The sequence below is a fragment of the Pectinophora gossypiella genome, chromosome Z, assembly GCF_024362695.1.
Source record: "Pectinophora gossypiella chromosome Z, ilPecGoss1.1, whole genome shotgun sequence".
NCBI classification, from domain to species: Eukaryota; Metazoa; Arthropoda; class Insecta; order Lepidoptera; family Gelechiidae; genus Pectinophora; species Pectinophora gossypiella.
In genome coordinates this window covers 157,488-734,203 of record NC_065433.1, presented here as the reverse complement: position 1 = coordinate 734,203, position 576,716 = coordinate 157,488, and the positions used below count along the sequence as shown (strand labels likewise).

The window sequence follows — 576,716 nt, the reverse complement described above, 5'->3', positions numbered from 1 at the left end:
GCTTTGGCATATCAAAAGCGAGTCAGAAGCAGCGCGGGGTAGTTACAATGGGGGTCCGCGTTCAGTTTATATATTAATTCTCGTGGAATATTTTCCCACAATGTTGTGGAAGAACATTTGTCAACGTTTGTAACTTTGTCTTCTAAATCAAACTAATTCTATGTGTTTCTTTGTGTAAATCCGTGATACAAGCTGCCACCGCGCAAGCCCGCGATCAAACTGCGCCTGCGCTCTGCTTTTAGTGTGACGCACTTATTACAGTTTCTTGTATTACAACATGCGCGGACCTACTCAGACTGCGCCGCTTCTGACCTTCTTTTGGTGTGCCGAAGCTTTTAAGGTTGAAAATCGTAGGTATGCAAATACATGGAAATCATACTTAGATCGCCGTAGTAAGTGTGCCGGTACTTCGGTTACTTTCACCGAGATGTTCTTAAATTACGTACCGCACCTGCCCCAACATTACCGGACTAGTATCCGGTGTCCGCATATTGCAGGAAATTTTGGAAGGGAAAATAGATGAGAAACGGGGAAGGGGTAGAAGGAGAATAAATTGGCTGGATAATATTAAGAAGTGGACTGAAAATAGGGACGCAGCCGCGCTCCCCAGACTGGCTCTGGTTAGGGAAGACTTTGCGGTGGTGGTCAACGACGCCCGATAGGGCATGGCAGTTTTAGAAGAAGACCTGGTGTACAAACTACCTAATTGATTTTTGGCATAGAAATTAGTTTTCTTTTTATTTCACGTGTCTTTTCACTGCTTCCATAGTCCAGTGGTTGATCGTTGTGCTCGCGGTCCAGAGGTCCCGGGTTCGAATCCCGGTGGGGACAAATCATAAAAATCACTTTGTGATCCCTAGTTTGCTTAAGACATTACGAGCTGATCACCTGATTGTCCAAAAGTAAGATGATCCGTACTTCGGAAGGCACGTTAAGCCGTTGGTTCCGGTTACTGCTTACGGTAAGTACGTAGTCGTTACATGAGTCATGTCAGGGGCCTATGGCGGCTCAATAGTAACCCTGACACCAAGGTTGATAGGGTAATCCACCTCACAACCTACATGATAGAAGACGTGTCTTTTTTCTGTAAAGGGGACGCTGCGCTCTGACTGGCTCATTCCACGCGGATAGGTCTCGGAAGTGATTGATATTGATCGAACTTAGTCGCTGGCGTCTTTTGAAGTATGGAACCCTACAAAGATAACATAAAACTCTTCGCCAGCTGTGTTCAAGTCCCTGACAAGATCCCATGACACTACCATGGTAGTCACGCGTTCTTTAAGAGTCTATAGAGGTTGTATAGTAGTTGACCTTATAGACTTTTTCTTGAAGGAGGAAAGCTAAAAGATGGAGGGACAAGTGTTGCATTTTCTATCATTGCCATAGATAGAACTAATGGAAATCCCATACACTTTACTCGACCTCAATACGACAATAGACCTGTGTTATTGAGCAAAAAATAGACGCAGTGTGGACGAGAGAGGCTTTTACAACAATATCACACTTTGTTATGATAAAGGTATCTGTACTACAATGTACGGTCACGAGCACCAATATGTATACACTTTAATACCATGTCACATTAACACTTTTGACAAATTAAACCGTAAGTCTCATTAAATGTCAAATATGTTAGTGCGACAGGGTTCTAAAGTGGGCACATGATATTACTCGTGCATGACTGTACTACAAGAACATCCTGCCTCTGTTACGGTTAAAATATTGAATGATAAAATGAGGAGTATTCTACATCAGATCCTCACTTAAAAAATAAGTGTAAAAATATTGTAAAAATAATATACTAAGTATGATAATTATCACTGACTAATAATTTAGTAGTATCTCTAGTACTCTCTACCAGTTGCAGTGCTCTTACCGGGTCCATGTTGATACTAAGTATAATACTTACTTCTGTATTTTTATAACACCATATTTTGTACGAACACAAGGTCGCAATATTTTTTTCTTTTTCTATTGATCTTAATTTGAATGGAAATATTCTGTCTGCCAAAAAATTATGTACCTAATATAAGTACTCTCACAAAGAGTATTGCAAGATGTATTGTAATATCGGCCCCAAGGACCACCACTTAACCTTCGACACACACGCACCACCGAAGCAGCACAAGAAGTTCCAACCTACGAATAAATTATTTATATTATGTTGGCACCTACGAATAAATTATTTATTCGTAGGTGCCAACATAATAATATTTATAGGTACCGAATTTTTGTTGAACAGAACTACAAATTACTACATTTTAAATTTGAATTTGGAACATTTAATATTAACAATTGAAAACCCTGTAAATTTTATTCATTTTTAGAGTTCCGAAATACGTTTTGGTGTTTGTTTGCATTAAAGGTAAAACATAATCGAATAAAACGGGAACAATCTATTTACATACTTACAAGTTTGTACAGAACCCTCGGCCAGCGAGACTGACTCGCATTTCACCGGCTTTTTATATTTAATTTTTATATTGAAAAAAGTTTCCAAGAATTTCGTACCGGATAAAAATCTATTTTTAATTTCGTACCGGATAAAAATCTATTTTTATCCGGTACGAAATTCTTGGAAACTTTTTTTAGAGACTAAAAAATTTTGACCTCGATTGAAACTATGTATTATACCTAGCTTGTCTAATGCGAGGTTTTATTAACAAACTTTGCATCCGAATGAGACTTTAAGGCGACGAGACACTATACACCTCTGCCTACCCCTACGGAGATACATGTGTGATGATAAATATGTGGGTAGGTAGTTTAATCTCAGACATCTAGAAGAGTCTATCAGCCAGCTAGATACGAGTAACTTTGTTTGCGAACGGATATCGACTATTCTCGGTCAAAGTCAGTGAAAGGAATTCAAGGACTGTCATCTATGCTGTTTATTAAAAAGTAAGTTTAATGTTAGTTGGCAACAGTTTTTTTTTTCAATGTAAAAACCTTTGTTTGGTCAAGTCTATAGAGCTGCTTACCGATTGTTACATATTATCGTCACTGGAAAGGCAAAATTTCTCTTAATATCGAGAAAAAGCCGTTTTTAAATGATTTTTCATAACTATTTACCCATTTATCCAATTTCGACGAATTCCACGTAATACTATCTTTTTTTTTTCATTTTCTACATCTAGCAATACATAACTATCACAACATGGACTGCTATTTTAGCATATATTGGCGCTTAAGTAATTTTCCCTATCCAGTGACGATATTTTCTTTTTTTGACGTGCATTCGATATTTGAAAATGCAAATGAAAATAAGTATTATGGAATAGGCTTTTTGGCGGGAAACGGGAACGGGACAGTTGCTTTCTTCATTGAATAATCTAAATAATTAATACGAAGTGGTGTTTTGTGGTTAATGATCGCATTAAGTTAGTCGGAAGACATTCGCGAGTGTTATTATATCGGAGTATTCAATAAACAAAGTGTATCTGCCTATTTTCGCTTCGTGCCAGGAAGCCGCTTCATAACTCGAAAGTTTATGCGGACTTTTGAGTTAATTCGTTTGGGGTTCGGAGTAGGAGTCTACTCCGAGGGTGGGGGCTTAGGTTTCATCATCATCATCTTTCATCATTTCATCAATCATCAAGAAAAAAAATACGTAAGACATGGCTGTATGGGCATAGTTCCCTTTGCCTTACCCTTCGGGGAAAACCAAAACAAAAAAAAAAAGTATTATGGAATACTGTAAAAACACAGGCAAATGAATCCTTTCGTCGTTAACTTTTTTTTAAACAGCTTATTCGCTAAATAGTAGTGGAGCAGCATGGCGCGGCTGTACGTACCTAAGTATTTGAAAAAAGAAAATAGGAGTAAAATAGAGCAATAATTAATAATAATCGGTAAATTTCTTCATACTATTTTATATAAAACCCATTTGTAAAATCGAAATTGTAGAATTTAATATAAGGCGTGATGACTCTACCTGTAGGTAATATTGTGAACAAATGCAACAGTTATAATAATAATTGCTCCACATTTTGAACAGCAAAAAGCGTAAAATCTGAAATGTATTGTTTGTTTCACCAACAAATAGATTCCCATTTCTAAAAAAAAACAATACTTTTTAACTTTGTGCCTACGCTAATAAGGATCAAAGAAGAACAGCTGTGCTTATCCGGATATATTTAATATACTTTTTTTTTGTAAATCTTATTAAAGAAAAAAGGTGATATTTTTTCTTTTTTTTTTCCTATAAGTGCCCACGGAGTTAGTGCCAGTCTAGTAAATAAATCTTATTGATGGTACGGTGTCGGTCCCAGACGTACGAGTATATCTCCATAGTTTTAAATAACTGATCCTAAGCGCAGGCAGGCGCGTAGGCGAAGCGCGTGTCGAATATAATATTAAGTAAATACTAAATAAATGTTCGGTAATGTAGATATCAAATTATATACTAAGTCTACGATAGGGAAGATGTAATTATACTCAGGTTATAAAGTTAAATCATAAAGTAATAGGTACTACATCAAAGTAGTAACTTTATCATGTAAAGGTGGATATTATAATTATCAAATTGCTACGTGAAGACTCCTACGTGATATGTGTTTAAAGGTTATAGTTTACTCGACTTTTACTAGAAGGAATTTCTTAATAGAAGTAAAACAAACGAAGTATCAAAGAATAACTTATATTCTCAACAAGCAGTATGCTGGACAAAACCCCAGTATTGGGATATCATCTTATAGCATCCTACAATTACACAAAATAAATATAGGTACAATAAATAAAGGTTGGTACTTAACTTATTTCGACTCGACGTATCGGTGGTTCCCAACAGACTGCCCGACTGTCCCTTACTTCGAGCCAGCCCGCCAGTCCCCACCACACACTATATCACGTTATTAACAACCAATCACAACACAGCAAAAGTGTTTTACTTACAACACAACGACTTTTAACAAACTAATCATAATAATGATAAAACTAATCATCATACAAATTCTTGATAATATTATCTACATTATTTATTCCTAATTTCATTACACAAATTATCTTTGAACATCTTAAAAGTAACCGATCAGAAATTATGTCTTGTGTATGACATTCCAGCGGAAATTAAAACTTAAATTATTATTTCCGTCTTACGTTATTTATTTTAAATCAATATTTCGGTGAAAATCACCATTGTAACATATTTTTATATTTATGACATAATATACCCACACCAATAATATAACACGGCCATACTGACTATGCTTCGTTCTCGAAGCATAAAGAGAAGAAAGAAGAAAAAGAAAATATATATAATATATATTTACATGTAATACATCCTATTAATTATCTAATATAGTGATTTGCCACATAAATAATACTTATGAATAATAAAATAAGAATAATATCGTAAAATAGATACTGGGACCACTTGCGACATGCCATCCCCACATACGCCGCCAGGATGAGATGAATTGGCAATAGCAAGATAGTCGGCGGACGTATAGATATTATAAAAATAAAATAGATACTGGGACTTCTGCGACATGTCATCCCCATTCGTTCGCTGCCAGTACGAGATGAATGACAATCAGCAAGATAGTCGGCACAAGCGAATAAATAATAATATCGTAAAATAGATACTGGGACTTCTGCGACATGTCATCCCCATTCGTTCGCTGCCAGTACGAGATGAATGACAATCAGCAAGATAGTCGGCACAAGCGAATAAATAATAATATCGTAAAATAGATATTGGGACTTCTGCGACATGTCATCCCCATTCGTTCGCTGCCAGTACGAGATGAATGACAATCAGCAAGATAGTCGGCGAGCGAATAAATACTAAGTGAAATATATAAGAGGATAGTATACATATATTGTATTATATTGAAACAAAAAAAAAAGTTAATTTTACTATTACTATTTTTTATTGCACCTACAGATACATTACATATATTATTCATATACCAATCAATTTAGTCTTAATAATCAAATATGACAGGTGGTCACGTACCACACTTAAAAGAAAAATGTCTGTGTATCATTACAGACCTTATTACTAACAACATTTTTATTACATAACAAAAAAAAAAGCATAATATTGATCAACTTACTTTGTTGTAATTAATGAACAAAATAAAAGGAGAAAGAAAAAGAGAAGAAAAATATAATAATAATAATACTACGTAATACTCGCAATTCACTGAATGGCATCTTCTACGATAGCATTTTCTTCAACCCATTCCCCGGGCCAAAATCGTAACTTATCCTTTGAAACAGTTATATCGTGTTGACCTCTGCGCCGTAATTTAAAACGATCATTTTCCAAAATATCTACTATTTCATAAGGCCCTCTAAACTTTGCCCGTAATTTCTCATGGCGCCTATGATCTTGAGATACATAAACTATATCATGTAAATTATAAGTTTTGTTATTACGTCTTACTGAATCAAATCTTGATTTAAATTTACTTGCCGTTTCTTGTAATCGTCTGTGAGCTAATTCCCTATCGGCACGAATATCAAAAGTCTGATCTAAGACATCACTGTCAAGGACATCATTCAAACGAGCTTGAACAGATGGAATGTTTGCATTGCAACCAATCAACAAGCGTATTGGAGAAAATCCGGTTGATTTCTGTATAGTAGTGTTGATTGATTGCTGCACCCTCCATAAACCGTTTGGCCAGTCTGACGGATCATTCGATGTTGTCGCTAACATATTGATAACTGTGGCTACATATCTTTCGACCTGTCCATTGCCACGAGGTGTACCAGTTGCTATCATATGATGATCTATATTTAATTCTCGAAATAATTCTCTAATTTGATTAGAGCTAAAATTTGTACCTCTATCAGTAATTACCAACGAAGGTGACCCGAAAAGTGTGACAGTTTCTCTTATGATAGGTACCAACTCCTGGGCTGTCAATGTTTTGAGTTTCTTAAGTAGACAAAATTTTGTAAACCCATCAACAATCAGCAAGACATGTTTATAACCTTCTACAGATTGGGGAAAAGGACCTGTACAGTCGAGATGAATAGTATGGAAGGGAATAGCTGATTTATCAATAGGATGGAGGAACCCTTGTTTAGGTCCACTGTGTCCTTTTCGTTCTGTGCAAACCAAACAATGAGTCAGATATTTTTTTATGAACATTGCCATGCCGGGGAACCAAAAATTTTCATTAATTTTGTCAACAACTTTATCAAATCCCACATGGCAGTTTTCGTCATGGAACAATCGCAAGATACTCAGTCTACTACCCTTCGGAATAAATAATTTCGGTTGAGAGTCTCTATCAAATTTGTAATACAAAAGATTGTTGTGAACTATATATTGATTTGCATCCAAATCCCCAGCTTGAACCTTTTCAACTAATGTCAATGTTTCTGGATCACTTTGTTGCGCAATCTCCAACCATGAACGAGGATCATCAACGATCAAGTTGACGCTGGTCGGAACAGGCTTACAGGACGTCCTATGGATAGGGGTCTCAACAGGATTACGGCTAAGAAAATCAACATGATGTATGTATTTCCCTTTCTTGTATTCTATTTCGAAATTGAAATCTTGTAAGAACGTCCACCAACGTGCAACACGCGGTGACAAATCTCGTTTATTAGCAGTACATTTTATTGCATTACAATCTGTAATAATTTTAAATTTAATACCCAAAAGATAAACTCGAAAATGTTTTAGAGCGTTGTATATTGCCAATGTTTCCAAGTCATAAGAACTATATTTTGCTTCCGCAGGGCTTGTTCTTTTACTATAATATGCTACAACTTTATTAGTACCATTACTCTTTTGTATTAAAATAGCACCATAGCCTAAAGAGCTGGCATCCGTGTGGACTTCTGTAGGTAGATCGGGATCATAAATTGATAACAATGGTTTCGAAATTAAACATTGAATAACATATTGTCGTGCCGCCTCCTGTTCAGAACCCCATCTCCAGGGTTCATTTTGTTTTGTCAGTTGAGTTATAGAAGCTGTCTTTGAGGCAAACGCGGGAATAAATTTTCTAAAATAACTGGCAAGGCCCATAAATTGGCGAACTTGTTTGACTGTTCGGGGGGCTGGAGAATTTACAAGAGCAAAGATCTTATTTTCGCTGGGCCTAACTGTTCCTCCTGAAATGTATCGTCCCAAGTATTCTATACCATCAACAAAAAAATTACATTTCTTTAAATTTATAACGAAACCTGCAGCTGAAAGTGCCTCCAAAGTACGATCCAAATATGTCAATCCTTCTTCCATAGTCGTGAACGGTATTAATAAATCGTCTATATAAACAACGACAAATTTCAAATGTTGGACTGCTTTGCTGATCGATCTTTGAAATACGGCTGGACCATTACATATCCCGAAAGGCATCTTTAAAAACTCGTAATGGCCATCCGGGGTTACAAAAGCGGTAAATTTTACAGAATCAGGGTCGACAGGAATCTGATGGAACCCGTTTTTCATATCAATGGATATGAAATACCTAGCACGACCCAGTTTATCGATTTGGTCCTCAATTAAGGGAAGAGGGTAACTATCCTTTTCAATTATCTTGTTCAAAGCCCTATAGTCAATGCAAAGCCGTGGACTACCATCTTTCTTTTTCACCAGCAACACGGGACTAGCATAGGGTGAATCGCTTTCTTGGATTATTCGTTTTTTTAGTAAGTCTTCAACTATATTATTAACCTTTTCTTTTTCAATAGGGGCAAGTCTATAAGGGCGATAATTCACAACTTCGTCTTTTTTTAATTTAATTTTGAGTTCCCCAGTTTGAACTGTACCAATATTTACAGGAGATGCTAGTACAGATTCATGTTTTTGGAAAATTTCATTAATTTTAAGCTGCAAATCATTATCTAAATGTTCAGTATGTTTAGCCAGTTCCGAGAATTTGTCGCCCTCAGAAACCTCTGCCAAGTTAACCTCCGCAATTTGTTGTTGAATTATTTTACAGCCTGAAGAGTCAATGATAATTGACACACCAGAATGATGAGTAATATTTGTGCCAATAAGTAGATCATATTGAAAATCAACATCATGTGCCACATATATATCCAGCTCAAGGCAGACATCCTCAAACCTTACCGGAACGGTAATAGTGGCAAATAAATGTATCCTTCCATTTCCTATCCCATTAACATACATTGAACAAGGCTGAAGATGACAATCAAGTTTCCTTGCAATGGACTCTTTAATGATACTACAGCCAGCTCCCGTGTCGACAAGAGAGTTCAGCCGAACATCATTTATGCTAACTGGCGTTAATTTTAAGCTTGAATTTACGATCGATATATTAACATGAGGAACTAGTCATGGGTTTTTACTAGTATCAGTGACTCGAATTTTGGCAAAACAGGTGGATTCATCGTGTCCCTGTTTTTTGCAGAAAGTGCAGGATTTTTTAGTTTGGTCAACTGGAGTTGACGTTTGATTTGGGAAACGACAATCTGCTATCAGATGTCCGCGCCTTTTACAGTTAAAACAATATATGTTGTCCCTTGCACTGCTGTTTTGATGGTTATTTAATTTAACACGTTTGTTTTCTGTTGGCCCCGAGGAGCTACTTGATGAATTATCGAATGATCGTTTTTTGGTCTTGACGTATGACGTGAAAAGAGATATCAAGTCCGATACAGATTTAGCACTACTATTGAAAGAAGCCATTCTCACATTGTTATCACGAATACTGCCACAAATCAATTCCACTAATTGTCCTTCGGTAAAACTGACTTTCGTAGCCTTTAGTAGCCTCACTTTTTCCCTGGCATATTCACAGTAAGTATCAGCATCATCAGAGGAATAAGTAATGGCCTTATAAAGTTTTTGTGAAAGATTTTTCTTTTCGGGATACAAAGCAACAATTTCTGAACGAAAATTCTGCCAAGTTCTCCCGTCCTCAGGTTCCCACGTTTCGAACCATAAAAGTGCAGAACCCTTAAGGGCCTTACCTGCCTTGGCAACCTGGGCGATACTGCTCCAATTAAACTCCTTCCCAAGTTTCTCTATGTTGTCGCACCATGATGATGCTCCGTTGTCACTGGTAGAAGGGTCGAAAACTGGTAAAGCCACATCATGTTCTTGATGGTGTTTAGCTGCTACTGCATCCCGTAACGCTTTTAACAAGGTCTCAAGAGTGTTTGGATCCATGACAATGCACCTGAAATTTGCGAAAATAAAAGAATGTTAAATAAATGTAAAACAGTGATTATCTATCCCACTTCTGATGTCGAATATAATATTAAGTAAATACTAAATAAATGTTCGGTAATGTAGATATCAAATTATATACTAAGTCTACGATAGGGAAGATGTAATTATACTCAGGTTATAAAGTTAAATCATAAAGTAATAGGTACTACATCAAAGTAGTAACTTTATCATGTAAAGGTGGATATTATAATTATCAAATTGCTACGTGAAGACTCCTACGTGATATGTGTTTAAAGGTTATAGTTTACTCGACTTTTACTAGAAGGAATTTCTTAATAGAAGTAAAACAAACGAAGTATCAAAGAATAACTTATATTCTCAACAAGCAGTATGCTGGACAAAACCCCAGTATTGGGATATCATCTTATAGCATCCTACAATTACACAAAATAAATATAGGTACAATAAATAAAGGTTGGTACTTAACTTATTTCGACTCGACGTATCGGTGGTTCCCAACAGACTGCCCGACTGTCCCTTACTTCGAGCCAGCCCGCCAGTCCCCACCACACACTATATCACGTTATTAACAACCAATCACAACACAGCAAAAGTGTTTTACTTACAACACAACGACTTTTAACAAACTAATCATAATAATGATAAAACTAATCATCATACAAATTCTTGATAATATTATCTACATTATTTATTCCTAATTTCATTACACAAATTATCTTTGAACATCTTAAAAGTAACCGATCAGAAATTATGTCTTGTGTATGACATTCCAGCGGAAATTAAAACTTAAATTATTATTTCCGTCTTACGTTATTTATTTTAAATCAATATTTCGGTGAAAATCACCATTGTAACATATTTTTATATTTATGACATAATATACCCACACCAATAATATAACACGCGCATTACCGTTAGCTCATAACATAACGCTACTAAATTGAGCAGCATAAGCGGCGGCCCGGTTGGAACGTAACGATGACCTTCGCGATCTAGCAGCCTTGCTTTTTTGGCGTATTTTGAAAATTTAAAAGTGAATTTCAATCCGCGGCCTGAGAAACAGTTTGTTTTGTTTTTTTATTGTAGCAGTAGCAGGCAGTTAGTTACTAGTTACTTGGAACTTTCACTATACTAGTATCCAAGATGGAAGTAGTGAACACAGTGACTGAACCGATTCGGATGAAAAATGGCACACAAACGGATCGTAACCAATTGTAGACCAGGTATAATTTATTCAACACAAACATGTCAATTTCTATTAAGTATGGCCACGTGCCAAAAGATTCTTGTCTCTTCATTAGAGAAAGAAGAAATGTATTTACCTTAGCTCGCTTCCAGATGAAGTGGAAGGGCGGGGTCTGGTGGTAGAAGACGGAGGTCTGCGTGGCGGGGAAGTCCGGGTCCTCCCACAGCTCACCCCGCTGCAGGCATGTCGCCTTGATGCGCTCGTAGTCTGTCATCCTGACACAAAAAAATATATATTTTAGTCCATCATAATACATGTAAAAAACGTTCTGAAAAGTATTAGACGACTAAAAAGAAATTAGGAATGAAATCGGTAAAGTCGTCTTTTCTCCAAATTCAAATTGAAGTTACTTAACACAATAATTATACGAAATAGTAAAAACGAAAACGTGTTTATTATCCGCCCTACAAAGGGCATGCCGCGAAGATGCATATTATATCTTGTTCGAAGTAGTCTAAAGTAAACCGTAACAAGTTAATTATTCGAAGGAAAAGTGAAGTTAATAGAATTGCAAAGATGTTTCTCATGGCTAAAGGAGAACAATCGCGTATTTTCTAATTCAACGGTGAAAACTGTTGCCACTTAGGCACACGTGTGCTACATACCTTCTTACAACTAGTTGTAGTAGTTTTTATTATGGCACGCAGCGGGAATACACTTCTTATCTCGTGTGGGTTGTGAGGTGCATTAACAATCTCATCAACCCTGGTGTCAGGGTTAATATTGAGCCGCCAAAGGCCCCTGACATGACTCATGTAACGACTACTTACTTACATCAATAAGTAGTAACTGAGACCAACGGCTTAACGTGCCTTCCGACGCACGGATCATCTTACTTTCGGACAAACAGGTGATCAGCCTGTAATGTCCTAACCAAACTAGGGATCACAAAGTAATTTATGTGATATTTCCCCACCGGGATTCGTACCCGGGACCTCCGGATCGTGAGCCTAACGCTCAACCACTGCACCACGGAGGCCGTGGGGAATTCCTGTTATTTACAAAACAGAGCGACTACTGAACTTTGTATTACTAAGTAACATTTCCGAATAAAAACAAATGCTAATTTCCATGTTCATCAATTATTAGATTTACCGCGTATCAGAATTTGAATTCAGAACTACTTTTTATTGTTTGGTTCACGCGGGAATCGAAACAAAACAACAATAAAGTACATAGTTCTAAATTCAAATTCTGATACGCGATAAATCTAATAATTGATGAACATCATACATTCAAATTATGATATAACTCCCGGCAAACTTCTTGAGCATCGAGTGTCGTAGTGGGGGAAAGTTCGCGCACGTACACTTCCGTGCAAAAAAAATGAACTTTTGATTATTTTCTTAACTTCATTAAAAAAAACTAATTATTATATTATTTAATTATGTAAATAAAACTAAACTTATATTATTATAGTTTATTAAAACTTATATTATATTATTAAATATTTAATAAAAAACTAATCGTCAGGTAAGTATAATATTCCTTCCATGAGGTTGAAACCAGCAATACCAGAGCTAGTACTAGGTTTTGGATCTGTAGACATAGACCTCGTGCTAGTAACTAATTCTTAAACTTAAAAAAATGAGCAATAACAAAAAAATCCAACAAAAGAGCAATCACAAAAACGTGACAGTTTCACTGCACGCAAGTGTATTCGGGAGTCAAAGGGACGAAGACACAGTGCGCGGGGGAAGTATCGACTGATCTACCAATAGCCGGTCAATGCGGGACTCACCCACCCCCGCGCCCCGTACCGCACCACCAAAGAGATCTAAAATTCGGTTGTGCGCAGTCAAGGTCGATGCTCAAGAAGTTTGCCGGGACCTATACACGATGTTTGGCGAGGGACAATAAGGAAATAGAAGCACTAAAGTCACTTTGTTTTGTGAACTTCAACTAATGTTTTGACAATATTTTTTTTTTCAGTGTAGACTCCCGGGCATGTCGTAAGAGTCTATTAATCTCGTTTTATAACGCGATTGTACCTACCTATTTCAGTAATAAGCTATGTATGACATTTATAATTTCTCATTGGTCGCAATCTTTCAAAATAACGAACCATCTTGTGGTTCATATTAATGATTTTCGGTTCTGCCTACCCCCATAGGGATATACTTGACCTTATAGCCTACCTGTACCCTTTGTCACTGTAGAGTCTATTCTTTACGTTGGATGATACTACAAGTGGGTGTATGTTATCGACTTAGTTGCGCGGACGCCGGCGTCAACTCGGCGCCGGCACAAGAAGGCTGCGCAAACGCCTCTCAAAAGACATCAACGCGTTTAATGTTGCACAATTTTTGTATTAGGTAACCTTTCTTGTTTGTGGGTTTAATTGATTAGAAACGAATCGCATTTTTTGTTGTTAATATTTCATAATGTTTGAAGCCTGTCACATTCATTTGGAATAAACTTTTCTCTAGTCTGGGTATCTGTGATGAGATGTGTTGGAGTGTACGCTCGATACCCGCTCAAATTGCTGACTGATACAAGTCCAAGTGATTCGGAAGTCCAGGTCCAGTCCATTTTTTTAGCATGGTGCATAGAAGTAGAGTCAAAAAAACAGAAGCTTCTTAACTAACTTTCGCCAGGGACAAGTCCGATAAGAAACCCTTCATTGACTCCACTAAGGTCCGCTGCCAGAATAAGTGCATTTTCTTGGTCTGTCAATTTCGCACTAATCTGTAAGTACTTTTATATTTCTATCCAGTTATCATACGTACCAGGCTAGAGCGCAAGAACTATAGAAGTATTTCATGTCATTAAGAGACGGTGAGCCGTGCTTTCCCACTCTTCTATTTTCAGTGGGCTTAAGCTTTTGTTGACTTATTGTAGATTTGCCGCAGATGCCATTAACTACTTGGCCGGACAAACGGGAAGCGCTGAAGGCTCTCACCCGGTACAACGTTTAAGACAACAGGCCTGGGGCGCCCAGTTGGGCGCGAACCTCGGCTCAGGGCGTCGTCTGAGAGGAAAAATATTTGAAAGAATTGGTCGACCCTAGTGGGTCGCTAGTGATAAGCACTGATTGAGATAAATCGTCGATTACGCCAGCGGAGTCGGTATCGGGGTTCTGAAGTGTTTGGTGTCGCGAGCTGATTGGCTTGTCGTTGGGATCATATATTACGTCCATCGAGTGGGCTTAAGTATGTACCTATTTTATATTTTAAAGACTTTTGTGTGAATGTGTGACGTTTCCCCTGAAACCTGTGTTAAACGCTTCCGTACCGCTTCAGTGCCTGACCTTCAGTGTCTCATGCAACTCACACGACAGGCACCCAGTTCATGCAACAGACGCCCAGCTGGTTCAGTTAACGAGCATATCCGAGATTCACCGTGGGGCGCGACATGGTTCGAGTTTCTTACGACACCGTTATGATACATAATTGGTGATCACAAAGCACCGCTAATACGCTCCGGCAATTTGGCAGCACGCTTGTGGTGATATTGTTTTGTTTTAGTAGTCCTCCTCTATCATGTGGGTCTGTAAGGCCTTATTACACTAACCGATTGAACGGTTACGACGCGTCGTGTAGGTATATTAAATGTAAGGCGAAATCGTGTATCATTACAACGCCCGATTCCGACACCTCGTGCGCGATCAGGCGCATAATGTATTCTACTTCTCCTTATCGTGTGGGTCGTGATGTGGAATACCAACCCCATCAACCTTGGTGACAGGGTTAATGTCTATGTAAGTAGCAACCGGGACTAACCGCTTAATGCAGCACGAATTATCTTACTTTCGGATGGCGATCAGCCTGCAATGTTCTCACCACACCAGGGACTCACAAAGTCTTGTTGATATGTCCCCTCAACCTTACAGACGTTAATAATAAAAATATCATCATCATCAATTTAAGAGCCACGCTCTACGCGCTCGTCCTAGTATGGCTTTGTAATAGATTACTCTGGGCGCCATTCCACTTGCGTCAGACAGAGTAAGTACTGCGGGGCGAAAGGCAAGAGGGAAACCACTGCCCTATTTTTCCCTAAAAAGTAGCATGGAAAATGCTGCACCGACAAGAGCGTAGTAAGAATATACATAGTATTTTTTATTATCTGTTGCGATCATGCGTTGCGAAAGTGGTGCGTCAGGGTCGTAGTATGTGGGGTAGCCCCAAGTCGGATAAGTCGACACAATGGACCAGATTAACTGTCACCATGGAAGCGTATGGTAGTTTTAAATTTTGTTTTATATTAATCAGTGGCGGCCCTAGGGCGGTGCGAGGTGTGCCACCGCACCAGGCGGGGGGAGGGGGAGGGGGGGCAAAATCAACCAAGACTGGGCCACCCTGGCCACAAACTAACTTCATCGGGTTAGATTGCGGCCAAAGCAGCACACAGCACTCATACAGGGTAGCCGTAAACAAATTTTTTAAAAGACTTAAACATGTTGTCTGTGGCCGTATACTAATCTAAAAATTTTGTATTGTAAAGGGCTGAAGGGTGTCACTTTCATGTCTGTCACCACCTAAATATTTTGCTAGAGCCGCCACTGATATTAGTATTAATTTAATTTCTAAATAATTTGTACGCATATGTATGTATGTCTATTATATACGTAATACTTATTAAAAAAACAAGTAAAATATATATTGCTTTTTTTATATTGTTGCATATCTGTCGTAAGTCAGCCGGAAGAAATCTCTTTGTTTAGAGATAAGCTTTGAGCTCTAACATAGTCCTGACGACAACTGAAGTCAACGCGGGCGAAGTCTCGGGCAACATCATCGCAGGTGTCATCTCCGCTTACGTATCCTGAAGATTTGACAATTCCGCTTGTTTACAAAAGCGACTGCCTGTCTGGCCTTCCAAACCGAAGGGAAAATCAGCGCTAGGATACCTCCGAACCGAATAAATATAAAATTACAATAACTTAATATATTAATTTATCTCAAGTGCAGTTTTCACTAACACAGTTACGTGGTGAGCCGTATTGCCGTTTATGGACCATTGTAGAGAGTCTAACAGAAAGCCCGGTGAGGTATGGGTTCTGACTACCCCAATTTATAATAAACGTTTCTTTCTTTCTTTCATTTGGGATATAATCGTGACATTATACATATTATGTTAACTATCAACATTTCGCTCGCTATTCAGGCGGAATGCAAAATGGCCGATTTAATGACAGTTCGCTTTGGTATTGTTGGTGACCGCCTGGTGACGCAAGCGGTCAAATGGTCAGTTACCATCAGCTGGTCAATTTACGACCATAACCTCTAGACGATTTGGTGTGTATTGGAATGATTGTCGAGACAAGAAAGGCTATTGACCGGGTATTAGCAATTCGGTCAGTGATGGTAAACCTGTACGCGACAAAAATAAAACCGGCTATAAATAACAATAATGTTATGTTTTATTCTATTACTTACATGTTTTCTTAAGCCGTTGGTTCCGGTTACTACCTACTGATGCAAGTTAGTAGTCGTTACGTGAGCCATGTCAGGGGCCTTTGGCGGCTCAATAGTAACCCTGACACCAGAGTTGATGGGGTTGGTAATCCACCTCACAACCCACGCGATAGAAGAAGACATGTTTTCTTTTACTATATTATATCTTGTATGTATTCTATTAGGTAAGTACGTTAATTCCACGTGGAATTTAATAAATGTAGTAAAGTAACGATTGTACCTAAAAATTTACAATTTAATTTTAATTATGATTGACATAGTTGTAACGATTTCTTGTATCTTCTAGATCTAGAATTATATAACAATTTCCTGCTCTATTTCTTAGGATAAGTTTTTTAGCAAATATTGGTGATCATCCGAGGTTGACCACCTCTGCAGAGATGACTTAGTCTATTCGTTTGAACTTTGCATAGCTACTGATTTCAAATGAATAAGGAGTCTAGTTAACACAACAACATTACAGTCAATTACACATTGCGATGGCTTGGGGGTTCAAAAGATCATATTGAAGCAATTCATCTAAACAAGCAGTATTGCTATTTGACACTTGCTGACTTTGCACACTTACTTTTGTACGCGTAAATGTCAAATTGCAATATTGCTTTTTAGATGAATTGCTTCAATGTGGCCTCTTTAAAACCGCTGGTAATCTGTCATCACACTTCAATTAATTGCAAGCGCTGCTGCAAGTATGCGGGTACCTTTTGCCACTGCCGACGCGTATAGGGACAACATGGCCTTTAGATCGCGTGCCGAACGCTCTAAGCACCGGCCCACAGAGGCTAAACAACACAAATCAATTCGCGTACGTAATCCATAATGGGTTGCGCAGACCATAAGTAAACAAACAGAACAGCCACTGTTGATACAAAGTTTTAAAATAAATTTGAAAGACCTTCCATCTAGGGAATGCAAACCCGATCTCACGAGATCTCGTCTATTTTTTCGGGATCAATCCCGAAGCATCATATGACGGATCCCATTCGAGATCCAAAGAAAACTTAATTATTTAGTTAGTAATATTGAAGAATAAAAGGTTTTATTTTAATTAACCTTACTATCTTACAAACAAGCACTTTTCATCGTTTTCAGCCATCCTAAGTTTACATTTTTATTATGAACTAGACCTCGCGGATTGTCGCGGGGTTGATATTTAAAATCCCGCGGGATCTCGAATTTGAGATCTCGAGTCGGGATGCATTCCCTACTTCCATCATGCTACAAAGGACATAATCCCTCTGTCGGAGTTTATGACATGCTCGGGAAGAGAAGCAGTTGACCGCGTTCTATGTTTTTATTCGCTCCCAAAACAGCATAGAACTAAAGTTACAGGGGTTATAGGGGCCCTTAAGTGAATTATAGTAAAATCTCGGATGTCAGTCACTACTTGGGCGGGCAAAAGCGGTCCCCCTACTTGCCGTGTTATTGTCGCATTGCATGTAAGTACTTTTATTTTCCGTATTGTCACCAGTTGAAGTCAATTTTCAACTCGAGTGCGTCGACGAGCGTATCAATGTCACTGCTCATGAAAATTCATAGTTTGCTAGGGTTGCCTATACTTTTTTTTTACTAAGTACTTACTTAAATCTAATATTATCCTTCGGTTGATTGAGGGGAGGCCTTTGCCCAACAGTGGGACGTATATGGGCTGTTTATGTATGTATGTATTTAAGAAATCTAAACTCTAACGCCTTCATAATTAAAACTTCTAATTACCGCGTTAATCCGGGACATGAGACTCCTGATATTTCATCACCGTTGCAAGAAATTGGAGTGGAGTAGGTGGATATCTCTGATTAACGCGGTAAAGTCCCGGTATTATGTGTGTTTTAATTATGATAAATACCTTCGTAAACCTCAAACAAAGTATCTAAAGTCTTTGTTGCATTTTGGGTGATTCGGAGGTAAAATTAAATCAGCGATAAATGTCAATTTCTATGCCCCTGACAATATGTAAGTGCTCCCCCTTACTCTTTAGCAGCTTATCGCCAATTAGACTAAAGTAAAACCCAGAGGGGGTGAGGCAAATCTAGCTCGACGTCTGATACGAATTAGTGCGGGGGGAGAGTTATTCATTATTCTATGGAACTAGGCTGTATACTATATCCTGTCCTGCTGTTATTTTGACCAAGCTACATTTTTGATATCTTCTCTTCTTATCGTGTGGGTTGTGAAGTGGAATACCAGCCTCATCAACCCTGGTGTCTGGTGTGTTTTTGATATGATAGCATGATATTAGTTAGGATAGTACGGGTGGCAACCCCATCATCACCGCAGGCGCTGCGCCGGCGCAGCCCGCAAGTGGGGCAGCCGACTTGCTCAGCTCTCGACTCCGCACTGAGGCGTGGAAACCAAGATTACTGTGTGGACTTAGCTGAGAGATGCAAGCGATTTAAAACTACCTCGCGAATCTTCATAACACCCAGTGGTGACATTGAATCGCCATAACACTAGCGAAACGATAAGTGGTGGTAAGTCCCAATGTCTTTTTAATATCTTTTATAGGCAAAAAGATAACACTACTTACCTACATCTCGACAGATAACAGATTTGAAGGAGATGACCCCTGCCATCACTAATTCAGTGCGCTCTTTGGTTTAGATTTAGGTAAAATGTTCACAACCAGGTGAACAGTTTTGCATTTATACTAATTTCTTATTTGTCCTATTGGTTTTGTACATTGGCGCCGAGTGCCATCCAAGTAGTCTTCGGTAGCTCGTGAGTGAATAAAAAGACATATCCGTTCAACTGAGCTTAATAGGTACATCTCATTTTTTTGACGTGGCTTGGGCGATTCTCACACTGCCCCGCATGATGCAGCGTAGCGCGTGGATGCGTGTTCTTCTGTTAACTACTTGGCCGGACAAAAAATGTATCTCTATTCCAAATCAAAATATAAAAAAATATAAAAAAAAACAAACAAAACTCAAAACCAAAACAAAAAAAAACTCTCTATTCAAAATATATTTCTATTCTCTATTTTCTTTTTTCTATTTTCTTTTGATCAAAGAGATTATATATCTCTCTTATATAATCTGTGCATCGCTACATCCAAGTGCCACAAGATACTTGCACACGTTACCCGCTTTCTCTCATGATTTGCAAGCAGCGAAATGTGCTAAACTCAAACTACCGGATGTACGCGTGTTTGTGTTTTTATATCTTTTTTTTTTTTATTTCAACTTCACTGTTCACGTCAAACCACATTGTCTGTTACCGATAGTGTCTGTGAACTTTTGTCCGTCGGAGAGCATTTTTTTTACATCATTTGTACCAGTGTAGTAAGACCACGGTAACATGATCATTTACTAACATACGGATACCTGGAAATACATAAAGCTGCCTCAGGTACATGCTCTATAAATAAAACAACCATTGAATAATAAATAATAAGTATATTGGTTACTTACTCTAAATTTCCAAAACGCACACGTGCCCAAACACAAGTGTGCACGTGTTCAAAATGGTACGTCTGCCTTCGATGCGTGCTCGAATCAAAAAGAACCCCAATGAAAGACAAACACGCCTTTTTATACCCTTTCTCCTAGTGTTGCCATATGAAGGCAACACAAATTCGCACAAAATTACAGAAAACCTAACATTCGACCATCCTGACGTCGTGCATGTCCTCATGCACGTAGACAAAACGTCCAATGTTCAAACCTAACATTCGGCGGGCCAAGTGATTCCACACTCATCGAGAACAGTTACAAAGCTTCACTTAAAATCTAAAAGTACAACGACATATAATCACATTTACGGAGTGAAATATCAGCTCTTCTTTCTAATCATAATATAAAGCTATTCAAGTTGTCAATAGTTCGCAAACCCTTCCTTCTCACGAACCATTGCAAAGCAATTGAGTGTGAACCTTCTTTCTCACACTTGTAATTATCGTATACAAACCTTCTTTCTTATATACGATAATTAAAATAATCATAATATAAAGCTACTCAAGTTGTCAATAGTTCGCAAACCCTTCCTTCTCACGAACTATTGCAAAACAATTGAGTGTGAACCTTCTTTCTCACACTTGTAACTATCGTATACAAACCTTTCCTTCTTATATACGATAATTAAAATAATCATAATATTACAAAGCTATTCAAGTTGGCAATAGTTCGCAAACCTTTCTTTCTCACGAACTATTGCAAAGCAATTGAGTGTGAACCTTCTTTCTCACACTTGTAACTATCGTATACAAACCCTTCCTTCTTATATACGATAATTAAAATAATCATAATATTATAAAGCTATTCAAGTTGGCAATAGTTCGCAAACCCTTCTTTCTCACGAACTATTGCAAAGCAATTGAGTGTGAACCTTCTTTCTCACACTTGTAACTATCGTATACAAACCCTTCCTTCTTATATACGATAATTAAAATAATCATAATATTATAAAGCTATTCAAGTTGGCAATAGTTCGCAAACCCTTCTTTCTCACGAACTATTGCAAAGCAATTGAGTGTGAACCTTCTTTCTCACACTTGTAACTATCGTATACAAACCCTTCCTTCTTATATACGATAATTAAAATAATTGTGAACCCTCCTCACAAAATTGAAAGTCACCTTAACTAAATAGCTATGAGCCCTCCTTCTCAAGCTATTACTAAATACACATCTTACAGTTTCATCCAACAAACAGTACCTCTACTTACTTTCTTTTGATTATATATAATAATGACACAATCAGTCATCTTCATCACTACTTTCTTTATCATCATTAACGTGAATCCAGGGTGACATTCGATTTGTTAAATGAAGTAGTCATCAATCCCAACAAATTCAAACTCAAAAATATGTTTATTCAGTAGGTAACATTGTTACACTTTGAATCGTCAATTTTTACATCTTTAAGGGAGTCCCGAACTGACAATAAAGTATGATTTTGCGTTTCGCATACTATTTCGTTCAACATAGGATTAATTTCCGCATCCATCTGAAGTCCAAACATTACCTCAGTCCGTCCCGTTGTCTTCCGACGGGTGTTGTTCATGCCCCATTGGACTCTACCTATCTTGTCATCTAAGACGTTCTTGTCAAAATTAAGATTTTGCGCAGTTAACGACCCTAACATCGTGCGATTACACTGCTCTACTTGTCCATTGGACCTAGGACTTGCAACTGCGTTCAACACGTGTCTAATACCTTTATCCGAGCAAAACGTTTGAACACGTACGAGGTGAAGAAAGTACCGCGGTCGCTAATAATTCGATCTGGGTTTCTGAACGTATAGAAAATATCTTCTAATTCTCGCGTTGTTGTAACTGTTTTTGGTATTTCTGACTGGCCTGATAAATTTAAATTTCGTAAAGGCATCTACGACTACCAATAGGTAAGAGTTTTCCTCTCTTTGATCGCACAAAAAGGTCCAAGGTGATTGATGTACAGGGTGTGAAAAGGCACCTCGACTTTTCGTTTACGTGGAATAGGCCCTCATTTGAATTAGTTTTCTGTTATGTACTTTAACCCATCTGCATCAATATCAGTGGTAAGAAATTCCCGAATGCGACCCAGTTCACTATCACCTAATTGAAGAGTCTACAACCTGTCCCCCTCATTGATTGACATAACCGTTGGGTAAAGACCAGCGTCAATTTCCATTGAACTAAGATCCTCAATTGGGTTCCGAAATAGAAGGTCCACGTGCGACATTTTCGTGCCAGCACGATATTCAAAAAGCAAAAACAGCCACCAGCGGGCAATACGTCTAACCAAATCGCGTTTGGAAAGCATGGAGCGCAACGCACTACAATCGGTCATGATTTTGAAATTCTGACCCAGAAGATAAACCCGAAACTTTTGAGCGAACTTACTATAGCAAGAGTCTCAAGTTTATAAACCTTTTCTCTTCTGGAGATGTCTGGCGACTATAGTACGCTACGGGATGGTAGATGTCGTTTCCATTACGTCGCTGCATCAATATTCCACTGACGCCCACTTCACTGGCGTCAGTGTGCAACTGTGTTTCGGCGGTCGGGTCGTAAATGGCTAAGATTGGCCTATCTATCAGACTACTCTTGAGATCAACAAATGCGGCTTCTTGTTCCTCAGTCCAACACCATTCCACATCCTTCTTGAGCAACTTATTCAACGGATGTGATAAAGACGCGTAATTCCTTATAAATTTTCCGAAAATATTCTACTAGTCCCAGAAATTGGCGGACGGAATGTGGACTGGTGGGACGAGGAACATCAAACACTGACTGTGTCTTTTTGTCTGCCGGCCGCACCCCAGCAGCGCTAATATCATAACCCAAATAGTTAATAATTCTGCTGTAAGAAATTACATTTTGCCAAATTCAGAGTTAGGCTTGCCTTTTCTATCAACTGTAAAGCCCTTTCTTACCTATCCAAACACTCTTCTACATCCTTTTCGTAAGTTAATACGTCATCGATGTAAGCAGTAGCTTCTGAGAACCTAGCGGAAACCAATACCTTATTCATCAGCCTTTGAAATACAGCTGGTTCGTTAGCCAACCCAAACGGCATACGATTAAATTCATATTGGTCGTCAGGGGTGATACAGGAAGTTAAGGGTTTCGATTCTTCTGCAATAGGCACCTGGTAGTATCCAGATGCCAGATCCAAAGTTATAAAGTAGGCCTGCCCCACTAATCGAGCAATCTCGTCTTCAATCACTGCCATCGGGTACCTTATCTTAACTGTCATTGAATTCAGAAACCTATAATCAACACAGAGCCTTTGTTTACCGTCCTTCTTACGAACCAACATAATTGGACTCGCATATTCCGATACAATTTCTCGTACAATCCCCGCATTCATCATCTCACCAACCATTTCTCTTACTTGTTGTCGTTCCTTGTGCGACAATATGGTAAGGCCGGTAAACCACAGGACGCTCAATATTCAATTCAATTTTCATTTCAGTCATATTTGTACATCCCAACCCCTCTAATGATTGCGCGAAGCAATGCCTATATTCGTTCAAAATGTTAAATAGACGTCGTTTATGTGGCTCTTCAAGCGTTTTGCTAAAGTTAACATCTTTAGGCTCTATACCTAAATGCTCGCCTACACATACAAATATGATTGACAATCTGAACTCTATTTACCTTAATATCACCTTCATCAATATAACAAAAGCTGACAGTGGGGTAATATGAACAAAGAGCTGACCTTCCTCTACTTTGTATAACCCGCCGGCTATCGTGAATTCTCGGTTTGGCTTCCCCACGACTCTTCCGCTAAGCCTAACATATCCATTAATCACAACATCAGTACGAGCTCTGATAATCGCCTCTCCACTCAATCTTGCGCATGAAACGGAGACGACCTTTACACTCGCAGTATCACCACTACCACCGTTAGCAAAAGGGAATTCATCATCATAATAAAACCTCAATTAGTTGGCATTCTTGAATACCAGCATCTGCTTCTGTTCGGTGAAGGACTGTTCTACTAATATCGGACAATTGAGAAGATTACTGTCAACCACGTGACACAAGACATCCGCACTAACACCGTCGATGCATAAATTAACCTGTGTCCTGCCCATGGACAAAATAAAATCACTACCAAAACTTTTAGTGGAGTCGGGGGTTGATCACAAGTCTACCCCAAAATCAGTGCCGTTGTTTGTTTTATGAGCGAAACTTCGCTACCGAAATCTATAAACGATATCCTAGAGGTGTCATTTACCCTAACTGTCTTGAAATATTTTAAGTTTGACTTGGAGGTAAGTATGCGCATGATTTTAGGAATGTTACCTAGATTATCACGGCTTTCAAAAAAAAAAAAGGGTTTCCATTTTATGACCGAACCTACGACATCCTGTACATTGGACCAGAGGTTTGGGGCGTTTAAGATACGGGTAACCTTTTTCCCTACAGTTAAAACAAAATAATTTGTAACTTGAATTTTTTTTTTTGAAGTCTTAACTGATTTATCCCTATTGTCATTATTACTTCCCGCTGTGGATTCAGTCGACTACTTTGTTTTATTAAAATGAAAGCGATCGGGCGGCGGTTGGTTCTCCTTATTACTCATCAGAAAATGGAGTTGATCAGGCTGCGTACATCGTAACGCTTATCGCTGGATCTAATTGTCTTGTCACTTAATCCGTGGATAATGCAGTCCACGGCTCGTTTCCCTTCGATGTCACACCGGTTCACGATGGCTAATTCTTCATAATAATAAACCTCTAGCGGTTCACCAAACCTACTCTTTCACCTAAGCGTATCCTCCAGGGATTGGCCATAATCATGTTCAAAAGGAAATGCGTCTAACCACTTTTGCTGCCATTATGCCCAGCTGTACAAAATAGAATTGAAGCTTTCATACCAAACTTTGGCCAACTCCTGCAGTTTCTGCATTGCGAAGTGGATAACGGTTGTTCTCATCCCATCCGTAAACAGTGGCACACTCATTAACTTTCTTTAACCAAGTATCAATCTTTTGACTTTTCGATGAGGGTCCAAATTCGGGTAACATGGTTCATAATACTACTGGAAGGATGTGATGTGGCGACTGCTGTCGGATTAGGTTAAGATCTTAAGTTAACTAATGATTCAACAATATTAAGAGCATCTTTAGATGAAAATGTAGGGCTATCTGACCTTTCTATTCCCTTAGCTGCCGACGAACGTCGCACCTCCTGCCCTTCGCCGCGACGTCGTTGGCTGTGTCGCTCGTTGTGCCGACGCGTGAAGCGACGTCTCTCTCCGGCTGCACTCCCGGCTCTCTCTCCGGCTGCTCTCCCGGCTTGTATCGGCTCGGCTCGGCTGCGCTCCCGGCTTGTATCGGCTCGGCTCGGCTGCGCTCCCGGCTTGTATCGGCTCGGCTCGGCTCGTCTCGGCTCGTCTCGGCTCGGCTCGGCTCGGCTCGGCTCGGCTCGGCTCGTCAGTCGTCTTCGTGGAACGATCTCGTCTTCAAGAGGCATAATCTGGAACTCGAAAACATTGGAACATGTAAATATTCTTCAGATAACCCTATAATATTTTGGAATGTGATGAATATATATATATGTATATATATTTATACAGATATATTTCCAAAGTAAAATATCTCAAAAACGGTGTATCCTGATTAACACATATGGATACTATCCCACTTCTGAAATGTAGTAAGACCACGGTAACATGATCATTTACTAACATACGGATACCTGGAAATACATAAAGCTGCCTCAGGTACATGCTCTATAAATAAAACAACCATTGAATAATAAATAATAAGTATATTGGTTACTTACTCTAAATTTCCAAAACGCACACGTGCCCAAACACAAGTGTGCACGTGTTCAAAATGGTACGTCTGCCTTCGATGCGTGCTCGAATCAAAAAGAACCCCAATGAAAGACAAACACGCCTTTTTATACCCTTTCTCCTAGTGTTGCCATATGAAGGCAACACAAATTCGCACAAAATTACAGAAAACCTAACACCAGTTTCTCTTATGGAAAACGTGTTTATCGTAAGCTATAGTATAAATTACGGTGCACAGGTAAAAATGCAAATCTAACCACTTAATACTTAGTATACAGCGTAAATTGTTATGTTTCTACTTTGTTCGTGCCTGCTTCGATTATCTAGTAGTTTTTTCGTTGTCATTATTTATCCCTTCTTAATTTAAGAGCTGCATAACATAACATAAGATCACGTCTATATGCGAATTGGGATAGTCAGACGTATATCTATTGCAAGATGAACTAAGTACCCACGCGTCACCGAGTTTTCATATGATCTATTATATACTATAATATAAGAGGACGTCTGAAAGTAGCGCCGGCGCCGGTCATTGAGAAATTTAGGAGCAACAGGTCAGCGTGACATGGGCACGTGATGAGGAGGGCTGAAAGGCATATTATAAGAAAAGTGATAAGTGTGAATGTGGATGGACAGGCGTAGGGAACCACCCGAGAAAGTGTGGATGGCTTGCGTAAAGAAATATGAATTACCAACCTCATCAACCCTGGTGTCAGGGTTATTATTGCCGCCAAAGGCCCTTGACATGGCTCATGTAACGATTACTCACTCACATCAGTAAGTAGTAACCGGGACGTGCCTTCCCAAGCACGGATCATCTTAATTTCGGACAATCAGGTGATCAGCCTGTAATGTCCTAACCAAACTAGGGATCACAAAGTGATTTTTGTGATATATCCTCACCGGGATTCGAACACGGGACATCCGGATCGTGAGCTTAACGCTGAATCACTGGACCAGAGAGGCCTTTGTTGCTTCATTGCTTTATTTATCGCCAAGCCAATAGCGTTGATTGGACTTAAACATAGCTGGCGATGAGTGGGTGTGGGTACATTTGTCTACCCCTTCGGGAGTACAGTCATGAGCAATATCATGTACCTACTTTAGAACCCTGTCGTACTATCATATTTGACATTGAATGAGACTTACGGTTTAATTTGTCAAAAATGTTAATGTGACATGGTTTCAAAGTGTATACATATTAGTACACGTGACAGTACACGTGTTATGCTATGTTATGTTGTTATTTTATAATCGTAATGCTCGCGATATGTGTGCAACGTGTTACTGAGGGAACGCGGTGTAATCAATGATATTACTTAATACTACAAAACATCCTTAGCCATAAAACCTTCCGGCCAAATAGTTAATGCCATTTGCGGCAAACCCACAATAAGTCACGTCAAAAATAACAGCAATGACACCGCCAGTTGTACCACCTAATTGATTATAATTGTTTATTTAAATAAGTTCAATATAGAGTTTTCATATTCCCCCTCTTCCTCATTGAGGATGATTTATCCCATGATTCTAAGTGGAATTTCCTGTCGATATTATTTTCAGTTCCATACTTTTGTGACGGAAAATTCCACTTGATGTCATCTCAGAATCATCCCTCGAAGTTTTCTTTACGATGTCATTAACACCTTGCATATTCAATTATGACAATATTTATTATGTGGAGAGCCCTTGCGAGCCTTCAGCGCACCTATTTGTCTGGGCAAGTAGTGTGGGATATCTATGATGATTTTCTAAGGTTTTGTGTCATGTCACAGATGTCACTCGATTATTGTTTCTGTTTCCCAATAAAAATGCGCAAGAGTTCACTGCCGTTGAATTTAATATATTACAAATTGGCGACGAGAAGTAGAGATCGGACCTGTACCCTCTGGTCTAAGGAGAACACCCTCGTCTGCGGGTCTTGTCGCATGTTGTGGTCGGTGTTCAGTCATGAGCAATATAATGTACCCACTTTAATACTCTGTCGCACTAACATATTTGACATTTAGTGAGACTTACTGTTCAATTTGTCAAAAAAGTTAATGTGATATGGTACCAAAGTTTATATATTAATGCTCGTGACCGTTCGTCACAGGACCCCTGAACCCCACGTGTCTCTATACGTTAGGACGTCGGTCCTAACCTCATAAAATATCTACAAACACCAAGTTAAAATGCAAGCGGTTACAGTAGCGATCACTAGCGAATTCTGGTCGTTCTCTTGAACCACTTTCTTAAGGAGAAACTCAGGCGGTTGGTTGTTTGACTCGCCCTTAATTTCTAGTCCTTACGAGTGTAAATAAAGCCACAACGATTTAAATGCCTACTACGTACTTACGTAAACACGCTTGTTGTCATTATTAGAGTGGACAGACAAAATACAGTTTGTTGGTAGAGTACAGTGATAATTTACCAACGTCTAACTTTATAGTTATACTAACATTTTAACCTCTCGCTATTTTGATTACAATGATAGTAATTAGTACACGTAGAAGGTGCATTAGTTACTTTAAGCTATTATCTAATCTATGACGATAGTCTCAGGATACGACAGCAAAATGGAACTTTCTAAAATTTCTAATCGTCCCTGACTCTGTATGAACCGTTTGATTAGAATTCTTAAAATAACTTTAAGTACTCCAAAGCTGGAATAGAACCTGCTTACTTTGGAACAACGACAGCTAGCCGTAAAACATATCCACGACATAGATAAAATACATTCAATAACAATAAAACTTATCCTTCGCAGTGGTTTCTATAAAAAAGATATTATAATCGGAACATTCTAACGCAAACTTGCGCATTGACACTTAACTTATTTTACGCACAGCTTAACTTAACTTGACCCTTATTTCGCTTATCGTTATGCTTAAAGTTACCAAAAAGGGGGAATGTAATGGTATTAGTTACAAACCTTAGTATGTCTAACGCATTGTCCAAAAGTCAGCGCACTGCACAGAACTATCTTTGTGTTAAGTCAACTCGCGCGCACACAACTCGCGGCCATACTGGTTTCCTCCCCGCGCCGGTTCTTGAAAGAGGTCCCCCCTCCCTCTTAAGACATGATCTGAGTGTTTAAGCGAGCGACGCTGAGCTGCGCCCGCGTACGTTATAGTTTAAAACTGTCGTAATTTTTAACCAACTTCAAATCAAGTTTTCAATTCGACGCGAACCTATTTAAGTAGGTACTTACCTACTTTGTTTATTTTACACTTAAGTACTTGTTTTTGCTCTTTATTACGCAACAGCCGAACAACATTTTAGTTTAAACACCAATGCTTGTCACTGTCCAATTTAAAATGTTATTCTGCAATTGAACGATTTTGAAGTGGTATTTTTCACCATTATACGATGCATCCAACTAGTCAAATCAGCATTTTAGCAAACGTCAAAACACGAAATTACTATGGAGTTTGTATGAAAAAGCACGCTGTGACGTTATAGAAAACAGTGATAAAATGTCGGACTTATTCAGTTTTTTCTTGATTATTTTCGTCAGTTTAAGATATGTCTTTATTTAGTAATCAGAATTTCATAATTTATCTTTGGCCGAGGATACCCAATTATAGGTAACTATGTCAATTACTTACTATTTCAAGAATCTCTACTTTGGTAGAGTTAAGATCTGAAACATAATAATAATAATAAAGCACTTTATTGCACACAAATTCACAAAAAAAATACTGGATAAACTTATTCTAAGGTGGGCAAAGGCGGCCTTACCGCTAAGAGCGATCTCTTCCAGACAACCTTCGGCAAAGGATATGGTACATTTGTACAGCTTACTTACATAAATACATAATGGCCCCGATTCCTGCAGACATCTCTTAATTTTACTTTAAGTTATACCTGTCATTTTCTTATCCGCCGAAAAGGAAAGGGACGGATGATTGACAGCTCTTAATTTTAGGAAGAATGAGTAAATAAATGAATAACCCGGGCGAATTTTTAGACGGTTGTTTTAGATTTGTGCTTAAAATTGACGTGTGTTCCATAAATTTTATGCTTGTCGATTACCCGTCCCTTTCCTTTTCGGCGAATAAGAAAATGACAGATATAACCTAAAATAAAATTAGATGGTATTTACAGGAATTAGCACCAATATCACGCCTATTTTCCTGCTATTTTATAAACAATGCGTTTAGGTAATTGCTCTGTCAGAGCGAATGCCCTCCGGCACCAATCAATAAGTGACGTCACAAAATAAACAAACAAATTGCCAGACAACCAGCAAAATATTCGGGTATTTTAGTAAAACGTCTGTATCGACAGTAATTTAATGAATTAGCCTGCCGAGTTGGGGTTGCTATGGGTACCATCCCCCACATTAGGGCGCCCTTTTAAAACACTAAAAGCTAATTAAAGCAGCACCACACCATAATGTATAACCTCGATGAACTCACAACCAAGTAAGTGTACAGCTTTGTAATATCATTGACTCACACGTGGTGTACTGTTATTAGCTATATAGTTTGGGGTCTTTTTTAAATGAACTTAAAAAATGTGTAAGTATAGTGATAGTGTAAAATGGTGTACTTATTGTTTAATTTATTCCAGCAACACCTCAATTCATGGGCAGATTATCCTTCAGACAAACAGGTACGCGGCACGTGGGTGCTTGATGGGCGTCAATTGACAACAGAGTTTTAAGAAAAAATAAAAAATATGAGCCTACTTAAGCTTAAGCTTCCTAGCTAACTTAATCTTCTCCTCTCGTGTGGGTTGTAAGATAAATAACCTACGGACCTCATCAACCCGAGGGTCAAGGTTAAGGTCTGATACCTATGGCTCTTGTAACGACTACTTACTAAATTAAGTACCTTTTGACGCACATTGACCAATAATACAATGGTTTTTTTCGCAATATGACACATTCGCATATTGACCTATTAGCATTTCTACTAAAACGCAAAATGACGCGTACGTGAAAAGACGTATACGCATAATGACTAACGGAAAATTCGAATTTAGACATACACGCAAAACGTCCAAAACGCATAATGACGCATTAGCAAAACTAACAATACGCATAATGACCAATACCAAATCATTTATTGTCATTAAACACGAAACAACAAATACGCTGTTAGGTTAGCCAATACATAATAAGAAACAATACAATATAATAAATAATAGTCTATGAATGGGGCAAAGAAAATAAAATCACACATAATAATGAACGGTTTATTAATGGATATTTTTGAACTACAAAAGTAAACTTAAAAGTGACTCTGGTAATATTCTTACATTAAAATAATAATCATGCAATACGTTTCAGCCGCGAAAACACTATCTTCCTAAGATATTGCATGGTGTTAATTTTTTTTGCATGCAGTTCACGCAACAAAATAGACAGTTTCATATCAAAATCGATATCACATTTTCTTCGATTTAATTTTGGCTCGCGAAATAACGATCTTGAAATTTCATGGTCATAAAATTTTGTTTCCTTTTTAAGTTTAAAAATAAAACGGTAAAGGCTTGGATGTATGGACATTCTCACGTTCAAACGGTGGTGCCACCCTTCTAAACAGTTGGTAGTGCGGTGTAGTAATGTGGCAGAGCTAAAAACATCAGGTGAAAATGTTTTAAGCCACTGTCGCTCAAAGTAGTGTATAAACAAATGCATTTCTTCGCATTCAGGCGATTCGGTTACAATCAACTCCCAAGCTTCCTTGATACGGTTAGCAGGCAAAAGTGGCATTTGGCTTATTAACCTCAGTATTTTTCGACCTTCACTTATTTTAGTCAATTTAATTTGTTTAGCTTTTTTCCAAATAGCTCTTGAAAAATGATAGTAACATCCAGATATTTGGCAGTCTGAAAAGACGCGTCTGACAGCATTTATAGCTGCTATCTCGTAATCACACTTGAACGACTTAAAATGGACTTTCAACTTCTCATTTAACAATTTAAAGAAACGTGTGTATGTATCCTCACTCTTATCAGGTAAGAGACCATAAATTACTGGAACTACATTAGTTGATTTATGTGTGGATCCCAAATCAACGTGAATTGTGTATAGCTGATAAAATGGAGACGGAACACATTTAAACGTGCCGTCGCCAAAATAATCAAATTTCGAATTTTGAATAAAATTTTTAGCAATATCGGAACAAAATATTAGGATTTTCCTTGAATCACCATCCTCACAAACCAATAGGTTTTTTCCTAGTACCTCAGGGACCGTGACATGTTCTAATTTTATGAACTTTAAGCTATTGCAATCAAGATATTTTTTTCGGGCTCTATATAAAGAATCTTGTATTTCTTTTACTGAAGGAATGTAATGTATATATTCAAGTGCATCTTCAGCCTCTTTTATAGGCTCAAATGTGTTTTCGACAATAGTCTGCACAGTTGATGATAAGTCTTCACACACTTTCCTTTTACAATCCGCACGAAGTTGAAATATTTTATTGAATTTAGGGTCAGACTGGCACAAGTGATCACTCGATCTCACTATATTATTCATATTGTCTAATGTTACTGTAGCAGAACATATCTGGCGTTTTACACATCTCCAGATAGTCGTATCATTGAAATTTTTTCTCGTGTTCTTGTTGTAGCGATAGCCATTATGCAATAGAGATGGGAATCCTTTTTGGTTATTCACGAATTTCATATTGAATTAGTATAGTAAACGTCGTTATTCTCTTCAATACAATAATAATTAATAGGGAAAATATTAATGACAAATGCTATTTTATTTCCTTTTATGCGTCATGTAATGAAATGATACTTATGTCATCATAATACTTTTTTTTTCTAGCAATACCTATGGCTATTGGCCAGTACCTAAATTGTATCAAAACCTTGTTGATTGAAAACTTTTTTTACAGACAAGCTTAAAAAATGTAAACTTGTTGCGCGTTAGTCAAAATGCTAATAGGTCAATATGCGAGTGTGTCGAATTGCGAGTTGGTCATTATGCGAGTTTAATTGGTATTGCTCATTATGCATATTGGTCGTTTTGCTTAGGCGTCATTATACGTGTTGGTCGTTATGCTTGTGTGTCAATATTCGTATTACCTGTTGGTCATTGTGCGTATTGGTCATTGTGCGTCAAAAGGATTAAGTATACTTAAATAATATCCGGGTCAAACTGCTTACGTGCTCTCCTTCGGACAATCGGGTGATAAACCTGCAAAGTCGATCCGTGAAGAGAATCCTTAAGAGATCCCGGCTATCCTAACCAAACTTGAGTGATTTTTGTCATGTGTCACCTCACCACCGGTATTCGATCCCGGGACCTCTAGATCGTGAGCCCAACGCTTAACAACGGGACTGCAGAGGCCGATATCTAATCTAAACCTTACTTAATTATAGGGTGAGTAAACTGGTAGATGACAACCTAGGTTTTTACTAATTGACAATTGTGCCTACGTCTAAAAAATTACGTCATCAAAAAAACAAATCTCGATCTTTTTGTTACTTACAGTTTAATATTGGCACTCTAAATTGCATAAATATCCACGCCATATCCGATGCCGCCGTGAGGAAGGTCTCTAGCCCGCTCCCGCTGGCGCGCCCGCTAGCGCGCGCACTGCGCCCGCGCCGCCGCTTGCGAGACAAAGCCCGGAGCGTCCATTCTTAGTAACTTCCCTCCGCTTTCTCGTGGCCTAATATACTTCGATGATTAAATACTGATTGCGCCATTACCATGATCATTAGCTATTTGACGTTCAACGAGTAACGTTGCCTGCTCACACACAATTTATGATCGGAAACAGTTATGTAGGGCAATTAAATTAAAGCGGTTTGCTAGTAGTTGTTAGAGTGTATCGAAACTAGGTATCGGTGTCTTAGTTTTATCCGTCTAACACTCGTATTCTAAGGGTGGTATTAATAAACCAATGTCAGCTTTGAGACTGCCCTCAAGATCATGTCATTGTGACAGTTCTCATATAAAAACAGAGACTTGAGCATGATCTTGAGGGCAGTCTCAGCTGAGATTCGTTTATGAATACCGCCCTAAGACGTTATATTATTCTAGCCGTGTCTTCCTCCACTCAACTCTGCCTCTGCGCATTTTGTGTCAAGGTTATTATTGAGCAGCCAAAGGACCCTGATATGGCTCATGTAACGACTACATACTTACATCAGTAAGTTAACGGACCAACGGCTTAACGTGCCTTCCGAAGCACGGATCATCTTACAGGTGATCAGCCTGTAATGACCTGATCAAACTAGGGATCACAAAGTGATTTTTGTGATATTTCCCCACCGGGATTCGAATCCGCAGCCACCGGATCGTGAACCCAACGCTCTACCACTGGACTATGGAGGCCGTGCTTTTCTCACTGGAGTCGAGCATATCATACTGCCTATAAAATAGTACAAAATTAATGACGTCATGCCTTACTGGTTGAGGCGCCGTCTAAGAATATCGATTTTGAGCTGTGTTCGAGGAAGACCTTGAGGTCTGAGGTCTGAGGACCTGAAGATGGACTGGAGAAAGGTTCCAGTGAATATATTTTTTTGACGTTACTTATTGTAGATTTGCCGCTGATGGCATTAACTACATGGCCGGACAAATGGGGAGCGCTGAAGGCTCTCACCACGGTACAACGTTTAAGACAACAGGCCTGAGGGTGCCCAGCTGGGCGCGAACCTCGGCTCAGGGCGTCGTCTGAGAGGAAAAATATTTGAAAGAATTAATTGACCCTAATGGTTCGATAGCGATAAGCGCTGATTGAGGGAAATCGTCGACCACGCCGGCGGGGTCGGTATCGGGGTCCATTGAACATCTTCGAATACAGGTGTAAGTGGTGAATGTTGGCATTGCTGTTACCTAAAGCGTTATTACACTACCCGTCCATCGGGCCCGTGGGATTGGTATTTCTTATGTAATACAAACTGGATTTAAAAAAGAAAAAATAAAGGATAATATGAAACAGTAGGACTAGGGCCCTGTGCTGGGAGGTTTTCTGGTCACGTCTTTCCCTCAGCGTTACAGATTCCGATGTGGTGTTAGATTTACAGCTAGTTACATAATATGTAAGTACTTAATTTAATTTTTGACGTTCAAAAAGCGCTGACTATGTAAGCCAATTTTGAAAAATAAATATTTTTGAATTTTTGATATTGTAAAGGCCTTTATTTTCTTCTTCTGACCATGCTTTTAGGCCAGGACTTATTATTTTGAAAGACCAAGGGTCCCCAACTGACGGTCTGGAATTGTAGCTCGCTAATAGGATGTGATTGTGGGTTTTAATGTGAAATTTCCACCTGAAATGTTGTTCATGATATCGGAAGGGTTTAAAATAATATTTGTTTCAGATAATCTCCCGAATGATGGGGACATTATTAATGAATCCATTTGAATAATGAATTAATTATCTTGAAACCTTTGCATTTTAACGCATTATGTAGTTACATACACATACCATACATACTTACATTATAAACTCACGCCTATTTAGTGCCGAGGTAAGCAGAGACTATGGAGTTATGGACCCAAAAACAAGAGTAGGTTACTAACATTCAGTAGTATGAAGAAGTGCGCCAACGTACGATAAGCTGCAAAAGTCCAATCAGTTTCTTGCAATGTAATAAATTAACTGGTTACACTTAAGACCTCCTGGTTACATGTCGTTTCTGTAATAGACCAAAAACACCTTCAATTAAACATAAATTGTATAATTATGACAACTAATGGTTCATAATTTCACCACTGTTTACAAATAATTCGCTGGGATCAGTGACTGCACTTTGCTCTTTGATTGTACTTACTATCCAGGGGCACTGACTTTTTTTTTCAAACATTTATTTGTGATTATCACTTTGCGCCCCCTGACCCCAGCGCTCAAGGCAGGTTTACTTAGTAGCGAGGAAATATGGTGTTAGATGTTTTTTGACGTGACTTATTTTAGATTAACTACTTAGTAGTCGGACAAAAAGGGAGCGCTGAAAGCATTTTTACTGTGATTCTGTATTACCGATTTGTTCTTGCGCGCCGGATTTACCCAAATTACTTAATTATTCATTTATTTTACGAGAAAATTTCACTAAGTTGGCTTTATCACAGACGGCGATACAGCTCCCCGCTTATGAACAAAAAGCTCGGTTATATGTGCGTACTTAGTTACTTAGTTCATCATGCGCGGAATGTGCCTCTGACTACCCCCTTTGGGATTAAATTCGTAAGCTTACGTTTGTAATTTTATTTTATTCCAAATTCAATTAAGTTCGATGTAAAGTCTTCTTTTGTCTTTGTGGTGCTGGATTATTTTATACTTACACATTTTTATTTATTAAAGAGACGGTTTCGTACTTATCAGGTATCGCTCGCTAATGGAAGCTTAAGTAAGTAATACATTATTTACCGTGGTAATGACTCCACCATCTTATAAAGAGCCACAATCCTTTTGTCTGTTTTCACGACATGCAAGGAACAGCTGACTGCATCCTGTTTTTTATCCCCCCCCCCCCCCCCCCCTCTTCCCATAAAATAAATTCACGTCATTTGTTACAATAAACTTTTAATATTACAAGATAAATAGTTATTTTAGTTATGCTAGTATAGCAATGGTGCTGATTCCTGTGCACACCATCTAAGTTTATTTTAAGTTATACCTGTTATTTTCGTATCCGCCGAAAATAAAAGAGACAGGTAATGGAAACGTAAACATAAGGCAGAAAAAAGTCCTCCCAAAATTTTACATAAGTAGCCCAATAATCTGACAGAATTAAGTTGACAGCACGCGTCTTAAGGGTTGCATATCAGCGAGATGCCTATTTTATTCGCCCGAGCTACCATTCACTCATTCATTTTAAAATTAACAGTTGTCAATCATCTGTCCCTTTCCTTTAAAAATGAAGTGTGTAACTTAAAATAAAATTAAGAGGTGTCTGCAGGAATTAGCGCCAATGTTAATACAAAACAAACGTATACAAAAATGTATTAGCGTAGGTAGATGATATTTTTATTAAAACTGACTGTACATGAGTTTGTTGGTGCATTTCTTGCATGTTTTTTGAAGTGTTAGCTACACTTAAGCGCTATGTTAACATATATCTTCTTATAATAATAATATGTATAAAATCTATGCATACATTTTCATAAGGGTAACAATCGACTCGAACGACAAAAAGCGTTAATAATCAGGGACTTTCCAATCGGCGTTTCCCAAAAACACGATAGATGGCGTTGTTAAGTTTTTTCTTCGTTTAAACTTCTAATTTCATGGATAACAGACATATGCATATTTTATCTTTGTTTTTGGGTATTAATGATGACCGTTTTTATTACACCAAGGTACAGTTACAACTTCCACCCATTATTATTCTGATCAAAATAAAAAGAAGCCATATACGTAGTTAGCAACATAACTCTATACATAATGTGATCCAAGTATGAAGCATTAATTAGTTAATTATAATTAATTATGCTTCTGCCATTACATTACATTTTTGAATAATTATGTACCCCATCAATGCTGCAAAAAAGCTGCCAAAAATCCCATTATTCTTTAGGCTTATTTACGAAATAAGTTTATTTCTCACACACACACACACACACACACACACACACACACACACACACACACACACACACACGCACATAGCAAGTTGCATTTTACCTTAACTATTAATTATTATTTTCTCTTTTTATTGATAACTTGATATCATTCAAATTTTAAATATTATAACAATATTCATTGTCAGCACCCTCACTTTTGGCTTTTGCATACAACTTTTGGATGGTAGCTGGTATCCTTAGCTCAGTTTTAAAAACTTTTAGGGATAACAGCCGACTCATATCAATTATGTCACAGCCTGTAACTACACATTTATAAATGTAAACAAATATTGTCATATATTTAAGGCTTTAATGGTACGAAATAAAGATATTATTATTATTATTATTATTATTATTTAAATTACTAAAGGTGTTTTTATCGTTTCACTGAGTGTCAAGTAGCCTATTACAACTCATGCACGCTCACCGTTTATATTTTGTTTACATTAAGTTAGTTTATAAGTTCTCATGAAGTGAAATGTAAATTTCTTTTGAGAATAAAGATTTCCTTAACCTGATCAATGAGAAAATAAATAATTATCACGTTAAAAGTGAACAACGCCATCTATCGTATGATTGGGGAACGTCGATTGGAAAGTCCCTCTGTCAACCAGGGGTCTGCTTCATAAAACTGACAATTGTGAATTACGACAATTCGGTGTCCATTACGTAACGAATACCTATAAAGCTGCAATACATTTCTAGTCTCACATGGCTTCAATTACAATTGTAAGCTTTATGAAATTGGCCCCTGATAATTCGAACAGCGATGGCCTGTCAGAAACATCGCGGTGTCTCGACAAAGGGGGTGAAGTATGAGATCGTGATGAACATTCAAGAAATTTTAATTTATTTAATGACTTCTGGGGGATTAAAAATCGATTCATTTAAGAAATCAATATTGATATTGCGCACTTACTGTTATATATATGCGCAAATGTCAATTGCAATATTGAAATTGCTTTGATGTGGTCTTTCTTTGTAACTAGTACTTATTCTAATAATTATTATGTACTAATATGGATATAAAAATTATGACTAGAGTCTTAAGGTAGGTAAAGTACGATAGAAGTGACTAGTTTAACTAGACTGTACTTATGGTAAGGTACCTAAGCGACATACATATTGGCCCCGATTCCTGCAGACCCCTTCTAATTTTATTTTAAGTTATACCCGTCATTTTCTTATCCGCCGAAAAGGAAAGGGACGGACTATTGACAATTGTCGGGTTATTGGCCAATATAAAATTTTGGGAGAGTTTTTAAATTTCTGCTTAAAATTTACGTGTGTTGGATAAATGTTGTGCCTGTTGATTACCCGCCCCTTTCCTTCTCGGCGGATAAGAAAATGACAGGTATAACTTAAAATAAAATTAGATGGTGTCTACAAGCATTAGCACCAATGGTGCCGATTCTAGCACACAAGACTTAATTTTACAAGAGAGGACAAGTTTTACAAATTTTAATGTCACATTAAATTAAAATTAAGTTGACGTCTGAAGGGATCGGCACAATGTTAGTCAGACCATTGTTTTACTTATAAATAATAATTACAGTTATATGTAAGTATACCTAATAAAATACATACGTAGGTATCGTGCACCGAAATATTTTTTCAATAACATTTTGACTAGATTTTCTGACCTGTCTGGCGAGGAGCAGGTTTACTTATATACCTACCCCTTCGGGTATAAAGGCGTGATGCAAATTCTTCTGAAAATATTTCTACTCATAAGTATCCCACAAAAAGAGCATGAAAATCAGACTGGTAGCAAAGCCTTTAAACTTAACTACTTAGAGATCATACACATAAATAAGGGACCTATTTACTTTCCACTGTTGGATACCGATATTCCCTTCTCTCGTGTGGGTTGTGAGGAAGACGTCCAACAACGTGATAACATTTTGTCACGGTCATTTTATCGATTTAGACGATATATGTCGCTTTGTCGATTGGTGCTGACAGTAACCCTAAAGTTACTATTGAGCTGGCAAAAGTATGACATAGCTCACGTAACCGACTACGTATTGTTAGATAGAAAAGAATTGATCGACTTAATATCGACTGATACATCACTATGCTCATAAACGTCCCAACACTAGCTTACGTACTTTGACAGAACTAATTCTTACCGCGTATTAAGAATGTTATCTTTATTGAAATATAATCACTAATTGTACTGAACTGGTCGTTCTATATTACTTACGTCAGTCTTCAGACATTCCCTTATCGATACCTAGGAATACGGTTTCATAGTCCAGCTCAAGCCACGAAACCACAGAAATATCATCATCATCAGCCCATTAACATCCCCACTGCTGGGGCACGCACGGGGTTTCCCTATGGATGGATAGGGAGATCAGGCCTTAAACAATCACGCGAGCCCAGTGCTGATTGATGGTAATTAACGAAGGACTGCTAATGCAGCCGGGACGAACGGCTTAACGTGACATCCGAAGCACAGAGGAGCTCGAGATGAAAACTTCTTTTTTGTGGTCACACGAAACCACATAAATAAATCAAAACTTAATTTGTCACATCTAAAACCATGTAGGTACTTTATATCTTATGTACTGAAATACCTACTTTACAACCATGTCGTTCTAGAGCACATAGGTATTACTAAAGACTTCGTTTCAATTTGTCCAATAAGTTAAATGGTACATGGTTATTTAATGTCGTGTAGTTTTACCGCTTTACCTAACTGTACAAGAAGGAGGGTTAGTATGTAATGTATTACTCTATTAACTCTATAACAGATATCAATTTAATTGTACTACAAATCGTTTAATCTGTATTCTGTATAATTAATTCCAGACTAGTATGTAAGTACTACGGACATCGCTTAACATGCAAAAGTGAGTATTAGCATAGTTGCAAGTAATCGCCGGTTATTACCTGTATTTTACCGGTAAATACGTGTCTCAATATCCACGACTGCTTATGATTACTGTGAGGTCACTCGTTCATAGGAGCTACTGTTAATACTCTCAATATTATACAGTTTAAACAGTAGTCGTAGTGTGAAATTCCGTGGTTTCTGCCTACCCCAATGTGAAATAGGTATGTATGAAACCGTGTTGCCTACAAGCCACGTATTCGACGGCCTATGCCCAACAGTAGGTATTTATAATGAGTGATAACCATAAAGATTTTTCAGGCGAATCTAACTTTCAATCATCGCGTTTTTTATGAATTATTATTGAACACCCTATTCATATTAACAAACTAACGTGGACACTCCATGAATTTATAACAAACAGCTGTGTTATTCTCTAAAAGCAATGAGGGGTCCCTCATTGCCGTGCTACGTTCCCTCAAAACTAATATAGATGCAGATATAGGTATGTTAACATTGATCGGGTAAGCACATCATCATCAGCCCATTAACGTCCCCACTGCTGGGGCACGGGCCTTCCCTAAGGATGGATGCGAATTGATGGTCATTAACGACTCCTAATACAGCCGGAACAACTGCTTAACGTGCCTTCCAAAGCACGGAGGAGCTCGAGATGAAATTTTTTTTTGTCGTCACCCATCCTATGACCGGCCTTTGCGAAAGTTGCTTAACTTCAACAATCGCAGAACGAGCGCGTTTACCGCTTCGCCACCGAGCTCCTCCTAGACGGGTAAGTACATAATTATTCAAAAATACAATGTAATGGCAGAAGCATATATAAAAATAATTGTTGCTTGAATTATTTGGATCACATTATGTTGCTGTCTATATTGCTTCTCTTTATTTTGATCAGAATAATAATGGGAAGATGTAATTGTGTCTGGGTGTAATATAACGGGCATCATTTATACCCAAAAACAAAGACAAAAGATGCACATTATCTGTTATCTATGAAATTTGAAGGTTATCTAAACGTAGGAAAAACCTTTACACCGCCATCTATATTGTTTTTGAGGAGTGTACACTGGAAAGTACCTCATTTACGCGCTACGTTCGTCACTTGTGGACATACGCCAGCGCGCGTGGAAGGCGCATTGACGGCCGCTCGTCGACGAAACTTATCAAACTGACGTTTATCAGCGTTAAAGCAAACTCCGGGTAACCCATACAAAAATCTTGACTTTCCAGGTGCCGCTTAACACGTAAGTGCGAGCTAGATACAGTCCGCGGACTGTACCCTTACCCCTTAGCAGTTCACAGCCATTTCAGACTAAAGTAAGACCCAAAGGGGGTGAGGTCAGCCCCCGAAACGAATTGGTGCGGGGCAGAGTTACCGTTCTATACGTAGTATCTTCCTGACATACGCCAGCGCCTTAGAGAATAAACACCGCTGGTAGCAACAGACGCCGTTACGGTAAACGTCACTTTTATGTCGTCTGTGGCCTAAACGAAGTAGGAATGCTGGCCGGTTGCGCACGGCTCCACAGGCGGCGTATGCGCACACCCCACCAGCACTCGGCACGACGGCACAGGTGACGACGAATACTGCTGCTGAAACAATTACAACTTATTATTTAGAAAGACGTTACATTATCAAAACATATACCTAACTAAATTCTTTGGGAACTTATCGACACTTTAGAATTTTTTTGTGCTTAATTTTTTTATTTTTTTTTTCAGACCAGACTTGATATTACTAAATTGGAGCCGTGTTATGATTATATTCCGACATATCCTTGGGGTTCCGATCATATCACGAGTAAGTATGATCATTTTACTGTGTATAACGTACATAACGTCGGCGTACCTACTTTGACAACCTCGCATATACAAAATACGGACATATTTTTACTGGACAAAAAAGAAAAGGATGTACTTACGATTGACAACTGTTCATTTTAAATTAATGAGTGAGTAAATTAATGAATAACCCGTGCGAATAAAACAGGCGTTTCGCTGATATGCAACTCGTTAGACGTGTGCTGTCAACTTAATTTTGTCAGGTTATTGGCCAATTTCTCGTGTATGTTGTCTTTTAATTTTTTTTTTATTATGTGTTTGATTGTAAGTTATGTGTTACTCCGTGTTTTATATTATATATTTGTTATTTATTTTATATTTGTTACTGTGGTGTCCCTTTATAATAAACGTTTCTTTCTTTCTTTTTTTCTTTCAATGTAAAATTTTAAGAGGGTTGTTTAAATTTCGGCTTAAATGGACGTGTGTTCCATAAATTTTATGCCTGTTGATTATCCCTTTCCTTTTCGGCGGATAAGAAAATTATAGGTACTCGTATAACTATAAATAAAAATATAGACGGTACCTATGTAATGGACTGGAATCAAAATCAATATTTGTTTTATTTGATAGTGGTTTCAAAACCTTGGAAAACAGAGATTCTTTTTTTTTTTTTTTTTTTTATTTATTTATTTAATAAACTTTGAGTATTCAGTTTTGACGCATAGCATCGCTAAACCAGGAATGGTTTGTCTCGATGCAATTCAATAAAGAGTCAAAAATAACACTCGTAGTGTCATCTATAGCTTTGAACGAGAAGCTCGTGAAATAATGCTTATAAAGGTTATTACGACCTTATGGCATGATAAAATAAATTATAAACTTGGTTCCCTACTACAAAATTAACCAAACAGTTATTTCTTTCTGTAAAATAATTTGGTTATACACACTTAAACGCGACAGTAGTACAATTATTAAAATACATCGATAAGCGCCATCTATGTTATTTGTAAGGAACTAACTGGTCCGTCACACAAGAAACTATGAAGTGTGTCACACCAAAGAACGCATCCGCGCTCAAACTACAGAGTAAGTTCTTGCTCAAACTGCGACGCGGCCGTTCGTTCTTATAACTTCTTGTATTACAAAAAAAAAATCTTATGACCTGCTTTTATTTATATTATGTATATTCACAAAAATATTTACACATTAAAATAATTTAATAATGTGCTGAAGCCTTTATTGTGGGTGGATCATCTCATACTTCGTTGGTTAGTTTGTAGTCGTAAAGATGTAACGAAGGCCGTCTTTACACTTGGGCTTGTTACGAGCCAAGCTGTTTCAAATAAAATGATCGTAAATCAACCGACTGGTAGTAACATACATCACAGTATATAAGAAAATAAAAAATGAGTAGACAACTATCTGTAGCACTGTTGGCGCATGGCAATGTGGCGAGTGCAGTCGGAATAGTTCGGAGATACTCGGCGAAATCGGCAGTGGAATGGGGATCGCTTTCAGGTGGGCGGCAGAAGGGATGATACATAATACGGGAATACTCGCAGATAAATTTCAGTCCTGTGAAGAGGACTCAGGCAGTACGCCAGCCTTAGTCTTCTCCACAAGATGACAAAAATAGTTATTGATCAATCCAAAAATAAAAAATCATGGTAAGTGTCCTTTTTTCCAAATTTATGAATACTCGTTGTTATTATGTTGAAATAAGTCCGATTTTTTTTTTTCAACTGAATTAGTAATATTTTTTGAAACTATGACGGAGTCAAGTGCTACGCATTCGGTGTGCATTCTCTCCCTGCGTCATTGTTCCCGGATACATACAATTTGGAGATTTTGAAAGCAAGAGTGAATAGGCACTATTTGAGTTTGCGTGCACCATCTTAGACCCCATTGTTCCTTAACATTATGCGGGATCGTGGTCAAACGCACTTAAATCTTTTAATAAAAAATAGAACATAGGTGTACTCGTTTCGAGTAATCCATATATAAACATTAAACCGGTAGATCGCAGCGGGATTGTACACTCTGTCGTATTACATTACGGCTAGCCGTTTTCAAAAATTAGGCGGCTTTGTAATGTGACGGGTCACTGAAATGGAGTCGAAATAGAAATAGGGAGCTACTCTTCATGTACTTACTTAGTCGTGGTTGCGATCTTCGGGGGTAGGCGAGGTAAACTCGGATTGGTGCGGGACGGATATTGTCTCTTCTATACGTAGATTAATTGTTTATTGCGCTAAATAAATAGCAAGAAAAAGATTCGCTTACATTTTGGCAGGCGGCAAGCTGGTTGACGGTAATGTTGGTGGTGCCGAGCAGTCGCTCCTCGCGGGCGAAGTCCGGCTCCCGGTGGAACGAACCTGGCAACACCCACACAGTTTATTTATTTTAATATTATTATCACATACAATAAAACTATAAAATTACCCGGGTTCGTTCGCCCATCACACATAAAAATCGGAGGTTCAACATTTCTCAAGTTTGTCTCGTAAGCGGAGGGTGCCGGTTCGATCTCCGGTACTGGACTTGCACCAATTAATTATTTATATGTCTAAGTAATAAGTATTTGAATAATTAAACTTATAGTAGGTACTTATTGGCGCTGCGCTAAAATGCTCCAAATTGACTAGCGACATCTAGAGTACGCGCCGCGAAAGTTCCGCGGATTTAAATGGAACTAACAGTTACATCATTGCTTAGATTTCGAGCAAGTGGAATGTTTATTAAGTATATTAGATTGCGCTTTCGATAATATCGAAATTTTACTTTGATATCAACTAATAAACTGTTATAAGACTACCTTGCACTAATTATGTTGTAACTTGTAACTCTTAAACACGGGCTGTAAAGAAATCTATCGTCTGATAGAACTCCAATCCAAAGAAAACGTAGTGTAACGTTGTCTGTTTTCGGGAGTAATTTTATCGTGCCACCTAACAGTCTGTTGCTCTCCCTTACACCTTAGCGGCATGATACGTGTAATCTATATCTTACAATTAATAAGAAAGCACATGAAGAATTTAGTAATTATTTGAAGTACCATCGGAGCGAGGCACGAGGTCGGGGTTGAGGTCGGTGTGGTGCCGGCGCGCCCGCACTGCGCGCACGCACAGCGCGGTAGCTGCGAGCGCCACCGTCGCCGCCGCCACGCCCGCACACCCCTCCACCCACCGCATCCACGACCCAGGCGCTTCTTCTGTCACCGCTACAAACAAAGAAAATAGGTTAGATGACAGCGATAATGAGCAACAAGGATCTTGTGGTATTTCGATGATGTTAACTGAGTAACTAACATTCTTCATTTATATCAAACAGAAAAGTAATTCAAATTCAAAAATATATTTATGTAGGTAACATAGTTACACTTTGAATCGTCAATTTTTACATAACGAACGTCTCATCCGCCTAAAACTACTGCAGTTTCTCACAACCTGTATAGCCGGGGAAAAGAAGCTGCAAGAAAAACCTCGGCACATGGCCCTAGACGTTCTTTAAAAAAAACTTTGCTAACGTAATGCGCGCAATCGGGGCGCTAGTGGCGAATTATAATTGTACTACATGCTAACATAAGTATGGTTATACCGTCACTAGATGGCAGTTATTTTCATACAAAGTGGAACAGAACATAATTAATCGCATTGCGAACGCCACGCCATCTACTTATAATTTAAGGTTTTAATAATAAGCCATTTAAAACAATTTTATTTTTAAATACATAAAAAAGCCGTCACATAAATATTGCCAGAGGTAATTTTTGTAGACCAAAAATTTTATTCTTAATATCTCAAATTGATACACGTAGCGACATCCGTATTACCAAATACACATTTGGTAGTACTTTAGATTTTTTTTTAAGTTAGAATGGTGCACTCATTTTGAAATTAGAATTTTATGAGGATTACGGATGTGTGGTAAGTTTCTGCATGTAGGTCTCTCTCTCTACCTCTTGATTCCCATGGACGCCTTTTGGCGTTCGAGTTTTTTGTGCACCGCTTACCGTGAACGCCGAAAGGCGTCCAGGTGACCGCAGCCGATATTTTAGCTTATTATAATTACAATAACGAACAAAGTGGCATAAATTATATATGAATGGATGCAGAATGAAATGACCTATCCATAGACAGTAAAACTTTTACTGTTGCCATATAAAAATATAAAATATTACCATTCCAAACTTGCCGTGCTGAAGGCGAATGGTTTTTCACGACTACCTTCACACGAATATCTTTAATTTCTACAAAGCAAAGGTATATTGTAATTGATATTATTGTAAAGCTTATTTTATGAACTTGATCGTGAAATAAAATGTAAGACATAAATATAAAGATTTTATTCGTAGTATCAAATTAAGTACATAAGTACATATGTACATACGTACGTATGTTTACATTACTATAAAAATGTAAACAAAACACTTATCAAGTTTCTACTCATTCAAACACGTAGGGTATACATCTCATATGTCAAAACACTCGTTAGATCAGTCTTATAATATAAACAAACGAGTTACGAACAAAAAAGCTGACTCAAGTACCGCGCCACTTGACACGAACCCGTGACCTCGGGAATTACGTCATAATAGCCGCCATCTTGATCGGGTACAGAGGGGTTAAGAGCTGCGCTCTTGTCGGTGGAGTAACCGCCATTCCTCTCTTCTTCCCGCCAAAACCTTCACCTCCCGATACGACACGACCTGCACCTTCTCTTTTATTTGTTTCATAAATGTTATCCTAGGTCTACCCCTTCCTCTCTTCCCTTCAATTTTTCCTTCTATAATGTTTGTTATAAATGAATCGTGTCGTATCAGGTGGCCAATCATATTTCCTCTCCGGTTCTCTATAGTCTGCATGTAGGTACATAATTTGTAATGTACTGTTGTACTAACCTGAAGCGCTCAACGGCGTCATAATCTGCAGGTGCATAGTCCTACTGTCACTCCTTCCCCTTACGTTGCTGGCGTACACCACTGCACTAAGGTTGCGCCCCTCCTCCACATCTGGCAGGTGGAAGTGGCCGGCGGGGTCCGACACGTTGTACAGGACTGTACCATCGGAGTCTACGAGTTCCAAGTGCACCGTCTGAGGACGACCGCCGTCCCAACCTGTAGACAAATACATTATGTCGCTTATTGCCTTACACAATGCTGCCTTTGAATCTTCTTCCATCGTGTGGGTTGTGAATTACTAACCTCATCAACCCTGGTGTCAGGGTTATTATTGAGCCGGCAAAGGCCTCTGACATGGCTCATATAATGATACTCACCTACATCAGTAAGTAGTACCCGGGACCAACAGCTTAACGAGTCTTGACAATCAGGTGATCACCTTGTAATGTCCTAACCAAACTAGGGATCATAAAGTGATTTTTGTGATATGACCCCACCGGGATTCGAACCCGAGACCTCTGTATCGTGAGCTCAGCGCTCAACCACTGGACCACGGAGACCGATAAATGCCTTTGAATGAAAATTGTATTTGTCATTGTCTTATTTATAAAACAAATACAAAACCGACAACATAATAATTGGCAGGTGTACCTTTTTTACACTGCACCCTTAAAGCGCTAGGATACGACCGGAGTACGACACACTCTGGAGGGCTGGGAGCCCCGCCGGGGGCGACAGTATAGGAGCAGGGGCGCTTCTGCTCTCCAAAGGCGTTGGTGGCACGGCAGAGCAGCGCCCCCACGTCGCCCTCCTTCGGCAGCCAGGTCAGCGTAGATGAGTATCGGTGATGATGGCCTGCCACTTTCTAGAGGACATATTTAAAGCTGATAGCTTGGCGAGATAGATATGCGTGGCAAGAACAAAGATTTTTAAAATATTTGGTATAATGACCTTCCATTCCTAATCAGCATTTGGACCCAATGTGAGCGATGTCTTTTAAACAACTTTAACTTGTACCACATCGTCATTTTAGACTGTGGTCATACGAGAACTTATGCAAATTCTAATTAATCATCATCATCATTTCGTCCAAACCGAGTCGAATGACGGGACTCCCAAACATCTTTTGGATCTTTGTTGTATAAGTAGGTATACTATGAAAGTGTCATTTTTTACGCCTTAACTTCTCAACAGATCCTCAACATTTCCGAAAAAAGAATCACGATACTTTCCAGATTTGGAGTTAGTTTTCAGTGAAAATTATCCCTGTTTTCAAAGCAATCAAATTCAGACCGCACGGCCGCTTAGGCCTGGTCGAATCTCTAAGTCAATAATAATTATCATTTACCTTGACACTGGTATACAAGGTTCGCGAGTCAGCGAAGGTCCAACTGAACTGCAGTGGCTCTGGCGATGCTTCCACCACGCAAGTGACAGTCTCCGCATCTCGCTGGACTGCGCCGATCGTCTCCTCGCGATTGGTAAGGCAGATCGGCCGGTCTGAAACAGGCAACTTACTTACAATACGAAATGATTTTGACCTGTTTTCACCTGATGGGATGGACAATAATATTATGAATCGGCATAGCCAGCCCATCTCCTGTATAGATTAGGTACATCATGTTAGAGAAGACATAATTCCTCAGTAGGTTTTATTCGGTAGGATAAGCATATATCTGGACGCATATTTTGGGAAACTATGTATGCATGGTACGATTTCTCGCAAAGGATAGTCACTCACTCCTCACTCCACGCTTAAACAGCTGAACCGATTTAGATAGTTCGATTTGGAGATGGTTTAAGACCAGGGAAAGAACTAGGGATAGTTTTATCTCAGAAATCACCCCCTAAGGGTACGAAAATGGAATGAAGAGTAGATAGTGCAGCGTGGTAGTGTGGGTTGTGCAGTATGCTCCTACCCCTTCCGGTTGAGTGAGGGGAGGCTTCTTCCCAGCAGTGGGACGTATAATGGGCTCTGTGTGGGGCGTAAATTACGTTATGTAAAATACTCACAACCAACATTCAAGACGACTTTGTCCTCGAACATGGTGTCGGGTATGTGGGAGTTGTGCGCTCGGCACACCAACTCGTGCTTGCTGTCGCGCAGAGATGGTGCTAGTGTCAGCGACGAGACCGTGTAGTTGCCGTCATGTAACTCCTGTAACCAATAACATTGCACTTGATTTATGTCTATACTTACGATATGATAGAGCGACAAGGATCCTCTGGCATGTGGACAGAATCAGAACTAACGCTGCATCCTAAGAAACTAATGAAGAATGTATGGAGATGGTGCATACCAGCGCCCTCCTGACAGTGTAATCCAACGTACCTAAAAGCGTTTTAGTCGCGCTTCTATGCTGAACCAGCGAAACCGTACGTATTACAGCGTCTGAAGCGCGGCTTAATCGCAAAGCTGGAGCTAGCGATTGTCATTACTGTCAGCGTCAGCACTATCTCAAAGTAACACCCGCGCTTCTGTTACGCGATAGTCAGGCAGTGCAGTCAAAAATAAAAAAATGGCATGGAACATTGACGTTTAAGGTTAGCAGCGTGTCTCCCAGGTGATGGAGTGAAGGGGATGCAACCGACCACTTCGCAGTCTTTAAGGTTACCTTGTGTACGCTAGGCCTGAGCAGGGTGTCCCCCAGGTGCCACGTGATGGCGGGAGGGGGGACGCACCCCACCACGACACAGTCCACCACGCGCGGCTGCCCGGCTTCGAAGTCCACGTTATTGTTGATGCGGATCTCCACCGTCAACGGAGGCACTGGAATCCACAAGGTATGGATGAAGGCACAAAACACAAACAAATATAAATTCGCACCCGTTGTCCCCAATAAAGTGGGCACGGGAAAAGGTGGAGTCGGTCGGTGTGCGGGAGCTGAAGTTTTTGTCGTAGTAAGCTAATCCTCCTCGCCTCCATGGTTAGAGCAGACCTCGGACATACAAACTTCTATTCTTGACGTGTGCCATTTAACGAGTGCGAGCGAGGCGGTCCGCGCTCTAAAACAACTTCCTTGCACAAACCATCGACAATGTCTTGTCTATGTTTTCAAATAAAACTCTCTGCTAATAATTTAATTTAATTTAATTTTTTTGTAATTATTTCTTTTATTTTGGTGCAATAAAGTGTATTTGTATTGTATTGTATTGTAATTTAGTTTCAGCTCACGCCGCCGCGAGCGCTGGTGTCAATCCTATAGGTTGTAGGCATTTATCCCACACGACAGTTGCTGTAGAGAATTACACTGCGCTTGAAAACAACATATCTGATCTTTCTTATCTGATCTGTGTCAGGCAGGATCGAAGCAAATGAAATTCCATGGTCTCTGCTTACCCCGGTGGGGAAATAGGCGTTAGTTTATATATGTATTAATATATCTACGATACTCACGGTACATCTTGACGAGCACACTAGCGCTGAGCGGGTCGGTGACGTCGGCGTTGTGCGCAAGGCACTCGTAGTGCGCGTCGAGTTCGGCGCGCGTCGCGTTGCGTACGTGCACGTCGGCGCGCAACACGCCGTTGCGTGCGCTGTGTGCGCGCTCGATCACCGCTCCGTTGCGACGCCAGTAAACTAGGGTGTCTGGTTGTTCTGTGGAAGATTTTTTGTTATCTGTGGTAAGTTTACCTAGTTAGCGGTCTGGGTGCAGCAGTGGGACGTAAGTCTGACTGTTTATGTTATGTGTGTATATAAGAAATGCTACATTAAAAAACCTTTAAAGCTTTTTCATATTATTTAGTCCACGGAATTTTGTAGCTGGCGGTCTTTTTTTTAATGTCACCGTGAATCGAACCCTCCGGATCGTAAGCCGTTCACGACCACGGAGGCCGAAGATGTCTTACCATCATCTACTTCGCAGACCAGCGTGAAGCTCGCCCCCAGACTGATAGGACCGACGTAACCTCGTCTCATCTCCTCTCCCTCTTCATTGTAGATGCGAGGAGTACCGGGCGAATCTGTAAGAATACATTTACTTACCTAACTGAAACTGAATAAAACATTGTAGCATCACGCCTGTATCCCCAAAGGGGTAGGTAGAGGTGTGTAATTATACTATATATAGTTATAAGTATATACGTATACACCCACTCTTCGCCATCATTTTTTACGTTCTGTGCAGTAAGTAACAAGTTCAGTTAAAATAATTCAAACAATTCAGGGGTTACCCCGAAGAAGTTCAGAGGTAAGTACATAGTTATCTGAATTGGCTGAACTAGCGAAGCGGGTACTGTGTTTGACTTGACTTATGTAGGTTTTCCTCAAATGGGTTGATGAGATCTCACCAACTCTGGTTTCAGAGTCGTTATTGAGCCGCTAGCGACCCCGGACTGACTAAAGACAATGCTATTGAAGATAAAGCTTTTATCTTCGATAGAAGAAGAAACGATAATGGTTACATACACATACATACATAAACTCACGCCCACCCCGAAGGGGTGGGCAGAACTACAAATAATCAAGACATAATTGCAGCCACTTTTGATACATAGTCCTACGGTGGATAATGATAAACTGTATGAGGACTCCAGGAATGGGTTACAATTACAATTATAAAAAAAAACATATTATTAATGAACTTATTATTCTTTCGAAGTTTTTTATTTATACTATACAATGAAACTGGCCTGTTTTTAGAATTAAAAAAAAAATAAAAATACCTTCATACTTGTATGTTTAAAAATAAATAAATATAGACATATATTTTGTTGTTATGCATTGTTCGTTGAATAACTATATAAGTATATAATAATACATATCTATAAAAGTATGAAATATTATAAAATAAAGTATCATAATTAGCTATATATATTTAGTTTATCCAGTTTGTACGTTTAAGTTAATTATTTACATATTCAAACCAACATATTATTATACCTATGTATCTAACTGTATCTATAGCTGCTTCCCCGGGATTTGTCGAATGATGTAGGTGCGACTGAAAATCAGCGTTTGCTTCCCTTTGGGGCAAACACATGCTGAGTCGTTTTACCTTTTCAAATAAATGCGCACTATCTCACACAACACTTTTGTTATTAATTTTATTTTATTTCTTTTCTTTTGGTAAATGTTTATAGCCTATAAGTGTTATTTTAATGTTATGCTTTTGTTTTGTGTGCTGTTTGTTTGAATAAACGTTTTCTCTCTCTCTCTCTCTCTCTCTCTGATGATAGGTGATCGACCTATCGCTCTTACAGATGATCCATGATGATGATGATGATGATAATGCTTACAACGTCAAAAAAAAGAACACTTACCAACTAATCGGACGTCAATGACGTAGTCAACAGAAGGAGAGGCCTGGTAGTGCACGCGACAGCGATATATGCCTGCGTCTCTGTCACTCACTCGCTTCAGAAGGAGAGAGGTGTCGTCGTGACAGCTGCCACCATCGCACGACGTGCCGAACACTTGGTCTCGGCTTAAGGATCTGACAGAAAATTACGGAATCTCTAGATACCTACATAACGTTACGTTAACGTTAACGAAACGAATAAGTTTTTATGAAGTAGAATTTTCCGTCGCAAAAGTATGGAACAGAAAATTAATTTATAAAACACTAACATTTTTGAGAGTTTTGCGACGGAAAATTCCACTTGATATTAATTAAGAATCATGAGCTGAATAAAATTATCCCCCTCAGTATATATAGGTATGTACGTATAGGTGTCCCTAACACTCTATGTATCTTAATGTGCATTTAAAAAGTATGCGATAATCCCGAAAATCCCGGGAATGAGGAAATTGAATTGAATTTTAGGGACTACAAAATTTTCCTAATGGCAAAACATACTACTCGTATAATTATGTAAGTACGTTTTCTTCGAAATTCAAACTAAGAGACCGCGCCAGGGGGCGCTGCCGTCGCAGCATTCATGTAATTATGTGAGCGTCGCAGTATCCACCAAATCTGCATAGAATTATTTGTATGATTTGTCAATTAGTTAGCTAAAAACATTTTTAGGTCAACTAAGTAATCATAAGTGTTTCACTGTGGGTCAGACTTCTCTAATTTAAATCTAGACCTAAAAGTAGCTATGAGCGCATCAAAATAAAATCAATACAGGCCGTTTGGCAGGAAACGGTACAGGTATAGTCTAGACTAGTCTAGATGCTGCGAGGTGGGGCGGCCCCTACCCCCTCCCTCTGCCCTCCCGCACGTTGCGAGCGCAGGAGGTCGCAGCGCGCGGCAACCGCGGCAGTGCTTCTGAGAGCATGGCTCAAGTCAGTTGCCAAGCTCTCAAAAGCATAAAGTAAAGACCTCTCAGAACAATAACGGTCTGATAATTATCCAAGTTATTATTTCTAAGTATAGTTATATCAGCTGTTTGCGAGATAAAACAATAAAATTTATAAAAAGAAAACCACCGAAATTACAGAACCCTTAATTGAATACGATAGCCATTACCCATTTTCGATAAAAAAAAACATTCCAGATAAATTGAAACCACAAATTTTACCTGAATTCATTTTTCGTCAGCGTTGGTTTTGTTTTGTATTTTGTTTTTTCCTGTTTGTGGAATAAAGTATTTATTATGTTAGCCTGTCTATTGTAAGTTTTTGGGAAAATCACATCAAAAAGTATATTATTTCATAAGATTTATGTCTGTAACCTGTTACGTGTGTTTATTAAATAAATAAAATGTGATTACGGAAAAATGCGCCGTTATACGAACCAAACCATACATTTTAATTCCTTTTAAGTTCGACGAATGCTTGGTGTAAATAGTGTGGGGAACCCACCTGGTGTCGGTGTCTTCGTTCGGGAAGCGATAGAGGAACTCCCGATCATTCTTCAGCCACAGCACGTATGAGTCGGGCCCGTCCAGAAACACCTTGCCTTGCCCGCAAGGGAGGCGGGCGTCCCTACCTCGCACCGCTCTCAGCACCACCACTTCTGTAACCAATCATCATCAGCATCATCTCCCTAGCATCAACCATTCACTTCTGAAGATCTGACAGGTTCAGTTGTATAAAAAGCGACTGCTAATCTAGCCGTCCAACCCGAAGGGAAAGCCAGCCCAATTACAGGTTAGGATAAGTACATACGACAAAAACGACAAAAAACACATTCCTCGGTTAGGACATAACAATATGGGATTCCTCACGATGTTTTCCGGTAAGCGATCTAGGCTAGTAAGCGTGCGTCAAAGCACGAAATTACTATGGAATTTGTATGAAAAAGCACACTGTGACTTCATAGAAAAACGTTAAGTATATAATATTGGCCTTATTATTACGTTTTTCTTGATTAAAATTTATAAATAAGGTAAATAGAAAATGTTTTTCGTTAGTTTTAGATCGGTCTTTTAATTCGAATTCGGAACGGTGTCACGCGTTGTCTCAACTGGGCTTTCAGGCCTTCGATATAAACGGTTACTTCGATGTCTACCCCCTGACTGCACTTTCACGTTTCATATTACCTGTATCCAGAGAGAAGACACTTCGCATGGTTGCGTAGAACGTAACAGCAACGAAGAGCAACATGTTCCTGCAATATAAACGATACGAAAGTGCTGTAGAGGTTAATGACTGAATAATTCATTAATATTGATGATAGTCAAAGGTGAATGATTTAGAAGATAAGAATGCATGGGAATAACCAATATTAGACAGCCAAATTACTGAAATTGGATTCAACATTTGTTTTTTTTTATGAACGTCTCGAGTTCCGTGCCGAGGTTTTTCATGCAGCTACATTTCCTTGGCTATACAGGTTGTAAGACGCTGCAGTAATTTTAGGCGGATGAGACGTTCAACAAAAAATATTTATGTAAAAATTGACTATTCAATGTGTAATTAAGTATATTACCAATAGAATAAAAATATTAGTGAGTTTTAATTTAGATATTCATGATCCCAGAGAAGAATAGTAGGTGGAAACATGCATGAAGCTGTCCATGCAACTGAGAGCGATCCTCAGGAATGAGGAAGTAGAAGAATCAGTATGAGGTAGGTTAGGTTAGGTTAAGTTAATAAACATTATTAATTTCAATGTTCTTCCGTTGCGTAACCCTGGATCCCAGAGGGTCGTGTGTACACCTACTACTTTAAAAACGACCCTAAGGAGAGTTTCTGAACTATGACTCATAACATCAAAAAAACAATTAAAATAAAGAACGGCCTCAACGACACCCACCAGTGTAACCTGAGCCCTCGCCTACATTACGTTGTTTGGATTTTAATTACATTTAGAAAAGGTTAAAAGGGGTGGTTGGGTCAGGTTACGGTGGCGGGGCAGAAGTGCAGTCACACACGCAACTACCATGACTCAGGGCTCTAATTGACAAAAACGCTTCGATTTGTATGAGGCGTTTTTAATTTGTCAAATGAGCTCGTATTGGTAATGTGAGCAACATTTACGACAACTGTTGCGTTGTCCAACCGTTTTATAAACTTTATACACACATATACATACATCAACTCAGAGACACAAGTAATCAAAGACAATTTGCAGCCACAGTTGTTACGAAGTTCAAATATTGATATGGTGAACGTTAAGGTGGTTCATTCTACGTCATCCATACCAACATGTTAAAAAGTCAAGAATCATTCTGTCGGATTTTACGACTTGCCTGGAAGGAAAATACAAAAAAAACACGTGTGCCATAAATTCAAAGTCAGCGGATAAGAAAATTACAGGTAACAAATACTTACACTTACTTAAACTAAAAATTAAATTATGGAATGAAATCAGCCGCAGCGTTTTACAAATTTTATAGAGCATAATACTATAAGTACTCTATTTTTATAAATACATTTGACCTTATATCATGCATTTGGCGCCATATTCGGGATCCATTTGGTAGATCGTATACCAAACGTCGAAATTCAGCAACGCACTGAAGTCGAAGATGAAGGTATACGAATCGCTAGGCTTAAATGGAGATGGGCAGGACATTTGGCAAGACGGGAAGACAACAGATGGACTTTTTTATGATTTATTTGTCCAATCACAGCGTTCGAGAGAGCGAAAAACGAAGACGCTCTGTCACTCTCTCCCTCACGGTGATTGGTCGATTTCTGCACATCTCCGCTCCTCTCCGGTCAGCTCCGCGTCAATAGAAACGCAGCCTTAGGCTGTTACTGAATGGTGGCCAAGGGATGGTATGCGATATCGAGGCAGACCACCAGCCCGGTGGTCGGATGACATTGTGAGGTATGCCGGAAAGCAAAGGATGAGACTTTCACAGGACCGGAAAGAGATGAGGCTTATACCCAGCAGTGGGTGGATACAGGCTGAGTAGATAGATAGTAGATTGACCCTATAAGCTTATATCTAGAGCCTATCATAACACCGACAGAGGGATTGTGTCCTCTAACATGATGGACTAATGTTATGGGCGATAGGCTGATCCCTTATCACCATAAGGTTCATCATATCCATCTTAGGACTTCGTATCAACAGTGGCTGCAAGTTGTCTTTGATTACTTGTGGCTCTGCCCACCCCATTAGGTATTACGGGCGTGAGTTTATGTATGTATGTATGTATCATAACATCGACCTGGCGGCTGACGGCTTGGTCATCCAAGCTAAGCCTATGATGATTCGATGATGATATCAAGTCGTAGGCTCTATGTCCTTTTAAAATCGGAACCCCATTTTAAAACTATTGTGTCTGGAAATCTGGACCTTACGAGGTTAAAATCGGTTCTAATTATATTAAAATAGATACTAGGGTACCTTTCGCCTACGTATTGATAAGGGGAGATAGTGTAATGCTACCCTCTTGTCTAGTGTTAAAGGGCAATGCACCGAACGCATGAAGTGGGTAACTGGATAGAAAATCGAACGCATCACTTTTTGTGTAGGGTCCATTTCTTTTAAGGTAAGTAAGTACTTACCTAGTTCTGTAGTTCTTTTTTACCGACTTCAAAAAAGGAGGAGGTTCTCAATTCGATCGTGTTTTTTTTGATGAGACTTAGTGTAGATTTTCCGCAAATGGCATTAACTGGCCAGGCAAATGGGCAGCGCTGACGGCTCTACCCGTTAGTTCTGTAGTATGATATACTTACCTACTTTGTTCGACTAATTATAATTTATTGAGCTCTACATTTATGTTCTTAAGTACTTTAAAGAAGTTTACTAAAGTTTCATTACAAATTCGAAGAAAGTAAACTTTTAAAATTCTTAATAAATTACTTTTATTTAAGTATAAAGTACTTATTGTAGGTTTATTTTGAAATTTAAATAGTAGGGTAAAAAAACATTTGAACAAACTTTCAAACTTTATACATTACAATAAGGTTCCTATTTATTGACAATTCATTATTAATCCTGATTATTTAGTGCTGTTATTATTTTTAATTTATTAATCATTATTTTGTTTGTCAAATAGGTAAATGTATTACATTGTAAAACATTATACTGCGCAAAAGCATGGAAAATTTAAAAGTAACAATTCGCAATACCAATTAAGTAATAGAATCGCAGGATGCAATATTTTAAACTGATTTAATTATAAAATTAATTAATTAAATATAACTTAAAACTAAAAAAACTTTTAAAATAAATTAATCTTACCTCTTAGTCATGTAGTTGGAATACCAGCTAGCAGAATAAGTAACACTTTTTTAGAATTATTCGTTATCAGGTAACGTGTTGGTAATATATGCGTCTGGTGCGTGCGCTGTCGCCGGTAACTTTGCCTTGAATAAACTTTGCACCTTCGGCAAAGCCGTGGCCAGGTATTGCAGGGCTTTATCGCGATAGTTTAGTATGGATACGCCGTTTTTTACCCAGCTGTGATGTTAAAAATCGAATTTTGAATTTGTTTTCGAATTCATATTGGATAATAAATTACTATCACATGATTGATAGATAGATAGATAGATAGAATCTCACCGTATTGGGTTGGTTTTCCATTTAGCGGGTGGGAAGTGTGTAAAAAGCCGGCCTTGCCAAATCTTGTTTTATTCAAAGTGACGACTAGGCTATAATTTACTTATCATCAGTTTTATTTATTTACTAATCGTCAGGTTTTAATGAAAACCTCGTAAGCGCCTATTTGCTAAAACACATTCTAACGGGATTTTCTTCACCACAACCTCGAAATGTAAAAGTGTAAAAGTTGAGTCCTTACTACTAACGCCAGTCCTTACATTGAATACAACCTCTTATCCACATTAGCCTATCCACGCATAAACTTAAGGGTGTCTGCTTAGAAAAAACTTCCGAATATATTCATTATGAAACAAATAATAAAATTCTGTCTTGACACTTTATTTATATAAACTATTTTCCTTTCAAAACCCTTCTAGACTTAGGCCCTTTGGCATTCAAAAGAGTGAAATGGTTCGACCAGAATGAAAGAGCTAGAGCGGTGCATAAAATGCCTTTGAGAGGGGTCTTTTTTGGCTGGTAAAATGGCGCAAGATCCCCAGTTGCATATCGCGCCTACATTAAAACCCTTTTCATTAAAAGTGCAGTGCAATTACAATTAGGAGGTTTTGTTCGACTGCTTTTCAAGTGTTCGCTTGATTTCTGTGAACCGTGGATATCGACCTCACAATTTTTTGGTAATAATTTGCCGCAGGGATAATTTTGTAAGTTACGTCAAGCAGTGAGCAGAGATTCCAGTAATCAAAAGGCACGAAACATAAGGCCGCCTATTGTGCTTATGTTTTTTTCTTATGTTTATGTCCTTTGTATATGTTGTTGTGCAATAAAGTATTATTGATGGATTGATTGATTGAAACATAAGATAGCGTATCGCCTATGTCCCTGATGGGGTAGGCAGAGGTATATAGTATATACACCCAGTCTTAGCCCACTATGATTAATTAATATGGGTCGTTAAGTAGATTTGAAATCCTAGGATAGATTTTATGATCCATCCAGCCATCGTGTTGGAGTAGCCACAGTCTGTCAGTCGGTTTGCAGTTTAACACGAAATCTTCGGAGATTATTTTAAGTTAAAAGTTACGTCGAAATGTTTCAGAAAACGAATGTACCTAATCGAACTAAGGTACGTACCTAGGTGACGAATAAAGTATCTAAAGTTCTTGAACGTGATCAAAACGAAAGCTTTTAAAGGCGAATAACTTGAAAAAGTATTCCTATAGATATAATAACCTGGAGCAAACATAGATATTTCACTTATTTTCCGTAAAAAATATATTTCAATGTAGATTTTCTATTTCATACCCTATATCTTTGCGTAATGCGGTCTGCACGTATGAGAAATACGACGTAGGGGTACATAAATTTGTGTAAAGACCCCATTCCTCATCGTCAAAAGAAAAACAAAGAAAATTATTTACGTACCTACAAGCGGAGAAGATTGTACAACTCTCTCTTGTCAACCCAACGGCCTTCGTGATCTGATGGGCTCACCTCATCCGGAAATCTTGGGTTCTATTCCTGACGAGTCTTGTTCATGGCCGTTATTATTACCGTCTATATTGCTATTATAGACGGAGGCCTTTGCCCAGCAGTGTGACTGCTTAGGTTAAACAAGACAAGATATCCGACAAGAGCTGCGGGTTTAAGTTCCATCAGAGACAGATTTTTTCGATTTAATTTTGTCTTTGTGAGTTTCTCTCTAAGCACGGGCGTGGCGAAGTGCTGTATAAACAAAAATCATTAGTGAATATATGTAACAAAGTATATACATAGAGCCACACGGACCTCTGGCGGACCTGATTGACGAATGAAGTTACTATACAGGGTGTTAGTGACATTGTAACAAAAACTTTGACGCATGAGACAGACTGTGATTCTGAGTCGATATCAAGTGGATTTTTCCGTCGCCAAGACCGATATGAAACCGAAAATTATTAAAAAAGGAACTAAATTTTTCTGACAGGAAAATCCACTTGATATTAACTCAGAATCATGGTCTGAGTTAGTATTCGTTACTAACACCCTGTATACTCAGTACGTATCGGCTTAAAATTCCGTGTTCCAATTCCATTACTCATACGAGCAAAAAGAATAAGAAATTAACTATTATAAAGTGTCGTGTAACCAGCCCGGTGGCTGCTTTGAAGTGTTTTAATCCGGAAATGTACCCGTTAAGACGGCGGGGGTGATTGTATGATAACACCCAGACTTTAAACAACCCTATAAACATGTCAATCATTATACATTACTGCGGTTGCTTTGTCACGAACTAACATGAATGCAGAGAGGTTTGCTGTTTGTTACACCACATATAGTATCGCTTTGTTTGACTCATCAATGCCTATAGGTACCTAGGATAACGGCCTCCGTGGTCCACGATTAGCAGGTCCTTGGTTCAATTCCCGGTGGGGTCACGTCCAACAAAAACTACTTTGTGAGACTGTCCCTGGTTTGCTAGGACATTGCAGACTGAAATCACCAGATTGTCTGAAAAATACAAGATGATTCCGAGCTTTAGGGCACGTGAAGAAGTCGGACTCCGGATACATACTTAAAGAAAAAAGGAACTGACGAAGGAATTTGGTCCTCTGTGACTTTGTGTGTGAGAATCTGTTGATCGCCTGTCACCACACGGTTTATCATATTCATCTTAGGACTTCGTATCAATACTAGCTTGTCTTCTGATTAGTTGTGGTTCTGCCCATCCCATTAGGGATTAGTCTTCTTATCGTGTGAGTTCTGGGTGGAATACCAAACCTCATCAACCCTGGTGTCAGGGTTCTTACTGAGCCGCCAAAGGCCCCTGACATGGCTCATATAACGACTACATACCTACTTACAACAGTAAGTAGTAACCGGGACCAACGACTTAACATATGCCTTCCGAAATCAGGTGATCAGCCTGTAATATCCTAACCAAAGTAGGGATTACAAAGTGATTTTTGTGATATGTCCCCACCGGGATTCGAACCCGGGGCCTCCGGATAGTGAGCCAAACCACTGGACCACGGAGGCCGTAGGAATTAGTGACGTAAATATAAAAAGATTTTTCCGACTCTGGCCCTGCATGGGACCTACTATACGAAGGAGGGTGGGTCGGTTGATACCGCTATTAGCTAAGCAGTAGGCCGAATGCAGTTCGTTTTGTAAATGTAGGTGACATGAATGGGGTGGTAGTGTGGGTGTATCGAGGGGTGACACGGGTGCTGGGTGACGGTGACTCACCCCGCCAATGTGAATCATACCACTGACAAAATATTTCCCGTAGAAACAAACATTCCAATTAGTAATACACTACACATAAAAGTCTTCGTTAAGCTAAAGTGACTTAGATTTGGGTGGTTTCCTAGGTCAAAGATAAATTATGAAATTCTGATCACTAAATAAAAAGGTGATAAAAAACGTTATATTTTTTTATATTAAGCTTATTAAGAAATTTTAATAAAGAAAAATGGAATAATAAGTCCGACATTTTGTCACGTTTTTCTATGACGTTACAGGTTGCTTTTTCATACAATTTCCAGTGATTTTATGTTTTGACGTTTAGTAAAAAGTAACTGATTTGACTAGTTGGAAACTACCCTTTTATAAGTATAGAACAAACGAGTTTTTCGAGTAGGACAAACGCACGGTGTCCTTATCGAGATGGGCAGAGTAATTTAACTTTAGATTGACATTTACATCAAATGTAGGGCAGGTAAGAATGCAAGACATACAGAAAGAACAGACCGCTGTCTTGTACTGTAAGATGATTTTTGGGTATAAGGTTGCCTGAAAGAAATTATGAATGAAATGAATGAAATGCGCAATAAGGCCGCGTGTTGTGCTGTGTATATGTTGTCATATTTCTGTATCTTTGTCATTGTCCGTTGTGTTTAATTATAAAGTGTAATATTTATATTATTTTACCATTTTTAAACGAAATTTTCATGTCAGTATCTTTACGATAAATAAAACTAGTGCGTACCACAAAAACACTTTTATTTCATAAAATAATAATCAATGAAGAGTTAAACAAAACTAATTATGCAACAATAAAGTAACGCTTAGGAAAATGCGACGCTACGGCTGCAGCCTGACGGTAAGATACTAATATGGCGTCGGGTACTCCACCATACTTCACTAACAGCACTACTCCAAGAGCACCGTTACTCCATTAAGAGCGTCGCTACTCCTTTGAGAGCACCTACTCTCCGTTAGTTTCTCTGAGCTACAGTTGTACAAGCCTGAACCGGCTATAATGGTATTAACACCATTATTGTTAGTGTACAGAAGTAAAACAGTGCGAATGAGTGCTTTGCGAAAATGGATTTTGATTTATGGACCAAATTATGTTTTAAGACTATGTACGAAGCGAATGATGCTAATAGTTTCACGAGAGCAATGTTTAGACCTCTAATCTTTCAGGCGTTACGTTAAAAATATTTTTTTTTTAAATAAAAAAGGCGGGCACCTTCGAAATCTTAATACAAAATACATTATTGTGTTACATATATTAAAATATCAGAATTCTCGAAGAAAAATGTAACATAAATTTCATTTTTATAAATATTATATATTTGTTTAAATAGGATTAGAGTACTAGTTTTCTCATTAGCTAATTTTGACAGCGAATTTTATGTGATTATTAATAATCGTGTTGTTTACTTTGATCGACAAACGTTCAATGTATTTTTTTTAATTTGACTCTTGTATGGTGGAGCACCCGTCTGCCCGCTCCAGAGGTCCATGCTCTATACATTACAAACTCCGTGGACCCTACAATCACACATTATTTTATACAAAATACATCCCAACGATTAAAGCAAGGGTTACATGATTTACTTTGAAAAATTCAAATTACTTGTACTGACTTCTTAAAAAATCACATCACAAACTTAGTATAATTTAATAATATAGTTTTTTTTCTTCTATATATATATTTTAATTTTACACGTTACAGGTTAACGCCTATGTTATTCTGGCGGTATTAGAGTGGGAATATTAAAACGAAATATGGAAACGAAAACAATAATTATGTTTTTAAATTATATATTTTTTGCAAATCAACATTATTATAATGTTGCGAGATTAGACTAAATAAATACATTAGTTGGCAAGCAATAATCAGAACTCGTATAAGCGTCCGAAATTGGAAGTAAAAAGTGATTCGGAATTAATCGTCGTAACAAAATTTTAGACGTCAAACTGTTTGGTTGTTCATTTACTTAATTACCAAACAGATTACTTGCATTTTGCATGAAAGGCCAAAGAAGTATGGTTTGTTGGGCGTTGTTCACGTCTGACCATGAATCGCTCAGCAACTGTTGCTCACCGATAGTAGCTTTCAGTAGAAAGGTGGGTTTCATTATGTAGTTACATTTTAAAACACGTAATTGAGAAGAGCAGGGGCGCTTACAAAAGCATTACGAGACGATACAAAACATTGGACAAACCTTAAGTACTATACCCACTGTAATACCGGACTATCAATGTCGACTTCCAAGTGGCAGTGCAGTACCATTTACACACATTTACATACGCCCACTTTCAACATTACCATAATAAAAAGCAGAAGATCTGAACAACATAATGTATTACACATAATGCATAAGTTTCTGGATTCAAAAGCGTATTGTATAGCGCAACGTACGGGAGTACTTATATTAAAATATGTTATAAAGTATACTGCACCTACAAACCAGGAGTTAACACATACATCAATTTATTCATATTTCAAAGAAAAATCTCTATGCATTCTTAAACAAATGCAAACTTCCACATTCGATTGGGGGTCGACCCTCCAATATATTCCTATAAAAATAAAACTGAAAGACGCAACCCGACGCCTTGGAAATTTAATATATTCATTTTAGAATGTTAGTGCTTGGCTAGTTAACAGAGGATATGCCGCGATCCAAGAGTGTGACATGGATGCTTATCATCGGGCGTCGCAGCAGTGGTCGCCCACACGCGGGCGTTATCACAGTTTACCGTATGACGTGGACATTATGTTACTCGTCACCATCACTCCTCGGTACGCCAGCCACACACGGCTGTCGATGGTGATGTGATACCATTCAACCAAAACAAGCCCAAATCACAATACAGATATAGCTACAGTGCTTCTATTATCGTAGTGTCGTTCAGCAGCCGTCGCATAATACATACAAATGCTATGACAGCCGAGGGACATTAAATAAATAGAAGCACTTACTACATTTAATTAAACAATCATTTTAATTTCACGGAAAACAAAAGTATTTTAATAAGAAAGTATCGCTAAAATTTTACATAATAAAAATTCTACCTGGCCGCAGTTCACACGCGACCTAACAGCCTTGCTTACAATTTAGTTACTAAACCGTTAAATGTAATAATATTAAATAAATAGTAATAAACAATTTAGAACTTTTATTTGGTATAATTGAAGTTTTCAAATCAACGACAGATTACAGAGGGCCATCACATCACTGAAACATGGATATATTCATTTTGTTATTTTGGACTCTCGACGTCCCGCTTAAGACAGGTTCTACATTATGGGTTGCCGACATTTTGCAGTTGACTCTTAATCTCATCTCTTAACAAGCTAACGTCCTACAGCACCATAAAGATATTAAAAACCGTCAATATTATACTATGAACAGATAATGATATCATTTGTGATATAAAAGGTCGAGTACATTATTTTAATGAGGACAAAATAAATAAACATTAACTTATACATTGATATAACAAGAAGAAGACGAAAATAATTTATCTAAATAAATATCGCAGGCTTAAAGAATAACAACACAACAATGTAGGTAGCCACTACCACGTGGGCAATACTCACACAACTATCGGAAGTACTGCACATTACAAATTGCACTAACTATAGCAATAGTCGGTAACTCATAACATAGCACCATTAACCTAATCTAGAAACAGAGGTGAAGCTATACAATTGAGGTTTTAAACTAAGTGGTCGGTCAAGCTACATTTACAGGAGCCCCCAAAACAGTCAAGCTTATCGTACTAAAAAAATAATATATATTCTAATCACAATAATGTTAAACAGTTAGTGATATTTTAATTCGCTACTAAGTTGTTCACTTTCATAAACAAAATATACGGCGGTTCTGCAATTAAAAGCAGCGAGATGCCACAGCGTCGAGTACAGGCGGTCTCGCCGCTCTAAGTGCAACAACCACCAAATTTCGAAACTGAGCATTACAAAACGATTAAGTCTTGAGAATTGCACGAGATGATCACAAAAATAATTCATAGTGGCGGGTCTTTAAACAGACCCCAATTATAAATATCATAATGACTTTTCCTAAGGAAAAAAAATACACCAAAATAAAATTGGTATTAACTATACAATAAGCCCAGACTATGCCTCGAGCTTACTCCACCTGCGTGTCCCTCTTGTAGTAAATGCACGAGACAGCGGCGGCGGCGCGCGGCCCCCGCCGACAGGTGGCGGCGTCCACCAGTACAACGTGCACTGACGCTTCTAACTCTACAAGTTTGTTATATCCCATACATTCATTACTTCAATCAATACTTTCTTTTGTTTAAGTAAACGTTTAAGATTTAAAGTAACATCAGAAGCGTCAATATAACATAAGTAACATATCATTATCTGCACTAAAATATGAAACTAATCTAGACGGGTAAATAGGAATCACTAGGATATCCGTCCTGCGCCCCTCGCCTACGTAGAACAAACGTTCGCTCGAAGAAGGGAACTGTTCCTGGTAAGTACTGTCCCACAGCTATAAGCAACGGATGTGGCAATTATACCAAACATCAAACAACTAAGGTGTTTAAGTAGACTATTTTAATAATAAGAGTTTCAACATGACCTTTCTTCTTCAAGTCGGTTGTTTGCTCTACTATCAAAGGTACAAACTGAGATCCCCACGTTATAATTGGACATAATAGCGACGGTATACTTTACGTAATATGACTCGAATTTAAGTGGACGTGACTACGACAGTCGACCGACAATCTAGTCGACCAACCAATCAGCGACCGCCGCTCGTCGTGCGTGATAATACAGCTAAGTGATTGGCGTGAAATCAACTCTTTACAAGTGCTAATTTCGTTGTAGCGGTTGTCTTCTACGATATACTTGAAACGTAACAAAATAATTTAACATATTTACACGGCGTTGAGTTGAATCTCTCAGCTATATCTATGTTACAGCCTTACGTTAATGTTTTTTTCTTCTCTAGATAGAGAATTTATAGACGTATCACCAGCCTTAGGTTTCGCTCCCGATATACCAAAAATATAACTATAATCTAGCATTGTTTATGATTATAACATAAGCGATCTTTGCTAGTCCGTTACCGTATCAAGGAAATCATCTCTATTGGACTAAAAGGACAGAGTATCAGCTGATAAGACAATCCAATCACTAAAGATAAACATCAAATACAGTTCGTCCCTGAACATAATGTAGTATTGATAAATACTCGCCAGTGTTAAGACAAGCTTATCAAATGCATGATCAAACATTTTACACATTAAAATATCGACCACACAAATATGTGATGCAAATCCCCACACAACTACTTAACACGACACGGAGACATTGAGTGCCCGCTATATATTTGCATTTATTGCCTAACCCTACTTATAAGATACATTTATTTTATTCTTACACCGACAAGTGAATAATAACACTCACAATATGGAAATTAGTACCATAATTGTAACGCGACCAGCAAAGACTAGGTATATTACAGGCTAAAGGGTTGTTGTTGGACTTCGCTGGCACGTCACTGTTGCGCACAGCGGATGCGGTCCTGAGTGAGCAGGAGTGAGCCAATCATTACACTGATATTTAATATAGTAAATATAATAATAAGTATTGCACTCGCTGTCCGGCTACCAGTACTCTTTATAGCTATAGTGTAAGCGACTGGCCCAGTCGTTTGGCAGTACATTCACTCTATATCATCGCCGATTCGTCCACCAACCCGCGGCGGCGCGTGGTAGATTTGAAGGCTCGGCAATGCCCAGCACTACAATATTGTACAGGCTGTTCGCGTTATGATCATCGCAAGACCCTATGAGTCAACTTTTTTGCAGTGCCATATGCATCTTCCGCCGCATAAGAGAATTATCAAGTCATTCTTTCTTTGGTAGACGTTCCATGCCAGCTCCATCACTGCACCCGACAGTAAGGACTGGACGTGCCGACTCCGAGCGAAGTCCACCAACACCGACATCTTCGACACAATAATGAAAGAACACGTACATTGCTACGTACATTGACAAACTGAACGCTCGTCACTCACGCCCTAGTCACGTTAACACTCTATATAGAAAATTCAAGATTTAACCCAAAGGTCCAACGCTCTTCTGGACGTAGTTCCCTGATAACAAACATTTAAATCAATTTAATTAAATATTATGCTGTTAATTTTCCTTTCTTTCAAATTATTTTTCATACTAAAATATATTTTCTAAAGCAAATTCTACTTTTTATCTGCACGTATCAGCTAGTCAGAAACTATCTAACTATACCGAACCTCCTAATAGATGTGAAACACAATTTTACCCCCAACATTACAAAGAACTTTGATACCAAAACAGCGTTGGGCGTAACTCGATTACCCTAATTAAATATCTGTTCTAGTCACTTCTTTAACTTACTTATTAAATCTGCACATTTATTATCTTTACCAATGTAAAAAAATGATATATTTTATATACATTCTATAAAATTAAATCTGTTGATTTTATAGAAATGTATAGAAAATTACTCTGAGACATGCGTCTAAGACGCCTATGGGACAATACATCAAGTGAGGGCTGTGGGTGGTCGTGTTGCCAACCACGCGGGGTCACGCCCGCCGGCGCGGCCACCGTGGCACTCGACCCACACAGGCGCGCGTCATACAGTCACGTCGCCGCCAGAGTACCTACCTATCGCGCGGTACTCGACAACTGCTACTAGACGACTTCTACACCACCCCAACGCAAAAAGAAGGGGTGTATCGTTTTTAATTACCAAAAACGCTATCAATTTAATTATCAAAATCGTTACACTATAATAAGTTTAGTATATCGAATAGAAAACGATTTATAAACATCTTTTTGAAAGACAATAACTGTTGGTCTGTTTTCTGTTCGACTATACTTTAGTACGCCGTTGTCGAGTAAAAACTACGTGTTCCTTGTTAGGCCAAGCCCTGAGATACGTTAATGCGGTGCCGCGTGGTTCGCAGTCGCACCCGCTGGCCCGCAGAACTTCTATGCAATGCCACAAGTCAGCCTACTCAAGACCACAGCCCGGACACTTCATACAAAAATCTCACCGTGTGCCGCCTTAGCGCGTAGGTGCGAGCGGGACAGACAAACAGACTCCTTAACGGCTTACAGCCATTTAAATTAAAGTAAGACCCAGGGGTGTCAGGTGATTCTAGCTCGGCACTGGTACGAATTGGTGCGAAGCGGGAAGTGTCCGTTCTGTACGTAATTATGTTTTATTCTATGCCAGAAGACTATTTGCTTTCTGAGTCCGTACCGTAGGTTAGGTTTTCATGAAATCAGTACGAGATTTTGTTTCAATGATAGCACCGGTGTTTTTAGCTTGCAAGTAACCAAATATTATTTTTTAATTTCTACTTACAAATAGTCCGACTTCAAGGTACTATACGAAGAGAAAATGTGAAAATGTATGTATTTGAGAACAAATTTGAAACAAACTTGTATAACATTGTTTTTTATCTAGATGCCCGCCCATTTGGAATTTGATATAAATTAATATAAATAAATAAAATCTATATAAAATGATATGTTAACAGCTTTTTCTTCGAGAATTCTGATTATTATTTTATATATTATTAAACAGTAATAACCGAAAAAATATATTAATTCTTGCGCATAATCCTTCCGTACTCATGACACGTCTCAAAGTCGTAAAACGGAATGTCCTTTTATTACCAAACCCAATTATTTAACTACTGTGTCTGGAAATCTGGACCTCACGAGGTTAATGATAAGTTAATTTATTAAGGGGAACTACATTATGTATGTTATGAGTTGCCAACATACTCTTCCGTTGCACGGTTAGTCGCGTGATGATGGCTCGCGTTGGAAAGGTATTACCAGTCTCATATACTTGCCTACCTGCCTCACAATTTAAAACCTACCCTATCAATACGGTCAAAGCGCACGATATTTTTTATTATTATTTGAATTGACTTGTGGGCATTGCATAAAATCAGACCATTTTCATCGGATCTCACGAAGGAACACACAGAAAGTTATTTAACAAGATGAGGCAACCGATAAGTGCCAGAGACATTTGCAGAAGTGCTCAACTCTACCCTCTGCTACAGAAGTTCAAAGACAATTGATCAATAAGTCTAGCTATTTATAACGTCATAGAGACTTACAATAAATACACGTCGTAAGTAGCACTAAGAAATACAAGATCAATATCAATGCCACTTAGTTACAGGATAACAACAACATATATTACAATAGAGAAAAGGGACAGAAACAACGGAAGCTACAATAAATATGAATGTTGGCTACGATAACCTACTTACTCCGTTCGAAAATACAAAGAAATTCCACTGAATGAATTGCTATAAAATATATAATGGCCGGTCACAATCGCTGCGTGTCGATATCGGCTATCATGACCTTACTAGAGACTACTGGCGTTTGTTACAACGCCTTACAGATAATACCAGTGTGCCCGCATCCTGAACTGTGGGCACCACCACGTGATCTGGTAAGCGTCATGATAGCCTCAGTGAAGTAGGACTTGCAGCGCGCTCAGTCTCAATGTTCCGACTCGGTGCGTCCCTCACGATCACAGGCCTGGCCCGCACTCCTCGCTCCGGACACTGTCCACTACGACGTGTCTAGTCCGACTACTACACGTACTTCATTGCACTCCATCTTGCCGCTACTTTATAAACACAGTGAGTTTGTAATAAGTGACGACTTACACAAACTTACATTAAAAATACTTACTGTCTCTGCTAAGTTAACCTAACACCGAATGTTTGTTGTTGATGAGTGCTGACACGTGTACGGAGGAGGCTCCGGCGAGGGTCGACTACGCCCCGCGGTGGACAGATGACCCGCTAGCGGCCAGCTTAGTCCGCGCTCTTGAACTCCGTATCGATGCGGCGTTCAAGTGCCTGGAGTTCCTCTTCCAGCTCCTGCTGTGAATGCGGAAATAATTATATTTATTAAACAGCATATTCCTTTTTTGCGATTTATTTTTAATTTGTATTTGGATACGGATACGGATACCTTTCAAAAAGTAACTACTAGGTTGATAGTCAGCTCACATAGTATGAGATGAACAGAGATATGCCAGAAAGCAATGCACAAGACTGGAAATAATGGTGATAAAAACAAAAACATCTCATTTTTCTTTTTGATATTCGATTTTTAACATTTTAATTAAGAATTATTATCAATTAACCACGTTTAGTGATGACGTCGCAACTAAGTATTACATACAAAATGTTCGTTCGCGCTTCGTATAAAGTATATCATTCAACTAGGTTGTCACCTAGCCTACAATACAGGGTATAAGTGACACCGTACCGAAAACTGAGAGGGATTATTCAGACCGTGATTCTGTGTAATTCACAAGATCAATTTTCCATCAGAAAACTCAATAATGTTAGAGTTTTTTGGATTATTTTCAGTTCCATACTTTTGCAGTGGAAAATTCCCCTCATCGTGTCACTATCACCCGGTATAGAGTAGCGTGGTAGTACGGCTTACATCATCAGCTCTGTTGGCGAGGTCAGCCGCGCCAGCTGCCAGCCGGTCGGCGCCGACCACTCGCCTGTCTCCTTGCACGTTGAACATCTGCAAACACAACGCGTTGAATGTTTGTTTAGGGAAATGATTAGACGACGCATTTGATGGGCTGGTTACCTTTGGACATGTTTCTCTCTTTGAGACATTGCTAATAATTGTTAATGCCAATATGCTTAAAAATGGTCACACAACCAAATTTTTGTTACAAGGCCTAATACTGGCAAGGTTGGTTACCTTAAAATCGCACATTTTATTCATTTTTTATTACGGGAGCTTACAGCCTTATTCACAAAATAATAAATCTTATCAATAATTAAATGCTAATAGACAAACTACCACATCTATGCGATATCCGACCGCGAAGTGTAAAAGAAACTTAAGATTTTTGAAATAGTAGTAGAAGCATTTGAAATGTACTTACATCATCGGCGGTGGCCGAACAGTGCGGTATCGTGTTTCTCATACCGTCGAAATTAAATACCTGCAAAAGTACAAGAAGGACGATTTTAAAGTTGAGCGAACTTTGTACTGTAAAGAAACCCACGTCTAGGGTGATGGGGGAAAGTCCATTTTCGGGTTTTTCACTTATATCTCAAAAACGGTGCGCCCTGGAAAAATAAAGTTCGTCTACTAAATGAAGCCCATAAATTCCTGCTCGTTTTCGAGCTACACGTTCCGGAAAAGTGTCAAACAACGAATGACCCCAAAAAGTAGGAGATCTTAGGTCTATTTCCGATACAAAGCAAACCGCTTGGAACTGGTGTTTCTAAGGTCTTTTAGTCCGGTTGTATACGGACTTTCTGCGCTCATTGGGTGCCTCTTACTGGCTAGTAGACGTTTGTGTTGAGCGTACTCACGTCGTTGGCGGGTGGCCAGGGCGGGTCGGGGCGGCGTTCGCGTTGCACCGGCACATACGTCGGCGGCTTCACCCTGTACTCCGGCAGTAACTCCGATGGCACTGCGAATTATAAGTTCACATGTATCACATCAGCATCTCCCTCGCGTGAAGATTTGACAGGTCCGATTTTTTTCAAGAAGCGACTGCATGTCTGACTTTCCAACCCACAAAGGGAAAACCAGTAAAATGCAGGTTAGGTCACATACCTCCGAAACGCATTTCTCGGGAATTCTCACGATGTTACCACACAAGATATCTTTGCCTAAATAAAATACATACATCCGGGACGGGCCACTTTTTACGAAGTTCTAAAAAAGATATGATGAACTGTATGATGGCCATCCCACCGTCCATATATTATGTACGTATAATGGTCCATTCATGTTGAGGTGGACTCATCATCATCATCATCAGCCTATTAACGTCCCCACTGCTGGGGCACGGGCCTTCCCTATAGATGGATTGGGAGATCGGGCCTTAAACCATCACGCGGGCCCAGTGCGGATTGATGGTTATTAACGACTGCTAATGCAGCCGGGACCAACGGCTTAACGTGCCTTCCGAAGCACGGAGGAGCTCGAGATGAAAACTTTTTTTTGTGGTCACCCATCCTATGACCGGCCTTTGCGAAAGTTGCTTAACTTCTACAATCGCAGGCCGAGCGCGTTTACCGCTGCGCCACCGAGCTCCTCAAGGGGGGGTGGGAGGTGGACTCAATTCAAGCTAACCTCTATTACTAGACTGGGAGTAAAGACAGGACCACTGCAGGTGGATAAACAAATACACAAAATATAATCAATTCAGGAAAGTTCGTGCATAAGGTCACTGTGGTCCTCGAACAGGGAACGTCGGTTCGAACCCCGGTACCGGACTTGCTCCAATGAATTATTAATTTACCTGAAGTGCAGTTTTCACTAACACAATTGGCTCGACCAATACGGCTCACGACCTAACACGTTGGTCTAACAGAAAGCTCGGTGAGGCGTGGGTATGCAGTTCATCTTGTGATGGATATATCTCTGACTACCCCATTTGGGATATAGTCGTGAGCTTATGTTATGTCCATAAGGTTGTCTATGGCCATCCAACGCGGCAACGCGGCCTTTGTCATGAGCATGTTTCCATCCGGCACGGCTCGGGGAGAACTTTTATGACTAGGTTTTGTCGTTTCTTTGTTTTTAAAAAGTTCGTTTAAATCAACCCTACCGGAAACCGGATTGCCCTTTAAAAGGTAATAAATAATATAGTAATATTTTTGATGTGAATCCAGTTAAAAAGGTCATCTCTTTTTGAATGATGTTTTTTTTTTGTATGACATGTTCAGTTAAACAATTGTTTCTTTTGCACAGCAATCAGTTTGCTGGTATGCATTCAGTTAAATAGATGTGCATTTAATAATATCCTATAAAGTAACACGATAATAATAATGAAACATAATAACCTTCAATAAGTTTATCTATGATAATTACGTTGAATAAACGATTCTCCACCCACCCGCAGTGGAGCAGCGTGGTGGAGTATGCTCCATACCCCTCTCCGATTGATTGAGGGGAGGCCTGTGCCCAGCAGTGGGACGTATATAGGCAGTTTATGAGTAAACGATTCTGATTTCTGAATACTTACAATCATCAAAAGAATACGGGCTAATATTTCTCTGCGTGTCGTGCGGTACCGAGACGAAGATGTTCGGTATGGGCGGCTGCAGGTTCTGTTCCTGTTGGTAGACACTCGGGCCTTGGTAGACGGGGCCAGGGTACTCCGCCCTCGGGTAGGGCATGTTGTTGGGCTCCTCGTGGATGGGCATCATGTTACCGAAGCGGCCGTAGAAGGGCCTCTCGGGCAGGGGCAGCATCATGCCGTTCTGGTTGAGCGGCATCGGCGGCGGCTGGTTGTGCAACATCGGGTTTGGGTAGCTCCTGTTGACAATATTGCAAATATTTCTCAGTATTACCTTTGAATTGTAAATAATATACAAGTTTATGAGGAGTTTGTTCCGCCACTTCTTTTCTTTGGCCATAACACGTTTCCAAGTGGTGATGGTGATCCGCGGTGTATAAGTTGAACTAAAATGGCGATCGTCTGCGCAGGTAAGGTCTGTGGTTATCATACCGCACTTAGAGACCCAATAATTTGTCACTGCGCATACAAGGCCATTGTTCAACTTTTACGCCGTGGGTTATACCTATTGTAAAATAGTCAATAAATAAGTGTTCTGTGATGTTCGTACTTAGAAAATAAACATTTCTTTATTTGGATTTTGAATAAACGATTTTTGTTTCCAACTCACGGAGGTGGCATGTTGTCGACGTTGTGCGGCGCGTCGGGGTACTCCTGCGCAGCATGCATGTCCGGCGGCATTTGCTGCGGCGGCAACTGCTGCGGTGGCAACTGCTGCGGCGGCATCTGCTGCGGCGGCATCGACGGCATTGCTGCAATTGGGCAGATGAGTGGGTGAAAGATAAATTTACGAAGCAAGTCAAGTGTTTTACCTTGCTATATTATTGTGTTATATTTCTTTTAGCGATATTTTGTGAGTTTGATGAATTATATTTCAATCTCTTCTCATTTTCTAAGATTTTTGCCCGATTAATTGACACGTGATATCAATAATACGTAGAGTTCTACTTGTTATAAAAACGCATCTCTCCGCAAAGTTTTGGTGGAGAGTGGGCCATTCTTGACACTTACAGCTATGTAACATTAGTTGAGACATAATTAAACTAAGTCGAGATGGTCTTGAAGGTGGTAACTCCGCTTACGTGGTGGCACATTGAAGTTGTCCATGTGCGGCGGGTGCAGCGGGTAGCGCGGGTACATGGGCTGTGGCAGCGGCATGTTCTGCGGCACCGGCGGCATCGGCAGCGCACCCTGCATCGGCGGCAGGTACGTGTAGTTGCCGTTGGTTGCCGCAGCGCCCCCGCCGCCCCCGCTCGGCATAGACCTGTACCTATTGGGTTGAAAATAAACATTAGTCATAACATTAGCCAGACTACATAAAGTGCACTCGCCATACAGCGCATTACGTCACCCGGTAATGTTGTACGCATGGTATAAGAAAACCAGGCATGCTCAAAAGTGACAGCCAATATTTCAAGGTTACCCCAGCTGACGTCGTATCACCTTGCGTTGCCATTTTGTAAAAAATAACTTACCCACGACCAATGTTTTTATATTTACTTTGCAAGGATTTTTTAAAAGTAAAAGATTTACTTAGTTTTAATTATACATTGTTTTAAGTTTACGCGGTTATTATCTATGTCGTAGTGAGGTTGGTGCGAGTTCAGATGGTTCCGAACATTCCGATATCAAAAACATAAACAAGCGGCAAAGAAAGAGGGTAGACAGATATGTCTGCAACAGTGTCGAAATATCGGGAGTCTCATATCCCCATTTAAACGCGGTAAGAACCCGTTATTACGTGTTTTAATTATTTTTATATATGTGACAAGTAATAGTAATTAAATACATGGGATAGAAGCTATATGACTACATGTCAATAATAAAATTGACGTCCTTGAAATGTTGAAGATACCAATTTAATAGTAACACAGTGGTAAAATTTACGTCATCAAAAGGCTAGCAATGGCGGCTTGTCATAAGATTGAGCAAACCTGAGGGGTTAAAATGGCCACATCGAAGCAATTCATCTAAGAAAACAACATTGTTTTTCTTTTACCAGCGTTGTACGTTCCTTACATGTAATAATAATTAGCAGCCATTGCAAACCAATAACATTTCGTTTTGCACGCGAGAGCTGACAGGCAAATATGGGAGTAACAAGGACCGTTTGGTACGCGTCCATAATCCGAACCGTAAAACGTAACATGATTATAATTACATCTTTCGTCTCTTTTGTACAAAGCTGTATACCGTTAGTGCGAAAAAGACATATCACTAGTCATTTTTGACTGTTGTCATAATTAGAGAATGTATGGAGGTGGTGCACACCAGCGGTCCCCTGTCAACATCATCCAAGTGACACAAGGTCCTAAATATATGACGGAATGATATTGGTTGTGGGTGACAAAGCTGTCAGCTCATCTCTTCTTTGTTGAATACAGGCCCTTAGTCTACCGTGATGGGTTAGGGCCAAATAACCACAAAGATTTAAGAGATTTTTATTTCGATAACACAGAAAAAGACAATTGTCACTCGCACATTGCTTAAACACAGTATAACACCACTACGCAACTTCTTATACATACTCGCACGACACACGTTAAAGAATGGCCCCGATTCCTGGAGACACCGCCTAATTTTATTTTAAGTTATATCCGTCATTTTCATATCCGTCGAAAAGGAAAGGGACGGATGATTCACAGCTCTTAATTTTAGGAAGAATGAGTAAATGAATGAATAACCCGGGCGAATCAAATGGTACGTCGCTGGTATGCAATCCGTTTGACGTGCTGTCTACTTAACTGTGTCGGGTTATTGACATGATAAAATTTTTAGACGGTTGGTTTAGATTTGTGCTTAAAATTGACGTGTGTTCCATAAATTTTATGCTTGTCGATTACCCGTCCCTTTCCTTTTCGGCGGATAAGAAAATGACAGATATAACTTAAAATAAAATTAGATGGTATTTACAGGAATTAGCACCAATATACATCTAACATATACTACTAACTGTTTTCAAACTGTCATAGTAAAATCATACAAGTAACTGGTGGAATTAGTTGGAAACTATGCTATTTATATTCAAACGTATACATAGATGCACAAATGTCATCATCATCTGCTTATCGTCCCGTTTCTCACCTGAAGATTTGACAGGTGCGGGTTCTTTTACAGACGCGACTAACAAATACACACAAATGTGACGGAGTTACAAATAATCAGACACATACTAGATGCGACTGACATCCTGATTGGGTAGTTTTAAAGTCAAATATACATTATGAAATTCTCATTACTAAATAAAGACAGATCTAAAGGTGGCAAAAACCATTTTATTTTTACAACAAAAAACATTTAACTTATTTATGAATTTTAATAAAGAAAAATATAATAATAAGTGAGAAATTTTGTTTCGTTTTTCTAAGACGTCACAGATTGCTTTTTCAGACAAATTCCATAGTAATTTCGTGTTCTGACGTTTAGTAAAAAGTAACTGATTTGACTAGTTGGAAACTACTCTATTATTTCTAAGATTATGACGAATTAAAAACTTTTATGATTATGTTAATCATGTCGTTAATTCGTATCGATTTCCAGTTACTATTGGGCGCTTTTGTTTATTGAGCGCTATGGTATAAATCGCTTAGCAGGAGGTAGTAGGTACTAAATAAAATATTGTAACATTATCAAATTCGCAACAATGAAGAAAACACTTAACAATCGCCTTAGCGCCATGTTTTTAAATATAATTTACATCTTCTTATAAATTAGAAGGAACTTTTACACAATATTTTCTAGCTTTTAGTGTAGGTTGTAGTTGTAACTCAATTTAAACAGAGAACTCTTGTCCACACATACATACATAAACTTACATCTGATACAAAGAAAATAAAACTGAAAGTAAAGAAACATCCTCTTAAAAATCGCAAACCTAAATGTTGTTGATCATTAAAACTATTCTTATTATTATCAAGATAGGAGATATGTAGATACCTTTATATAATTTATGTTCTAGCATGGCGCGCAGACTGCTGTGTGCCAATTCCATAGCCTCATTTGCTACGGGAACTGCAAGTCTAAACGCTACCTTGAAGCACTTCAATTAAAAAGCAATATTGCAATTTGAAATTTGCTCAATTAAAAGTAAGTGCGCTATGTTAAAATGTGTCAAATAGCGATATTTCTTTTTTAGGTGAATTACTTCAATGTGGCACTTTAACCCCCCAGCAGGCTTTTATCTAAGACCAAAAGCCGTTTATCCACGTAGATGTCATTCACTGCGTCTATTGGTCGAAACCCTCAATATAATGCGCGCTAGCCGGGTCGCGAGGGCTGACTGTAAGTCAAGGATAATAAATACCTCTCGAGTTCCTCCTCGGAGTGCGCGAATGTGCAGGCGTTGCCGCGCGGGCAGAAGGAGCGCGTGGCAGCGTCGCGGCACATCGACACCTTGTACTTGCTGTGTGTCGGCGTCGTCGAAGACGCCTGAGGTGAAGGCTGGCCTGCAGCCACAACAAAATAGATAAAAATGTAAGCCCTCGACCACACTTCCAGTTGGGGTACTCGGAGTACTCGCGTTTCATAAAGATTTTATTACATCAACGTCATAGGTGGTAAACCAAATCGCCGGCTGGAACTAAAATAATACTATTGTATTGTTTGTTTGGGAAACACTTGATTGTCTCAAAAATTAAGGCGATCCTGTGCTCTGGAACACGTTTTAATGTACGGGATACTTAGTGCAGTGTGAGTACTAACTGGTGGAGGGCTCGGTGCAGCGGTCCTGCGTGTTGGAGCTGCGGTTGTGGTTGTTGTCTCTTGTCGCCGCCTGCTGCTGCAGGTAGTGCACCAGCCCGGAGACCACCTCTTTCAGTGAGGTCATCATGTCCGCCAGCTGCGGCCAGCTCGGGCTCTTGGCGTCTAAACAAAGAAACGTTTATGAAACGATGACACAAAAAGGACACGTAAAATCACGTTCATAACTTGTAAAACAGAAAATATCGCGGGATTTGAAACACCCATGTCATGTCATGAAGACAAAGCAACTATTCGCAAAATGAAGTGAGCATCTTTATTTACTTATTTAGTTATGATAGAACAGCGGGTCAAAAGGCCACATTCAAGCAGTTCATTTAAAAAAGCAATACTGCAATTTGAAATTTGCGCATATTGCTGTTTTAGATGAATCACTTCCATATGGGCTGCTTAGACCCAAGTCGTTGTGCGAATAGGTCATATTTTTAGCAGTATGGCTTTTTACGTATATGTCCTTTATCTAATAAACCGTTATTGTTGGTATAGTTACCGGGACTAGCATCGATGCCGGCGAGCCTGTCGAGGTGTATGCTCATGACGATCAGCTGAGCGGGGTCGCCGGTGCGCTGCAGCGCTATGAACAGCTCCTGTACGGACTGCGCGAAAGACTGCGGCGTTTGCAACTTGTCTGTAATAAAACAGTGTTCATAGACATGACTCCCGTGATTCCTAAGGTGAGTTAGAGCTGCAAGCAATCGGATGACAGCAGTCTCGATTCGGGTAACCACCAAATTAATTTGACAAGAACAAACCTAGCTGCATCTCTGTCTTGCACGTAATGTAAGTGAAGGAAGGCATTAATTTAAGAGCTATCAAACTAAAATTAGGTTAAGTTTGTGTGCGCCTATTCAGGCAACCAAAGAGCGGCTACTTTTTCCTACTAAAATTGTGTTCCAGGTGGCCGCCCGCGTTTAATTTCAATCTACCTGATGGTAAGACACAGTCACTTATATGATTTATTTACGAGTCATAAAGTTTTCGAAACACAGACTGCGGCTAGCTGTTCCAGTCACATTAAAAGGGGAACCCAATGATATACAGATGGAATTACTTTGGAAATTACAGTATGGATGGGAAGTGTGTGGTCTCACCGATAATGCTCTGCATGTGGCTCTTGTGCGCGGTGTCGCCGTAGAGCAGCGCGCTCCACTGGTCGGGCGCGATGCGCAGCCCGGCCTCGGTGGCGATCTGCACGATCTGCGCGTCATGCTCGCGCCGCAGCGACTCGTACGTGCGGAACTCCTCCTTCAGCTGCATGAGAGACGAGTCGCTCTCGCGCTTCGACACCTAAACACGTCATACATACGTCACACATACTATACAATACAGACTATAGTACATGCGTTCTCGCGCTCTACCATGGTGCGTATGACGGCTGGACACAGACAGAGGACAGGCTATTGCAAAAGAACAGCGTATGTGGCCCAGTAGTTGGGCTCATGATTCAAATCCCGATGGGGACACCGCAAAAATCACTTTGCGATCCTTTGTTTGGTTAGGAGATTCCAGGCTGATCACACGATTGACCGAAAGTAAGATAATCCGTGCTTCAGACGGCAGGTGAAGCAAGTGGTCATGTCAAAAGCGGTTCAATAGTTACTCTGAGTCGATGAGGTTGATCATTGGTCTCACAACCCACACGAGAGAAGAAGGTCTAAAGAGACAGATCAAGAAAAAGTACTTGTTCTGACAGCTGTCCTACGCACCATGCTACAACACAAAATGTATAACAATAACGCCTGTCGCACTTTGAACGAGTTTTCGCAAGTATTCGATTCGTGCGTACACATACGAACTTGTCTCCAGTGCGCGCACTTCCATAACACTCGGAAGACTGAACTGAAATGGAAATAATATAGATACATCCATGGAGTAACCAATATGCTATGTAAAATAGAGGATCTCTCGCCGTACTAGAAAAGTTCCCACTAAAACGCGCGCAAATATAGCGCCGGTGGCGAGCATGATACCGAATCTTAATTTTATGAAATGGACCAGACACGGTACAAGACAATCTAGTCGTTACACATGCCATCCAGGAGCCAGGAGTGGGTGGAAGCGTAAGTGAGCAAGCGACAACTTACAGCCAACTAGATGAGAACATTTAATTCGTTACTTAAGTAAGTACGTATTCGCTACATGAGACATGGCGGCTCATTAATATCCCTGATACCAGGGTTCACGGGGTCGAATGTAGATCTCACAATCCACAAGAGAGAAGAAGATCGAGGAAACATAATCCCTTTATCAACTTTTCACATGCTAAATCCAGCAAACTCCTAAAACCAGCAAATAAGTCACTTTACATAGTCTACTACTATATAACGGTACGGTACGTGTGGTCACATACATAAACCTTAGACACTAGTCCCGTAGTCGGGCTGGGTCGCAAATTATCAGAAGACAACTTGCAGACATTTGATACTAAGTCCTAAGATGATGTAATGAACCGAAATGATGACAGGTGACCAATAGAAAGGACGGACATAATCCCAGTCTGTGTCGTATAACAATCTGTTATACGACATGCCTGAGAAGATAAGCATTCCCTCCCAGTCCAGCATAAAGGATAGCAGCGTCATTTAATGTTTATTCCGTTGCACCCTGAAAGTTACCTTTATATACGTCGCAATACTAAGCATAGGCCTCCCAAACAGAAACACATTAACAATACATTCAATACAATCGATGCAATATGGTGCTCACTGTAATATTGTGAGTTAGTGTAGGCGGGTTATATTGTTTTGTATATACAACACAAACAAGAAGAGAGAATATTAGACGTGATACTGGAACAAGATAGCCCTAGCCAAGTGAACGATGTCTAAGGAACATCTAGAAAATAACGTTAGAAGTAAATTGTATACGATTTTACCCTTAACTTACATGAGACATGAGGATAGAAGAGGTTAAAAGAAAACAAAGCAGAAGTAGAAAGTATTGAACAACAGCAGAAGAAGGTCAAAAAAACAACGGGAAATTTTCAATCACAACCCTGTAAAATAATGCCTAACCTGTTGACTGCATAATTTGTAGGTTACTCTTCCGATATGTTGTTTTGACAAAGTAGAGGTATCTACCTCTACAGCAAAGGGCGAAAAAACGGCCTCTTTGGTCCAGTGGTTAAACGTTGGGCTCACGATCCGGAAGTCCTGGGACCGATCTCGGTGGGAAATTACACAAAAATTACTTTGTGATCCCTAGTTGTTAGGACATTGCAGGCTGATCACCTGATTGTCCGAAAGTAAGATGATCCGTGCTTTGGGGGTACGTTAACCAGTCGGTCCCGGCTGCTATTTACTTAATCCTGAAGCCTGACGCCAGGGTTGATGAGATCTGTCATAGATCTCACAACTCACACGAGAGAAGAAGACGATAAAAAAGAAAAATGTTGATCTTTGACAAGTTTCTCATTAAGATAAGTCAAATGAATGATGTTTGGGGGGCGGGACAATCATACCTGGTCGCTATGTTTGAAGCTCGGGGCGGCGGCGTGTCGGCGGCAGAGCCGACGGCAGCGGTTTTCAACCGCAAACCACTCCGTAAAACACTATACGCACGCATAACAAACCTACACATTACAATCAAGAAATAATGCTTTAACCCTAATATCTCATGCAAGTGCAACAACAAACCATCCGCCCCTGTTAGTATCCACTGTAAATATCAAATAACCCCGCTGATAATGTATAGGAGCTACAAACATTTTACATGTTGCTGAAAATATTATATTATTTCTGTTTCACTAATTTGTGCATTAAGGGGTCTTTTCTAAACCTGTATTGCTCTTCATTAGGATGCCACAGTTCGGTCTCCGTGGATTATGACTTGTCATCATAAGGACAGGAAAAAAATGCTTAATTCCTGAGTAACTATTTGTTCTATTATAGTCAAGTTAGGTGCCTCAAAATATACTACAGCACACACAGTTTTCGCCCAAAAGCGCAATAGTGCCAGGTAAGTTCACACCAAGTATCGAAGCATCTCGGGCCTGACAGAGTTACAACATTGAAAAAGAAGATGCTAGCACAATATTAAGAGAAAATAAAAGTGCATACTTTACGAAAGTCAATCTTCCATCAAGCTGCAGTCCACTTACGAAAAGTGCATACGCAAGAAAGTATATGCTACCGGATTCTGGTTTTACAGCACACTTTCCTTTCTGACACAAAAAGCTGAAGAAAATACACGGATATGCTTAATAACATAATATCCTAATTTTTGGGAACATCAACGAGACGATTTTCAAACAAGATGTATTTGCTGTTACAGGTGTCCAAGCGGGAGGCGATGCTAGAAACCCACTATTTGTCAACGGATTTTCAACACGCATTGGGACACTTACAGAGCATTCGCTAAACAGAGAGAACGTAGTCACCTGGGGAGCTATTTGGCTATTTCATCAACTGAATAGGGGGTGTCGTTACCAGTGTACCATAATTAGAGTTTAGGATTACGACAGAAGATTGTAGTTAGACAATGGTGATGATTCCTGTAGACATCAACTAATTTAATTTTAAGTAAGTAATATAGACAGGTCATTGACTGGCATACAATTTATGGAACACACTTTTACATTGGCGAATAACCCGACTGAATTAAGTTGTCAGCATTCGTCAAACGCGTTGTATACCAGCGACATGCCTATTCACCGTTTTAGCTGTTAAACATCCGTCCTTTTCAGTGGAAAAAAAAACAGGTATAACTTAAAATTAAATTAAGAGGTGTCTATAGGAATCATAGCCATTAACTGGGTGCAATCACACAGAGTGGGCAGGAAATAAGTAAAGGGGGGTTATATATAACCTTCGCCTGTCCGTAACAGTTTTCAAAATCCTTATAGTGTTTCAGTTACCGCTGTTGTATGCGAGATAAAAAAAAACCTCATTGAGCTTTCTGTTAAATCAACGTGATAGGTGGTGAGCCGTACCGCTGCCTATTGTGTTAAAAAAAAACACATTGGAGCTTTCTAAACACGTACAAAAGACACTACGTATTGACGAAGGAAGCGTACAATTCAGACAGCCAATAATAAATAAACCAAATCCTGTAAAATAAGTTCCAACGAATACTCTTACTTTACCGTTATCATACCAGTACGGAATAAAATTCACAGATTGCATTTAGTGTATTAAAGATTCCGTCATTAGAGGATATTATATCCTTTACGTTATATCCTTTCGGCGTTTTTAATGTACACAATTGAAAATTACCACTTCCAGAAGTGACCACTTCTAGAAATGACCACTTTTAGAAATGACCACTTCCAGAAATGACCACTTTTTCGAGTTTCAAATTAGGACAACTTTTAAGATGCTGATGACGTCAACATCAAGTGTACCTGCATGTCATGATGCCGTGTAGTTCTGCTCACAATGACACGTACAACACGCTATTATACTAAAAACGCGAAGACAAAAGTTTCAAAAGAGCAAAAGCCGGAATCGCGGGGGATAAGTTTATTAAAAACCTATTCTAAACGCTATTAACAAACAACAAACAGCCAGTTAACAATGAATAGGGTAATTAACATAGTTTTATATCGCCTACTCATAGATTTATGATGAGTAGATTGAAAAGAAATATACATCATTAGATGTGGCGTGGAGTGGTGTGTGATTAAGTATAGACCTAAAATCCGTTTTTTTAGTATCTCATCTAAAACCAGAGACGAATATCAGGTAAGAGCCCTCTGCGCTCCTTATTTGTCCAGGCAAGTAGTCAATGCCATATGCGGGAAACCTACAATAAGTCACGAAAAAAAGATACTTAGAAAAGTCAACGGAGGAATGTTCCGTCCCAGCAGCAGATAGGCTTTTGTATGTAGCGTGTATGCCACTAGCAACACGTGACGTACCGAGTTCCTGTTGCCATTCCTTTCTAACTCCCTGATATTCTGTCTATAACTGTTTTTATCTTTCAACAAATTTCGACTCCGTTTTCTCATTGTTACTGGCAATAAATTTATTTTATTCTTATTCTTATTCATTAGACTGTCAATTTATGTCAATTTTAGAACGATAGTGAAAGACGCGAATCGATACTTGTCAACTACCCTATTATTAACAGAACGTAATACCTTAGCTAATACCTCATTAAATGTAACACGATTAGACTGATACGTTACTTTAGTATACACCGGCGAGGCGAGAGATATTCCTTCGCAGTAGGCTGTATACTAAATTCCTGTGCAACTGACACTCTAACAAGCCACATGTAATGATGTAATATTTCTTTTCACCTACTCCTACTAAATCATTCGAAGCTGCTATTTTCTACCTAATAAGCACCGTTACATATTCGCCAGCATATGTGATATCGTAACGAATACTTTGAGGGATGATTGAGACCATGATTCTGAGTTGATATCAAGTGGAATTTTCCGTCGCAAAAGTATGGAACTGAAAATATTTTAAAAAAACACAAAAAAAATATGAATATTCCGACTGAAAATTCCACTTGATATCAACTCAGAATCATGATCTGAATCATCCCCCTCAGTATTCGTTACGATGTCAGTAACACCCATACCTACTTGTATGGCTACCGTATGTACTTGTGCGGGGTGTAAGTGACATCGTAACGAATACTGAGGGGGATGATTCAGCTAATTATTCTGAGTAAATATCAATTGGAATTTTCCATCGCAAAAGTATACAATTGAAAATAATTTAAAAAAACTTAAAAAAAAAACATGAATTTTGCGACGGAAAATTCCACTTGATATTAACTTAGAATCATGATCTGAATCATCTCCTTGAGTATTCGTTACGATGTCACTAACACCCTGTATTAAGAGCATTGACCTCGTATAAAAAATAGACAACTAATCTCTGTAAAAAAGTGTCCGCGGCGCATCTTGTCACAAAGCGACGGCGTGTAACGACCGTCATCAACCGATATTGCACTTTATTTGAACAGCCGTAACATCTGAATTTGACAGCCGTTGCCTTATAATATCTACATAACTTAATGATACGTATTAACAACACGTTACGGACGCTTTTGTTACAAAAAACTCTATAGAGAATGTGAGTCTACTTGTTTATGGATGCCAGTGATTAAAAGCGTATTACAACAATAATTGTTCCCTTACCTTAAAACAAGAAGCCCGGTACAAGAGCTGGACGACGTGGCCTATACTAGTTTTGGAAGCCTGCGGAAAGTGAGGTGCCAATCTTTGGACTACAAACATCACTAAGACCTGCGGACAAAGGCATAGTTCAATTATATCGTTATAAAGTACTCAAATACGAGGGTGTTCAATAAACAGTGAGAATGACTATGATAAAAATAATTCTATTTTAATACTTCTATTACCGTAATAACTTAAAATTTCTTCATTTTTCCTGCCAGTTAAAAAAAAGCAATAAAATATCGACTAGTATAATAGTATTTTCAAATATTCAGTACATGTCCTAACTTTTATCTGCCAGTATTTAGTTTTTTACTTCCAATGAGTATATATCTCATTCTCACTTGTTATTGAACATCCCGCGTATGTTATATTGTTCCATAGTCGTTTCTGTGAACGTCTGTTTAGAAGAACTTGGGAGTTAAAAAGGCCACATTGAAACTGTTCACCCAAAAAGCAATATTGCAATTTGTCATTTGCGCATATAAGTGCGCAATGTGAACAAATGTCACATAGCAATATTGATTTCTTAGCTTAGATTAGTGCTTGGCTTTTTTACACCCCTGTACATGAAGTTGATTCTATTATCAGTATATCAATCTATTACCTTAGATGGTAAAAGTACAAATTAAAAGTAAAAAAATAAAAAAGAACAAAACAAGAAATATACAAAACAAAAGTAAAATAAAAGACATTGTAATAAAGTAATATAGGGTTAGACAAGTCGCAATAATGTTTCGTTCACGAAGAGATTGTATATTATTATAACCCTTCCGAATTAAATGAGCATCTTACGTGAAAGTCGATGTGTACGGGCCGTAGTTTACAGCTCGCACAGTCTTGAAGTTAGTTGTAGTTAAGTTGTAGTTCTATCAGTTTGATAGGGGAATGCACGGAAGTTAAGTTCAAAGGAAACACATACGTATTGTCACTTTCGATGTTTATTGCACACTAATTACACGATACAAGTAAATGCGCGGCCACGGAAACTAGGTCGCCGAGTCCGCAGAAATATGTTAAGGTATTGTACCGTACACGATGCATACCCTCGAGGAGTTACAACGTCAAGGAATCACGATCAAACTGCTTGCAAGTTGGCTAACCCCCTAGCATAAGAGTGATATTAATGATATTGCGGTATTACCTTCCTGGACAACGCGGAGCCATCTTCCAAGGCGAGGAGTACCAGCTTGAGGACTTCCTCCTGCATCGCCGGGCCCAGGAATTGGCAGCCGCGCGCCCGCACCGCTGCCCACAGGTTCGCGCTCAACTGCTGAGGGTTCTGACACACCAAAACAACAATTACTTCTTTCACCCATAAGGTCGCCTGTTGTGATTATCTTATGCATTTGTACCTGTCCTAAGTATATTATGTTTTTGTGCAATAAAGACCTGTGCGACATATATGATATACTAGCTTTTGCCCGCGACTTCGTCCGCGTGGCGTCTTATATAAGAGAGAGAGATCTTTGTGTGTGTGGGAGTGCATACTTATGCAGTTTAGATTTTTTCATACAATTTTTTTCCCAATAACTGCCATTTTTCAAAATACAGCCAAAAATAAACTTTATATTTACTAAGGTATGCATGCATGCTAGATTGAATCAATTGATTGAATTGATTTTTTTTTAATTGATTGTTCATTGAGTTTTAATTTTAATACACACTTCCTCTCTTCCCTTCAACGTTGCTGTGCCCTACAGGGTCCATGTTTTAGTTCCTATGCCTATGTAACACCCCATTGTACTACATGGAATGCAATAAATAATTGAATTGAATTGAAAACATCTATCTTACGCGGTTTCGATTTTTTCATACAAATGTTTTTTTCCCGCTAACTCCCGTTTCCGTGGGAATTTTGCAATATCATGTTGCAACTAAGCTTTAAGTTAACTAAGGTACCTGCATGCCAAATTTCAAGCGTCTAACTTAAGCGGTTTAGATTTTTCACACAAAAGGATTTTCCCGCTAATTTCCGTTCCCGTGGGAATTCCGGGAATTCCTTTCTTAGTGCACCTCTACGGTACCTAAGCTATGTCCCTTCCAAATTTCAAATGCCTACGTTTAGCCGTTCAGGCTATGCGTTGATATGTCAGTCACTGAGTCAGTCAGTTTCTCCTTTTATTTAGATTTGATTTTTTCATACAAATGTTTTTTTCCCGCTAACTACCGTTCCCGTGGGAATTTTGTAATATCCTGTTGCAACTAAGCTTTAAGTTTACTAAAGTACCTGCATGCCAAATTTCAAACGTCTAACTTGAGTGGTTTAGATTTTTCATACAAAAGGATTTTCCCGCTAATTCCCGTTCCCGTGGGAATTTCGGGAATTCCTTTCTTAGTGCACCTCTACGGTATCTAAGGTACCTGCGAGCCAAATTTCAAACATCTAACTTGAATGGTTTATATTTTTCATACAAAAGGATTTTCCCGTTAATTCCCGTTCCCGTGGGAATTTCGGGAATTCCTTTCTTAGTGCACCTCCACGGTACCTAAGGTACCTGCATGACAAATTTCAAACGTCTAACTTGAATGGTTCAGATTTTTCATACAAAAGGATTTTCCCGTTAATTCCCGTTCCCGTGGGAATTTCGGGAATTCCTTTCTTAGTACACCTCTACGGTACCTATGGTACCTGCATGCCAAATTTCATATGTCTAACTTGAGTGGTTTAGATTTTTCATACAAAAGGATTTTCCCGCTAATTCCCGTTCCCGTGGGAATTTCGGGAATTCCTTTCTTAATGCACCTCTACGGTATCTAAGGTACCTGCATGCCAAATTTCAAACGTCTAACTTGAGTGGTTTAGATTTTTCATACAAAAGGATTTCCCTTCACTACTCTGCTCCTATTGATTGTAGCGTGATGAAAAGTATACTATAACCTGTCCAGGAATGTGAAGAATAAGTGTACCAAGTTTCATTAAAATCCGTCCAGTAGTTTTTGTTTCTATAAGGAACATACAGACAGACAGACAGACAGACAGACAGACAGACAGACAAAAATTTTACTGATTGCATTTTTGGCATCAGTATCGACCACTTATCACCCCCTGATAGTTATTTTGAAAAAATATTTAATGTACAGAATTGACCTCTCTACAGATTTATTATAAGTATAGATCTATGGTTTTGTGTCATGTCACTGACGTGGAATATATAATATATTGATATTGTTTCGGTCATTCTAATAACATGCAAAGATCCGTATGCATCGTTTTATTGAATATAACAAATTAAAGTCGAACTAGAGGCATAGAATAATATTATTCTTGTAGAGCGGTTACTCTCCCCCCCCCCCCCCCCGCGCCAATTTTCGCAACGGGCGCCTACCTCACCGCCTCTGAGTCTTACTTTAGTCCTAATGGCCGTAAGTCGTTAAGGAGCTAGACCTCCGATTACAGATGTATTTCTATTTGCACTTTACCTGGTGTTGAAGTATGAGTTCAGTGACGGTACGTTCGCCGAGCGAGCGCGCCGCCCGCGCCGCCCGCCCGCGGCCCTCCTCGTCGGTCATTGCGCATTGCAGCAGCGTCACCAGCTTGCGTTGCATCGGCCGCGATAGCCGACTGCCCGACACGCTGTTGTTCGCTGCACAAATATTACATTACGCTATTTATTAATTTGCTTGTATGCTGGACTGATAAAACATAGAACGTGCTCAGCTGTTCACGGACATGTCGTAAAAACCGACACCGGGATTATGTTGTCTCTAGCATGACTATTGTAGAGGATTATTTTATATTAGGTATAAACAGACCTTACGCCGCACTGGAGCACTACTAAAAGTTTTTTTTGGCTCTTTTTATCTGCAATTTTAAGCTTAAATCAGATTTAATGAATTACTATTCATTTGTTAGAAGTAACGCAACCATGTCATCTTCCATATTTTTAGTATCCAAGAACTTCTCTATTATCATAAAATCACTACTGTAAGTAAAACATAAAATATTGCTTTTAATTTTTTAAAGTTGATCGAGCACATGTCTGACCTGTTCCACAATACTTGAGGTAGACGGCAAGGTGTTCCATGCAGCGCACGATGACGTCGTAGGCATGGCGGTCGTGCTCGGGCAGCGCCTGGATGCAGGGCGGGTGGTAGGGCTGCGCGGGCGGCGTGTACCCCGCCAGCTGCAGCAGCGCCGTGTTCACCACCAGCTCCTCCGGGTCCACCAGGATTGTTGTCTACCAACATACGAACACCACGTCAACGTCATACAGAACGACAACGGTCCTTGAGCACGTGGCTGTAATGAAAACTAACGTATTTTTGACAGTAGTGTAGTTTTATACATGGAGAATGTATGGAGATGCTGCACGGTAACAACCAATATCATCCAAGTGCCAGAGGTCCTTGGCGATCTGTATATAAAATAAATAAAAAGCCATTTGTGGCCAGTGTTAGTAAAGATTTTATTCGAAGTATTGTTAGTTCGGTTATATTTCTTTTCTGAGATATTTTAGGGTAAAAGCCTCCTCTATCTTCTTCCATAACTGCCTGTCTTTGCCTGCACTCATCCAATCTTTTCCGACAACTTGATGGTGCAAATTGTTTTCAGTTTACTTTTGGATGGTGCCTAGCCCACTGTAATAGGGATCAAGTTTGTATAATTTTGTATTTCTTTTTTAACTTTAGCAACCTAAAAGAACAGGAGAGCACAATGGAGCAGATGCAGATACGTTGTAGATCTTTACCTGATCGAATGGGCATTGTTTCCGGTGGAGATGTTTGAGGCAGTGTCTGCAGAGAGTGTGCCCACAGCCAAGACTGATAGGGCTTCTAGGGGGAGCACCAAACTCGCGGCAGCACACCGGACAGTTGAGATAGTCCGTCCATTGCGGCGCCTGGATCGGCATTCTATAAACACAATATGTTTTTACATATTATATTACTTACCAATGTATGTGTGTTGCGTACTACCTATATGACCGAGTTATAATCCATTTTTTTTGTTAGTCCGAAAATGAGCTTCTGTAATGGTTAAGCAAATATAGAACATTTTCCACTATTTAGATTTTTCACCAGCAATAGATTTTGACTAAGGTCTAATAAGATAAAATATGTCGTGCGAAAAAAAATATGATCCAGATATCACAGTTTCGCCAAGCTACGGCCTACGGGGTGTCTCCCTGATGTGGAGCAGTTTTCGAAGATATGGAATTTTCCCATACTCATCATGACATTCCGATCACATCCCCCATTCCGACATACATCATTTTTGACTCTCTTTATGTCAGTTTTATGTGAGTGAGTCATTCAGTCCGTGGGACTTCAGCTATATATACAGGCTAGCCCAAAGGTAAAGTTTTAACAACTGTAACAATTTTGGTAGAGAATTTGAAATAAAATAATTATTAAGAAAGAGATAGTGACAAAATAATGATTTCTGAAGTAATGTAAATAATCACTGAACATACTTAGGGGTGTAGCCTATAAGACTCTCTATCAAATTTTTTATTATGAATGTGAACCTTTGGGCCATCTTGTATATGGAAATAATACATACTGTTACTTCTTGTTCTGTTAATTGACAACATAACAAATTTTTTACATTATTTGTCTATTGATTTTATAAAACATGTTTTTTATTTTCCATTTTCCATAATTTTAAGTCTAATCAATAATTTTCAAAATGTGCTCATGCTAAGTAAACCTCTAGGATGTAAGACGTCTATTTCCATAGTCTACATTAAAAAACTTGTAATAAAACAGGGCACAATCTACTGTCAAATTGTATGGTGTTCGTTCATTATTATTCTATTGCTTGTTATTTCTCGATTTTGCTGGTAAGTCATGAAGTTTGATGAAGGATATTTTATGATATTATTGCAACTCAGCGAGAAAATGATATTTATAATGTTGCATAAATTGAAGAGACAAATTGAAGAAGCGAAATGTGAGTGAGGCATACACAGCGGATGAAAACATACAATATGTTTTCTGATGCAGTTGATAAAACAAACAGAAAAGCCCCCACTAACTCACCGGCATTCATTTTAACTGCTTATGCTTAGAAATAACTTAACCAATTCGCTAACACAATAAATAATTCAATGGCAAAGCAACTATGAAAAATAACATGAAATTGTACTGTTATAATAGTGACAGATAAGTAATTTTATTGTTTTTAAATACCAAGGTAGGGAATTTTGATGCTTGAAATTCTGTTTTGGACAAAATTAGGTTTTTTTAAAAATCTTTTCTTTTAATGGATACAACATCAAAAAAATAATATTGTGTGTAGAAAGACAAAACCTCCAAATGTTTTTTAAATTTCTATATCATTATAAATTTGAAATGTTGTCAATTGCTGCAAAATAAGCAAGTATTGTACCTAGAGGTAGTCACATCTACAATATAGACGAAAATGTAAAAACAGAATGACTTTTGAACTTGTAGGGCACAAAGAGGCAGACAGCTATGAACGCACAGCAGTTGTAATATTGCACTGAATTTAACCAAATAAAGACCATTTTAATGTGAGGGTAGATGAAATATAATTTCTTGCCATTATATTTAAAATGAGATGAGCTTCACTTTACCATAATACCTGAGACATTTATAATTTATTTATTTTTTATGTTTCAGTTTTGACAAAAGATAAATAAATTTTGCGTGTAATTTAGTATTTGTATAGCTAAATTACACGCAAAATTTTGATGTATCATGGTTCTGATAAGTATCTTAGACACAACAGACTTTCATCTTTCTATCTTATTATAATGACGTATTCTTCAGACGTTGTCCCACTTGCTTTGGAAGAATGAAGCAAATTAATATAAGGGTTGAGTAAATGCAAGTATATCGAAAATTTTCTAAAAAATGTCACATCGGAAAATTGCCACCTAGGCAATACATATCGTAGATGCGAGACGCGTTGACAGCAAGATTTACAGTCTGGTAAAAATTCCATCTGCTGTATAAGAAATGTGAAAATATATTTTCTCGTAATTACCTTAAAAATAACACGTACACTCATCACAAAAATAACACATTTGGCTTTTATCCACTTCAAAACATGATCCGTCAGCAGCCGATTCACTTGCATAGACTAGATGACTAGAGCATAGACATTATAGAAAAGTGTACGTACATCGATAAGAGCATAGAAAATTGTTTTTGAATAAGGGGTCTGTTAGACGGTAGATTACTAACGTCAATCAATTCAATAAAAATATATTGATTGATGAAAAACTGACATATCTTACGATGTATATTTGTACAGTGACTGTATTAGTATCAATATAATTTAGTATGAATACTACGGTGGTGCCTGAGGATGCAACGACAGAAAATCCTAAAGTAGGAAAGTATCAGTGTTTTACCAATCAATATAAAATGATACAATCGATTGATGGTTACACTTCTGATAAGCAACGTAATTCGCTGCTGCTGCTGAAACCCGAGATCAATCCGAGGTGTACGAATATCATTTAAAAAAAACACGAGTCGGCTGTATTCAACAAAGACCTTGGTATTCAACATAGGTATTCAATCTGTATTATACCTACTGCAAGCAACACTGCAAGAGTTTTGTGCCTAGCTCATACAAAACAAACAACAAATGTCTATGGCTTCTCTCTGTAGTCTGTGGTTTCGTTCAACGAAGCAATGGTCGTGGAAGAGGGAGTGTTTTTAGTTTTATTATAAATTGCAGGTCAGTATCGTTGTAAATTACTTTTGTGTCTTAATAGTTTCCCGCTAAGTTGACTTTTATTTCCTTCTTTCAAAGATAACGTTAAACCATACTGATTTCGCTACAAAAATATATTTTTTTATAAATGGAGCACAATTGGAAACTGTTTTTGGTGCAAGAATATGATACTCTCAAGTGTAGGGGATAATGATTCGCCTTATTCCGCTCATGTAAGCGCTATTGTTCCTGTACGGACGGACAGCAAGATGTGGTAGAGTGGGTGGTGACTGACCGTCGCTTAGAACACTGTCAAAATCGGTGTTGTGAATCGTAAGAAGTATACCTAAATGTTTTTCTAAATTTACACCGCGTACGTTCACCTACTAATGTGTAACACTTTTAGTTGGTATTTTGAGTGTGCTGAATACGAATTTAGTGTAATTTCGAATAGGCGCGTTTTCGTAAAGTTGTGTATATCAAAAGTGTTTGTCTTGTCCTGACTGAGAAACTTGTACGTTAGCGTTTGCTGTCTATAAGGTATGTAAGAATGCTTTCTCTTCAATTCTCAATTTTACAAAAGTACCTATATTCAGTAAATATTGTTTCATTAAAGTTGATATTCAATGTAAAACTATACATTAACTTTCAAGGTCACTGAACTTCTAGTCTAGAAAATATATCTATTTCCGGTATTTTTAACACTTCGCCACTCACATTTATAATATAATTACTAATATTGAAAGACTTGAAGAACACCCTAGGCTGTCCAGATTTGCCTTTGTTTTTCCCCATGAGAACAAACAAGTTTTAAAACACAAAGAACATATTTTTTTTATAATGCTTTATACAATTATAGTGTGATTCTCCTTTGAATAAGCATTAAAATTAGGAAATAACTGCTGAAACTTCAAAGATTGATTGCAAGTTTAAAAAGAAAATTTAACTAACCATTTCTTGTTTGATTATAGATTCTAAAGATGTACCTACTATAAAAATAATGTTACTACAGATTGATTTGATGTTTCTGTAAGTAAAAAATAGTAGTTCTATTTTTTATTTGATTCTGATTTCTAAACTGTTCAGAGATAAATAATGATTTACTGTGACTGCTTACTTTTATTGTTAACATCATATCTACTATGTCTATCAGTGATTAGGATCATTTTTAAGTTAGATGTAGTGATGATAAAATCAAATGAATCACTTTGTCTTTTTATAGGTAGATGTCAAAGTAATAAACATAAGTGAAAAACCACATAAACAAATACCCTCACACATTACACATACAATACATTGAGGGCAGTGCGTTCAGGTGGCGGTGGCATATTGCCAACTGTTTCACGGCAGAGCTTACAGCTATTACTCACTATTATATTCGTGCACTCTGACTAGATTTACATTCACCGCATATTCAACACTTGGAGTCACCACATGTGATTAATTTCATGCTTCTAATTTTGTGCTTATTGACATATTGATGCAGGAAGCCTTAGCTGTTGCTATTCTTAAAAGTATAGCCATATGTTTGAACCCATCAAGTTGCCTTTGATTAGACAGTGTTACCAGTCTGTAAGAATCTATGTTGAAAACAGTGAATTATTATGTAATATTTATTTACAATAATCTTCTCAATACTATGTATGTGACAGAAATGCTTTGTTTCTCAAAGCAGTTGTGCAGTTTTAGAATGGATGTAGAAATACAAGTGAAAGTATATTTTTCAGATGGAGAAGATGTTGGATATCTAACATGTAGTTTTAAATTTTTCAGTAAGCCATTGCGAAATTCTATTCTTATACTACAAGTCAACAACCTTTCAGATTCTAATCCAAGATTTCACTTTATTCCTGTAACTATTTCTATGATACATGAGTTATTCAAAAAATTTCAACAGAATTTCATGCATAGTATTTCTCTAATTATGTAAACATGGCCACTAACCATGTTATAAATGAGGTTTAATATTGTTCATTGCGAAGTTCTGACATGTCTTTTGTTTGTATATAAGTTTACTGAACTTGTGCATTTTGGTTTACCAGAAGTAGTGCTCCAATGTAACAGAAACACACATAACTTTAGTACCATGTTCTACTAACTTATTTGAGAAATTGAAGCCCATAACATAAAATAACATAAATAGCCTATATACGTCCCACTGCTGGGCACAGGCCTCCTCTCAATCAACCGATAGATTCTGGTTGATTGAGGAGAGGCCTGTGGGCAGTAGAATGTACACATTACTACAATTCTCACGGTTTTGGCGGCACTGCTTATGGTTGCGAAACATGAACCCTGTAAAACAATATCAGATACTAAAATTATATTATGCTTTCCTCTCGTACGGGGTATCTATGAAGTCGATGCCCTCGTCTACGTTGGTATCAGGGTTATCATTGACCTGCTAAGGGTCCCTGGAATTCTAAGCGTTTAACGCGGAAATATGCCTTCATTTACCCAACACGTGCTGCAACAGTTGATTTGATATAAACCAGACCCCCCAGGTTTCAACCCGCGAATCTTGAACGCCGAGCGATTTATTGACGCCTCAGTACCTACTCGTCTATTTTTATTCGCCAATGTTTTTTTTGTTCTAAGAGTTCTATCCTTGCTTTTCTAGAATAACAACTGGATCTTATAAGCTTCGCCGATGTAAACACGGTTTTTTAAAATCGTGACGTTTGAGAATGAATTTACAGGGCATGAAGGCTAATTTTAAAAATGTAATGATTTATCCTTTATGATGACGAGACAATGTATGATTGCTTTTCCTTACTACATCCTATGAGTTCGCGATCTATTAAAGATCTTTTTACACCTAATGCATCGTTGCAATTTTAAATAGCGGCAGCAAAAAATGACCCTTCGACTAGTAATATGTAATCGCCTTGGTATTGGTATCTTGTGATATTAAAAAAAACTCTCAAGCCCTTTATCCGCGAGGGTCACTGCAGGTTAATGACATTCTTGCAATTACCAGCTGTGGCCGCCAAGTGGCTTGTTCTAAATGCCAGCCACGAAAATTACACTAGATCTTGCGTGCGTGTATGAGACGATTGATGAATGTGGAGGAAGCAAGAGAAGTGTGTCATGATCGAAACAAATTGAACTCGAGCGGATAGTCGCTGCTTACCCCGGTGGGAAATAGGCGTGAGTATATGATGTATGTTTATTTACCTATCAATTATAATAAATAATTAATAATCAATTTTAGAAGCCAATTCCCGTACTTACTTTCTACGCATGTAGCGTGATAGCTAGTGCTCGCAATCAATTTATATAATATATTTTTTTATTTGCATCGCGAAAGTAACATCATACGTACATAAACTCACACTAGTAATCACTAAAGGAGTAAGCAGGCAGAGGAGCAAGTAATCCGAAGATAACTTGCAGTCATCGCATGGTGACCAGCTCATGGCCCATAATAATTTGTTTAAAGGATGTCCTCGGGAAGATTCGCAAACGCGTTTTGGGTTTTTTTGTAAAACGTCGTTATCTATAAAACTACACTGTTCGTAATAGTGCATATCTACATTTGGGGTTTTAAATACAATATTGAATGCCTTATAGAGCCACCGACAACCAGTTCAATGTAATTCACGCATCGTGACCGCGTCACGCATTTTTGTATTTACAAACAGTTTTTATGGCCCCTCCTATGTGGCTCAACCTTAATGATTCATCAAAATAGACCAATGAACGTGTGGGCTAGTCGACAACTACGTACTTATTTTATATGAATATATAATTAGCTGCCATACTGTATTCAACTGTATAATATGGCTATGCAGTTAGGTACCTGCAAAATTAATTCATAACTAATATGCCATCGATGTATTTAGCTAATAGCGTAGCCACAGTTCGCTTTGGTACAATTTCTAACATAGTCTTCTTGAGTAACAAATAAAACATAGAGGTGCAGGTAGTGTCGTATCAGCCGGTGAAGGATTTGCCGTAAACGAGAGAGGAATGGCCATTACAACATTTGAAGAGAGATCTCAACAGTATAAGCATTCAAATGACTGTAGTGGTTCTTGAGATTAGCCCGAAAATACACAGAACAGACTTCCTTTTTCCACGCGTTTCCGAGAAAAAGGGTCTTGACAGACAGACAGACGGACGGGCAGCGGGGTATAAGGGTTCCGTTTTTCCTTTCGAGGTTCGGAACGCTAACAATGTCAATTTCGGTGCGAATCTTCTCGGAAATAAAATGAGTCAGTCTAGTAGTGATGTGGCGACGAGCGCACGAACAACAGACACCTATATTAGTACTCGTTAAACACTAGTCCGGCAACTGCGACCAGTGATGTGTAGTGCAGAATATTCACATCAACAACAATAGGTCCGAGTAGTATGTTTTGGGAATGAGTTTCGAAAAAGGGATATTTTCTTTTTGTTCCATTTTTAAATCATAGATAAATTCAAATTATACATACTCATGCTAGCATTAGTCTTCTTAGGGCCCTATCTCACTAGAAAACCATGGTAGCATCACAACTTCTCAATTAAGGCTCTCGCCTTACTGCCTAAATCATAAAAGACAGCGGCGAATTCTGATGATGAATTAGTTGGATCTTTATTTATATAGATGAACATATTACATTCATACTCTTAAGTATGTTTTGTGGTCATCGCCTTTACGTTTTATCTCTCGCTATTTATTACTTTTGTTTTTACATTTACAACATTTTTTCAAATGTCAAAGGAACGGGCTGTGTGATGTCATTGCTTAAATGAGTTGATTGCAGATTGAAAGTGACAATGCGCCCGGTATAATGTTTGGCTCGCGAACTGTCGGCCCACGCTCTTCTATAGGCTATAATAATAAAAGAAAACACATTTGATCTATTTGCACATTATATTCAGTGTTTTTATTCGATCTTAATCGTGCTTATTAATTGATTGGTTCATTAATGAAAAATGTTTTGAATAGGTGTTATTGCATGTATCAATCGTTATGGATAATAGCAACACGGGCCTCCGCGAACCGGAGTGGATATTAAGCCTTGTTTTCACTAGGCGACATGTTTCCTCGGTATAGGACGACGCGTCGACAGACTTTCCTCGACATCTACTTGGAACGTCCGGCGAATTCTGCCGCCGACGTCCGATATCGGGGACACATGTTTGATATATATATATGCCTAGTAGAGACAAGGCTTTAATCTTACAAGTTACCCCTTTATCATGCAAAAGGATGGTACGTACATAACATATTTTATAAGTAATTATTTGTTACTCGTGGCATAATGGCTCGTAATCAATACATACATTTTTTATTTGCCTCGCTTCATGGGAAAAATAGCACTTGTTCGCAGTTTACGCTTTTTATTGTACATATATAGACTCACGCTCGTAGTTCCTACTAGGATAGCCAGTGGGGCAGTTAATATTAGGAGACGATTTGCAACCACTTTCGACAAGAAGTCTTAGGATTATGGACCATATGATGACCGCCGGCTGGTGATCCGGTGATCCTGATTATATCGCCCAATAATGGTCCGTAATATAAGATTTCTCAGTTGGTTTTTCTTTTTCATTTCGCGTTCTGATTTTGTTTCGCTCCCAGACCGACATAGAAGCGGTTATCTAACAAAGATCATTGTTTGTCACATAGTAGATTAGATACACAGTCGAACGAAAATTGTAAACTTTTTGAAGAAAGCGGGCACTAAATGTTTCCAGCCGCCATTGTTGGATAATAGTCGCGTCGCGGTTACGTCGTGGTTATAACTTCACATTACTAGTGCATGAAGTATAGATAAAGCGGATAAACTGGACGCGTGTTGGTAAGAGAGCGTGACCGGAGTAATTGTGAACGTCACAATTATTTAACCGACGTACTAAGTAAATAAAATACAAACTTTGGCCGTTATTGGGAGACTAAACAGAGCTATCCGACGTAAATAAATGTTTAAGTCTAAATAACATAAATACAGTAGACTATATAATCACGTCCCTAGCGTTATCCCGTTTCTACAAAGTCCGCTTACCCAACCTGGATCTGACAGGTCCGGTTGTTTAAAGAAGCGACTGCCTGTCCGACTTTCTAACTCACTAAGGCAAAACCAGCTCATTATTATTATTATTATTTATTTTATTTTCAGACATTTGTCCATAGTTTGTTAGTAACAATTTTCTTACTCTCTAATGTTAGTAACTAAAAATAATGCATCAGTCCTGTCAGTCAGTCTGTCAGTCGGTATGGAGCTTCATCCACCTGCGCAGCAGTGGAGAGTCCCACCTGTCTGCGAATACACTCAGGATGGTGCTGGTGGTGCCCCGTCATTATACCTCCAAAACGCATTTCTCGGGAATAACCCCCATTCCTCGTGGTATTTTCCTTCACCACTAATTACTATAATCTGAAAATGAATTGGTTTAGGCGCATGCTAGATTTATTTATTTATTTATAGGAAAACCAACAGCTACATCAAATAGTATAAACATAAATATAAATCACAAAAGAGCCAATTATAGGTTTCCACAGATAGACTTCGGTATATGTTAAATAGATAGTAAAATAAACTAGGTGCCTATACAAACATAACAAACACATTTCACGAAAAAATCTACTAGTCGCCCACAATGCCCGGGATAGAAATCTGCAAGCAGAAAAATGCCTGCGATCACGTAATTACAACGCATGATACTCCTAACCAACTAATATCTTTTTGCCAATTTCCGCTTCACTGATGGTATACTACAGTTGAAGATATCAATATCAAGATCTTTTATTATGTTATTAAGGTTTCTGCCTGCTCGCCATAGAAAACTGTCCTGTCTATAGTTTTTAGATGCTAATGGTAGTGAAAATTCGAAGATTCGAACCTGCGACCTCTCCGTGAGAGTGAAGCGTTCTGCCACAGGGCTACCACTCGTTTTAAAATAGTCTATATGGTCCTACAATTTGAGACCTTGGGTACGCACGGAATACCTACCGTCCTAATGCACCACTACAGTAACTGCATAGGGACGTATGTCATGTCATGGGCGATAGGCTGATAAGTCGTCACCATACGGTTCATCATATCCACCTTAGGACTTGAGTCATAGAGTAAAGAATAACTATATAGTAAATAATACTAGGTATAGAACGGTAACTCTCCAGTAGAATATACACTACACTGTTATGTAGTTATGCAGTCCACAATGTCCCAGGATGTGACGATTGGTAACACTTACCCCTTCCAGGATCGTCGCGTCACCTCAAATAGGTCGCGTAGGAGAATAAATGGCCGAGGACAGAGAGACTAGCTACCTTGTCGTAAACCAACTCAAAATTTTCCCTTATTGACCTTCAGTTGAAAAGCGACATAAAACAGCACGCTATTCAATCTACAATTAAAAATCTTTTTCTTAAAACATAACGTTTACAGCCTTTTTAAAATAATAAAATTATTGTGGATAACATTGTCCTTTTTAAACTTAAATAGTCTATAAAACGTCTCACTGCTGAGCATATGCCTCCCCTCAATCAACCGAAGGGGGTATTGAGTATACTCCACCACGCTGCTCCAGTGCGGGTTGGTGTAGGCGTTTTACGGCTAGTAGCAATATTGGTTTAAAATTACATGTGACTCCAAGTACTATAAACAAAGAGATGACTGTCGGTGCAAATTCCAAGCTGCAAATCATTAAGGCCTAAGAACTATTTAGGGTACCGTAGTAGCGCGGGAAATGTTTATCTTACGTGTTTTTTTTACTTATTCATTCCCAAGTGTGGTTGGAAGTTCTTCTCTGGCAGCAGTCGCTCTGCCCACACCTATAGAGTTGGCGGGTATGACTTGTGTGTGTATTTAAACTTTCGTTTTCGGTTAATTCTGACGGTTACTAATTACTTTCTATTGACAAATCTCCAATTCCAATATTACGTCGCAAATGACGTAAGAAAGGCTTCTCTCTCAAAGACGTCTCTTTTGTACTAACCGATATTCCGCTGGTGCGAAAGAGACAGACAGCTAGGTCATTATAATCAAGTTACGTCTTAAATTGTATAATATACGGATAACATACGACGTACATACATACATACTTAACTTACGTCCGTAATCCCTAATGAGGTGGGCAGAGTCACAAGTAATCAAAGACATCTTGCAGCCATAGTTGTTACGAAGTCTTAAGAAGGATACGTACAATGCTTAAAGTAAAATAAAATACATGTGTTGATATTCTTAGCAAGAAAAGTGAGTCGGGATTGAAGCAAATGGAATTCCATAGCTTCTGCTTACCCCGGCGGGAAATAGGTGTGAGTTTATGTTTGTATGTTAACATTCTGTTTTTGATCATCGTGTTGTTTTGTGTACACGCTCCCTTAGTCTTGGGAATGATAACGGTTAAACGGATTTATTCTTCACTCTCCGTCAAGAAAGAAAATTTTTTGACGCTAACACAATTGTCCGCCCAAGTAGTTAATGCCATTTGCGACAAATCTATAATAAGTCACGTAAAAAAAAGATGGTAACACAACATTCTGGACCTTCCGCATTAACCGCCGCAACTTTCTTCGTTGCTCCAATCATCTGTAACAATGTAATCAAGCGATAAACAAAATATCGCATTATTACTGCGGAACTGTCCGGCGGAGTCCAACCCGCACTTGGCAGGATTGTTCCACCCGTTATCTACTGCACTTGATTATTTATCCTGCAGTGACCTTACGTCTCGACTCATAATTACATGTTTCCTTATGTGGTGGTATAAAAATATCCAACTCAATGATCTTGCGTATAAGATCCATGATAGTTAACAAACCAACGAAATTTTGTCATAAAAAAGGTCAAAGATTTATTACCCAAACATGGTGGCATAGTCGGGCTCAATGTTTAATTTTTTCAAAATAAATTTTGGTATGTTACTGGATTGTCGATTAGGTTATGATGTTGTCGTTATGCGAGCTATCGGTTTAATGGACTCACATAAAATCTAGACTCAATATCCTTCGCACAAATAATCCTGCTATGTTACTCTTTTAAATAAATATTACCTACTAGCTTTTGCCCGCGGCTTCGCTTGCGTTAGATTCGAGGTAACACAATTTCTTAATGTACCAAAATTTAGCTTCCTACCTTGAAAACTGCGTAAACTCCCATATACCATCAACCCCCCATTTTAGAGAAGTGGAGAGTTAGAAAGAGACGAAATATAGTCTATGTCACTCTCCATTCCTTCAACGATCTCCACTTGAAAAATCATTTGTGCATTATTTTTGTGAAACCCATTTATGTGCATTGTGAAGAACAAATAAAAAAAGATCTTTATTTACTTTATTTATTCATGTGAATCCGTCGCTCCATTATGCCCTGAAACACGGACAAACAAACAGGCAGATACACACACTTTCCCATTTATAATATTAGTATGGATTCTTATTTGACTCCCGCAAACAGACACGTTCATATCTTATGACTATGATTTATTGCATGGAATACCAACAGTTTAACAAGCAGCTAAATATAGCAACAGAAATCCAAGTAGGTATAGGTTTTCATCAATTGAAACAATATAAAGTTAGCCGCGATTGTTTTATATCAGGAATTACAATCGAATACTCCTATACGATTTTGCATTGTATTGATATTGTACCATAGCGGGCTACAGTCGCCATCATATCACAGCTTTGAAAAGGTGATGAGTTATAACGACATGTTATTATTAGTTTATTCATCTAATTTATCCCACTTAACGTCCCATTAAAGAACGCTCCAAGATTTTATTACACGTCATTAGGCCAACGCAGTGCAACAGATTTATAATGGTCTTTTTACACGCACGTGGTCACCGTAACACCGGTGGCCGTACGGTCTTAAGGCTTCACGTGAAAGCTTCCATATAATGATATACACTACCATGTTACTAGTTCAAACGGGAGCCGAATACTTATAGAAAGGGCCTAAACACAATTCCTCGATGATCACAAGCCCTGTTCGTGAAAGTATTTGAACAGAACTTTATTCAAATTTGATGACACGGTCTACTTACCAACACCGGGCTAAAGAAATCTTAAACGGTTGCGGTTGGAATATTGACGCCGTTTGCAGAATTGAATCAAAATTGTACTATTACCTAGTTGGCGTGGCTTTTGTTGCAGTATGTAATTTGTTTTTGATGAAAGAAATGTAGCAGGTTCGTGTATTATATAAAACAATTTTGGTAGAGTAAAATCGCACTTTCTGGTTACGTTTCGTTTCGCCTTTTCGGTTCCGTAGCCACAGAGTTACATGTTCCGTGTCGAAGAAGGTAAAGAGAGTTTAGTCTACACTTAAATTTCAAACTGCAATGTATTTTGTCTCGGGCATTGTTGTCGAGGTTTGCTTATACACCGCTAGCGTTTGTTTTAAAACTTATGCTCGGCGCTTATTAATTTTTTCTAAACCCTATAAGTATGTATGCACTTCTGATGTACACAAATGCTGATATAGTGTACGATGCAAAAAAAATGTGTGGACCAAAAAGTGGGTATTCGTGGTCACTGCAACAGACTTTTCTAGGAAACGGGTGTGAAAATATGTTGTTGACTTTTTTGGAACTCTTAAATCACCAGATAAATGTCCGAATGATCGAAATTTTGCCATAAGCACTTGCTCCTTTCACCGCTTTCATAATTTTCGAAAGCATTAATTTCGATTCAAGAGTAATTAGATTTATTTTAATGCGGTCCGACTGCAGCGCGCTGGTATATTTATACCCGCACTGCACGCAGGTACGGTTTTTGTGCACGTCGCGCATAATAAAGATTACATTCAGATTGTTACTGTGTTGCTTAGGAGCAGCGTCTCGACCTTCCAATCTTGCAGGCGTGCAGTTTGCGCAGTTACGGTTTCTAGCGCAACAACATTGATCATATTTCTTTATGATACCTCTTATACAATCTGTTTGTGTATCAAGCTGCTACATTTCCAGTTGCAGTTACGTATGATTTATAAAGTTGATCATTAGTTAAATTCACGCCGCATAACTCTTGCGTTAGAGCAATTTGTCGGAGTGCCAATGATTTGGACGCTCTCGGTTGCTCGTTGTGTCTTCTTTAATCGCGTCTGTAATATAGGGCAATTTCTCTTTTTTTTCTCTGTGCAAGTGTTGTCTTATCCATAGCAACCGATGCGTCGCTACCGACATAAACGTAGTATCATACTTCTGTCCTGCGCGATGCCCATTGGTGTATGTTTACGTACGGTTTAGATACGCTCTGATTCGCATAGCCTCAATACTGCACCGTTTTCCTTTGCCCAAAGTCTGTAATTAAAAAAAATATGGATACATTATGGTCTTCGTATAAGATTTTAATAAGCTGTAAAAAATATTTTAACTACTTAACAATATCTAAAACTATTTATAAATTAAAAATTTCAAATTAGGACCATAAAATTAAATAGTTGAGTTTATGTAAAATACAAAGAACTGTCGTGGTTACGATCTGACTTAAATGACATGACGGAACCCAGTGCGTCATGTAACTTCACACAACATATCAGAACAATATAAATTGTTGTGATATGTGTAGTGTTACATTACACCGATGATACGCGACCGATGAACAGCAAATCAGTCGTACGCTAAGGGACTGGCTCACAAAGACAGGTAGCACGCGTCACGGTACACACCTGTATAAAAAGTAAAACGTATTTGCATGAGGTACGCCTGTGTAGTAGATCCGCGCACGAGGCTGTCTCTGCACCGCACATGTTACACGAAATAGACCCTACACTTACTGATCAATAAAAAATATAGCTGTTCAGTAAAGCGCATCCTATCGTCAGCTCTACATTATTTATCAATAGAAATATCATAACTCTCCTTTTTGCTTAGCCGAATTGTCGCTCCGAAGATCGGTCGCCGAAGTTCAGCCTGTTGTGTCGACACTTAGTGAAGTCAACATAGTTTTATGAGCCGTTAATAAGATATTGTTTAGGCCTGTGAAAGAAATATCGCAATGCGATACTTACCACATACACAAACTCACGCCCGTGCTCCGTAATGGGGTAGACTAAGCCACAAGTAATCATAAAGCAAGTTTGTTTTATATATTCATAGTTTTCGAGGAAGGATCTGACGTACCGATGGGTATTATTAATTATTTTTATTTTAATCAGTATAAAACCAGAGGGTTATTAATTTATCTTAAGTGCAGTTTACACTAACACAGTTGACTCGACCATTATAGACGGTGAGACGGTCATCACCTCACATCACGTTGGTCTAACAGAAAGCTCGGTGAGGTGTGGGTACTTAGTTCAACTTGAAATTAATGTACCTCTGACTACCCCAATTCGGATAAAGTCGTGAGCTTATGATGATAAAAGTGGAGGCGATATAGTGTTGTGCGTATAGTTGATTTGATAGTTCAATCCGATACAGTTACTTTAATAACAGATAATCTGCTATAATAGTTTCATGATCTGCCTTTCAATGAGTTCTATGTTATCAAATACTAACTTATAATCATTATAAATGAGTTAATATTTTTATGCTTATTTATTAAAACTTGGAATATTACTGGTTCTTGCAAAACGTCTCAACTAATACTTTAACTATATTTTTTAATTACGTGCCGGTCTAAATACTCGATACTATCGTATCTGTCCTTGCTAGTAAGTGTTACGTCACGACTTTAAAGTCGGCGCATCGGTTCGCGACGAGCGCACGCGACTCTCAATGACGCTCACATAACCCGCAAACTGAAACCGTACTTCATATTACCACTATTTACGAAACTACGGTTAATACGCATAAAATATAATATAACAATTATTATTATATGATCTTCGTCAAGGTGCAATAAAACTAAGTGTAGAGGTTACATAAATAATTAAGAAAGTGAATTCAAAGATGGCAAATCGTAACCTTCTCAGATAATTAACGCTTAAAAATATAGTCATAGTAGTAGTTGTGTGTAGGTATGTAGTACTTAAAAAACTGGACTTAAAAAAAGAAAGTAAAAGGCGAAAGAAACAAACAGTAGGTGTAGGGCCCTGTGCTGGAAGGGTTTCTGGCCACGTCTTTCCCTCAGCGACTAAGCTTCCGATCCAGTTACATAATATGTGATTTATTGTTTGGCTTTCAAAAAGCGGTAACTATGTAAGCCAATTTTGAAGAATAAGTATTTTTTTTTAGTAGTACTGTGTTCTTTCTAACATGATGGACAATTGTTATAGACCTGAAGACGATAGGCTGATCGGCCTTGTCACCAAGATGTTCATCACATCCATCTTAGGACTTCGTATCAACACTAGTGCAAGTTGTCTTTGATTAATTATGACTGTGCGGTTATGTATGTAGGTATGATCAATAGTACCTGTGTCTAAATGAATGTAAAATGAGAAACTTAGGTCATAGTCTGGACACTCTATATAAAGATTTCATTCTTACAGTGTGCTACCTAACGCGTAAGTGAGCGGGACACAGACCGCGCGATCCCCCTTTCTTCTTAGTGACTTACGACAATTTAAGACTTAAATAAGACACAGAGGGGGTGAAGTCGCTGTCCGACCAGAATTGGTGCAGGGCGGAGAGTTACCGTAGTATTTTTCTTTATTCTATGCTTCATCATAATCAGCCCATTAACGTCCCCACTGCTGGGGCACGGGCCTTCCCTATGGATGGATAGGGAGATCGAGCCTTAAACCATCACGCGGGCCCAGTGCGGATTGATGGTTATTAACGACTGCTAATGCAACCGGGACCAACGGCTTAACGTGCCTTCCGAAGCACGGAGGAGCTCGAGATAAAAACTTATTTTTGTTGTCACCCGTCCTATGACCGGCCTTTGCGAAAGTTGCTTAACTTCAACAATCGCAGACCGAGCGCGTTTACCGCTGCGCCACCGAGCTTTTCTATGCTTAAGTTGGCATAATTATCAGCATACAGTCCTAACTGCAGATAATAAATTTGTCTCTAAACAGCCACATTTGATATCGAAATATCCTTTGCTTAATATTATTCTTATAAAGCTTTGCTTACGAACGAAACGATCTTCTATCGTGTGGGTTGTGAGGTGGAGTACCAACCTCATCAACCCTGGTGTTAGGGTTATTGAGCCGCCAAAGGCCCCTGATATGGCCCATGTAACGACTACTTACTTACATCAGTAACTAGTAACCGGGACCAACGGCTTAACGTGCCTTCCGAAGCACGGATCATCTTGCTTTCGGACAATCAGGTGATCAGCCTGTAATGTCCTAACCAAACTAGTGACTACAAAGTAATTTTTGTGATATGTCCCCACCGGGAATCTTACCTAGGATCTCCGGATCGTGAGCCCAACGCTCAACCGCTGCATCGCGGAGGTTTTTAAAAACGAAATTATGTAAATATATGTTATGTTTATAATATTCTTAAACGAAGAAGAATCAGCAATATAACAATGGGGCAATTCAAATCACGAGCATGCCATGCCCTATATTTATTTTTATTTTCTCTCGCGTAAAATAAACATCGATTGCGAAAACTGTTTGCGATATTTTTATTTTTTGACGTGAGTTTATGGAGTTTGCCACAGATGGGTTTAACTTGGGTTGAAATAGAGGTGCTGCGAGAGTTCTTACCGACATCTCAGCGTGAAAAATGATGACCGGTGCGCCCTGACCTGCGAAAAATCAATGCCCGCACAAGACGATAGCTACATGCACACACAACATAACAAAACATATAAGTGCTTTGGCGTTAGCTGTAAGCTTATATTGTGAATTGAATAAATAAATAAAAGCTCACGGCTATATCCCAGTCGGGGTAGTCAGAGGTACATCCATCACAAGATGAACTAAGTACCCACACTTCACCGAGTTCTCTATTAAACCAACGTTACACATTACACATTGCTCATATTGAGCACGTATTTTTCTTTCATTCATATCTGTGTTTTTCTTATTCACACACACACATATTAACCTCTTCATACAATCCATCCACACTTTCTTGGGTCATTATCCCTTACGCTATATTCATGCACATTCACTCTCATCACTTTTCTGGAAATATGCCTTTCATCTCTCCCCATTACGAGCCCTTACCACGCTAACCTGTTGCTCTACAATTTCTCACTGACGCCGCTACTTTCCAACTTCCACTTAATATATAAATCGTTCTATTATAAGATCGTAAATTCAAATTCAAAAATATCTTTATTCAGTAGGTAACATAGTTACACTTTGAATCGTCAATTTTTACATGACGAACGTCTCATGCACCTAAAACTACTGCAGCTTCTCACAACCTGTATAGCCGGGGAAAAGAAACTGCAAGAAAAACCTCGGCACAGGGACCTAGACGTTCTTTAAAAAAAAATTGTTATACAATTGAGTAATTTAGCTGCCTAATATCAGTTTTCAGACATTTAATCCCATGCATTCAAATAATCACTAACTTTACCTTTTTTGTAAAGTTTCTGTTTAACTACTGTCTTAAAGCAGTTGAAAGGCAAATTCTGATATAAACAATAGATTTGATATCTCAGTGCATTAATAACGTTAATAAAACATAAACAAGCCTTATTAACGAGTGGAGGTCGATTGGGACATACCTCGCCCACCGCTTTATGATACTCAAAGTTTTAGGTTTGCATTTTGAGGTATTCTATTGCTTCAACTGGCATAAAGCCTAATACTTATTGAACGTAGCTAGAAGAGAATTAAGAAAACTATTGAGTTTCACTTCACTTGTTATAAGGGTAATAATCTTCGGTACTTATATGTCTACAGAGCGAGATATATATACATAAGTACCCGAGGTGCGGCGTTATCTCGTAGATAATGTCTAATCTAAAGTTGTCTGTCAAATTACTTTGGATGTTTGTTTTATGTGACTTTTTTATAAAAGTTAAGGTGAGTATGTATTTTATAATCAATCATTCTTAGTTCGCGTTAACGTAATAACCACTATAGCTGTAGGCAGAGAATCGGGAGTGTGAAGATTATAAACTTTCTTTTAATGTTGATTTCTATAGGTACAGACCTGATAGAAGTCTGTGTGTTGTTCGCTTCGCCCAAAATAACGTCATAGAAACCAATTAAATAAAAAGCCAAATTAGATTACTTGGAAATACTTACTGTGTTCACCGTGTAGGCGGACAAACTGTCACGCCCTTTCATTTGACACTACTCATGTGACTGGCAACGAAGTATAGTCTTTTATTGGTCGGTGGTGATATATACCCAAGTGGATCACAATTTAATTACTAAACAACGTGGACAACTTCCTCCATGGTCCACCGATTAAGCGTTAGGTTCACGATCTGAAGGTCCCGGGTTTGAATCCCGACGGGAACATCACCAAAAATACTTCGTTGATCACCCGATTGTTCGGAAATACGATGATCCGTAGTTCGGAAGGCACGTTAAGTCGTTGGTCTCGGTTACTACTTACAGAAGTACGTAGTCGGTGCATGGGCCGTTTCAAGGGGTTTTGGCCCAACCAGTATGGTAGAAAAATACTAAATAAATTATTTGACATATCTGACGTTCATAATCGCTCGGATAGGGCAGACACACTTGGTGTTCAAGTTTTAAGACCATCTGAATTCTTTTGCCACTCGGATCTTGTGCATATCTCGCTTCATATTAACATAAAATATTTCAGTGAAGTCGCCGACTGTAGCGAACATTCAATGTTTACACGTAAGCGTTTCCAAACGCAAACTCCACACTCATATACCGACTTAGACTATTTTTACTTTCCAACACTAGACTAGCTTCGGACAGCATAGAAGTTTTCGTACAAAGTAATTATGTAAACGGAAATATACGCTTGTTTAACACAAAATCCAGCGAACATTGACGCCATACGCTAGTTTTCAAACAAAGAAATAATAAACAACGTCTGAGTTTACGTTTTGTAAGAGCAAATGTGGCAAAAGTAGCGTTTCCTGCCAGTATTTGTACTATAAATGGGTGTCCGCGCAATTTGGCTAATCATCGAGGGTGGATTTAGTTGACGCAGTTATTTCAAATTCAGCCAAGGTCGGCCCAGCACGCGACGATAGACCTTGCACTTATCATGTCACTCGGAATTCACATACCAACTAAATGCTAACTATTCTACAACGCGGCATAAAGAAAATTGGAACTTTATCTCATTAAAACAAAACACAAAGACAGAGCGACTTGATACCGAAAAAAGTGCACCCGCATAAGTGCAATAGTTATTACAGTTGCAGGAATACTCAGGAAAAGGAACTTTGTCTCATTTATCTACCCTGTAACGCTGAGATTTTATCTCCCGAAGTTTTAATTTGAACATTTTACGTCGTTGCTGTCAAAAATGAATAGGATATCTACATAGTACCTTTATAGTTTATACGTAGATACGTTCGAATTAGAAAAGCTTGTTTACAGACTTTAGTTGTATTTTTAAAATATTTGTACGTAGTTTTATTTTTGAACTGCACAGATCGGAGAAAGGTCACGTTCACATAGAAGCACTTCAGAGTGCTTTAGAATACAATTTACTCTGATCATGCTTACAAAATGGAAGGATTTCAATGTTTCGTCGAAAAAAGTAATTATTTTCTTATCTATATGAATATAAACAAATTGGAAATTCTAAATAGAATATAATGCAATCTAAAATACGCTAATTACTTAATGGATGAGTTATGAAAACTAGTATTCAAATCATGGCAGAAACACGAGTACAATCAATTTATTTATAAGACATCCAACTGTGCTTGTCTCATGTCGTCAATTTAGTCTATGAGGTATACAATTATCTAGACTTGTTTTGTTCTAAAGTATCCATGATGCGACAAAAAATTGCGAAAACTTTCTTTGAGACACAAGTGACTTATTAGCTCTAGTTTGAGAACGTCAAATGTTTGTACCTTACTTAACCTGCTTTAACCTACTTACTTAATTCTTGATTTTTATAATTGTAAAAGGGTAAATAACTTAGCCACTATTAGGTGGAGACTTGTAATTAGCCTTTAGTTATTGTCTAGTTATTATGTTAGAAAATGTATATGGCCGTAAGTCTTCCTCAAAATAAATAAATAAATAAATAAATAAATAAATAAATAAATAAATAAATAAATAAATAAATAAATAAATAAACAAATAAATAAATAAATAAATAAATAAATAAATAAATAAAAAAATAAATAAATAACATACATACATACATACATAAACTCACGCCCGTAATCCCTAATGGGGTGGGCAGAGCCACAAGTAATCAAAGACAAACTTGCAGCCACTGTTGATACGAATTCCAAAGATGGATATGATGAACCTTATGGTGATAAGGGATCAGCCTATCGCCCATAACATTAGTCCATCATGTCATCATAAATAAATAAATAAATAAGTAAATAAATCTTTAATTATAAATACTCATAAATAGGTACGTATTCAGTTTTTGTGCACTTTCGTTCGACTGCCGGTTGGCGCACCCGTGATCATTAAATAATCGGCGCCGTGCAAGTTTCTGATTGACATGGAAGACAAACGTATAAAATGCACACTGCATGCTGTATGACGCCACCACAACGTTGTTGGTTTCCTACAGATAGTTTATTGTGACGTAATTTTATTATTGTCAATTGTTTTGCGTTTATAAAAAGCGCTGATATCTCAGTTCGTGTCTTCGTATACGCACAGAGCACGGTCTTCATTCAAAATTTAAGAGCCAAGCTCTTTTCGCTAGTTGTTTCCAGATTTGTCGATCCTTTGCAAGTTTCTTGGCCTCCTTGTTTGATCAGTCGAGTTTTTCTTTTATCAGGTATATAGCTTTACGTAATCACAGTCGTAAGTAAAATATTTTCTTTTAAAGTATTGTCATTTAGAAACGTTGGTGTAATGACGCTTGTGGCCGTGACACTGTGATCTGGTAATGATAAGGTGTATTGAGATCAGTGGGCCAGGTTAACGATACCAGCTATTTGCGTTTACTCCACGAGCCGCTGTTTCCGGGATTTAATGTTTATAACCACATTAATCTATTTATACACAGTTATTGCGAGTCGAACACGCTTTATCTCTTGTTCCCATAGGTCCGTTCATTCGTAACTTTAATGTTTGTCATTGAAATTGTGTTGTTGAAGTGTTTTTAACAAGCGACGACTGTTTTGGATGTCATTGCAGCTAGCTTGGTGTGTATTGTGTTCTACCTTGTTTATTCTACTAACTAATAAAGTTATTGTTTCACAAGTATTTCTTTTAGATATACAAGTGTTCTTTTTTATAAATTTTCTTTAGCTTCTGAAGGGGGCTTACAAGAGTTAATTCCTTATTACTGCCTCCTATTGAAAAAAACAATGTGTAGTTGAAATACTATTGAATATTGAAGCAGTGTGGTGGATTAGCTTCCCCCAAGATTGATTGAGAGGACGGCTATGCCCGGCTGGGACGAACATAGGCTGTTTATGTTATGTTTTCTACACATACACGTCGGAAAGCTCGGTAACACGCGAGTACTTACTTTATCAAGCGATGCTGTACCTTTAACTACCCCAATTGGGAATATAACCGTGCCTTTAGGTTTTGTTTTTGTTTGTTCATCAGCGGCTGAAGATGAACCGGGCCGTGCGCGCGGAGCCGACGCCGCCGGAGTGCGCGCTGGCGGCGGAGATGTTCGACCACTTCTGTTCAGCCGGCACCATGAAGCAGATCCTGGCGCTGCACCGGGAGATCTGCAACACTCTCACCCTCAAGCCCAACCGCCTGCCCGACTTCTACCCCAAGCTTAAGGTACTTGAAACGAGTGCAATGTTGTGTGTAAGGATTGAACGTGCACCTATGAGTTTACTATAATTGGGACGTGCTCAGATAAAATATGAGGCCGCTACGTATTACGTTGCGATCATTTTTCATGAAAAAGAGAAGAATTTAATTATAGGAACAAGCGAACAAACTTCATGTGAAGGTCTGACGGACCTTAGATCAATAATAGACAAAATGTGTGTGGACCAACACGTCCGCCTCGAGGGTCGTTCACCTGCCAGCTAAAACAACCGACCCCTCTCAAAGAATTCAAAATACGAAAATTCAAATAAACCGACCATAAACTAACATGGCCAGTAACACACATACACACTCAGTACAGGATATAATCATCCTAATGCCGAGATTTTCAGACACAATAGTTAAACTAGCAAACCTATTACGAGGTTATGTTAACAAAAATTACATCCGAAGGTGATATTTCAAAAAGGCGCGTAATTGGTTTTCACAAACGTGGTTAAAGCGACGATATACAGACATACCTACATACATTGACTTACTCTGTTACTATTTCACGTCTTAACCAGTGGCCCGATAGGGTTTTAGTATTTACTGCGAGCTGATGGGTTGCGTTGTAGCAATTATAGGATGCCTAGTACGGTATACTATAGCACTAATTTGCAGAGGGCTGCACATGGAAAGTTTTAGTCAAAATTTTTAGTCAAAACTCATCATCAAAATACAATATCGACTGAATTTGGAACATGCATTCTTGCTTAGCTTTAAAGTGGAGAAGTTATAACTGTATCTTTTAAATAAATAATAATTCAAGTACATTAAGACTTGCAATACTGCAACACTTAGTGGCTAACAGTAAGCAAGCACTCATCCAATAAAGTTAATTAGAGGATCTCTCAATTCAGGATCATGTCGCACACGCCGCTCTATGCCCGCAGCTCGTGCCCGCACTGTTCGAGTCATTGACTCCTCCTGACCACTGTAATCCTCCTTGACCTTATTTATTTACTTACTTTAACAAACAGAATGTCATTCAAACGATGCGAAGTCCCCAATAAAACACATATCTGTAGCCCAAATTGACACTGCAAAATACACCAGAAAACAGGTGTTATACCGCTTAACGCCGCATGCGCTTTTGGCACAATGCCACACGCGACTCTGGACTGTTCCATGTTGATGATGAATCAGTCGTATGGATGGAATACTGTCTGCATTGGTTTCGATAATGGAACCCGAATACACCATTGTAAAGCCCCTTGCTGACGTCATTCTATTCCATCCAATCATGTGTGTCCGAGTAGTCGGTGTTGTTCTTGGATTGTATAATTGGACAACAAACACTATAATGCCTCGTCATGTCGTCTGTAATTTCAAATTTTACTGAAATAGAGCGTGGGCGCAAGAAATTACTATTGCCCGCATTAACATCTGAGCAGGACATGTTTAGTTGGTATATTCTTGTACGACTTTGTTATGCTTTGTACATTGTTTTGAGTTGTATTATATCGTAGCACATCCTGCATTCATGTATACGTATAAGGCTGAATCATTCATACTGGTTCTGCAAAATTGCATAGCAAAAACCAGTCAGTTCGCGTCTTGATCTCGTAAACACCGAGATAAAACGTTGCATATGTTCACACAAAGATATCGCTATCATTCAATCATGTCTGAGCACTGTAATTTCCACAAAATTAAAACAAATTGTTTTATAGAACAACGAATGAAAGCGGCAAGAATACTTTGTTAATTGCTGGTTTCGTGTAATAATAATCATCGACGACGAGCCATACATTTCTCCGTCCGCAGTGGTGCAATATTAACACTCCTCGGCAGGAGTCGCTCAGACCATCAATCTGTAGCTTCATGCGAACATAGAAACGTTTGACACGTTTGGTGAACACAAAGGCTATTCTGTGCTGAACATTAATTCAATTCATAGCAATATGTATGTAAATTTATGCGTATGCGTTTGTCTGTGGTGCGCGCAATAACCGGCGCAGCGGCCGCGGCCCGCGCTCCTCTGCATAATGCCTGTACTTTCCTACTGACTCGAGTGAGTTTACCACTCAGCAGCCGGTGTACAACTTCTGATTAATATGACACATTTCTTATAGTAAACGCGTACTTCAACACGGGTGTCTAGCTAACGAGACAATTAAAACAATGTAGTAAACAATGTAGTTGTTTGGATATTGGGACGTTATGATACTTGACGAACACGTAGTTGCAGTTATTATAGCTCGGTTAGCACAGATGATTATCGTATGGAGTTTTGTGTGGAATACAATGCTAAGTCGAGTTTGACTAAGAAAATCTTACATACATAAACACACGCCTATTTCCCACCGGCCTAAGCAGAGGCTATGGAATATCAATGGCTTCGATCCTGACACATAAAAAATAAAATAATTCTTAGTTCAAAAATAAGGGTCAGGTAAATTTATATTTACGCAGACAGTACTTTAGGTCATGTAAAGGTTTTGTTTGTTTCTTCATCACAATATTCTTTAATTACTTAGTATTGTAACAGGAATAATCTGTAACTTACAATTCCGTATTACCTGGCTACATTTCTTTTCAATTGTGTTCAGTTTATCAGGTGAATTGCTGAACGTTCATTATTTTACACACAGATTACTAATCATAACACAGTAATCGCGATTTATTAACAATTGTATTATTATTCACACCACAAATAGTTGACGCAATGTATTTAATAAGCCGAGAGGCAGTTCTTGTAGAGTCATATGTTGCAAACACATTTAATATTTGAAATAAAAAAACGATACTAAAACTTAGGTAGGACTTTGGTAGGGCTGGCAGAGGAAGACCTAAAAGCTCGTACATTGACCAACGTGGAGATGCCCTTAGAAAAGGTTTAGTACGATCTACTCTGAACCGGCGTGCGTGTATGAAACGATAGATGAATTTGGAAGAAGCAAGAGAAGTGTGTCAGTATGCAAATGGAATTCCATAGTCTTTGTCTACCCCGGTGGGTAATAGGCGTGAGTTTTTGTGTGTATATATGTACTATAACTTCTTATTTATACTAACTTCCTGCCTGTGACTCCGTTCGTGTAGACCTCGGTCATTTCTTTTATCTCGTTAAGGGGTAATTTCGGGGATAAAAAAACTATCCCATGTTCTTTCCTGCATCTCAAATATCTCCTTCTCCACACTACACCTAAATCGGTCCAGGGTTTTATGCGTGAAAAGATAACAGAGGGAGTTACCCTATCTCTGTCATACTTTTTGGCAATCTTCAAGGTGCGTTTTTTTTTCTTCAAAAAAATAATTAACTGTCCGAAGATGACATTAAAGAAAAAAGTAGTCAGTTTGCGAAGTAGTTCAATTGAAAAGTAGGCGGAATGCGAAACAGACTGTTTGCTAAGTAGGCAGTTAGCGAAGTAGTCAAACAGAGAAGTGGGTAATGATGCGAAATAGACAGTTTGAGAAGTAGACCCCTGGCGCCGGAGGGATCCAAAATATAGAGTTAGTTTATTTGAATTAAAACAGTTAAAATAATTTAAAAAATGATCTAAAAATAACAAAAAAAATGAATAAAAAACATCAAACCATCAAATCATGACCATCTCTTCATTAAATATTATAAAACATTTTATATTATTTGGTGGTGGCATAAAAATTCCGCGCGCTAACCGAAATCTTCGACGAAGTCGCGGGCGAAAAGTAGTAGTTGAATGATGGCTTACTGAGGCCACTAGCGACATTGATGGGGTCCAGTGTGCGGAAGCCGGCCCTTAGTCTTATGACATCCAAACACAAATGTACTTTTGTGCACCAAAATAATAATAAATAATTACAAAACACTCTTAACTACGTACATGGCAAATGGCGGCCTTATCGCTTAAAGCAATTTCTTCCAGAATTATCTGGAAGAAATTGAAAGAAGGGTCGAGAAGCCATTTTAAAATTTTTCCTCGCCTTATGTAATCATAAGGCGAGAAAAAATTTTAAAATTGAGATTGAAAGATCGCGGGACAGTTATATTTTTAAAATGGCTTCTCGACCATTCTTTACGACCTTCTTATATCGTGTGGGTTGTGAGGTAGTTTACCAACCCCATCAATCCTGGTGTCAGGGTTACTACTGAGCCGCCAAAGGCCCCTGACATGGCTCATGTAACGACTACTAATTTACATTAGTAAGTAGTAATCGAGACCACCTGCTTACCGTGCCTTCCCAAGCACGGATCGTTTTACTTTCGGACAATCAGGTGATCAGCATGTAATATCCTAATCAAATTAGGGAATACAAAGTGATTTTTGTGATATGTCGCCGCCGGGATTTCAACCCGGGGTCTCGGAGTCGTGAGCCCAAGGCTCAACCACTGGACCACGGAGGCCGTTATAAGGCCTAAACTGGTGTGTCTTGAAGGAAGCTTCAGACGTCGCGACGCTTCCTGCAACGCCCCTCCTTGTACCAAAACAAACGACTTTGTCGTGTACTAATTAGTATAACAACGTTATCGTTATAGTGAGCAATTTATCGTCTTTATCTAAGTGATTGCGATAAAAAGTGAGCGCTGATTAGTTTCCTAGTAGCGGTTTTTTTATGATGACGTAAGAGCGCGAAACGATCGTACGCCGCTTTCTTTCTGTTGTGAACTAAAATAGCACAGATATTCCGTATTTTTAATCTGAAAGTGAGGTGGCCTAGTATATCAAATTAGCCTTTTCGTTCTGAGTAATACGATGAATCATCACCATCTCCCTAGTGTTATCCCATGTTCACAGAGTCCGCTTATCGAACCTGAAGATTTGACAGGTCCTGTTTTAGCAGAAATGACTGCCTGTCTAACTTTCTAATACAAGTTAGGTCACATACATCCGAAACGCATTTCTCGGGAATGTGGGTTTCCTTCACCGCTGGGCACGTGATAACCTCCAAATATAAATTCGAATAGTTGAATTGCTTCTATGCTGTTCTGGGAGCAAATAAAAAACATAGAACACGTTCAGCTGCTTGTCTTCCCGGGCATGTCGTAAAAACCGACAGAGGGGTTGCGACATGATGGACTAATGTTATGGGCGATAGGCTGATCCCTTATCACCGTATCAACAATGACTGCAAGTTGTCTTTGATTACTTGTGGCTCTGCCCACCCCATTTGGGATTACGGGCATGAGTTTATGTATGTATGTATGTGTATGTATAAATTCGAAAACAAATTCTAAAATCATTGGTATAGCCCGTGCTGGGATTTGAACCTGCGACTTCACAGTGAGAGTCAAGCGTTCTTTCTACTAGGTTACCACGGCTTTCTGCTGTGTAATACGATACGTCAAATAAGGCAATGTAGATACTTACCTTCCCGGGCCTCTGGTATAACTGGGATTATGTCCTTTCTGGTGGGCCATGACTCATATATTAGGGCATCGTATCAATAGTAGCTCACCTGTGTTGTCTCCTGATAACTTGTGACTCTGCCCACCCTATTAGGGATTACCAGTGTGATTTTATATATGCATGTGTTTACTGCAGCGTTTGACCCTTCAGTGAGAAAGGTGACCAGGGGGTTTAAAAGACACATCATCTAAAATGCAATCGACATTTGCGCATGTAAAAGTAAGTGCGCAATGTCAACAATAATCAAATAACAATAATTGTTTTTTTAGACGAATTGATTCAATGAGGCCTTTTAACCCCCCAGCTACTGACGGCAGCCCCTATTGTGTAACCATAAAAAAAAGATCCCGACGAATTGAGAACCTCCTCCTTTTTTGAAGTCGGTTAAAACTAACGTTTATAGCTTTCCAACTTTCACTGTACCTACGTCTGCCTAGCGATTTCCATTTTCCGAATCTATCTTTTATTGATTGTGAATATTTTGTCATGATAATGTAGAGAGAGAGAGAGTGGGGGAAAGAGAGAGACAGAAAACATTTATTAAAAAGGCACACTTATATAACAAACAAACATGAACAATTATAACAGAATTTTTGATAGAAAGGTGACAGTGTGCACTAATGTAGTGGTCACAATGTGCGATTCCAACTCCTAAAGTTGCGGGTTCGACTCCCGAGTCGAGTAATACAATTGAATATGTGCCAGATACAAAGCTTTTTCGGTAACCTAACGCTGCATTGGGGTTTTAGGTTGAACTGTGGTGGTCGTTTAAAAAAAAAACTTCTCAGTAAACGGGATATATTCTAGGAAACTCATTATGTGCATATTTTGGCCCTAATAATCTTGCTAAGCGATTGTAATTGTATATTAATAAACTGATACGGCCTCTGTGGTCCAGTGGTTGAGCGTTGGACTCACGATCCGGAGGCCCCGGGTTCGAATCCCGGTGGGGGGTGGGGACATATCACAAAAATCACTTTGTGATCCCTAGTTTGGTTAGGACATAACAGGCTGATCACCTGATTGTCCGAAAGTAAGATGATCCGTGCTTAAGAAGGCACGTTAACCGTTGATCCCGGTTACTATTTACTGAAGTGAGTGAGTATTCGTTACATGAGCCATGTCATAACCCTGGCACCAGGGTTGATGAGGCTGGTATTCCACCTCACAACCCACACGATAAGAAGAAATGATGACGTAAAACCTTTTATGCCTAGCTCACATGAGCCAATTAAACCAGCAGGCAAGACAGTGAACTCCGGCGAATAGTCTGTATGTATTGTCAAAGAAATCGATCTTATCTGGCGTGTGTAAAGCCACATTTTATCACGTGTGCTGACACGATGTACTGGACGGGGTGTACTTATTACTCTGTCCACCCCATTTGGGATTACGGGCGTTTATGTATGTAAGCTGTAGCGAGTGTACTGTCTCGCCGGTCTAATCGTTAAACTGCATTTCGACAGTTTTATTTATAAGTAAATAGCTAGAGTTTTCTCTGTTATTGTATACATTAGTGAGCGAAGATCTTAGCAGTATGGGTGAGTAGACGTCATAAAATAATAACACATAAAAACTAATTTTATGAGTTCAGTGTTCTGATGCGGCAGTGGGTATTGACTTCAAGAATTATTACTGTTTAGTATATATAATTTATATAACGGAACTACTAGCGGTGTATTAAATGTGTTTCTCTAGTTAATAAATAAATGTTATGTATACCTACATTGATTTCGAAGAAGTTTTGCCGTTTATTGCGATTTCTTCTCCTCAGCTCAGCCATAACACCTTGATAATTATAATAATTACGTTGAATAAATGATGCGTAGGAGCCGTGATAGCCCAGTTGGTAGAACGCTTGGCTCTCACTTTGAGGTCGCAGGTTCGAATCCAGCACAGGCCTAAATGATTGTCGAATTTCGAATTTAGGTTTGGATCTTGAATTTATTGATTATCACGTGCTCAGTGGGGAAGGAAAACATCGTGAGGAAACCCACATTCCCGGGAAATGCAATTTCGGAGGTATGTGACCTAACCTGTATTGGGCTGGTTCTCCCTTCGTGGGTTGGAAGGCCAGCCAGGCAGTCGCTTCTGTAAAACACCGGACTTGTCAAATCTTCAGGTTAGGTAAGCGGAGCCTGTGAGAAACGGGATAAAGCTAGGGGGGACGATACAATGATAAAGTTAATGCTTACATTACTATTGCTTGTAAAATTACGGCTAAAGCGATTGTATTTGGTGCTACTAAAGTGCAATCATCATGTATGATATGAGCCTGTTGCAAGTGATACCATGAGCTGGCTAAGCGAAAGAGTAGTAATGTAACCAGGTGAATTTGTTGACGATTGTACGCTTTGCGAATGTATAAAGGTTTACTAAATGTATGACATCAAATATTAGTTGTAATATTTGATGTCATCGTTGCTCGCTAAAGCACAACATGCGACTTTTTTTCTTCTTAAATTTAACAACGGGTTTGATTGAGAATTCTTACATTATAATCTCTTATATAATCCCCACAAATTAATAGTGGTGCTAATTCCTGCAGAGGCCATCTAATTTTATTTTAAGTTATACCTGTCATTTTCTTATCCGTAGAAATTTAAAACAACCGTCTAAAAATTTTACATCAGCCAATAACCCGACAGAGTTAAGTAGACAGTACGTCAAACGGATTACATACCAGCGAGATGCCTATTTTATTCGCCCGGGTTATTCATTCGTTTTAAAATGAACTTGTCGACAATCATCTGTCCCTTTCCTTTACGGCGGATAAGAAAACGACGGGTATAACTTAAAATAAAATTAGGAGGTGTCTGCAGTTTCACGTGGTTTCCAAGATTCGTGACCGGTTAATAACAATAGGCTCGCCCTCTATTACATGGGACGTAAACAGCTGGCGACGAGTAGGTGTACCTCTGCGTACCCGTTAGGGGTTAGAGGCCGTTGGGGGGGCGTTCCTAGATTGGAGACTTGTCGCCATGGCCGAATACGGCTGGATGGATATATATATATAGGGGATGCACGCGTGATGCAGTCTTAATTTTTAAGTATATAATATATATTCGGACGTGGTATTTGCAGGCAAAGCTGGTGAGCTCGTGGAAGGCGCAGGCGCTGTTCAAGAAGTTCGACGCGCGCGCAAATCACAAAGTGTACGGCAAGGGCCGCGCATGCGCCGCGGGGAAGGTGCTCCTGATCGGCGCGGGGCCTTGCGGCCTACGCGCCGCCATCGAGTGCCAGCTGCTCGGCGCTAAAGTGGTTCGTAACATAATATAAGCTCATGACTATATACCCAAATGAGGCGTGATAAATATACCAACGTGATATATAGAAAGGTGGTGAATCCTCAAGCGAATTTCATTAAAATCAGCCCAGCAGCGGGTTATACGTGAAAGCGTAACAGCAGTCGGGTAAATATGTTCTCCTATATAAACGTATCTAGCATACAGTAACTGCAAAAGATAATTACTAACTAATTAGTTAACGAAATACATCCTCCCTACTTTAACGGGGCTGGCAGCCGGAAATTGCGCGTGCGAGCTCTAGTGTGTTAGCTGTTTTATGTGGTAATCCTCTGGTTAGTAGCCTTAATGCCTTAATGCTAATACCTTAGTGCTATTAGTTACATAATATGCTAAAGAAAATGAGTACCTAATTTATTTTCTAGTAGGTATGATTATCATAGTCTTCATCTATCATACGGGTTGTGAGGTGGATGACCAACCACAGCAACCTTGGTGTCATTATGATTATTGAGCGGCCAAATCAGCATCAGTAAATAGTAACCGGGACCAACGGCTTAACCTGCCCTCTGCAGGACGGATCATCTTACGGACAATCAGGTGATCAGCCTGTAATGTCCTAACCAAACGTGCCCAATGCTAAGCAACCGGACTACGGATGCCGACTTTTCATAGCATTACAGTACAGCGCACTCCGCAGGTTGTGATCGAGAAACGCGACCGCATGTCTCGAAACAACGTGCTGCACTTGTGGCCGTTCGTGATCCAGGACCTGAGGGCTCTCGGCGCCAAGAAGTTCTTCGGCAAGTTCTGCGCCGGTTCCATCGACCACATCAGCATCAGACAACTGCAGTGCATACTCTTGAAGGTAAGCACTTGATACTTGTTCAAAATACTTATTTAAATCTACTTATTTATGTGCCAGTCACTTCTAAAATATTATAATATATTCTCCTGCTGCAGTAGCCAACATGATATATTAACCAACGCTATTGGTTTCGTGATAAATAAACCAGTTGTATTGGTTTATATTATATCGGGTCGCGCTAGATATACAATGAAACATAGTTAAGTGAAACCTCGATAAGTGATAAACGTCTGTATCTGTCTGGGACTCATTCTGTGGTCCCGACACGTCCACTGATTAGGCTAGTTTCCAACTAGTCGAATCAGATAGTTTTTACTAAACGTCAAAACAAGAAATTACTATGGAATTTGTATCTTCTTCTATCGTGTGGGTTGTGAGATGAATTACCAGCCTCATCAACCCTGGCATCAGGGTTATTATTGAACCGCCAAAGGCCCCTGACATGGCTCATGTAACGACTACTGACTTACATCAGTAAGTAGTAACCGGGTCCAACGGCTTAACGTGAATTTGTATGAAAAAGCAATTTGTGACGTCATAGAAAAACGTGACAAAATATCGCCCTTATGTTTTATTTATTAAAATACATAAATAAGTTAAATAGAAAAAAAGAAAATTTTTTTGTCACCTAGATCTGTCTTTATTTAGTAATCATAATTTCATAATTTATCATTATAAACTGAATTACCTCTTTTAGTGAGATTCTTTACCTGGGATTGATTCCTTAAGTTTTATCTTGGGACACAGTGTAAATTATCTCTGTATGACTGACTATACTGCAGATGCATTTCGTATGAGGCTGAATAATATGTCTATTTTATTGAATAATTAAACTTCTAACTGAAATTACCACTATTTCCAGCTCTATTAATGAGACAGATATTAAAGTGAGACAAATTTGCTGGTACCTTATCCTGGTTACATAGTATTATGCGGGATTCGACCAATAACGTTTATCTACGTAGATAGGATTGCCTGCCTCTGTTGTTCCGTGATATTCTCCTGGGTTCATCATATCCTCGTAACGCCCGGATTTCCAGACACAATAGTTAAACAATGGGATTTGGATTTTAAAAGGCATCTGGGCCTTACGACCATATAGATGCTTGCACATTGGAGAAACTACTTTATAGCATACAATTACTAATGATTTCTTCGTAATCCTTACGAAACATTAATTTTGCTGCTCCTATGGAAGGCTCTTACACGGCATGTTAATGTTGAGAAACGTTGCTGAACTCATGTAGTTACATATTTATCTTATGTATAATGTCTGCAGGTGGCTCTGTTGCTTGGGGTGGAGTTCCACGAAGGAGTCAGCTTTGAAGAACTACTCGAGCCAACGGTCACAGAAAACGGTGAAAGTGAGTATTACAAAGAGAACTTCTGGCAACTGGATACTATGACCTGACCAATGTTCGGGTTAATTAAGCGGACCTTGTAGCGGGATAACGCTAAGGATGATGATGTTATAATAGAGGGGGGGGGGGGGTGTCCGGTACTGACTGTGTGTATGATTTTTGCTTTTTATAACATATACCCGTGCTCAGGGAGGAAAATCAGAGAAAATCCAATCAGAATTATTACATTAGTCAGATCTTCTTTTTATAATAAAATTAACGGTGTGTATTGTCAGAATTTGATCCAAGAAAGTGTGGATGGATTGGCAAGAAGATGATAACGTGTGTTGTCAGCTCTAGGGTGGCGCGCGCGCGTGATGCCCGCAGAGCACCCGGTGGCACAGTACGAGTTCGACGCGCTGATCGGCGCCGACGGTAAGCGGAACACACTGCACGGCTTCAAGCGCAAGGAGTTCCGCGGGAAGCTCGCCATGGCCATCACCGCCAACTTCATCAACAGGCACTCGGAGCAGGAGGCTTCGGTAGGTCATATTGCTCGTTACTAGAAGCACAAAAACAATGCTTCTAATCTCTTAATATATCCTACGAAGAAAAAATTGGAGAAATAAATCGTGCAAAATCAAATTTTAGAATACTAAAAGTAAAAGAAAGCACGAAGATTTCCGAGGGACATTAAGAAAATAGAAGCATTATAAAGGGAAACAAGTATTATGGTATGATCATACTTTATTTATAATTTTAATTACAACGTTAATTGGTTTTCTGTACGTGAACATTTATTTAATTTTTTTTAAATGACCAGTAGTTTTTGTTAGGCCTGAAGAGGGGACCAAGGCTGGCGTTCTGCCACAGTCCCTTCACAGGACTGGAGTAAATCTGCGAATATTCCGGCATTTCATTCGTTTTACCGCCCACCTGGGTGCGATCCCCCATCCCACTGTCCTTTTCAGTTCAATACAACTGTATGCACCGAATATCTCCGAACTATTACGAACGCACTCGTCATCCTGCGCCTTGTTTACCCGGGATAAAATACGGACTTGTTGCATTCTTTAATTCATAGTTTTTATCATCGGCTTTAAATGCATAAGTCCAGAAAACTTTATTTTTGTCGTACAAGCAAAAATAATCTGCGTAAATCGGCCAAGTTAAACGAAGTTGCACATAATTAGCGATAAGGCCGCCATTTGTCATGTCCCTAGTTAATTATATTTTGTAACTATTTTATTTTTCTTCTGTTGTATGGGTTATGAGGTGGATGACCAATCTCATCAACCCTAGTGTCAGGGTTACTATTAAGTAATTTTGTTTTATGCCCACGCAGCACATTAAACAAGTATCCGCCTGCCCTACAGACAGACTTCAATAATAGATAGATAGATAGATAAAAACATTTATTTGGTCTACAGACACACATGCATACAAAAAGAAAAAGATTAGATACAGACAACCAATCAACAGAGACGAAGCTCTGTATTAAACACACCAGGTATGTATGTGTGCTGTAGCAGCGCAAATCGGTCATAGCTCAGCGCAAGTTTTTGCTCTCACGAACAAAACGCTGATTTTCAGCTGTAATAAATAGTGTAATAAATAATAGAGATAACATAGCATAATGCCTTTCCGATGGGGTAGGCAGAAGCGTATTCCTACTCCAGATTAGAACCCTCTGGATTATTCTTTGTGGACTGAATTAGAGCTAAGGATATGCAGAAAGCCTCACCCAAATTTGGATTCGCTCAAGCGAGAGCTTGTGAAAGAAGCGGCTCGCATTCCTATGGAAAAGGTGCGTGCCGCCATTGACGTGTGGCCTGTATCAAAAAGAACGGCGGACACTTTGAATAAATTTGTATGTTTTTAGTATGATTATTCTTATTTAACTCCCCCCCTAAAATATAAAAAAAAATATACTACTAATACTCATTAAAATACACTTCTCATCAAAAAAATCGAAACACCTTGCAAGTTTACGTTTTGTCAGGATTATCAGAAAAATGTGTACATTTAGGAATAAATGTTAAATGTCGTTTAATAGTGAGTAATATGAGCTTATCAAATCTTACACCCGTATTCTCAGATGTTACTCAAAATTTCCTCCACTCGACTCAACCTCGGTTGAGGATTTTTGGTATTCATAGTTGACATTTACGTCCTCGACTTATGGTTCTTCCTCACTGGAGGTGAGTAAAAATTGAGGAATGAACTGTCAAATGTAAGGTACCTCGTGACCTACCTTAAGGACTACTCAACGCTTGGAATCCGTGCGAACGCTTGTTGTGACGATACTTTTTATATCACAAACTTCGATTTTTGTTATTAAAATGAGTGATAGTGACTTATATAGTGACTTTGAAGAGTTTATGGATTATGTTTATGATAATCCTTACGATTATCCGGCGCGGAAATATATCAGAGACGCTCAAAACCCTTTGGAATGTTACGACGAAGAACAATTTCAAAAACGCTTTCGATTTAGGAAAGATACTGTTGTTCATATGATATTGCCGCTGATTGGATTGCAATCAAATGTAACCAACAAAGGGTTACCTTTACCACCCATATTGCAGCTACTCATAGCGTTAAGATTTTATGCTACAGGAAACTTCCAGGTAAGTTAGCCATTCAAGCATTTATATAATAACTTATCTGCAGTTATAAAAAATATTTACAAAACTATTTCTGTTTCAACAGATTGTTTGCGGAGATCTGCATAAGATCAGTCAGCCAGTTGTATCTAAAATCGTGGCTAAGCTATCGAAAATATTAGCAATGAAAGTAGTTGAGTTTATCAAGTTCCCTGGAGCACACGAGAGAGCCAACGTGAAGAGAGCATTTTACCAACGTGCTCAATTCCCAGGGGTAATCGGGTGCATTGACTGCACTCACGTACCAATTAAAAATCCGAGTCGGGAAAATGGAGAACTTTTCAGAAATAGAAAAGGTGAGTTCTCTATAAATGTACAACTAATATGCGGGCCACAAATGTTGATTTACGACATTGTGGCGAGGTGGCCCGGATCTGCCCATGATTCCCGCATATTCAGCAACAGCCGTTGTAGTATGCGCTTTGAAGAAGGGGATTTAGTAGGAGCTGGCATACTTTTAGGGGACAGTGGATATGCACAGTCGTCTTACACGTATACTCCCGTGCTAAATCCACAAACACCAGCTCAGGAGCGCTACAACAGATCCCATATCAGTACTAGAAATATTATAGAAAGGCTGAATGGGGTCCTGAAAAGAAGATTTGCTTGTTTAAGCAGGAAGCTTCAGAACAAAATAAAAAATGTCCCTAACATCATCGTGGCTTGTGCTGTATTGCACAATATCAGTGTTAACACTAACCAAGAAATGCCAGAACCCTTGAGGGCAAGGATAGACCCACCAACACCTGTTCCAGACAATGAACGAGGTAGTATTATAAGAGCTAGTTTTATCGCAAGACATTTTAGTTAAGTATAATTTTGTTATGTTAGTTATGTTTCCTCAGCAAAAAGAACGCCTTTTGTACCACTTGCTTCTTGTATTTAAATAATAAAGAGTTCCTGTATTGTATTATGTACTACTTTAGTTTCTATCTAGTTGTTAGATATGTATTAAATACCTATAATATTATGTTATAATTCATATAGAAATAGTTCTTAGAAATATTCTTTAAGATTCCATTACTTGTATCATAGTTAAAATTAGTTATTGCTCCAAATACAAAGGATACGCTCAATAAAAAAAATGTAATAAAAACTATCAATTTATTTCTTTCTTTCCCTAGAAAGATGCAGCTCTGCTAGCTCTCGCTTAGCCCGGCTGCATAGCAGCAACTCCTGCGCACTTTCCTTTTCAAGGCGAGCTTTATGATATGTCTCCTCAGCTGCCTTCACGAGCCACTCCCGCTCTGCTATCCTCAATTTGTGTAGCTCCTCCTCCCTGTCCACTATCACCTGATATCTATCTTTTCGCAAGGTGAACTCCTGGTTAATTACATGAGCCCGAATATTCTTTGAAGCTGAAACGTAACAAGAAGATATGTTAAAACGCACGAAAGTTCACAGGCTTAAGAAACACAGTTACTTATAATAAAAATATTTTTTAACCGACCCTTTTTACTCCGAAGTGAATACGTTTAACTGGCTAATATAAAAAAAGGTCACCACAAGTGCTGACAGATGGCCATCACATTCACAGATGTGAATGTAAACAAAAGATAAGAAAGCTCTAAAAACTTTTGTGGACGGAGTTGGGTCGCGCAAGATCAGCATGGGGTTTCTAGGAATATGTTACCAATAATACATTAGAAATTATTTTAGTTACTTATAAAGCAGATTTTGTTCAACAATATTGCTATAATAAGAATACCTAGAGTTCGGGAAGGTGCTCCATAATCATGTTCTCTCAATCCAGTTGATGGTCGACGAGGTAGCTCTACTTGTGCCACAGGAACAGGCTCTACAAATAAACAATTCCAAATATGTTACTTAAATAAGGTTACATAAGTGTCCATTAAACACACCTCTTTCTTAAAATCTCTAAAATCTTCACACTGGTTTAGATTACTTGTAATAATAATCAAGCCTATAGTTTTGTTTAAATGTACTAGATAATCAACTTAAGAAAATATATAAGAAAATACCTTGAATTAGAGAAGGTGGTTCATAATCGGAGAGACGAGACCCGGCTGATGGACGATATGGAATATCCATTATTTCAATATCAACTTCCACAGGAATAGCTCCTGCAAAAAAGGCAAAACATAACATATGTATTCTGCAAAAAAAATATGTTGTTTAATGTGTTAGAAGTGGCAAAAAATATAGCTTAACTATTATACTTTGTATTTGGGATGGTCCTTCGCCAGGTGAGGTATTAGCGGGTGCTGCAGGGGCTGCAGGTGCAGGGAGATCGGGTACTGGGGCTAACATGTTGTGGTCCAACACCATATCTGGAATGAAAATGTTATCAATTGCTATAATTTTTACTTGCAAGAGCCACTCGGTGAAATTCTATTAACTTTCAACTGAACATAGAAAAGAGATATCAATAAAAACTATTTAGTAAGTGGAATAAGGTATGTAGGTATATCCTGATAACTCACCACTATCACTATCAAACACGCCTTGTAGCTCTATATTTGTGGCATCCAAAAGAGCAGCATCAATAGTCTCCTGGGAGCCTTGAGAGGTACTAGCTGCATACAACCCACCTCCGGTCCTCATGCGTTCCCTTCCAAATTCAAATGAAAATAACATTACTTACAGCATTGCACTGTGTTTTGTAACAATAGTAAATAATTAAATATTTACTTTTAAGAAAGTATATGATATTTTACCTTTTTTCTTGTGCTAGAAATTGTTTTCTTCTGGTTTTTAAATTGTCCCAACATTTTTTTAATTGTGCCTCTGTTCGCTAAAAGAAATCAAAGGTTTGTTTGTAAGTTTAATCAAAATCAGGAATGATATTAAATTAATATTATGTGCTACATTTAGGTACTTACTTTACTATTGGTCTCAATGGAGTTAAATTCTTGTGTAAGTCGTACCCAAGCCATTTTTTTTACATTTGCATTTCCAGCCCCAATAGTTGCAGCAGAATTTAATTTATATTTCAAAACTAATTCCTGCAGACACACTTTTTCATGTTCAGTGAAAGTTTGTCTTGTTGATCCGCTCGACATTTTGACTTGATAAACACTTTTACAAATCTAATAAACACTTTCACACTCCACAAAGTAGTTTGGGACGGATGATACTTGCTCAGTGCAAAGTAGTCTGAAATTTGTGTTTGAAATAAACAAAGCCGGTACCGCGAAATCAACTGTCAAAGTCGATTTGACAATTTGTTTGACGTTTAAATGTTCCCATAAACTACAAACGTGACCACAGCCAACAGAATTCTATCATGCTGCCAACAAAATAATACGAAAACAATGACGTCATACCTCCACTCTTCCTCACTGGAGGAAACCTCCGTTAAGGTTGAGGTGCCAACTAAGAATACCGATTTCAAGGAGATTTCGAGAATCCCTTAAGGTGGCCTTGGCTGAGGACCGAGTGAAGGCAGTTTTGAGTAAACATCTTAGAATACGGGTGTTAATGTTAATGTTCTAAATTTAAATGAATTTTTCATAGGTTTCGTATTTTGTTAAATGAGTCATTTTTATTCCGTATGGAGTATAAAGGAAATGGATAAAACAACACACGTAAATGAAAAAAAAAGCTAAAAACGTTTATTTAATAACTTGTATTCCCTCCCCGAGCTCTAATTACTGCTTCCATACGGTTCTTCATCGATCGGATGAGAGTCACGATCACATGCTGTGGTATATTGTCCCATTCCTCTTGGATTGCATCTTGCAGCTGGCTAAGTGTTTCTGGGGCAGGATCTCTTGCTCGAATTCGTCTCTTTAATTCATCCCACAGATGTTCAATGGGATTCATGTCCGGGCTTCTTGCTGGCCATTCCATAATAGAGATATCGACTTCGTTAAGATAATCTCGTACGACGCCCGCGGTGTGAGCCCTAGCATTGTCGTGCATGAATATGAAGCCGTTGCCAATAAAATGTGCATAGGGCATCACATGAGGCTCGAGACACTCTTCGACGTACCGATGACAGTTTAGTGCAGGCAGACGTGGCCCAGACACGAAAGCAAGCTCTGTCTTACCGTCGGCGCTGATTCCTCCCCAAACCGTCCACGAACCGCCACCATAGCTGACCTTTTCTTCAATGCAGCATTGTGCATAGCGTTCTCCGTCTCTTCTGTAGACCTTGTTCCTTCCGTCGTTACCACACAGCATAATTTTACACTCATCAGAAAAGAGAACTTTGCTCCACTGTAGGTATGACCAATTTAGGTGCTCACGTGCAAAGTTAAGGCGCGCTCTTCGATGGTCTGCAGTTAATTTCGGCCCATTTGCTGGCTTATGCGGTACCAGTCCACGATCCTTCAACCTTCTTCTAATTGTAGAGTCACTTACAGCCACCCTTCGTACAACACGAAGCCGCTGCTGCAGTTGAAAAGCGTTAAGGCGTCGATTTCTTAAAGAAGTTGTTACAATAAATCGATCATCTCGCTCAGAAGTGACCCGATTCCTGCCAGATCCTGAACGGCGCGTGAACAAACCAGTCTCCCGATAACGTTTATAGACTCTATGAACAGATGACAGGCTTAGATGCAGTCTTGCAGCCACAACACGCTGACTAAGGCCAGAATCCAGCAATGCCACAACTTGGGCGGCTTCTGTGGGCGAAGTATTCATACGTTTTAGAAAAAAAACCTTTTTTCAGACGTCCCAAAGTCACAGTATTGAAATAAAAAACAAAAAGTTTAAGGATAGGCGCCAATTTTTAGTTTTTAAACGCTAAATGTACTCCAACCCTAAACACACATTTGTCTCAAAACAGTGATTCATTTCGTTTATAAGATAAACAAATGAAATTCTAATTTTGAATTTAGAATTTTCGCTTATTACTGTAATGGCCAAACTGCCAGCTATACATTTATGTATTATACTCGCTCCTTGTTCGAGAGGTTTTAAACAGTGTAGTCTACGTCTTATGCTCCAGCATCGTCACAATTTTCAAAGCTCATATCCAAAGCTAAAAAAAAAAAGTTAGTTTCCCGCTTCCTGAACGCAGCTGTCAACTAATGTCATAACGGTTTTTGTGCACCGGCGCGTCACTTCGCCTCCGTAAATAAACTAATTGAAAACTAATATTTAATACAAAAACATGATTGATATAGTGCGAAAAATCTGTTACTTACATAATCAAGTGCTTTTTTCTCTAAAAAAGCTAGAAACAGTACCAAAGAAAAAATGTGGATGACGACGAGCGTAAGTTCTTTTTGATAAAACAAAACGTGGATTATACTGGTAAGTCTTAACATTATCCATCTACTAAAACAAGAGAAGATATAATTATGATCAATTCAATTTAATTCCTTTTATTGTCGAAAACAAATTACTTTTTTTGAGGTTATAATTTTATAATCCTAACATTCGAAGAAGTAACTTAAGTTGGTACTTATTACTAATAAAAGTAACTAGTTTTATTAACAGAAATAATAATAATATTAAAATTGTATCGTGTTCGTGTTATAACAGTGATTTAAAAGTTATACTTTATTCCGATGTTGATGTTGTTTAAATTCGCCTTATATAAGGCAGGCAAAGATCTGAGGACTATACAGTCTTGACTTTAGTAATTTAATATTCGAAAATCACGATCAAAATAGGCCTAAGCCTTGTCTTCAGTCCCTGATTGCCGCGTTTTTATTTTTTCATCTGTCAAAAAAAAAAAAAAAAAAATTTTTTGTTTCTTTTTGTAATTGTGTTCTTGGCTTATGTTGCGGTTGATAACTTACTATCAGCGAATGAAATGAGCAGTTTTATTATAAAACAAAGAGAACCAGTGAAATATAACCGCAGAATGGCATAGAAAAGTAAATAATTAACTCGGAAATAATTTGACAAGTTCAGATAATTAGATGACAGAAGCACTTCATGTTTACCCTGTTCATCAAGAAGTACCTATGACACAGTAGTACTCAATATCACAGAGGTCATCTACACCATTGGTAGACAAGATACATAACTTATTCAAGATAACACTTAAAACATTTAGAGGATTATAATTGGTTTACTACAAGATAACCATACTTAAAAATGATATTATATATATTATAACAGTACATAATCCCTTCTCACAGTCTCTGTTAAGTGGTGTTAATAATGTTATCTTCTCCGAATGATACTTACAATATAAGATGATGATAATATACCCTAACAATAAAAACAGAAAGAGTGTTAAGAGAGTACAGGCAAAAGATAGCCTTATTATAGTAAGCAATTTCTTCCAAATTACTCTAATCTTATTATAATTCAAGCTTCCAACGTATGGGTGATGATTATTGGTACCTACCTAACCAACAAGAGAACACCACTTGGAGAGTCACCTAGTTAAGCACTAGTAGTGAACTGTCTGACTAGAGAATAGACAGACTATTTGTTTCCCTTTAGAGCTATCACAATAGAGGATAGACAATGGACTTGATGTATCAACCCTATTAACATAAAAATCAACCACTAAGACTGTTGCAAAGCGCAAATATACCTATGCCTTATTTTAATACCTAGAGCTATCATTTAGCGGATGGACAGGGGACTTGATGGTACCAACTTAATGTACATAAAAGCTATCACTAGGAAGTTTGCCATTGCTAAGCGCTAATATACCTATTTTACATTTCCATACCTAGAGCTATCACTTAGAGGATAGACAATGGACTTAAAGGCACAATGCACATAAGAGCTACCATTAGGAAGGTCGCCATTGATAAGCGATAATATACCTATTTATCATTTCCATACCTAGAGCTATCACTTAGAGGATAGACAATAGACTTGAAGGTATCAATGCAATGAACATAAGAGCTACCACTAGGAAGGTCGCCACTGACAAGCGCTAACATACCTATTTCTCATTTCCATACTTAGAGCTATCACTTAGAGGATAGACAATGGACTTGATGGTATCAACCTAATTAACAAAAGATCTACCACCAGGAAGGTCGCCATTGCCAAGCGCTAATATACCTATTTATCATTTCCATGCCTAGAGCTATCACTTAGAGGATAGACAATGGACTTGAAGGTATCAACACAATGAATGTAAGAGCTACCACTAAGAAAGTCGCCATTGACAAGCGCTAACATACCTATTTCTCATTTCCATACTTAGAGCTATCACTTAGAGGATAGACAATGGACTTGATGGTATGAACCATATTAACATAAGAGCTACCACGATTATGGTCGGCATTGGCAAGCGCTATATACCTATTTCTCATTTCCATACTTAGAGCTATCACTTAGAGGATAGACAATGGACTTTATGGTATGAACCCTATTAATATAAGAGCTACCACGATTATGGTCGGCATTAGCAAGCGCTATATACCTATTTCTCATTTCCATACCTAGAGCTATCACTTAGAGGATAGACAATGGACTTGATGGTATCAACTCAAATAACATAAAGCTACCACTACAAGTATCGCCTTTTGCTAAACGCTAGTAGATAGCTAGAACATAGACCAACTATTTTTTATACTTTTATTTCCATGTTTGGTTTGTCACTTGAGGAATCGAAGATAAACCATTGAATTGTCGGGGCTTACCTACCCATGTTGAAACTCAAGATTAGACTAATGCTGAGAAACAATAGACTATTATGTCAAATTGATTATTATAAAATAATGAGAGTACAAATTCTGAAGAAATAACCGACAATTCAAAACCTAAAAGCCTCTGTTCTATTAATCAACCTCAACTGTGCTAGAAATCAAAGTATGTAATGTCAGAGATTACTTTCAAAAGAGATAACTGTACACAAGACATGGTTAGAGAATACTGCTATTAAATTCTTTCAACCAACATCATAAAATTCAAATAGCACATAAATAATAATGAATAACATTGCCCGAAGAGTGAGTAAACGAGATAGCAACAGGATCTGTGGAACAGAGACAACAGTATCAGCAGGCAGCCCCACAGCCAACAGCATGAACAGAAAGCCCACAAGGAACAGTATCAGCAGGCCGTCCCACAGCCAGCAATAAAAGCAGTGATGCAACCAGTCATGATCAGCAGTGCTATAACCAGCAGTACCAGCAGCCCTACAGCCAGCAGTAGTAGCAGAGCTACAACCAGATGTATTAGCAGTCTCACAGCCATTAGTATCAACAGTGGCCCAGGCAGCAAGGCCGTTTAAGAATAGTACCTCATGAGGAGGAAGAATTCCCTATAAAGTTATAATGGGAAAATTTGCACAAGCAAATATATTTTTCAAAATTCTGGTAAAATTAATTCCGAATGTCTATCACTAAAAGTTTTAGCATAATCATTAAGACATGGAATTCAAATCCTGTCTTTGTTAATCAGGAATAACAATACTAATCTCAGTATAAATTGGGGTACCTACCTGATAATATTATAACTTCAATGAAAATTTCCTTCAAGTATTACATTCGAAATTGTAAAATATTGATACCTAGTTCGGTTAGATAGAATAGTTGCCCTTTTTATTATTAACTCATAGGTGAAAAGGAAGGAAAAATAGTTCATTAGTAACATATAACTTACATCACCATTAGCGTTTTCTCTAAATTATGTTGTTGTAGATTTATTATGTTGTTGCTGATCAGCCCAAAACACAGTTTACAATTAATATAAAAATTACAACAATAATGTCCCTCCACTTAATCAATCGGAACCAAACTGCAGTGGAGAAGTAACAATAATATTTTCATGATAAATATATGTTTATCTTATTTTTCGGTTAGTGTTGTAACGTAAATCAGGCAGGTCCCTTCACTAAATAACCTGACATATTAAATCTTCAGGATGGGTACGAGAAGTGAATCCCTGTGCAAACAACAGGATCATGTTAAGTTAGGTTAAAGGAAAGGATGATTTTTACGAACGATGATAATATACCTACACGACCGATAATTAATAAATTAATGTTATCCTTATATGTAACTGCACACCTAAGGGTAAAATATGTTTTATTCATTTATTTATTTTTTCCAGTAAATAATAGGACGTCACTATTACTGTCCTAAAAACAAATTCAATAATTATTACACTAAAGAGATAGCTGCGTAAACAATGTTACGTGTGTTAATGTGTTGTGTGTACGTTGTTCTATCATCTGATTGGTGGGTGAAAGGTTGCATAGAGGAATAGGAAAAAAATCCACAACAAGTTATATTTATTATTACCACATAAAAAATATACTAAATATTATTACCAAGCCCATATGGTCGATATTAGGTAATACACAATAACTTGGGCTCAGGTAATCTATTTTAAGAAAAACAAAATCTTAATTATTACGAAGATAATTATCACACAAGTACATAATGTAAATGCACTTCCCCTCTTTATACTTTCAGCCTCATTTAACAATATCTTATAATAAAGAGGAAAGTTTAGTTCAGTGGTTCTGAATATTTTAATGAAAAAGGTCATTTGAATAAATGTATCGAAATTCTTACTTGCACTTATATTTGTATTTTCTCTAATCAATTTGACATGTTGTCTTAGGATTCATTTAACTACTCAATGTCGACAACAATTGCCAACTTAGCACAGGATGTTACAATCAATCTTGTGTCTGGGTGCCCTCGTCATTACCCGTTCTTCTTTATGTATTTCTTCTTCTTTTATGTATGTAAACAAATAATGTGTAACTTTGATAATTATTGTAGCCCTTGGTATGCCAATGAAAAATGAGTGTTATACTATATGATGAAGTCTCACAGTCCTTTCGACTATAACTATCGTTGTTGTTCAAGAGCTTCGGAAATGTGCTCTATGGTGAGGTCCCTGTGAGGCTCTTATAGCAAATCTTGATGTTGAGCTCATTCAGAAATTTGTTCTTGTGTAGTTCTTTTGTTGTGAAATTGATAGTAATGTGGAATAGGTATTTAATGTACTTGCTCAACTTCAACTTAATTATTTAGAACTATGTATCTATTCTAGTACAGTATAGTATAACCATATATTATATAACATACATAATATCGATTCCATTCTTGAGAACTGGTGAAACTTGTTTAGCGAACAGTTATTATTCTTATTGTTTTTTACATGATAATATCAAAACGTTTGGTGGAACGCCGCGCTGAGTTTATCAGGCGACGGCTGTGCCTCTCACTGCCTTTATTGGGATTAAAGTCATGGGCAGCTTAATTAGCCTTCGTGATAACAATGTACTTTATTCATTAATGAATAATCATATTATTGGTACTCGCTTCAATTTAAATGTTTCATTCCCAACTAAACTTTGAACATCTACACTGTTTAAAACCTCTCGAACAAGGAGCGAGTATAATTATGAGATTAAACGAACTTACCTGTAAGTGAAGTTCTATCTCAATTATACGAAGCTCCTTGTTCGAGAGGACTCCCTCCCTTCAATTTTAATATCCCGCCCTAAAGCTTCCACAGGTGATGGAGTTGTCCATGAAACATGCTTTAAACATAATGACATTAGTTGACAGCTGCGTTCAGGAAGCGGGAAACTAACTTTTTTTTTTTAGCTTTGGATATGAGCTTTGAAAATTGTGACGATGCTGGAGCATAAGACGTAGACTACACTGTTTAAAACCTCTCGAACAAGGAGCTTCGTATAATTGAGATAGAACTTCACTTACAGGTAAGTTCGTTTAATCTCATAATTTTTTTTCATCGTATGAATTCTTTTTTGTGTTAAATTCGGACAGAAACAATGAAAACGGAAGTGTTTCGATTTTTTTGATGAGAAGTGTATTTTAGTTTTATTCCGTCTCAAAACTTATGAACACACGAGGTACACCTCATACACGAAATACGAAATTATTAACAAAAGAGGAGTTGAAGAGTACAATACCCGGGCTTATTGCTACGCAGCAATCTCGCCCAGGCAACCTTTGGTTACAGGAGATATTAAATAATATGATTATGATATAGCGGGATCATGCAGCATATGAATACAGTTTGTTAGTGACGTCGTAACTGAGGGGGATGATTCAGGCTATGATTCTTGAGTTCATATCAAGTGGAATTTCCTATAGAAAATTCATGAAAAATTTAGTGTTTTTTTTATTATTATTTTCAGTTCCATACTTTTGCGACGGAAAATTCCACTTGATATCTATTCAGAATCATCGCCGAAATCACCCATCAAAGTTTTCGTTACGATATCACTGTATATTACATACCACACTGTATATTACATAGACTAGATAATATACACATACATCTCTTCGTCAGCATAATAATAATGATTATGATAATGACACGCAGGTGCCGGAGATCAGCGGCGTGGCGTTCATATTCAACCAGAAGTTCTTCAAGGAGCTGTACGAGGTGACGGGCATCGACCTCGAGAACATCGTCTACTACAAGGACGACACACACTACTTCGTCATGACCGCCAAGAAGCACAGCCTGCTCGACAAGGGCGTGCTGTTGAATGTAAGCCTTACACACGTCAACCTACTGCCCTTAACCTATTCTAAATGCGCTCGGCACAACATGTATTTCTCTTCCAATCATTACTGTAGCAGAGTACAAACTCTGCACATACTGGCCTTTCGTTCTGACCGTCAATCATTTTAAATTACGAAATTCTCATTCCAGCATTTCCTTTCATTTTACACTAACTCATTGCATCCCCGACCTTCATAAGGACAACATAAATATAGTATACTGTTTAGCTCTGGCCATGCCCTCTAATTCTGGATTTGTTTGTGAAGTGTCAGTACTCACACCTTTCACACACACAAATCCTTCTTCACACAATCCATCCACACTTTCTTGGGTCGTCCCCTCATAATTTTCCTCGTTATATGCCTTCCATCCCTCCTCATTACATGTAGTGATATGTGTGGTATGGGCATGCCCATACCATGCTAACCTGTTGCCCTTCAATTTCTTAATATACGGCGCTACTTTCAACCTTACATATATGCAAAACTAATTGCATGCATACATAGGATCACGCGGTCTTCCCGTTGGTTGGTTTCCTGCGTAGCCCACGGAGTTTCACTTACTTACGCTTTCTTCCACTCTCTCCGTGTAGCTATACAGGGTGTTAGTGACATCGTAACGAAAACTTTGAGGGATGATTCAGGCCATGATTCTGAGTTGATATCAAGTGGAATTTTCCGTCGCAAAAGTATGGAATGGAAAATAATTTAAGAAAACACAAACATTTTCATGAATTTTCCGACAGGAAATTCCACTTAATATCAACTCAGAATCATAGTCTGAATCATCCCCCTCAGTATTCGTTACGGTGTAACTAACACCCATACCTACTTGTATGGCTACCTGTATGTACTGGTGCGGGGTGTAAGTGACATCGTAACGAATACTGAGGGGGATGATTTAGCTCATTATTCTGAGTTAATATCAAGTGGAATTCTTGATCGCAAAATTATAGAATTGAAAATAATTAAAAAAATAATTAAAAAAATCATGAATTTTGCGACGGAAAATTCCACTTGATTTTAACTCAGAATCATGGTCTGAATCGTCCCCCTCAGTATTCGTTACGATGTCACTAACACCCAGTATATACCGAAGTTTACAAACTTTGTTCGTTTTTTTACGAATTCAATTCAAATATGTTTCGATGTTCAATATGTACCTTAGAACCGTTAAAGTGTAAACGCCAAAACATTTTTTGTGTGATTTCTTTTGTGTTTGAATTTTTTCAAAATATTAATCATTACAACTATTCTAGCACATAATTTTAAATAATCAGCTATAAATTGGTCGAAAAGATGAAAATGGTTTAAAACTTGTGTTACATAAGTTTAACATAAGAATCCGCACCACGAAATAAGTCGACGGATTAAAAAATGTAGAATATGCAACAGCAGCGACGCGGCTGCTGGATTTCTTTCGTGACACGTACTATATTTTTAAATCTATGTTTATCTTTTAGTCGTCGTTTTGTTATGCGTCTAAGGTACGGATATAGTGCCTCATTCGACAATTAATCAGCTGCCGTATTGTTGTCAGGACTACGCGGAAGTGTCTCGGCTGCTGAGTGTGGAGAATGTGGACCGCGCGGCGCTGATGCGGTACGCGCAGGAGGCGGCGCGCTTCTCCACCGACGGGCGGCTGCCGCTGCGCGACTTCGCCCTCAACCACTACGGGGAGCCCGACGTCGCGCTCTTCGACTTCACATCCATGTACGCCGCCGAGAACGCTAGCATGGTGAGCTTTATACCACCTCTGTTCTCCTCGTGAGGGTTGTGCGCCCTCATCATCATCAAACTTGGTGTCAGGTTTACTATTGAGCCGCCAAAGGCCCCTGACACGGCTTATGTAAACAACAGTCGGGTCCTTATGTAAACGACAATCAGTCCTTACTAAACTAGGGATCATAAAGTGATTTTTCTTATATGTCCCCACCGGTTTTCGAACCCGGAATCGTTAGTGACCACTGAACCACAGAGGCCGTTATATGTGTATATTCTGGCGGACATAATCGTATTTCAGTATGTTTGCAGTACAAGCAAGAATGAGATAAAGCTAGTTTTAGAACGAATACACTTTGTAACATTAAGGTGATTCGTTTTCCATACAAAAGTTGATGCAGTGCTACAGGAAAATGGATAGAGGAATATTGTTATAAAACCGATAAATAGTAATATTTTGGTGTATTATTTTCGCAAACTAACAAAAATTTAAGGTCCGAATACGAGAAGTACCATATTTCAGACCCTCAATTTTGGTCAATTCTACATTTGTAGTGGTGCAGATTACAGTGTATTTGCTGAGCGTGTAGAGGTGTCAATGTTAGTTTGTGTGCGTGATAGTTTTTTTTTCTCTAAAGGCTTTGACTACTTGACAAGTGTAATAGAATGTCAGTGACAATTTATAAAGAGATTTTGTATGAAGAGAATAAATAAAAAACTAAAAATACTACAATCTGAGAAAAGGAATATTGGAAAAATATTTTTGTTTTAACGCATATTATTTAAACATTTTTAAATAATGGGTAAGTACCGTGTTTTAAAAAAGGACATATATTGTAATAAAAAATCAATACATAAAATGAAATGGCTGTATGGGCATAGTTCCCTTTGCCTTACCCTTCGGGGAAAACCAAATCAAAAAAAAAGTTGTTGCATTTGCCGGCCTAAATAGTAGTCATTTTTAATTAATTGTTTTTCCATCCAACATACAGATTTATTTATATTCTCTTTGCCGCGGACTTTTTGGTGAGAACGGGAACGGGAAGGTTGCTTTCTTCATTGAATAATCTAAATAATCAATACGAAGTGGTGTTTTGTGGTTAATGATCACATTAAGTTAGTCGGAAAACATTCCCGATAGTAGATAGGTAGTTGAAATCGGAATATTCAATAAACAAAGTGTACCTATCTATTTTCGCTTTGCGCCAACAAGCCGCTTACTTCGTTTGGGGTTCACCCGGGAGAGTAGGAGTCTGCTCCGAGGGTGGGGGCTTAGGTTTCATCATTTCATTAATCATCATCAAGAAAAAAAAAACACAAGACATGGCTGTATGGGCATAGTTCCCTTTGCCTTGCCCTTTGGGAAAAAAAATAAGATAAATTTTGAAATTCTTATGTATAATAAACAAACATCACAGACATCATGACAGATCTAAAACTAACGAAAATCTTTTTTCTATTTGACTTATTTATGAATTTTAATCAAGAAAACGTGATAATAAGTTCGACATCAACCAGTTCAGGTCCCCGAAACAGCCCATTTCAGGCCGCGTATATATGGAAATACTACTTCAATACGTCCCAGCCTCGTCTTTCATTAACGTCCTCGTTAAAAAAAGACGTCCTAACCTGAACTAACTAACCTAACAATAAACACCACGCGTAAATATAAGTCCAGAAATGCGCTGCAAGTCGTCTGGACTGGGCGCGAAAACAACATAGAATTCGATTAGCTGCTAAGTGTCCCGCATGCTATCACCAGCTGTCACTGACATACTACGTATGAAGTCCCGCGGATTTTATTGGAACTAAATGACAAGTCATAATATGTAATTATATGCGGATACTGCGACATCAGCGCTGTGCTTGCGGGACGTCCTGAAGCGCTATTACATCTTTCAAACGCGATGCGACAAAGTTTGAACCGACGCAATTTAGGAAAAATCTACCTTATTATTACTGTACTGTGATCGTTATTTGTAAAATCATACAATACATATACACAATTCTTTAAACACAATATAATTATTATGACATATTGTGGACTTTTCGGTAGACCTACAAAAAAGGAACAATTCAACCATACGTTGTTTTGTTATATCTCAATGGGCGCAAGCAGTGTTTTCGCCGAAAGCTCCAAGTCGGCTATATTTGTAACGATAATTATGTTTGACATTCATCATCATTTTTGAACCATTTTATACAAAAAAAAAAATACTTGTATAAATTATATACCCTAAAGCACGCCCATGAATCACTCTACTCATTGGTGAAAACCGTATGAAAATCCGTTCAGTAGTTTTTTAGTTAGCCGCATGTTCACTGATGCGATTAATGCCTGTTAGAATTTTACAAAATAAAAAATACGGAAATTACGGAAGGTACTTTAGTGCAAAGTACATTATTGTATAATTATAATATTATTGGTAAAAGTGATACTTTTTGAAAATTCCGTAACAAATAGACGGGTTCGCCAAATTCAATTGTAAAAAAAAATACAAAAAGTAAAAACAATTAAAACATGCACTTGGGTTTGAACCGTGAAACTTGAGAATGGCGGCGACTGCTTTACCAAATGCGCCATTTAGAAGTTAGAAGTAGACTTCAAATTATGCATCTCTTTTAATAGCTAACCTAGTTCGCATGTGTGTGTGACAGCTTCGTGTTTGTACACAAATTGAAATGACACCAACTTTTGATGCAATGTTTCAATATGATATCTGTAGTAAATACTTCAAAATTGTAGCTTAACTTAAAGATAATGTATGTAAGATTTCGCCACCTAACATTTCACTGGGTCAGAACTCAACACTAAACGAATAAATGGAAAAAAATACGAAAACTGCAGAAGTAACGCCATCTGCTGACGCAGCGTTACCTAGCTGACTGAAACGCATCACCTTAAACAGCTTTTTTAACGACTTCGGTGGACGAACTAATGAGATCTGTCAAGTCACATTCCATACAAAAATCTCTTACACAGATTAAGTTTTGTACACGTACAACTGTATTACAGAATAAAAAAATATACTGCAAATAAAACGGTAACTCTCCGTCCCGCACCAATTTCAATCTATCTAGATTTACCTCACCCCCTCTGGGTTTTACTTTAGTCTGAGACACAGATAAAAATGTATGATCTGTCCGGGGTACGACTGTGTGTGATCTTGTCTAAGGTACGTTTTGAGGGGTCTGGTAACGGACTCGGTGCGTGGCGGAGGATGTCCTTTCGTTACGTTGTATTATTTGATTTGTATGTGGCAGGTATATGAGCGCCACGGGCGGCGGCTGCTGTGCCAGCTGGTGGGCGACAGCCTCCTGGAGCCGTTCTGGCCGACGGGCTCAGGCTGCGCGCGCGGCTTCCTGTCCGCACTCGACGCCGCGTGGGCCGTGCGTGGGTGGGGGCAGGCGCCGGCGCCGCACCCTCTCACCGTCATTGCCGAGCGCGAGTCCATATATCGCCTGCTGGGTGAGTGAGATCGCACGCGATATATATGTCCTTCGATCAATACACGCTGCGTGTTTCAATAAGTAAACATGGATTTTTTATTTATTACCTACAGTTTGTAAGTACAAGGTTTATTGTCAATGAAGAATTATCAAAGAACACCTTAAAAAATACCACCACATCGTAACGTGTACTTGAGGAAGAGTTGGCGCAAAAAAATCCTCAAAATCCTCGTATGAGTTATATATTCATGTATGCTATGTTTCAGCTCAAACGACGCCGGAGAACCTGCACCGCGACTTCGGCGGTTACACTCTCGACCCGGGTACGCGGTACCCCAACCTGAACCGCGGCAAGGTGACGCCGCTGCAGGTGACTTCGTTCTACGACTCGGACGAGCCGCTGCCGCTCGACGCCGCGCCCGCCGCCAGGAAGCGCCGCCGCGGTCAGTACGACACACCTATAAACGTAACATGAGTGGTCATCAACTGCACACGCTTCTCCACTGCTATGGCACGCTACTGAGCTTAGTCTTCGGAATATCCTATCCAGGCTCTGCCAGCCATCTTACGGATGTCGTCACTCCAGCAGTACAGAAATATATTCTCTTATATATTCTCTTTCGAATAAGTCAGTACGAAAGAGATGTGAGACACGTCACTTTAATCTTGCTACGTTGAGCACAGCCCTTCCCTCAATTAATAGACCATACTCCACCAGGCTACTCCAGTGTGGGTAACTGCTTCATCACGAAATCATCTTAATTTTCGGACAATTAGGTGATCCAGCTTGTAATGTCTTAATCAAACAAAAGACAGTATCACAAGGTGACTTCGACTACAACTACCGGACCTGTAGATCATGAATTTGACGCTTCAAACGCTAGACCACGACGGCTGTTGACTAGCACTATCATTATATTAAATTCATATAACACCCTAGTCAAAAATAAGATACTTTTTACGAAATGTTAAAACGAGAAAGGCTAAAGTTTGTTTGAAAATTCAGAAGCACGACGTTATCAATAAACATAGTTTAATAGCGCGACTAGGATTAGAAGGTGTATGTTTGTGGTTACAGAGACTGAGATAACGGAGGAAGCGCTGGTGCGGTGGGTGGGGTGGGGCGAGGCAGGGCTGCGCGCGGCATGCGGCGCGGCGGCCCTGGCGGCAGTGGTGCGCCGCTACCGGCCCGACCTGCTGCCGTCGGCCGCCGCCCCGCGCTCCGTCTACCACGTGCTGCACCACGAGTTCGGTAACTACACATATATAATAAATCTATATGTATATAAGCGAAAAGTCACTCACTGATTCACGAAATCTCAGAAATTACTTTTACGTAGGACGTAGGTGCTTACTAAAGGGTTAAAAATGGGGTTAAAAGTTTGTGCGAAACTTTGTCATTTTTAAAGTTATAATCATACAATTTCGAGGACAAAATCTTGCTGTTAGGCATACACTGAGGGGTATGGAACTACGATTACAACCGATCACAGGCGGCCACATAATGGACGTCTAAGTTGTCATGGAGCTTCCACCCAAACGAACCTAGAATGTAATCAAGCAAATTGGTCTGGAGGAGGATTTTCGAAGTAAGGCCAAGACTACAATAGATCTCATAAGGTCGCAGTAGCGTATCGGGCTGTTCCAGCACAAGCCAAACAAATGAATGGTGAATTTTCTCTGCAGGTATAGCGCCGCTGACGTCATCAGGAACGTTGCGGGAGACGCCGGACGCCAAGCTGCGTGCGTACCTGGCGCGCGTGCACAGCGCCTTCAAGGGCGAGGTGCCGCACGTGCACCACGAGACTGACGTGTTCGACCAGGCACGTATTATAATATAACGTAAAGCTTGGAACAAAATAATCTCAACTTTATAAATCTCACACCGAATTCAAATATTATGTTATGTCTGATAGGATAATACAACGCTACTACCCACTTCGTAAAAACTCGCCACATTGCCGAGAGAGTTGGGAGAGATGACGAAATGTACAATAGTTTGTCAAAATTCTCCTCTGTGTCTTTCCAGATCAAACAAAGTCAACAAAAAGAGAAACATTCACGAAACACGACGGACCACTCGGTGTCCATGTATTCAAGTAAGTTCAAAAACTCCTGTACTTTGTGACTCAGATAATATTTCTAACATTCACCGATTTAGGTATATGTCTACTGTTAGGGCCAGGCTGTCTTAAATTAATTGATAAATAATATTAATATTAAAACTACACAATTGTCTTGCACATCGTCAAGGGTCAACATCATCAGTGACCTCGTTCCAACCATTGTTGGACGTAGGCCTGTGCTGTTCCGCGCCATGCTTGGCTGTCTTGCGTCCGCTAAACCAAGTCTTGACCACCGTTTCTATTGACATCATACACCCAAAGGGTAAGACGACGACCCCTCTGTATACAGGCGTGGATTCAGGGGTGTCAAAACATAATCCCATAAGTTTTGATCCCAATACCCCGACGTCTACCCTAACACCTTCATCTTTATAATATCATTTATTAATGACACCTCAAATTTTGATTTGGATCCGCGCCTGCCTAGTTATCCTCTCCTGTACATTAATTGATTACTGGGTGTGTTCGTAGATGCGGCCGATACAGACAAGTCTCACTCGAGCTATCGCAAGAAACGGCGCTCGGTACGACCACAAGTAAGTAACGATCCAGCAGAATATATTCGTAAAAAGATCGGCAAACTCGACCTTAACGATATCACGCAGCTCGCGCGACTAATCGACGGACATGACGCCATTCCTCTCGACGAGAAACACACAGACAAACAGAAAGAACTCCAGGAACAAATACTAGCCTTGCTAGATCCCGAGGAATCCCCAGACCCTAAAGTCCTAAGAGACTCCATTAAGCACCTTCTACAAGGCTCCAGCAGGACGAGAGTCAAACCGAAAGAAGTTGAAGAGCAAGTAAAGATGGCGCAGTTTTTCACGTCTGATGACAAGAAAGAAGAGAAGCCAATCAAACCTCCTCGGAAGTTGAAGGGACTTGATCTTAATTCCTTGAAGGTACCAGATTTTTCAGATATTTTCGATGATTCCGCTGACACTGACGCTACTGTTGTCAAAGTGGAAAAATCAAAGAAGGACTTTCATAAAGCCAATTCTAATGACAGTCTTAAAAAACATTTCGTCAGGTCCAACTCTATCGAATCTCCCAAGAAAAAGGAGTTCGTACGATCTGCGTCAACTGATAGTCCAAAAACTAATGAATTTATCCGCTCTTATTCCGTCGAGAAGAAATTTGAACGTTCTTCATGTACTGACATACCTATTCTCAAAGGCAGAAGGTTATCCGAAGTAATGGACGGCCAAAGGAGGAGGCATTCCCCAAGTCCTGACCTGTCTGTGCCTCACGGGAGATCTAATTCTATAGGAACCACTGAGATGGTTAATACGAGGCGTATAGCGCAAATATTTGAAGGCCACAAGCGAAGACATACCCCTAGCCCGGAGTCACGCTCAGTAAGATCTGGATCTGCTACTACCGTAGAAATGTCCATGCGCATGAAACGTATGGCAGAGATCATCGAAGGCAAGCGTCGTCACACCCCCAGTCCGGAGCGGACTAAACGATCTGAATCCATAGGCACCCCAGAGATGGCGTTAAGGAGGCAGCGCGTTGCAGATTTGATACAAGGCAATAAGCCGCGACAGAGCCCTGAGCCGCAATACAATCAGACTAGGAGGAATTCCGGAGAAATGGCGTTCCGTATGCAGCGAGTGAACGACATGATGCAGAAGAAGTGTGCGGAAGCGAAGCGGCCGAAGAGCGGGGGGAGACGGAAGGCGGCGCGGGAGATAATGAAGCAGCGGTTCGAGAAGAGCCTGCAGATGCTGGCGACGGAGCCGCGCCTGGAGACGGCGCCCTCCGCCGACCTAGAGCACGACTACGGCCTGCAGCAGTACCGCGCCTCCGCGCCGCACTTCGGCGAACGAGTCCGCAAACTCGAGCGGAAGTTACAGCACTACGTGAGCAGCTGTGTGTCGCATGGACTGCTCTCTGCTGTGAATACATTCAAACGGACCTATTCTATATGTTCCGTGATTGTACACCCACTAATAATTATAATCCTTCCTAGACATAAAACGCACGTTTGGAACTAAAATAGAACAAAAATTTCGGTATAAAAACGATTGAATACATAACTGTGTGGTTTCGTGTGTGTGCATGAATAACTTGAAATATTACATTAACTACCACGCGTGATGTTTCCACTGTGTTCGACTAACACGACGATATGCGAGTACAAAAATATCCAACGATACGGATTGATGTTACTTAACAATTTTAAATGTCATTATTGATTTAAGGCTTGAGTTATTGACGGTGTTTCAACATAACATTAAATCTGGTTATAGTATTTGGTGTCCTTTTTTGGAGTCCTTCGAGCGGTTCGCAAACCCTGGCGAACGGTTTGGCTACTAGCCCCAAAAATCCAATCCATAATCACAAGCGCGGAGTAATACTCCTTACTCCCGCTGCTCGATTGAAGGGAGACTCTAATGCAATACTAATACTGTAGCCAGATTCTTTTGAAATTACTAAGTTCCATGACTATAACTATGTTCGATATTAGGAGGAGGGGCGTATGGTGGGCGGGGGCGGTCGCACGGCGGGGGGCGGCGCGAGGGTAGCGCGGCTCGCTGCGGAGCTCGCCGGGGGCGCGACGGCCGCGGCCCCGCGCGCAACCAAGCCCAAGGACCTGATGCGCTCCGTTGGCAAGATCGAGCGCGACGACTGGAACGTCAAGGAGATCGAGCGCAAGATCATGGAGAACCGCCTCGGCCGACCCGAGCCGAAGACGGCCGAGAAGGTGCCAAAGTGGGACCGAGAGCAAGTGAGTTTTGTTATCTTTTTCTTATAGTTGTTTGTGGTGGAAACATCCGCCCAACTAGGCCGGCCACGTTTGTCGAATACATCTCACTGGTGCCTATTCGAACGGACCAAAACTTAAATTGTTGTCGTCCTTCAATTACAATAGGTTCAAGAAAGAGATGCAGCTAGTTTTAGTCTTGTTAAATTAAGTTAAATTTAGGTTGGTTGCCCAAATCGACACCACTAATTGCTTCAAGACCGGTAGAGAAGTTGAGCCAAACCGTGTAATAGATAAGTGTGACTACCTCACTGCTTATCGTTTATTTAGGAGGAGTAGACAAATCAAAGGGAGGCGTTTGCCCGGTAGTGCGGTCAAATAGGCTAGATGAGGTAACATTGTATAAAGCATTAGACTTGCTTAAATGACTTCTTTTTTGTTTTTAGTTCCTGGGTCGTCAGCGTCGTCTCAAGGAAGGCGACGGCAGCGAAAAGTGGGGCGAGATCGATGACACGCTCAACAAGCTGGACCAGAAGCTGCGCGACTCCGGGCGACCCGACCACGGCACCAAGAAGGTAAGGTTGCATTGACTCAGTCACTCACGCCAGCGGGGAGTCTGCTGTCGAGTGTGTCAGTGATCTTTGACGACGTTGTCCCCCTGGGGTTGGAATTCAGATTGTGCGTGTATGCCCCGATCACAGAGGTCGTGCGAGTATGTGACAGTAAATCATTTAAATAATTGTTACAGGTTGCCAACTTAGCGACGAAATTCGTCAAAAAAGAGGAGCCCGAACCAAAAGCACAACCAAAGGAAGAGGTATGTGTGTATAATTTACTTAGACTTTCATGTCAATACAGTGAAATGTATTGTTATTTAATAACCCTTTTGTTCAATAATCCACATGACAGAAAAGAAGAATGATTATTGGGCTATAGAATTGTTTTACATACATACACATAAATGCCTATTTCCCACTAAGTTTTTTTTTTAATTAAGATGGGTTTGCTCTTGCGTGGTGGAGTATGCTCCATACCCTCTCCGGTTGTTTGAGAGGAGGCCTGTGCCCAGCAGTGGGACGTATATAGGCTATTTATGTATGTATGTTGCTCTTGACTTCGTTCTTCCACAAGGAGAAGAGATCGACGTTGGAACGAGCTTACCCAGAAAATGCCTACTCACCCGTGATTTAAAGGACCCCAAGTTATAAGAGTCAGGAAACACCGACGCCGGCAGCCCATTCCATTCCTTGGCAATTCCTTGGCAGTGCGCATTATGAAGGATGTTGAGCAGAGATTCAATTCCAATTGCTTCGATCCTGACATACTTCTCATATTCATCAATTATTTTATACATGCTGGTTCAGAGTACATATTAAACCTTCTTTAAGTACTTGTAGGCCCTTCTAGGTCTTCCTTTTTCAGCCCTACCAACAACCTTCTCCGTCTTCCCGGACATGTCGTAAAATCCGACAGAGGGATTGTGCCCTTTCTAACATGTAGACAATCGTTATGGGCGATAGGCTGTTCTTGTAACCGTAAGGTTCTATGTATTCATCACAGGAATTCGTATCAACACAGTAACAAATACAAATAAACACGGGCGTGAGTTTTATATGTGTGCGTGTATGACTTATTATGAACCTACGTACGTTAAGTTGAAGAAGAGCTGGCGCGGGCCGTCGTCGACGGGGATGCAGTGTGCGGCGTGCGGCACGCGCGTGTTCGCGGCCGAGGGCGTGACGGCAGACGGGCTGCACCTGCACCGCGCCTGCTTCCGCTGCGCCGTCTGCAAGTGTGTGCTGCGACCCGGGTGAGTGGCGACGACCTTAATACACACGAATTGGGGAGCGTACTTGCTTTCGAGTGATACATAGTGCATTACTTTTGTGCCCAGGTTTCTCTTGCAGTTTATTTTCCGCGACTTTACAGGTTGAAATGCTGCAGTAGTTTTAGGTGGATGAGATGTTCGACAAAAAATATATTTACTTAAAAATTGAAGATTTTTAGATTGTAACTTTGTTTTCTTCTGTACTTTGTGTACTTTCTGCCCCTTTTCAAAAAAAGGAAGAAGGCACTTTCCGAGTAGCTGTAGCATAAAAGATAATCTATTCACCGGGTTTCCCTGGGCGCACCAATATTGGTAACTGGATATGGTTGCAGCAACTACACTATGGAGCGGTACGGCAGCCGGCTGGTGTGCCTGCGGCACAGCGGCGCGAGCGTGCCGGACGCGGTGGCGGCGGTGGCGTCACTCGGTGCGGTGACGTCACTCGGCCCCTCCCCCCGCGCGCTGCTGCCCCCGCCCACGCCCGAGCGCATCAGCCTCGAGCTCTCCGACTCCGGCGCCCGCGAGATCGATGAAGACGAGTGGACTGACCGCAACTTCCTCGCTTCTGAAACCTCAGGAGCCGGCGGGCTCAGGTATTAACATACTTAATGTTTTATCTTAGCGAACGAAAACAACATAAAATATCGTACTGAAACGTCTCTAATGACACCCACTAAACTGACCCTAAACTATCCCGGCGAGTCCCGTGCACGTCACCGTGATAAGCAAGTTTGAATGAGGTTGTTGTTTTCCCAGCGAGGAAGAGGAGTCGAGCTCGGAGGAGTACACGGACGCGGCGGACAGCGAGGGCGAGGCGCCGCGCTCGCCGCCGCCGGCGCCGCAGCCGCGCATGCGCCACAGCGACCTCTACTTCTCCGACGACTCCTTCGGTTACGACGACTACTCCGACGATGGTAACCACCACCTCTGCTTCCTTGTCTTCCGTTTCAGGCTTACTACCAATTCTCGCCGCCGATCCTCTACTGTCCAATATCTCTGTTTTACGTAGTATATTATTAGATTAAGGTAGGATTAAGGTCCAATTTCCAATGTAAAATTCACTTTCTACAAGTGTGTTTTTGTTAGAACGAATGTGATATCCGACCAGATACAGTTATCTAACGAAGTTGACAACGAAACGTTACAAAAAACCTACAGACAGGAAAACGCATGTAAAACCCCACCCACTGGACGGTTTATAACAGCGACATGATGTGCTTTGTTAACATAGTTAACTGTGTAAACACGATACAATTTAACATATCCACTTTACGCGCCTTTATGACGATAAAGGGCGTAAGTGGTGTGGCGTAATAACCAGTGATTTGCCGTTTTCTTTAACATTTCTGACAGTAAAAACACAAGTTATGTAAAAACAGCTTTATTAACCCTGCAATTAGGCAAATATGGTCACAGTACAAGAAACAACAATTTGAGTACTTAATAAAAATAATTTTATATTCAGCATTACAATTTTAGTGTAAGTTTACAATTTTTACTGAGTTTACTCTTTTACTTGCATGGGAACATTCACGGGAAGGGCACATGAGTGGTCTTCTATCGTGTAGATTGAGAGGTACATTACCAACCTCATCAACCCTGGTGTCAGGGTTATTATTGAGCCGCCTGGCCAAAGGCCCCTGACATGGCTCATGTAACGACTACTTACTTACATCATTAAGTAGTAACCGGGACCAACGGCTTAACGTGCCTTCCGAAGCACGGATCATCTTACTTTTTGGACAATCAGGTGATCAGCCTGTAATGTCCTAACCAAACTAGGGATCACAAAGTGATTTTTGTGATATGTCCCCACCGGGATTCGAACCCGGGACCTCCGGATCGCGAGCCCAACGCTCAACCACTGGACCACGGAGGTCGTCACATGAGTGGTAACATGGTGCCAAATATCGTGTTCGCAGGCGCTGAGTCGTCGGGCAACGAGTCGTGCTCTCGCATGCGGGCGGCGCGCGAGGCGCGGCGGCGCGAGGTGCCGGCGGACGCGCGCCCGCCCACGGACAGTAGCGAGGTACCTCGCTGCGCCGTCGCCTAGCACTAGCGGCCCAGGCCATCTAGTCCCACACAGTAGGGAGGTGCGCGCCCGCGAGCCGACCCCGCCGCCCGACGCATTACACCATCATAACATGCTCTGTGAACGATTAAATGACATGCCCGCACGATTACTTTCATTAGTAGATAGGTAGTCCTCTCGGGTTAAAAGGGCCACATTGAAGCGATTCACATAAAAAAGCAATATTGGTATTTGACATTTGTTCACATTGCGCACTTAGTTTTATATGCGCAAATGTCAAATTGCAATATTATTTTTTCGATGAATGGCTTTGATGTGGTCGGTTTACAACCCCTGTATGACATTGTAGTGATTCTGCTCGATTTGATTGTGACAGTAAAACCCGAACGAAGAATTGCATTTAACAAAAGAGGCTTTGGATAGTGCAGCTTATTATCTCATAAAGTAACACGCCAGTAAGTGTATTGATTTTCACACCAACTAGATTACATGGTCATGCTCAAACATTCAAGGGCAATAAGGAAAACTTTGTATTAGCAGTTAGATACACATACCTCCTTTTGTTCAATAACAAGCATATTAAAAATAACTTAAAAAAGGAATTTTGAAGTCTGAGGACGACTTTGATTTCTTTTTTATCGTTCTGTCGAACACTTTTAACTACTCCATATCTTTTTTTAATCCTTCGAAAAGGAAATGGACAGGAAACCAGCCTACACCAAGACCTTTGGACGTTTAAGCAACACGTTTATGTAGGTTAATTCGTTATCATGTTCGGTAGCAGCAGTTGCAATTTCGGGAATGTTAGCTCAAGCCGGCAGTGTAGCGCACGACGGTAGGCCCACGTCATGGCATGTGTCACGCTAGTAACAGGGCGGCGGGCGAGGCGCGGAGAGTGTAGCTTGCCCACACTAACTTACGTCTGGGTGTTCCATGCTTGCTGTTCTATATTTTTGTTTATTTTATCACATTATTAAGTAACTTCTGCGATTCATACGTAGCATCTTTGACATCAAAAGTTCTCAAGATTTTGCCTAGTAATAATAAGTGCTAGATTTCGCAAACTAACGTTATATCGGGGGTTGAAATTGCGATATTGTTATTTGACATTGCAATATAATGTGTGATCTTCAAAAAAGAGCTAATGAACGACTGTATTATAAAAATGCAAAAAGTTCAGCAGTAACGCCACCTGACGACGAACCGTTTCATAGATGACCGTGAATCACCTTTAGCTATTTCAAAAATAGAACAGCAAGTGTATTGATGTTGCTTTATAATGTGTCATCATACCTCTTACAAGTTTTTAACTAGATTTAACGCGTTGAAGATATATTTTGTATACTTATATTTGTTTAACATAGATATAGCCCTAATAATGTATATATCTATATCTATTTAAATATGTAAATATTTTTTGTGTTGTTTGGTGTTCCTTTACTATATTTATAATTAGGTATATCATATTTGTAAGTATATAAGTATTGTATATTTATGCAGTTGAAGGTGTAGAGGCAATGTTTATGTGTTAGGCTGGACATACGGTAAGTTAGTGTGGAAGACACGGGGCGCACCTTACTCTTCTATTTAACTACTGTTTAGGCTTATGCTTATTGTGATTTTATTGTACAACTTATAAAATGAACCATTAAGTTCTGTTAACAAAGTAAGTACCCAGTATGATTATATCCATGGGTGGAGTTTATCCAAAACAGTCAGATAGACACCAGAAGGAAATATATTGTTCTATAACATCTTATTTCACAATGATATATAATCAAACGTATTGTTGTAGGTTACACTAAATGTTGATGATGGTATTAAAACAAAATTCCAGTTGTACAACAAAGTCACGCTTTCTGAAAGTTTTAGCACGTAGATATCTGTGCACTCGTGAGGTGTGGTTTTATGACAGGTGGTCTCACGCAGGTGGAGTCAGAGGAGAGCGAGTCTTCGGACGAGGAGGTGTCGTCGGGCACGGAGGTGTCGACCGACAGCGAGTTCGCACGCGAGGAGGCGGCGCCGGCGCCCAGCCCACCCGCCATCCTGGTGACGGAGGCGCCGCCGCCCGCGCCACCGCCGCCGCCGCCGCCCCGCGAGTACCCGCTTAGCCGCACGCGCTCCGCCGGCGGGCTCGCCACCAAAAGGGCCCTCGAGCTCAAGCGACGCTACCTCCTCGGCGAGCCCTCCCCGCCGGCCGTCAGGAAGTCAGACTCCACGTCCCAGCTAGACACCAAACTAGAAGCCTTCAGGTCCAACATTACTGAGTTCCAAAAAATGCTACATCCCGCGCCCGCCGCTAACGTTCAGCCTAAACCAATAGTCACCTTCCAATTTTCCACCGAAGAAAAGAAAGCGCAACCCATGCCAGACATTATAAAAAATCTTTGTGGAGACGCTCCCGTAGATTTGTTAACAAAAGTAGACTCACCGTTATGTAAGAAAGACTGGTTAGAAAATACGACAACCAAGGAACCATTAAACGAGGAAAAGAAAGATATCGAAACTGAACCAGAACCAGGAGCAGAGCATGATCCCGACGCAGACTTAGAATCGGACTCGCTGTCCGACGACGACTCGTCGCACACCGACACTGCGCCCAACCACGCCGTCCCTAGAGTGGAGGTTCACAATGAAGGCGGCGAGCTCATTCAACTGGACAGCCTCATGTTTGTCAACAGCAGCACCGAAGACAACGACGAGAAGGCGTCGGGCACGGCGACGGGCACGACCGTGGTAGGCGCGGAGTCGTCGTCGTCGGAGTCGTGCCGCGACGCTACCACGCTCGCGCTCACCGAGACCGAGCTGTCGGACTGGGCCGCCGAGAGCGCCGTGCTCGACGACTGCCACATGGACGACAACGACAGGAAGCGCGGCATGAACCCGCGCACGCTCAGCGGGCCCAAGACCATCCACGACGCCAAGAACATCTCCGCGATCAGCAGCCACGTGTGCGGCCGCTCCAGCCCGCCGCAGCCGCCGCCGCAGCTTGTGCTCTACTCCAACGCACTCGAGCATTTCGAGTTCGTGGACGAGGGCGAGCAGGACCCCTCCATCGAGACGCCGGCCACGCCGCGCAACGAGGGCTACATGGAGCTAGTGGACGACGACGACTACGACCCCTACTCGCCCGGCAACGACCGCTCCATCAATTTCATCGAGCGAAGCTTCTCCGAGACGGTGGCCGTCCCCTCCAGCCACACCATGAGCACCCCCACCGTCACCTCCTCCACCACCGCCGACGACTTACAACCCGAGCGACGCGACGATACCCCGTTACAATCGAAACTAGACGAACAATTGAAAACGCCGCAGTTATTGAAGTCGATAGAGAAGGAGACCAGTGAACAATCGAGTAGTGATAGTGCACATAAAAGTGAACCTGTGATAAATGATGACCAACAAACGAACAACAAAGTCGACGATATCGTCCGGAAGAGGCTGGAAAACTTCAGCCTGTCGGATATGTCCCCGCCTCTAGAGAAGGACGGTATCGAAGGTAAATCGACGACCGTAGAGCCCCCGAGCTCTATTGAAATTCAAGAGTTCAAGCCGCCATTAATAGAAGAAACTTCGCCCCCGCTGGCGCCGGAGACGCCAAAGTCGACGAGTTCTATCGTACCGATGCCTTTCTCGACGCCCTGTACGATCAGATTGTATTCCCCGGCGATCTGTCGGTCGGCGAGCGAGACATTCAACCGGTCGACGTCTCGCAGCACGGACTCGGCGGGGCGCAGCGCGGAGCTGTCCATGTCCATCAACCTGAGCTCGGGGTCGGTGTCGCCAGTGTCGCCGCCGCCGCCGCTGCCGCGCGACACCACGCACAAGGTGCAGGAGATCAAGCGCGAGCGGGAGGAGCAGACGGAGGTGGTGCGGAGGCTGGTGCTCGAGCGGCTCGGCAGCGGCCCGCGTGCGCCGCGCAAGTCTACGCGGCGCACGCGGGTGTCGCCGTCGTCGTCGGCGCCGCCGCCGGTGCCGCCGCCGCCCGTGCTCCCCACGCCCCCGCCGCCGCCGCCCCCGCCGCTGCTCCCGGCGCCCCCGCCGCGCCCGGCGCCGCCGCTCATGCCGCTCCCGGTTACACCGTCTTTCTCAGACCCCGAACTGGCGAGAGAGAGAAGACGAAAGAGTATTATGAAAAGTATATCGAATTACTTGAACAGGCGACTGGGACCGCGGCATAAGGTAAGGTTTTGCACGCTATATAAATAGATATTCAATAAATAGATTTTCATTAGTCAATCTTGAATATTAGGAATAATACTTGCGTTGTTATCTAGAACTTCACTCGAGCGTTCCTATTCTCTGCTCACGTCATAGAATCCAAAGTGAATAATATGTTCATTGTCATACAAACATTCCCCTAACTACAACAGCATTTTGTATCATAATGTGCCCATTATCATTGCAGTAAATTTTGCATATCAGATTGTGTAAATAATCTATACCAAAAAAGTCAAAAATTCATTATACTGTATTAGTCAAGAAACACAAGTTTAGACTAGATTCATTGCTATTTCATAGTCTAAGGAGTAGTATAGAACAGACTAACACATGGTAATGTTTAATTGTATATATGAGGTAGAAATAAATGGGGTTAGGCGGTTGTGTAACATTGAGGTGTCCGTGAAAGACGTAGGGACCGGCGAGGGCAACCATGACTTCGAATTTATTTTCAAAATTCACGTAGCAAAGGACACCCTCAGTAGACTAACATTAGTTGAATTTTCAGTGGCACTCGGAACCGGATCTGACGTCGCACGTAAGCAAATATCAGAATACAGTGTCGTGAGTCGCATGCTGTCTCTTTCGCACTCATCACCGCTAGCTGTACGTTGTCTCGCTCAGTCACATTGCGCGGTGCACGATTCTATTTTGTGTTATTCTTGATGTTGGATCGAACTTTGATGAAGTCGCATCATTAACATTTTCGAGGCGCTTTTTTATTATTTCTTGTAGTGTTGACAATAACGTGTGCATAACTGGTAGATGATAAACACATCGGCTGTGTCAGTGGCGCTTCAACCTTGTATGTAATACGTCAAATCGTAAACGGTAACATATCATTGCCGTGTTTATTACGTAACCGCGGCGCCGCTGTCGCTATTGCATCTATTTATCAGTGTGTTCTCCGAATTGTCTGTCTAATTATGTAACTACGAATATACTACTAATATTCTACGCAATACAACATACTCCATAATAATCATTGTAAGTCTGTGAATAACTATCAGTAATGTTTCAAGTTTTTTAGTTTCTATCTTCTAGTTTTGTAAATATTAGCATATAAAGAAATATCTTTCATGTTTAACATGGAAAGTTTTCACCACGGCGATGACGGTAGTAGATAATTTCGTCGGATTTGTTGTTTTTAATATTGAATTTGGTTAATACCTGGTAATGTACAGATTGAATCTAAGCATTTCAGCAGCTGCTAAACGCAGAACAATAGTAAGCAAGATCCAACGTCAATTTTTATTGCATTCTCTGTAGGTCTGTGTTTCGTTCATGGCGGCTTCATATTCGTTTGAAAAATTAAATACATTGGCGTCGATTCTGGCTGACACAAACTTAATTTTAGTTTGCAAGTTCTTCAACTGTTGCTATCTCTTGCTGGCACTTAGTGATAAGACAGATAAGAAAAAGATGGCACTATTTTTAGAGCTGTCAAATCTTACTACAATAAAGTTTTGTACGCAAGAATCGATGTCGATCTTTGCATGTGATTGGCTTGTTGTATCATAGCTTCAGCTGTAAATGTGCTCGTAATTATACAGGGTAGACTGTGGACCCGTGCAGGCCAGGGTATATGACGAACTAGGTGTCTGAAAGTTGAAGATAGTTTGGATACATTTATTTCCTGAGAAGACATATTTTATTTAATTACTGTGGACGAGATTTTCTTTCATACATACGTTTCATACTTAAGATTTAAAAAATAAGTATGTTTTTTGACTCATAAAAATATTATTCAAATTACATCTAGTTAAAAATAGCTTAATTAGAATGACTTTCCTGATATGTCTCTTTCGCACTTGGCTGCATTTTCTAGTAGTAGATTTTCCGTAAGTATCGAATGTGTTTGAATGATCAACGTGGAGCTGGGAGGCATGCATGTCGTCTTTATTAACGGTACGCTAAAGCGAACGAAGCTCATGAAATATGTATGAGGTTGACAATATCTCCCATCCCATACATTTTCGTTGGATGCAATGCGCATTAACGTGGCGTTAAAAGCGAAAACGTTCTGTCTATAGCTTGTGTTTTACAGCATGGTGCGTAGGACAGCTGTTAAATTACATACATTTTCCTACTCTGTCTCCTTCGCACTAGGCTGTACTCTATCTTTCTGTCCTGTTGTCATACGCATCATGTTGAGCGCAAGAAGTATAGGCCTTACGGAGTCCCCTCTATACAATGACCATGATATTCAAACGTGATATTTTACGCACAGGAGCCCGCGCAGCCGCGCATGCCGCACGCGTCCCAATGCGCGCACAAATCTACGGGCGCCCTGCTGGAGGCGCCACCGGTGCCGCCGCCCCCCACTGGCTACTGCCCCCCCTCCGAACCACGGCCACAGCCCCTCAGGCATCCAGGTAACTACAGACAATGTAATAACGTATTACAAACAGTTTGGCAAAATCAGCAAAATATTGACTAATGGTCCATAATACACGTCATCCCCTCAATCAACCGGAGAGGATATGGAGTATACTCCACTCAAACTGCCCCACTGCGGGTTCGTGGACGTTTTTTATGGCAACAATACAGTTTTTGCCCAACTGTAGTATACACATGATTAAAAAGATTGCAAAATGCTAGTGCCAGATGACGAATGCCTCTTTCACCATTCATTTCTGTATGATGCATGATAATTATGCTTAATACTCATTCGCCTTATTTTTACATTTAGGATTAAACTTTTAACATCATTCCCAATTTTATGTTCTTTTAGCATGGTCTAGCTTAAAAAAATAGTACACTGGATAGAACTATACGTATTGCATTATATAATTGTATAGTCATTACGACATATTAGAGAACCGTATTATAAACAATACAAATATAAAAAAGATATTTAATTGTATCAATTCAATCCAGTGTACCCACGCACTGTAATCACGCTACGCTCATTGTCGCCATCAGTCCACACTAACACGAGCGGCGCGGCGAGCGGCGCGGCGGACGTGGATGAGCGCGACGCCATGCAGCTGTGGTTCGAGGCGCGGTGGGCGCGGCTCGTGGCCCAGCGGCGCGCCCGCGAGGACAGCGCGGAGCCCCACGCGCGCAGGGTCGCACGCCTCGAGAGGAGGCTCACCAGACCTCTCTCGGGTCAGTACTAACGCGGAGGATATGTGGGCGTCTAAAACAAAAGATTGTATCGCTACCACTTTATTTTACATTAAAGAAAGAAAAGAAATCCTTATTGAGATCGCCAGCCTACAGGAGACGATCTTGCAGCCACTCTCGGTATGCCCAACTAATCACTGTTAGGTCTATCATTCAGATTTAAATAATGTTGTATTTTGGTTACAAAAAAAATATTTATGTTGTTTCAAAATTGATGCATAACAAGCCGAATTACCAACATAAAAGAGAAACTCACGTAAGTACTACATGCATACAGAATATTTTCATTATTCGTAGCATTATTTTTATTTGCATCATAACTTCCATTGAGTACTCGACATTTACCTTTCTTTTTACTAATATTCGCATGATTGTTCTGGACAGACATCTGTCTAGATTTAGCCGGACATAAATGAGAACATCAAAACACCGGGATGCAGTGCGCGTCACACACACATAGTGTGTAAAACGAGGTGTTTTGTATGATGTGTCCGGAGTGTGCCGTTGTTCTGATGTTGGATCAATGCCAATAGCTTCAACAAAGTGTATGGTGTGTGTTCTAGCTGAGCAGCAAGCGGCGACGGTTGCGGAGCTAGTGCAGGTGTCGGCGCAACGTGAGGCGCACCAGGCTCTCATGGCCGCTGACAGGTCACTAATCCCATTTAATAATTCTCTCGTGTAGGCTGTGAGGTCAATGGCCGACCTCTTCAACCCTGGTGTCAGGAATTACTGAGCCACCGAAAATCCCTGATATGGCTCATGTAAAGACTACGTACTCACTTAAGTATATAGTAGCCAAGAGCTTTACGCGCTTTTAGAAGCGCTGCTCATGTTACGTTCAGACAATCGGTTGCTCAACCTGCAAACAAACGGTAATATTTTGTCAATGGCCAATTAGCCTTTTAAAGAATAAGTTCTTTATTACGCTATATTTTTGTATTTTTTATTCAAACCAAAGAAAGATACGCCATATGTTTAGTACATATTAATATGTTTGTATTTCAGAAGGCGTAGCGGCGGCGTCGGCGACTAGTCTCCTCTAGCCCACCGCCGAATCATAACCCCACTTCGCGCAGCGATGTCGGCTAACTCCATCTAATATGGTTCAAAAGACGTCGGGTGTGATTCTAAACGTCAAATAGGTCAGAGATTTTGTTACTTAATTCGCGCGACAAGGATCTGATCAAGGAACTATCGCCGCGTCCGATGAAAGAATGTATGGAGACGGTGCCCACCAGCGCCCCCCTGACAATGTCATCCAAGTGGCACAGGATCCTTGTCGAACTAAACTATCTGTTCGTTTTTCTAGTTACCTTCTATCAGAAATAATAGATTCTTACGGTCAAAAGTCACACGTAAATATAGAACAAGGGTACAGAATGACATCGTCAATAATTGATAGCTTGGTGTTGTATCAATCTTAAGTACCCCTCACTGTAACTTATATCATTCATAAATCTACACCCGGGGCTTCATATAGAAGCAGCTGTTATTGGTAATACTGTATAGTTACATCCATACTATACTTAACCGTTTCATGGATACTGAACGGCTTAGCAGGTGACGTCATCCACACTTTAGCTTTATTTGGAACAAAGTTGTGACTGGACGTAGATTTTGTATTAAATACTTTATTTTTTTGACAACTCTTAGAGTATTCTCAAGTCAGCGATCATTACAATTAGTTTAAATCAGAAACCCTAGCTTTATTATTATTTGTAATTTAGTGAAATCATTTAAATCACGGAATATAGTTATGTTTAGTTAGAATGAGAGTGGTAGTTGTAATGACGGAATCTTTGTATGTGAATCATTTCAGAAACACCCAAGTGTTTATTTAAAATGTATCCCTTGCGTGCGTTGATATTGAAGTATTACTTAGAAGTGGTGCAACAGGTCGGCTTGCTCTTTGAGTAAAATAAAGATCTTAGTATCAGATCTGTGTACACAGTCACGGTATACTCGACTACACACGTTCGACACTAAAATACAATCTCAAATCAGACGTTTCGTTCATCATGTATAAAGATAGTGTACACAACCATCGTTGAGATACAGCTTTACATTTAACCTTAGTTTAACTCATATAATTCTAAGGTCTGGTACCTTGTAGGTAAGGGACGGCAACAATGACTAGTAATGTCACAAAACGCGAAACACGCCCCGTCGAGGGGCGGTAACGGTGTGCTAGATATGCCAAATGAAATTTGATGAAATATTTATAATGTATAGTTATATGTTTACCGCTGTATATTTGTAGTTATAGTGAATAAGAGAGTACGGACGTACCCAGCGCTCAGGTACTATGAAGAGGACATATTTCTCTCAAATAGACAAATGTTTAGATGTAATTCTGAGCGTTATGTTACTTTACTGACACACCAATCAAACAGCACGCAGTTTTACTCCATCAATGAAATAACACAATAAAATCTAGCAATAATGATTGTACGTGTGTAGGTGATGTGGTGGTACAATGAAATATATTGGCTGCTTGGATCTTAGCTCTAGTTGACTAGAGGGCTTTTTATATTATTCTATCGTTTTAGTATAGGAGTTAACAAATTCAAATAGCATTGATTTGTTTGTATCGTGTTGTTGTGCGCTGGCAAGGTGAGAGAGAGGAATGTGACGCGTTGAAATGTGCTAATTCTCTAGTAAATATACAAAATATGTGTGTACTATTAAAATACCCAAAAACCGAACTAATAGTTACGTAGTACGGTTGTAGAGGGAAATAAAGGAAATGTATTTCTTAGCATGGATTACAATTTTGACGATCCAACTATTCTCTATCATCTTGCCAACCAACAAAGTTCAAAATGCTTCGTTTTCGAGCGCTGTATTATCTTAGATGTGTAAGCAAATGTGTAAATTTTCATATATTTTTTTATATTGTACGCGAAGGTGGTATGGTAATGTGAATATGAATGCGGTACGGACTAGCAGGGCGGGCCGAAGGCTCATTCTCTTCACCAACACATCGTTTAGTCAAAGCACGTAGTTATTTTATAATTTACTAAAGGACCTTAAACAGATTAATGAACGGCAGTCCGTGTGACTGTTATTACAAGTAAACGTTGACTAAAGCTTCAGAATATATCTAAGTGGAACTAATCGTTTAAAGAGATTAATTGAAAATTCATTAGTATGTCACTGCTGGGCCATAATAGTGTACTACCCGCGGTCCGAGCGACAAGATATTGAAGGAATGGCTTCAGGTATATTTTGTAGTGAATGTTGTCGGTCTACTAAAATATTATGGATTTGCCGACCGTTTGAGAACTACTACGACGTTATATTATATTTTTAATTTTCCGGCCAATTATAACAACGCAAAAATAAGCAATCATAAGTAATCTTTCTATTGATAAGAAAAAAACATTTTATTTTAGTCTATCTTGGGGACGCGATCTCTATATAAGACTTGTTATTAACTACTATTTAAAAAATCATGTATACATAAAGGTCACATAATAAACATTATATAGTAATTATTGCGTTTTTACATACTTTTGAATGGTGAATTTGACATAAAATCATTAACGCTATAAACACCTTAAAAATTGTTAACAATACACTTTTATATGCGTTTTTAGCTGAATGTCGATTGAAGCCTTATTGAAAATATTGAAATGTTACCTTAACAAGAAAATGACCGTGACAGAAATATACTGTTAAGGGAGAGAGGTCGGTAAAGAATTGAATCGACATACAGATATTGAATTTATTTTCTAGTCGGGCTTATTTAAATCAATAAAATTATTATATACATACAGTTAAAATAATTTCAATAGGTGCCTTATGCGTGGTCCTTCGTTGTGGATCTGTTGGTCACGGGAGTGGGGTATAGGTGTACAGGTCATGATTAATTATATTAATTTCAAAGCAGCAGCTCAACGCAAGAGCTTGTTACGGTACCCTAAGCGCTTCCGCTTGGATTTAAAAGATTGCACGTTTAGAAATTGACTATAAAAATATTATTAATTGTGTTCTATGCGCGCGGACACAAAATTAGGCTAATTTTAGTTTGACAAGTCTTAAGTTAGTGTCGTCCTTCGCTTCCTATAGGTACATGAAAGAGATAGAGGTGGTTTTATTAAGTTGGTGATTGCCCGAATCGGCACTATAATATTATTTTACTTAAGTCTGACATACTTATCATCATTTCAACACTATAAATCGACTGTAAAACAAATACCCCTTTCTGTAGCCAACAGATTTTTTACTAAATAAAGCAATAAAATATATGTAACTATCCGGATAAACTGTATCGGATGTAAGGATGTTAGATCAAAATATTATATTACAGTAAATAAACCAGTGCGCACATCTCTGCTATATAGTTTTTTGAAGGACAAAATATTAGTACCAAGGTACTAATAGGTACCAAGTTTTTTCTTCACTTCCAATGCAACAGAGAGGTATACAATTATATCTATTAGAGCTCTTCACACTATATAATTTATTGTGAATACATGCTGATATCGCCCGCCGTACGATCTAAATATTCTTACTCCGATACACTTTACCGACATTATACAATAGCCTTTATAAAATAATAATAGTGTTTTAAAGTGATATATTTTTTTACCTGTTACACATAGAAAAGTAAATCAAATACACCAATCCATTGCCTCACTAAGTAACAATAGTACATACTACAGCAATAATAGCTTCTGGTAAGTTAGTTGTGATTTGTCAAATTAATGCACCGATGTTTATGGAATTGTGTTGTTGGAACAATGGTTGTTGCCATGGGTACAGTCGCCTCTAGTGGAGATGTATGTTATCTGTGTAAACAATGTAAGCAAAGGCGATAAATCTCTGTGATATTAACAACTGCCTCGTCCTCATTGTGTGCATAAAGAATTCTCACACATTTGTATACACAATAGGGCACATGACAAATATAGAAATATGCATACTTCAAAATGAACATAAACTGATAGCCGAATGTGAAACAGAATCGAAATTTGTTGAAAAATGCAATAGTTACAGCTATTTGGAATCTGGGAGCTAGAAAGAAATGGCGGTAACGACGCGTGACGTCATGTTGTTATTGTCATACAACCTACAAATGCCGTTGACGCACCCCCCCCCCCCCCCCAGTAATGGGGAGATACGCTCGAGACAATAGTTAAAGTACTGACTGTAGCTATTCACATCTCCGGCGTTAGATGATAATATTATGGAGAAACGGATTGCAGATATGTATCTGAAAAAATAACAGTCAAGTGCCCTATGCAGCACATCTGTACCCTATATTACTATACTTTTTAACCACGCTTGACAAAGTCAAACTGCTTTACAAATACTTAAACTTATTAAAATGTTACACTGTGTGAAAAAGGTTGTAACAATTATTCATATCCGTTCATATATTGATGACATCAGGATTACGTATGTTTGAAACAGCTGACTTTGAAAAGCGTAATGAAAGAATAGTACAGCAACATTGTGACGTCAGCTAACAAAGTTTGTAATGGCCTAGTAGTGTTATAGGCCTGAAAAAAACATATTTTTGTCAAGAAATAGATTAAGCGTATGGAACATAAATTATTTTGATATTTGCATAGACCTCGTATAACAAATAGACAACCAATCGCTGTAAAAAAAGTGTCCGCGAGGATCTTGTCACAAGGGACGGCGTGTAACGACACTGTATAAGTGATATTGTACTTTATTTGAACAGCCATAACATCTTAATTTGAGGGAAAGAACTTATACTATCTACATAACTTAATGTATACGTATTACAACACGGTTTATGGAAAAAACTCCTTAGCGAATGTGAGTCTATTTGTTTATAAGATGTCAATGGTTATTTGTAAAGAAATCGTTTTTAGCTCCCCCAGTTTTGACGGCTTATAAATGTAAATACGGGCAGTGGTGTCCCATGTCCCGTAGTAGTCCCGCATTTCTTATTACATGTTTGCTGTTGTGTTGTTGATCGAATTGGAGCTCTGTGCCACATATGGTCAATACACACTGTGTTATGATTATGATATGATGAATTCAAGAACCAAGTTTTACCCTTGAAGACTTAAATCGTTATTGGTACATGCACATGTCCATGCAAAAATCGTCCCCGCGTCAATTCTTATGTATATCACCTCAAGTGTCGTACTGTTTAATTTAATTTAAACCTGATAACTATGGAAACGCGTCGCGAATTATACCAAAATGACTGTGCTATTTTTTAGGCGGCAACGTATCTACCAATATTACTCGATCGAAGCTTGGAGAGAGAACCCTTCCAGAATATAAACTTGATGACATAGTTATATGACAGCACAGAGTTCTCATATCGACAATAAGGTTAAGTTTCTGAGAGTTATGTTTAAGGTGTAAAGTTGAGATTAAACCCAATGCAAGGTTCTACACAAAGCAATGTACCTCCTTTTGTACGCGTAGTTAAAATTGAAAAACTAATACAAAAAGTAATATATTACGTCGTTCGTTTTATTTACTTAACTTACCTTTGTGTTATACATACGCGCACACCTTGACAGATGACAGAACGAAGCCAAATGTAAACTTACACTCAAAGTAATTATCTTGTGGTTGTGCCATAATGACGAGAAAATCTACCTAATTCTCCCATTCCTTACTGTTGAGTGTTCTAACATTTTGACAGGTCCCCCACACTATTTGAGTCAACGAACATACTGGTGCTAATTCCTGTAAATACCATCTAATTTTATTTTAAGTTATATCTGTCATTTTCTTATCCGCCGAAAAGGAAAGGGACGGGTAATCGACAAGCATAAAATTTATGGAACACACGTCAATTTTAAGCACAAATCTAAACCAACCGTCTAAAAATTTTACATCCGTCAATAACCCGACACAGTTAAGTAGACAGCATGTCAAACGGATTGCATGCCAGCGACGTACCTTTTGATTCGCCCGGGTTATTCATTCATTCACTCATTCTTCCTAAAATTAAGAGCTGTGAATCATCCGTCCCTTTCCTTTTCGACGGATATGAAAATGACGGATATAACTTTAAATAAAATTAGGCGGTGTCTGCAGGAATCGGGGCCATTGTTTTGGTTATACGTATTTATACCCTAAAGATCGGAAAGAAGAAAACTTAAAAAAAGAAACTTATTTTCAATCAAAACTGCCTTTTTCCAACTGATCGTTTTTCTTTTTCGTAACTCCTTGAGACGAGATATGCTGATCCACATTTTATAGCAAGTTGTCACGATTTTTTAGGGTCACTCTACAGTGCTGCCGCCTCGTATTTGAGCTAGTAAGTTTTGTCCTCATTAACCGGGTAATATTTTCTTACCGGCTATACCCGCCCATCTCTTGACACGTGGCCTAGCACGCGCAATACTGTAACGTTGAACTATACTCGTAATATATTCGTAAATGGACAATTAAAATGAGGTTTAATAAATAAAACAAAAGATTGATTATTATCACAATATATTTTATTAAAATGTACAATACTCTGTTACGATACAATTTGGAGGTCACACATACATACATACAGCCATTCATACAACATGTGTACTCACACGACTCCTGAGATGAACAGGTGACCGCGTCTCGGCTGCCGTGGGACAACCACCTGCACACCTCAGAATATAATAAACCTTAACTAAACATCAATAATACAATAAATTATAACACAATCGTAACTGTAATATCCTATACTTGATGTTTGCCTGTGTAATGGCACATATTCGTAGATTCGTCTGAATTACACTTTATTCTGTCTCGTCTTACACTATGTCAAAATATTATCAAAAAAAAAATCGATCTTTGAGCATATTTTTATCATTACTTTGTACCATAATGTGGAATGTCTACAGATTGTTACAAGTCTACAAGAGATGCAGGTGCGGCTGGCGGCGCGCGCACGACACCAGTGCTATCATCGGATCTCTGTATTTGCGCCGACGCTATCTTTATACTAAACAATATTTTTCACAAACAATTCAAACAGAAGTGCAACTATTATACAAATTAACAACAAGAGAACGTTATTTCAGACAAGAAAGTTAGAGCAGGGAACAATGATTAACTTCAATCTAATCTTATGCGAATTAAACTAACATTATTTATTATGTACAATACAACTGATAACTGCTTATATACTAAGATACTAAACAACGGAAATTCATGTAAAATGATGTAAATAAAATGTAATTTTAAGAAAAGATCAAGGTAATCATAGTTATGAAGCAAAAGAGTAATTGGCCTTCAACGATCAACGATACAGAAGCAGCCATCATGTTTCATGAACAGTTGAGAGCGCTGCGCTGACACATCGGAACCAGCTCGCAGTTAACGAATAAATAACAAAGAAGCTTACGCATTATTTGGTATACACTCAACTCCGTCCACGCATGCTGTTTGCTACGGGCAAACCCGGGAGCGAAGCTTAGTTAATTTCACTTAACAATACATACATAGACCAACGACGACATGGATTTCAAAGACAGTTACTTATCGCAAGAATAATTTAAGAACAATTATTGAATTCTATGAACGGAGATAGAGGACAAAATTGTGTGGATAAGAGAAATGGGCAATGCACCACTGTGTGTAGTACCTACACAAAATGTAAGGATACTTTTCAATTCAGTTCGTTGCCCGACTTAGTGCATGATACAATGTCGTTACTTTAAAAAAAGTCGATTCGATTAATAGAAGAGCGTGTGTGAGAGTCGTAAATATCCTTGAGAATGTTAGAGAAATGAGTCGTCCGTGTCAATTAATACCTAGGCTTATTATGATTATGGTGGGGTCGATGTGGCGAGTGCACCGGCATGGGGTTGCGGTCGCGGTGGTGGTGGTGGTGGTGGTGGCGGCGCTTGTCGCGCGGGTGCGGGGCGGGGTACACGTCAGAGACGACCAGCTCGGAGCCATCCTTGGGTGCCTCGCGGTCGTGGCGCCGCGCCTTGCCGCCGCCGCCGCCCGCCGCCTCGTGCAGCTCCTCCCACGCCTGCCGGTAGTACCGGTTGAGGCCGCTGCGTGACTCCGACGACGAGGAGTCCAGCGAGGCCACCGTGTTGCAGTCAGGCGACACGTGGTGCCGGTACCGCTTGCCGTCGTGGTGTTTCCTGCTGCGAGCAAATACAACCTCAGATTTTGTGACCAAACGAAATCGAAGTGCCACCGTGACGCCGAAAGCCTTGTGCAATACATAACGTGGAGGGATATATCGGGTGACTACGAAGCTTACAAATATATCGTGAGGAGGGATAAAGTTTACATTATCACAATTTTCATCTAAAACTAAGCAGACTTGAATTTATATTTCATAGGTGTCTTCTAAAGCCTACCAAAGTGAATGTGAACAAATAAATACATTGAAACTGTGACGGGTGCAGCCTTTTTGACTCCAACGTGTTGGTGCGAAGCTGCAATTACAAGTGGGTGTGCGCGTGCGACCCGGCGCGTGCGTGCCTCGCGCGACGACACGGTGGCTGCTTGCTCGTACCATAGTAGCAATATCTACGTCAGCGCTTATAATACAAGTCACAACATTTCTAACATTCTCTTACAAAGTTGAGTCCTCAGACGCGTTCAGACGCGTGACCCTAAAACTGGAACTAGTCGAACGTCAACCCTGGCAACCTACCAGCGTACGTGTGTTCGTATGAGCGCTGGCCTGCGCTACGCAACCTTCAGCCACCATGTCAATCGCGCGGTACGAGTACCTCAAAATATAAACGCACTCATAACGGGTTGGAGAAGTGTCCAGCGCGATGTACGTGTCGGTGCGCACGCGCAAATTCGCGCCGGCCGACCTGTTGGTCCGGGAAGGGCAGCGCCAGCAGCGTGTACCAGCGCGAGGGCAGCTCGCGCACCGTCGCCGGCGCACGTTTTTGCCCACCACTACGTAACGAACCAATCAGACACCGATCAGCTCAATCGGGCGACCCATTGACATGAATCACGAATAAAAATCATAAGTGTCCGTCGCCTGAGTTACGAATTACCAATGGGACCAAATTACTGGCGCTGCTAGATGTTTTATTGTTTCAAGGACAATCTAAGTAAGTATAGGTAATAATAAAAACATAACACAACATGTCTTGCCTCTATTCCCGAAGGGGTAGGCAGAGATAGTAATAATAATAATCTTAAGTATAAGGTTATAATATTTTAATCTTATTGGACTTTGTTGCTATTTCCGTGACGGATACGAAGAGCAAAAGCAAGAGAGGTGGAATTTGATCATTTGATATCATTTGAGGTCTTTAAAACTCCTTCGCGAACTACTTTTTGCACCTTTCACTGGCAAGACTAAGAAGAATCGAAACGTAGTTGATAGTCACGAGAAATGTATCCCCTGAGGCTTTATATTTTAAGGTACTAATACCTGATAGGGGCTGATAGAAGAAAGTAGACAAGACAGTTTATAAGTAGTCCGGTGAGTTATATCGTAAAGGTTTGCCTTCAACTTATCCCCGCGTTTATGTTTTCATAGTTCGTCATCTTGGAATTGCTGATTGAGAAGTTGGTCCCTCCCTTGCAAAAAGCCAACCCTTTTTTGACGGGAAAATTACGATGACTGGTGTCTTAATTACTGGTGATACTGTTACGCCATTGTTATGGCTTTAGGTAACCGTACAACCATGATCCCTAAAGTGGTAGGCAGAGATATTAGTAATCAGACTTACAGCCACATTTTACACGAAATCCTATGACCGTATGGTGACAGATGATCAACTAATCGTCGACGATCAGCACGTAATTCTACGTTTTATTGGCCATTTAGCAGACACGTTCGTTTCGTGACCAAAGGTTCATAGCTAGTTACGAAAAGGTATCTTTTAGCTCAGTGACGTCACAACCTAAATAGAAAAAAACAAGTCTTCACTGTTTCGTAACTGGCTATAAAACAGCAAATAAATTGATTTTGCCGTAACCACGAAACTATGGTTGCGAACGTGCTTGAAGGGACCGCTAATGTTGAAGTATAGTGATGTAGTGTTACCTCCTGACGAGGATTACGATGGTGGTGATGATGGCGACGAGAAACACGAGCGCCCCGAAGGCCCCGAGCGCCACCACCGCGCCGATGTTGAGCCGCGGGCCCGTCTCCGTGCGCCGCTCGCCGTCCACCGGCACGGGCACGTTCACGCGCGGCGTCTGCTCCGCGCGGATGTTGTTACCGCTACCGATTATCTGAAACCATTACCATAGAATAAGGAATAATACTACGTATAGAACGGCAACTCTCCGCTCCCCACCAGCGGCTGAGCTAGGTTTACCTCACCCTCCTCGAACATAGTTTAGACTTGTATCGTCTGTGTGTGTGTCAGATATCACACACAGACGCACGGTATACGATAACGTCAATGTGTGGTATCTGTGTAAAACGAGATTGTTTGTATGAAATGTCCGGGGTGTGGCACGCTCACGACTATTTTCCCAATTGGGGTAGTGAGAGATATACACGAAAACTTTGAGGAATGATTCAGACCATGATTCTGAATTGATATCAAGTGGAATTGTAGTGGTCGTGAGGTGGAATACCTACCCCATCAACCCTGGTAGTGGTCGTGTAGATTACATATTACGTAGTCTAGCGACTATTCGAGTTGTTCGATTTACATTACGGCGCAGCAAAAACTCAAAATCTTAATTAAACATTTCCAACAAGAAAAACACCCTACTATCGTTTTTAGTTAGTATGCTATTTTACGACGTTGTATTTTCTTTCCGGTGTCATTAACGCCTTTGTTTCGGTCTTACCTTAGACCTTTGTTGTTGTTTTAACGACATTGAACTTAATATTTTTTTAACATAATAGCTAAAAAGCACCTGGTTCTCTCTCGGATGGTTGGCGACGATGATGTGGGGCACGTGGCTCGTGGGGGACTCCTGCGCGTCGCCCACGGTGACCTTCCTCTCCGGCGGTCGCTCATAGGCCCGCGTGGTCGGCGAGTACGCCCTGGTCGTCGGCCGCTCGGTCGTAGTCTTCGGGCGTGGGCGCCGGGGTGGCTCTGGCACGAATGGTGTGGGGGAAACAGGCCGCGGCGTTGGTCGAGGTCTGGTGGGGATGAAGCGCGGCGTGGTGGGCGCTGGCGTCGTGGGGACCGTCGTCGGTGGAGGGGTGGTCGTCGTCGTCGTCGTGGTTGTCGGGCGCTCCTCTTCTGTTGAGGAAAGTAAAGATATTAGTTTGGAAGATGCTGTCAACGCGTAGGTATAGCTCTATAAGATTAGTTTTTGGTAGTTTGATTGAACACTAAACTCGCGCCCGTAATCCCTATTGGGATGGGCAGAACCACAAGTAAGTAATCACGAGTGTTGATACGGTCCTAAGATGGATATGATGAACTACTTATGACTGTTTCACTACTTGCTAATACTGAACTGTTTGATAGCTCCAGAAATTATGCCCAGTCGCCCGGTAGATTAGCTGTCAAACAGTTAGTTAGTAGCGACCTTAGCCTAGAACTCTCTCAAACCTAAAACGCTAATTTTAGCCAACTTAGACTCTAAGCAGGCAGGTACTAAGTTAGACTTACGTTCGCATCGCGGCGGCGGCTTGTCCCACAGGCCGGAAGCCATGCAGGCGATGCGGCGCGCGCCCGCCATATTGAATCCCCGCGCGCATGCGTACTCGGCCACTGCGCCGAACACAGACGCGTTGTGCGACAGAGTCACACGCCCGTTCGCAATCTGCGCCGGCGGCTCGCATTGCACCACTGTCCAACAGAAATAAAATCAATTTAAAAATCTTTAAAGTATGTGCAACTCGCCACGGCCACCCTTGGTTCAGAAAATATAGGCGTGGCTTATATTTATTATTATTTAATTAGGTACCTATTTATTCCAAATATGACTAAAAAGTAACAGTTTTAATGATTTTTATAATTAAATATTCTTAATCTTAAGATTTTGTACTTTTCTTTCTTACTTTTACTTTTACTTTTTGTGTTACTTTTGTTTTTTTTTTAATTAAGTCTATAGTTATAGACTTAATTAAAAATGCTCCCTTTTACCACCTCTCGACCGAAAGTGCCCATCACGCTCGTTACGTTACCCACTTCTTAGACGGTGTGCGTCAAGCTAGCGGCCTCAAAAAAAAAATGGGCACGAAAAAATAATTTGACCATACCAAAAAATAGTACTCTTATTGAAAAAAATAGTACCTGTTGTAAAAAAATTAGTACCATCACGGTTCTGGATTTATAGCCATGTTTTATTGCACTTGCTAGCTTGACGGTGAGCGAAATTTGGCGAGAGTTAACGACAAGGTCTTTCGCTTTGATTTAAACGCCAAAAAATAGTATCGAAATAGTACTCACCCCCTGCAAAATACCGAAAGTAGTACTTCAACGGTTCCAAAGTTATAAAGGTAGTTCTTTGATCCCGCTAGCTTGACGTTTTGAAAATACCTATTATCTGGGGAATGCTTGCATACTTCAGTTTGTAACTAATGTCAATAAACTCGTATGAAATAGTACTCCCTACCATCATAATTTGGACCTGATTCTCTTTGTAGAAATATGTCAAAAAGTCATTATAACCTATGTCATACATTTATCAAGACAAGTACAGTCGCGAACAAAATTATTACACATGGTCAAGAATGTTGTCAGATTTCAGTATTTTTCCCCATTTTTGGGTAAAAATTGGTGAAGTGCCAGGGTTGTTAGATGAAAGTAATATCATTGTTGAAACTCTTTGAGTTATTCTACAAATACTGCAAATTGTTTATTAACAAACACTTCGATCCGTAACAAATTCAACATGAAGGTATAAATAAATTATAAAATAAAACAGCAGATTAAAAATGTATTATCATAATACATTTTTAATCTGCTGTTTTATTAAAATCACAGATTGTTTTCGATAAGAACTAGACCCATGCAGCCATTTTCTATTAAAATTAGTGCATATGGGTGTATGCAATAGGATTTTTTTGTAATAGCCGCACTGAAGTGCAAAGAAATGGTAGGGTAGACCTCCAAAATGGCAATACTTACCAATAAATTGTGAGGTTATGTAATTGTCTACGTGACTGTATCAACAACAAATGTATGGCATAGGTTATGATGATTTTTTAACATTTCTACAAAGAGAATCGGATCAAAATTATGATGGTAGGGAGTACTATTTCATACGAGTTTATTGACATTAGTTACATACTGAAGTATGCAAGCGTTCCCCAGATAATAGGTATTTTCAAAACGTCAAGCTAGCGGGATCAAAGAACTGCCTTTATAACTTTGGAACCGTTGAAGTACTACTTTCGGTATTTTGCAGGGGGTGAGTACTATTTCGGTACTATTTTTTGGCGTTTAAATCAAAGCGAAAGACCTTGTCGTTAACTCTCGCCAAATTTCGCTCACCGTCAAGCTAGCAAGTGCAATAAAACATGGCTATAAATCCAGAACCGTGATGGTACTAATTTTTTTACAACAGGTACTATTTTTTTCAATAAGAGTACTATTTTTTGGTATGGTCAAATTATTTTTTCGTGCCCATTTTTTTTTTGAGGCCGCTAGCTTGACGCACACCTTAGACGTGTATTTATTGCGAAGGTAAGTAGGTTTGTTTGTTTTACGGACCCACCACTACAAGCCGCTAGACCGACTTAGGCCCATCTCTGAGTTTGAAATAACAAGGTAGGTATTTAAGGTTATTATTGAACGGGAAACGGACGGACTTGTGTATTACTTTTCATATAACTTGTGTAATATATGCCCCATGCTGGGCGCCATTTGTTCAACTTTAAATTATGATGACTGTATTATACTTAAGTATAATTTTACTCTTCTCAAAAATCTTTTCAAAGTGTGCCTGTAGATCCACATTCTTCCTGCATTCAAAAGCGGGTATGTAACATTATTTTTTCTTTTGTATACAGATGGCTATCTGTCTATTCTGATGACCAGAGTAGGTACCGGGTTCCCACCAACTTTAGATCCGATCTGGCGGATTGTAATTGTGCGTGTGGTGCCACGATTGTTAAACTTTAATTGCTTTTAGGACACGAAGAAAGTTGCGCTTGAGAACCAATACTCTTAGTGAAAGGGAAATTGTTAACTGTTTCATTTCGGTTAAGCGTTGGTTTAAAGTACTTAGTGGGAAAAAATAAAAAAGGACATGAGTTTAGCTGTAATCGTACCATCGTAAATAATGCTATAAACAGTACGGTCACGAGTACACTTTGAAACCATGTCACATTAACTGTTTTGATAAATTAAACCGTAAGTCTTATTAAATGTCAAATATGATAGTGCGACATGGTTCTAAAGTGGGTACATGATATTGCTCATGACTGTACAATCAAAGTATAAGCCACATTTCATTCTTATTTTGAAGTTGACAAAGGCTCAAAGTTTTGACGTCTCTACATTACTTGGCTGGATAATGAAGGTGCTAATTCATGTCAACATGACTACCTATAAAAAAACTATCCCCGTTTATGTTTTTATACAACAGAAAAATGAATGGCATCGTAAAGGTTTCAAATTAATGCACAAACAATCAATACGATGTCCACGCACGCGCTCTGATTCCCCATCAAATCCTTTCACACTGAGTTACCACATCAATAGGAACGAACTTCATTCCTACTACAATTTAATTAAGAAAAAATAAAAAAGGACATGAGATTAGCTGTACTCGTACAATGAGTATATTTATAACGGCCGCCGTGGTCCAGTGGTTATAGCGTTGGGCTCACGATCCGGAGGTCCCGGGTTCAAATCCCGGTGGGGACACATCACGAAAATCACTTTGTGATCCCTAGTTTGGTTACAGGACATTACAGGCTGATCACCTGATTGCCCGAAAGAAATATGACCCGTGCTTCGGAAGGCACGTTAAGCCGTTGGTCCCGGTTACTACTTACCGATGTAAATTATAAGTCGTTACATGAGCCTTGGCAGGGGCCTTTGGCGGCTCAATACTAACCCTGACACCAGGGTTGATGGTTGGTAATCCACCTTACAACCCACACGATATAAAAAGAAGACCATTGTTAACAGTCGTCACTTAATTAGCGTGTAGTTGAGGAAAGGAACCCAAGGTGCTCGCAAGACACTTGCCACTCTGCGTGACTTCCTCTAAAGGATGTCACACAGCGAAAATAATTAAGAATTTAAGAATTGTACTGTTTATTTTTTACCAAAACTTTCTTGACGTTTGTCAAGCGCAACAGCAAAATTCCTGAAGCTGTTTATCAAACTGATACGGATTTTTTTCCGGAATAAAGTTTTGTTGGGACTCATACTTAAATGCAAATGGAATTTGGCCCTTGCTTTTATAAATATTTTGTAACAATATCTGTTTGATAAGTCGTAATAATGTACCTAACATAACATATGCTTACGATTATATCCCAATTCGGAAAGTTAGAGGTAAATCCATCGCAAGATGAACTAAGTACCCACACCCCACTCCACTAAGATTTATATTAAGTAAGAACTAATTAATTAAATATAATTTATTTATCAATCGAGTTTAAATCATTCCGGCTAGTGTCTTTACGCTCCTGTCCCCGTTCATCTGAGAATTGTTATCCTGGGATGAAAATAGCCCTGGTACAATGGCGCCCAACGTGGGGCTAGAAGATTTGCATGCTCATGATATATTGTTTGGCACAGCGGTGTATAAAGAGTGTGACGATTCAAAGTGTAACTGTATTACCAAATTAATGAAGATATTCTTGAGTTTGAGTATAGGTGTAGTGGTGCGTACTGACCGTCGCAGCGCGGGGGCGGGCCGTTCCAGCGCTCGTCGATGTCGCAGACGAGCCGCGCGCGGCCCGTCATCTCGTACCCGTCTGCGCAGGAGTACTGCACATGCGACAGGTACGACACTGACCCGTTCAGCAGCTTGTAGCTACCGTGCGCTATGTCTGCCGGGTACCCGCATACTATGCCTGCAACAAATATACAATTTTGATCACTTTCTACGCGTTCGGTTATATCTTCTACTGTTTGCGGTCTAGCCGGTGCGTACGACAGCAGGACAGATAGTTTAATAAGAGAGGGAAGTTACTATAAAAACGTCTTTGTACACGATTTATTTGATGTGACGTCAAGTCTACAGCTGTGTAGTGTACAAATATCTAAATAACAAATTATAGTCAGCCTAATTAAAATTAGGCAGCAGAGACAATGATTTTGTGGCACTGGGGTGCACCATCTGCTGACAAATAACCGTTAAAATATCTGGTGGGCCTGTGGTACACTGGTTTGCTTCTCAATCGAAGAGGGTTCGAACCCCGGTACCGGACTTAATTGCACCAATGAGTTATTAACTATCTTTTTTTTATTATTTTTCACTAACACAGTTGGCTCGTTATAGACGGCGATACGACTTACTCCACCACACTGGTCTAACAGAAAACTCGGTGAGGTGTGGGTACTTAATTCATCCTGCGATGGATGTACCTCTGACTGCCCCAATTGGGGTATAGTCGTGAGCTTAAGGTATTTTATGTCATAAAATGACGTTCGTTAGGTAAGAGTGTGAAGACGTTACGTTTGCAGACAGGCGGGAACTCGTCGTAGAAGCCGGTGTCGAGACAGGTGCGCACAGTGGGCCCCACCAGCAGGTGGCCCTCGTCGCAGGAGTACTCCACCGAGGCCCCCACTTCGAAGCTCTCCGCCACCATGGTGGAGTTGGGCGGCTGCTCCGGACGACCGCACGCCTTCGGCTCTGTGCAACAAAGTAATACAATATTATACTTGTCATTATCACTTTTAAGCATTCACGCACTTTGTAGATCATCCACGTAGGTGATATTTTTTGTTGGGCAACATTATACAACACATTACATTACATTAGATATCCACAAACATAACAACAAACTCACATATACAATAGTAATAAAGTAACCACAAAAAATATAGATAGTAAGTAACCTAATGCCATCGTGTTGCCCCACGTTGGGCGCCAGTTGAGTCGCGAAGCCTGTTACATATTGTCGCCCAACAAAAAGTGACTCCAGTATTGATGCATCCTTACACAGTTATTATTATGATCTGGTTGTGCGTCGGTAAGCAAATTACAGTGAAGTTAAGATAGTTACACCCACAAAATCTACACCGTGACAAGTGACACAGAGTATTCTTTATCTACTTATACTAAAAGTGACCACAGGCGCCGCAACGCGGCTGAAACGTCGGAAAAAATAAGGTATCTAATTGTTTCGTCACGATCATAATAATATACTAAATATTAAACGAAATTATCTACACTTCAAAAGCAAAAAAATACATATTCGCGTTAATATTCGCTGTGGCAACATTGAAAAACAATCACATGAGCATTCGCAGTCAGTTAGGCAACTTTAAAATATAACTTACGGTGTTGACAGATGTAGTTGAGGCGCGCCTTGCAGTCGGTGTCCGCCCAGAGCCAGCCCTTGCTGCCGTCGAAGCGCACGCAGTCGTCCGAGCCGCCGGGCGCGTTCCAGAACGACACCATGACGTCATCGCCGTTCACCCACTTCCAGTTGGCGGGGTCCTGCGGGTCCCTCACGGCCCCCATCCAGTACTGACTGCTGCTATCGCTCCTGTACAACCAATTTGTGAGTCAATAATTAAACAGTTTTAAGCGACGACTGACGAAATGGATTCGGCAATCTTTATAGAGCGACAAGGATATTTCGGCCACGTGCCGGTAATCAGCTAACTAAAGCCGTGTCCTATGAAAACGTCATTGTTGTCAGTTGTTATTGTGTAAGATTTATAGAGATGGTGCACACCAGCGCCCTCCTGACATTGTTATCCAAATGACACAAGGTCGTTAGAACGTACTTATATCCCTTTCTTTCTTCAAGTATTTATTCATATTAGATCTTCAACTAAGTACATCGGACCAGAAACCGGAGTATAAAAACCGCGCACTAACTACTTGACAGTTTTAAAAACTACAATTGCTTATTTTATATCTCTTAAAATACTTTATGTTCTCGAAAAAGTTTTATTTAATTGAAAAAACACATTTGTCTTCAATGATTTTAAATTACGCGGCTAAATGGTGTGTCACGTGACATTTTGCTTAGTGACGTCACATTTCAACAAACAAAGAAACTGTCAAACAGAATAACTTAAAACGTGACAGATAGTTTTTGTTTATTTTGTGAAATGTGACGTCACACGAAACTCAATCATGGCCGCTCGTGTTTCGGGTCTTACAATACATAGATAAAAATCGCATTCTTATTTTGTAAAATTAAATATTTAAAAATGATCTTAAAAAAACTTTTTGTCATTACTTAAATGATAAACTACAAGTCCCACACGACGTCGGACTGGGCGGAGTACGCACAGGACCGCGAAAAATGGTTAGAGGAAGGGGAGTTAAGTAATTCTATCTTGATACGGCGGCGTTGTTATCCAAGTATACATACATATCTAAGTACATTTAAGATTACGCCTGTTGCCCATTGGGCTAGGCAGAGAAAAAATACGTAGAAAGATGACTTGCGCGAATTTCATCATAGTTTAAGTATAAAATAGTATGATGTAATGATAATGTATGTAGGCACTAGTTACGCCTAATTAAAAGTAAACCGTATGCAAGCTTGGAAATACATAGTAAGTAGTAAAATGATTCCGTACTTCGGAGGGCACGCTAAGAACTAATAGCCGTAAAACAGCTCCACCAACCTGCAGCAGAGCAGCGTGGTGGAGTATGGTTCCCTTCGGTTGATTAAGGGGAGGCCTGTGCCCAGCAATGGGACGTATATAGGCATACATACATACATAATAGTAATAGATGTTATTTTTGTCGCATTATGATAGGTAAATGAAATCGCAAAAAGCATCGCATGATTGGTACCTAATTCCATGTATCGCTTAGCGGGCACATACACTTATTTATTACAAAAAAATGTACAGTCGAAACATCATGTTAAACATAATAAGTAGTTGAGAACTGGGTTAGGTTGGGACACATCTTCCGCCCATTATTATTCTGATCAAAATAAAGTGAAGCAATTACCTATATCGCTACATAACTATACGTATCTGATCCAAATTTTAAGCATACATTATTTTTATACATGCCTCTGCCATTATATTTTTGAATAATTATATACCCCGAGCAATAACAAATTGTCACGTTAAATCTGAACAGCGCATTCAAATTTTTTTAGGGAGCGTAGGCTGGAAAGTCACTATAAGTAATTGTCAATCGCAGTTGAGGAACTGAGCTATAACTCAGTGAAGCAAATCTTGTCAGTGTGGCTAATGGTATGACGACTGCCTTCCTGCTTCCGTGCTTGTGTTGGAGTAGGATAGATGCTAATTAAACAGACGCTAGTACTGTGTAACAGCGATGAATTCAGCCGTGCTCTATCGACGGAAATTGATATGTACGGTCAGTACGGTTCCGGGTTCGTATCCCATTGGAGACATATCACAAAACATTGTTGTGTTTCTTGATTGTCCGAAAGTTAGCCGTTCGCGTTAAGCCGTTGGTCCCGGTTACTACTTACTGATAAATAAGTATAGTCGTTACAAGAACCAGGTCAGGGACATTAAGCCGCTCAATAATAATCCTGACACCAGAGTTGATGAGGTTTGTAATCCACCTCACAACCCACACGGTAGAATAGGTCACCACTTGACCTTACAGTGCTCCAATACCTTTGTATATCTAGGCCATGTCCATGATCATCATCTCCCCCAACCTTATCCCGTGTTCGCAGGGTCCATTTACTTAACCTGTAGATTTTACAGGTCCAGTTTTTTTATAGAAGCGACTGCCTGTCTGACCTTCCAACCCGCGAAGGAAAACTATTGGTTAGGTTAGCAACTTAGGTCATATACCTACACATTCCCGATTTTGTAAGTAAACAGTCACGGTGTTTTTACCAGACTGTCAAATGAGGAGGGTAATGTTTTTCGAGTGTATGTATGTATGTCTGTTTTTGTAGCTTCCTGTAGCGTAACGCACGGCTTGGTGGCTATTTGCGTCAACGTTGAGCACAATATTGTTTATGATTCAAACATAAATTCGACTCAATTAAAAATTTAAATTTAAATCCAAGGAAAGTTTTCAGTTACTCTTGTTTCAAATAGAATGACACAAATAGTGAACCAAATCACGCAGTAGGTAGACTGGTACACTTTGTAAAGTAGCAATTTGTACAGTCAGTATGACTTTCAAAGAGAGTTGTCAGTATAAGGCTTTAATGACTCCCAAAATAAGGCAAAACACCAGGTGTTCTCTCTATAATAACACATCTGCGTTTCACTAACGAGTCATATGGCAGATTACGTTATTTACCGGTTGAGGTCCCGTCGAACTGGAGCGAGATAATTTTACAATTTGCCAGCATTTGCGAGGGACCCGCTCGGAGGCACTATCTGTTTGTTTACATTTGTCTACCGCAACCTACCGCGACTACGAGTATAATGCGATGGAAAGTTGGTTGGGAGAAAAACTGCTTTATAAGCGATTGCAAGTTACTACTTAGTTGCACGGTTAAGTAGACATAGATAAAGTACTATTTGTGTTAACGACCTCCGTGGTCCAGTGGTTGAGCGTTGGGTTCAAATCCCGGTGGGGATATATCACAAAAATCACTTTGTGATCCCTAGTTTGGTTATGACATTACAGGTCACATGGAAGCAATTCATCTAAACAAGCAATATTGCAATTTGTCATTTACGCATATAAAAGTAAGTGCGCAATGCAAACCAATGTCAAATAGCAATATTGCTTTTTTAGATGAATTGTTTCGATGTGGCCTTTTGTAATCCCCCTGGTCCACTAGACGTGATTTCCTGGATAAAACTATCTCTGGGTCTCAAATTTTATTAATCAATCCATACCTTTCATCAAAATCGTTTCAGCGGTTTAAGCGTGAAAAGGTAACAGCTACTTTAGCATTTACGAATTTAGTATCGATGCACATAATATGACCACGATGGGTGACGAGGAACCATTGTCGGACCGTTGGTCGTCGGCTAACGGCGTGGCTGGTGGCCGCTAACGGGTGCGCCGGAGTCGATTAACCGAAACGCTAGCGGGAACCCAGGGTACACGCGGGACATTGCAACGACCAAACAACCTCATAACATACAAGATGATATGGTCTTTTATGTCAAATGTTCTTCAGTATTATTGTGATACAATTTCTGCAGGTATTTAATCTGATTTCTATCTATATATTTAACTGATAAAAGAGTGTGTTATTTATTTTATACTTGCAGTATAAAATTAGTCTTATTTAAGTATGCTACAATGGTACATGTATGTAGTTCGTAGTAAACATCCTGAATGAACAATGAAGGAGATAAGTAGTTGCGTCAGGTGCCGGCGATTATATATGGCCGGCGAGCGGCCATCCACGGGTGCCTTAATTACACGCACCACTCAAAACCTCCCAAACTAACACGCGATCTCGTATGTCGATACCGTTACGGGCCGCTCTCGCCCGCGCCTGCGCCGCACAACTCATCACTCACATTACATAAAGCTGACAATTCGCCACATTCGCTCAGCCTCCACTTCCTCATCCAACACATCAACTTCGCATCAGCAGCAGCGGAAAAAAATATTTCACTACATTTTTAAACTACCAATAACTCAGAAGTGTAGAAAATTGTGTCATTGAACCGGTTACTCTATCTTGTGTATCGCCGTGATGTCGCAGTCATTTGGAGGAAAATTGCCGCGATCAGTACTTGTATGAGAAATGTGCTTCTAAGTATTTACACAATAAACCGTTCGTATGAGAACCGAGAGATCAAATTGGAAAAAGCTCGGCTTTGGCTACTTTATAACTTGTCAGCACAAATTTTCGCAAGTGGTCGATATCGAGGCGATTTGTTGGAAATATTCCGATATCGAGTGTAAGTAATTGAATTAACGGAATCGTCCAAATGTGTGCGAACCGCGAGCGGAGTATAAGTGTGTGTGCCACTCACCGGTGTCGCCTCCAGAGCTCCCAGCTGATGAAGCCCTGCAGCGCGGGGTTGCTCTCGTCGATGAGCGTGCCGCCGCGCGCCTGGCACGCGGCCAGCGCGTCGCGGAACGTCGCCGGCTGCCGGTCGTAGAAGATGTAGCATTTCCCGTTGTAGGTGGCTGTGCTGCCGGGCGGCTGGTCGCGGAACTGCGGGCAGCGCTCGATGGGCAGCGCCTGGTCCGTGTACACGAACGCTTCACATATGGACAGCTGGCTGGGCTGGGCCGCCTCCAGGTGCACGGACACGAAGGCGCCGGGCATGGGTGGGTTGCACGGCAGGAACAGCGGCTGCCCCTCGTCCAGGAAGCCCGTAAACCGGTTGCAGATGGGGTTGGTGCCAAGGTCCGGCCGGTTGTTGCCCACGCGCACCACGATCACTGCCGGCTTGTTCGCGCCTGCAATCCGAATATTTATTTAAGTACATAACATTCGAATACGTTTATAAGCGGGTAATTGAAAGTAAGTAATCAGGAACATATAACGTATTCAGAATACAATTTCAAGAAATTATACAGTGACTCAAGTCAAATTAAAGACAGGATTAGCAGCAGTAGCCATTGCTGTAACACTTTCGTGCACATTGCGTTAGCGCAACGCGGCGGATAATATCCGCGAATCTTTTGTACTCGTTTCTAAAGACTAATTTAATCAATGCGTGTGCGCATTGTGCATCGCATTATGTAGTAACGTTACAACATTTGTTCTGACAATCGAGACAGCCGCAACAGGCTGTTGTACTCAACTTTCATATTTGTTGGTATATTTTTGTCTCCAACTTTCACTCGGAGGTGGTTATTTGGACTCGCTGAAGCTTGTCAGGTGTAATTTAATATAATAATGCGGATTGCAAGGGATTGAGATTAAATGGTGGAAAGTTGGCCGCTTGAGTGCGTTTCATCTGCCGGAATGTGGCGAAGTGACAATCGATCGGCCAGGGTAGCGCCGCCTCTACTCCGCAGGTCCTTGGCGCGTACGGCGTTAATTGTTCCCCGATCTCCCCTTTTGTATGGCCAATAAGTGAATGTAGTCAGAGATAAATATAAATATTTGTAGTTTATTTGATTTGATTTCGTTTAAATAATCAAATTTAATTTAGGAACGGCGCTGGAGCTAATGGAGAGGCCTTTTTACCGCCATAAACATAATCTACGCTCTGTACGAACATCGCGTCGACCCTATGGCTAACGGAGTATTTATTCTACTTTAAAAGTGTGTAGGTACATCTGAATTGAGCAGCAACTGTATCGAGTAGGACCGTCCCCTGTCGCGGTCAGCCGACGTGATAATCACACTAAACTTAGCGACCACATGCCACCAATACCGTTACAGAACAGAATACTTGTAAATCGATATGCAAACTATTACATTTTTAAACAAGTAATTATAACTTTTTTCCCGTTGCGCGGATAAAATTGTTCTTCTTCTTCTATCGTGTGGGTTGTGAGGTGGATTACCAACCCCATCAACCCTGGTGTCAGGGTTATTATTAAGCCGGCAAAGGCTAGTCGAGTAACGACTACGTACTTACGTACGTGCCTTCCCAAGCACGGATCATCTTACTTTTGGACAATCAGGTGATCAGCCTGTAATGTCCTAACCAAACTAGGGATCACAAAGTAATTTTTGTGATTTGTCCCCACCGGGATTCGAACCCGGGACCTCCGGATCGTGAGCACAACGCTCAACCACTGGACCACGGAGGCCGTGTGAAATTGATAAGATAACATCACGCCTATATCCCTGAAGGGGAAGACAGAGGTGTACAGTAAGTAATAGGTAGACGCACTCCTCGCCAGCTATGTATGTCTAAGTCTCATCTAATAGAGAACAAGCCTATATGGCCCCGGTACAAATTCTGGAAACCACGTGATATACTTTATATCATATAATAAAACCGGCTGTTATTATCACGGGTTCATTAATGTCTACCTGAGTGTCAAAAGAGCATGCTTTTTGACGTGAATGATTCTATTCTAACTACTTGGCCGGATAAATGGGGAGCTCTGAGGTATCTCAAAGTGCCTGCAAGTTTTCTTATGATGACAGTAACTACAGTTCCGTGCTTCGGTACTGATGTAAGTAAGTAGTCGTTACATGGGCCATATCAGGGGCCTTTGGCGGCTCAATAGTAACCCTGAGACCAGGGTAGATGAGGTTAGTACTCCACCTCACAACCCACACGATAGGAGAAGAAGTAACGACAAACGTATCATTTCTTGCGCACATTATTTGGGGTGGGTTACGTATGTCCCCTAAAAACAAAAACAAATTATTGCTATTGTAATGATTGTGTATAATTAGTCAGTTAGCGGGGCGCGGTCGGCCGGCCAACTGGGACAGTACACCGGCCCATCTAGAAGACAAGCGAACACGCGACGCGATACCAATCAAACTCGCTTGACACCCACTTTGTACATAAATAGTGGTACGTAGCTTCACACTCGATTTATAACTTTTATTACAATAATACTTACTTACATAATAAATTCACGCCCGAATTCCCCATGGGGATGGGCGTCAGATGACAAAAACCTACCATGGTATTAAAGTCCTAACATTACTTATCAAACTTTTTTGACGTGACTTTATGTTTGCTTCAGATGGCATTACCTACTTGGCTGGACAATTGAGGAGCGCAGAGGGCTCTCACCCGGTACAAAATTTAAAACAATAGCCTTGAGGGTGCCTAGTTAGAGAGCAAACCTCGGCTCAGAGCGTCGTCAGAGAGGATACAAATAACTAATCAATTCTAGTAGGCCGATAGCGATAAGCGCGTCGACTCCGCCGGCGGGGTCGGTGACAGGGTCCTCCAGGGCTAACATGGACAACGTGATAAAATTATCGATCGATCCAATACATTTTGTCAAAATCGATAAGTTTGTTTTTTTTCCTAACATGCGTGACGCGTGATTTTAATCGTATTTTGACAGACGACATAATCAACATACTTAGTTCACATATTAGCACCAATCGTCAAAACGACATTCCCTCCCGACCCGTGGTACAACTGCGATTTCCAACTGGTTGTACTATGCAAAAGTAAAGTTACCCATAGTTCAACTGGTTGTTCTATGGGGAAATATCTTTACCAGTGGCTCAACTGGAGCTCACTCCAGTTGTTCTTTCCTTGGTCCAACTAGTTGTACTACTGGGAAATTTAAATGTATCTTTGTTTATGTGTATTTGTGTATGCAACAACTACTATGGATGGAACTATGCATGTTAGCCCTACTGGAGTGTTCGTTTTCGCTAGCTGATTAGCCGCGTCGATGGCTAGAGTAATCGGGTCGTCAGGATCGTATATTACGTCCTTCGGATTGGAACCCCACAGCGCGGCAGTTAGCTACTTATTATGACGTAACGTTTAAAATTCGTATTTCAGTATTAGCGTGATTCACTAGCTGGTACCTACCTTGTGGGTTTTTTACTTGAAACTAGATTACGTACTGAATTTCCGTACAACTAACTATGCGACTATTCAGGTTGTGCAACGTTAATTTTGCGCAACCTTTAGGCTAAATTGCTGTATCATACTAGCATATCACAAGAGGTTTTTTATCGGTCCGTTGAATCGAAGTGTTAAAGCATTACCCACTTAAAAATATATATTTTAATGTAACAGTTTTAAAGTGCTTAAAGAAAAAATATATATAAGTAAAAAAATAAGTAAGTAGGTAGTACGATTTGAGAACATTTTCAGAATACTTATTACCAACGAATTACGTTACTTTTTAATAATAATAAATACATTTATTTCCAAAAAAAATAATTGTTACAATGAAGTTTACAATGGTTGTACTTAAAATACAAGGATGTGATTCGCTGTCCCCTAAACTAGGTAAAAACCTGTATCTTAGGGGTCAGTGAGTCTGGCAAAGCGTTGGAGTAATGTACAGACCAGAATTATGTTAATCCATATGCCCAGTGGAAAAGTTTTCTGAAGTTCTTGCTCCATTCTGGTGTACCTTTGCTTTTGATTTGTACCCACGGAGTTTGTAAGTACTTATGGATTAAAAAACGTCGTTTTCATTCTTGGGTAGGTACAAAATCGATCGTCCAGAAAATTTTCTCGATGAAAATTCTTAGTTTTAGAGAGTGCTAACTCTTGCCGCGCATTGAACTGCTTATAAAAATATATAAGTATAGGTACTCGCATATTGTACGAAACTGCTCGTACTACAAGTAGTATATTGAATACTAATCATCTGCCTACTACCTTTTTGTCTACCTATAATTAGGTACTTATCATAAAAAAAAACATAAGCAACCTATTATACCTATACGTCCCACTGCTGGGCACAGGCCTCAATCAACTGGAGGGGGTGTGGAGCATACTCCACCACGCTGCTCTATGCGGCCTATCACTCAGGAATAATGTAGCTTTTTACTGGTTACAGTATTTCTAAAGACTTCCTAAAGAATATTACAAATTTTTCCTCTTTATAATATCAAGTTACCTATAGATACTTCAAGACGCTGAGTTCCACTTTTGAGTTTGTATTCACGTTTGGATCACGTGATACTATACACCCCTGCCTACCCCTTCAGGGTACAGGCGTGACGCTATGTTATGTGTAGGTAGATTACTTACCACAGCAGGGTTTCCCGAAGTCGAGGCGCACCAGTTGCACCATGTAGGGCTCCAGCAGGTTGACGTACCACCAGGGCACGCGCTCCGCCCGCGTCAGCGTGCACGTGTCGGAGAAAGCTGCCGCCGTGCTGCCGTCCAGGGCTCGCTGCGGGACGCCGCCGTCTTCGGTGGACACTTGCATGGGCGCCTTGCCCGCCGCCACGTTCACCACTGTACACACAAATATACAGATTAGTTACTAAATATTTGCAGTCGCTTCTGGAAAAGCCGGACCTGCCAAATCGTCACGTTAGGTAAGCGGGTCCCGTGATAACTAGAGGTCTAGAGATTTGAAGATAGCGTGATAGACCGTGTGACTTATATGATCATAAAGTAGTGTGTTCGAGTCGTACTAAACCACTGAATTCGAATTTATTTTCGAATGCATGTTTGGATCATTGAAGGAAGACCTACAAACCATAACATAAACAGCCTATATACGTCCCACTGCTGGGCACAGGCCTCCCCTCAATCAACCGGAGGGGGTATGGAGCATACTCCACCACGCTGCTCCACTGCGGGTTGGTGGAGGTGTTTTTACGGCTAATAGCCGGGACCAACGGCTTAACGTGCCCTCCGAAGCACGGAATCATCATCTTGAAGGAAGACCTACCTACCACAAACAGAATACTAATAAACCTAGAAATGCGTTTTGGGGTATGTTGCCTATCTCAAGATTGCTTCAGGTTAGGTAAGTGGATCCCGCAAACGGGTTAGCACTAATAGCTGGATATCATAGCTTCATTAGAAGCTGATCTAGCGGAGCGTTATCGGTATAGCTTGTCATGACATGATATTGAAATGATTTGACTATTTTGAAGTTTATTCGGAAGTATTTAAAGGGAAACGGTGCTTGTGTGGCATGTAACGCGTTTATCGATAATAATTATATTTTATGTGCAGTCAGAGTGGTCTGTCGTGATGCGAGTAACGGGGGACACAATCCACTGCGATTAGGGCACGTCCACTAGGTAGTCGATGCGCATGAGCGTGGTGACTTGCATCGCAAGCGGCGTTTAAGTCGAACTACACGTAGATGCGACTATACGTTGGAATTACGGGCTGTGGCGCGGGAGTTACTATGTATTACCATAGAATAATGAATATACTGGAACGGCGACTCTCCGCTCCCCACCAGCCGCTGAGCTAGGTTTACTTCACCCCCTTCGGTCTTACTTTAGTCTACAATCGGTGGGTATGGCCCGACGCACACTAAATCCACCTTAGGTTACTTTACTACTAAAACATTTACCAAATTTACTAAAAAATAAAACCTGGTAGCCCCGTTATTTTGTTACAATAATTTTCGATTTTCGATTTTGATGTTTAAAAATACCAAATTACAGTGACTTAATACCTCTTACGTACTATTTGATACCTAGATACAAATTCAGTACCTCGTGCAATAAGAAAAAAATCTGAAAAGAAAGTGGCCAGCCGCTCTGACATCGGAATGTGGTCCAGCGGTTGACGCTTACATAATAACGGATACGAGAACTTGGTGCATATATCAGACACCCTGGAGCATACCTACCGAAGATAGGGCAAATCTGGAGTCGACTTCCCTTGCACTAGATCGGGACAAGGGAAAACGAATTACAAAAACGCTACACAGCGTAACAACGGTAAAAATTGGTGTAGTAAAATTGTTTTGTTGATCAATCCGATTTAAAGCACCGCTATTGCTGTCTTCAGCTCTACTGGTGCGCAAATGCAGACCGTCTATTACTTGTAGGTATATTTTATAACCCGTGAAGGGAGCCGTATAGTATAGTAATTAAAAATGTTAACTCGCGCATATGAATCACATTCTTATGGAGAAATGGGTTAATAATCTCTATCACAATTATATGGCTGAGGCTAAAGTTAACGGGGTTTCGTGCTTGTCTGCTGTCTAGTTATTGTTAAATAAATTAAATAAGATAGGTTATAGGAATATTTCCTTGTACCGGTTTGACACACAGACAGGCGGACAACAAAGTGATCCTAGAAAGATACCGTTTTATCTTTTGAGGTTCAGAACCCTAAGAAGAAAAGACAACAAAGTCGTTCGAAGACATTGTATTGAAAAAATATAAAAGACAAGGAATTCATCTCCAACTTACTACTTCATTTTCCCCCAATTATAAGAAAAGTAGGTTAGTTATTCGGAATAAGGTAAAATAACATGCGCCCAGTGCCCGAATCTTGCGGGGACTGTCACAATTTTGACATAACTAATCAACACCAAATCACTACTTCGAAGACAGGAACTCGAGAAAAAATGTTAGTGATAAGTACTTAAGTATTTACTAAAGTATTTTGGAAATTAAATGTGAGTATACTTACATTTACAAAACATACATAATATATTATGTAATTTATTTATAGGTAAAAATGTAATTATGATCTTCTATCGTGTGGGTTGTGAGGTGGATTACCAACCTCAATCAACCCTGGTATCAGGGTTATTATGCTGCGCAACATTAACTTCGATAACTGAAAACCGTAGATATTTACAATAGCCAACGTCAAAACTACATTCAATGTTCTCCTACCCGGTACGACGATTGTATCTACGTCTACGTCGACAGTACCTATTATTTACCGGAAATTAAAACTCATTTTAGAGGATGCCATTCGAGAAAAACCTACAGTAAATTAAAATTTCTTTAAAGAAAATGCGTATCGATCGACTTGCAAGCGAGTTCTCAGAGTAGCTTTAGTTGGAGTAGGAATAGTCTATTCGGGGTAATGTCGTTTAAATGGGTCCTCAATTTGGTGGTTGTCACACGACACGCGTGAGCTTTAAGAGAGCGAGAGTAATTCACCAAACGCGACAACTCCGCGGAAACTATAAGTTTTGCCACATGTCTACCTTTTTTTTTGACATGACTTATTGTAGATTTGCCGCAGATGGCATTAACTACTTGGCCGGACAAATGGAGCGCTGAAGGCTCTCACTCGATACAACGTTTAAGACAACAGGCCTGAGGGTGCCCAGTTGGGCGCGAACCTCGGCTCAGGGCGTCGTCTGAGAGGAAAAATATTTGAAAGAATTAATCGACCTTAGTGGGTCGATAGCGATAAGCGCTGAATGAGGGAAATCGTCGACCACGCCGGCGGGTTTGGTATCGGGGTCCTGCCACACGTCTACCAACGACGGATCATCACTTGCCATCAAACAAATCGCAAACACTTTTTGATTGATACTTGATACGAAATCCGTGGTAGCCCTGTTCGGATAACACGTAACTTACATCGTACTGACCGTAGTTTGAATCCCGGCTCGTGCTCTATACCACTGAATTCGACTTAGTAAGTTTGGATCCTATTAGGCAATTGATATCACATAGCTTCCGGGATTTGTGCCCGGTCAAAGACAATAGCCTCGTCCCCTATTACACAATGTACGTACTTTACTATCGATATAATTAGTTTTTTTTTTATTAATTACTTAATATATCATTTTTTGCAATGTTGTTTAGCAGCATTTGCACATTTATCAAAGTAGGGGCGAGTACATATATAAAATAAAGAAAGGAAGGTTTTTTCCGAGGCCGCCTCTCGTGATTATTTTATCTGTTTGTAACTGTCCTATAATGTGTGCAATAAAGAATTATTGATTGATTGAAGCTTCTCTGCCTTCAACCTCGGCCACGAGCGACAGCGACAGCGATAGCGGCGGCGGCGCACGCTCCGAGATCGAGACCAACCATTGATGCGGACCGTTCGTAGTAAACAAGCCGGTCGGCGCGCGCGCACCTTCCACAGGGCTGAACATAGCGGGTATTCTTACATTATTACTGGTGCGGAATCTGGCGGACCAAAATTAATGAAATGTCTAAAAATTATGCTGTCTTTTTCTTACCTTTGAGTTATGGCAGCGCCATTATTTTTACCATAAGGCATTTCACCTGGTATATATGATTTAAAGCAGAAGTGTTGTCCTAATAGCTTTAAGTTTTATACCTAAGTTCCTAATAAACTAATTTTGAAATATTTACGTTTATTAATATCAGTTTGTTTTGTTAGTCAAAGTAGAAACCTTATAAAAAGAGGAATTATTTTTATAAGTAAATAAATCAATAATTGAAAAGTAAATGGAAAAGGTACCTATATTACCGATAACCTACTAAATGTATACAATTTGTAGGGCATAACTTATTAGGTATATTATTTTAGTCGCAGCCCTGTTACTAACGGAGTGCGCAAAGTGTGCCAGCACTTGTCGCTAACGGTGAGACGGCGCCCGCGCAGCCCCCCCTCCGGCATGTCATCGACACCCCCCACAATGACACGCTTCCGACGCCACATTCCAACTGGAAGCGCAACGTACTTGACCTGGTTACCAGTACTGTTGGTTACTGACCACCGGCATCGTGGTGCCCCAGAGTACAGGGCTGTGGCCCTACGTCACACTACACTAGAAGAGACTAGAGGACCACAACCCATTTGCTGCTCAACTCCTGCTTGTTGGTAACAGCAGCAGCAGACTCAAGAGAAAGAACATTCCATTGACATAGGGAACAGAAACAGGGACCATGTCATCACAGGATTATAAACGCCCAAATACATACATTATACACATATTCAGAATTTGCCTTTCAACTGTTTTAAGACAGTAGTTAAACAAAAACTTTACAAAAAAGGTTATTATAAAGTTAGTGATTATTTAGAAGATATGAATGCATGGGATTAACTGTCTGAGAACTGATATTAGGCAGCTAAATTACTCAATTGTATACCAATATTTTATGTTTATATTTTTTTTTCACGAGATAAGAAGACGTGTTCATCATTATCTAAGTATCTTACTTAGGTCATCGCATAAAAAGTAGCTGTAACTCTGCAAGTTGTTTTCTGATTACTTGTGGCCCTGCCCACTCTTATAGGGATAACGGGCGTGAGTTAACGCATGTCATGTAACCTTAGAGACATGAAGCAGTCTATAGGTACAATTACCCTACACTACAGGTCTAGGTACTTACCGAAGTTCCGCGGTAAAAACGAATATAATGTATACGCGCAGCACCGGGTGAGAACCCGCAGCGCTCTCCATTTGTCCGGCCAAGTAGGTAATACTAATAAGTCACGTCAAATAAACAATAAAATACACGCGGTGTCGCGGGAAGCACGTTGTGTGACTCGCGCTCTAAATGATAGTTCATTACAAGTTTCCCAAACAAGCAAGTGGGCCAGTAACGTGTCTCAATGAAAGTAATTAAATTGTAAGAGTCTGCGAACGCCAGTTACGACGCATGCGCGATCGATCTTCTGATACGGCTTTTTGCTTAGATGCAGACGCTCGCGCACGTCTCTCGATCTATTGTGATGGCAAGTTTTTGTTATCGATTAGAAAAGTAAGTATTTCGCAATAAAATTGCTGACGATTAGTTTGAAGCTACGTTCTATGTTGGGGATTGAGGGGAGGCTGTTCCCAACATAATGATATTCTTTCGCCTTTTGGTATAAAAGCATATAAAGTTTCTTAATGAGGGACTTTCCAGGCTACGTTCACCAAAAAAATTATAGATGGCGTTGTACAGCTTTAAAGTGATAATTACCTATTTTCTTATTACTCGGGTAAATAATTATTCCAAAATACAATGTCATGGCAGAAGCATATATCTACATATAAAAATAAGTGTAACTTGATATGGCTCATATTGTGTATAGAATTATGTTGCTACTCTTTATTTTGATTAGAATAATAATGGGTGGAAGATGTAATTGTGCCTGGGTGTAATAAAAAGGGTAATCATTATCCATGAAATTATTATACTTTAGTATACCTAGAATTATAATTTAGTATACTTACTGTCTTAGTTCTAATGAAAGACAGGAAGCGACATTGTAGCGTACCTACGTATTTGTATACGGGGTGTTAGTAATATCGTGACGAATACTGAGGGGGTGATCGGAAAATTCGTGTATTTTTACATATACTTATGTTGTTTTTAATTATTTTTAAATTCTATACGTTTGCGTTGGAAAATTCCAAAAATAAACTTATTATTGACGCGGAATTACCTTAAGCATCTCCTTCAGTATTCGTTACGATGCCACTTATAAGTCCGCACACCCCGTATAAGTCCACACAGGTAACCATACACATACGTATGGGTGTTAGTGACACTGTAACGAATACTGAGGGGGATGATTCTGAGTTGATATTGGCTCCGATTCCTGCAGACATCTCTTATTTTATTTTAAGTTATGTACCCGTCATTTTCTTATTAGATGGCGTCTGCAGGAATTAGCACCAATAACTGGAATTTCCTTTTTTAATAAATATAGTTTTTTAAAATTATTATGAGTTTCTTACTGATGCGACGGAGAATTCCCAAACTACCAATAAAATTCAGAATCATGGTGTCAATCGTCCCTTAAAGTTTTCGTTACGATGTCACTAACACAATAGCAAAAAGTGGTAGACAATGCTACCTAAAGGCATGCGATAAATCGTAGTGTTTGTGCCAAGTTCGCCGTGTAAGGCATTCTTGAATATTTATTTATTCTACGCACGGTGGCGACCCACAGACCTTATTATATTGAGGTCTACGACCCACAAAGGCTGGGGTGTCGGGAAATTGACCAGGCCTTTTGGGAATCATTGTTATTTCGTTACAAGTTGGTCATCATCATCATCAGCCCATTAATGTCCCCACTGCTAGGGCACGGGCCTTCCCTATGGATGGATAGGAAGATCGGGCCTAAACCATCACGCGGGCCCAGTGCGGATTGATGGTTATTAACGACTGCTAATGTACCCGGGACCAGCGGCTTAACGTGCCTTCCGAAGCACGGAGGAGCTCGGGATGAAAACTTTTTTTTGTGGTCACCCATCCTATGACCGGCCTTTGCGAAAGTTGCTTAACTTCAACAATCGCAGACCGAGCGCGTTAACCGCTGCGCCACCGAGCTCCTCAATGTCAAGTTGGTCATTAATGTACAACTACTTATGAGGATTATAGATATACTTTCATGTTGTTAGACTGTGCCTTACCGTAATCAGGTTTGAGATAGACAAGTTTATATTAGGACCGCTACGACTCCATGTAACTGTCAGAGCAACAGTGATAAAATTCTAATTAAAGTAATTGCGATTTTAACTGCTTTAGGTATCTATATTACAAGTTATGTTATAAAAGTTACGTCAGGGGCCTCTGGCGACTCAATAATAACCCCGAGGGCAGGGTTAGTGAGGTCGGTTATCATCCTTCCAACCCAAGCGACAGAAGAAGAAGACTTTAGGTAACGAGGTACCTATTTATTATTGTTGCAGGTCAATATTTGTCCAATCATTCAGCTATTATGAGCTCACGAAACCTACGCAGGGTAAAGCGATGCGTCAGTGAAAGTTTCTCGTTAGCTTATCAAACATGAAGAGACTGATCGAGATCTCTAACTGTATTGGTAGGTGGTATTAATATTTAGGTTTGTGTTGTCCATAACTTGGGCCGAGGTAACGGGACCGAATGTCGGCCGAGCACGATTTAATTATTCAGGCGTAGAGAGCGGCGCGGGCGCAGGTGGCGCGGGGGGTGCCCGGGCGGCGCGTCAGGTGAGCCGCAGGTGTTACTGTGCCTGCTAGTGGACCCACATTAAATATAACACCATTGTTGTTCACCTCCGCGGCTGCGCGGTTCAAAATCACGATAACCTAACAGATGTTTGCCGCTTATCGCAATATGCGCTTTGACGTCGATTTTTTGTTTTCAAATTTCATTACATAAGTAAGCCAAATATTATTGCAATATGTAAATTGCGATGGAAAGATGGAAACAAGTCTAAACTCTTTTAACGCGACTATTTGTCTGCACTTATTACAACATAGTAAGTAATTCATGTACCTATTGGGTAAGGTCAGGTCGGGATCACAAGTGCGCTTCACCGCGCGTGTCATTCCACTTGGCCGGATTTTCTTCATCGTTTGCCGGACGCACGTGCGCGTGCGCCGCGGCCGATCGTTACCGTTTCTTCCACATCAATCACGGCACATTATCGATCAATGTGTTACTGTTGGAAAATCTTTTATAATTGAATAACTAACTAAAAACTTATGCTCCGGCGAGACAAAAGCGCAGCGCTGCTTGCATTTCTCCACTTTCCCGATGCGTTGGAAAGGCAATGTGGAGGGTATACCACAGAGAGAGCCGTGGGACCGCGCTAGTCTTCCGCTTTTTAGTCTTCATTCAGCTCGTGTGAAGTGATTTCTCGACGAAAGTAAAAGCAGGTCAGTAAAGTTTTCGTGCGGAAACCACATGGCAGTATAGTACCGGCAGAGCATACACAGACTTGATTCGCTTACAATACTCGTTTACACTTTATAAACACTCGTGTAATATGCGAGCTTATGTAAAGATGCAAGTCATTTGGCTAAATTAGGGTCCTTATGTAACGTATAATTATTGGGATGCTCTAAAAACAACTTTGACTTAAAATTAATAATTAAGTATCTTGACTATTTTATTTATTAAATTTTGAAAGATCTGAAAGAGACACACACAGACAAACACGTAATGCAAACAAATGTCAAATAGCATTATTGCATATCGTCACTGGAAAGGCAAAATTACGTAAGCGCCAAAAGGCCATTTCGAGAAAAAGCCGTTTAAAGTTTCATTTTTTCGTTTTTTTATCATAACTTTTTACCCAATTATCCGATTTAGATGATGTCAATGTAAGGTTACATTGTTTTTTAATTTTCTATGTCCAGGAATACATATCATAACAGTTGGATTGCTATTTTAGGATATAGTGGCGCTTACGTAAAAATGACTTCAGTTTACAGTAAAGCAAATTTACTTAACCGCCATCTGGTTAAAATATTATTTGGAAGCAAAATTACTTACAGCTCTTACGACAATGCATACGAGAAGGACAATATTTCTTTAAATATAATAATACTGTAATGTTAGCGGAGTAAAAGTTACTGTAACGACTTTTACATATCTGCTTTCATTATGTGAAAATTGCCTAAAAAGTGATCGATTGATTATGTCAGTTCACCAAAGATTCTTTAAAGTAAGTTTTTGTAATATCTTACATGGGTAAAAAGACGTAAGAGACAAATAATTATTCTTAATACCTCCTTAAATTACTTATTACTTCAATTGATTTATAAAAATAGCTATTAAAATACTGAAGTGCCAGAAATAAAGTTACATAAAATATAAGTAATAGCGTACAAACCGTTATCTGTATGTAAAAGTTTCTTATTAACACTTTCAAGGACAGAACGTATACGGACGTTCCGATTACAAGGTGTCATACTACCTATTATGAACCACCAATGACCCATGGTCTCTGTCTGTGAAAGGGTTAAACGGTTTTATTTAGCTAAACCCGTACGGTATTTATTTGTATCAAAATTAGAAATTGCAATTTAAGTACCTTCCTGTTGTCAGATTGATCTGAAATTTGGTACACACCTTTAATTCCGATGTCAATACAATATAATAAAATCAATAACATTATAAATCTAAGATGGCCGCCGGTACAAAATGGGGATTACATATTTTTCCACAACCCCCTCAATATGGGTATCAAATGAAAGAGCTACACAAGTAGAATACTATGATTATGTCAAAATTTAAAATCCAAAATGGCCGCCGTTCCAAAATAGCGGACTAGGTACATAATATTTTTCCACAACCCCCTCAATATGGGTATCAAATGATAGGACTACACTAGTAGAATACTGTCATTATGTCAAAATTTCAAATCCAAGATGGACGATATTACAAAATTGCTGAAAGAAGGATGTTGCCCTTAATTTTGTCATTGGCATCCACCGTCCATAAAATGCAGGGCAGCACAGTCGACCATGCAGTAGTATATTTGGGCTCAAAATTGTTTGAATTAGGACAAGCATACGTGGCTCTAAGTCGAGTCAAGTCTCTGGAAGGGTCAAGTCTTTTTAACTCCTCAATAATTTCTAATTCCTCAATAATTCCTCTTATTGTTTTTTACACTTTTCTTAAGTTTAATACACTTTTCCATTCGCTCGAACCAGGTATTATAACATTTATTCCACTCCAAAGTAGAGGTGTTCATAATGGTTGACTTGAAAGCGTTGGCCGCTTCTTCACCGCACTGGAACCTTTGACCGCGAAGAGTTTTTTATTTTTATTTTAGAAAATGTAAAGAAATCATTGGAGCTTAGGTCAGGACTGTATGGAGGATGGTCAAGGATTTCTACGTTTTCCTGCTTCAAATAATCGTTTGACGAGCGGTGTGTGAGCTTGCGTTGTCATGGTGCAGCATCCTGCACCCCTGCGCATCATCATGGGTCGCTTTGGGTTAGATTTTCAAAGTTCGGCGATGACTTGTGGTAAACAAATTGTGGTATACCAATCCGCATTAACCGTCCTACGATCTTCAAGTGCAATTGTCGCAACATGACCGATTTTCTCCACGAAGGTAGCCACCATCTTCTTTGACGTGCTTCGAGAGCGAACAACTTTAGTCGGCTTTGACTCGTTTTGAAGACCCAAACTGTGGATTGTTGTTTGGAATCAAGATACGTCACCACTGATGATGTCGTACACGTGATTTGGCTCTCCTCGGTTGAACCTCTGAAGAGTTTTCTTACACCATCTTACGCGGGCCGCCTTATGATCGTCAGAAAATGCGGGATGCAACGGCAAACTAGTTTTCTCACACCAAGTGCCTCATTCAATATCATTTGAATGGTTGTCCCTGAAATGCCTAATAACGCCTCTATCTCTCGGTATGTCACATGACGATTTTTGAGGATTAGTTGTCTCACAGCAACGATATTATCTTCAGTGAAGGCGGATGTCCACGCTCGAATTCTAAATACCAGCGTTCGATGGTCCGCAGACATGGCACTTCATCGTGGCATAGAGATTTTAACTCTTTGAAACACTGAAGTCGCGGTAGGCCTCTTCGAAAGTTATAGAAAATTTTCCTTTGTAAGATTCATTTTTGGAGGTACCCTGACAGATTCAAACCAACGCTGTGACTAAACAATTGCATTAATCCTAATGCTTTCAACTGTTTTGATATTAGAAATTCCAACAAATTTGAATTTTTAGTTCTCAATTCAAAATTGGCCCTAAATATGCAAACGACAGAACTTAAAAAGTATAACAAAGTCGCTTTTTCTGTCCCTATATCCTTATGTACGCTTAAATCTTTAACATTACGCAATGGATTTTGATGCAGTTTTCTTTAATATATAGAGTGACTCAAGAGGAAAGTTTATATATATAATAATAACATCCAATAAATAGTGGAGAAATACTGTTATATTTTAAAATTTTAAGGTGATGTCGTAAATAATTTCCTTTTTCCTCAGCATTGCACCCGAGCGAAGCCGGGCGGGTCGCTAATAAATTATAAAATCAATTCTAAAATAGTTTTACTTTTAGATCTATTGTTAAAAAATAACTTCCTGGGAAACTTACTGCTAGCCCACAAACTTGCTTAATAACAGCATAAAAATGCCAAGTCAAATTTACGTACATGCCTTATTTATTCTAAATACTGTAAGTCAAAATTACTTATTCGCCATTCACTGCATAAACATGCTAAGACATTTTTTCTTATACGCCTTACTTATTTTAAAAGCTGTAAATAAAAATGACTTATACATAATTTAATTTTTATTTTCAGTAGTCCAAAATTACTAATAAAATGATACTTTTCAAACTATAGAATGGCAAATTTACTTAAAGTTAATATGTAGTTATTATATAGGAACACAATATTACTTATACTCCAGTCACGAAAAAAACACCAAAATCTTGTCGTTTAAGAAACTGAAACTGAAAAAAATCAACTTTTTTTAAATTTACGTAAGCGCCAAAAAAGTGCTCGTATCGCAATGCTACCTAGACAGATCGACGCAGAATGAAACGCTGATTCCGAATATATAAAAAACCCAAAATACCTATTTTGGCGCTTACGTAATTTTGCCTTTCCAGTGACGATATGAAATTCCAGGTCAAGTATCTATTTACCTAGATTTTGACGAGATTGGAAGCGACAGCGGAATGTTTGGATCGTATTCTTCCTTGGCGTAATCTTATAATGTCATATAAAATATTTTTTACTGTAAGTAATATTATTGGCAATATTACGCTCTTACGCCATGGACTTTGCCGACGAAGCATATTTTTCTTGTATCTTTAACTACTATCCTAGTTTATTTCATTTAAATATTTTTTTTTAAAAAAGGTTAATATTCAATTTGTAACCCTCGGAAGCAGCATAATCACTCCCAACACGAGCATATCAAAATGCTTGATAGGAGGTCCACAATTTTGCTACTTATTGTAAAATACTGGAGAAAAAAAAAATTTTTTTATAGTCCGCTATAACTACATCTTGAAGGAGTTTTATTTACGTGGAACTAACACTGCCTCCGACTCCTATTTAGGTATATTCATGTTGTTGGTACTTACCACAAAAAGGTATGCCGTCAGGATACCAGCGGCCGGTGGCGCCGCATACGCGCCTGCGCGGCCCGAGCAGCTCAAACCCTCGCTCGCACTCGTACGTCGCCTCCGTCGCCTCCGCCAGGCTCTCGTCCGAGAACGTCACGCGCGAGTGCGCCGGAGCACCCGGGAACGGACACGTCGCCCATGATGAACCTGTGGGAAAACAATCAAGCATTTTAACAGGTTCTCTGTATATGGGTACTTTGAACTGTCGTACAGATCTACAGAGTGGGTGTATGATGTAAAATTTATTACGAATTAATTAATTAATTAAGGAAATTTAACAGAAATCTGAATTAAATAATTTCCAACAGTTTAAAAAGGCTCGCGTTTAACATCTTTACATCGGAGGTCCATGTTGCTCTATGCCTTACATCTATAAAAACAATAGAGCAACACATAAATTCCGTCCTCGCACCTATAAAAAAGCTAATAAGGGCAAAAAAAGAACTATTTTTCAAAATTTTGCTGTCTCTGGATTAGATAAGGAAGTACTTAAGTCAAATTATTGTCTACACTTTGTCAAAATCAAAGTTTTGGATGCAACTTTTATCATTTCGAAGTCTTATTTTCTAGTGCTATAGGTTTAAAGTAAACCTATATAATATATATGTTTCATAATCTTTAATCTTACGTGTTCAGTTTGAAAAAGTGAAGTTCGTAAATAAATGTACTTGTGTCAATCAATCAATCAATCATGTATTTACAGGAAACATGGTGGTAAAGTTCACAGTATTATATTTAAATACTGCATGTTTCGCCAGAACAGGCATGTAAAATAAAAAAAAAACACTGTCACATGAATAAAATATAAATAAAATAAAAATGTCCTGAAAAAATGAAATGTGTCGAGAAAGATCACCGACTTTTTGCTAATTCGTACTACTTAATAGCAGTGCTAATAGAAGGAGAAGTTTGATAGAGAGATAGTTTAAGCAAGACAAATAAAACATCAAAGCTCCGCGTAGGTAGTATGTTGGGTCAAGAATTGAACTTCCAGGACAAGCCTCTGATATCGGTACGCGCGACCACCTTGTTGATGGTGATGGTGATGCTGGCGGCGCACCTGCGCATGATGCGGGTGTTCCGGTGGGAGCAGTCGGTGTCAGGGGGGCTGCTCGTCACCTACACCATCTCGGTGCTCGGGCTGCTCATGTGCTCCACACTGCAGCCCTGCGGGAACATCTTGCAGGTACGCCCGTATGACGCAACATTACTTATGCGACCCTCTACTAAGCACCCTGACAAGATTGGTTATAATAACCCACATGCGAGCACATGAACGTCGGAGTTGAAGCAGTCGCCGTAGCCGAAATCGGCTGGATCAGATCATCATCATCACCGGTCACTGCTCTAGCCGCCTCGGTTACCAGTGCGGGTTCACCATTGAGCTTATTTCTCCAGCACACAGAAGGTCGGTGTCGGCTATTGGCTCATACTACATCATTGGTATATCTCCTATATATGCAGATCCACAGTTACGCTCAGCTAGACACCAGTGAGTTGTCCAGGTAGGTTTAGTTAGTTCGCATGTGGTACGTACATCCAAAGCACACCTCGAACTCTCTATACAAAAATCTCGTTTTTTCTTACAAAGACACAACACAGATGATGTGTGTGTGGCTTTGTGTAATGTAATTAAGGTAATGCCTTTGATGGGTTCATGTAGTTGGAAGTATTATCAAGTGTTATTGTTGCAGACGTACTTATGTTCGGTGGGGGCGATACTGTTCGCGGCGAATGCGATCGTGCTGTGTCGCCGGTGGAACCAGAACGATGAGACCCGAGCCGTCGCCGAGCTGCTCGACAACGTCGGGATCCCCCTGGGGAGACAGGTCAGTCTGCTGACAGCTTTTTTATTGATAGGTTCGCGTCTGCTCACAATCAGCAGACAGAAAAACCTAAAACCCTTGCTTTCTGGGGTGAATGAGCTAGGAGAACAATATTAGCCTCTCCAAATCTCCAAGGCATCTACCGGATTATTCTTCAGCGAGCCATGAATCAAGCTTGAAAGGTATGCTGCATGCTCCACGATCCAACGTGCCACACGCTTCTATTCCAGTAGACCAGTAAGTAAATACCCTCAATTCGCGGCTTTATTCCTTACTTAGCACGGAAGAAAATCTTTGTGATTGTCTGCACATCAGATATAACTCTAGTTAAGTATATGTGGTATTATAAATGGTATAATAATGTATTATCTCGTTCCAGATGCTGTTTAAAATAGTGCTAAGTGCCATAATATGTGGACTACTTGTGTTGGACATTGTAATCGCGCCAAGAGTCGAGTCGAGATCGGAAATAGCACACGATATCACGAGTTCACGAAGAAGTTTTACATAATCATCTTGGTTTTATTCGTTTTAACTATACCTGCCGGGTCTGCATGACAATCGCGCCGCGCGCGACGCGAATTATATTAAGCGCTTCGACCAATAAACGATACGAATGCTATCTACGTAGATGGACGTCAAACCGCTATTGGTCGAAGGCCTCGATATAATTCGCGCCACGGTTACCTTACAGAGCCTACTGGTGACTGTTTCTACAGATCTGGTCTTTAGTCCGGTGAGAGCTCTGGGTGATAGTATTAGCTTAATTTTAAAGTTTTTAAAGTGTGCGTCGTCACCCGACTTTGAATGATAGAATAAGCTATAGTGTGATAAGGGAGTGTTGTGGTGTGAAAGAGAATGTAGTGACGAAAGTTGCAAAAGGGACGCTTAGATAGTTCGGACATGTAGAGAGAATGAATGAAAGTAGACTTACAAAAGATAATCAGGACGCGGGGGTAAGAGTTGGAAAAGGAAGGTTTAGGCGTACAAACCGAGATCAGATCCAGGATGTTTTAAAGAATGGACAGGTCAAGAGTACTCTAAACCGGCGACCATGCGTGAAGACTTTGATGATAGTGGCATAAGTGATACTAGTGTATCAGGATCATGGCAAGTTGAATTTCGTGGTGTCTGCCTACCCCAACAGGAGATTGGCCTCGTGATCTTATGTATATATGCTTCTCCTCCAACCCGCAGTGAAGCAGCGTAGTGGTTCCTTAACACCCGCTGTCGACAGTACCTGTAAATACATCGACTGTTTCCGTGTATTATGTAACACCATACCTTAGAATGACCACATAACAGTAAAAAGTCTATCAATATTACTTGTCGTTTTGCAACTTACGCGCACGCGCCGGTCGAAAGTGCAATAGAAAACGAAATGTTCCCTATTGTGACACACAGTAAATATGGCCCGAAAACGGAATTGGAAAGTTGGTTCAGAATGGCATCGCATGACGAATGGAGGCAAATGCGTCGTCATCGAACTATCTCCGTGAACGGGTCCAAATTTTAAATGATCCGTGGACGTTCTCAGCGAAAGCGGAGACTGATCCAATCTCACGCTCTCAAACGTTTTGGCTTTAAATTCTTAAACGTCCACCTCATTTTACGCTCCACCAAGCGGGCAGATGTTGGATAAGCAACGAACCTGAAAGGTTGTATAACAGTTGTTGTGGTGGCTGCAATCTGCCATCATCTGGACTTCACTTTCATCGGTAGCCTGCGGCCATCATAACCGGTAACGTTCAATGCACCTATATCGCCATGTCCACAGACCGACCTCTTTTATCTTCTATTCATAACGCGCTCGTTTGACCACAATCTGACCTCGGCAAAGTCACGATGTGGCATAGGATGCACTTGTGTTTAGTCTGGCCGCGGACATGAACCTGTGACCCTCCGACACAATGGCGTGCGTATGTGAAAGTAACAATCACGCGCGAGTCACGGTACAACGTTATAAAAAAAATCCTTTGCAGGAAAATATATTGAGACCATTGAAACATTTATACGTATACCCCAAACGACCTCCGTGGTCCAGTGGTTGAGCGTTCGGCTCACGATCCGGAGATCCCGGGTTCGATTCCCGGTGGGGACATATATCACAAAAATTACTTTGTAGTCCCTAGTTTGGCTAGGACATTACTGGCTGATCACCAGATTGTCCGAAAATAAGATGATCCGTGCTTCGGAAGGCACGTTAAGCCGTTGGTCCCGGTTACTACATACTGATGTAAGTAAGTAGTCGTTACGTGAGCCATGTCAGGGGCCTTTGGCGGCTCAATAGTGACCCTGACACGAGGGTTGAAGAGGTTGGTACTCCACCTCACAACCCACACGATAGAAGAAGAAGAAGATTGGAACTTTGCTCCCTTTGAAAACTGTTTTGTCTTTATAGCCCCTCTTTATACTAAACTTCAGACGAATTATTATTGATAATAGAAGAAATAGACACAATACACGCCTATTATCACCATAGGCTAGAGCAGAACTGCTAGTTATTAGAAAACAATTTGCAGCCACACTGTCTAATCTGTCTATGATATGCATGTTCGAGGACATTGTAGAAAGTACCTATAACTTATGTTTTAACAGTGATGTGGATTTATAAATAAGTAATGGTGCTAATTCCTGTAAATACCATCTAATTTTATTTTAAGTTATATCTGTCATTATCTTATCCGCCGAAAAGGAAAGGGACGGGTAATCGACAAGCGTAAAATTTATGGAACACGTCAATTTTAAGCACAAATCTAAACCAACCGTCTAAAAATTTTACGTCCGTCAATAACCCGACACAGTTAAGTAGACAGCACGTCAAACGGATTGCATACCAGCGACGTACCTTTTGATTCGCCCGGGTTATTCATTCATTTACTCATTCTTCCTAAAATTAAGAGCTGTGAATCATCCGTCCCTTTCCTTTTCGACGGATATGAAAATGACGGATATAACTTAAAATAAAATTAGGCGGTGTCTGCAGGAATCGGGGCCAATATAATACTTTCATTATTAAGCTTGTTTTCTAACGAAACATCGCCGATATGAAGCATTATGCTTACTTAATACCTGATACAAGTGACAGCGATACGCTACACCAGTCCAGTCATGCATTTAAGTAATTAGATAAATTATTCGGTCGCACAGTGCGTGGCCACGTGGACAACATACAGGTGAACTCACGTATCGATCCCACGAAGGGCAATTTGAGATCGGTGTCACCATAACAGTGACAAACGCGGTAAATTCAATCACAAGTGCAGCGTACGGCGACACGGAATCGGTCTACTATAACAGCATAATGGGTGCATTTAGCTGCACTGACGTATTTCAAAGTAAACAGTCGACGATTACCTCCGCCAAGAAAGCGTGGTGACCTCCCAGATCTCGTGCCAACCCACCACCGCCACAATACAACAATTTCACCGCATCCGCAACTCTGTCTCCGAGCAATACAGTCGCGGATTCGTAAACGAACTCCCCCGCTCGCATCTCAACGTTGCAGACAGATGGTTTCGCGCTATCACATAGTTTTATTGGAAAAAAAATCTAATGTCTACGAAAATTAGGTTCTTTATGTGGCAATTCGCGTGTGAGTGCAGCTGCGACACAGGTACAAAGCTTTTTACATGTTCGATGTGGGTTAATGTGTGTTTCAGGTGCAGTGTTCTCGCACGTGACTTAGTCTTGATCATATGAAACGAATCACACTTTTGAAAAGCTTTTGACACTTTCCATTTATAACACTTACTTTATTATTTATCATTTGCCAGCACGGAGACAGGAGGATTTCGAGTTGATTATTTAATTACTTACTTAGATATTATTGCGTGGGCTATATGGTCAGTGACCAAAGACGACGTCATGGCTCATGATATGACGTAACCACATTTCTGAATTATAAACGCAAGCGCCGTCTGCCAGTGTGTTAAGAGCGGTTGTTTGACCTGATCCCTAATGGAGTAGGCAGAGTCGCAAGTGATCAGAAGAGAACTTGCAACTACTTCTGGATGAATTTTGCAGTATGGCGTCAGGTGATCAGTTCATCACCTTTCCAGCACCCATAGAATAATATATCTGATGTAGAGACCTCGTCACGAAACAAGCCCCGCTGGAATTGTTCTGGCTTTGCACGACTTGTCAATTAGTTCCATTAAAATACGCGAGACTTACATAATTATAGGTATTGTAAGGGACTGAACACATTCTACTTTTTTCCCCTCATAATCCAGTAAACACATTTGTATACTTAATCATTTTTTTTCCGTTACACTACTCGGTACCTTCTCGTGAGTTTTTCTGTCCCTTATAAAATGCGTGGAACGGAACGTCATGTCGTCCATGAATGAAACGTTAAATAAAATTAAACTGCTCTAAAATGTAATTATAAGAATTAGCTTTCTAAAGAAAAGTGTTGCTGGACTTTCTACCCTGCGGCTCATTTCAGTTATGTATAAAAACGGCAGTAGGTCGCTCGATATGTCCGTATCATTCATTCGGGGAGATTGACTCAGCTGTTATTCATTATAACTGGCGGCGCGACCCGGGTTCGCATCTTTTTTAAGCGTTACAATAAATACTCATAAGTCGAAGCAATTTTATTATATCTACGAGTTTGTTCACTGACTGTAATTTAAGATGAACACACTTTGTTCACGTGGTTCTTTACAACACTGCTTTGCATGGCCACAATTTTTACAAGTAAGTAATCTTCTTGAACAAAAAACCGCGTGTAAGTAGATCTCGAAGACATACTTGCTTTTAAGGGATCCGTTCTATATACAGTGAGTATTTTATGCGACGCTATGTTGCTGAATATAACAATAAGTATACTGTTCCGAATGCGTTCCCCATTTCGGTTGAATAATGAAGGGAAATCACAGCAAGCCACGTAAAAACTGTTACATTTGCGAAATAATTACGTTTTTGTAATTACGTAATAAATTTTCTGTGCGTACGTTTATTATTTGGCAGATGGCATTAGCTACATGGCCAGACAAATGGGGCGCGCTGACGATGACGGTTCGCACCCGGGTAAACATAGAGTAGCTATACCTTAATCTTTCGAACGCCGGAACGCGGATCTCGACCAGACACAATGTAAAATCTATTTTGTCTGGTATCTCGGCATATGAGAGGTTAATCTGTGCCAGGGTGCCCAGTTTTGCGCTAACCTCGGGTCAGGGCATAGAGCAACAATTTCCGGAGTATATTTGAATGAGTCAAACATTTCGTCCATTAGGATCCCCTAACCCGATCCCCGTGAACTCATCTGTTCATCAGAATCTCCTTAAACAAAAATAAGTATAAAAAGATACTATTATTTAGTGGATTATATAGTGTGCCAATAGCGATAAGCACCGGGTGAGAGCCTTCAGCGCTCCCCATCTGTCCGGCCAAGTAGTTAATGCTATCTACGGCAAATCTACAATAAGCACGTCAAAAAAAAGCGATAAGCGCTGACGGAGGGAAAACGTCGACCACGCCAGCAGCAGTGGAGAATCCGAACATGCAACTTGTTAAACTTGTACTTGGTTTAAAATCTTGCGATTAGATTAAACATTTTCACGCAAACCAAGGTCACTGGCCGATAACGGTAAGATCACTTCCTCCATAAAAAGTGTGATAACTTGATAAGGGACTTTTGTTCTTTGACTTTTGCTGACAAGTTGAATAAATATATATTTTCTTATTAAAACTAAGATAACCCACCTAAGAAGTACAGTCAGAAGCAAATAGTTAGTGACAGTCAAGGTATACATATAGTTACCAACATCCTTAGGGACGTTCAAGAAATCCCGTATAAGATAGTAATACTCTAAGTGACCAAAAACATCGGCACAACCTGCGCGTTCAAAAAGTTGCCTATTAGGTTGGTTGATAACTATATAAGTACCTTGACTGTCACTAACTATTTGCTTCTGACTGTACCTACGTAACAAAGTTCCTACTTAACCATAACATTGCTTCCGCGTACCTAATATCCTATTTCTAGTTCAATCTTTCCAAAGCTATTCAGATAAATTAAGACTTTAGATTTTAGCTAAGTACAGGCTATTCCGTTTGTAAGCCGATCGTGTCCGAGACCACGCCTTCAGACGATACACACCGCGACCACCTGGTCACCCTCCGGCAGGTTGACCGAGTGACACTCCTCAGCTCCCCGTTATAACTGGTAACCGGGCCAAAAACCGTAATTAACATTAAGTACATCTTCTATGCTGGATTCCATGCCCCCTCCGGGTGATTGAGGGGCGGCCTGTGCCCAACTACCCGAATGCTTCAGCTATTATTTTCCGTGTCGTGTCGTATCAAATGAGGAGCTCGGTGGCGCAGCGGTAAATGCGCTCAGTCTGCGATTGTTGAAGTTAAGCAACTTTCGCAAAGGCCGGTCATAGGATGGGTGACCACAAAAAAAAGTTTTCATCTCGAGCTCCTCCGTGCTTCGGAAGGCACGTTGGTCCCGGGTGCATTAGCAGTCGTTAATAACCACCAATCCGCACTGGGCCCGCGTGGCGGTTTAAGGCCCGACCTCCCTATCCATCCATAGGGAAGGCCCGTACCCCAGCAGTGGGGACGTTAATGGGCTGATGATGATGATGAAAGCGGCTGCAGGTTGCCTTCACATTAGTTCTGGCTCTGCTCACCTCATTTAGGATAACAGGCATGATGAATAAACGGGAAAGCTCGCAAAACAATTACTTAGGATTCTCGTCGTCCCAAATGACATCAACATGTCCACTTGCCGTGTTCATCGCCACACACGGCTCACGGATACTCCTCTGCGACATACTTTTACCCAATGACGTCACAGAGGGCGCACGCGCATCAGATCTGGCTCTAACCCCGACGTTAGATTATCATTATTATGTGCCATACAGCTAGATTTATCTTGACATAATAAATTGTTCTTGTAAGTGTCTTTCTTTCTGAAACTAACCTACTTATTATTTCTTCTGCTCTAGTGTCAGTTGTGTGGGGTAACGTCAATGACCGACCTTATTAGTCGTTTACTTGCTACTTATTTACTTAGTACGTATTTTAAATCAAAGTTTCGAGAAGTCGCAAATGACTTCTTGCAATAAGTATATTTTATTGCTACCATCATCAAACCTCGATAAACGGAAGCATTCCGAGTATTGTGGAGCTGACGGCGATTCTTGACCGTTATCCATGTCTCGGCTGGTTTGCTAAGGCAATCAGATCGTTGGTACCCAACGGGCAGTGGACGACGTCACACGTCGACCAGATGTTCCACCTGACTGATTGCAACTGATTCCGAGAAACAAGGTTGTATAACCCTTGTGTGGTGCTAACATGTTACAACTTTTGCGTTTTAATTAGTAATCGTAGGATTATACTTATAAATATAACCGTATTAAAAGATAGAGAATAGAGATATCATGATCCGAATCAGCTTACTATTATACCCATTTTGTGTCGTATCAAGAAACACATCTCTAAGAGAAAGTTTTAAGTTTATCGGCCCTTGGATCGAACCTATGACCTCTGAACACAACATTTGTTTAAGTAGGTAGGGGCATCAGAAAGTTAGCGATCATTATCTTATGTCCCTGCACGAAGGCATATAATAAACTTTTCCTCGAAAACGTAGATTTGCCTTGGCCGAACAAGTGGGGAGCGCTGAAGGAGGGGCGAGATTAAAGAATAGAACTGCGTAGCTATAGAATTGTGTACTGCGTAAGTATAGAACGGTAACTCTCCTCCCCGCACGTTTTTGTTTCGGGCGCCGAGCTAGAATTTACCTCACCCCCTCTGTGGCTTACATTAGTCTAAATGGCTGTCGCTAAGGAGTAAGGGAGCGCGCGCGCGCTGTCTGTCTCGTTCATATATTTGTCATGTCATCATTGGCCTTATACGTCTGTTTCAGACGATTTATGACGTCATTGCCTCAAAGAAATGCACTTTCTTTCATGGCTGTGCAAGCCAATCCTAGAGCGGCAAACTACCGCACACTCTGCAGGAGAAGTCTCCAACTGGTGGATTGTTGTTGGTTTGATTGCGTTTCATTCTCCTGCTCGCCAGTGTGTCAAACCAGGTGTGGTCATGAGTGTCGCGTCCATCGAGCACACGCTTCTTCCACAGGTCACGATCATCGGCGAGCTCCTCCCATGATTCGTGGTAAATCCCAAATGAGCTCATGTCTCTTTTGACGCAATCTTTAAATCGAAGCACCGGTCTTCCGACATCTCTCTTATTTTGTCATGTAGATAGTATAATAATCATAATTGTATTTCTGTAATGAGGGTAGTGGCAGATTGGATCAGTCTGGAATATACCGTTGAACGATCAGCTGTGTGTGTCATGTTTCTTTCTTTCTTTCTTTCTTTCTTTCATTGTTCCCCTAGGAAATACTTAAGTGGCGACGAGGATGGGATTCGAACCCACGCGTGCAAATCATACAGTTCAGTATTTACGCGGTAAAGAAGTCATCGAAGATTTGAAGAGACCAAGATATTTATAGTGAGGGGGAAACACAGACTACGGCGGGCAATACGGTGTTAAGTTACGAAGCGTTTCGTGCGAATGAGTGAAACGAGTGACTAGAATGAGTTGAGTCTCTATATTTAAAATGATTTCTTCAGAAAGCGGGTAATTTTGTGAGTGCATATTATATGTTTAGTATAGTTGTACAAGAAACGCTTATTCTATTTGCGGCTACACTTGACCTAGGCCGAACCTGCCGACCGTCTCAGGCTTTCACTGTGGCTCGAGGCTCTAGATTTAGGACGACACAGTTATACCACTCTAGTCACATTACTAAGTTATAAATGTTGTAACGGTCCACACTACACTACTCCAGTTACTAAATAATAAAAAATAGAAGAAGATATTATTATATGCTGAATAGTTATTGTTTCCCGTTGCTTGTGTGTTGATGTTGTTTGCTATATAAAAAAAGAAGTTTCAAAAAAAAATGAAAAGGAAGAAAAGCATGCACGCTGAGGTATGGGTACTTAGTCCATCTTGTGATGGATGTACCGCTGTTAGTCGAAATGATCACAAGGTGGTGATGGACGTCCTGATTAAAGGGTCCCATTCAGCATATGCTGCGGCGTGAACCACGATATACTGGAGACGATAAGCAGTTGAATGCATTCTCTTTTTTTTAATTCCAGACATACGGCTGAGTTTCAATCCCTGTTTGGTGGATATCCCAACTATTCACACAAAGCGCTTCGCATCGTCCTTCATTAAGCGCACTACTAGGGAGTGGAATTCTCTGCCGTCTTCTGTATTTCCCAATGCATATAACCCGGGTGCTTTCAACGCCAGAATGAACAGGCACGATCTTCAGGGCGAGCTCGCTCCAACTTAGGCCTCGGCTTTCGGGCAAGTCTGGAGCAAACCCATCAAAGGTAAAAAAATAATAATACTTATAATTTAACCTGCTATTTACCGAAATAGCAGAGAAGCTCGTAGTAGAGCAGGTACGAAGTATTTACTCACTCGAAAGTAGCCATTAAGTACCTGAAGCGTATGAACCAGGGGGTCAATGGCCGTGATTATTTGGCATCTAAATTAGTTGCAGACTATTACAAAATCACAAATAACTCGCCCGTTTGTCAGAGATTCACAGCCACTTTCACCCGGCTGGCCACTGTGTGTGCTGACTTTTACTTCTCATGGTATATTTACGTTACAAACAATTTAATGTACGGCCTGCGTGGTTAGAGCGTTTTTTTTACCAGTGCCCCTGCCGCACAAGATAGGCAGGGTCCTTATCAGTGCTACAGACATATCTTACGCCTCTAGGTACTATTCTCTATTCTGCCCGCAATAGGGCCAGTAGGTGGTTAGAGCGTTGGGCTCACTATCTAGAGGTCGGGAGTCAATTCCCGATGGAGACATTGTCGAAATCTCGTGTGACTGTCTTAAGATGTTTAGTAAGGACATTGTAGGCTTGAATCAACTGATTGTCTGAAAAAGTACGATGATTCCATGCTTCGGAGGGCACGTTACAGCGTTGGTCCCGACTATGAGCCGTAAAACACATCCACCTGAGTATGCTCTGTACCCCCTCCGGTTGTTTGAGGGGAAGCCTGTGCCCAGCAGTGGGATTAGTGGTTGTCGCTAGGTATGGGTTAGCCAAGTTGCAAACGATTTAAAAAAGGAACAGTATTTTGCCGCAAATGGCATTACTATTCGGCCGGACAAATGGAGAACGCTGAAGGCTCTCAGTCGGTACAACATTTAAGACAACAGGCCTGAGGGTCTCTAGTTGGGCGCAAACCTCAGGACGTTGTCGACTCTGACTGCCCGAATTGAGATTTCCCCATTTGTCAATCTAAGTAAGTAGTTAATATCTACAAAAGTCACGTGTCTAAAAAAATAACTTCTGGTAACGTGTGGCTCTGTAGATTGCAGGCATGCGGTTGGTACCTATTTGTTTTTCTATATCTAGTACGGAACCCCAATTGTGCGTGTCGAACTCACGCTTGGCTGCTTTTTTTTAGGCTGGTATCGAGCATCGCGCAGTTATCTGGCTGTCGATCGCGTTACTACACTGCATTTAAGGCCACGATTTCTAAGGGAAGTTGCAAGACTGCCTGAATATTTAGGTCATTGCTTTTTTCTGTATCAATTATACTACAATAACACATTATTTGTTTTATAACTTAAATAGTTTTCGTTACTAACCAAGGCGGTAACTAAATGTGGTAAGGTCAAAATACGAACATCAGCGGGGTAGAAAAACAATATTGCTATTTGACATTTGTTCACATTGCGCACTTACTTTTATATGCGCAAATGTCAAATTGCAATATTGCTTTTTTGGATGAATGAAGTCAACGTGGCCTTTTTAACCCCCTAGGTAGCTAGCTGGCTGGAGAGCTTACTAGAACAAAGTTTGTACCTACTTACAAGTAATTAAAAAACAAAAGGTGTTTTTTCTATATAAGAGAGATAGATTGATAAAAAGTGACCTCTTCCAGTCAACCTTGCTTGTAAATAGTAGGTAAGTACCTAATTCACTATTATATACCGTCTTCAGTAAGTACATTCATTACTAAAGTATAAAATACAGCTAAAAATGTACTAAATCGAAATCGATTTACTTACTTATATTATGTAAAAAATACATGTGGGATTTGGCGTGTAACGGAACGTAAGGTGAGTGAAAGGGAAGGATGATAGTGTGCGAGAGAGAGGGGAGAGGCGAGGGAGGAAGGACGATTGGAAGGACGGTTACGGAGGACTTGGAGAAAATAAAATAAACGACGGAAACGAATTCGGAGCTTTTCCTTTCATATCCCTACAATTTTGGGGGCTCGTCCGGGATTGAAAGGAGAAGTTACGGTTGGAGAACGGGTGCCGGGTGCAACAGGACGACGACGGTTGGATTGCCACGCGGATTTTTGGTTAACGACGGAACGACGAAAAAAAAATATGGCGGAAGAAAAGACGACGACGGCGACAACGATGTTTCTGGAAGGCTGCAACATCACCCAATTCACAGGAGAGGATCCGACGTATTCATCAAGCAAATGGTGTCAGGATATAGAGGACAATGCGGAGATTTTTTCATGGACGCCGCATCAAAAACTTATTATAGCCAGGCGAACGCTAAGCGGGACGGCAGCTTTGTGGCTTAGATCAGAGCGAGTTTTTAAAAGCTACGATGACCTGAAAGCGGCGCTGACCAAGGAGTTTCCAGACACCGTTAATGTGAAGGAAATGCACGAGTTAATGGCGGCTCGCAAAAAGCATAGTAACGAATCTGTGTACCAGTACATGCTGATTATGAAGGAGCTGGGAAAGAGAGCAAGATTTCCCGACTACATAGCGATTCAATACATAATAGACGGTATAGTAGATCACGAATATAATAAACATATGCTACACGGTGTGACGACGTACTCCGATCTCAAAACGAAGTTGGCTATCTACGAAAAAATCAAAACAAAAGCCAGTGAAGCAAGCCGACAGCGAGAAACCGAGAGAAACCGGGCGGTTTATAATCAACCGGGAACGAGATATTCACGACCAGTTCAAGTGCAATACGTGCATAAGCGCTGCTATAACTGTGGAGAGATGGACCATGTATCAAGTGAGTGCAAAAATGGACTAAAGTGCTTTAGGTGCAATCAGTTTGGACATATTCGGCAAAATTGTAAGGCGAATCCAGTGCATACGGGTGTTAGTGGACGGAACGCAGACATGGCGTCGGCTAGACGAGAACAGGCGGAATGCGACATCGGCGATCGTCGGGTGAGTTCGGGCGCTTTCGGCGGCGACGGGTGGCGAAAGCGGTCGGCTATGTTCGGAGTGAAGTCTGAGGTCTATGGTGCATTGCCGAGATATGGCAACACTGAAGAGAATGAATTGAACGTACGAACGAAGGACGCAAGCGGCCATGACACGTATACCGAGCCAGAAAATGATCGCGAAAAAAAAAAAGATTTGACAGATCACTTCAATATTTTTCATGGCGTAAACAAAGAATTTCAAGTGAAGAAGCCGGAAAAGTTAGTTTTATTGAACAAGTTTAGTGTAAATTCACTGTTCGACACCGGCAGTGATTGTAATTTAATGGCTAGGTCAGTGTGTTCAAAGATAGGTAGCGAAATTATTGATGAAAAGATAACCATGACGGGTTTAGGCGAATGCCAGGTTTGTTCCATGGGAAAAGTTTACGTTGAAATGTTAGTAGATGATAATGTGTATAACAATGTTGTATTTCATTTAGTTCCTGATGAAGTTATGCCCTACGATGTAATATTAGGCCAGGAGTTTCTGAGTGGTGTCACCATGATAATGAATGCAGGAGTAGTAACATTGAGGAATGACAATTGGATAGGTAACATTGATTCTTTTGCAGGTTCTACTGAAGTAGATGTAGCTCATGTGCAGGACATAAGCATCCGGAATGAGGTAATGCAGTGTGTACAGGAATACCAGCCCACTCAAGAGGAGGAAGCACCCATACAATTAAAAATTATACTGAAGGATGACATTCCCATACGTCAACGGCCACGACGATTATCATTAATGGAGCAGCAAGTTGTAGAGGAACAGGTAGATGAATGGTTGCGCAAAGGAATTATACGGGTGAGTTATTCCGAATATTCAAGCCCTTTAGTACTAGTGAGGAAGAAGGATGGCACAGTTCGTGTTTGTGTTGACTATCGGCTGATAAACAAAAAGATAGTAAAGGATGAGTTTCCATTGCCCATAATCGATGATGTTATTGACAAGTTAAGGGGGGCCAAGGTGTTTAGTGTGTTGGACTTAAAGAATGGGTTTTTCCACCTAAAGGTCAGTGAGGAATCAGTTAGTTATACATCATTCGTAACACACAGTGGTCAGTTTGAGTTTTTACGTGCCCCATTTGGGTTGTCCATTTGTCCGAAGACATTTATGAGGTTTGTCACTATAATATTCAGGGAGCTAATAGCTCAGGGCATTTTATTGATATTTATTGATGATATAATCATTCCAGCTCAGGATGAGAGGCAAGGACTTGAGAGACTACGAATGATGTTGAGCGTAGCTTCACGATATGGACTACAAATGAACTGGAAAAAGGCCAAGCTGCTACAGCGAGAAATTGAATACCTTGGGCATATTGTGAAGGATGGAGAGGTGAGACCAGGTACAGATAAAGTGGACGCCGTGCTCAGATATCCTGAACCAAAAACAGTTAAGCAGTTACAAAGCTTCATAGGACTTACAGGCTATTTCAGAAAATACATAGAAAATTATGCAATGATCGCTAAGCCTTTAACTAACCTGTTAAAAAATGATCAGGAGTTTCTATTTGCAGAAGAACAACGAGTAGCTTTTGAAAAATTAAAATACATGCTGGCAAGTGGCCCTGTATTGAAAATATATGACCCGAAGTTGAGAACGGAGTTGCACACAGATGCCTCAAGTATTGCCCTAGCGGCAATTCTCATGCAGTATCATCCAGGTTCCGGACTACATCCAGTACAGTATATGAGCCGAACTACTAATGACACTCAAAGTCGATACTCTAGCTACGAACTGGAAGCATTAGCCGTTGTAGAGGGAGTAAAAAAGTTTAGACATTACCTTTACGGTATACATTTCAAGATTATAACCGATTGTAAAGCATTTGAGTTGACGCTTAAGAAAAAGGATGTAACACCCAAAGTAGCAAGATGGGTCATGATGTTGGACGAGTATGATTTCGAGGTGGAACATAGAAGTGGGTCTAGAATGAGGCATGTAGACGCTCTAAGCCGTACACCCTTGGTAGCAGTAATAACTTTGAACGATGGCATTAGATTGGCTCAGGACAAGGACGATGGCTTAATGGCAATTAAGGAAATTCTTAAAGGAGGTGCTTATGAGGATTATTCGTTGGACAACGGTGTGTTATACAAAGGAATGCAGAAACAGCTAGTGATACCCAGATCTATGGAGAAAGAAATTATAAGAAAAGTGCACAGCAATGGTCACTTTGGAAAACTTAAAATGAAAGAATTGTTAAGCAGAGATTACTATATACGCGATGTAGATAATAAAATTGAAGAATTTATACTATCTTGTGTGCCATGTTTATTATCAATGAGGAAAGAAGGAAAACAGGAGGGATTCCTTAACCCAATTGAAAAAGAAAGTATCCCCTTTGATACACTACATTTGGATCACATTGGACCACTCACAGAAACGAAGAAGCAGTATAATTACATATTAACCATCATAGATGCATTTACAAAGTTTGTGTGGTTATTTCCGGTTAGGACTACGACGAGTCATGAAACTATAAGTAAGCTTCAATTGCACCAGAACATCTTTGGGAACCCACGTAGGATGATAACGGATCGTGGTACAGCTTTTACAAGTAAAGAGTTTGAGGACTATTGTGAGGAGGAAAATATACTTCATGTGAAAATAACCACTGGAGTACCACGAGGTAATGGTCAGGTGGAACGCGTACACCGAATAATAATACCAGTGTTAACCAAATTATCAGTTGAAAGCCCAGGATTATGGTACCGGCATGTTGGGAGGGTGCAAAGAGCCTTAAATAGCACATATCAAAGGACCATTAACACTACCCCATTTGAGCTGCTGATTGGTAGTAAGATGAGGAACAAGGAAGACCTGGAAATTTTACAATTATTAGAGAAAGAACACACACTTCAATATAATGAAAATAGAGAGAATATTAGACTACAAGCAAGGGAACAAATATTAAAAGTGCAAGAGGAAAATAGAAAGACATACAACAGGAAGAGGAAGGAGAGTACTACCTATAAGGAAGGAGATCTAGTACTAGTAAAGCGAACTCAGTTCGGCCCAGGGCTCAAACTGAAACCTAAGTACCTTGGTCCATACAAAGTAACCAAGTGTAAGCGTAATGACAGATACGATGTGGAAAAATTTGATAGTTCTTTAGAGGGACCAATCAGAACATCGAGCTCGGCCGATCAGATGAAGAAGTGGCCTCAATATGGTGACCAGGAGACTTTAGACTCTTGAGGGCTATGAAGTTCTGTCCTAGATAGCACAGAGGTATTTTTTTATTTTTTTTATTCAATATGTTTTTATGTTTCAGTCATGGTGTCCTCGTCATTAAATGGTGATATCATTCAGAACTTAGGCATTAACTTGTAGTGGAGGTTTTTCTAGTATGTTTTTAAAGATTTAAAGTTGAAAAGGATGTACTTATAGCATAGTTAATTGTAAACTGTCAGGATTGTGTTATGTAAGAGTTTTCACGATGTTTAGAGATAAGGAAGTTTTTAGCAGTTAAGGTTGGTTTAGATTAAGATGTTTTGATTTATATAAAAAATATTAGAGGCATGCTTGGGGACAAGCATGAGAGCAGGATGGCCGAATGTGGGATTTGGCGTGTAACGGAACGTAAGGTGAGTGAAAGGGAAGGATGATAGTGTGCGAGAGAGAGGGGAGAGGCGAGGGAGGAAGGACGATTGGAAGGACGGTTACGGAGGACTTGGAGAAAATAAAATAAACGACGGAAACGAATTCGGAGCTTTTCCTTTCATATCCCTACATACATACATATAAAGAGCCTATTTCCTATTGTAAAGGGAGAGATGTGAGCAGGGCAGAGACCACGGAATACAAAAAGATAGAACACGAAACGAAACAAAACGGTACGACATGTAAGTATCCTTAGTTTAGGCTAATCTAGAGACCACTCTATGAATTTTCATGCAGTTTTTACAGCTATGTTCACCATTATCCAACAAGTACATACAGTAGAAATTGTACTCGAAGAAGCCACCTCGAGTCGATTTTTATTTTATTTGTATAGGTTGTAGGACACTTGGCAAGACGGGAAAACAACAGAAGGACTAAGGCTGTTACTGAATGGTGGCCAAGGGATGGTACGCGATATCGAGGCTGACCACCAGCCCGGTGGTCGGATGACATTGTGAGGTACGCAATGGATGAGACTTGCACAGGACCGGAAAGGATGGCGTGAAAGAGAGGAGGCCTATACCCAGCGGTGGGTGGATACAGGCTGAGTAGATAGATGGAAGATAGATTGTAGGAACGGTCGCTGACCGCCCTTACCAAATTTGGTCTCAGGGTTATTGTAGAGACGCGAAAGCCCAAAGTCGTCAGTATAATATTGTTATTTACGTGTTTGTACATTAGCATTGGTGGTATTTGGGCCCTCCGGCAGAGAACTCCCGCAGGTAGCCCACTTTCACCCACCGCCGGCGAATTCCTGACGCGCTGCACCTTCTGTGTACATTCCGTACTAATAATACTTAGCATCACGCTTGTATCCTCGCAGGGGTAGGCAGAGGTGTTTAGTTTATACACCCACTCTACGCCAGCTGTGAACCTATTCCCAACTAACCGTAATCTTTAATGAAATTGGACCTATTTAACCTTTTGCGGCCGAGATTTCCAGACGCAATAGTTAAGTAATGGGGTTGGGATTTTAAAAAGACATTCGGCCTTCACATCACTAATTTAAGAGCCACGCTCTTGTCGGTGTAGCATTCTCCATGCTACTTTTTAGGGAAAAATAGGGCAGTGGTTTCCCTCTTGCCTTCCGCCCCGCAGTACCACAGTATTCGATTGATTTTAAAATAAAAATATGTATGCACTAAACTACGTTAAGACTACGGTCTCATCACTTTTGTTGTGTCCTCTAGTGTCTACAATGTTTTGACTTTACATTGTGTAATGGCAATAAAGTTATTGAATATTAAGGTTCACACAAGATAGACCAATCAAAAATACGTCTCTAAAACGAAAAATATAAACTATACTTATAACATATTATATTTTCCAACAGCTAGTCCTATTCGAAGAACGTCTAATTGTCCAAAGCAGGTAAGCTCTCGGATCCCGTTTGACCCATATTAAGTAGCCATTTTACTACAAGCTAATACTACTTAGAAAACTTAAAACAAGCTTTAGACAATAGGTAAGTACTTACTTAAATACTTACTAAAATATTATCTTTATGTGAGTATATTGTAACATAACTTTGCTCCATCGTAAGGACAGATATAAAGAAATCCTTCAAAACTAATGGCGGTAGATTCCTGTCCGTATTATAGTTTTTGTAACCATTACACCGGGGGCGGTAAATGCCATAGATGCACCACAAAAAATGCATTCCACAACACAGACCGATGGACGATTCCAGATAATAGTACCTACCTAATCTTGTTTTTTCTTTTTTTACGAACGCTTTTTTCAATAAGAATGTTTAGATAAGGTAAAAGAAGTTTGTGACGCACGATTTTGAGGTGATCATTCCACCGGTGACCCCAGATTCTGGGTCACATAGCGCGCGGACAATATTTTAGGAGTGAAATTTACAGTTCTACTTTTTATTTGTCTGAATGTAATACCTAAAACTGGTGTGTCAAAGTCTAGAATCAGTATGTTAATAATATAACATAATTAAAACACATAATAACGGGTTCTTACCGCGTTTAAATGGGGATATGAGACTCCCGATATTTCGACACTGTTGCAAGTGCCATGATCACGGGATGACTGATGAGATTGGAGTGGAGTAGGTAGATCCATAATTTTCTACGGGCAGACATATCTGTCTACCCTCTTTCTTTGCCGCTTGTTTATATTTTTGATATCGGAATGTTCGGAACCATCTGAACTCGCACCAAACTCACTACGACAAACCGCACTCACTGTGTCCTCAGGTTTTTTCACCACATTAGGCCGTTTCAAGCCTAATATAACATAACAAAATAACGTAGTACTTAAGTGGAATTCCTTAGTGTCTGCCTACCCCAGCGGTAAATAGGCGTGATCTTATGTATCAGTATGTGTATGATTTACCTACTTCTAGGATTAACTTGCTAAAGGTATCCAAACAAACAATGTTTTGGAGTCCCGTAAGGGTTGATGCGTAATTATAATTCTGGGTAAACTACTTAATAAAAGTGTATTTTTTCCAAATACTTACTTATTCTTAATGTGCGAGGGCTAAGTAATCGAAGGTACGTTGTAAAACGGAAACCGGATGTGACGAACCTGCGCACTTCCTGAGGGGAGACGAAATATTCCCACAACTTTTGTACTAATTTAACGTTTTACCGTTATATTCAATTCACAGAAATTCGGGAATGCTTTAAATAAAATTAAGCGATATTTTGACTGACTTGCGCTACGATGGCCGTTTTGATACACTTAAAAGTACAGCAATATGAACCTTTAAAGTAAAACTACACAAACGCTATTTTATTTTAAAAAATAATCCGCCAGCATGCCGCTAATTTAGTTACCATTATCATATCTGGGTGAAATGAGCCACAAGTAAAAAGACAACTTGCAGTCACATCTGGTCAGTGTTATTTGATGGAGATGGTGGCAGCTATCACTCCATCACCTATGCAGATAGTTGGTGAGTATATACTATCTACCTACTGAGCTCCATACTGACAGAGTAAGTGACAGCTTTTTTCCGATGTAGAGAGCAGCCATACTAGCCGACTGCCTGATCAAAGGTCGCTGGTGCGTCTCCATTTTATAAATAGCCAATTAAGAACCAAGATGAATATAATGGCAAAACCAGTATTTGTGTTTAGAGAGTTTTCTGAAGTTGTTTTTTACAGTTAGTTTAGGTTAGTAAACAGTATATTCTTATTACGAGTACTTATGTGATTTTTAAGAATACTTTCTTATTCTAAATCGCGTTTTCGTCGAAGTATAAAGCGAAATTTATTTCATTTCATTAAACAGCCTATATTCACAGGCCTCCCCTCAATCAACCGGATGGAGTATAGACCTTACTCCACCATACTGCTCCAGTGCGCACGACTGGAAGACTCTTCCACCTACATCCACCCTAAATAAAATGTATGACACCTGGCAGTCTACAAAACCGTATAAGGTCTCGTGCCAGTTGAAGAGATAATTGAATGAATAAAAGAAGACCCTAGTAAAGTACTTTTTGCATGTTTACAAGTCTTTTCGGTAAGTAAGATGATCTTCCAACTCCAACCTGGGGGGTTAAAATGGCCATCAACTTTTAAAGCAACTCATCTAAAATGCAATATTATATTTTGACATTTAGGTACTTATACTTAAATGCGCAAAGTCAATAATTGTCAAATAGCAAAATTGCTTTTTTTAGATGAGTTGCCTCCATGTTGCCCGTTTAGACCCTGTGAGCATCCAAATGGATAAATAAAACTGGAGTTGAACAGAGCAATATTATTTATGGATGCAGATGTAGCGTTATACGTTTAGTACTGGTACGGATGGACGGACGGACAGCAGCACGCGAGATAGCGGGATGTTTCTTATATATAGTTTTTACATTAAAATCATGTAACATGAACACGTTACGACTCGTTTCCTGCTACCTAGCTAATTAGGTTCTGTCTGGAGACTATTGTAGTTGACTTCATCCTTGTGTCGTCCTCCCCCAGGACTAGAATTACCAAGAACTCCTCTTGTTCGCTTGGTCACGTCAACTACGCCAGCGGGCTATTATTGGGATCCCGAATTGTTTTCGCGAGATTATTGACTGCTTCTATAGCTAGAGTAATTAGATCGTCAGTATCTCGTGCTTCAGGCGCTGATATTTTTTGGTACTGTAGTCCATACGATATAGGTATATAGGTAGATTACGTATATTTATATACAATATACGTTAGTAAAAGAAATATCGCAACATTGCTTAAAAACGGAAAATAATTGTCACCAAAAACTCGCAATGACTGAGTTTTGCAGAGACTGGAGCCTTAAAGAGGAATATACAACGCAACATAAACAGTCTTCATAAACACATTTAACCCATAATCAAATCGAGCAATGCTTAGGGCATTGTCGTGCAGCATCTATGGAATGCTGCGCTGGGGTTGGAGTACCCTCCACCATGCTGATTTGATGGAGTTATTTTCCTAAATTAACGACCGAGAACGTATCCAGTGGGTAGATCACAAAGGTCTTGCACCCAAGACTGTTGATTTCTTAAGAAATTAAAAATTATAGAACGAACCCAACCTCGGTGATTTTTTAAAAAAAACGACCTGTAACTCGTGAGAAAAGTTACAACACTTTCTCTGTTATGGTAAGTAGGTACCTGCCACATCGTTATCTTCTTGGATCTTATTTAAAATTAGGTCATAAGACTCATAACTTCATAAAGCGACCATAAGGTAGAGCAAGTACAGCGGAACATTTTTATAGAGAAATATGAAAGAAACATAACACAAAAAATACAAAGTAACACACATGGCCACAGAGACAGCATCGGAATCGAATTAACGAAGAGAAAACACCGAAAAAGAAATCTCTTGGTGTCTTCCGAGCACCTCCGTAACCCACTTTTCTTTCTACTCTATGTTGCACCCACCTGACAGGAAGAGAACGCATACAAGTAACTTCACATCCATTTTCGAGGAATAGTCGATTGTGGTACACTCTTTTAATATTTTAGCGACACGACACTCGCGAGATTTTATGCGCGCTCATGGCGCGACGCGCGGTTCGTATAGCGGTCGGCAGTGGACTGGCTGCGCGCGTGCTGCGTGCCAAGGGGAGCCAGGCAGCAGGTGCGCCGGCGCAGGTCCCGCGCCGCGCACGCTTGACGCGGCCACGCTTTTCTTTTTGAATCACCAAGAGAGTCGAAGAAAGTTGCCATGACTCATTACACCGGGAAGGAACGAGGATATGAGTCAAATGAGAACATCAGGGCGTGTGCCTACAGCACAGGCTTGCGGTTCTGATTAAGGGTGCGGTCGCACTGAATCGCCTCCACTCTGTTCCGGTTTGCTTCCATGAGTGCGCACCCTAACGGGTGTGCATAATTTGACCGATTAATTTGGTATAAAAGTAGCAGCAATGTTAAATGTCATAGTCTTAATGTTTCTACCCACGGTGCTGTCGACGTATTTATGCAATAGAAAAGAGTTCAACGCGCGCCATTACCCTATTATTGACCATTCTTTGGTATTAATATTTTAAGCTCTTTTATGTAAATTAATAAGTAAGTATATTATTTTTATGACAATAAACAATAATAATTGTTCACACAATATTTTCGACAAGTTACATTCTTAAATTACCGAATCGACGAATCTTTTAAATAGAGATGAAGAAGTTCTTTTTCGATTCGATTTCGATTGATTCGAATCAATTCGGCTTTGCCCGAATAAATTAATTTCTCTTACCTTAATTAGGTACCTATGCAATGCAAACCGAATCTCCTGATGTTCATGATTGGTTGAGGGCCCTTATCCCCATTTGTCCGGACAAGTAGTTAAGTCAATATGCGGCAAAAGTACAATAAGTCTGGTAAAACGAAATGTAGGTACATACAGATAATGATTAAGGTGATATTTTAAAAGTGCTTCTGACATAGCGGCCGTCCATTAATTAGCAACTTTTTAACCCCGGTTATGCATGTTTTTGGTGTAGGCTACATAGTAAGGGCCTCATAAAAACATCCATTCTTTTACTTTCGTGTGGGTTGTGAGGTCAATAACCCTCATCAAATCAATCTAGTTTAATCGGCTTAAATAACAGCGGTTAAAAGTATTTATTACAAAACAAACTAAACTTATCTGCTCGAGCAAATAATACCGAGAAACTGCAAAATATCTGTTTTCTACAATAATATGAAAATGACCCCTAATAACACTATTCAATGGAGCATGCTGCCGGTGTGAGAAAAAAGTAATTTCATAGACAAAATTAAGATTAATTTGCCAACTTTCACGACGGCATCGATTCAAAACGGTTACGCAATGGTTTAGTGAAATAACCAGGGTTCCATCATTATGAGTAATAAGTATTATAAGAAGAGAAACGCTGTCAAACTAATATTAAACTCATTTTAGTATACGTATATTTATTATTGAGGAGCTCGGTGGCGCAGCGGTTAACGCGCTCGGTCTGCGATTGTTGAAGTTAAGTAACTTTCTCAAAGGCCGCTCATAGGATGGGTGACCACAAAAAAAAGTTTTCATCTCGAGCTCCTCCGTGCTTCGGAAGGCACGTTAAGCCGTTGGTCCCGGCTGCATTAGCAGTCGTTAATAACCACCAATCCCACGTGGTGGTTTAAGGCTCGATCTCCCTATCCATCCATAGGGAAGGCCCGTGCCCCAGCAGTGGGGACGTTGGTGATGATAATGATGATGATATTTATTACAATGTCCGCCTACCAGATCGGCAACTCACGCCCGCGATTCCTATCCGGGTTTCGATACGGTTATCAAAGATTCCTATCCGGGCCCGAATCACAAATCACCAGCAGACATTTAAAAAAAATAGGCTTTGAATTTCACTATAATGTCACCTTGGTGTGGCTTAAGGTAGTACACTCATACTCAATAAAATACTTGGTTTTGTCAGGACATTGCAACCTGACATCAGATTGTCCTAAAATAAGATGATTCCGTGTGTCGCACGATAAGCAACCGGTCCCGGCAACATTTACTTAAGCAGGTCATCATCACAAATGTAACATCCACGCTCTTGTCGATGTAGCATTCTCCATTCTTGTTTATCGAATGTCAATTCTTTCACTTCCTTATAAGACAGTCACAACGTTTGCCTTCTCTTTAAACTGTTCTATTCTATTCCTTCTTGGTCTTCCCCTTCCTCTCTTTTCATATAGTTTCCCTTCTATTATGTTTTTAATAAATTCCTCGTGTCTTATTAAGTAACTATCCAATCATCTTGCCTCTGAACGGCTTCCGTGGTCTATTGAATATGCGTTGGGCTCACGATCCGGAGGTCCCGGGTTCGAATCCCGGTGGGGACATGTCACAAAAATCACTTTGTGAACCCTAGTTTGGTTAGGACATTACAGGCTGATCACCTGATTGTCCGAAAGTAAGATGATCCATGCTTGGAAAGGCACGTTAAGCCGTTGGTCCCGGTTACTACTTACTTACTCGTATGTAAGTTAGTAGTCGTTACATGAGCCATGTCTAGGGCCTTTGGCGGCTCAATAGTAACCCTGACACTAGGGTCGATGGGGTTGGTAAACTGCCTCACAACCCACACGATAGAAGAAAAAGATCTTGCTTCTTCTGTTCTCTTCTTCTTTAGTACTTGCTCATTAGTAACCCTTTCTGTCCAACTTATTCTATCCATCCTCCTCCAACGCCACATTTCAAACTAGATACCTAACAATAATTGATCGTATGATTGATAATTACGTTGAATAAATGATTACTTAGTATGTAAGTGTGCAATATATCCCATCCATACTAATTTTATAAATAGGGAAGTGTGGCAAAACAGAGCGACGAATTGAAGTGTTTTTTTAAGTGGAGATAGTTGAAGGGATGGAGAGTGACATAGGCTTTCGTCTCTTTCTAATCCCCCACTTCCCTAAAATGGGGGTTGGAAATTTGTATGAAGCATTCCGCAATTTTCAAGGTAGAAAGCTAACAATTGGTTTTGTGAACTGTTAATGACTAACAAACAAAATCGTACATGCCCGCGTTGAAGGGGTTCAAAGAGGGGGTGAAACTTTATATGGGACTTTTCGCAGTTTTCAAGGTAGGAAGCTAAATTTTGGTACATTAGGAAAGGGGAACCGTGTCACCCCGAATTTAACGCGAGCGAAGCCGCGGGCAAGAGTTCCTTATTAATAAAAGCGAGCTTACGGGCACATGCGTTTATCTTAGCTCCATAACGACTTACGTTAATTTGTAACTCTTGTGTCTGTATGAAAGTGTTGCGTACTATTATTATATTCGCAGTAGCATACAATAAGTTAGTTTAATCATGTAAGAAAAGTTCTCACAGTCGTAGGAGAAAGCACGACCCGAGCGTCGCAAGCGCAACCCAATAGAATGGGGATAGAAACTAACTCTCTGACGGTGACGACTTCATGTGAGTTTATGCGGTTACGCGGGTACTTTGGACAGGTAGATCTGGGAGGAGGGGCTCTTAATATGTCACATTGAAGCAATTGTATAAACAAATATCAAATTGCAATAGATATCTATTGTTTTTCAGTTGTATTGCTTCAATGTAATGATTAGACTGTGTAAAGGGTACCCTTGTAGCCTCGATCAACAAAGATGGCAATAATCAAACATCAATTCCTTCAATCATCGGGTACTTGAGCCTTTACAGAGTTTCAGTGAGTAAGTATTTTATTTTCCCAACTACTTAGTAGCAGAAACGCTGAAATGGGTATTTAATTTGACTAAACATTATCTTTTACATATTTTTATTTTATTCATATTTTACCCGTCATTATTCAGTCGCAGTTAATAAGACATGGATGTTGAAAGCGGTATCCGGACACCAGGAAAGTAAAAGAAAGTCGAAGAATGTCCTGCCTGTATTTAGCCACGCGATGGGTTATCTATCATTATCAGTGTCTCGACGAGGCGACGCCATTACACCACGCAGGGTACAGAAAGTCGCGTACGCATTCCTTCACATAACTAGGTACTTAGTTTAAACAGACAGTTACGATAAAGTCATGGTTACAGTGCCCATAGTGGCATAGTGGTTATAGTGGCGTTCAGGGAATAAATCCCAAGTCTCTTCGACACTGGATTGGGAATCATGAAAAATACTGTGTTTACCTGCTTCTCATTCCAACTAAGGATTTAAGACCTACAACCGTATATGGTCCTGTCCATTACGTGAAGTACAAGCGAGGGGTCAGTTACCTGACACTTCCCGATTGTTATAACATAACAACAGGTACCTACGTCTCACTGCTGGGCACATGCCTCCCCTCCATCAACCGGAGGGTGCACGGATCGTACTCCACGACGCTGCTCCAGTGCGCGCTGGACGAGGTGTTTGGGCTAGTAGCTTTACATCCATCTTCTTTTTCGATACCATGTATACCAAGTACCAGCAAGTCCAGCCACACGCTGTGGTAAGGCCGTGGTAGTTGGAAGAACGCTTGACTCTCCCTGACGTCGTACTCCGGCCAAGTAGTTAATGCCATCTGTGGCAAATCTACAATAAGTCACGTCAAAAAAAAAACTGACGTCGTAGGTTCCAATACAGCACAGGCCTAAACCAATGATATTCGAATTGGTTTTTGGATTCATATTTGGATTGTCTGCGGAACGCTCAGCTGTAAAGGAAAACATCACAAGGAAACCCACATTCCCTAGAAATGCATTTCGGAGGTATCTATGCGACCTAACTTGTGTGGGCTGATTTTCCCTTCACGGGGAGAAAGGTCACCTGTAAAAGGCCCGAGTTGTCAAGTATTCCAATTAGGTGACCGGATCCCGTGAAAAGCGGGATGACGCTAAAGATATCATGAGCTGTACGTCGTCTTCAAAATTACGGACTGGAACCGAAGTAATGGTCTATGAGAAATGTATCACAACTTCACACGACATCAAGACACCTTGACATGTAACTTTAAACCTTTAAAGTCGACTCCAGTATAAACAAAAAAAAGCAATATCTATTCCACCCGGGCTAATCATTGAGTGGCCACTGATGGCCTCAAATGGACCTGGTAGATTACTAGCATGGTCCGTAGTCTCCTTTTATGATTATAGCTGGCACGTGACATCATATATAATGTTTCACTCGGACTGCATTGTTTGGAACGATTATAAATTTCTAATAACTTTTACCAACGGAAATACGCCCTAATAAAAAGCTTTTACTTTTGACTATTTTGGCAAGACCTACTTTACAGGACAGTAGGAGGACCCGGTGCGTGGTGAGTAAACACGCTCGTCCCGACTTGATAAGAGTTGCGGGTTCTAGTTCCGTCCGAGTCAGATATTTTTTTCGATACCCATACTTTTCCCATTGTAAGACCTCAAAGACCTCAAAGACCTCAAGTATAATTTCTCCACGAAAAAATTACACAACAACTTAATAGGTAGGTAGTCAAATACCTTATTAAAAAAGTAGGTACAATATTGTGATACTTAGATAAACATTCTTACCAACATAAATTAACAGACTACAAAGGTTCGCCCATACAAAAATATCCAGAAAATGCAAGGAGGGACTTTACAGGGTTCCTCAATAATAATATAGATGGCGTTGTACATATTGAACGTGATAATTAGCTATTTTATAATTGCTCAGGTACATAATTATTCAAAAAATGTTATGTAATATACAGGGTGGCCCAGAAGTTCAGGTTCAAAATGAAAAATTAGAAAGAGGGGCTCATTAGCTACCAGAAACACCCCCATGTATGTTCAGCAATTATTTACGGTTTAGGAGATATGACCCATTTTGTACCTTTTTCTAGATTTTCTACCTTACTTCAGAAATAATCATTTTGTCGCTATCCCTTTCTTAATAATTATTTTATTTTACTTTACAACTATGTCTAAGGCTGTGTACCGCTCAATCAAAGATAAATCAAAGTGAAATCAAAGATAAAAAAAAAGTTATCGGAAGTCAAAGTGAGAATTCGACCAAAATTGTTACAGTTGTTAAAACTTCGCCGAAGAATAATAAACACATGAGATTGTCATGGACACTGAAAGTATTTCTAAAAACTGCTCCATTTAATAGGCTTTTAGAAACATTAATAAAAAGTGCCCTTAATACGGGCAAAAAACGAAGTAATTAGCCCTCAAAGATTGCAAGACAGACAGATTTGAAGGAAAATTTGACATTCTCATACAATGTAGCTGCTACTTTCTAACGTTGTTTGTTTTTGAGGAACGTAGCCTGGGAGGTCCTCAGTAAGAATATACAAGGTAGGTAAGCAAGGTAGGTAGGTACATTCTATTATTAAGTACCGCATAAAATAGAAGATATCTACCTACCTACCTGCCTAATAAAGGGGGCAGGTTTTGTTATTTTGTTTGAGAACAGTGGATCGTGTAGTTCTGTCTCAGGTTTATTAGTTTAGTTTAGTTATTTATTACGCTACAGTCTGTTATAGCATTTTAAGGGACCCGTAGCAATTAGTGTTTAACGGGATAAGCTCTTCGTTGTAACTTACGATCAGCGGCCTCTATGTAAAGAATCATATCGGTAGCATGTGCCCACAGCAACATTTTGGCGGCGTACCGAAAAAGAAGCGGATTTGGATGGTTGTTATTTAGGCATTACGAAAACCCTGTAAATTACTGAACAGTATATTAAAATGTTAAAATAAAGGAAACTCAAGTTATAACAACACCTAAGCATTCTCCATGAAACGGAACGTTAACGTCAAATTGATTGATATAACCCGACCTAATTTAACATCAATCTATACTGCTATTCTGTTTGTTTATTTATGTGACTTCTGAATTAAGCTTCGTAGTCGTATTTGTAATTTTAGGGCCGCCCTGAGTTTTGCATTGCAACCAATTACCTAAGTTAACAAATATACACTTTTCTTTCATGTTAGTTGTGTGTTATAGTTATATTGTAGTATATTGAGAGATTATCCTCCGTAATTAGTGCCTGATTTTATAGTATTTGCGTGTTTGAATAATAAAATGAACAGTGTTAGTTTACCAGAGGATTGTGCAAAACAATGGGAAATTTTACTACTTCTGCTGTCTTCAGAGGAGAAGAAGATAGACCGGACGAGCGACACGGAGGTCGACACCATGAATTATTTCTGCAACAACGAAGGAGTCAGGTATGTAGTATTATTATAACCAAACAGTCTACACAACATGAATTCTGAAAACTTATAAAAATGTCCTATAATTAATTGATAAATCTAAATTTAGGTAGGTGTTATTACTACCTGACGTACAAAGACTATTGGGAATAATTATTTAAAAAATGCACAAAAATGCAAGCACTTATTTACCAAAATTTTGCTGACTGGTTAATGTTTTGCGGATGGCACATTTGTATTGAAAAAATACCACCAGATATTGCTATAATTTGTTTTATTTTTAGTTCGAAAAATGTCACAAATTAAAAATATTTTAATTTAATTAAAATTAAGTTCATGCAAATAAGCTATTATTTTTTGTTATATTTTTTATATTTTGTTTATATATGTAATGTAAGTTATTTATATTTCTTTTTTCTAGAAACATCTTGCTCCAATGGTTAAAACAGATGCAATTAACATATGCAAAGAAGATAAATGAAACAGATACTGCCTTAAAGTGTGACGAAGTTTCGTTGTTGTGGAGACAACGAGGTAACGACAAGTTCCGAGCCAACTGCGTTGATGACAGCTATGAATGCTACTGCAAGAGTGTAGTGTATGCAAATCAGGACGGCCCTATGTATCCTCTAGCACTAGCAAACCGTTCAGCTGCTTTGTTACGAATGAAGAGATTTAAGGTAATGGTAAATTGCAATAGTAATAATAACTAAACTTTTATTTCCGACAAACCCCAACACACATATTATGCATTTACTTTCACAATTTAACAACATTAATTCCTTAACATAAGAAAAAAGTAAAAAATAAAATGAAAATGTACACAGGTGACCACTGAAAAAAAGCCAGGGATAATATAGGTCTACCAGCATCTGATGGCATAAAAAAAGTAAAAAAAATATTGATTTTCCTATGGTAATATTAAACTGTCTCCTGTCATGTCGAAGTACATGTTTTGTCAACAATACTGAGATTTTCCAAAGATTCCTTGAAACTATTCTGAATTTCATAAGAATATCGAAAAAAACCACTTCGATCACAAGCAAGAAAGATTGTTTACATTGTTTATTGTAAAATTAGTGAAGAAGCAGTTGGAGATCAACCGCAATCTTCGATTTTAAATCGCGTCCAAAGTTGACCGGTAAGTAGGACTAACTAGTCTTAATACTTGAATATATTTTTCCTATATTATTAGTTACTAACCTGTGACCTGTTTATAGGAGTTCCTAGCACTACCATACGACGAATAATTGCTGAAGGTAGACCGAATGGAAGTGTATTTAGTGCACCCGGTAAAAAGAAGAGAGGTGGAAAGAAAACAAATAACCAGGAGAGTTTTGATTTGGAAATAGCATAATATAAGTGATCTTTTCATAAATATTTTGTTTTTTTTTTTATATAGCTAGATTTTGCCCGCAGCTTCGCTAGCGACATCTATCGCTTCAAGCAACTGTTGGAATCTAGAGGTTTTTCAGAAATCCCGCAATTATTTTCCCGGGATAAAAAATAGCGTATGTTCCATTCCATTTATCTCCATACAAAATCTCAAGTCGATCCGTTGCTTAGTTTTGACGTGATGAGTGGATAAACAGACAAACTCACATTCAGGCGTTAGCGTTCACAAGACGACCGGGCGGACAATACTGGACACGACAGGGCAAAAAATAGAACGAAAGCAATACTGTATTGCATACAATAAGTACTTTATATAATGTCCATATTGTCCGTCAATAGGTAAAAAATAAAAAGTATCAAGACGTTTTCATCCAATTACCCGAGTGTTGCTTACTATAGAAATTTTATTTCCCCATTTGCCATCAGATTCTGGTACACCTATAATATGTTTACATTTAAACTAATAGTACTAACTTACAAAAATTTTATCATTTCATCCTGACTATTATTTTAAATTGAGATAGTTAGCTATCTCATGTTAGTAGGTAAATACAAGTTATTAACCTTTGGGATAGTGATGTTTATTATACCTTATAAATGTTTTGTCAATTGACCAGATTGAGGTTTTAAATGATGAGATGTGTTACAGGAATGTTTAACAGACGTAGCACTGGCAATTGACAGCAACTACCCAACAGAGCAGCGACACAAGCTGCTTCTCCGTCGTGCGGACTGCCACATTGAGTTGGGGGAACGACAGAATGCACAGGATGCTCTACGTGAAGCTACAGATTATGCAGCCACCCTTAATCTCTCAGCAGCTCACTCTGGTTAGAATTATCTTTATAAATCTCTCCATGTAGTCCAGAGTATTTAACTATAATGCATAACATGACATAAACTCACAACTATATCCCAATTGAGGTGGTCAGAGGTACATCCATTGAAAGATTAACTAGAATTGGAAGAAGAACTAAGTACCCACACCTCACCGAGCTTTCTGTTAGACCAACTTTTACTGAACACAATAAAACATCATGATGAACTATTAGCTGGTATAATTAATGATTTTATAGCAATTCTAATAGCGTCTGTTCTGTTGCCTTGGCTATGCTAACTCAAACGAAAATGTAAGTTTATGTATGTGAAAGGTACCTGTTAATTTGCAGCGGAGTTCGAAAGGCACATCAAACTGCTGGAGAAGAAGTTGGAAGTGGTGGTAGAGACGGTTGACGAGGACGAAGACGAGCTGCCTCCGTGCCACAATGGAGAGAACCCGGAGTTCCAGGCCGCATCCAACGCCATAGAACTACGGTAACCTACGCTGCACAGCCACTTAATTATGAACCATTAGCGATTTTTCACTTCTTTAGTTATGAATTCCTATAGAATTATGCCATACTATTTGCGCTCTAGGATGATGTGTTTGAAAGCAGAAAAGAAATATAGAGTACTGGCTAATGTGATAGAGATACACCTACATACCAACAAAATGCAATATTTTGATATCAGTGTGCACTGTGCTTTAACACCAAACGTATATCATATATATATATATATATATCATAGGAATTTGAAAATAATCATAATTTTAAACCTGTTGATTCGGGCTACAAAGGCTTATACAATAAATACCTTAACCTAAATGTACATAAAAAACCCAACTTAAAAAATACTTTTGTCACTGATGTTTGATTTATATGTACGTATATTATATACATTGTCTTATATAGATACATTTTACGTCGCTTCAAATGCCAACGGTCCGTTACGGTCCAGTAGACGCGAAGCTTTACAATACATCATTCATAAATTCTTATAATGAGCGATGCGTTTAAATGCTTAGATGGCAATTTGAGACATGTGTTTATTCTGATATTGCATTTATTTGTTTCTTTACTGGCCGAGCGAATTTTGTGTTCTTGGCGAAGGCGACTGTAGACAGCGAGCAAGTTATTGCCGTGGCATGGAAAGAAGAAGTAGCGAGTAAGTTTAGAAGCTTTGTTCAGCAGTGGGACGTACATAGTCTGTTTATGTATGTCATTAGCCTCGGATCACATTGGCCACACAAATGCGAAGCACTGAGATCTCTCCACCGGAGTGTCTGTCTGTATGTAGTGAATATATTTCGTGTGTGCATGTCTTAGCGAAGTGTTTATTTAACACCACATGCGCAGGGGGTGCACGCGTTTATAGAAATCTGCTCCCCGGCCCGCAACGCTTGCGGTGCCGTCGCTATAATGCATTCTTCTTGTCTTGTGTGGGTTGTGAGGGCAATGACCGACCTCGTCATCCCTGGTGGCAGGGTTATTATTTTTATTTATTTATTGATCAATAATCAATAGCTTATATGGTATATGTAGTAGTAATATTTTGAGTAACAAGAAACTTGTGGCACATTCGATATTTATTGTGAGTGAAGTAGGTGTGAGAAGTACAAACAAAAAGTAGAAATATGCCAATTGTTGGTCACCATTCCTCTCATTTGGTTGGTCATTTAAAAAGCTATGGCGTTCAAACCCAGACCCACGGGCCTGTGCCCAGCAGTGGGACGTATAGGCTGTTTATGTATTGTATGGCGTTCAAAAGGTCAATTGTGATTGGCGGACGTTAGAGTTGTATGCGCATGTGCAGACGCAGCGAGAGCGCGGGGCGGTACGTGGCGACGAAGGAGGCGGTGCGGCGCGGGGACGTGCTGTTCTCGGAGGAGCCGTACGCGTGGGTGGCGCTGCCGGGGGACATCCACGTGTGCGAGGCCTGCTGCCGCGCGCGCTCCAACACTGTGCCGTCTGTACCAAGCATGAACATTATCTATTAGTCATTATATTCATATTCATTTATTTCGTAATAGTTATGTTATTACATATGGAAGATATAATAATGATACAATAATGGTACTTAAGTACAAAGTGGTAAATTTTAAAGTTAAAAATTCTTCAAAGCTATAGAAAATGTTTTCGAGTAGCATTCAATTTTGAAACATTTCAGTGATGGCCCAGTCACATGAGTCTGTTTGTTGAACTTGCCGAGTCCGCGTTTGTCTGACAGACTCGCTAAGCTTCTTCATTATTTCACCTCAAGCACACCCTGGACGCTTCATGCAAAAATTTCCTCGTTTTACACAGACACTACATATTGACGTTAAGGACTGAGGCCCATACGATTGAAGACTAAAGTAAGGCCGAGGGGGGTGAGGTAAATCTAGCTCAGCCGCTGGTGGGGAGTGGAAAGTTGCCGTTCTATACAAACTTGCCTTATTATCTAAGGCTCTAGTAACATTACAGTAAAATGCATGAAGACTTCTCTCCCATCGCGTGAGTTATGAGGTGTATTATCAACCTCAACCCTGTGATTTTTGTGATATGTCCCCACCGACATTTGAACCCGAGACTTTTGGGTCATATGCCCAACGAAGGATTTGATGAGAATGGAGGAAGCAAAGTGTCCACCTGTGAATTATTTCGCAGAAAAGTTTTCGTTTTTATTCAAATTACAGTGTCTTTGATACATGAGGTGATATTTTGGGAACCTCTGCTTTAAATGAATTGGCAGATAAATGTGTGGCGTTATAGTGAATGCCCGTGTGTGGTCAGTTGCAGAACATGTTCGCGGTCGATCTACTGCGGGGTGGGGTGCCGGGCGCGCGCGGAGCTCGCTTTCCACCGGTGGGAGTGCGCGGGCGCACAAGCCGCCGTCTTCCCCACCATCGGCATTGCTCATCTCGCGCTAAGGTAAATAAAGTTTATTATTATTATTGTGACTTCTGAATATACACGTCTGGCCCGAAGGTTGACGTTCAAAACTAAAAATAAACAGAGGGTCTCGTTGGCTACCAAAGAGACACTGGTACCGGGAAGTATGAAAGTGGATTACCTATCTGGATGCATTCTGCAAATATGACTAGCCCAGTCTCATTTCTACTTTTTTTATGATATGGTATTTAAACAATTTTACAAGAAAATATATTTAATTTTCTAATTTCTAGAGTTCTTCTGATAACGGCGTCTCATGGCTTCCCGCCGGTGCCGACCGGAGGCCGCGCGCCGACGTCGGCGGCAGAGCTCTTCGCCGGCTACGCGACCGTAGACAATGTTCACATCTACCGCGCCGACGCGCCGCCTTTCTACCGCATGTTTAACCTGGTCACCAACTTTGACAAGATGAACAACACCGACTACATACAGTACGCTCTGGTCAGTACACGTATTATCACATGCCTTTTTTCCTATGTGATGAGCGAATGAGACGGAGACAGGCTCTAAACCATTGAATTCGACTTTACAAGTTTGAATTCATGTTTAGGTCTTAGATAATTGATATCATGTTGTAACCGGGATTTGTGCCCGGTTAATGGCAATAATTGAGGAGCTCGGTGGCGCAGCGGTAAACGCGCTCGGTCTGCGATTGTTGAATGAATGAATGAATGAATAATAATTTATTTCGGATTTGAAATCCATAGATGTTAGTAAGTAAAAAGTAACTTAAACCTAATGTTAGTAACAGGTACATAAAACAAACAAAAGCAACAAAAATAAAATATGATAAATTTATCAGACCCGATTTTACCGGCGGACACCATATCCCGGCTTGACTGGTATAATATGGAGGTCCGTCCAGTATGCCCATATTGGGCAATCAGGTCTGTCACACAACACCTTCAGGACTATACTGGGGCTCCCGCGCACACGCCGCATTATTGAGGCAACTCTCTTCCGCACAATAGCATGAAAGCCATCTGTGTGTGCCTCGGCAAACATGCCTGATGCGCTACAGAATCTCGGAAAACCCAGTAGAATCCTGAATGCATTGTTGTACTGAATCCGTAGGGCGTTAAAGGTCTTGTGCGTATACCGTACCCACAGGCTGCACGTATAGAATGACTGGCAGTAGGCCTTAAACAAAGTTATTTTCACATCTATCGAGCAGCGTGTAAACCTGCGAGCCAGCATATTGCATCGTACCGCCATCGCCCTACGCTCCCTCTCCATATCCATATCGTCAGTTAAATCCTCGATAAGTTGAAGTTAAGCAGCTTTCGCAAAGGCCGGCCGGAAATTTTCATCTCGAGCTCCTCCGTGCTTCGGAAGGCACGTTAAGCCGTTGGTCCCGGCTGCATTAGCAGTCGTTAATAACCATCAATCCGCACTGGGCCCGCGTGATGGTTTAAGGCCCGATCTCCCTATCCATCCATAGGGAAGGCCCGTGCCCCAGCAGTGGGGACGTTAATGGGCTGGTGATGACGATGATGAATGGCAATAAGCTCGTACCCTATTACATGTCTCCCAGTAGCATATACATGCTATACACCTCTGCCTACCCTTCCGACATACATGCGTGATGCTGTTATGTTGTTTCCAGACGGCGACACTGCTCACCCTGTATTTGGAGTCGTTCACGTCGTTCTTCGAGTATCTGTCATCACGGCTGCCCTGCCCGCTGCCGGGGGGGCAGGTGCGGCTGTTCGCTGCGGCGCTGATGCTGCGCAGCCTGGGCCAGCTGGTCTGCAACGGTCACGCGGCGCTCAGCCTGCAGACCGTGGAGGAAGGCGACGGCAGAGATGGTCAGTACCAGCGACAATAACCCGTTTAATAAACATTACAATAGGATAGATTCCCACTGTTCAAGTCTATTAGTTCTTTACTGTGGAATTTGTTAGAAAAACGTGACAAAATGTCGGAATTATTACTACGTTTTTCTTGATTAAATAGTAAAAGCAAATGTTTTTCGTTAGTTTAAAATCTGACTTTATTTATTAATCAGAATTTCATGATTTATTTTTAACCTGATACACAACCCAATGCCTAGTGTCGTGTTTCCAGACTTTGCAAGTATGTATAAATAAAAAAAATGTGTGACGTATATTTTGATATGTTAGACAACGCACGTTGCAAAATATTATTTGTTCAGGTCGTACGCTGACTGAGAGGGAGGTGCGGCGCGCCACCGCGATATATCCGTCCGCCGCCATGATGAATCACTCCTGCGACCCCAATATCATCAATACGTAAGTGCAGCGCTCATGACCGACCTCGCCAACTCTGGTGTCACGATTATTAATTATGTTAAAGCCCTTGATCTGACTAAATTCATGTAAAGCCTACATACACGGTAGTTAGTAGATAAATGTTGCTACAACTTCCGCGGCTCACTACTGACGCAGTGTTTTTACTCCCTTTGCTCACGAATTATGGTTATGTATATTATTTCCAAATTCAAATTTGTAAATAGGTTAAGTTACATGTAAAAGTGTTTTTTGTCTGTTGGCAAAGCTAATAAAATAAATAAATAAATAAATAAAGTGATTACAAAGTTGTATGAGACATTTAATTGATGTGACTTTGCTACGGATTGAACCTTTCTAAACCATGAAGATTTGGTTTCGGCCTTACTCAAATAATACGGTCTTACTTGACACTTGTAACAATCAATTATGAAATATGTCAGATATCATCCTTTAAACGATAATTATCTAACAGTTATACATTTTTTAATGTTTATTAGAAGATATGATTGAGATTCGTGTGACGTCTCCGGGCAAAATGTCGCGTGACCAACTTTTTTCGCGCGGAATTTGAAATTAATGAACATAAATATGTTTTTTTTCTAATACGTAAAGGTTTTGCGATAGAATAAAATGAGGTATAAAATAAGCGTTTGTATTTTTTTTAATACTTGTTGTAAAATTGTTAAGTAGCCAGTTATGTTTGTCGTCAGGTTCCACAACAGCCGGCTGATCATCCGCTGCGCCCGCGAGCTGCCCGCTGGCGCGGAGGTACTCAACTGCTACGGCCCGCACCGCGCCCGCACGCCCACCGCGCGCCGCCGGCAGCAGCTGCGCGCGCAGTACATGTTCAACTGCAACTGCAGCGCCTGCGCCGACCAGGAGCACAGGGACTTTGTTGTCAGTTACAGTTTTTTTAAATATCTATACTAATTAATATATATAAATGCGAAAGGAGACTGTCTGTGCCGGACCGACACGAAATTGTTGATCATCTTAGACTGGCTTCTTTTTATTTCTTGACATTTTGTACTATATATTTAACCTATTAGACTCATCCCTTATTACATGGGACTTAAACATAGCTGGCGAGGAGTGGGTGTACTATATACATTCGCCTACTCTGTCGAGGATACGGGCGTAATGCTCCGTGTTTTCCTGGATGTGTACCCAGTTAAAGGCAATGAGCTCACGCTTATTACGTTGGATTTAAACATAGCTGTCGGTGAATACTATACACATCTGCCTACCGGTGGAGATATTTTTTGACCTGACTTATTGTAGATTTGCCGCAAATGGCATTAACTACTTGGCCGGACAGATACCCCTGGAGAGAGAAGCGTGATGCGTTATCTTTGCCCGAGGGAATGTGAGTATCTTGTATGTACTTGTGTGTTGTAGTTGCTGTTCACGGCGTACGCGTGCCAGTCGTGCAAGGGCCCGGTGGTGTGGGGCGGGCGGCGCGCGCAGTGCCAGCAGTGTTGCGCGCACTTCCAACTGGAGCGCGCGCTCGCGGTCATCGACCGCGCCGACCAGCTCGCAGCACAAGGTCGCTAATGTTTCGTCTGCACTCTTCTTCTATCGTGTGGGTTGTGAGGTGGAGTACCAACCTCATCAACCCTGGTGTCAAGGTTACTATTGAGCCGCCAAAGGCCCCTGACATGGCTCATGTAACAACTACTAACTTACATAAGTGAATAGTAACCGGGACCAACGGCTTAACGTGCCTTCCGAAGCACAGATCATCTTACTTTCGAACAATCTGTTGATCAGCCAGTAATGTCCTAACCAAACTAAGGGACCACAAAGTATTTTTTGTGATATGTCCCCCCCCCCACCGGGAATCGAACCCGGGACCTCCGGATCGGTGTAATGACGCCCTATATATTCCACACTCAGCTCCATTCTATGTAGGTGCTTGTGGAGTCGGCACCGTCCCATGATGGCCTTTATTGAGGTTCTAACTTCCCCCAACAAATCAAGAAAATGGCCAGATCTTACTTATTATGTTTATGTAAAACAAGAGATAATTAGTCAAACTTCAATGTATTTTTTACGTAATTTCAATATTATAACAGGTCTCCCCTCAATCAACCGGAGAGTATGGAGCATGCTCCGCCATTTGGAGCACCACGTTACGTTTTACGTAATCCCTAATGGAAATTCTAAAATGGAATTGCTTTTGATTATTTTAGGAATTGATAAAGAATTAACATTGCAGCGGAACAAGCGACGACATTGGAGCAGCGTTGCGAGCGTGCGCACGCGGCGCTGCGGCTGAAGCAGCAGGTGTGGCACCGACACCACACCGCGCTGCGGGCCGCCGCCGACCGCCTCGCGCGGCTCTACGCCGACTGCGGTCAGTACACACACATGCACGCACGCACCACGTACATCTATCAACTGCATCAGGGTTATTATAATTTTGTAGGGAGACGGACAGCCGCAGCTTCTAAAGGCTCCAACAGGCAGAACTAACCTGCTCGGCAAGCCGCCTCTCACGAGCAGCTTAGTTGATGTTTTTGCCTGTTGTCAGAATGAATCCACAAGAGACCTGTGACGTCTTCTAAGCATGTCATAATTAACTAGTAAAAGCAGTCCTATGTTTACAGTATTATATTATACTTTTGCATTTGAATAATACTACGTATAGAACGTCAACTCTCCGCTCCCCACCAGCGGCTGAGTTAGGTTCACCTCACTCCCCCCCGTTTTACTTTAGCTTCAGTCTGGGAGTCAGACGTCCAACACACACATACACACACTAAGTGTTTTGTATGAAGTGTCCGGGGTGTTTATTGTTAGTGATTAGCTTTTAAGTAAATAAATAGAATAGAATATATTATTCTGCCGTCAGAAACCTTTCCTCCTTTGTACTATGTATATTGACAATAATTTTCATTAGATCTTTTACTCATTCAACACACGTTGTTACAGGCGAGTTCAGTAAAAGTGTGGAGTTGATCAAACAAAACATTCAGAGCCTCGAGTACCAGTTCGGGTCGTTCAGTGTCGAAGTGAGTATTGCCTATGATGACAGTTTTAATCGTCTTCTTCTATCGTGGGGGTTGTGAGGTGGATCACCAACCCCATCAACCCTGGTGTCGGGTGGTTTTAATCTAATAGCATTCTTTCCATAGGAAAATAAACAATAATTTATATCACCTGAATGTCGTGGATAATTAATAGCACGTGGTTTTCAGGTTTTGTGCCCTGTTGATGGTAATAGGCTCACCCCTAGTATATGGGAGTTAAACTGAGCGGCGAGCAGTAGGTGCATATTATACATTTACTTACTCCTTCGGGCAGTTAGGCATGATGCTATCTCATCTATGGTGAGGGTTGTGAGGTGGATTACCAACCTCATCAACCCTGGTGTCAGGGTTACTATTAAGCCGCCAAAGGCAGGCCAAAGGACATAGCTCATGTAACGACTACGTACTTACGTCAGTAAGTATAGGTCTACCAGCATCTGATGGCATAAAAAAAGTAAAAAAAATATTGATTTTCCTATGGTAATATTAAACTGTCTCCTGTCATGTCGAAGTACATGTTTTGTCAACAATACTGAGATTTTCCAAAGATTCCTTGAAACTATTCTGAATTTCATAAGAATGTCGAAAAAAACCACTTCGATCACAAGCAAGAAAGATTGTTTACATTGTTTATTGTAAAATTAGTGAAGAAGCAGTTGGAGATCAACCGCAATCTTCGATTTTAAATCGCGTCCAAAGTTGACCGGTAAGTAGGACTAACTAGTCTTAATACTTGAATATATTTTTCCTATATTATTAGTTATTAACCTGTGACCTGTTTATAGGAGTTCCTAGCACTACCATACGACGAATAATTGCTGAAGGTAGACCGAATGGAAGTGTATTTAGTGCACCCGGTAAAAAGAAGAGAGGTGGAAAGAAAACAAATAACCAGGAGAGTTTTGATTTGGAAATAGCATAATATAAGTGATCTTTTCATAAATATTTTGTTTTTTTTATATATACCTACCTACACTAGCTAGATTTTGCCCGCAGCTTCGCTAGCGACATCTATCGCTTCAAGCAACTGTTGGAATCTAGAGGTTTTTCAGAAATCCCGCAATTATTTTCCCGGGATAAAAAATAGCGTATGTTCCATTCCATTTATCTCCATACAAAATCTCAAGTCGATCCGTTGCTTAGTTTTGACGTGATGAGTGGATAAACAGACAAACTCACATTCAGGCGTTAGCGTTCACAAGACGACCGGGCGGACAATACTGGACACGACAGGGCAAAAAATAGAACGAAAGCAATACTGTATTGCATACAATAAGTACTTTATATAATGTCCATATTGTCCGTCAATAGGTAAAAAATAAAAAGTATCAAGACGTTTTCATCCAATTACCCGAGTGTTGCTTACTATAGAAATTTTATTTCCCCATTTGCCATCAGATTCTGGTACACCTATAGTAACCGGGACCAACGACTTAACGTGCCTTCCGAAGCACGGATCATCTTACTGTGATCAGCTAATGCGATGTTGTTATGCTATCTATAGCACTAACACCCTGTATATACATATATACACATATACAAAGGTAACAAATACAAAGGGGGATGATTCAGACTATGATTCTGAGTTAATATCAAGTAGAATTTTCCGTCGCAAAATTCATGACTTTGTTTTAGTTTTTTAAAATTATATTTAATTCTATACTTTTGCGGCGAAACAGTCCACTTGATATTAACTCAGAATCATGGCCTGAATCATCCCTCAAAGTTTTCGTTACTAAGTACCCTACACCCTGTATATTTGCATAACATTACAGATATACAGGGTGTTAGTGACATCGTAACGAATACTCAGGGGGATGATTCAGACCATGATTCTGAGTTAATATCAAGTGGAATTTTTCGTCGCAAAATTCATGATTTTTTTAGTTTTTTTTTAAATTATTTTCAATTCTATAATTTTGCGATGAAAAATTCCACTTGATATTAACTCAGAATAATCAGCTGAATCATCCCCCTCAGTATTCGTTACGATGTCCCTTACACCCCACACAAGTACATACGGTAGCTATACAAGTAGGTATGGGTGTTTTTTTTTTTTTTCTCGTACCCCTGCCGCACAAGAAAGGCAGGGACTTTGTTAGGACAACATACATATCATCTTTCCGTGGTCTTAAATGTCTATTGCCCAATAGGGCCCTACACTCAGCACGCATCCATTCCGTCCTCTATTACCATACCAGTTCTCGCTTTTATGCCTCTCGCACTTTCATTCATCATCTTTCATTCTTTGCATTCCTATATCCTATTCTTTTTCTTAAAAATTAGGGTTGGACAGCAGGGGGTACGTATTCTTTATTTAAAATTTCTGTTTTTATTCAATATTACAATCTAGCAACAACAATTAGGTACATATTCAGTTCATAATCTATATCTTATGCTAACAATTGCTTACAGTATTTTCTTAAAAAGTAATTGCTTATATCTCTATTTTCTTACAATGACTATTATGAATATATAACAATATACTATATAATCATACCGTTTCTTAATCTAGGAGTTTCTTTGATTTGCTAATTTTACAATTTTTACAATAAAGTTGACAAAGGTTTCGCTATTCTTTTTATCTATTATAATTTGATTGAAGTTGTCTTTTTCGACTCTATATCCAATTTTCTGCTCTAGTTCATATCTGTCCTTGCTGTGAATGGGACAGTCCGCAAGAAGGTGGGGCACAGTCTCAGCTATACTAGGGTCGCAGGCGCACGCTGGGTTCTCTTTGCATTTGAAGCGAATCAAATACTCAGAGAAACCACCGTGCCCCGTTAGAGCCTGGGTCAACTCCTTGGTGATGCTCAGCTTGCGTATCGTCCTGGGTGTTAGTGACATCGTAACGAATACTGAGGGGGATGGTTCAGTTTGTGATTTTTTTAATTATTTTCAATTCCATACTTTTGCGACGGAAAATTCCACTTGATATCATCTCAGAATCATGGCCTCAATCACCCCTCAAAGTTTTTGTTACGATGTCACTAACACCCTGTATATCCATTGCGTTACAAACAAAATTCTTATCATAAGAACTTAAAACTATTTTAAATTGGATTACTTATATTATTATATCATTGGACAGTACTAACAGCATTTATATTTACTATCGGCCAACTATCGACCGACAACACTAATATACTTGTAATACGTATATTAATTTAATACATTATTTAAAAGATTTGTGCCGAAGTCATGGACGATATAAATGGATGGATGGATGGATGGATGGCCGTGCTCCAATGAATAATCTTCTTTCACCCTAAGGTTGCCTGGCAGAAATTGCTGTTTAGCAATAAGGCCGCCTATTGTGCTTATGTTTTATTCGTATGTTTATGTCCTTTATATATGTTCTTGTGCAATAAAGTATTATTGATTGATTGATATAATTCATACTGCCAACTCCCTCAGATAACATTCATGAGAGTATTATATTAATTAGTAATATATTTTGTTCCGTATTTACAGGTCGCCCATGAGCTCAGAAAGTTAGCTGACGTCATGCTAGAGAGGATAATAAACTCCCCACAAAATCCTGACTACAGGTGAGGCAGACAATTGACAGCTCGGAACATATGAGTGGTCTTTCAAGTCCCCGAGAGCCATAAGGTCATGATGTACCCAGCGTTTCTATTTTCATTTGACATTTATTACAGTCAAACAAGAACTTAGCCTTGCCGGAATGTCTTCTCTATTTTGTTGGCTATCGGAATATCCAAACGACCGCAAAATGGTCAAATTAAATACGAACATAATAACGGAATACCTATGTAAAACCTTTTCTTCTATGGATTACAAATCAAAGTAGATCTATAAGTAATCAAAGATACGCGCGCTGATCATAGACCATGAAGACTTCATGGAGTACTTCTCCGCTTTAGAGTATTCTCGACCTGGCCTTTCTTTAAAACATCCTGGATCTGATCACGGTATGTACGCCTTTCTCTTCCACCCCCTTCATATATATTTCACTTAACCTCTCATCTGCCGAGATACCAGACACAATAGCCTTTACATTGTGTCTGGTTGAGGTCTGCGTTCCGGCATTCGAAAAGATAATGGTAAAAGAATTGATATGAAATTCTGAATTCCAGGGACTGGTGTCTAGAAACACACAAGATAATAAAGAAAGCGGTCCAGCTGATGGAGCTGAACTACGGTTCGTGGGAGCCGCTGGTGAAGCGGCTGCGCGAGCAGGAGGCGGTGGTGGCGGCGACCCTCGCCGAGAGCCGCACGCCAGACGCCGCCGACTGCGTGCACCACAACCTGCACTACAACCTCAAGATATAAGCAATACGACGCCCAGTGAGAATATCGCTGTGATAATATAACACCTAGGGTACGGACGTAGGTTTAATGCCGTAGCTGTACCCGTATGCCTGACGTATAACCAATATTCCAGGATTCGGCTGAATTGCGCGGCAGGATAAGGAGTGGAGTGCACAAGCTTGCTCACAGCGCGTGCGATAATGAGTATAGGGTAGATGACAATCTAGACAATTAACTTTTAACAAATTGTTAAAACGTACGACAAAAATGATCAAGCGTCCAATACTGGTGACTTTACCTTAAAATCGCACGTATTTGCGTCGTGTTGAACGTCTCTTCCAGTTTGTATTTTACTGCAGGTTTGAGAATGTCAGTGTCTTAGTGTCGGAAGGTAGTACAGTTTAGAACGTTGCACCAACGATAATGAAAAGAGGAAAATATTACGTAATTTTAAACCGTACAAGCTCAAATAATCTACCATTAAAACAAAGGTTGATTATGGAATAGCAATAAGATAAAGCAATATGCAGAAAGCTCAGTGAAGTGCTTAGTTCGTCCTGCGATAGATGTACCCCTGACTACCCCGATTGGGATATGGTCGTGAGCTTGTTGTGTGTGTATAAAGCAATATATAATAATTGTGGCAATACTAATGAATAACTTTGAAGGGTATTGTACATGTTTGCTCAAACACGATACTCGGTGACGCGTCGATGCCCTCTATAAGGCCTCGGTCTCGAATTTTGCGGGCAGCGGAGCGGCAGCGGCGGCGGCGCGGGAGAGGGGCGGGCAACGCATACCTGTTCTCGAAACCAGCGGGCAGATCGCGCGGCACTGTAGCGGTGTAGTGTTGTGTTCGTGGTTGTGTTGTCGACATTCGCAAACGAAATGTCTGAAAATCGGCGACAACATCTTTTGGATTCAAATGTATTCCTAACGCTCGATTTATTGTGGGCGAAAGAAGAAGTGGATCCCTACTATAGGGCAAGGAAAATAAATGATTGCCGAAATAATTTGCTCTTGCACGTCCGAGGACATTTTGATACCTACGTCACGAAAAAAAAGTACAACACTATACTACAATGCAGACGCGCAACGGTCACCGCTCGACTGGAGTGCACCGCTCGTTGCCCGCCCCCGCGTCGCTCCCGCGCCGCTGTTTTCGAGACCCGGTCCATTTGACGATACGCATAAGATCCTGCCGCTCCCGCGCCGCCGCCGCCGCCGCCCCGCTGCCCGCAAAATTCGAGGCAGAGGCCTAAGACATACGCCGTTTGGGATGTTTTCCATCTTTATATACTTGTTATTTGTGCAAATTGCAAGGTACTTCTGAGATTTTGCAGTTTATACACCGTTTACGCACCGCCAAGTAAAAGTGAGATACGACTGGCTGATGTCCCTACTAAATCTTCCTCTTTACAAAACGAAAACGATAGAAATTCAAGGATTTTAATGGAACTGTTAGGACACCGACCATGAATCCCTTCCAAAAACTCCTTTGGTTCGCGCCAAAAACTCCCGCCACCCCAAGCCAGGAAAAAAGAAAAATAAAGTGGACTCGACTACCGCCGTCGTGCGTTTCTATACAAGAAATTTCTAAAATAACATAAAAGTGTATTAATTCAAGTTGTGCTGTTTAAAATTAATCTGAAAGTGCACTAGCAGTCTCCAGAGCACCCCGGGGTCAGAAGAAACCAAATTCAACAATCCTGTAAGTACCTTTCCTTTGGTCGGTGTTTTTGTATGGGCAAGTCTACTTTTCAGATTCAAAAATATCACTAATCTCAGTTATCCAACATTTATGGTCCTTCGATACGGATTCAGTATATCAAAATAGGTATTAACAGACTATTTCATATATAATTTATGTTATTTTATTCAAAATATTAAATTTACAACATCACATTTCATTGTGCAAGTATTTGTTCAATAGTTCTATTTGTCACAGTGTAATATCATATTTAATATATTTTTTATACGTAGTCAAATACTTAGAATCTATTTCTACAGTGTAAATTACTTTTTGTTCGGTTTTACATAAACAGGCAGTTGTAGGGACGCGTTGTTCTCGAAGTTTCTAGTACATTTTTCTTCAGTTCAAAATGGCGAAAGAAACACCTACAACTCCATTTTTGACCGATCTTGATATCAAAATAAATACGTTAATAAATAGAAAAGAACGTTATTTTAGGCGTGTTCAACAGATGTACGATTTATCTAAAATTGTCGAAAGTGATTCCACGTTAGTTAACAAATTGTTGGTGCGGGTCAGTGAACTCGAATCTTCTCGCGAATCATTCGAACGAATTGTTGATGATATTTCTGCGCTGGAACTAAAGCGTAACCCGGCGTATATAATTAACGACCAGGAAATAAAGGCTTTCGATGACTTGTATTACGAAGTTAAACGTATTTTTCATCAATACGAAACTGTTTCGAATACGTCAAAAAGTGGCGGTGAATTCAAATATGAGCGAAGCGGCGGCTCTCAGCCTCGCTTACCTAAAATTGAACTTGTTCATTTTGACGGAAGTTTAGAGAATTGGATTACATTTCGCGATACATTTATGAGTTTGATTCATACAAATAATTCGATAGGTAATGTCGAGAAGTTCCATTATTTACTTTCCGTAGTAACCGGGCCAGCACTTCAAATAGTGAAAAGTTTGCCTGTATCGAGTGACAATTATAATATTGTCTGGTCATCTCTGTCGGACAGGTATGAAAATAAGCGTGCTATAGCTACCCGCTATTTGGATAAATTGTTCGCGTTCAAACCTTTGCCGAACGAATCTGTTAGCGGATTGAATTCCTTTTTAGAGACATTTCAAGAATGCGTTCAAGCGTTAGAATTATTAAAAATCGATGATTTAGCGGGATTTATTCTTTGTTATATCGGTTTACGTAACCTGGACCCGGTTTCTAGACGAGAATTTGAACAAAAAATCGGTATAAAGGAAATACCTATTTTTAAAACATTAAGCGAATTTGTATCGAATCAGGCGCGTATGTTGGAAATGTCTAATCCTCCTGTTTCAAAGCCCGTTTCAAATAAACCCATTCTAAATGCGGTTCAAAACAAAACTATTAATAATAATAGTAAACCTATTACAAAAAATGTCAATTCAAAAACCTGTTTGGCGAGCAATGCGGGCCCTGATAATTCTAAGAAGGCATGTTTGTATTGCAATAAGCCATTTCATTCGATTTATAAATGTTACGAATACATTGCGCTGTCTCCTAAGCAGCGAATTGAAAAAATAAAAGATTTGCGTTTATGCGAAAATTGTTTGCGTCAAGGTCACACATCTAATGAGTGCCCATCGAAGATAACATGTACGGTGTGCAAAAACAAACATCATCACACGTTGCATTTAGATTCCAATGTAACTTTGATAAGCACGGGCTCTGATGACAGTTGTGATAACGACTTTAATAACGATCAACAGAATCGGGTCTCCTTGGCATCGTCATGCTCGTCTGGGTCGACAGTTATGCTGGGTACTGCGGTTGTACACGTTACGGATGTTTCAGGCAAATATCAACCCGTGCGCGTAGTGATCGACAGTGGTTCTCAAACCAGTTTTATCACAAATGATTGTGCACAGCGATTAGGGCTTCCACGTCAGAAGTGTAACACTCAATTGTCGGGCCTAGGCGGAACAGTAGTTCGCGATCACGGTATGGTGTCCTGCACTTTAAAGCCGACCATGTCTAATGACCCTGTTTTTAATATAAAAGCTGTGATCATTCCGAAAATATCTGGCGATATGCCATCTGTCACTTTGTCACAGGATTTAATCAACGAATATAAACATTTGGTGTTGGCTGACCCTACTTTCTATCGCTCGAGTCGCATTGACATGTTGCTTGCCAGTGACGTGTTTCCATTCATTTATGATGGTGGCAAGTATCATCCGTCACGTCAAGGGATACCGCTCGCGTTAAGTAGCATTTTCGGGTATGTCATTACAGGCCAGCTGTCAGTGAATACCGGTGCTGACGGTGTGTCGACTTGTATGTTCACTAGTAGCACAGTTAAGGTGGACGATTTAATTAAATCTTTCTGGGAAACCGAAAGTTTATCCTGTGACGTACCTAAAAATCCAGATGACGTCATCGCTGAACAGATGTTTGTCAGTGACCATAAGCGTGATAATACCGGTCGATACATTGTGAGCTACCCATTCAAACCTGACGCGAAACTGGGCGATTCTAAACAAATTGCATTAAAACGATATCAAAATTTGGAACGCAAATTATCTCGTTTACCCGATCTAAGGGGCGAATATAAAACGTTCATGGACGACTACGCGTCGCTCGGTCATATGGTCTGTGTCGGTGACGTATCGGAAGTGGAATCGGCGTATGTCATTCCCCACCACTGCGTTCATAAGCCTGATAGTAGTACGACAAAACTTCGCGTAGTTTTCGATGCTTCGTGTCAAACTACAAATAATCAATCTTTAAATTCCGTTTTATATACGGGGCCCAAACTGCAAGCTGATCTTGTGGAATTATTAATACGTTTCCGTTTACGTAACGTTTGTTTATGCGGTGACATATCAAAAATGTATCGTAATATATTAATTGACAAATCACAACGTCAATTTCAACACATATTGTGGCGAGATTCGCCCAACGAGCCTATAAAGATGTACGAGTTGTGCACAGTCACTTACGGGGTAGTCAGCAGCCCGTTTTTAGCCATTCGCACGTTACAGCAGTTAGCCGCGGATGAAGGCGATCGTTTCCCTGATGCCGCCCGTGCTCTGCGTGAAGGTTTTTACGTTGATGACTTGCTTTGGTCAGTGGATAGTGTAGACGACGCGCTGACACTTCAACATCAGTTGGTAGAATTGCTAAAGCTTGGCGGTTTCGAATTGCGCAAGTGGTCGAGTAATAGTGCTCAAGTTTTAAATAAATTGCCTAGTGATCAACTCGAACCACCTGTTCAGTTCGATGACGGCAAAACTATGGCTATCAAGATTCTCGGCCTGCACTGGCTACCTGAAGAAGACGCTTTCTCCTTCCGTACCACACAGATGGAAAGTAACGTGACGAAGCGCTCCGTGTTGTCGGAAATAGCTAAGTTATTTGACCCTTTGGGGTTCGTTGCGCCTTGTACTTTTCTCGCTAAAACTTTTATGCAAAAGTTATGGTGCGCCAATTTAGGTTGGGATGACGCGCTGCCTAATGCGCTTCTCAATGAATGGCGTTTGTTTTCATTTCAAATACCTTTATTATCGAAACTAAAACATGACCGACATGTTTTTGTGAAAAATCACATTACAGCTCAAATTGTGGGTTTTTGTGACGCGTCGACGAATGGTTTCGCTGCCGTCGTGTATATTCGCAGTCAGGACGGGCATGGCAATGTCAAGGTTAGCCTACTGTTATCAAAATCTAAGGTTGCGCCCTTAAAAACAGTATCGATTCCGCGTCTTGAATTAATGGCCGCTCATTTGTTATCGAAAACCCTACAATATGTCGTATCGATATTAGCCAAGGAAGTACTGATCAGCGAAGTACTGGCTTTCACCGACAGCTCAGTGGCGTTGACGTGGATCAATACACCTGCATTCAAATTAAAAACTTTTGTTGCGAATCGTGTGGCTAAGATTACTGAATGTTCAGCCGGTGTTCAATGGTATCACGTCAACGGCACTGACAATCCTGCCGATGTATGTTCGCGCGGCGCCACGCCGGCCCAGTTGCTGCACATCGCTGATCAGTGGTTCCGCGGCCCACAGTGGTTGTACGATCCACAACATATGTGGCCAGTGAGGTCTCTAACTGAGTTCAAAGGAGAACCCCTGGAACTAAAACCTGTAAAGGAAAGTACGTCATTACTCACTGAAGGTGTCTCCCTAAAAAATAACTTTGATAATATAATAAATAAATATTCGAATTTTAACAAACTGCAGCGCATAGTCGCCTGGTGTTTCAGATTCTTACACAATTCCAGGGTTTCTCGGCCTGATAGAATCAGGGGCGCATTGCTCACCGCAGAGTTAAATAAAGCTCACGATAAACTTATTCAAATAGTTCAATCCGAACATTTTGGTGATGACATTGAGTCATTAAAACGAGGTAATCGATGCTCTCAAAGCCTACGTAAACTCGACCCGTTCATTGATAGCCGTGGTCTTCTCATGGTGGGGGGTAGGCTTTCACACGCAAACTTACCATTTACTCAACGTCACCCTTTAATTTTACCGAAAAAATGTCATTTTACGAACATTTTAATTGATTATTATCATAAAGTTTATTTACATGTCGGACCTAGGACTTTACAAAACATATTAGTTCAAAAATATTGGATTATAGCCGCTCGCTGTGTTATACGGTCTCGCCTTTCCAAATGCGTTACATGTTTCAGAAATAGGCCCACTGTAAATCAACCTAAAATGGGCTCTTTGCCTAAGTGCCGCTTACAGGACGTTTACCCGTTTCACACGGTCGGTGTCGATATTGGAGGTCCATTTTATACAAAAGAAACAAATAGACGCAATGCCAGAATCTCAAAGTCTTACTTATGTCTATTTGTTTGTTATTCGACTCGTGCGGTTCACCTTGAGGTCCTTTCGGCGTTGACTACTGAATGCTTCCTAGCTTCATTCGATCGGTTTACGGCTAGGCGTGGTCTTCCACACACCATGTATTCGGATAACGGTAAAAACTTTGTCGCGGCCGGTAAACACTTAAACGAAGTCGTTCAATTTTATAATGCAAGTCAACGGCAGCTTATTGACGGTTTTACAGTCAGAAAAGTGACATGGAAATATAACCCCCCGACAGGTAGTCATTTTGGGGGCATTTTTGAAGCCGGAATAAAATCGGCAAAGTACCACTTGAAGCGCGTAGTAGGTACTCGTGCCTTATCTTTCGAAGAGTTGGGTACTCTTTTTGCTAACATAGAAGCGATTTTAAATTCGCGCCCTTTGTGTAGTTTGTCTAATGACCCGAGTGAATTCGACGTCCTTACGCCAGGACACTTTTTAGTCGGTCGTCAATTGGTATCGGCTCCCAATTACGATCTTTCAGATATACCGTTGAATCGTTTAACACGATGGCAATGCATTACGCAGGCCGCTCTGCACTTCTGGCGCCGGTGGAAGTCGGAATACTTGCACACATTGCAACAAAGGCAGAAGTGGTTTGTTGATACACCTAACTTAAACGTAAACGATTTGGTCTTAATTCATAACGATAACGTACCGTGTCAACAATGGAGTTTGGGTCGTGTAGAACAGATTCACCCTGGACGTGATGGTAGAGTTCGCGTTGTTACATTACGTACACAAAATTCACGGTTACAACGGCCTGTTTCCAAATTGAGTCCTCTCCCAAAAGAGCAGGACCAATAACTTTGTTATTTATTTCTATCATAATAATATCATTCATACACTTAATTATTTATTATACAGTCCATTAGCTTATCTTATTATAAAAAAATATAACTTAGTTTTCTTTGTCAACAATAAAGTACATTATAAGTAGTATATTTAATAATTCTACTCTTGTGATGTTATTACCTATTTTGAAATCACTGTTGATTTCGGTGGGGGGTAAATGTTAGGACACCGACCATGAATCCCTTCCAAAAACTCCTTTGGTTCGCGCCAAAAACTCCCGCCACCCCAAGCCAGGAAAAAAGAAAAATAAAGTGGACTCGACTACCGCCGTCGTGCGTTTCTATACAAGAAATTTCTAAAATAACATAAAAGTGTATTAATTCAAGTTGTGCTGTTTAAAATTAATCTGAAAGTGCACTAGCAGTCTCCAGAGCACCCCGGGGTCAGAAGAAACCAAATTCAACAATCCTGTAAGTACCTTTCCTTTGGTCGGTGTTTTTGTATGGGCAAGTCTACTTTTCAGATTCAAAAATATCACTAATCTCAGTTATCCAACAGGAACTAATTGACAAATCATAATGATTCCATACAGAATCTGCGACACTAACGCCGTGGCCGCGACTCCTGGTATTATATTCATGTTGTTACAATAAAGCGGAATGAATCTTATAAAAACAAGTCAATACTTTTTTCATGACCATCAAAATTTTCAAATATATGAAAAGTGTACGCAGGCATACGGGTTGTAGCCTAATTCTTAAGATTTATGTTCACATTTGTATTAGACATAGGAGTAACACCGTGGGTTCATATTACGGTCCAACTATGACAAAGACTGGCTCGCTCCATACATTCATATAATTAGGCAAGAGTGTATAGGCACTATTTGATTTTGCGTGTCCCACCTTAGACCACAATTAAAAGATTTGAGTGCACAAATCTGTCAATTAAAAACAAATGATATATTACCTTTCTGTTGGGTTAGATGTCGCTAGTTATTATTCTTTAGGCAGATCTACATAAACGTATGTGCTATAAGGGCGCTATTATAACGTAACAAGTAGTATAACCTGTACGATTCACCAGATCGGTAGGAGAGTCCGCGCCACGAAAGAGTCCTGCGGATTTCAATGGAACTAAATGACAAGCCATAGTAATGCTATACAGATATTGTGGCGCCAGCGCCGCTGCCGCGGGACTTCTTTGGTAGCGCGGACTATAAATTAGGGAGTCTTTCACTACTTGCTGATAAGTGTCCCAGGGCTTATCCGGCAGATAGAAGTCAGATAGCGTATCAGACAGATTCTTAGCAAAGCGGACGTCGTCGAAGTGTTTCCATTATTGGTATCACATATATTCTAAAGGCTTATATTAATTATGCTAATATATTTTGCCTAGTGGCAACATACAGGGTGCTACTGACATCGTAACGAAAACTTTGAGGGATGATTCAACCATGATTCTGAGTTGATATCAAGTGGAATGTTTTGTGGCAGAAGTATGGAACTGTAGATAATAAAAAAGCACTAAAATTTTCGTGAATTTTCCGACAGGAAATTCCACTTGATATCGACTCAGAATCATGGTCTGTATGATCCTCCCAGTATTCGTTACGGTGTCACTAACACCCTGTATAGCCTGGTGACGTTGGCTTTGCTAGCGGAAGATGTCAGTTATTCCGTGAGACAGTTTAGCAAGTTGTGAGAAACACACCAACAAGGATGTTCCGGCACGCGGGCAAAACCGGAACTAACGCCGCAACCGGAACTGGAATTGTTGTCAGGTGTTATAAATGTTGAATGTATGGAGACCGCACACCAGCGCCCTCCTGCCAATGTCATCCAAGTGACACTAGACCCTTGTCAGTGTGTTATTACTTCTGGTTAACTTGAACTTTCACCTTACAAACATCATCTCATCCCCTTCATAAGAAACTAAATTCTCTTTGTTTGGTAGCTAGTTCTAATTATTGGAGACATAAAGACTTGCCGCCTCTCGTCAAGTCTTTTAATAAAATCAACCCTTCTACAATACATCAGACCCCTAAGGCCACTATTTTTGAATTTCCTTTTGAAAGTTTAATCTTTTGTCCTAAGGTAATACTTAATCTAGGGATAGTCAAGAACTCGCAGGGTGCTGATAAGGAGCTTAATAGCTTAGTGGAAAAAAACTGGAAGGATTGGCTTCAACTCTATACCGATGCCTCTAAATTATCAGATACAAGTCACGTAGGAGCTGCTGTTTGGATTCCTAAATTTAATATCATCCTAAACTATAAATGCCCTGCTAGCTGCTCCATTTTCACAGGTGAGTCCATTGCCCTTCTAGAAGCTGTCTCCTATGTGGAATCTCACAAATTGAATAGATCAATAATTTTCTCGGATTCCCTTAGCTGTTTGCAAGACCTTTTAAAATTGCCTTTTCACTCTAGAGAAAATTTTTATCTCACCCTTAAAACTAAGGAAGTTCTCTATAGATGCCAAAAGAGTGGTCTTGAAATTGTCCTGGCTTGGATTCCCAGTCAAAGCGGTATTCGTGGCAACGAGAACGCCGACCTATGTGCTAAAGAAGCTGTCCGCTTGGGTACTGAGATCTACAACAAGACTTTCTCCAGAGATATCCGGGCTCTCGCTAAATCACATCTTTCCAAAACTTGGGATGAGCTTTGGCAAACATCTAAGCAAGCAAAAGGTAAACTTTACGGACTTATCCAGCCTTCTATACCTATAAGACCTTGGTTTTTTAAATTTAGAAACTTTGATAAGTGGGTTACCTCTGTGATTATCCGTCTCCGTCTGGGTCACGTGTGCTCCCCTGTTTTTCTGGCTAAGTTACGGATCCGAGACCATTCCGTTTGCGAATGTGGTGATGAGGATGGCACTGTTAATCATCTATTTTTCTCCTGTCCTAATTTAGTTGTCTCCATGTATGATGTTCTCCCACCTTGTATTCCCCGGCCTGTGAATGTCAACTTTCTCTTAACTTTAGTTTCTACCCCCTTCATTAATATCCTTTGTACGTTTATTAAACGGAATAATCTAAAATTGTAAATATTGTATGCTAATATATGTGCAAGTCCATGTGTAATATAAGTATAAGTATGTATATATAATTTGGTCCAAAACTAAAAAATAATAATAATAATTTGCGAACGAAAAATGGTGGCGGGCTTATACTACGTGTGTTTCTAACCTATATGTCTGTGAAGTTAATTAACAATCGTGTTGTCTTTATTTTTAGGGAACTTCTGGACTACATCATTGGACTTCCCACCGAACAGTCTTCAGTATAATTTAAATTAACCTACCGACTATTTTTTTTTATGATTTTTTTTCTTCGGTACCTTGACGTTGGCAGAATCATCGTTTCTAAACGATGCAGCCATAAACTTTTTAAAAAGTGAAGTGAAGTGAACTTGAACTTTGTGCGTGGAGAATGGAGTTGTATGGAGGATGCCAGTTTTAACACTAGTTGGTCCATGGTTCATACAGTGATCAAGTTTTAATATTACAAAATATAAAATAAGTGCATTTTTACTACAAAATTTACAATTTACAATAAAGATTTTATTATCAGGATTTTACTACGAAAGGAGAATGCCAATGGATAGTACCGGTACAAACTCAATTGTCATGGTGTGGAAAATTCGTGGTTTTAATTTTACCGACCTTAATCGCTTTGGCATTCTCTTTTAGATACTCGTTCGCTCGGCACATCAGAGTGTGAGCAACGAGATAGTAGCTGTAGGTATAGTTCACATTGCTGATAGCATAGACAATAGTGGTACAAAAACGCCTTTCTAGTATACATACATTTTATTCCATTTAGAACAAGCACCTCATTTACAAATGTATATTCCAAAAAACTTGAATGAATAAACATCTGTTTTAGCCACGGAATAGAAGAAAGAGGATGGAAAGGCTTTAACGCGCATTTTACTGCAAAAAAAGTATTCTTTTTTTTTATAAATAGCCGATCATACTAAGGTAGGTTTCAGCTTTCCTGTGACAAGGAATGATAGTCCTTACATGATAGTCGATATTTGACTCATTGCTCTGCAGGTTATTTAATATACTATCGCGGTGCTCCGTACGTCGTAAAGTTTGTGGACGAGTGGAGTGCAAAGTTGAGATATAAACTATTTGGGCGCGTGGATTTGCACTTAGCCAAAACCACTTTCTTCTGTGATTTTAGCGTCGGTAGTTAATACCAGCCTTACTAATAATTTGGTTTAACAAGGACAGATATTGCTGTTCTTGCCATAAATTAAAAGGCCTTATGTCTATTTGACAATGACTCGTTCACGGGTCCCAGTAAATAAGACTTTGAAACAATATTAGTGAGATTACCTGCCCAGGATTGCTTCAGGATAGATGATTCGAAGGTAAAATATTTGGATCGCATATCAGCCATGTTACAGTACGCTTATTTATATAATTATATTGAATATTTATTTATAATTTTACACAATATATATACATATATGTGTTGTATGTCAATGTTCGATCGGTCGAGAAGTGATCCACCCAGAGGGGATGGAAGCTAAGTGTAGGAAAACAAAATATTTTAATTACTCGTGTTAAAACGCTGTACTTAAAGTGAGAATTTTACAGAAATGAGAACAGCTGTCTTCTTTTTCTATCGTGTAGTTGTTATGAGCGATAAAATCTTCTTAAAAATGAAACAAACAATATCGTTTTACGATAAAGGCGTTGGTTTACGTGTAATATTTATAGAGAGTACAAATTGTGTCTTATTTTAATCATCGCGCATTCGTGACCACTATGCCTCTGTGTGTGTTGTTTCTTGTTTACTATATTTTATATCGAAGCCGACTTGCCGAATACTTGTAAGGAAAATAGCGTTTTGTCTATATTATTAGCTTACATTATTGTACTCCATAAAATAGTGAAATTATACATTTTATATAACATACAATAATACTATATAATCGAAGCAGTGCTTTATTACAAAAATGGTTTATAGTATATAATATTTATTAAAGAGTGTGTGAGAATAATATGTTCATCTTCATCTTCAGCCTATATTTAGCAGTAAGACTATTTACGAAGCTGTAACTAATGACCGCCTATACGCTACTATTAGATATAGTTTTTGCACTTTACTAGCCTTAAGGAGCTTGGCAGGTGGCGTTGGATGTGTCTGAACCAATACCAGGGTATTAGGAATCATCAATATGACACATGGAAGTGATTAAAGTTCTAACTTTAATCTTTAATAAATAACGTCTCTAGTCTACTAGAGACGATTCAAATCTGAAAAGTATAAAACAGCCGGAATTACATTTTTAAATTAAAAAACAATTTCTCTTGCAACCCAAAAGTCGTGACTATGGGGTGGGGTATCGTACCCATTTTTTGGTGCACAATTTGTCCAGCCAAATAGTGTAATGCCATTCGAGGCAAACCTACAAAAGTCACGGCAAAAAAAATAGTACACGGAACTTAATTTACATTTGAAATAATATTGATACCCGTAGACCGGACGCCCTCGCCCCGCTCCAAGAGGGAAGCTTCTTGATAACTTAGTCTTGTAGCACTTGTCAATCTTACCACACCTATGTAAAGGACAACTTTTTTTCTACAGCGCACAAGAATACATTTACCGCGTGAAAAATAAACCTTATGAGCATTTTATCAATAATTTATGCATAAATAACTGCTAATTATAGTTTTTACACTGCCGGCTTCAAAAAGGACTATGATTATATTTAATTCGACAACAGGGCGGTTAAAAAACAATATTGCTATTTTGACATTTGTTTACATTGACATACTTTTATATGCGCAAATGTCAAGTTGCATTACTGATTTTTAAATCATGCTTCAATGTGGTCCCATTCAAAACACGAGATGACACGAAATTTAAAACGCTGTAGGGGAAAAGTTGTTCTGAATTGTCTTCGTATTTTCACTGCTTATATTATTAGGGTAAGACAACAACAAATATTTAAATGCCTTTGTATACAAGTTTTAAACACTTTTAATGTAATTACTTTACAGAGACCGTTTTAGAAGATGTTTTATGTAGTGTAATGGTACCGTAGTACCAGACGATAGTGAGCTACAAACCCACTGGTATGTACCTCGAAATACAGGGTGTTCGTAACATCATAACGAAAACTTTGAGGGATGATTCAGACCATGACCCTTAGTTAATATCAAGTGGATTTCCTTCGGAAAATTCTGGTATTTTTGTGCTTTTTTAAATTATTTTTCGATTCTATACTTTCGCGATGGAAAATTCATGAAAATTTTAGTTTCTTTTTATTCTCCCGTTCCATACTTTTTAATTTAAAAAAACTAAAAATATACATTAATTTTGCGACGGAAAATACCACTTGATATCAACTCAGAATCATGGCCTGAATCATGCCTCATAGTTTTTATTACGATCAGTCACTGACACCTGTATACTACTACAACTGTTAAGTCAGATTTAGAAACCAGTATAAAGTGTCGCCTTCTGAATCGTAAACTTAGAATGCAAATTTTTGGACGCTCCACACTTTTTGTGCCTATCACTTGATTTACTTGAATCTTCATTATTGATTGTTGACTGTACCCAATAATCCCCACCTAAGACAATATATACAAATATGTTCGTCTGTTTGTTCCATGTAAATCCATTCAAAATTTAATGAACTAAATACTGAAAAAAAAAGAAGCGTCATTCTCACGTAAAAAAATAAATGCCTAATACCTCACACAGCTTAAACCGTCTTCAGTAGACGGACGAGGTCTATGATGATGATGATCACGTCGATCAGTCAATCAATCAGTCACCTAGTGCTACCGCCTAGTGGCTACACGCACGACGATGCGTCTTGAGCAACTAGTATACTAATATACCATGTAATAATTACGATCATCTCAATAACAATTAGTATGCACCGTCTAAATATTTGCAGGAAGAAGGTGCCTTCTAGTCTTCAATATCATGTTTAAAATAAAAAAAAAATCTGGATAAAAATGAATGCTCAACTTCATTTGTTAGATAGTATTGAAGGCATCAGCACACCTCTGATTTAATTGAAACTATTGTACTTAACGGTCAAGTATGGTGTTGAAAATAAATTCATTTATTGTAGCAGCTTGACCCGGAGACAATAAAAACACACCTAAAACTCCCATTTTTGAAAGGACATGCGAGTGGCATTATAAACTTATTATATACCTTCCCTTGATGATACCACCAGACCAAGTTAGGCCTGACACTTGGTGTGAGTATAATACTTGTCATGGGTGTGCTAGGCCGCAGTTCAAACAACGATGCTCTTCGACCTGGTTAGTTATACAAGTTAGAGTTCTATATTCCCAAGTTATTAGGCCTTAAGTAGATTATTTTATAAATCAGTTCCGGAAATGTTTAGTTTTTTGCAATTAATATTATTGTAACGAACTTTTTAGTAATAAAGCGATTTTGTAAGTGTTGTTTTATTTGGAAAATTTCTTCATTAAAACCAGTTGAAATCAGATGTGAGGAAGTGGCTACGCGTACAGCGAAGTATAGCAAGGGTCCTACATGAGTGCGTCAGGACTCACCGGGTGGCCGCTTATACCCGAAACACTCACGCAAGTATAAAGGGTAAGAAGGTTTGTGCAGGGCACGGGTTGAAATCACCCAGTTTCAGAACATGGTCACAACTGGACACAAATTCAAAGGGATTTATTTACCTATTATTTTTAATAAATTACTGCTAAAATCAATCAACAGATACGTAGCCGATGCAGGGTAGGACCTGGGAGATAGTGCTGACCTCTTTGTACAGGTAAGCAAGCAGGGAGGGGAAGTTGAGTAGAAACATGAAAATATTATAGTCTTAAAAAAAAAGGATGATTAGTAAAGGATTTTAGACGATGTTTATATAGGGAATCCTACTAACAAAAATCGAAAAATATCTGACTCGGACGAGACGACTACGCAGCTTGTTTCCTGTGTTACACTAAGCACTACTGCTTGGCACTAGCGGCAATAGTGCCTGGGGAAACAAAGGGTTATTTCCATTACATTACTATCAAAACTCACCTGAAAAAAGGTTTTCTCTTTATATACAAATCACCTGTCGTGGGCAACGGATGCAAATTTTGTTGTAAGTGCACAGCGGGCTTAGCACCGTAAACACGCGACTTTCTCGCCGTGACAGAGATTATCTGTCTCTTTCTGTGCAGTACCGTGAGAGAGTGGTGGGTGACGTATGTCGAGGCGAAAAACGGTTGCTGAGTAAACTTTGTGGCCTTTTCCACAGAATTAATAATTTGTAATTATTAATTTGTTTTGTGTGTTGTGTGCAATAAAGTATATTTGTATTGTACTGTAATTAATGTCTGTGCCCTTTTCATAGATGACGTAATGAAACAAAACCATTTTATATACTTAAATAATTTATTATCAATCAACATTGACGTCATAGTTCAACAATCATGTTGCACATTCGAAATGTAGCTATACGTTTAGTACAATGCCTAATTTTACCCATTTAATATATTAAGTCTTTAGACGTAACCACTTTAAACTTATTTAGTATTTTATTCAGAAGACGGATATAACCAACCACTTTGGATAATGAACTCTGATTCGTAATCAACATTTTCATAGCATTTACTTATACAAGTTAAAAATATTAAAATGTCGACTTCATATAATTTCGTTCATAATTCATAATTTTACGGTCAACAACGTAATTAAGAAGAAACATGCAAGAAATACTGTACAGATGTTACTGTTTTGTACTTAATAAGGATCGAATTCATTTGTTTTACATAAAACAAAAAACTATCCATTAAAACTATACTGTCCGGGAATGTAAAAAGAAATCTGTTACTGACTATAAAAGCTCCTTGCATGTACAGAGTGGTTACGTTGGTTGTGACGTGGTGGTCGCGACGAACACTGCGGTGTGTTTGTGGATAACTCGGCCTCAGGTTCAGGGTCGGGTCAACTGCGGCAGTGTCTCACTGGCCGGTTGTCTGCTCGCGTGCAGCGCGTGCGCTGCTCTGCAGGCTATATCTTCTCCTGTATGAAGGGATGCGCAAGGCAGTGGTTGACGGAGGCGCGCTTAGCCGGGTCCAGCATAAGCATGCGCTCGAGCAGGTCTTTGAACTGCGCGATCTTCTTGGCCTCGGGCGGCAGGATCTTCTGGTACGGCGGCGCCAGCTCCGCCTGCAGATCCCGCGTCGGCTTTATCACCGACATTATCACTATCTTCTCCTGCGGGCAGAAGGTACATCGATAAGAAATAAAATCTATACAGTCGTAAGATGTGCGTAATATTGTGTCCAGTCCAACATGATAGATCATTACATGAGCACTGCCGACGGCTGATTGTCATTATACGCACCACCCACTCTGACACGGGCTTGAGTAAGTAATGTTATGAATATATATTATTGAAGTTTAAGAAAATAATCTGTCTCAGTACAACTGGTAAATGGTTACATAGCAACACAGCACCAGCTGCAACTCACCCTCTCAGTGATCTTGTCGACGTCGTGATACAAGAAGTTGCAGTTGCCATCGAAGTGCTGATCCTTGAAGATGCCCTTCTTCACAATTTTGTTCGGTATCTTCCCTTTCAGATCCATGAAGTATTTGAGCATCTCATTGTTGGACTTGCCGCTGAACATGATGCGGGCAGTGGAGAGCTCGTAGATGGTGCAGGCGGTGGACCACATGTCGATGCCGTAGTCGTAGGGCACGCCCAGGATGATCTCCGGCGCGCGGTAGAAGCGCGACACCAGGTACGGTGTGATCTCGTTGTCGCTCACGTGCCCCGCCGCGCCGAAGTCGCACAGCTTCAGCACCAACTTGCTCTCGTTGACTAGAATGTTGTCCGGCTTTATGTCTGTGGACAACGGCAATACTGTCACTACACAACAACACACGTAACACTGCACACGTCTGTGTGGTTGTATCGTCGCCGGAACAGCCTAGACACGAATGCAACTGACCGGCATGTAGGATCCCCGTTTTCTTCAAGAGCTTCAGCGCGAGCAGTATCTGCTGGGTGTAGCTGCGGACGGCCTTGATGTGGATGCCGGTGTTCTTGCCGTACTTCTTGAGCACCTCGCGCAGGTTCATGGACAGCGGCTCCAGCACCATGCACAGGTGCCGCTTGTGGAAGAAGTGCCGGAACAACCGCAGGCAGTGGAACTTGTCCTCGGGGTCCGCGTCGTTGAGACGCTTAAGAATCTCCAGCTCGCGGAGACCCGTCTTATGCCTGCGACATTTATTTTTATTTATTATCTATACTTATAAACTCTCATAACAGACTAAAGCAACATCACAGAATAAAGAATGTTAACACTACCAGGATTTACCGTACTTCAGGCCATTACATTAATAGGACTTGGTTTGGCAAGAGTTGCGGGTTGAAATCTCTTGCCGATGACAATTTTTGATGTAATCTAACCTTTTTGAGTTATTCGATTATTTGTGGTTGCCAAAGTAAAAGGTTTGTTACATGATTTCGTTGTTCCGTATGATCTTGACGGCGACGTCGGTGTTGCCCCGCGCCTGGTCGCGCGCGCGCACCACGTTGGAGAACACACCCTGCCCCGTGTACCCGTACACTGAGTAGCGCCCGTCCAACGTCTCGCCGATGCGGACCCTACAAAAACATACACACATTATTAAGAAAAAAACACTAAAAAACAAACTAAACTATATCTAAACTAAAGAGACTGCGGAACCAATCACGAGTCGACTTTTTTGACGTCACAGTTGTACACGATTCCGTTTACTATGAGTCGGACAGCTGTCATGATACACTTTTCTCGTGATTTTACTTTAGAATTTTCAATAATAATGTCTCATGGTTTATACAAGGGGTGCATATTCAAGGCTAAGATTGCCAAAGCAATCAGAAAAAGATGTGTCAAAACCTTCGTATCGAGTATACGCCCTCTATGGATGTGAAACTTGGACACTGACACAGAGGGACAGAGAGAGACTCGAGGCCTTTGAAATTTGGTGTTGGAGGAGGATGGAAAGAATAAGTTGGACAGAAAGGGTTACAAATGAGGAAGTGCTAGTAAGAGTGAGGGAAAAAAGACAAATACTGAGAATTATTGAGGACAGAAGAGGCAAGATGATTGGACACCTAATAAGACACGACGAATCTATTGAAAACATCATAGAAGGGAAGCTAGAAGGAAAAAGAGGAAGGGGAAGACCAAGAAGAGCTTACATGGAACAGATTAAAGAAAAGGTTAACGTCGTGTCTTATAGGGAAGTCAAGGAATTGGCCTTTGATAGACTGGAATGGAAAATGCTACACGTACAAGAGCGTGACTCTTAAATTGATGATGATGATGGTTTATACATTTTCCCGGATGAATCTCGCGCCTATTTCTAAGCAGAGACTACGGAATTCCATCCGCTTAGATATTGACATACTTTTGTTGCGTAATTATAAAATGTGGAGTATATAGCGTGTTGAAGTGATGCTGTTACCTGTAATAGCCCTCCGCGTCATCCCAGTTGTCGGTAAGCGAGGCATTCTCATTGGCATTCTTGCTGCCGGGCTTGCCCGCCGTCGGTAACTGTTGATATGATCAATTTAAAATTATACAAAACACATTTAATGCACACGTTTATAAAAAAAAAGTCCACTAAAGACAGAGAGAGCGCTGTAGAGACATACAGTCCACGCGCGCTCCTTAGCGGCCAACTGTCATTTACACTAAAGTAAGACAAGACTCAGAGAGGATGAGGTAAATGGCTCTGCGCCCGACAGAAATCAGTGCGGGACGAAGTTACCGCTCTAATAGGCAGTATTTCATCCGTCATAGGTACATCTGATATGATGTTATTGTCTTTTTTTGTATGTGGCGCCCTTTTTTAATAAACTATTTCTATTCTTTTTTTTTATTATACGCCATTATGCAATTACGCACGCTTTATTGTTAAATAAATATAACGTAAACAGCCTATTCATCCCACTGCTGGGCACAGGCCTCAGACCAGTGGAGGGGACTATATTGTCGTAAGTATATTTAAACCCAAAGCGCACCTCAATGCCGTCCAGGATGTCTTGGTCCGCGAACATGTCCCACTTGCCGCTCTTGATCGACTTCTCAAACTTCATGCTGTGTTTGGATTCGTTGTCGGACTTCAGAATAGCTTCGGCTTTAGCCTCGCTGTTGGTCTGTTGCGCCGACTTGCTGTCCCTGCTGTCTGCCGGCTTGGTACCTTTGTTATCTACTACCTTGCTATCGTTGTTATCTGCTTTATTTTCCACTTTGTTTTCTACTTTATTATCTTTAATTTCCACTTTTTTCTCAGCGCGAGTTTCCGCCTTCTTCTCGACTTTATATACAGGTGTATCGCTTTCATCTTTCGCCTTAGTTCTGTCGATCCTCGGCGGAGTATGTTCCTTATCTGTCGTTTCTTTATGTGGTGGTTCTGTGGTGGACTTCTGTTGGTTTGCTTCGTTGCCGCCTCCTAGCCTCTGTAACGATACAGCTTTGATTAATAATAAGTGGATAGCTGTCACCTATAACTATAAGGGGTGGCTGCCCAGCCACAAGCCGTAACAAAACAAACTTGCAGCTACATTTTATATTAACATGGACACTGACCACTGGTCATTGACTTTTCCTTCATAATAATATGTCACTTAGAATCGGAACTTGTAGACATTCTGGGTTTGAAAGTGTTAAAATGCTAAGGATTGGTGGTATCATGGATAGTCTGTGTCGCCATATGGTTCATCATTATCCATCTTATGACTATGCATCAAAAGCGGCTACAAATACTCTCCGGATTATTTGTGGCTGTGAGTTTATGTACAAATATAAATGATACCTTCATGAGCTGCTCGCGCTGCTTGCGGCGGTTCTCGATGATCTGCTCCTCCGTCTCCTCCTCCTCGTCCGTGTTGATGGAGATGTCCAGCTCGGAGTCACTGGAGCTCGCCACCACGTGAGCCACCTCGTTGGGCGACGCCTGCAAAAACAATACAGCAATGTTTTAATATGCAGTTCTTTTTAAAAACAAAAAATATAGGTAAAACCTGAGTAGTTCCAAGCAGAAACTAGAGATGAAATTCGGTAGACAATTTATGAATCTAGAAGAAATAGAGAATGCTGGGAATTGTAGGTATTTTGGATTGTTGTTGTATACCTTTCTCCTGTCCCTGCGGTCCCTAGGGCTCCTGTCCCGCGAGCGGTGGCGGCTGCGGTCTCGGCTGCGGCGGTCGCGCTCCGGTGGGCGGCGGTCGCGCCGCGCGGGCGAGCGCTCCCGCGATCGCGACCAGCGCCGAGCCGCCTCCCGCGGCCGCACACGCAGCTCCGACGACCTCCTGTCGCGTTCCCTCTCTCTCTCCCGGTCGCGTTTCCTCTCCCTCTCTCTTTCCCTCTCCCGCTCTCTGTCTCTCTCCCGCTCCTTCTCTCGCTCGCGTTCTCGACGTTCCCTCTCTTTCCGTTCGCGATCTCTCTCCTCCAATTTCTTTTCCATTTCCCTCCTACTTTCCCTATTTATTATATCCCTCAGGTCTTCTTCCTGCCGTCTAGATTTATGTTTGTCGGTCTCGGCTGACCGATCTTTACTGGATTTATGTTTACTGCTCCGCCTGTGCTCGGGGTCGCGGTCCCTGTCGCGGCGGGACCGCTTGTGCGCGGGCGAGCGCTCGTCGTCGTTGATGTAGATCACATCGTTGGCCCTGTCTTTGGTGTCGTCGTCGCTTTTGTCTGAGTAGTAAGCGACGAGGCGCGCCTGCAGCAGCTCCTTCTGCTTCATCAGCTCCTCCAGGTTGAGGTCGTCCTCCATCACCAGCTCGGGGCTGGCGCAGTCCTCCTGGTAGTTCTCCGTGCCGGACGTCGACGATATCACCTCCAGCGCATCATCCTTTAGCTCTTGCTGACACCTATTTCTGCTATTACTTCTCGATTTGGTATCACCATTTTTTGTCTTTACCGGTGATGCTGTCACCGGTGATTCTACTGAGGATTCCTTACTGGCTTTCTTACATTGTCTAGATTTCTTTATGAGGTCTTCCACGTCGGAGAGGGAGGTCTCACTCTCCGGCCTCGGACTTTTCTGTTTCTCCTTTTTGGATTTCTTTTTCTTCTTGTGCCCCTTGTCGTCTTCTTGTTCTGCTCTTTTGTGTTTCTTGTGTTTTTTACTTTTCTTTCTTTTTTTGCTTTCTTCTTCTAAGTTTTTTCCATTAGTCGACTTATCCATATCTTTCGACCTGAAACAAATAACATGGAAATGGTGTACTTACAACTGTCTCTTTTGGCAATTGTTGGTCGGCGTCCGTTCCCTTCGCAACATAATGAACAACTCTGTAACATCATACATGTGAGTCAGTCACAGTGTGACTGTGGTATCATTGGGATTTGTTAATATGACAAAGAATGTATGTGACGTGGTGAAGGTACCGCATGCACGCTTTCTCTCTGCTCCAACATCAGATGGTTATGTTGGAATCAAGCTCCGAGTTGGGGTCGATAGTCGGCGCACAGTAGTTCAAGTGCATATTTACGACGGAATATAGAGTCGGTACGCATTTTTGGATATAGCCGCCAAACAAAAGACATGAAATTTCACAAATATCACATACAATCCTTGCAGGGTGAGCACGCAGGAACATTTACCTGGACTTGCAGCGTCGCGAGGTGAAGCGTATAGAGACATCGATGTAAAGGTCAGAATTGTTCATATTAATGTTGCCTAGGCCCAACGACTACATCGTTACGATGCTCTAAGTCATAATAAGGAATATAAATTCCTGCTGTAGCCTCGCTCGGATGTCATAAGGTGACTGACCGATTGACCTATATAAACACGTGGCAGTGACAATGATGGACATACCAAAGAGGTCTTATTTGCACAACTAATTATCCAAAGAGATGGTTAGTTAAGAAAGGTTGTGTATTATGCTGAGGTGAAATAAAAGTGGGATATAGGTGTACCAGGATCTGATGGCAAATGGGGAAACAAAATTTCTATAGTAAGCAACACTCGGGTAATTGGATGAAAACGTCTTGATACTTTTTATTTTTTACCTATTGACGGACAATATAGACATTATATAAAGTACTTAAATAACGGCTTTGTGCTACTGTTTATACACACAAACTGACTTTCAGGCGTTAGGCCGTGTATATATCCAAAATTTCATATTCATAATTTTTTTTGTCCTTGTTATCTGCCATCAGTCGCTAGACTATAATCAGATTTGTTCTGTAATTTTCACTGTTTTGAACTAAACAGCCAGCGCTGCATTGTCCATTAGTCCGTAAGTACATTCGCACGTTTCAGTCTTTTTATGTCCCAAGATGTCGCAAGCGAAGCTGCGGGCAAAATCTAGCTAGTGTAGGTAGGTATATATAAAAAACAAAATATTTATGAAAAGATCACTTTATATTATTATGCTATTTCCAAATCAAAACTGTCCAGGTTATTTGTTTTCTTTCCACCTCTCTTCTTTTTACCGGGTGCACTAAATACTCTTCCATTCGGTCTACCTTCAGCAATCATTCGTCGTATGGTAGTGCTAGGAACTCCTATAAACAGGTCACAGGTTAATAACTAATAATATAGGAAAAATATATTCAAGTATTAAGACTAGTTAGTCCTACTTACCGGTCAACTTTGGACGCGCTTTAAAATCGAAGATTGCGGTTGATCTCCAACTGCTTCTTCACTAATTTTACAATAAACAATGTAAACAATCTTTCTTGCTTGTGATCGAAGTGGTTTTTTCGATATTCTTACGAAATTCAGAATAATTTCAAGGAATCTTTAGAAAATCTCAGTATTGTTGACAAAACATGTACTTAGACATGACAGGAGACAGTTTAATATTACCATAGGAAAATCAATATTTTTTTTACTTTTTTTATGCCATCAGATTCTGGTAGACCTATACTAACTATGAAAATCACACAGAGAGAATCATTATTACTATGAGAATCAATAGAAGTACCAGGATTTGATCAGTGAATAGTAAAAGACATATTTAGGAGCCGACATCTAGCGACAAAGGGGCCACTTCGTATTGTAATCAATGTGCAGATTTCCAGTACGCGAAGAGCGAAGTACACTACCACTTACTTCTTCCCGTTTACTTCTACATTATAGATAGATCAAATTGCACCACGCGCTTGCATTACGAGTTCGCATAGTCGCGTGATGCAATTTAATCTAACTACATAGAAGTAATCTTACTTCCTTTGTTATTTACCATCTTATTCTGAACTTTTGTATGTAATAAATCTATTCTAAGATTTCTAAGCGATCCACGAAGTTTAACAGATACGGTACTACAAGGTGCACCTGTCGAAGTATTTTCTATTAACAAGTGATCGGCACCCATGTATAAGAATATTCGGGAAACTACACAAACTTCCACAAAGATACACACCTGGTATTCTTACTAGGGATGGCAGTGTTCTCGAATCACCATTTGCCGTTACTTTAGGTATTTGTTTTAATTACCTTTAAGTCACTTGATGTCTAAACGAGGTATATTACAATTACTAAAAGGTGTACGGTTCTCAATCGCGTACACGTACATAAATGATTACCTTAATGTTACAATCGTGTTGCAACTGGTCATTAAATTATTGAGCGTAAAAAATACCTATTTCACGTCGTTATAAAACCACAATTATTTTCAAAGTGTAGGTTTATGTGCTGAAATGGAAAATACTATATTTATTTGTTCATAATGCCTTTTGGTTCCCAAACTGGTTCAACCGAGTATTGGCCATAATCCAGCCATATTCACTTTAATTAAGTCAGCCAAATAACTTATTTCTATCTTTCTTTCTATTCACACAATACTGTACATAGGTCTGTAATGTACACTGAAAGTACTCACTCTTTCCCCATGTTGGTGCTACTTTCTCCTTACGGCAAACACCCTTAACCTGCAAAGGCAAAAGGACATATTTAAATTTTGCTTTAAATCACATCATATCATGATTAACATTTACTCTAGCATTGCAGCTAATACAGGTCTGCACAAATAGACTCAGTTTTAGCTTATAAATAAGACATTACCAGGTACAATCAAAGAGCAAAAGTTCAGTCACTCCAGCCCAGCAAATTATTATGTAAACAGTGGTGAAATTATGAAGCATTAGTTGTCATAAATATAAAATTTATGTTTTTGTAGGTGTTTAGGTCTATTACAGGAACAACATGTAACCACGATGTCTTAAGTGCAACCAGTTAATTTGCAAGAAACTGATTGGACTTTTGCAGCTTATCGTACATGAAGAAATTTCCCGGCTTCTAATAAGTAGCTAATTTGTGAAGGATGACTGACTCAATCCATGCTTCGCTGTTGCTAAACCAGCATTGGAAGGTTTGAATTTAAATAATTTGCTAACTTATTTATATTATCACAAGTTCGCTTTGCTAGCTCACTACAGAAATCTATTGTCTGTAATATGTGGTTGATTTTATTAGAAATTATGCCATAGGTAATGTTTTCGCACGGCCCTTAATTTATGTTTATGTTTACGAGGCAAGTACTGGGCTGTTAATATCATCAGAGGTTATAGTGGTGTTTATTTAAGGAGTTACTGGAACAAATTGATTAGCGTTCCTAAACTATTATAGTTTTTGCATACATTGCAAGTTGCTCAAAAAAAAAATTAATCCTTGAGAGATATTTTAACATAAATATATCAGACATTATTATAATTGTAAAGAAAAAATCATAAAGATTAATAGATTTGTTTTTGAACGGGGTTTAAAGACCACAGAATGGGCTCAGGTGCTTCCATGCTTCAATAGAAGTGGAGCATTCTCTCCCACATAGCCCTCACTTAGATAAACAACTGCTCACCAGCATGAAATACACATTCAATATACATAATTTAATCATATAATACACACAACGCCTGCAGGAAAGCATAGCTGGCTTGGCAAAGAATATTCGCATTTGCAAAAAATAAAATTGGTCATACCACAACACCAGGCTAGGCACTGCTAGTGACTCTAATTAATCTTGAGAGTGATTGTTGTTGCACACGAGAAAGTGTATTCAAAATGCCACATTTCAATGTATTATTTACTTTACATACATAGTACATTTCTTGGAAATTCTTTATCCACTGCCTCAGAAATATATACGGCAGGGCGACAACTGTGTGTACCTACTTGTAGTCCCAAATACTGTTCAATAACAAATACATACTTCCGCTATAGTTTTATAAACATACCTATGTTACTCCAAGTATAAAAACTTGTGACATCAACTACTACACAAGTAAAGCAACTGAATTTGTAGGTTATTCATAAAACACTTCACAATAAACTATCATGTAAATGGATGTTTTACACTCTAAATATAATGTTTTTCCTCGCCATAAACGTGTATATACCTCCAATCAAAGATGAAGCTCGATGTAAATAATGTTTTTCATTCAAGACGCTACAACTTTCTTACAAACTCCACTCCATCCGTAAATAATCTAGTTCAGTAATTATACATTTGCACCAAAATAAGTACAGTTTCCAGGTTAAAATCATTAAAAATAATCACAAATTAATATAAAGCGTGACATTACCCATCAAATCACCAGACACAAAATATTATTTCTTAAAAATGTTGAGGTTATGACAAAGGACTATTACTTTTATTCCAACAACTATGTAAACCATAGACACAAAAGCAACCATCATGAATCAATCAAGCCTTTACAGGGTACATTACACCATCATTCAATCATTACATGGTATTTTTTTTAGTGTTGCCACAATTACCTTCAATGTTGTGGTGATTATCTTGTGATTATCGATGCGATGCGAACGGCAGCAGACGACTTGTATGTGGTGCATGAGCTAAAATGGCAAATGGCTAAACCCTATCAAGCACGTTTCGTCAATTAAAACTGATGGAATTGACAGACGCTTGATGAGCGTGTGTGCATCATGGATCATACTTGGTCTTAGGCAAGTCTTAGGTGTGCGTGTGCTTGGAAAACGGTAAACTTGCGGTAAACGGTAAAACAATTCACCATCTAACATAAAAAAATACAGCATTTTATTTTAGATACTTACAAATAGTAAAGTTATCGATATATTTAATTTTACAATAGCAAATGCGACCTAAAAACAATTAACCCCGGACTTCCAAAACGCGAGTGACGTCACAAGCGTTAATCCATCTCTACTACTTGGTCTGTGGGTTAAGTCGCCGGGTCCGTATAATGCTTGGGCCATTGTCCTACTGGGTAGCCCTAATAATACTTATTCAGATTCAGGATGCTCTTAACCAATGCTATGACTAGATAATGTTTGTTTGGCGAAGCGAAAATAATGTTGGTTATTTCTATTTTATACATACGTACCTAAAAATCGCATTCGCCTTTCCTAACAGGGTGGGCAGCACCATATATCATAAGCAAGTTCCTAATAAGTGAAATCTTTCAAACATAAAATAATAAGAAGATACTACGTAGGAAAATGCTTTGAAATTGATATTGGACAGTCGACTATTTCAGTAGTGGATATGGGGTGTTGGAGGGCAACGTCTCATGGTTGTGTCGTCGGGGAGTCGCATACCTACCTGCAGCATATCAGGCGTGACCTGTATGGTTTTTATACACGGTAGACATCACTGGTGGTGGCAGTGGTGTGGTTACCTAAAAAAAATTGTAAACGACACCACAGTGGTGCGGTTTCATGGTGTCGTTGACAATACCTGTATATTGCTCAATTCCCCATTTTTCTGGACTATGGGATGGGATACAATATGGTAACATGAATAACCTATTTATATCAGCACAACTGCTGGGCATACAGATTTTGACTTTGGATACAGGTTTCAATCAGAGGGGGTATGGAGCATATACTCCACCACGCTGCTCCAGAAGGGAGAAGTGATATAAATGTAAGTCCCAGATAGTGCAGCTTCCCAGCGGGCTTCGGCAGTAGGTACTTTATTAAATTCAAAATAAAACAAATTAACTCTACACGTAACACCATTTATTATATATCCAGACAGAACATATATGAATACAGAAGGCATAATACCAGAATTACATTAATGATCGTAAAATTGAGAATAATGTTGACAATATTGTGACTTAGGCCTTGTCCAGACGGCGCGATTTATATGCACATTGTGGAAACTTTGCATGTAGAATCTGATATTGTGGGCATCTCGTTGACTATGTGCATCTACAGCATCCACGACACGTTATAAGTAGGTACTTAATTGAAGCAGAAGAAAGTGTAAACCTCGGTATACCTACTAATACGTATGGACTCTAAATACTTCACAAATGTTGTCTTCTAAAATCGCTTGCAATTGCTAATATCTCGTATTCTTCAATATGCGTGCAAATCACAGCGCCTGGACATACGGGTTTAGGAAGCAAGGAGGTAGCGCATAGACAAGGAGCGCGGGCGCACCGCAGGCGGCTGTGCAGACGCTACCCACCGCACGCTGCTCCCGCGCAACACGGAGAAGCGACTCGTTTGCTACATCAACATCATCCGACGCTATGTTGGTACGGTCTTTCTTTTCTAGAGCAAGATGCTTATAATATCCACAGGAAAGGAATCATCATAAGACAGGTAATATCGCATTTAACCACCGAGTGTACGGGAAACGAGACAAGTATCGCGGCCGGGGACCGGGTGCTGGCATCGCAGTATCGGCTCTGCCATATCTGCATAGAATTAATGTGACTTTGCAGCTTTGTATAATTATTTCAATGAGTAACTTTCCATGCTACGCTCTCCAAAAATAATATAAGTACCTACTTAAATACATGACGCTGTCGAGATTTAACGATTTTCTCATTACTCGGGTATACTCTTCTTCTATCGCGTGAATTGTATGGTGGATTACCAACCTCATCAATCCTGGTGTCAGGGTTATTATTAAGCCGCCAAAGGCCCCTGACATCACTCATGTAACGACTACATATTTACATCAGTAAGTAGTAACTGGGACCAACGGCCTAACGTACCAATTCGTGCGTGTTAACTCCGATACTTACACAATTATTCAATGATGATGATGATATAATAAAAGGGGTCATCTTTTTTATACCCAAAAACATGTTTTACATGAAATTAAATGGTTAAAAGAAGGAAAATCTTTTCAACGCCGTCTATGTTTGTTTTTAAGGAACTTAGCCTGGGAAGTTACTTAATTAGTTTCATAAAAAAATCCGCGGGACCTGTATCGAGGCGTATACTCTAAACTTGCGTAGTTTGAAAGCGGTCACGTGTTTTGTTATGAGGAAAACGTCTGGGGACAATAACCAGGCAGTGACACTCTCTCTCGTGTGATGGGATACTGTAGAATAATGCGGGATACTGAACCACGGAATAACAGCCTCCGTGGTCTAATGGTTAGAGCGTTAGGCTCACGATCTGGAGGTCCGGGTTCGATTCCCGATGGGGACATTGTCGAAATCACTTTGTGAGACTGTCCTTTGTTTGGTAAGGACTTTTCAGACTTGAATCACCTGTTTGTCCGAAAAAGTAAGATGATTCCGTGCTTCGGAGGGCACTTAAGCCGTTGGTCCCGGCTATTAGCCGTAAAAAACACCTCCACCAACCCGCAGTGGAGCAGCGTGGTGGAGTATGCTCCATACCCCCTCCGGTTGATTGAGGGGAGGCCTGTGCCCAGCAGTGGGACGTATATAGGCAGTTTATGACTGAACCACGGATGTTATTTTTTGCTCCTCGCTGAGTGCCGGCGCTTGACGAGCTTTTACATAAAGTCATGATTTTGGGACCGAATTTATATTTAGTCATTTTAAACATTAATAAACTTACCGGAATTAATAAATTTTATTGTTTTTCATAGCAATTATATTTATAAATTAGGGAGCCAACATTTTTATCTACACGATGTCAAAATGATGAAAATATACATACTTTGCATCTGCGTGGAAGGTGATCTGACATAAAGGCGGATACATAATATAGTGCGCGGCGTGCGTCGTTAGCGCCTTGCGAGATTAATGTCACGTGACCGCAATCAAATCATTGTAAAATTGTGTTTCAATAAGTTTAGGTAGTATTTTTGATAATGAATTGGTTAAATGCGGTATAAAATTAATTTGTTTAAAAATCGTACCAACACAAGCGAGTCTTTGTTAATAGGCTATTTTCGAAACGAAGGTCTGGGGACAGCTGGCTCTTGAACTATACGGGTTATCAACAGAATTTTCGAGAACTTCAAGAAGGTGATTTCTGTACGCCGGTATAAAGTGTAGGTTTGTTAGGCGAGTGTGGCGGAAGGGGGTAGGCAGAGGCCTATGACAGACGATGCGGGCTTAGATACTGTATTTTGACGACCCTTTTCGCAGTGAATAAACATGCTTCGTGAAGTAGGTATGATTTACAGATTTCTTGTCTTCGAACTTTAATCGTCTGGCAGCGCAGGGTAAAGGCAATTGGAAGTCGTTAGCTTAAATAATTTCTTTTAGTTCCCCAAAGACACCAGTCCAGGTCTTGTAACTCGAGTAAGCACCTTCTGTTCAAGCTTGTTATAAATAGCGTTCTTTGTAGAATGGTTAGCGCGTTGTCTAATGCTACGGGTGCTACGACGTAGGAACTCCCTGCTAATGCCATACACCTGCTCTTGTCAAACACCGTACATTTGTGATACACAAATTACCTTCTTGAACATTTTGACGGTGAAAGTGTGATGATTTGTAAATGTGCTTAACGTAACAGCGTTGGGGATGAAGCAGTGAATGGGGAGGTGATGGGAGTGGTGACATGTGGTGGGCCGCCGCGGCAGGCGCCGCCCCACGCGGGCTGACACCGCGGTTAGGTAAATGCGGAGCCGCGCGTTAACGCGACTACATGTGGTCAGATACGCGTTAACGCGATCACATAATGGTCAGCTGCCCGTTACTATGGTAACGCGCTTAAGCCGCGTCCAGCAGCGCCCGACACGACGCATCCACTAATTACGAATCCAAAAAAAATAGGTTAATACTGTTAGGCAGGTCGTCACCCTGCTAAATTGGCACATTTATTACTAATATTAGTTACCTACGATTATGTATACGACATCGAAAAATACTTAGCTTTTTTCTAAGTGAATTAAATATATTATATAGATAGACACAATGGATTCTAGAATTAATAGGAGTAGGTACTAATTTGGTCTAAATTACGGAAAATCACATTAATTCGGTTATTGGGTAACACAGAGAATTATTAATATGATAATTATTATAATAGTATCTATTGTGTGTAGTGAATAGGAAGTGGCGGCAGAGTGGCTGCTCACCCCCGTATGTCGTTTTGTGCACCGCGACGGCGTAGTGATGTGACTACTGTGGCTTTAGATGGGCATTCACATAATCCATATCCATAAAACTGATCACTCTAAGCTCATTAAGTACCGGTAGCATAATCGCCAACTGCCGCCGTCACTTCCCATCGCACATTTTTTTATTGAAAGATATCTACTTACGTGCTTAAACGGTACAGTGGTGCGTAGTACATTACAATAGGTAGGTAATTATTTAAATTGCACAAATGTAATTGAAGGAAATATACAATAAACTAACTACGTACGTACCGTGACAAGTTTACCAGACAGGACTATTAAAATAATTGAAATATTTTCGATTAATACATCATTACATCACAGTTAAATAACGATTACATTATATCAAGCTTTTTATTGTTAATTACTTAATTAAATAAGTACTTAGAAACAGAGCGCAAACAACTGAAGAGTCAGGGGCTCCTTCAAGGACCGGTGTGGTTGCTGGGCGGAGAGAATTGACAATTATTATACCTAGTTACACAGGACGTCGTATACAGAATACAAATCCCTTTTAGTGGTGAAATTTTAACTATACAAGTAGGTTGTGTGTTACACTTACCAATAAGATTAAAAACAGAAGAAAAGGGCACAAATAATTACGAGTAAACAATTTAAACGGTCCCATCTTTACTTACCCTGTGGCTACCCTGGAAAAATTCTACATGGCTTTGAGTAGGTGGGTATATTGTAATGTTAATTTAAGTTAACTTTATCCATTTCGAAATCTGGTCCTTTGCAAAGTTGGTCAGGAGTTATAAAAGAATTACTTACTTATGTAATTTTGCAAATTGGTCCTTTCAAGACTTTCTAGACATTTGTGGAATAAGCATTTTTGTAGAAAAATTGTATACTACTTCCTGCTTTGTATTGAATACTGGACGCGGATGTCCTAGAACCTTGCCGGTCCGTGAGAGAGCCTCTTTGCGATGGGACTTTCAAACAGGATACAGTCCTTGATATTCGAACATTTTGGCACTTCTAAACACCTCTAATATAAAATATATCTAATCTAGTATAATATGATGACAGGTACAAGGTAAAATTGATCGATATAATCTACATTGTCAATAAGAAAGATGTTAAATAACTTAATAAAATACCTACCTATCAGTAATAAATGATTAAGCACATTTTTCTATCTCTTCTGTCAATCACAAAGGTATTTAAGCAATAATTCAAATTGTTTGCGCACTGCATGGTTGACCTTAATCCTACTAAGATCATGATTAAATTAAAATTATCGACATTAGCTAAAAACGAACAGTGTAGAGTCGAGTAGGTATTGAGTGTGTGTGCGTTTAGGTCTCAGAAAACCAGGTAAGTAAGTAGATCTAAATTATGTTGCTTTTATCCTTGCGTTGATCCAACCGCTACATGCGGTTGGCATTTTTATCTAGAGCCTGTTTTGTGTCCAAACCCAAAGTTCAATGATATTCTTTTAAACGGCGACCTACACAGATTGATTCAGAGATAAATTCTTTTGAACTTAGACCGTACTAAAATCACGTCCTGATTAAAATAGGTTAGTTTCCAACTAGTCAAATCAGTTACTTGTTACTGAACGTCAAAACACGAAATTAATATAGAATTTGTATGAAAAAGCAACCTGTCATAGAAAAACGTGACAAAATGTCACACTTATTATTACATTTTTCTTTACTAAAACGTATAAAAAAGTAAACGTTTTTGTCACCTTTAGATCTGTCTGCATTCTGCATTTAGTAAGTAAGTAATCAGAATTTCATAATTTATCTTTGATCTAGAAAATTACTGAATAGTACGATTGTACGTCAATAAATACACAGCCGAGGTTAAACCTATTTTGGTTCCTAAGCTGGTGTATTGTGTTGGTTTGCAAAGTTCTTATCAAAATAGTAAAACAAATCTTAGGTGCGACTTTGTTTCTGACTTTGTTCGAGTGACGCCACACACACATCAGCCCAATATATTTTGGTTCGCAGCGGAGGAGTTACCTATTGTAACGAGAGTAGCGACGCTCGACCTACTTGCTTATTCACTAACAAGGAATAATGTCATATTTGCATTTTCTATTACTTATGTTTGATAATGATAAATCGTATTATACTTACAGTATGTCAATTTTAAGGTCCATAAAAGAGGGAAACGTATCTACATACAATGTTATATTTTAAGTAAAAACGATAACTTATAAAAACATCAGTAGACACTTCAATATTACAAATAATTCAGTAGTAAATATTTTAGAGAATAAAATAACGTTTCTGTAAGTATAAATAGTTCCTAATCTTGTTTGGCCTATAGCTGTATAGATGATGATTAGGTTACAATTGGATAAAATGAGTTTGAAGTGGAACTGGCTCTCAGTCGGTAGGTGCTCTGCAGCGTGGCAGAACCCTCAAGCTGCCGCTACCGGGGAGGGCCGCCGCAGCGCGCGTGCTAAACGTATACGTTAACTTAAAATAAGAATAAATACTAAACTCCTTCTCCAACTGCGGCCGCCCTCCCCCAATGCGCGGGAGTGCCTCGCTGCGACCTCTCCCTCGCATCAATATTGCAATTGACTCATTTTGTGGCAGTCTCTGCCGTAAGCGTATATGATCCCGCGTCTCCAGCGATATATCACAACCTTCTAATTCCAACGCTCCGCGTATAATGTTAACCGTATACCTAGCCTAATATCAATAAATTCGTTCATAGTACATCCGAGTGGTCGTCACCAACGTCTGTGGCGGTGGTAGTGGAGGGGCGCGCGCCTCAGCGGGGCGGCGGGTCGTCTTCGAGCGGGGCGGTGGCCGCGTGCAGCGGGTTCTCGATCACGTGGCAGGCAGGCAGGCGCGCGTGCTTGCGGCGCTGCAGCACGTCCGCTAGGCTGGCGGCCCGGCGCGGCGCTCCCACCTCCACGTCCAGCGAGCCACTGCTGCGGGACCCAGTGACGCCCGCCGCCTCCACGTCCACCGCCGCCCACTCCGAGGAGCGCGTGCGCGCGTGTATCAGCGCCAGCAGCGCGGGCGGCGGCAGTGCGTCCGCCAGCGAGCGCGGCCGCTCCAGCCGGCGCAGGCGCCGCGCGCGAACCGCTGCCGCACACTCCAGGCTCTCCCGTGATACGCACGCTGGCTCCCCGTTCGCTAATTTTGAACTCGTCGATCCATTTAAGTGTTCTAAAAAGAAGGAAAAACATCTTTTTATATATACGTATTTAGACCAGAAAAATAACTAGTCTCCGTGATTAAAAATTGGTCCTTGTTATTAAAAAAAAAATGCACCTGTCGGTATGGAGGGCCTTGGCGAAAGCCCTGCGTCTTCATCGGTGTGGCCCTCGGAGAGCGTCTCGAGCGCGCGCTCCTCGGCCGGGGTGGTGCCGGCGGCGCCTGCGCCTACCTCCGCCAGAGCCAGCGCGGCGCGGACGGGACCCTCCGCACCCTCCGTTGACGTCGACGGAGTCGGATTCTGAAATTATTTTTAGCCAATTATCTTTTAAGAACAGAATTATTAACTTCAATAAATAACAATGTAATTTATAACAATCGGTGCGCATTTTGTAATGTGCAAATCAGCAAGTGTAATGAGACTGACCGAGTAGAGGTCGCGTTCGGCAGCGTGGGCGAGGGCGGGGTAGGCGGGGTGGCTGGAGTCGCCCATGCCGTCCAGGAAGTAGGTGACCATGTTGCCCTTGCCCTTGACGTCGACGGTGCCGCGGCAGCGCAGCCGGTAGCCCCGCGCCGCCAGGATGTCATACACCTCCTCCGTCACCTGCGCACACACATCAAACCTACTCACCTCCACCACAACACATACAATCAAAACAACAAATCCGCTACAGCTAATATTAGGCTCGACTATTGGGGCCATATTGGAGGACTGTCATAAAATAATATAACATTGTGGTACCACAATCATCGCAAAGCGCAAAGGTTTAGTCAGCATAAATACCTATGTACTTGAAATAAATTATATGAATTTATTATTAAATCTCTGTATACTCATATTATTTAAGATTGAATATGATAAAGACGGTAGTTCATAGAAAGGAGGTCCCGGCGATGGGTGCGGCAGCCCGCCGGGCGTCGCGGGGGTCGCACCTGGATGTGGTCCAGCAGGCCGGTGGAGTCCATACGCGAGGCCACGTTGACGGCGTTGCCCCAGATGTCGTACTGCGGCTTGCGCGCGCCGATCACGCCCGCCACCACCGGCCCGATGTTGATGCCTGCGACACCGATAGTCACTTCATGCCTAACTTTCACACCTGTGTGACGCCGCACGCGTCATTACTAACACTGATCACATTCGCTACACGCTTAATGACATAACAATCGCACAAGCCAGTTCGCGCGCGGCGCGAGGGCGCGGGGCGCGGGGGCGTGTGGGGGGGGCGCTGGTGTGCACGCGGTCTCACCTATGCGGATGCGGAAGCTGTTAAAGGAGTGCTCGTTGACGTACTGCAGCTGCTCGCGCAGGCGCAGCGCGTAATCCGCCATGGCCGTCACGTGCCTGTAGCCGCGCAGGTCGCGTGTCGCCGCCGTCAGACCTACCACCAGATACCACGTAATAATATTGTCAGCAATAATTTCATTTAAAAACAATGAACGACAAGTTGTCCATAACATACCCGAGGCGGCCATGTATGTGGCGCCGGTACTCTTAATCTTCTCGATGTACTTGAAGGAGTCCTCGGCGAGGATCTCGTCGAAGTCCGCGATGATCTCGTTGAGCAGGCGCAGGCACTCCACGCCCTCGTTGTTGCCCTCCAGCTCCACGTAGAACTCGGAGAAGTTGGGGATAGACGCGAACATCACGCACACTGACTCGCACTGCTCGTGGTACAGCTCCTGCAAGAAGCGGCGCGACTTGGTCTTAAAACTCACGAAGAAGGCCGAAGGTAGTAGTATCTGTGTACGAGTTAATGTGTGCGTGCGTGAGGTTTATAGGGCTCGTACAAAGTTACCTACACATCAAAGACCGACTGCCTTCGAGATTAAAAAAGTACAGTTCGGTTTATGGCGCACACCCGGCATGTACTGTCCTGTAGCCGTGGTTAACGGTTTTGCAAACAAAACCACAAGTTTGTGGTCACTCACGTCGATGTTCTTGTCGCTGTTGAGGAAGTGCTGCGCGACGTGCTCGGGCAGGATGTTGGCCAGCAGCTTGCGGTTGTACGCCTCCAGGTGCTCCATGTCCTCCTTCTCGTCTGCGGAACACAGGAGGATCAACCTTCATCACTTCAGTTGTCAAAATAGTGAGTATTTTTTTTTTTGGTAATTATATCTCTTTGGCTCTAGGCTGTACTCTAAATCTAAGAACCTATTAAATGAAATGTAAGTTTGTTAATAGAGTAGATGGATTGTAGCTTAGAGCAACGCGGATCGCCGATGCCGTAAAGGGTGCTCTAAGGGTAGACACGGACCGTTGGCCTGTAGTTTCCAGATGAAATCGAGGCGGTAGGTGCTCTCGGTCTGCTGCGAGTGCAGCAACAGCGCCACGCAAGCGCCCAGCGCCACCACCACGCAGGTCCACTGCTGGCTCCACTCCAGCGAGCATTCAGCCCTGACCACACACATCACACGTACCAATTACCGTCTAACATAAACACAATGTTTATTATTAAAGAGAGGAATCATAGAACGCGTAAGTACGGAAAAAGTGTCTCTTTTCCTGTCAAGCTATTACTTTGGAAAAACTGGTTGCAGGTTATCTTCTAATTACTTGTGGCTGAGACAGCGGGTGTGAATTTATATAATAAGTACATATTTACGTGACACGAGTAATGGATTCGGGTAACCTATTTTTTTATAATTTTTATTAAGTACATGTTGACATACAATTTTCAGTTAGTTACCTTTGTACGACGGATGTATATTAGAAGTATTACATTCGAACAGAAATTATTGTTACGAGTAAGTGAAATGAAAAATATCGTACTGGTCGTCTGCAGCGGACGTGTCAGCGTGCGCGGGCGCAGTGCCGAGCGCGGTGCGGTGCGACGCGAGCACCACGTACACCGCGCACATCGCCACCAGCAGCACCGTCTTCAGCAGCGTGATCAGGATCTGGTGCGCCGCGCACACGAACATCGCGAGCAGCGTCAGCTGCAGGTAGTGCTGTCGACACAACAAAACCACCAATATTAACTACTTACCAGGACATCAGCGTCGTGGTTCACGCCGCGACTTGTGCTGAGGCCCTTTTATTTCAGGACTTTCACCACCACCTTATGATTGTTAATAAGTGATGTTATTGTTTTGTTTTTGTGTGTGTCCTTTTATAATAAACAATTTGTATTATATTCTTAGGTACTTTAAATTACCTAGACAGTCACAACAACCAACAGTGGTGCCGGTTCTGGCAGACAATACTTGAAAAAATGAAAATATTTTATTTCACTTTACAATAGTGTTTATAAGTTAGGCTTGATGACTTATTTTAAGCATAAGAGCCTGTGAATAAAATAAATCTTTAAAATACTTACAAAAAAAAATACTTAAACTTATTTTAGTTCGAAAGCTCACTTACGACGTGTGCAAGACAGATATAGATCTTGTTTTAAACTGTCAAACTAAATGTATGTCTTAGAAAGGCACTTTACCTCTATGAAAAATATAATAAGTATACTGGCCTAAATCAAAAGCATAACTTATTTCTGTCGGATCGCATTTGAACCTATCTGGTGAAGAGTCTCTTGTCTGCCCTCTGCCTACCTGTTATATAAATAAGAGTGCGTGGGACGGCAATGGACACATCGATGAGAACTTTACCTCATTCATGTCGTAGGGACAGTCCCGCGGGTCCGCGGAGGAGACGCGCACGGTGAGTGACCAGTCACTCTGCATCTGCAAGACACAAGACACTGAGTGAGTGAGGTCAGGCAACCCTGAAAGTGACGTGCTTAGAGGTGTATTTTAACTTATAATAATATGTTCATCATTCAAAGTATTAGATATAGTGCTAGCTATCCTATGAAAACCAGTAATTAGATTGAAAGTTGGTGAGTTGATGAGGTTGGTCATTCACCTCACAACCCACACAATAGAAGCGTTTGAAAGTAAGTACTAAGTATACTATTATATTTTATATTACTACACTGTTGATTTTCCTAAAAATAAAATAGTTTATTATCGTTTACTAACCACGATGACCTGCACGAGCGCGGCGAGCGCGGTGACGGCGAGCACGGACAGCGCCTGCGCAACCGTACGGTCGTGGTGCACGCGGTGCGCGAACGCCACCACGCGCACGCCCGCCCCGTGGAAGTCCACGGCGAGCACGAAGTACGTGAGCAGCGCCAGAAGCACCCCGCAGCCGACTGCCACACCGGCGCCCGCGACGGTCCTGCATACATACACATATACCTATTATGTACTTTATTGAATGTAGCTTGATGTAGCTTGCATTTATGAAACAAATAAAAGGTGCAGGTCGTGGCGTATCAGCAGGTGAAGAATTTGGCGGGAAGAAGAGAGTAATAGCGATTACTCCACCGACAAGAGCGCAGCTCTTAAATAAAGAGAGAGAGAGAACTTGATTAGAAATAAAAACAGGACAGAAATATAATACAGTCTAGTGTGAGGAAAGGAGTTCGTATATTTCGAGACGTAGTCGCTCCTTGCCCGATTTTGTCGGTTTTTTGAGCGCGAGTCAAAGCAGCTAGTACAGGACGTCGTCGTGAACAGGGAGGGCATCATTGCACCAGCAAAAGCGGGCAGAGCGTCGAGCAGCGAGAGGAGCATAGTGCGGCGAGCCGTCATACTCACACGTGGAATCCGAGTGCCAGCACCACCACCACCGCCACGTACACCACCAGCGAGCACACGAAGTACACCTTCAGCATGCGGTCGCGCTCGGCCGTGTACTGCAGTAACACAACACACAACTATAATATACAAAATAATACTGCGTATACTGGGTGTTAGTGACATCGTAACGAAAACTTTGAAGGGTGATTGAGGCCATGATTCTGAGATGATATCAAGTGGAATTTTCCGTCGCAAGAGTATGGAACAGAAAATAGTTATAAAAAAAAAACAAAAATTTTCATGAATTTTCCGACTGAAAATTCCACTTGATATCAACTCAGAATCATGGTGTGAACCATCCCCCTCGGTATTCGTTACGGGGTCACTAACACCCTGTATACAGTACCTACTATCTTGTACAAGTCATTGTGGTACTGTGGTTCACCGGCTTGCTTCTCAAACGGAGAGCGCCAGTTCGAACCCCGCTTGACTCGCTACATTGAGTTATTAATTTATCTTAAGTGTATTTTGTCACTAACACAGTTGTCTTGACCATTGTAGACGGTGATACGGCTCACCACCGATCACGTCGGTCTAGGAAAAAGCTCGGTGAGGCGTGGGTATAGTTCATCTTTGTGATGGATTTACCTCTGACTACCCCAGTTGAGATGAAGTCGTCCTATGTTATGTTACGTTAGAAGGGACACTCTTGATTGTGTAATATCCGTTGTAATGTAAAAGACACTGCTGGTCAAGCAGTGCAAGCGTACCTTCACGCAAGCGATGGCGTCAGAGGTCCAGTGGTGTGTGTGTGTGTGTGTGGACGGGGGGTGCGGGTGTTACCTTGTGCTCCAGTTTGATGTCGCGGAAGGTGAGCGTGAAGGGGCGACAGTGCTCGGCGCGCAGGCGGTCGATGGAGCGCGCATCGATGGCCTTCATCAGGTAGTCGTTCACCTCGTCCTCCGGCTTCTTGTACTCGTTGGCCGCGTCCATTCCGATCCTGGTGGAACACTCCCGTTACCATCGCGCATATAAAATTACAAAATAACAAAAATAACAATAATTTCAATTGCACAAGTTGATAAGGACCTAGTGTCAATGACATTGACAGGGGTGCTGGCGTGCACCACGGAATAGAAGAAGGGCCGAGTGAGCGCAAAACGCGCGCCATACAAGTTTGAACAAATAATTGGGTCGTGTACCAGGTTCTGAACATCCTTGTTGACTCTATACAATTCTTCTCGCAAGGTGTCCGAGGAGAAGAATGTCAAGAAAAAATTAACTAATTTACTTCTATCAGTTTATCTGCAGCAGAAATTATATAAATCGAATTACTTAGATGAATGTTTGCCGTGCTGTGATCCGTGGCCCATGACGCGCATCTCCTTGGAGATGTTGCCGTTGATCGAGAACGAGTGCTGCGGCTTCTTGTCCTGGACAGAAGGAGATGGTTAGCATGCGGGTGTGGGGGGTTGGTGAAATTTACAAAAAGAAACATAATGAGAATATTCTTGCGTCAATTAGAAATGATTTTAGTCTCCCGTCTTTCGGCGTTCTGTCTTGGAGAAGGAGAATATAGGGGTAGAGTATACTTCTTCTCTTCTTCTTCCCTGCGGCATCTACATGTCTTTGATGAAAATTGTGGAGGGTTAGGGGGCTTACCACGCGGCTGGTGTCGTCGGGCACGATGAGGAAGGTCTCGATGTTGTGGTCCTTGAGGTAGGCGTTGCGCTGCCCGCCGTGGCCCGGTTCCACCTTGTAGTCGTCGCCCAGACACCGCAGGGTCTCCTTGGTGATGTGCACACGCCTGCAACGCCGCCATTTGGAAACATTTGAAGTGCTGTGCAAACTTCTACGTTGAACTTGGCATTATATTAATCTATGGATTTAGTATTAAAAGTGAAAGCAAGTTGTGTGTTAATTGCGTGTGGAACGCCACACAGTCCGTATGGAGTTAGGAAAAGTTCTAATCCACAGAGGTGTGTATGTGTGTATGTCAGGAACTTATTAACGCGACGATTGGAATAGATTGTGTGGTGTACTCACCCGGCGACGCCGCCGCTTTCCATGTAGTTAGCGAGGGTCACGTCGTTGGACCACACGTCGAACTGCCACTTGCGCAGGCCCAGCACCACGCAGTGCACGCGCCCCGTATGGATGCCCACGCGCATGTTCACATTCACAGCCATCACCTCGCGCACCAGCCTGTATCACACCATAATATGTTACAATGTTAACAACCTCCGTGGTCTAGTGGTTAGAGCGTTAGGCTCACGATCTGGAGGTCCGGGTTCGATTCCCGATGGGGACATTGTCGAAATCACTTAGTGAGACTGTCCTTTGTTTGGTAAGGACTTTTCAGGCTTGAATCACCTGATTGTCCGTGAAGATGATTCCGTGCTTCGGAGGGCACGTTAAGCCGTTGGTCCCGGCTATTAGCCGTCAAAACACCTCCACCAACCCGCAGTGGAGCAGCGTGGTGGAGTATGCTCCAAACCCCCTCCGGTTGATTGAGGGGAGGCCTGTGCCCAGCAGTGGGACGTATTTAGGCAGTTTATGTATATATTTATGTATGTTAATATTTGTTCACTTCTTAATCTTCTCTTCACCTATCGTGTGGGTTCTGAGGTGGATTACCAACCTTATCACCCTGGAGTCAGGGTTATTATTGAGCCGCTAAAGGCCCCTGACATGGCTCTTGTACTTACTTACATCATAAGTAGTAATCGGGACCAACTGCTTAACGTGCCTTTCGAAGCACAAACACTTTCGCACAATCAGTGATTGTAATGTCCTAATCATCGTCGATCATGTTTAGGCCCATTTCGATCCAGCACTTGACACGACATTAGTAGCGTTCACCCAGCAATTTGATGCGCAGGAGTGGTTGTCAGGCACACGGTGATAAAACAAGCAGAGGATCGACTCACGCGATAGCGTCGATCATGTCGAGGCCCATCTCTACGCAGCACTTGGCGTGGTCGTCGCGCGCCTCCGGCAGCCCCGACACGCAGTAGTAGCAATCGCCCAGCAGCTTTATGCGCAGGCAGTGGTGCTCCGCCGCCAGCCGGTCGAACCTGCATGCAGCAAACAATACTACGTAAGGACCCTCTCCGCCCCGCACTGCTCCGATCTTCCTCACCGCACCTCCATATTTTAGCCAAAACTTGCTTTTAAAAACTCGATCGTAAACATTTCTAATTGTAACTGTTTATACACCAATAAAACAAAATACCTACCTATATTATGTAGAATTACAAAATAATGTTGCAACAAATCCTTCTATACCAAATCGGATTACTGATTCAACGACACTCGAAGATAGTGAATGGAGGAACTCCTACATAGTGTTGGGCGATTGATCAAACTAATCGAATGATGTATTCGAAATTCCACACATAGTATTCGAAAGATCATACGTCATTCGAATGTCAATTTACTATTCAAATGATTTGTCGTTAATTAATTCCTTTGTTTTGGTTTTATTCAAGTAAAACAGATGTAGTTTTTGAAGGTGTAAAAAGCGTAAACAGTGTAAAAAACATTCCAATGATCTGAATTCATTCGAATGATATTTTTTTTGATTAGTCTCTCCTACAATGGAATAATTCGACTACCTGGTCATTCGAATGATCATTTACAGTCACCCATCACTAGTCCACTTCACATAACAATTTCACAAAGGCTGTGAAGTCAGTTGAGTGTACGGAGCAGCTCTCGCAAGTTTGGCTGAATTTGTTAACGCTAGTTGGAACTTTAATCCGTTTACAAGTGGTTCAGACTAAAGTTTAACATTTGACTAGCTTTCAGACAAGCGGGGAAGTTGAGAGATTGTGAGATTAATATTATTGTACGAGTCATAATTGAAATGGAATATTAAGTCGTTAGCAGTGCGCGATACCGACTGTGGTCCGAGTCAGGGGCGGCGGAACGTTTGTGAAGGAATTTGTATCTCAAATTTTAAAACATCGTTATTCATTAGGAGATAATGCTACACATTGAATCTACACATATATTTTTTTGTTGAACCACTCATCAGCGTGGAACTACTGCAGCTTCTCACAACTTGTATAGCCGAGGAAAACTAGCTTCAACAAAAACCTCGGCGCAGGACTCTAGGCGTTTTTAAAAATGTTATGATAAGACGTGGAAGTGGGGCTCACCTGGCGAACAGCTCGTTGAGCAGGCGCACCAGCTCCTCCGCGGTACACTGGTCCGACAGCGACGTGAAGCCGCAGATGTCCGCGAACAGGATGCTGCGTACACGCACACGATGGTCACTCACATTATTTATAATTTACCAGGTGTCCCAAAAATAGTGGTAAGCATAAATAGTACCAAAACCGGCTGAAGGTTTGTCATCGGAATATTTCAATTTCTACTCTAGAGATAGCGGTTCTATTTTTTCCTAAAAAGCTTCACACACATTAGATATGTTTTCGAATGATTGTTTTTGCGCCTTATTCTTATGTTTCAAGGAATCGTCTAAATATAAATAAAAAAATAATTAAGGTTTTTTATTCATTTTAGTAATAGATGATTGATGATTGTCATTCTCTTCGATAGGCGACACCCATCTTATCTTTTGCTTAAACGTCAAGTTAGAGATGCCTGTAGAGCGACAAGGATCTTTTGGCAGGTGGCCATGATCAAAATATTGAATGAAAAGTTATCGGCTGGTGTTACAAATGGAGAAAGTATGGAGATGGTGCCCACCAGCGTCCTCCTGACAATTTATTTATTTATTTATTTTTATTTATTTTATATTTGGGAGACCAACAGCTCTTAACAACTATAGCAAAAAAAAAAACATACTTAAAAACTAAGCCAATAACAGGTTTCCACCTATATAAAACAGTGTAAAAATATTAAAACTTAAGCGCACTGCAAAGGTTTAAGGACATGCACAGATGCCTAAGACAGTACAAAGACAAACGCTGACTTAAACAATAAAAATAAAAATAACGCTGCTATCCTAAAATTGAGAACTATATAACAAAGTGAAACTACAGTAACGATGACAAAATAATTGAATAAATATAATGCAAGTTGCTTATAAAATATTATTAAAAAAAGAACGAGAGAGTTCGCGTCTTACCGACTCAAAACCAGTGTTAAAGAGGTCAAGGTCAATTTTATTGCTAAGCTGGTTGAAAAAACCGCTAGCTCGCCAAATAAATTCATTCTGCCGATAGTTAGTTGCTGCTGATGGTAGGTATAGTAGAGAATTATGACGAAGATTTTTACTTGGAGGCCTCAGTAGCAACTTAGATAGCAAATCAGGGCAATCCACTTCACTGGAGGCGATCTTAAACAGGAAAACGATGTCCGCGATTTGACGTCTCCTATCAAGTGGTAAGAGATGATGCTTCTTGCATAACTTAGTGTAAGTGCCCAAATCATATGGTGTTTTGGTTCGGTAACAAAGGTAGCGCACAAACTTCCTTTGCATTTGTTCAATACGGTCAATGTAAGTGCCGTACCTGGGATTCCAAACCTGCGATGCATATTCCAAGATACTGCGCACAAATGTGCAATAGAGGATTTTAAGCGTTTTCACATGAGTAAAGTCTCTGGAAACACGCATCACAAAGCCCAGCGCCCGATATGCCTTTCCAATGATATAATCCACATGGCTGCTAAATAATAGCTTTGAATCATGAAGCACGCCCAAGTCGCGGATAGAATTATCTTTATTAAGGTTGATGCCCTTTAGAGCGTAACCAAAAGATATCTGCGTACGCTTTCGACTGTAGGTAACTATGCTACATTTGGAGGGATTGAGATCCAGACAATTTTCGGTACAATAGCCTTCAAGTCGCAAGAGGTCGGACTGCAGAGAAATTGCATCATGAATAGAACGAATCGGAGCGAAAATCTTCATATCATCCGCAAAGCATAATAAGCGAGAAGTACGGAAACACAGGTCTATGTCGTTCACAAAGACAATAAAAAGTAAGGGACCAAGCAATGAGCCCTGAGGGACACCACTCGGAATGGACACCCAACTTGAAATGTAGTTGTTAATGACTACAGCTTGCGAGCGGTTCTTAATGTAAGACGAAAACCACCTTAGTAGGTCTCCGCTTATACCTACTTTAGAAAGCTTGAACAGTAGAAGGTCGTGTTGGATTCGGTCAAACGCCTTACTATAGTCCGTGTAAATAACGTCGACCTGTGCCCCATTTGCCATTGCATCAGTTATGGTGTTATTCAAAAGTATAAGGTTGGAGACTGTGGATCTACCTCGGAGGAATCCGTGCTGAAATGAACTGAGTGACTGCTTCAATGCTGGATAAACTTGCTCATACACCACCTTCTCAAGGACTTTAGAGATAATGCAGAGTTTAGATATCGGCCGGTAATTAGTGACTTCATTTTTGGGGCCCTTTTTGTGGACTGGCGTCACGAAGGCGCGCTTCCACAGTAAAGGTACCTCGCCCGAATGCAGCGATTTATTGAACAATATACTAAGAGGAACAGAAATTGTCTTAGCACAGTTTATCAGTACTTTAGCTGGTAAATGATCTGGTCCTGCGGATTTTGAGGGGTCTAATTTCTGAAGTATATTAATTTTTGTAACAAATATCTTCTAGGACCTTTACACGATCTCGCAGTAATTTAAAGGAATCCAAGTCAGAATAATTACCGTAGTTTTTATATTTAACGAAGTATTTGTGCTTTTCCTTAATTACTTTTTTGAGAGCTTTGCTGTACCATTTAGGATAAGTAACTGCTACAACCCTTCTACACGGAATATGTTTATCTCTTAATGATACGTAGTAGTTGTAGAAACGAAGCACAGCGTCTTCCAGGTTCCTATTGGAGAGTTCGGCATCCCAGTCGACACTAGATATATCATTATTAATAGCATCGTAATCGCCTAAATCATACAAAAACCTCGGAACAGATAACTTATTCATAGGAACATGGTGTTCAAGGTGAAAATGAAGACAGAGGGCCCCGTGATTGGGGTCACAGGATACAAGAGCACTATCAGACATGTCAGAAACTGTCACAATGTCGTCATTAGCGAGTACCAGATCCAAAGTTACATCAAAAGAATTTTTTATAAAATTAAATTGATCCAAGCCAAGTAGACTAATCGTATTAACTAGTAATACTTCATCGCTAGTGTGATAGTTAGACGGCCTCAGGTGTTGAACCCCACTGTCATCTGGAATCCATTCAATGCCACGCAAATTAAAGTCACCTACGATCAGAAACTTATCACCAGAGCGTTGATTCATAACTGCCTCCGTATTCTCCAAGAAGTTCTGTAGTTGTTGGGAGAAGGAATATCCTAGGTTCTCGTCGCATAAATATAAAACACATAAGTGTAATGTAATAGGTATACTTAGAGTACCCCCCTTAAACAGAATAGAGATCCATAAATCCTCCGCGCTAGAGTTAAACGAAATTCGATGCGTCACTGCGAGGTCCCGGCGAGTAGCTATCAAGACTCCACCGCCATATTTTTGTTTCGTAGCCGCATAGTTACGGTCGCGACGCCACACAACATAACGTCTGTCGAAAAGTTCCGAGTCTCCAATACTATCCAGCAGCCACGTTTCCGTGATAATAATTATATCAAAACAACTCATACAGACATTACGATAAAAACTGGTAGTCTTCGTTCGTAGGCCTCTAGCATTCTGGTAGTAGAAAGTAAGTTTATTATTGTCCGGATCCATTGAAAAACATAAAAGATAAATTCAGGATAGAAGACACACTAGAAATATTATTGTTAAAACGATAAAATTGTAAGAAAGCTGAAGCCGAGCACTTTGGTGCAACAATCAAACAAACGCGTAATAACGAGAAGCGCAGTAGGACATAGAAGCATGCAATATAAGTGCAAGCGAGCAAGTAGTCTAGTTCAAACATCGTTAGCGAAAGCAAGATAAATAATATATTAGGCATTGACGTTCCGGTCGGAAACTGGTTATGAGTAGGCAATGCGCGTGAACAAAACGTATGGGTCAAGAAACAGGTTGTAGCAGAGGTACAAAACATATTTTTATAGCGTACTGGGAACAGAGTTACAAGTGGGAGCAAAAAAAGGACAATATTTTGAATTAAGTTAAATAATAAAAAACTAAACCTATATATGTGGCAAATTAAAGTAATTTGTTTAAATCCTTCTCACCCTTAATAACAATTATTTTCGAAGTGTCATTTTTCCTTGCGTGAATTTTACAGTGCTTGACCCAGACATATTCGTATCCTTTGTCCTTGCAGATTGTTTTGGCCTTAGTGAGCAGGCGTTTATTTACCGGTGTGAGGTGATCGTTAATGTAAACAGGGTGATTACCACCGACACCAGCAATAGCGGACGTTGATAAAGATTTATGCCGACGAGCAGCAGCAACAAAGTCTTCTTTTATATATCGATTATTGAGGTTAATTATAATAGATTTGTCATTGGAGTTTTGAACCGGGACTCTCGCTATGTAATTAATTTGCGTTTTAGGAATGTCGTAGCCAATCGTTACGCAAATAGCTTCTAGGATGCCAAACAGGTTCTCAGAGTTCTTCACTGGAATTCCCTTGACTTCGATATTGTTAAGCCTTGATCTTTGGTCTCTATCAGCCAAGTCGGACTTTATGACAGCAAGCTCCTCAGATGTCATGTCCAGAGCCGTCTTCAAAGCCTGGATCTCCGATACTTTAATTTCCAAGTCAGTGATTTTTTTATCTTGCTCAATCAAACCCTCATGGCTGAATTCGCAAGAGCTTTGCAATTCACCGATCTGGACCTTAATATTTTTCACTTCCTGAACCAAAGACGGAAGATCAACAAGCTGCCGCTTGATGTCACGTATTTCCAATAGAATAGCACTAAGTGAATCCTTCACTGCATCACTGTCGGAGGAAGCCGTAGGATTGGATTTCACAGCATTGTCAGAGCCAGACGCACGAGCAGGTCTAGGTGCAGGAGTAGACACACCATAGTTAGAGACAGCACTAATTTTACACTGCCCACATCTCCACTGAGAGCGGCGATCTGGTCCCAGCTTTCGGTAGTTACCCTCTGTGATAGGGGCACAGCAGAACCCAAAATTTTTGCTACATTCTCCACAAGTAACACCATCATTAAATGCTTGATTGCAGGTTGAACACGTCGGCATTTTACAAACACTTGCACCAAGTCCGATGGATAACGGAAAATAAATAAACTATTATAATGTCGTCAGAGGTTGACAATCTCTGCAAAACTGCCTAAGCAACGTACACGTTCGGTCTTATCGAGTGCACAACGGGGACTGACAATGTCATACAAGTGACACAAGGTCCTCGTAGCTCGACAGTGGCGACATTGTGTACAGTTGTAACGTACCTGACGTTCTCGTATCGCTGGATGTAGATCTTGTGGAACTGCTCCTGCCGCGGCTGGCTGGCGATGTCCGCCTTCATCTCCATGGCAACGTGGCGCGGCAGCACCGACAGCAGCAGCCGCTCCTGGGGCACCACACCACGTACAGCACACAACATAGTTAGTAGCTAAGTTGCAAAAACTGTTTTGATGACTTAGGGTGGTATTAATAAACCAATCTCAGCTTCCAGACTGCCCTCAAGATAATGTCAATGTGACAGTTCTCATATAAAAACAGGGACTTGAGCATGATCTTGAGGGCAGTCTCAGCTGAGATTACTTTATTAATACCACCCTAAGTACTTAAGTGTAACCAAGTCTGGTCCCTTCTATACATTTTTGTATTAAGCAGGTACCAATGCTTGCCACCGGCTAAGTAAGTACTTCATGGTTTTTTTCTGTCGAATAAATTAAAGATGCACTTACGAGTACGAGTCACAACCAGTCATACTGTTTTGAACTTTCTGCATAAAAAATCTAATTTTAATAAGGTCTCAATTGTACTGTAATCCTTCTTGCATAATACCTACTTAATTACTTCTTGTGTGTGTGTGTATGTATTAGTAACCTGTTGTTGGTTCTCGCGCTGTGTGACGAGTCGGGCCTCGACGCAGTCGCGCGTCTCGAGGAAGGCGCGCCGCTGCGCCAGCTCACGCGGGTGGTGCGTCATAATGCCCGCCGCGTTCACCGCCGCCAGCGTCGCCACCGCGCACCACACCTGCGCACACGCATAACACACGTCACACCTCATATCACACAAATAGCTTTAGGTTGTGTTGAGTAAGGAATAAATTTGCTTCCAGACAGGCAGGGTAACAACTTGCTCTAACTGCATCATCATCCTCTGCGATCACCCCTGTACCACAGATCATATAATACTAACGTACCTGTACACAAACTCCGCGAATTGCTTCTCATAAAACGTCTGGTTGTCATTTCCTGAGCACTGTTGGCAATACGTCACGTGGCTGTTAAATGGAATAAGTTTCAATATATTAGGGATTGGTTGACGGTTATCTAGGTGCACTCGCCTGTTCAGGTGTGCTCCGGTCGTGCAGCAGGCGCGCCAGCAGGTTGACGGCTGCCAGCGCCAGCCCGCCGGCTGTGGCCTCGTGCAGCCGCACCGGCAGCGTCGCGTACGTCAGGTATGTGAACAGTGCGCACGCGCCCGCGCCCACGCCCACAGACCTGCACACAGATTTAGATACCACATGTAACAAAAAGTTCGACATTGTACCCACAACCACCACAACCTATACTCAATTCGTCACATATTTCGATATCGCACGAATTGCAACAAACATACAAACGCAAACGTTCAAACATGTACCACTGTAACGGCGACCACGTCATGACGTGGAAATTCAAGTGAATGTTCGGACACATCATGCCACGTCGCGGTTAGCACTGGGGCACATCGCCGACACCGAGAATTTCCACGTCGACGTCGGCGGCGTGACGTGGAGATATGGACGTGCCCTTAGCCTTCAACTTATTACTAACAGATAAAATAAGTATATTTCTATAGAGCTCTGTAGTTTCACAAAATTAAGCAACTTTTATAGAAATCAAACTCGGCAAAGCTCCCGAAAGTTACAAAACTTATTCGGAGCCGGAGTTACGAAGTTGGGTGAAACATTTGCAACTGTTTTGAAAGTTCCGAATAAACAAAATGTACCCTTGCTTTGCGGTGGGCTTGAGCGGAGTTCAAAGTTGACAGGAAAGTGGGAGAATTTTTAAGTTATAGAATAAACAATAGAAAAACTACGTAAGTATACAGAAGAGACGCCCGCGCCCGCGCCTGCGCTGCCTCAGCACCGATTTGTATATCCACTACTTCAGTCCGTAGGACATAAGGAGCGCACTGCTTATCTCGCTCGCACGCACGGGGTAACACACACATACACAAGACATAAAGCGTGTTTAAAAACTACATTTGTAGAACCAAATGTTTGGAGTATTCAGGAGTATCCCAAGTAGCATTCGGGGTTCTATATAAGATGTCTAGTCGTTCACATGTACTCTACAAGCTGTGTATGTCAGCTGTATATGAGCTGTATAGCTTGCTATAATGCTTTTATTGAACCAGTTTGGGCACAAATTAGACAGCCTTAAGTTCACTATGGCTGTACATTAGAAGTATAATAGCATTATAATAGCAGTTTAAGTAGTAACATCGGACTTAAGGCTGACTTACGGCACTATATGGAACGCAGTGTGAACCATACAACGTACATGAGTGTAATAAAGAGTAATAAGTGGCTAAATACACAGCCTTCACAGATAAAATCGGACAAAAGTACTCCAGTAAGCTACCTTAAATTCACTTGTGTCCTAAATTATTTCCACATTTTAATATATTAGTTTGACAATTGTACGGAGTGCACGGATTCGGGGCAAACTAACTCCGGCGGATTATTATTATAATATAACACGCGATTAGTACCTGTTTTATATACCATAATCATGTTAATGCCATGGGAATGCAACTTTATCGTGAAATGTATACATATTGACAACTAAAAATTTCACGCGCCTCTGTAAAAACGCTTTATTCATTTTGAAATATTTTAAAACTGGCTGAGAGGAAAATTTACATTTTCAGTTTTTGATATTTTATTGGCATTATAATTATACTACGGTAATTAATTTTAACATGAAACCAAAACTCATTCGCTCTATCTGCGTATTTTCTGATAAATCTGCATTAATCTTGTAGATTTATTTGGTAAATATTTTAGGTTACGTAGAACAAAATGGTGGAAATGAAATACGGCTATGTGAACTGTTATAACTCCTATTTAATGCGGTGAGCGTATATTAGGTTCACATGTGTTCTGTTAGAATGCTGTTATCTATATGAAGTCCCACATTTGTACCACTACAGCGCCAATGTCAATTAATTTATTCTAATGTGAACTTATGTACAGCTTTAAGATGTAGTTCAGGACAATTGTGTAAGTATCTTTAATTCTTTCTTCAAATACTGAAATTTTAGAGATCCGCAATAAAAAATATTAATGGCCGTTAAATGCCCAGTTAAAAATGCCCAGTTACTTATAGTCAAGTATGAATACCTAAAGTACAAATTTTGTAACAAACTAACAAAAATCACCTTTTCGTGTGAGACACACAGTTGGCGTCAGAGTATTAAACACTACTCTGTTCAAGGAGGTATTTAAAATAATGTACTTAAACAAACTAGATAAACAGGGACAACATTATGCCCTGCGACAGAAAAGGACAGAAAATAATTTGTTTGCAATCACCATACTCTGATATCTGTATATTTTGAAGGGAACTTTCAGGTTCAGGCATAATATTTTCCTCTGCATCATGTACGGACCCACCAACAACGGTTGCAATGGCGCTTGGGAAAAAGTGTAATAGAATATCACATTCACATTCATGTTCAGCTTACAGCAAATAAGAGTAGTACTTGTGGACAAATAAACTGCTATTGATGTTAATGGACAACACATATGGTCTTTCTAACAGCCTAGAGTCCACATGTGAATCATTTAAACACTTCTGTACAGATAGTAAAAAAAGGTTATTTTAAGTATCACAAACATGTCCTAATACAGCTACTGGCTGTATAACAGTCTAAAACAAGTAAACATAACAGCCTTTGGCTTTATAAATGACCACAAATGTTATATTAAAATGCTAGCTCTATAACATCGAACAAATAGGCCGTTAAACAGCGGTTGCCGTATCTCTACCCTCCTATAATGCTCTTAGTCAGAAAGCTGACTAAAGGATAGTTGTTAGAGTATTATAACACCCATAATCGTATAAAAGTATTACTCTACACTTCTATACGTCCCTTAGACAGGTATAGGTGTAATTAATTGCAATAATGTAGCTAATACATCAAGAGTGAACTGTAGTAATGCTTTAAGTTCACCTTGGAACTAAATGTGTACTCTTAAATGGAACAAAATGCTACTTGGGATGGAGTATTCAGGGTAATAAGTTTTGAAGTGGCTGACCTGAGCACGGCGGAACCTGCCAGCGACAGCTCGATGAGCAGGAAGGTGACCAGCACGACGTAGGAGATGGTCAGTAGGTAGATCTCATTCATGGCGGGCCGGCTGAGGCACGCCAGCAGGCCTGCACACACAACACATACTTGTATCACGCGCTACTCTATGGCAGTCTAGTGTTCTAATTACAAACCTATCAATAAAGAAGAACGCTGATTACAATGAAATATATGAAGGAAAAACAAAACTCATTGTGATGATTTGCAAAGGTCAAAGAATTCCTTCAGACTGTAAACTTAAACAGTAACCTTTCGTATTTAGACTATCACGAACATGAGAAGGTAGTGCATTATATGAACGGATACCAAGATAGGGAAAACTTCTTTTAAAAACATCGTAATGATATCGAGGGTGAATAAGCTTTCCTTTGTGTATTTGTCGTCTGTGATTCTGATTTTCCTCCTCATCGTGAGTTTCCCCACACCTCTAATCCATATCGTATACTTTCAAAGTAAGCGTAGTAGGTACATAAGCTTCAAAGTACGGGTGTCGGCCAACCTATGCATTGCTATTTTTTCTTGACATGCTCTATTTGAGGGTCCCACCTGAGCTGACAGTTCAGTTCCACACCGAGAAAGCGGACAGCTTCCATTTTTTGTTTCTTTTATGTGCTCGTAGACTACAAGTGTGTACACTTGTAGACTACAAGTGTGTATACTGGTAGACTATACTGACATGCGTAGACGAGGGCGGAGATGCCGAGCACGATGACGTGCACGATGTGCGCGACGCGCTCACGTTCGCCGAGCTGCGCGCGCAGCCGCGTCACGTTGCCCGCCAGCTCGCGCGCCGCCGCCTGCGCACTCTGCCGTGCCTCCTCGTCCGACATGCTGTAACACACCACGTACAACATTACATTGCCTCCTTCCCTTATAGAGCGACAATGACCTCGGTACGTGGCCATAATCGGAACTAACACCGCATCCAATGACAACGTTTATTTAAATATTTATGAAATTACATTTATTAAAGGGCTATAAATTATAATGTATATGTAGGAATATAGGTGGTGGTACTTGTATAGTAAGTCCTCGTATGCGGAGTGGTTGTAGAGTGGCGGGCGCGGGTGTGCGTGCGCATCGAAGAGCGCGCGCGCCTGCACTACGAGCAGCGCCACGGCCACGGCCAGCAGCAGGCCCAGCAGGTGGGTCATATTGGTCTGGTTCATGCGCAGGAAATAGCGCTGGTACAGCATCTCTACCTGCGTATACACGTCTATTGGTTAGAATTCAGCCCACAATCCGGAGTTGCTGGGTTCAATTCCCAATGGGCACATGACAAACAAAATATCACCTTGTGATACTGCTCTTAATTTGGTTAGATAGGCGGAAAAATAGGATGCTTCTGAATGCCCGTTAAGCCTTTGGTCTCAGTCACTTAGAATGTTACGTAGTCGTTACACGACCCATATCAGAGGCCGTACCTTTGGCGGCTCGTTTAGCGACTACGGATTTAGCTACTTACCTAAGTAAATAGTAACCGGGATTACTGGCCGTGAAAGAAACACCTTATTCACAGAAAATCAAGCGATTCAACCTGTATTCTCCCAAACAAACTAGAGACAGTCTCACAAAGCGAGTTTTGTTTACTTACCCACTAAAATAAGGGTGTTATACTCACATGGAGGTTGTGAAACCGGTGCGAGGCGCAGAGAGCGCGCAGCGGCGGCGGCAGTGCGTGTGCGCAGTGGTGCCAGCAGCCGCGCCCGCCACGCAACTCGCCCGCGCCTGCGTCGTCGCCGCCCCCGCCATCCGCACGTGCGTCTGTTGTGCCAACAACAATCTTATAATACTATTCTAAATACTATACCTACTACTCTTAGATCGGTGGCTCGGTGAGGTGTGGGTACTAAGTTCATCTCGCAATGGATGTAACTCTGACTACCATCTTAATTGGGATATAGGCGTGAGCTTATGTTGTTATGTTACTCTTAGATACCTCATTCTATAAAACATATTATTATATGAAGAGGCACAAATTATGCTGGTTGATATATATCTAAGAGTCTTTAACATAAATAGAATTACGTCGGTAGTGGTCGCTAGATGTCGCTACCGCGGTGCTGAACCGTTAGATTCCGCGCGCGACAAATATATCGCGGTTGGCTGTAGACAGTATATACTTTGCGTGTATTAAGCCCAACTTTAATCGTATGTAAACCAGCAAATGCTTGACTACGACACTCAACTGGCAGCCAGTGTGCGCTGCGGTAGTATTTGGAAGGACTTATTCTTACTGTTCTTACTTGCGCTAGAGTATAGAACCTACAACGTTGTCAAGAGACGAATGTTCCAGTAGAGCCACTCAGCTCGGGCAACAAGTATTATTGGTGGCGTGGGTAAACCTATACATAAACACACACATGAAAAATAAACGGGAAATTCAAATATTTCACAATAAATAAGACGGCCGCGCCCCGCTAGGAAACTGTGGAATATAGCGCGCGCGGTAATTACACTGTCAAAGCGGCTCGAGTGCTGTTAATAAATTATAATGTTTGGATTATAGGTTCAAAGCATCATTACTGTGTTATTTTATTACCTACATTAGGTACGTAGGTACGTGAAATTGCGCGCCACTAAATTGGGTAAAATGAGTTTGTTTCGACAAAGTAAAATTTAATGTAAGTATGACGTGAATACAGAAGGACGAGAGGTGTCCGATCCGATGGGTGTGTGACGCAAGTTCGTTAGGTCGCCGGAAACTCATCAGCGGGACTTGTATAGCTCGCGTCAACCTGGGACCTGGGACGATGGTGTAACAGGCATGAGCCTAGCCAAGTTGGGCTTTACTGGCCTTTACTTACTTACTTGTTATACAGGGTGTTAGTGACATCGTAATGAAAACTTTAAAGGATGATTCAGACCATGACTCTGAGTTAATATCAAGTAGAATTTCGCCGTCGCAAAATTCACGATTTTTTTTAGTTTTCAATTCTATACTTTTGCGATAAAAAGAAATATAATAACAAACAAACAAACAAGAGAAACTACAACGGAACATTTGGTAGAAAAGTAAACACAAACGTAATTATAATAAATATAGTAAGAAATAGTGTGCACCAATTTGTAAAGGTAAACAACTCAGCCGTTTTTGTTGCAAAGGAAGAAAACGCTGATTTTCAGGCGCACATATCTAATAAATAGTGAAAAGAAAATGCACAAAATGACTTGGGCTAGTCAGAGGTACATCCATCGCACGATGAACTAAGTAGGTATTCACCCACACCTCACCGAGCTTTTTGTTCGACCAACATGATGGCGAGCCGTATCGCCGTCTATAGTAGTCGATAGCCAACTGTGTTAGTGAAAACTGCACTTGCGATAAATATATTACTCATGTAATACATTAAGTGCACATTTGAATAGTAAATGCAAAGTTGCATCATAGAATGAAGAATGATTTTACGTATAGAATGGTAGAAACGGTAACGGCTGCACCAATTCGAATCGCATTGATCGGTATCGATCTAAATAGCCGTAAGCCTCTAAGGAGTAAGAGGGTGCGCGCGCGGTTTTTTTTAAATTAAGATGGGTTTGCTCTTGACTTCATTCTTCCACGAGGAGAAGAAGAGATCGACGTTGGAACGAGCTTACCCAGAAAATGCCAATTCACCCGTGTTTAAAGGACCCTAGGTTATAAGATACAGGAAACACCGACGCCGGCAGCCTATTCCATTCCTTGGCTGTGCGCATTATGAAAGATGAAGCGAAGCGCTTGGTGCGTATTAGTGGTATGTCAACCAAGTAAGTATGGTAACCCGCCGTACGTCTGGATGTCCTCAGATGGAATGGACTTGGTGGAATGAGCTGATGGAGCTCATGTCTCGTCATGTCTCGACTTTCTGTCTCGTTCGCCGCGACATAAGGCATCACACAGTAAGAATGAGTTTTTTGTATGGAATGCCCGTGGTGTGTTTGCAGTTTGTCACAACTGGACATCAATCAATCTTAAAATGTCAGCATAAATATTGTTGATTTATTGCCGTCACTTTACAAGGGCAATGTCCTTATTAAACAACATTATTTTATTATTCGTGTTGTACCTACCCACAAAATTTTATTACCTACCTAAGAGATTATACCTAAACCCTTTTCAGGTTGGGTTGGTTTAGAGATGAACGTATTTAATATAATCACAAGAAACGTTATTAAAGTAGCGTACTACAGTGTAGATACAGTGCCTTTATTATCTTAATGTCCCACAGCAATCATCGCAGTTCCGAATGCAAACGAATGCTAATTCCCATGTTCATAAATTATTACCTATATGTATCTGAATTTCAATTCAGAAGTAAGTACGAACCGTTAAAGACTAGGCATTCTCTGAAATGAAATGCTTTTACTTGTAGGCAAACACAATCTGCCTGCAAACTCGAAAAGAACAATCTAGAGGGCAAGAGTAAATAGGATTTTCCAGGTAAGCATGTCCCATCCTCACCTTACTAGCAGGTGAGATTGTAGTCAAATGCTTGCCTATCTATTTTGATGATGTTTTGTATGGATTGATCAAAAGAGAGACATTAAGAAATTAGAAGCAATGTATCTTCTGATATTCCTCATACCAACAGAACAAGAAAATAACGATAATAATTTTTGTTACAACCTATTCTTATTTGTTTGAAGTAGGCACGCTTGAGCACAGCCTGCCGATGGTTTCCAAACAAAAAGACGGAAGTATATTTACATCATTCCGACCCAGATTAATGGAAAAAGGAAAGTATTGACGATGTTCTTATTCGGGCTTCAGGGTTCCGCAGGACAACAAGGAACCCCACATTAAGGAATATTAACTCGTCCTTTGTAGCGTTAATAAAGTAGCATGTTGTGTTTGCCTATAAATGGACGAGCACTAGTCCAGTATTTGTATATAGGTTAAGTTACGTGTAAAAGTGTTTTTGTCTGTTGGCAAATCTAATAAATAAATAAATAAAATAAATAAATTAAATCGATCAGTCCGCCTTCAGTATACACGAGGAATATGTTGGTACCTGATTACTGCTGTAATTTTTACAAACAACTATATTTTGAGTGGTGTGTTGCTTAGGGTTCTTTTCAAGATTTTTTCAATATAAAATGTTCTTAATCATATTTACTGTACTTCGTACCTACTTAGATACTTAGACTTTGAGATCCAACAATTGAATGTCTGACTATCCCTCCCAGCTAGTTCACACGAGCTAATTTAATTTTCCTAGTTAGGAACGTTATTATACAAACGGTTTATACGCTAGTCTATAGATGTATTGATATACAGATTATATTACTCTTTGCTTAGATGAATTTTGACGTACTTAGAAAACAATTTGGATTGTTCTTCATCCATCATCCTGAATGTCCTTATCTTGTAAGCAGGTATCAGAGTAGATACTATCACTAAGCTACAATTATCTTCATTATAATACTACTTATTCATTATCGAAAACCGTTTCAAAAGTAAATAATTTACTTATTTTAATGATTTAAAGACGAATTAATTTATTATTTATATTTAACTATAATTTTAGCTTTCTCCATGTTTTTTTTTAATTTAGGTACTTACCTACTTAATGATAATGATAACCTACAACTGGTAGGTACTCGCAGGTATGAACTAGTCTGGCCACATTTATGTTCGGTTAAAAGCGTAAATAAATTGTTATTTGTAGCCGTGGTTGTTACGGTTATTTTTACTCTTGATAATAGAAACGTGTTTAGAGCTCTGCAGAAGGAGCTTTTCCAGTCAAATTAATGTAAACAAGAGTACAAAGGGAAGGACAATGGAAGGAGTGTGGCGCTCCCAGAGGCACGCCGCCGCGGCCACAGGCCGGGCGGTCCGGCGGCGGCGGAGCCCCACGACACTCCATTACGAGTGCTGCCTACTATAGAGGCAGCTGCCTACATACTATAAAATTAAGTAAACGAGCCCTCTGACCTGTTACTCGACGCCGAAATGTGCGCGTAAGCAATAAACTTGGATGTAAAAACTTTTGCCTCCCCTCACGCTGTGAATGAGCGGGGTGAGCGGGAGGGGGTGTTTTACGACGAATATTCATGTGCGCTAACGACCGCGACACATGATCGACGTAATAAAATTTATTGAAAACGCCATTATGTTTTCGGTAAGGAGCTACGAATTGCTGCGATGGTGAGAATTCAGTAGGTTTGTAGTTGAGTGTCGCTGGAGCCGTGGTCGCTAGGCAACCCGCTGCGGGCGCGGCACGCGGCGGCCCACGCGGTTAGTACTTGCGTTTTATTCTTACGTGGCTGTTTGTTGACTTCTCTTGGACGGTATACATATTTAGGTACTAAGTACTTGGATCGACAACTTTGGGAACTCCGAGGTAAGGGCCCTCATCCGATAATAAGGTACAAGAGACCAGCGACTGATTCAATACATAGATATCTATTCAATCAGTGAATAGATCGGATCAATCACGAGGAAAACGCTGGGCAATCTTTTTTCCGTAACAGATTTCAGCATTTACTTATAGCGAGAGACGTTTCACTATGTGATGACAGATGGCGTTAGTTGTCACACAGTTGTTGGAACAAACCAACAACAAAAACACAAACAATTAAAAACAATTTTATATTACAAATAAAAAAAAATATTTCATCATCACTAGCCCATTAGCTTCCCCACTGTTGGGACACGGGCCTTCCCTATGTATGGATAGGGAGATGCGGTCCTGTGCGGATTGGTGGTTATTAACGACTGCTAATGCAGCCGGGACCAACGGCTTAACGTGCCTTCCGAAGCACGGAGGAGTTCGAGATGAAAACTTTTTTTTTTGTGGTCATCCATCCTAAGACCGGCCTTTGCGAAAGTTGCTTAACTTCAACAATCGCAGACCGAGCGCGTTAGCTGCTGCACCACCGAGCTCCTCAATTTTTTTAAATATAAGATAATTATAAAACTTGATACCTACTTACATAAGAAAAAATGCAATCCACGAATGGAGTTATTTGGGAGGTAAATCCTGGAGTAGGGCAAGCTATTGAATAGCCTACCTAAGTATTTTTTATTCAGATATAATTTATAACTTGCAACTACTTAAATAAGATTATAATTTATGATAGCCTGGTGGCCTAGCACCATGCGGTTTATCCTGGGTACTATCCATCTTATTCCTACCTGTTAGGGTTTACAACTAGGGTTGCCCCCTTTTTCTAAAGGGAACATAGTATTTAATATTATAATTTATTTTAATAAAATACAAGAAAATTGAGGAGCTCGGTCTGCGATTGTTGAAGTTAAGCAACTTTCGCAAAGGCCGGTCATAGGATGGGTGACCACAAAAAAAAGTTTTCATCTCGAGCTCCTCCGTGCTTCGGAAGGCACGTTAAGCCGTTGGTCCCGGTTGCATTAGCAGTCGTTAATAACCACCAATCCGCACTGGGCCCGCGTGGTGGTTTAAGGCCCGATCTCTCTATCCATCTAGGGAAGGCCCGTGCCCCTGGAGTGGGGACGTTAATGGGCTGGTGATGATGATGATGACAAGAAAATTGAAGTACTAAGTACTTACTTATTTTAGGATTAGGAGGGAACCGTGGGATATATTCAAATTCAAAACGTTTCAACAATTCAGGTGTGTTTTATTCACCTCGGTACACTCATATTTAGACGATTCAGTAGTAACAAGAATTAATAAAAATACTACTTTGCCTGCAATATTGCATTTGTACAATATATATATAACAATAAGGTAGGTACCCAAATATAACTGGTACTCAGGATACCATTTATAATAATAGTATGGATGGCTATCCTTACCTACAACGCACCATTTATTTAAATAAATTACGGGCATTGGGCAAGCCTGTATTGCCAGATTATTTTGCATATCTAAGTAGGTAGGTACAAACCTATAAAATAATAATAATACACAAATCGTAAATCGGGGGATGAGGTTACCTATTTATAATGAAACAGTAAATTCTCATGAAGTCCCTAATGTAATTTACAGATAATCTACAGCGGTTTATTGTCAGGCTGCAGACAGCCGTAAACCGCGGCGAGGGGCGCGGCGCGGGGCCGCGGGGACGGGAGACGGGGGCGCAACAGGTGACTCCTCGCTGAAGGAACTGAACACCTTTGTCAACAATGGAAATTAAGTTATCATTTTTTCACCCCCGCCGCTCCGTTATCATTGCAACTCGTATAGTTTTATATTACGGACTAGCGTTACTGTAACTTGATACTACACATACAATACACAAACTCACGTTCCTTAACAAAGCTAAACTATTAGTCGACAATTTCAAAGTTAGGCTCACCTACCACGTTGGTCTAAGAGAAAGCTCGGCTACGCGTGGGGACTTAGTTCATCGTGTGACGAATGAACTCTGACTACCCCAATTGGGATATACTCGTGAGTTTAATTATGTTTTGTTATATCGTCAAAAACTTGACTTTTGGTGGTGCATGGGCGACACAGTTTCCGAATTATGTTTTGAGCTTTGACCAATACACGCAGAGAATGCTATCTACGTGGATAAACGACGTACGATTATTGGTAAGCCGTCGATGTAATTCTGTCACTCGTGCCGCGGGTGCTGATGTCTTAAGTATGAATAATGATATAATAAGCAGATAATAGATATTATACGTATAATAAGTCAGTGTGGTCCTGTGTGTCATCGGCTTGCTTCCCAAACGGGGAGCGCCAGTGCGAACCCCGGCACTGGACTTGCACAACTTACCTTACGTGCAATTTAACTAACACAGTTGCCGCGGGTAACTACCTCCGTGGTCTAGTGGTTGAGCATTGGGCTCACGATCCGGAAGTCCCGGGTTTGAATCCCGGTGGGGACATATCATAAAAATCACTTTGTGATCCCTAGTTTGGTTAGGACATTACAGGCTGATCACCTGATTATTCAAAAAGTAAGATGATCCGTGCTTCGGAAGGCACGTTAAACCGTTGGTCCCGGTTACTAATTATTGATGTAAGTAGTCGTTACATAGTAATAAATTATTATCAAGGTATAAAATTAGCGTTTGTAATTTTTTAAATACTTATCCGAAAACTGTCCAGTAGCCAATGAGGTACTTTCCAGGCTACGTTCACCAAAATCAATATAGATCGCGTTGTACAGCTTTAACGTGATAAGTAATTACTTATTTTGTCATTACAATGTATAGTACTGGCAGAAGCACTATACAAAAATAATTGTTGCGTGATATTTGGATCACATTATGTATAGAATTACGTTGCTATCTATATCGCTTCTCTCTATTTTGATCAGAATAATAATGGGTGGAAGATGTGTTGTTTAAAACTGGGTGTAAAAAAAGCGGCCAAGTGCGAGTCGGACTCGCCCATGAAGGGTTCCGTAACAGCAAGTAACATAATATAAAAGTAAATTACGGTTTACGATTTATGATGTATTAAAAAAAAAAAACTACTTACTAGATCTGGTTCAAACCAATTTTCGTTGGTGGTTTGCATGCTAATCTACATCATATATTTTTTTAGTTTTATCCTCCTCTTATTTTAGAAGTTACGGGGGGGTGGGGGGACACATTTTACCACTTTGGAAGTGTCTCTCGCGCAAACTATTCAGTTTAGAAAAAAATGATATTACAAACCTCAATACCATTTTGGAAGACCTATCCATAGATACCCCACACGTATGGGTTTGATGAAAAAAATTTGTTGAGTTTCAGTTCTATGTATGGGGACCCGCAAAATTTATTGTTTTTATTCTATCATTGCGTAAAAATCTTAATGTGGTTCACAGAATACACATATTTATGAAGTTACAACAGTATAGCTATTATAGTTTCGGAGAAAAGTGGCTGTGACATACGGATGGACGGACGGACGGACATGACGAATCTATAAGGGTTCCGTTTTTTGCCATTAGGCTACGGAACCCTAAAAAGGGTCATCATTTATACCCAAAAATAAAGTTAAAACATGCATATTATGTCTGTTATTTATGAAATTAGAAAGTTAAACGAAGGAAAACCTAAAAATAAACAACAACAAATATTGTGTTTGAGGAACGTAGACTGGAAAGTCCCTCATTGAGAATATGGTCGCGGGCTTATGTTCTGTGATAGGTGAAGTGACTTAACAAGTCACCCGACGTCTATAAAAAGGTAAGTCCATTACGTTCAGCAGGACGTGATCCGTTAGTGAAATGACAGTGGTAGGTAGTTACGTACTATAATGGATTCTGTGGTGACAGTTAAAATGAAACAAGTAGTAAGTAACACGTTAGTACAGGTACATAATATGGTTAAACATTGTCATGTCACTTAGGGTGGTATTAATAAACTAATGTCAGCTGAGACTGCCCTCAAGATCATGCTCAAGTCCATGATTTCATATTTGAACTGTCACTTTGACATGATCTTGAGGGCAGCCTCGAACTGAGATTAGTTTATTAATACCACCCTTAATGCTCTGACGTACTTATGGTCTCGAACTGTAATCAATTCTCGAATTTGAACAAGAAATCAAATTCGTAATAATATTAAAATGCATTCAAAAATCGATTTGTAGCTTATTTATGTCATAACAACATGGCCAGAAAAAAAACTGAATCATTTTCAGATAACAAATAGAAGTGTGTTAAGAGAGAACAGAAAACAGTCAATATTTAGTGACAGATCAGGAAAAATTCGTGTTTTCAGATATAACATAATCAACAACAGTTTTATCAGCCTTCCTGTCGATGCGCAGTTAAGTCTTATATACTTATATAAGTATTTTTCTAATTATCATTTATTCAATATTAGTGTAATCCAATGCAGTAATGTTATTACCAAATAGAACAACATACAGTGCACAGTAAAACAGACAGTAAAAAAGCATACAGCAGGTAATATCGCTGTGGTGATTCTATCAGGCAATCAGACGAACATATCGACTCATTCAGGTGGACAGGGATGGCAGTAAGGGGCGGTTGGAGGCCATTCGCGGGGTTTCACCCCATATTCCAACACCGTGGGCTTTTTACCCTATATTCAGACAGCTATGTTGTCCATTTGTGGGTATTTTACCCCATAGACATTCTTATAATTATGACACATTTCAGTTTTGGAATGTGATTCAGTATTCAGATAATTCGTGACCGGACATGATTATGTATAGTCCACGATACTTAGGTCGTCTGTAGCTAACACCAGTCACTATAGATCAAAGTGTTATAAATACATAATGTTTGTTTTTGCTGGGAATGAAGAAAACCCGCGGTACAAGTGAAGAATTGGTTTATTAGTCAACCATTTATAGTAAAAAGACTGTCCGTAACACATATATAAATGTGATCAATATTCACAACACACACACGTTTACTTCAATAATATAATTTTATTTAATACCTACAATTTATTGTATGTTATAGTAAGTACCTGTATGTATTTTATTCTTACAGTAATGGAAGTGGTCTAAGGAGATCGTGGCCTCTGCCTCCTGCAGCGGGGAATAAGCGTTATCTTATGTCTAATATACCTATCTAAAACTATGAGACTGTAATATTTTCTACAAGTTTTCGGGGTTAGATACAGGTGCGACTAGAAGCTTTCATTTTATGTTTCATTTTACAAACTCCTTCATAACTAAGTAAATACTAATGCAGTAATGCGATCGAAGCATCAAAGAGCGGGATCGAAATTAGATAATATAAGAAGAGAATGAAAGGTAAAATTCAACAGACTCGGAAGTGATTGAGAGTCAAAGGATGTCGCACTGATCAATACTTCATAAAATTATCTCATCTTCAAAATTGTTGTATTTCTCGCAGACTACCTACATAAACATACATACAAAATATCACGCCTATCTCCCGTTGGGGTAGGCAGAGACCACGGAATTCTACTTACTACGATCATGACGGTACCACAACCCGGACACTTCATATAAACAATCTCGTTTTCCACAGACACCACACATTGACATTATTCTACACGCGCATCTGTGTGTGTGACGTCTGACGCCATACGATTCAAATCTAAACTGTGTTCGAGGACGAGGGGGGGGGGAGGGGGAGGTAAACCTAGCTCAAACGCTGGTGGGTGGCGAAGAGTTTCCGTTCTATACGTAGTATTATTCTTTATTCTATGACGGTACTTAAAACTTCTTCAAAAGATAATGCACTTACTCAGATGATGAGGGTCAGTCAAGCAGAGGAGTGGTTAGTATACACAGTTAAGTTAAAAGTAAAATTGACCTAAGTTTCCAGCAACTCCAGAAATGTAATAGTAGCTGGTGGTATTGTAGAAGTAAGTCTGTATCGAGTTCTGGCGTTTATGTTGAATGTTGGGTAATTCATGCAAAACAAATGAAACATGCCCGTGTGCCTTTACCTTCGTGTACCGTTACATGATAATATACTTACCTACCTAATATCTAATTGGTATATTATACCTACGATCATAACTTCATTGGTAATGTTAAGTAAGCTGAAATGAGTGCCCTTCGACAGGGTTTAAGTAGGTATTATAATAAGCATACATCACAAATTTCAGAGTCACGCTCTTGTCGGTGTAGCATTCTCCATGTTACTTTTTAGAGAAAAATCACTCTTGCCCCGCAGTTCTCTGTCTGACGCAAGTGGGAAGGCGCCCAGAGTAGACTATTTCAAAGCCGTACCAGGGCTCCTGTCCTCTGCCTCTGAATAGTACTGACAGTTACTGCTTCCCTCTGTTAGCATCCAGGTTACAGTTTCTGTAACTTGCCCCTTCCGTCCTGCAATGCCGTATCGATGGCTCCCATCTCCACCTTTGCAACCGTTGAGGCCTTATGAGTTCTACGTTATACTCCGTAGGTTTTGGTCCCTATCCGAACTCAGTCACCATCTCACTCCGGCCTACTGAAGCAAGAGGCACCTACCCTCAGGGCAAGAACGTAATGAAGATGATTCTGTCCCCCCTGGGGTCAGGTTATGTTAGGTTATGGTCTTGTATTATAATAAGCAACATGAGATTATTAATTTACCATGAGTGCAATAGTGTTATAATGGCGTAGTGTTTCCTGAAGCCACTCTGAGAGGGATCTAGGTAGTGGGACGATCATGATAATTGTGTTTTCCTCGCTTCACTGGTTTGCTCTGCTCGTTCCCCGAGCTTCGTGAAGCTTGATAAGTCGCATTGTCACTTAAAGCACAACCGCAGCAACACGAACGTAACAAGCGGTATATTTCTAGTTAATATGCAACGAAATGATATGAACATTGTTTGCACGTATTACATACTCAGCATGAAGTCAATCTCATCGTCAGTATTACCTAGTTAGTGTCATGATAGCGGTGGATGGACCGATGAAATGACAGTCATGCATTTTACTCAATTTTGGTAGGGAAATAACAGACGAGCCTGCAGCGTGGGTCTATTATCTCGTATAATGATATCTGCCGCAGGCTTTATACCCGAAACGTACCTACCCGTATTTTTACTTACTTTATGGTGATCTTTAGTTATGTTTTACGACCGGCAACACATGTACATAACTTTTTCAGGGAGCACGATTGGTTTACCGAAAGGGCGTTCGTGCCATATCTTCGTTAGTCGAATACACCGTGCGATAGTCGAATTAACCTGCCGCAACACGTAACTGGAAGAAAACCCCTTGTATTGGCATTGTTAAGAGGCGGCGTGTGGTGGTCTGCGTCGTTGCGTTGTTGCGTCTGTGTTTCTTCTATGTTTTTTATTGCTATGAAGTACATAATACCTTCTTTTCTTCTAATGCCTTTTCAATGACATCCGTTTTATGCACTTGCTCTGTTGTAGAGTGGTTTAGGGAAAGCCCGAATTGCTCCGCTGGGATCAACGTCCTTTCTTTTATGATGGGTTTCAACCGTCTCCGGCTAACTTATCAAAAATTGGTCATGACTGGCAATGAGATCGGTTTGTACGATGTTGTTTCATGGGGTGATGTACTGGGCTTCGGTATTATTATAACATCAGATAATTATTCATATATGAACGATGCATTGAGGAGTGTTGCGTCACATTAGCATTCTTTTCTTAGATACCCAGACGATTATTTTTTAGTTACATGTTTGACCTTTTTTTGTATTTCCTTTGGCGTAACTACTTATACGTAGTCTTAACCCAGGTACCCAGGTTGAATATGGCCACTATATACTATATTGGATCTCTCTTTTTAATTTTGGGGACAAGAGGACAACCAAAAATGTTTATAGTTTGACGATATCTAACTAGCTTGCAAATTAAAGAAGAAAATTGTGAACATTTGTGACAGTAATGGAATTATTCAAGCTTTAAAAAATGGAAAAAAGCTATTTCGTTATGACAGATTACATTTATAATTAACTTTAGGATAAAAACGCCGCAGTTATTTTAAAAAAATATTTAAATTAAAACCTTGTCATGGACTGAAATAAAAAAAGCCAATTAGTCATACTGAAAATATCGCCAACCAATGGCCAATTCACCGTTCATGTCATTTTTCCTTTCATTCAATCACTCGTATCACAACCACGTCAAGGCACAAAGGAATTCCATGACAAATATTAAAATACAATCGCGGCTCAGTATGGTAATGTAAATAGCAAATAATAATGTTGAAAAATAACAGAAATACAGGATATATAAGTTTATATTTTTAACAAGAGGATGCGACCTGTCACTTTCACGAGCATTGAGACGCCAATGTACTTATTTACCGTTTGAATACTTACTTCAGCTGTAGGTATTCATTGTACCGTTTAGAAATAAGTCATATCGAGTAGCCATATTTTCCCAGTACTACTTGTGTCTTGTGATGTTCCTTGAAATGTAAGTTTAATCCTATCTTCTAGATTAGGCTAAAATATTTGTCCTATTTAGATGCTCCACAAGCCTAATAGCTTTTTTGTTTATTGTTTGTTTATTTGGAGCGACAAATGGAGTAGGTCTTTTTTAATTTTTTAAAAGCGGGCGCGGGCGGTGAGTCGCCTTTCAGCAAGTGTACTCCAGGGCCAGGGTGGGAGCCCCGCCCGCCCTAGCCGCCGCCGCGCGCAGCTAATGTTCCTTCCAGAGGGGCGCGATCTTTTCTCAGTGGTATTTAAATTCTTACGGGATTTGTTTGTTGTGGTTATGTTAACAGATGTATCAAAACATGAATTTTCTCAGTTAGAGACCACTCGCTTAGTTACTCGGATGTTTGTTTATTTTTTATAGATAAGTACGATTACTTACCTACATTTCTTTTTTCTAGTAGCTCAGGATATTGTAATGTAAGTTAAATGTTTAGGTAAATACTTACTGAATAGGACAGGCGCCCGGAGGGTATCGTATCTACGGGGCAAGTCTTAAAGTGAAAAGGTGCCCACCTACTTATAAGAAACTAAAATGAATTTATGATTTGTCCTGTAGCGCCTGATTTGATAAGGATTCTATCATGTACCTACTCTGTAAGATCCGACATCAGAATTATTTCTGATCGGCGATATGGCGATATATATTTATATACTGTTTTATTGTTTGGTTGGGTTAAACATTATGTTAAGATTAGTCTGAGGAAGTAGGTACGGGGGAGAGACCGTGGGAGGTTGTGCCATAAAGCAAACTTTAAACTAAAATAACAAATAGTAAAACTAGCCAAGTGTGAGTCGGGCTTGTGCAACAGATCGCGAACTGAAAGACAAAACTGCGATCTTTAATTTGCTAAACGTTTTTATGTAGTAATGAGTATTGAAGACTCACCATCGCTGAGTAGCGGCTGCACGTCAGCGTCGGGCCGGCCGGCGGGGCAGAGCGGCAGCGCCGGCGACGCCGCCGCGCCCTCCGTCTCCACCTGCACACGCACACACTGCCGTGAGCGCGGGCCGGCGCGCGCGCACCACACCACCATGCGCCCGCGCCGCGCACCCACGGTTATAACCCTATCACATACCTCATATGTATAAGCGTTTTAGTTCACGAATATCCATGCATATTTTAAAGTAGCGCGGCTGCAGCGCTGCGAGCTAGCGGCGGCGGTCATGCCGTGTGTGTGACAGCGCCAGCGCCGCCTTCACGACTAAACCGCGCTGCCTGGATATAAGCGTGTGTAGCGCAAGTCAAACGACTACCTATAATTACGTGAAGTGCTCTTAAACTCGTCCAGAGTCAACTTAACACCTCTAATGACGTAATGAGCACGTACACTCGGCGCAGACCGCTCACACGTTTGCGACAACGAGTTGCGGAAAGGGGTCTGGTTCCAACGAGGTATCAGGTTGACTCGAACCTATTCAGACCTCACTCTTACATGCGTTACTATCTCATCATTTACCAATTACACTTAACATATTTTTCTCGTCTTTTTTTCACAGTACATGATCCTTAAGTAGGTATTTAGATATCATAACTTTGCTAAGATAAAACGATTTCGGGTTATAATCTGACAAGATTCTGACTGTTGCCAAAGAAGGTGTTAAGCTACACTCCTTACAAATTAGTAGTATCCTCTTTGGTTGAGGCCCCTGAGTAGGCTGAATGGGGACAAAAACTCTGAGTAAAAACTATATAGAAACTCAAATGTAGGCTGATCAGCTAAAAAATCGTCATAAATTGCTATAACTTGTGGAGCAACGTGGAGTGTCCCTTCTGAAGGGAGAGTTACGAAAATGAAAAGCCATCAAAAGGCAGTTTTGATTTAAAGTAAGTTTTACTAAGTTTTCGTCTTCCCGATCTTTAGGGAATACATATAACACTATGATTTTGCAGGAACGCTACGCAAAGGGTTATAGTGTAAAAATATAAGCAAACATAAATATGTCTGTTTACTCAAATAATATGGGAAACTGACAAAATTTAAGAACACTCAACAGTAGCGTCAACTGATGAAAAAAATAGGCAGTTTTTGTCCTCTACGTCACATAATATAGAACATTATTTATGATAAAAAATGACAATGGGCACTTTTGTATGAAACTTGGTCCAAGAACCTCCACTGATGAGACTTATATGTAATGAAAGCTTATGCTTTCCCTATGATTCTGGCAAAGTTCTATCAGATTCTGTCCCGGGGTTCTTTTTTTACGGCCATGTTTGTCCTGGCTAAAAATGTGATAAAATACAGTGGGAGCTAAAATCGACTCAAGATTTGTTGCTGGATAACTAAGTCTACATAAATAATTATGTATCATATTGTATATCATTTTAAAGAGGATCTTTTCCAGAATCCGAAACATAAAAAAAAAACAAAAAGAAACTTTTTGTAAGCGAATTATAGTCAATTTATATCTGCAGCGCCATTGTTTCTCGGTAGCTAAGTTCAAGTTTCATGCCTTTTACCCCTTCCAAAAGTATCTTACCGATATTTTTTATATTGCTTCCGGAATTTGATCTGAGTGATAATAACAAGAAAAATAAATAGACACCTCTCCGATAGAGACTGCCTAAGCTATTGCCTATTGCAAGAAATCGTCATCATTAGCAAGTCATTACGGTATTGCATATAAGCTTATCAGCAACTTGGAACTTGGTCCAAGAACCTCCACTGGTGAGACTTGCATGTAATGATAGCTTATACTTGTCCTATGATTCTGGCAAAGTTCTATCAAACTCTGTCCTAGGGTTTTTTTACGGCCATGTTTGTCCTGAGTGTACAGTAGTGGACTGCAAAATCACCTCAGGATTTGTTGTCGAAAAACTATTTAACTAAGTCTATATACATAATTATATATCATAATGTATATCAATTTTAAAGGGGAAGGTTATCAGAATCAGAAACACAAATAAAAAAATGCATTATGTAAACGACTTTTAGCCAACTCACGTCCGTAGCACCATTTTTCTCAGCAGCTACGTACGAGTTTCGCGCCTTCCAACCTTTCCAAAGGAGCCCAATCATTTTTTCCTTCTTCTAATATTGCATTCTTAACCTGACAAGTGACAACAAAGAAAAAAAAATAAAAAAATAAGAATAAATAAAATAGATACCATTCCGATAGAGGCCGCGTAAGCTATGGACCTATTGCAAGATAACGTACTCAAAGGCTAGTCATTATTAATCCAACAGACGTAACATGATTAGAATGCGGCGGGACGGAAATGTAGTACATCGCCTTATGCGAAAGAGACGAAATATGTGTCTCTTTAACACTAACAGTATACAGCTTAGTACGAGAGAAACAAGAAATAAGTCATTCTAATCAAGATGCAATACAATGACTCTATTGTATGCAAAAGAAACACATTTATTAAACAAGTTCAGGCAATAACTGGTGCAAAAGGCGGCTTTATTGCCAAGGTAGCAATTACTACCAGGCAACCTTACGTTTACGATACGTTTGTTGTACCATTCGGCATTGTTTATAAGACAAGATATAAGCCTGGATTAATAAAACAAGATTGTGGTGAAAGAAAACATACTACATTTGCGTCCTCCCGCATTCTAATCATGTTACGTCTGTTGGATTATAATGACTAGCCTTTGAGTACGTTATCTTGCAATAGGTCCATAGCTTACGCGGCCTCTATCGGAATGGTATCTATTTTATTTATTCTTATTTTTTTATTTTTTTTTCTTTGTTGTCACTTGTCAGGTTAAGAATGCAATATTAGAAGAAGGAAAAAATTATTGGGCTCCTTTGGAAAGGTTGGAAGGCGCGAAACTCGTACGTAGCTGCTGAGAAAAATGGTGCTACGGACGTGAGTTGGCTAAAAGTCGTTTACATAATGCATTTTTTATTTGTGTTTCTGATTCTGATAACCTTCCCCTTTAAAATTGATATACATTATGATATATAATTATGTATATAGACTTAGTTAAATAGTTTTTCGACAACAAATCCTGAGGTGATTTTGCAGTCCACTACTGTACACTCAGGACAAACATGGCCGTAAAAAAACCCTAGGACAGAGTTTGATAGAACTTTGCCAGAATCATAGGACAAGTATAAGCTATCATTACATGCAAGTCTCACCAGTGGAGGTTCTTGGACCAAGTTCCAAGTTGCTGATAAGCTTATATGCAATACCGTAATGACTTGCTAATGATGACGATTTCTTGCAATAGGCAATAGCTTAGGCGGTCTCTATCGGAGAGGTGTATATTTATTTTTCTTGTTATTATCACTCAGATCAAATTCCGGAAGCAATATAAAAAATATCGGTAAGATACTTTTGGAAGGGGTAAAAGGCATGAAACTTGAACTTAGCTACCGAGAAACAATGGCGCTGAAGATGCAAATTGACTATAATTCGCTTACAAAAAGTTTTTTTTGTTTTTTTTTATGTTTTGGATTCTGGAAAAGATCCTCTTTAAAATGATATACAATATGATACATAATTATTTATGTAGACTTAGTTATCCAGCAACAAATCTTGAGCCGATTTTAGCTCCCATTGTATTTTATCACATTTTTAGCCAGGACAAACATGGCCGTAAAAAAAGAACCCCGGGACAGAATCTGATAGAACTTTGCCAGATTCATAGAGAAAGCATAAGCTTTCATTACATATAAGTCTCATCAGTGGAGGTTCTTGGACCAGATTCGCCCATTCTCCTTACTTACAAACTTACCTTCGTCGCGCGCGCCGCAGTGTCTTAAGTAGGTACTCATATTTAGTAAACAGTTTGGATTGGACTCTTGCGATTATTTGTCCAAGGTAAATAGCTATTAAATGTTCCCCAAATAATTTAGGGAAACACAATACTTTTACTTAAATACTTACTTGTAGAGGCTTCTAGAAAGACGGACGGAGGCGCAGGAGGATGTTATTAATAATCTTGTTTCACTTCAACTTTATGAAAGGTGAATTCATTCCGCAATCCATTTGTATCTTCTAAATAAGGGCAACAATGTTCATTTATTAGCAGGATCATGTTAGTCAGTGCATTTACAACATTCCATACGTCTGCAAGCTTGCGGGGAGCTCGGCAGGCAAGTGGTGGACATTAATTTCATATATTATTTTTCTCTGTGATATTACGTTCCGTGCTATGTAAGTTAATGAGTGTCTATAACTATAACCGCAAGAGTTGTTACGTGAAACGAAACCAAATGGAAAAGACAAGAAAGAACCAAATGGAATTGTTTGTAGAAGAAGATTTTAGTCGGAGTAAACATGCTGTGGTAATTGTCTTCAGGTATTCATGAGCGATCATTGGTTTTCAGTGTCCTTACTGTACAGAATATAGCTAGATGGATACCGAGTTAAATAACATACATCTTCAGACAAAAATATCAGGAGTGTCTGTGAGTTGTGTCGATTACTGTAACGTTACAGTAATAAGTAAAAGAAGTGTGAACTGGTATAATACTTACTAAGTACCTAATAAGTTTACATTAATTATAAAAGTAGCTTCTTCCAATAATCACTTATTGACCGTCGAAATATTTTAAATAGAAATAGATTTTATATTACAATGGGTCATAAGTAATTTAGGTGCCTACTGCCACTTGTTGCGGCTGAGGAAACTGACAAACTCCTCAACAACACGGTTTTATACCTCTACAATAAATTCAAAAGCAAACTCCCGCATTGAATGGGTACGTATTTAAATACAATCTTTATTTATCATTATGTTGAGCTGGAACTTTGGTACACCACACTGCTTATTTAATGTTTTAAGTACGTAATTGTCTATTTTATGGTTGCTTGTTTTACACAACGTATCTTAACCCAAGACAACATTTAAGTCGTAGGGCTATCGCAAACACTCACACAGTTACACACAAACACACACACACTAATATATACACATACACACACACACACAAACCCAATTTACATACAAAATGCATGTTTATTTGTTCTTATTTAAGCACAGTTTATTGTCAAATAAATTCAATTTAACAATGGTCTGCCTAAACTGATGTTATAAAAGATGTAATTGCTGAACACTGCTCCCTGAGATACAGGTCTCCTAGTTCAGGTAGCAGGGTTATCCCCCCCAATGGATTCTCGCCTTGTCGTGGCGGGGGGGCTCAGTAGCTGCATCGGCGGGTGCCGCTTTAGCCCAATGATGCAGTGAAGCTAAGAAGAATCCAGCGCGGCGGTGGCAAAGTCCACCGCTGCGCAACCCGTAACCCCTTAGCGCTTTGTGGTGGGGCGCCAAAGGGGTCGGGGGCCGCTTCCACATTGAGTGGAGGGGGCCGCGAGGAGACAACCTCTGTAAAAAACCGCCAGGAGGGGGCGTTTCGCCTGCGCGCGGCGGTCGTTCGTATTGCACGGCGGCCGTCGGGCCACCCGCAACCCTCGGTATTCCGAGGCGTGGGGGCCGCTCCCACACAAGTGGGGGGGGCCGCGAGGAGACAACCTCTCTAAAAAATCCACCTGGAGGAGGAGGCGCGTGGCGCCGTCGGCGACGGGTTCGGCGGCCATGAATACATGCCCGTCGGACAGGCTTCGGCCACCGTCGCCAAACTTGTTATCCTGGTTAGGTGTCGTGGACACGTCTCGCGGCCTACCAGGACCAAGGGGCTTGCCTTGGTCGGCCGGCCCAAGAGGAGCCAACCTCAATAAAAAACCCCCAAAGTCCCGGCGTTGAGGTGCCTTCGGGCCTTCGCGCGGCGTCGGGACGCCGGCAGGTGGCGGAGGGGGTATTCTCCGCCCGCTAGCGACCAACCCTGGGGCACCTCCCGCACCCCAGTGGTATTAGGGTTACCCGGGCACAGGGGGCACTGCTCGGGTGGACCATCCCTTCCCCCATACTCGTGGGACTCAAAATGAATACTTCTAAACCTAATAAAGTCGATGTATCGGAGCTGAAGAAAGAGGTAGGAAAGGGAGAGGTAGGAGAGGAAGAGAAAAAAAAGCGTGCTCAGGCACAGTTGTTCACCGGCCTTGATGCGGACGCCAAGTCCGCGGGGCATTCTGTGGCGCATCCGGGATCCACCACCCCGGAAGCGGCACAATGCCCTGGCCTAGGCGCTTGCGCCACCCGTCCCCGTGAAGGGACAGAGGAGGGAGGAGGCGACTCTGAGAGGCTGATCCTAAGCGGCAGGGATCAGGCACTCGGAATACCCGTCGCCACGAAGGCGGCTAGCCAGGAGGAGGAGTCAATGGACTCGGACTCCTCTTGCGCTACCATGGTGACGGCCTCGTCGGTGAGGTCCGACCTAATAAGGCCGTTCCTTAAAAGGACCCGGTCAGACCCCGAGTTGGAAGAGGACTCCGGCGAATCTGTTGTGTTGCCCCTCAAAGGGGTGGCACACAAGTCAAAGAGGGGGAGAGGTCGCCCACCTACTTCTGGCAAATATGTCGGCCTGGCCGCAGCCAAGGCCGCCTATAACGCCGAGTTAGCGGAGACTCTCCGACTTGAGGCGGAAGCGGAGGTCGCTGATGTGGCCCGCAACATGAGGGAGGCTAGGGCCTCTGTACAGCCCAACCCCCCCCAGCTGGAGGAGAAAGACCAGCAGACAGGCGCTGCTCTTGAGAAGGTTGTGAGGACTTCACTGGAGACCATCACAATGGTCGCCACAAAGTCCTCTAATCTCAAGGGGACATATGTCCGGGCCCTTAAAGACGCAGTCAAAGGGATTCAGGAGGCGGTGTCCCTAATAAGAGCCCGGTCCATGTCAGAGGAAGTCGTGCGGCTGGAGGCTGCCAACTCTCGGCTAGTGAAAGAGGTCGCTGACCTCCGTCGCGACCTGCAAGAGCTGCGTCAGCGCCCAGCCCAACCGTCGGAGCCAGGTCTACGGCAAGTACTGGAGGAGGTTTCCCGTGCCAATGTCGAAACGTTCGGCACCATGCTGAACGCAAGACTGGCGGGAATCGAGGATCGCCTCCTCCCAGAACCGCGACGTCGGCCCCCGCTTGCAGCGGACATCAGAGCAGCCAGGGCAGACCCTGCTCATAAAGAGCCAGCAGGGGCCCCGGCCGCCTCTACCAGTAATGGGCAAACCACCGGTCAGCGAGGTAAAACGGCCCGAAAGGTGGTTGGCAATGACAGCCAAGCTTCTCCTGCCCCCCCTCCTGCGGGAAAGAAAGGGAAGGGCAAGAAGAAGAGTATGGCGGCAAAGGAAGCTGCAGAGGCACGAGGCTCGATTGCCCCCACACCGGCGGAGGTGCCATGGACCACGGTTATTGGCCGAAAGGCCAAGAGCAAGGCGGCAAAAGCTGCCAAGAAGCCGCAAAAAGCCCAGCTCACGGCACAAAAGAAAAACAAACTCCGGACACCAAAAACGGCAGCAGTCACTCTGACCCTAGTGCCCGGAGCGGAGGAAAGGGGGATCTCCTATGCCTCCATACTCTCCGATGCAAAGCAGCGCGTCCGTCTTGCGGACCTCAACATTGACAGTTTGAGATTCCGCAGGGCAGCGACGGGAGCGCGCATGCTGGAAATTGGCGGGGAGAACCCAGCCGAAAAAGCGGATGCCCTGGCAAATAAATTGAGGGAAGTCCTCAGCCCGGAAGCAGTCCGAGTCGCCAGGCCTGTGAAGTGCGCGGAAATCCGCGTCACAGACCTGGACGACTCGGTCGATGCTATCGAGGTAGTGGACGCGGTAGCTAGGGAGGGGGGATGCCCGGCCGACACGATTAAGTGCGGAAGGGTAGTTTTCGGCCCGAGAGGCGACGGAGCGCTCTGGCTTAGTTGCCCGATAGCCGCTGCCAAAAAGGTGACGGATACTGGTCGCGTCCTGGTAGGCTGGACTTCGGCCAGGGTGAGGCTCCTTGGCCCCAGACCAATGCGGTGCTATCGCTGCTTGGAGTCAGGGCACGTGGGCGTCAAGTGCTCTTGTGAGGTTGACCGCAGCAGGCTCTGCTTCCGTTGCGGCCAACCGGACCATAAGGCACGAGACTGTGACGCCGAGCCCAATTGCCCTGTCTGTGCGGCAGCGGGCAAACCGGCGGCTCATTCAATTGGCGGCGGCGGATGCATTTCTGCCGTCAAAAAGCCGACCGACACGGCCCCAAAGAAGAAAGTGCCGAATCGGAAGGGGCACAAGGCCAAGAAGACCAGAGAGGAGCGGATGGACACCAATCCATAAATGGCATCCATCCGTTACCTGCAGGCCAATATCAACCACTGCGCCAGGGCACAGGACCTTTTGGCCCAAACCATGGCGGAGTGGTCGATAAGCGTGGCGGTAGTCGCCGAGCCATATGTGGTCCCTGCTCGAGACGACTGGGCAGGTGACCACGGCAATTCGGTCGCCATTGTTGCTCCCGCAGCTGGCGGCTCCCCTCCCTTCGATAAGGTAGCGAAGGGCAGGGGATGCGTCCTGGCTGTTGTGGGAGGGGTCGCAGTCGTGGGGGTCTATTTTCCGCCGAGCTGGCATTTTGTTGACTTTGAGCGGGCCCTCGCTGAGGTTAGCGCATTAATCGCGCAGGTCCCCTCTCTCCCCGTGATCGTCGCGGGGGACTTCAATGCCAAGTCAGTGGCTTGGGGATCACCCGCGACTAACGCGAGAGGAGTGGAGCTGGAAGATTGGGCGGCGATTTCGGGCCTGGTGATCCTGAACAGAGGCACTGAGAACACCTGCGTTCGCCAACAGGGGGGGTCAATCGTGGACCTCACGTTCGCGACCCCTTCCATGGCCCGAAGAATCCAAAGGTGGAAGGTGGAGGTAGACGTGGAGACACTGTCGGATCATCGATATATCAGCTTCGATGTCTCTACGTCTTCCTCCACAATGGCGTCTGTGGTCCGATCCTCTGCTGGGGATGGCCCTCGATGGGTGTTGGGGAAGCTTGACCGAGAGCTGGCTGAGGAAGCGGCTCTGGTGGAGAGCTGGCTGGCGGACACCTCCAACCCTACCGAGGATGTGGACGCGGGAGCGGAGCTGCTCGGCGCATCGCTGACTAACATCTGCAATGCGTCGATGCCCAGAGCGAGACCGCTCCCACCTCGTAAGCAGGTGTACTGGTGGCACGCCGAGCTGCGCGAATTACGCAAAGCTTGCGTCGTTGCACGCCGCGTCTACACGAGGTACCGAAGGCGTCGCATCCGTGACAGGCCTCTGGAGGTTGCCCTGTACGCCGAATACAGGACCGCCTGTAGTGCCCTCCAGACGGCCATATCACGAGCCAAACAGGAGTCCTGGGAAGAGTGGCTTGCCATCCTAAACCGGGACCCTTGGGGCAGACCATATCGGGCAGTAAGGCGGAAGCTCCGGCCCTGGGCTCCGCCACTCACCACGACTCTCGAACCCCAGTTGGTTGAGAGCGTGGTGCAAACGCTGTTTCCGAGTCGGGCGTGGTCTGCCCGGCCTGTGACCGTCACGGATGAGGAGGAGGTGCGGCCCGTGTCTGAGGCGGAGTTGCGGTACGCCGCGGTTAAACTCCGCCTCAAAAAGACCGCTCCTGGGCTGGATGGGGTGCCGGGGCGAGTGCTGGCCCTAGCGCTTTCGGAGCTGGGGAGCCAATTTCGGGCCCTATTTACCCAGTGCCTGGCACAGGGTCGCTTCCCCAGCTCCTGGAAGGAGGGAAAACTTCTCCTCCTCAGGAAGGACAGCCGTCCGGCGGATCAGCCGTCTGCATACCGGCCGATCGTGTTGCTCGGCGAGACAAGCAAGCTCTTTGAGCGCGTGCTCGTTCATCGTCTCGCCGAGCATATAGATCTACATCACACCCAGTTTGGGTTCCGTGTTGGCCGGTCTACTATCGACGCCATTACCCGCGTCAAAGAGCAGGCGGAAGAGGCGGTCGCCCAGGGTGACGTGTTGTTGGCTGTATCGTTGGACATATCCAACGCCTTCAACACGCTCCCCTGGGAGGCGGTCATGTCGGCATTGGACCGCTTCGAGGTTCCCGGCCACCTGCAAAGGTTGGTCCGGGACTACTTCGAGGGAAGGACGGTGGCGTTCCCGACGCGGAACGGATGGGCTCGTCGGGTTATGTCGTGCGGTGTTCCACAGGGTTCGGTCCTGGGACCGTTCCTGTGGAACATCGGGTACGACTGGGTGTTGCGCGGGGCCACGTTGCGGAGGGTCAACGTAACTTGTTACGCTGACGATACTCTCGTGTCGGCCCGCGGCAGCACCCACCGAGAAGCCGGCGTCCTCGCCACGGCGGGTGTGGCGCAGGTGGTGCGCCGTATACGGCTTTTGGGCCTCGAGGTGGCCTTGCACAAGTCTGAGGCCCTAGCGTTCCATAGGCCTCGGAACGCGCCACCTCCCAACGCCCACATTGTGGTCGGCGGAACCTCCATCGCCATCGGGTCGACGATGAAGTACCTAGGACTCGTCCTCGATGGCAGATGGAGGTTTGAAGAGCACTTCCGGCGCTTGGTCCCGAAACTGGTGGCTGCAGCCGGAGCTCTTGGAAGCGTCCTCCCGAACCTGGGAGGTCCCGGAGGGTCGTGCCGCCATCTGTATATGGGGGTGGTGCGCTCTATGGCACTGTACGGTGCGCCCATATGGGCGGAGTCCCTAAGCGTCCGGAATCGGACCCTGCTGCGACGACCGCAGCGGGTCATGGCGCTTAGAGTGGCCCGGGCATACCGTACAGTGTCGTACACAGCGGCCTGTCTAATAGCGGGCAGTCCGCCGTGGGAACTTGAGGCGCGAGTTCTCGCGGCGGTCTATAGACGGCGCGTGGAGGCCAGAGAGAGCGGACAGATCCCGCACCCTCTGGAAGTAGGTCAGTGGCGAAACGAGGCTCGCAATACTCTCTTCCGCGATTGGGACGAGGCGCTTGAGTCCCCGAACTCAAGCCGGGAGTTGGTAGCGGCAATTCGACCAGTCCTTCGGGACTGGATCGAGTGCCCTGGCGCTCCCACCTACCACCTCACGCAGGTCCTCACCGGGCATGGGTGCTTTGGTGAGTACTTGTTTAGGGTGGTCAGGAGGGAACCAACTGCGGAGTGCCACCATTGTGTGAGCGGCATAGTGGACACGGCACGACACACGCGCGAGGAGTGCCCCGCTTGGGCGGTCCCTCGCGCTGCCGTGTCCACAGTAATAGGGGCGGACCTCTCGCTGCCGGCCATGGTTAGGGCCATGAGCGGCAGCGAGCAGGCATGGAGAGTGGTTGCCACCTTCGCGGACATAGTCATGTCCGCGAAGGAAGCGGCGGAGAGGGAACGGGAAGACTCTGTCGACTCGCTCCCGATTCGCCGCAGGCGACCAGGAAGGCGGCGACGGGCGCACTTGGTCGCGATCGACCGAGCGCCGCCTTGATGGGGACCTGTGGACGGTGGTCGGGGGACCGCCGTCCACAACATAGGTCTCGTGCTGTAGGGCTCCCCAAGTGTTCCGGGCAGCCCTCGGTGGAGGGGGAGGCGCTTGACGCGCTCCCATGGGCGCTGGGCCTTAAAGGGCATCCGCCGGCGGGGACGCGGTTGTGTGCAATTGCGTTCCCGTATCCCCGCCACACGGCGGCAAAGAGGAACACCGTTGGGTTTTAGTGGGTATACCGGGTGGCGACACCCGGGGAGTCCCACATAACCACGTCGTCCCCCCGGGCGGCGTGGTATGCGTAACGCATTTCCCAACGTCAAAAAAAAAAAAAAAAAAAAAAAAAAAAAAAGGTAGCAGGGTTATACTTCTGTAGCATGTATGTGTCCTAGCTGTAGCACCCAATGTTGTGTCGATCTTTTCTATGTCAATAAACAATTATTTTATTTTTTTATTTTTTTTTAACATTCTGCCGGCATAATTATGACCTCTGGCAATCCATACTAATATTATAAACGGGATAGTGTATGTGTGTGTCTGTCTGTTTGTTTGACCGTATTTCACGGCAAAACGGAGCGATGATTTGACGTGATTTTTAAGTGGACATATTTGAAGGGATGGAGAGTCACATAATAATGCTAATTTTTGTCTTTTTCTACTTCCCTAAAATGGGGGATGGAAGTTTGTATGGAGCATTCCGCAATATTCAAGGTAGAAAGCTAAAAATTGCGTACTATTTGTGACTAACAAAAAATGTATCATTTGTTTTTTGGAAATTTGCTCCCAACCCCTTCAAAGAGGGGGTGGAAATTTTAGATGGGACACTTCGCAGTTTTCAAGGTGCTAAAAATTGGTACATTAGGAAAGGGGAACCGTGTTACCCCGAATATAATGCGAGCGAAGCTACGGGCACAAGATAATTCATTATAAAAATGTACTAAGTTATAAAGTTCCATAAATGTATTTTTTTGCCTTATGTAATCTAAATTGTGGTTGTGCCCTTTTCTTCTCAAGTCTGTCTACATTTTCCCGATATTTCATATAAGTAGACGTATTGTTAAGGTATAGTCATAATGTTAATTTCCTCGAACAGTTCTCTGAAGGTATCCGTTGGTTTGGGCACGTAAAAAGAAGACCTCCAGATTATGTGGGTAACGTTACAGCCAATCTAAACATACCAGGGCTTAGACCAAGAGGACGGCCAAAAACAAGATGGGCGGATGTGGTCAAAAAGGACCTGTGTATGTGCAATGTCTCCGAGAACGACACGTCCGATAGAGCGAAGTGGAAGAGAAGTACGAAGAAGGCAGACCCCACCATCAGATGGGAATAATAAATGCCAAGGAGAGAGAGAGAGAGAGAGAGTTCTCTGAAGGTATCGTAACTTCGTAAGTTATAAATAGCTCGTAATAGCTCTTTCTTGAGAAATAAAATTTGAGTTAAATGTCAGCGGCTCGATCCCACAATAATATGAGAATACGGATTTGTATTTGGTTACGTAATATTTTGGAAGTACTTAACTAAAGTAAATAATGTTTACTGCCGCAGGTCAGTGAAATCTATCTGGTAAATGTATTTGCTATGCTCCCAGAGGCTCAGAGATTAAGCCATGACGAGGCAAACTTATTTATTTTTTAAATAATTTACATGAGCTGAAATGTATTATGCCTACTCCCGCTCTCGTTTTCCTGTTTGTCTATAATTCAATTCCATTTATATTATCAATCTTCAATAAGGAGAATAAGGTTTCTTATTCGTTCGGTTATATTTTATATCATCATCATCCTTTATCCATTTATTAGGGATCGGCAGCATTTTTTCAATAATGCAAAGGGGTTCTGCCATTTTGATATTATTACCAAAATAGCGAACGTTCTGAACGTTCTCTGTAAGTAAGTCCTTTTTTACTTTCCACTCGACAAAGTAAGTGATTTTTTTTTTAAATTTTCTATAAAGAGAGTTTTTTTTTATTAAGTAAGTAAGTATATTATTATTTCCATTTGGCGGTTCCGTTTCGAGACAATATAACCCTGCAACTGGCACGGTGTTCGACCGGCGAAGCGGGAGATGTTTTCATCACAATTTTCATAATAAAAGTTGCTTTGTGTACAAAGTAAAACAATTTCATTTTGAATATTATGTAGCAACCGGTCGCCGTGAGCCGGCTGACTCCAACTTTGTTGATAACGAGCTGCGCGAGACGGCGGGCGACAGTCCGGGCAATAGGTACGACACTCATATCATATATGGAGGTAAGTAAACCGAATAAGTGAATAAATTGCTTCAGTTCTAACTGGACTAATATTTAGGCAATTGTTTTAATGAGTTGGAATCGTCCTCAAAATACAGGCAGAATGGTTGTTCATTCTAACTCTGAAAATGATCTCGTTGAACGACGCGATCTCCAGTGAGTAGAACAATCAAAGGGAGAGAAAATAGAACAATGAAGGCAGCGGGCGGCGACTGACGTCACGCCATGTCGACAGTCGGCCAGCTGAATATCTTGATTTGCGTGTTCTCCTTCAGTTACTCATTATTATGCAGGAAATAAAATTAAAATCAAAATCGTCCCGACCGCACCTTGTGCGACACGTCTTGCGGTGTGTCGCCGCATGTCACCGCGTGTCGCCGCGTGTGACGTGTCCCCCGTAATCTCCTCTCCGCCGCTACACAAATAACGAATTCGCCTCAAAGGGATCGACTTGATGGCTTTTCGTGAGATTTTGTCTCCGCTTTTTGTGTGTCAAAAGTCTCCTTAAACTCGATGGAATCTTGTTAGATAGAAATGACAGTCACCCTGCAGTAATGTGTTCTATAATTTATAATTATATGTATGTACAATTGTACTGACTGTGGAGCACCATCTGATTTAATTTTAAGTTATACCGTTTATATAGTGTTTTTTTCTTATCCGCTGAAAAGGAAAGACAGGGGCAATCGACAGGCATAAAATATATAGAAGCTCCTAACATTTTATATTTTATATTCCTAATATTTTATAACATTTTATTCGGATTCTTAATTCGGTTCTTATTTCTGTGGGTTTATTAAAACCGACAGAATTAAGTTGACAGCACACTTCAAACATGTTGAATATCAGCGGGATGCTTCTTTTACTCGCTCGGGTTATTCATTCATTCGTTCTTTCATTTTAAAATTGACAATTATCAATCATCCGTCTCTTTCCATTTCGGCGGATATGAAAATGATGGATGTAATTTAAAGTCAAATTAGGAGGTGTCTGCAGGAATCGTTACTAGTACCGGGCTCCTTCAGATAATGTAGTTGTTCCTAATTAAAATTCTACTTGATCACCCCCTCAGTATTCGTTACGATGTCACTTATACACTTACACCCCGTACAAGTACGTACAGGTAGCCGTATGGGAACCTTCCTGTGGTTGTTAGTGATACCGTGCCGAAAACTAGCAGGGTGATTCAGACCGTGGTTCTGACTAAATATCTAGTGAAATTTTCTGTTAGGCCAGGCGCGCACTACGAGTTTTTCGCCGCGCGGCAGAAAAGAGCAGCGGCATAATGTCGCACTGTAATATGCCGTCAAGTGCGCGAAATACAATTTAAAACTGTTTGGTACAGTATTACAGTGCGACATTATGCCGCTGCTTTTTTCTGGCGCGCGGCGAAAAACTCGTAGTGCGCGCCTGGCCTTAGTGTTTTTTTAAATTAATTTTAGTTGCATACTTTTCGGCAGAATATTCCACTTGATATAACTTAATTCAGAATCTTGAGCTGATTCATCATCATGCTCAGTATTCGACACGGCGCACATACACCGGCCACTGTTTCGAAACCTTTTTTTACACATAAGGAAATAACTAGGAAATTAATCAAAATACTGTTTTAGGTTCAAGTTTACCGAAATAGTTCATCATCATCACACGCGTTGTACTATTTCGTTTCGTAACAAATCAGTTCGCAAGAACCCACTTGTCATCAGTGGAACGTAATAAAAAACCGAAGTGTCTGAATGATGGCTTCATTCAAGAACAAACTAGGTACCTACATGACAGTATCCACAAACATAATCATAATTATGAATACCCATCTACCAATCACAATATGAGCGGAAGCCAGCGAGTGCAGTCTCAGGCGGGCCCAGTTTATGTAGATCATTATTTACCTTTTATGACGGCCGTTAAAACCTCGACGCTGCTCGCTAACCTTCTTAGAGAGTAATCACTTAATCCTTATCAAGCCGTTTTGTTTAATCAGTTCAAGTACCTGATACAGATAACATCACTTGTACAGCGTGTAATTCGGGTGTAGTTACGCTTTGAGAGGTTTGCGTCGTTATCAGAAAATATTTTATTAATTATTAGGCATTTTTGATAACGTGATAAACGTGTTCTGACTACAGGAAGAGAAAAGTATATGAATAAACTCCCGCCCGTAATCTCTAATGGGGTGGGCAGACCCACGAGTAATCAGAAACAATTTGCAGCCACTTTTGATACGAAGTTTTAATGGAGACGATGAACGAGTGATCAGAGTCAGAACTTTAGATAGATATGCAAGCAAAAAAGTAATAAGATTGGATACAGATAGACAGTCAACAGAGTCGCAACTCTGGGTATGTAGGTGACGCGGCGTCAGGCCCTCGCCGATAAGAGACTCGATGGTCGGGGACTCGCTGTCAACGCCACAAGTCCTGTATTTTAATCCCATTTTGTATGTTCGGCAGCAAAGGACACGCGACGCGACGTACGCACAGACAGACAGAGTGTTCGTCCACCGCTGGACAAGAGCTCGTCCTCGCAGACAGGTTCCGATGCTCACTTTATATTTGCGCGGGGCATTGTAGATATCGCTCGAATGGCAATCGCAACTTGGCCGCTACCTGCCACCGCCATTCTCAGCTCTAAACTACAGTGAGCCATTAATGACAGAGGAAATGGGATTGTCAATCAATACATCTCACACAACAGAACAACGACCGACCAATCACGAACACCTCCCTGACATTTAGGTCACAGAATGAATTAGCGTCGGCTATAACTTCTCTAAAAGGCGAACTATACTAGATTGACAATTAAAATTAAAATTATCTTTATATATAGAACGGTCATATTTCGCCCCGAACCAATTCAATTCGGGTGCCGAGTCTTACGTTAGAGTAAGGGATGAACGCACAGACTGCGTCTCGGTTGCACTTACGCGTAAGGAGGGACACGGTAAGAGTGAGATATTTGTGTGGAGTTTCCGAGTAGTCAAGACCTCGTGGTTGGTCGCCGTCGAAGTTGCCTTTACAGAATCGCTCGGCTGCTCGTCGCCCCTGGGGACGGGCCCCTCCGCCGCGGGTTTACAATTACTTGCAGATAAGTCTATCACTGAATTATCCCAAATGGAAAAAGTTTCCCTTGCTTATGAGGTATTTACATTTAAATTGTCCAAATTTGAAACGCTCCCAACTGTTATGTTAGTCTTTATTATGCTAAACCTATCTACCTAACCTCATAATTGCGTTCATAATTGCGCTATTTTTTTTCAAAGAACTTTGCATAAATAATTACATTTCATTTCAAAGAGGAAAGTTTGTTGCATGATTTAATGGCGGCGGTAAACTACTCCTTAACTTTTTCCAACCAGGTTGCTGGACTCGACAGCAATTTAATCAGTAATTTCCGCGTTCGAGCGAGACAGCTTCCCGACTGATATCCAACTTGCCTTCCTGCCTCAAGAAACTACTAAGTACTAGATACTTATGTCTATAATGATTTTAATCATATTTCAAACCTAATTTCCTTAACGAACTGTTCGAATTTATAAATTAAAACTAAAGAGTTATTATTTGACTAACGATTTTTATAGAGACTGTAATCATTTTTATTTTGTGATAACGTCTGTTTGTATCATATTTAAGCAAACTCTTAGGACAGATTGCATCACTATTCTGGAAAGCATCAGAAAAATATTTTCTTGTTTCATACTTTTTAGAGCGCAATTTTTCCGCAGTCGAGTTTTAGTTAACTTCGTTAGTACCTACTAAAATATACTACTTGCTAGAGACGTAGCGTAGTGCAGGAATACGCCGGTCAAGTTACTAGTACTTACTGGGAACATTTGTAAACACAAACTTCGATTGCTCGCATGTACTAGCGTAGCTTAGAGCTGTAGCGACGTAACGACGTAGCACCGTAGTAGCTTCGTAGTACTTACTTCAAATTCAAATTCATAATTAATCGGTTTATTAATTGGGTACGTAAGGTATTTTTTTATATTTTTAAATGAAACGTTATGATACGAGTATTATAAAAAAAAACTAATTTTAATATTTTTACTTTTCATGCTATTGTTATTTTTTTCATATGTTTTAAAAATATCTCCTACAGCCAATGAAACCTATAAACTTTTGCCTTTGTATTATTAATATTTACATTTTATTAGGGTAATGTGCCCACACTGGGGGCGGTCCCTAAGAGTACACACAGGCCCAATAAGATAGATATAAATACCATTTTGTAAATTTTTCGAATCTCTAATTGAGTTTGTATAGTTCATGCTTCTAATAAACATGGTGGGGGTTAGTGCTCCTCATTATTAGAGAAGTTATTTAAGTTCGTTAACGACACACTCTTAGGACACCTTACCCTAGTGATACGACTGATTACATTAAACTTTATTTGGAAACGACAATTTGATAAACAGACTTTACAGGTCACATGAAGGTCAAATAATACACGATTATTGCTAAAATAAACGCCACCTGGATAATTTGAGAGCTAAAAATACAGAAATGAAGCTTTAGATGAAATCTCGAAATGGTTTTAGAATTAGCGTAACGGTTTTCCCCTTACAAACTAAATTTTCTTTTTATTATTGAAAAATAAACCAACGTTCTCATTAATACTCTAAATTGAGATTTATGGCCGGAAATTTATTTTCATACTATGAAAGTTACTACTCGTATTGGACAGTTTCATGACGACTATGTTCAGCAGTTGTGTGAACAAATTATCAGATGTACCCTCTTGTCAGTCTTTTTACAATAACCCCGTAAAGCCGAGGTTTCCAGACACAATAGTAAAACAATGGAGTTTGGATTTGTAACGATTTACAATAAGAATAATTTCACCGTGAAACATTTTGGTGACGTTGACTTAATGGCCGTTTAATGTGAACAGACTCACTTAATAGCTTGCCGTAGTCTATTTCCCAAACAGTAAAATTTTGAGAATTCAAGGCTAGAGTGGAATAGGCATACATTAGGTAAGCGTGCTCCGTCGGGCCGCGTCGTCGCTGTTATAATTAGTGTTTCAAAATAATTATTTAGAAGTAAGTAAGCTATTATAACAGTATTTACTTATATTTCATTAAATTAAATGTTAAAATATGAATAATGTTTTTGTATTACTGATTCTTAGTATTTCTTTGATTTTGTTTATTGATTCTTCGAAACAAATATTTCTGTTATGTATGTACAAGTTCTGGCGAATACCAAATGAGAAACGTAGAATAGAAGAAAATCAATAGTGTTATTCGATATGAGAAACGTTGTGATTTCAGCCACAGGAATTCCGGATGTGTGCTGCTGACGGAGCTGGGCAGAGTGGCAGGAGCAGGGCACTGGCTTTGCTATCTTTGTCGGAACATTAGTAAAGGGTGCTTTTTCATTAAAACACCCGAAGTCTTTCTCCCAACTATGTCATATTCGACTAAAGTATTTCTCACAATTTATAGGGTACCCTCTTTATTACGGGATTTAATCGTCTCCACCTGTATCTTGAGGATTTACGTCTAAATTCTCATATAATTGGGGGCATAAATTATTTTACTTTAATTAGTAGGATTACGAAGAAGCCGTTTCTGTAACATGGGTTAAGTAAGGTGTCCTTGGATCGTGTGTGTTGTGAAAGTTCGTGGCCGTCGACTGTTCTGGACAAGTGGTATACTCGGCTGGTAGTGCAGTGTGGCGCCTAACGCGGCCCCAACCTGAACCAGTAACACCCTCTTTATGGAAGGCGTTTCCAATACGTATCAACTTTAACACTGTCATAGCCCCGTCAACAACCCTACGCCTGGAATCAGCGCCGGCCCATGATTGATTACTTGACATTGAGGATGTTTGGATTGACATTTGATTGATGAGATAAGTGCGCCGGAGTTTTAACAGTTCTTTCCAAGAATACATACGTAACCACAACAAACTCACATTTTACTTCTTTATAAAACATAAATAAGTTTATAAATTCAAGTGAAAAAAAGAATTGGCGAGCGTACTTTTTAATTTATTATACAGTTTTTATTTGCCGTTTGTAATTCACAGGTCATTTGCAAAAGGCTTATATATGCGGGCGGGGTGAGCGAGGGGCCCGGAGCGCCGAGAGTGCCGGGAGCGCGACGGGGTGCGAGGTGCCGGCGCAGTCAATTTGCCACATAATGTACGTGGAATAACTTGTGAGACATTATGTGACATTTTTTATGATCTGTAAAAAGCTTTTCGGTTTTCTGAGGCGCGTCAAGATCACAATATAAAAGTTTCCCTAGCGGATGAATCTGGGTTGGGAGGATGTTAGCAATTAATATTAGACCTTCCCCCCTCCCTCGTGGTCGAGCACGCGCGGCCTTTTCATTTTAAGGCTCTTTTTTGTTCTTAGTTTAGGAGGTAAACATTTTGTTCACCTGCACGCAGATTGTGCGTTAGAGCCCAGCTTCCGGATCCGGTGGAGACCATAAGCTATCTTGGCTGAAAGAATCACTTGCCAGCTTTTAGAAACTTCGTCATTATATTTCATGTCGCGAGGTCTAGGTCATTGTCATACATTATTTATAACGTTATAACGTCATATTACGTCACATTATCTGGACGTTACAGGGTAGACAGTCACCATTGACAACTCAACTCAAATATGATCGTATACTCGTAATATGTTTTCCAGTGTTTCTATACCTTATAGATGTATTTTTTACACATATTCCGTAATAAAATATTTCGATCCATTGATGAAAAATCTCCTTCTTTTTTGAAGTCGGTTTAAAATAGACGGCTAAATTTCGATGATCGTCGTGATTCACTTTTGATTTCAAATTTTGGGCGAATTATAATTTTGTCTCACCAGAAATTCATAATTTCAGTTAGGGGTCTCTGTGACCTGACCTACTTTACAAGCGGAATTTAAAATTCCTTGAAATAGGTGGTAAGTACATAATAATTTATACGTCAATTATTACGTTACGTATATTTTCCTTATTGCTGGAAGAAGCTTGTAGATCTTCTAAAGATAATTTCACGACTCATGCTTAGGTATCTGTCGCATTCATTTTATAGATATCGTTTGAAGTATTCAAATATTATATAAGTAAATGACAATAATCATCGGGATGTTAGTTTGGAGGTCCTAGATACGACGTTATAAAACACTTTAGTTTAGTTGGGACATTACATCATAAATAATGTATGACGATGACCTAGGCTGGTCGGTCACCAGATTTTCCTAAAGAAAGATGATCCGTGCTTCGGAGGGCACGTTAAGCCGGTCTCTGTTACTTCTTAAAGGGGCTTTGGCGACTTAATACTATTGAGTCGACACCAGGGTAGCTGAGGTTTGGTAATCCGCCTCACGACTCACACCATAAGAACTGATGTATTTTGTTAGTAGGGAAATAATATGGAAATTGACAGAAAAAATAAAAAATGTTTCTAGAACTACTGGACCGTCTCGAACATCTCACATCTCTGTTGATCTCACATTACGACTACGCCTGGCCTTCGTCTACCACCTGCCGCGTCCTGCCCACCCCGGCAGGAGGTGCGGCGTGGCTGTGTGCGTCCGTCCTCCGTGCCAAGTGTCCTCTCCCGTACACTCGAGGGTGGTGATCCTGACCCGGCGTCGGTCGTCATTGTTCGGCAGCGTACCTCAATAACATTCGAGTTTTTTTCTCGTGTTGTAATGCCTGGCGCGGTGCCTTTCATGGCTTTATCTACCACTTCAATTTTGTGAAGTCCTTCAAATTTTAGTGGGTTTTTTGCAGATTCTTCTACTGGTTGATTAATTTGAGCTCGCTGCTAGGCATCAACGGCAGAATATCCGAATCACAAACTTTTCCGTCAGAGCAATACATTTTGAAACCTAACTTAGCATCACGCCTATATTTCCGAAGGGGTAGGCAGAGGTGTTTAGTATACCTATACATCTATCTTCACCAGCTATGTTTATAAGTCCCATGTAATATGGGATCCTATTGCCATAAACTGGGCACAAGTCCTGGAAACCACGTGATATCAATTATCTACGCTCCAAATATAAAGTTTAGAGACTTCCAAACATAAAGTTCAGGGGTTTAGAGCCCTAGTCACTGGCCATCGGAATGTAAATATTCGGGGGCTCCGTATGGTCTACAACCAATATAAATATCCCATGTTGATATTATCGTTTGTGGTGACTTCGGTTAAGAGGTAAGGCCCTAGTCCATTAGGACACCATGTTAGCGCCGCAGATTGAGGAGCTCGGTGGCGCAGCGGTAAACGCGCTCGGTCTGCGATTGTCGAAGTTAAGCAACTTTCGCAAATGTCGGTCAAAGGATGGGTGACCACAAAAAAAAGTTTTCATCTCAAGCTCCTCCGTGCTTCGGAAGGCACGTTAACCCGTCGGTCCCGGCTGCATTAGCAGTCGTTAATAACCATCAATCCGCACTGGGCCCACGTGGTGGCTTAAGGCCCGATCTCCCTATCCATCCACAGGGAAGGCCCGTGCCCCAGCAGTGGGAACGTTAATGGGCCCCAATTTGTAAATCGCCCGAATGGCTCGCTTTTGCAGAACAAAAATGCTGTTGACATCTGCAGCATGACCCGTACACTCTAAGTAGGTAGTGTTTCACACCGATATGTTCAAACATCCAGAAGTATGCAAACTGAATTACTGATTGGCTCCGCTCGGGAGTTAGCACTGCAGCGGAGCGACAACAATTAGCTTTTTCTGTCTTACTGTAGGTAAGGACATACACATAAATTATTTTCTCATACACTGTGTACAGTCATGAGCAATATAATGTACCCACTTTAGGACTCTCTCGCACTAACATATCTGACATTTAGTGAGACTTACAGTTCAATTTGTCAATAAAGTTAATGTGACATGGTACCAAAGTGTATACATATTAATGTACGTAGTACGCACCTATATTATACTAAGTAAGTATGTCGCCTGCAACTAAATTGGAAGTGGCTTCTCGACAGACAGAGCGTCACACAAAATTCTTCTTTCACAAGTATAATATCCGGGCTGTGAACCCCTTCTCGTGTGATTGGCGGCTCCATCGCGGTAGATACCTACATGTGCACGTCGCCGTCGTAAGTGAAAGCTTTTCTACCGCGATAAAACAGGAAATGGTTACCTTATTTCATTTTATATTCAGAAAATATTCTCGTTTCATATATTCTATCACGCAGATCGAAGTGTACTTTCTTTCAACAAGCTCCGGCATATTTTATCAAGCTGAGGGTTCGGCGGCTTTTCGCGGCACAAAAACAATGTGAAGGGATTGGATTTCTCCGGCTTGTTAAAGGAACGTGTAGTATGCTAAGTGGGGTCACATATTATAATATTCATCGATTCTATAACGCTAGCGGATTATGGGGCCCTCTCTACCCTCTTAGCGCGCGTCTTTTTTGTGAAATTTTTCGTTGTTACTCGAAAACTATGCGGGATAAAAATAAGAAAATATAATAAAAATATGCAATTTAAGCCCTTTCATGTGACATTCCACTTGACCTAGTAACCCCACTTGAAAAGTTGCACCATAAGGGATCCATTTCTGTTCGAAACTCTAAAAATAACACAAACCGCGGGAGGGGTTGTTTGCTCGCCATTGTTTGTCTGGATTTCTTCATTGCTCGTTGCGAAACAGATTATGTACTTAAGTAGTATTAAATTCATGTCACGCGTGTACATAAAGTTGTGTATGCAACCGTACCTACGTAATTAGGTATTCCGTATAAGCAGTCTTGTTTTAATACCAACTCGTTATGCGACAGTTGCATAAATAACTAAGTAGCTATTTCAGTCTTCCAAGTATTGTATAAATGGTACATAATTAATTAACACCCCTCCGCCCCCGTTCCTCTTTTCATAATTTTGAACGACTTCGGCGATTGTACTGTTCCTGTTTTCAGATTAGATGATTGATACTCACGTTTTATTTTGGAGAGGAATACGGTGTGATGGTATCGCGAGCCGCGGTCGGCAGAAGGCGGCCAGCAGAGGTAGTGACGTCACGCGGTCATGGACTCACCGAGGTGGGACTCTTCTTGCTGCGGCTGGAGGAGAAGTGCTCGATGACCTCCCAGTTGGACTTCTTGGGTGCCGCGGGCGCATCGGCGGGCGAGGGTGAGGCGCGCGCGCCGCCCGGCGTGCTGCGGCCGGAGTCATCTCCCGCGCTGGACCCCGCGCCCCCCGCCGCGCCCCGCGCCGGCGTCGGCCCGCGCAGGGACGCGCACCGCCGCCCACGCACGCTGTCCTGCACACACAAACATACATACAACACTTTACATCTACACAAAATTACAAGCAAGTGCCACCATGACCATCAATACAAACGCGAATTATCAATTACAATTATTTGGGCCACACATACCTCTATCCAAACTGCAAAAGCAGGTACTCGCACAAGGTAACAATAACATTAAACAATATCAGAGCTCCATGATAACGTCCGCGTACAAAGTTGATATAAGCGCCACGTAATACTTGGTTGTTTTCCACGTTATCGTCGCACCCGGCCTCCGCCCTGGAAAGTGTTTTCTGGAAAATCAGTCCAGCAGCTTATATTCAATGCATAATAAAATAACAAAAAAACAGACAGGGTTCAAAGTATAATATAAAGAATGGAGTGCGGATAACAAACCTATTTCGTAAACATTATTATTTAAATCAGTTTCTAATACTTCAACAACATTTCTTTACTTAATTATGTAAGTAGGTATAATCAAATTATTTATGAAGAGAAAGTTTATAAGGAATAGTATTTAGGCCTATTGTGAGACAACTTGCATAAAACCTCCTACTCTGCTGTAACAAACAGCGGCCCCACTACAGCTCCGGCTTGGCCCCGCCAGCGGCCACGGCCCTCGAACACGACTATAAGTAGGTAGGTACATAAAATATTTCAAAGTCCGTACCCCAAGGTCTCCAAGTTACTTTATACCCTTTTATGTGAGTTGAGAGTTTTTTATTTACCTTCAGGTTCTGGCAATAGCCGCGCTAATTAGCGGCACGTTGCCCTCCTATTGTCAGCCCCATTACCCAAGGCTCCTCCAAAATTAATTAATTTCCCGCTCGACTGCTGGTCTCGCCAGAGGGAGCATCCGACATTCACATTTATATTCAGTTAAAAGCGAGTTAACCCCGATTAATTATCTGAATTTAAGAAGATAAGAATCTGCATATCTGGGCGCCACCGCACGCGTTCAGCCAACACCGTGCCACGTGGAGGAGCAAGGTAGAACTACTCCATCCGCGACATATGCCACACATGTCAGTATGCGCGCACTGACCAGAACGCGGCGTCAACAGTACGGACAGCGTCGCCGCATGAGCCGAGGTGCTTCGCCCAGTGTCCGCTCCGGACGCCGGAGCCCCCACCCTCCCGGCGCCCACGACCCAGCCCAGCCAAAAGAGATTGTTACAAAACCAATTATAAGGAAACGGAAATTCGTCTCGAATAAAGGAAAGTTTATAGAATTTATTTTTAGATAAATTGGATACGGTTAATGTGAAATATAGCATTTGACAAAAATGCTGAAATGGGTTTTCAATATCTTGGTAAGTAGCATTGTTTGATTATTGCAATACTCTAGTATTATTTTATGCGCTACGGTAAAACCTTGGTACTATATTACAGGCTTGAATTTCAAAAAAATATAGAGGATTGTAGTATAACTAGAAATAGTGCAAAGAGCCGCCAAGACTGGCTGCCGCATGCTGGGGTCATGACATGCGGCGATTTGTATGGTCAACAGTCCACTATTATAATTTAAAGAAGTTATACTTGTACAAGAGATCTATTGTGTATAATCATAAATTAACAAAAATATATTGCCTACAAACAAGCGCGATGATCCACCCTGCGGTCATGCCCCCCCCGCTGTGACCTCGCAGAACAAAACGAAAGGAGACAGGGGTCCTTGCGTCTTCTTCTCAATGATCACAATTTTGTTAACAAGTTGTAGCATGTGTGTTGCTCGCGTACCTTGAAATATTAACATTATGAACGTAGTCCTTTTGTGGCAACATCCGTGGGTCCAACAAGATAGTAGAACGCACGAACAAAAAAGTCTTTTGGTTGCTAGGCAAATCGTTCGAAGCGAACTTCTGCCGTCGGTCGTTGCCGCCACTGCTGATACCTAGTAGTTCGCTGGCTCATACCGCGTACGAGAAGGGAAATTTATTTGTCTCTTTATTTGCGAGCAACTCTCGTCTAGATGCTGCGAGCAATTTTAGTGTTCCTCTTTGTGATCTGGCAAAGTCAACAACGGTATCCGGCAACATGAGGTCCTAAAAACGCTTCGCAGTCTAAACGTGAATGAAGCCAGTGGTCTCGGTGATGATATCCCAGCAATAACACTGCAGAACTGTGTGCCTGAGTCACCTTAAGTACTGACACGCCACTACCGGCTCGCTCTGGGTTCAGACCAAATCCTGAGACCATGGAAGCTTACCAATGTGCAGCCTGTGCCCAAAAAGGAACTCGTGCCGATCCTGCTAACTACCGCCCCATCTCACTAATCCGAGCGAATCCTGAACAACTGCCTCCTACCGCATACTTTGAAACCAACGATCTACTCTGTGAATAGATCAGCGATCTTCTTGTGTACGCTACACACTTATGGACCGAAGCCGAAGAAATCATTGAACTGTCCACATAATACGCCTTTTCGTGTTATCGCTTTGTAGTGTCTCGAAACTGACTACTACAAATAGTACAAAACCATTGTCTACAAAAGAGAATGAATTTTGAATTTTAGGCACTTTTTTCAATTGTTTCACGAGAAAATAAATACTGTAAATATGCAGCGAAATATTTGAGTCGATTGTAGTAGGAGGAGCGGCTTAATTGGCAGTTAGCAGGGTCTGCAGTCGGGTCAGCGTGCCGACGGCGGCGGCGGCGGCGCCGTGGTCGGCGGACGGGCCCGGCGGCGGTCGGCGCGCGGGAAGTGCTGACGGAATGTCGCCCACCGCGCGGAACAAACCGCGCCGCAATGAAAGAACGCCGGAATGCTAATCTCCCTGCCTTCCGCAAAAGATAATTTTAAACATTTGACGGTATCTAAAAAAGAGCTTTTTCCTTATGGGACTTGAAAATATAAAGTATATCGGTATGCGTATTTTCGTTTTGTATTCCAGTCATAATCTGCTTCTGTATTTGGATGACGCTTGTGTGCAGAAGGCGGTGCGGGGCTGCACGTAGGTATGCACGGTGGCGGTAGACCTTCACCGGCGGCGGTGGCGGCCACGACGAAGGGCCGGCGCCGGCACCTTGACCCCACATTTGGCATTTAAATAAGCACATTGAAATTCAGCCCCTGGTCGCACGCGCCTATCGTTATTACCATAAACCAACAGTTTTGTTCGAAAAAAGGACCGATAATAGCACTCGAATTATAATCAACTTATAGGACGTTGTTTTGATAAATAAAGCCTTTCGCAGTTCTAGGGGTCAAAAAGGTCACATTAAGGTAATTCATCTAGAAAAGCAAATTGCTATTTGACATATATTTGCATTGCGCACTTACTTTTATTTGCGCAAATGTCAAATTGCAATGTTTGCTAGTTTAAAAGAATTTCTTCGATGTGGCCTTTTTAACCCCCGTGTTATACGCTCGTTATCATAACGGAATCACCACACGACGAATTATCGTTCGAGATAAAATTTTCAAAAATGTTCGTATCTTCGGCTTTTGCTCCTGCGTTTGTCCATATTGTATGTGTATTGTGGGGTTGTAGAGCATGATGTCGCGGCAGTAGGACTCATGTCGCGGCGCGGTGTCGCGGCGGTGGCCGTACGAGCCGCTATAAAAAGAACAATCCCTCGACTTCAAACGCATGATCGTTGGTTTACAAACAAACCGCGACTGGATTTAGGTCTTGTTTGATGGCAATAAAAGATATAATTAAGTGCGAATTGTGTGCCAATCGAATCAGAACAGACTATACAAGATGAAGGAAAATTAACTGGGTAACTGAAATGTTCAAATTGGTCTAAATTTGTGAAGTTTGTATAACTTTTACTGGAAATAACTTTTTATGGTACGTAGCTACGTGTAGTGGTATACTCTGTGGCGGTGTGCACTTCTATGTAAATGTGTTGGCAACATCCAACGAAGGTTTTATTGAAATTCTTGTGCTTCTTGTTCTACGATAGCGCGTGTCCATAAGCGTTATAAATAGGCAACTTGACAACCCACTCAAATGAGATACTTTTTACGTAATATCAAAACGAAAGTTTTCTTTAGAGTTTGTATGGAAAGACTTGTCCTGAGATGTCTTCAATAAAAGCGGTTAAATATCGTACTCATTGTTGATCATGGTCAGCTCCTACAGTCTTCGTTGCTATGCCTTGTATAAATATTGTTAGTTTCCTGCAGCTGCTTTTGGTATACTTACTAACAATTATATCTTGTGACAAAACTGAGTGTATATTTAATAATTAAGTAGGTAATATTGCATCTATATTATAAAATCATTGACATAATGGTTATCATAAAATCAAATGAAGGTAATACGCCTTGACTTTGTCCTTTAAAAGAGTCCACTGATAAGTGATATCCGTTACGTAATGCTCGTATAATAATCGGCTCTCGGCACAGAAGAAACCAAAAAAGTGTTTTCCGTGACTCTTACAATAACTTTAGGAAAATGATTAAGCAAGCTACTGGTGAGCATAATAATTTGTTTGTAGTTGAGTGACATGAGGCGGCGCGGGCGCGGTGACGCGCGGAGTCTGGTGTGGGCTCTGGACGCTCATTATGGAAATGGATTGACCGTTGCAATTTGTCAGTTTTCAATTAATCCATTTATCCGAATGAGTGAACGACATCACAACATCGTCTGCTCGGTTTACGTACCAATGCAACGTAATGGTGTTAATAATGGATCACCCCCCCCCGCGCTCGCCGCGCCCCCCGCGCTCCGCGTCACAACTCAATCTAATTGTAGAGATTCGCAGCGACGCGCGATTTCAATCACTTCACACTCACCGAACCCTTCACTGTCGGATATATGCAGAGACTTGCAAATCACAGAGTGAACAAACGATAGCATGATCGATTCTCCCTTCGGAGACGGAATAAATGAGGGCCACATTTCTCTTCACATATCAGTTTCAGGTTCAAATGAACGGCTTTTTGAGCCGCAACCGAGGGGGTCGACCCGGGGCCCCGGGGGGGTACTTGAGTTGTACAAACAAAGAAAATGTGAAATCTCATGACCTAGTCACCTTCAGGGGTACAATTTCAAAGTGTAGCTGAGTCGGTGACATTAAATATCAAATGGATAGCAGGCTGAACTTTTGAAATCTCTGTAGTTTGTAGTTTTAGATAGTTTATTTTTAACTACCATTACAAATTGATAGCATTGAGATAATAATATGTAGTAGACGTGTTGACAGTGTATCGCATGGTACCGCTGAGTTATTGTGTCAATACAGACGTCATCATGGCGTGCGCGACAGGTAGGGGAAACTAGATAGGTAAATGTACGTGCTCAGACGAGGTTGTGAATAGAGGAGCGATGATGGCCAGGTGGAGTTAATAGGTGAGCCGAGTGGTGGAGTGGAGTACTCACGACGCTGTGCCCGCTGCGGCTGCGCAGGCTGAGCCGCATCTTCCAGTCGCGTTTGGAGGCGGTGCCCTCCGAGCTGAAGGAGCGCTTCATCGGCTGCGACATGGCGCCCGCGCACCGCCCGCGCCGCTACACCCCCACCAACACATCCATCTCAACACTTCACTCTGCGTTCTGTTCACTGCCTATTGTTATATTAGGTACTTGTTTTATATTGGTCCATCCCTTACGCCTAAGATTACAACATTTACAACTCTCACTAATATTTATTAATATTAAGATTAATGAAGACTAACATGAAGACACTACACTGTACACAAGGTAAACACTGCACACAAAGACTGCGCCAGCGCCGGGTATTACGCAGAGTGCGTTGGGATCTCTCACTCTCTCTGTTACCACACCTGGAACAAAGAGAAGATCGGTTATAACTTCTGTCCTCACAACACAGTTTTCCATACTTTCAATGGCAAAACACGATTGCGTTTTTAAAGAAAATATACCATATTCCTGACGGACTTTCCAGGCTACGTTTACCAAAAACAATATATATGGCGTTGTACAGCTTTACCATTATAGAAGGAAAAAAGAAACAAATAAAAGAGAAGGTGCAGGTCGTGTCGTATCGGGAGGTGAAGGTTTTGGCGGGAAGAAGAGAGGAATGGCGGTTACTCCACCGACAAGAGCGCAGCTCTTAAATAGAGAGAGACAGCTTTACCGTGATAATTACTTATTTCCTCATTACTCGGGTACATAATTATTCCAAAATACAATGTAATGGCAGAAGCATGCATAGAAATAATTGTTGCTTCATATTTGGATTACATTTTGTATAGAATTGCGATACGTTGCATGCCTATATTGCTTCACTTTATTTTGAGCATAATAATAATTTAATTGTGGCTGGGTGTAATAAAAAGGGTCATCATTTACTTATACGCAAAAATAAATATAAAAGATGCGTATGTCTGTTATTCATCAAATTAGATGGTTAAACGAAGGGAAATCTGTACAGCGCTAGTAGTCTATATTGTTTTTGAGGAACGTAGCCTGGAAGGTCCTCATTGGCCCCGATTCCTGCAGACACCGCCTAATTTTATTTTAAGTTATATCCGTCATTTTCATATCCGTCGAAAAGGAAAGGGACGGATGATTCACAGCTCTTAATTTTAGGAAGAATGAGTAAATGAATGAATAACCCGGGCGAATCAAAAGGTACGTCGCTGGTATGCAATCCGTTTGACGTGCTATCTACTTAACTGTGTCGGGTTATTGACGGATGTAAAATTTTTAGACGGTTGGTTTAGATTTGTGCTTAAAATTGACGTGTGTTCCATAAATTTTATGCTTGTCGAATACCCGTCCCTTTCCTTTTCGGCGGATAAGAAAATGACAGATATAACTTAAAATAAAATTAGATGGTATTTACAGGAATTAGCACCATTGTCTCGATATCTCACGAATCGTGTTGCGACGACAGGAAGCTGTGCCTAAGTTAGAGTGTGCGGTGAAACATCATCAGTCACATAAAGCTTCCAACATAGGGTTGTGTTTCGATCGCCGTGATACATTTAACAGCCATGAAGATCGATTGTGTCACAAGAAATCTGTAACTGTAGGCGCCGCTATAATCCTATAATTCACGCCTTGCTGGCAATCGTTCCCGCTTCGTCTAGAAAAGATTTTCAACGGGAAACGCCGATCATAATCAGTAAATAAATCAGCTTGCTACATTAAGCAGAAGACACACGAGATTAGCTCGAACGCCAACATACTGAGGACAGGCTTTATACTAGCTGCCTTACAAATCGCTTGTATATTTTTTATCATTAAGGCGTATTTAATGTTGTTATTACCCACCCATGTTTCCCCTATCGATGACTCTCTTTACGGCGCGGGAGCAACACGTTGCTCTGTGCTTTACGGTGAGCGTCGCGACGTCGCGTTTGTCAATTGTTTATTAATTTCAAAACAGGACTATAATAACGCCGCATGCATTAAATTAATAACATTGTATTTTTTATTTATTTGGAGAGCGCGACACAGGTGCTGTCCCGTATTGCGTGCGCCGTTTTATTAACCTGATTGTCCAGAAAATAACGCACGTTTAAACGCGGCGATACCGCAGCATACGCTTGCGTAGATCGACCCCGATACCGACCCCGCCGGCGTGGTCGACGATTTCCCTCATTCAGCGCTTATCGCTATCGACCCACTAGGGTCGATTAATTCTTTCAAATATTTTTCCTCTCAGACGACGCCCTGAGCCGAGGTTCGCGCCCAACTGGGCACCCTCAGGCCTCTAGTCTTAAACGTTGTACCGGGTGAGAGCCTTCAGCGCTCCCCATTTGTCCGACCAAGTAGTTAATGCCATCTGCGGCAAATCTACAATAAGTCACGTCAAAAAAAAGCTTGCGTAGATAAACTTCCTATATTGGTTGACGCCCGCGATATATCTCGTGTCGCGCACGATGTCGCAAACTGCTGCTATTTATAACCTTACTTGTTTATAAACTTCCACACATATCGTCGTCTCGCCGGGCGTCTCGGTAGCTCCAGTGTGAACAATCATCACGGGAGCGATCATTGATCAAACACGTAACAGGTAAACTATTTTGATGAGGTCCATAAATGATTAAAAACTCGGTATTACCTTCATTTTGTTTAACCCAACATTTCAGCCGTGTGGCATGACGGGTCCATATTTAATAAGTATTTTAGTCACGTATCGACCCGAACAAAATAGTTTACTGAGTATACAGTATACTCTAAAAGTGACAACATATTAATGTAACATAACATAGCATCGCGCACGTGTCCCCGATCGGGTAGGCAGAGGTGTATAGTATATTATAGACTTATAGGAAATTATAATTTGAAGTAGCCTGTTTTCAGGTAAAATATATATGGTAATATCAATTTCAATAAACGTCAATACCTGTACTATAATGACGTGGATATAAAAGATCGTGTCCAGCTCCGCCGGCGGCGGGGGGTGCGGGGACGGCGGCGGGGCGGGGAGGGCATTGTTGTCAAACTTCATCCCGCGTCTTTTGTAAAGAAAAATAATAAAGACCTGCTCCCCAAACGCAACGTTAATTTCGCCTTTCCTTGCATTTAACTTTCACGACACAAGAAAACTCTCCTCATGAGCATTCAGATGAATCCGGCTCATGTTTACTATATGGTAATGGCGTGTGTGTACAATTAATAATTAAGTAGGTACTAATGGAAAAACAACAGTTTGTATACAGTGTTGTCTAATTTGTTTAGTACGGAGCACGGTCCCGGCCGCCCCGCCGCGCACCGTCGTCATCGCGCCCTCTCGCGCCCCGCCGCGCCCTATCGCGGCCCGCCGCAGCCGCCTCAGCTAGAAGGATACATGTGACGAAGGGAGGCATTGAGATTGAGAGCTTCACGAATCGATTATAATCTGAATATTACTTGAAGCCAATTTAAACTTTTTAAGGTTCTCTAGTCCCCACCCTCGGGCTGAACTGTTGCTCTAGTTTCGGCTGTCTGTCAGTCTGTCCATTCCGTATCAAGGGCGTTTAGTTCGTCAATTCAAATAGTTAATTAAAAAGAATATAATAATTAAGCGGCATAAGTAGTGTTTGTACAAAGTCTCTTTGTCTTTGTGGTGGCGGTTGTTACGTGTGTGCAAATAGATTACCCTCCAGCAAAACAATAAAATTAACTCAAAGGTATGATAATAAGCATTTAACTGCCTCTAGTGCGGTTGATTATCTTTAAATTCTTGAAACTCGTACAATTTGTTTCAAAGAAAGTAAGATAGGTAGTAGCTGGTGTTATTTATGTGTACGGCACCGTTGCCAGGCCAGTCAGGCACGTGCGGATTCGTTTTTACTATATTTTATAATAAGAATAAGTAGGTATATTTATTTACGTTCCGTTTGGTGAAGTGAGTGGAGCATTAAATAATTCAGCGTGTGTCGGAGGCTTCGTAATGGAACAGCCGTGTCGCGCGGGCCCGGCGCGGGGGCACGTACACCTCGTAAGTAGGTATGTATATATAAATAAAATAGCGATCTCAACCGGAGGAAAACACGGTGCAACAAGTGATCTTGCTCGTGGACTTGCCCTGCTCGGTGTGTATCGTCACTGGCGCGCCCTGCTGGTGAATTAGTTTAGGAAGTGTAACCTGACCAGCTGACAGTATTAGGTCGCGTTTTCGATTACGCGGGTTTAAACACTGTTTTAATATCGAATGTTCCATGCAGGCCTCAAGTTGAACCCTAAATAGCTTACATTATTGCAGCCTCGTCCATTTGTCGGTTGGATGCACGAGTCTTGCAGGTGAGGTTGGCTGCCGCCCTTAAGCATATTAGAGCCACTTAGACTCCGCAACACGGCGCTGTGTATTTTTCTATACAGCATAGTGGTTGTTCCACAAGTGTAGCGCACGCACACAGTGGTTGTTTAATGGCATGCATGCCGCATTTAAACTGGATGACTCTTTCGTACAAAATCTATTAAAAGTCTGCACAATATCGCTGATTAATAAACAAGTCTGAATGACGTAGCTACTTACAACATTTGTAAATCTAGGCTTTTCTTGCTTATAAATAATATATATCCTGAGCTAAACTATGAAAGTGTGTAATTTGTAGCGTATAGTAATTGAGGTGGTACACCCCGCCGCATCAGCGATTAGACCGCGCGTCATATATTCAAGCAATATTATTTTTCAATTGGAAATGACTGTTTAATTTTTTTCAAACACAGGTGCTTATTTATAGCTAAACTCTGGCCTAATAATAAAAAAACAGTGGCTAACAACGTCAAAAAGAGTATTTTCTATTGTCCAGTGTGATAAGTAAGTACACTAAAATATCGCTACACAAGGGTGCATACAATCATTACCACGGTGTTTGTATCAAACAATTAAGATAAAAACCTCATCAAATTAAGTTAATGGTTTATATTGGGCAAGTTAAATTACTTTCCGCAAGTTGGAAATTAATTATTTCCACGTAACTTGCATGTTTGTTTCGAGTTCGAAGATGAAACAAGGTGTCTGTTGGGTGGCGTATGAACCGCGGGCGCGCAGGACCGAGTGAGCGAGCCGCGGCGCGCGCCGTGCTGCCATGCACCCAGACACGGCGCCGTGCGCCGCTGGCCTGTCTTTTAGTTACTTAACACAAAGGACAACTAATAAATAAATAAAAATGTGATTATGATTGATATTTAATTAGTTAATCGCCAAGGATACATAGCATTAACAGATATATGAGAGTTCTACAAAAATTCAAAGATAAATATTAGAGGTATAAATAGGGCGTACTCGTACGTTCGCAGAAGGGGTTTAAAAAATATCGATGTTATTTTTCTTTCACAACATACTTACCTACTTAATACCTAAATAATTACCTACTTACTTATTGTTATACCTCTCTATAAGCTGCTAAATACCGACGAAAAAAGAATGTAGCATTCTTCCGCTGACTTTTGACATTGTAAGATGGCCACAAGTAATCGAAATGCTCGTAAGTGATACTCCAACTATAACTGCGAGTTACTTGTTCTTCAAACAAAATGTTCCGTTCGATACAAGATTTCAACTTATTGACGATGTTTCAAGTGGAGAGGCCAGTTGGCCGTCCCGAGCGAAAGTCGTCTTCAAGCGGCTCTCTGCCATGCTTGGACAAGCCTTTCCACTTGTAAACCTTAGTTTTCCCAGAGCAAGAGTCCTTGTAAACCAATGAGATTTGTTCAAAGTGACTTGAACTGGTTTTCTACGTTTTGTAAGGAGCTTTATGTATGTGTCGTGGCCAGATCTTAGAAATGTTAATCATTCATGGTGTTCGATCATTTCATTAAATGGCCGTATTTCATCATATTTGGCCCCATCATTATGTAGTTTGGCCAAATCAATAAAGACAATGTGTTTGACGACATAAGCAACCATACGCACTATTACGAGTACTTCAAGATGTGGCCAAACATTGGCAAACATATCGTAAAATTGTTACATTATCCACAGGCGCTGGTGTTTGTTTTTCCATCGCGGTGGCAATCAAATATTCCGTTATAAAAGCAAATACTTAATACGAATAATAACGTGCAAATGGAACACAAAAGTGCAGAGAAACAACTGTGTAGAGTTATTCGAACTGTACACCGGCTACAACAAGCCTGCAGCTTCGTCGTACCCGTATGTTAACTACATCAACACTGCATTAATTGCAACTAAGTAGGTTTTTAATTTTAAGCAAATTTTCGTTTGTGTTCTATCTAAAGCAATACATAAATTTTCACTTTATTTTGCATTTTTACTACACCACTTATCATGGACACCTTACTTGAATGATATTGCCAAACGTGGATCGAAACATCTATTCTTTTATTCTATTCTATCATGAAATGATCAATTATACGATCTTGCGACAATGAATTCATATTAAATTCAATGTTTTCTGTGTTAGAAGTATTTTTACGAATTAGGTTTAAACGTGGTATACAAACTTACAAAGAGGCCCTAATTAATGCCTTCCTGCGGGAGCATCCCCATTTCTCGCTACCCCGTCCATTCCACGAACATTTTGACCTACCCTCGTATTTCAAAGGCCACAGAATAACTATGTTAAAGTTAACACTAAGTAATTAATTTTATACATAAAGACAAGATAAAAGATCCTGTTATATCTATAGTACGTGAATCAGTTATATCGTTGTATTGTTAATTTTACTTATTAGATTAAGTATAGGTACTAAGTAATAACAAAAATAATAAAAAAGTTTATTCAGGTAAAACCTACGACACACATATACATTTTTTTTAAGTCTAATTAATAATATGGAAACTACTGTATCTAGCTTGTTCATCAGGTCACGGATTTGCAATAAGGACTTGTTTAGCTACTTTCCATTGTTGTCAGATATTTCGATTAAGTATGTTGAAGAGGTACAGATGTTAATGTTTAAAATGTGGGTGAACGTTCTGAGACTACACGCCCGCGCCGCGCCACTGCGGCACGTGAGCCGGCGGCGCGGCGCAGGCGCAAGATAGGCGCGTTATCTTGGTGTAGTACGCGCGATAGCAATCGCGTTATCTCCCACGCAATTAGGGTCGGTGCAGACTGAAATAAAAATTCATCGCACAAAAATGAGCATTGTCTGGACTGCTCGAGGGTGCAGCTCTATCGATGTACAGTCGGTTTCAAATTTATGAGTTTTGGAAATCCTATCCGCTGCCCGCCGTGCCTAGAGTAAACTACTTATCTACAACAGATACACGAAACAAATTAAAAAAAGCAAGTATGAGAAGCGGCTAACAACAGCATAAAGTTGTAGACGTATCATATTACGGCGCTGATAAAAAATTAGCAAACAAATATTTGTTATCGCTAACACAGGTAATTTATTCATAGAGTAACGAACAATTTTCCTGTGAGAATGGTTAAACATTTTGTAACAAGATTTTTTTTTCAATCCCCAAACGTGCGAGCCTAGATATTATGATTTTGTTTTTAATGTCGTGTAAAACAAGCCCCCTCATTAGTGGGCTGCCTTTATTGTTATGAGTTCATAGTTTTTCGTCAATACATATTATCCCAAGCGTGTGGTCCTTTGGAGGCGGCTATATGGGCGGCTTGCCACGTAACCCGTCTCATGTAGGGTGCCTCATTTAAACTCGGGGCCAGTTTGTTTTGTAATAAGTGCTTACTATGTTTCAGCATACGAACCCTGCTTCCCTACTCTTCCCTCCCCCTCTCTTATGCAGTTGCTTCCACGTGGCCGAGGTCGAGTTGAGGCACTTTTATTTTGCATTATTTATTCTATTATGTCTACCGCAGAGATTACCGAGAAGTGCATGTCACTTGACAATAGCTGCTGTAGTTCGTGTGGTGACGTGCGCAACACGCGCTGACGTCACGACGCGACGTGATGACGCAGTTGATACTCTTGACTGACGCCTCGCACATGTACACATCACAGTCAGGGGATCCAAAAACCAAAAGTGCAATTTGACATTTGCACATATAAGCAAATGCGCAATGTCACAAATGTCACATAGCAATTTTGCTTTTTTAGGTAAATTAATTCAATCCGGTCTCCTAAGTCCCTAGAGCTCAAGCTCAATATTTATGTCAAAAGCTCTTGAGCCAGAGCATAGAATAAATAATATGGCCAGAGTTCGTAGAGAAGCTGGACAAACACGCCCCGGACTTGTTGTTATTTTTCTTTCATTCGTTTTTAGAGTTCCAATAAAGAGAGACCCAATTCGTCTGTCTTAACATTTTGTTCTTGGAATATATTTTAATACGACAAACATCTTTTATTGTTTCTGCCAAGGAGTGAAGTAGGACTGAGAAGATAACACGTAACTTAATCACCTACATAGAGCAAAGTTTAAAGTGGAGGTAATAAAAATATACTTACCATCGAAACTGGCAAGTTTGTATAAGTCTGACTAGAAGCAAATATTCCGAACGGAATGAAAAACGGCAACATTGTTTTGGTAAACACGTTACACAAATATTATTGCAGGATAGTACGAAACCCTCGGTACGTGAGTTCAAAATCGCACTTGACCGGTTTTAAGCTTTGGGAGAGTAATTTTAACCGACGAAACAATTACGACAACAAACTTTATTATTTCAGAACAAAGCGGTTGGTATCCATTTTACTTTGTTTGTGTTGCGGTGAATTGCAAAATTCTTTTTGACGTCTCGAGGGCGCGCAATCCGGATCCAAATATAATTAGATGGAGTAGAGGATATTAAGAAGTAGCTTTTCGAATTGATAGCCACTGTGAGCCTGCGGTTCTCAATCGGGGAGTGCCAGTTTGAATCCCGGTACCAGGCTTGCAACAATGAGTTACGAATTTATCTTAAGCGCAGTTTTCACTAACACAGTTGGCTCGACCATTATAGACAGTGATACGGCTCACCCCACCACCTATCACGTTGGTCTAACAGGAAGCTCGGTGAGGTGTGGTACTTAGTTCGCCTTGCGATGGATGTACCTCTGAGGGGAACTAGTAAGACGTTCTGCTGCCTGCATCTATACCTCATGCGTTGTGGTGCCTGGGACAACAGCGGTCAAAATGGTACATTTTCTTAGTCTGTCTGTTTCGCATTAGGCTGTTCTCTAGGTATATTTATGTCTTAGCAGCCGACTGTGCTGTCTGTGTCACCACGAGTAATTCGGAACACGGGGTGAATCACCCAAGTGGTTGTTTAGAATTACGCTTCTATAAGAAGTATACAGCGCATAATTTATCCGGTACAAGGGCCCGACTTGACACTCCATAATTGGCTTATTTGACTTTCACAAAACCTGATACTTTTAGATTGTTCACTAAATCTTAATCACATTTCCGAATTTTGCTTACTGAGCCCTCACACCTCACATACATGTGATATACTCTCATCATAAATGTGGGATGTATATGTATGATAGTGTAGGTAATAGGGTAAGATAATATAAGATGAACGAGTATGAGAGAGAGACAGGTACGTAAGACAGAGATGCAAGATACGTGTGTGAAAGAGAAAAGATATGAACATTTCAGTGTGAAGATTTCAGTGTTATAGTCCCTCCCATATAAATGCCCCCCGCTACCAAAGTATGGGAGCTTTTGTACTCGTATTATAATTTTCTACCGTGATGATGATGATGATGTCGTTCACAAAACAGAGTCACTTTTTATCATGATTAGCTACTACTTATATTAAGCTATCAATAAAAATAAAAACATTTATAAGATATTCAAGAACGGAAGACAACAAATATATAATCAATAGGAAGTAGCACTTGAAAATCAATAACAGAACAATACAATTACCTGTTTTTGGAGTTTACGCGAAAGCTTTGTGGTTTTAGTGGTAGTAAAGGAACGAACCTAGTCTTCGATTGAGGTATTCAATTGACACAATACATCCTCTCAAGCGTAGGGAGAAATGAAAAGATACTCATTTAACATTTCCTTTGTGAGATGTAGAGGGAACAGGTCCGTGGCGCTTCCTCGGCAAGATGTTTCAACAGGTACCGTATAATCGGGGAATTAATCCCGTCTCCCGTCGCCACATATTGCCGGCCTGCCCCGCGCCCCCGCGCCCATTAAGTCACCGCAGGCCTGCCCCACAGCCTCTGGTAAATTTGTAAATTAGGCAGACCAGTACGTCTGTATGTTATCATTTGTCAGTTTTTAAAAGTTACATTGTACCTACCTGAACGAACGAATAAAGAAACAATAATAAACAGAGAGTTTAATAATTTATCGTGTATTAAGTATGTATTTTCCCTCGTTAATAATGAGTGTATCTGGCGTAGTACCGGCGGCTGGGTGAGTGGCCCGCCCCCGCCCCCGCCCCCGCGCGCACCTCAACTTACCGGCTGTCATCCCTCGTCACTTGGAATAACAGATTATGACAAGTCCGGGCTACATTAAAGCGTTACGTGGCGTGATAACGGTCGGCGATGGCCGCGCCTGACTGAGGTGCCGCGGTAATTCACCAGGTAATGACTCGACGCCGCGCGTGCGCCGTGCGCGCCCGCCGACGAGCGGCGCGTGCACCGGCCGGACTCTTGCCGCCTGTCACCGCCGCCGCCGGGCAGACATCCGACCCGCCGAACAACCTCTATCGAAATATAACGTTCTGCTGCCATGAAATCTGTTTACCGTATTAATTCAATATACTTACCTACCCGACGATAATTCTGTATTCCGAAATCATTCTAACGTAATAAAGCGATACAACCTTACGCCCGATTATATCCATAATGCGGACCCAAATATTTGTAGATGGCGATTTCCCTGTGATGCGAGTATGCCAGTGATAAGCTGTGGTAGCCTAATTTGAAGAACGCTGGACTCTCATTGTGAGGTCGCAGGTTCGAATACAATGAATAAATGATTTTTGAACGTGTATTCAAATTCATGTTTGGATTTTAAGTGCCTATCATGTTCTCAGTGGTGAAGGAAAACATCGTGAGGAAACCCACATACCTACTCGAGATACTAATATGTGTATGTGACCTAACCTGTATTGGGCTGGGTTTCTCTTCGGGTTGGAAGGTCAGCAGGTGTGCAGTCCCTGCTGTGAAAAAATCGAACCTGTCAAATGTTCAGGTTAGGCAAGCAGACCTCGGGAAAAACGAAATAACGCCAGGGAAATGATTTGCCGCTGATAATATATCCCAAATGTATAGTAACATGACAATGCCATAACTTAATATCTACTCAGAATGATAAATTAATTAATAGGGAGATCAAATAGGAGGATGTTGGATTGTACATGTAAGTATGTGTAATTCAGAAATGATCGATTATAATTATTTTATTGTGGTAGAGTGAGGCGTGGCGGGGGGAGGCGGGTGTCGGACGCCGCATTGTCGGCCCCGGCGCCGGCGGTGTCCACCGCGGGCACACGCCGCGAGCCCGCGCCGTAGCACCCGGCGCCCGGCGCTCCCTCTACACATTTCTGCTCTCTCTCAACATCACCATTCTCTCAAGCGAAGTAATCCGGCAAGCATGTATCTCCTAGAACGTGAGCGACCCTCTAACGTGGCCTTCTCTTCCATTGACACACGACGCGGCATATATTTCTTACGAAGTATGACAACTTTAATCAAAATAAGTTAATTTCACCAAACTCATTCCTCCATAAAGTTACCTAACTAGGTCGCTTCTTTAAAGGAAATGTCCGTGGAAACCGCCCCTAACGTAAGTGTAATTTGATGACACGCCATATCGGACACGTGTAATTCAGTCGAGATGACGAATGGTGGCGCGGGTGGCGGCAGTGTCATGTACTCAGCGTGGATGATAATTGACTGCGGCAACAACAGGAGGGCCATTCCACGATGTGTTTGCCAGTTGTCACATGCAGCCTCCACTGTGGAGCGTGTTATAGCTATACCTATAGGATCTGTGCGCCGTTGCGATATACGATCATAGACTAAATAGTACCACTGACTTATAGAAGGGACACTCTTCGCCCCGCACTGATACGACCTCGGAGCGAACATGATAAATCATGTTCCTCACCCCCCCCCCCCTGGTTAAGTCTGCGGACGGTCTGTCTCCATCGCACTCACACGGTAAGGGAGCACGCGGTAAGAAAGAAGATTTTTGTATGTAGCGTCCAGAGTGTGACGTAACAGAAAATAGAGTAGTTTCCAACTAGTCAAATGATTTACTTTTTACTAAACGACAAAACACGAAATTTCTATGGAATTTGTATGATAAAGCAAACTGTGCCCTCATAGAAAAACATGACAAAATGTCGGACTTATTATTACATTTTTTTTTTATTAAAAAATAGATTTTTTTTTGTACTTAATAACACCTTTAGACCTGTCGTTATTTAGTAATCATAGTTAATTTTATCTTTGACCTATGAAACTATCCAATTATCATGATTTAATTCACACACTCAACCGCGTCGCTAACCAAGCCACAGTAAACAGCTTGATGTTGACAGACATATTGATGTTGAACCACTTACTAAGATGAGGAAGCCTATCGCTTATCCATGACCGAAATCGGTCGGAGATCATCATCATCATCATGTAAGTATAATACGTTCATCACGTTGGAAAGGACATGATCCAATATTCCAAAAAATAATGTGTACATCTATAGGACTTAAACATAGCTGGCGAGGATGCTAATTTATGTAATACGCATGTAACATCACTGCATCCAATATTAAGTGTAACCGGATTACATTCATTTTTAAATGATTCGTTCACACCTAATTTATTCTACAAAAAAATACGAGAACAGTATTTATTGTTTTGGAAACAAAAGTAACTTGTTAACTAACTTGTTTCTAGTTCAATTTATTTTGCAAAAAATTTAACAACATGTATAGCGACCATGAAATGGAAATATCGGGAGTGTCATATCCCTGATTTTAAGGCGGTAAGAACACAGTATTATGTGTTGTATCTATCTACGTATGTATACATAATAATATTTGAGTTACCCATAATACAATGACTTCCTGCGACCAGCAGTTTGAATAAGTTCAGGGTGTGTACAGCCGGGCCGTCGCGCCGCGTTCGCCCGACCAGCACACGGGGTTTAATCAATCGCGGCAAATAAACCGACGTGGAAATCTTATATTTCTTGGGAATGCCAGTAGGACTTCTTTACGTACACAGTTTAATTAAAACCGGCGAAAGAGGACAGTCCGAGATAGTAGCAATAAACAAGTGTACCGTCGTCGTGAGCGCAGGCCGCTGTACGGGGAGCGGGGGGAGGGAGGGGGATATCTACCAGGAGTCCAGAAGGCCTATTCTGTATTAATTTTCAACGTATTTATCAAAGATAAGCTTTTAGACAGTCAATTTTACATTATTACATTATTTAATTTATATTATTATTTTATTATTTATTATTAAAATAAATAAATAAATAAATTATGTAAAGTATATTTATTTATTTCAAGAAACATGACTCATATATGTGTTAGTAAGCTCATTCTAGATGTTAGTAGCCTTATCTACCTAATATCTACGTAAATACGGGCAGTGGAGCCGCGCACCTATCATCGCCAGGGCCGCTGGCCCGCACCCGCCGCACCAGAGACGCGCATCGCTTCCTCATAGTTGCACCAAAGCAGTCGACGCGAGCTTCAGCGAACATGCTCGAAGCGCTACAGCAGCGAGACAACCGCAACAACACCCTAACAGCGTTGTTGAACTGGACGCGGATGGCGCTGTATGATTACTGAATGAATTTATCTTTATTAAAGTCTTATTTGTTATAACGTTCTATTTTTTTTTCTTACAAAAGACCTCAGTTGTCCACCGAAACTGTGAGACATTAAAAATATACCTGCAACTCAGTCCGCTCTTTGTTCTTTTTTAAAACAACAGACTACAAATCAATGACAGAATATTTCTCGCTTATGTACAATGCTTTTACTTATTTAGAAAACGTCAAAATTAATACTTCATAAGGAAATTGTATCGAGTAATACTTTTACTTATTTGCGACGTTATTAATAAATGTTTTCAGGTAGTCGTACATCATATTAATTCTTAATTAAAATTCGGATATAAGTCAAAAGGAAAATGAGGTTGATGGTTGATCGTGTTACCGTTGCTCCTATTTTTAGATTAGCATTTTATAATTTATGTTTGACCCAGTCTTGTACCCAATTGTAAATGTCTGCGGCCCGCCCCCCTGTTACTTGCGAACACAAACAAAACCCCGAAGTCTGTTGGATCACTCAACTTTAGGGTCCGATTCTTAAGAGTAGCACCCGTCACTCGGTGCGGGTCGGTCCAACATGGCCGACACGACAGGGATCTTTTGGCACGTGGCCATTATCGGAACGAAACCCGCTATCTATGGAAACGTAGAATGAAATGTAAAATATATGGAGACGTTGCACACCAGCGCCCTCCTGACAATGTCTTCCAAGTGACACAGGATCCTCGGTGCGGGCTGGTCACACGAGGCCGAACACTACCGGGCTGCTATTGTTTGAATCTTACTCGCGGGTAATTAAGTGCGAAATTGTTCAGCAGGAACACTGTGACGACCGCTTCTCACAACAAAGCACAACACAGCATAGGTATTAGTATACTCCGCCACTCCCCGCTCACCATATTTAAGTCCCATTAAGGGGCGAGCCCATTACCATCTTGACATCTTCCTTTATATCTGGAACAACTTGACGCGTTCGATGTTTCCAAAACATTTTAGAGTTTACCTCTACCTATCCGTATAGAGATGATGGGGGTGAGTTTAGTATTGGTTCAGAAATTTGGGCACATTTCAGTTCAAAATGCGTACAATCTTTCTGCATATACGTACTTTATTAAGATATGTGATACTACGTAGGCGGTCTTCACGTTCACTATTATTCGTTTCTTGTCAACTATTGTATACCTTATACAGGCAAAATATATGGCGCTGTCTATTAAAATTTATGTAAACATCTACTAAAATACCTATGTTTTGGAAGAAAGATATTCTGATTCTGCGAATATCCATGTTGAGCCGAGTGCGGCGACGGGTCTGCAATGCGGTGCGATCGATGCCACTCCTGCGAATCGACACTACACTTGCCAAAAACCACATTCGAAAAAGTTAATTTTACCACAGATTGGTAAATGGTTATGTCAATTTCACCTTAACACGAGTGTTGCAATATTAATAATTACATAATTTACGTTAGACGTAGATTTCAGCTATGGCGACAACTCTCCGATCATTATGGCAAAACTTACCGATCTTGGCTGTCAATATGCGGTCACGATCATTGGATGCTCTTCACATGTGCTCTTCAATTATTTTTTCGCCTATGAACTCGTAAGTTAGAAGCTACAATAGTAATATATCAGTGAGGAAAGTATAAGTCCAGAAAGGAGGCCGCCTATCTACTGTATCGCTTTAAATCAAAGGACAATCAAGGTTCACACTGAGGCTACAGTTCTGGTTAACGAGTATACTACAGATTTAAATAACACTTCTTCGATTTTGAATTGAATGGCATTAAATAAAAGAATGACTGGGATTGATCTACCTCATCGATACAAGGCTGGTAGATATTGAGTCGTACTCGACATGGTATTAGAATGAGATTGTGAGGATGCTGTGGGGGACGGCGTGGGGCGGGAGCGCTGTGGGGGACGTCGCTCCGACGGACGCTTCCGGTCCGGTTCAGTTCCGGCTCATATGACGTCGCCGCCGTTCCGGTCTCTACACGGAAACGCATTGTACCCAACACCCAATCTCCATGTGATACTGTTTTCTAAATTGCTTTCAGCGAAACATTTTCGTGGTAATTGTTATGGCACGACAACGACGAGGAAAGGTCGCACTGCGGGGCTGCTTGTAGCGACAAGTTTACAAGTTTGACAACAACAACAAAATTACATTAACAAGCCTCTACCATGTATGCTGGTGGACACCCGGGGGACTACCTATAATCACTAGGTATTGTAGCGTAATTTTGCTGCAGCGCAATCTTTTTGCTTATCAAGTTTTCTTTTTCTGGTTTTTGGACGTATGCTATGTTTAAAATTTGAAATATGAATTTGTCTCCATGGTTTGTTTGTTTGTTTCTTGACATTGGAGAGATACAAATTGCTTTTGTGTTCCTTTTTATATTCCTGAACGTTTTTTAAATATTATTTCCGCTTTTTGTGAATATTTATTTAGGAAGCTTATTCAAAATTCTTAAAGCCCCGCGCGGCATCGTTTCAGTGTTTGGTGTTCCTTTTGGCAAAATCTTTAAAAACTTTCGTTGATCAACGGAGGTAGGCGAGGTTCGATTCCCTTTTTTTACCGTTGTTACCTTTTTAACTATGTTCATGTTAATTTATAATAATTTAAATTCCTTTAATTGCATTTCCCATTAAATTTATTTAATTGTTAGCGAGTTCCTCTTCTTTATCGCTACAGTATACAGGTACAGTTTTGGTGTCTTTTAGAAAAAAGACGCAAGAAGGAGTGTGTTACGTAAAATTTCAGCCATCATCGACGATAATTACGGTGGTGCAACTAGAATATATTCGCATGTGGTTGTCTCGTATTTTACTTTATAATGTCAATAAACCATCTGTAATGTAGGATATTTTGTGAAAGTGATTTATTGTTATTTGTTTCACAAGAGAGGAAAGTTATGTTTTGGGCGCGAGTGTCGAGTTTAAATAACGAACTAACGAAACTACTGAGCGCACGGCGTGATTTAAAAGCACAAGACAAAAATTTGCTCTCATGGGAAGCATACAAGTTTTCACCTCCATCAGCGTGAAAAGTTTCAAAGGCAGGTAGCTACATTCAACATTACAAACCTGTTCTCTCAACTCTTTTGGAGTGTGACGTCAGTCCTCACACCGCATGAAAAATAGTTCAAACAATGTAATAGGTACTGAAAGAAAACATTTGACATTTAATTTGGGCCATTTTTATTTTATTTATATATTTTGTATTTACTTAATACAAATATATTATATTTTTATTTTTTTTATTGATATATAAGTATATAATTAAATTGGCCGACATCGATTTATGAAGTTTACACTACAAATCATTCTGTGTGGTTATGTTCCATTGCCTCTAACTAAATCAAAATTAAAAAAAAATACTTTGGGTCACAAGAGAATAAAATGCGCTTTTCTTAAATGCTTTTTTACGCACGAACTGTAGAGGTGCACATTACTAATTGCATTTATATGGATTATACTAGCGTACGTAGCAGTAACGGGCGTCTTCCCCCAACGTAGCACCGCTACGGCGCTACGGTTTCTCGTAGCATGCTCCAAGCTACACAATGTGTTCGAGATTGAGCTTACAATTTACAATGGAACTCGTGAACAATTTAAATCAATAACATATTATATATGAATGCTTTAAATAATATAACACACACATTGGCGTTAGTGAATGGTTTGCATACTATTGAGTTATTTGACATTTTGAATACCTTGAAGCTACAGTAACATGTTATACATATTTCATCAATTCCTTGACAGTGTAACCATTGCAAAAAACCTTTATTAAGTTTAGTTTGGTCTATTGAATGTTCCAAACAGCACGAATTATACAAACTTAACACGATTTATTACGTTCTCTTCTAACAAATCCATATTTTATGATAACTAGACTTTATTTAATGTCAATATTCAATTACGGGCCGTTTGATTAGGCGTCGCTCACACTACGCGGTAATTCAATCTCGTTCCTCTAATTAACATTGACTCCGCGCCCCCGGACTTCCCGTGGCGGCGACAGTTCCAACACACGATTGACGTGATAATATCGAAGTTCCAGCCCGTCCTCAGAGGTCGACAACTAGAACGCGATCGCATGTGAAGGAAATAACCGAGATTTGATTTGTATCGGTCGCCGGCGCCCGGCGTCCGGCACGGCATCCGGCGCGGGGCCGGCCGGGCCGGGCGACAGGCCAATGTTGCCATCTGATTACAAGGGCGTTCAATCATTCAGTCTCTTTGTGAAATTAGTTGTAACACTGTACAGCCGGGTGATACCGTTCGCCATCTATCACGTTAGTCCAACAACAGCTTGGTGAAGCGTGGCTACTTAGTTCATCGTGCTATGGAGATTTTAATATTTTTTTGCTTTTGTGACTGGCAGTCGCCGCATTGTCGGCGGGTCTCAGATGATGTTTTCGTCTTCGGTTTGTCCGTGTCCTTGTCCGCTGTCGGTACAGTCGCAGGCTCATGTTATGTATGTACAATCTCTCTGAGCCATGAACTGAGATTACCGCAGCCGATCGTACAAGCGTCGATGAGAGTATCGTGAGGGGGGGTAATCAAAATTGGATGAAATCTGGACGAGCGGCCATCACGCAACGGCGATTGCAATAACCTGACTGTGGCCGGCGGCCGGGTGGCCCGGCGGGCCGGGCGGGCCGGCGCGGATCATTCAGTAACTTCGTTAATCCGTCCGCCGGTAGCATGCGGCGCGGCAGCCACGTTCTAAAATAATTGATAGCCACGACAACACGGCGCGCTACACGCGGCCTCTGAAACCTGACGACCTATTCGAATGTGGAAAATTAGCCGCAGTGCCAAATTTGACTTCCGGTAAAACGAAACTAGCTATAAACGATTTTACCTACTAAATTGGTTTCGTGTTTACGTACTCCAACCTAATTATAGCACCTGCTGTAGGTACCTACTTTAACTTTAAGTAAATATTATATATCACATATTTTTTCCTCTAAACAAGATTTAATTAATACTAATAATAGTCTTCCTTGTATGGCTTTTTGCCCCTCCAGTACCGTCGGCGTCTCCGGGGCGTTAGCTCTACACTTGGCACGAGATAACGACTTCTTCCACGTCAGTTCATTTTACAAACACAATTATTATAAATAAATTTAAAAACTGGACGCAATTGTATGCAAGATGAAAGTAAAATAAATCTTGGTCAGCTTCAAATTATCAGAAGGTACTGTTAACCCTCTGACTATAATATTTTATGCGACACGCACCTCGCTGTGTTTAAAAAAAATGTTATTATGGCTACAATTTGTTTCAAAAATGTAGTCTCGTAAGAGTCATAATTTGTCGCAAGATAGGCAAGAGGTCGCTTGCTCGTTCCTCTCTAAACCACCGAGTACTTACGCTTTACATAAATCAGACGAGTTAAAAATATACAGTTTGATAGTGCGTGTTTTGATAAATGATTTTGTATTTGTATTGGTCTGCCCACCTTGGCACGGCACGTAATACGAATATGATTTGGATGGGCTTTGTTGTGAAAAATAAATAAATAGTAAGAATTTTTTTCTGCAAGTACCAAACAAACAAATTGTGGCAAAAATAAAGCGTGGGCACCTCTCGTATCGCAGTATTTACGAGGTACACCGCCCGCGGTGGTTCGCGGGCTTGTTGATGACGTCACGAGCACGACTCGCGCGCCGCATAGCTCACGCGGCTTGAATAGCTTGTTTTATAACTATAACTTTTTAAATACTAGACCGATATTCGCAGGTAATTCAAAAAGTTGATTGACTGGTTACCCGTAAATAATACCATGAAATATAGTTTAATCCGTTAATTTTTACACTTATGACCCTCATTGTAACTTGTAACGAAGGCAGGGGACGGTGGCGCGGCCCAACCGCCGCGGGCTGACCGCGCCGCTGACTAAATGTTTTTATTTTATTAGAGCCAACCTTTATTACGGGAAGATAGCTCGCTTTTATAGGAAATATTTTAATTTTACGACCGACAAAAACGCGTAAAGATCTGCTGTAAAAAGGTTTGCTTCCGGTTATTTTCTATTTTCTCGTGGTTTGCAATGAAATAAAAAAATTGTGGCAAGAGTGTAAAATTACGCCGGCTCAAGCCTCGAGGTATCACAGGCGGCAAATATAAACCAAATCCAAATATATGCCTTATCGCAAGGTTTTGAGGCCGCTCCAACTTGTCAAGCAACTCTTCAGGAGCATCTAAGTAGCAGACATCTGCATAGCCGAGAATGGGAAGTAGAAGAGATTGGGCTAACATAATGTTAATTTTAAAGAGTAGGCAATACTGAAGACGTCTCAGACAAAAAAAAAGTGCACACGCCTATTCACCTCACCGATGTGCGCCGACCACGACAGATCACAGTCCATAATCAGTCCGAGATTCTTCACCTTGTCAGCAAAAGGGATTATGACTCCATCGTATGTGACACAAGGCAATGAATTAAAACCAAGTCGACTGCGAATTCGTCTGCTTCCAATTACAGTCGCCTGTGACATCCACTGTAGCCCAAAAGACATAGCCCACGATTGCACCGCAGCAAGATCAGGATTTACTGCATCAATTGCCTCTGCGGCTTGATTTTGGTTAAAATGCGTGGACATATGCAAATCATCTGCATACAAGTGGTAAGGTGAAGACATTAAGATTTATATTTGGACTTCGCAAGTTCGATCACGTGTCAGGAGTGTCGCACGATTGTACGTTTTTTTTTATTTGTACACTTTGTGCCTTTTGCACTTTTATTGACCTCTCACACTATGCGGGGTTAGCTGGAAGAGATCTCTTTTATAGAGAAGTCCACCTTTTGTACCTATTTTCAATAAAGAACTTTTAATTACGGTTCGGAACATCGAGAGATTTGAGAATTGCAAAAAGAGGAATTTTGGCACGTATTGTTGTAGATGCGAGGCTTCAGGCACGGGCCCCGCGGGGGCGGGTGGCGGGCGGGCGGGGTCGCCCCCCTCCTGCCGCTTGGAGATCAGCCAAACGCCGAAAAGGTGAAGGCCGCGGGTTGAAGTTATACCCCTTAGTCACGCATCAAATGTGCCCCGCGCCCGCGCCGCTCCGCGCCCGCGGCCGCGGCCGCGCCGCTGCTGCCCGCTACGACCTCAGTTTCAATTTCAGTTCCCACCTTCAGGCACCGGCGTCTTAATGCTGAATCTTTGAGTAAACAAAATTGTAATTAACTTCAAACTTCAGATATTATCCCTCAAACCCAAATAATTCTTTACAAAGTTGTTCAAATATTAGCTTACTCTGCATTAATGTTTTTTAAACTATATTAATGTTATAGTCGGTTTGGTATTATCTTTCTTTCTTATTATACTGTGGATTTATAAAAAATATGTTTTAAGGGTGCGATGTTCGAAAAAGTTGGACACACGCGACGGTGACAACAGGACAGACTATTTACAGGCAGCCTTATCTGATGTACATATGAATACTTACTAAATATAAAAACGTATTAAAGTCTAACCTTAACCTAATCAGGTTCTCCAATATAATAGATTCATATTACCTACCCCAATTTATTTTTAACTAGGTCCCTACTTAGGTACACTATTGCCCTTATTTTAAATAATATATTATATATTTCATCCTTTTTTGCTCGACCAGGTATACTTATTTCACTATACGATCATAGATTTAGTACTACCATAGATTGAACAACAGCGCTCAATAAGTGCGCCGCAAAGTTACTGTTAATATAGTGACGTTGACAGTACTTTACCTCAGTGCGCCATTAGGCGCCGAACTGGCAATATGGGGAAGTGCGTGGTAAAAACTTGCAAAAGTAGAAGCTGTATGCGAAATTGTAGGATGGAACATGTTACCTATTTCTAATAAGTAATGACATTGTGCATGTTGTCATAGTATAAAAATTTTTATTTTCGCAGTAAAACCCACCAAAATTATTATTTTAGGTAGTTTAAAATACACTAAAACAAGTACTCCCGGTCAATCCGAGTCGCAGTATAACCCGACCGCATTGCAAAGCGCCACGCGCTCATATACATGATAAGGCGACGCGTACTTTCTTAATTTGAGACGATTTTATTGAATATATACTTACCGCTGTGTACGATTGTATAGCAAAGTGAGCGCCAAGTTTTTGCTGCATTTTTGTATCATGCGCTGTATCTACGGTAGTGGTAAATCAATGTATAATGTGAATGTACTGACTATCCCAAATGGTGTGGTCGAATCCAAAGATGGATCCACATTTACCAGCCACAGATAGTCCATCACGCTGCAGAGGATTAAAATCCCATAATCCAGTGGTCTTCAACCTTTTTGTAGTCAGGGGCCGCGGATGCATTTATTATGTTTCAGCGGGCCGCAAAACTAGTGAAACATACCTACGTATATAACAAGTACTAGTGCGAGTAGATAAATACGAGTACCTTCACCGTATGAAGGTATCCATATTAGATCGATTGATATAATATTATTTGTGACAGAAATAATATATAAATAATATTTATAAGTACACACTTGCGATACGACCAGTTATGAGACATTCTTTTAATAAGGTATTTTTATCACGAATACTTTCGACAGAGATAAATTAAAACGGCTCATATACTAACTGAGCCATTTTTAATTACATTGATCTCACGTTCTGTTTCGACTCGGTTCCCTGTTCAGAACATAAGTAAATGTCGTTTTAAATTTCTTTACACATTCGTTCAAGCTGTATTAAGTAAGAACTCCCTTTGTGTAATTCTTTTCCTCTTTCCCTGGTGAGTTTCTCTGAAATAGGTCAAATATCGTTGAATTAATTTGCTCTTAATTCCTTACAGGTGAAGGTTGGCATTTGATTGGTATGATCAATAATCGACATAGGAAGACTGTTGCGGTTGACAACAACTAGCATTCACTAGTGGAACGAGCAGTTGATACGCCTCCAGGCAAGAGTAACGCGTGACGTCACAGGAGCTTTATTCCGATCCATTATTCGTGAACGAATATTGGCTATCATATCGTCTGCTAACCTAGCTTCTCCTAGAAATTCAGAAGTCTTCTGGGGCGTTCAAAGGCTTCGTGGAGCGACCTCCACTGCTTGAAGTTTTGAACCAGTCGAGCAACATTACACACCAACGCAACGGCAACGGCCTCCGTGGGCGAGTGGTTGAGTGTTGGGCTCAAGATCCGGAGGCCCCGGGTTCGAATCCCGGTGGGGACATATTACAAAAATCACTTTGTGATCCCTAGTTTGGTTAGGACATTACAGGCTGATCACCTGATTGTCCGAAAGTTAAGCCGTTGGTCCCGGTTACTACTTACTGATGTAAGTGAGTAATCGTTACATGAGCCATGTCAGGGGCCTTAGGCGGCTCAATAATAACTCTGACAGCAGAGTAGATGAGGTTGGTATTCCACCTCACAAACCACACGATAAGAAGAAGAAACACACGTATATAAAAGAGTATATAAGAGGCATTTGTATTGCCTGCCAGGCCAGTGGGCAGTGCATAATTAGAAGCGACGTCGCTTCAGACGACGCAGTCAGCAATCGTGACGTCACGAAGTTCGGGAGTTCAATAGGACGCGGGCTAATTGAATCAGACAAATTAATCGTTACCGGGCCTCTCGCGAAGAGCACTCAACTTTATTGTAACTTTTCTACTAAATCCTATTAACAAGCTTATTATTAACAATTCAAGTATTCTTCCATATCAATTTAGAAACCGAATCGATTTTTTTTATTCATTGTTTAAAGACAGTGATTAAACTAAACAAGGATTATTATTTTAGTGACTCTATAGAAGTTAGGAACGCTTGGTAATAACTATCTGCAATTCCCTGAAACTGTATTTTATTAATATCTGTGAGCGTCTACTGCCCCGTGCCGAGATTTTTCTTACAGCTATTTTATCTTTTAAAATACGTAGAAAAGAGTCCGTCGCGTTTGACGCGAAATAAACACATATTAAAAAGATTACACTTACAGTAAAACGGGAGACAGAAAAAAGGTTTTGATGGATTAAAATTTAAACAATTCACAATTCATTCATTTGCGCCTGTAAAAGTAAGTGCTCAATGTAAACAAATGTTTCTCCGATAAATAGGTCAATGTGGCCTTCTCAACCCCCCTGTTCTAAAGTAATATTATTTATAGTAAAAGTGTGCAAGCGACGAACGACGACGCCGGTCTAAACTTTGCACAAACACGTCAAGCTTCATAATACCCGCATCATATTGAACTTGCGCACTTTGTGGTATGCAGCCCGCAGCCCAGTTGCTGATGTAATTGATCATTATATATGTTCACCACTCGCCGCAAACCTCGTCAGACAATCGGCTTAGGAAAGAAACCCCTTTGTGGTCACTTGTTAACATTCGTTTAATTATTATATTATACATATTCCAAACCGACAATGTACCTGAAACGTAAACGTAATGACAATACATAGGTACTTATTTTTGATTGATGGAGCAATCAATGCCAGTTGTTCATAGTCGATTTTTATTTAAAATGGTGCGCGAAATGGTCACTCAGTCCACTCGCTAAACGGTTTTTGATATTGGAGCAAAATGTACGAGTTTCCTCTCGTAAATTGAATTAAGTAATCGTATTTCTTCCTTGTGAGAAGTTGAACCTGGCGTCTCATGTTCCTTATTCTACCTAGTTCTAATCTGGTACCGAATAAATGTAAGTAAGAATACTTAAGTACCAGCTAGTACGACATAAATGCAAACTGAATTTTCCTTTACAAAGCTCATGACTATATTCTCAATTAGGGTAGTCAGAGATATACAAAGAAACAGTTTAATTGAATTTAAAAACTTAATTATAATGTTGTATTTTTCATCATTTTTCCCCAATTTTGTTCTTTTTTAGTTTACAAGCATATTAACAAAATGTATGAGAGGCTTATCGCTCATCGAAGGAATTGGCCAGGGATTGTACAGAGTCGAGAGGAGTGGGAGAATCAATGGGAGCCCTTTGGCCAGTAGGTCCGGTAGGTACTCAAATAGGTCTAATATTATATAAACTCAATAAACAAAATTGACAAATGAGTTTGAGTTTTGTGCGTCGGTTATTACGGCGGCTTACCGCGTGTCATTGTCGTCGCTCTACCCGGATTACACCATACAAATTGAACTTTTCTATTCTGAGATCAGAATCACTACAAGTGATACGTAGTACAAGTAGGTATATTACAGAGCAATACTTTATTCCGGCGTCGTCCTCGAAAGGCGGAATATAATAGGTACACCCAAGTACGCACAAATCTAATTAATTGTGAAATTGAACACTCATGTTTGTTTCCCTATAATACTACAATATTTACCGGAATAGTTCCGGTAAACTTGTTAATTGTTTCGGAACTCATAATCGTTGTAAAGTAACAATGTTTACAAGGGACACACTTAACGCGGCGCGGGCCCGTGAATCATGAAGTTTGTTCACCTCTGATGTCACCAGAGATTATGTTCTGAAGATCGCCGCCGACTGCGCCGACCGCCGGCGCCGACCACTGAGCCACCCGCGCGCTAAGCTTTTAACATCCTTATCAGTAGTTAGTCTGTGTTGAGTGGCAGCGGCTTACATGCGGCGATAACGACGCCTTACGACACTGTCACTATAGACACTATAGGTCCTATCTCTCACGGACACCCCGGTTGCTCCACCAGGAAAAGTTATTCGGGTTTCAAATTATTCAAAACATTTTTTTTTGTGTGGCGCACTCCTGGCTACTCCGATTCGCGTGGATACTCTCCGCTTCGCAGCGATACGAGTTTGCAGCGGGCGAGCTTTTTACTTTTTACGTTACCCCCGACGGGGGCCACTTTAGTCTATTTAAGTTGTAAGCCGTTAACGAGTAAGGGAGCGCGCGCAGACTGTCTGTCTCACACACGGTAAGAAACAGATTATAGTACGGAATGTCCGGGCTGTGGCGGGCTGAGAAGTAGTCATCTAAAGATTTATACGTCCAACTACCCCAACAGGGGATTACGGACATGAGATACAACGTACGTATAAGTTGTTCAGTACCTCCCTATGCGGAACTGTGCGTGATACCACAATATTATGAAATTAATTTACGGATGAAATCGATCAACTGTCCGTAGGTGGGTCCGGTCCGGGTAAATATATCAATCCCGGACCAAACAATCAGTCTCGAAAATCCCGGGATTAATTTTCGCCAATCCCTAAATGTTAGGATTATCCATTTTATGATTTTTATTAAGTATTTTTAATGCATATTTTGATGCAATATTATAAACGAATTTAAATATTCTTTATTTTAAATGTTGAATCAGCAATTTTTTTGTTTGCCACATATTATTTCATTTTATTATACTTATTTAATTATAGGTCAATGTTCAGATATTGTTGGCAGTCTAAACCAATTGTTTGTTTTAATTATTTATAATTTCATCATTTCATATTAATGATGTGGAAGTTATTTTAATTGAGATTTGCTAATAAATAAATAGAAATCTCGTCGTATAAGATTAACATAAGATAATAAGCTCGCGACTATATTTCCAATTAGGGTAGACATCATATGATACAAGTCTCATATTATAAATAATCTGTATTATATGTTTGCCAGTTTCAATTTTTTAAATACTACTTATTATTCTAAATCCCGAAATGGGATCACGTGATTGTTCATGTATACCCGAAATCCCGGAAAAAAGTTGCTGGATAGAAATCTCTAGGTCCGGGCCACACTAAATTGGCATTTGTTAGTAGCAACTGTCTCGTTATGTTTGTTTCATGATTCATTTACGTGTCGATTTGTGAATGTCTAGAATTGTATTGTTAATTATAACTTTTCCTTGATTAGAAAGAATAATGGACACGCGGAGTCGGCGTGCCGTTGGGCTCGTCCTCGGCCGTTCATTACTTTAAACTGTGCTGATTCGAGGCAGATAAGGGGCGACTTCAACTTATAAATTACACTCCGGCCATTCGTTCGGCAGTTATTGAATAATTGATGACGCAAAGGAATTTTAAATAAATTAATTCAGAGCCTGTTATTTATTCAGTAAATAAAACAAAATTTATGCGATACAAGGACGGTGCACCCGAGTACTATGGTAAATTGTGGCCTTGCTTCGAGGATTCGCACTAATTCTTTGTCTTGACGACCTCAAAGGGAAAATATTATTTGATGAGAAGGCGGCCTTAGCTCTAGGCATTTTCAAAGATTTTACTTTATAGTCAGTATTTGTTGAAAATAACAATACTTATTTGAATTATATTTCGAATTAAAGCAGCCAACAAGCCACTCGTGGGCAAAAAAGCCTTCTTTTAATTTTTGGCGGTCTTGTACGTATATCTAACTCGGGCAGTACCTCCGGTAAGCGTATTTTTTTCACAGATTTTCTTTTGATTTAGTTAATAACCTAAAAAGTGGTTAGGAATTTTATCATTTCTACTTACTCCTTCATGACAACTTGAGCAGAGGTACATAAATATGTTATCCCCCAGCAGGCCAGCGGACAAACAACCCGACCCTCGCTGTAGGCTCACTACAGTCGCAACTATTGTGCTTCCAGGCTCACTTTATAATTTGAATCCAAACAAACACATTATTCTGGCTAAACCAGATTCAGAAACGCTCAAAACATAGATTATTAAATAAGTTACTACGTTCAAAATCCTAAAATTATAAATTTTAGTGTATTTTATAAGTACCCGTTTTACTTAATGCGTACGTAACGATAACTATTGTATTATTCAGAGCAAAGTTAAACGTAAGCTTTCATTACTTTCACAATACATATCATAATGTATATTTAAGGCCAAGTTATAGCACGCTGACCCGATGTATTTGTTAATGTGGGGGAGCGCTCAGGTTCCTCGGAGGCTGAGGCTTGGAATGAAAATGAATTTTGGAAGGACATTGCTATTACTATAATGCACACTCGCACATTTTTCAAACAGACGACGGTGAGGATGGTGTGGTGAAGAACGTACGTCTACGTGTTTACGTTGTATCACTTGTTGATGTCTTTGGGTCCCTACACCGGACCCAGCTGTCACAGCCGAGCGGCGTTGTGTGATGGATGCGGCAAAGACTTGGTGGGGGAGTTTGGAGTAGACATTATGATTATGATCCGCGCAGAATATTTTTTTGCCATACGCAATAATATAATTAATGTCTCTGCGTTGCGAGATGTATATACCTTCATGTTCATGGCTAGGCATATGCTTTAGCAGAGTACAAACTCTGCACATACTTACAGGCCTTTCTTTCTTACCGTCAATCATTTTAAATTTCAAAATTCTCATTCCATTCCACAATTCCTTTTATTCTACTCTGGCGCATTGCATCCCCGACCTTGATAAGAGCAACATCTATACTGCTTAGCTCTGGCCGTGCCCACTTACTTTAATTGTGATCAAATTTTATATAACATTGTTATAATTTCGTTTTTGTTTGTGAAGTGCTAATTAATAAACCGTGTATTCCTGTTGGTGTTTACTGTTTCCTTCGCTATTACTACTCATCCTCCCCTCCTGCTACTACTCTGCCGGCACGTCGGGAGTCCATCATCACCCATCGTGCCGCAGTACTACGCTCGTAAAACACATTGCGAAGCGTGCAGCGTAACAACGTCAGTATCCGCCTTTGGTTCCTTGGCACTAGGAATGGTTATATCGTAAAGGTACATTTCATAAAATTCAGTAAAGTCACTAATGCAATATAACCAGCACGTGACTTTGTAACTACTTAAGGCGAACTAGTTGATAAATTGATTTGCGAGAACACATAAACTAGAGTTCGTCAACGAACGGACACCGACGAAGTTGATTTTAGGGAAACGCATAGCTATTTCTATCGAAACTACAAGTACTTAGTAAATGAGAAAATCAATCTGAACCAAACTTGCCACTTTAATAAATAATTTACTTCGCAAGCGGCAGTTTTGTTTTACTAGTGTCGCTGTGTACAGTTCCGAACCTCAAAAGGTAAAACGGAATCCTTATAGAATCTCTTTCTTTTCCATCCGTCTGTCTGTCAAGACCTTTTTCTCAAAAACGCGTGGAAGTTGAAATAGCATGTAATACTTATGTCTGCGGTCTCTTGAAGTTGTAAAAAAAAAATTTTCTAAATCAATGCAATCCTAAGGTATCAATATTTTTAGCCGTATTTTCATACATTCGTTAGCGCCGCGCACGCTCGGATTTCGGCAGCCAGCTGGCGCTGGCGTCGCGTCGCCGCGGCGTCGATGTCGCGCAGACGCTGGCACGACGACGACCCTCGACAGACGCTAGTGTGGGGGGTCTCTAATACGCATTGTCTATTAGTCAAAACCCTTGTCATGGTGGGCTGTTTCGCTGCCACAAGGTGAAAAAACTATTTCGTTTCCGTCACCTGAGCGTAAGGCAACAAATTTATTGGTTCATTGCCATTACGGTTATGCCCGTTTCGTTGTTATAGTAACGAAACGAGCAAGCCCCATTATTTTTCATGACGTGTCTGTGAACTTAGTATTTGTATACTTAGAGCGTGTAGAATTAGATGCTTGGCTCTACTTGAGATCTAATAACTTTTTGATAGATTTGACCTTGTCTTGCCAACATTATATATATGAAAATGTTTTGATCTTCTAATGTTTGGATCTTCTAGTCCAGTAGACAGCATTCTAATTTTTAAACCATTTTGATTGTGTACAGGTACGCTTGTTCTGTACTACTGATTGATTGATTGAAACTGCAACAGCAACACATCTTTTAAATCAATGTAGATATAAGTTATTTAATATGAGACATGAGTCATTTATTTATCTTACGTGCAATTTTCTCTCTATACCATTATCGACGGCGATACGGCTCAGCATCTGTGATGTTGGTCTAATAGGAAGTTCGGTGAAGCGTGGGTGCTCAGATCATCTTACGATGGATTTGCCTCTGACTAGCTTAGTTGGGTATATACCCTATATACCCAATTGAGATATATAGCCGTGAGCTTATGTTATGTTAAGTACGAGATAAACAAACCATACCTACATTTGATTGACTTAGTGTTGTATGTGGAGCACACTGCGGCGGCAATCTAGCTTTGCAGCCAGGTGGGCTAAGAACTTTAGAGATTCAGCTGTTTAATAATACATTTACGCCGCATTGACGTCAATATTTCAAAAAGTCTGTCCTTGTTGTCATGACAAACAATCGGTGCAACACCCTCGTCACGAGCCGTCAATCATTTAGATCCGTAAGTTACTTTCCCAGTTACTTTTATAGTGAGTGTAAAAATATTCTGAATTGAGAATGATGGCGCGGCATAATCTACAACGTCCATCAGACGTTCCTGTAGGTAATGTAAAAGGAGTATATCTATTATAACCAGGTCTGCTGCAATCTGATGCTGCAATAGTCAAAACATGAAGTAAGTGCGTTTTGTGGCAGGTATATCTATTCTATATCCTATAAAAGTCAACAATGACGGACTTTCCAATCGACGTTCCCCAAATACACGATAGATGGCGTTGTTCACTTTTAACATGGTATTAATTAGTAGGTATATAATTATTCAAAAATGTAATGGCAGAAGCATATATAAAATTGTTGCGTGATATTTGGATCACATTATGTATAGAAAAATGTTGTTTCTATAGAAATTGTAATTGTACCTTGGTGTAATAAATAATGTAATAAATACAAAGATGCATATGTCTGTTATCCATGAAATTAGAAGTTTAAACGGAGAAGAAACTTAACAACGCCATCTATCGTGTTTTTGGAGAACGCCGATTGGAAAGCCCCTCATTCGGTTAAGTATATTCCTCCAGGAGGACTTATTAACCGACTTCAATAAGAAGGTTATCAATGCGACCCCTATGAATGTAACTTTACATTGTACAGCATACATAAAACATAAATGACTTATGCACACCGCCTGGCGCAGGCTTCTTGTCAATCAATCGGAGGGAGTATGGAGCATACTCCACGCCGCTCGACATTATACATTTCTATGAATTTATTAATATTCATATTAAACAGTAGTACCGAGAATCTATTTGCGAGGCGAGTTGGTTATTTTAATGAAGTGTCTGCCTTTGAAAGTTATTCACGAATACCACATAAATATACAAAAGTTATACAGATAGGTATTCAAAAGTGCTCCATTTCTCTATTCCTACCGAGTAATATTAGGTATCTTAATTATTTAAATAATTAATTGATAATTTAAATTGTCTACATTATACTCGATATTAATTTAACGTGCGTAACACAATTGTGTGACTTTTTTTGGTTTGAGGAAACTTGTCCAAGGGGCTTGGCGAGGTGTTCTAGCCCAGAAACATGATAGTGCGCAACGAAGCGCATTGATAGTCGCGCCGTGCCCCGCGACCTGTCTTTGGCAGCATGTATCGCGCTCTCTTGTCATTATAACTAATTTTGTTACATTTTTTAATATGTTTGGTCTGAAGATATAATTCGTTGTCTCCAAAACTGCATCCAATATTTACCCGACTGCGGCGAAGCAAAAAGGAGGGTTATGTATTTGACCGTTATGTATGTATGTGTGTATACACGTCTGTTCAAACCTAACTTCTAAACCACCTGTCAGAATTGAACAAATGAGGTAGCATTAGAAGCGTCTTGATTGTCCGGTGGTTATAGGCTATGTGACGTCACGCTATATTGTAAGTGGCGCCCTAGGAGGCATTAACTGAGGACGAAACAATTGATTTTATTCAATAGTATTGTGTTGGGTTTCAAATGAAAGGGCTTAATTTGCGCATTTCAAATATGTATAATAATATATTATATTACCAGCTATTACTTGCGAGTTTGCTCGTATTTACTGGATAATTACGTTGAATTGATAACATACTTAACTGCTCACTGCTCAGACATGTTCCGGATAGGTTATATATCCAAATCTTGCATAAAACACATTATAGAAACAGCTACCTTAAATAAGACCCCAAAGTATTATAAATAAAAGCATAAGATTAAAAAATAAAACGCGACTACGGAAAAGTCGCGCTCTAAAAAGCTAGAAAATATTTCTCAGAAATTCTTTCAAATATGACGTTTAGGAGATAGCCGTGGTCGAATGCCAACCTCTCCTAAGGTTTTGCCTACCACGGCATACGACCACGCGTTTTTGCGGTTGTGTCCGGCCAAATATTTGCGTGTTAGGCTTCTCCGGCTTTTTAGGCTTTATGTTAGAATAGCGACACCTACGACGACAGCCGGGCGAGGGTCCGGGCGGGCACACGCGAGCGGAGAGCGAACTGCGTGTAACTAAACATACTTTTTTTCATCAGCCCAGTCGGCACGTTCGGCCCTACTTACGGGAGAAAATTGGCTTACGTTTCCGATTACTGGGTGTATTTAATTTGACCGATAAGTGCAGTAACAGACAAAAAACCACAACATCTTGGTAAAAAATAGCTCCGTGAAGTGTTTTAACGGAAAATTAATGTTGGCAGAGACGGCCGTCACACACAGCAGCCGGCTCAGCCGCCGGCCGACGGCGGCCGCGAGCCGCTGCGCCGCTCGGTACAGTAATTTAATGAACTATTTTCTGAATAAACAATGTAGGTACATGCAATAACTATATTAAACTAGAAATTATACTATTCAGTCCCTAAATATTTTAATTTTTAAAGAATAAAACTGATTTAACCGAAACAATCACATTGAAAACAAATAATCTCTTCAAATCACCTTCAAAATGAATTTTCTTTTGAGACTGGAGCCTTTGGTGGAGATATTCATTTATTATTTATGCGCGGTTTTACAACGTTATTCCTCCGTTAGGGTTGAACTCCTTTGAAGTGTATTGTTTATAAGTAGGTAATAACAATTTTAAAGGTCCTCGGCAACAACCAAGCCAAGAGGCGCGCGGCGCGGCGGCAGCGCGGACGGCGCGCCGCTTCGGGTCTCATTGTTGTAGCAAATTAACATGTTTTCTCATAACTCACATTTCTAATTTAATTACTACAGCGCATGAAATACGCGTGCCCACAGAAAAAGAAAAGAAAAATAATAAGATCGTTTTGTTTTCCTTTAACCAGCTAAGGACCTGTTCAACCCTTCTTTGAATTAAATTTTCAAAACATATTAATTAAGAAATAAAAAGTACTTAATATATTATATAAACAAGTGAAAAGAATAGTAAAGAGATCATAGTGTTAGTTACCTGTGTGATGAGCAGAGCCGAGTGAAGTGACGGTCGCGATCGCAAACGTGCAACTTGCGAGTGGGCCGTGTGCGCGGCGGCGTGGACCGGGGCGCGGACGCGAGTGCGGCGCGGCGCGCGGCGTGTGTCGCGCCCGCCGTGCCGCGACGCCGGTCCGACCCGCCTATCTGTTGCGTCGAGCGCGGCGCGCGTGCGCACAACACACTCGCAACACAGCCGCCGGATTACCCGCAACAGACTCTGAAAATCAAACATACGTTCGTAACTCCACGAACTAAAGTAATTAAATTTACATTTATTGTTAATATAATTCAATAGTGGGAAATATGCGTGAGTTTATGTATGTATTAATTGAGATTAATTGTTATTAAGTAAACATTATGGCAGATATTAGGTGCACTGGGTATTTAAGAGTCCCATATATTAATGTATGTCAGAGATATTACGTGTAGGTACTTAAATGTTTTATACATATCATAAATCATTTATATTTATATACGTCCCACTGTTGGGCACAGGCCTCCCCTCTATCAACCGGAGGGGATATAGAGTATTCTCTGCCAACGCTGCTCCATTGCGGGTTCGTGGAGATTTGAACGTATGGAGTATTCATTTTTAACTATTTTAAACAAAAGCTATTACAAACTATTTTACACTTAATACTTCATCATTAGAGAACACAATCGCTTTAATGAAACCTTCCATCGAAGTACTAGGTGAGCAATTAAGTAGATGCAATGTAATGTATACTCGCACATCATAAGGTAAACGCTCCTATTAACGCCACCCAAAAATCGACATCGTTTACCGCCACCTTTTTTAAATTGCGGATATTTTGAATTGTGTCCGAGATATAAAATTGATTCAAATGTCAAAAGATACATGTATTAATTGACTATGAAACGAACATACCCCTGAGCGTGGGCAACAACAGTCTAATTTGTGATTGGTCTGTAAGTGTGCAGTGTCCGCGCAAGCAACGCGCTCCATACAAGCCACTACTGAAATGCATAAGCATACAACATTTTTTTCTTAAGGTTTTGTGTCCGATGAAACATATTTTTTTTTCATTTTAGTAATTATAACTACTTGTTAATACGTTTAAGAACTGAGAAAGCATGCTATATTTGATATTTGTGTTAGTTTTAAATGATTAATTTGAGTTTTAAAATGTGGCGGTGATAGAAGCATACATTTGCAGTTTAGTTACTATTACCGCCACCTATGGCGGCGATCGATATTTGTATGATATTTGTATTTTTTAATTATTTAAGGTAACATGCCCAATCATTCATAATGTTATCATCTTATTTTATAGTATGGTTCATGAACTATATTAAAATCTATTAACGCCACACATTTGGTGGAATTGAAGTATCCTGTGCTGCATATAAGTTAATGTATTTTTTTAAGAAATGTATGAACAAGTAGTTGAAGTAATTATGAATTTCTAATTTAAATACTTTAGATATTTATTAAAATATGCTTTGAAACTGGTTATTACATACGTAGCTCTCATTTTGAATATTTATTTGTTTTCTTAAGGCTAATTTTTATGTGGCGGAAATTGAAACACAGAAATTACATACATGTTTCTATTACCGCCACCATAGATTCCCTCTTATGATTTATAGACAGGGTGATGCATTATTCTTCGGACTGACAGAGACGGACGGACAGACCGAAACGGACGGACAGATAGAGACAGAAGAACAGACAGAGACAGAAGGACAGGCAGAGACAGACGGACGGACAGAGACAGACGGATAGACAGAGACAGAAGGACAGACAGAGACAGGCGGACGGACAGAGACAGACGGACGGACAGAGACAGACGGATGGACAGAGACAGACGGACGGACAGAGACTGACGGATGGACAGACGGACGGACAGAGACAGACGGATAGACAGAGACAGACGGACCGGCAGAGACAGATGGATAGACAGAGACAGACGGATGGACAGACGGACGGACAGAGACAGACGGATGGACAGAGACAGACATCAATTATGTATATAAATCTATGAAACCAAAAGATTTTTCTGTAGTTTATGTCATAATTCATTTAATAAAAAAATAACAATAATAATAAAGTTTATTGAAAACTCCTCATACAGAATCATTTCGTCGACTCCCGAAATCCTGAGGGAGATTGGGAGTTTCTATAGACAGCTATATTCCACGAAAACATCAGGCGAAAGCATGGCTCGAGACCCTCGAGCCAAGCTTACCCGACACTACACTGAAGGTATCCCGGACGTCAGCCTGTACGAGATTAGGATGGCCCTCAAACAGCTCAAAAACAACAAAGCGGCAGGAGATGACAGAATCACAGCAGAACTTCTGAGAGCGGGCGGAACGCCAATACTCAAAGCCCTCCAGAGGCTCTTCAATTCCGTCATACTTCAGGGCAAAACGCAGAGGGCATAGAGCGGAAGCGAGGTGGTCCTGTTCTTCAAGAAAGGTGATAAAGCCCTACTGAAGAACTACAGACCTATCTCGCTTCTGAGCCATGTCTACAAGTTGTTTTCGAGGGTCATTATGAATCGTCTCGCTTGCAGATTTGACGACTTCCCGAACAAGCCGGTTTCCGAAAAGGCTTTAGCACCATAGACCACATCCATACGCTGCGGCAGGTTATACAGAAGACCGAAGAGTATAATCTGCCACTTTGCTTGGCGTTTGTGAACTATGAGAAAGCCTTTGATTCGATCGAGACCTGAGCGGTGTTGCAGTCTCTTCAGAGGTGCCAAGTGGACCATAGGTATATCGAAAAGCTAAGGGACCTCTACCAAAATGCCACTATGTCAGTTCGAGTACAGAACCAGAGCTCTAATCCGATCCAACTGCAGCGAGGAGTGAGACAGGGAGATGTCATCTCTCCGAAACTGTTCACTGCTGCATTGGAGGATATTTTTAAGCTTCTGGACTGGAAAGGATTTGGCAACAACATCAACGGTGAGTTTCCGACGCAACTTCGATTTGCCGATGATATAGTCCTAATGGCTGAGACCCTGGAAGAACTGAACACCATGCTCGAGCATCTCAGTAACGCATCCCAACGAGTGGGTCTTAGCATGACCATGGCAAAAACAAAAATTATGTCCAACGACCATGTCGCACCCACTCCAGTTTAGGTTGGGAACGTTACACTCGAGGTTGTAGACCAGTACATTTACCTAGGACAAATAATCCAGTTAGGTAAGTCCAACTTCGAGAAAGAGATCTCTCGTCGGATCCAACTCGGATGGGCAGCGTTCGGGAAGCTGCGGAACATCAACATACCAGTGTCTCAAGACGAAAGTCTTTGACCAGCGCGTGTTGCCAGTGATGACCTACGGCAGTGAGACGTGGCCGCATACTATGGGTCTCGTGAGGAGGCTCGGTGTCGCTCAGCGGGCAATGGAGAGAGCTATGCTTGGTATTTCCCTGCTTGATCGAATCAGAAATGAGGAGATCCGCAGGAGAACTAAAGTCACCGACATAGCTCGGAGAATTGCAAAACTCAAGTGGCAGTGGGCAGGACACATAGCGAGGAGAACCGATGGCCGCTGGGGCGGAAAGGTTCTGGAGTGGCGACCACGTGTCGAACGACGCTCAGTGGGTAGGCCCGCTACAAGGTGGACCGACGATCTGGTGAAGGTGGCGGGAAGCCGCTGGATGCGGGCAGCGCAGGACCGATCGTTGTGGAGGTCCTTGGGGGAGGCCTATGCCCAGCAGTGGGCGTCATACGGCTGTTGATGATGATGATTATTGAAAACAATTCGTTTACAGTTTTTGTTGGAACGCTGTCTTTCAAACTAGGTGAACCTGTATTTTAATCCCAATTTATGTATATATTAACTACATTAACAGTGGTAAAAACAACTTTTTTTTTAAATAAAGTATTTTATTGTACCTGAATAGTTGGTTAGATATCTCGTTGGCGGTATTCGATGCAGCAAAGGCGGTAATAGAAAGAAACCGCAATTTATGTGGCGGTAATAGAGGAAAGTGAGTTTTCGGACATAAAATTATTTTTTATCCAAAATATTCACTCAAAATTAAAAATTCTTGATGTATTTAGCAGAAGACAGTCATAACAATACAAATAAAATAAATAAGCTGCACTAGCAAATACAGAAGTACTTAATTTCTGAGCGGTAATAAGAGCATAGCTTAACCTGGCGGTAATAGGAGCGTTTACCTTAATTAACAATCAATACTTATGCTTTTGTTGACGTCACTTATTGTAGGTTTGCCTCAGATGGCATTAACTATTTGGAGCAAATGAGGAGCATAATGGGCTCTCCCCCGGTACAAAATTCAAAGCAACATGCCCTCTGGGGCGCGAACCTCGGTTCAGGGCGTCGTCTGAGAGAATTATAATATATTTAAGAGAATCAAGTGGTCAGCCGATAGCGATGAACGCTGAAAGAGGGAAAGCGACAAGCAGAATGTCGCAACCTCCTGCGAAAACTGACGAGTACGACCTGCGGAGCTTCACCAAAGGTGCTGCGAACTACGGCGCTGGCTCTCTGGTACTCTGCGGGCGAGCATGCCTGCCCCGTGTGGAGTCGTTCCGCCCACGCCAGGCAGGTGGATGTAGCCCTAAACAAAACGTGCCGCATCATTACCGGGTACCTAAAGTCGACACCGGTACTATTGCTACATCCACTGGCCGCCATTGCCCCACCAGATGTTCGCAGGAGTGTGACATCGATAGAACTAAACTTGAAACAGACCAGCGAGACCCTATGCACAATAAGCCGCAATGGTTATAAGGTCGTTGGTCCAGTTAACGGTGAAGCCTCTCAAGCCAGACCCGATCTTTGGCGGGCAAGGAGTTTGCTGCCCTCTCCATTTGTCCCGCTCTCAGAAAGTCTCCCCCCTGGACACAACCTCCCAAGAAATGTTTGGAAGTCTCTAAACAGACTCCGTTCACAAGTCGGCCGGAGCAAAGGAAACCTGTCCAGGTGGGGTTTCACAGATGAGGCGGTCCTTCAGTGTGAGTGTGGAGCAGCTCCGTAGACCATGTCCCAGCTAATCGTATGCCCACTGTGCCCTGAAACCTGCACGCGGGAGGACTTGATGTGCGCTTCCGCTCGCGCTATTGCCGTGGCAGTATTTTGGGCTGATAAATTACGTTGTTCGACTTGTCATCGACACGAAAGAAGTAGAAGAAGGGAAAGCGATGACCACGCCGGCGACTAGGGTAACCGGAAAAAAATGTTTAAAAACTAATTTGAGCCATTGGGCAATGGTTGGAAGACTTAGGTCTTAGGTGCACATTTTCATGGCGAAAACACCACGGAGCTCCCGTGATATTTCGCACGTAACGATTTTGTATTACGGTCATACAAAAGATGAAATAAATGATATGGATCAAAGAAGGAAGGTTAATAATTAGGTACTCTGAGTCCTGCCACCACTGTTTTGACTAATTTATTTTGACTCGATTACCAAATAATAATCTAAAATATTTTAATGGCGTATTGTTATAAGGCAACTACTTATATTTTTTTATGCAATTATTTTTTCACAATCGTAGTAAGTATGTAAATAAATGCATTTTAGTATAAGCATTTTAATTTTACTATATAATATAATTTCCGATTTAAAAACTGGCTACAAACAAAAATAAGAAAACTTTTAGATAAGCTTTTATATAATCCTATTTTAATTAATTATTTGAATTGTGAATGAGGACCTTCCGGGTCCATGGGTTCAAAGTCAAAGATAGAGGTATGCAGACCGGACAGATGGACTCATCTCATTATCTCGTCATATTAATGACGGCAATGTTTTGGTACATTTTTTTTTGACGTGACTTATTGTAGATTTGCTGCAGATGGCATTAACTACTTGGCCGGACAAATGGAGAGCGCTGAAGGCTCTCACTTATTATGTGTAAGAACAATAAGCGCATATTCCTTTTTCTTCTTCTTTATTATCATCGTCAACTTGCTTCGACGATCAAATGTATCAGAACATCAGGGTCGTTATCGCATGCTACGACTCGGTTTTATCACTAATTTATGAAGAAGTAGAAGAATACGAAAACTCTATTTTGCCACAGAGCAACACGGATCTCCGCGGACCGGAGTGGAGTAGCGTTAGTTGTCAATACAATATTTTCTGCTACTTTTCGCGGGACGGGAAATGTGACATACAATGTGGTTGTACCAATTGACTATCGATAAATTCAAAAATTCCTTCAGAAAAATCAGGTTTTAAATAAAAAAAGATAGTTGTAAAATTGGCAAAAATGGAGTAGAGGAAATATTATTGATGAAAATAACAGGTAAATCAAGGAAAAGTGGCAAGCTTAGTAATACGTTAAAATATTCGTCAGAACTTAACTTTCGACTAAAATGGAAAGAATTGTAATAGGCACTGGCAATTTTGACCTGGATTGAAACGAACTTGTCTATTGTAAGGTTTTATTAACAAAAATCATATTCAAATAGGTTTTAATAAAAAGTGGTTTCATGATTTTAAGGCAATAAGGCAAAGATATGTAGACACCCTTTGTATTTGACATTTCTGTCGATAACTGTCTACAACCCGGTAAATCACTAGCGCTCTATGAAAGTGACAACTACAATCTCCTTGACAACTAGAAAACAATCGCTCATAGCCGCTTGACTGATCCGGATAATGTATAAAGTTGGTCAACAAATCCCTAAACAACTGGCCAGTTATAATTTATATTTTTAAGTTTTACCAGAATTAAATGGTAATAATGTGATATAATATTACTAAATCATGGAGCCAACGCAATCTTTTTTATTAATTTGACTAGCCAGACCCGTCTTTGCTACAAAATACCGAACAATTAGGTATTTTTCAAGGACGTCGTATCAGCTACGCACCTAGATTTAGTCTAGCGCGCAGGCCGACTGCGACTAGTTTTTATAGAACTACTTGAGACCATATAGGATATCGGAGAGGGAAAGGCCTGCGTATGTATACTCTCTTCCCGTGGTGCTCTTTGTATTTTGGACAATAAATTATTTATTTTAATAGAATGTAACCCGCGCCGATGGCACTAACATCATGTCACATTAGTGTGCCAAATTAGTGATGTTCCCAGTTAATCCACTAGCAGGGCGTGAGCTGAAACTACTCTTACTTAGTTTGACTTAGCGTCTTTTGAAATAGACAAAGTCCAAAAATCGACGAAACGTTTCGAATAAAGTAGGTAGTGCTCTGCCTGCCCTTGCGCTTCGCTTTGCTCGTCTTGGCGGGGGCGCTACCGTGTCCCCAGATCCGTCGTCGACGATTCGTCTACGAACGACCAGTGACGGGGTTGCTTTATGTTGCAAGCTGGATGAGGGCTAGTCGCTGTCCCCACGTCTGGGGATGCTGGTGGCAGCAGTGCAATCTTTTTGTAATAATAATCATACAAACGCGAAATAACAAACCCGCATAATAAAATATTGCGCCCTGTTCATCATCTATTTGGCATATTATGGCATTTAAAGGTAACGAAGTGATCCTACTACAAAGGTTTCGTTTTTCCATTTCAGGATTGGAGCCCTAAAAATATTAATTGACCACATTTTCTAATTTATGTTTATCCGGTTAATTAAGTACATTTCGTTGCTTACTAGAGAATCATATCCGGGACTAGGAAACTGCGGAGCTGCCTCGCAGTAATTAGTTAACTCGCGTAACACGCCACGTCGTCACACGTCGCGTCACGTCGCACGACTAGTTTACAGTGTTTACACACGTTACACACACACTGTTTGCATCATGCATTGGCGGCGCAGTTCGGCCCAGTGATTGCTCCTTACAAGTGCATTATGTAACATCATTGCACTGTGACAATTGGAAGCTCACACATTCCACAATTTGTAATGTAATTTCAATGAACAGGCAACACAAATCCCAACACTAAAACAAAAGTCACAAAAAAGTAAATATATCATAACAGTTGTACCCATTAATTGATAACATTTTGTTGGTCATATAAATTTGTTATCCCTGTTTTTAAAATAATGATTGTTTACTATTGTTTTTAAGAATTGTTTATTTCCCAAATATTAAAATAAATTAATAAAAATAATTTAAAAATATATTAATAAGTGTTACAATTTTAGTGTATTCATCGCGCGCGTGAATTTTCACCACCCATTTCACTCAGAACAAATTCCAACCATGCCTTTATGATTTACATCCGAAAGCAAATCACGTAGGTAGCACGTACCAGGGTAGCATTATGAGTAGTTGTTACACTCGAAATGTAATCGATCATGTTAATTCAACGGATACCTGGTCTATGCATTTTTAACAAACTGAGAATTGTGTGATTCAATTCTGTGAGCTTGTCAACTTCAAATTGTAATGGATTATACCTCTGATGGATTTCGTAGGACGGCTCAATACGTACCCAATGAATATGTACTATTTGTGTTGCGGGCTCCAAATATAATAATTATGTTGTTAATTCTGAAAATAACTTATCCAGGTTATTAACAGTTATGTTTTTGATAGAATAGAATCAACATCAGATATCTCAGTGCCCACGAAAAAAGAAAAGTCTCAAGATACTGGTAAAGCACACCCGTCGGGGTGGATTAGTTGTCTTCGACGCAAGCCTTTCAGTAAACGCTGTGAGCCAAGTTCAAAAACAACAAAGCTTTTTAATAAATCATCCTCTTTATATTTATTTTCTTGGATAGCTACACCTACCTATCATTACACCGATGACATTACCAGACATAAAACAGCCCGACTCGTTAAAAAAAACTATCAAAGAGTAGGTATACTGTGCCAAGAAATAAAACGCTCGATAGCGTGAGGTTGGACAGAGTGCAGTGAAGCAAGCTGCACGGCCGGCGGCGACGAGGTGGCTCGCGCCGCGAACAGCGTACAGCGTGCACGTAGCGTACAGTGCACGGCTCGGCTGACCGGCCCCTGCGTCAATCAATCGCTTCCGGTCGAGAGTGCTTCCTAATTTAAAGCGAACTCGTCTAGTTCGTTAAATTACTATAATTAATTCAAACCTTAAAATATTCTAGTTCGACCTACTCGTACTTGACTAATGGATACTGAAGGACAACGGGTCGAGCTCCGCAGATAGCTGCCATTAACGCAAACACGTAATATGCTAATTTACATAATTTGATATATCAGAAATTAAATTGTTATTGACATTATTGAATTAAATTCAATTAACAATAATGTTTTATAAGAAACAAGTTGGTAATCTAGCATTGACATGCTATGAGTCGTGTCGCGGCCCGCAGCGTGTGTGCGGCCGGGAGGCGTGTGAGCGCCGGCGCCCCCGCGCCGACCGCCGCCGGCGGTCCGCGCGCTGACCGGCCGCCGACCGCCGCCCGGTGAGCCATGATACTTCCCTAATGCAATAACCTATCTCGGAGCCAGCCAGGTATCGCTTCAAAGGTTTCACGGGAAGAACCTATCAGAGTCTATTTGCCTTCTCTACAGATATACAATTTCTATTCTATATACCAAAATTAAATTCAACCGATACTTACGATACGTTAGTTAGTGCTCTGAATATAATCAACTACCCGCTGTAAAATACCTTTTGTAATAGGTTTGCCTAGAAAACATGTACTCGTTCCGGCCGGCAAGCGGACGTGTGGTAGGTACAGTACCCGCCGGGGGCCCCAGCTGCCGCGGGCTTAGAGTTCTGACTGTGACGTATGTTGTGCCTCGACTCCGCATTAAAAGTTATTTTGTTACTAGTTATAAGTTTCCCCCGGCAATTCATCAACAAGGACTACAGTTGTCGCAGTAAGTCATCTCCCTAGCATTATCCCGTTTCTCACGGGGTCCGTTTACCTAACCTGAACATAATATTTGTCAGGTCCGGTTTTTTACAGAAGCCACTGCCTGTCTGACCTTCCAATCCGCGAAGGGAAAACCAGGCCAATACAGGTTAGGTCACTTAGGTTAGGGAATGTGGGTTTCCTCACGATGTTTTCCTTCACCGCTGAGCTCGTGATTATTATTTATGATCCAAACATGAATTCGAAAACAAATACGACAATCATTGGTTTAGACCTGTGCTGGATTCGAACCTTGTCGCAGTAAGTACCTATACACAGGAAATCCATCCCTAGAATTCCTCCATGAAAAGTAGGTATGTGTAAGCGTGAAAAGGTACCAGACAGGTGTAATAACTCGTACAGATTCAGCACAAAATTCGAGTTTCAACTTGTAAAGCGAACACATTCCCCACAGAGAGGGTTATTCATGTGCTGATGGACGCGGCGGCAGCGCCGGTGACGGCTCGCGCCGACAATCGCATTACTGCCTGACTGACATAAACATCATTTCCCCATGATGGATATTGCGTTTGGTCTTCTACCTATATTTATTTGTAGACAACTTGAATTGGGAGGTCAAAGATAAACAGAGGCAGTTGTCGTACGATACTAACACCTAAAGATAGATGGATTCTGTCTCGGACAATAACAGAAGTCCAGCGCGGTGCCACACGCGCGACGCGGTGTCAGCGCACAGTGATTGATATTAGCAAAACTCGAGTCAACAGGGGCGCGGGGCGGTGCGGGGGGCGCGGCTGTTATCACGCGCTATCACCGCGTATCTCCACTCTCCACACGATCGGCCATTCATGGTCATTATCGCTCTAATGCTCGTCACACCATTAATCCGCAAATCAGTGATCCCGATATTCGTTACAAAATCCAATGCAGAAAGTTGGAATACAAAAGCAAGCATTGAAATTCTCCTGAATAAGGGACTTTTCAGGCTACTTGTTCCGAAAAAATATGGTTGGCGTTATACAAATTTAATATGATAATTACCGATTTTGTCATTGCTCGGATACAACAAACATATAATGTAATGGCAGGGCACTCTATAAAAAATATTATTGCTTGATATTTGGATCAAATATGAATATAATTATGTTGCTACCTATATTGATTTTCTTTATACTATTCAGAATAATAATGGGTGGAAGATATGTTGTGTCTGGGTGTAATAACAACGGTCACTATTTATACCCGAAAACAAGGATAAAAGATGCATATTACGTCCGTTATCCATGAAATTGGAAGTTTGAACGAAGGCGACACTGTACAGCGCCATCTATAGTTTGTTTGGGGAATGTAGCCTGGAAAGTCCCTCATTGCTGTTACATCTAATTACAAATTGCAAACGTCACACTTCTACACGGCCCGGTAATCTACTCTGTCTCCATATCTCCGACAGGTCATCGGGCGGACAGCAACAACGTGGAGACGCTTGGTTTTTTACCCCACTTGACTTCACTCTCAGGTGTATCAGTCAAGATCACCACGTCATCTTTTCCGGAGTCCGCCTCCCGACACCTGTGCCAGTCACCTGTGCCCTAGCGTCCTGCAGATGACAATGCTAGTGATTGTATCTTGTCTTAGGGTCGATGGCACAGATCACCCTTTGGTGTTCCACTTAGAACAGTGGTGAAAGGATTAATTAGTCTACCTAATAGAAATGTTTTTGAGCGAGGACCGCCTCAGGTAACGGTAGTATTAATAGAGGTACATCACTCGAGATCGAGGGTCCTTTCTTCCCTTTGTTGTTTGATAACAAAATACTATATTGTAATATTAATAACTATTTGCTCTCTAATTAACGCACGCTTCTTCACGCTTTTCCTGTGAAACAAACTGATTGCCGGAAGCGGGAACAACGGCATCGATGAGCGGCACAAACAATTCTAAATATGTAGATATATCGGAGCAGGCTGCCGGCGCCCCGGGGCACAGAGAGTACGGCAGAGATGTCTGGGGCCCAGGTTCGCGTACTGCGCCCTTCACTCGACACTATTATCTAAGAATACTTACTTAACAGACTCTACCCCGCTCTAATTGCTTTCAATCAGTGGCATCCACTTTATGGCGAAAACAAACGAAAAAGGTATTCGTTATTTTTAATGTTAATTAGAGAAATTAAATTGAATTTCTGCGTTCGTTGCGACCCGGCTCGGATGTCGAGTGCAAAGATTCATATTTTTACCTAATTAGTCGCGGGGATGAATAAAATGATGCAAAATATGAGGAGCCTGCGGGGTGAGGGTGGCGGCGCATCCCCGCATGTGGATGGACGCTGTTAGAGATTCTTTCACACTAGCGATTAACACAGGTCCAATTAACGTCAAAAGAAAAGACGGATTTTGTGAAAATTTCTAATAACGAACAGACGTCTTATATAGAATGCAACCCAAAAAATGGTCGCGCTGATATCAATATAAATGAATAATAAAACCTTGTTTTTAAGAAAAAGCATGAGATACCTAATTAGGGATATTGTATTGCCAACAAGGCGCTCGAGTGACACCAAGTTGTGGTTGTCCCCAACTTCATTGTTTCGTGTTCTCGGTCATCATAGAGGACACCACTATGACTCTTGTCTTAAAGTAGTCTGTGCTCCGGTTAAAAGGGGGTCACAATGAAGCAATTCATCCAAAAATGGAGATAAGGCTATTTGATATTTATTGACGTTGCGTTCTTACTTACTGTTATTACTTACGTAACTATAATAAACACAAATGTCATATTGCAATACTCGTTGTTTTAGCAGATGAATTCCTTGAATGTGGCCTCTCTAGACCCCTGAAGTGTGACGGGGGCGTTACCCGCGGCCCGCGGTCGCTTGGCATCACATCCGAGTGAAAGACGCCCGGACGGCGACCCCCTCGCGTGCCCCCGCGCTCGCTAACAGAACAAGCATAAACTAATTGTTACCCGACACTCACAGTAGTGCAGTGTCAATTAGTGTCCGCAATCCGACAGCTAATGAATTTACCTCTCACACCGCGATATCAATTTAAATATTTAACTTAAAAGTAGCGTTCGTGCACCGAATGTAAATGAATATGTTATACAATACAATTCATCAACACCGTATACCCAATATTGAATGAACCCTCCCGTCATTAATGGTATGCGGGACCACCCCCCTCGCCCTCCGCTCCGCTCCGCTTCAGGTTGGTTGGTATGAGTAATTAGATATTTTTCCGAAACATACTGCCTTATTTACTAATAATCCGCGCCACGAATGAAGTCGAAGGATTTTAATGAACTAATTGTTTTTGTAACGTGACTTGTTGTTTTTTTGAACCAAATGGCATTAACTGTTTGGCCAGACAAATGGGGAACGCTGACAGCTCTCACCCAGTACAAAATTTAAGACAACAGTCACGACAGTGCCCAGGCTCACGCGCACGTGGGTGAAATATGAAAAAAATAATCGACTTTAGCGGACCGATAGCGATAAGCGCTGAATGAGAGAATTCGGCAACTACGCCGCGCCGGCGGGGTTGGTATCTGGCTCCTGAAGTGTTTGTTGTCGCGAGCTGATTGGCCACCTATATGGCTAGGTCGTATATTACGATATTTTTACGTCACTAAGTGGGATGTATTCCGAAACCTTAACTACCAGGCATAAAAATTCAAAGATACAAGATGATAGACCTAAAAAATCTACTTTGCACTTTTCCGGTGAATGTAGTTGAAAAACTACTAGAAATTCAGGAAAATGTATGAAAACAAAATTGTAAAATAAGCTTTTATTTAGTCGAGGAACTGTTTTCTCTAGAACGCACCGTTTCTGAAAAACCTTAAAATGTGATCTTTCCCCCCTCCCCACTCCGGCTCGCCTCCTAGGTGTGGGGAATTTTAGAACGTTAACTCCCTAAACACCCTGAACACATTCCTGAAAGAATCGCTTAGGCCCCTCTCACGCACTCTACAACCCCTTTTTTGGCCGGAATATATGCAGAATCTGCGACAGTAGCGCCGCGGCCTCGGGACTTCTTTCCTGCCATGGACTGTGTTTTTTAAACCTAGTTTTATAATCATCGAATCAAATCAAATCAAATCATTTATTTGCTGTAAATGTGGTACATTGGTTGTTATATATGTTTGTAATAACCCACAATGTTTGTCACTGTCAGTATCTACATTATATTAGTAACGAGGACGATGATTTAATCTACAAACCACTAACAATTTGATTACTACAATCAATAGAATAATTAGTGTATATGTATACGCTTGCAATATTCATTACAATGAGGATAATTACGACGTTAAATTGGAACCAAGTATGTATTATAGGTATAGGTTCAACTCGCCACTGTAATCCCGATGATATGAAGTAATAAAATGACCAAGACACACTGTATGATTATGGTGACAGGTTATTGCAGTATCACAAACCAGCCCATTTGTGTCCCACATTCTTCTATCCTCGTGTGTTTTGCGAGACCAATGTCCGAGCTCATCAACTCATTGAGCCGCTTCTTCTTGGGTTGTGAGGTAGATTACTAACCAAATCAACCCTGGTGTCAGGGTTAGTATTGCGCCGCCAAAGACCCCTGACATGGCTCATGTAACTAACTTTCATCAGTAAGTAGTAGAAGCACCGATCATCAGCAGCACCGGTGATCAGCCTGTAATATTCTAACCAAACTAGGTATCACAAAGTGATTTTTGTGATATGTGTAATGTAACGACTAGAAATAGAAGCCGGGACCGACTGCTTAAAGTGTACTCTGAAGCACGGATTATCTTACTTTCGGCCAATCAGGTGATCAACCTGTAATGTCATAACCAAACTAAGGATCAGAAAGTGATTTCTGTGATTACGTCCCCGGGACCCGGGACCTCCGGTTCAGGATCCCAACGCTCAATTACCGCCGTTTAATGAAGTCCAAATTCATATAGTAATTAATAATTTTGAAATGTATTAATATTATGTTACATACCTAAATATTACACGCTATACGGTTAACACACGATTGAGTTAATATTACGAGTAGAACATCACCGGCGGCAGTATGATTGGCAGCCGTTTCGTGTTGACTTGAATTTGGTATAACTACTTACCAAAACCCGTATAATTATGTCTATTTATCTTCTATTTATAGAGATATCGGTGTTCGTCGTCTATTATTGATTTAGGTGACGCAGGGTTATTGTATGGTGGAGTGTTTTCTGCTCATGCTCGGGGAAAACAGAAACTTAGAACTGAAATGTCACGTTGTAGGGTGTACATATGTATGTATGAGTTGTATGAATATACACTCACGGTTGGATTGGACGTTTCTAATGAAATTGAAAAAAGCATGCAAAGCAAAATCATGAGAAAAGATTTGCGATATCGGGCGACACGTTTTAATGATGTTTATTTCATATTTGTGTCAATATAATATATTATATTTGACCAATTTGACTGCCAATTGAGAGCGCCACTTACGTACCTATTGTTAAAATAAAAATAAGTTTTACTCTAAAATGTTTTTCATTTTCTACTGAGAACCAAATAAATCCCTCTCTTCCAAACTGTATCAGGACGATGAAATCAATATTGTACATTTTTTTATAGCTTCGAAGCAGCGACTGCCATAGGGCGGCCAGCCAGGATACCTCGCCACAGGCCGTGGTACATTAGGTACGCTACGTTCCCCTACAATGTGTCTCTGTCGACATATGATACCGTGGCAAGGCGACACATAGTAGATAGTTTATTATCATTGGGTGTCAAAGTGACAAAACAATTGTCAAGTGAGGGTTGTAATTGTCTGTTCCCCTGCCGGGCGCTCGTGGCAGCCTGGGCGCGTGGTCGCGGCGGCGATCGATCATCGTCAGAACATATTCCGAATTCATAGCCGTGTGCTGTCCCGCACAGAAGAGTTCACGCCCTGCATATTCCATAATACATATTTTGGCGACGTCTTCGTGTCGGATATTGGCCGTGCCATGAATATTCTAATACCGCTGTCAAACAATCTACCGGCTAACCTCTGACAGTGATAACTTCGTCAACCACACACACATCACTCACTCACTTCAGATAAGTTTCGGATGAAGAGTGTTAATATTTCTGATTGTAAAATTGTTAAGTCTAAAACAATAATAATAAGGCGAGTGCACACTAGTATTTTACGGCCAGTGCAGTATCTCTGCTCTGAGTTGCTTTGTATAATATTTTCCACCTCGTATAACCTCTTGAAAAAACGGGGAACTTATCGTTTTCCTTTGTGAACTAGAACATTAACAAGTTTTAAGACTTATTTGATTAATAAGCTGCAAGCTAAGTTCCATATTAGGTATAAACAGTTTCCAAGGAGTAAATGAAGTATAAAAATTCGCTTGAACTCGCAGTTGCAGTGAGAGTTGTGAAACTTGTGAGTTTCCCTTAGCACAGAACATCCAAAAGAACCTAAATTAACCAACTATCAACCCCGTTTTGGCGGGTGATTGGTGGTGTACTTTAAGTGGCGGTGTCCGGCGCGGGCGGTGTCATGTCACACAGATGAACGCGATATGTCATTGTCGTATGTAACGTTATATCAAGCTACATACGCGTTTTGAAAACGTCATTAAATTCTCAGTTAAAAGCGTAACCGACATAAGCGTATCTATTGAGTCCTCTAAACGTATAGTACTACTTATAACATAGCACCATTTCTGCATCCCCGAAGGGGTAGGCAGAAGTGTATCGCCTATGCATACACCCACTCCTCGCCAGCTATGTTAAGTCCCATGTAAGCCAGGGGTGAGCCATTGCCATTAACCGGACAGAAATCCTGGAAACCGTGTGATATCAATTATCTATGATCCAAATTATAAAGTCGTATTCAGTGGATTAGAGCCCAACACTGGATTTGAACCCGTAACACTGCGATGCTACCCACACGTTGTCCGAATATACCACGGGTTTCTAAAACAAAACATGGAAGGGAAACACGCTAGCGGTAACCTCCGCTCATGACATTTCCCTGCCTATAAGTATATAGGTCACTGGTATCTAGGTCTACACCTTTAAGTCGTTCTAGATCTACCTGTTAGCTAGGTGAGCTAGGTTAGTATAGAGCTTTTATAAATGAGTATTTCTTTAAATACCTACGTGCCACGTTGTTCTTGGCTACTAAAGAGCCTCATACACCGCGCGATTCGATCGACAAAAAGATTTTGTATATGGCGAAGATGGTTAGTGTCAGTGTCCACCCTGATAGGCGAAATTTATGTTCGTATTTATTGTAGGTACATCTATATTATTATTATGTAGACTAACAACGAGAAGGTGGTTAATTCTTTTTTCAGAGAGAGAAGGCGGTTTAATATCCATTTCACAACAAACTCCATGTAAATTCATTCAGTTTTTTTTTTATTTAATAGTTGAAGAAACTCTTTGCGGATGAAACAAAAGAGGTTTTTTGTACATCTTGTTTCCTATGAACCGATTGCGATGAAACAATGCTTCGCTCGATACAAGGGAAAGTCATTATTCAAATCTGTTCCGTCAAATCCGACAAATGCGAACAAACAGGACAAAATTTTAAAAATCTAGACGTGTTTAGCTTCTAATTTAACACCTTCCCCCCACACTTATTTTTTAAATATCTTCAATGAATATAAATTATCTCTTTTTATATAGTATACTCATAAAGATATATGTATAAAGATAACTATGCATTTCATGGTTCACGCCACAGATATGAATGTACTATTACGTCGGCGGCCGCGGTTCCTTATTTAATGATCGGATATCTAAGCATGTCTGGTTGAGAGAATACTTTTAGACTTGTTCCAATTAGCGTCACAGTCTAACCACTCCATGAATGTCTCTTACTGTCGTCGAGGTGGGCGCTATACAACGGTTATAGCTCGCTCGCGTTGATGTCTTCTGTATGTAGTTTGCCAAGTAATTATCCAATGTCTTCCGAGCCTCCTATGCCTCATGTGGAACCAAATTATTAGAATGCGGCGACGTATCGGCTCTAATCAATACCCTGTACATATTATATAATGCAATGCAGTACGCGGGATTATAGATATTATATATTAATTAATAGTTATGTAACTACATAAGTACCCCCTGGTACTTAACAACAACTACAAAGGCTCCGTGGCCTTTGTAGTTGCCCTGGCCAGGGTTAATGAAGTTGGTCATTGGTCTAACAACCCACGGAGAAGAACCCACAAAGGAGAAGCAACGTAAACATTACGTACAATAAGTAATCGTTTATGTAGGACCATCGGAAAACACTTCAAAGCCTAAGGGTAATATCTAGAAGATCATGTTCACCATAAACGCTACCTCACCCGGATCTTGTTGGTTGCGCAGCCGACAAGATATCATGTGTCGATTGCATACGTTCTGTTGGTGGAACGACCGTGACACTGTGGTGTTCTAGTGAGGTATGGCCCGTAGGCAGCAAGTGCCGCTTCGGAATGTTAGGCATCCCAGTGCCGGCAACATAACACGCGTGACTTGTCACGTCGCCGCTACTTCCACGTTGCGCTGACAGCAATCACACAAACAACACAAGTTATATGCGCCCAATCACGGACCTCCTGCGTCCACGCGGTTGTGCCGCATTAAAGTCTTACCGTAAGACATGAACCAAAGCGAATATACATGGTGTTAGTGACATCGTAACGAATACTGAGGGGGATGATTCAGACCATGATTCTGAGTTAATATCTACTGGATTTTTTAGTTTTGTAAAATTATTTTCAATTCTATATTTTTGCGATGGAAAATTCTACTTGATATTAACTCAAAATAATGAGCTGAACCATCCCTCTCAGTATTCGTTACGATGTCACTTACACCCCGTACGAGTACGTATAAGTAGCCATACAAGTAGGTGTAAATGTTAGTGACACCGTAACGAATACTGAGGGGGATGATTCAGACCATGACTCTGAGTTGATATCAATTGGTATTTCCTGTCGAAAAACTCATGAAAAGTTTTGTGCTGTTTAAATTATTTTCAGTTCCACTTGATATCAACTCATAATCATGGTCTGAATCATCCCCCTTAGTATTCGTTATGATGTCACTAACACCCTGTATAGTGTTAGGACTTAACATGGGCCTAATTTTCGAGGAGGACCTTTTATTGCGGTCCACTTTAGAGTAACTTATTTCGAGTAGAACGATTCGAACGCCGAATGATGGACAAATAATATAAAGAATATAACCAAAAACTGCACAATACTATACGTATAGTCGTAAGTGGTACTGGCACCAAAGAAACGCGGCTCTTTTAAATATTTTTTTTGTTTTTACTCCACAGCAAATACAATATACGGTACAAGCGTCAAACTCTATTACCTTAGTGCAAAGTCTAAAGTAAAACAACAAATAAGTACCTAATAAAAACTAGGCAAAATGTGCGCCGAACTCGCGCTTGTTAGGTATCCGCAACTAATACCAGTGTCACCGTACCTACGCACCTCACAACAACAACGTTATGCCTGCTGAATCCTGGGTGTGCGGCGCCGACTCGCGTTTGGGAAGTTTAAACATTTTTTTTATTAAAAACAATATTCATCATTACTTTAAGAGCCACGCTCTTGTCGGTGCAGCATTTTCCATGCTACTTTTTTAGGGGAAAAATAGGGCAGTTTCCCTCTCGACTTCCCGCAGTACTCTGTCTGACGCAAGTGGGATGGCGCCCAGAGAAGTCTATTACAAAGCCATACTAGGATTCCTGTCCTCCGCCGCTCAATAGTACTGACAGTTACTGCAGCCCTCTGTCAGGTTAAAAAGAATATTAATTATTACATAAACAGCCCAGGTTCGTATACGTCCCAATGCTGAACATGGGCCTCCCCTCGATCAACCGGAGGGGGTATGGAGCCCACTGCGGAGTGGTGGAGGTTTTTGTTTTTTGACGTGACTTATTGTAGATTTGTAAGGGTGGTGGAGGAAGTATCTACTATAATCAAACTGGATTTGAATCCCCAAGGACGGGGAAGTAGCTAAGTACCACGAGTTATAAAATCGTGACTTTTTTATTCTTAATTTATATAAAAAAATATTAAAGAAATAGAAAACGATTAATAATAACATATATAATTGACTTGATGTGAGTGAGTATCACGAGGCGTTCATTAAACGGCTTGTCCGGCACGCAATGGTGATGATAATACCTCGGGACAATGAATGCGTCTTTAACTACAGGCTGTTAGTGACATCAAACGAATACTGAGGGGGATGGTCCAAGCCATGTATTTTCAAAGATATTTTTCTGTTTTTGAGGTAATTAAATTTCCTAATGGTGTCTCTATCAGCAGGTCCTGCGCGCCTGTGTTCCGGCGAGGTGCACCGAGCGCGCGCCCGCCCCCGCCCCCGCCCCCGCCCCCGTCTGACCCACCTCTACAGGACACGCCGACGTACAACACTTTTTCCTCCATTTTCTTTAAATACCGTCACGAGGAACTCGACACTCGGCAGGTACAAATAGGGTATATTTAGCTATATACCGTATTATTCGGGTTCAGTCAATAGAAAATCTTTGTTGAGGAAAAATGGGCTTCTAATTTCCTTTGAATATAAAAATTAGGATCTTATTTTCATTGTTAACGCGAACAACATTTTCTTGGGCCTGTATTCAATACAAGCGAACTGTATGTAGGCACAATATGTATCTATAGATATTATCTATAAATACTATAATACAACTCAAGGCGGGGTCATTTCTGTCGATTATTTAATTAAAGTTAGTCCACAAGTCGCCACACGTATTCCGAGAGTCGCGCGCGCTATAGAAAGTAGGTAGTACCATTTGTTAAATTCTGATAAGTGGTTAGAAAGACGTACATAACATACATACAATAGCAGTCACAAACATAACCCATATTTAGCTTTGCCATAATAGTAGTGATAAGTATATGTCATTTACGGTACCCCTTCTCTACCATGTAGAAAAGGGGGCGTTGTTCTTTTTTATTATGCTTTTACGTGATGTCTTGCCCACGCTTGCGCCACGCATAGAAGCCATGTCAAAAAAGTACTTAATTATAAAATAAAGTGGATTTTAATAGTAACTAATCTTTAGAACCACAAGGGCTGCCCGCGGCCTTTGATTCAAATTGAACGCCTTCAATGCGCTACTTTCATTACGGGCAAAGCGGTAAGTCCTCACAAAGTAGCGTCGGATACGACTCCTTTCAATTAATTAATATGCAAGGAAATGATGGTAAAATAGAATATCATGGTGCTTGTTGACGCCAGTAGCGAGCATGCGGCCCGCGATACATACGGAAGTGGCGGCAGGTTTGGAGATGCTGAGAGGAATCCTTGCAAGCGCCAAGGTACTGTAATCCGGGATAAGCCGCCGCCGCCGCCACCGCCGCCATGTCACATCCAACTAAATTGTTCCACCTACTGCCCGCGCTTGTAAAGGTCGCCTGATGTTGCCCGGACACCAGCTGACCACAGGCGTCTAGTTACCTCACAGTATGTGTGCTAACAAATTGCAATATCTGTACACAACTTTTAGCCTAAAGTTTCAGTCAAACTGACAGTTTTGTTTGTGTATCCAGATATACTGACGAAACAGAGATGCCTAAAGGAATAACTAAGTACTTGGTGGTTAAGCAGATGTAGATTTTGGTATACTTTAATACAGCCTTTTCGGCATGGAATACATGCTGCGCCAATTCCACATACGACATGACGATGTAGGGATGGTGGACCTGCATGATTATGGACCATCGACGCATGTATTTTATGTTTATCCAATAGGCACCTAACCTCCTTTGCGGGAGTCATTGAATTACTAAAAACGTATGCAATAAAACTGGTAGAGCCGTAAATATTATAATAGTATTACCTTTATAGTCGTAAACCAACGAATGATGACATTATTAAAATGTCAAATAAGAGATGGCGTCGGCTGACCTCGGCCCGCCTATCCTGTAATTTATATAGCGTGCATTGTGCCATCAATAACAATTGAATCGGCGATCAGCCGCTAATGCCGGCCATCGGTCGCAGGAGATGTAATTAATCGCAATTATTTGCTTCTTCGCCGCAGACAACTGCTCTGCTTTTTTCTCACAATTAGCAAGAACTGTTGCCGACAGCGGCACATATACACACACACACACACACACATATTATACCTATAGCCACCTAAATTAGTAACTAATCTGTCGTCAACACGTGCTCGTATGTTTTGAATTTATTTATTTATTCACTTCTTTCGAGCAAACGATGCTTTTCGTTTTTGCTTAAGATAGCTGTACGAAATAAAGCATTTGTTATTGTATAATTCTGTTGCCGGAAGTACTGTTGTTGCGTCGATTGTCCTTAGTTTTTGTTTTTTATATCCAGTATAATTAATGTCATGGTAGATTCACACTGACGGAGTAAAGGAATTAATGATTTATTGTCGGCATCAATAAGTCAATAGATCGTTCATTCAGATATGCAAGTGAAACGCTACCGGGCCTGCCGGGGCGCCGCCGCGCCGGGGCGTTCACAGCTAGATGCCGGGCTAATTAGACAATTAACGTGGTCGTTCAAACGCTATCAACTGTAAATTCTGATAGATAAAGTACTGCCTGGGGATTAATTGAATCTCGCGAGTCGCAAGATGATCAGGAATCGGAATTAAGTTTAATCGTAGGGAGAGACCGAAGGTGGCGGAGGTGGCAAATGTATAGAGCGGCGCGGACGCAGGCGCGCGCGCGGATGTGAGAGCGGGCGCGGTGCGAGGTTGCGACGGCGGCGCCGGCGCGCGGCATGCGTGACGAGACGAAGCCGCGATCTGTGAAACTGTTCTCTGTAAGTAAACAAATACCTACTTAACTACCAGGAAGCCAACGCCGGCCTCGACTCATCAAACTCGCCGCGCACTCGCAACAAATTATAACTTTATACAAATTACGAACACTGACGGCAGCTTCGTCACCGCAAACCATCGAAATGAAACGATCGTTTCGGTGACGAAGCGTTATCTAAACGTGTCGTGAAAATTATAACTATAATTTCCTGAAATGGCAAGGTTGACGTTCGCTATTTAATTTACCTACAAGGCAGTTAGTTCAATATCAAAGATAAAGGATTATCTACTTAGTGGCAACGTGTAGAGAGGGCCGGCCGGCTGTAGCGAGCCGCGGCGCGCGGCGACCGGAACAATGAGTGCGTACGCTATTATGTAGCATCTTACTTTATTAGCTGCCGGCAGTTTGCACTAAGCCCCCTGAGTGCTTTACTTTATAAGCTGAATTTTAAAAGTGCGACTAAACGGAAGCCGATGGCTGGTCCCGGTAATATGACGCCGTCACGCGTCACACGCGCGACACCTCGACAACTTATTAATTAACCAAATTAAGGCCGTAATCAGTCGATGTGCGCGAGACACCGAAGCACAGCGTCCCAACCCGCCGCGTACCTGCCGCCTCACACACACATACATACAGACGAGTCTCACGTGTATACGCCATAAACTGCGGTAAGAGGAAAATCTATAAAGAACTTTCCGCTTTATCATACATGTTATATAACATTTATTGCACTTTTAACAGCTATAATAGGATAACAGCAGTAGCGGATCCAGGACTAAAGTTTTGGGGCGCTTGGTTCGAAATTGTAGTGTGTTTATATTAATCATTAGCGAAATGTAAAAACTAGATTCTAAAAATATAGGATAATACAATAATATATTATTTAACTCGAGTTTTCCGAGGGATACACTTGACAGCCAGGTCGCGCTACTGGCAGGAAACCGTGACATCACCGCCAGAGTCTGCAAAGTTAATGAAACTAACGAGAATAACTCCAAAGGAAGAGAACATTATATAAAGACCGTTTCTAAATTAAAGCATTCGCTTACAAAAGCATCACGGCGGGCCAGGAGCCGCCGGTGCCCCGGGCTTTTAGTGAACGTAATGTAATTTCGCTATTGATTCTCCGTCGTTTGCACGGCACGCGTGAGACCACGGCGCGGTGCCTGAGACGCGCGTGCACACGGGAGAGGCGCGCGGCAGCAGCTGAACCTGGCTTGTGACCGAGCCCTGAGGCTGCACGCGCCTGCAGCCACCTGATGGTGCACTTGAAGGTCTCCTCCGAGGACTACTTCCTCCACGGCGCAAATACCGCCGCTCGCCGCTGCACTTCATATCTCTGGAAGGTTCTATTTGCGACGAATTACCTTTCGGTGAATTGACGCGCCGCGAGCTCCGGCGGCCGGAGCCGCTCATCGATTGGCCGGCAAACGCACCACTACACTAATAGGCTTATGACATTATGACGCTGACCATTTCGTCACATTTCACGGTGAAAATTGAAGTGTGAAGCGACGACGGATACCTACATACGAGAATGTATGTGTAAATTACGTATTTTAGACTCGTGTTACTCTCTGACTAGGAAATTTGTTCACAAGGAAAGTGTGCAGCACCTGACGCACAAAAATAGAACCTTTTCCAATATTGTCGTGAGTAAGTTGTAACAGAGGTAATATCGCGGAACCGCCGCCTGTCCCCGCGACGCGACTACGGTGCATAAAGTCGCCTCCATTCATACATTCTGTGACTCCCATCACTAAAACGAAATTATTTCCTCGAGTCGCCTGAAGACGGAAACCCGAGGCGTCGATTTCGTCTGTCTGTTCCATTGATGGCCGCTTAGGAGACCATATCGTCCTAAGGTAACGTTGAGCAGCGGCCGCGCGACAGGTGCCGACCTCCCTCCGGCGGGCGCGGAGCTCGCAATCTAATAAACGCGGAAGTTTCGACGAAAATGTTGACTGATCCCGTAAAGGTCGGCGAGAGTAACCTACTGTAAATAGCCCTTGTAGCGATACTGTGGGTTTAAGCGAAACATCAAAAAGGCAGTTGTTTAAATAGTACGAGTCGGTGTTGATGGTGCGTTAGCGAGCCGGCGCTCTGCGGAGAGCGTCTCGAATGGCCACTACACCGCCGCCATGTTGAGCACAATGAGCGCGTCGCACAATACATGTACGTTGACGATATACTGTCGCGGGTGAGCGCGCGCCCGTCGGTACCGGCGTCGGCGCAGGCGCTGTCACACCACAACATGCGTGTGATAAATACTCACTCTTGCTAGGTATCTTTATAATGCAACAGTAAACGTATAATTATCGAAGCTATTAAGTCCAGCTATTGGCATTGTTTTCGTAGGTAACCTGGAAGATCTCATAATAGAGAATGGTCATAAATTATGTTGTGCAATGTAGTCTTTGATAGACAAGAATGGAGAATGCTACACCGACAAGAGCATGGCTCTTATATGAATGTCGTCTTTTGACTTACGTTAGAGAATCAGCCTATTAAATTAAACTAAGCAGACAAATTAAATGTAACAATTTCAATACTTCTATTGTTTCTGATGTTGCGGTAGTGAGTAAACTATGAACTTAACCATAAGACCGGCCGTTTGTGTGTCCACGCGTAGGGCACCTAGTTCCTAATAATTTACGTGTAAGTAGGCATATGAAAACCCTTTTTTTGACCATTTACTTTCAATACCTTAAAATTATGCAGTAGACAATCTAAGTTACCTGCCCGTGAAATTATTTATGTTTGATGCGACTTACTAATGAAGTTTACCTACGAATGAAGGTAACTTTAAATGAAGTCGCGCTGCTGCTGGTGATGGGTTTGATGCCAGCGGGTTAGTAATGCGGCGGCGTGAGACTGATGACTGCCGACTGCCAACTGCCGACGACACAGCGAGCGCCGCCGCCGGCATTGTTCCAGTATTGCTTCGACGTACAAGGTCTCCTAATTGCTGAGACAAATTCGTCTAATTCGACACGCCTTATACACAAAATCCAACAAAACAATATCTCACGTAAACATGCTTCAACGCCGTAAATGAAATCCCGCTTCATATCTGCTGAGCAGGAAGCTGCGAAACTGGAGCCTATGCTCTGCGCGAGTGCCGGCGGCGCGGCCGTGCACTACGAGTAACTTAACTTTTCACCTCATCAACTCGAATGCCCAAACTAGCCAGATCTTGCGCAGCAAGTAAAGAATGTTGGAATACAATTTCAAATTTGATAAGGAAAACGTATCGATGTTATCTGCCGCCTTGAATAACAAAGTATCCAATTACTTGAAACGCTATGGCCTTTTCCGGAAAATAGCCGTTTTCGATTTTCACTAATCAGTAAATTGCCGCGACCTCGCCCTCGGGTGCTCCGGCGTAAAGGTCGCCCCACGATACACGAAGGCACCGCTGCTCGGAGCCCGATACATGCATTGTACGTATTATAGTAGGCGATGCCTTTCAAAGGTTATCTCATCGATCAAAATTTCAATGCAATCGGGAGCACGAGTCGCTCTGAACTTAGTTCTATTTGCGTACATTGTAAACCTAGTTAGAATATTCTATTATGCTAGCATCTTTTATTGGTGACAAACAATGAGCAGCGGGACCCGCCCCGCATTAGTTGAGCGACGTGCATGTGGCCGATGGCGCGGCGCGTGTGTCCTCGGTGTCGCGGGATGGGGCCCGATCCGGCTCGGAGTAGACCGCACCAACACTGCAATATTGGTTGTCAGGGATGAATGCAGATTCTTATGGTTCTATTGTCGTTTTTCTTGATAAATGGATAATTATCCCCGAAAATTTATAAATCAGATATCAATCAAAGGCAAACAGCTAGAAAATACCTAACAAAATATGTCTTCATTTGAACTTGGGTCTCTGTATTATTATTGACTATTACCACATTTATAACAATTAGCGCAATGTTTATTCGATTAGGTAAAAACTTACCATCCGAAAGCAGAAATCAGTGTAACCTAGGTACTTTGACTCTGATTTCGTACGATTTGCGTTTATAAAACGTTATGCTGATAATATTAACCTCGTCAAAAACACTGTCAAATGCTACACAAATTCCTCTTGTTTTCTAACATCAACCAAGGAAAGTATCTTCCAAATATTTCTGCGATTTGTAGATACTTATTTATCGTACCTAATTATATTTATGAATACTTGGTAACCTTTGCTGGGCCTTCTTCCCACTCGTTTATATCAGTATTATTAAGAATAGGGATCGGTATTCAAATATCTCTACTTTAGTATAAATGAAAAAGTCCTTTGTTAAAAAAGTTTATTTTTGCCTTACAAAACGTAAAAGGCAAAGTAACTGTCTGATATAGGTACCTATTCTATAATTAGAAAAGGTACTGCGTTAAGAGGTATCAAATTAAAATATGAATGCAAGTGGTGTTGTGAAGTACGGGGCACAGAGTGAAGTGGGGGCGGGGGCGGGGGGGGGGGCGCCTCGACGACGGGAGCCCGGACCACACGCGTCACGCGACACCGCGCGGAGCGGCGACGACGCCACGCGACGCTACATTACGTTAAACGACGTGACTAACTGACCATTCGCAAAAGATCATCGTAAAATACCTATGCCATTTTATTTTTTCCTACATACTTAGCTTGAAAGGAGACTAATGCACAGGTAAAAGAAAAATCTGCACAGAAAACTAATTTATTAAATCAAGTTTACTACGATGGAGATCCCAACGGGCAATGGACTTGAGTTTATGTTAGTACTTATGTAGGTACAGCAGCTGTACCTACTACTTTGTACTTAATTGTTTGTTAACTAGTGTACCTATTTAGTATTTCAAAATAAAGATGAGTTACATACATCGTAGCAACCTTTCACTAGGCCGGCTTTTTAATATCCTGCAACGATAGAGCAGTTTCTTGATTCTTAAAGTACGTTGAACAGCCAATATCTGAAAAATGTAAACCAATCGACCGAACAGCGAGCAGCGTGCAAGGCAACCAGTTTCAGCCGGCGAGCGGCGCGGCGAGCGGCGTGGTCGCCGGCGACAAGTTAAGGATGAGTTGCGCGACCTTCACGTGCTACTCGCCGTGACTCACGGCGGCCGCGGCGTCGCCTCGCGCACCGACCTCACTCGAAAACTCAAACAATAAAACCAAATCCCATGTTAATCTATCGAGATACCCACCTGAAAATTATCTCTTAACCTTCCGCTGAAGGAGTCGCTGCTCTGTCCCCACTTGCACAGTTTAAGTAGTTGCTGAAGTTGAAAATTACTTACATGCGTGCGCGTCGAGGGTGGGGGGCGGCGCGGGTGTCGCGGGGACGTCGGGCGGTCGAGCGGCTCGTCGGGCGGTCGGGTGAGGCGAGAAACACACGGCGTGCGGTCCGCGCGCGGCGGACTCGAGCGCGCGACTGAGGGCCGCGCGGTCGGCGCGCCGCGGCGAGGCTCGCGGGGTGATAACCGCTGATAAGCGACGCGTTACACGCGCGGCCGCTAAAATGCTGCGCGCCGCGCTGCCGGTTCCTGCTCCTGCAGCATGCCGCCACCTACTCTACTGCACACCACATACAGTCTTTGGCATTTTCGAAATAAACATTTATATTTCCATCATACAGTTAACTTATAAAATGGGTACAATTATGCAGATACTCTTTTTGCATTTTGGAGTCCTTTTTATTTCGAAAGTTTATCTTGTGTACCTACTCTTCTTCTTCTTCTTCTTGTACCTACTTAAATAGTTATTATCCTTTTAAAAGTGTGACAGGTACTTAGTTTTGCAGACCATTGTATAATCGTTTATTGCAGTGAACTGTGTTTTCCACCTCACAGTTACCTACTTAGATAAAGAAAAGTCAAAATATGTATATATTTTTTAAATGCCTTGCTAAAAGGTGAGTTGATTTATACTTCTAATATAATATCTAAATGATGCGAAATGGCATCATGTAGGTGTATCTATCTATCTCCCGATATATGTCAATACCTATTTCGATTATATTTTTTTTTTAAACTACACAAAGTCTATACGGATCTAATGTTCAAAACATTACGGTTCAATAGATGATAGGTAGTCAAACAAACGATTAGCATTGGACGATTACTGTCGGGCACATCGGCGCCAGAGTTGAGAGTAAAGCAGAGCGGCCGCGGCCGCAGCTATCACTGCGCGCACGCTTAGTGTCAGTGAGCGGCATTTTATCGGCGAACAATGACAACAAATGGTAGCGTAACTCGTCAGCGACTCCTGTTTAGTGATGCGCCGTCCCCGGGAATGTTCCCAAGGTGGGAACGGATCTGTGAACCCGCGTAGACTAATAAAAAAGTAAAAATATTTAATTTTACCTACTTACATTCAGTTTGGCTTGTCACCTTCATTATTTTTGGCGTTAATTATGTTTTACCTACTAAGTTAAAGGAGGCAAGGAATAGCATCATAAAAGTAGATTAAGTTTAGTGAAATGACTATAAAATGTATAAGCTATGTCGCCATGGCTATTCAATCTATTCACATTGTCCTGTTTGCACTTTGGCGCAACATGTGGTTTTAGTTGAATCTTTTCGATTTTGTCGAATCCAGTTAATTTCTGTCGATTTCAATCAATTTTACAATAAATCTATCGATTCTAATAAATTATATCAAATATTTTATTTATTTATTTAGTCATTTCCAGACGATTTTATCTAATTCAGTCGAGTGGAGTGGATCCAAGTCATTTCTGACGATTTCAGTCAATTTTGTCGAATCCATTCCATTTTAGTTGTAGGTATCCAGTCTGTTTTTTTCGAATACAGTCGAATGGTGTGGTTCAAACTGCCATTCCTGACGATTTAGTGGAATGCAGTCGATTCGGGTCAGTTAGTCGGATCGAGCCGAGTTGAGTGGATTCAAGTGATCCCTGTATATTCCAGTCGAACCAAGTGGGTATGTACACTGAACTCGACATAATAAAATACTTGAAGAATTAAACAATTACTAAATAGTGAGACCGTGGGTAATATAATAATAAATAATAATAATAAAAATGTATGTATTTATGAAACATAGAGCCTCCTTTGTTTGGGGTTAGTTAAAATTTAGCATCGCGTTTTTTTTCTTTGTTTTCTACATAAAAGAAACTGGCGATAATTCTTAGAACGACGTTGTTGTGAAAAATATTTTTATTCTTTGTTTATTTACATTTTAGGGATTCGTGTTTAATTTTATTTTGAAATCAACAATACACCTACACCACAATAAACCTACCTACAATAAACCTACTTTGATAAATAATACATATAGAATTTTTAAGGGTTTTTTTAGTCCGTTCCCGCAAACTGGGAATTTTCCCGGGCACATGGGAATATTCCCGACAACCTTCCCGCGGCACATAATTATTCCTATTCACTATTATTTACTATGTATTGATATTCCACCGCCGCGGTCGTGGCAACGGCAACCATGCGGTGGCAAACAATCGGCCGTGCAGCGGCGCGCGCGTCATTCGCTCCGCAGCCCCCGCGCGGCGCCTGCGCCGCCGCCGCCGGGGGCGCCACCGTCCAACGCGCGCGCTCCACCTACACCTTTTATTTCCTCTGTGGTATTGGTGCTAGCCAGCACATAACACTTAGGCTTCACCTGTACCGACGCCGTAACAGTGCAGGGGATCGTCTCCCCGCGGTTACGTGCCGCATTCACTCTTGTCATCTTTGCACTTTATACCAATTATAGTTAGCTTAAATACCTAGTCTGCACTAGTTAATGATAAAATGATTCGTCAAATAACCAAATAATGTAGCGGAAGAATTTAGCACCTACAACCCTAGAAGCTTACTGAGACGAGCTTCACACATTGCTTGTAGGAGCGTCACGACCACTGGGGTGGAATCAAGCCGGCCACGGGCACGAGCCACGGCACTGTACAGCGGCGACAGAGGAGATTAAGTAGTACCTCTAGAAGGTATAAACCTTTGATGTGTAATATTATGTTACTATGTATAAACTATTGGGGATTTTACCCAACTCTCGGGCCCAACAATCCTCGTCCAATAAGGACCTATCCACATTTTCACGGCGAGACGATTCGAATTGAGCACGGATCAGTGCGTGGTCCATGGTGCAATTACGACGTTTCACCATTGAATAACAATAATACTCCGTCTAGCAGGGACACCCTCCGCCCCGCACCGACACGAGCTTGGAGCGGGCTCGATTTGTTTCAGCTCTTCGTTATTTAGTATATTTAAGCCGTAACCCGTAAGGACTAAGGGAGTAAGCGGTCAGTCCGTAAGTATGTCTCGCTCACACGTATGGGGAACAAGATTTTGAATAGAGTGTCCAGGCTGTTGTTTTACGACAACAACGTTAACGTGAATTTGCACGTTACGACGGCGTCAGATTCCCACGCTACAATTCGGTGGAGATGTAGAACTAAAGGCACTTACTCCGGTGACAACAAACTACCGAGTTAGCCCTTCTCGACGGAGAGAAAACCTCGAACATTAAATCAAATTTTGCGTGCGACTACATGTAATATATAAATGTAACGCCCTAGAGCGCCTCACTAGCAATACGCAACTACGAACGAAATATGGAAAACTTTCGCAAGTCATTATGTTAGACCACCTGAGGACTAGGTCTAGATCCCAACTAACATTTAAGCACACCCGGACATTTCATAAAAAAATCTCAATCCTACCATGTGCCGCCTCACCGCGTCAGTGTGAGCGAGACAGATCACCCACGATCCCCCTTACTCCTTAGAGGCTTCCGACCTTCTAGACTAAAGTAAGACCTAGGAGGGGTGAGGTAGATCTCTCTCGGCATGAACATTAACACTTTGAGCGGCAGTCTAGATCGAAGTACAATATAAATAAATGTAAGCTGCTCTATTGTCTTTTAATCTCCTTAGGTAAGTTGTAATGGACACTAAAATGTTGTTGCGATTGCGATCTCCCGCGACGACCCTAATGATGACAAGACGCGTAGCCTAGCTACCCGCGGGGTGCCCGCCCCGCTACCCGCTGCTCCTGGTTGAACATGGTTTAATTCAAAACTCATCACGACTATGACTATAAAATTATACTTTCTATTGTCTTTATATTACAATACAAAGCAACTCAATTTAACTTCATTATTGCTTAAAACGTTAATAGCTTCGTCTTCTTTATCTATTTACTTAGTTAAAAAGTTTCTCCTTTTCAGTGTAGGTACTTTCATATTTCTAATAATATTATTAAAATATTAATAAAATCCTGCCGCATTACTATGTATACTTGGAAAATGTTGAGAAAAGTCACAACCTAGGTATATCTAATTAGCGATGTTCAGTTCAGATGGGATACCTACAGAGCAGTCTCGCTTTGCAGGAGTTAGTTTCAGGTTTCAGTCCACTCCGACTGAAAGCAAATCAATAATATCCGATAGGATTTTGCTCTGTTATGTATCCTTCAAAGGATCTCGTATTTAGAAATTCCAATCCGGAAATACCACATTACAGTCCAGCATTTATTATCGAAGCTTTCTGGGAGAACATACGAATATTGTCACACGTAACATACAGCCTAGTGCTTCTCATTGGAATTCAATTTTGCAATAGAACTGATGTTGTATTTGAATAAAGCAACATCAAAGTACATTGTTCGGAATTCAAATTCTGATACACGATAGATCGAAATAATTAATAATTAATGAATGCGATGGTTATTGTGTATGTGTGCCTCTGGATCAAACTCCGCTGCTGCTGGGGAGAGACCAATACAAAACTCGTTTAGGTATTGTACGATCAACAAAGAACACTCATCAAAAAATTAAAAGAAAATGTAGCCTGGCAAGTCTCTCATTATAATACTTATTATAGGTACGTACAGCTAGTATCTCGCGCGCGAATTCGCCCGTGTATCGATTTGACAATATCCTATGTCCATCTATAAGTATGTGTGATAATTGTTAACCAACTCGGTCCACGGTTTAGGCTAAAAGGATAATAAATTAATAAACAGACAGACACAAATAGACACGTCCGCAAGGTCTAGGCCACATTCGGCTATGAGTTAATTTTTCTCCATATTGTCTCCAGTGCACTAGACCACTGCCGAACCCATTTGCCGCATATGGCATTTAAATACTTGGCCGGACAAAACTTGGTCTGAGAGCTGTCACCCGGCATGTCAGCAGCACCCATTCCTCGTCGTATCTTCTAAAGTATTTGTCCAAATCACATCTAAACAGGTACCAAGTGAACGAGACAGAAGCGACAAATTCGCATTGCAAATGTAGTATTTAATTTTTATATTTGTGATTCACTATTTTTAAACTACTTTAGCAAAAAGGAGGTTATCAATTTGATCCGTATGTATATACATACATATATTGTTGAAATTGCACAATATTCGTATAAGTATGTTAGTCTTCATAGAAAGGCATACTTACAATACAAGGAATAAAAATAAAATTGTTGTTCAAAATTCTAGATTAAGTAAATTAAATTCATCTTTTTTGGGGTTATGTATACGTTTTTACAATAAAATACCAGATAATATTTTAAATTTGTCAGAGAACAAATTTAAAGCTCACGTGAAGCTTACTTTATGTAAAAAAGCCTATTATAAGATTAATGATTACCTAAATGATAAAAATGTCTGGTATTGAATGTGTTCCTCTAGTTATTAAATAACTTGTAATGTACCCTCATTGATTTAAAAGATGTGTTGCTGTTGCAGTTTCTTGTCATTTCTTCTCCTCAGCCATAACACCTTGCGAAATGACGTAAATTCAAAAATGTTACATTGACCTTCAACAAGTTTATCCATGATAATTACGTTGAATAAATGATTCTGAATGAATGAATGAATGAGTCTACGTGTGCCAAATTTCACAGGTGTATGTATGTTTGTTTGTCCATTCATATCTTAGCAACTACAAATCGTGTTGCAGTTAATTACTTATTTTATTTGGATTGTCGTACATTAATTATTAACTTTAATTAGGTTCCTAATTCTATTGATGAAAATATAAGTGGTAATATTAGCTCGAGGCATAATTAAAAATATAATATGGGACATTGATTCTCAAAAGTAAGGGGTTGATATCTGATTCGTGTTAAAAAACCGTCCGTAACCGTGATTCCATTTTGAGATCGATAACAAGGTGTTACTCCTTTTGAATAGATACATTTGTACAGTTGTTAAGTGTATTATTTGACCATCCTCGACCCACTGTTTGTAACAATTAAGTATTATTCAACTTAGTATTATTACAGTGCGGTACGGAAGAAAAACAATTATCTCGTTGATGTCGTTTGTATGGAGGCGGGCCTTGCCAGTGTTGGGACGCAACATGAGGCCGTCAGAGGTCACGACTGCTGCGGAAGCGGGAGCTGGCTGGTGCTGGTGCGGGGGCAAAGGTCTGTTATGTTCGGACGTGGCTACCGATGCGATGTAATAATGTTACCTACTATAGTAAAATTTAAAAAAATCAATTTCTTCAAAGTATTTCTAATACAAATAATATTTATACACGTTTAATATTGTTAGAGTTTAAATTCTAAGATGCAACTTGTGAACGCAGAAAAATGTTAGTGGCAATGAGTAGGCAGTGAAGTAGGGGCCGTTGATGGATTGACGAAGACGGATGTTGACCTCTGGGACGCACGCACTCCGACAAATACAACGCGACTCGCTCTGACAACATTCACTTACTGAAATCCACCTCCAAATAATACGGTAAAAGCTTCGTCAGAATTCACCTGGGTCGCTCCGAACTACGAACTATCGAGAGAATAATGCTATGCCAATTTGTAGATTTTTTTCAGTGTAAAGCGAAGCATGACACACTCCAATGTGGAGGAGGCAGGGAGAGGGGGAGGGAGGGGCGGTCGACACGTCTCCGCTGCATGTGATACTGTTTATAGTGGCTATTAGCACTCGTGGAATTGTCAGTAAAGACCAGCACGTCACCTCTATGGACAGTTTATCACTTGACGGAACGTTTCAGACAGATTGATTGGTTATTAACTAAACAAATCACGCGTAGCTACTAAATAAGATTACACAATGTACTCGCATACTTAACATAGTATCACAGTGTAACCGCAATGGGCGCCCGTGGCGCCTGCTGGGGTAGGGTTGATCAACAGACAAACGACAATAGGAATCACATACTTTTACACTCGAGAGCAGGTAAAATCACTTAATGATGCGCCGATCTTTGGGTGAAAAGAGAATCAATTTTACGTAACTTTCAGAAAATTCTCCGGCCTACATCTACCCCGGCCTGCGCAGTTCACACCGCCTCTTTATCCTATTCACCCCTAAAGACATTTTCTTATACACGACATAAACATAATGTTGGCCGGAAAATATTCGTTTATTTGGGGTATAATTGGTCCCTGTAGTCATTAGTGAGTGCGTGTATCCTGTAAGCCGGGATTAACGCGGCGGGAGGAACTCGGCAAATCAACTGCTAATCGATGCCGCCGTTGGCACGCGGGCCGCGGCGGGGCCCGCCGCCGCCGGCCGCGCGCCGCTGACCCGCGCTGACCCGGGCCGACCCGCGCCGACCGGAACTACTGTAGCCGCCCGCCGCTAATTACATCCCTCTGAAACACCTTCACTTCCTTTTTTCCATTAACAACACAATGTCCGAGAGGATTTTTGCTCGCATTGAACGTCCATAAATGTACCCCCGGATGTAGTTGGCGTTGCTGCGGATACATTTCTCAAGAAATATAATTATGAAGACGTTACAGATGACGGCAAAACAGGAAAATGCGCATTTGTCATGTAGTACTTAGTAGTAGTATCATGTAGCTAACGGTTCAAAAGGTAGGTGGGTACCTATACCTACCTACTTACATTTAAACGAAAGGGGTTATTCCCATTAAAGTGGCAACTTTACCTGCGAATGTTGATAATTAGTAAACGTACCCTATGAATTATTACGAAGGTAGGTAACAGCATATTGTATTATTAAAGGTAAACCTGTAATATTGAAATTTAACTGTTTACCCTAACAACCAATTTTCTATTTATAAAATAACAGTGGGAAAATAAATTACTTACTTACCTATAACAAAAGGTAACCGTTCCTAAGAGTATAAGCCAGATTGTGTGTTTGTAATTAATATTTGACCTTCATGTAAGCAGCGTGACTACTCGGTGAGATTAACGCCTTAGTAAATCCACTGAGCAATTACTTGCTTGAATAACTTTGCTTTCACGTTTAATACGTAATTAACAATTGTACTAGTATTGTGTTTAAATTCGCAGTAATAGTGGTAAGTATACTTACTTGTTTTGGTATACTCACCTATGTTTCAGCTGAAATTATCAGATAAGTATCCAAGTAGGTAACTCGAAAAGCCTAAACTTTCAATTCTCGGCCTAAGAAAGATAAAGTCGGAAATGAACCTAAACTTTCAATTCTCGGGAAATTTAGAGACGCAAATATTAACCTAGGTACATTTACTTAATTAGGTAGGTAACAGGCACCAATTAAGTAATTAATTAAGAAGAGTTTGACTTTATGAAACGGCTTATCTACGCCCACTAAGTAAATTAAACTCGAAAAACTTGACACGATTGTAAGTATTGTAAGAATATTTCTGGAAGATGGTTTACCTTTTTAGGTATCTAAAAGCACTTTTCTTTTGCGCTTGTTTCCCCTTCGCACGTATGTCTGACATAGCCAGTCTTCCAGCGCGCGCGGTTGCTGGGTAACTTAGAAAACTTGTGTTATGATTTTGCAATGCAAAGCCAAGGTTAATACAATACCTAAGTCACATCAAAAAAAGTCTTGACATTTGCTTGACTTTATGCAAATAAGCTAATAATAATAATAAAATAGACATAAATAAAAACACTTTATTTTATTCATATTACCAAGGCAGCTACCGAAAAGAAAAACCTAGAAAATTTTAAAATTGGTATAATGGTAAATGTAAGATCACTAAAAATTCCTTTTTCCATGTAAGTACCTACTTAATGATTGTGTTGCTGGACAAAATAAGATAATGCATTATGTTGTTGTTCGACGGATAACTAGTGTTATTTGATGAATCGGGCCGCGTCAGAAATAGCACGCGTGCGCGACGGTACACACGGCGCGGTCTCTGCGCGTAATTTTAGCCACGCACGCGCCCGCGCCGGTCACGCCGACTCTCCGCACCACAGTAAACAACCCAGGTACTATCAATTATCATTATTCTTCCTCAATAACTGCTCAGCGCTCTCTCCCTCTAGTTCCCAGCACCCAGCAGCACGGTACGCGGCGCGCCCCGCCTGTGTTCTCATATCAATACCTACTTGAAACAACTGAGGAGACTCACCCTAAACTAATTTATGAATTATTATTATTCTATATAATTCATATTACAGTACGTGGATTGAGTAGGTACCTACCGTTAATTAATTTATTTGAATGTGTGAATTACGTGTTAGATGTTGATTGAGACGTCAACTTGTCTTACGGTCTACTTACATAATAAGAAGAAGAAGAAGAATAAAAAGTAAACATTTACGAGTATAAAATAAAAGTGAAGCAGAAAACAGGAAAATATTTGCAGGTTCTTTCGCTTCGTCTCAAGCGGATAAGGGAAAACGTCTCCTATTAAATAAATCCTAGAATTGGCTTTGATGTTTCGTCCCGTCTATCTGACATAGTTGCTCGCAAATTTAATGGCGATGAATATTTTGTAAATATTCATGAATTGGTGGCATTTTTGTCATTACACTGGAATCTGCGGCCGCAAGCTGGGAGACGGATGTGTGCTTGTTAACGAGAAGTGTCAAGTGGAGAGTAATGTATAGTGTACAACTTGTACGAGCGCTGTACACAGCGTGTGCATGACAAGTGACAGCGTCATGCGCCGGCGCAGGCGGTGGCTGGCATTTAGTGACTGGAGATGCGCTGCTAAATATATTCCACAGATACACTATACGTATAGTCCAACTATACATTTATTTCTGTAAAGTGTTCGAATTATAATAAGTACATAAATAGTAATAATGCTAAAGCCGGCACAGGTTTTGCACGTTTCCACTGTCACAGTTGGCTTGTAGACGGCTACGTTGTTGAGGTGTACTTAATTTATTTTGCGATTTACCTCTGACTACCCCATTTGGATATAGTCATGAGCTTCATTATCCCGTTTTTCACAGGACCCGCTTACATAACCTGAAGATTTGACAGGTCCGGTTTTTTTACAGAAGCGACTGCCTGGCTGACCTTCAAACCCGCGAAGGGGAACCAGCTCAATACAGGTTAGATCACATAGCTCCGAAAATGCATTTCCCGAGAATGTGGGTATCCTCACGATGTTTTCCCATGATGCCATGAGCTTATGTTGGAAATGTCGCGTGAACTGAGGCTGAAATTGCAACTTTGATAGGCTTGATAAATTGCATAATCGATACCTAGGTTTATATTTTTTGTTATAAGTACGTATCAATACATGGGTAATAGCCGTGTCTCCGGATTGCGTTGCGACTTGACAGCACCACTTAGTACTGACTATTTCAATGTCTACTAGGCAAGTAGGTACATTATTGACATGCGGATAGATAACAAAGTGATCCTCTGTAAACGATTTTCCATTTGAAATACGGAACTCTGAAAATGTATTTATTTTAATCTGATGTTTTAATTAGAAACTGTTCGTTCGGAAAAAGTTTATAATTAGTAAGAAGTGTTAGAATGGTTAAAGCAGCCGCGCCCGCCACGTGGCCGCACGACCTCTACATTCAAAGCACTAACTAACTCAGTAATTAACACTTAAGTAAGTATAAAGTCACTCCGACTTCGCAGAACATACGTAGGTATGTTCTGCGAAGGTAGCCTCGAGGGTAGCCTCGAAATCAGTGTTTTCCCCCGAGTTAGCTAAGGACAAAACGAGACAAATTCTATAAAATGAAATGTAGAGACGTAATTGCTTGAGCGACTTTCAACAAGCTTACTTATAAATAAGTTTGTATCAAAGCTCCGAGCACGACTGGGTTGGATTTAATTTTTAATAAAATTTCTGTTTCATCCCGGTAATAGGTCGGCAAATAATATTAGACCAACACTCGTAATGTGCTTATTGTCCTTTATTCACATGGGTAAGGACTAGATGGTCAACCCTACGTACTGATACTTGGAGAATAATCAAAACTTGAAAGTGTTTATAATCCGCAGTGGAGCGATGTCGCGCGTGTACGAGACGGAGGACGCTGCGTACGCGACGGCATGCAGCGAGGGCACGCTGGCGGGGCCGCGGGGGTTCTTCCGCGCACTGGCGGAGGAGGCGGCGGCGCGGGCTGAGGGGTCCGCCGGCTGGCTGGACCGGCTGCCGACACTCGACGGGGCCGCGCGCCTGCAGGCCGTCATCGACCACCCCGAGGTAAATACTGCGCTCGCATAACACCTTTACCAGAGTGATGAGTAAAACGCACACGTTTTGACTCGCTCGAAACAAATAATTATAATTTAGTTCCCATTATTAGGCAGAGAAAGATATAATTATCAACGATTAATTAAATAACGCACACATTCGTTATACTTCTTTGTTTTAAGAATGTAAAAACGTCGCAGCATAGAACGTGAGGCGATACGTTTGTACGACAAGGCAGAGTGGCGAGCATAGTGATAATATCTGTGCGCAAGTCGTGGCGGTTGCTAGGGTCGACAGAAGGGGAGCGCGTCGAGGGCGGTTCATTAAGGACCGCCGGTGCAGCCGCGCGGCAATCGGGTCAAGAGTGCAGTTGCTCTGTTTGTGAGCCGCCGCGCCACCGCACTCGCCGCCCTTGCTGCCCCGGCGCACCGCCACCCAAAATCATGATCATGTCTAAAATGGCTAAAAGTCTGTCTCAGCAGGAACTTTGCAATTAATTATACATTGAACACCCCGTACCACTAAACGCGGTTAATGTTCACGGTTTGAAAGTGCATCAGTGCGAAATGGGAACATTTAATACCTATATTTTAGTTGAGAACCTAAACCAAGCAATCTACGTATTATGTATCCTGTGCCAATTTATCTCTATAAGTACTTATTATGAGGTAGTTACCTTTACCCTAAACCACCAACCTAGTTTGTGCTAATCGTGAGCAGAAAAGAGTTTTAGTAGGGTTATGGTAATTAATGGTGTGTGTTGCGTAAGCAGGTGATGGGCGTGCTGAGCGAGGCGCTGTCCAGGGTGTGTCCGCTGCGGCGCGGCAAGGACGCCCGCGCATCGCAGCAGCGGCGGGAGGGCGCGCGCGCCGCCCTGGCCGCCGGCGACCATGCGCGTGCGCTCGCGCTCGCCAGCCAGGCCGTGTTGAAAGCGCCGCCCACAGGTACCTACACAATACATTCAGTACACAGCCCCATTACGGGGTTCTCATCTTTCACCATCTCATCATCATCGTCCAAAAAAGCTAAGCGGGGCGCGAAGCCTATGTAAAATAAGTATATTCACGTCGTATACGATGTATGTGTCGGGCGTGGAGGTGGTTAGGTTATCTGACATGGAATGTTTGAAATCTGTAATTTAGATGAACTTGTCGCGTGAAATTAATCTGCTTCTATGTTTGGGCAATCCACTGATACATAATAGGTAGCTAAACATTGCGAATTACTTTGTTATATTTATTGTTTTTGTCGAATGTAATAAGAACTTAATAACAATATACAAAATTCAGTAAATCATCCTCTCGTTAAACAATATTGAAGGAAATTGATCACGTCCAGCGTCAAGAGAGTTACTGCAGCCGCGTCCAGCGCCCCACCTCGTAGGTGACTATAGAGTCGCGACGATCATCCACTCCGCGCGTACGTGTCTCAAGGCTGTACAGATCCACTTTAAAAGCTCGCGTTTGTTGTTCTAGCAAAGATCGTGACGTTAACTGTTGTTTGACATGGAGTGGCATTTGACATGGTCGCAGGGCGGTGCGCGGTGTGGCGCGGGGGTGGGTTGTACAAGACCGATCTAAGAAGCCTGGACAGTCGATAATATCACACCCTTTTCAACGCACCATCCATACGCACATACACAAGATCACACCTATTTACCGTGGGGTAGACAGAGACCACGGAATTTCCTGGCACACGACTTTTGCTTCCTCCACTCTCATCAAAGACTTGACGCATGTTCGCCGGTATAGAGTACTCATGACCTGGCCTTTATTTGAAATACCCCAGATCTGATCGCGGGAAATAAAGAAATCTGAAATATTGTCGCAATATTTCGCTGTTTGTATTCAGAATAGTATTGTATTTGAATTCAGCGCGAGGACGAATTAGAGGTATGACCTTGTGAGATGCGGGTCGCGCCCCCCGGGACTGCTCCTGGCGTGAGTGACAGGTGGGACCAGTTAGAACCAATGTGGAATAGAAGAATAACTGTTTCTCGGTCCTTGGAGTGCGATCGAGGCAGGTGACATGCTCGGAGCGCCCGTCCGGCACCCAACTGGGAGCCAATTGGGTAGATCTGGAAATAAAGACAATGGGAACTCCGTGTCGTCGTAATTTAGAAATTTAATTATCTCTAAGCGAATTCTGTTAAATTAAACGTAAGTTGTTTCATTGTTCGACTGGGAACGAATAAAAAACATAGAACGTGCTAAGCTTTACCTTCCTGGGTGTATATTGCAAAACTTTCTAACACTGTACGTCATATTCCATCTAAGCTTTGTGACAAGGGTGGCTGCAAGGTGTTGTCTTATCGCTGGCTATTCAACCCAGAAACGCAGCCAGCATAATGGGTATCGTTTGCGCCAGGTGCGATTGGAGGCGGGCTTTTTCAGTAAGGTTTACTTTAACTGTTAATTGAATAAAATTTGCTTTTATTTTGTTCAATTATTTTAGTTTTATTTAATTTTATTTTTGTTTTGTTTGTTCAGTCTATTTCTGTACATTATAAGTAACTTTTTTGTTTATGCTGTAAATATTATTTTTTTGTGAAATTTATCGGTCTATCCATTCCATTGCGGATTACATCCGAGTTTATATGTATGTACGAATATGTAGGAAAAGATAAGAGACGTGGATCTAATGATCAATTCGGAAGTTAATCGTCTGCTAATGGCGCCGATGCCGTAGACGTCAAAAATTAAATAAATAATATAAAAAAACAAAAACAGTAAAACATTCGACGAGTGATTGTTGCAGCTGCTTCACAGAGCGAGGCGGCGGATGCCACGCGCCGCACTCAGTCGCGGTTAGCCTTCTCTGTGGGTTGCGTTTGTCTGTTTGTTTGTTGAGTGTGTCGTGTCATGTATGGTGACGTTGTGTCGTAGGCAGCGAAGAGGCCCTGGACGGCGGCGTGTCACTGGCGCTGGCGCTGTGGCAACGGTCGGAGGCGCTGCTGGCGGCGGGGCACGCGCGCGCCGCCCTCGCTGACCTGCGGCTGGCGTTGCGCGAGCGCTTGCCCGCGCGCATGCGCCCGCTGTACTATTGGCGCATGGGCCACTGCTACAAAGGTACCACCCACCAACCATTTCCACGCGCATAATCTAGCATCCAAAATATATTTTTCATAAAGTCTCTTTAAAACCATGCCCATGAAATACACTTAGCAACTTTTTTATAACACCTAAAGCCACGTAGTGATTTTCCACTAGTTTTAGTTAACTTCTCTAGCTCAAACGTAGTTAGTTCAGTGCAATTAGTGATTATATTTCAATATGAATAACATTTTAAAATAGCTTCAAATGCGCGGTACGAGTTAGTGTTGTGACGTTCAGTAGCACAGTGAAGTATCAGACGAGCTTAGGACGATCGATTCTGTTAAAAGTAGGGACGGAGGTTACCTAGATCTATCTACTAGACATTCAGAAACGTTTCATAATAATAATAAGCAACCATTTTGTACGGACACATTTTCATGTGTACTACACTAATATTGAATAACTCGAGTCCACATTTATTCCGCCAGCTGGCTATTCTTAAGCTCAATCCTTTACAAAGCAACTTGTGTAAGGACCGAAACTCAAACCATAGTCGCAACAACATGCGGAGCGCGCCACTCGAGCCTCGACGAGGCCTTTAGAGAGTTTCCAAGTACTTAGTTATGCGTAGTTTTGTAGGCAAAGGCAAACTTCAATAACTTCCAATCACTGTTTCGTCTAAACATAGTTTGCGGTTCACAGGAACTGTAACTTGGGCAATCTGTCGAACGACCGATTGCCGGATTTCAAATTAAACAGCAATTAGGCGTTCTGGCTGCGTGGCTTGTGGCTTTTAGCTCATGGCTCGTGAGTCCAGCCAGCGCGCGTTAGATGTTTGTTCGACAGTATCAATAGCTGCACAATACACAACACTTTCACCGCTCACGCGGCAACCGGCTACCTCTAGCTTTTTTCAGTATTATTCTCTCCATAAGCGGGAAGATTCGGAATTCGCAACTAATGGCACCCTCTACCGCCAGCACTAGATACCCAGTGTTTTCTTTATATGAATATACGTACTTACAGTAAAATTCTTCACTTCAGTCGCAATAACACTGAAATATAATACTTACGTTGTTTTGAAATCCGTTTAAAATGTGATATTATTTTCACGTGAACCCTGCACAAAGTCGCGCAAAGAATTTTAATAAGCGTTCGCTCATGGCTGCTGCAGGCTCTCGAGTCGGTGAACACAACACCGACCAGCGCGGGCGTGGCGTACCTACTCCCTTGGCTTGTAACTTAATATTAAAACTAAACCCAAACGCACACACCAAACTGTCCTTTGTTCTTCACTGTACAAACTAATCTCTTATTTAACGCAACACGTACGAATTCTGCACCTGTTCAATCATTTAATATTGTTAAGGTTTAGAAAAGTTTTACTAAGTACCAAAGATACATATAAATAAAAGTGCAATAGTCCTCGCGTGTCTAGTCACGAATTTTCGCATTAATGTACTTACCTATGTGGTGTCTGTCGGTCAGGAGCGGGTGAACCGACGCGCGCCAAGGTGTCGTACGAGCTAGCGGGGCGGCTGCTGGGCGGAGACGAGGAGGCGCGCGCGCAGCTCGCGCGGGACATCGACAGCCTCGACTTCAATGCGCAGCCGCCACCTGCCGTCGATAGGACAGGTACTCGCCTCACACCCAGTACCCAGCGTGACTGCATCTTCTTTTTGTGTAGATTGCAAGGTCAATCACCGGCCTGCCGACCATGCCACGACCACATCACGCCACCAGCTACAGTTATGTTTGTACTCCACAGGCATCTCAGTCACGGGCGGAGCCAGGCAGAACATGCCAGCACTATCCAAACTTGTCAAAATTACTGAAGAAGAAAACAGGGTGAGATACAAAAGAAATTCGCAACGCTATCAGATACTTCAGATACATAATATCATGGACCTACCGGGTATTGACCCATTGCATACATAGTTCATACCTCACTCAGTCCCACGCCCGGGGCGCACCTACCTACCGGCGGTGTAACTTGTGAGTAATTTTGAAATAAATATGGTGGCAGAATACCAAGCCATCCACGTGTAAATACATATATAAATCAATGGGCGACAGGGTCGGTTCGCGGTGGCGGGCGCGCGCGTGCGCACGGGCGACGTGCTGCTCGTGGACGCGCCCTACGCCGCCTGCCTGCACCAGGACTACTACGGCACGCACTGCACGCACTGCTTCAAACGGTTCGTAAACTGACATTACGTACAATACGAAACGATAACATCCCCTACATATATTCCTGACTGCACGCTGCAGCCGGGTGCCGTGCGGCCTTGAACGGCCTTAACCCACACATTGCATGATCTATACACATTTTAATGTATTAAGTAATTATTTGTCTGAGGTACTTTGGATGAAAGTACATAATGCGACCTTAGGCTGGACCAGTGGTCGGAGGAGGCGCCGGTGTGGTGCCCCGCGTGCTCCGCGGTGGCCTTCTGCGGGCTCAGCTGCCGCGAGGCCGCCCTCGGCTCCTACCACCCCCACGAGTGCAGCTTCCTCGATCTATTCATAGGTACATATGATAAACATATCGAAAATTACAATTGATAACATCTGGGTAACAATCTGATATATTTCCAGGCTCCGGCATGTCAATACTCAGTCACATAGCTCTCCGTATGGTAACACAAGCCGGTCTCGAGACAACTCTATCGATACATTCAAAATATATATCAAACGATATAAAGACAGTAGAAGGTACCGTTTTGAATGATATCGAAGGTGTGACGAAGAAATCTAAAATGAAGAATAGAAAAGAAAGACTAAATAGAAGCAAGAAAGGATTGAAAATGAACGAAAAGAACTCCAATGAAGAAGAACTAGATGGTAAAGGTGAAGACAAAGTTAATTTGGTAGAAAATCTGGAGTTGAAAGCGTCTCAAATATACTCACTGTGCACACACACCGACCAGAGGAGCGGGGAGGACTGCTTGAAGAGGATAGTGATGGGGATGTTCCTTACCGAGTGTTTGAAGAAGTCAGGATATTTTCAATCCTGCGATCCAGATAATCTTGAGAAAGGTCAGTGATTAACTTAATAATCGCCGAGAATTGCGTACACGTCGAGTGTTGAATTTACCATTTATGTGGTTGTGTGCAGCGGAGCGCGCGGTGTGCGAGACGCTAGTGCGCAACCTGCAGCTGCTGCAGTTCAACGCGCACGAGATCTACGAGACGCTGCGCGGCGCGCACGCCTTCTCCGGCTCCAAGCCGCTGTACATCGCCGTCGGCATCTACCCCACCGGCGCGCTCTTCAACCACGAGTGCTACCCCGCCGTCGCCAGGTTTGTTCACTTAACCCTACCTCACACAAATTAAGTAGGTATGTACGTTTAACATTTTTATTGTATGCTCATTAGCAGAATATGTGACTCGAACAATGTGTGCAGGTACTTCGAAGGCACCAAACTGGTGCTGCGCGCATCTCGGCCCCTGGAGCCGGGGGACGTGGTGTCGGAGAACTACGGCCCGCACTTCCTGGTGCGCGGGCTGCAGGAGCGGCGACGGGCGCTGGCCTCACGCTACTGGTTCCACTGCGACTGCCGCGCCTGCCGCGAGGACTGGCCAGCGCTCAAGCAGATGGCCGCCGACGACCCGCCCTACCTGCGGTAATCGACCTCTCTACTCCAGTCATAGTCGTATCAAATGAAATCGTAAGTTTATTTATCGACCTTTAATCCTTTCCAGATGTCTAAATACTTCGTGCACCTGGAAATTTAAAGCACACCTTAAGAGTTTACCCACTAAATGCAGCAAGTGCTCCACTAACGTTGACAAAGATTTGGTGAAAATCAATTTGGAAGCCGTTGAGGAATGCATCAGTTCGTTTCAGGTGAGTGCGCTGTACAGTGAAGTGAAATATAAAATGTAAAACAAGTAAAACTGGAACGTTGCTGCTAAGATAAATAAGTTAGAGACGGCGCACATTGTTCCCGCGGAGAGGCTGCGGGGCAATAGTCAGCCAATAAATCAATCCGTCCCGTGCTGGTGAATCAAACTGTCGCCTCTGACCGGCGCCGCCAGTGGCACACAGTGGACGCCTGGAGCCGCGGGGGCGGCGCGGGGCGGGGCGGGGCGGGGGCGGTGCGGTCGTGTCCCGTGTGATGCAATTTGCGTCCCCGTGCCCTTTGACCCGCTGAAAGATCGGAGCGGCAGCGGAACATGCTCGGCCTAAACGACTAAATTGTCAAACGATGCTTTGAGGTTCATTCGAGTTAACCGTTGCGGAAATGCTATTACCTATAAACTGCACCGTTAGTGTTGTTCCGTTGGAATACTTCGCTCCATTAATGAAGTTTTGCTTATAAATAAACAGCGTGTGTGCGGTTATTGGTGTACATTCCGTAATGGAGTGCGGTGGCGGCCGATGCGGTCCACGTAAAAGTTTTCCGTCATTCACCGCGGCCACACATACGGCGGTGGCACATTCATTATAATATTTAACGTTACATTAATGAAGATTAATTGAGTTGCTGCAGTTTATTATTTTGACCATTTTTAGCGTTCCGAATCTCTATAAGAAAACTTTTACGATCGCTTTGTATTCATTGTTTTAAGTTACCCGTTACCCGTTGTGTTTTAATAATTATTTCGCTTTGTATTCTTCTCTCGGAAATGCGTGGATCTTTGATAATTTACGACAGTTTGTACGGAACTCTCTGTTTTTTAAAATTCTGCATTAGTCAAGTGTAGTGTAATAAGTAGAAATGTCTTCTAAATATTCTATAACGACCCATTGCGCTAGTAGGCTAATATGGTAGTCGCAACCTACGAGTCGCAACACTCGCAACTGATTCGAAACTGACTCATTGCGTTGCTTTTCAGTTGCTACTGCAATTAGGGCTTTTCTATGTTTACCATCAGGCATAATTAATAGAGCCAACATACTTGGCCAATATAAAAAAAATGCGCTCAATTATTTACCTCATCGGTTGAGGTCAATTAGCCTTTGTGTGATGGTGTGGCGATAGATAAATGATAATGACAACACCGTTAAAGTATTTATAATATTTATACAGAAGATAAACAGTTTTAGTGCGATTGTAAAGTAACGAAAAATTGTAAACAAATGTGAAAATCCTCTCGGCGTTGGGGTCCTAATTCCGAATTGGCCAAATTATATATTTGTCCAATTCTTTATTATACCCAATCTGTGTAGTCCTAGTTATAGATTTTACATATTCCGAATATTCCGAATTCTCTATTTTATCAATTATGAATTATACAAGTTCTTATTTTTCCGAAAATTACAGTTAGAATAAATAATAATTACGACAGTAAACACAACAAAACATTTTTCTTTATTTTTAACTTAACAATATGCGCAACGGAAAGAATGCGTAAAATAAAATATAATCAATCACTTAAACCAGCATAACTTTTTTAAGCATTGTCCAGGTGTTATTTTTCCCTTTAACAAGTCTTCAATATATTTTTCAATTTTCGAATCTTTTATTATATTTCGATCGTCTGTTTTTTTCAATTACATAAACTTGTCCCTTCTTCACTTTCTTTGCAAAAAAATCTGCTTCCTTTTTTAGAAAATGAATATATTCGAAAAGATTGCTCTTTCCTATCTTTTTGTTTAAACGAAAGTGCCAGCCCTCGAGAGCGTTGGTTGTTCTGTGGCGCTCATTTGTACAACACCACATGTTCATGCAGACTTTAGACATCCAATTTTTATTGAAATACTCTATAAACTTTTCTGTTGGAGTGTCATCGGATGCTTTGTTTAAAATACATAACCATCCTTCGGGTATGTATTCGGCTGGCATCAAGGCTAAGTTAGAAGTCAGTCTAACGATCTTTCTGTGTTGTTTATCTATCAGCATGTTACATTTTTCTGCATTTCTCCAAATCGCTTTGGAGAAATGATAAAAACATCCCTTTACACGTACACCCGGAAAAACTTTTTTAACGGCATTAATTATTGCCGTTTCCCAGTCACTTTTAAAATGAGATATTGAGATATTAAAATTTTCTTTCAGAATGCGAAATACTTCTTCATAGGTACACTCTTTTTTGTTCGGCAATAAGCAAAAAAATATTGGTATGATAGATGTCAGCTCCCGAGAACTTCCGGTATCAATGTGAACTGTAAATAATTGTTCAAAAGGCGCAGGCACACTCTTAAAGGTTCCATCCGCTAAAAATAAATTTGCCTTTTTTAATAATTTTAGACATTTCCGTTTTCCAAATATAAAAATTTTATGTTCTCCTTCACCTTCATATAAAAGAAAATTCTTCTTTAATATATCAGGGATTTCTACTTCGTCAATCTTCTTAAATGTACATTTAGAAACATTATAAACATCTTTTCGTGTTGAATACAACGCATCTTTAACGGAGGAAAACGGCGGTACCTCGGCTTTTATTGCTGGAGTCTGAGTCACTGTCAAGTCCCTCCATGCACTCCTCGAATATTTTAGGCATTGACTTCCAATCCGTGCGACAACGATTCTTGCAAGAATTTAGGGCTTGTGATATTTTGTTTTTAAAGTAGTCCGGTTTACAAGTATGACTACTTTCTCGTAATACTGAATTCAATTCAAAATTTAATGTCACACTAGCATTACAACGTCGAACTTTATTTGCACAACGCCAAATAGAACTCCCGTTTTTATTTTTTGTTTGTAAGTAATACTGGTAGCCGGCCCTCAGTAACTTCTTCTTACCTCGCTTGCCGATTTCCACAAAATCTAGCCCAACTTCCCCAGAACTCGTAGAAGCCATCATTTATCGTTTAATCAAACTATTAATATTGCAAAATTGTAATGCATGTTTCTGTAGACTTTGTTAAATCAAGAGTTGTATTTTATATTGATGGTAAAGCTGTAAATGGTGATTGGAGTTCCTGTACTGGCAACCAGTTTGATGTTCTGTGGATTTTTACGGAAAACAATTTACAAATAGATAATGGATATGACATTGATTGATTTGACATTAAAATAATCATAATCACTTCCTTCCTCTGTTCTCCTTATTGCGCATGAAGTTTTTATTGACAACCTAAATATTGCTTATTTATTATTTTGCTTATTGTACTGGCCCATTTATAATACCTAATATGGAAAAATATGAATTTGTAAAAATGAACTATGTGGAAATCTTATAATTCGGAAAATTCAGAATATGAAAAAAAACTAAGTAGGAAATTTTCTAACATGGAAACCATATGATACGAATAATTCAGAAATAGGAATTAAACGCCGGGTTCGTGAAAATTCGAATGACCGAGTAAACGAACTTCAGCGCAGGCGCCCCGACACGTCAATCAGTGCTCACTTTTACACTATCACAAAACTTTTTAGATTTTCTTCCTTATTCGATTCGAATGGAGAAGATGGAGAAAACTATATTGCATAAAGAAACCTCCGGGAGACACACCGTGGAGGCCGAGGAGGATATCGCTATCAACGCTAATATTCATTAGATTGTGTTGTACTTCCTGCCACGACCATGGATGTTTTATCTTTAGACGGTAAAAAATAGTCAGGATTTTGTACTATTATTTACCACTGTTTTGAAAATTTCAACTAACTAGATCTAGAAGATACGATGGTCATGCTGAGAAGAATACTTCCTAGCATGATCACACAGAAACCCTCGTAAACCGTAGTATATGTAACGTGTGTAGGAGGGCGCGCGGTTGATGGAGGAAGAGCGCGGCGAGGAAGCGACGCGCGTGCTTTGCGCGGCGCTGGACCGCGCGCTCGGCTGCGCAGGCGCCGCGCCGCCTCTGCGCGCCGCGCATGTTGCGCAGGAGGCGCTGCGCTCCTGCTTCGCCGCCGATGGGAACGTGCACACAGTCACCGGCGACCGCGCACCGACCCCAGACACCACCCTCACCTAAACCCTTTACCCTACTTCCATATCACTGACATTTTACAAAGTGAACTGCCGTCTGTGTGCAACCGACCTTTATATACTTCCAACTTGTTGTGGTTTTCCTTTTCAATGTTGTTAATATTTAATAAAACGCTTTATTATTGTGTCACTATTTTTATTTGCAGTAATTGAAATTTTGTACAGAGGATGTAATTAGTGTAAACACTCAAAATAGTCAACGAGAAAAGACTAGATACCCAAATTATTATTTGGTCACGGTACCCAATAGACTGGAACGACTGATTACAACAGGCGATACAACTCTGACTACGACGTCATAATACTAATATGGACGCCTTCGGCGGCAGCCGGCTCGCCAGCGCGCCGCGGCCGCCCGCCAGGCCACGTCCTGCACCTACACTACAACGCCCCTCACTCGCTCCGTATGCTCGAAATTAAGTCAACATGACTAGTATATCTCACTATTTTGTAAGTAAGTACTTATTTTAAAGACTTATTATCGAGAAAGAACGTTTAAGTACCAATTTTTTCAGTAATTTTAATTTGTCTATGTTGACTTATTTTCGCGACAACGTTGAACCGACAAGTTTGATTGTAAAGGAGAAAGAAGTCACGGCCGCTCGAACATGGTCTTGCAAAGACACTCGAAGTTGTCGACGTCGCCCTCGCCGTCGCCTGCGTCGCTGCCCGCCGAGTGGCGCAGCGTCGCCACCTGGGTCGTCAGCGCCATGATGCGCAGCTGCGCCTGGTCGAAATTATCCTTCAGCCTCTTGATCTGGCAGTTCAAACGACATTGCAACTGGAACACGACAATAAAACAGTCAAACACGGATCCAGCATACAAAATAATTAATATAATGGTTTTAATGATGATGTGTGTGGCATGAAAATAAGGTTTGTGCGACAGCTACCTCCTCGCGTTCTTTCTCGGAGGACTTGACCTGCGCGCGCGCAGCGGCGAGCTGCCGCTCGAGCTCGGCTACGGTGGTCTGCAGGCACTTGCGGATGGTTTCCATGCGCTCGTTGGAGCGCTGCAGCGCACGCGCCGCGTCATCGCGCGAGCGGTCCAGCTCGCCACCCAACTGCGCGCACTCGTGCATCTTCTCCTGCAGGCGCTTCTCATTCGCCAGCACAGACTCCTCCATGCGAATCACATTCGCCCTAAAATCGATTATTTTTTCGTAAATAAATATAACCAGTGGTACGAAATACTATTAATTCTTGGTAGGTATACCAGATTTAATGAAGCTGCTCAGGAATCACGGGTATAACAGAAAGCTCGGTGAGGTGTGGGTACTTAGTTCATCTTGTGATGGATATACCTCTGAATACCCCAATTAGGATATATACCTACTTAGTAGTTCATGTTGCGATGGTTGTACCTCTGACTACCGCAATTAGGATAGAGACGTGAAGTTATGAAATGACAGAAATCCTTTTATCTACCTTTAGCCATTTTAAACTGGTGTAGGCTATCTTCATTGTCGACCAGATTTTTTTTCCTAACTTGAGAAGTGGAAATCCAATTTCTACCAGATATATTAAAAAAAAACTATTATAATTTTAAAAACTTCGTTGGTAAGAACATAAGTGTAACTTACTTAAGACGTTCGATCTCGGCCTTGAGCGAGAGATTGGTGTCGGTGAGCTGCGCGATGCGCTGCTGCAGTAGTGCCAGCTGCTTCTCGTCCGCGCCGCGCTGCTCCGGCGTCTTTTCCGGCGGCTTCACCGTGTTATGCAGCAGGATATGCACCTGCACAAGCAAACAATACTCAACTGCAGCAGCTCCTCAATAGTTTTATTTTGTCGAATTTATCGATCATACCCAGAGAGGTTCCTGAAGTAAGCCCACACATCTTACGTCGTCTTACTCTGTTCAGAGCAGACAGGATGAGGACGTCTGGAGGATCAGACTTTGCATGTGAGAGGGGCGCTTACCGGGAATGTAGCCCATTTCAAGTCTTGTCTCATTTGCTTGATATAGTTATCACGGGAGTATTCGATTAAATGGCAGAAAAATACTACTGAAAACTAGATCGGTTAACTTGGGTTAAGGTATGTACCTTTTCCCTGGCACAGTTGAGCTCTCTCGCGAGCTGCTCGGCGTTGTGCTCGGCGATCGCCTGCGCCTGCTGCGCGTCCTTGAGCCGCATCTGCGTGGCCTTCAGCAGGTCTGGGATCGGCGCCAGCTCCTGCAGCTTCTCCTGGAACTTCAGCTGCAAGCCACAAATAATCATTACGCACATTCATCGCGCAGGCGTGACGCGAATATAGGTGCTGGCTAACTCTTCTGTATATAGGTGGACAAGGATCTTTTATTAGTACTTGGTAGCACTTGTTGTCGGGAGGGAAATTATAGGGCTTATATTAAATAGTGAAATATAACTGTAATCAATATTAATGTTAAATGCTATCAAGTTTATTTTATTATTATATTATATAAAGCTTTATTTAAATACTTCTGGATTCGACCCTAAAATTCTTTACTAAAATATTTTTACATAGGAAAAATGTTCATTAAGCTCGTCAGGCGCTTGTAATCTGGTGCTGGTTGACACGTACCTTGACTTTCTGTATCTCGAGATTGATCTGCTCGGAGATCCTGGTGTTGTCCATGTCCATCAGGTCCATCTGCCGCCGCTGCTCCTCCACCAGTTGCTGCGCTTGCATGTACTGCAGGCATCCAACAAACACACATAACTTCTGCAATATACTACTTACTAAAAAGTAAAGGTAACTTCGCGCAACGTTATCGAGTAGCGCACTTCGAGAGAAAGCGTATGACCACTCTAAGGCGTTCAGACCAAACGTTCGTATGATCTTACAGTAAGGCTGAAGGAACAAGCTCAGTCATTTTGCAATCTGATGTACTTACCTTGACCCTGTAGTCCTGCAGCTGGTCGTTCTGCTCCTTCATGAGCAGGCGCAGCTCGTCTATCTCCTCGCGCGCTTCGCGGTAGCACTGCTTGAGCGCGCGCACGTTCACCTCGTGCTCCAGCGCCTGCTCCTTGGTGCCCAGCATCATGTTCGTATGCGTCGTCAGCCCCTCGAACTTCATCTCCAGCTCACGCAGCTTGTTGGCCACCTCCCGGTGCTGGCATCGCTCCTTCTCGAGCTCCTCTTTCTTCTTCATCAGCTCCGAACGCAGCATTGCACACTATAATCAAATAACATACGCTCACAACTAGTCAGAGGTATCCACTGCAAGATGAACTGAATACCCAGAATTATACATAAATTGTATGTGTTCATGAACGGCATTTTTGACCGTTAGTTTTATGACAAGCACACGGTAACACCGTTTCCAGCACCTGTCCCGATAATCCTTGTCAAATACAACATGTACAAATGCGCCACCTGTCGGACGCCGGTCACGTCCGCGCCGTTTGCCCGACAGAGTGCACACATCACGTACGTGTGCTTGCATCCACTACGTGCCGCCGCATCGCACACCCCGCTTACATGCACTATGCTCACCAATTCTCTTCATTCACACCCTATTACGAAGCGGCCGCAGGTAAACCACCATTCGTTGCTCTTGTCGACGCATCAACTGTTTTAATGAACTTACTTCTGTAACTTTAGTCTTAAAATTTTCTTCCGTCTGACGTAGCTGGATCGTCAGTCTAGCCACTTCTTTTTCCGCCGGAGTCTAAAATTTAGAATGTTTTATTAGTGTTATTAGAAAATGGCCGTTAAAGCTGCAAGAAATATTAATTTGTAAACGAGGAGTGAGCAATGACAACTCACCGGTGGCGCGTTGGGGTTGCAGGGCGCGGGACACGGCGGGCATACACCACACTGCAACAACACAGAGCGTCAGGCGCGTGTCGCACACTAGAGCAGGGGGGCGCCCGCCCGGGGGCGGCGGGGTATATTACAATTTACTTTGTAAGCACTTAAGGCATTGTGCTACGATAAAACGAGTTTTGTTTTTATTCTCTAGCAGGTTGTCGCTGATCAACATAATTCATTTTCAGCGCGCCTTACAGAAGATCTAGGAAGCTGCAAGTTTTATATTATTATTGAATACATCCGCCCCGGCTACTCACGAGACTGAAGGGTAAAGAATGCGTGTGACGGAGCCTTTGTGTGTGATACCATACAACTCCGCTTTGTACCGCAAATGTCACCGGACAATACCAGTACAATGGAGATCAGATTACTACTTACTTCTTACAGCATGAGCGAACAAGGGGCCCCGACAATATCACGAGCGCTGTGTGTGACGTCCGCCTATTTGTTAGTGAGTCGATGGTTATATACTCACAGCCTTGGTCATGGGTGGGCACGGCGGGCCGCCGCTCTGCAAACATCAAACTAATTTTAATCTTCGCCTTTAGATTAATTAACTTTCCTCTCTCCAGGGAAAATGCTACCTTTTTATGACGTCCATTTTCTAAGTAAAGCTCTCTCACTGAGTTATAAAGGAGAAGTAAATATAAAACATGCCGTCGACTAACGGTACGAGGAAAACTCTGAACTTGATAAATTAAATCTTATGAGCTGTTTTAACAGACTTCAAAAAAGGAGATTGTCACTTTGACCCGATGGTACGTCAGGTGGGCAAGGCACAATATTGTTCAGAGTGTATACTTACAGGGCAGGTAGAGTTCGAGCACTAAGTGCACATCGAGTGCGCTCCACTGTCATCATACAAACTCTTCATCATTTAAGTCTGTTTAAGTCACCAGCCATTGCTGATATGAATAAAGCGAATTACTTAGTTTTAATACTTGTCTGGAGTTCTTTAAAAACAATTATTATGTGAGCCGATAGCGATAAGCGCCGAGGGGAGGATAGCTACGTCGCGCAATTTTTCTATGTAGACTCCATGTAAGATCGATATATCTGTATGGAGTGTGGTTGCGTGGTGGATGCTGACCGGCGTGAAGCACGAGTTGGCGCCCTTGGCGGCCTTGCAGGCGGGGCCGCCCGCGCCCGCCGCCGCCGTCGCCTCCGCCGCCTTCTTCAGCTCATCCATCTCGCCGCGCACACTCTTTACTTCACTTTCCAATTCGCCCACTTGTTTCACCTACACACGATAATGGACGACTATCAAATTATGACTTTTTACGAAACGTCAAAACGAAAATGTTATATGGAACAGGCACTTCGCTGTAACGTGGGTTCGTCTTTTGATCATTTTGCTTAGATTAGACATACATACCTACATAAACTCACGCCTATTTCCCACCGAAGTAAGCAGACTATGGACTTCCATTTACTTCGATCCTGACACACTTCTGTTACTTCTTCCACATTCATCAATCGTTTCATACATGCACGCAGCTTCAGTGTAGATCGTACTGAACCTTTTCTAAGGACATCTCAAATGTGGTCAATGTACGTCCTTTAAGGTCTTTCTCTGCCAGTCCTACCACTAACCTTTCCTTTATATACTTCTTTCGTAATCCTATTACCCTTCATCCGCTCTACGCTACTATAACTGCACTACTAAACTAACTATAAGTATGGACTTCATGGGATAAATCCGTCCCAAGAAAGTAAGTACCTGAGTCAAATATCCATCTCTGGGTTTTATCTATTTCGAAACTAAATTGGTTCAGCGGTTTAGGTGTAATAGCAATGTAACAAACATCCGCACTCGTTTTTGCATTTAGGTATAACAATTTGACAAACGCTTCAAATCTTCCATGTCATATAAAGATAAAAGGCACACCTTATTATATTACGTAGATACTCGGCGGTTGTTGCGTTACGGTAGCCACAAAGCCTGCGCGTCAACATTTTTCCGCAACTTCGATCAAAGGCGAAATATCCGAGGAAATTGCCTACTCTTTATTCAATAAATACTAGAAGTTGAGTATTATACGCAATAAAACTGTCATTCGACATTTAATCAGTTCATTGATAGTTAATAGAAAAAAGTTACTTACAAGTTCAGAGGTAGAGCTTTGGTAGCTCGCGAGCTTAAGTGTGAGTTGTTGGCAGTCTTTCAAGTCCTGTATACAATGTTGGGTAATATAATTTAGACAATCATAACAAACAAGTGATATGACATAATATCTTGCATGAGAATTGATTGTTGAGTTATAACTCAGCAAACAACAACGGCCTCCGTGCTCCAGTAGTTGAGGTTGAGACACCGGGTTCGATTCCCGGTGGGGACATATCACAAAAATCACTTTATGATCCCTAGTTTGGTTAGGACATTACAGGCTGATCACCTGATTGTCCGACAGTAAGATGATCCGTGCTTCGGAAGGCACGTTAAGCCGTTGGTCCCGGTTACTACTTGCTGAGGTAAGTATGTAGTCGTTACACGAGTCATGCGAGGGGCCTTTGGCGGCTCAATAATAACCCTGACACCAGGGTTGGTGTGGCTGGTATTCCACCTGATAACCCACACGATAAGAAGAAAACTCAGCAATAGCAACCAGCACTAGTGGCAGGCTACAAGCTAGTTGTTGTATTGTTGTGAGCTAACCTGATTGTTGTCGGTTTGTCCCTGGGTCTTGGGTTCGCAGGTTATCGAAGTCGCATCGCCCTATGCATAAAAACAATTTAATACAACTCATCGTTTAACGATGATTTCATTTTTTACAATATTAAGTACCTTATAAAAAACTGAGAAGATACGTCAGTATTTTTATTATTACATCAATTGTTCGGCGGAAATTGGTCAATTGCCACAAACTTCGTGTAATTTGCAATGTCAATGTAGCGAGAGAAGCTCACGCCAGCGTCGAGACCGCGCGCCGCCGCGCCGGCTCGGGGCCGGCTGCGTGTTTGTGCTTGTAAAAGCTAAGCTCTGTAAAATTGGCTATGTGTGGCCTGCAAGCGCAACCTAGCGTGACCGGCGACGGCGGACGACGGGTCACCTCGGGATGGTTCCGGTCGAGCCGCTCATGCAGCAGCGCGTTCTCCTGGCTCATCAGCTTGAGCTCCGCTTGTAGCCGCTTGATCTGCGCGCGGCTGGTCTCCAGCGTCTGGTCCTTTGTCATCAGCTCCTTGTACAGGATGTACCTGCAACACGACACCTACCTTGTTTTGTCCATGTTGCAGCGGTCCACTTTAAAAATTCATTATTTTTTCCAGTTTCCGAATGACGGATACTATGTGCGTGGTGACGGTTGTGACGGAGTTTGTGATGGCACTGCCATATTGAAATCAGTTCTCAATTCGAATGTTTCCGTCGCAGCCAGTGTCAGCCGAATGTCAACCTTGTCAACGAAAAGAGATTTTAATGTGTTCTCTCGGAAGCACACACCATATAGCAACACGTGCCCCTGGAGGCGGCGGCCATCCAAATAAAACACAGAACGTGTACATTTACGTACATTTCAGAATTTGATTGTGTAATATATATACCCACATTTTCCTTTTGTTTTCTGTTCTGAGAATATAGGCAAGTCAAATGGGAAATGGGTAAATAGATGATAGGTTTCGTAAATAAGTTGGGAATGTGGCTGTATTTGAGTACAGCCTTGTTATGAACATTTGACTACGAGTGACCCTCTGAGAGCCGACCAGACAGTTTACCTAGTGCACCTGGCAGGGTGCCGGCCGCCGCCGGGTTGCTCTCAGGTTAGAATAGAACATACAGTAACTCGGTAAGTATACAACTATCCACATTATTGTACACATAAACAGTCTAAATACGTCCTACTGCACAAGCGTCCTTTCAATCAACCAGAGAGCGTACGGAGCATACTCCACCACACTGTTCACGCTCTCTTATACATAATTTTTAACAGTTCTTTAAAGTCTTTACTCTTTATGAAGTATTACCTAAACCCCACCACATGTTAACGTTTGATTGATCTCCTACGTAATTATCAACAATGAGGTTTAGTTGTGAGGAGCAAGGAGCCTGACCTCTTGACCTCTAGGTCAGCGTTGTCGGCGACCAGCTTCTCCTGCATGTCGTAGCTTTCGCTCAGCTTCCTCGTCAGGTCAATCTCCTTCAAAAAAAACACAAGTTCAGTTAAAATTTTATTTTCCTATTTTTTTGTGCACAATTTGGAATTTAACGTTTTCGACGTATACAGAGGAATTGAGGACGTACAGATTTACAACGCGCGGGGTCGGCGCCGGCGGCGGCGTGCGGCGGCGGCGCGCGGCCCACCAGCACCGTCGGGTGCGGCATCTTCATCTCGTGGTACAGCGCCGGCTCTGCAACAACCGTGACCGTGAGCGACGCGCGGCGCGGTGGCGGGGCGGGGGCGCAGGTGGGGTGGTCAGGGGGCGGCGCGCACATACCGTACACGGCGGCGGGCAGGCAGTCGCAGCTGCCGCGGGCGCCGTCTCGCGCGCGCCGCAGCGTCGTCACCTCCAGGTCCACGAGCCGCTGCACGTTGCGCGTGAGTCGATCGAAGCGCTCCATCTCGCGCAGCAGCAGCTCGTGCCGATCTCCCAGCTCCTTCACGTCTGCCTCCGACAGGACAGACTTCTGCAATCACACGCACCACCACATTTCGTTATAAATCTTTCTCGTCATACCCCTTGCCATAGACAGCGCAAGGGCATTATTAGAGCACCTTTTGTATTTCGAGCAGCCTCGCCCGCGAGTCCTTGATGATTCTCGCACTCGAGCGCATGTCGTTGTGGATATCGCGGATCTGCCGCGTCATTGGCACCTCCAGCTCCATCGGTGAACCTAAACATATAAAACAACCATTCATTTCAAAGAAACTGTTTCTGTAACATAAAGTACTTAAGTATATTTACCCGCCACCTAATTTATTCGTAGCCCGCCACAAAGTCTTCAAAGGTTACTTACATGATCTCGATTTCTGCAAAAAATTAGAGGTTTCATTAATTTATACCAATTATTGGTTTCTGTGGTGGTTATCCCCTATATTATGTTTACGGATTGTCACTCGAGAGGATGTTGCTACCTTGACATTGGCGGGCAGGCAGCACTTGGGCAGCCTGTCGGCTCGGCAGTGGCGCGCGCGCTGCGGTGGCGAGCGCGGACCTCCCGGACCGCCCGCTGTCGCCCCTCCGGCGGGGCTCGGACCGACGCGCTGCATCCTCTCCGGGGTCGACTGCTGATCTCCGTGAGCCGTCTGCTTCGCTTCTATACGGAAAGACTCCTCGGGCGCTGAATCATTATGTCGTGACGACTGAAAAAAACCGACTTACTTTTTACTCGATAACATTATAATGAAAATGGGAAAGGAAAGTAAACCCGCAACTTAGTAGGACAGCAATTCTCATTTACAAAGAAGCGCAATTTTTAAACAATAAAAAACGGAACAATTGTAAACCAGGTTAGACTCGGAGGCGGAGTGTCCCCCCCGAGGCGTGTGCCGGGCGGCGTGCGCGGCGTGGGCAGCGTGGTCGCGTGGGCGCGGCGCGCAGGGCGCGGGGGGCGCGGGCGCGCTCAGCTGCGGCGTGCTCGCGCTCGTGTTGGGCTCCGCACTCGCCTGCTCTCGCACTCCCGACCGAGGTGTACTTGCCGGCTTTGCACACTGCCAACCAACGCACACACTTCACCGCCTGACATTTCTAAACAAGCACCATGCTTGCCCCTACCATATACCTGCAAATTTTAAGCATTCCTTACAGATTAACCAATATACTTACCTACCTAATTGACACTTATTTTCCTGGGATCTGTTTTGTAGCATAGCCCCCGAGATATGAAATTCAAAAGTAGATGTACTTAATTTCGGTACCGATACAATGTTATGTTGTGAACCTCTGACGGTCGTGGTCTAACGAATGACAAACAAAACCCATTGAATTCCGTTAGAAGTTTGGTCGGGGCGAATGTCCCAGTAGCGTTATATTGTGAGTGACATGGATGCACCGCGAAGGAGGGCCGCTTCAGTTAATTGTTCAATTTCGCGGGCGCGCTAGGCTGCTGGGCGCCTGGGCGGCCAGCCCGCCCGCCCACAGGGCGCCCGTTCGTATTCAGGTACCTACCTTCATCACAGGTCAATACTACAAAACAAAATACACTTTCACCAAATAAATATGTTAATAAAGATGAAATGCCAAAAATGGGCCAAACGAAAACTACAGCACTGACATTGACGTATAAGACTCGGAAATATACATATTTGTTTTAAAATTACAACTTAAGTAAATGCGGCCAGTTGACGATAAGTAAGTAAACTTTTCAAACTCTGACTACAAATACAAAAACACTAAAGAAGTGTCCGTAAATTAAATTTATTATTCGAAGCCTCCGGTGTACCTATGTATAAAATACAATTACATTTTAATGTAAGTAGGTACATTGCGGGGTGCGTGTGACGATAGTGGTGACGCAGAACAATTGAAGTTTACAATTTTTCATTGTAGCTATAATAATATGGCTAAGTTGTGGTCGACAGGCAGGCGCCTGAGCATTGCCCCCTGCGCAATTGTAATGCTTATTAAACATGCCCCGGGTATGTGCTGGGTGGTGCACTATGTAAGGCAGTGAAACTACTGAAGAAAGAACAATGGCATTATAGTGCATATATGTATAATACATTCTAGTATTGTATGTAACGTAACACAGAGTATGAGTAAAAAGAGAAATAAACTATACTGTTTCAGTTGAGGCCGCGGGGCGTCGAACGAAACCAATTCTAGTTTTTTGTTGCGATTGCGATGTCGTCTGGCGACCGGGGGTGGGGGGAGGGTTGGGTGTTAAAGCAGGGGGGGGACTTACTACGGCATAATATAAAATTTATCTTCCGTTATCTCGATTACAATGTGCACTTCGTTACCAAACGTCGTTTACAGAGATAACACATTAACCGTGTCAACTTCTTTACCTACCTATAACAATAAACTAAATAACCCACTTCAACTACGAGAGACGTTTTTTATCAGGTGTCTCTGTGTGCATTAGTACTGGTACATTAGTATACGGCCCTGTATATTTGTACATTTATGGTAAAATCCAGGTGATAACGCCTTGAGTGTTGCTAGAGCCGGTTTGTGTTACAAGTTACCCTCTTACATCTGCTTACCCCGGTGGGAAATAGGCGTGAGTTTAATATATATCATCATACACAGGTTTCTATCTTGGAAAGAATATCAGACCAGAGTGGCTACAGGTTGTTATACGTAAGTAGGATCCAGACCGGTACACTTTTTGTTGAGTAACAAATGACCACGAAAATTAAATTTTAAAAATCCCGACACTAAAAACGTGCCTTTAAAAAGCGGAAAATAATGATTGTCTACTTCTGCTTACCAGAATATTTATATAGTAATTAATTAAATACCTAACATCTTATTGAATATTGTTTTTACGACCTACCTATTGCGTATTAAGTACAGTATTTCTATTACGGACGTATTTCACTGCGGTCCTCGACGCGCCAATAAATTAATATTCTGGTAAGCAGTAACCTAAACAGAAGTAGAAAATATATATTTTTTAGTTTTTTAAAGGCACGTTTTTCTTGTATAAATTGGGTAAGCCGGTTGTAATCACCCTCTGTGAGCGCTCCCCCGCGCCCGCCACACCCGCGACTCCCCCCTGTCGCCCGCGCTATCTCCGCTGATATCACGAACATATTAACACACAAGCATTATTTACACATTTATTGTTGTGTCTTTATCACAATAAACGCCTACGTCATTTATATGGTTATAGCATTGTGTATTTGCGCGCCTCTTGGACACTCAGTCGTTGACGTTAAAGCTAAAAGTCGTCTGATTGACTGACTAAGTTGTAAATAGAAAGAAGATAATGTAGTTAATGCAATTAAAGACGGTCGTAAGGATTCCCAGCGGAGTGGGAAGCCAGTCGAGGCCCGCGCTCCGAGCTAGCCGTAAAGCCGCCCAGTCGCCCAACCGCCCAGTCGCCCAGTCTCTCAGTTGCCCAGCCGCCGGACATTGTTGTGCCGCGCCCACGACCACCATGGCTGCAGGTGAGTCCACCACGAGGTCGCCGCGCACCTTGCTGGGTACCTGAGCTCTGCGTTCAATGCATTCGCTATAACTAAACTATATAAAGTTAACGAAACATTTCTGTTTTTACTACCTTATAGGTATTTCATAACAAAATCAATTTTGTCTCGATATGTGGCCACGATAACGATATATGTATATATATATAACTCATGCTGCCATTTGTTTCATTGTTTTATATGTTCGGCGTCTGGCTACCTGTAACCATACGATAAGGAATATATACTACGTGCTATAACTCAATCCACTTCAATTGTGGTAACTTATTAATTGTCAGTTGTTTGTATACACCTATTTATAAATATCCGTTTTGTAAAATAAACTGTACCGTGCTGAAACAAAATAAAATAAAAATAAATTAATTACATACATACATACATACATAAACTCACGCCCGTAATCCCTAATGGGGTGGGCAGAGCCACAAGTAGTCAAAGACAACTTGCAGCCACTGTTGATACGAAGTCCAAAGATGGATATGACGAACCTTATGGTGATAAGGGATCAGCCTATCGCCCATAACATTAGTCCATCATGTTAGAGGACACAATCCCTCTGTCGGTTTTTACGACATGCCCGGGAAGAGAAGCAGCTGAACGTGTTCTATGTTTTTTATATGCTCCCAGAACAGCATAGAAGCATAGAATAAATTAATTATATAAAAAAAACTAAGAAGTAGACATTGATTTATAATAATAGATTTGTTACTATAGCGACTATTGGTCATAATTATGTTACCCTATTCTGCCATTTAAGTGACGTGTTATACCTACTTATATAGCCGAGGGGAAGAAGTGACGTAAGAGACCCCTCAACAGCACGTATTCTAGGGCACTCCGCAGCCAGCTGAGGACCCTTGTAGTTGCTCCATGTGCGTCCGTCTATCTGTCTGTCCGCGGTTAGATCAGAGACTTTTTAGTACTAGGAAACTGAAATTTAACATGGATATATCCATCCAGATTCGATAAAAAAAATATTTTAATAAAATAATTGAAGATCATAGTTTCTGATTACACCGATGGGAAACAGGCGTGAGTTTATGTATATGTTGATAAAATATATAATAATATGTGGGTACCTCCCCTACAGGTAAAGTGTGGATAAGTTTATTTTATTGTAATTATATTAGAGTGTGCTACATATTTATATACTTAACGTCATCATTGTAATACAAATCAAAGTGTATGTTATTCATTTTAATAGGTATGTTGTACGACACTTGGCCAATTTTCATCATTAGTTGTTTTACTTTATAGTTTGCTGAGCTTGCAAACTGCATCATACCAATTTTGACATTTTTAAATTTTGTACCGGGTGATGAGAGCCCTCAGCGGTCCCTATTTGTCCGGCCAAATAGTTAATCTCATAATAAATATACAGCAAATGTACAACAAGTAAAAAAAAAATGTTTGGCGCTTGTGTAAATGAGTACCGTTTATACTATAGAACAAAAACTGTAAACGTTGGCAGAAACACGTTCTTTGTCTTTACAGGTACTCACTTTACTTTTTGTTACTTTTGTTATTTGTCGGTTAATCCGTCATAATAGGCGCACCCTAAAAATGTACTTACAATTATTTTGGAGGTAAGATATTTTCTTATTATAAACTAAGTACAATGGGATTTTTCCGTTGGCGGGTTTTAGTTTAAAAAAATATTTTCAAACACTGTTTCTAGAACCGTTCTGATATACCAGCGCACGAAAACAAAAAGACACTAAAATATAAAAAAATACAAGTACGTTTCACCTTCTGCCAGACAGACGTATGTATGTAGAGTTTCTCAAAAGAATTTTCAGCGACTTACGCGCCCGAGGGCGGCCGCCCTGGCCGGCGGGCCTTTGTGTTATTATTTCCAAAGGTGTTTTCCTCTTGAGCGCGCTTATAAGGTAACGCGAGAGTGCGGCTGCCTCCAAGTGTGAAGGTGACGCGCCGGCGCACGCGCCATGGACCGCTCCTTACTTTGTTGTGCTACTCTCTCCGTACTGTTACTTGGTAAGACAGATCCAATTATTCTACCACCGCTCATTTTAATATTATTTGTTATAAAATAGCGACCCGGTTATTTATCGAGAAGGATGCACAATTACTCGGCGAACTGAAAGGCTTTAGTAGGATGTTGGAGTAAAAATGTTTTCTGTGTTTAAGCTTTATAAATGCGTGTTTTTTTTTTATGACACGATTTATATGGCAACTTGGTAATATGAACGCAAGTTGTCACTAGTTCTGGCGACGTCGGGTCCTCTCATTAGCGCGCGGCATTAGCTGCCAATATCTCCAACGGAATAATTAATACGCCGGGTTCACGTTTACGTTACCAACCAACATAGTCTGCGGACCAACAATATTAATTGCCATGTGAAATGAAGACTCAAAACCACGAATTTCCACATCCAATTTTTCATCCAATTATTTTCCTACCTTTGAGAATCGTGGAAAGTGTACCTTAGATAAGTATTGCGCTCAAATAAACAGTGGATTCACACGTCATTGAATAAAATTCATCTTATTTCAAATACTTGTGTTATCTCGCTACATTATGTATGTTCTATATTGATGTCGACGAATGCTACTTAGCTTCACTTTATTTTTCTTCTCGTCTTTTGTCACTCTTTATAAGGTGTGAAGTTTGTAACATATAGCGGGTAGATAGACGAATACATATTCGTTATTCATGTGACTCCATGTGTTCTAGATAATATCCAGAAAAGACTTTAGGGAATGTAATACTTTATTATTTTAATATTATAAATAAACGACCTTCTGAAGATAGGAAAAATGTCTATAAGTACAAAGACCATACCTACGTAGATTATTGTTTGGCGCCTGCGACAATCACCTCAAAGCAGATAACAATATAACAATACAGTTGAACAGGTGTTTTCGCTGTTTGATCATTAAATATAAAACGGGGCATAACAAATTAACTATTTTTTATTATTGTTGTTAACCTCACACCTATGTGGAAATGTGGAAATCTCTGTGGTATTCGTGGACAATGAGTCCTCTGCGTGATCTTTATGGTTTGTGTCGTGTGTGTGTGTGTGTGTCTCTAATCTAAGTGGTTAGCGTGGCGAGTAGTCTTCATGATTAGTGGAGCAGTGATGGTTTGTACAATCACTATCACTATACTTGGATACCATTTGAGGGTCCGTACGGCTCAGCTGCATCTGGTGCTGTTGTTTTACAATGTTGATACAGACGACGCCGTGTGACACACGAGGACGTGTGTAAATGCAGCATGACCGTAACGAGGCCTGTCAAAACATTAACTACTAATTGTTGTTAACTAACATGCTAATTAGGTTTACTTCCGATTATTCGCATTTGATATTTTGAGTTTCGAATGCAAATCGGGTTGATTGAGTGTGAATATCGATTTGCAGCAAGTCACCCCGAATGGAGCTATAGGTGGCGCTAGTGTAACAGCCACGAGACAGACTTAGGTGGTACGCTGCTAAACCTAACTCCAAACAAAGTCCAAAATCTATTTCGATATTCTTTACAAAATTAGATCAGTGTTAGTGTTAACATTAATTTAATTATGTATTAATACTCAGATGCGTCGAATATTCGTTTGATATTCGGTATTCGACCGAATACTCGGTTTTGGGGGTCGTACATATTTGCTATAATTTCTTCATGTGAGAATAGAAAGAAAATAAAGTTTTTTTTACAGATATCAACAATTTGTTGTAGATTAAACTTATTAACTGGTCTGAAAAATATTTTGTACCACTTTAGGCCACATCTTCACTGGCAGGTGAGTAGTCAAACATAAACTTATTTTTTTAAACAAAATCCCTTCAATCACAACAGACTCAGGATATTTTGGTTAGACCGTAATTCCTCGGACGGTTGAATGAAACCGAATAGTTCTTCTTCTTCTATCGTGTGGGTTTGTGAGGTGAATTACCAACCTCATCAACCCTGTTGTCAGGGTTATTATTGAGCCGCCAAGAACCCCTGACGCGGCTCATGTAACGACTACTTACTTACATCAGTAAGTAGTAACCGGGGTCAACGGCTTAACGTGTCTTCCGAAGCACGGGTCATCTTACTTTTTCGGACAATCAGGTGATCAGCCTGTCCTAACCAAACTAGGAATAAGTGATTTTTGTGATATGTCCCCACCGGGATTCGAACCCAGGACGTCCGCCTCCGGAACGAATAGTTCATTCGGTGCATCTCCAGTTACTATCATTGCGTATGGCAAAATTAATCCTGCGTGTACTTTCAAGCAGCTCAGCTAATGTCTGCCGCATCCGGCACCCTGTCGTAGGTTACCGGGCGCTCCGGAAGGGGAACTAACTTGGAACAGGCACTGTACGTAACGACATCAGGCGGTGCCCCGGGCCGGCAGACCGTTCCCGGAGGATACTTCCACCAAACACACATTTAAAACTTAGATTCTAACTGACTTCGAAAAAAAAGGTTATCAATTTGATCCGTACAATATTCGTATATGGAGTTGACACGTGTGGCTTTCACAGGTGTATGTTTGTCCACGCATTTCTCAGAAAATACTAATCTCATTATTATTCAATCGTAATTATTTTACTGGAAAAACGAATGGAATAGTGCAAGTTTCAGAATCGACGTATTTTTAAAGTTACAGTCAAAGAAACGTTATTGTGGAAACAATACGAGAGCATTGATGTCGCCGTTATCAGTGTTATTAGGCAACATGAAGCTGTAAGAGGGCATTCAGTAGTATAAGCATCATGAACTTGGTTTAATTAAGGTGTCTAATATAAAGAGAAAAGAGCAACCACCCATGAGGGACTTTCCAGAGTACGTTCACCAAAAAGATTATAGATGGCGTTGTACAGCTTTAAAGTGCTAATTACCTATTTTCTCATTACTCGGGTACTTAAATAAATCCAAAATACAATGTAATGGCAGAAGCATATTATTATATAAATATAAACATGATTGTTGGTTGATATTTGGATCACATTATGTATGGAATTATGTTGCTATTGCTTCTCTTTATTTTAATAACGGATGGAAGATGTAATTGTGCCATGGTGTAACAAAAAGGGTAAACACTTATATTCAAAAACAAAGTTAAAAGTTATCCATGAAATAAGAAGGAAAATCTGTACAGCGCCATCTATATTGCTTTTGGGTAACATAGCCTGGAAACTTCCTCATTTCAATTTAACTTAATTTTTTGATATGACTAAAAGTAGCTCTATCGCTTTCTTCACTTGTTGTGAGTGAAGGACGGCACTAGTTTAACAGGCAAAGTAAAGTTGGATTAGGTTAGAGTGCGCCCGAGTAGGCGCCGTTGTTAGATTAGAATTTAACTTTTGAAATCAGCGCTAGTAGAAATATAGTCGAAACGACGGTAGGGCATCCGCGGGTTGCGAAGGTTGCTGGTTGTGTCGTCTTCCAAATTTAAATTCTAAGATTGTATTCAACAAAATTTTATTTCTTACTTTTAGACAGATTTTGAAGACGAATTATTTTTTTCAATTTTTAGGGGTATTCGCCTAAACATATTGGAAGTCATAATGTAGTCATTGATATTGATCAATGTGTGCGTCACGAATGAAAACCTGAACAAATAGTAGATACTTACGCCAGGCTCACGTACCTATGTAGTTTCTGAAAACAGCCTACCTACCTAGCTTTTAACCATACAACCCAGTAATAATAATCCGCCACATTGTGACAGAATCAGGGAATTATTATTATTAGTACAACTGATATAGTCAAGGCAGAACGCTGAATTCCGTCGTCCGCCATCCGCCTGCCCTCTGGCGACCCCTATACAGGGTGTTAGTGACATCGTAACGAAAACTTTGAGGGGTGGTTCAGGCCATGATTCTGAGTTGATATCAAGTAGAAATTTCCGTCGCAAAAGTATGGATTGGAAAATAATTAAAAAGAAAAGAAAAATTTTCATGAATTTTTTGACACGAAATTCCACTTGATATCAACTCAGAATCATGGTCTGAACCATCCCCCTCAGTATTCGTTACGGTGTCACTAACACCCATACCTACTTATATGGCTACCGTATGTACTTGTACGGGGTGTAAGTGTCATCGTAACGAATACTGAGAGGGATGATTCATCTGATTATTCTGAGTTAATATCAAGTGGAATTTTCCATCGCAAAAGTATAGAATTGAAAATAATTTAAACAAACTAAAAAAAAATCATGAATTTTGCGACGGAAAATTCTACTTGATTTTAACTCAGAATCATGGTCTGAATCAACCCCCTCAGTATTCGTTACGATGTCACTAACGCCCTGTATAAAATGGCGTGATAATATATTCGGAGTCTTCATATTTCTCCGCAACGGAAATATTAAAAGAAAATACTGCAATTACTAAAAAAATTACTATTATCTTACATCGTCTTGTTTTACCTCTTTTTAGTACGCTTTATAGGTGTACAAAGTTGCGTATTTCTTGTTTTTACTTTTATTGACGAATTTGTAGTTTTGTTTAATTTATGCACATTAGTTATATATTTCCTTGCTCTGACAACTTTTAAGATATGTCAAAGATACCGACACTGCCTTGATTACCTGTAGACAAACTAGGGTATATTAAATAGTAATTACTTACTAATTAATATATTTTTAAGTGCATTATAATGTTTGTTTATTAGGCTAATGATCATAAGTTTCGTTGAAGAGTCACAGCAGCAGCGGCGCGCAGTAGGCCCGGGCGAGGCGCGCACGCGCATCCTCGCTCCAACCGCCCGACATTAATGGCAGTCGACAATGATTATAAACTGCCTATATACGTCCCACTGCTGGGCACAGGCCTCCCCTCAATCAACCGGAGGGGGTATGGAGCATACTCCACCACGCTGCTCCAATGCGGGTTGGTGGAGGTGTTTTTACGGCTAATAGCCGGGACCAACGGCTTAACGTGCCCTCCGAAGCACGGAATCATCTTACTTTTTCGGACAATCAGGTGATTCAAGCCTGAAAAGTCCTTACCAAACAAAGGACAGTCTCACAAAGTGATTTTGACAATGTCCCCATCGGGAATCGAACCCGGACCTCCAGATCGTGAGCCTAACGCTCTAACCACTAGACCACGGAGGCTGTTTGCGACAATGATTACCCACCGCGAATTACACCACCTTAGTATTTCTTAGATAAAAACAACCGACCTAAGGTCAACCTATAGAAAGTCATTGAAAAGAAAATTATCCTCATTATGCTGGTCTGTACTCATTCATCAATCACTAAGAATTGATGTACCTTACGTAGCTCTAGATTAGCTATTGTCTTGTTAGAAGCTGAGTTTCTGGTTAATTCATTAGTATTTTAATTATTTGATAGAAAGGTTAAATAGTCTTGCTATAAATATTTTGTATGTACTTAAGTAACATTGTCTCTAGTCGGTAAACGGAAAAATGCGATACCGAGCGTCGCAAGTCGTCGCGTCGTGATTCGACCCATAGATGTACGAAAAAATATAAGTTAAAAATAATCAACTTACTGACGCGATGTAACTTTTCACCGTGCTGTGGTTCAATTATTTTTACTGTCAGAACAAGTAAAAAATCTGTAGTAGCTTTGTATTTTCTATATTGTAAGCATTTTAGTGGCCTCTAGTAGGCGTCCATTATCCGAGCGGAATCATTCTCTAAAAGGTTGCCAAGGGGTGACTCCTCTTCCTGACGTAAAATGAATTTCAATAACCGATCTCAATTAATGTTTCCTTACTGCGCGCGCTGCCGGTGGTATGGCCGCCCTTGCCTCACATACCCCATAATATAGGTAGGTAGGCACCTATGTCATCGCTACACGTCTGTGTGGTCAGCCTGCTGCTGCATAGCTGTATTAACATCTGTGGCCGTATTTTGTACTATCCACTTCTTATTACTTACATAAAATATCAATTGATTGATCTAAAATGCTCAGTTACGTTTTCTTGTAAGTAAAGCAACGCAATAACAGATCCGAAAACAACACAAAGCAAATGGATTCTTGTTATTATACTTACTAATGAGAGTACCTAAAAGTTAAACAAAGGCATTCAAACGCAAATTATTAGCTCAACTTCTGTAAAACATTAGGAAGGTACTTAAGTATGTACTTACCTGTTTACGTTGAAAAAATAAAATATTTTCAACAAAAACGAATTAGTATTGAAGATTCATGTAGGTGTCTAGATCAATAAACAATGATAACAATAGAGATTAATAGTCCCCCGTAACCCCAGTATCCCACTAACTCCCAACCCAATAGGCCAGTTTCGGCCCCACGCACGCTTTCCATAGGGCCGAGACATACCGTGAGTATACATTCACTTTTATTGTGGGCTGTGGACTAGTCAGGCCATCCCGGACATAATGTGTTCCCAAACGAGGTGGGGAGTGACGTCAGCCAGCCTTGTTGTAGGTAATTTAATAGAGAACACAAGTTAGGTAAGTATTTGAATAAAGCTAGTGGCACCTGTCACCAGCCGCGGTGTCGCAGCATCGTCGGGCGACGAGACGTGCTCACTGAGCCGCCGAGCGGCCCGTGGCGCGACGCGCGACCTCGGCCGCCACCGCGTCGCTATGTCGCTTTGCATCGCGTGACGTCCATTTGCACAGCGAATATGAATTTTATATCGACTTCGCTGCTAGGTATAGTTAGTTCGTTAACGTAATCTGACTGAGTGCATATTCAGAAGTTGACGCCGACGCGACCTGCTTTAGTACATCATTATGCAGCGCTCAACAAGACACTTCTTAGAAACGAGCTCTCCGAGTAAATTACTTAATCATTTATAGGTAAACAAGAATACTTCAATAACAAATACTTACCTAGGGTAGTACACGGTGTACCGCACTATTGATAAATAATAAATGCATACAGCTAGCAGCTCTACGACTAAAATTTCGCAATCCCAAATTGTCTGCTACATTATTCAACTGTTATTATGGGCCCCAAAATTTTAACGAAATTTTACAGTAACCATATTATTGTGATGTTAAAGTGTCAGAGAGTGTGGACGCTAGTGGCTTTTAGGTGATCCTTTGAAGCGTCACAGAGACCGCGCATGTACGCAGTAGGCTTTTACTACATAATACACATAGGGTGCTTAATTCAATAAATACTGTACGCCGGGAATATCCGTCACGAGCATTTTGCGGGAAAGTGCAGCCGCGCTGCGCGGGCGTGCAGCTCGCGCTGGATACATGGACATAGATACGAGCGGTCCGCTCAGTATTCGTTACGATGTCACTCACACCCCGTACATACAGGTAGCCGTACACGAATATCGAGGTGAATGGTTCAAACCGTGGTTGTGAGTTGATATTAAGTAGAATTTGCTGTCGGAAAATTAATGAATTTTTTATATATAAATACAAGAATTATTTTCAGTTTTAATTTTTCGACGGAAAATTACACTTGATATCAACTTGGAATCATGGTTTCAATCATCCCTCAAAATTCTCGTTACGATGTCACTATTACACTATAATACGTATATTATATTAAGTACTAATTAAATACGGTACCGTCTTATATCATCCTCAGTGACTCCTTGAATACTGAATTTACGTTAATAATTCATTTTTATGAAAATCAGCATCCGGCTCAGTTCCTCTAGCTTTAATTAACATGGAGTGTGATTACAGTCTTAACGAATTCAGTCGTGTAATACTCAATGGCTACGAGTACTAGAGCATGCTCAAAGATGTTTGATCGCCGCGAATTACAATGTAATTGGTACGTGGGAACCGCAAACCTAAATATTAACATAGTTCTACAAAATACAAATCTGAGGTTTCACATTATAAACTCACTTCTGTACTTAGAGGAATACCTGACATAATACGAGTACTTTATGCGTAACATTATATTCCGGAGAATGTCGTAAAAATCTAACCGCCACGGTATTACTACCGCCACACTGGTAGCAAGCGAGTTGTAACGACTTGTGGGTCTGTCCACCCCGATGGGAATTACGAGCGGGCTACTAAGTACGTACTTAGTAATCAATCAGGTACCGCGTGAATCGCGTGACACTCGGGCGGTGTCGCGCAGCCGCGGCCGCGGGCCTGGCACGGCCGGCGGCCTAGACCGTGGACAAGGTCACTAAGTATCATTACCAAGATCTGCGTCGGCGCATGCCACGAGACATGGCGGACGGGGCACCGAATCCCACATTTAATTATCACATTATCACAAAATAATTATCATAAAACCATTTACTGTTCATTTCAAACCTGATGAAACGAGATCGAGAAATAATAGTGCATACCTGCATACCCTAATCATCATCATCATCATCAGCCCATTAACGTCCCCACTGTTGGGGCACGGGCCTTCCCTATGGATGGAAAGGGAGATCGGGCCTTAAACCACCAAGCGGGCCCAGTGCGGATTGGTGGTTATTAACGACTGCTAATGCAGCCGGGACCAACGGCTTAACGTGCCTTCCGAAGCTAGAACTGGAGCTTGAGATGAAAACTTTTTTTTGTGGTTACCCATTCTATGACCGGCCTTTGCGAAAGTTGCTTAACTTCAACAATCGCAGACCGAGCGCGTTTACCGCTGCGCCACCGAACTCCTCTTACCTCATACCCTAATACTTACGAAGAATTCAGTTTTATTCAAACAAATTTAATATTCATTATATCGAACGATATATCTCGTATGTTGAGCAAGTCGTATAATAATATTTGTATTCATTAATGACAAATACAATGTTAATTATCGACATCGACAACCAAATGCCGAGCACATACAGCACCGAATGAATCCTACCGACAGACCATTCCTCTTTCAGAAATTCTGTTTGAAACATAATTTGACCTCTGCCATGTCCCCGGCTCTGGGTGGCTAGCCTTTGTGTTACCTACCTGAAACTGCTACGCAGCCGAATTAAAATGTACAACTACAAAGTTTAAGCTTCATTTTCATTTTTTGATTGTTGTCAGTAGCTAACTACGCAGTTGATTGTTTGTTTTTTTTTTTTGCACATTAGTCTCGTAGTGCACAGAGCGCAACCGACCAAAAGGCAAGGTATATTCTCCCGAGCGTTGCTCTTAACGTTAACGACCGGTTTTTCAGTTCAAAATGCTTATGTTATTATGAAAAAAAAACTAATTACTTATAATTTTCATCTGCTTCGTAGAGCAAAGTCGCGCGTCGCTCATGCCCTGCGCATACGCCGCCGTCGCCGTCGTCGTAACCCGCGATAATCACAGCGTGTTATGTAAATTATACGTTTGTTTACGCATTTGTTTGTTTGATTGCGGTTTCAGTGCTATTAGGATAGTGTTGTCGAACACCTTGTATCGGTCCAGGCAACCGGCCAACTGAACTCTTCACCGCAATATCTTGATCTGGCTTTGTTACACTTACTTAGTTGCTAACAAAGCAATACAGGGCGGTTGCTTTTAATCACATTACAAATTTTTAAATTAATACCTAGTGCTGGGAGTTCCGCCGCCGTCGCGGCGGCTTGTCGATACGACACGAACTCCCAGCACTAGGTATCTGTATAATTACCACGCCGACGACTGTACCACTGGGTTGATTAGATTCTCCGCGGACAAAAACACGGCATCGTCGTATTGACCAAATAATCACTCCATTTCGCGCCATTTGAACAGAACTGGTTCTATTAAGTGAAAGCCACAACTTAAACAGATGGAAGTGAACCAAGTGCCCTTGACATCGGAAAGCTCGACTGGCGATCGGAGACAAACTTCCCCAAATTACTTAATATATCTTACACAACTGCCCACTGAAAGTCTGGAACTTCAAGCTAGCAAAAAGCATATGTAGGTAGAGATGCATAGCTTTATTGTACTTCCTATCGTCAATGGGATGTTTTAGTAAATTATCTACATGAGCCATTTCACATTTAAAAAGGTACTGATAAATATGAAACATGCATTCTTCGTACAATTAGGTATCTATGTATCCACACTGATATCGTGGTATGTGGGAGGCAGCAAGCCCGCGGCCGGTACACCCCGCCGGCGGCGCAGGCTCGTTGCCAAGAAACTTGACAAACACAGACGTACCGTGTAAAGGAATATATCGAAATATCGACCTACTTCTCCGTAATTACGATATGAAGGGTTTTTATGTATTCTCTTTGAGGCGCACAAAATTCAGCAGGTTAATGAAATATTTTCGATGGAGCATCGAGTTTCAGTACCATACGAGAATAAAGCAACAACTCTCTGGCACTAGAAATTTTTAATCGATTATAGAGAAACGAGACCAGAACAATGGGATTGCAAACATAATTGGGTGCTGCGACTTGTTCTAGTTTATTCGGAATATTTATTCAGCAGTTACGTTGATGCCAGCGACCCCGCCCTGCAGGCAGCCTATACCTACCTATCTACTTGCGCAGCTTGCAGCCGACCACAAAGCCTAAATATAATTTTGGATGCAAAAAGTACATAGTGCGTTTGTACACTGAAGTGTTGGCAACATTAATCTCACACGCATTTCTACTGTTACTGTTACTGTTATTTGCTCTGGCAATACGACTTTCGCCGTGGACTTGGCCGGCGGGGCATGTTTTTCTTATATCTTCTCCTAGTGTAAATGTTATTCCTAGTTTATTTAATACAGTCCGTTATCGCCACAACTTGAAAGGTTTCTATTTACGTGGAGCTAACACCACCTACGTCACCAAGTCAACCAATGATCAGAAGTTGTAATAACGTACCTATTATCTCGACACCTGTCCATACATTCACCTCCTTTCCATTCTTGCGCCTGCCTTACATTACATTACATTCCTAAGTGTCGAAAAAGGAATTTGAACTTTTACAGAAGTAAGTACTTGACTTGTAGCCGTTCCGACGAAGACACGTGCTCGCTTTAGGCGCCCCCTCCGGGGGAAGTGGACACTCCTGGGGCTCCGTTATTTGACTTAACACGGCGCTTTAAGGTCCTTTATATATCCATCCCAGGAGTTCGTATACATAGTGGGTGCAAGTAGTTAGATTACTTGTGACTCTGCCTACCCCGTTAGGAATTACTAGCGTGAGTTCATATATGTGTGTATTTTAAAATTTTGTAAAGGTTAATTAAACAACATATATAGATATATTAGTTTAACTAACATAACAATGCAAGTTTCTCACTAACGACAACTCCTCCTTCAGGAGCCGCGCGTCGTGTCAGCCCCATTTATATTCTCCCTTTGTATAGTTTGCAGTTGAAAGGAAGTCATTTTGTAGAATTTTCCAAACACTAAGCTGATCGTGGGACGCTGGCTGTGCTCTTGTTGTAATATTAGCTCTTATATACCTATCGATTAATATATCTTTTAATTTAATAATTAAAGACAGATCGGTATCACGTGTCTGCAAACTCCATACAGGCTTTTTATGCTGGTTTTTATCTAAACAAGTTGTACCTTAAATAGACCAATGATTTTTAGTTTCTTGTATGGTATATACGTAGGTATACGTCTATTTTTGTAAATAGATATCCAGTTATCCTCCAAGCCTGCGAGTAGTCCAACTATGGATACTTGCCTACCTAAATCTATCTTGTGTTTTCAATCATCATGTCCCTAGCGTTATCCCGTATTTACGGGGTCCCCTTACCTAATCTGAAGATATAACATACATAAAATCCCGGTTATTTCCCACCGCGGTAAGCAGAGACTATGGAATTTCATTTGCTTCGATCCTGACATACTTCTCTTGCTTCCTCGCATTCATCCATCGTTTCATACACGCACGCTGATTCAGAGTAGATCGTACTGAACCTTTTCTAAGGACATCTCAGCATCATCAACTTTATATACTGCTTTCGTCAACCTTTTAACAAAAAATTTAATTGAAGATATCACAGGTCCAGTTTTTACAAAAGACTGCCTGTCTGATGTTCCAACCAAAAGGGAATACCTACCCAAGTACAGCTAAGGTCACATACCTCCGAAGACAAATGTATTTCCAGAGTATTATGTGGGTTTCCTCACGATGTTATCCTTCATGACTGAGCACATCACAATCATTTATGTAATATAAGCTTACTGGAGGTAAATGTTACTCGTGTAGAGCGGTCCATACAGGTATGAATGAAGTTACATAATAAACCAATGGAAATGAAAGATCCACAGAGTGGTTGGCCTACAGCGGGCAGGCTCACCTTGCCCCGAGTTAAATTAATACTTAAATATGTCGTTTAGATGAATTCGTCGACTAATGTCAGATTCTAGAAATGTCAGACGAGTCTAGAAACGCCAGATTACTGAAATGTCCGATTCTACAAATGACAGATTCTATAAATGACAGATTCTACAAATGTCAGATTCTACAAATGACAGATTCTACAAATGACAGATTCTATAAATGACAGATTCAATTTAAAATATCACACAAATTCTACATAGCAATATACATACTTTTTTAAACAAAATGAGGATAATTTGCAATAATGTAAATGGGAAAATAACTAGATTTTATTGTACTTGTAGGTAGATTAAAGTCACTTGGGCAAAATAAAAAAAAACCAGTCCCTAAAATAATATGTATTTTTTTTTTATTAATTAACGGTCAAAATATAGTTATCATACCATGTTGTATACTATACACAAGAATAGTGCTTCTGTGGTCATGTTCATTTTTATGTTACTAGATGTGGGTAGTTTAGTTTAAAATATATGAGTTTAAAAATGTGGGTAGTGTACTTTTTTTTGACGTAGTTTGTGATTTTCGTTTAGAGTGGCGGTTACCTCTGTGCTACAGTTATTATAATTGAAGTGCTTAGTCTCTTGCAATTTTTGAAACTATGGAGGAAAACGAATTCCTAATTGACAAAAATCAAAAAGGTAACGATACACTTTTACATAACGGGTTTCGTTATAATAAAATTAAGAAGCGTAACAAAGATGGGAGCTCATGTTGGCGTTGTATTAATAGAAGTCGCTGCAACGCATCAATAACAATAGATGTAAGTTTGAAAAACATTTTGAGATTACCACAACACACTTGCCAGGCTGATTTTGACAAAAACACGGTTTTTATAAAAATGAATAATCTAAAAAGAAAGGTATGTGACAATTTGGGACCTAAAAAACCTTTATTTGAGAAAGAATTTGAAGAAGAGAGCAGACCGAGTACATCCTCGAAAACATCCTATATTCCCGATTTTTTACAAAAAAAAGATTCTCTGTATCAGACAAGGAAACGATTTTTAGATGCCAAGAAATTGGTATTCGACAGGTTGGAAGATGTGTTAATACCCAGAGGATTGGCTGAAAATTTTCTTGTTATAGAAGATGGCAATGAGGACAAGATTTTAGTGTTTTCGTCGATATTATCCCGAAAAACAATGAGGAAGTGTAAAAAAGGATATTACGCCGACGGTACATTTAAATGTGTGCCACGGCCATTTTATCAGCTGTTCTCGCTTCACTTGGACCTAAATTCAAATGATACTGCCACAAATATAATACCTGTGTTATATGCTCTTCTTCCTGATAAAACCCAAGAAACTTACACGAGATTGTTCACAATTATTAGAGACGTTTTAAAAGTGGAAATATCAACATTCAAATCTGATTATGAAGTGGCCATAATGAACGCTGTCAAACATGTGTACCCGCAAGCAAGTATTAGTGGCTGTTACTTCCATTTTCAAAAGGCTATTAAAAAGAAGGCTAAAGAATTAAAAGTAACTACATCGAGGGAGCAAAGGAAACTAATTCGTATGGTATCTCTTCTACCGCTTCTGCCATCTCAGCATATACCTGAAGGATGGCATGTGATTTCAGAACAAATGGAAGCTATTCATACAATGGATAGGTTTCTATCATATTTTCAAAATCAGTGGTATCCAAGACTGCACCCCAGGATTCTGAGTTGTGCTGGACAACGCCATCGGACCACTAATGCGTTAGAGGGGTGGCACCATCGCATCAATGTTCTGATCCCAAAAAGATCAAGTCTTTTCTTCTTTATTCACAAAATACGCAAGGAGGCTAGACATTTTGATATAAAAATAAAAAACTGTTTATTTGAAACTCAAAGAAAAAATCGCAAAAATAAAAATATTTTATTTGACTTAAAATACAAACGATTGTTGATGCAGTTGCAGGAAGAACAAATAAATGTGAAGACATTTTTATCAAAAATAATATATATTCAATTGCTACTATAAAACACGCAAAATATTTGATTTGCTTAATTTGATTTATTAATTTTGTTATTATGTTAATACCCTGTATTAATGTTTTAAAAATAAATCTGTATAGTAGCCCTATAAAAGGATTATTATGTGATTGTGGGGTAGGGTAATGTTTAGTTTTATAAGTAGATGAGAATTAACCAATGGATGATTTCCTTTTTGTTTTCTGTTTACTATTCTTGTGTATAGTATACAACATGGTATGATAACTATATTTTGACCGTTAATTAATAAAAAAAAATACATATTATTTTAGGGACTGGTTTTTTTTATTTTGCCCAAGTGACTTTAATCTACCTACAAGTACAATAAAATCTAGTTATTTTCCCATTTACATTATTGCAAATTATCCTCATTTTGTTTAAAAAAGTATGTATATTGCTATGTAGAATTTGTGTGATATTTTAAATTGAATCTGTCATTTATAGAATCTGTCATTTGTAGAATCTGTCATTTGTAGAATCTGACATTTGTAGAATCTGTCATTTATAGAATCTGTCATTTGTAGAATCGGACATTTCAGTAATCTGGCGTTTCTAGACTCGTCTGACATTTCTAGAATCTGACATTAGTCGACGAATTCGTTTAGATAAACGTATGCACTATATCCGCGCCCGGGAAGTAACATGGTCGCTCTATTTCCTAAAATTAAGTGCGACATTTCCTAGTGGCAGAGGACGCTCTTCCTAAGTAACTCGATGGGAACTTTCGGTGAAGCAGCATTCCGAATGAAGCCATTTCCCTGAATAATTCCGGTTGGCGGCTTGATTATTAAACTGAACGCAACACTTTACCATTTAGAGGTACAAAAGAATTTAAAAGTAGAAGTACTTACTTACCTAAATGATTTGCGTCAAAACTGTCAAACGTAAACTTTCCTAAAATGTGATAGGTACGTGGAACTTAGGTATTTACCTATTTAAAATTGTTTCGTTAATTAATTTTTTTTTTAAACGAGTCTCGTAGGTACAATAGGAACTGCATGACACTTTACGAATACCATTTATAGTCGGAGTACAAACGATAATACTCTACCATTTCATCATTAGTTACTTGCCTTAGAAGTCTTACAACAGGTAGGTATCAGAAGTGGCTTTAAGATGTATTCTAATTATGTTTAGCTCTGCGCACGCCACAGGGTATTTCGTGTATTTGATTTTATATACGCAGGTACGTTTTTATTTAGGTATATAAATCAAGTATAAGTAGGTAATTAATATATTAATTAAATGGTGTATGGTCGCGCGAAGCGGGGCAGCCGGCTGGGCGCGCTGTGGAGGCCGCTCATAATTCTTGCCGAAAATGCATAACATACTCGTAGTACATCCGCATTTGTCACACACTGTATTTGAATTTTTCCAATTCAACAAATTATCAAAATTTTAATTATGCGTTTCCTATTATTTCGACACCTGCCCCGCGGGCTCGTGCCCCAGCTACTCTGGCGGGCACCCACCATCATTAACATACTAATTTGTCTCTGCCCTATACCGGAACCGCGCAAGTACCTAGTGCCTTTACGAAAGCAATATGACAAACAGTCGTTAAGCGCGTACCTACATAATAACCGAGTTATCATTAAATAACGTGGGATTAATATGACAACGCACGGTACAAGCGGAGCTATAAATATAAGTAAGTATGCAGATATTTTATCTTAGATCCAATTATAGTGTGATGGCTATGATATTAATGTTATCTAGTGGCAGTCTGTCGGACTCGCTGCCACACGGTGTCAATTATTAAAGATTCACCACTTGTAAGTAGTGTGTTAACCGGGCGTCGCGTCTCGAGCACGGTGCCCGTGTCACCGGGCGCAATGGTGCCCGCGTCCCCGGGTCGACAATGCCCGCGTCACCGGGTCTACGGTGCCCGCGTCACCGGGTCTACGGTGCCCGCGTCACCGGGCTCACGGTGGCAGCGTCACCGGGTCTACGGTGCCCGCGTCACCGGGTTGACAGTGCCCGCGTCACGGGTCCCCGTGGAGGCGGCACGCTGCCTCATCTAAAGTATCCTCGCACTCGAGGTGCGTACCCACCTGAATTCAATTGAACATAAAATTCAATTTGAACCCTTGTTTTAATTTTCATCTTTATTCATTGACAATTTTTGTTGTTCTTTTTATCACCCTTGAGTGAGATGCTAATTTTATGAAGTGCCTTCGACATTTTGTTTGGGAACACGGAATGCCATTCCTTTCACGGAATTAATATTTCATCGCGCCGTATCTAATTCGTAGAAAGAAACGGTATAAGATGAATAGTTTACTCCGTAAAGAGCTGTATTCTGAGATTACATTTATATAAAAAAGGTATTAAATTGATATGTCCTGCTTCGTCTTATTACTATTCATAAAGTAGGTAAGTAAGTAGGTATTTAAACAAATCTAGAAAGTCGATCATACCTATAATTAAATAATAAGTACTAGTTACGTTTATACTAATAATCTAGTAATATTATTGCAATACAATAACAAACGAGTTACTTTTTACGAAACGTCAAAATACTTTCGATGTCTTTGGATAAATACTGTCATGTGACGTCATCAATAAAAGCGGTCACTACTCTAAACTTCGTACTAATTGTTACCTAATCCTTCATAAATAAAATTGGAAAATAAGTCTAAAAGTAAATAAATGAGTTATTAGGGACCGTACTTTTACCTAGTTTTATAGTTTACGTTACTAACTATTTACCTATTTTTGAAACTTTGTCAGCTAGACTACATTATCAAAAAACAAAACAAAGAGCAGGCACCTACTTACTTATTATAATTTAAACATTAGAGAAATACATAGATTAAGTGCACAAGTTAGCTGGCTGCTGAATTCTTCAGAGGCTGCGTAAAAACTCCACGAGTTTGTTATTCCAAGTACAATTATCCACACTTGACGGCAAGTGTCTGATGATGAGGCCAAGTGGTCGACGTTTAGTGCGTGTTGTATTGTAATAAGTGCCTAGGTATGTCAGAAGTGTGTCCACGCGATATAACAGCAGCTCAGCGTGGAGCGAGGGCTTGCTATAATTAATTAGCCTATATCGCCGCGTTGTGTCGAAGTTTTTCTGGTCTGTATCATATAGCGACATGTCCCGCGTCAATGCCAGCTGAGTAATGGTCGCGCAGATCGTGACAATGATAACAGATAGTTATGGCTTATAGTTTGGGAAACAATTAAACGCAAGTACACACATGCTTGAGATCCAATTAGAAACATTAATTGTCGAGGCGTCATCGAAGGACACATAGGTGGAAGCGTCTAGATCTAAATAAAACATGTTTTATTGAAGTAACTTTTTGTTTGCATCAGGTGGCATTAACTACTTGACTGGACAAAAGGAGACCGCTGAGGGCTCTCCCCGGGGACCATGATTATACTTTTTTTACTTACTAGGTATATTGTAAAAATATCAAGATGTATTGTTGACACATAAACAATCCACCACAAGCAAGTAAAAGCAATCATAAGCAATTTTCCTGTGAACTCCCAAGTGTTTTCGACGACTAGTGGTAGGTATTGTATTGTGCGTTGAATAATGTCGTGATCAAATAAACCGGCGGAGGTTGTATCGTTTTGTGGTAAATTGTCCCAGAGTACCTGCTAGTGGGTATGTGATCCGTCGCCGCGACATCGCATGGCGATCCGTGCTTACCTATCTATTTTGTATCATTTTTAATCTCATCAAATTATTTGTTTCTAGACTTTCACCCACTTTGAAACACATCCAATTATTTTATGAGTGACTAGGTAGGTTCCTTGTTGTTTCAAGGACCCAGATCAATGCTTTACCTAATGACCAATGACGCAGAAACAATTGTACATTTTGTTTATGTTATTACCTTTCCAAGTTAGGTACGTTACGGAGTGGTTTATTTTTTATTCGCAATACAAAGTTGCGGGCCCGGCGGAGGCTCCCGCACATATATCCCCCAAACTTGCGAGATTGATAGTCCGTGAGAGTTTCTTGTTCTGATCTCAGATTATTTGTTATCTGATCCGCATCCTCCACCTTCCACAAGTTTATCTTATGAATTATTTCGTCGTAAGTAGCTCGCTCCATTCCCCCGACACTCAAGCTGCATTGGTTAACAGTTGGTGAACAATGCCTCGGCCGGTCTAGATCAGGATACACTTATCATACGCTCTAGATATCTACACAGCTGTGCGCAGGATCCGGTCCACTGCACGTCGCACGCCTTTCCATCCAACTCAGATGATTTATTCACCATCCTGGCTATAATAAACACATACAATTGCAATTATTCCGCTCCCAGGGTCACCTGGGAGCGGACAACTAATTCACCGCAGACGTCAGTCTGCGGTGAATTAGTTGTCGCTTCGTCTCTCGTGTACTACTGAACATTGTATTATATGGACTTTTCAACGAGCTGTATCCACAACAATATTGTTATGCTATTTCAGTCCTTATTAATTCCCTGTACAATCTAAACTTGCGTCCCGAGTCGCCGCCGGCGCTGCTCACTCTCGTTGCTACCAGCCAGCAGGTGAAGGAAATAAAATGAAATCAGGCGCATACTTAGCAGGTCGTTTCAGTAACAATTCCCCTGTACCTGGCCAGCATCCTTGATGGTGCATAGTTACAATATCGGTTATAAGCCAGCAGGCGGCTCCACCAGGCGCAGAGCCGCGCGCGCAGTCTCTCCGTCGCACCGCACTCACCATTCCGTGCGCGACATTATTTTAATTTTAATTATTTAGTATTTTCGTCCAAGTGTGTGCCTGCGCCTGCCGCGCCAGCACTATGCGAACACCAAACGGTAAGTCATTAGCAGGAAGGAATACTCGCGCCTTATCTAATAAAAAAAAACAAATATAACATAGCCTCACGCCTGTATCCTCGAAGGGGTAGGCAGAGGTGAGCAGCACCCACTCCTCGCTAGTTATATTTAATAAGTCTCATGTAATAGGGGGCGAGCCCATTGCCATGGACCGGCCGCAGAACCTAGAAAGCACGCGATATCAATTACCAACGATCCAAAAATTAATTAAATCTCTTGCGAACTTTTCACGAAAAGGCTACAGATAACCTTAAAAGGCAACCTTATCTAATACAAAACACAAATTGGAATATTTACTTATAATGTAAGAATTGTTTGTTTAAAGACATTAGCTTAGTGGTTCACCGGCATGCTTCTCAAACGGGGAGAGCCGGTTCGATGCTTAGTAGGCACCGGACTCGCACCAATTTAACTTTTAATGCAACTGGCGATACGGCTCATTACCTATCAATGGTTTATCTAGTTGAAGCGGGGGTATATTTAGTTCATCATGTTATAATTTACCTCTGACTACACCAATTGAGAAATTAGTTGTAAGCTTATGTTTATGTGTATTAGTTTAGATAGATTTACAACGAGTGTTGTGGAGATCATCTTGTAGACAAATCACACACCTAGTCTACACGAGGACCCTTATTGAAACGGTAGTCGCCGGCGGTGCGCCCGCGCTTCCTGCGACCCTCTTCATCCTCCGTAATGCGGGCCGCGGGAATATTTCCCTGACCACCCAATATTTTTGCGAGCGCAATACATTCTTATGTTATTAGTGAAATCACTTCATCTGATTGTGGTTGTTTCAAATAAAGTCCGTCACTTTGACTGCGTGGCGTGGCGTAGATACATAACCCAGTGTCCCGAGCATGAACCCCGCGGCCGTCCATTGAGATGCAGGTCCGCGAGTGTGGGCCGCGGCGGGCAGGCAGGTATTATGGTGTTATTAGTGGCGACCTTGAGGGCGCGTCACGCTCTTCTCTCAATAGCGACAATTTTCTCATTATACGCAAATACTGCAAAAACTGCCTTTGTAATGTGATCATACAAATGAGGCTGTGTTACGTGAGCTACTGTCACGAGACGACACGACGCAAGACGTCTCAACACATAATGAGCGGAATAATTGGGCTACATATTGTACTCGAGCGCGGAATCACACGCATAAGGGGAATGGAAAATAATTCGCGCACATTTTATACACTTAGTAAAGTGACTTCTGCATTTTAGTGATGCGCGACGATTGAAACCTCGCCATCAGCTGACAAAAACTGCTTGCTTTGTAGTGTGCCTGTAGATGTAGAGTAAATGAAATATTTTTAGCAGGAAGCTGTACCACTAGGTACAGGTTACCTGTACCAGTAGGTACAGGTAAATAAGCGCTGCTGGGGAGCCGTCCGTCCGGGCGCGCGTCCGGCGCCGGCGCGTCCGGCCGCCCGTCGCTGCCGCCCCGGGGACCGCCGGCGCTCCTAAGCCCGATCCTGCTCATAATAGACTCTATCCGCTAAATAAATCCCAAGAGAGTTGCATTTCCCGCACTACCTGTTACCGGTTCCATATCCGTTTCATACTTTTTCGACATATTTTTGATTCCGTCGGGAGACGGGAAGATTCCTAAACAGCTATGAAATCAGAATGAAAATATTGTCATTGGATATTCTGCCAAAGCGGATGCTCTGGATCATTCGAAAGCTGCAGAAGGTGCATTGTCGTGGTCGTACAACCGCTTAGTACACTGTGTTCTGTAATAATCCGCTGTCGACCATACGTGCACGTGTTGGTTGCAGGAGGAGTGACATGCCCGGAGCCGCTGGTGCGCCGGCGCGCCGTGCCGGTCATCTACGTGTGCGGCTCACACTACGACGTCGGCTTCGATGTGGTAAGTCCATCCGCCGTCCCCATTAACTATACGTATACGATGCTCACGTCCGCCGTCAGCCATATTATGTCCGCTACGTCCGCCATACACAATGACTATAGGCACCATCCACCGATGATTGCATTTCAAAAAGTTATTCCAGTTTTTCAATTGAGTACTCTTTTTTATGAAACTATACGTAAATGTGCTTGCGCCAGCGTTGACCCGGCAGTAACGGCGCCACTCATGCGATGTTTCTTGAAAGTTTATAATTTAAGTAACTTGTTCCCTTTGAGCTCGCAAACCAATATCAAAATTTGAATACCTAGTGTTACGAGAATAGTTTTCCTATATTAGAAACGGGTAAATTTTTCACTCAAATTGAATGCTATGTTTTTAGTTTATTATCCTGTAAATTAATTATAATATGTCAAGCATCTGAAGGAGTCTGGGAGGAACCGCTCAGCGAAACTCATAACAATCCAATTTATAACGGCCACTTAACTAGACAAAGCTGCATCGCTCAAAGGCCGCGCCGGAGACAATCCCTGCGCCGTCAGTCGTGGCTACATGCGCCGGGCCGTGCTGCTCGCGACCGTCTCTGAGCTATACAATACAATACAAATACTACAACTAAACACTTTATGCGGAATGTAATCCCAATAACGACCGCTCTTTGAGTGCCCAAACCAGACAAGCACATTAGTACAAACGCGTCGGGCTTCAGGCGTCGAGCTATTGTGAGCCCCGGAGCTTGATAATAGTATTCAGGTAAATTAATTCCTCGCTTCGTGAATATACATGTATGTGACTGCGTATTGAAATTGCAAACGCGAATGTTTCTGTTCGAATAACTTTCGAGGAGGTGCATAAACACCGGCGGCGCTGCGCTGCGCGGTGTTAGCGAACTTTATTACGCGGATTGGGTGCCTACATCATCGTCTGTTGCCGAGTGCTGACCTGCGCCCGCGCCCTTACTAGAAACTTTATAAATAACAACTACTTAATACTTATTGAAGCAGCCACGAGGGCAACAAACGTAGCCGATGGGCGGGCGGCAGAGTCGCGACATGAGGACTGAAGACGAAGTTGTCCTAAGAATCTAATCAATCATCATCCTTCAACCAACCCTCTTCCAAATCTAGAACATATTATAATAGCTATAAATAGAAATAACATAATGTATAAAGTATGCGTGCTCATTATAAGATGTGTCTCTGCTCGTCGGCAAATAGGTGTGAATGGGTAAATGTATATAATGTCTGTGTGTATTATAAGTTGTAGACAAGTTACTTCTGGTGTTGAAGCGTGTATAATGAATCATAACAGAAGCACTCAGTCTGCAAAGTAAAGAGCAGCTCATACAATAACACTTCACATTAAGCGGCTGCAATTCTCTGCAAATGAAATGTAAACAAGTTAGATGTAGCGCCGTGCGCGCCCAGTTTATATAATGTACGGCACTCTCGGGTCCTCTCACTCGGAGGGCCCACGCTGCACTGCACCAACTGCGTGATTGTTTTCGTTATATATCCATAAAGGATTAACAACAATTTATTTATTTATTATTTACATTTCACGACTCTACAGTGCAGAAGCGCCAATGCGCCGTGAAACTTTCAATATAAACAATAATAATGATGAAATAATATTAATAATGTAGTTAACAGGTTGAAATGTGCGTAATGTTTGGTGTGTGCGTCGTAGGGTCGCACGTTCGCCGCTCTCATCAGGAGCTTCGTGTCGTCGTACGGCAACCTGCGCGGGTTCGAGCGCGAGTACAAGTCGCCGGCGGGCCGCGCCGCCTACGAGCGCACGCTCGCCAACATGCGCCGGCGCCACCCGTACTACGTGCGCGAGATGCAGGGCATCGCCGACGGCTCCGGCGTGCCCTTCCAACAGGTACCCACCTCACATCACATACAGACTACCTGCAGAGCCGGCGGGCTGGTGCCCTCCCACCACGTGACCTGCCCACCTCGTATTATTAACGTAGTTATTTGCGTCTGATGTGTCTGTCTAAATAATGCACGTGACCGCGTCAACACTCTCAGCGAGAGTAAGTACTTTATTACTCTTAGGAATAATTAAACACCGACTTTGGCAGCGTAATGGAAAACATAACGACATTAAAAGGAAAAACGGAACAACATTTTATAATGCACAATATAGATTCAGAATACAAGTGATATACATATATTCCGCATTGAATCAGTCAGGTGCGGACGCCGATCACGATTTATTTGCTTGAATGTAGCAATTTCCCGTTACAAAGTCGCTGCTGGCATGCCTCAGCCCGCCGGGCGCCCCGCCGACCCCGCTGGGCGCTCCGCCGACCCCGCGGGCGCCCCGCCGACCCCGGCGGCGTGCCCGGCGCGCTGCTCCGGCCACTCGGGCTCGATATCGAGTTACCCTCTTTGTTCCCGTACATATTGTCCTTTACATACCAACATTGTTCAAGATTTCATTTCAGAAAACAGAAGCTAACATTTTTTACCTTATTGCCGTGACTACGTACAAACGTACTAACACGTGCTCTATCAATCACGTAGATACGTACACATTATATACAGGGTGCGTTCAAGAATAGATGGGACCTGTAATTTTAGTATCGCCTACCAAATTGTAAGCTCTACTTTGTTTTCCCTATGGTTCTACGTAACTTTGTGGGTAGATATGTTTGACGCGGTGTGGCTGCCACGTGCGGTGCTATGGAAAATATTTTGATCATTTAAAAACACTGCGTACCCTATGAAGTTTAGACTGAATAGAAAATACAAAGTTGATTCACAACACACCCTGCACAGGAGAAGCGAGAACAAACATCTCATTTAAGATGCAGCACCACTGCCTTAAGGCGTACATATTGATTGCTGCGTAGTGTACACTGCACACTATACTACACCAGCACAGACAACGGCACATGTAGGTACTTGTGCATACATCATAGAGCCACGGGCCTCCGCGGAGTACTTACGAGTACGTGACCCCCGCCCTAGATCCCTCCGAATAACTGACAGCCACAATCGGCAGGTCCCCAGCTCATCGCATATACTCGTATACGAAGACAAGTTATACATATTATGCCGTAGTACGAGTAAATAGTTCTATGGAGAACCAGTATCTAAGTATTGTGTACGTACTTACCTAAACCTTTCAAGTAACTATACATAGATAGTATACAAGCGTGAACAGTTTGCCGTGTTTACAATATCAGTAGGTACACTTATAATGTTGTGTGAGCTACGAGAGAGAAAACCGTCGTGCAATGCCGTTCCACTGTCGGGTAGATTCGATTTCCAAGTTGAATGTTTGTCCAGAGACAGCTGTTTGTCGACGTGTGCATTAATTTCCGTAGCATCAGTTTCTAGACAAGTACCTTTACTTACTTTACCTTTAGATTCATCTTAATTTCGCTTTCGTACGCCATAACATAACACACGTACTGTAACAGACCAAAATTAGGGCAGACCCAAAATAGGTAGATAATAACTCTGTGAGGTAGACGATAGGTACAAGTACAATTTTAACAAGTATAGTTTGTTTGTATGTTGCAGTTGTTCCTGCTGCAGATGGACGACCTGATCGGCAACATAAACGACGTCCACGTGCCGCGCAACGACACCGGCGGCTGCTCCTCCATCGGCCTGCTCACCCCGCACGGCGTGAGTTGCACACCGCGCTATACATACGCCACATAGAGTCATCTACACGGCACAACCACTTAACATAAATAAATAAATAAACATGAAAAGTAACGTTAACGTCATCGTGAAACGTCACGATTCCGTTTTACCGGGACGGTTTACGACGCCGCGACGTGACGTGGCGCTGTGGACAGGCCCGTAATCATCCTGCAGCACAAGCACAGACTACATAATAGTAGATACAAGTACCTAGTAGCGCAGGGGGATACCGTACAATCATCATTTCCATCTTGATTTCAAATGGCAACAAAGTAAATTTGATTGTTTTTCATAGTAGGCCTCCAGGTCTCCCCTCAATCAAACGGGGAGACACGTAGCATGCTCCACTCCATTACTTTTGGTCTACTCTCACTGTTACGGAACATGACCACGGATATAAGGTGACAACTTAATTTGTAGCCCAATAGGATCTTGAAAAAACTGCGTTATGGATTTTATATTGTAAAAAGATCTCGTCATTTTATCACTGTTGGTGAGCGAATTGTTCACCATCGCTATGCAATTTATCCCGATACCGACCCCGTCGGCGTGGTCGACGATTTCCCTCAATCAGCGATTATCGCTATCGACCCACTAGGGTCGATTAATTGTCTAAAAAGGTGAGAGTCTTCAGCACTCCCCATTTGTCCGGCCAAGTAGTTAATGCCATCTGCGGCAAATCTACAATAAGTGAAAAAAAATTTGCTATATCTGCAGATATACTATGTCACACTGTATCCATAGCGTGCTAGAATCGTCAGTCAATAAGTTATACAAGAATGTATGTTAATATTGAACACGCTCAGCCTCGCAGTCGGCCGGCTTCCACGAGTAATAGAATATGATATGGAGCATTCACAGAACGCTCGCGGAGAAATCTTTCCCTATTGTAGGGTAGCACGCTGCTGCGCCGGCGCGGCGCGCGGGTGTACGACCACCTACATAGGTGCATCATTATATTATATTATTTAGGTAGGTACTAGCTTTCCGCCGCAACTGTGTCCGGGTGGATTTCAGTTATATTGCAGTAAGCACTGAGGTCATTGCCTCGCGGTCGTCATTCTAAGGACGTACGTCCTCAGAAGGTATCCTATGTAAGGACATTGGGTTTCGATTTATCTCTGTGGAAAAGTGTTGATATTTAAAACAGGAAAATAAGAAAAAGACTTGTTTTAGTTTTACGGACAAAAAAACGCGCGAACGTATTTTATTGTTATAAAATAATGACAGATAAGAAAAGGTATTGCCAACATAATCAGTAACTAGAGTAACTAGCAGATTAGCCAACATATTAGGCTAATAATAATGGGTGCGTTCTCAATTCCCAACACTCCCTCCAGAACGCAAACCCATTTTACTAATACAATACAAATGTTTTACAAAAGTCACACCCTTAGTTAAATTGTCAGCTACCATGTTACAACCATTTACATATAAGAACTTAACTTTAGATTTTACAATATTTTCTCTAAGAAAATGTAATCGAATGTCAATATGTTTTGTCTTAGGTTTATAACTATCCGTTAACGCCAGTCTTATTGCACTTTGGTTATCACTGTAAATGTTCAACACACTGTCCATGCCTTGGCCGAGTTCATCTTGCAACTGCCGAAGCCATAATGCTTCCTGTGTCGCTGACGCCATCGCCATATATTCGGCCTCTGCTGTAGAGAGAGCTACAGTCTGCTGTTTACAGGAATTCCAAGATACGCTCCCATTTTGAAAAATAAAAGTGTAGCCAGTGCACGACCTTCGATCCAATGGGTCATTGGCCCAGTCTGCATCACAATACCCAGTTATTTCTCTTGAGTCTTCTTTAACATAACATAACTGTAGATCCTTGGTTCCTTGAAGGTATCTCATGACCCTTTTTATTCCAAGCCAGTGTTGATGTCCTGGAGCATTACAATACTGACTCAACTTATTAACTACATAGGTGATATCAGGTCGTGTGACTTGTGCCAGATAAATAAGACAGCCCACTGCCTCTCTATATGGAAAATTACTATCTTCATTTTCAGGTTTCTTATTAAATTTTGTATTTGCCTCTATTGGTGTGCGTACTGGTTTGCATTGAGACATACCAAATCGTTCCAGTATAAAGTTAATATATTTCTTTTGATTTATCATAACAGCACCTGCCTCACGATCTCTATTAACATTTATGCCAATGCACTGCCGCATCTCGCCCAGATCTTTCATACAGAATTCTTCCTTTAATTTTTCTTTGATGTCTGTTGCTGTTTCCTTATCATTTGTAAATATCAAGAAGTCATCCACCCACACTGCAATAAATATCATTTTAGATTCACTTACTGAATAATAAATGCATGGATCAACTTTTGATCTTTTCAATCCAATTTTGAGAAGAATATCATTCAATTTTAGGTTCCATTGACGACTGGCTTGCTTCAGCCCATAGATTGATTTATGTAAATAACATACTCTACCATTCTCTTCATAGCATTCTGGCTGTGACATGTAGATTTCGGTGTCAATATCGCCCTGAAGAAATGCGCTTATGGCGTCCATCTGAATCATATCTAAATCATATTTAGCGGCTAGAGCAAGTAAATATCGAACTGAGGTATATCTTACGACAGGGGCGTAAACTTCATCATAATCATTTCCTTTTCTTTGAGCGCAACCCTTGATGACTAATCTAGCTTTAAAACGAACAATTTCGCCTTTCTCATTAGTCTTACTTTTAAAAACCCATTTACAAGGTAAAGCTCTTTTACCTGGTGGTAATTCTACTAATGACCATGTTTTGTTCTTCATTAAAGAATCATATTCTTCCTGCATGGCCTTCCTCCACTGATTTGCATGAGACGATGTAAGAGCTTCATCAAGAGTTTGTGGGTCATTCAGATCAATAATTGGGCAAAAATAACTTACATCACAATCATCTGTCTCTGCATACTGGACTGCTTTACGTGGACGTAAATTTATATTGCGTGCTGGTGTCGATAATTCAACTGATACTTCAGGTATGTAGGGAGGATCATCATTGTCGCCAGACAGATAGTCGTCGCTTGAAGAATGAACCGAGTTGCTTTCTAATTTTTCTTTACAGATTTCTGTGGGGGACTGTGTTCCATCAGGATTGCTGTCAGGTAAGTAAGGTAAGTACACATTACAATCAACCTTTTGAACATTTTCTAAAAATACTACATCTCTACTTTTAATAATTTTATTAGTATTTGGATCAAGCAGGCGATATCCCTTGCTAGTTTCGCAATATCCGACAAATATATATTTTTTAGATTTAGAATCCCATTTTTGACGTTTTTCTTTTGGTACTTGAGCCATTACTTCAGAGCCAAAAATCTTTATATTTGATAAATTAGGTTTCTTGCCTGACCACATTTCCATAGGTGTTTTGCCATCAATTGACCTTGTGGGTGATCTATTAATTACATAAGCCGCTGTTGCCAATGCCTCTCCCCAATATTGCTTAGACAAATGAGCATCAAACAACATACATTTAGCTCTTTCCACCAGTGTCCTGTTCATCCTTTCTGCAAGACCATTCTGTTGGGGAGTGTACGGAGTACTTGTTTGATGTTCAATTCCATGCCCACTTAAGAAACTATCAAATTCCTTATTGCAGTATTCTTTTCCATTGTCAGACCGAATAACTTTAATCCTTTTGCCAAGCTCATTCTCTACTTTGCTTTTATAATCTTTGAATACATCAATAACACTCAATTTGTCTTTCAAAAAATAAACATGAACTCTTCTAGTAAAGTCATCGATAAAGGTAATAAAGTATTTCATACCTCCCAGTGATGCTTGTTCCATAGGTCCACATAAGTCTGTGTGGATGAGCTGCAGTGGTTGTGTGGCTCTTGAACCAGTATTATTGAATGGCAGTCTGCTCTGTTTACCTTTGAGGCAGGTGGTGCATGTGATGAGTTCTTTACTTTTGTCAGGAAATGGCTTGACTCCCTCTGCACACTCCGGTAGCTTACTAACATCTGAAAAATTCAGGTGTCCCATGCGTCTATGCCATAGGACAGCATCATTTAAGTTATTTGTGCATAAGTTCGATAAAACTTCTCTATGAGTGTTTAACTGGTACAAATTGTTTATCAATGTAGCTGAACACAGGAATTTGTTATTTTGGTCATATATATCACAATATTTATCTCTGAAATTAATCTTACAGCCATTTTTTACCATAGCACTCACTGACAAGAGATTGGCAGCCAGTTTAGGTATGTATAGAACTTCTCTTACCTGAATTTTAGTCTGTTCATTACCATTCATTAATAAATTGACCTTTCCCATACTTTCCACAGGCAGTGGCGTCTTACTAGCAACAGTGATGGTGGGTATCGGTGGGCTTGTTACATCATACATCCAGTCACATCTATTGGTCATGTGCATGGAGGCACCTGAGTCCACATACCAAAGGTCCGGATTCATTGTCTGTGAAGATGCTGAAAATGCTGCCACAAAGCTCTTATTTTCTTCTGCTTTTTCTGTTATCTTCTTCTTCGGAGCACGGCAGTTCTTAGCAAAATGTCCATGCTTGTTACAATTATAGCAACGGGGCCCCTTAGAAGTATGAGCCTTTGCTATACTCTGATTCCCGTGAATGGCTGTTTTCCTTGTGAAGAATGCTGTACTTTCTGAGCATTGTACTTCCTGCAGGAGTTTTGTTTTGATTGAGTCTGCACTGATCTTGATCCCAGAGCTCTCCAAGCCCATTATCATTGGCTTATAAGTTTCCGGTAAGCCAGCTAACATCAGCGTTCCGAGCCATTCATCATTAATGTCAAACTGAATATTTCTAAGTTTATGAGCGGTCAACATAATCTTATTCACATAGTCATCTACGTTTCGAGAACTGTCTAGTGTAGTTGTGATGAGATCTCTCAACAAAGCTACTCTTCTATATAGCCCACTGTCATCAAAAGCGTGTTGCAAACTGTCCCAGACTTCTTTGCATGTAGTCGCGTTTTGTACATGTACATAGTTGATCGGGTCTAGCAGTAGAATAAGCTTCGATTTCGCCTTTATTTCCTTCTTTTCATCACTATTAGTTCCTTCAACACAACTCCACAATTCTTCTAGCCTGAAATATGCCTCTACTGCGAATTTCCAACTTGCGTAATTGTCTCTTCCGACAAGTCTATCAATGTGAAAAGGATTATGGCTTGTAGTAGACATCTTTCAGCAATTTAAACTGTGATTGTCGGTATGTGAATAATGACGCCGCTTCGGTAACCTCAAAAATATACGGCAGAGTTGACAACAAATACGACGGCCAGTTTTGTTAATTCTTTCGGAGTCTTCACTTTTTATCAACTTTTACGCAACTACGCTCTGCTACCATGTTGATATTTAAAACAGGAAAATAAGAAAAAGACTTGTTTTAGTTTTACGGACAAAAAAACGCGCGAACGTATTTTATTGTTATAAAATAATGACAGATAAGAAAAGGTATTGCCAACATAATCAGTAACTAGAGTAACTAGCAGATTAGCCAACATATTAGGCTAATAATAATGGGTGCGTTCTCAATTCCCAACAAAAAGTAATGACATAATGTGAAATAGATACCGACCATCTGCAATAATGGTACCGTTTTAAGGCCGACGTAGTAGTAGTGGTAGAGGTAGGTACTTTCCTTATCAATATTGTAGGATGCTTTAAAACTAATTATCAATGCTCCTGAGACACAAAAATGACTTTGTAATCCCTAGTTTGATTAGGACATTACAGGCTGATCACTGGCTGTCCGAAAGTAAGATGATCTTTGCTTCGGAAACCTCGTTAAGCCGTTGGACCCGATTACTAATTAACTTCCTGATGTAATTAAGTAGTCGTTACATGAGCCATGTCAGGGGCCAGGAGCCTTTAGCGACTCAAGAATAACCTTGACACCAGGTTTCATGTTCATGAGGTTGGTGATCCACCTCACAACTCACACGATAAAAAAGGAATGCTCCTGAAATACATCTTGCTTGGTCACTCGAATCGGTGCTGATAATCCTTGATTATTATTGTAAGAAACGAAAAATACTCTTCGAAGTGTAGCTAATTCCACTGTCACTCCAGCGATGATTTGTGCCGGTCGTGCGGCTCACTCAGCCACGTCAGCCAACACAACACACGTCAGCACATGTAGTAGTGGGCACATATTGAATTTTTCAGAGGACTTCGCTTTTATACAATACCTACACATTTTTATTACTGTAAATTACATAGACTCTACAATAAAAATACTCAGTGCGGGCTGTACCTAACTGGACTGCTAAACCCCAAACAATGTTGTTATTTTTCTTCTGAGTAAGTAGTATTTTACACGAGGACGTCGTAAAATTGCCATATACAAGTTGTTTTCCTAAGATTACGTAGGTTATATTCGTAATTATTAGGTAACTATACACATTCAATGTAAGGACAACATAGTAATAGCATAGAATAACGAATAATACTAATAGTACCTAGTAGGATGTAAAGCCTCATTTCGGCAGACAAGTAAAAAGTTAAAAATTCAGTTTTGCAGGGCATTAGGGCTAAATTGTATAAATAAATAAATTAAAAAGTAGACACTAAATAAATACGCCATACTAAATTATACGTTGAAAGTCTCTCTTGTCACGTTGGTCAGCTGGAAGTAATCTCTTTGTTTAGAGATAAGCTTGCCTGTACTATCTGTTTTCTTTGTATGTTTCTTGTGTCTGTTTCATTGTGTACAAATAAATAAATAAATAAATAATAAATAAATACGTTTTTCTAGTAAAAGCTTTAAATGTGTGTGTGGGTGCGCATTGTTTCTTTTGTTTATCAAATAACACCTCAGTAAATGGTAATTGAGAATCTTGAATCAAGTGTATGGTTGCAGGCGGTGCTGGGACACACGGAGGACGCGTTCGCGGAGACGCTGAACCACTTCTACATCGTGTCGGCGCACGTGATACCCACGCCCGAGGACGCCGCCGCCGGGGTCACTACTGCACACTTACTTACAAAACTACCACTCGGTTCTGTTCTAAATTAAAACCAATCGGTCCCAAGTACTGCCGTCAAGTGAACAACACAATACCTAAGTGCAAACAATCCAACCGGATTGACGAATCTATTCACCACCAATGACATGATGCAAACAAGTTTGTCACACGGAAGTAGATAGCAGTTGTTAAAACAAGACGCGCGGTTCTAATCCCCGTTTGTAAAAAAATATTGGCATCCAAATAGGTACCTAGTAGTACTTACGGATGAGTGTACATTTTCACTTGCCTTTTCTTTTAAACATACATACATACATACATAAAATGCCTATATACGTCCCACTGCTGGGCACAGGCCTCCCCTCAAACAACCGGAGGGGTTCTTTTAAACAAAGCAATATTATTATGATGAAATTGCAGAAGATAAACAAGGCTCGCGCCTTTGTAAATCACGTCTAGAAAATTATGTTTTTCTCAGGTTTTTATAGGTTAATCTTTTGTTACTAGAAAATAACAGCAAAGATAGGCTTTTGTATTGCTGAAAGGGTTATTTTCTTGAAAGCTACCTGCTTCTCTAGAAAATTCTAACACCCACGCGGTATCTACGTATTGATTCATGTAAGCAGCTGTAGGCATCTATAACAATTGCTTATCTACCTCCGTGTTCGTTGCGTACCTACATAATCGTAACGTTTAGCTCAGTACAATTTGTAAATACTTAGATAACTCTGGGTCGAAATTCACAGCTAAAAAAAGCTCATTTTGTGGTGTCGGGATAGATATATTGCTTTGTGGAGTAACGTGGCGGCAGAGGGGCTGACGTGGGTGTGTGTTGTGGCAGGCGGTGGAGGAGCGGTTCGCGTCGCTGTGCTACGCCGGCCACCTGCCCGGGTACACCATGGGCTACAACGAGAACGGGCTCGTGTTCTCCATCAACACGCTCAGCCCCATGGTGCTCAAGCCTGGAAACACGCGTGAGTCGCTCTTCTTGATCACCGTGACGTTGACTGCTGGCCTTTGTTAAACCTTCGACTCTTGGAAGCTTTATCTTATATCATTTGTAGATAGCTATCTTGCATCATCATGTGTTCAAATCTAAATTCAGCTTTGCTAGCCACATTCGAGCCCACAATAGAGAACCCGCCAGTGGCGTTGCCAGCCACGACAAGGACTAAACTTTTTTATTATTATTATATATTTTTTTACTATAATTTATTGCTGGTAACCCACATAAATTACCTATTGTTATATTGTAGCGAGAACATTCATCACACGGGCGCTGCTGGCATCGAAGAACCTGAGCGATGCGAAGCGGGTGCTGACAGACGAGGGGCTGGGCGTGGGCAACGGTTTCTCTGTAAACATGGTGTGGTCGGAGGAGGGCGGTGCGCGCGCGCTTTACAACGTGGAGGTGGCGCCAGACCTGGCGCACGACCGCTCCCTGATCAACGTACACCGCTACGAGACGGAACCCCTCGTGCACTGCAACCTGTGAGTCACCTCTACCATAAACCGCTCACAAACAAGTCACAAGTCTCAATCAAGTTCATTTCCAAAGACTTGTCCGCTGCCTGAACATATCTAACTATTTATTGTTTTCTAAATAGAAAGCTGTGCCGGGGACTGTCACAGGTCGAGTGTAAAACATAATAGCGCTAAGGAAAACGTCTTCCTGAAAAGAATTGTTGGCAAACAACTTTCCTGTGAACTAAGTGCCGAGAGTTCGCGAACTTATCACAAACGAGAAAAAGATCATCCAGGAGACTTCGACAATGTTGTGTGAATTTGCGTTCGCAGCATACATATTCGATTATCCACCTCATCAACGCTGGTGTCGGGGTGCTATTATCATAGATTAAAGATTTACTTTTGTTGATCAGTGTAGTGTAAATATGATGTTGAGTATCGTATACGCAGATACCAGCGACTGCAGGTGAAGGAGGTGATCGGCCCGATCATTGACAGCAGCAAGGAGCGACTGCGCACGATCCATGCGCACGCGCCGCCACTCGCCCGCGCGGACATTGCCGACGTGCTTTCCGATGACAGCGGAACCACCTTTCAGGTGTTCCAGCACAAGCCCGACAGCGTGATCAAGACCATCGCTGCAGGTAGGGAACTTGTCAATTATATTAATTTCGAGTCATATAAAAAAATAGTCATACATAATATACAGGATGTTGTGACATCACATCGTAACGAAAAACAAATAGAACATCTATTTGATTGTACTAAAAACGATGATACGAGTTTTTCTTGTCACAAATATTTAATTGAGATTTTAAGGTTTTACTGCGCCGCGCCGCTATTTAAGCCGGGTTTCCACTGACGCGAGATGGGCGGAGAAGAGCGGAGATGTGCAGATTTGACCAATCACAGCGTTCGAATGTGCGAAAAAAGAAGACGCTCTGTCACTCTTTCCCTCACGGTGATTGGGCAATTCCTGCACATCTCCGCTCATCTCCGCATAGCTCCGCGTCAATGGAAACGCAGCCTTAAAATGAACAACTCGAACAGCGGCTAAACGTACACACGCGTTACGTTACGCTTAGTAGGTACGCGTAGCGCGCGTGATGCGATGTTAATACCTAGGTCAAGTATTTTAGTGGAGTTTTCCCTCTCTATTTTTATTTAGAGTGCAGCTCTAATTTTCAATATCGATAGTATCGATTTAATAGATAGGTAGTAAGTATCGATACTACTTAGATTATATAGGCGCTTGGAAAATAATTGATTATTAAGCGATATACAGTCGATTATTGGGCACGTTAACCCAAAATGGAGCCCAGCTTTCGCCGAATAGGTACCTAAATAGTGGCATAGTAGACTGTAATAATACCTACTTACGAGTAAGGCAGGTACAAAGGATCTATAGCCAGCGCAACACAACCTCTGGCGCTGCCATGAGTTCCGTCCAGCCAACGAGTAGGTAGCGTGAAGTAGAATAAAAATCGATTCGGAATTCTTTAACGAAGTTAACGACGTGCACGCTCGCGGAATACTAAATCACTTAATAGGTACATTACACCAAAATGAAAACCTTTTCAGACTCATTCATTACAATAATTAAAGAGAAGAGTTGTTGAAACACCCGGCAACGTTCAGCTAACCCCTCATGATGTTTAACATAGACAGGTACGTCATAGCTAAATTAGTAGATCGCTAATTAAATTACAGCGGGTAGGTAACAGCGCGGCGAGCTATGTAGTTCGACAGGGAGCTTTCAACCGGATTTACGAATATTTGTAATGAGTAGGTACTTAAATGCCCCCCTCGCCCCGCCGCAGAGCAAACGTAGGTGCCTGCTTACTTACATTAAAATCGCTCCGTTTCCTGAAGGATCTGTCGCGCGTCTTAGTGCACAATGCTTTTGTAGGAACATAAGCGGATTTATTTTCTTTTCTTATCCGGAGGAGTTTGTGCAACGGCGTATTGTGACGACAAATAGTACCGACATAATGTGAGGGTACCGCCGCAGCCGGTCGGTGCTTGTGGCGGATCAGGCGGCTTAGCCGATTTGTACGGCGTATCGATAGCGATACCATAGCGTCGCGACGTGATGGGGTGGGCAGAGCCACAAGTAATCAAAGACAACTTGCAGCCACTGCTGTTACTGTTAATTACAACTCACACGAATGACACGTCTCACAGATAGGGATCCTCCTCGAGGTCACGCAACAACAAACACTTCACGTGTATGAGGTATCTTTTATTACACTTAAAAGTTTTATTGGTAATTTACCTACTTACACTTTGGACACTAATACTTAAAAACAGAAGTGTGAGGGTAGAGCAGGCGAGTCTACCTAGTACGGTCACGAGCATTAATTATGTATACACTTTGATACCATGTCACATTAACTTTTTTTAACAAATTAAACCGTAAGTCTCACTAAATGTCAAATATGATAGTGCGACGGGGTTCTTAAGTGGGTACATGATATTGCTCATGACTGTACATACGCACCGTTCCGTACGTTGCCTTAGGTTGTCGTTGCGCGATCGAAACGTCATTACATCTTGGCTAACCCCCTCTGTTTGTGTCACTCCGACCTTGGAGGTCACCAGAGGCAACGTGTTTCCTCGTTCTGCGACTTCGATCATTACACTACATGCCCTCCGTGACCGTGCTACACTATCTACCGCTACAGGATAATTGTCAGACCTAGAGTGGTTTTTATACGTAGGTATAGGTAGCTACATAACCATAAAAACACAAGTAATTAGGTATAAGTAATAATCATTATTTTCATATTTTATAGGTATGATACCTACCTATCTAATAGTAATATCGATATAAGTATCAGAGTTGGTATTCGCGGTGGAAATAATTTACTCACTAGGTATATCTATACAATACAACAGCAACTTGGGGCGGCACGGATAAAACTCATCTTAAAAAACTTCAACGTGCGCATGAGCTGTTCCCAAAGTATCGCTCCATAAACCCCGCAGGTATTCGACAACTAAACTTATGGCTGAATGTGAGGTGTTGACAGTGAGACAGCTCTTTGTTCTGCGAATCTTACTCCGTAAACACATGTTACTCCCAATACATCCTACCATACTAAGTCAGAGTGTGCAAGACGCCAGTTCAAGTTCTTAAGCTTGCATCTGTACAACAAAATCAATAAATATCTTGAAATATAGGTACTCGCTTAACTATTATAAAGTTAAAAAAGTGACAAATTGGCTTTTAACACCTTTCCCTTAACACAAAAATCACACATTGCACGGGCATACATCTGCACACTGTCACACACTCACACACAAATGACACACGCCCATATACACAACAAACACACAACACACAATATACACATATAAATGTCACCATTCCTTTTTTCAAGCAACAAGGCATTTCCCATTTACACAATACCTACCTTTAATAAATTAGTTAAAGTGAGTGATTATTGTATTCGATTTCGGATGAAGTCGCTTAAAACGTAACTTTAGATTATTCTCGAAATAGAGAGTAATTTCGGCGACTCGCCAGATTGACTGCAATGATTAACTTTTAATTTTTAATCTTTGTTTTTTTTATTATTATTATTTTTATCACTTTTTTTAAGTTTGTGCTCCAGGGCGGTACACTCAAGTGAAGTAAATGCGTTCGTTCTTTGTACTGTACAATATTTACAATCCCGCCACGTAAACTCCTGACATCCATGACACAGGCATTTGGCCCACTATGGATATCGGCTGTTTAGTTAACTCACGGATGTACAACAACCCCTTGTCTGTAAAGTTCCCTGTATTCTACTGTGCTGTATGTACTTTTAGTTTTTTCAATAAAGTATATTATTATTAATACAATGTAGAATAGGTATCTGCCTACCTCTGCACAGTTACAGTGTTGGATGCGGTTTGTCAAACATAATGAATTAGTAGGTAATGTTTGGAACGATTAATAAAGTGAAATCTGTCTCCATCGATCAATTAGTAGCCATGTTCCCCGGATGATCCTCACTCGTACATGCATGATACATGAGACGCCACTTGTTATTTTATTTATTATTCACGTCACGTACATATATAAGTACCTATATTTACTTCAAACTCTTTCACAAGACCTATACCTATATAAGTAGGTCTATTCCAAAACCAGCGAGCGAGCGAATCAACATTTTTGATATCTATAATGTTAGGTATTAAATACTTACACTAAGTGCAGTGAAAAACTACAATTTATACCTTTGTAGGTATACCTATTTATTATTTGTGGTTGCGTGCAGGTATCTTCGACTTGGAGCAGATGTCGTGGAGCATCTACATCAACCAGCCGAACGCGTCGGAGCCTGTGGCCGTGCTGCCCATCCGGTTCTCCTCTCTCGAGGGCCAACGTTAACTTCTCATATAACACCCGTCCGCCGTTCTCCACTGGTCCTCAAAGTTAATATCAGAACGCTAATGAAATGACGATTCAAGATCTGACTTGCATCACTTGATACTTGTAGAGTGTTGTAGGTATATTTTATAGTACTAATTAGAAGTGTTTAGTAATGAATGACTTTACGAAAGCAATGTGTAGGTACCATAATTTCGACTTTCACTTATTTATACCTACTTACATAAAATCGTGTAATTATTATTATTATAATAGTATTAACCTAAGTTCATTATAAGATGGGGAGGGACTCAACATAGGGACCACTAAAATAATGCTTTTTATGACCAACATTGTAGTTTGATTACTTTCAACCCTTACCTACTTAGTTCCTTTGATTGTGTTTAGTAATTTAATAGGTTAGTAAATTAAATTAATTCATATGCTAAGCTAGGTCGAACCACGTAATATACTGTAACAATGTACCTAGTACCTGAGGAATAAAGGATAAAACTGAACTTTTATTATTTATTTATTTGATTGTGGCGGCGTCTGTCTGACTGATGCACCAACAGTCCACATGCGTAGCATCTCTACTTGGTCTGTGCAGTACACCAAGTAAACTCTCCATCCCATCCCGGAGGGTGCCGTGATTTGTAGGTATAACCCTTACTGCCATCTGTTGTTAGAGATTGGAACTAACAGCTGGCACCATGCATGCGGCATACAGCAGCGAAGGTCCGGACGGAACAATATAGATGGCGCATTGCTCGAGGCCCTTATATACAAAAATGCTTCATACAAACCAACTAATGTTACAAATAGGTACCTACCTATAATATGTACATACATATTATAGGCCAGGTACCTACCTACACGTAATTTACATATAGACTCAATGTTCTTGTTGTTAACGAGTCCTAAAAAAAGGTGTAATGAAAGAGTAATATTATAATTATTATTTTTATTAGTGAATATACGTATAATACCTATAGATATATGGTAATAACAATAATAATGGAACCATATGAGATTGCCCGCGCAGCCTCCTTTGTATCACATCACAATCATTCAGAATTTATGCATGTTACTGTTTCGCGTGTAATAAAATAAGCTAATATACATAATTTACCGCTTCCATGTTCTTGAAGGCTAGATATACTGACTCCCGAGACTAGATTTAATTACCAAAAATTTTATTAATAAAGGAAATAAAGTGAAATTGTTACCTTACCACACATTTATTTTCAACCACGGGCATCCTATAACAAATAGACTCACATTTGCTAAGGAGTTAACTAAAAAAGCGTCCGAACCGTGTTGTAAATAGGTACGTGTACCTACCTACATCATGCAGTATAAGTTCGTCCCATCAAATCAAGATGTTATGGTTGTTCAAATAAGTGCAATATCGGTTGTAGTGTCCTTTAAAGCGCCGCGGACACTTTTACAGAGATTGCTTGTCTATTTGTTACACAAGGTATATGTTTTCAACACTATTATGCATCATCTAAATCATACAACATATACATGTAACATAATAGTATATTATATCAATTTTACTACACAGTAATAATTATTTCTTATCTGCATCATTATATTTACTTTGTTACTTGTTACAATTAGCCGCTGAACAGTAAAATAAGGAAACCTGCTGTACACATATTGTTCACCTAGTAAACAAGTGTCATGTCAGTTTCTATAATGAACTTTATCTTACGATAAAATAAGTTTACAGAATACAATTAACAGCTTAATATAAAATATATAATGCGCCCCACACCACACTATGATGTGAATGAATAAACCAATTATAATTAGAACAACAGGAACATAAATACAATAATATTGTCAGCCAAGTAGATAGGAAGCCTTGCCAGTAAATGAAGTGTTTTAAGACAATTGCTCACACATATTAATACTTTTATGTTACCTATCTATCAATTTATAGCCACATTTGTTACTGTGTCTTGCATTTGTCGAGTATAATATTTGCTGTAGGAGTACAATACGCGTTGGTCTGGGCTGGTGCGTTGGTGGCGCCAGGCGAGCGCTGTGGCAGGTGGCAGTCGCGATGTTACCCGCAGCCGCACCCCCCCATGGGCGGGGGCGAAGGTCCGGAACCCGACGGTCCGAACCCACCGAATTTGCGCGTTGGTGGTTTGGGTGGCCTTTAAGAATAAATAGTTTTACACTATTTTACGGCGCAATTACGAATAATTATCGTTAAGTAGGCACCTACCTAAAATAATAACGCAGAAGTCTTATCAACTGCCACTAGTGACCTCAATTCATATAAAATCAAACTAGTTGTTACTTTATTCATTTAGCACAGTTCAATTTTGTTCTTATTTTAAACTACTAATCAATATTTTCGTAAATATCAGTGTTACTAAAAATTAATCTTTACTAAACTAGTACCTATACCTCCTTATATAATTAACTTTATGGACACCAGTATGTTTCAATAATAATACTTACTTTGATCTTTGATAAGACAGCCATTAACATCTTAGTAGATATGTGCATGTCAACTAATACTTTTAAACCAAGACACACATGAATAATTATAAACTTATACAGAAAGCAATAAACATTGCCCTCTCCACCCTGCTCCACCACTAATATAATAGAGAAACATCATGACGCTGTATACCTCAGCAACTCAACATCCACTTCAAGAGTTTCACACTAATTACACTTGAAAGATGCATGTAAATATATTCACTGTCCATCGGTTATATGAAAACATGTATAGACTATTACAGTATAGTAGCTATATGTCAATTTTGATGCTCTTCCAAGTGTCAAGAAAATTACATCGACATGATAATTATTATGTAGGCGATACACTCACAACCTACAACCAAATACTTGTGGCCACCCCATTAGGGATCCCAGATGTGAGTTAAATATGCAAAACAATAATAAAAATAAATCAATAATAATCTCACCCGCTACCTGGTGGACGGAAGTCACGCACATACTTGTCTCCATGTTTGTTGAAGTTAGGGTTGATCAGGGTCTGGAAGCTGCACAATCTCACATTAAAATTAAATATCCAATTGAAGTCTTAAGACTTGGTATTGACATTGTGTTAACACAATGTGAATACAACAATGTGAATTTTGAATTTTTGAATTCAAAATAATAAACCATAACTATCTTAATGGCCAGTAAATAGCACAATCACAGTACCCAGATACTCACAGCAAGTAGAAGAAGTTGAGTATACCCCAGAACCAACCGAACACACTGAAGGGGGCCTGCTGTACCACCGTGCCATCTGTAAGACATCCAAACATCAACATTCATATGGCATAAAAGGGCATAAACAAGATCTCAGTCAGATAAGCTCTTCTAATTCTAATATGCAAATGCAATAAAATATAAAATATCACACCAGCCTCCTAGAAGAGAGCTTCCGGAAACATCGATAACACAAAAATATGTAAGTACTTGTTTACAAAGACTGACGTGGCTTAACCAAAATACTATAGTTATAAGTGTTAGATAGATACCCAGAAGATTGCACTTACCATCTTTTACATACACCATGTTTTACGACGTTTCACAACTATCTAGAAATTATTTTTTTATGTAAGTAACTTTCACATCAAAAGTACTTAAAATCTATTTACTATATATTTATTTATTTTGGAACGGATTGATTTTTTTTAGTGATTACTGAACTGAATGTCAAATCAAAGAATTTGTGAGTGAATGAATTGAATGAATCATTTTTTGCTTGGAATGAATCATGAATGAATAACCATAACCACTTTTTTTTTCGTTTTACTTAGTTTTCCCAAGGACCAAGTATTTGTCGGTCAATCAATTGTCAAATAAATAGAAGAAAAATATACTATAGGTACTATGACTTTTCGGCGGGAAACGGGAACGGGACAGTTGCTTTCTTCATTGAGTAATCTAAATAATTAATACGAAGTGGTGTTTTGTGGTTAATGATCGCATTAAGTTAGTCGGAAGACATTCGCGAGTGTTATTATACTGGAGTATTCAATAAACAAAGTATAACTGCCTATTTTCGCTTCGTGCCGGGAAGCCGCTTCATAACTCAAAAGTTTATGCGGACTTTTGAGTTAATTCGTTTGGGGTTCGGAGTAGGAGTCTACTCCGAGGGTGGGGGCTTAGGTTTCATTATCATCACCTTTCATCATTTCATTAATCATCAAGAAAAAAAAATACGTCAGACATGGCTGTATGGGCATAGTTCCCTTTGCCTTACCCTTCGGGGAAAACCAAAACAAAAAAAAAACTAAATACTTGGATTACTTGGTCTTTGAGAAAAATTAAAAACTGAGAAGGTAAATAAGTAATTTGTAATGAAAATGTCTTTATTCATATAATATTACATAATTTCTAAAGTATGCTGTGGGTGGAGTGTTATTTAGGTTCATAATTACAATTAATTCTGTAACGGAGGAGTTTATAAAGATATTTAGTTAATTTATGTAACTGAAAATGTAAAACGTACCAAGAAATGAGCTTAAAAGGAATAAAATTAGTCACTTTCGACGCAACTAACACTCTACTGAAGTTTCGAGTACCGCCGTGGCAGCACTACGCAGTCGTCGCTAGAGACCACGGGTTCACCGGCACGGCCGATGACTTGAAGCACCGCCTGTTGGACAGCTACAAAAACACCTGGACCAAATATCCCAATTTCGGCAAGTGCAAAATAAATTGGGATCAATGGTGGACGACAGTAGTGAAGATGACCTTCGATGGACTGCTACCAATGAACACTGACATAGAACACATTGCCAGCAGGCTAATAGAGGAATTCTCTTCAACAAAATGCTGGCGTGCAGTAGACGGCAGTAATAAACTTATTCAGACACTTCAAGATAATGGCTTCATCCTGGGGGTCATCTCTAACTTCGATCCACGCCTTACCATTATACTCAAGAGTGTAAAAATGAATGAAAAATTCGATTTTATTTTAACTTCATATGAAAGTGGTTACAGCAAACCTGATGTAAAAATATTTAAATATGCCTTAGAAATGTGTGAAAAATGTACAGGGAAGATAGTGAAGCCATCAGAGTCACTTCACATTGGGGATGATATTGAGAAGGATTACCATGGGGCGAGGGCTGCCGGCTGGCATGCTCTACTTATATCACAAAATATAAAATCTGAGACACCACCAGCTCTCAATCATGTGTTCAAAAATTTAGAGGAATTAGGAAAAGCAATACAAAATAAAACAATTCATCTATAAACATTTTTATTGCACGTTAAACACAACACTAAAAACAATAAACTGGTTGGTAATTATTTATTTTACAGTTGAAATAGAATTTTGTTTTGGAGATGTAGGTGAATTGTAATAAGTACATTTATTCTATGTTACATTATTATTGTATATTTGTAACAATTCTGTTAATTAAATTAGCTATTTATTGAAACTGAATTATTTAATCTGTGTATAAACTTGTTTATTTTCATTTATTTGGTTCTACATTTGACAGGTTTTTGATGCGTCCCTTTAAGTTTTTTAAAAACCTGTGTTGGGAGGCACCGCTCGTCTTTTTACATAATAGATTATTATTATTATACCTATATAATATAAAAATAAATAGAGCAAAACTAATAGAATAAAGAGACAAAACTAATAAAAGATAAATATTTAACATTAATTCAGCATATTTTCAACTTCTATTTATGACTTTGTAGCCAACAAAGTAAGTACATATATTCTTTTTAGTTCGTTAACAGCATTATAAATACGAGGTATATGTTTATAGTACTGTCTATGAGCAAATGTAGTTTTAGCTTTAGGAAGTATCGCAACAATGCGACTTAGATATAAATACAGAAATTAACTAACAAGTCAAAGTGTACAATTGGACCTCATGCTATAGCCCCGCGGAGGTCCGTGTTGCTCTATGCTACAGCTTCTGATGAAGCTGCTTGCACTATTCCCAGGTTGGACGATACTTGATCAAATATTTTCCTTTTTTGCAATACTTTCTGCGACATACATGGCAAACATATTCATAGGCCTCATTTGTACGTCTGTTTCAGATGATCCATAAAAATTATAGTCGCGAGTTTACTACCTAAAGGCGATAAACTAAACTGCGATGATCTTCAGAGTGAATGTTCACTGCTATGCACATTACAGAAAATATAAATCATCGATACACTATGCCCTTTTTTATGGCTATGCAAGCCAATCCTGGCGGCAAATTCTACCGCACACTCTGCAGGAGAAGCCTTCGCCAGTTGGAATGTTGTCGGCTTAGTGTCGTTTCATTCTCCTACTCGTCGGAGTCTGGAACCAGGTGTCGTCATGAACTTGACATTCATAGAGCACATGCGTTCTCGACCCATTTCGATCATCGGCGAGCTTCTCCCGTGCCACGTGGTCGATACCAAAAGAGCTTATGTCTCTCTTAGCGCAACATTTGAATTGTAGCACCGGTCTCCCTTCCATGCCGTGAGGCTGGGTAGTTAAGCGGTGTCAAGCAAGAACCCTCACATTGGTGACCCTGTCCTTCTATGAGATCTCTAAGATATTTCGGAGACAACGCATTCTTGTTTCGCATACGTGATCCGTGTTTCCGATCCGCGTATTGTTCCTTATTCTATGTATGGCTCCGTACAAGGGTATACTTAGACAAGATGCATGCCTGATAAACAACCATTTTGATCTTCGCATTAAGATGTTTATTGCGCCAGGCTCTCGCACTTAGCCGTCCGAACATGGTGGCCGCCTTGCTGATAGGTACTGATGTTCATCTCCAAGAAGGTCGACCCCAAATAACAAAACTTGTCTACAACTACTAAAGGGAACCAAACACATTAAAAACGTATTAACATACATACACCTGTGGGGACAAGTATTTATATAATACTTGTATACGAATATAAGTAGTGAAATGAGAGACTTATTATACCAGGCTACGTTCATCATCAAATATAATGCTGTACAGAGATGCCTTCGTTTAATCATCTAATTCACGGATAACAGACGTATAAACACATCTTTTATCTTTGTTTTTAGATATAAGTTTAGATATCTAAAAACATGATGTGTTTATGGATGGAGATGTGTTGTGCCTGGATGTAATAACTAGGGTTATCATAAATGATACACAACACATCTCCATCCATTATTATACTGATCAAAGAAAAGCAATAGTAGCAACATCCAAATATCAAGCAACAATTATTTATATTTACGCCTTTACATTGTATTTTTGCTGGTTTAAATTTTTGAATAATTATGTCCCCGAGCAATGAGAAAACAGGTAATTATTGCTTTAAATCTGTATAACGCCATCTATATCGTTTTTGGGGAAAGTAACCTGGAAAGTTCCCCATTCCAATAATATGTCAAATTGGGGTGAAGTTCATAACTTCCTTCTTTTTGAAGTCGGTTAAAAATAGTCTGTAAAGTCGCCGCACTGGCAACACTAGGTGTAAGTCGATTCGATGTGGGATGTGGCGGGCGGAATGAATGAATGATTTTATGCGTCAATTTATTTGTCAGTCAGTCAATTCATTCTTACATACATATAGAATACCTAACAAGTTTGTAACTCTTGCTGACTGTGTTAGTAGAATTTTACAAAATTTTGTATTAAAATAACTGTAATTACTCTTCTTTTGTATTTCCGTGCAAAGGAGTTTGGTTGTACGATGGAGTGGAGCGTGCCCGTAAACGAGATGCTGCGAGATGACATCACCAAAATCACCCACACGTTGGTTCCGCCTGGGTTCCACGGCGACGTTCGCCAAGTCAGGTGCGTCCTCGGGCGCCTGCCCTCTCACTTTCACCTTCTAGTAAGTCTCACTAGCAATAGCAAAATTTATTATTGTCTCAAAACAATATGCACAAAGGCAATGAAAGCCTGGAGAGATATTGACTGTGAATGTGATTTAATTTGGTTAAGTGGCATCGAGAGACATTAAGTTTGTGCTAGATAGCTCTTGCATCTTGTCAGAAAATACATTATTCACTCAGAATTATAATAACTAGAATTATATTCTTAAGATGATTGTCATACTTTATGTCTGAATTACAATGTAGTGAGCCTTAATACTACAAGTGGATTTCTATACTTTGAATGTATAGGGTTGTGCAAGAGAGCCTGTCGCGGACCATCGACGCGCTGGGCGAGCAGTCAGCGCAGGCGCAAGGTCTCAGTAAGGTGATTACAACTGCAGAGAAACTGCGCAACGCTCCCACCCACACCCTGTATTTGTTAAAGGATCCTAAAGCCAAAGGGTGAGTTTCCTTACTATCATTATCTAATCAACAGTCTCACATCAGGTGTCAAAGCGTATACATGACTTACAATTGGGAAATATTTGTTTTTATTTTTGTACTGTTATGTTAATAAGACAGCCGCTGAAAACTTTATAAATAATAAAAACGTAAAAAAAATAATCTGGACATGTAGAATGACAGATGAGGTAGTGTATACCTATGGAGTGGTGAGAGACAGAATAGGAGGAGATTAAAAATGTTCTGGAATGTGATGTGGAAATACTGGCAGTGAAAAGACTCCTGAGAAAGGATGAACAAGGGAAATGGTCTGCTTGGAGCTTTAAAGGAAATATTCCCACCATATCTTCGAGGATAATATATTTGTCGTATGAGTGTGGAACCATATACGTTCCTGGAATTGCAATGGTCAAAGTGCTGGAGGTACAGCCATAGAATAAGGAATAATTCTACTTATAGAATGGCAACTCTCCGCCCCCCCTAGCGCCTGAGCTAGGTTTACTTCAACCTCCCTAGAACACAGTTTACACTTGAATCGTGAAGGCTGCATGTGGACTGTTGTTTTTTATTTATTGGTTTAGTTTATATGTACGAATTTTGAAATTGGACGCCGATGTTCTTTCATCTGATTCGAATATTTAATCTTACAGTAACTGCCCGCGCTGGGTACGCCCGCGCGGCGCCTATTAATGTTTGTCTTTCATGGTGATTGTTCATCAAAACATGCTAATAATTTGCAATAAAATTAATCCTAGGCTAAGTGCTTAGTGTAAAAATAAAGTGAATGCACTTAATTAGTTCAGTGATTTTTTAAATCAGGTCTAAAGCCTTTATTTATATTGTGAACCTTCATTGTTCAAAATTTCTTGGTTGTGATTTGTGTGGTAAATAAATATTAACTGATTGTTATAAAAGCATCTTTCGTAGGTAGTACTACCTACCTAAGCAAGTAATAACGGTGAAATTAGGTAAACGGTAATGTCAATGTGTAGCGTTTGTGTAAAACGAGGTTTTGTATGAAGGGTTTTAAGTAAAATTTCATTAGTTTAAAATACAGTCCGAGTCGCAGTATAACCCGACCGCGTTACGAAGCACCACGCGCTAATATACGTAATGAGACGATGCGTACTTTCATAATTTAACACGATTGGACGATTCTATTGAATGTATATACCGCTGTGTACGAATGTATAGCTAAACAAGCGCCAAGTTTTCGCCGCATTTTTGTATCGCTGTATCTATGGTAGTGGTAAATTAATGGGTTTTTCACTCTCATTGTGTGAATTCCTTTGGCAACGTAGAAGTCAATTGATGGTTGGCAGAGCCACTATCATGTAAGGCTATTAGTTATATTATGTGGTTGACCAATCCTTTGCCTAAGGGATAGGTACACGAAAGCACCTATTAGGCTGGCATTATCACTCAGGGAGTTGAACCCCACCCTCGTTAAAAAATAGAAAAAAAATCTTGCAATTGCGAAATAGTTTTAAGTTATACCTGCCATTTTCTTAGCCGGCGAAAATGAGAGGGACGGGTATAATTTTCTATCAGGTGAATTGTTTTGCAAATGCGAATACTGAAGTGTAAATTACAAATTGATATTGAATTGGCTGCAGTATTAACTAATTTATTATTGGCGAACAATTTATTAATTATTATGTTCATTTTTAACAAACATAATTATTAATAAATTAGTTTACTTTCATCACTGGCTTATATTAATTCTTATCTTATGCATATATACCTAAGAACTCATCACACTTATTTCCCATTGACGTAGGAGAGACCACGGAATTCCACGTACTGACTGCGAACCAGACATTTGCTACTTTAAACATTTATATAACCTATTATAGAGAGTTTGTTGCGTACCTACCTTGTAATTAAGTTGCAAGTTATACATAACTTGCATATCGTACTACATACGTTGATGATACCTGTGCTTGTAATGTTTTATGAGTAAGCATATCAATCTATTATTTCATTTTAGTTCAGTGATGTGCGAGTGAACATTTGTAATTACTTAGATCATCTTGCCACTGTTATTATGTATTGTTTATAATGAAAATAAAGTATCTTTAACCCTAAGATCAACCAAGATCGTCAGATGTTTTCGTTTCGGGATGCTCCGGTGAGCATAAGTAGCACATAATAAATCGCTTCACCCTCAAACAACTGGGTGGTTAAAAAGGCCACATCAAAGCAATTCACCTAAAAAAGCATTATTGCAATTTGGCATTTGTTTGTATTGCGCATTTAATGTAATATGCGCAAATGTCAAATTGCAATATTGCTTTCTTAGATGAATTGCTTTGTTATTAACAATGGCACACATAACTCTTTTATTTCGTTTAAACCAGATTTTCACTAAGGTGATAATATACCCTACGTATATGATATGGCTCGTATTAGCGCACTCGGTCCGAGAGTATAGTGATCATGTAAAGATTTTTCCAACTTAGGGGGTTTGTAGGTGGGTTTTATAAATTAAGAAGCAATAGGAAGTAAAGGAGCGGGGGTGTGGTTGCAGGGGGCGCGGCGAGGCGATCGGGCTGCTGAAGGTAGGGCGCAAGCACCTGTTCCTGTTCGACGAGCGCGACACGGTGCGCGAGGTGGAGCCCTTGTGCGTGCTCGACTTCTACGTGCGCGCAGACCGCCAGCGGCACGGCCACGGCCGCCGCCTCTTCGACCACATGCTGCAGGTACCAGTCCCATGAATAACTTGTAGCCGGCCGGGATCATCAGCTGAATGTCCCATTAGAACGATATGGGCTGAATCCGCGTCCAATGATAAGCGTATGATAGTATGAGTTTGGAGCGATGGGTGATAGTTCCTGTCCCGTGCAGGAGGAGGGCGTGCGCGCGGAGCAGCTGGCGGTGGATGGGCCCTCGGCCAAGATGGAGCAGTTCCTGCGCAAGAACTACGGCGTGGAGCGGCTGCTGCGCCAGAACAACAACTTCGCTGTCGCGCCGCAGTTCTTCGCCACCAGCAACGATGTCAGGTGACCACACATATTCGGAATGCGCTACACATGTTAGGTCACAGTAACTGTGCACAGAGTGTGTCTGTGTGTCTCGCTTGTCCGCTCCCTGACAATAATCTTCAGGAGAGCAGGCTACGCGCCATTTCGCACTATGCGACGCGAATGTGCGGCTCACGAGCTTTACGCAAACAGCCGCAGACAGATGTTATGCACCATAATGTTCCTAACATAATTTATTACCTTAACATATGTCCTGGTTATCCACACAGGGTCGGCTTATCTAACCTGAAGTTATTTTACAGAAGTGATTCCCGTCTATCTGGCCTTACAACGCAAAGGAAAAACCAGGCCAATTACAGGTTAGGTTACATCTTCGAAAATATTTTACCTCATACATGTGTGTTTCCTCACATTGTTGTTATCTTCTAGCGTTATTGTACCCGTGGTATCAATATAATATGATCCGTACAAGAGGTCGATAACAAATTCAACCTCAGCAATGTAAGTCCCAACCCGGGAGTCGCACGTGCAATGTTCATAGTTGAAGACTCATTCGAGCTACGTGGCTCCCATCTAACATTAAAACTAATAATACAACTTAAAACAGATCCTGGAAGCGAACAAGACACGTTTTGAGTTAGTTGCCCCTTGGCACAAGGTTAGTCTTTCCATTATTTTAAAATAATTATGTATTTGTTGAGTCTTGACATTTGCATATCCTCTGGTAATTAGTAGGGCAGGTTATGGCGACTACTTGATAGTTAGACTTTTAGGCTACGTTGTACACATTGCATTAGAAATTGTAGTATTTTTGTATATACACTTCTCATCAAAAAAATCGAAACACCTTGCAAGTTTACGTTTTGTCAGGATTATCAGAAAAATGTGTACATTTAGGAATAAATGTTAAATGTCGTTTAATAGTGAGTAATATGAGCTTATCAAATCTTAATGTTAATGTTCTAAATTTAAATGAATTTTTCATAGGTTTCGTATTTTGTTAAATGAGTCATTTTTATTCCGTATGGAGTATAAAGGAAATGGATAAAACAACACACGTAAATGAAAAAAAAGCTAAAAAACGTTTATTTAATAACTTGTATTCCCTCCCCGAGCTCTAATTACTGCTTCCATACGGTTCTTCATCGATCGGATGAGAGTCACGATCAGATGCTGTGGTATATTGTCCCATTCCTCTTGGATTGCATCTTGCAGCTGGCTAAGTGTTTCTGGGGCAGGATCTCTTGCTCGAATTCGTCTCTTTAATTCATTCCACAGATGTTCAATGGGATTCATGTCCGGGCTTCTTGCTGACCATTCCATAATAGAGATATCGACTTCGTTAAGATAATCTCGTACGACGCCCGCGGTGTGAGCCCTAGCATTGTCGTGCATGAATATGAAGCCGTTGCCAATAAAATGTGCATAGGGCATCACATGAGGCTCGAGACACTCTTCGACGTACCGATGACAGTTTAGTGCAGGCAGACGTGGCCCAGACACGAAAGCAAGCTCTGTCTTACCGTCGGCGCTGATTCCTCCCCAAACCGTCCACGAACCGCCACCATAGCTGACCTTTTCTTCAATGCAGCATTGTGCATAGCGTTCTCCGTCTCTTCTGTAGACCTTGTTTCTTCCGTCGTTACCATACAGCATAATTTTACACTCATCAGAAAAGAGAACTTTGCTCCACTGTAGGTATGACCAATTTAGGTGCTCACGTGCAAAGTTAAGGCGCGCTCTTCGATGGTCTGCAGTTAATTTCGGCCCATTTGCTGGCTTATGCGGTACCAGTCCACGATCCTTCAACCTTCTTCTAATTGTAGAGTCACTTACAGCCACCCTTCGTACAACACGAAGCCGCTGCTGCAGTTGAAAAGCGTTAAGGCGTCGATTTCTTAAAGAAGTTGTTACAATAAATCGATCATCTCGCTCAGAAGTGACCCGATTCCTGCCAGATCCTGAACGGCGCGTGAACAAACCAGTCTCCCGATAACGTTTATAGACTCTATGAACAGATGACTGACTGATGACAGGCTTAGATGCAGTCTTGCAGCCACAACACGCTGACTAAGGCCAGAATCCAGCAATGCCACAACTTGGGCGGCTTCTGTGGGCGAAGTATCCATACGTTTTAGAAAAAAAACCTTTTTTCAGACGTCCCAAAGTCACAGTATTGAAATAAAAAACAAAAAGTTTAAGGATAGGCGCCAATTTTTAGTTTTTAAACGCTAAATGTACTCCAACCCTAAACACACATTTGTCTCAAAACAGTGATTCATTTCGTTTATAAGATAAACAAATGAAATTCTAATTTTGAATTTAGAATTTTCGCTTATTACTGTAATGGCCAAACTGCCAGCTATACATTTATGTATTTTTTTTCATCGTATGAATTCTTTTTTGTGTTAAATTCGGACAGAAACAATGAAAACGGAAGTGTTTCGATTTTTTTGATGAGAAGTGTAATATAGAGGAGAGTGGCAGCCAGTGTGTGCCGTAGTAAGTGAGGTGCGTGTGTTGCAGCTTGTCGGGGCGCAGCACGCCGGCCGCCGCGCCCGCCGTGGGCCGCTTCGCCGCGCACAAGCCGCCCTCAGCCATCGCCACGGTAACTGTCACCCTCACACACGCACCACCACACCCACGGCCACTTCCCACACATAATAATAATTAGTAATAATAACATAGACAAAGTGTAAATACCTACATATTTTAACTGTACGCGCGCACTTACACGGGTTGTGTTACAGCTGTTACGTTGGCCGTGACCGCCGCCTCTTCCCGCCCTGCACCCCTCCCGCACTTGCCCGCATCCCCTTCTGCCTATACTCACAACTACGGGTTGGTCTTGATCAAATACATAATTTGGACCGCCATTAAATTAGCCGCGCTGTCGCAAGCCTGAACATCCTGCCAAATGAAGCAATTTTCCATAAATAATTATTTTGTTACTCGTTGGCGTTTTCAATGTACCGTAGCAGTAACCTCAGAATGCCGTCCACGTGTGTGGCGACGTGGTAAATGAGCCAATACGAAATTCATAATACATTATTATATTGTGGTTTATTAATCTCGTAGCCACATTAACGTTTTGTTTTATCTTTGGCATGTGTCTGGTACCCCTCCACCTTATATTTCATTTTCACCTTGAACGTGTGCGCAGGTGATCCACGGCGGCGGCGGGTACTTCCCGGAGGTGAGCGCGGGCACAGCCAGCAGGTATGAGCGCGTACACTCCACTCATGCACCACATATACTTACTTTTCGTTGCTGTTAAGTTTGCTTTGTTCAACGTAGATTTATTTTTGTTTGGTTTCGGTTGCTTCCAGCCGCCCGCGGCTCGAGCGCGCCATGAACTCGCATTGACGCTGCCGGCGCCGGCGCCTCGCCCGGACCCTTCACATACACTAGTTGTAGTTTATATGTAACATACTCACATAGCTCATAAGAAATCATTGTCTCTGTTTAGTATCTCGCATCAGTTAATGCGCGGGGGCATGTGTCAGCGTGAAAATTTACAAGTTTAAGGAACGAAGGCAAAATAGAAAATGTAATGGTAGGTAGGTGTGAGGACACAAATAAAAAAGTTAGAAGGAAAGAGGAAAACTATGGTGCTAAAATGACTATTGATAGAAAGAGAATAGTTATTTGCTATAATTAAACAATGTAGCATTGCAATTTTAATGTTTACCTATTTACACAAATACCTATATTGAAAATATATTGTGTGCTATTCATACAAGTACTTATATAATGATAAGTAGTACGTAAATTGTGTAGTAGGCCGCAAGTAGCGGGCCGGCCCCCGCCGCCGCTTCACACGCGTACTTTAGCTACTAAATTTTTAATAATCTAAAATAATTTAATGATGCACTGTGATAGTATTATTTTTGTTATAGATTTTAATTTTACTTACAATTTGTTAATTTATTTTCTATGTTTAGTTGTTGCTTCTTTTCACTGTGCCCATGGATATATGCGTGTAGTGAGAGTCGTGTGGGGCCCCGGGGCGCGCCCGCGCTGTGTGAATGTTCTGCTCTTGATGGTAATATGCCTACACCGCGATACTCTCCCTCACTGCACCGTACGTGCCGCATCCACCCACCGCGCCGCGTCACTACCACCGCTCATCAGCACTGCCGTGGAACACGTCTTACTCAAGATTTAAAATCAATAAAATATTTCTGTTTCTAAGTGCTTGTGAGTGGTGCGGTGTGCGCACGCGTGCGGGTCGCGAGGGAGCTAGCCGCGTAACATAACACATTCCAGTGTGAATGTCGGCCGGTGCTGCCCCCGGGGTCTATCCGGACATGATTGTGTTGACGATGTTGATGTCAACTTTTGGACCAATATTTTGTTAACTGTAACGGGAAAATATCTGAATTATCTCTTATAATTATCTGCAGTTGTTTTTATGAAGACCAAAGCAATAAAAGAACTTATCAATATTGGATAGTAAGTTTATTTAGTTTCTACAAATGCAGCATTTTACTTAGTACCACCTGCTTATTCAAACTTGTGAACATGTCACATTATAGTTGTACCAATTGTCGATAAAAGGACTATCGATAAATTCGAAAATTCATTTGGGGAAATAAGGTTAAAATATGTCTTTATTTAGTAGAGCATTTAGACGGGAGAAGGTAAACCAAAAGAAAAATGAAAAAGGAAAGGAAAAACTGTACATTTCAGCATTTTTTAAAAGGAAGTCGTTTCAACCTAGATTCAGTCTAGCGCGCAGGCCGACTGCAACTAGTTTTATAGAATTACCTGTCCCGGGGATAACGTATAGAGTCGCAGTGTCGCTCTATGGTTAAGTACAACATTGGTAGAGTCTGGGCCTTATTCCGCATTTTAATTTGTTATATGTATTATAATATCGTCTGAGAGTGGGCCTATTTTTTGCAATAGTAGTGTGACCCGTGTCTAGTTGATATATAGATATCTATATGAGTAAATCGTGGGGTTTTCAGTTGTCGTGTTGAATAATATTCCTGTAAAAACAACACTAGGTGGATACAGGTTGAATAGATAAAATAAACAGAAACCTCACTTTGAATTGATTGTATAACGAATAACTAAGGGATTCTTCACGAGCGGCGAGCCCAGAACCGCAGCCGGTGTCGGTGGACGCGATCGAGGAGCACGCGGCCGCGTCCCCGGCGCCGCCCGGGATGCCCGCCGCCGCCGCCGCCGCCTCCCCGGCCGAGCCCAGCCCCGAGCGGCCGCGCTCGCTCCGTGTGGAGCCGTGCAGCGCCGCGCCCACGCCTGCGCTGTCGCCGGCGGGCTCCACGCTGTCGCGCCGCGACTCGCAGCTCACAGACCGCGGCTACTTCGATGTCAAGTTCTACCACAATAAGCTTTGGTGAAGTGGCGTCCACGATGCCGCACCCGCATTCTTATTATCATTCTTTTTTATCGATATATTTTCTATTAAATGCCTGCGTATTATCTATTAAATTCTGCTAACACTATGTTACAAAATGGTGATATGATAGATAAGCTACTTAAAAAGAATGGTTAACTTAAAAAAAACCTATGATTATTTGTTTTTGGTAAACTTTACAAATGCGTAACTCTTTATAAAAACCAAATATCTACATTTATTTTATTGGGGACATTTCCATTTCATAATCGTAAGCCAACGGTCCTCAGACCGTTAAGCAAAAACTTTTTCTGTAAGTAGTCCTTAATTTAGGTAGTATGATGCACCAAACTGTAATCCCATTTCGTTTAGTTTGCATAAGTATATATATATGAAAAAAATAAAGATTTATAAAATCCAAATATAAACCTAGGTAACGGTTATAGTTTTGGTGTTATTGTCTATCTTATTCACTCACACATTTACATTTGGATTTGGACACACCTGTCGAGCTGCCTTGATGATCACAGTTCATACTATGAACTTCATAGAACTTCATAGTATCGGCATGGGATAGATTGGAGACTAAGCGTAGACAAAGTTTCAGCATTTATAAAATGCAGACGATCTGGGGACCGCTGGTCGTAGAATATTGCTCCATGTACGTAGGTATTTTATACATAGAACAAATCCACTAGCGATGGGGGCAGCAGCAGTTACGCGTTTGAGTACATTTGTTGGCGAGTAGGTGCAGTTTATTTGCCTTGTTGCGAGGCGCCACAAGCTGGTACTGCCAGTCAAATGTGTACGTACCTGTTGGCGGCTACTATGTGTGCACCGGGGCGCCGCACGTATGAACGAAGCTCCGAGTCTTTTTGAGCAATGTGTAGTGTTCCTCAAAGCATTTACATAAATAATGCATTCCATTCAACATATTGTTTTATTTAAACTTCGTCTGTAATCAAGGTAGGTAACCCTACATTAATTTCTAAAATTGTATTGAAACAGGTGTATCAACAATGAATCCAACAGGAGTGGATGATAGCTCACCTAAGTATCCAAAACTAATTTAATAAAGAGAAAATATCCTTGAGGTCGCCAAGATTGTACATATTTTTTCATTTTTGAGATATTTTCTAGTGGCTTCAATTGACGTCATGTATTGCATAATTTTTTTTGGACAATCATTCTTACATAGAAAATTAGTTTTATACAATGAAGTGAGCCATCTTCCACTATTGTTTGATCTATTATTTACGGACCACACCTATAAGTACAGGATATGTCGTGGGCCGATCTGGGCAGAACAAGAAGTACCGGCATTTCGTGATATAATTATCTCATGATCTGCCCAATTTAACGAGGTTCCTGGCGTTGTTTGCAATATTTATGAGACAGAAACTGTATAGGCGTCTCAAGTCTGTAGGGTGACCACAGCATCAGCAAATAAAACGTAATGCCGGCATCATGATTTGCCCTTTTCCCAGTAAGTAGTCTTACCAGTCGAACTACTGGGCCTTTCCAGGCTATATTCCTAATAAAATATAGATTTTCACATTTAACGTGATAATTACCTATTCATTAAATTAGAAGGATAAACGAAGGCAAATCCGTACTGACTTACTGACAGTTAGTTTCCCTTCGGGGCAAAACTTTGTTCTACCAATCCCCTCCGGACACTAGGATCCCATGACTTCGCTCCCATGGGATCCAAAAATAATTTTTTCGCCTCTTGGCTCCCATGGTATCCTCAGATACCATGACTCCTCTCCCATGGGATCCAAAAATATTTTTTTCGCCTCTTGGCTCCCATGGTATTCTCAGATACCATGACTCCGCTCCCAAAATACTGTTGTGTGGTAATGCAACTGAAGTCTGTGACGGGCTTTAAACCAGAGATGTTATGGATATGAAATTTCGGATACGGATTTAAGAATGATTATTATACCGGATACGGTTACGGATAATAATTTCGGATTATCCGTTAGTTTCGGATAATTTCGGTTACGGATATTATTTTTAGGAATTTCAAAAGTAAAATACAAATAGGTAATAAAAAAGTGGTTTTATTCCTGCCGGCGCCAAGTTCCTAGTTCTTAGGCCAGCGGCCAGCCAATCAAAACAACTTGTCATAACGTGACTCAAGCTCCGCCCGCGCCCCTATTCGATATTATCCGAAACTTATATTTCGGATTCGGTTACGGATGATTTTTATATCGGATAGTTACGGAGCTCCCTAACTTCCCTGCTTTAAAGTAACAGAAATGTGAGGCGTCGGGCGAGTCAGCTCTACGGTCGGGTAGCGGTTACGTGTGAAGTAGGTATTATAGGTAAATACACTCATCCAAATATGACCACATATGACGGTTCCCGCACGATTCCGAAACTACTGCAGAAAAAAGCCTAAGTATATTATTTAAAATAAATACTTGGTTTTCATCTATATGTGAAAATAAAATATCGTCTTAATGAAAAACATTTTAATTCCATACAATTGGACATGAGCTGAATGCATTTTTTTCTATCTTTGGATTTTATTACATACTTATTTATTATAAATATGGGATGCAAAGCGTCCAAAATGTAAGCGAAAGATTTTACCAACAACGTGGTGGAGCACGCCGGCGCGGCGGCGCGGGAATCGGTGCACCTGCACTGACTGATACATGAAGGAAGGAAGGGTGAAGCAAGCAAGTGTGGCGCAGACTATCTCCCGCGGCTGCCCGCTCCGCAGTCACCGCGCGCGGCTCGTCCACACAACGCATACAACAAACTATGGCATCAACTCAAAAACTGCAAGAGTTTACACTAAATGCAATAAGGAAATACATCATTATTCCAAAATATTACGAAAATAGCATTTTAAAATAAATGTCTAGTAAGTTTTATTTTTAGTAGACACATTAGAGTGAGATGGAAAGAGAGATACTTTAGACATTCCTGTAAGTACCTACTATATTTACTTATAGAAATTGTATAAACATGATTTCCTTAACATGAAATGTGAACCATTATAAAAGCTTATACGTAATAACTTACAATAAGGCAAAAAATATGACAACAAAAATACTGTCTTCCGGTTTATTTTTTGGGCAATGATGATTTCACATTATATTAGGTTTGCCCTTGAAGTTTTCAAGCGGATCAAGCACCGAGGCGGAGTAATACACCGTCGCGTCCGCGGGTGGGCTCGTTGGCTCGATATTGTGTAAAGTTTAGTTTTTCTAACATACGCATCACAAAGTGTCCTATTGAACAGTTTCGTCGTCTGTGATCTAATATTTTTCGTTCATTGTTGACGATACCCGGCGGCCCGGGGGCGAGGTGGATGAAAGTTGTCTGTTGTTTTCCAAGCACTGAGGCGAGTATACATTTATTATAATTTCTTAAAGTCTACTCGCCCGAATGGTTTTGTGAGACTGGGCCAATTTACTACGAACAACGACAGAAATGAAAATTTGTCCTAAAATTAAATAAATAAATCACATTTTTAATGTAGGAAAGATTTACGGATGGTATTGTCTACGAAATTTTAGTATACGAATATACACACCAAAAGTTAACAGAACCTTTTTGGCAACTGCTCCCCTGAGGCTACCGTTAACAATGTACGTCATTTTTTAATATATGTCTTGATCCACAATCCACAACAACAATTAAATGCAGTCAATGAGCAGGGGAGCCGCGCGGGGGCGTCACCGCCACTGTCTGCGCACGCGCGAGCGCGCCCTGCCGGCGCCGCCTCACCAGCGTTACTCAACATTACACAGAGGGCGCACACTCCATCTATATAACGTAAGTGTAATATGCTTTTGAAATAATGCAGTAGTGACGCCAAAGATGCTTGGTATGTGTCGCCAGCGTGAGGCGGCACGGCGTGGCGCGGGCCCGTGTTTGCTCTCGGATAAATTCGATCCAACCAGACGGCTGCCGGGCGCCGCCTCCTTTCGCAGTACAAAACTCTTAATCGTACAATAGATACAAAATAGGTAATTTTAAAGATAGTACGCGAATCTATTACAGAACTTACGTATTTATTTAGTCTTACAACGAAATACATTTAGTATAATAAAGACTAGCATACATCAGTGTTATACTTAAATACTTTTAATAAAATGGTTTCTTATCTATTCAATTGTCATCGAACGTACAGTAATATGTATATCATTTCCATAAAATACTTAAGAGGTATAATTCTGTTCGATTACTTAAAAATATAGAAAGGAAATATTGAGCATAATTATACGAAATTCTACAAGCCGTATCACAGTACGCTAACTTAAATATAAAGTCACGTCGAGTAGGTATAGTGCCCGACACGACGCGGAAACCGGCGCACGCGCCTCCACTGTGCCCGTCGCAGCCCCGCAGCCTGCAGCCTCATACGTGCGCACAACAACTCACACATGCACAGGAATGATAACGAAAAATTGATAAACTCATTACTAGCAAGCTTAGGTTCTGAATGTATAGTACTACACTACATTTCGTAGCTAGCATGAAGTGGGTCACAAGTGGGCGCGCCTGCGCCGGGCCTGTCTCGCTGAGTGAACTAATAATAAGTGGTCAAAGTAAATGCTAATCAAGGCCAGTACACGGCACACCGACGCGAGGCGGCGGGGTGCGGCGCGGCCGGGGACTGTACACGTATTTGGCACTCAAAATAAACGCTAAGTTATTTAAACATTGGGTTACTTGGAATTGGAATAATGCGATATTATAATTACGGGAAGAGTCAAAATATACGATATTGATTTCATTTGTCGCATCCTCACTCGATTTTGTGACTAAAGGAGTGTTAATTATGTTATCATCGACGTCCATGCGGGTAGGGTGTCGAGACACGACGCGGCCGTGGGCTGTTTACCTGCGAAAGTTATACATTTTATGAAGAGAAATGCAGCAGTTTCTGCAATTGAATTAATATAGCCGCCGAAGTTTAGGCTGGCAGCTAATTCAAATTCAAATATATCAGTAGGTAACATAGTTACACTTTGAATCGTCAATTTTTACATAACGAACGTCTCATCCGCCTAAAACTACTGCAGCTTTTCACAACCTGTATAGCCGGGGAAAAGAAGCTGCAAGAAAAACCTCGGCACAGGGCCCTAGACGTTCTTTAAACAAAAAAAAGTAAACATAAAATATTGGGATACAATTGAGTAATTTAGCTGCCTAATATCAGTTCTCAGACAGTTAAATCATTCATTCTTCTAAATAATCACTAACTTTATAATAAACTTTTTTGTAAAGTTTTTGTTTAACTACTGTCTTAAAACAGTTAATCTAAATCCAAAATATACGATCATACATATTCCCTATTGCCTAAGTTTGGTTTACACTAGGTCTGCATAGGACTGTAAATGTGAACTACAAGTAGTGATGGTGCGATGCAAGTAAGGTTGTAGCTACCTGTGCACGATGTCTGCGAGGTCTCGGAGCGCCTGGTCAAGCGAGGCGGGGTCGTGCGGGCGCGCGGAGGATGCGAGCGCACGCGCCTCGGCCTCGAGGCGGCGGGCGGCGGCGCGCAGCTGCACGCGGCGCTGCGGCGGCACGCCTGCTCCGCCCGCCGCGCCTGCGCACTGCGCGCCCAGCCGCGCCAGCCGCTCCGACGTCTGCAGCCGCCACAGCGAGCCGCGCCCCGCGCCGCCACCTGCCCCGCCGCCGCCCACCGCGCCCGCGCACCACTCCAGCGAAGAGCGCAGCGCCGCTAGCGCCTCTTCCTCGTCGGCGTCGTCGGCGCCAGCGCCGGCCGGCAGCGGCGTGGCGTAGATGCCGCCCTTGCCGAGCGGCTTGGTTTTGACCTGCGGCTTGTTGGGCACGGCGGGCTTTTCCTCTCGCCGACAGTTGAGGCTGCTGCTGCGCGCCACTCCCCCCGCGCCGCCCCCGCCGCCGCGCTCCTCCGGCGATGTCTCCGCGCTCTCTTCACTGCGCGGTTTCAATTTAGGACTGAGACGTTCGTCGCTTTCCTTATTTTCCCATAATTTTTTAAGACTGCTGATGCTGCCTGTACTTCGTCTTTTATCTTCATCATCTCCTGCACTGGTGTCTAACGAGCCGCTCTCTGATTGTTTTCTATCAGAGTCATCACTTTTTGAATCCTTCTTTAAAAATTTTTCATCGGGCGAAGTATTTTCTTTCTTAGTAGTTCCGTTAGTGGCGGGCGTGTTACTGTCGACCTTTCGTAATCGAGATTTGAAATCGATAATCGTTTGAGCCGCATCCTCTTCTTTAGGATTGTTGATTTTGTTTGTGTCTACTTTTTTAAGTTGTGCCTTATAATCGGCGGGCGCAGGTGCGCCGGCGTGCGGGTCGCGGTCGTCGAGGCGGGTGCGCGCGCCGCGGCGCGGGGCGGGCCGCGCCTCCGGGGGCGACGCCACCGCCCCGCCGCTGCGCCGCGGCTCCAAGTTGAGGCTCTCCGACAGCTCGCTCACGAGCCGCGTCACGGGGTCGCGGTCACGGTCGCGCTCTGCAAGTGACGATCCACTTTCCATGAGTTCGAACACAGCGGGGGGTGAATCCCGCAATTTGTGCTTCTTATCGGCGCGCTCCTTAATTTCTGCTACTAACTTCAATTCGAGCATTTCTTTCATCGCTCTTTTGGCGGGTTTGTCGGCGTGTTCGGGCGGCGGCGGCGGCGCGTGGTGGTGGTCGGGGGGGGCGGCGGCGATGTCGCGGTCGGGGGGCGGCGGCGGCGGTGGCTGTGCGTCATCGGGTGGGGGGGGCAGGTCGGGCGGCGGCGGGGGGAACTCGAGCTCGGCAGGGCGCGGGCGGGGGCGCGCTGGGCTGCCCGTAAATGAACGCAACGGGGGCGCGGCGCGGGCGGCGCGGGGGGACGCGGGCGCCGGCGCCGTTACACCGCCCGACGAGTTGGAGCGGATCATGTGCGGCTGCGCGCGCGCCGTGCGCGGCGATAGCGAGCGCGCCTCGTCCGCCGCGGAGCCGGCGCCCGCCGGCGGTGCGCCGGCCGGCCCGCCGCCGCCACTCTGCCGCAGCGACTCCAGGTACGCGCCGATGCGCGCTCCCTTTGGTAATGTGCCGTAGCGATTGATGGCACGTTTCACGTTCTGAACTTCCAAAGCCGCGACTTGCACGCCCTACATAATATATAATAAAGTTACAATAATAAATCACTTAAATATTGATCTTCTTGTAGCTCGGTGAGGCGTGGGTACTTAGTACATCCTGTGATAGGTGTATCTCTAACTACCCAGCCCAATTGTGTTTGTCTTAAACAACAACTACCTCTCTTTTTTTTTAATACAAATTCTACATACATGTTAATTACATAAGTTGTGCACGTCTGTAATTGGTGCAAACACTAGTACTAGCCTTAAGAAAGTTATATTAATTGTTGTGTGTTTGTACTGTTGACGTGCCTAATAAATAATAAATATATAAACCATATTGGGTTTGTGCACAACACTAGCGCCGCCTAGCGTTTACTATCAAATTTGCTTATAGTGAAGTATCATTTTCAACATTTAAATGTACTTTATTAAAATAAAAATTTTAAATTAACGCGCAACAAATTTTAACAATTAAATTATAGGAAATTACTATTATGAACAGGGATAACACATATTTGTAGAGGCTGGTGCCTAAACCAGATCACCTGTATCTTAATATTCTGAACCTGTTCTGTACGAAACCCGCAGGCTACTTTATATGACAAGGTTTTTATATTTGTGGTGTGAGCTATAATGTAATGCTATGTTGTATGCAACGTATGAGCTACGTGTCTGTGTGTGTGTGGTGGGTACCTTGTGCAGGTGCGGGTCGTGGTGGTGGCGGCGCTTGCTGCGGCGCGGCTCGCCGGCGCCGCTGTCGTCCGTGTCGGGCGTCGCCTCCGCCAGCGAGCCCTCCGACGACGCCTCGCGGGCCTCCCGCGCCTCCCGCGCCCCGCCTGCCGGCGTGCACCGCACGTTCACAAACCAAACACCAAAATGCGACAACATCACTAAGTACTCAATCAACATACTCACTAAACAATATCAACGCGACAAGATTTTTGCTACCCACACATAACCATAACAATATACGTAAACCTTATTTTAAATACAATTTTTGGGGTAAATTAAGAGCATAGAAAGAAAAATAACATGAATGTATTGTACACCACCTGTCCGCAGGCTACAGCAGTCCAGAAAATGTGAAGCTACTTATGGAAATAGGAAAAAGAATGCATATGAATGGAAGGGTAAATATGAAGTGGTTTGTTATCTACCTAAAACCTGAAGAATACTTACAAAATGTTTGAACTGATCGCTACGCGCCTGAGCGAGCGGACGAACAGACAAAAAGAGATTTGTTTAAACGAAAATATAGCAACGTATACTTTGCCTACAGCGAGGTCGGCCCCGGGCCGCGGCAGAGGCGGACCTCACCGCACTCGACATCCATTGCGTGCCATGCTAACACGTTTTACATACACAACACAAGCATAATATCAAAACAAAATAATATTATTATCGTCAGTATCTCCAGATCTCGGACTCATTATAAAAATCGTTATAATTCGCAGTACAGGACAAGACGTAAGTTCAGAGTGCTATGTATCATGACGAGTGAACATGGTGAAGTATGGAGGTGACGGTCGAGTGTGTGACCGCGCGGCTGTGGACAACACTTACCGTTGAGCGAAGCGAGCGAATGCGCGTGCGCGTGCCCCTGCTGCTCGCTGCCCGCGGCTGCCCCCGCGCCCTCCTCCGCCGCGTACTGCGACTCCCGGAACGAGCTGCACGACGACAGCAGGCTGCGCGCACACACACACACACACACAGAATATCTAATTAAAAGTCTTCCTTTAAAATCTTATCAGTTATCCTAATCAAGAGGAACAATTTAATAAATTGCAAGATATAGGCCGATTCTTCTAGAGGGTGATCCAAAGATTGAAACACAAAACTAGATATCTACCCTTACTGTCCACCAGGAAACAACAATTTACGGTAGATACAAACCATTTTGTGCTTTATGTGAAAACTCCTAGCTTAGCATCTGTCTTTCCAGTTCTCGGTAACTATTCTGTAGAAAGTAAGTCGATAAGGCTCAACTTTTGATGAGAATCCAAGGGGCGGGTGTATCGTAGAGAAGCCAGACAAAATGTATACGAAAAAATCGTACCTAAACTGTACTATCCAGTACCGATGCTTTAAAAATTTGTACTTCCTTTCGAGGAAAGTTCAAGGTATACCCCCACCTTAACAGTCAATGTTCATTTTCCCATAAATACACATTGTTAAGTAATTAGTAACATTCAAAAAAGAATACCTAAATTGTTCTATTCAATACATATGTTTTAAAAGTCTGTACCTCCTTTAGAGGAAAGTTATAACGCAATCGACATTTTGAGAGTCAAGATAGCAGGTGTATCTTCATTTTTCCAATATATACACATTGTTGAGTAACCAACCACGTACAAAATTATTTTATTTCATTGGAACTAATAAATTTTTGGGGATGTGGCTTTTATTAACTTGTCACTTCTATGGTAGCGCAAACCATATCAAGGGTTTTGACCAATAGACGAAGCGTGTGCTATGTACGCAGCTAAACGTCGTATGAATACTTAATGTCAAAGAATGGAAGAGGCAGGAACCATCACCCGGCATATGGACGCACGATGACGGCACGTGGACCTAGCTCTGCTTCGAGTGAAACTATTTCACAATCGATATTCACTCAGTAAGAAAATTTGTAAGTACTGCTAAAATATAGCATATAGGCTAAATAGACAGTTTGTCGAATACCCTAAACGTAGACTGCGAGTGGTGAACAGGAAAATGTCCGTATCCTGTAAACGCACCCTCCTAACGTCCTGAACGTGTAAGTCATCAGCAATTTACCAAAGGAAGGTTCGACATCACCCTTTACACAGCGACATGTAGTTACGAAGCGCTGTCATGCAAGGTACGGCGCGACTAACTTATCTTTTCATGTCATTCCATACAATTGCTATACATCTCGACCGCATTGCTTCTGTTTGGGGTGTGAAAGTTTCGAATTTTAGAACTTTCTTGTTGTCTGTGTACTAGCTTACATCCCAAATTTCAGCCTTCTCAGACATCTGGAAGTACCTTAAAATTATGATGATCGTTAATAAGTCAGTGTCAAAATTGGGGCTTTTTACATATCAATAAAATCTAAAGTATAATAGCAATGCATTAGAAACTTTCTAACCGCTTTTTGACGTGTGCGTCAAGCTAGCGGCCTCAAAAAAAAATGGGCACGAAAAAATAATTTGACCATACCAAAAAATAGTACTCTTATTGAAAAAAATAGTACCTGTTGTAAAATAATTAGTACCATCACGGTTCTGGATTTATAGCCATGTTTTATTGCACTTGCTCGCTTGACGGTGAACGAAATTTGGCGAGAGTTAACGACAAGGGGGGCTAAAATGGCCACTTTAGCAATTCATCTAAATCCAAATCATTTCCTGAATTGCGAGCATTATTGAAGCAATTCTGCTATTTTTGGTAAAATGGTCGCATTCTTTAGAGGATCTGCAACAGTTCAATTCATCTTTGATTCATCTGCTGAATCAGATTGCACGCATTTATTGCCATACGAATAAAATAAAACCGTAACTTTACCGGAATTTTACCGGTAAATTTTATTCTATTTTTTTAGATTATTTGAACAAGGTGTACATTAAAAATGTGTTAAAAAGCATTAAAAAAACATAATTTATCAATAAAAGATACTAATGTTAATCAAAACAAACGTAATTATGGATTAAAACAGGATACTCGAAAGAGACTAAATAGATTATTTTTATTCTTTTTCTTTAAATGGCAATAATTTTATTACATTTTTAAAAAATGGTTGTCAAATATGGCGGCACCGGCAAGTCCAGTCAATGTCAACAACAAAATGTTTCACTTTCCATGTACCTACGTTCTAAGCGGCTATGTTTTAATACAAAATCAAGAATAAATGTAACGGTTGTAAAATTAACACGGAAGAATTTCATGGAGTGGCGGCATTTCAAATGTTGTCTACATAAACAATATTCAAACCATATAGTACAAGTTAATAGAATTCACCTTGTATTTAAAAGTAAGTATCCTATTAATTATACATACTGTTTCCTATACGAATATTTAAAACAATATCCATCAGTATATCTATGATACTTCATAGGAGAATCATTTGTTGTGAGTGCATATTTTACGTATTTATTTTGTTAAGTATACGTAACTCGCGTCCAGTAAAACGTTGGGTTCAGTATTGAAAATTATTCGATATAGATAGCCGAGATAGGTAATAATCATACATAACATAAAACATAAATAGCCTATATACGTCCCACTGCTGGGCACAGGCCTCCCCTCAATCAACTGGAAGGGGTATGGAGCATACTCCACCACGCTGCTCCACTATTATCTCTTGACTTGCTTTTTTATTCATTTTTATTTTTGCTGGCTGTTTATTTATTTAATTGTCATTCAGTCGTTAAAAGGTTTCTCCTTTGCTTTTCTCTTCGTATAACACCGCAGGAGGCACTCGGGCTCAGTTTCTATGATTGGAGTTATAACAGTAGGTCGTAGTACATCACAGATAACTTAATAACCACACTGTTTCCGTTTCAGTTTTGTGTAGCAGCTTGAAGTGGGTTTTAAGACATGTGGAAGAAGTATGTGGTTGTTCCACACAAAGGAATCATGACCTCCCCGACCATGGCCAGCGAAAAGATTGTACTCCGCATCACACACCTGAAATTAAATAGTTTTAGTACTTAGCTATATAATAAGGAACTTATTAAATAAACTATTAATATAAACACATTGTTTTATTTCTGTATGAAATGGCTATTTAGATATAAAACAATGAAGTGATGTGCTCACTTTTGGAGCATTGATAGAATGTTACCATTTTCTATTGAAACACTTTGTACTAACAGTGTAGTAGTAGCAGTGTATGCTTGTTGTTTAAGGCCAGAGTCACCACTCTTATGCAGTTTAACACACTGGCCCAATGCATAGAAACATGTGCACTAGCTCCTATACGCCTCTAGTATAAGCCATAGGCATAAAAACTCAGTGTACTTAATAGGTAGGCTTATAAATAAGTAAGCACTTAGGTACAATTTTAATATCGAATCTTTTCACTTACCTTTGAAATAGGGCTTATATCACACTGAGACACTGGCAGATAGGGTTCTTATTCACTCATTAACATGCTATATTAAGCCTAAATCCGCCGTAATTAAATTATTTATTGAATTTTTTACAAACACTTTCCCGCGATTTACAAGATGAATTGAAAAAAGATGCTCTTGACTAACTTCTAAGAATTCAGCTATTTGACGTTTGCAATTCATCTTAAAGTTGGCCATTTTACGACTTTTCATAGAGAACTGTCAAAATGGGCAATTCATATTATGAATCGTAATATGAATTGAAATATGAAAATCTATAAGTGGCCATTTTACGATTTGCAATTCAATTCCTAATAGGAACATATTATGATTCATCAAAAGTGGCCTTTTTAACCCCCAAGGTCTTTCAAAACGTCAAGCCAGCGGGATCAAAGAACTGCCTTTATAACTTTGGAACCGTTAAAGTACTCATTTCGGTATTTTGCAGGGGGTGAGTACTATTTCGGTACTATTTTTTGGCGTTTAAATCAAAGCGAAAGACCTTGTCGTTAACTCTCGCCAAATTTCGCTCACCGTCAAGCTAGCAAGCGCAATAAAACATGGCTATAAATCCAGAACCGTGATGGTACTAATTTTTTTACAACAGGTACTATTTTTTTCAATAAGAGTACTATTTTTTGGTATGGTCAAATTATTTTTTCGTGCCCATTTTTTTTTTGAGGCCGCTAGCTTGACGCACACTTTTTGACTTGTAAGAATGCGATATGATAATAAAGCGAAGCATCGTGAGACGTGTCTCAATAAAATTAACGAAATTCGTAATTGTTTTCATTTCATCATTTTCTAAACCGTTTTATTTGATTTTTGCAATTAAAATTGTATTTCTCATAAAAATATTAACGATCAATGTGAAGTCGTATTGACAATGATTGTTGTTTGAGTTTTTGATCTCAAATTATTTTATTTTTACAGTTTTAGATTCAGCCTAATTAATTTCATTTTATGTATTAGTTAGCTGGGCTCGAAGCTACTTTCCTTTTCATTATTTTCTTCTCGAGAGTAATTCTCAGACACATCAAACACAATAATGTTATTACATGTCTCATCGCGCCGCTAACACTACGACAACGCATTTGACTCAGTAACAAGCAGCGTTATCCATTATCGTGGCAAATACTTTGTCAAACATTCGCTGTGCTGGTGGTATCCTAGTCCCGCAAATTCACCACTACACAGAGTGGCCGCGTGCGCCCGCCACACTCCCAGCGACCTATACACAACCACACACACTATGATGAACCTAGGAAATGATAAACTTTTAATGAGAATAACGCCAAACCGTAACGTTTTGCATGAAATTTGTATAAGTACGAGTCATGCAATTTTTCTTACGTGCAATTTTCACTAACACAGTTGGCTCGACCATTATAAACGGTGATACGGCTCACCACCTATCACGTTGGTCAAACAGACTGCTCAGACACCTCGTGAGCTAATGTTATGTTACAAATAATGACGTTATAAATAAACCTGGTGAAACTAATACCTCGTCATGCATATCAAAATCACGCTTATTTAATATTAAATAGGCAGGCAGAGGGAGGGGCGACTTTGTAATAGACTACTCTGGGCGCCATCCCACTCGCGTCAGGCGGAGTACTGCGGGGCGGAAGGCAAGAGGGAAACCACTGCCCTATCTTTGTCTAAATAAGGACCTAGCATGGAGAATGTTACACCGACAAGAGCGTGGCTCTTAAATTAGTGATGAGGCAGGCAGAGACTACGGAGTCCCGAGACTAACTAATCCTGTCACGCTATTTTTACTTCTTCCACTCTCATCAAAACCACCACGCATGCTCGCCGTAGTATAATAGAGCGCACCTGACCTGGCCTTTCGTTAAAACATCCAAAATATGATCACGGTGCGCCCAGGCCTTCCTCTTCCGTCTCTACCACTTACACCCGCATCACAAATCTGTTACGTAAGTCTACTTTCATTAATTCTATCTACATGTCCGAATCATGTCAGTGGTCCAGTGGTTGAGCGTTGGGCTCACGAACCAGAAGGTCTGGGTTAGATTCCCGGTGGTGACACGTCTAACTAACAATCTCTTTGTGAGAATGTTCTTAGTTTGGTCAGGCAGGACATTGCAGGCTGGTATAATCATCATTGACCGAAATAATAAGATGATTCCGTGCTTTGGAGGGCATGTCAAGCAGTCGGTCCGCGCTTCTTAAGTAAAAGTATGTAACCGTTACATGGGCCATGTCAGTGGCCTTTGGCGGATCAATAATATAATAACCCTAATACCAGATTGATGTGGTCGGTCATTGACCTCGCACCCCACCCGAGGGGAGGTAACTTTGTAGCCAAACGAGGTGGCTGAGCCTGCGCCAATTAAGTGCGGGGTGCTCCTTGTTAGCTACCAACGGTTTAACGAGCCTACCGAAGCACGAAAGCATCTTAATTTTACATACAATCAGGTAGTTCAAGCCTGTAATGTCCTAGCCAAGCAAAGGACAGTTTTCCAGGTCATGAGACTAATGCTCTAACCACTAGACCACGGAGGATGCCTGAAAATAATTGACTGGAGATATGTGTGGTGGGTGGTTACCTGGTGCGCTTGGGCGGCGTGGGCGCCTGCTTGCCGCGGCGGTTGGTGGGGCGGCGCATTTGCACACCGCGGTCGGCGCCGCTCCCGCCGCCGGCGCCGACAGCCTTCTTCAGCGACATCTGGGGCGTGCCCCCGCCGCCCGCGCTCGTGCCGCCGCCGCCCTCCTGCAGCTGCTTCTCCACCTCTGCAAGCACGACACCAAAGGTCAGTGCCCCCATACATCCATACACCGGAATCACCGTGTCAGGAGTATTCTGTATAACTATTTAAAACAGTTATACACATAACATATCCGAGTTAATAAAAACTTGAACTTCATTAACTTTGTATATATTAAATAAATAACTATTGATGGAAGGTGTCGAAGGACTGTTTGTATAATGTTGAAAGATGTTAAGTGTCACCCTCTGTGATGGAGTGGTCCTGGAACATGTGCTCGAGCGCGTGGTGGATCTCGCGGAAGGTGGGGCGGTCGGCGGGGCTCCACTGCCAGCAGCCGCGCATCAGCTCGTACACGGCACCCGGGCAGCCTGGCGGGCACTCCATGCGGTAACCCTGCACCAACACATACATTGCACATCATCTATCTGCATTACCATCTATGAATTAACTTCAGTACGAGAAACGAATAAATATCCTTTTTATAAAACTTGTCCAAAGCCAAAAAAGAATATGATTGTTGTAATATGTTAATGAGGAGGCATCAAGCACGCGGCGCCAAGCGGCGGAGCGGGCGACGGCGGGCGCGGGCGGGCGGGGGGTGGGGGCGGGCCGAGGTGTTTGTGTACGCATAGCTGGCGGGTGAGGCGCCGCACCAAAACAAACGCCTGCCCCGTTACTCACGCCGCGATACAGCGTGCTCCGACTACAACGCGCCTCTACCCAACTCTCTTCCTAATCATCTTTTTCAACATCCTACATGTGATTATAATTTAATAACTCTGATATCAGCACACGTTTTCTTCAAAATAATATTATTTTAAGCTAATAAAACAGTAAACGGGTACAGTTTTATTAGCGGAAAATACTGTTAGATATGACATCTATCGCCTATATATTATAAGCATGTTGCTTAAATTTAAAATGTAATGTTTTACTTAAAGAATTCATACTTTTGTTATTCGACTTGGCACCTGTTGGTACCATCTAGTAATTCACGAGTACGTAATGTACATGTAACGTGTCGTGCGCGGGAGCAGCCTGTGGTCGCGCGGTGCACTATATATGGGCGGTGCGGCGCGGTCGACGCCACAGCGCCCGCACTCGCCGCACCGCACGCACTCACACACTACAACATGTTCCTGCGCAAGAACACCCTCGTCTACTTCCTGCTGCTCTCCATCACAGTGTTCGGTGAGCGCAGCCTTGCCTTCGGCTGTTTTCACCCTTCGCGCTCTCTTTGATACTCAACCACAATTTAATAATTTCAGGTAAACACAAAAAGGCTAAGCCGAAGAAGTTCGTGTCGCCTACCACCAAAGGCATCCAGTGCTACAACTGCTTGTCGTTCGACCACCCTGGCTGCTGGGACCCCGACCACCCCGACTACGCCAATATCACCGTTAGTACCCCGCTCCACTAGCTTGTGGGTGTGTGTGTGTGATCGCTATCTCAACGTGGTGTTCGTGTGTGCAGGTGCCGAACATCGACTGCTACATCCCCGGCATGGCGTTCCTGTGCATCGTCATCACTTCCGAGTCAGCCAAGCTGGGTGAGCGGGGCGGCGGGGGGCAGAGGTAGCTCACTGGACTAGTGACGCGAGCTTGTATCGTGTTTGTTTGTTGCAGTGGAAACGGGGCAGGAGATCGGCCCGGTGCGCGCGCGCACGTGCGTGCCTGCCAAGGACTTCTCCAAGAAGACGGTGTCGTACAGCATGTGCAGCAAGCTGAGCAAGGAACTGTCGGCGTCGGAGATCTTCAGCCGCATAGCCGTCAGCCGGCCGCAGTGCACGCTCTGCAAGAAGCACCTGTGCACGGACGCCAGCCACTGCTAGCGCGACGCGCTTATCGCGTGTTTGCGCCCATTGTTCGCCCTTATGTAACGTGTTTACCGCGACGCCCGCAGTCGCCCGCTAATGCAAGGATATACACTACTCGTTATGCGTTGTTTACAAACTAACATGAGGCCGCTTGTTGGCTCTGTTTTTATATTCCTAGATTTTCATTATTAGCATTATTTTAATAAACGTTTTAAATCTTGATTTAACTCGTGTAATTTCATTTTTGGACCCCACACGCACCGAAAGATATGTTAACCTTAGTAATAATACATAATTATTAGTGTGACACTCCCGCCGCGGGCCGCGCGCGCCCTCCTCCCCGCCATCACCGGCGAGAGCGTCCTACATGAGGATGTCCTATCGCATCAGTAATGTTTGCATTAATTATGTTCCTAATATTCGACGGTAATTAATAAAGAAGTTGATGAATGATTGTACAAATTGATAACAAATTATTGTTTATTTTATACTAGTGTTGTAGACTTCCGGACTTTATCCGGTTGATTGAGGGGAGGCCTGTGCTCAGCAGTGGGACGCGTATAGGCTTGTGTATTGTAGGCTTGCAAGCTGGTACCAATCTATATGTAACTTTGTGTATGTGCATATCAATATACTGGTATTACAAGATAATTGTAAGGTGCGCGCGCGCCGGACATCAGCCGGACGCTACAATACGATAGCCGGCCTCGGGAGCGAGGATCTCTCATCGACATTATTGTCAGGATATAGGATTCCCTCCAGTTTATTTGTACATGGATATGATGCGTCGCAGTTTATTATTAAAATATACTGATTGGTAAATACAGCTACCAGCAAAAATGTTACTGTTATGGATACAACAAACACCAAAAATATTTAAACGGAAATTCCAGTAATTAAAGATAAACAATTTTAATTACCGAAATGTGAAAAATGTACAACACAACAAAAATATTGACTTTAATAGTCAATTGATATGCGCGCAGTTCCGGCGAGGCGGCCGCCGGCGCTGGCGCTCCTTGTGACACGCACTCCGGCCGGGCCGTCCTACGCCGCGCCGCACTTAATATGACACACTCATGTTTGAAACCACACAGACGTTGCCACGATGTCGGTAACTAAATCGACGCCGTTAATTTATACAAACAATGAAATATTAATGCGTATATAACATTAGACCTATTACTAATGACACACTGACCGAGCTACACAGCGGAACAATATTTTACTCATCTTAGGGCGCGTGAATAAGTTTTAAGTAAATTCCTATATTGTATACCCCTGTGTGTAATATTTAATTGTTGTATTAAATATCAAACTTAAAATATGTACATTTTCTAATAATACAGGTGATCAAACTATGCCGTGACTGTTGGCGGACGGCATGTTGTCGTTAATTTACGGAACTCGGAAAAATACACAACAAACTTATCGTTTTCTCATAAACACAGGTGTATTTATATGAGAACATATCTCGGTGCAAGCGACTAGAGCGCACGCGCCATTGTACAACCATGTTTACTAAACTAACAAGTCATTATAGCACATACGCTTCTTATTCATGTGCACTCCATTTACGGAGCTGTTGATCGAGCCGTTGCTGTTGACATGACGCCGATGTAGCCAACCAGCGGCTAAAACTAGCGAAATCTATATGTGACTATTTAAATCATTTGCTTTGCTTAGTATACTTAATATTTTAAACTATTCTGCAACAAAACTGTAAAATGATACATTACGGAGCCAATTCGGTCTGTGACACCTGACCGCGAGGGATGTGTGTCCCATCGATAATGTACATAATTTTATTTAAATTGTTTCAGTGAGTTACGCGTGAAAAGTTACTACATAGACAAGAGTTACTTCCGCAGTGTCTTCCAAATATAGTTTAGGTTGTGAAAACTAGTTTCGTGCGGAGACTATGAGATTGTTGGTGTTTGTTGAATTGAAATTATGATATTTTACAAGTAAACAATATTGTGTTATGAATATGACAGTTCAGATAACGATTTATTGTTGTTTTGTTTTTTTATTATTGTTATGAGATTCAAATGGCATAGCATTACTTTCGCAGAAACAACCCAGTCGCGGCGGGAGTGTGCGCAAGCGCGGCCGGCGCGGGCGGTACGGTACCTTCTCGAGCATGTGGTACACGTCGGCGAGGTCGACGCCGGGGTACGGCGACATGCCGTACGTGGCTATCTCCCAGAGCAGCACGCCGAAGGCCCACACGTCGGACTTGGTGCTGAAGGTGTTGTACGCGAGCCCCTCGGGCGCCGTCCACTTGATGGGGAACTTGGCGCCGGCGTGCGCAGTGTATGTGTCGTCGCGCATCAGCCGCGCCAGCCCGAAGTCCGCCACCTTCACCAGGTGCCCCTCGCCCACCAGGCAGTTGCGCGCCGCCAGGTCCCTGCATCACACACAATTTACAATATACAAACAACATCAATATATAACAAAACTAAAATGAAAATAAAAAACATAAAATATAAATAAAAATATTAAAATAATAAATAATACAATGGCCCCGATTCCTGCAGACATCTCTTAATTTTACTTTAAGTTATACCTGTCATTTTCTTATCCGCCGAAAAGGAAAGGGACGGATGATTGACAGCTCTTAATTTTAGGAAGAATGAGTAAATAAATGAATAACCCGGGCGAATTTTTAGACGGTTGTTTTAGATTTGTGCTTAAAATTGACGTGTGTTCCATAAATTTTATGCTTGTCGATTACCCGTCCCTTTCCTTTTCGGCGGATAAGAAAATGACAGATATAACCTAAAATAAAATTAGATGATATTTACAGGAATTAGCACCAATATACCTAACAAATAAAACTGAAAAATTACAACTCAAAAGGAATGTCAGTTTTCTATAAAACTCTGATGACCAACAATCAACAGCAGAGCGTCGGTTTCCTTCGTACGTGTACTTTCTTCGTGCCACTTCCCATTTCATTTAGGGTCAGCGTATAAGCTAATACAACTAAGTGAATAAAGCACTGGGATAAGGTAATACAGCAATGTACCACTTATTTCAATGTCAAAAGGTATTTCATGAGGCCATGTGACAATCTCCGTTATCGACGGCTTCCGTGGCGTCGTGGTGTGTGGACGTTTGATTCCGATATGTGGGCCATGTCAGTTAACAGTACAGGTCAGGTGGGTCAGTACAGGTCCGAAATTCTGTGGGATGTTTACGTAAATCTGATGGTAGTCCATCATGTAGAAATGAGCGGGCGCCGCCTTTACTTGACTTTTTGAAATAGCTTATTTTGATTCGTACACTGCAAAGTATTAACTTTCATTAGAAAGGCCTTAAACCTAAATAAAGATAATCTCTCTAACATTCGCAAACAATTCAATTAGTTGGTGCAGCGTATGTTGCAATACTCCTAAATTAAATAGCAGTACAGTCTTAAATCAGTTTGTTACGCTGTTTGGTTGGGACATTGCAGACATGCTCATGGCACTTGTTATGAATCAATCAAATAAGATTTGCTATTTTTTTGTTTCCTAAAATATTTATGATGCACTTTTTATGTTCAAAATCATCTACAGAACAAGACATTTTCTTAAATTGAAAATTTGATTTACATTTGGTACACAGGAATCTGGCTGAGGCTATGGAACAGTACGAAGCGTGTACCTGTGGATAAAGTTGCGGCTCTCGAGGTAGCTCATGCCGGAGGCGATCTGCGTGGCCATGTACATGAGCGCGACGGCGTCGACGCGGTCGCGCGCCGCCGCCGACCGCAGGTAGTCGAGCAGGTTGCCGCGCGACATGAACTCCGTGATGATGTAGAAGGGCGGCTCCCGCGTGCACACGCCCAGCAGCTGCACCAGGTTGGGGTGCCGCATCTCCTTCATGATGGCCGCCTCCTCCAGGAAGTCCTTTAGCGCCATTGTATCGTCCTTCAGCGTCTTCACTGCAACCTACCCCACGGCAACCAGATGGTTTACACAATATTTCCGTATAAAAATATAAAATCAATCGAAAATAATTAGTCTTTAAACGAGCAATTCTAATTTAAGTGATATAAGTATGTGTTTTGAAGAACTTTGTGTAAAACATAATATGTAATGTAAATGTATCGTCCCGCCGCCGGGCTGACATGCGCAACGTGATAAAATGTTGTCACGGTTTTTTATCGATTTTGACGATGTCGTTTGGTCCATTGCTGCTAACATATTTTTATCAGATTCTGTGGACTTTTGACATAACTACGTAACATGTCTACAGACACTTTTTAGATTTTAATGAGAAAGCTTGGACTACGGTCTGTTAGCTTAAATTAACGTGGATTTTACAAAGGATTCAACACGAAAAGTGTGCATGTTGCCAATTTTATTTTTTTTTAAATATGGCTACATCATTTTCTCGACGTAATAAACGCTTATCGTGACGGTAATTTAATCGAGCATGACACGCATATCAGGAAAAATGACAAACTTATCCACTCAATCCATAAATTTCATCAGTGTGCACATGTACTAACGGTGATGTTGCAGCGCTTCCATGCGGCCTCGTACACGTCGCCGTACTGCCCGCCGCCCAGCTTGTGCTTCATGACGATGTCGGTGCGGTCGATCTCCCACTCGTCGGGCGGCGCCAGCGGGAACACGGTGGGCTTGTCGCGCTTCGGCGCGGGGTACAGCAGCTGCGTGATCAGCCCGTCGCCCAGCACCGAGTGGTGGTGCACCAGCTCGGCCAGCGTGCCGAACTTGGACTCGGAGGTCACGTACACCTTCCCGTCCGAGTCCTCGTTGATGCGGTAGTGGTACACGCGCCCCTCGTACCGCAACGAGATCGACCGCTGCCCCGGGCTCGACTCCGACTCGCGCACCTGAACACATCAACACATCTACGTCGCACAACCATCTCTCCAACAATTATATATACCCAGATAAGCTCATAATTTATAATACGATACATTGTAATTTATTTATTTTGTTTAGCTCACGACATTCGCCAAAATTTCACCAACCTTGTTGTATTTAATTGTTTAAGTAATTAAACAAAGACTTTTCTAACAATATCTACCTTAAATCAAATGTTTAAAATTCGTCTGATCTTTTTACAAATAACATTTTTTACCAGAGTGCGGCGAAGCAAAAATGATGGTTATATATTTGACTACTATGTAGGTATGTAATTGTTTATGATTGTGATATTTAATGTTTGTTTTAAGTGCAATAAAGTGTTTTTGTATTGTATTGTAGTGTATGTTAGATTAGGTCACGATAGTTACGTACGTCTGTTCCCACCTACAATACACTTCTAAACAAGTTATCAAAATTTAACTGGTGGGTATAGGGCAAGGACCAAGTATTAGAATAGACGAATAATATTTTAGAACAACGATGAAACTGTCACAGCTCTCTTTCTTGCCTATGGCAAAATTCTGTGTGAAAAAAAGAATCAACCTTAGACAAATATCACCGTCTAGAAAGTCAGCGTGTCCACTTCTAAAACATTGTGGAAGCCAACTGGATACCAAACCTGGTGTTAGATTTTTTTTGGTATTTTGGGACGTTATTTTGACGTTTTATATAAAAAATCTGTGGAATAGTTATTCATTATTAACCATGGCTTGCGTTGCCATTGGTTGTAAGTTTTATAACGGAGAGCGATCAAATAATGGTCTCAGTGGGTAAGTTATCCACCACATAATTCATATTTGTTTGCAAGTAATATATTGTATAATTTATGTTTTTTAAAGTTTATTGTTAGATAGGTATCTATCTATCTGGGAATGAATAGATATCGTAAATTACTTGTGGTTCTACCCACTCCGGATATTGATACTATGCGTTATTTCTGTATTTAATCACATAATTTGTAAACTAAAATTTTTTTGATCTTGAACTAAACATTGAATCATCATCATCATCAGCCGTACGACGCCCACTGCTGGGCATAGGCCTCCCCCAAGGATCTCCACGACGATCGGTCCTGCGCTGCCCGCATCCAGCGGCTTCCCGCGACCTTCACCAGATCGTCGGTCCACCTTGTAGCGGGCCTACCCACTGAGCGTCGTCCGACACGTGGTCGCCATTCTAGAACCTTTCCGCCCCATCGGCCATCGGTTCTCCTCGCTATGTGTCCTGCCCACTGCCACTTCAGCTTTGCAATTCTCCGAGCTATGTCGGTGACTTTAGTTTTCCTGCTGATCTCCTCATTTCTGATTCGATCGAGTAGGGAAATACCGAGCATAGCTCTCTCCATTGCCCGCTGAGCGACACCGAGCCACCTCACGAGAACCATAGTAAGCGGCCACGTCTCACTGCCGTAGGTCATCACTGGCAACACGCACTGGTCAAAGACTTTCGTCTTGAAACACTGAGGTATTTTGGACGAGAAGATATTCCGCAGCTTCCCGAACGCTGCCCATCCGAGTTGGATCCGACGAGAGATCTCTTTCTCGAAGTTGGACTTACCTAACTGGACTATTTGTCCTAGGTAAATGTACTGGTCTACAACTTCGAGTGTAACGTTCCCAACCTGGACTGGAGTGGATGCGACATGGTCGTTGGACATAATTTTTGTCTTTGCCATGTTCATGCTAAGACCCACTCGTTGGGATGCGTTACTGAGATGCTCGAGCATGGTGTTCAGGTCTTCCAGGGTTCCGAAAACATTGAATATTTAGCCGATAATAATGTCAATAAGACATAACATACTGGCTACGTGAGTACAAAACACGTTAAGACGATAATATATCTCTTTTTAACTTATGAGTTATGACTTATGGCTCATATTAATGCGAAAGACAAAAACCCTACGTTTTTCTTTCGTCTTAAATACACTCTGTCTATTCTTATACTTGGTCTTTAGTATAGGCTATGCGACGGTACAATAAATTCAATGTGGCGCCCACTACAGCACAAAAAGATATGAAGAGAAAAAAAACCAAGGCTATTGTGTTGGGTATCAAATGAAAGGGCTTAATTTGCACACATGTTAAGAAGAATGAAGATGAAGACTAGAAGCTCAAATGTTGAGTTTTCCTAAATTTTGAGAGTTCTCCATACTCCATACAACGTAGAGTTTATGCCGTCTGAAGGACAAGATACGAAAAAGAAAAGTCATCAGTTGGAAAGAGGCAGTTTTGATTGAAAATAACTTTTTCCTAGATGAAACCTATCCGGAATATGTCTGCTCAGTCATATTATCAATCCAACGTAATTATCGAGTAAACACCAGCAAACCCGCGAGTATAAGCTAGTAATGTGTACATACTTGTAATGTGCAAATTAAGCCTTGTCATTTGATAACCATAAAACATTATGCCATTGTCCTCTAGTGGACGCCACACTGAATTTAGCGTGACGTCCATAGCCTATAACCACCGGATAATCCAGAATCTTCTAGGGACACCTCATTTGTCAAATTCTTATAGCAGGTGGTTTATAAGTTAGGTGGAAACAGACGTGCATACACACATACATACATAGCGGTCCTTTTGCTTCGCCGCAGTCACAGGGTAAAAATAGACACTATTTTTTAATAATTTTCAGGAAATAAAGAGATAGCTTGAACAACGTACTATTAAACTTGTAGATTTCGTCAGGAAGACTTATACTGAGCTGATTTATACAAATAATACATAGATATATGTATTTTTGAGTGGGAGATACCAAGAAGCTGCCGTTGATTCCGGAGGAGAGCAGGTACTCGGCGGCGTTGCGCGAGATGGGCCCGTGGTACCACGAGTGCTTCTCCAGCGAGTTGACCGGCGTCACGTAGTTGCTCGGCACCCAGCCCACGCTGCCGCCCAGCGTGTGCGCCTCGCACCACTCGCCGCTCTTGTTGTAGCTCATTATGCGCACCTGCTCGCCTGCAACAATTGAACACGCACCTTCTCAACAAATGCGCTGGATAGCCACTATAACACAGTGTGTGTATTTCAACGACAACTACCATTCCATCCCTTACAGGACGAGTTACCTCAGCTGTCGTCCACGACGGAATATTTTACGTCTTTTATATACCGGACGACCAGCCATATAAGTGTTAACCGTCAAACCTGTTCATTTAAACATATAAAAGCAGTCGCCGTAGCCGAACACGACGTGGATGATTATCATTATACCAGGCTAGATTCAATTACAAGCTACAGCAAAAACAGAACATTTATATTTCATCTTCTTTGCCTATTGTATAAATTCTACTCGGCAGAGTCACAAGTAACCGGAGACAACTTGCAACCACTTTTATTAAAAAGTCTCTGAATGGATACGAGCCAGCCGTATGGTAACAGGTGGTTAGCCCAGCCGTACATAATCGGCAGTCTAAACAGAATATGCTACTAGCTTACTAACAAATGGTTGCGCACGGACTGTTATGAAAAACCGCTAACCGATTGGTTACAATACGGTCTAAAATTGGAAACTGACGGCCCCCGCGTTGCTACTTTTGAGCAAAAACTATATTCGTAATTCTAATATAACAAAGTCCCATATTGTATTAAATGTTCAGGAATGTCTATGCCAAAGCGCTGTACTCTTATTACTAGAAGCTAGTTAAGACGCTTCAAGTATGGTTTGTAGACTAACTGGTGCATGACATGAAGTGCAGAAGACCAATCTAGTAGGAAAATCGGCTCACCTTTCTTGAGGCTGAGCTGGTTGTCGCCGCCGGCCGCGAAGTCGTATAACGCCACGAACAGCTGCGGGTCGTCCTCCTCCGCGTGCGCTAGCAAGTTCTCCTTCGACGTCCATCTGTCAAAAAAGCACGCAGGCGTCAGCGGGGGTCGTGCGGGGGTGGGTGCCGGGGAAAGCGCGGAGGCGCACTGCAGCGGGGTTCGGCGTCACCTGTTGGCTGTGTCGATGGGCTGCGGCGCAGGCGCGGAGGCGGCGGATGGCAGCTCGCCGTCCGGCAGGTCCGGGATGTGTGGTAGCGGCCGACTCTGCAGCAGCGCCTCTGCAACCACCACACACTCGTACATACATTCACATTTATATATATATAACATATATCAACATACAAATAATTCGCAGTTGCATTATACAGAATTGAGATCCGAATCAAATATGAACGAATTCCATTCTACATACAAATCCTTATCCCTATGACTAACAATATTCTAAAGGAATTCAAGTTATAATTTATTTGCGAACGTCATTTATGCGTTTGTGGCTCTATGGTGGAGGCCAATGGACATCACGCCTTGAATGATTTACTCCGGCGTGCCCTAGTGTCCGTCCAAATACCGGTTGCCGTCGAGCCTCCTTGAATTAGTCGCTCAGATGGAAAGAGGCCAGACGAACTGACTTTGGTGCCTTGGATGAACGGTAGGTGGTGAGTCATCTGTTGATGCTATGGTTACCAGATTTAACACATTAATCACAGATTTATTCGATAGACACGCTCCTTGTAAAACTGTGCGTATTAAAGGCCAAAAATCGCTACCATGGATCACGGAAACAGTTAAACTTATGATAGATTTACGTAACGAAGCCCATAAAAAGCAAAGAAAATCAAATTTAGAAACAGACAAAAAATATTATAAAGATCTCAAAAAGCTTGTAATAACTAGTATTCATAATGAAAAGCGAGCATATTTCAATCATTGTATTAATTCTAATATAAATAACAGTGTTAAGTTTTGGAAAAATTTGAAAAGCAAAATTTTAATAGATCCAAGCAAAGATGACTGCTTACCCGACTGCTTTAATGACCCTGATAAAATTAATGATCACTTTTTAAATATCCCAGGACATGATGTTATGGCAACCACATTGGAAAAAAGTAAGTTCGATAATTCAACCTCTGGGGTTGACTCTTTGAATCTAACACCAGTTACAGAACTTGCTATTTCAAAATACATCATGTCCATTAAAACTAATGCAACGGGCTGTGACGGTATTAGTAGAGACATGATTGTTCTGACTCTTCCCAGAACACTTTCGACCATCACTATGATTGTAAACAAATCTATCGCGACTGGGGTAGTGCCCGAAATGTGGAAAGAAGCGTTAGTCACGCCATTGCCTAAAATTAGCAGTCCTAGTGAATTAAAAGAACTTAGACCAATCAGTGTATTACCATTCCTTTCGAAAATACTAGAAAAAGCAGTATATCACCAGCTCATGAATCATGCAGAGAGGAATGACCTTCTTCCCGCACTCCAGTCGGGTTTCCGTAGAGGTCGCGGCACAGTTACAGCTCTATTGGACGTTACTGACAATGTGATCGCTGAACAGGACGTTGGCCGCGGGACAATTCTTACACTTTTGGACTTTTCTCGTGCCTTTGATAGCATTGAAGTTTCTCTTTTATTGTCAAAGCTAGCCTATTATGGACTTGACTCGCAGGCTGTAAAATGGTTCAGTAGTTATTTACATAACCGTCACCAGTCTGTAAGACTTAAAAATCATGATGGAACTAGCTTAATTTCCAGCTCCCAGGTGGTTCGACGCGGTGTACCTCAAGGTTCCATACTAGGTCCTCTTTTATTCATTTTATACAGTGCTGACATGGTTAAAGAGATTCAGAACTGTAAATATCATTTGTACGCAGATGACGTTCAGTTATATATATCAGACGTTCCGGGTAAAATACCAGACGCAATACATTTGCTCAATGGGGATCTGAAACGTATAGCTGAATGGTCGGACAGGAATGCGTTAGTTTTGAATCCTCATAAGTCACAGTACATGGTGCTAGGGTCGAAGGTACAAATTGAAAAAAATCTATTTCGACAACCGGTGGTAAACATTCGGGACATAACCCTCAACTGGGTTGAGGAAGCCAAAAATTTGGGTGTTCTGATGGATAGTCGACTGCGTTTCGAGCAACATGTTGAAAATCTCGTAAAGAACTGTTTTTATAGGTTGAAGGTTTTATATAAAATTAGAAACGTAATATCTGTAGAAGCAAGAATTACCCTGTGTGAGTCACTAGTGTTGTCTCGTCTCAACTATGCAGATCTTGTATATGGCCCTCGACTATTATATAAAACAAGCCGGTTAATACAGCGCGTGCAGAATGCATGTTGTAGATACATCTTTAATGTACCGCCGAGGGGTCATATTACACCATTTCTAAATAATGCCAGTATACTTAATATGCAGTACCGTAGACAGTTACACATTGCTTCCTTAATGTTCGACATAATAAAATTCAAAAATCCCGATTATCTTTTTTCGAAACTGAAATTCCCACATTTTGATAAACTATACAAAAGTGGGCATGAGCCCCGAACTTTGCGCCCCCCTTTAAGTGTACATCAACACAAAACAGTAGCATTCACTGGCAGTTTTCGCTACCATGCAACGAAGTGTTGGAATAATATTCCACCACCAATAAGAGCTCTTACATCAAAATTATCTTTTAAGGAAAAAGTAAAGAAAATACTTCTTTATTGTCAGAAACAAGAAAATTCACAACTTCTTGCATAGGTGGCGAACACTGCTTTATAGTTATTTTATCTATGCATTTAGATTGTTATTATATACCTATAAATAAATAAATATTTGAATTTGAATTTGAAAATATCAAACAAGTATCTTTATATTGTGTTATGTACTTATGTAGGTATATCAGTAATTTTACAACGTATTTTTACGATTATCTTCTGCATGCATCAATTATTAATTGTAAACAACGTCAATTAGTTCGGTTACCGTATCCGCGGTTTCCTCTATCCGGGTTGTAGCTGAAAATCAGCGATTTGCTCGAAAGGGCAAAAACTTGCGCTGAGCTATGACCGTTTTGCGCTGCTGCAGCACACATACATACCTGGCGTGTGTTAAACATTTTGTATGTGGTGTGTATTGTTGTTGATTTGTATTGTATGCATGTGTGTCTGTAGACCAAATAAATCATTTATCTATCTATCTATCTATCTATCTAGGTGCTTGATCTGAGACGCTACTTGCGTCAGCACCTTTGCCGCTAGTCACCTAAGTCGGGCGGTTAGAAAACCCGGGGCTGCAGCGGAATGCGCAACGGTGAAAAAGCGCGAAAAATACTCAGCCCTCGCCCAGCAATATATTTTCGTGCCGTTCGCGGTGGAAGTTGCGGGCTCCTGGTGCGCAGAGGCGAAGGCATTTGTGGCTGAGGTGGGCCGGCGATTGAGAGACCGTGGTTATGATGCCCGCTCCGGTTCGTATCTTATGCAACAGTTGTCTATCGCTATCCAGCGTGGAAACGCGGCTAGTTTGATGGGCACCTTTGCGCCGGAAATAACACGAGGTGGATTATTTAGACATTACGCATGACGCATGTGCATATAGACGTTAATTCATTAATTTTGGATTAATTTTTATTTTTGTAAATATAACTAAGTATTTACTATTTATGTCTATATTATAATTAAAATAAACTGGTGAATTAAAAAATATTAAAGAGAAAGACAGTTTCAAAAACTGTTTCATTTAGGTAGCTAATGAACAAATTAGTGTCTATTTAAATGTAAGTCTTTTCTTGAACAGGTGGACTAACTTTTGGTACTATGTAATGCATTGGAGTGTTATGAATGTTATACAGATTACAGTGTACCATCCAACGATTGCGGGCGATGTGCAATCCAGTGTGGCAAACAAATCACTGATCCAGCGCTGCTGAACAATGAAAGTACCATACCATTCTTTGATGGGTCTCTTACACTAATGTTAACTAACATAAAAGAGACTTCAGTCGATATATCGGCAGTAAGCATAGCGTCGTGTATAGAAAGCGAGACGCAGCGGGTGCCGCCAGGCGGCGGCGGCGGTGTAAAGACTGTTTTACTGAGACTGGACCCTATTAACACAGCTACTAATAATGTAGTACGTGTCTGTCTGCCTTACCTTTAAAGATACATAAGACCACGCCTATTTTCCGTTAGGGAAGACAGAGATCATGGAATCCCACTTACAACAATCCTGAGACATGACTTTCGCTTCTTCCACTATCATCAAAGACTTCGTGCATGCTAGCTGGTTTAGAGTACTCTCGACCTGACCTTTCTTTCATATATCCTGTATCTAATTGCGGTATGTAGGCCTGAGCGTACCTCCTCTTCCAACCCTACCAGTTACACTCATATTATAAATCTTTTTTGTATGTCTAGTTTCATACATTCCTTCATTCATTTTATTATTATAGAGCAAATTCTAAATAACAACACTAAAATTTTTTCAGTAATTAAATGTGTTACACAAATACACAAAGTTGCACTTGGGCATTTTACAATACCATCGCTTTATTGCCTATAATACACAAACAAAGCAAGAAATATCAGTACCAGCCTCCACTGTGTTGAGGCTTTACCCTGGAGAATTTGGAAAATCAGGTATCTACTCTGTACAAGCATTATATTAATGGTGATGATGATCTCCGACTGATTTCGGCCATGGCAACCACTTCGACTCCTATTATATTACATGGAATTTCTTATCTCTCCATGTATGCATTACAATCCTTTGTGGTCCTGTGCCAAACCGCATTGAATAGCATTCAAGAATTATAAACCTTTTAGGTATCATCTGTTAACCAGTGACCGCTCTAGACATGTGAAGATTTTGCTATTAAAATAAATTATCAGTTTGTGTTCATGGCACAAGCCTTGTGCGGATGTAACACAATTGTTATAATAACAAAAGAAAGATGATGTTCTTGCTAGTAACACCTACATTATAGTTTATAAAAGGTTCCATTGATTACTCATACCATTGTTTTATTATAAGGGACAATAGCCCAATGTTCTGCCTTATTGATATAAAACTTGCAATGCTGTTGGGATGTCTAAGTTTCATTTTATATAAAATTATTGTAGATTATTTGAGTTTGGATAATGCATGTTATATCACATCCATAATTTGGAGCAATGAGACCAGTCCTGCTGACAGATGAGCAGATGATATATTCTTTCACTGCAAGATTTGGCTGGTTAACGGGAATTTTTATTCTTGAATTGCCTATCATTTCATTTAGCTGTACTTTCATAAATCTGTTCTCTGTTGTTCAGCTGATGTATACCATATTTCACAAACCAATATTTTACTTTATATTCAAAATGAGCAAAAGTAACATAGTCGCAAGGCATATTCGCTTCTAAAATTCACATCACATTGCATCATTTTCTCAAATTGTACATTATTATGTATGTTTTTATTAACTATTAAATGATTAATTTATAACATATCATTAACATATCACAATTGAGTGTGATCAGCAGTTCTAGTGGTTAGTGGAGATACTGTAACTATGTATATATATATACTAAATGAAAGTGACACAGCAGCATGACCAAGAATAAGTACAAAATAAAATAGCAGGGCATGGTACGAGAGCCGCGCAGTCCCGACACTTACCGCTGTGTTCAGTGAATATGTTGGAGCCCAGCGTGCGGGGGTCCTTCGGCACGCGCGGCTTGCTGCGGGCGGCTCGCATGGATGCGCCGCTGGCCGTGCCGCGCTCCTTCGCCTGCTGCGCGCCCATTCCCGCGCCGGGCGCCGCGTGCCCTCCTCCTACCAGTCGCGTGTCTCCATGACCGCCAGCGCGGCGACGCGGTGAGGCGGCCGCTTAGCGGCGAAACGGCGAGCCAACGAGCTTTTCTACACCTGCCAGCAGCCTCCACGCTCTCCCGCAAAGACGCCTACACTCACGCTCGATCTATACATACACAAGGACAATTCACAATGCGTGCATGCTTTCGGATCTATTTGTTCCAATAAATACATCACCAGTACACACTCTTTACAAACATAGTACGGCCTCCGCCATTATGTGAAACTGACAGACAGACATTATGTAGGTATCGAAGACAGACATGTTTGTTTGACTTTTTTTGACGTCGATTTTTTAGTTCAATAAAATCACCGTTTCAGTAACATGGCAGCACATCTGCACAAAGGCACAGAATAAAAACGTTCGAACTTCGAACGTCGAACGAGTGTATCATAAACTTTTTTTTTTTGGTTTGGTTTTCCCCGAAGGGTAAGGCAAAGGGAACTACGCCCATACAGCCATGTCTGACGTATTTTTTTCTTGATGATTAATGAAATGGTGAAAGGTGATGAATGATGATGATGAAACCTAAGCCCCCACCCTCGGAGTAGACTCCTACTCCGAACCCCAAACGAATTAACTCAAAAGTCCGCATAAACTTTTGAGCTATGAAGCGGCTTCCTAGCACGAAGCGAAAATAGGCAGATACACTTTGTTTATTGAATACTCCAATATAATAACACTCGCGAATGTCTTCCGACTAACTTAATGCGATCATTAACCACAAAACACCACTTCGTATTAATTATTTAGATTATTCAATGAAGAAAGCAACTGTCCCGTTCCCGTTTCCCGCTAAAAAGCCGTATCATAAACTATAAATTGATCATAAACTTTTTTTTTGTTTTGATTTTCCCCGAAGGACAAGGACAAGGCAAAGAGAACTATGCCCTTTTTACCGACTTCAAAAAAGGAGGAGGTTCTCAATTCGACCGTATATTTTTTTTTATTCTTGATGATGATTAATGAAATGATGAAAGATGATGACGATGAATGATGAAGCCTAAACCCCCACCCTCGAAGCAGACTTCTACTTCGAACTCCAAACGAATTAACTCAAAAGTCCGTATAAACAAAAACCATACAAAAACACGTCCCCCTGTAAAAAAACCTTCATACTATAAACGATCGAAGTCAATTTCTTGGATCACCAAGAATAATAATCATATTACACTTTCAATCCCGATCAATATAATGATGATTTTCTTGTGATTTTCCATCAACCACAGACATTTCTTTTTTTGTTTTTTTTTCCCGAAAAGTATAGCCAATGATGACGTCAGTGTTACCATTAAATTGGTATCTCCAACATTCCAAGGACGTAATTAACGTACTTAACGCCTAATGTATTTAGTTACTATTATTTATCACATATATAAAAATCATAAAAACGGTACGTTAATCTTTTACTAAAAGTACAAAATTTCCTTTCAAAGTAAATTAAAAGCATTGGACGTGGGTAATTTATTTTTTACGAAATGGCAACGTAGAGTGGGATGACGTCAGATGGCTAACATCAAAGACCTTTGGCTAACATCGGCTAACATTGAAATCACAGACTACTAAGAGAACCTAGTTCAGACGAACGTCAGAATTTAGAGTATGACACTTGATTTGACATATGAAATTATATTGCCACCAGTGTTCGGAAAACCCATTTAAAAAGTTAACCGATATAAAAGGTTAACAGATTCAATCGGTATCCTTTTATTACGGTAACACGTTAATCTGTTAACCTATTGAAACCTGTTAACACATATCAAGGGTTAACCTCGGTTTTATAGGTTATTACTAACGAAGAGTAAAATATTAAAACAAACTCAGCTGGAAAGAGAAAGATGGGTATAAACGGGAAACAAGCGTTTTTGAAGAATCGGCTATATTCGACAAAATTTAATGGAATCGGCTAAAATCGTCTGGATTCGAGTAAAATTTACAAAATTGATTGGAATCGATAAGGATGGCTAGATTCCACTTCACTCGACTGGATTCCAGGTTATTCACCTACCTTAATGACACATTGGAGTTGGCAAAGTGGAGTTGGTAATGCGGAGTATAGTATCCCTCAACGCAACTTTTTCTTCTGAGGGACTTCAACGCCTACCATCAAGAGTGTTTGTACCCGTTCCAGCAGACCGACCATGCTGACAAAGGCTGACAAAGAGGTGCAGGCTTTTGCCTTGTCACTAAGTTTCTCACAGCTGGTAAATTGCGCTGCAAGGGTACTTGACGTTGCCAACCATACCGCCAACTACTTGGACCTTCTGCCGACAACTGATCCGGACCGATATCAAGTATCAGTGACTTTCCTTTAGGAACTTCCGGCCATTGTTTGGTGAGATCTCTATCTGTCTATCCCCCATCTGATCTTAACCGCAGAGAATCCAGGCGAATATGACGATACAAGTTAGCAGACTGGGATGAGATGCGGCACTTCTTCGCGTCCTATCCTTGGAGTGAGGTATGCTTTTCTTCAGAAGACCCGACGAGCTGCGCAGACTCGCATACCGGGTGTGGGGTGAAGAATATACCTGCAAAGCTCCTAACTCTGAAGAAAACTCCGAATAACGCCGCCAAGTCTTGCAAGAGGACAATACGCGGAGCTCGTTTCGACCATATAAGTAGGCCAAATCGGTGCGAAACTGGCTAAGTACCCAACTGGTATTTATCTAGCTAATTTCTGCTGTCTGTTGTTGCCGCCATTGCTGAAACCTGATGGATTGCTGACCTATACCGCGATATTCAGGACTAGTCCCGAACCCATGTAAGCTTGCCTATGTGCAGCCTGTGTCCAAAAAAGGTAGTCGTGCCGTGCCGACCCAGCTAACTACCGCCCCATTTCAGCGAACTTGAACAATTCCCTTCTAGCGTACCTTCACCAACGATCTATTTAGTGACCGCCAATTTGGTTTCCGCCGTAATAGGTCAACTGGCAAATTCTTGTGTACGCTACACACTTGCGAGGCTCTTGCCGTGTCCTTTGATATCACAAAGGTTTTTGATAGGGTTTGGGAGAGTCTTATTGGAAATATAGCCATAGGCTTATTGGAAAGCTTCCGGCATATGGGATCCCTTCTAGCCTGTGTAATTGGATATCTGACTTCCGGAGGATTAGACGGATTTGGGAAGTCGTCGATGGGTGCTCGTCTGATTTACATGGTATTAGTGCCGGAGTTCCTCAGGGATCTGTTCTCTCTCCCACTATCTTCCTGCTCCAGATCAATTATCTGCTGATTTATGTCCTATGGGTATGCAGACGATAGCACAGTGACGGAGAACAAGCACCAGGGATGTCAGCGTTATCAGAACTTGTTATCAGAATCTTATGAATCGTGTGAATTTGACCCTTAAGTCCGTCTCAGAACGGGGTGACAACAACTTGGTCGAATTCAACGCTTCCAAAACCCAGGCATGTTTGTTCACCGCGAAACGAATCTGGCTCCAATGTTCCGGAGTGTACCCATTAGTGATGTACTTAACGAATATTAGCATTCGCGAATATTTTTTGCAAATATTCGTATACGCATTCGCGAATGTCTAAAAATTTACATTCGTTACACCATCACTAATATCTACGTCAATTACCAACTATCTCGAGCTCTATGGTATGGACCTAATTGCCAACCTAAACTTCGGCTGCTACACCGAGTCGATAACAAAATTGCAGCCAAAAATCAGACATCCTTTCTAAAGTCAGATGATACTTCCCCTCAGAGCAGTTGCTCGATCTATACACAGCACAGGTTCGTTGTTGTATGGAGTACTGCTGTCACCTATGGCAAGGCTCTGCCAGCTCTCGGTTGGCCGCTCTCGACTTGGTGGAGCGTTGAGCATTAAAGCTCGTAGACAATGAGTCGTTAGTGAAGACTCGACTCCAAAGTCTAAAACACAGACGAAGGGTAGCGGTTTTTTATAGGATACACTTCGGTGTGCGGTTCAGTGTGTGCAGGAACTTCATGAGTTAATTCCACCCACACTATTCCATCTTCGAACAACTAGTCGTCGGCAGACATTTCATGTTGTTGATATACCACCAATCCGCACTAAACGTTTTGCCTCTTCCTTTTTGATGCGAATAGCAAAGGACTGGAACTGTCGTCTGCATTTCCAACTCGTTATAATTTGGCATTCTTCAAGGCTAGGTTGAATAGGCATTTACTAGGTAAGCGTGATTCACCCTAGACCACATCGTCCCATACCACCAGGTGAGACTGACGCGGTTTTCAAACGCGGTCAAACGTGAGCCTATATTATTAATAAAAAACTGTCGATTTCAGTCGTTTCCAGGCGATTTTATGGAATCCAGTCTAGTGGAGTGGATTCAAGTCATTTGTGTCAGTTTAAGTCCATTCAAGCTGATTGTGACGATTCTAGGTGCTTGTCAAATCCAGTCCATTTTAATCGATTCTAGTCGAATCCAGTCGATTCCTCGACTAAAAAATAGACTCGATTCAAGTCTTTAAATTAATATACGCATCATACAAAACCGTAACGTACCATACGCCTAAACCATGCGATACGGACTTCATCCTATGGCTACATATTAAGATGCATCCCAATTCCATCTCAGATCAGAGTAATATTCAAGATCACTCAAACAAGTGAGTTAGAGAGCGTTATTATATTGTCTAGATTCCATGACGACTACCTTCCGACTTCATACTAGTAACCACATCTTGCGTCATTTTAAAATGGAGTTCCTATAACCATCTGGTTACCATCAGATCTTGAATACTAACCAGAGCTAGAATGCTCGTCAAGGCAAATTATTTTAACATCGAGTTTCTAAGTTGACAATACAAATGACCACCTGGTCATCATCACACCCTGAGTATCAACCAGCAACAACCACCTAGAGTCAGAGTTCTCATCAAGACAAATCAAACAAACCCAAACTTGGAGGTCTTGCGTCATTTAAATTTCGAGTTCCTACCTTTTGGTTATCATCCAATCCTAAATACCAACCACCAATAAAGTTCTCATCAAGACAATTCAAACAAGCCCAAACTCGAAGGTTACGCGTTATTATAATATCGATTTCCTAACTTATGACCACCTGGTCATCATCAGACGCTGAATACCAACCACCAAAGCCAAGTATAGCTAGAAGGCTCATCAAGACAAATCAAACAAGCCCAAACTCGGAGGTCTAGCGTTATTTTAATATCGAGCTCCTATTCTTATAACCACCTGGTTATCATCACACCCTGAGTATCAACCACCAACAACCACCTAGGGTCAGAGTGTTCATCAAGACAAGTCAAACAAACTCAAACTCGGCGATCTTGCGTAATTTTTTTGTCGAGTATATATAATAACTAGATGTCGCGTGGTTCGCTCGCAGCAAGCTGCTCGCGTGTCTTGTTTTCCCGCCATTTTTTTACCGCGATAGAATTTGACCAAGACTAAAATAGGTCTCGTGAAATCAAAAAAGTTCTAGGTGCTATAGTTTTGCCAGGCCGTAGGGTGTCTCCCTGATGCGGAGCAGTTTTCCAAGATGACGTTCCGATCACACCCCTATACATCAATTTTAACTCTGCGACATTTTCTGGAAAAACAAAATTTTGTATGGCGGCCATCTTGTTTTTCCGCCATTTTGTTTTTTTTTTGTCACTGGCGATTGGATTTGACCAACAATTAAGTAGGTTTCGTGAAAAAAGAATCGTTCCAGGTGCGATAGATTTGCCAGGCCGTAGGGTGTCTCCCTGATGCGGAGCAGCTTTCGAAGATTGAGAAACTTTTCCGTACTCGACAAGACACTCCGATTACATTCCCACACATCAGTTTTACCTCCGGGACATTTTCTGGAAAAACAAACTTTTGTATGGCGGCCATCTTGTTTTTCCGCCATTTTGTTTTTTTTTTCACCCACGATAGAATTTGACCAAGATTAAGTAGGTATTGTGAAAAAAGGATCGATCCAGGTGTGATAGTTTCGCCAGACTGTAGGGCGTCTCCCTGATGCGGAGCAGTTTTCCAAGATCTGGAAGTTTTTCTATACTCACCGGAAGATTTGGATCACACCCCCCATACATCATTTTCACCCCCCGACACTCCTTCTGGGAGAACAACTATGTCAGTCAGTCAATAGGTACATGGGTTTGTAGCTATATAATATAACCTGGTCATCATCAGACCCTGGATCTTTCCGTCATGTCTACAAATCTTCTCGTAATTATCACCTATCAAACAAAAAAAACGTAACCAAATCGGATCATGCGTTCTGCAACTACGTTACGACCTTTCCGCGTAGCGTCGCTGGTTAAAAAGTAAACGTCGAAATAGTAAAAAACAAAGCGCGTGGAACGATTAAACGACGCCGACAAGTGCCTGCAGGTTACTTGGCGCAGCGTTGCCAGCATTCGTTTCGCACGACGGAATGGCAACATGCAAAAATAACCGTTTGTAAAGCGGTTAACCTATCATTCCTGTTAACCTTTAATTTCTGTTAACAGTGTTCGCATTAACCCCCTTGATAAAGAATACCGAAATGTTTCGGTATACGCCTGTACTGTTAACACATATTTATTTCGGTTAATAACCGAATTATTTCTGTTATTAACCCTAACCGGAGGAACACTGATTGCCACACGCAAAAATAATTGTGAGGTTGCCATGGCAATGATATGGCACGGCGTGGCAGTAGTGATAGCTTTAAATTATTTAGATTACTGTTTTTGATAACAAGGTTTATAAATAAAAGACTGCAGTTTACTTGTTTAACATTTTATTTTTTAATTTTGTTTTATATTTTATAGTTTTTTTTTCTGAATTAAGCTCATCATTATTGGTGCTAATTCCTGTAAACACCATCTAATTTTATTTTAGGTTATATCTGTCATTTTCTTATCCGCCGAAAAGGAAAGGGACGGGTAATCGACAAGCATAAAATTTATGGAACACACGTCAATTTTAAGCACATTTTAAGCACAAATCTAAAACAACTGTCTAAAAATTCGCCCGGATTATTTATTTATTTACTCATTCTTCCTAAAATTAAGAGCTGTCAATCATCCGTCCCTTTCCTTTTCGGCGGATAAGAAAATGACAGGTATAACTTAAAGTAAAATTAAGAGATGTCTGCAGGAATCGGGGCCATTATCATTATTTTAAATATGCCTTTTTGCATTAATGGCAAACTTTCCTCTAAACTCTGTAATCTAGAGACATCTATTATATTATATAATAACACTACTAATCTTTTGGAGAGACCCAGAAAGTTTTTAATAAAAATGTCTTTGTGCAATCCGAATGGCAAACACAATTGTTCCCAGTAGTCCTAAGCCTTCGCAAATTGTCATCACACAAACACTGTAACTTCTGCACTTCTAGAGTTCTTCCTAGCTCACTTTTAGGAAACTGGTGAAATATAGCGTCTTTTCGCTTACTTATCTTACACTCATACTGTACGGATACTAAGACCCGGATATCATAGTTTTCTAGTTGAGAGGCTAAGTACGGAATTTATTCAACGCAAACTTCACTCGATCACTTACAATTACAAAACTGCAATGAAACAATGATTGATTTTCGATTTTGTTTGGTTAGGACGCCGGGCGGGCAGCGCTTGCCCTTGTGTCTTGTTTATATCCCACAGACTAACCTCTAAGATTGTCCCAAGATGGCGGAGGATCTCAGAGGGGTGAAATGAAGTAGGAGAGGGGTGAAGTAGCTACTCAGAACAATAACTAAAGCATAGAAGGAAGGCTAAAATAAGAATTCAGAAACTATAAACCGGCTCTCTTCTAGCTTACGACACAAACTATGAGTGAGAAAAGGACAAATGATTCGCTCTTTGCTTCATTTTTTCCGAGGTTGTCACAAGTTGTCACAACATGAAATGTCATTTGGACCTATTGGACTCATTTTAACTCGGCCAAATACATAGTAACATAACATAAGAAGATTTTACTTATATTTACCGAACTATTTGACACGGTCGCGTGAACTTTGTTTACGAGTGTCTTGTGTTCAGATTGTTTTAAGTGATAATTTAACAATATTTTTCCAAATAAATGGAAAGAAACTTTTATTTATATCAAATAATTGAGTGTCTCGACTCTGTGACATTATGTCTTGTGTGGTATGGGGCTGCAGCTCACATTCAGGAAGAAAAGAAAATAGCCAACAACTTCTGTCGTTTCATCGGTAAGTTTTTTGTAATTTTCTAGTGAAATGTGAACTGCTGAACAATTTTAGGAAAGTAATATGTTTTGCTGAATAGATTTGTAGCATAAAATATTTGAGATATCTATACGTTTTATCGATGAATACGGAACGGAAACGGAATTGATTTGAGGTTATGTTGATTGTCCATAGTGATGTACTAAAATTATCGATACTTTTAATTTTTAGATTTCCTGTAGACGATAACAAAGAGAAAGAATGGATAATTCGCATTAATAGACGAAATTGGATTCCAAATAAGTACAGCCGTATTTGCTCGAAACATTTTACTGCGGATTCATTTGTGTGTTCCTAATTCAAAGTGGAGGCGTCTTCGAGACGATGCTATTCCTACATTGAACATTATAGATCAGACAGATGAAATGGTGTTTAAATTTATATTTAAATTTCAGCCTAGCCTGCATCATCTCACTGCTGGCTAGATATATAAGATATTTGTATCATGTTATCACAACACGTTTATACTATCTATCATTCAACTACATATTATTATGTACTTAATAAACTTAGTATATACTAAGTCTGTAGTTGTTTTATGTCTAAACAATTATGAGTTGTAAACGTTTTATATAAGTAAATGATTATTATCTTTGATTTCAGATATTAAATCCAAAAGTGTCGACTGGATTTACATGAAAAGATATATCAAATAATTTTCTTTTTTATATTTTTAACATGATATACATATATAGAGTGTATAATTCAACCAGCTGCACAATGCACTTAAATCAGATATATTTTACTTTTATTTTTATAGATTATTTTGTACATACACTATTTTAACATTATTATTAAACTTTATTTCAGTCAGTTCAAGAAGACGAGATGAAAAATTTAAAAGAAAAGCTGAACAAGTCACGCCTCAAGATCAAACGACTTCATGAAAAAAAAAATCAATGTGACAGGGTGTCACAAAGACAGTTTCTAAACAAATTGACACTGTTTAGAAATTAATAAATTTGTATTTATTGTAAATATAATGTACATAATTAATAACGTGTGAAATAAATACTTGCTAATGAACAGATTTACGATCTAATTTATATTTCATTTTACCTCCTGTTCTTATTTACTCCTACTCCAACACTCCAGGTTGATACGAACTGCGCCCAATAAAGAATGTAATGAATGTTATAGATTTGTGTAAGCGACTTAGATAAATCTTGACTAAACCTTCCTTTACAAATACAAATATACTTTATTGCACACAACATACAATACTTACAAGTTTTACACGAAAGATACAGTACACCACCTACCTACCTTTTACTTTCCCTTTCTGTTCTCTTATGAATACTTGTATGCCGTATTTTTTTAAGTATAATGCTATATCTTGTAGGTACGAGTATGGTAATCCTAGTATTGAAACAGCTTGTAGCCCTAGTAAAGACCGCCATTTTATGTTTACAGAGTGGCACGTTTTTTCTGTAGGTATTTCCAGTCCATACTCTTTTCTATGTCTATGGCGTGAGCCCATCGGGCCTCTTTACGTCTGTGCGGCTTAGACCCGGCGGTTCCAATTTGCACGGCACGTCGATCGACACCAGTGCACGGCGGATGACATCATAAATAAATTCGAATATTACAAAATACTTACCGATGAAACGATAACAGTTGGCTATTTTCTTTCCTTCCTGAATGTGAGCTGCAGCTCCAAACTAATATAAACCAGACAATATAATCCAAAAATGGTTAGATACTTACCTATCAGAGACAGAGTCTCCTTTCATCAAGAAGAAGATAATTGCATCCTACAAAAAGAAATCTTGTAAAAAAAATTTATCGACATTAATTGTAAGTAAATTTAATTTTATCGACATATTACTAAAGTGAAACCCAACACTAGGCAATGAAAAACTTGTGACAACCTACGAAATTACGAAACAATTTTTGTATATGCGTCTTTGTCTAACATTACGCCGGTTCCGTAAGATAAAGTAAAGTAAAAGTAAAGTAAAAATTCTTTATTTGCGTTGTAACACTATAGTAGAAGTACAATAAGTAGAGCAGAATTATAGAGTTCTGTTGCTATTTTAGCCTTCCTCCTATGCTTTAGTTATTGTTCTGAGAGTAGCTATCATTTTCCATTTTCCAAATTCGGTACGTTTGCGCGCTATGGTACAATTTTTTTGTATGAACATTTTCGGCCGTGATTGAAATGCTAGCTTGTCAGTTTTGAGTTGATTGATTTACTATATATTTAAATGGATTACTTTTAAATTCGAGAACTAATTACAGTACAGTTCGAGACAATCTTTCTAGTTTGGAGTAAACTGTATTTTCGTTCCAAATAATGTATTATCATTGTATAATAATGTAGTATTATCTTGTACGGGGTGTATTTGTTGTCGTTTTTTAGAGTTCACCCTTCAAAGGAAAAATGGAACCTATGTGGTATGTGTTAGTAACAAACAACTTATATTCTGTAAGTAATAACTTATACAACTTAAATGCTCAAAGCTAATACCAAAGAGTAATACTACGTCCATAAAGGAAAAATAATGTAGGCTAATACACTCGCGCGACACTTGGCACGGCGGCAGCGTGTTAACAAAAACATACGTCATCAACAGCAGTCGTTTTAAACCGAAATAAATGGTTGATTTAGATTTTTTTTTTCGTTTTAAACAAATTGAATGGTTTTAAACCGGCCCTACGTCTATATTCGCGCATCAGCAAACATCAATGAGGCGCTGCAATAACGCGGCAGTCCGAACAGCATCTTGAATGCGTTATTATATTGGACACGCAGAGCTCCATACCTAAGTTCTCTGCGTAAAGTTGACTCACAGACCGCACATTAGTGATGTGCCAACTCGGAAAAAACAAAACTCGATTTAACTCGAGTTAAAATCCACGTAACTCGGGTTGAACTCGAATTACTTAACTCGAGTTAACTGGATGGACAATAGGATGCTTCTTTTTAATGTGATTTAATAATGTGGTCGTATTTCCACTATATTTGAATGAATCTGAACACTGTTTACACCTAACACGTCCACTCATTGACGACGATTCGAATACATCCCAAACTAAAGATTTTCTTTTAGGACCCGGCATTTTTCAAAAACATAACAACGCATAACACGCAAAAACTAAAATAATAACCGGCACTTTAAAGAAAGATAACCTCAAATCTAATGTAATGACACTTGTTTGTTTATTATGAATGAATATCAGTGAACGAAATGAATATAGTCTCACTAAAATGATCGGCAAACTTCGCTCCATGCCGGTTCGGTTCTATTCGGTTTACGAACTCGAGTTAGAGAGAATTCAACTCGAGCGGATTCGAGTTACGCCTAACTCGAGTTGACTCGGGTTAGGTACTCGAGTTAACCATCACTACCGCACATGTAGAGAATGCTTTGAAAAGCGTCACCTTTACTTGCTGACTACAATGCGAAAATCTGTGGACCAGCATGTCATTCATTCATTAAACCATTCTGTTTAAAACGAAAAAAAAAACAGGTTGCTATTGATGACTATGTTTTTCTTAATGATAATAACTACATTTTCTTGGTTTTACTGAGGTAGAGATATAACGAAGTAAAAAAAAATTAATTGTAATATACTGTTAAGTATAGGTAGGTATAGGTAGGTATTTCCTTTATTTATTTATTGATTCACTTTTGGATTCACCAATAGTTATTACACTAAAAAAAACATGGTAGGGAATTTGCGATAGCTACATGACTTAGGATAGGACTAAATGCATAACTACTTATAAGTACCTACCTATTAAGTTTTCGTGAACTTAGTAGGTAATGTAAGTAGGTAGGTACTATTAAAACGAAACAAGACATCAGGTGACCAAAAATTGCCTACCTATAATGAAATTTAAAACAGTTCTTTTATTGTTGTAGGTGAGTATTCAACAGTTTAAAACAATTTGTTTGGGGTTTAAAATGGCAACATTTTATTTAATTTAAAACACTTTAAATTAGGTACCTAGTTGTTTTACATCTATGCATGTTACAGCATATTTCTTACCTATAAGTATATTTTCGCCTTGCTCGGGTATAATACAATGTAATGGCAGAGGCATATAAAAATAATTGTTGCTTGATAGGTATTTGGATAAGATATGTATAGAAATATGTTACTGTAGTGTATTGATATTGCTATCCTTGTCTCGGGCGCATACGTCATCTGAATACTGAGCAAGACAAACAGTCAGTCAATGCAGGACGGTCTGCCTGTACAGAGTGATGGTGTGTTGGCGAGCCAAATCATGGCAGTATACAAAAGGTGTACTCTACATATGTGGCGACGAGGATAAAGACCGTAAGTAAACCTTGGAAAAGGAGGGAAAGGTATGTGGATTTACTATAATTTATCCAGAAACAGTGAAAACTTTACGATTCTGCATTATGATTCAAATTATGATTATAGAGATGAGGGTTATTGCTCTTCAATTTATTCCATTATGGAAGGGCATGAGATTAGAGTATACACAGCCTATTCTGTTGCAGAAGATATAGTGAAAAAATAACCCGGTTAGGCGGTTAGTGGATTACGTAATTTTAAAATAATGACATGTATATAAATAAATTATTATAAGTACCTAATTGTGTTTTAATTTGCAATTGACCTGTGTAACATGACAGTTGATGAATTAAAACTCGTGATTTTAATTTAATTTTGTGTTTTTTTTCCATTCGGGCGGGAAATATATATATAAAAAAAATACTTTGGTTTTCCTTTTTCATGTTTTCTTTTCCCTCCAAAATACTTCAAATTGAATGTAAATGTTTTCTTAGCGAATAAATTTTAATTCAATTTTAATTAGATTTCTGATTACTACTGGTGTTTTCTGTGAAGAATCCTGTTCCGACGAGTGTTCCAGGTAAGATAATAATTAATATGTGTTAAATATACAAATGTAATCCCACATGAAAACTGAGAAACGGGTTTTGTGGAGTTCTCATTGTGAAACTTTGAATAAAGATAATTTGAAGTACTTAATTAAGTACCCTATTTTGCAGTAATTTAGGGTATTTAATTTAAGTTTAATGTTATAATAGTAATTCACTACAAGTATAAATTAAGTAAACAAGATCAACTATTGGAAACATTTTCCAGACATACTTACTAATTATTTTAGTATGGGCATCTGTCATTGAATTGATCAGTATAAATTTATCTTCTAAATTGAATTAGATCTGAAGACATCTTATTCAATTAACTATCAGTTAATACTGATTTCGGACTTGAAAATGGTTGATACATGTAGACAAGTACTTAAATAAATGTGTTTAATTGAATTGACTTAGTTAGTAAAGACTAACGGAAGAAACCTCATGTATGGGTACATAATCAATAAATTGATTGTCAACAAAGACAAGTGTGTTTCATTAAATTGACTATTAGCAAAGACTAATACAAACGGAAGTAGCCTCATGTATGGGTGCATATCATTAAATTGATTGTTTACAAAGACTTTCGAAAGTGTTTCATTAAATTGACTATTAGCAAAGACTAATACAAACGGAAGTAGCCTCATGTATGGGTGCATATCATTAAATTGATTGTCAACAAAGACTTTCTAAGGTGTTTCATTAAATTGACTATTAGCAAAGACTAATACAAACGGAAGTAGCCTCATGAATGGGTGCATATCATTAAATTGATTGTCAGCAAAGACTGTGGTGTTTCATTAAATTGACTTTTAGCATAGCATATAAATAAACGGAACCATGACCTTATATTTTATGGGTGTATATGAGTACTCCATTGGAGTAGAAAAGTGTACATTAAATTGTTTATGACAAAGTTTGGTTTTAGATAATTAATCTTTTGGTGACCATTATCATAAAATTTGTGTTTATATTCAAATGTGTAATTAGATGGCATTTGATTTCAGATTGTCCACAATCAAAATGGCTTTGGCTTTGACTTTGGACAAATTTGATTGCGATGGTGAACCAAGCTCCGTAGTATCCAGATGGGAGCGGTGGAAGAGAGCGTTGTACATCTACCTGGAAGCCGCTAACATCACAGATACTGAAAAAAAAAAAGAGCAAACTTGTTGCATTTTGGCGGGCTAGATTTACAAGAAATATTCTACAACATACCAGATGCCAATGTGACAGCTAGAGGGGGTACGGATGTATTTGCAGTTGCCATATCTAGACTGGATGATTATTTTGCTCCAAAACAAAATAAAGTATATGAAAGGCATTTGTTCCGGCTGCTCAAGCAAGAGACCAATGAGAAATTTGAAAAGTTTTTAGTAAGATTGAGACAGCAAGCCAACAAATGTCAGTTTCAAGACAGAAATGACAATATAATTGATCAAATTGTTGAGAAGTGTGCATCTATTGAACTGCGAAAGAAAATCCTGCAAATGGGAGATGATGCGACTCTAGAAAGAATTATTAAAGAAGCTAATTCGCTAGAATCAGTCAACATGCAGTTAGAAGGGATTCAGTAAACAAGACAATGCAAGGTATCAATAAGATCTTCACTAAAACTAATAATACCTATGGAACCAGCACTATGCACAAAACAAAGCTGAAAATACAGACGAATTGTGGTAGATGCGGTAATCGAAACCACGGACCTAGCAGTCCATTATGCCCTGCTAGAAATAAAGACTGTCTTAAATGCGGTCTTGTGGGACATTTTAGACAGTACTGCAAAACTAAACAGCCATTGAAAAGGAAACTTGAAGCGGAACGACATGCTGAAGGGAAAAAGAAGGCTAAAGTGAATGATAAGCAAGGTGACATAAACCAGGTAGATGAACTAGAGGAAATATCAAAAAATATAGAATCTGAGACACCTCACTATGTTTTCCACATAGATGATGATGATGAGTTTAAGTGTATGATTGGAGGAGTCAATGTTACTATGCTAGTAGATTCCGGCTGTAAACAAAATCTTATTATGGAGGAAACTTGGAATAAGATGAAAACTAAGAAAGTGACAGTGGATAAGCAGATTCCGAATCCTGATGTGAAATTTATGGCATATGGTAGCAATGTACCATTAGAAATCAAAGGTTCTTTTGAAGCAAACATACAAGTTGGAGGCAGTACGAAAAAAGCAACATTTTACGTTATCAAGAACGGAACACGGAACTTACTAGGAAAGTTGACGGCAATGGCTTTGGGCATTCTCAAAATTGGATTAAACTTAGAAGAAATCAATCAGCTAGATATTTCGACATTTCCTAAGTTAAAGAACGTGTTAATTGAACTGCCAATTGATGATTCTGTAACACCTATTTCTCAGCCATACAGGTACCTAAAATGATTGTAATAAAATAACAATAAATATAATAATTAATAATAAATGCTAAGATAGATTGTTTAGTTAATTTGGTTAGTTTGTTCAATTTGATTTAGGTATAATAAAGAAAAACGTATTGTTAATTTTTATTGTTTTAATCTTAGGAGGATTCCGATACCTATTGAAGACAAAGTTGCAGCGAAAATAGACGAGTTAGCTAGAAGAGATATTATTGAAGAGGTTAGAGGTTCTTCTAAATGGGTCTCTCCAATAGTACCCATTTTAAAAGATAATGGGGATGTACGTATATGTATCGATATGCGGCGAGCAAATGAAGCAATCGTGCGAGAAAATCATCCTTTGCCTACTATGGATAAATTACTACCAAAAGTACGAGAAGCAAAATATTTCACTAGACTCGATATAAAAGACGCTTTTCACCAGATTGAGATTGATCCACATTCTCGATATATAACGACATTCATCACGAGTAAAGGACTATACCAATACAAACGTCTGATGTTTGGTATATCATGCGCTCCAGAAATCTTTCAAAAGACACTGGAAAGAATATTGGTAGGTTGCGATGGAGTTATTAACTTTATCGACGACATCTTAATATTCGGGAAAGATCTTGTCGAGCATGATAGGAGATTAGAAAAGGTCATGAGGGTATTGAAAGAAAATAATGTGATGTTGAACAAAGATAAATGTCGTTATAGATTGAAGAAAGTAAGTTTTTTGGGGCATGTGTTGTCAGAGCATGGAATAAGGCCATTAGAAAAATATATTTCTACTGTTCAGCAATTTAGACCCCCCACAACTGTTGGAGAAATTCGTAGCTTTCTGGGACTTATAAATTTTGTCAGTAAGTGGATACCCAATGTAGCGACATTAACCGAACCCTTGAAAGAATTATTGAGAAATAAACACGGTGATAATTTTGATATTACGAATGGATGGGGGGAAAACCAGCAACAAAGCTTTAATGCTTTAAAGTCTGCACTCACTAACGTGACGACTTTGGGCTATTATAACGTCAAAGACCGCACAATTGTAGTGGCGGACGCCAGCTCAGTAGGACTTGGAAGTGTCCTGATTCAAGTGGATGGACATGGCCCACGAGTCATTGCTTATGGCCATAAAACTCTGACAGATTGCGAACGCCGTTATTGTCAGACCGAAAAGGAAGCCTTAGCCCTTGTATGGGCTATCGAACACTTTCATATATTCCTGTATGGCAAACAATTTGAATTGGTCACAGATCATAAGCCACTAGAAGTGATATTTGGAATCAGATCAAAACCGTGTGCGAGAATTGAAAGATGGGTTTTGCGCTTGCAATCTTATAATTATAAGGTGGTTTATCGTCCGGGCAAAACGAATATCGCAGATCCATTTTCACGATTGTGTAATGAACCAAAGTCTGGGCACACCGCTACAAGGGACAACTACGTTCACCAAATCGTGGAAAATAGTTTACCAGTAGCAGTTTCCCTCACGGAAATCATGCGGTGCTCCTCAGAGGACCAGGAGATCTTAAAAGTAAAAGATGGTGTTTATAATAGTAACTGGCACGAGGATGTCAAATTGTTCAAAATCTTCCAAAACGAACTCTGTTTTTACGAGGGAATTTTACTGCGAGGAACGAGAATCGTGGTTCCGGAGTCACTTCGTGAACGAGTATTAAAGGCAGCCCACGAAGGACACCCTGGCATAGTAGGCATGAAGGCTAGGCTAAGGACAAAAGTATGGTGGCCAAAATGTGACAAAGATGCTGAAACCATGGTGAAATCATGCAAAGGTTGCACTTTAGTATCAGGACCAAATCCGCCGCATCCTTTAAAGCGAAGAGAATTGCCAGAAGAACCATGGATGGATGTAGCGGTGGATCTGATGGGCCCACTTCCTAGTGGTGATTATTTATTCGTCATTGTCGACTACTACAGTCGCTATAAAGAAATTAAAATATGTCGGAAAATAACCACTGTGGAAGTGGTAACCCATCTGAAAGAAATTTTCAGTCGTTTGGGGAATCCAGGTTCGATCACTGCCGATAACGGCAAGCAATTTTGTAGTGAGGAGTTCAAGTCTTTCTGCACCCAAAGGAATATAGTCCTTTTCAACACCGTACCCTACTGGCCCCAACAAAATGGAGAAGTTGAGCGCCAAAATCGTGACATTTTAAAAAGGCTCAAAATTAGCCAAGTCGAAAAGAAAAACTGGCGAGAATCATTACTGGATTACCTAATGATGTACAATAGCACACCACATACAGTGACCGGAAAAACTCCGTCGGAGTTATTTTTTAAGCGAAGATTTAGAGATAAGTTACCCATGATTAATGACATTCATGGAAAACCACAGGAAGGAGACATGGAAATGAGAGACAGGGATCGTGTAAATAAAGAGAAAGGTAAAATATATTCGGACCGGAAGAGAAAAGCAGAAAGATGTACTTTAGAAGCTGGTGATAAAGTATACGTCAAACAGATGAGTAAGGATAATAAATTGAGTCTCAATTATGATTCTACACCTTATACTGTAAGGAAAAGTCATGGGGGAGATATATTAGTTGAAAATGACGAAACAGGACAGATATGTAGAAGAAACATAGTACATTTGAAAAGAGTAGAAGGGCAATGGAAGGTTTGTAATGAAAATGAAAGTGAGCAGAGAGAAGAGAAAGAAGGTGATGGAAATCAGGAAAGCATAGTTTAGTGGCTAAGAGTCAAATATTCAAAATCCTTATATTTTGTGGTCTAGCAAATGTCTTGAATATTGTTGTTGTAAAATAGAACAAAATTAAAACATTTGTTTTAAATATTGTTGTTTTAAAGAATAATTAAACAAAATTAAAATAAGGAAGGGATGTAGTGTATTGATATTGCTATCCTTGTCTCGGGCGCATACGTCATCTGAATACAGAGCAAGACAAACAGTCAGTCAATGCAGGACGGTCTGCCTGTACAGAGTGATGGTGTGTTGGCGAGCCAAATCATGGCAGTATACAAAAGGTGTACTCTACAGTTACTACCTATGTTATTTCTCTTTATTTGGGCGGAAGATGTGTTGTGCCTAGGTGTGATAACAAGGCTCATTATTTATACCCAAAAACAAAGATAAAAGACGCATCTGTTATCCCTGAAATTAGAAGGTTAAACGAAGGCAAATCTATACAACACCATGTATATTTTTTTTGGGAATGTAGCCTGGATACCTAGTTCCTCATTACTTGGCCGAATAATTGGAGGGTGCTGAACCTTTATTCTCAGTAGTCCTACTGAAGGCTCTCACTCGGTACAAAATTGAAGACAACAGGTCTGCTCAGTTAACTCGTTTTGGACCTCAACGTCGCGTCGTCTGACAGTAGGTTCGACCCCAGCGGGCTGATAGCAATAAGCTGTGAAAAATACCCTCCGGGTCCCTAAGCGGGACGAATTCTAATACCGCAAGTACCTGGGGATTTGGGTGGTGCGGCGCAGAAGCGAAGTGTAGATAGAATAGATATAGTATACCTACACGAAGTAGGTACCTAAGTTTCTGATAAAATGATGTACCTGTCACATTTTCCTAATTAATAATGAAAACAACTGTTACAGGAAATAATTAATTTTATTTATTGAATAAATGTCAATACACTAAACAACAAATACAAAGGTCGCGATAAAAACCTACTTTTACTTAGGTATGTACTTTATACCTACCAATATAAGGGAAAAGAAATTGTATTTTTCAAGGCAAATAAGTACATAACATTAAGTATTATAATACATAATTACTTAATTAACTAGGTAGGTAAAAGTGCATGCACAATTGTGGAACTGACAGGCAGGAAGGATCTTCAGTGACAAGTTACACCACGTGTTACATGGAATCCATAGAAACATTATTATACGTCAATGTATGGAATAGAATAGCAGAACAATAAACCTTTTTAGGAGTTTTCATCCATAGTTTCCATTCAATGTTTTGCTATCTTGTATAGTAGTGGTACATTACCTAATCTCGGGTATCTTAAAATAGGATCATAGTACCTAAGTAGGAAACCAATGGAAGTATTTTTAACGCGTGTGATGAGATTTATTTATGGAACGTACCTATTTCAAATCATTACCACCAGAACGTGGCCACCACTAATAATAGTTGCGGCGGGAAGTGGTAGTTTGCAGGAAACCGCGGTCCGCACGTCGCGGCGCGGCGGGTGTCTGTGTGTCCGGGCGTACATTGTATGTATAGACACGGACATAAGTCGACAAAACAATCCCGCAGCCGGGCAGACGACACTGACGGTAACCACAACTCAAAATAATTGGAGATTTGATTTACAGCTTGTAAAAACTGAAATTAGTTGTATAATTTAGTTACCCAGTCAGAGGATATTTTTGTGCAGTTTTAACATTTCAAACACGTAGATAATTAATGTTATATTTTTGAAGTAAGACACCACATTTCTGGCGATTAGTAATTTAATTACATAACACCTGCCGACATTGCTTCCACTTAGCACCAGGTGGAGCTTTGCCTTACGTAGTTAGTTGGACTAGTTGCGATACCGGTCAGATAGCTTCTCAACTGTTTAGTGTACACTCCATTAGGACCGCTTCTTGCTCGCGGCACACAGAGCCGGGAAGGCGTTCCGGGCGCGGTATCAAACTGCACATAATATCCGGCGTCTCGGCCTGCTTGTCCCGCTTTCCCGGCTCTGTGTCTATTTAAGCTTTAATTAAAATATTAACTACTTGTAGGTATATAATAATATCACAATACCTAAGTAACAACTTTTAACATTATTAACACTTATGGAATACAAATTAAAAATTAAACAACAAAATCATAAGTCTGCTTCAGTCTGACTGAATCTAAGTATAAATTAAGTATGCGAGTATTACAACCTTACATTACAACACAACTGGTACAGGTCCTGTCCTGGGCAGAATACAATAGTATGTCTACAAGTATTTATAATAATAAGCATATAACAAGATTTTAGGAAACAAATCCCAAATTATGGCGTTCATGGCCTGTTGTCATTACTGTTATTTTAGTATGTTTTTAGAGCAATCATGAGCAATTCAAATTCTTACAACATACTATCGTTAAATAGATACAGGAGTTACTCTGTGGTAAACCTATGGCACTAATATACAATGGTAACAACCGTCGTCAATACTGGAAATGCAAGGTTGGGTGGTGTGCCTGCAGTGTGACAACGTGCACACCACCAGCCCTTACAAGTGACTTATATTTCATGAATTATGTTGTAATCAACTACACAGCAGGAAACAAGCAACTAAGGTTACTTACTAAGTACGAAAGGTTTGTAAGTAGGTAGGTATTAAAATTAAACCCGCTAGCAGCGCTGGGCACACACAGTAACAACCTACTTCATTATTTACTTACATTTTAATAAATAACACTAATTATACCAACTACTAAGTTGTGTATTCATTTGGGTACTGCTCTTTGGCACCATAGCTTTGGCATGTACACACTAGCTAATTGCACAGGACAGAGGCCGGCAAACACTCCGGCTGCTGGCTGGATGTCGCCATTTATAATGACGCGTACACAGTTTTACAAGATGGATATTAACCGTAAGTACATTACTTATATATGCGCGTATTCACGTGAAGATGAACAGCGGTGGACCGCTCTGTAAACCATTACCCGAGGAGATCGTTATTGCTTAAAACGACGATTGTGCGTAGGTGCTAATAGTGTACTTAGGTGACATGTATGCTCCTATCTGGATAGATAGGAGTCACAGGGAGGCAGCTCAGCCATCAGCTAGCAATGCGCACCCGCGTGTCCAGTCGAGCAGGCGCCTGTCTAACCGGGCAGCGGCGCCTCCTCGTAGAAGTCGGGTTCGTCATCCTTGTCTATATCTTTCTGCGCGCCGTCCAACTAAAAATAAATAAGTAAAAATGTATCTATTCATGTAAGATTAAGAGATGATGTTGGAGATCAAACCGCTAAGCGCAGGAGGCGCCTGGGTGGGCGGCGCCGCCGGGGTCAGCGTTCCCTCTGTGTGGTCAACGGATTTCATGAATTGTATTTAACAATGGGTAGGTATTTTGGGGTGACACCACGGTAACAAGTACCACTATAGCTAGGTGCGTTACTGTCTCCGAAGTTGTAAGTAAATATTACAAGCAAAATAAAAGAGTGTGTGTGGGAGTAGGTGGTGTCACTGACCGCGCGCAGCTGCAGCGGCGTGAAGACGTAGGCAAGCGAGAGCCGCAGCGGCACCATCAGCACCAGGAAGAAAGGTAGCGCCAGCGACGCGCGCGACGACTTGACCGCATACAGCACGCCCAGCCCCGCCAGCTGCACCAGCGTGTACAGGTGCATGCGCAGCGTCGGCACCTGAGACACGCCACACCGCTAGCTAAACATCAACTAGGCACTCATCATCAAAAACTGTTATCAGTCTTGCGACGTTCCTGGCGGCGACACTCGCAAATATCTTTATTTTACCTAGCTACGTAGAACCAGTGGCTGCCTGCCGCCGAAAGGGAAAGTTTGTCTTGTTTTGGTGTGTGCCGTCCGTTTATTATAACCAATTTCTATTCTATTTATCAGTTACAAAGAACCTACAAGTGCACGAACGCATCGCAAGCGCAATATCTCACCACGATTACTGATACCTGCATAGGATCACCTATTATTTGACGTGACTTATTTATTTTATATTTGAATCGGATAGCTTTCATTACTTGGCGGCCGGAACACAAGTTTGTTTGGTAAGTGATTGCGATGGCCGATGGCGGCACTCACCCGGCGCACGTAGGGCACCTGCGGGTGGTGCTTAACCGGCTTGAAGAGCAGGATGACGCGATCCCACAGCTGGATGCCGCCGAGCGCAGAGATACCCATGTAGAGGAATACGCCGAACAGCACGGCCATAGGCACGAGCCGCAGCCACCCGGCCGCAAGCACGGACACGCCCACCAGCACCGCCACCACCAGCCCCGTCAGCCGCTGCTCTGTAACACACAACCGCACCTCACCACCCGCGTCCGCTGCACCGATACCCGTCCTAGGCACCAGAGCGGGTACGCACCTTTCACCTCTATGATGAAGGGCTTCTCTCCGGGCGCATGCGTGGTGGACATGACAGTAAGCGCGGACACGTGACTCACGGAGCGCACGGTGGCCACGCACTGCCATGGCGCGCCGAACAGCCCGCACATCGCGTTCACTAACGCCATGATCACGATGTCCATGTGGAACCCGCTGCCTTTGCGCAGGCGCCGCTCCGGCTTGTCCACGATCAACCTGCACACACACTGTGTATTGCACCGGCTGATCTACTCGCTTACAGTAAACAATCCACAATTCGCACGGCAAGCTTAGAACATGTTGCAATTTACACGATAAGTGAAATAAGTAGGTACCTACTACAACGCGCAAGTTTGAAATATAATAAACTACATTTGTGACAAGTCTTACTCAGCGATGTGCGTCTCCATGAAGACGATGATGTAGACCATGAGTGCGGGCAGCACCATGGCGAGCGCGGCCCACGCGGGGATGGTGGCCACGCCGGCGCCGAGCGGCACGAACCAGCCGCGCGCTGCCGTGGGGCTGAGCCCGGCCGGCACGCGCAGCGTCTCCGCCCACACCGGCACGAAACACGACACGCCCACCATCAATACGATGGCGATCGGCACCCCGAAGTCTCCGAGTGCGCGCCGCGCCTGCACAACAACACACAATCAGCATCACTTCATCTGTTTTTTTTTTTCGAAAGTCCAATTTTGGCCAGCCAGTCCGCGCTAAATGAGCACTGAATGAGCTGTACCGTGTACTAGAACCAAACGCTCAAACTGTTTTTCTTTTTTTAACATTTGTGAAAATATTTATATAATGTATAAATAATATTATAGTTACGCTGCGGCCGAGGAATTTCCCGTTGCGGAAGATGCGCAGGTAGTAGGCAATGATGAAGGTGGACAGCGTCAGCATAGTGCAGAACAGCGCCGTGTTGGGCTGCGGCAGCAATATCTCCGCGCCTGCGCCGTCATCACACACAACACTCACTCAACATTACATTGATTTGACATTATAATATGCAGTGCGCCAACGCTGCGACACCACACCACCCCCTGCGCATTGCCGGCGGGCCGTGGTCAGCCGGCGTCTTCGTTATCTAGTTAAGTTACTTTTAATATTGTAAAACAAACTGTGTTGGTTGGTTGACATTACGTACCTAGCCTGTAAATACATTAGGTGATTCATATTTGCGATGTTCCAACCAAAGTGGACTAAGCTATGTCAGAGACATTGACTAATTGTTCTAATGGCTCTCATTATGTATTTTTATTTCATTCTTACATCTACACATTGCACATGCAAAGTTAAATAGCTAAGTATGAGAAACGGACCCGTAGTCATGGATGCGTTGACGAAAGCGGTGACGTTGTTAGCGGCGTCGGTGCCGTTGAAAGCCGGCGCAAGCGTCGTGACAGGCGCGGGCGCAGTGCCGTTGTCGGCGCAGTAGTCCACGCCCAGCGGGTGCGCGCGGTACACCGCGATCAGGTTCGTGATAGGCTCCGAGATGAAGATCAGCGAGATGAGGAACGCGAAGATGTCCTCCGTGAATCTGTCACATTATTATTAGGATATTATTGTTAGTAGGGCGGATACTGCTGTTTTCTTTGGGACAATGGAGTCTTCATATTGATAAGTTGTCCAAAAGGCTCAGCTCGTTTAATAACCGATGTAGAAACCGCGCGATTTGTTTACTTTCCCTACTTCCACAGCCTAATGTCAAACGATATCTTGCTGTGGGGTCAACTGCATTCACTATTTTAACTTTGGCTTCACATTATAATCTATGAAAGTTTAATGTATGTAAAAAAACATTATGGGATTGTTTGAAAAAAATATACGTTTTTACTATAAGATTCCCATTGACATTCAGAATTTACCTTTGAACAGTTTTCCAACTTCGTAAAAAAAGTTATTGTAAGATTAGTGATAATGTAGAAGATATGAAAGCATGGAATTAACTGTCTGGGACGTGATATTAGCTAGCCAAATTACTTACTAGGTTGTATAACAATATTTTATGTTTATTTTTAAAACAACGTCTAGGGCCATGTACCGAGGTTTTTCTTCCAGTTTCTTTTCTCCGGCTATACAGGTTTTGAGAAGCTGCAGTAGTTTTAGGCGGATAAGACGTTCGTTATGTAAAAAATGACGATATGACGACGACAGTGTAACTATATTACCTACAGAATAAAAATATTTTTGAATTTAAATTTTGACCTGGTGATCTTCTTGACGGCGGCGCTGCCTTCGACAGAGGCAACGGCGAGCGCGATGGCGACCATCCACAGGCCGGAGTACATGCGCGCCGCCAGGAAGTCGAAGCCGTACGCGCGGCAGAAGTCGAACAGCGACTGGTCGAGCAGCAGCAGCGGGCCCGTGGCGCCCGTGATCATCATGGGCTGCCCCGACGCCAGCGCGAACACCACGCCGCCTGCACACGTGAACACCTGCAAACAAACAAACATATCAACTGTAATCAGTTCACATCGTCCGTATGTGCTCATGGTTTACTTAGTGGTCAAAGCTCGGTTTATGACCTGGAGGTATTATTCCTTATTCTATGCTGGAGGTGCCTGTTTGTTAGAAATATTCGAAAGTAAAAACCGATTCCGTACTTCGAAACTCCGGGAATCCGCTGGTTCCCAGTCGCTTTTTGTTTAAATTGAAATCTTTTTCATATATAAACGATCCATGCACCTTTTTCTTAATGAAAAAATATTATTAATTAAAAATAGAAGAATAGATGAAAATATGGCCAATATTTACTTCTAATATTTTCGCAAACTTAGAAAAAATAAGTTGTTATTACGAGAAGTAGATACCTGTAAAGTGCTCGATATTACTACCTACTATCAACTACTACCGCGATCGTATAAAAATGCCCATACGTCGTTACATAAGTCATGTTAGCTTAAAACTGACCTTGACACTGTAAAGTGAGGTCGGTTATCGATTTCACAAGCCACACAAATGTACCACGGCATGGAGAATACAATAAAGTGTAACTCGCCAACGTCTCGGAGATGCCGATCTGTCCCTGCGTCTTCTCGGCGAGCAGCCCGCCGAACGTGATAGCGGATGACAGCGCAGCGAAGTACATGAAGATGGTGGCGGCGGCGCACTGTCCGTTGAGCGCATCGCGGAAGTCCGACACGTAGTGCGGGTAGCGCCGCTTCATGTCGCGGATCACGCCTGCGAAACACGGAAACTGCGTCATGCTATGTGGCGGGTACAGTTAGACCAGAGGAGGCGGCGGCGAACTCACCGCCGAAGAAGCGGCCGGTGCGCGCCAGCTGGTCGTCGGGTTCACGCGGCGGCTGGCCGCCCGCTTCCGCCGCCAGCAGCGCCTGCTTGTCATCGGGCAGCGGGCCGGCCGGCGCCGCCTGGGACGCGCGCCGCCGCTCCAGCGCATCGCGCTTGCGTCGCCGGATCATCTCGCTCTTGGCGCGCAGCTCGTCCAACGGCAGCAGCGCCTGGCGCTCCCAGTCACCCGGAGGCAGCACGATGGAATCGTCCAGGAACTCGTTGATGGCCGACAGAAGCTCGCGGCGGTCCTCCGCCTTGTACGCTATCTCGTGAAAGGCCGGGTTGGACATGAGTGTGGAGATGGAGCGGCCCACCTCGTGGTAATCGAGGTCGGCGCCGGCGGGCCCCAGCAGCACGAACATAAAACGCACCGGCACAGGCACCTCGGTGATGCTCGGCATGAGGATGCCGTGCGCCAGCCGCACGAATGCGATGGTGGGCTGCTCGAGGAAGCCGACGGCGCCCACCAGCACGGTGGTCGCCTCGGCGTCGCCGGGGATGCGCTTCATGATGGAGTCGTTGTGCGGGCGCCGTAGTTCGTCGGAGGAGCCCTGCGCTGCGGCGGCCGCCATCAGCTGCTGCACCTCGCGCGGCTCTAGGGTGGTGCCCGATGACTTCTTACGCGCCTCGCCAGCCGCCACCAGCGCCGCCGAGCTACGCCGCCGCCGTGCCTCCGACAGGTTCTGTACACACAGCGCTCTACAGTCAGCATCACACACGGGTAAACATGCTCAACCTCATCTCAAAACCGAATAAGTAATTACGTATATTTCAAACAATAGAAAATTAAAAATGACATGATGTAGGTAGGTAATGGATGTTAGGAAGCTGAACACAAGATCACAAGTCTTAAAGTTACCATAAGATACATTCAGTGGGTATACCTATTTATCCGCATTACAAATACAAGTTGCTCCCGGGGTGCTCGTCCTGTGGCGGTCCGCGAGACAGACATCTTGCGTTGTACAGCACAGATCCGACGAAAGTGGAAAGATAATGGGAGAAGAGACAACGGGAACAGTTGCTCTCACTAATTCGTAGGAAATACAAATAGGTACTTATCTATTTTAGTGAGGTAATTTTAAGGAACTAAGTGGACGGCTAATTTACAGAGACGCATAAAACTATAGCGAACCTTTGCTTCGGGTACAATTACGTAAAATCAGTTACCATGCGATGTTAAATGGACGACGGCTGTTATGAAAAATAATTACATATGAACGATTGATAAATCACCTACGCTATTGTGTACTAGAGTGAATGAGTAATATAATGACACCTGTCGCTGCCCGCGCGCAGGGCCAGGGGGCCGGTGGCGCCGCGTGAGCGACTCATTCTGTTTGCTATTAACATTTATGACAATAAAAATCTTGGAAAAATGTTAGGTAAGTATAAGTATGCTTTATTTAAGTAATTTTAATAATTACAACTGTAGTCGGTTAGTCCAGTTGTTTTTTTGCAGTGAATGCCATCCGAAGCAACAAAAATCCCCACATTGTTGCCTAAGCCGCGTCTCACTAGGCGACATATTTTGTCGAGCGACAGACACCGGGACACATTGGATGCCGCCGCGCTGTGTCGCGGGATTACATGGCGGCCGTGGTCTGGTGACGTGGTCTGATAAAGTCTGATGTGTCCGATCGCCCGATGTTTCTGGGGACACAATGTCGTCTATAAATTGGGGACGTGGCTTTAAGTAGAATAGCCTGGGATTTGTTCCAGTGGGTAGGGTGTACTGAGCGGCGACAGTTGTCTGCTGCACTGGAACATTACGAGACTCAGCTGGCTGCCAACCCTGCCACACTGGCGGATTATCTAATTCTCCGTATATTTTTTGATAATACCACTCGAACGATTGGACTATTTTAGCGAAAACAACTAACTAGTAATAAAAGAATGACGTGAGGTGAACTCTTACACGTGCAAACTCCGCCGGATGAGCGAACTCTAGTGGCGCTATGTGGGATGTTTATGCGGAATGTGGCGAATGGCATGTGTCGATCGTGAAGCACACAAGTGGCGCGCACGGGAGGAGTCCGGGCCAGCAGCTGCGCGCTGTGGCGGCGACAGAAGGCGCCGGTGGCCGCGACCGCGCCGCCCGCGCCCGCCGCGCACAGCGAGCACCGCGCGCCGCCCGCGCCTGCGCCGCCGCCGCCCTCCTCCAGCCACAGCGACTGCGCACATAGCCGCACTCTCTTACTCGCCTTACCTCCTCACCGACAATAATTACACCTGACGCCTCGCTACCACAATCCTCTACCGATAATATAACGTAGTATTATTCTATAATTTTATGTGGTTGGGGCTTTTATCAATTGTAATTGTGATAAAGAGTTCATACGTAAATATGGATGTAATTATTCCGAAATAAATATATTTGAATAATTAAAAAATACTTATCTCCCATAATTCTATACTCGTTTAATAAAGCCACCGAGGCAACTATTCAGAGGACCTAAATACCATCAGTTCTTCCGCATTACTGTCCTATTCTGTATCTATTCTCAATTACGCCAAAGATTTTCAGGAGAAATATTACGAGCATAAAAGCACGAGTATCTATAAGAGAGACAGCCAACATATAGGCAGAGACAGTGCACAATACACGGCTGCGATGGTGGCGTGTGTGGTGTGGTGTGGAGTGGAGTGGAGCGGATGAAGGCATACCTGGAGGCTGGTGTAGGAGGAGTGCTTGCGCGCGGCGCCCGAAATGGAGAAGCGGAAGGGGCGGTCGTCGTGCACGTGCTTGTGGCGCAGCAGCAGCGAGCGCATCACCACCGGCTTATCGTCCTCCTCGATTAGCTCCTCGGCCACCATGCTCTCGACCACGCGGTACGCCACGCCCGGCAAGTCCTTCTCGTCGAGGTCGAGCAGCACCACGCCCGTCTCCAGGCAGCGCCGCAGGTTCAGCAGCGAGTGAAACGAGAGTGAGGCCACGTGCGGCCGGCCCCAGCGCGCCGAGCCCTCCTCCACGTCCTCCTCGTACTTGATCCAGCGCGCCGTCTCCTGCCACTCCTGCTCGCCGTCCGCGCCCGCCAGCAGCTCGTCCAGCTGCACGAACACCTGCAACACCAGACGCACATTATACGCCTTAACACATGCCAACAGACACGTGTACCTAGGTAATGTAAAACAAGCGGATTAGCTAACCGAGTGGGGGCTGTGGTCGTACATCTTCTTGTAGGTAGAGTCAGGGAGGATGTTCTGCATCTTGTCTCCTCCATCCTTACGGCCCACGTGCACCGTTGAACCCTGTGAATCGCAGACGTTGATAGAACCAAGCGTGTGTATTAAAATTGTGACTTAGAGGATTCCATTTAAAAGGGTTCAATGAGGATACGTACCCTGTGTTGCGGGCGGTGGCGGGCGTGTGCGCGGGCGTCTTCGCTGCGGTGCGCGCGCGCCGCGTCGGCTAGCGCCTCGTCGGCGGGCGGCGCGGGCGGCGCGGGGGCCGCCGTCGGCTCCTGCAGCGAGTACTTGCGCGACTTGTGCGGGTGTAGGTGCCGCCTGCAACAACCGCCGGTCACCTCACCACGACAGAAACACTTGCAATAACATTGTTTTGTTGATTTCCTCCTCAAGTATTCATTGCATATTGATTCAGATTTAAGCAGACAGGTACATTGTAGGGCACATTCCTTTCGTACATATTCATTTCTGCACCAGTACCTTAGTACACCCGCCATTTTTACTGACTAGGGATGTTTACCTAGGTAAGTACTTACTTCTAGCGATAGTGTTGATAACCTGTCACCATTATGACGTAATGTTACATCCATCTTCCACCAATTTTATTTGATCCTACTGGAAGATAAAGGCCTTCCCTTGATTTTTCCACACTTTTCATAGGCCCTGCTCTCCCCATTACGGCTTACGGGCGTGAGTTTATGTGTACCTATTACGGAAGACAGTATAAATACGGATTGTTGGAGCTGTTACTGGAAGCCCCAGATGGACAGAATGTGGTGCATTTTGTGGACACTGATTGCCCTACGCTATTGATCACCTACAACCCATTCAAACATGTTTTCTAATAGAAAGTCGTAGGTAACTAAATTATAATAAAAACTTGCTTACAAAGAGATAACTTTAACCCAAAGATTACTAAAAGTAGTTACCTAGTTATATTTTAACATTGTACGGTCACGTGTGTTTGTCGATGTTGTAAACCTCCACACCACACACTTGTCGCGTCTAGATGGGCATTGGACCGATTCTCTCGATCAATATTTTTTTTTATGGATATCACACCAACGAGTTGCTCTAGACCCGATTGTTTGGTTAAGTTTGTACATTTTGTATTACGTTAACCGCAAACACGTAGGTACGTATGCAGTGTTCGGGAATGCCACCATGTGATATTTTGTTTGCAAATCCACCGTTCAGTGAACGAATCTGACTTTGAAAGATGTTGTAGGTTGGGACGCTGCCAATCTAGTCAATTTCAAAGCCAAGAAAACGTAAACGTGTGTATTCTGTAGAAAACACATTCCCATGCCCTCATGGCGAAGTATTAAAACAATATTTCTTCAAGACCATCGTAAGTTGTTTGAGAACTGCTCTAAAACTTTCATGTCATTCATTGGAAACATAAGGTCGTGAGGTACATGCGCTAGGCGCTGTTAAACCGAGAACAGCTCCGGTCGAGTATGACAGGTATACCTCGAATGGAGGTCCAAGATCATACAGAGACGTTCGCACTGCGGACGCCGGTGGTGCTGATGCCTTGTGGTACTCTATCCAATGATTAAATATAAAACTGGAGCTGTCGTGAAAGTTGTCAGACCGTAGACTACCAAGTAAAGGGCTACTGCCTGAAGCTTGCGACGCGGCGCACCTGATGCTTGAAAGCATCCTGGCTCATGCTTATAACGTATCCCTGTCACGCAACTTTGTTTCTTTAGAGAGAGGTATATTTTTAGAGGTGATGGATATAAACTTCTTTGCTTTTGTATTTTTGTCCGTTAAGTTGGGTATAGCATCGAGCTCGGAGCGACGACAAGAACACCAATGGTAGGTAGGTACGTCATTGTTAATATGGTCACAATTATTTTGATGCGCGCAATATGGTACTACTTACTTATATTTTTATAATTGCGTAGAAGTTTTTGTAACAGTATGCGGAAGTGTGCGATGGACTCGCAAATGAAGCTTGGGAGGATGATTATAAACTGTTGAGTAAAAACTGTTGGGTAAAAACTTTGCCTATCGTCATACAATACCCATTTTGATAGTTTTAATCTCATGCATACGTATATATATGTAATGTCATTGACGCTCGTCTGTGTTATTGTGTACCGTACGGTATATCTTTCGATTAATGAGCTTTAATCGGTTTTGGATGAAAATTGTGTCTGTTTCAGAAATATACAAATTGTGAGTCATGGCGGCGATACAACACCACGTGACGTGTGTTGCTATTGTGCAATGCCACACTCATCTATACTACGACGTAACTCAAAACTTTCCATAGTGAATGACTAGATATTTTAAAATTCGCCTTTCGTGTTGTAGAAAGATATGCGAGAAAATGAAACGAGTGGAGGCGCTAACGGTGCATAGGTATACATGATGACGGATGGTTGGTGGGAGGGCCGAGTGAGGGTCCGGCGCGGCGGAGGGCGCGGGCGGACCGGCACTCACCGCTGGTGCGGCACGTCGGAGGCGCGCGAGTACGTGATGGGCATCCCGGAGCGGCGCGGCGGGCGCGCGGTCGTGCTGCGGCCTCTCGCGCCCGAGTGCCGCGCCCGCCCAGACAATGCCAATGTCACGCGACAAGACTATTTCTGTCGGCGGCGTGCCAGCCGCCAGGTGACACTTCCGCGCCCGCGTCACCCGTGCGCCGCCCAGCCTCACCCGCCACGCACACGTCGGCTGCGACCTCGGCGAACGTCACATCGACCCGCGTCAGTTACATAAGTACTTACTGGAAAGTACTTCCCCACATACATGATCACAACATCGTTCGCTTTTTATTCAGAACCACCATCATTTATTATATTAAGTATCTGTCATCACATCCATCTTAAGACTCCGTATCGATAGTGGTCGCGTCTTCTGTTGATTACTTGCCGCGTTGCCCAATGATACGGGGCGCGGCGGCGGGTACAGGTTACAGGCAAACGTTTAGGTAGGTACCTATGTCAATTATAGTCTTCAGTGACAATAATCACAAAACGATTAAAAACTGTGTCAGTGAAATATCGATTGGGACGTTGTAGGCACTTTATTTACATTTTACAATTTGCATCAAAATATTATTCTAAGTACATTCAAGAGAATTTATATAGATTTATGTGCAGGTACACGGGTCATTACTAGCTGCCTTCATGTTAGTTGGTAAACTGTTTTAATAATGCAATGATTTCTTTAGTTGTTAGTTGGGTACTCGATAAATAGAGAAAGCAATATACTACTGCGAGTAATAAATAATACTTAAGTGGTCAAACCGATCAGAAGCAACAAACTGGTTCCAATTATTCGTTCACGTCACCTTCTGCCGTGTATATTTGAAGGTAGGTAGAGTATATTAAGTAACAGGCAAATATATTTTACTTTCAATAAGTCTCCACCAACCCACACTGGAGCGGCGTGGTGGAGTATGCTCCATGATCCCTGCGGTTGGACCCAGCAGTTGGACGTAGTAGCGTAACACAGCATCACGCCTGTACTCCCCCCCGAAGGGGTTGGTGGGGGTGTATTAGTATACATACATCCACTCTTCGCCGATTTGTTTAACTCCCAGCCTATTGCGATTAACCGGGCACAAATGCTGGAAACCTCGTGATTTCAAATAGCCAACCATGAATTCAAATTCAGACGTTATATATTTTTAGGTTAATTATGTTACTTATTTATATCATCATCGTCAGCCCATTAACGTCCCCACTGCTGGGGCACGGGCCTTCCCTATGGATGGATAGGGAGATCGGGCCTTAAACCATCAAGCGGGCCCAGTGCGGATTAATGGCTAAGAAGTAGGAATATATCGATATTATATCACTGGTGCCCACATACATCTACTATCATACATCTACTGCGATACATCTCGCTAGTCACATGAACATATCACTCTTTACATATTTCTATTAAAACATGTTTAAGTATACATATTTAGGAATAAAGCAATATTTACTGTGCAGCCGGTTGGTTGCGTCCAATCGTAGGACAACTGTGTAACACTTATGTGTATCGCGCGCGACTTGGGTACGTACAAACAATAATATTAGAGTATGATTCTGGGATTACTGCAGGTTACAGCAATAAAGGCTTATTTTATTTTATTTATTTTATGATTCTGGGATGAGTGACGAGTACATACATACAGGGCGTTAGTGACGACGTAACGAAAACTTTGAGGGATGGTTTAGACCATGATTCTCAGTTAATATCAAGTGGAGTTTTCCGTCGCAAAAGTATGGAACTGAAAATGAAATTTCCGACAGGAAAATCCACTTGATATCAACTCAGGTCTTCAGTGACAATAATCACAAAACGATTAAAAACTGTATCAGTGTACCTATATATCAGGGTCTGAATCATCCCCCTCAGTATTTGTTACGATGTCAATAACACCCTGTATATAGTGATGTCGCGAAGGCAGCGCTGATACTTACGCGTGTCGCTGGTCGCGGCGCTCGGCGTCTGCGTCGTCGAGCGCGTCCGCGCCGCCGCCCTCGACCGCCGCCTGCTCAGCGCCGCGTGTGCCGAACTGCACGTGCCTCTCCTCTGCCGCCTGCAACACAAGCACAGCAGCGGTCACGTCATGCCGGCCTACACACCCGGGACCGGCCAAGTGTGGCGATCATACCTGGGGGGCGGCAGCGGCGTCTACTGACGGATGACGGTCCTCTCCCGTCGACGCCGGCGCCGCATCTGTAGGACAAATGACACACCATTAACAGGAATTATTGACAGTATCGCAGTATTGAACGGCGATTCTTTACTAAACTATCGTCATGATATCGTCGATGGCCACATCTTAAAATGGCTGCGGTATTTGAGGAAAAGTTCCCTGTTTATGGTTTGATATCGGCCTAGACGGCAGTCGGGAGCAACCTCATTTCTTGACGGTAATATTTGGCGGTCTTCTTCTTTCGTTTAAGCTGTGAGATCACTGACAGACCTTATCACCCTTGGGGTTAGGCTTGTGAACCGCCAAAAGCCCCTGACATGCCTCATGCTGTTGTTGTTGTAAGTGAATATTAGCAGGGACCGATTGCTTAACGAACCCATCATCGTCATTCGGACAATCACGGTGATTTTAGCCTATCACTAAGAATGGAACCCAGGTCCTCCGGATTGTAAGCCTTATGCCGCTATAAAAATGCATTCGAACCTTCGACAAAACCTAGTGATAGTGGGTCGCCCTTGTTTGACTTCATTGTACCTATAAGTATGAAATCGAAGTCGAAGTCAGTTTTTGGGAAATGATTTTCAGATTTTTCAGTGTAGAGAAGTAGGCAGCAAAGTGTGTAGGTACCTGTGTAGGGCGGCGGCGCGGCGCTGTCTCGCAGTGGCTGCGCGTGCGGCGGCAGCGGAGCAGCAGCACCGCCCGCGCCTCCCTCGCCCCACACCACGCGCTCCATCTCCTCGTCCAGCCTCAGCTCGTCCGCGCCCGCCTCCGCCTACAACCGGCGCACACGCACGTCACAACTCACGTCTCTGGACACACCTGCAGTCTAGTTTCAAGTCAACGATGTACCGACCTACTTTAACCAAACTCTCCGAGACGTACCTAAATTCCAAACCATAAATGAACAATCACTACCTACGATTTTCATGAAAATTCAAAGGTTCACTTTGCGTTTGGAGAAATTCAAATTCAAAAATATCTTTATTCAGTAGGTAACATAGTTATACCTTGAATCGTCAATTTTTATACATTATATAACGAACGTCTCATCCGCCTAAAACTACTGCAGCTTCTCACAACCTGTATAGCCGGGGAAAAGAGACTTAGACGTTATTTAAAAAAAAAAACAAATTATTTTTATACAATTGAGTAATTTAGCTGCCTAATATCAGTTCTCAAACAGTTAATCCCATGCATTCATATCTTCTAAATAATCTCTAACTTTATAATAAGTAACCTTTTTTTGTAAAGTTTTTGATTAACTACTGTCTTAAAACAGTTGAAAGGCATATTCTGAATGTCAATGGGAATCTTATTGTAAAAACGTATACATTGCCCCTTAAAAGATTTAGTGATCTTATGTAATCGACTGACTTGTAAAGCAAGTTTATTTCTATTCCGGGTATTAACAATGTGCCGATCGCAATTTTTTCCAAATATACCTAATGTTTTTTTTTACATATACTTACTTATATTAAGTTTTCAAGGATATATTGTGATGCCAAAGTTAAAATACTAATTTCTTTAAATTTATTTCTAATTGACATCTTGGGTCCCAATTTGTAAATCGCCCGAATGGCTCGCTATGGTTTTGAGGTGGATGCAAGTAGTCGAGAAAGTAGCATTGTTGTGGTTCGTGACCAAAGGCTCAAGTAGATCAACATAACTCGACGTAAGATCCACCTCCGCCGTCTTGTCCCATCCAATAATTTTATTGGACGTCAAAAATTTTTATAATAAACAATTTCTATTCTATTCAATAGGGTTGCCTAGGGTTCTTGTGATTCACTGTGGATGTTCTTAATTCAGTAACGTTGCATACGGCTCGTATGCACTGGCGATATCCTGTAGGTAAAGTGGAAAGTAGGCAGGTGCCTACACATAAGGAGGAATAACGCCACTCACTACTAGACGTCTCTCCACTTCACCACTCTTTATTCCATTCCATTGATTCAATCATCATTTCCATTCTCCACTCTACTACTTATTTGATAAGCTTCTAAGAAAATAAAGTAGGCAGATATTTGGTCGGTCTAATTGGTAATAATACCTACCTACTAACTTTTACCTAGGTACTTATATCGTACATTTTCATATCAATTCATCCATGAAAATTCAAGCCGCAGCATGCGGAATACCACAGCAGAGCGTTTAGGTACCTATGTACCTATATAAGTATATATATATCCGAATTTCGCATTTTGTTAGTTGGAATGTATACCTACTTAGTGCAGGTTTCGTCAACGAGCTTGCTCGTATATTGCACCTACTTCTTATTTGCCAGGGGCAGATTTGATTTTGAAGTTATTTCCTTTGTAGGGCTAGTCATTGAAAAATGGTTGCTTTTTCACCTACTCCAACAAAAAATGGATTTAAACTACTTTTCTGGTTCTGTACAGAGACAGCTTCCGATTACTACCTCTAACCCGTTATTGCATTTGTCTGTTTGTCTGTCAGAGGGACTCAAAGTTCAGCCTTTAAAAGGCTGTATCTTTTGAAGCAAATTTGATACCTGGTTGTGCATTATTATACTGGACTGGATATTATTTCAAGTAATTAAAAAACCAGAAAGTGAAAATAAGAAGTTGATGAAGTCTCATGTTTCTTGGAAAAAGTTGTTCAGTTTCATGGCCAGAACCACGTCTTTCAGTATTATCGATCATTTTTTTACACCCTGTAGATATAGATTTAAGTTGATTGGATGAAAGGCAAATTGCAGTTTACGATTTATGACGTATTAAAAAAAACTACGTACTTAATAAATCTCGTTCACACCAATTTTCCGTGGAAGTTTGCATGGTAATGTATATCATATATTTTTTTAGTTTTATTATTCTCTTATTTTAGAAGTTACAGGGACATACACACACACATTTTACCACTTTGGAAGAATCTCTCGCGCAAACTATTCAGTTTAGAAAAAAAATATATTAGAGACCTCAATCTCATTTTTGAAGACCTCTCCATGGGTAGGTCTCCGTCGACTTCAGACAATGTTATGATGAAAACAATTTTTTGAGTTTCAGTTCTAAGTATGGCCAACCCTCAAAATATATTTTTTTCTATTTTTGTGTGAAAATGTTAATGTGGTTCATAGAATACATCTACTTACCAAGTTTCAATAGTATAGCTCTTTTAGTTTCGGAAAAAAAGAATACGGACGGCCAGACAGACATGACGAATCCATACGGGTTTTGTCATTTGGCTGCGGAACCCTAAAAACTACCCTCACAAAAGAAAAATCTGGCAAATAAGAAGTTAGGAAGCTCCGGCTTTATTGACTCCACTGTAGGCACAGGCGTACCGCACTTTATCAAAATATCCGTGCTGTAATGTATCATTAGGTCAGTAAGTAGTGAATTTTTACTACTTACAGTTAGTGTAAAATCTCACCATGGAGTTCTTACATCCACAAATTAAGTTACAAGACTAGTCCCTAAATATTTCTGTGAATAAAGTGTGATAAAATTTATCATATTTCATTTTTTGAAAGTATTTATTTTTGTTAACAAATTAACACTCATTTACATTATACATATTACATAATATTCAGTATCTTATATTTTTATTATTTGACTGCTAAGCTCTCGGCGCCATTGCTTCTTTTTTTATATGCGCGCGCACTGCTAATTTAACCATATAATATATCAAATGGAAAAATAAATTCTGGCGCCTATTATAGTGCAGTGTTAAAAACGTCGTATGAAACGCATGAGTACTGATTGGTGATTACACTCTCGATTCCACTGCGGCCTCGGGTACGGTTCGAGCTGAAATCCAGTCTCGACTGCAATAACCAACAACTTGTATCATACATAATGTACTATTACAGAGGAACCTTAATAGATAGGGTTGGGGCCGAACGTGTGTGCTGGACGCGCAGGTACGAGAATAAAGATAGGCCAAGGGGCGCGTGCGCAGCGCGGCCCCTTGCACTGACGACGCTGAAGGCCGGATACTTTTGTTTTGAAACAATGTTTTCTGTACGTTTCAACTTTTCAAGATATTTTCTTGCCTTTTTTATTGCTGCATGATGTGCGGCCAAGCATTTCACTGACGATGATGGCACAAAAGGGTTTGCAGTCACCTTGCCCTTGATAGTTGCCTCGTTTTTTGAATATTAATAACACTAAAACTTACGTAATCATTAAATAGCTATCACGTCAAATGAAAAAAAAACTCACAGAAGTTTAAAGAATTCCGACCCGAAACCCTCCGGGCCTTTTTTGACGTGAGTTATTAGGTAAGTATATTGGTTTGTGGTCACACGGCATTGTTACTTGATATTACAAATTACTTAAAAATTATAACTGACTTTGACGCACGATATTTACAAGAAAATGTTCTGTTTTAACACAATGTTGACAACAATAATCAATCAATTAACAACTCTTTATAGCATACAAATACACAACACAACATAAAGGACACTTACTGACGACAATTAAGAAACAATAATATAAGTAAATAGAATGAGTTTAAGAACGCTTACATAATAGGTACTTTTTTAATTTAGGTAAGTAAGTACCTACGACTTAGTCCGAAAAGGTGTAAGTACTTACCTATTTTTTTTTCTAGAATAACTTTTTTGTGATATAAATATACCCAGATTCGTTAAATATTTGATAAAAGGACATATCTAATGGAATTTAAGGCCTTCACGCGCGTGCCCAAATTATTTCCAGGCTGCTTCAGAGTTGACACTACGACGCCGTAAGAATACTTACACTTTATAACCCGCTTACAAGGTGATTAACATTGAAAAACGATACCTATTTAGGCTAGTGCCCTGGTTATAAAAACTTACAAAGCTTGTATTACAAGCAATTTTCTTGTAAAATATTGACATTATTACAAGAATGTGCTTATCACAACTACACATGTGAATTACATGTTACAAGTGTCATTATTATATCACAAGTATATTTTACACTTGTATTTGTTATTTTGTTCATAAAAACATTATTTGTAAGCTGAGTGCCCAGAGGTTCACCATTCCGTCTCACAAGTTATTAACAAGTGACACTGCGAACATTAAAGATATTATTTTTGACCAAATTCTATTTCGATACTGGAGACGATAGTCAGAAGCATATTATTATTAATGATTATTATAAGTATAGTAACTGTATTATTACAAGAAACATTTATTGAGAAGCTGTGTAGGTACATACATGCAGTGTCAAACATTATAAAATTGTCTCAACAGCATGTCCATGTCGGACGTACAATATTACAAATAATGTCAGTATTATCGATAGTCTTAGTTTAATATACATGATTTAAGGTCAAGTATCGATAGTTCGTCAACGCTAGTGCTAGTTGCTACTACTTGTATTAAGTAGGCACGGGCCTACGTAAAATTAGCATTATTCACCCATTTGTGTTTATTAGGGCAAAACTAAAAATATCCAACTGGGAAAAGGACGCAGTAAGCATTATCTTGTTTCCTCTTTTTAGTTATTTTCTTACAAGCGGAATTTTACTTTTCAATTATTCTGCAATTATATTTTATGGTGGCCATTTTAAATTTATGAAAAATACCTAGCCTATAATCATCAAACGGTTAAGACCAATCGACATACACTCTTATTAAAATCCATCAAGCCACGAGGGATGTCACGAGGGTAACACACATACAGGGTGTTAGTGACATCATAACGAAATGGTTGAGGGTAGATTCAGACCCTGATTCCGAGTTGATATTAGGTAGGTGGAAACCGTCACAAAAGTATGAAACGTAAAACAAAAAAAAATAATACTAAAATTTTCATGAGTTTTCCGGCAGGAAATTCTAGTTTATTTCAACTCAGAATTTTGGTTTAACTGATCCCCCTCAGTATTCGTTACGGTGTCATTAACAAGTTATCCATACGTACTTGTGTATATATAATAGATACTACTAAAGCTAGTGTATATGTCGTGGCCAGATCTTAGAATTGGTAATTTCATGAATAGGTCATATTTCATGAAATAGCCAACTTAAGTTGACCATATCGTTGAAATGTCAACGTTTTATGATATCAATCAACGTTTGGCCAATTGGTGTAATAAAAAAGCAAATAGGCGATTAATTTCTTAGGTTCAAAATTATTTACCTACGATACTATCGATATGGAAAATTGTACCATTACATTGATTCATCGACTATAAATCAAGTTTTAAATATATAATCGACACCAGCGCCACTACCGGTGGATAATGTTACTAATTTTACGATGTGATTGCCAACGTTTGGCCATATCATGAAGTAATCATGCATTTAGTTGCTCATATCGTTAACCGTTTTGTATTCATTGATCTGGCCAGACTACATCATACAGTAGCCAACGACTGATATTCTATTACATGAAATATGACCATTTCATGAAATGATCAATTCTAAGATCTGGCCACGGCATATATTATATCCTCTTTGGGTACTACAGTCAATATAACGTAAATATGTAAGTAGGTATCTTACTTACGTACCTAGACCGCACCCCGCACAAGATGGCGGCGCGGGCGCAGCCGCAGCGGTATCTTATCCTACCTGTGGCGGCGTCAGTTACATTTTCAATGATAAATTTCGCGTAAACAAGTGTATCTGGTAACCTTGAAGGAATTTTCCTAAGTACGATAAGCCAGGAGCTATTGATGACTTCTGATATTTTGACACTTCCGCGATTGATCGGTGCACGCACGCGTCAGCTTCTATGTAGAATTGTAGATGTAAGAAAAACATAGGAGTAAGTAGTTAGGTATGTTTGTTGTGTTTTACACTTGTTGACTTGTACCTACTTACTTTTTAAAGCTTGACCAGAAAATTAAAAAACCTCGTGACTGATTGAGTTCTTCCATCAATGGCAACACACTGTGCCAATTGCTTGCTGTCTTTGTTGTCATCCAAGCGCAGCGTTTTCAATTATAATTTGTGAGGTTATTGCTGGTTATTGTGTATTAAAATTCCTGGGACTACCTATTTATAGCCGTGAAAGAAAAATATCCATTTCATTAGACCATTATTTTATTATATTATCTGCCGAGAAGAATTCCGAAAGAATATACTCTATTCCGCTATCTAAATGGGTAAATTGTGTCCGCCGGGGGCCCGTGTTTCTCTCCGCGTACGTACTTACGTTTGATGTGACTTATTGTAGATTTGCCGCAGATGGCATTAACTACTTGGCCGGACAAGTGGGGAGCGCTGACGGCTCTCACCCGGTACAAAATTTAAGACACCAGGCCTGAGGGTGCCCAGTTGGGCGCGAACCTCGGCTCAGGGCGTCCGCGTCGTCTGAGTGTCACCCTAGTGGGTCGATAGCGATAAGCGCTGAATGAGGGAAATCGTCGACCACGCCGGCGGGGTTGGTATCGGGGGTATTGGAGAGGGACTCGCGTGAGCGAAAACTACCCCTGCATAGGTCATGATCGGACGGATGCAAATCGTGTAGATTTTCACCTTATTCCAAAGGGATCATTTACTGCGGTTGTTAAGGAGACAATATTCTTTCGTGTAAATTGGTCTGTTATTTATGTTAACTGAAGCTAACTTATCCACGCCCACTAGTTCGCCTTTTTGCCGACTAGTCGCTGGCTGGTCGCCGACTATGATATTGGTGCTGGTTACCTACTGCAGACACTTAATTTAATTATAAGTCGTGGCAGCCCAATTGTAGAAACGCTTGACTTTCACTGTGAGATCGCAGATTTGACTCCCACCATTCACCAGCACGGGCTTAAACCGAATTTGTGATTATCACGTGCCCAGCGGTCAAGGAAAACATCGTGAGGAAACCCACATACCCGAGAAATGTGCTTCGGAGGTATGTGACCTAACCTGTATTGGGTTGGTTTTCCCTTAGCAGGGTGGAAGATCACAGTGGAAGGTTATAGGCAATCGCTTCTGTAAAAAACCGGACCTGTCAAATCTTCAGGTTAGGTAAACGGACCCTACGAAAAACGGGATAATGATGTCCTCGCCAATGTATCATATTATATCTCGCTGACAAATTAATATCGTCTTCTTTGAGGCCCAGCGCATTCATATCCCTCTGGACATTTATCAACCAGGTGGTTTTAGGTCTTCCCCTCTCCCTCTAGTAGCCATGGAAAGGAGTTTTCTCACGACATGGATATCCGTTCTTCTCATTCATTACATGGCCGTACCATCTAAGTCTGGATTCCGATATCTTGTCAGTTACGGGGGCAACTTTAAAACTCCCCCTGATGTGATTGTTGCGCACTTTTTCCTATAGCGTAACTCCCCCCGACCATGCATCGTGGCATAGGCATTTCTGTGGTGATGAGAACTAAATAATTAATTTTTATTTTAAGTTATATTTATTTTAGGTTTGACTAACTTAAAATTAGGCTTTCTCGACTAATCCGCGTTTAGTCGGTGCATCTCTATATTTTATTAATCCACAAACTCAGCCACCTGACACCCATAAATCAAGTTACTTTGTAACCGACTTATATTGCTGGTTAAGCTTCACTTAGGCCTACTAAACATTGCTACAAGGTATTTTTACCGACTTTAAAAAAAGATGGAGGTTATCTTTTTTGATGTGACTTATTGTAGATTTGCCTCAAAAAGCATTAACTGTTTGACCGGAAATGAAGGTTATCTTTTTGACCTGTATGTATGTATGTATGGACGAAATTAACATTTTTTTATCAAATTCAAAAATATATTTATTGAGTAAGCAGGTAACGTACTTATACTTTGAATCGACATATTTTACATAATGAACGTCTCATCCACCTAAAACTACTGCAGCGTCTCACATTTTCTAAGTATAATCGGGGAAAAGAAGCTGCATAATATTCGTATATAATTAGTCTATGTGGCCTAACCTGTATTGGGTTGGATTTTCCTTCGCAGGTTGGAAGGTCAGTCAGGCAGTCGCTACTGTAAAACCCGGACCTGACAAAACTTCAGGTCAGGTAAACGGACCCTGTGCGGGAACATGTTAGGGAGATGATAAATTAGTCTATGTGGGGTTTTCTAAACACTATACATAGTAATGTCTATACATAGTAACGTATGAACCTACAAATTGTACGGCAATATTTTTTTCTTTATGAGATAAAGTATCGTCCAACTTAGGGAAGAGTGTAAATTTCATCAAAACTGGTAAAGTCATTTTGATTTATGGTCAAAAATCTGTTAAAAATAATGGCGTAAAGACGATATTATTAGGGACCTTGCGTTTTGACTATACTGAAAGGGTTCTGAGCCAATTTAATATTAAGTGTAGTAAGAAATGGTTTAAGTATCATTACTTCGTAATCATGGAGCAACACGGACCTCCGCGGACCGGAGGGGAGTGGCCATGGCGTTAGTTGCCAATACAACATTGTCTGCCACTTTTCGCGGGCGGGAAGGTGTGACACGTCACATTGTGCTTGTACCAATTGTGGATAAAAGAACTATCGATAAACTCTAAAAATTATTCAGGGGCAAAAATCAGGTATAAAATGTTATAATATACTTAGTTATAAAATTGACAAAAATGGAGTGATGAAATGACGGCTAAAACTGAGGAAGTAATTGTAATTGACATACATAATCTAAGTAGAAATTGGGACCACAAATTTTGACTTGGATGGATTGAAGCAAGCTTGTCTATTGAGAGGTTTCATTCAAAAAATCATATCTGAATATGGTTTTAATAAGTGGCGCTTCCGTGGTTTTACTATAAGGCAATGATGTGTGTCGACTCCTTTGTCTTTGACATTTCTATCGATAACTATCGACAACCCGGTAAATCACTAGCGTTCAATGAAAGTGACAACTATAATCGCCATGACAACTAGAAAACAATCGCTCATAGTCGCTTGATTAATCCGCATAATGTATGAAGCATATGTTGGTCAACAAATACGTAAACAACAGGACGGTTATAATTTATAATTTTAAGTTTTACTAGAATTAAACGGTAGTAATGTGATACAACATTACTAAATTATGGAACCAATGCCATCTTTTATATACATTTGACTAGCCAGATCCCTTTAGCAACAAAATACTGAACAATTAGGCATTTTTCAAGGACGTCGTACTTATCAGCTAAGCACCTACATTCAGTCTAGCGCGCAGGCCGACTGCAGCTAATTTTTATGAAACTGTCAATAGGAGATCTGCTCTGGGTACATAGGTACAGGTTCGTAGAAGGGAATGCCGGCGTATGCCTACTGCCTCCCTTTTGCTCTTTGATAGTAATGGTTGAAGCGTAAATAAAAAAAAATGGAGAACGGTCAAGGGTGTCTTGGACACAAGAAAAAACTACATTATAAGTCCTATTGTATTCGAGTATTTTGATAACGTAGGTTAGTGACGTACATAATTATATTTTTAGTGTTACTTACTCGAGTTTAAAAACTAGAAAGTACAATAATAAGTAATTTAAAAAATTTAATGGTTTCCAAATCCGTCTAATAAAAAAATAATGACATTGGTTGAATACAATGTTGGAATCTAGGTACATTCGGCGGTCGAACTGCATGTTCCACTCGTTATTGGTAAAGGAACCACGGTGGAGCATTTATAAGATTTGCAGATAACGATAGACTACTTGGTTGCGCCAACTTTTCAGAATTTAGATTCTATTCAACGAAATATTACTTCTTACTTTTTACACAGAAAATATTGTAATTATAGATTGGAATCTAAAAACTAGAACACCCAGCATAGGGAGAGTGTGAGACACTTAACACTAAGGTGCGAGTGGTGCGACACCAGCGGCGCGGCGCGGGCGTGTGCGCGGGCGCCTGCAGCGCCGCGCTCGGTCGGTTAGCGCTCAGTTTGTAGGCAGGTGCACTAAATACGTATCTGGGGGTACTGTAGTGCTCCCGCCAAGACTAGCAAAGCGAAGCGCTAGAGCAGGGCACTACCTACCTACATACATAACCCACCTTTTCTCGAAACGTTCCTTCGATTTTTTATAAAAAAATATTCTTATAGTCTGTAGTTGATTTATCAAACATAACTGCATAGATATTATACTTTCGATTTTATAGATATGTAAAAAACCCCGATTTTGACACTCACTGACCGACTCAAAAATCATTAATCTCAAAAATTCCGGTGATGGGCACATGGCAATATGGGCCCCCACGTACAAGTACAACCGAACTCTGGCAAAATTCAAATTCATTTTATTCAACATAATTATACATGAAAACCTTGCCGATGGTCAATATAACATTATACTTACTCGTATTTTATTGTAAAATAACATTCTTAGGTGTGTCTAAACTAAATAGGCTTGCCGTAGCCGCGGAGCTAGCTTAGTTCGATATTCACTCTCGCATATTTCCGATCTAAAATCACATGCGTGTTTTGATACGCTCACGTCACGCATGCGCGTACAGTACACTGATTTTACGGCGATATCGCGCTCAACGACGACGACGAGACGCGACGGGGCGCCCGCAATACTTATACTATGTATGGATCGAGCGAACCAAACCCCAGTAACGTACGACTGTCGTCGTCGTCGCAGGCGCACAGCCTTCATTTAGGCGGCGGCCCATTAATCTAGTAATTTTATATTCGTTATTACACTAACTAGTCACACATCTAGGTACAATAGACATGGCGGCTTCCCACCGGTGCCAGCGCGTCACCAGAACAATAGCCAAAAGACACAATGATCCGTAGTGGAGAGCCCTCTGGTTCCCACCATAAACTCCTTCATGTTGAGGAGGACATAATCCTTTGCATTTTATGTTTTCTTTATCCACATTCCTAAAGAGAAAAGTAAAATGTTAGTTACCAAGACCTCTTCAGAAAAGAAGAATTAAGTACATAATCTTAGTGACAAAATCAGTATGCATGGTTCGGCAGGGGATCGACATTGTATTGTAAATATTACGGTAGTACCACACCCCGGACACTTCATACAAACAACCTTGTTTTACACAGACTTTACACGTTGACATTATCGTACACGCGCAACTGGGTACGGGAGCGCCCCCGCCCCCGCCAACACCAGCAAAGCGAAGAGCAACGGTAGGGCACTGCCTACCTTTCCTAGAAACGTTTCGTGTGTACAGTTAGTGTATGTAGAGTTAGAAGTTTGGCTCTAAATGAGATCTGATAACTTTTTGACATTACGATCTTATAAATATTTCACCCATTATTATTCTAATCAGAATAAAGAGAAGAAAAGGTAGCAACGTGATTATACACGTATCTGACCCAAATATCAAGCAACGATTTTTTATATACGCATCCGCAATTACATTATATTTTTGTATGATTAGGTGCCCGAGAATGAATGACGATGAGAATGTAGGTAATTGTCAGGTTTAAGCTGAACAGCGCCATCTATATTGCCTGGGAAGTCTCATTCATTGGCCTAAGTTAAACTTTATTGCAAACTATTGGCATGTTTTGATGAACAATAGCCATGAAAAATAAATATTTTTAGGCGCCACGCATGCGCGCCGGTATGCGCAGTTACTGTGAGATTAAATATTCGATCCAGACGAAAGAACGTCGGCGTCCAATTTCAAAATTACAAACTAAACTGATAAAAAATAAAAACAACTAATAGTATTATTCCTTATTGTATGGTAGCACTCCGAATTTCTCAATGATGTACCCAGATGATTTGGGCCACCGGGCCAACTTACCTAAGTTCGTCAGGATCGCATGACCTCGTGTGTTTTATATATTTATTTCGGTTAAATAATATATTGGTGCATATTTATGCGATGAAGAATTATAAGACTCATTTTATTAATTTCTCCTGCCCTCAGGAGCCACGCTGGACGCACACGACACGACGAACCCGTCAACCCGTCTTAATATTATTTATTTGACTAGTTGTACGTACACTATTAGATATACAGTACAGAGCAGTCAGCACTTGAATACACCGTTTATTATACAGATGATCTTCTAACACGTCTGATGGACCGGTCAATGACAGGATATTGCAGAAATTTTATGCGTCTCCAGATTTATCAGATACGCGTCCTACGGCTGTTGCGCCTGCAACTCTTGAGACAACCGTTTTTATGGAAATTATCATAGCTCCACGATAACACCATGTTGCACGACAAAGTAAATATTTTTATTTATTTAATATGAGCTGAGCAATTAAAATAAGCTGTAAACAAAATAACAAAAACATTTTCGAATAACATTCGCGTATGCCGAAGGTATACATACAATGTTACTATATTATGAATCCAAATAACAGTCGCCGTAGCACTTGAAGTCTTAATAAAATAAAGACTATGTCATAAAATACTTGCAGGTATTATAGAACAAGAAGTTTTTATTGTAAGTATAGTTAGTATAGTATACGTCATTGTTTCTTGAACTGCGCTACAGTAAGAGTAGAGCTACAGCAACCCTTACGAGCACAGCACTACGGACCTCTCCCGTGTTGCTCTATGCTTACGAGAGATAAAATATTTTGAATCTTATTGCCGTCAATAGAAGTCTCATTTACGGGCCCGCTCCCGGCACTACACTACACTCAATATTGATTTAATTGATTGGCAATAAAAGATAGATGGAAAATATTATGTTAATGGATCTAAACGGCAGGTCGGCTTTGAAGCTGTTTGTTGTTTAGAACAGTTGCATTGCAGCATCTTGCGCCGGCGCCGCCCGCGCCGCCGCCGCGCTCGTATGAATAACGGCAATTATTGATTATCAATTTACTGTGTGTTGTCCTATGTAAGCAATGGTCAATTCCACCGCCTTCATACGACATACAATGAGAATGTATGCAGTTAAATATACTTACAGCGCACATCACGGCATACTATTAAAACAAATAGTACAATGTTAGAAAAAAGCAAAAAAATAAATAAAAATCTAAAAAAAATCTTTGGCATACAACGAGCTTTCACTGTTACTATTTCTGAAAATTAATGAAGGTAGGCTCTTTTATAGTTCCATTTGAAAGGAAAATCATAATACAATTATTACTAACTATCCATTACTTACCTGCCTAGGCGATTCAGTCACCACTTGTTTTCACTCGTCATCCCTTTAACATTGTGCATTTTCTAATTTTTTTTCGGGATCTCAAACTTTCCAGTCCAAATTGCATTTAAAACGGTTCAGCGGATTAAGCCGTTAATTTCGCATTTTTATAAACGCGTGTTGAAGTGTGCTGTTTAATAAACATAGCTTGATAAGTCGAAAATATTCGTACTGGTTAGGGATTGCAATGCTCCTGCACATGTGTCTCCGAGCTGGGGCCAGCCCCTGGCGCATGACCCTGCAGCCAGCGGAGTGGCGCACGCTAACGGTGACTGGTTTTAATTCGGAGTTCAAACTACTACCATACGTTATCCATTTCGTAAGCCTTGTTCAAAACAGACTAGAGGTCCATCATCACACGCTACACGCTGCGCGGAAATTGGCTAAGTACCTACCTACGTAAGTATTTAATCAATATTAAATTATTTGTAACTTAATATCAGTAGTTATCGATATTAGTTATCTATAATAGATTAAATTCCATATCAAATTTGGGAATTTATAATGAATTATCATAAACGTTACATAATATACTTACCTATTGTATTACAGCAAAAAAACGTAGCACTTACACGAGAGTTGCCTTGTCGCTATGTACCTACATAATTTTATGTATTAGTGACGTATTGCACCGACCTGGCGACGGAGGGGAGGTTCACACGTACTGCGCCGGCGCTACCTCGCTGAACCTTGATCATGATTCATTGATAAAGTAAAAGCACCTCTCAATATCATCAATCTTTAGTGTCGTTCGGCAAAATCCCGAAATCGAAACTACATTTTGGTAAGCTTCCGTGCGGGCGGCGCGGCGGCGTTTAGGCACCTCCGGGGGCGGTCGAGTAGCGAGTCCGGTAGACATTGCGTTTGAATTACATAAGATCACGCCTATTTTCCACCATCGGGGTAGATAAAGATTTCGGAGGGATATATAAAAATAATTATTGCTTGATATTTGGATCCGATACGTATAGAATTAATATTTAATACCCCCTCCGGTATGTATAGTGGGGCGTATATGTATAAGCCGTTTATGTTATGTGTGTTACGTTACGTATAGAATTATGTTGCTACCTATGTATTGCTTCACTTTATTTTGATTATAATAATAATGGGAAGATGCGTTATGCCGTTTATGCCTGTGTGTAATAACAAGGATCGTCACTTATACTCAAAAACAAAGTTAAAATTGCTTATGTCTGTTATCCATGAAATCAGAAGGTCAAACGAAGGCAAATCTGTACAGGGCCATTTATGTTTTTTTGGGAACGTAGCCTGGAAAATCCCTTATTCATACGAAAGCTTTTTATTCATTCGAATAGCTGTTTTCTACAATTGAATAATTCGAATACAATAAATAATATTACGAATTGCAATATTTGAGGGCCTTTTTTTTGCTTACTTAGTTTTTGCATCTATTGAAGGCATTTAAGAGTACGTTTTTTAGGATGTTTCTAAAAGCTTATTTATTAAATGGAGCAGTTTTAAGAAATACATTCAGGGTAGGTCCATGCTATTTTTCGACTAAGTTTTAACAACTGTAACAATTCTGGTCAAATTTTAATTTTGACTTCCAATAACTTTTGTTTATCAATGTTTCAATGTATTTATTCATTAACAATATAAACTGTATTTGAAAGGGCATTGAACATTTCACTATGGAGGCTGGCATAGCCTGGTGGCGCCACCTAGCGGATTTTTTAAAACTGCGGCGCACGATGAAACCTGTGCATATCGATAGGGGGCACTTTTCTGCACAAAAAAGCTTTAATGAACCTATGCTCTAAAGCGTCACGTTTTCAAGATATTTAGCTTGAAAGTTCCGAAAAGTGTTGTATGAACAAATCGATTTTACTTTTATATGCAATTAGAATATAGTGACTAAGTGATTATGCATGGAATATTAGTGTTTAATATACCACATATTTACTTTATTGAAAAATAAATAAATAGAAAATAGATAAATAAATATCTATAACTTACTTTTATGTGTAACTTAAAAGAAATCCAGAAACGAGTCGTGATATGTACAGCTCATGACTTATTCTCGTGGTAATCACGCTCAAAGTTATTTGCTATGATTGTCTAACAATTTCACACTTTTTGAGTTTTTATGTTTATTGAATGAAAGGTAGCTTAAATGTCTAATCACAGTGAAACCAGGTCGGGTGTGAAAATTCAATCAATCTTCTTCTTCATCAGATATAATAACTTGATCTAAAAAGGCAGCAGGGGGTTGAATGGGGATTTCTTGGTGCCGAGCCCATCGCATATAACAAACTATGCACATGACATGAGCATAACACCCGAGTGTCCGTTTTCCAACTATACAGCTGCAATAGTGACCGTCAAGTTTATTTCTGTTTTCCAAACTATTATTTAGCAAGATATATACAAAATAAATTCTGTTGCTCTGGTGCCTCGAGTGTATTTTAGCTCTTGTCAGCCAAGGATCACAAACTACTATGTTGTATTGATTTAAATTATAGTCAACTTCAAAATCTTCATACACTTCAATGAAAAACGTTCCATTTTCTTTTAGGTGTTCGGCATAGTAGCTTCTTGCCTGCGTCACTTGATACGGTCCCAGAGACATTATCAACAGATCCTCATATGATAAGATGGGAAACTGTTGAAAGCCTTCACTTGAGTTTATAGCTTGGAAAGCGGCTCTGCGTTGATTTAAATTGTTTTGTATTACTAACTCGCACAGATAGTTTGGGGCGTCGTGCTTAAGGTATATATCGTTGATTATTTCATTTACGAGTGGGTGATCTGTCACCCGTTTTCCGAAGGCATTTATTAGGGCGCAAGCAATCCTCACTTCCTCTTTTAAATGTGGCATATTCGGTATTGCGTAGTTAGCTGGAAACGATAATAATACTGTTCCATCAATAATGAAGTAAGTACGTCACATTTAGACTGCGTTTCCACCAGTAACATGCTAGATGCTACGTTGCATACCCTAAAATCGGGTTCATTGTGCCGATCAGAATCAGACCCAATTATCTGATTGGTGGATATTAAACCTAGCAAAGTTGTCAAGTAAGACTGTATAGGACGCCGAGATCTTCGGCGCGGGCCACGAACAGTGCTTACACCATAAAAAAAAAACATTGCCTGGCACCAACATGACTGGACATCTTGCCAAGACAACAACAACAAATTCAACAATAACACTAACAAAGTCAACAAAAATACTAACAAACTCAAGAGGAATATTAACAAACTCAACAGTGGTAACAAATACAACAGAATGAACAGGATAGAGTCTCAGGACAGAACAGAGAAAAGCGCGTGCGCACGTTGAAGATGAAAGTGGCAAACTGACTGAAAGTTCACCCGCAGTGTTGCCAACTTTATTTTCACCAGCCCACCAAATGCGGCCGTGCAAACCACCAGAAACCACTAAAACTGAGCGGTCTCTCAAACCACCAGAATTTCACTAGAAAAAATACATACATACATACATAAACTCACGCCTATTTCCCACCGGGGTAAGCAGAGACTATAGAATCACTAGACAACCCAAAGCCGAATCAGTGCAATCAGATCGTGGGATGTTTTTTCCTCCTCTTTAGCGCCGCGTCGTAGGTAAAGACGTGCTAGAGACAGGGTAAATTATTCAATTATTATTAATAATGATTCCTTAATAATATACCGCATAATTTGCACTTAGCAACTGGACCACCAGTGCTTTCGACTATTTGCAACCAATCCCTTAAAACTGGGTCACGTAACCAACAATCACGAAACTTTTGGGTGTACTGTGGCTTAGGCATCTTGATCTTACTCAATATGAAACTTATTGTATGTATTACTAATAAATAAACTTTATGTTGGTTCTTTCGCTCAAGTAACTCATAAACCATTTTCGGTTGTGTTAGTGGTTAAATTCGTCACTTACCGCTAACTGGAAGGACTCTAATCCACTAAAAAATCCACTAGCCACTAAAACTAATATTTTTTCGCCGAACCACATGTCTAAACCACCAGATCTAGTGGAAAATCCACTAAGTTGGCAACACTGTTCACCCGGCTGCCAATCGTCCTATTGTATTTATTTTATGATGTTGTCTCACTCACACTTATTGTATGGCTATTCGCTATCCTTGTTGATTCCGCCGAAACAATAGAAATTCGTGCAACTTTAAACAAAGGACCTCCATTTTCGTAGTTCCTGGAATTAAACGAGAAAGCAAAATGGCAGTTAATAAGTACATCATTTTGTTTCTCTTACACAGATTTCTTAAACTTCGAGAATTTATTCTGCTTTTTAACGAGTACTAATGATGCCGCACTAAGCGCATTGCGTATATAAAAATGTAAACTTTATTTTATATTTCATTAGATCCTGTCGTTGTGTCAAGTAAAATCAATTAAGGAGTAAATGACGCCTATATCATACATAAACACAAACTGATAAACTCAGTTTGCAATTAGTAACTTTAGATAAGGTGTGCACAGTTAAGTACCTATGTACTTTCTATATAATGTAGCAAAGACAAAAACCATTAATGTTGTTGCAAGTATTTATTAATTTCATTTTTTCAATAAGATAAATATGTTGTATATTAAATAATGTTTCATGTATAATCAATAACTTTGTCACTATATTACGATTGTATATAGATAAAGAGTAAAATCGATTTATTCATACGACACTTTTCGTAACTTTCAAGCTAGATATCTTGAAAACGTGACACTTTAGAGCATAGGTCCATTAAAGCTTTTTTGTTCAGACAAGTGTCCCCTATCGATTTGCACAGGTTTCACCGTGCGCCGCAGTTTTGAAACGTCCGCCAGGTGGCGCCACTGAGATATGCCAGAAAGGTTCATAGCCCTTTTACATAATATGTACCTATGAATTTAAACAATCTAAAAATATAACAATTGAGCATCTTAAAGCAAACAACTTAAGTGAAAATCAACATTTATCAATATTTCGACGAATTTAAAAATAGTACATAATATATTATTACTAAACAATGTCAACGAAACATTAAATTAAAAACAACTTAGTCAATAATTAAAATTCAAAAATAAATAAATAAACATGTACCAAGTCAATTTAAATTCAACATTTTGTTCAATAAATTTTAATAGAATACAATAATTTGATGTTAAAATTCGTCAACACTGTAGCAGCACTTTTCCAAAAGATATGCTTTTAATTTATGCTTGAAAGTATTTATATGTATAAGTAATTTCCTTGAATTCAATAGGCAGCATATCTTTGACTTGACTGTTTTTATTTTTTCAGCTAATGGTCCACTTCTTTAGGAATAGGTATGTAGTAAAATAAATAAAAGAATTATTAAGAAAGAGATACAAATAAAATAATAATTTCTGAAGTAAGATACACATTCTTTAAAAAGGTACAAAATAGGCCATATTTTGTAAACCGTAAATAATCGCTGACCGTACACGCAGGTGTTTCTGGTAGCCAATGAGCCCCTCTATCTAATTTTTCTTTTTGAACGTGAAATTCTGGGCCATCCTGTATATTACTGCACCGTTCTTACATAAAGCACAATTAAAACACACAGTAACATTACAACAATATTATTTTTTAAAATCACACCATATAGTTCTTTCTTATTACATCCAGAAATTAAATTAGAAAATGTTACTGTAAATAAATATGTGTTCATTAAAATTCATTTATGTAAACAAATTAACATTAATTGTATATAATTTAGTTTTTTTTTGGATGCTTGGCGCCAGTGTCTCTCTATCTGCGCGCGCACCGCTAGGTAATTCAACCTGAGATACCTAATAAATATAAAAATAATTCTGCCCGCCATTGCCATCATTTTCACAAATGTCAAATAAATGTGTGTGTGTTTTGGAAATTGTATTAATTTTTCCTCGCAAACGAAATGCGTGAGCATTGGTTGTTTATCACACTCTGGGTCCCTGCGCCCTCGCCTACTACGGTTCAGGCTCGATCGTAATGACCAACGACACATTATTTTGTGTTTTTATTTGCTTTAGATAAGCATTTTATTTAGTTAACTGTAATGGTAGCAGTTGTGCCATAAAAAGGGAGGTAGGTAATTTGTTTATTATCAATGAGGGACTTTCCAGGTTACATTCCCCAAAAAACAGATGGCGTTGTACAGATTTAACCTGATAATTAGGTACCTAGAGTACTATGTTCTCATTGGTCGGGTATTTTTTTATATTTTTTTTAGATAGGGATACCAACAGTACAATAATTATTCAAAGATATAATGTAATACGCAAAGGCATACCTACCTACGAAAATAATTGTTGCTTGATATTTGGATCAGATACAACGTATGTAGGTATAGAATTATGTTTCTACCTAGGTAGGTATACCTATTGCTTCTCTTTATTTTGGTCAGAATATCTACCTACCTACTTACTTAATAATGTGTAGAAGATGTGTTGTTTCTGAGTGTCATAACAATTTACTCAAAAACAGATACCTAAAAGATGTATTGTCTGTTATCCATGAAATTATGAGGTTAAACGAAGGGACCATTTAGTCATTTAGTCACACATTTAGTCATTATTTTCAACCGTTATAATTAAGTAGATATTAATCCTGCATTGAAAGCCATATTCGTGAGTAGGTCGGGTAGAACCCTAATTAGGTAGGTATGTGATGATCATCATCTCCCTAGCATTATCCCGTATTTTTTCACAGGGTCTGCAAACGCGGTCTGCCTGTCTGACCTTCCAACCCGCGAAGGGAAAATCAGCCCAATACAGGTTAGGTCACGTACCTACCTCCGAAAATGCATTTCTCGGGAACGTGGGTTTCCTCACGATGTTTTCCTTCACTGCTGAGCACGTGACAATAATCATTTATGATCCAAACATGAATTCGAAAACAAATTCGACAATCATTGTTTTAGGCCTCAAAAAAATCTCTAACTGATATCGTTCATTAACTCTCTCTAGCAAAACTATTGTTCATAACTATTTAATATTTAGAATATAGGTAGGCAGAGGTTGCACCGAATACAGGTGAGGTCTTCCGACAAGCCGCGCTCTTAGTTTAGCTGAAGGGCCGCGCACTGTTATCCCTTACGTACCTATCTAGGTAGGTAGGAACATTTTACTAAATTATGCTTTACGATTGTTATAACTGTATACTAGTATGTGCTTTACTAACCAACCTACCTACCTAATATACAAAATAAATCAGTAAACGCTAGTGCCTACTTATAAGACTTTGGTTTCGTTCGACGAATATTATATTCATAATTGGTCAGACTCTTTTTTTTTGAGGTTGGTTAGGTAGCTGGCACCATCGGCGGCCCGCGGCGGGATTAAGGCGTACATACCTGCGGGGCGAAGCCCAGGAACGAGAGTTTTCGTTTCCCGCTGCTCATGTTGTGTCGTAGGTGGCGGCGCGCGCTCCCGTGTGGCCGTCGCGACTGTGTCGCGCACCGTCGCTGCTGGGACTGGCCGGCCTGGCCGCCCGGCGTCCGGCGCCCGCGTCGCGCCGCTCCCCGCGCGCCCCGCCGCCGCCTGCCTGCAACACACCGCGCCGCATGCTCACCACTTGTCCTCATACGCGCCGTACCTACCTGCCACGCCACAGCAGCACGCGAAGTACCTACCTACCCCGGCGGCGCGGCGGCGGCGTATAAGTAGGTACCTAGTTTCTCTAGGCAAAAATGTACAACACCGCTTCGATAGCTGACTTTGGCCCCGATTCCTGCAGACACATCCTAATTTTATTTTAAGTTATACCTGTCATTTTCTTATCCGTCGAAAAGGAAAAGGATGGACGATTG

The 576,716-nt window shown here is 40.9% G+C and overlaps 20 protein-coding genes and 2 long non-coding RNA genes across 35 annotated transcripts in view; 10 read left to right on the top strand and 12 right to left on the bottom strand.

Moving 5' to 3' along the window:
* Positions 1–29,039, bottom strand: part of LOC126380086 (calpain-C) — a 56,517-nt gene extending 27,478 nt beyond the window's left edge. The window contains exons 1-2 of the mRNA XM_050029307.1: positions 28,941–29,039; positions 11,452–11,590 (exon numbers count right to left, since the gene is read on the bottom strand). Of these exons, the coding sequence (XP_049885264.1) occupies positions 11,452–11,589 (138 nt within the window). The 5' untranslated portion in view covers position 11,590; positions 28,941–29,039. The remainder of the gene's footprint in view (positions 1–11,451; positions 11,591–28,940) is intronic.
* Positions 29,040–41,519: 12,480 nt separating this feature from the next.
* On the bottom strand, positions 41,520–54,552 carry LOC126380089 (hemicentin-2-like). The gene is made up of 13 exons (XM_050029311.1): positions 54,518–54,552; positions 53,838–53,991; positions 52,352–52,524; positions 50,939–51,052; positions 50,487–50,687; positions 49,705–49,859; positions 49,103–49,247; positions 48,438–48,589; positions 47,741–47,954; positions 47,090–47,305; positions 45,245–45,409; positions 44,473–44,564; positions 41,520–41,997 (listed from the first exon to the last, which is right to left on the bottom strand). The coding sequence occupies exons 1-13, from the start codon at positions 54,543–54,545 to the stop codon at positions 41,893–41,895; spliced, it is 1,914 nt and encodes a 637-aa protein (XP_049885268.1). The 5' UTR covers positions 54,546–54,552; the 3' UTR covers positions 41,520–41,892.
* Positions 54,553–61,903: 7,351 nt separating this feature from the next.
* LOC126380080 (roquin-1) lies at positions 61,904–92,246 on the bottom strand. The gene is made up of 17 exons (XM_050029288.1): positions 92,137–92,246; positions 89,876–90,038; positions 89,173–89,365; positions 88,608–88,771; positions 86,329–86,466; positions 85,146–85,253; positions 79,141–79,336; positions 78,540–78,677; positions 77,993–78,154; positions 77,595–77,736; positions 74,374–74,561; positions 73,902–74,043; positions 73,238–73,530; positions 71,574–71,674; positions 71,138–71,197; positions 70,678–70,764; positions 61,904–70,103 (listed from the first exon to the last, which is right to left on the bottom strand). Exons 2-17 carry the CDS (start codon positions 90,035–90,037, stop codon positions 70,035–70,037), a joined length of 2,343 nt encoding a protein of 780 aa, XP_049885245.1. The 5' UTR covers position 90,038; positions 92,137–92,246; the 3' UTR covers positions 61,904–70,034.
* Positions 92,247–92,755: 509 nt separating this feature from the next.
* On the top strand, positions 92,756–165,040 carry LOC126380057 (F-actin-monooxygenase Mical-like). 5 transcript variants are annotated; one of them, XM_050029228.1, is made up of 27 exons: positions 92,756–92,838; positions 112,308–112,493; positions 120,944–121,120; positions 121,805–121,972; positions 123,252–123,336; positions 123,667–123,854; positions 137,181–137,351; positions 138,906–139,103; positions 142,352–142,556; positions 142,804–142,980; positions 143,616–143,789; positions 144,224–144,360; positions 144,567–144,636; positions 145,135–146,531; positions 147,140–147,400; positions 147,823–147,951; positions 148,125–148,193; positions 149,032–149,186; positions 149,537–149,797; positions 149,961–150,118; positions 151,127–151,233; positions 153,166–155,418; positions 155,966–155,995; positions 157,688–157,832; positions 158,383–158,568; positions 159,150–159,234; positions 159,592–165,040. In XM_050029228.1, the coding sequence occupies exons 2-27, from the start codon at positions 112,317–112,319 to the stop codon at positions 159,617–159,619; spliced, it is 7,191 nt and encodes a 2,396-aa protein (XP_049885185.1). In that variant the 5' UTR covers positions 92,756–92,838; positions 112,308–112,316; the 3' UTR covers positions 159,620–165,040. The 5 variants fall into 5 exon arrangements, with proteins under 5 accessions (XP_049885185.1, XP_049885184.1, XP_049885187.1 ...); XM_050029227.1 differs by lacking the exon at positions 92,756–92,838 and adding an exon at positions 93,016–93,354; XM_050029231.1 differs by lacking the exon at positions 92,756–92,838 and adding an exon at positions 93,019–93,354 and having other exon boundaries at positions 145,135–145,199.
* LOC126380129 (putative nuclease HARBI1) lies at positions 125,401–126,875 on the top strand. The gene is made up of 2 exons (XM_050029382.1): positions 125,401–125,942; positions 126,025–126,875. The coding sequence occupies exons 1-2, from the start codon at positions 125,655–125,657 to the stop codon at positions 126,787–126,789; spliced, it is 1,053 nt and encodes a 350-aa protein (XP_049885339.1). The 5' UTR covers positions 125,401–125,654; the 3' UTR covers positions 126,790–126,875.
* On the bottom strand, positions 127,069–129,406 carry LOC126380143 (uncharacterized). Its single transcript, XM_050029401.1, has 7 exons — positions 128,822–129,406; positions 128,657–128,733; positions 128,423–128,550; positions 128,159–128,269; positions 127,961–128,062; positions 127,687–127,776; positions 127,069–127,336 (listed from the first exon to the last, which is right to left on the bottom strand). The coding sequence occupies exons 1-7, from the start codon at positions 128,999–129,001 to the stop codon at positions 127,083–127,085; spliced, it is 942 nt and encodes a 313-aa protein (XP_049885358.1). The 5' UTR covers positions 129,002–129,406; the 3' UTR covers positions 127,069–127,082.
* Positions 165,041–166,124: 1,084 nt separating the features above from the next.
* On the bottom strand, positions 166,125–221,376 carry LOC126380042 (uncharacterized). 2 transcript variants are annotated; one of them, XM_050029146.1, is made up of 11 exons: positions 221,240–221,376; positions 198,554–198,742; positions 186,099–186,308; positions 181,470–181,902; positions 176,892–177,100; positions 176,065–176,241; positions 175,280–175,459; positions 171,090–171,269; positions 170,383–170,714; positions 169,553–169,743; positions 166,125–167,672 (listed from the first exon to the last, which is right to left on the bottom strand). In XM_050029146.1, exons 1-11 carry the CDS (start codon positions 221,277–221,279, stop codon positions 167,321–167,323), a joined length of 2,493 nt encoding a protein of 830 aa, XP_049885103.1. In that variant the 5' UTR covers positions 221,280–221,376; the 3' UTR covers positions 166,125–167,320. The 2 variants fall into 2 exon arrangements, with proteins under 2 accessions (XP_049885103.1, XP_049885104.1); XM_050029147.1 differs by having other exon boundaries at positions 166,125–167,669.
* Positions 221,377–228,128: 6,752 nt separating this feature from the next.
* On the top strand, positions 228,129–256,969 carry LOC126380202 (SET and MYND domain-containing protein 4-like). The gene is made up of 16 exons (XM_050029460.1): positions 228,129–228,433; positions 228,840–229,098; positions 230,463–230,643; positions 230,983–231,127; positions 232,448–232,600; positions 233,407–233,544; positions 233,799–234,006; positions 235,172–235,373; positions 235,721–235,817; positions 236,528–236,714; positions 237,216–237,363; positions 238,036–238,173; positions 238,752–238,831; positions 242,324–242,400; positions 242,950–243,194; positions 253,723–256,969. Exons 1-15 carry the CDS (start codon positions 228,288–228,290, stop codon positions 243,143–243,145), a joined length of 2,355 nt encoding a protein of 784 aa, XP_049885417.1. The 5' UTR covers positions 228,129–228,287; the 3' UTR covers positions 243,146–243,194; positions 253,723–256,969.
* LOC126380205 (uncharacterized) lies at positions 229,271–229,798 on the top strand. The gene is made up of 2 exons (XR_007568454.1): positions 229,271–229,559; positions 229,639–229,798. It is a non-coding gene; the product is annotated as an uncharacterized LOC126380205 (long non-coding RNA).
* Positions 238,874–239,794, top strand: LOC126380204 (uncharacterized). Its single transcript, XR_007568453.1, has 2 exons — positions 238,874–239,555; positions 239,635–239,794. It is a non-coding gene; the product is annotated as an uncharacterized LOC126380204 (long non-coding RNA).
* A 1,900-nt stretch (positions 256,970–258,869) lies between the features above and the next one.
* LOC126380276 (uncharacterized) lies at positions 258,870–269,157 on the bottom strand. Of its 2 annotated transcripts, none has more exons than XM_050029558.1 (10): positions 269,034–269,157; positions 267,335–267,383; positions 263,629–264,697; positions 263,311–263,451; positions 262,517–262,954; positions 261,958–262,046; positions 260,966–261,112; positions 260,454–260,722; positions 259,971–260,347; positions 258,870–259,713 (listed from the first exon to the last, which is right to left on the bottom strand). In XM_050029558.1, the coding sequence occupies exons 2-10, from the start codon at positions 267,343–267,345 to the stop codon at positions 259,507–259,509; spliced, it is 2,748 nt and encodes a 915-aa protein (XP_049885515.1). In that variant the 5' UTR covers positions 267,346–267,383; positions 269,034–269,157; the 3' UTR covers positions 258,870–259,506. The 2 variants fall into 2 exon arrangements, with proteins under 2 accessions (XP_049885515.1, XP_049885514.1); XM_050029557.1 differs by lacking the exon at positions 269,034–269,157 and adding an exon at positions 268,848–269,027.
* A 2,954-nt stretch (positions 269,158–272,111) lies between these two features.
* Positions 272,112–400,490, bottom strand: LOC126379936 (adenylate cyclase type 6). Its single transcript, XM_050028950.1, has 30 exons — positions 400,372–400,490; positions 372,540–372,779; positions 339,703–340,103; positions 334,154–334,378; positions 310,555–310,645; positions 296,533–296,675; positions 295,929–296,113; positions 295,588–295,742; positions 294,859–294,979; positions 291,895–292,051; positions 291,432–291,581; positions 290,828–290,949; positions 285,651–285,743; positions 284,418–284,564; positions 283,534–283,692; positions 283,150–283,294; positions 282,823–282,920; positions 282,331–282,487; positions 281,506–281,603; positions 280,882–281,083; positions 280,510–280,584; positions 279,677–279,855; positions 279,162–279,301; positions 278,836–278,945; positions 278,367–278,586; positions 278,154–278,285; positions 277,840–277,964; positions 277,334–277,510; positions 277,024–277,207; positions 272,112–276,918 (listed from the first exon to the last, which is right to left on the bottom strand). The coding sequence occupies exons 3-30, from the start codon at positions 339,802–339,804 to the stop codon at positions 276,515–276,517; spliced, it is 4,296 nt and encodes a 1,431-aa protein (XP_049884907.1). The 5' UTR covers positions 339,805–340,103; positions 372,540–372,779; positions 400,372–400,490; the 3' UTR covers positions 272,112–276,514.
* On the bottom strand, positions 288,200–290,734 carry LOC126379942 (uncharacterized). The gene is made up of 2 exons (XM_050028960.1): positions 289,637–290,734; positions 288,200–289,142 (listed from the first exon to the last, which is right to left on the bottom strand). The coding sequence occupies exons 1-2, from the start codon at positions 290,616–290,618 to the stop codon at positions 289,135–289,137; spliced, it is 990 nt and encodes a 329-aa protein (XP_049884917.1). The 5' UTR covers positions 290,619–290,734; the 3' UTR covers positions 288,200–289,134.
* An 8,671-nt stretch (positions 400,491–409,161) lies between the features above and the next one.
* Positions 409,162–422,484, top strand: LOC126379940 (SET and MYND domain-containing protein 4). The gene is made up of 14 exons (XM_050028956.1): positions 409,162–409,254; positions 410,278–410,331; positions 411,245–411,449; positions 412,213–412,384; positions 414,326–414,508; positions 415,964–416,110; positions 416,244–416,323; positions 416,552–416,673; positions 416,869–417,005; positions 417,074–417,514; positions 417,594–417,777; positions 417,883–418,101; positions 418,181–418,325; positions 422,130–422,484. The coding sequence occupies exons 3-14, from the start codon at positions 411,252–411,254 to the stop codon at positions 422,343–422,345; spliced, it is 2,244 nt and encodes a 747-aa protein (XP_049884913.1). The 5' UTR covers positions 409,162–409,254; positions 410,278–410,331; positions 411,245–411,251; the 3' UTR covers positions 422,346–422,484.
* Positions 422,481–435,994, bottom strand: LOC126379939 (putative leucine-rich repeat-containing protein DDB_G0290503). The gene is made up of 21 exons (XM_050028954.1): positions 435,976–435,994; positions 435,001–435,156; positions 434,301–434,425; positions 431,578–431,852; positions 431,206–431,433; positions 431,088–431,100; positions 430,846–430,964; positions 430,374–430,757; positions 430,184–430,269; positions 429,187–429,331; positions 428,242–428,307; positions 427,227–427,376; positions 426,612–426,647; positions 426,092–426,142; positions 425,913–425,993; positions 425,217–425,498; positions 424,904–425,014; positions 424,405–424,557; positions 423,943–424,094; positions 423,253–423,502; positions 422,481–423,140 (listed from the first exon to the last, which is right to left on the bottom strand). Exons 5-21 carry the CDS (start codon positions 431,338–431,340, stop codon positions 422,952–422,954), a joined length of 2,403 nt encoding a protein of 800 aa, XP_049884911.1. The 5' UTR covers positions 431,341–431,433; positions 431,578–431,852; positions 434,301–434,425; positions 435,001–435,156; positions 435,976–435,994; the 3' UTR covers positions 422,481–422,951.
* On the top strand, positions 433,965–474,013 carry LOC126379941 (uncharacterized). Of its 3 annotated transcripts, none has more exons than XM_050028957.1 (9): positions 433,965–434,187; positions 456,947–457,038; positions 458,725–458,919; positions 460,575–460,682; positions 467,563–467,664; positions 468,510–468,642; positions 468,925–469,159; positions 469,586–469,779; positions 473,404–474,013. In XM_050028957.1, the coding sequence occupies exons 1-9, from the start codon at positions 434,016–434,018 to the stop codon at positions 473,514–473,516; spliced, it is 1,344 nt and encodes a 447-aa protein (XP_049884914.1). In that variant the 5' UTR covers positions 433,965–434,015; the 3' UTR covers positions 473,517–474,013. The 3 variants fall into 3 exon arrangements, with proteins under 3 accessions (XP_049884914.1, XP_049884915.1, XP_049884916.1); XM_050028958.1 differs by lacking the exon at positions 433,965–434,187 and adding an exon at positions 436,083–436,221; XM_050028959.1 differs by lacking the exon at positions 433,965–434,187 and adding an exon at positions 454,990–455,147.
* Positions 474,014–474,444: 431 nt separating this feature from the next.
* On the bottom strand, positions 474,445–477,207 carry LOC126379946 (selenoprotein K-like). Of its 2 annotated transcripts, none has more exons than XM_050028968.1 (4): positions 477,035–477,207; positions 476,706–476,781; positions 476,457–476,527; positions 474,445–475,666 (listed from the first exon to the last, which is right to left on the bottom strand). In XM_050028968.1, exons 1-4 carry the CDS (start codon positions 477,051–477,053, stop codon positions 475,425–475,427), a joined length of 408 nt encoding a protein of 135 aa, XP_049884925.1. In that variant the 5' UTR covers positions 477,054–477,207; the 3' UTR covers positions 474,445–475,424. The 2 variants fall into 2 exon arrangements, with proteins under 2 accessions (XP_049884925.1, XP_049884926.1); XM_050028969.1 differs by having other exon boundaries at positions 476,450–476,527; positions 477,035–477,197.
* A 565-nt stretch (positions 477,208–477,772) lies between these two features.
* LOC126379944 (rhythmically expressed gene 2 protein-like) lies at positions 477,773–478,930 on the top strand. Its single transcript, XM_050028966.1, has one exon. The coding sequence runs from the start codon at positions 478,000–478,002 to the stop codon at positions 478,741–478,743; it is 744 nt and encodes a 247-aa protein (XP_049884923.1). The 5' UTR covers positions 477,773–477,999; the 3' UTR covers positions 478,744–478,930.
* Positions 478,931–481,015: 2,085 nt separating this feature from the next.
* Positions 481,016–489,221, top strand: LOC126379943 (alpha-tubulin N-acetyltransferase 1-like). Of its 4 annotated transcripts, XM_050028961.1 has the most exons (8): positions 481,016–481,273; positions 481,606–481,758; positions 484,289–484,460; positions 484,606–484,760; positions 485,045–485,101; positions 487,269–487,350; positions 487,906–487,961; positions 488,072–489,221. In XM_050028961.1, the coding sequence occupies exons 1-8, from the start codon at positions 481,170–481,172 to the stop codon at positions 488,106–488,108; spliced, it is 816 nt and encodes a 271-aa protein (XP_049884918.1). In that variant the 5' UTR covers positions 481,016–481,169; the 3' UTR covers positions 488,109–489,221. The 4 variants fall into 4 exon arrangements, with proteins under 4 accessions (XP_049884918.1, XP_049884919.1, XP_049884920.1 ...); XM_050028962.1 differs by lacking the exon at positions 485,045–485,101; XM_050028963.1 differs by lacking the exons at positions 487,906–487,961; positions 488,072–489,221 and adding an exon at positions 487,493–487,583.
* A 3,351-nt stretch (positions 489,222–492,572) lies between these two features.
* Positions 492,573–521,648, bottom strand: LOC126379937 (tyrosine-protein kinase Abl). Its single transcript, XM_050028951.1, has 13 exons — positions 521,113–521,648; positions 515,626–515,734; positions 515,420–515,532; positions 514,450–514,649; positions 511,308–511,655; positions 510,458–510,744; positions 508,940–509,216; positions 505,233–505,383; positions 504,829–505,012; positions 498,741–498,862; positions 497,871–498,013; positions 495,520–497,204; positions 492,573–494,974 (listed from the first exon to the last, which is right to left on the bottom strand). Exons 1-13 carry the CDS (start codon positions 521,237–521,239, stop codon positions 494,971–494,973), a joined length of 3,750 nt encoding a protein of 1,249 aa, XP_049884908.1. The 5' UTR covers positions 521,240–521,648; the 3' UTR covers positions 492,573–494,970.
* Positions 506,109–506,925, top strand: LOC126379945 (uncharacterized). The gene is made up of 4 exons (XM_050028967.1): positions 506,109–506,181; positions 506,259–506,389; positions 506,464–506,539; positions 506,616–506,925. Exons 1-4 carry the CDS (start codon positions 506,124–506,126, stop codon positions 506,819–506,821), a joined length of 471 nt encoding a protein of 156 aa, XP_049884924.1. The 5' UTR covers positions 506,109–506,123; the 3' UTR covers positions 506,822–506,925.
* A 20,329-nt stretch (positions 521,649–541,977) lies between the features above and the next one.
* Positions 541,978–576,366, bottom strand: LOC126379938 (anion exchange protein 2). Of its 2 annotated transcripts, XM_050028952.1 has the most exons (17): positions 576,261–576,366; positions 555,579–555,723; positions 554,907–554,971; positions 554,713–554,831; positions 550,441–550,603; positions 550,247–550,348; positions 549,764–550,159; positions 547,056–547,779; positions 546,801–546,982; positions 546,008–546,237; positions 545,122–545,339; positions 544,628–544,749; positions 544,187–544,434; positions 543,798–544,012; positions 543,512–543,720; positions 542,930–543,100; positions 541,978–542,638 (listed from the first exon to the last, which is right to left on the bottom strand). In XM_050028952.1, the coding sequence occupies exons 1-17, from the start codon at positions 576,306–576,308 to the stop codon at positions 542,564–542,566; spliced, it is 3,432 nt and encodes a 1,143-aa protein (XP_049884909.1). In that variant the 5' UTR covers positions 576,309–576,366; the 3' UTR covers positions 541,978–542,563. The 2 variants fall into 2 exon arrangements, with proteins under 2 accessions (XP_049884909.1, XP_049884910.1); XM_050028953.1 differs by lacking the exons at positions 554,713–554,831; positions 554,907–554,971; positions 555,579–555,723; positions 576,261–576,366 and adding an exon at positions 552,740–552,821.
* Positions 576,367–576,716: the final 350 nt, after the last annotated feature.

Bases quoted from the DNA above. Each gene is read 5' to 3' on its own strand.
- LOC126380276 (XM_050029558.1), bottom strand. The intron at 263,452-263,628 runs GTATACAACAAC...TTGTTTTTGCAG, and splicing joins ACCGCAGGGACAGGAGAAAG to GCGTCGCCCAACGAGGTGGC. The intron at 261,113-261,957 runs GTAACAGCATCA...ATGTTTTTGTAG, and splicing joins GACGCGGAGGGCTATTACAG to GGTCCGCATCGGCGAGACGT.
- LOC126380089 (XM_050029311.1), bottom strand. From the start codon at position 54,545: ATGCGAAGTGTCTTCTCTCTGGATACAG. The intron at 52,525-53,837 runs GTGGGTTCCCCA...ATTTTCTGTCAG, and splicing joins AACGAAGACACCGACACCAG to ATCCTTAAGCCGAGACCAAG. The intron at 47,955-48,437 runs GTAAATGATAAT...TATGTCCTCTAG, and splicing joins CCTTGTATACCAGTGTCAAG to AAAGTGGCAGGCCATCATCA.
- LOC126379939 (XM_050028954.1), bottom strand. From the start codon at position 431,340: ATGCAGCGCGTCGGTCCGAGCCCCGCCGGAGGGGCGACAGCGGGCGGT. The intron at 426,143-426,611 runs GTGAGTATATAA...GTGTTGTTGCAG, and splicing joins GCCCACCCATGACCAAGGCT to TGTGGTGTATGCCCGCCGTG. The intron at 425,015-425,216 runs GTAAGTACATCA...GGATGCCTGCAG, and splicing joins TGCAGGACTACAGGGTCAAG to TACATGCAAGCGCAGCAACT.
- LOC126379941 (XM_050028957.1), top strand. From the start codon at position 434,016: ATGCAATTAAAGACGGTCGTAAGGATTCCCAGCGGAGTGGGAAGCCAG. The intron at 460,683-467,562 runs GTGAGTTGCACA...GTATGGTTGCAG, and splicing joins GCCTGCTCACCCCGCACGGC to GCGGTGCTGGGACACACGGA. The intron at 468,643-468,924 runs GTGAGTCGCTCT...GTTATATTGTAG, and splicing joins GCTCAAGCCTGGAAACACGC to CGAGAACATTCATCACACGG.
- LOC126379942 (XM_050028960.1), bottom strand. From the start codon at position 290,618: ATGCCGACGTGTTCAACCTGCAATCAAGCATTTAATGATGGTGTTACT.
- LOC126379938 (XM_050028952.1), bottom strand. From the start codon at position 576,308: ATGAGCAGCGGGAAACGAAAACTCTCGTTCCTGGGCTTCGCCCCGCAG. The intron at 550,604-554,712 runs GTAAGTATCAGC...CGGTTGTTGCAG, and splicing joins CGCCGCGACCAGCGACACGC to GCGGCACCTACACCCGCACA. The intron at 545,340-546,007 runs GTCAAAATTTAA...ATAATGTGACAG, and splicing joins GCCGTCAAGAAGATCACCAG to ATTCACGGAGGACATCTTCG.
- LOC126380143 (XM_050029401.1), bottom strand. From the start codon at position 129,001: ATGTCGAGCGGATCAACAAGACAAACTTTCACTGAACATGAAAAAGTG. The intron at 128,734-128,821 runs GTAAGTACCTAA...GATTTCTTTTAG, and splicing joins CCATTGAGACCAATAGTAAA to CGAACAGAGGCACAATTAAA. The intron at 128,551-128,656 runs GTAAAATATCAT...TGAATTTGGAAG, and splicing joins TTTCTAGCACAAGAAAAAAG to GGAACGCATGAGGACCGGAG.
- LOC126380129 (XM_050029382.1), top strand. From the start codon at position 125,655: ATGAGTGATAGTGACTTATATAGTGACTTTGAAGAGTTTATGGATTAT. The intron at 125,943-126,024 runs GTAAGTTAGCCA...CTGTTTCAACAG, and splicing joins ATGCTACAGGAAACTTCCAG to ATTGTTTGCGGAGATCTGCA.
- LOC126379945 (XM_050028967.1), top strand. From the start codon at position 506,124: ATGTTCCTGCGCAAGAACACCCTCGTCTACTTCCTGCTGCTCTCCATC. The intron at 506,182-506,258 runs GTGAGCGCAGCC...TAATAATTTCAG, and splicing joins GCTCTCCATCACAGTGTTCG to GTAAACACAAAAAGGCTAAG. The intron at 506,390-506,463 runs GTTAGTACCCCG...TCGTGTGTGCAG, and splicing joins CCGACTACGCCAATATCACC to GTGCCGAACATCGACTGCTA.
- LOC126380080 (XM_050029288.1), bottom strand. From the start codon at position 90,037: ATGCCGATCCAGGCGCCGCAATGGACGGACTATCTCAACTGTCCGGTG. The intron at 88,772-89,172 runs GTCAGACATGTG...ATATTTGTGCAG, and splicing joins CCTCAAGTATTGTGGAACAG to CGAACAACAGCGTGTCGGGC. The intron at 71,675-73,237 runs GTAAGTATTCAG...TATAATTCGCAG, and splicing joins CCCGTATTCTTTTGATGATT to TGCCATCGGAGTTACTGCCG.
- LOC126380202 (XM_050029460.1), top strand. From the start codon at position 228,288: ATGAACAGTGTTAGTTTACCAGAGGATTGTGCAAAACAATGGGAAATT. The intron at 232,601-233,406 runs GTCTGTACCAAG...GTGTGTGGTCAG, and splicing joins GCGCGCTCCAACACTGTGCC to TTGCAGAACATGTTCGCGGT. The intron at 237,364-238,035 runs GTCGCTAATGTT...TTAACATTGCAG, and splicing joins CGACCAGCTCGCAGCACAAG to CGGAACAAGCGACGACATTG.
- LOC126379936 (XM_050028950.1), bottom strand. From the start codon at position 339,804: ATGTCGCAGCCGATGAAGCGCTCCTTCAGCTCGGAGGGCACCGCCTCC. The intron at 294,980-295,587 runs GTCAGTATAGTC...TTGTGTGTGCAG, and splicing joins CTCCGCCCTCGTCTACGCAT to GCCTGCTGGCGTGCCTCAGC. The intron at 284,565-285,650 runs GTGAGCCCCACT...TGCTGCATGCAG, and splicing joins CTCAACGAGCTGTTCGCCAG to GTTCGACCGGCTGGCGGCGG.
- LOC126379946 (XM_050028968.1), bottom strand. The intron at 476,528-476,705 runs GTGAGTATCTGG...GAGATTGTGCAG, and splicing joins CTCAACTTCTTCTACTTGCT to CTTCCAGACCCTGATCAACC. The intron at 475,667-476,456 runs GTAGCGGGTGAG...TTATTCTTAAAG, and splicing joins GCGTGACTTCCGTCCACCAG to GCCACCCAAACCACCAACGC.
- LOC126380057 (XM_050029228.1), top strand. From the start codon at position 112,317: ATGAACCGGGCCGTGCGCGCGGAGCCGACGCCGCCGGAGTGCGCGCTG. The intron at 147,952-148,124 runs GTAAGGTTGCAT...TAATTGTTACAG, and splicing joins CCGACCACGGCACCAAGAAG to GTTGCCAACTTAGCGACGAA. The intron at 155,996-157,687 runs GTAAGCAAATAT...TTTTACGCACAG, and splicing joins AACCGGATCTGACGTCGCAC to GAGCCCGCGCAGCCGCGCAT.
- LOC126379937 (XM_050028951.1), bottom strand. From the start codon at position 521,239: ATGGGCGCGCAGCAGGCGAAGGAGCGCGGCACGGCCAGCGGCGCATCC. The intron at 505,384-508,939 runs GTACCGTACCGC...GTGTTGGTGCAG, and splicing joins TGTACCACATGCTCGAGAAG to GGTTACCGCATGGAGTGCCC. The intron at 498,863-504,828 runs GTAACCACCCAC...GTGTGCGCGCAG, and splicing joins ACGCCGCCCAAGCGCACCAG to CCTGCTGTCGTCGTGCAGCT.
- LOC126379940 (XM_050028956.1), top strand. From the start codon at position 411,252: ATGTCGCGCGTGTACGAGACGGAGGACGCTGCGTACGCGACGGCATGC. The intron at 417,515-417,593 runs GTCAGTGATTAA...GGTTGTGTGCAG, and splicing joins TCCAGATAATCTTGAGAAAG to CGGAGCGCGCGGTGTGCGAG. The intron at 418,326-422,129 runs GTGAGTGCGCTG...TAACGTGTGTAG, and splicing joins AATGCATCAGTTCGTTTCAG to GAGGGCGCGCGGTTGATGGA.
- LOC126379944 (XM_050028966.1), top strand. From the start codon at position 478,000: ATGAGCTTAAAAGGAATAAAATTAGTCACTTTCGACGCAACTAACACT.
- LOC126379943 (XM_050028961.1), top strand. From the start codon at position 481,170: ATGGAGTGGAGCGTGCCCGTAAACGAGATGCTGCGAGATGACATCACC. The intron at 481,274-481,605 runs GTGCGTCCTCGG...TTGAATGTATAG, and splicing joins GGCGACGTTCGCCAAGTCAG to GGTTGTGCAAGAGAGCCTGT. The intron at 481,759-484,288 runs GTGAGTTTCCTT...GTGTGGTTGCAG, and splicing joins AAGGATCCTAAAGCCAAAGG to GGGGCGCGGCGAGGCGATCG.
- LOC126380042 (XM_050029146.1), bottom strand. From the start codon at position 221,279: ATGGATGTGAAGTTACTTGTATGCGTTCTCTTCCTGTCAG. The intron at 181,903-186,098 runs GTAAGTAATCTA...TTCGGATTGCAG, and splicing joins CTTCGGGAAACCCTGCTGTG to GCGCGAACAAGCCGGCAGTG. The intron at 170,715-171,089 runs GTAAGTCTAACT...TTTCCTCAACAG, and splicing joins GCCGCCGCCGCGATGCGAAC to AAGAGGAGCGCCCGACAACC.